Source organism: Bufo gargarizans, chromosome 5 (assembly GCF_014858855.1).
Source record: "Bufo gargarizans isolate SCDJY-AF-19 chromosome 5, ASM1485885v1, whole genome shotgun sequence".
In the NCBI taxonomy this organism is placed as follows: Eukaryota; Metazoa; Chordata; class Amphibia; order Anura; family Bufonidae; genus Bufo; species Bufo gargarizans.
In genome coordinates, this window is record NC_058084.1 from 191793310 (window position 1) to 192370025 (window position 576716).

At 43.3% G+C, this 576716-nt stretch overlaps 2 protein-coding genes across 2 annotated transcripts in view; one reads left to right on the plus strand and one right to left on the minus strand.

Annotated features, from left to right (window-relative positions):
• Positions 1–209099: 209099 nt before the first annotated feature.
• On the plus strand, positions 209100–454137 carry LOC122939379 (transmembrane channel-like protein 2). Its single transcript, XM_044295446.1, has 19 exons — positions 209100–210675; positions 285780–285827; positions 293539–293842; positions 320206–320358; positions 324981–325071; positions 337367–337448; positions 351064–351170; positions 353902–354000; positions 354670–354812; positions 369485–369632; positions 371995–372183; positions 392445–392624; positions 392726–392881; positions 424926–425054; positions 438114–438181; positions 442807–443046; positions 449543–449668; positions 453578–453656; positions 453979–454137. Exons 1-19 carry the CDS (start codon positions 209100–209102, stop codon positions 454135–454137), a joined length of 4077 nt encoding a protein of 1358 aa, XP_044151381.1.
• A 102930-nt stretch (positions 454138–557067) lies between these two features.
• The window catches only part of ACAD11 (acyl-CoA dehydrogenase family member 11), a 125428-nt gene continuing 105779 nt past the window's right edge, over positions 557068–576716 (minus strand). The window contains exons 17-20 of the mRNA XM_044295835.1: positions 574037–574191; positions 573086–573202; positions 564815–564924; positions 557068–558779 (exon numbers count right to left, since the gene is read on the minus strand). Of these exons, the coding sequence (XP_044151770.1) occupies positions 558668–558779; positions 564815–564924; positions 573086–573202; positions 574037–574191 (494 nt within the window). The 3' untranslated portion in view covers positions 557068–558667. The remainder of the gene's footprint in view (positions 558780–564814; positions 564925–573085; positions 573203–574036; positions 574192–576716) is intronic.

Below are 576716 nucleotides of genomic sequence, written 5' to 3' on the forward strand. Positions count from 1 at the left end.
CCTGAAAACCAAGCCCATCAGTCTGTCACATCACCCCCATGCATACCAGGGAAACTGTCTGAGCCTCAAGTTATGCAGCAGTCTCTTATGCTGTTTAAAGACTCCGCTGGCAGGGTTTCCCAAGGGCATCCACCTAGCCCTTCCCCAGTGGTGGAAGACATAGAATGCACTGACGCACAACCACTTATGTTTCCTGATGATGAGGACATGGGAATACCACCTCAGCACGCCTCTGATGATGACGAAACACAGGTGCCAACTGCTGCGTCTTTCTGCAGTGTGCAGACTGAACAGGAGGTCAGGGAGGAAGACTGAGTGGAAGACGATGCAGGGGACGATGAGGTCCTAGACTCCACATGGAATGAAGGTCGTGCCACTGACTTTCACAGTTCGGAGGAAGAGGCAGTGGTGAGACCGAGCCAACAGCGTAGCAAAAGAGGGAGCAGTGGGCAAAAGCAGAACACCCGCCGCCAAGAGACTCCGCCTGCTACTGACCGCCGCCATCTGGGACCGAGCACCCCAAAGGCAACTTCAAGGAGTTCCCTGGCATGGCACTTCTTCAAACAATGTGCTGACGACAAGACCCGAATGGTTTTCACACTGTGCCATCAGAGCCTGAAGCGAGGCATTAACGTTCTGAACCTTAGCACAACCTGCATGACCAGGCACCTGCATGCAAAGCATGAACTGCAGTGGAGTAAACACCTTAAAAACAAGGAAGTCACTCAGGCTCCCCCTGCTACCTCTTCTGCTGCTGCCGCCTCGGCCTCTTCTGCTGCTGCCGCCTCGGCCTCTTCCTCCGCCTCTGGAGGAACGTTGGCACCTGCCGCCCAGCAAACAGGGGATGTACCACCAACACCACCACCTCCGTCGCCAAGCATCTCAACCATGTCACACGGCCGCATTCAGCTCTCCATCTCACAAACATTTGAGAGAAAGCGTAAATTCCCACCTAGCCACCCTCGATCCCTGGCCCTGAATGCCAGCATTTCTAAACTACTGGCCTATGAAATGCTGTCATTTAGGCTGGTGGACACAGACAGCTTCAAACAGCTCATGTTGCTTGCTGTCTCACAGTATGTTGTTCCCAGCCGCCACTACTTCTCCAAGAGAGCCGTGCCTTCCCTGCGCAACCAAGTATCCGATAAAATCAAGTGTGCACTGCGCAACGCCATCTGTAGCAAGGTCCACCTAACCACAGATATGTGGACCAGTAAGCACGGCCAGGGACGCTATATCTCCCTAACTGCACATTGGGTAAATGTAGTGGCAGCTGGGCCCCAGGGGGAGAGCTGTTTGGCGCACGTCCTTCCGCCGCCAAGGATCACAGGGCAACATTCTTTGCCTCCTGCTGCCACCTCCTCCTACTCAGCTTCCTCCTCCTCTTCTTCCACCTGCTCATCCAGTCAGCCACACACCTTCACCACCAACTTTAGCACAGCCCGGGGTAAACGTCAGCAGGCCATTCTGAAACTCATATGTTTGGGGGACAGGCCCCACACCGCACAGGAGTTGTGGCGTGGTATAGAACAACAGACCGACGAGTGGTTGCTGCCGATGAGCCTCAAGCCCGGCCTGGTGGTGTGCGATAATGGGCGAAATCTTGTTGCAGCTCTGGGACTAGCCGGTTTGACGCACATCCCTTGCCTGGCGCATGTGCTGAATTTGGTGGTGCAGAAGTTCATTCACAACTACCCCGACATGTCAGAGCTGCTGCATAAAGTGCGGGCCGTCTGTTCGCGCTTCCGGCGTTCACATCCTGCCGCTGCTCGCCTGTCTGCGCTACAGCGTAACTTCGGCCTTCCCGCTCACCGCCTCATATGCGACATGCCCACCAGGTGGAACTCCACCTTGCACATACTGGACAGACTGTGCGAGCAGCAGCAGGCCATAGTGGAGTTTCAGCTGCAGCACGCACGAGTCAGTCGCACTGCGGAACAGCACCACTTCACCACCAATGACTGGGCCTCCATGCGAGACCTGTGTGCCCTGTTGGGCTGTTTCGAGTACTCCACCAACATGGCCAGTGGCGATGACGCCGTTATCAGCGTTACAATACCACTTCTATGTCTCCTTGAGAAAACACTTAGGGCGATGATGGAAGAGGAGGTGGCCCAGGAGGAGGAGGAGGAGGAGGAGGAGGAAGAGGGGTCATTTTTAGCACTTTCAGGCCAGTCTCTTCGAAGTGACTCAGAGGGAGGTTTTTTGCAACAGCAGAGGCCAGGTACAAATGTGGCCAGCCAGGGCCCACTACTGGAGGACGAGGAGGACGAGGATGAGGAGGAGGTGGAGGAGGATGAGGATGAAGCATGGTCACAGCGGGGTGGCACCCAACGCAGCTCGGGCCCATCACTGGTGCGTGGCTGGGGGGAAAGGCAGGACGATGACGATACGCCTCCCACAGAGGACAGCTTGTCCTTACCCCTGGGCAGCCTGGCACACATGAGCGACTACATGCTGCAGTGCCTGCGCAATGACAGCAGAGTTGCCCACATTTTAACGTGTGCGGACTACTGGGTTGCCACCCTGCTGGATCCACGGTACAAAGACAATGTGCCCACCTTACTTCCTGCACTGGAGCATGATAGGTAGATGCGCGAGTACAAGCGCACGTTGGTAGACGCGCTACTGAGAGCATTCCCAAATGTCACAGGGGAACATGTGGAAGCCCAAGGCCAAGGCAGAGGAGGAGCAAGAGGTCGCCAAGGCAGCTGTGTCACGGCCAGCTCCTCTGAGGGCAGGGTTAGCATGGCAGAGATGTGGAAAAGTTTAGTCAACACGCCACAGCTAACTGCACCACCACCTGATACGCAACGTGTTAGCAGAAGGCAACATTTCACTAACATGGTGGAACAGTACGTGTGCACACCCCTCCACGTACTGACTGATGGTTCGGCCCCATTCAACTTCTGGGTCTCTAAATTGTCTACGTGGCCAGAGCTAGCCTTTTTTGCCTTGGAGGTGCTGGCCTGCCCGGCGGCCAGCGTTTTGTCTGAACGTGTATTCAGCACGGCAGGGGGCGTCATTACAGACAAACGCAGCCGCCTGTCTACAGCCAATGTGGACAAGCTGACGTTCATAAAAATGAACCAGGCATGGATCCCACAGGACCTGTCCATCCCTTGTGCAGATTAGACATTAACTACCTCCCCTTAACCATATATTATTGTACTCCAGGGCACTTCCTCATTCAATCCTATTTTTATTTTCATTTTACCATTATATTGCGAGGCTACCCAAAGTTGAATGAACCTCTCCTCTGTCTGGGTGCCGGGGCCTAAATATATGCCAATGGACTGTTCCAATGTTGGGTGACGTGAAGCCTGATTCTCTGCTATGACATGCAGACTAATTCTCTGCTGACATGAAGCCAGATTCTCTGTTACAAGACCTCTCTCCTCTTCCTGGGTCTAAATATATGCCAATGGACTGTTCCAATGTTGGGTGACGTGAAGCCTGATTCTCTGCTATGACATGCAGACTGATTCTCTGCTGACATGAAGCCAGATTCTCTGTTACGGGACCTCTCTCCTCTGCCTGGGTGCTGGGCCTAAATATATGACAATGGACTGTTGCAGTGGTGGCTGACGTGAAGCCTGATTCTCTGCTATGACATGCAGACTGATTCTCTGCTGACATGAAGACAGATTCTCTGTTTACGGGACCTCTCTCTTCTGCCTGGGTGCTGGGCCTAAATATATGACAATGGAGTATTGCAGTGGTGGCTGACGTGAAGCCTGATTCTCTGCTATGACATGCAGACTAATTCTCTGCTGACATGAAGCCAGATTCTCTGTTATGGGACCTCTCTCCTCTGCCTGGGTGCTGGGCCTAAATATATGACAATGGACTGTTGCAGTGGTGGCTGACGTGAAGCCTGATTCTCTGCTATGACATGCAGACTGATTCTCTGCTGACATGAAGACAGATTCTCTGTTACGGGACCTCTCTCCTCTGCCTGGGTGCTGGGCCTAAATATATGACAATGGACTGTTGCAGTGGTGGCTGACGTGAAGCCTGATTCTCTGCTATGACATGCAGACTGATTCTCTGCTGACATGAAGACAGATTCTCTGTTACGGGACCTCTCTCCTCTGCCTGGGTGCTGGGCCTAAATATATGACAATGGACTGTTGCAGTGGTGTCTGACGTGAAGCCTGATTCTCTGCTATGACATGCAGACTGATTCTCTGCTGACATGAAGCCAGATTCTCTGTTACGGGACCTCTCTCCTCTGCCTGGGTGCCGGGGCCTAAATATCTGAGAATGGACTGTTCCAGTGGTGGGCGACGTGAATCCAGTTTCTCTGCTATGGGACCTCTCTCCAATTGATATTGGTTAATTTTTTTTTTTTTTTAATTTTTTTAATTTTAATTCATTTCCCTATCCACATTTGTTTGCAGGGGATTTACCTACATGTTGCTGCCTTTTGCAGCCCTCTAGCCCTTTCCTGGGCTGTTTTACAGCCTTTTTAGTGCCGAAAAGTTCGGGTCCCCATTGACTTCAATGGGGTTGGGGTTCGGGTTCGGGACGAAGTTCGGATCGGGTTCGGATGCCGAACCCGAACATTTCCGGGAAGTTCGGCCGAACTTCTCGAACCCGAACATCCAGGTGTCCGCTCAACTCTAGTCTCTACTAAACTAACACTCGCTGGAAGATGTCACCGAACCTGATCACAGACTGCCTGTCTTTTTAATTTATTGTCAAGCCCCCGAACATTCCAGGTTAGAATTCTAACCTACATCAATCAGCTGAAAAGAGAAAAAAAAAAACAATATCTACCTCCCCCCCAACCTGGGAGACGCATCGCAACCCACCCGACAAGTTACAAACCTCCCCCCTATCCCCCCCTTCAACTTTTGATCCACCACCGTATTGGACAGATCTCTCCGCTAAGACCACCTTTCCCCATTTCTCGCCCCCGCCAGCCACGATGAGAGGAAAAAGAAAAAGTCCAAATGTTATTCTGATCAAGCCAGTCCACCACGAGGTCAGGAGTATCGAAAAAAGGAATCCTTGCTGTTAGAAATTATCCGCAATTTAGCCGGGTACACAAATGAATATTTAATGTTCTTTTCACGAAGTCGTCTCTTAAAATCGATGTAGATATGTCTTTTATCGTGAGTATCCTTAGAAAAATCTGGAAAAAAGGAAAGTCTGTTTCCATTATAAAAAATGGAGGGGCACTTCCTTGCCCTTCTAAGGATCATATCTCGTGAGACAAGTATCTTCGCCTTCCAGGAATTGGTTTACCCTCTGGGACCCAGTGGACCCTTTCCACAAGGAATAGTGGAGAAGAATGCTCCTTTCAAAAGTTTTCCAAAATTAAATTCTGAATCATATCACTAGGATTATCCCCTTTCATGCCTTCTGGTAGGCCCATTATTTTCACATTGCTTCGCCTAGACCTATCTTCGATAGCCACCATCTTTTTTTTAAGGTTGTTACCCTCAGATCTCAACATAGGGATTTCCATTTTAAACATTTTAACTTCGTTCTCCAGGACCTATACAGATTTTTCTATAGTAGTGACTCTGTCCCGTATTTTAGAAACTTCGTCTCTTATCAGAGCCACATCGGTCTGAATTACCCTAAGTTGAGTAGAGATGACTTTAATTAGCTCCCCGTTTTTTTTGTTTAACTGCACCTAGCATTTCATTCAGTGGTGAGGATTCACCTTTGGACAAAGCAATAACATCATCTCTCTCCGCCCCCACCTCCTGAATGTAATGGTCAGAAGCTTCTTCCATATTAGATCCACTTTTTTTTAACTACATCAAGATCTTGCAACGCTTCATATCCCGCTCTTGTAGTGACAACCTTTGGGGACTTGTTTTGACCAATGTATGTTCAGCTGAACACCTATTTTACTTTGGGAAAAATCACAGCTAAGACAATATCCCGTCAGAGGGAGTAATAATCAGTAAAGTCACAGAGTACCTCCTGTTATAAAACGTAGCCATTAATGTTAGTTATATATAAAATAACAAACTCCCACAAACAAACAAAACACAGAAATGAAAAGAAAAGAAAAGGAATAAAGAGACGACTCATCAGGGGTATATACTATATGTGCTCTGTGGCAATACTCCTGTTCCTCAGTTGTGATTTGAGGACATAGAGACATAGACAGGGTAATCTCTTGTTATTTCGGGCCTGTCCCTAGATATGACCCTATTGCACTATTATAGGCAGAAACTAGTTGGATGCCCATTAATGAGTGGCCTAGTCTAGGTAGAAAAAATAAAATTGTCGTACAAAGAGCAATAGAGCACCACAGCCGTGGATACCCTATATGATGATGAACAATCGCTCTTAATTTGTCGTCTTTACGATACACCATAATACACTATGTATGGTTATCTATGTATATACCAACACATACAGATATCTATGTATATATTTATATATTGAGATGCCAAACACATTTACTAGTATAAATATGATTTTTTATATATATTTGTTATAGAAAGCGCCTGGAATCGCTGCCATAGAGCAGCAGTATACACCTAGGCACCTTGATCCCCACCTGGGGACTTGTTTTGACCAATGTATGTTTAGCTGAATGCCTATTTTAGTTTGGGGCCATTTTATTTACTTTTTGTTCCCTTCTCTTTCTTTTGTCTTTTTTTCCCCCTTTCTCTTACTTCTCCATTTGCTTTCTTTCCCTCTTTCTTTTTCTGGTTTTCTCCTCTCCCTCCTTACTTTAGCCTACTTATATTAATTACCTGAAATGGCAGTGGAAAAAGGACCTGTTAAAAAAAAATAGAAAGTTCATCCAAAATGCAGCAATGTCCAGTCCAGCAGTATAATCATAGAGACAACGAGTAGGGCTGATCTTGGTTTAATTAAACACAGTCAGGAGGGTTGGGGAGCACACAGGGGGAAAGGAAGGGATAAATAAATCGATCAAACAAACAAGGGAGGACACGAGGGAGGAGTTGAGGCACATCTCTTCAAACCTGGATCCTAGGACCATCGGAGAGCTAGGAGCAGGGTAAGAGAAGAAGCGGGAGGACCTGGAGCGGAGAGGTAGAGGGGATCAGGGAGAGGATTCCTTCATAAGGCGGCGAGTAGCGGCAGGCAGTCATGGCACAGCAAGGAAGCGGGAGAGATGCTAGAGAGGTCCGTAGATCGGCATGGTGAGGGGGAGAAGGAGGGCAAAATGTAGCGTGACTACATCTCTTGATCATCTTTAAGATGTTTCTACTCCTTTATTGGTGTTTACTTGTGGTAGACCCAGTTAATTGCAATTGATTTGGAAAGACACATCTCCGTCTATGTAAGGTTTACAGCTGGCAATGCATGAAAGCAAAAACCAACCCATGATGAGGAAAGAACTGAAATAAGATTGCATGAAAACACGATCTATAGAAGGGTACAAGGAATGTGTGCTGCATTTAAAGTTCTTAAGAGCAATATGGCCTCCATAATTCTTAAATAGAAGAAGTTTGGAACAACTAGGATTCTTTCTAGAGTTGGCAGCCTCACCAAACTAGTCAGTGGAGAAAGGCCTGGGTTTGAGAGGTGACCAAGAACCCAATGATCACTCTGGCTTCACTCCAAAGATTCTGTGTGCAGATGGGAGAAACTTCCAGAATGTCAACAATCACTGCAGGCCTACGTCTATTTGGACTTCATGGCAAAGTAGCCAGAAGAAGGCTTTCCTCAGTAAAAAAACAAACAAACACACAAAAAAAAAAAACATGAAAGCCTGCCTAGAGTTAGCAAAAAAAGCACCTAAAGGACTCTTAGACTGTGAGAAACAAGATTCTCTGGTCTGATGAAACCAAGAATGAACTTTTTTGCCTCAGTTCTAAGCATCATGTTTGGAGGAAACCAGGCATTGCTCATCACTTGCCTAATACCATGTCTACAGTGAAGAATGGTGGTGGCATCATCATCATGCTGTGGGTTGTTTTTCAGCTTCTGGGACAGGACACGACAGGGTTGAGGAAAAGCCGAGTGGAGCAAAGTAAAAATTGATCCAGTGTCATCTGGACCTCAGAATGGGCTGATGTTTACCCTCCAGCAATATAATGACTAAGCACACAGCCGAGACAACACAGGAGTGGCTTAATGACACTTCTGTGAATGAACATCTCTGGGAGACCTAAAAATGGCCATCCACCGACTATCCCCATTAAATCTGACAGAGATTGAGAGAATCTGCAGAGAAGAATGCCAGAAAATCCCCAAATCCAGGTGTGCAAACCTCGTGGCATCATACCCAAGAAGACTGGAGGCTGTAATCGCTGCCATGGTGGCTCAGCTAAGCACTGAGTAAAGGGTCTGAATACTTATATCAATGCAAGATTTTAGTTTTTCTTTAAAATAAATTATCATAGATTTTAGACATTCTGTTTTTATTTTGTCATTACAGGGTATTGATTGTAGAATGATAGCAAAAAACTTTAATTTAATTTTATTTTAGCACAAGGCTGCAACATAATGAAATGTAAAATAAAAAGTGAAAGAGTCTGAAGACTTTCCAAATGCACAGTATTTGCTATGGCTGCTGCACACAGCTGATTGGTGGGGGTGCTTGGTGTCAGATCCTCATCGATCTGATATTGATGACCTATCCTAAGGATAGGTCATCATCATCTTGGCCCAGAAAACCCCTTTCACATACATAGTAACATAGTACATAAGGCCGAAAAAAGACATTTGTCCATCCAGTTCGGCCTGTCATCCTGCAAGTTGATCCAGAGGAAGGCAAAAAAAAACTGTGAGGTAGAAGCCAATGTTCCCCACTTTAGGGGAATACAAAATTCCTTCCCGACTCCAATCAGGCAATCAGAATAACTCCCTGGATCGACCCCTCTCTAGTAGCTATAGCCTGTAATATTATTACACTCCAGAAATACATCCAGGCCCCTCTTGAATTCCTTTATTGTACTCACCATCACCACCTGCTCAGGCAGAGAGTTCCATAGTCTCACTGCTCTTACCGTAAAGAATCCTCTTCTATGTTTGTGTACAAACCTTCTTTCTTCCAGACGCAGAGGATGTCCCCTCATCACAGTCACAGTCCTGGGGATAAATAGATGATGGGATAGATCTCTGTACTGACCCCAGATATATTTATACATAGTAATTAGATCTCCCCTCAGTCGTCTTTTTTCTAAAGTGAATAACCCTAATTTTGATAATCTTTCAGGGTACTGTTGTTGCCTCATTCCAGTTATTACTTTAGTTGCCCTCCTCTGGACCCTCTCCAGCTCTGCTATGTCTGCCTTGTTCACAGGAGCCCAGAACTGTACACAGTACTCCATGTGTGGTCTGACTAGTGATTTGTAAAGTGGTAGCTCTATGTTCTTATCACGGGCATCTATGCCCCTTTTGACACAACCCATTATCTTATTGGCCTTGGCAGCAGCTACCTGACACTGTTTTTTGCAGCTTAGTTTACTGTTTATTAAAATTCCTAGGTCCTTTTCCATGTCAGTGTTACCGAGTGTTCTACAATTTAGTATGTACAGGTGACTTGCATTATTCCTTCCCATGTGCATAACCTTACATTTGTCAGTGTTAAACCTCATCTGCCACTTATCTGCCCAAGCCTCATATCTATCCAGATCCCTCTGTAGTAGTATACTGTCCTCTTCAGTGTTAATTACTTTACACAGTTTAGTGTCATCTGCTAAAATTGATATTTTACTATGCAAGCCTTCTACAAGATCATTAATAAATAAACATAGCGCACTGTTATAATTTATTGTAACAGAATGCGACGTCTGCAACATCTGTTACATATCCAGTCCTAACCACTTCCAGCTACCCTTCATTCTACTGTATGTCATCCACTTACCTCTCCAGGCTTTCCCTCCAAACCGGCAGTTGTATTTGGTAGTGTGATACTCAGGACAATCAGGTGAATGTATGATGGAATAAAAAAGCAGGAGACATCTGGGAAAACTTGACAGCCTTGATTGGACTTTCTATCTTTCAATTATTGGTTTCAATGTAAAAAAATGCTCCTTTCAGTCATGTATATGTTATTTGTGGTGAAAATAGTGCAACAGTACAACAGACAAGGCTTTTACTCCCTTCAAAAATAAGTGAAACCTGGAAGCACTGACACAACTGATGCAGAGTTGCCAGCAGTCCTGAATCTGCATTGACTGTCTCTAATTTTCAGAGCAGTCACTACAAATTCGGACTGTCCTGGGACAAAATTGTGTAAGCCTAGGCATAAGTTGGCAGTCCCAGTAGGTTTGAAGCCTTTCTTGGAGTGCCCCACATATGTGCCCTGAATTTACCAACTGCAATGTTGGTAGGCATGCTGATGCTCAGATTAACCCATTCACTTTGCTCATAACCCATTTTCACCTTGAGCCAGTCGTCAGCCAACCCCGTCCAAAAGCGTGTAACTAGACTGGATGTGTGGCTCTCCACAGCACACTAGCCGCTCTCCCTCCCATTCACATGCCCTTTTCCTTTCTAGCACCCTCAACTCACAGACATCTGTGTTCAATATTTTTTTACATTTATTTTAGTAACTTTACATAGACTTCACCCTCTCATTGATTCTCAGCTGACTCCGTTTTCAGGATAAGAGCAGTTGCACAGCCAATTGTTTTTGCATTTTCCTAGAAGCTTTATACAGACCTCCCCTTAGATAAAGCCTGTGAAAAGTTTTAAAGCTATCAAGCATCAAGGAGGCAATGTTTGCTACGTTTTAAGGGGTTTCGGCCAGGAGAGGGCAGAACAGGACCAGGCGTAGCCGGCCTGATACATTTATTATAATCTACTCTATGAAACTGGTATAGACTATTAAAGGGGTTGTCCAGGCTTTTACTATTGATGACCTATCCTCAGGATAGGTCATCAATATCAGATTGGCAGGGGTCCTACACCCAGCACCCCCGCCGATCAGCTCGCAGTGCGCACGTGCCGTCTCCCTTGTCTCTTCCTGCTCATTGCTGCTATCTATAGTAAAGACCATAGACAGCAGCAGCGGACAGGAAGAGAGAGGGGAGACGGCACATACGGACTGCGCGCGCCATCTCCTCATACATCCTGAGGATAGGTCATCAATAGCAAAAGCCCGGACAACCCCTTTAACTCCAGCAAGGGAGCTATTGCAGATTTCAGTGCTGGCACACAGACCTGCGCAGTCATGCACCTCTTTATAATTATGTTGCATCTGATACCAGTAGAGCACAGATTAAGGCATGTGAAACAACATGTGAAAATCATAGCAAATGTCCCCATTATGTGAGTAGAATGAAAACTCTTATTATATTGTAAAAAAACAATACACTCTTATTCCAAAATTATAACACTCCCAACAATAATGCTCACTAACTAGAAATGTTCAAACACAATTCGACCACACAAGTTTTGAACCAATGTGTGTGGTATGCCAAGTCCTCTAGGGGGCATTTATAAAAGTAAAAAAAAGAACCCCCTTTCCCAGTGTGCAAATAAAAATAAACAAGAAAAAAACATTGTTGGTATAGCAATGTCCAAAAATGCAGAACTATTAAAGGGTATCTAAACTTTCAACAAACTCTGCATTAATCATTGTGTGTACATGAGGAAGAACACTATTTCTGGACAGTATATCACTCGTATCTCACATTTTTTTAGCAGTTTTCCTCTGTACATGCTGAACATATAGTTTGTAAATCTCTCAGACATGGTAGCTGGAGACTAGTTGCCATCCACTGCACACAGAAAGAAAAGGAGAAGGTGCTTCCTAAGCTTCTCTTACTCACTCAGAAATATGCCCCAGGATCATGAAGGACATTACAGAAATGACCTGTATGTTTGTGAATTTAGCAGTTGTGCTGTGATATAAATCCCTCATGTAATTGTGCAGTCTCTTTAGTGTTTCCCTTTAGTCTCACCTCACTCATGCTGCTGCCCACTCCTCCCCCCTTCACTCGCCATAGACTTGTATTGACATGCGTAAAATGATCCTCCTGTGGAGCTTCGCCCATCTTGAGATGGAATTCATTGCATTTTTCAAATGGAAAGGCAATTAGCAAAGGGGATGAGAGAGAGGTAAGCAGCTGATAACATGAGAACTAGACATTACTCACTGATGAGACATATCACAAAGTTTCTTGTGGTCACTTGTGCTATTGCTTTATGTAAAGTTGTGTGCAAATACTGTACAGTGACTCTTTAAAAACTATCCCGTTTAGTGAACTCCATAATGAAAAAAATCTAAATGCCCAAATCAATAAAAACTGTAGCTCGACATGCAAACAAAAGAGTGCTTACACAACTGTTTACATAAAAATATTGTTTGTAAAGCGTTCTGGATGTCAGAATATGGTGATGCAGAGACTTTTTTTTTCAAAGGTTATTTTTTTAAAGCAGATAAGCATAAGATAAACGATATACATTTGGTATTGTAATCATACTGAGCTGCAAAATAAAGGTAACATAATTTTTACCACAAAGTGAACACTAAAAATAAAACCTATAGTACAATGGTACAGTTGTCTTGAGAAACCTTGGCACAGTGCTCGGGCTCAGATTGTCCTCCAAGCAGGATATGTTGGCTAATCTCTGAATTTTACACCAGTACGAGGGTTAGTAAGACCGCATTGTGCACCTGTTTTTGTTTTTGTTATATTATTTTGTCCTGACCTTCCCATTCCACCCCTTTTATAACTTTTTTCTAGCTTTGAAATACACTGTAGGGGATATTAAATGGTGCCATTAGAAAGTTCAACATGTCCTGCAAACAAAAGTTCTCACCTAGATATGTGAATGGAAAAATAAAAAAGTTATGGTTTATGGAAGGCAGGGAATAAAATAAAAAAAATTGACTGCGTTGGGAAGGTGTTAAAGGGCTTCTGTCACCCCACTAAAGTTATTTTTTTTTTGGGCTACTTAAATTCCTTATACTGCGACATATCAATATATAATGCTCTTACTCATTTTCGTTCAGCAGTTTCTTAAAAAAACTGACTTTTATAATATGTAAAAGTCAAGCGGCCAAGCGAGCATCCTCCTCTCAATGCGCCTGCGCCGACTGAAGACCGGTGCGGCGCAGGCGCCAGATTTTGAACGCAGACATGGCTAGCCAGAGGACGAGCACGTTCACTGGGCCTGTCAATCAACATGAGGAGGGGGCGTCTTTATGAAAGGAGGATGCGGCTGCTACCAGCAAGTAGCCGCCCTACTTGCTGGTAGAGAGGTAATTTGCATATTATAGAAGTCAGTTTTTTTAAGAAACCGCTGAACGAAAATGAGTAACAGCATTATATATTGATATATCGCAGTATAAGGAATTTAAGTAGCCCAAAAAAAATAATAATATGACTTTAGTGGGGTGACAGAAGCCCTTTAAATGAAAGTGAGTGATCAGTGCAAAATTGTGTTATACATGAAACTAAACTGAAAAAAGATGATGCCACCTCATTAGTTGTTCTTCATTTTAAAAAAAAACGGCAAATTGTTAGGGAGTTGCAGTAACTGCACTGATGATAGTATATAGATAGTAATTAGAGATGAGCAAATGTCATGTTATGAAATTCGTTCATGCTTCGTTTGGTGGTAAAAGCAGAATTGCGTTATGGATTCCGTTACCACGGACCATAAAGTAATTCTATGACGGAATGCATAACGGAATGCCTTTAAAGGCATTCCGTTATTCATTCCGTCATAATAGAAGTCTATGGCCTGCATAACGGATCCGTCTCGTTTCCGTTATACAGGAGATGTTATCAGAGTAATTTTGGCTTGACTATATCTGTAGATTAGAATAGGTTTCTATATTTTGTTTTGTCATTTTGATATGTAATATGTACTATAGAGTCTTGAATTATGATGAGGCTATAGCGAATAGTTGCATGTAAGCGGTGTCTTTCTTTTTTTACATTATTTGTATTTCAGTATTTTTGTTTACTTATTTTTGTTTTTTGTCTGTCTTAATAATGTCCCTCTCATGATAAGAGGCCACTTCCACATGGTCCGTATTTGGTCAGCATTTGTATGTGCAGAGTGCTGTTGCATTGTGTTTGTTTTTGCTTTTGTGCTTTCAGCCATGGTGACGTGCACCTACCCTTTGGGATTTGCTGACTAACCCCCATTTTTTTTCCCCTTTTAACCCTTTTTTTTCTTTGCAGTCTGCATTGGAGGTGTGGCTGACTCTATTGGTCGTGCACTCCTAGCTAACCTGGCTGATTTTAATTAGTGCAAATATAAAGCAGGCTACAGCTTTAAGCCTCATGCAGACGTCCGTGGAACATGGTCCATGAGATACCGGACTGGCATTGCAGGAGAGCACGGCGTCATTGGTTGTTATGACGCCGTGCGCTCCTGCAATGCCAGTCCGGTATCTCACGGACCCTGATCCACGGACGTCTGCATGAGGCTTAAAGCTGTAGCCTGCTCTCCCTGAATTTAATCGACGTCATTGTGGCACCAAAAGAGGTATAATATAGTGTGGGCTCAGCATGCACGTGGAACCTGCATTCCCTGAATTTAATGGAGGTCAGTATGGCACCAGCAGAGGTAGTATTTAGTGTAGGTTCCTGTCCTAAAGAGACAGGTACAAATGAATTTGCCAAAAATCTCACATTTATAGTGTAGCATTAGCATAAGTACATTTTCTATAGCGAATATGGCACTATTGTATTTACTTGATTATTTGTGTTTGTAGACTGCTGTTGTATTGTGTTTGTTTTTGCGTTTGTTCTTTCAGACATGGCGACATGCACTTGCACATTGGGATCTGCTGACTACCCTTATATTTTTCTTTGCTATATCCAAATAAAAACAGGGTAGATTATATTAACATATTACCAAGTTTGTTTTTTTATAGAAAAATCGGGTGACTAAGATGACTTCTAGGTACAGAGGCAGGCCAAACAGTATTGTCTTTCCACTGGGCCCAAATGTCTCAGAGGTGTTGCAAGGACCCGCATAATCAATTATTTTGAGCATTTTATTTCTGCCTGCTGCTATGTGAGTAGGTAGTATTTGCATGTAGCTGTACAGTGGGCCCTCAGAAATGAATTTTACTGGGGGGCTCTAGGCACCCCAGTCTGACAGTGTATTTAATTGGTTTCATGAGAAATGAGTCCTTAATCAAATTAATAATAATAATAATAATCTTTATTTATATAGTGCCAACATATTCTGCAGCGCTTTACAATCAGGGGGTTCAAGTAGAAACAGAGTCTGACAGCTGCCTCTCCCGACTCCTTCCCAGCTCCCCATACATATACATGTTTGGCTTGGCCGAATGTGTATGTGTATTCAATGGGGAGAGTGGAGAGACACTTATGGTAGCAGCTAATCTCCTGGGAAAACAAAAGGATCGGGCAAAAATATTACATTCTTTCCCTTGACATCATCTGTCAGGGGAAAGTTAGGAGCTCCCTACACACATTAGATAGTCATTTGAACCGCTGACAGTACACCGATGTGTATGGGGGCCTTACCTTCTTACAACATGGAAAATGGCTCCTAATGTCACGGAAGGTGTACAGGAAACAAGACAATGCAAAATGAATATATGACTCACTGGATCCAAAACTAAGGAACAAAAGGGAGACCCCTGCATCAGACCTGGCTCTCTCCCTGTCTGCTCAGCCTATGTGAAAATCCCAATGGTGGATGATCGCATATCCACGCACCTCGACTATATACCACCTGAACACCCTACAATAGTGAGGGGCCACGACCAGCGGCTCCCTACACTAGACACGGAGGGAGTCAGGGTCACCTGGGATCCAGCAAACAGAAAATCACAAATAAATGTACAGCACTTATCTTGTAGAAGGCTGGACGATAGGATCAGCATGCACACACACTCCAGGAAGTTGTATAAGCCGCACACTAATGCATTATGGGGAGGAATTTAAAGGGATGCAATCAGTCCAACTACATGACAGCTGAGAGAGGCTAACGAGATGAGGAACTGAAATTCAAAACAAAGAAAACTCAAGGAGGAGGTTCTGAAAGGCTTCTGTCAGAGCTTCTCCGCTGTCTGGTTGTGACACCTAGTCCTGGGCAGCATAGGAGGATGGAAGCCTCTGATAAATGCTGATAAATAGGAAAACAGTAGACATGTGCACATAGCTAGGCATTTTGGAGAATACTTTTAACCATCACTCTTTCTCCGAATTTTGATAATGGTATTTTTATGGAAAAATGTAATGGTCATATGTATGCATTGTGACATAAGTTTTGAACATACCATTGAAAGGAACAATACAATGAATTTACCTCTTAATAAAAGAATAGGTTTTAGATTCATTGTCATTTATTATATAGAACGTTTATCTAAATCTCTATGAAAAGAAATGCACTGGTATCCTCTATTTTCCTGTCATTCCTGCACAAGAGGGAAATTATAGTTTTTGTTTTTGAATGATGTTACAGAAATATTGCACAATGATTCTTTTACTTTGTGCACTGATTAAAGGGATGAATGATCAAAGCTCACTGATGCTTTTCTTTAGATCATGCTGTTTCTGGATTCTGCACATCATCATGGTTGAACAAGTAACAGGGGGTTAAACCTATTTACTTTAATATGTTTGGTCACATTTCTGCATCTCAGTCGGTTGTGACTGTGGTTGGATTTGCAGTCACATGCTTAAAGGAAAATAAAATATCTGCCAGTTAAAACCAGATAGAAGCACATTTATTCTATTTTCTGAACAGGATTATGGCGGCAGCCATCTTGTCTGAGCTGTTCTTAACAGCATTTAAAAAGCATTAAGAAAATTGCTTTGCGGCAGCCCCATGGTCCATAGACACAATGGTCTGGAGGGGACCTCATTGACTTCTATGAGAGAGTTTTTTAGGCATGCTCTGTGACCCGTGCAGAGGTCATTGTACAAGGAAATAATGGATAAGCTCTGCCTAGTCACCTATTGTGAATGGTGGATCTTGTCTTATCTATACACAAAGGTCATATAATTACAGGCAGGAATAGAATGACAGATAAGCAGGTAACTGCAGTAAAGTGATCTGTGCGGACCAAGAAATGGCGCCTATTATTAGGATTAGTGGCCAGAGCGAAAACTGCAGGATTTTATGTTTTTTGTTTAAATATAAATATTGACATGGAAAATTAAAAATATCATCAAAAATTCTTTAACCCCTTAAGGACTCGGCTCTATTTCACCTTAAGGACTTTTTTGCAAATCTGACCAGTGTCACTTTAAGTGCTGATAACTTTAAAATGCTTTGACTTATCCAGGCCATTCAGGGATTGTTTTTTCATCACATATTGTACTTCATGACACTGGTAAAATGAAGTAAAAAAAAACTCATTTTTAAAAAACGAATTTACCAAAAATTTGAAAACAATTGCAAATTTCCACGTTTCAATTTCTCTACTTCTATAATACATAGTAATACCTCCAAAAATAGTTATTACTTTACATTCCCCATATGTCTAATTCATGTTTGAATCATTTTGGGAATGATATTATATTTTTTGGGGATGTTTCAAGGCTTAGAAGTTTAGAAGCAAATCTTGAAATTTTTCAGAAATTTTCAAAAAACCAATTTTTAGTGACCAGTTCAGGTCTAAAGTCACTTTGCGAGGCTTACATAATAGAAACCACCCAAAAATGACCCCATTCTATAAACTACACCCCTTAAGGTATTCAAAACTGAATTTACTAACGTTGTTAACCCTTTAGGTGTTCCACAAGAATTAATGGAAAATAGAGATACAATTTCAAAATTTCACTTTTTTGGCAGATTTTCCATTTTAATAAAAAAAAATTCCAGTTACAAAGCAAGGGTTAACAACCAAACCAAACTCAATATTTATGGCCCTGATTCTATAGTTTACAGAAACACCCCATATGTGGTCGTAAACTACTGTACGGGCACACGGCAGGGCGCAGAAGGAATGTAATGCCATACGGTTTTTGGAAGGCAGCTTTTGCTGGACTGTTTTTTTTACACTATGTCCTATTTGAAGCCCCCCGATGCACCCCTAGAGTAAAAACTCCATAAAAGTGCCCCCATCTAAGAAACGATATCCCTCAAGGTATTCAAAACTGATTTTACAAACGTCATTAAATCCTTTAGGTGTTCCACAAGAATTAATGGAAAATAAAGATACAATTTAAAAATTTCACTTTTTTGGCATATTTTCCATTTTTTTTACTTTTACAAAGCAAGGGTTAACAGTCAAAGAAAAGTCAATATTTATGGCCCTGAAAAAGCAGATTTGGCACCGTTTTTATTTTTTGTTATTTACAACAATCATGCTGATATTTTTATAGACCAGGTTGTCAGTATGTAAGTTTTACACAATGATTTCATTTTTGAAGCAATAAAAATCATGTTTTAGTCTTTCCATAGTCTGAGAGCCATAATTTTTTCAGTTTTTGGGCAATTACCTTCGGTAGGGTATAATTTTTGCGGGATGAGATGACGGTTTTATTGGCACTATTTTGGGGTGCGTGCGACTTTTTTATCGCTTGCTATTACACTTTTTGTGCTGTAAGGTGACAAAAAATGGTTTATTTAGCACAGTTTTATTTCATATTTTTACGGTGTTCATCTGAGGGGTTAGTTCATGTGATATTTTTATAGAGCCGGTCGATACGGACGCGGCGATACCTAATATGTATACTTTTTTTATTTATGTAAGTTTTACACAATAATATCATTTTTGAAACAAAAAAAAAATCATGTTTTAGTGTCTCCATATTCTGAGAGACATAGTTTTTTCAGTTTTTGGGTGATTATCATAGGTAGGGTCTAATTTTTTGCGGGATGAGAGGATGGTTTTATTGGCATTATTTTGGGGTGCATATGACTTTTTGATTGCTTGCTATTACACTTTTTGTGATGTAAGGTGACAAAAAATTGTTTATTTAGCACAGTTTTTATTTTTTATTTTTTACGGTGTTCACCTGAGGGGTTTGTTCATGTGATATTTTTATAGAGCCGGTCGATACAAACGTGGCGATACCAAATATGTATACTTTTTTTTATTTATGTAAGTTTTACACAATAACAGCTTTTTTAAAACAAAAAAAATGATGTTTTAGTGTCTCCATATTCTGAGCCATAGTTTTTTTATTTTTTGGGCGATTGTCTCAGGTAGGGGCTCATTTTTTGCGGGATGAGGTGATGATTAGATTGGTACTATTTTTGTTGGCAAACGCCTTTTTGATCGCTTGCTGTTGTACTTTTTGTGATGTAAGGTGACAAAAAATGGTTTATTTAGCAGAGTTTTTATTTTTAATTTTTTACGGTGTTCATCTGAGGGGTTAGGTTTATAGAGCCGGTCGATACGTACGCGACCTAATATGTATACTTTTTTTCCCCTATTTTTTACCAATTTTTTTTTACTTTATTTGGGAAAAATGACGTTTTTGTTTCTTTTTACTTGAAACTTTAAATTTTGGGGGGGGGGGGGAACTTTATTTTTGTAAACTTTTTTTTCACTTTATTTTATGTCTCACTTTGGGACTTGAACTTTTGGGGGTCTAATCCTATACAATGCATTACAATACTTCTGTATTGGAATGCATTGGCTGTATGAGTAATACAGCGTGTATTACTCATACAGCTTCCGGCCTGTGAGATCCAGGGGGCTGGATCTCATAGGCTCTTCACCGGAAGGCAGAGCGATGCCTTCCATGCCATCTGGTCCCGCCTACAGCGCCATGGGGACCCGATGACACCGCCGTTGCCGCCGGCGATCACCGACATGGGGGGGTCACAGCACCGGGTTCTGATCACCGCCCGTCTGGCGGCGGTGATCGGAACTATACATGACGTACCGGTACGTCATGGGTCCTTAAGGACTCTGGAACCATGCCGTACCGGTATGTCATAGGTTTCTAAGGGATTAAAAATATGTTAAGCTAAAGACGCGGTTTAAACAATAGGTCATTTTCCAATGACACATTCCCTTTAAAGATTTATTTCTATTAAACCCTTACAGAACAGGTATATGTTTGGAGAAATTGTGTTTACAAAATATATGATTAAATTAGTCATGGCCTTTAAAGTTTATGTCTGCAGTATGTTGTCTTATTGTGTGGTGACCTTTCTCATGACCTAGACGTATTTAGGACCCAATAAATGATTGTCACAGATACGCAAACAGATTACTTGGTGATATTGCTACAGAATAATCATATCAATCCCTAGGCAGCATAAATAAGAGAAATGTCAACTGTACCTTTGTTTTATGAATCTAGTTGAGGGGCATGTTCTAAAGTATATATCTAATAAAACTATAAAAAATAACAAATTACAAGTATTTTATTTTTAGTTTATAGTATATCGATATGCTTAGTAATGTTTTCTGACTTGTTAAACATGTTATTGTTTAAAGTTTACTGAAATTACAGAATATACGTTTTGTTTTTTTAACTGGTAATTCAGTGGGATATTAATATCATTACATGTAGTCAAAATGATATAAGGTTAAATGGAAACACAAGGCGAATTTTATTAAATTAGTAAAATGAAGCTACTGCCACGCTTTCTAGTAGCTATGTCTATCTTAGCTGACAGGATTCTGTGTTCCAACTCAGCTTTACTATTTGTGCACACTGAGTCTACTACATTACCTGACCACACCCAGTTCAGCAACTAAACAATCCTTAAATCTTTCAGTACTAAACTCTATGGTGTTATCACCAGCAAGGGGAACCCACTGCCCCACGTGACCAACTCCCTCTGAGGGCAATGTCTGTGCACACCCCTTGTTCTTCACACAATACCTCTGATGGTGAGGAGAGACTTTCCCGAGAAGAGTACCAGTTGCTACCTCAGAGGGGAATTGTAACATGTGGGAATCGGAACCAGAGTGTGAACCCACTGGACTGACCTCCAGGTGACACAATACACCCAGTGGATGCTGGGGGGCTAGAGGCTGATCAGAAGAAGGTGTAGTCAGGATACAAAGGCATAAGTCAGGGCAGTTGGCAGTCAGGCAAAGTCTGTAAAATGTAGATCAGGGTCAGGGCAGGCGACAATCAGGCAAAGTCTGTAATACGTAATCCAAAGTCTTGTACACAGAAGAACCAACTTAGCCACCTTAGCTCAAACAGGAAACTAGACTAGCTAGGAACCTAAGTTGCTCAGGTGCCTTCCTATATAAGAATGTTTAAGAAAAATATGAGAACCACACTCTGTTTGCTCAGCGTTTAGGTGCCACAATTTACTTCTATATTCCTGTAGAAGAAGGCGCCTTTAAATACCTCCTGCAGACCAGCCATAGGCTGGGGAACATAGAAGGCGTGCGCGGGCTGCCTCACAAAGGGAGAAGAGACATGCCCGCACACCCCCTAAATACACACAATTAACTCTGAGTCAGAGTGCAAGCTCTACTCAGAGCCAGGAGGGAGATGCAGGTGGCAGAAGTTCAGACCACAGCTAAGACCCCTACTGCCTGTGCCTGTCAGGGAGGAGTGAAGAAGCCTGGCATCCATACCTGTGTGTGAGGACAGAATTGCAGGTACAGGGAGCTGGGCTAACATATGGTTATTTAAGAACCCCTCACCTCTGCTCTTTGCCTGGATTGCCCTGACTTCCGCTGCTTGCTTTTGACCTTGTCTTTTTGGACTTATTGCATGAACTCTGCCACCCCTGACCATTTCTTTGATCGACTATGAATTCAGTTTCAGGATTTTTCTACTCCAAACTGGTTTCTATTCAGGTCAGCCATTTAACATACCATGATCAGTAATTCTTTTACTTTAGTCCCCCAAATGTATGATCCAAAAAGATGTTCTATATACTATAGCTCCTATATTGATTCTTAACATAGAATTGTTCCATTGTTTTTCTACCCTGTGTGCAGGGAACTGCAGCACAGCTGCATTCCTCTCTGTCTCTTCTATTTTCAGAATCAGCAGGGTCCCAAAAGTCCAGTCGATATGCCATAACATTCAAAATGGAAATACCATTTAAACATCATAGACTATAATAAATACTGTTGCATGTGCCTGAGCTGTACAGTAGAAGTTGCCAAAATGATGCCTTCTTATCTGACATCTCTCTGAGACTTCAGCAAATTGGGTTTATGGCCGCCAAACCCTTCTTACATGCATTTTGCAGGTTAATACTAAACGCTATTTGATTTATTTTTCCTGCTTCATCTTGCATTTAGATCTAAAAGATCTAAAAGTACACACATTTGAGAGACAGACATGGATATTGTACAGTATAGAGCCCTAATAGAAATGAAGTCACCAGCAAGTTATAAGTATTCAGCAGTCTTAACCACCTCCCGACCGCCTAACGCGCCGATGCGTCCGGGAGGTGGTTGATTTGTTCATCTTGGACGCATCGGCGCGTCATCTCGCGATACCCGAGATTTCCTGTGAACGCGCGCACGCAGGCGCGCGCGCTCACAGGAACAGAAGGTAAGCGAGTGGATCTCCAGCCTGCCAGCGGCGATCGCTCGCTGGCAGGCTGGAGATGTGATTATTTTTAACCCCTAAAGGTATATTAGACGCTGTTTTGATAACAGCTTCTAATATACCTACTACCTGGTCCTCTGGTGGTCCCTTTTGTTAGGATCGACCACCAGAGGACACAGGTAGGTCAGTAAAGTCGCATCAAACACTACACTACACCCCCCCCGGTCACTTATTAACCCCTTATAAACCCCTGATCACCCCATATAAACTCCCTGATCACCCCCCTGTCATTGATCACCCCCCTGTCATTGATCACCCCCCTGTCAGGCTCCGTTCAGACGTCCGTATGATTTTTACGGATCCACAGATACATGGATCGGATCCGCAAAACACATCCGGATGTCTGAATGGAGCCTTACAGGGGGGTGATCAATGACAGGCGGGTGATCACCCATATAGATTCTCTGATCACCCCCTGTCATTGATCACCCCCCTGTCATTGATCACCCCCCTGCAAGGCTCCATTCAGACGTCCGTATGATTTTTACGGATACATGGATACATGGATCGGATCCGCAAAACACATGCGGACGTCTGAATGGAGCCTTACAGGGGGGTGATCAATGACAGGCGGGTGATCACCCATATAGATTCTCTGATCACCCCCTGTCATTGATCACCCCCCTGTCATTGATCACCCCCCTGCAAGGCTCCATTCAGACGTCCGTATGATTTTTACGGATCCATGGATACATGGATCGGATCCGCAAAACACATGCGGACGTCTGAATGGAGCCTTACAGGGGGGTGATCAATGACAGGCGGGTGATCACCCATATAGATTCCCTGATCACCCCCTGTAATTGATCACCCCCCTGTCATTGATCACCCCCCTGCAAGGCTCCATTCAGACGTCCGTATGATTTTTACGGATCCATGGATACATGGATCGGATCCGCAAAACACATGCGGACGTCTGAATGGAGCCTTACAGGGGGGTGATCATCCCATATACACTCCCTGATCACCCCCTGTCATTGATCACCCCCCTGTAAGGCTCCATTCAGACGTCCGCATGTGTTTTGCGGATCCGATCCATGTATCCATGGATCCGTAAAAATCATACGGACGTCTGAATGGAGCCTTACAGGGCGGTGATCAATGACAGGAGGGTGATCACCCATATACACTCCCTGATCACCCCCTGTCATTGATCACCCCCCTGTAAGGCTCCATTCAGACGTCCGCATGTGTTTTGCGGATCCGATCCATGTATCCATGGATCCATAAAAATCATACGGACGTCTGAATGGAGCCTTACCAGGGGGGTGATCAATGACAGGGGGTGATCACCCATGTACACTCCCTGATCACCCCCTGTCATTGATCACCCCCCTGTAAGGCTCCATTCAGACGTCCGCATGTGTTTTGCGGATCCGATCCATGTATCCATGGATCCGTAAAAATCATACGGACGTCTGAATGGAGCCTTACAGGGGGTGATCAATGACAGGGGGTGATCACCCATATACACTCCCTGATCACCCCCTGTCATTGATCACCCCCCTGTAAGGCTCCATTCAGACGTCCGCATGTGTTTTGCGGATCCGATCCATGTATCCATGTATCCGTAAAAATCATGCGGACGTCTGAATGGAGCCTTACAGGGGGTGATCAATGACAGGGGGTGATCACCCATATACACTCCCTGATCACCCCCTGTCATTGATCACCCCCCTGTAAGGCTCCATTCAGACGTCCGCATGTGTTTTGCGGATCCGATCCATGTATCCATAGATCCGTAAATATCATACGGACGTCTGAATGGAGCCTTACAGGGGAGTGATCAATGATGGAGGTGATCAGGGAGTCTATATGGGTGATCACCCCCCTGTCATTGATCACCCCCCTGTCATTGATCAACCCCTGTCATTGATCACCCCCCCGTAAGGCTCCATTCAGACATTTTTTTGGCTCAAGTTAGCGGAAATATATATTTTTTTTGTTTGTTTTTTCTTACAAAGTCTCATATTCCACTAACTTGTGTCAAAAAATAAAATCTCACATGAACTCACCATACCCCTCACGGAATCCAAATGCGTAAACATTTTTAGACATTTATATTCCAGACTTCTTCTCACGCTTTAGGGCCCCTAAAAAGCCAGGGCAGTATAAATACCCCACATGTGACCCCATTTCGGAAAGAAGACACCCCAAGGTATTCGCTGAGGGGCATATTGAGTCCATGAAAGATTGAAATTTTTGTCCTAAGTTAGCGGAAAGTGAGACTTTGTGAGAAAAAAACAAAAAAAAATCAATTTCCGCTAACTTATGCAAAAAAATAAAAATTCTATGAACTCGCCAGGCCCCTCATTGAATACCTTGGGGTGTCTTCTTTCCAAAGTGGGGTCACATGTGGGGTATTTATACTGCCCTGGCTTTTTAGGGGCCCTAAAGCGTGAGAAGAAGTCTGGGATCCAAATGTCTAAAAATGCCCTCCTAAAAGGAATTTGGGCCGCTTTGCGCATCTAGGCTGCAAAAAAGTGTCACACATCTGGTATCGACGTACTCAGGAGATGTTGGGGAATGTGTTTTGGGGTGTCATTTTACATATACCCATGCTGGGTGAGAAAAATATCTTGGTCAAATGCCAACTTTGTATAAAAAAATGGGAAAAGTTGTCTTTTGCCAAGATATTTCTCTCACCCAGCATGGGTATATGTAAAATGACACCCCAAAACACATTCCCCAACTTCTCCTGAGTACGGCGATACCAGATGTGTGACACTTTTTTGATGCCAAGGTGGGCAAAGGGGCACATATTCCAAAGTGCACCTTTCGGATTTCGCAGGCCATTTTTTACACATTTTGATTGCAAAGTACTTCTCACACATATGGGCCCCTAAATTGCCAGGGCAGTATAACTACGCCACAAGTGACCCCATTTTGGAAAGAAGACACCCCAAGGTATTCCGTGAGGGGCATGGCGAGTTCCTAGAATTTTTTATTTTTTGTCGCAAGTTAGTGGAATATGAGACTTTGTAAGGAAAAAAGAGAAAAAAAAAATCATCATTTTCCGCTAACTTGTGACAAAAATAAATAAATTCTAGGAACTCGCAGTGCCCCTCACGGAATACCTTGGGGTGTCTTCTTTCCAAAATGGGGTCACTTGTGCCGTAGTTATACTGCCCTGGCAATTTAGGGGCCCAAATGTGTGAGAAGTACCTTGCAATCAAAATGTGTAAAAAATGGCCTGCGAAACCCGAAAGGTGCACTTTGGAATATGTGCCCCTTTGCCCACCTTGGCAGCAAAAAAGTGTGACACATCTGGTATCGCCGTACTCAGGAGAAGTTGGGGAATGTGTTTTGGGGTGTCATTTTACATATACCCATGCTGGGTGAGAAAAATATCTTGGTCAAATGCCAACTTTGTATAAAAAAATGGGAAAAGTTGTCTTTTGCCAAGATATTTCTCTCACCCAGCATGGGTATATGTAAAATGACACCCCAAAACACATTCCCCAACTTCTCCTGAGTACGGCGATACCAGATGTGTGACACTTTTTTGCAGCCAAGGTGGGCAAAGGGGCACATATTCCAAAGTGCACCTTTCGGATTTCACCGGTCATTTTTTACAGATTTTGATTGCAAAGTACTTCTCACACATATGGGCCCCTAAATTGCCAGGGCAGTATAACTACGCCACAAGTGACCCCATTTTGGAAAGAAGACACCCCAAGGTATTCTGTGAGGGGCATGGTGAGTTCCTAGAATTTTTTATTTTTTGTCGCAAGTTAGTGGAATATGAGACTTTGTAAGAAAAAAAAAAAATATTAAAATCATCATCATTTTCCGCTAAATTGTGACAAAAAATAAAAAGTTCTATGAACTCACTATGCCCATCAGCGAATACCTTAGGGTGTCTACTTTCTGAAATGGGGTCATTTGTGGGGTTTTTCTACTGTCTGGGCATTGTAGAACCTCAGGAAACATGACAGGTGCTCAGAAAATCCGAGCTGTTTCAAAAAGCGGAAATTCACATTTTTGTACCATAGTTTGTAAACGCTATAACTTTTACCCAAACCATTTTTTTTTTTTTGCCCAAACATTTTTTTTTATCAAAGACATGTAGAACAATAAATTTGGCGAAAAATTTATATATGGATGTCGTTTTTTTTGCAAAATTTTACAGCTGAAAGTGAAAAATGTCATTTTTTTTGCAAAAAAATCGTTACATTTTGATTAATAACAAAAAAAGTAAAAATGTCAGCAGCAATAAAATACCACCAAATGAAAGCTCCATTAGTGAGAAGAAAAGGAGGTAAAATTCATTTGGGTGGTAAGTTGCATGACCGAGCGATAAACGGTGAAAGGAGTGTAGTGCCGAAGTGTAAAAAGTGCTCTGGTCATGAAGGGGGTTTCAGCTAGCGGGGCTGAAGTGGTTAAAGAGGACCTTTCAACACTCCTGACATGTATGTTTCAATAGCTTCATGCATTCTCCATGTACTAACAATTCTAGAGCATCTATTCCTCTGTCTGTATGTTGTGCCATTCCTTTATTATTTCTATTAAAAGTTATGAATAATTGCTAGCTGTCTGCAGTAAGGGTACAGAGGGGAGGTAACAAGTTGGGGGGGGGGGTGTACCTGAACAGTCAGAAAATTGCAGCACTGATTGGATAGAGTTAGGCCTTATTCACATGTCCGTATTTTTCCTTTCCAGATTCACCGTCCGTTTTTATGAGGATCTGTGTTTCCGCAAAAAAATTCCGCATTCGTTCCGTGTTTCTGCAATAAAAAAAAAAAAAGATGGAGGAATAGATGTTGCTAGGGTACCAAAAAAAAAATGTAAAAGCCTCTAGCACATGGTCCACAATGCACACAATGCACGGGCACCGACCATGGGGCAGCCGCATGTGGATCGCGCCACAATTCACTTGAATGGGATCCACGATCCGTATCCAACGGTCCATTCCACCCAAAAATAGTTTGTTTAGATTAGGGACTCGCAAGAGAATCAGGACCCTTGACGTTGGTTGCAGGCTGAGGTATTTTTTAAAATCAAAATTTTTTATATAAATTTGGTGTAAATACCTTCTAATACCTAATTTCTAATTACATCAATTCAATTTTTTAAAAATATTTTTTAATTTGTGCATGTCCTCACAGCTAAACACAAACATGCCCCAATGGTATGTGTCTGCATTCAGCTTTGACCAAGGACTACACCAGACATAATGAGGCCCGCAATCCAGGCAGATCCTGCAATATGAGCATCAGAGCATTTCATGTTCTGTTTCTCTACCTTGCCCTGTGTCTGATCGTGCATGAAAAGAGTTCTCTTTATTAAAAATAGCCACTGCCAGGCAGATGATTCTGGCAAACAGTGTGTTTGTTGATGTCACCAGCGCTAATGTGCGGGCTTCTGCGTGGACCTGGCCTGTACAAAGGTTAGGGCAGTGCTAAAGCCGTCCCTTTATAGCTTGTGACGTAATCAAAAACACTGCTTGCCTGAAGTATCTGCCCGGCAGAGTGTTGTTGAAAGAGCCCTTTCCATGCACGATCAAGTTTAGGGCAAGGTAGAGATTAAGAACATAAAATGCTCTAATGCTCATATTGCAGGGTCTGCCTGGATTAAAAGATGGTTATGTCCGGGTTCATCTCTGAACCCGGGCAACCCCTAGTGGGCGAGGACATGATAACTTCTACTGTTAAGGCTGGTTTCACACGAGCGGATGCCATGCGTGACACCCGCTCCGTGAATGATAGCCAAGACCTGCAGCAGACAGCAGAAGCACGGAGTGTTAACATGACTGATAATGCTCCGTGCCTCTCTGTGATCTTTTTACTACAAAATCACAGTGAGATAAAGTTGTCACTGTGATTTTGTAGTAAAAAGGTCACAGAGAGGCACGGAGCATTATCAATCATGTTAACACTCCGTGCTTCTGCTGTGGGTCTTGGCTATCATTTACGGTGCGGGTGTCACGCATGGCATCCGCTCATGTGAAATAAGCCTTACTGAACTTCCATGCAGCTCAAGCATTGGTGTGATAAAAAATAATAGAAGTAAATATGTACCACATCATAAAAAATAAATTTTATTGTGCGGCCGTTCCGTGTATTGAGGACCGCAAATTGTGGTCCCCAATGCGTGGAATAGATTCAAAACTTTCTTGTGCATGAGGCCTTATTTAATAATAATGACCTAAATAGATAGTATGTAATAAATATTAAAAACAAACATCATTTTTAAAATTGTAACCTTTTTTATTAATAATTAAAAAAAAAAGATTAACAGTATAAAACTTTTTTATTATTAACAAAAATAACATTTTTATAGGTCATACAATTCCCTCATAAAAGGGCCCGATGCATGCACGATTGGGGGATCAGGGCGATGACTGGAAGGAATATTCAACTGATCTCTTCTAGATTGATTTAGATAGTCTTCCAGGTGATGTGGCTCCTGGGGGGCAGAGAACCGATCTAGAACTTGCACCATAGCAGAAATGCACTGTGCATGTTGTTCTTCTGGCACACGGTGCAAAAAGGTAACCTAGGCCTTTTAACGAAGTTTCCTCCTTGCCTTCAGAGCGATTCCGGGTTAAATATTTTATGACCATTTTATGAATAGACTGTTAGAATTTGTATTATGGCAAGAAAAAGCAGCTAAGTAAAGAAAAACGAGTGGCCATCATTACTTTAAGAAATGAAGGTCAGTCAGTCCGAAAAATTGGGAAAACTTTGAAAGTGTCCCCAAGTGCAGTCAAAAAAAACCATCAAGCGCTACAAAGAAACTGGCTCACATGCGGACCGCCCCAGGAAAGGGAGACCAAGAGTCACCTCTGCTGCGGAGGATAAGTTCATCCGAGTCACCAGCCTCAGAAATCGCAGGTTAACAGCAGCTCAGATTAGAGACCAGGTCAATGCCACACAGAGTTCTAGCAGCAGACACATCTCTAAAACAACTGTTAAGAGGAGACTGTGTGAATCAGGCCTTCATGGTAGAATATCTGCTAGGAAACCACTGCTAAGGACACAAAGAATGGACATTAGACCAGTGGAAATCTGTGCTTTGGTCTGATGAGTCCAAATTTGAGATCTTTGGTTCCAACCACCATGTCTTTGTGCCTGGTTCCCACCGTGAAGCATGGAGGAGGAGGAGGTGTGATGGTGTGGGGGTGCTTTGCTGGTGACACTGTTGGGGATTTATTCAAAATTAAAGGCATACTGAACCAGTATGGCTACCACAGCATCTTGCAGCGGCATGCTATTCCATCCGGTTTGCGTTTAGTTGGACCATCATTTATCTTTCAACAGGACAATGACCCCCAAAACACCTCCAGGCTGTGTAAGGGCTATTTTACCATGAAGGAGAGTGATGGGGTGCTACGCCAGATGACCTGGCCTCCACAGTCACCGGACCTGAATCTAATCGAGATGGTTTGGGTTGAGCTGGACCGCAGAGTGAAGGCAAAAGGACCAATAAGTGCTATGCATCTCTGGGAACTCCTTCAAGACTGTTGGAAGACCATTTCAGGTGACTACCTCTTGAAGCTCATCAAAAGAATGCCAAGAGTGTGCAAAGCAGTAATCAAAGCAAAAGGTGGCTACTTTGAAGAACCTAGAATATGACATATTTCTGTTGTTTCACACTTTTTTGTTATGTATATAATTCCACATGTGTTAATTCATAGTTTTGTTGCCTTCAGTGTGAATCTACAATTTTCATAGTCATGAAAATAAAGAAAACTCTTTGAATGAGGTGTGTCCAAACTTTTGGTCTGTACTGTATATATATATATATATATGGAAAAATGTGGCAGCACCAATTCACAGCATAGATGGCAGATGCTATGTCCAGGGGTGTCACTGCTTACCCACAAAATGTAGATGAAAACGGACAGCACATCCAGTAGAAAAAAGTGGTAATTTATTGAACCACAGTGGCAAAGTGAGGCTGCCTCACTTTGCCACTGTGGTTCAATAAATTACCACTTTTTTCTACTGGATGTGCTATCAGTTTTCATCCTTATCTCTCTCTATATATATATATATATATATATATATATATATATTATACATTTATTTCAAATAAAACAAATTTATAAGACAATGTTCGTATCAAAAGTCAAATGGCAATGATATGTATTAAATTTCTTTTTAAACCTTGCCTCAAATAAAGTGTAATATAGAACAACCAAAAATAGTACCTACAAAATTGAAACCTCATCCCATAGATTCCAAAATGGAGTCACTTTTCTGTAGTTTTTACTGTAGGGGTACATCAGGGGGGCTTAAAATTTGACATTTTGACGGGGGCTTAAAGATGTTAGATGTTCCAGAATTGTTATTACATGGGGAATGCATGAAGCTATTAAAACAGACATGTCAGGAGCGGTGAAAGGTCCTCTTTAAAGGGGTTCTCACTTTAACAAATGACATTTATAATGTAGAGAGAGTTAATACAAGGTACTTACTAATGTATCGTGAGTGCCCATATTGCTTCCTTTGCTGGCTAGATTAATTTTTTCATCACATTATACGCTGCTCGTTTCCAAGGTAATGACCACCCTGCAATGCAGCGGTGGTGTTGCTTACAAAATATAGGAAAAAGCGCCGGCCTCTCTGGTGGCCAGGATCATGGGAGTGCACATAGTCCAGCACTTTTTTCTATAGTGTACAAGCATGGCCAGCGCTGATGGATTGCAGGGTGGTTGTAACTATAGAAACGAGCAGTGTATAATGTGAAGAAAAAATTCACCTAGCCAGCAAAGGAGGCGATATGGACAATCCCAGTACATTAGTTAGTACCTTGTATAACTTTCTCTACATAATAAATGTCACTTGCTGAAGTGAGACAACCCCTTTAAATTCCTTGACTTTCACTTGGATTGGACACAGAGTCAGAAGCCTAATTGGCTTAGTTTCCAATCACACTGACAAGTCTACTAGCTAGGACTTGGCTGGTCAGCATGGCAAACCCTCACCACGCAGCAATGCATAGTGGTTTGGCTGGATGAATTCCTGACAATCTTGTTGTGAGAAAGACTGCATTAAATTAAATTTTTTAAAGAAAACTTAAACATGTATCAGTATTTTAAGTCACATTTTCCATTAGTTTCTCGTGTCACAGATGTATGAAACATAAAAAGAGTCGTGTTAATAAAAAAAAAGAATCAATAGATGAACATGTACTGTTACATTAAAAATAGTATATGAATGAAACAACCAAAGCATCTACAATATTTGGTATTTTAAAATGGATTCAAAGTGGAATGGATTTATAATAATGTACTAAAAAATAGAGCATCCTTGTTTAACCCCTTACCGATCAGCGTCATACATGTACTGCACTGCGGGACGTGGCTTAAGCCCCGGCACCATCCAGGTACAGCGTGCAGTCACTGACAGCCTCTGCTGTATACGCCGACATAGGTGAAAACACTGATGCAGACCACAGCATACAAGGTAATTGTCGAGGGTACGGGTCCCTATCAGATGTCCGCACTGCAGGTGTGGGCCCTATGGCCTATGACCTCCAAAAGTTGAAGTTCCACAGTAGGACAAAAAAAATGTAACATTTTTTCCAGTGTAAATCTTATCAAAAATAAAAAGTAGACATATCAGGTATTGCTGCCTCTGTAACAACTGGCAGTATAAAAATATCACAGAATCTACAGGGGTATGTCTGTAGAGCTTGATGAGAGGAGAGAAAGAACAAGAGGCTACAGAGGGCAAACAGAGAGGGGGAAACGGATAAGAGATGAGAATGAAAAGCGATGGAAAGGGAAAATAGAGGTAGGGTAATAAAGGAGAAGAATTTGGAAGGAGCTGAGCGAGAGAAAAGGATGGAGAGATAAATGGGGAAGTTGGAAGACATGGGGAAGGATGTAGAGTGTAAAAAAATGTTTCCCTAAATATGAGTGATCACATAAAATGTCTTAACCCCTTTAGGACACAGCCTTATTTCACCTTAAGGACCAGGCCATTTTTTGCAAATCTGACCGGTGTCACTTTAAAGGGATTCTGTCACCTCCCCTCAGCCAAAAAAACGATTTAAAAGCAGCCATGCAGCACAGCTTACCTGGATTAAGCTGTGCTCTTTTATCTTGAAATCCGTCCAGCAGTTACTGCAAAAAACGACTTTGATCGATATGTAAATGTGTCCTGAAGGTGCCCAGAGGGGCGTTTTTTTCTTCTTAGAGAGCCCAGTACCGCCCCTCTTTCAGTGCCCAGCCCGCCTTCCTTGTACTTTCTAACCGCCGCCCCCAGCCTGCCACAGCCTCCCCTCCCTCTCCTCCCCCTCCCTCACGCCGAACGAAGTCTCGCACAGGCGCAGTACCCACTGAGGGCTGCGCCTGTGCGATCATCAGGAGACTGAGGGCGGCAGCTTCATCTTCGTCACTGGGCATGCGCCGTGCCCAGTGACGTCCGATGTTAGCTCTTTCCCTCAGTCAGCCTGGTAGGAAGCGCAGAGGATTGCCGATCGGCTGCTGCACCCTGCGCTTTCTCCAGTCTGCCTGCCACAGTGAAGACGGCCAGCGATTTCTTTCCCCACCCTCCCTTCAGGAAAGAAATAAGTATTTGTTGGGGCGAATTAGGTATTATTATATGAAGTAAAGCTTTACTGAATTTATACATTTTCACTGAGCAAAAACAATACTTATTTCTTTCCTGAAGGGAGGGTGGGGAAAGAAATCGCTGGCCGTCTTCACTGTGGCAGGCAGACTGGAGAAAGCGCAGGGTGCAGCAGCCGATCGGCAATCCTCTGCGCTTCCTACCAGGCTGACTGAGGGAAAGAGCTAACATCGGACGTCACTGGGCTCGGCGCATGCCCAGTGACGAAGATGAAGCTGCCGCCCTCAGTCTCCTGATGATCGCACAGGCGCAGCCCTCAGTGGGTACTGCGCCTGTGCGAGACTTTGTTCGGCGTGAGGGAGGGGGAGGAGAGGCAGGAGAGGCTGTGGCAGGCTGGGGGCGGCGGTTAGAAAGTACAAGGAAGGCGGGCTGGGCACTGAAAGAGGGGCGGTACTGGGCTCTCTAAGAAGAAAAAAACGCCCCTCTGGGCACCTTCAGGACACATTTACATATCAATCAAAGTCGTTTTTTGCAGTAACTGCTGGACGGATTTCAAGATAAAAGAGCACAGCCTAATCCAGGTAAGCTGTGCTTCATGGCTGCTTTAAAATTGTTTTTTCGGCTGAGGGGAGGTGACAGAATCCCTTTAAGTGGTGATAACTTTAAAACGCTTTGACTTATCCAGGCCATTCTGAGATGGTTTTTTCGTCACATATTGTACTTCATGACACTGGTAAAATGAAGTTAAAAAAAATCTTTTTTATTTATAAAAATACCAAATTTACCCAAATTATTTTAAAGAAATTGCAAATTTCCAAGTTTTAATTTCTCTACTTCTATAATACATAGTAATACCTCCAAAAATAGTTATTAATTTACATTCCCCATATGTCTACTTCATGTTTGGATAATTTTGGGAATGATATTTTATATTTTGGGGATGTTACAAGGCTTAGAAGTTTAGAAGCAAATCTTGAAACTTTTCAGAAATGTTCAAAAATCCAATTTTTTAGGGACCAGTTCAGGTCTGAAGTCACTTTGTGAGGCTTACATAATAGAAACCACCCAAAAATGACCCCATTCTAGAAACTATACCCCTCAAGCTATTCAAAACTGATTTTACAAATGTCGTTAACCCTTTAGGTGTTCTACAAGAGTTAATTGCAAATGGACATAACATTTTAGAATTTAGATTTTTGGGCAAATTTTCCATTTTAATCCATTTTTTCCAGTAACAAAGCAAGGGTTAACAGCCAAACAAAACTCCATATTTATTGCCCTGATTCTGTAGTTTGCTAGAAACACCCCATATGTGGCCGAAAAATACTGTACGGGCACACAGTAGGGCGTAGAGTGAAAGGTGCGCCATATGGTTTTTGGAAGGCAGATTTTGCTGGACTGGTTTATTTACACCATGTCCCATTTGAAGCCGCCCTGATGCACTCCTAGAGTAGAAACTCCATAAAAGTGACCCCATCTAATATACCACCCCTCAAGGTATTCAAAACTGATTTTACAAACTTTGTTAACCCTTTAGGTGTTGCACAAGAGTTATTGGCAAATGGGGAAGAAATTAGAGAATTTAATTTTTTTGCCAAATTTTCAATTTTAACCTAATTTTTCCACTAACATAGCAAGGGTTAACAGCCAAACAAGACTTTATCTTTATTGCCCTGACTCTGGAGTTTACAGAAACACCCTATATGTGGTCGTACACTATTGTACAGCCACTAGGCGGGGCGTAGAGTGAAAGAAGCGCTGTGTTGTTTTTGGAGGCTGATTTTTATGGACCGGTTTATTTACACCGTGTCCTGTTTCAACCCCCCTGATGCACCCCTGGAGTAGAAACTCCCTAAAAGTGACCCCGTTTTGGAAACTACGGCATAAGGTGGCGGTTTTCTTGGGACTATTTTTAGGGTACATATGATTTTTGGTTACTCTATATTACATTTTTATGAGGTAAGTGTAAGATCCTCACCTGCTTTGCACTCCAGGGGAACCAAGAGGGGTCCTCGTGGAGTTGCGGGACAGGTTATGCGTGTCTCTGATGCACCAGCGCTGACCCCTTTGCGAGCCAGTGCGGAGATGCGTTCGCGTGGACATCGGAGGGGAGGACCGTCGGAGTCCCGGGGACAGAGTGGCCAGGCGAGTGACAAGACGCCGCGGCCAGGGTTGTCTCCGGTGTCTCCTGCGACTTCCGTTTCCGCATCTGGGTCCACGCGCTCGCATACTCGCGCTGAGTCAATCATGCGTCCGTGCGTACGCACGAGGGCAGGTTCGCAAAGGGATACACGGTCGCGAGTACGCGCTTCTTATGCACTTCGTCGACCAGTGGCGCATATTATACTGACTCACAAGAGCAAAGTGGATTAGGGAGCCAGCCATGGGTTAATCAACTTGTGATTGCCTTAGGCCTTGTATTCAGGTGCAGGGCAATTTGTTCACCTATGGTAGTGGACACTTGGCACCCTGGGATTGGTCAGCGGGCATCTAAAAGGAGGTCTCTCAGGGTGATCAGTGCCCACTGTTATTTTCCCTCAACCAGGTATAGGTCACAACTTCTAGTGACTGAAGACTGCCAGGAACTTTGTCCTTACAGCGGACCCAAGATCTGGAGTGACTCGACTGCCAAGTGCACAGCATCATTCAGCACTGGTTGGGACTATTCCTGGAATCTCCTTGCCTGGTTTTTTGTTATTATTCCTTGTTACCAGCAAGTATCCTGGACGTTTATGTTTCTGGTGAATAAACACCTTTTTGCTTTCATCACTGGTCTGTTTGTTGGTGCCTTGCATTACAGTAAGGTTACCAAAAATTGAAATTTGGAAATTTCATCTCCATTTGCCATTAACTGTTGAGGAACACCTAAAGGTTTAATAAAGTTTGTAAAATCTGTTTTGAATACCTTGAGGGGTGTGGTTTCTTAGATGGGGTCACTTTTAGGGAGTTTTTACTCTAGGGGTGCATCAAGGGGGCTTCAAAAGGGACATAGTGTCAATAAAAAAGGCCATCAAAATCGGCCTTCCAGAAACCATGTCGGTCCTTTCCTTTTGCGCCTTGCCTTTTAGTGATACAGCAGTTTACGACCACAAATGTGGCGTTTCTGTAAACTTCAGTATCAGGGTAATAAATATTATAATATAATATAAGTTTTGTTTGGTTGTTAACCCTTGCTTTGTTACCGGAAAAAAACGGATTGAAATGGAAAAGTGCCAAAAATAGCTGTTTTGGCACCGTTTTTAATTTTTTTTTTGACCGTGTTAATCTGGGGGGTTAGGTCATGGGACATTTTTATAGAGGAGATTCTTACGGACGCGGCGATACCTAATAAGTCTACTTTTTTATAATTATTTCGGTTTTAGGCTATATTATCCTTTTTGATACAAAACTTTTTTTTGTATCTCTAAAGTCTAAGAGTAATTATTATTTTATTTTTTTTGACGATTATCTCATGTAGGGGCTCATTTTTTGCGGGATGAGAGGACGGTTTTATTGGCACTATTTTGGGGGCTATATGACTTTTTGATAGCTTGCTATTAAACTTTTTGTTATGTAAGCTGACAAAAAAAGTTATTTTTTGGGCCGTGTTAATCTGGTGGGTTAAGTCATGGGGTATTTTTATAGAGGAGATTCTTACAGATGCGTCGATACCTAATAAGTCTACTTTTTAACAATTATTGAGGTTTTAGACTATATTATCATTTTTGATACAAAAAAAAATTTGTAATAAGTAGGGGCTCATTTTTTGCCGGATAAGGGGACGGTTTTAATGGCACTATTTTGGGGGCTATATGACTTTTTGATCGCTTGCTATTAAACTTTTTGTTGTGTAAGGTGACAAAAAATATTTTTTTGCACCGTGTTAATCTGGGGGGTTAGGTCATGGGGTATTTTTGTAGAGGAGATTATTACCGACACGGAGATACCTAATTTGTATACTATTTTAAAATTATTTTAGTTTTACAATTTTTTTGGGTGTCTCAAGTCGGAGAACCAGTTTTTTTTATACGTTTGTCAGTGGCTAAATTGGGATATAAATTTAGTACTCCATGGAAGTGTGGTACTCCCTAAAGCAACCAATAATGCAGAGGCCCGGATGATCGGGGCGCGTGTCACATTAAGTGGTGGTGTCCTTCCGTATCCCGCTCCTGTGACACACTCTGCACCTTTTTGGGGTCCGTCCCTTCTTTCCAGTATGGGGGACCACACCTGGAAAGTGTTGGCCAGGGACGATCTGGGTGCCTCCAGTTCCCGAGTTACTCCGGCCTGCTCTTTCCCGGTCTGAAAGGATCAGAGCCTTGAGGACTGCCTCATAGAACTGAAGGAATGTCTCTGTGTTGCCAGCGCTCCGGGACAGCACAAAAGAGTTGTACAAGGCAACCTGTACCAAGTAGACCGCAACTTTTTTGTACCATGCTCGGGTTTTGCGCATGGCATTATATGGCTTGAGGACTTGATCATACAATCGGGCTTGAGGACCGTTGCCGCGGTACCTCGCACAGGGACAGGGGTGATGCTGTTACCATGAATTGTGGACAGTACAAGGACATCCCTCTTGTCCTTATATCTGACCAGCAACAGGTTTCTAGTGGCAAGGGCACGGGTCTCACCCCTGGGGATAGTTACCTGGAGGGGGTGGGCAGGGAGGCCGCGTTGATTGTTCTGCACGGTCCCACAAGCGGACGTGGATCTGGCGGCGAGGGACTGGAACAAGGGGATACTAGTATAAAAGTTATCCACGTACAGGTGGTAACCCTTATCTAGCAGTGGGTGCATAAGGTCCCACACAAGTTTCCCGCTAACAACCAGAGTGAGGGGACATTCTGGGGGTTGAATACGGGAATCTCGCCCCTCGTACACACGAAACTTGTGTGCTTCATGCCATACCTCGCCTGCTTTGAGGGAACATACTGGTGGAAAACTAGTCTCCCCTTGTACGCAATGAGAGACTCATCAACCGCGACCTCCCTTCCAGGTACATAGGCCTGTACAAATTTGGCCCCAAAGTGATCGATGACCGGCCTGATTTTGTACAGGCGGTCATAGGCAGGATCACCTTGGGAGGGACATGCTGCATTATCTGAATAATGCAGGCATTTCCAGATGGCCTCAAACCGGGAGTGTGTCATGGCCATATAGTAAAGTGGGGTCTGGTAGAGGATGTCCCCACTCCAGTAATGCCTGACACTAGGTTTCTTGACTAGGCCCATATGCAGCACGAGGCCCCAAAATGTCCTCATTTCGGCCACACTGACCAGCGTCCAGCTACCGGGCCTAGCCAGAAAGGAGCCCGGGTGTTGAGCAACGAACTGTTGGGCGTACAGATTCGTCTGCTCCACCATTAGATTTACCAGTTGGTCACTGAAAAAATGACAAAAAAAGTGATATTCCGTGAAACCCACTGTGGAAATCTGGATTCCTGGTTGGCCTACAAAATCTGGAATCACAGGCTCAAATCGCTCTAGGGTATACCAGACAAGTTCACCGCAGGGGGCTCCGGTGGATTTAACTGGTGGGCCGGAAAACTAGTATGAGCCCCAGAGCTGCTCGTACTAGGGTGGGCCACATGGTCCCTAACATGGCGGTCCCCTTGCTCTGCCTGGTGGCGTCTCCGCCGCCTTGGGGGCTCATCATTATCGCTAGATGATGAGGAGGACGTGGATGACAACAGGAAAGTGGGGTCATACTCGTCCTTACTGGGACTGTCGGACTCGGAGGCAAGCTGGGCGTATGCCTCCTTGGCCAAGAACATCTGGCGGGCCATAGGGGAGTGTATGTCTGCGTGTGTATGTGCGTGCGTGTAAATCTTTATTTGGTGTGTGTGTGTGTGGGGGGGGGGGGGGCATGCAGACTTATCCCTAAGACTAACAAAAAAAATAAAGACTAACTAAAAAAGGGCTAAAAATTTGAAAAAAATTAATAAAAAATTCAAAAGCGCTGATCAACCGTCCGAAGTTGATCAGCGGTGGGGTGTGCGATGTGCCAACAGTGGCCGGAAGCTAAGACTGCATGCCACAGTCAGCGTATGCACAAAAAATAATAAAAAATGCCTGAACCCCAAAAAAGTTGTGGGGGGGTGGCAGGGAGGCAAGCGACAGCACCCCTGGGGGGGTCTAGGGTCACACAGCTGTGCTGTGGACCCCAGACACCCTACTTAGGGTGATGCAATCAAACTTTGTTTTCCACTTACTTTCCCTTTTATATCCCTGCCTAGCCCAACCTTTCCCTAGCCTTTCCCTAATTACCTGGCTGATCAGATGGGGGGTGCTGGGGCACAGATCAGGTCCTGGGGCAAGGATGGGTACTGGGGCACAGATGGGGTAATGCTGGCTGAGATTCGACGATTTGAATCTCCCGTCCACCCGCCCACCTACCAATCAGAGGCAATCCTGAGAGGTGATGTCACATCACCTCTCACGATCGCAGGATGGAGATTGGTGGTGTAAAATCACATCACCGATCACCATCCTGTTCCGATCACCATCCTGTTTTCTGCGATTGCCGACAATGGGGGGCGCATCTAGCCAAGGTGCCTGCTCAATGATTTGAGCAGGCACCGGGTTCCGATCACTGCCTGCCAGGTGGCGGTGATCGGAACTATACATGACGTACCGGTACGTCATGTGTCCTTAAGTACCAGGACAAAATGCCGTACCGGTATGTCATGTGTCCTTAAGAGGTTAAATCTCCAAGAGGTTGATCTCCAAGAACTCATTCAAACTTAGAGGAAAAAGTGAATTAAAAATACAAAATAAAAATATTTCTATTTTTCAAAGCTGACTTAAAATTCTGAGAAATCATTAGTGTGGCAAGTGGCTGCATACCTGGACACACCATGTTTCTGGTAGCTACTACCGACATTTTATCTGTGTTTGTTTATACAATCATGGAGGCTCCTAGTGGTTCGTTCCATGTACTGAAGCCACAATGGAGCTCCACAAGACATATGAGGATGGACAATCCAGACATAAAGTGATAGGAAATAGTGATATTTCTCTGTAGTATGGCTTTTGAATGACCTCTTTCGGTTGACAATATTCTGGCAGCATTTGCCCCGACTAATAAAGCATTTGTAGCTTCCAACAATTTTTTTGGGGATGGCACATACATTGTCTCCAACCTTATTCCTAAGTCTACTAGCAGAGACTTCAGGGTACATGCTCAGATGTATTGATTTTTGGGGTTTCCTGGGGAGGGATTTTCCTAGGATTGGATCATTAGGTAGAACCAGTCAATGTTATATGTACAGGAGGTCAGAATATTCAATGTGTTCACTAGAGATATTCCCTGTAAATACCAAACCCCAGTCATTCTGGTTGAAATTGTTAATGAACTCCTCAAATACAATAGCTGATCCACTCCTAATGAAAATGAGATAATTGATATATCTTTTGTAGAAGATTCTCAAAGGCCCCTAAGTATAAATTGGCAAAACTGGGCCAATAGCCGTCCCACGCGTTTGGAGGTATCTTAGACTGGAACCTAAAATAATTATGTTTGAGCATACAGTATAATGAATCCTGTCTATATTGAAAGATTTTTTGTTGGGAGGGTATCAAGGGTTCATTCATTCAAATATTTTGATACGACCGTTATACCTTTTTTCATGGAGTATATTTGAATATAAGGCAGTTACATCTAAAGTGGCCCAAGAGTATGTGGGAGACCAGTGATGAGTGGAGAGAGCACATAGGAGGTTGGGTAGAGAGGTTTCAGTTCATGAGTCAGGGGAGAAGGGAATCAGCTGACTGCTGGTGGGCACTGACTGCAGGTGTTGGATTGGGAAGGAAGTGTCTGGATAGTGTGAACTTCCTGAAAAAAGTGTTCAGGTCTCTAAAAATATCAAATTCATTAATTATTTTAATAAGCTAATTTCTAATTCCTGATGCCTAAGTCTTGTTTCTCTTGGAGCTTGGTGGTGTTTGTTTCTCCATTTTCTTCTCCCTCCTCTGAACCCCCTGGTTCTCTTCCTCTTTTGGCATTACATTTTATTTTTTAATTTTTCTTTGGTTTTGCCTCCAAAAACGGCATCACAAACGTTCATGTGTAGCTCATCAAAACCTGAATGTGTGCTGGCACCCTAATGCATGTTTTTCTTTAAATGTAACTGAAACTCTGGAATGATGGTAGCTAATAGGAACATGCATTTTTGTTTTAGTGATTTCGTTTTCAGTGTTAAGACAGTTTACTTACTGCATACTGAATCTGTAGCATGAAATGCAAGCATATAAAATTGGTAGACAGAAAAGCTTTAAAATTTTGTGGTACATAAAATGTTGATCCATTAAAATACTGTACGTTTGGTTTGAAAGTCTATAGACATTGCTGCAAAATAAATGACAATTTGTTTTCAGCCTGATTCTTTACTTTGCTGCCTTACATCAATCAATCCTTTTTTTAACCAGTAATTTTCACTCAGCAAAGAAATGATCTGTACCCACCAGCAAAATCTATTACAATAGCTTTTGAAAGGAAACAGGATTCTTTACAGTATCAGAGAACAATAAACACAATTTTAAATGATGTATTTGGTACATTGAGCCCATAAACACGTCATGATGCAAAGCAATTGCTTATGTCTGACAGCCCCACAGAATAATAAGGTGTAAAATGAATTTATGATGCATAGTAAAAACCTTCCAGATACAAGTTACATTTACTGTAGTTTATTATCTGTCAGAAAACAATTGGATAAAATGTTTCAGGCTTAGAGATAATTATGTTCAAATAGGAGGAGTCAATGACAAAAGTGTCTCAACAAGCAGCACAGTGATCATCCAAATGAATCACTTTGTACAAATCTGGCACATTTTTCGACTACATAATCTTAATCTTAGACAAGATGATTCACTGTTTTAAAGGTTCACCACCATGCAGTGGGGAATTTATTATTAGTGATGAGCGGCATAGGCAATATTCGTTTTCGCGATATTTTGTGAATTTTTTGCATAATATTCGCATTAAATTTGCGAATTCTAGAATTCGTGATCTCCAGTCATTATTTTTGCGATTGCGCAAAACGGCACTAATGCGCATTTTTTTTTGCGCAATACATGCAACTTCACATTTGATCAGGTGTGAGTAGATATTACTGATTGGTGCACTAAGTATTGTTGTGACATCACAGCACTATGTCTGTAGCATGTATGTATGGACAGCAGAGAAACAGTAATTCCTATCACACTACCTAATACCCTGCACTATCTAACCTACACTGACTATCTCCCACTAACTATCTGTTATATATATATATATCTATATATATATATATATATATGAGCTAACTATATAATGTAATTGGATAAGGAATAGGATCCAGATAAAAGCACAGAGCACAGCAATGTCACTGCTCTATCTCTCTTTTAGAACTGCAAAAAGGCTGCTGAAATGGCTGCTGGGGAGTTTCCTATATAGTAAGGGGTAGGCAACTTTCCAATTGGTTGATAGGGGTGTTGCTAAGCTATGACAAAGATATTGCAGCCTTCTCATAGGCCAAACAAGTAAGAAGGGAGGTTACTGATCAATTTTTTTTGAATATTCGCGATTACGAATATATAGCACTATATTCTACATCTTAGCAAATTCTCAAAGTGCCAATATTCACGATACAATTCTAGCTTTAATATTGAACTTTTGCTACTTTTAGGCATATTTGCACAAAAATGGGTGACTTTTTTTGTGAAAAGTGGGTGTAGTTAGCTACATTCTTTCACTTCAGATTTATCACTGCGACTTTATCTAAAAGTTTGTCAGTTGATTTGCATCTTCCATCAGAATAAAATATGCATAGTTATCAGCAGAACATCTTATGTATAAACAGGGATGTGCTACCAAGGATTTCTAGAACTGAATCATTCCTCCCATTCACAGTGCATCAGTCTGTGTAATAGGCCGAAGCAAATGAGTGCCCATCAACACTAAATTGCTATACGTCTATTGGCAGGTTTGATGCAAATAGAATAGCTTGCTACCACTATCTTTCCTTGCCCTTTTAGTTCTAATGATGATTGACCAGACATTGGACAGTCTAATAGGGCCTTATCTTTCTGTAGGTCCCAGGGCATCAAACCTTATCAATCTATGGCACAGTACAAATCTAGCTAACTTCTGCAGAACATCTGAATCGTAATTGTGTTTTGTAAAGCTTACAAATCACAGTTAAGGCTTCAGAAAATGCAAACTGGCGGTCATTTATCAAACTGGTGTAAAGTAGGCTTACCTGCCCATAGCACCCAGATTCCTCCTTTCATTTTCTAAATGTTTAATATTCTCTGAACTACAAAGACATCATTATATTGCATCCTCTGTTTGTTGTTTGTATTTAAGTCCTTTTTAAAGCCAGTAACACATACAGTACTTATGAAAGGGTGCCAAAGTGAATAATCTTTACCAAAAGCACTACAGCATCAGCAGTAATAAAAAGTGTGTATTTCAATATTATGGCAGCGTAATTAATTCAGCATGGTGATAGGGTGAGGATGTGATTGGTGTTATGGCTGTGTATACTTTTGTAGACCCCCACAGTCCCTTCTTATTAAGTCCCCTTTACATGTGCTGACTCACCAAACTGTTTGTTCCCGATAATTTCCTGATTGTCAGAGGAGGTGAGAGCTACCCAAAAAGGATGATTTTAGTATCCACATCAATGATGCTTTCATCCGATGAATGAACTTTTGCTCATTCACCAGGAGATCAGTGGCACCTTTAAACAGGGCAGTTATTGGGAATGAGCATTCTTAGGAACACTCTGTTCTGATAATTCCCCCGATCAGTCGCCTCTTTATACGAGCCTTTAAAAAGTTCCCTGATGATAATTCGATAACTGTCTTGCTGCCGAGATGCCAATAAAATAGCTGTAATCATCAAGTTTTCAGTGGCACCACAGAAGAAATGCAACTTGGCATGGGATGTCTGTTTAAACAAGGACATACTGGGTCCTCCATTTAAGGAGGCAGTTTTTGTACTTTATTCTGTATGTTCTAATAGTTCTAATAGTATATTAGAATTAATTCAAGTTTGAAGCTGGGTTTGCTAAACCAGTGGCTTTAAAGGGTTTGGCCACTTTCTGGTTACTGCTGAGGATCACCATTTTTTATATTTCATAAGGTGTGTTCCCTTCTTTGCCAAGTCTTTTGTGTTGTCCACACAGAGGCCTTCTGCATAAAATGGCTGCTGCTGAAGAGTCATGTGACCAGGCAAATCACTTCCATGTGATGTCCCCCCTTATTCAATTACACTACCATCTGCACTTGTACTGTTGGAAGTTTAACCACTTAACCCATAATGACATACTTGTATGGCATTATGCATCAGGTATTGTATGGAGCTGGCTGCTGCGCTGAGCCTGCTCCATACACGGCTGGTGCTGGCTGTATAATACAGCAGACACTTGGCCACAATGACAGGGAACGCCTATCACACTGAAACCTGTCATTTAATCCCTCAGATGCCACGTTCAATAGCTATCACAGCATCTGTACAGTTAGCACAGGGATGTGGCTCCTGCTGCCTTCCGATCAGAGCCGATTGGTTACCATCACAGCCTGGGCCCTGTTGGAGGTTCCCAGGCCTGCCATGGTAAGCTGCATGCTAAGCTGTGCACAAGGCGCAGCTCAGCAGGGAGTGAATTAGAGTTCATTCACCCTAAAAGATATCTATTAGGTTGAATGGGAAAAGGATTTAAAAGATCCTAGCCCTGGTCATACCCCTCTTGGCTATGTACTACCTACCTAAACATTTTAGACCAAGCACACCCCTTCATGGCAGCGATATTCTCTACTGGTAGCGGTCTCTCTTGAGAAGGATAATGCACTCTGCCACACTGCAAAAATTGATCAGGAATGGCTTGAGGAACATGACAAAGTTTATTGGCTTTGCCTTCAAATTCTCCTAACATAAATCTGATCAAGCATCTGTGGGATCCACAAGTAAAATAAGTCCAAGCCATGGAGAACCAACCTCACAGCATACAAGACTTAAATGATCTGCTGCCAGATCTAGATGGCAAATTTGTTCTGGTGACATAAGTCTACACAATGCTAGGCACGTAGTTTGAATGCCCTGATGGCATCAGGTGGCAGATGGCATCAGGTGCACCGCAATTATTAGGGAATACAGGAATACATGCTGGCAGGTCTGTGTGCCAGAGATTAAATCTATGCCAGCTTTGAATTGGCATAATTTTCAGGTGTGATTTATACCAGATTTCTGGTTGTATATGATTATTTGGTGGACCAGCTAGGCCCTGCACTGCCATTTCCTCACCCTGCACCACCCACAAAAAAGCACAAATATTTTCACAAGCATGGGATAGGCCCATATTTATGGCATTTTGTCACCATAAACTGGTTTAGGGATATGATAAATGTGGTCCTAAGTGTGCTAAATAAATAGTCATAGCAGACTTTAAATTGACACTTAAAGCAAATGAGTCACCATAAAAATGCAGTGGAATCTTGAGACAACATGCGATAGAGCAGAAGGAACTGAGCAGATTGATACTTAAGTGGGAAGAAATTCAGGAGTTACTAGAATAAGTGGTCAGCCCTATCAGTGATTGACCATCATATATGTATATACATTTATACAGGGAGAACTGTCATTTACTGATGAGACCCGCCAACATAACTACTGAGCTCAGGAAGAGCAGACGTATAGATGAACAAATTAGAGGTTATGCTGGATGGTTTCCTATAATATTATATATCAATCTTCTCCGCTCTTCCCGCTATATTGTATAAAATGCTGCCTTCAGATTGCACAGCATTTTTAAAGTGACAGGCCCCATTTAACCCTTTAGTGTCTTAGTATCATAGTATTACATTTTTGGGAGTAAGATGCACCAAATTTATTTAGAGTTGAGAAGGACAGACCTTGTGAGGTCTAGCAGCTTAAATCTGCACTAGATAACATCCAGTTTTCTAGTGTAAGTTATCTTAAGCCTGTCAGCCGCATAGGAAACACGCCTTCTCCCACCCATGACCTACCAGCTTTTTAGAAAATGTGGCATAAAAGAGGAAAATTTTTACTTTTTGGCGCAAGATATATATTGTGTTAATTATTAATAATTAACTGACTCACAAATGAGTCATTATTATTTGTTCTGAATTTTTGATTTGGTAGAACAGCATACATGAATTTGAATTAACAACCTAAGCTACTATAATAATCTTTTTATAATAATTTTGTACTGGGTTCAATATTTTTGAAGAACTGTGTATTCATTCTAATGCTATATTTTCTTTTAATCATTTTATTGTGATCATTGATGTTAAAGTTTTAAGGAAGTTTGGTTACAAGTATAGATGAAAGAACTGATTTCAAACTAAGCTAATTCGACTCGAATTTAGTAAAAATTTGTGTCTGAATTTTTGGTGATTCAAAATTGGCCAAATTTAGGAGAAAGAGAGAAATCCAAAACAAAACAAAAAAAGAGACTTAGAGAGAAAAAAATAGTCCCAGGAGACCTCAGAGTCTCATATACTAATTGGGTAGTTTCAGACTTGAATCGAATCGGTTGCCCCTTTTGGCCAAATCGAGTCCAAATTGAGTTTTAAGCGATTCACTTATCTCTAGTTATAAGTAATGTTTCTAATCAAGGTTTGAAAATAAACACTATGCATTTTTATTTATTGGTGATATGATATCTTGATTAAAAAATGAATTATTGTTTTGAAAATGTAGTTTCTATTCCATTAAGCAGAGAACTTAATACAATTTGTCTAATTAACACTGTAATCTGGTGGAGTACTAAGAAATTGAGGACTTTTAAGTAAATTGCTGCAGATGAATTAATCACTTAGACATTAATGCAGCTTCAATGCATATGTCCTTAAATCAGTATTGACTAGATACTTAGGCAAAATGCAAATCTGGTTGTATAATTTTTTTTTTTGTAAATAGGCAGGTACTACAGCAAATCAAATGACATTTGTAAACTACGGTACTGACTGTAAAATATATTTTTTCTAGATATATGGAATATTACAGAAATGTGACATGCTGTATAACGATTTCTAAATCCTCTAGGGCTATACTGGGACTTTTAATTGCTCGCTTCCAGACATTTCTATCTATAGGAATGTATTAAATACTTTTAAATATTCTGTAATCAGTGCTTGATAGCATTTGTATGCAATTTTAAAGAACTGTGCTTCTATTAAGGAGTATTATTTTAAAAAAATTGCACTTTCAAGAGACTTTTTTTTGTTATGAAGTCTCACCATAGCTCTAAACTGACTGGAGTTACTTGACAATATTCAAAGGCCCCTTGCTATATACATTTTTAAAGGGGTTGTGCAAGAATGAAGGAGTTGTTGGCAATCCCTCTGCTGTAAAGGGAAGATTACTTACCTGCTTCCCGATGCTTGCTCCCTGCTCCTTCTCCTCCAGGCCTGCAGTGCTCTGCTAGGCTCCCCTAATGTAAACATCTGGTTTTACATTGCCTGCAGCCAATCACTGCCCATGGCAGTGACCGGCTCCCCTAACGTCATGAAAAAGGGTCACATGATGCAAGGGGATCCAGTCTCTGCTGCAGCCAGTGATTGGCTGCGACAATGTAAAACCATGAGGTAAGTAATCTTCCCTTTACAGGTCCAGTAAATTGGGGTGGGGGGTACCCAACCCTTTTAACCCCTTGCCTTTAAATGAATGTAGGTTCGGTTGGTTCGGTTGTGCAGACGAATCAATCTGAACATAGGCAGTGTTAAAATGCCGGTTTCAGGCTCTGATGTCCAGACTGGAGCTCAGAGCCTGAAATCAGGCATGACTCCCTCTGTGGCCCTGATGCCCCCTGTGCCACCTGATGCCCCCATGCCGCCTGATGCCGCTGTGACCCTGATGCCCCCGTGCAGTCCCCGGGTATGTGATGGCAACGGTGCAGGAATGGAGCTGCCACCATCAGCAGTGAGTATATTACAGCTGACACTCTGCTGCAACGAACGAGATCAGTGCTGGCACTGTTCCTGGGCGAGTAACCCCTTAGACGCTGCGGTCTGCACCACCCGTGGCATCCATGGGGTTACCAGGGGAGGGAGCTCCCTCTCTCCCCCATAGGGCTACCACGCTGTGATGGCAGCGGCCCAATAGTTCCCACAGCAACTAGACGCCTTACAAAGTCATCCTGGTAGAGGGTCTTAGTGTCAGTGTAAAACTGACAGTACTATATTCTGCCATAGAAGAGTATAACAGAGTATAGTACAGCCATCAGCCCTAACGGATCTTCAAGACCCAAGTGGGACTTGAAAAAAAAGTATAAAAAAAGTTCTAAAAAATAAATAAACTGTTCTTTTTCATATCCGACTTCTCCCCGCTCACGCCAGATCTAAAAAAGTGGGCGTGGAGTGGATAGAGATGGGCCGGCAGCCCTGTCTCATTCACCATTTTATATGCCTGTTTCAAGAGTAGAAAGGGGTTTAAATGTAAGACAGCTATGAATTAACTGGCTGGGGGGAGAGGATGCAGTGATAAGGATAATTGCAGACCTACTCACTACAATCTAGCTGTCCCACATGAAATCGTTTATCACCATTGTGCATTAGGCCCACACAGCATGTATATTATAATAGCAAGTGGTGGTATTCCTTGAGGGGTGTAAATTACAAAATGGGGTCTCTTCAAATGCATTTTGGTGCCCAAAACCCATTCCAGCTAAACCTGCCCTCCAAAAACAAAATAGTGCGCCTTCCCTTCTGTGTCCTCCGGTGTGCCCATACAGAAGTTTTTACGACCACATATGGAGTGTTTCTGTAAACTGCAGAATTAGGGTAATCAATAGTGATGAGTGGGAGGTGCCATACTTGATTTCGACGAAATTCGCGAATATTCGCTAGAATATTCGTTTCATATTCGTTGAAATCGAATATTCGTCATTTTTTGAGTTTTCGCGATTAATATGCGATTTAAATAGTCGCGTATTGCGATTGTAACTTAAGGCTACTTTCCTATTGGTTTGATATCTAGAATTAGCGAATATGACGAATATATTCGTCATATTCCTCAAAACAAAGATAACGAAGTATTCTCCATCTTCGTTTTAGCTCCATATTCGTCAACTTCGCTAATTCTAGCAATCAAATAGGAAAGTTGACTATAGAGACAGCTGTGTTTAATTTGCTATGCAATTATATTACTTAGCTTTTTTTTTTTATAAATAGAATAAGTATAATAATTATCAGGTATTATAATTATTAAAATTTTTTTATAAATAGAATAATTATAATAATTATCAGGTATTATAATTATTCTATTTATTTTTAAAAAAGCTAAGTAATATAATCGCATAGCGAATTAAACTTAGCTGTCTCTATAGTAAACTTTCCTATATGATTGCTAGAATTAGCGAAGTTGACGAATAGGTAGCTAAAACGAAGAAGGAGAATACTTTGTTATCTTCGTTTTGTGGAATATAACGAATACATTCGTCATATTCGCTAATTCTACCAAGTCAACCATAGTAAACCAGGTCCAAGTTGAAATCGCAATTCGATTATTATAACTTGAATGAATCGAATTGCGATTTCAACTTAGCACTGCTATATTCCATATTAGGCTAGAATTAACGAATAATTAATTGAATAATCGTGTTTGTGCGTCCGTACATGCGTGCGTCTGTACGTGCGTGCCTGTGTTTGGATTGCAAGGGGAGTGGAGAGAGATCGATTAGAGATAGAGATTTTTAAAAGTTTATTCGAAAATGGCAAAGAGCAATTTCATTCAAGAAGAGCTGGAAGCTTTGATCACTGTAAGTAATTCTACTGAAAAAAGTATGTCACTGTTAAAGGGGAGGTCACAGTTCAAATAACTTTTAAAGGGGCAGTTACTATTCAAGTCACTCTTAAAGGGGCGGCCACAGTTCTAGTCACTGTTAAAGGGGAGGCCACTCTATTCAAGTCACTCTTAAAGGGGCGGCCACAGTTCTAGTCACTGTTAAAGGGGAGGCCACTATTCAAGTCACTCTTAAAGGGGCGGCCACAGTTCTAGTTACCGTTAAAGGGGAGGCCACAGTTCAAGTCACTGTCAAAGGGGCGGCCACAGTTCTAGTCACTGTTAAAGGGGAGGCCACTATTCAAGTCACTCTTAAAGGGGCGGCCACAGTTCTAGTTACCGTTAAAGGGGAGGCCACAGTTCAAGTCACTGTCAAAGGGGAGGCCACAGTTCAAGTCACTGTTAAAGGGGCGGTCACTATTCAAGTCACTCTTAAAGGGGCGGCCACAGTTCTAGTCACTGTTAAAGGGGAGGCCACTGTTCAAGTCACTGTTTTAGGGGAGGCCACAGTTCTAGTTACTGTTAAAGGGGAGGCCACTATTCAAGTCACTCTTAAAGGGGCGGCCACAGTTCTAGTCACTGTTAAAGGGGAGGCCACTATTCAAGTCACTCTTAAAGGGGCAGCCACAGTTCTAGTCACTGTTAAAGGGGAGGCCACAGTTCAAGTCACTTTAGTGCTTTTATTTCCCTTGAATATAAATGTTTTTATTTTTTATTTTACTTTGATATAGTTCCATAGGGAATAATATAAATATCTACTCTTTTACCGTTTTGATATTAAATTTTATTTTTGATGGTTGACATGACTATAATTACTAATAATTGTATTTTACAACTTTGGGATTGCATCCTTTCATTGCTATCTTGCAGACGGAGAAGGGATATGATGATCTAAAATGCCGTTTATAGAAACAGGCTATAGTACGGAGAGAAGCACGTTGGCTGTGGCATTTGCATGGAAAGGTTCATTCCAAAAATGCAATGTTAAAGAAATGGTCTGACCTTAAACGGCATCGGATGGATCTCATCAAAGAGGTCAGAGACAAAAATTGTCCAGGTACGATGCTTACATTAATTTTCTATCACCCACCTATTGTTATTTATGTGTTCAGTTATGCAAGTAAGTATTTATATCCCTTTACAACTGATAACTTAGTTCAGTGGTGTTGAACCGATGGAACGGGTGCTAGAGACGGCCACTCAGAGCCCTCTCTGTGGGCCGCATACCTTTGAAAAGGTCTAAGGCATACTAATCGGCTTTAGACATTTCCTACCATACAGCTTGGCAGGCACACTGTTAACAGCACAGTCAGCATATTGAATGTAGGCAGGCTGTTACAGCAAAATGATAATTGTGTGGAAGACAGACTATACTGGTATTCAGGTACAATGGTAAAGTTAGAAATTTGCAATAAATAATTTAGTTGGGTTTCTCTTCTGCCTAAAAGTACTCCAGCACGAATTTGATAAATGTTGGGACATGTAGCTGATTATCCCTTTACAATATATACATACACTCACAGCGAGATACAGATATATGATGTAAACCCTTATCCAATGTCAAAACAGTTGACTTGGTCCACTTCATTTCAATAACCCTGCAACAGTACCTTGCAAACCAATACCCCCCGCTACCCCATCCTAGCTATTAACATACTCAACTGTAAACCATCTGAAAGACTTCATTCATAGTTTCATCTAACACCAAATCATGTGAAATCAAACATAGGGGTAATCAGTATCCCATCCAGATCCCACCATAGATTAATTTGTGTACCGTTAGCTTTTTTTTTTTTTTTTGCTTTGCTTATTTATCTTGGAATTTTTGTAAAAATTGTTCATTACAGGGGTGCCTTTTCCTAAAGTAAGAGCTAAGCGCTCTAATAATAAGAGGAAGGTGGTGGAAGAGGAGATGATGGAGGGTGAGGAGGATGAGGAGCAGGCAGGACCAACAGGGCATCAGGCCCATAGTCCACCGGAGGCAGATGATGTCCAGGAGGATGAAGAGGAGGAAGAAGACGAGGTGGTAACCACCCCCCGCCCGGAGGGTAAATATATTCTGTTGATGTTTTAATTTAAAAAATGTCCCCACACACATACAGGTGTCAGTTTAGTCTTCACCACAGGCAGATTTTATTCAAGCAAACAATTATAAACAAGTTCAAGTTCAACCTCTAATTGTTATTCAGACTTCAAATATTACATAACCTAAAGTCCCACACTTTGCGTTCGCTCCAAGCAGTGTAACAAAAATATTAGTATATCACCAATCTTTAGGGTCTGTCAGAGAACGTGCTCATTTCTCTGCAGGTTCAGTTCTCACATCTCCTGTCCACACTTGAAAAGAACAGCATTTTTAATCTAAACTTTATTAAAAAGGCTTGATGGAGTACAGGAGTGACCTGTGCCACTATATCTGTCTGGGCACTCAGTCCAAAAAGCCGGACCCTAATTAAATACACGTAAAAATTATTTTTTTACAGCTAGCTGATGTTACTGGTGTACTGATTTCCATAAAGTATTTAAACGAGGCATACAATTTAATTAAGATGTAACGAGCATCCAAAATATAAAAATTTCTTAGACTAAAAAAAAAGTGCACAAAACTATATTAATATTTATCTAAAAAATGGTGTAAAAACTATAAAAATGTCAACAAAGAACGTACAACACACAACAGTAATATAAAACATGAACACTTTAAAGTAATTAATCTACATAAAAAGCATTAACTTAACTACTAAGTCTATAACCCTAAAGTCTAAAGAACTATTATTAATCCTAACTAAACCAATATATAATGGATTAACATAGTAACATAGTACATAAGGCTGAAAAAAGATATCTGTCCATCCAGTTCGGCCTGTTATCCTGCAGGTTGATCCAGAGAAAGGCAAAAAAAAAACTGTGAGGTAGAAGCCAATTTTCACCACTTTAGGGGAATAAAAAATTATTTCCCAACTCCAATCAGGCAATAACAATAATTCCCTGGATCAACAACCCCTCTCTAGTAACTATAGCCTGTAATATTATTACACTTCAGAAATACATCCAGGCCCCTCTTGAACTCTTTTAATAAACTCACCATCACCATCTCCTCAGGCAGAGAGTTCCATAGTCTCACTGCTCTTACCGAAAAGAATCCTCTTCTATGTTTGTGTACAAACCTTCTTTCCTCCAGATGCAGAGGATGTCCCCTCGTCACAGTCCTGGGGATAAATAGATGATGGGAGAGATCTCTGTACTGACCCGTGATATATTTATACATATTAATTAGACCTCCCCTCAGTCGTCTTTTTTCTAAAGTGAATAACCCTAATGTTGATAATCTTTCAGGGTACTGTAGTTGCCCCATTCCAGTTATTACTTTAGTTGCCCTCCTCTGGACCCTCTCCAGCTCTGCTATGTCTGCCTTGTTCACAGGAGCACAGAACTGTACACAGTACTCCATGTGTGGTCTGACTAGCGATTTGTAAAGTGGTAGGACTATGTTCTCATCACGGGCATCTATGCCCCTTTTGATGCAACCCATTATCTTATTGGCCTTGGCAGCAGCTGCCTGACACTGGTTTTTGCAGCTTAGTTTGCTGTTTATTAAAATTCCTAGATCCTTTTCCATGTCAGTGTTACCCAGTGTTTTACCATTTAGTATGTACGGGTGACTTGCATTATTCCTTCCCATGTGCATAACTTTACATTTGTGAGTGTTAAACCTCATCTGCCACTTATCTGTCCAAGCCTCCAATCTATCCAGATCCATCTGTAGCAGTATACTGTCCTCTTCAGTGTTAATTACTTTACACAGTTTATTTTCATCTGCAAAAATTGATACTTTACTATGCAAGCCTTCTAATAAATATACTGAAGAGAATAGGGCCCAATACTGACCCCTGAGGTACCCCACTAGTGACAGTGACCCAACCTGAGTGTGTACCGTACCACCCTCTGTTTTCTATCACTGAGCCAGTTACTTACCCACATACAGACGTTTTCTCCCAGTCCGAGCATTCTCATTTTATATACTAACCTTTTATGTGGTACAGTGTCAAATGCTTTGGAGAAGTCCAGATAAACGACATCCATTGATTCGCCGCTGTCAAGTCTAGAACTTACCTCCTCAAAGAAAATGATTACATTAGTTTGGCATGACCGATCCCTCATGAAGCCATGCTGATATGGCGTTATTTGCTTATTTCAGCTGAGATGCTCTAAGATAGCATCTCTTAGAAGACCTTCAAACAGTTTACCCACAACAGATGTTACACTTACCAGCCTATATTTTCCAGACTCTGTTTTTTGACCCTTTTTGAATATTGCAACCACATTTGCCATGCGCCAATCCTGTGGAACATTCCCTGTCAGTATAGAGTTCGCAAATATCAGAAATAAGTGTCTGGCTATGACATCACTTAATTCCCTTAGGATACAGGGGTGTATGCCATCTGGTCCTGGCGATTTGTCTATTTTAATCTTTTTCAGTCGCTGATGTACTTCTTCCTGGGTCAGACAGGACTTTATCTGCTTTATACACCAAACAATGATTGTCTTTTAGAGTACATTTAAAATTTATATTTCCTTTACTTTTACAGGATAAACAACTTAATAAAAGAAATGAAAATTGTGCAGCGGGAGCACTGCGAACGCATGAAGAAGTTGAGGGCACAGCAGATGAGAAGGATGAGGGAGCAGAAGCTCCAATTCTCCCATGAGCTGACCCTAGAAGAGGAGGCCAACTAAAAGGCCATGGATGGACTGTTCGAAAAGTTAAAACAAATTAAAAAATTACCTTAATTTTTTTTTCATTTGTTTTTTGGGGCTTCAGTTATTTATGTTCTTAATATTTTTCTTTATTTAAAGATTGTTTCATAAAACTTTATTGTTCTATAAAATTTGTTGTGTTTTGTTTTATTGTAACCAATGGGGTTACAGTACAGACAATTTAGTCTGGGCCAAAGTAATAATTCATTATCATTACATACAGCAGCCGCCGTTACATGGAAACAGGGTAATAGACATGGCGCCGCTTATGGTCGCACCACTTATTCACTATGACTATTTTCTTGTGCTGGTGGTCATGTGTGTGCCACAATTCAAACCGAATACTGCGGACTGTGGTGCTAGCAGCACGCGTGACGGGACCAGGTCCAATCATAGACCTTGTACAACATGCATACATGTAATCAAAAACTTTGAAAATACAAGTATTAGTACTTAAAGGGAACCTGTCACCAGGATTTTGGGTATAGAGCTGAGGACATGGGTTGCTAGATGGCCGCTAGCACATCCGCAATACCCAGTCCCCATAGCTCTGTGTGCTTTTATTGTGTAAAAAAAACCGATTTGATACATATGCAAATTAACCTGAGATGAGTCAGAGCTTGAGAATATGACTCTTCTCTGGTCACACAAGTAAGATATGACTCTTTTATGTTAATTTGCCTATGTATCAAATCGTTTTTTTTACACAATAAAAACACACAGAGATATGAGGACTGGATATTGCGGATGTGCTAGTGGCCATCTAGCAACCCATGTCCTCAGCTCTATACCCCAAATCCAGGTGACAGGTTCCCTTTAATGTGATCATGTCATCAAAAAAATAAAAATAAAATGATGGCTATAAATGGAATTTTTTTTATTTTAGGTTACCTTTATAACATTACATTGTATTTAAATTGCATGTGTGTGGGGTATGAGCAATGGGGTATTGGCCAATGGCCATGTGAGGAGAGGTGTACCTGTGTAGTGAAGTGACGGTACGGTATGGGGTGTACAGCTGGTTCGCCTCTACGTGGTGCACCCTGGGTTATGGTAAATGAACCAGCGAATACTGAAATACTGGATGTGGTTTATAATAATAGCAAATATTATCACATTGTGATAAAAAATTAGCACTGTTAGATTCAATATCAGTTAAGTTCGTTAATTCTAGACCTATTCCATTAGAGACCCAGCAGCAGCCTCAAGATGAAATCGCAATGCGATTAATCTAACTTGAAGTAATCGCATGGCGATTTTAACTTAGCACTGCTATATTCCATATTCGTTAATTCTAGCCTAATATGGAATATAGCAGTGCTAAGTTGAAATCGCAATTCGATTAATTCAAGTTATAATAATCGAATTGTGATTTCAACTTGGACCTGGTTTACTATGGTTGGCTTGGTAGAATATGGCGAATGTATTCGTCATATTCCACAAAACGAAGATAACGAAGTATTCTCCATTTTCGTTTTAGCTACCTATTCGTCAACTTCGCTAATTCTAGCAATCATATAGGAAAGTTTACTATAGAGACAGCTAAGTTTAATTCGCTATGCGATTATATTACTTAGCTTTTTTTTTTTTTTTAATTGAATAATTATAATACCTGATAATTATTATAATTATTCTATTTATAAAAAAAAGCTAAGTAATATTATCGCATAGCGAATTTAACGTAGCTGTTTCCATAGTAAACTTTCCTATATGATTGCTAGAATTAGCGAAGTTGACGAATAGGTAGCTAAAACGAAGATGGAAAATACTTTGTTATCTTCGTTTTGTGGAATATGACGAATACATTTGTCATATTCGCTAATTCTACCAAGCCAACCATAGTAAACCAGGTCCAAGTTGAAATCGCAATTCGATTATTATAACTTGAATTAATCTAATTGCGATTTCAACGAAATTCTCAAATCCGACAGTACATTCTAGTATATGGAGACGTTCCCATGGTGATGGGGACGCTCCATGAGCACGGAAGTCGGCAGAAGCGGCAACGGGCACTGACTGGAGCAGCCAGGAAGCCAGGAATCCTAAAGACAAATAAGAACAACTTTAGGGAAGTGGGAAAGAAAAAAATATAACAATAAAAAAAATAAAAAAATATTCGAAATATCGAATTTATAGCACTATATTTGAAATATTCGCTAAAAAAATTTGATATTCGAATATTCGCTCTCAACACTAGTAATCAATATTAAGGTTTGTTTTGCTGTTAATCCTTTCTGTGTTATAGAAAAAAAATGGATTATAATGGGAAATCTGCACAAAAAAATGAATTTTCAATTTCACCTCCATTTTCTTTTAATTCCTGTGGAACACCTAAAGGGTTAACAAAGTTTTAAAAATCTGTTTTGAATAATTTGTGACGTGTAATGTCTAAAATGAGGTCATTTATGGGTGGTTTTTATTATGTAAGCCCCACAAAGTGACTTCATAGCTGAATTGGTGCTTAAAAAAATGCGCCTCTAAAATTTTAAGCTTTCTAACGTCCTACAAAAAAAATTAAATGATATTTATAAGATTACGGCAACATAAAGAAGACATCCGGGGAATGTAAAGTTAATAACTAGTTTATGAGGTATCACTCTCCGTCCTGAAAGCAGAGAAATTCAAATTTTTATCAAGTTTTCTGTAACTTTTAGATTTTTTTAAATAAATAAAGGTAAAACATATCAACTCAAATTTACCACTATCATGAAGTACAATGTGTCACAAGTAAACAATTTCAGAATTGCTTACATAAGTAAAAGTGTTCCAGAATTATTACCACGTGTTAAATTTGAAAACACCCGGGACCCCTGCCGATCAGCTGTTTTGAGACGGCAGAGAGCAGCTGCCTTCTTACAGCTCACCAAGCACAAAGCAGTACATTGAATAGCGGCTGTGCTTGGTATCGCAGCTCAGCCCCATTCTCTTGAATGGGGCTGAGCTGCTCCTAGGGCACGTGAGAGATGAATGTGACATCACTAGCCTAGGAAAAGCTTCTTGAGCAGCTGATTTGCGGGGGGTCCCAGATGTTGGACCTCCGCTGATCAGATACTGATGACCTATTCAGAGTATAGATCATCAGTAAAAAAAAAAAAAATTCTCGGAGAAGCTCTTTAGGGCCAAAACTGTCTCCAGAGGCAAAGGCTTAAGCCTCATTCAGTTATAGATTCAGGCATATTGTAGTTAAGGTTAATAACTGGGCTGTTTCTGGGGCAGGTAGACAAGTGCTGCCAGCTGGGGCACCGGCCCTTTAATTACATAGGGGCATTCAAGCAGAAGGTTTAATTTCTTATGGAACAGAGCACTTATCAAGAGCTCTGCCTCATCATAGAGATACCTATTTTGCGGTTTAATCACAGTTTACTGCACTTTACCCTGCACTGATCTGTGTAATGAGTGTTAAGAGTGAAGGCCTGGTGTACACAGGGTTATTAACCCCTACCCTGCATCACCAGGTCCATATGCATAAACTTGTTCAGTACACTAGAGCACTAGGCAAATGGGCATTAAAGGGTTGTCCCATCTCACCCATCCCAGGTGGCTGGGCTTATAGAATCAGTGGGTGGGCTGGCACTCTGCTGTTTCTGTAACTCCTATTTTAGTGAGTGGGAGCTACACAAACAGCGTAGCAGAACAAGCTACTCTGCTTTCATGACTCTTAATGTTGTGGAAGCAGAGTAATTAATTCTGCTACGCTGTTTACCTACTCAGCTGTTTCTGCAAGCCCAGCCACCTGGGAAGGATGCTTAGTCCCATCTTACCGCAGAAATGGCGAGATGGAATAACCCCTTTAACCTGGTGGTTACAATGTTAGACCATCAGGGAAGCAGCAATTAACTCCTCCGCTCTCCTTAAGCAGCAGATGAGCAGCTTTTAAACTCTTCATCACAATGGACCACCTAGAAAGCAGCCATTTACTTATTCATTGCCCTAGACCACATGGAATCAAGCCTTAACCTCTCAACAACCATAGACCCAGGAAAGCAGGCATTTACCTTTCCACTAACCTGGACGCCCAGAGTTTTTTTTAACAGTTTAACTATATGTCGGTCCTCCTCCATCCCCTCTCCATAGACCTCAGCATCTTCCTTCTCCTTTCCTCCTTTCTCCATAGACTCCCATGGCAGTCTGCCTTGTCTCCCAAAACAGATAATTCAGAGTGATTCATACATAGTAAGATAGTTTATAAAGCCGAAAAAAGACCAGTTTGGCCTGTTATCCTGCAAGTTGATCCAGAGGAAGGCAAAAAAAAACTGTGAGGTAGAAGCTAATTTTCCCCACTTAAAGGGAATTAAATTCCGTCCTGACTCCAATCAGGCAATCAGAATAACTCCCTGGATCAATAACCCATCTCTAGTAGCTATAACCTGTAATATTATTACACTCCAGAAATACACCCAGGCCCCTCTTGAACTCTTATAGTAAACTCACCATAGTCTCACTACTCTTACCGTAAAGAACCCTCTTCTATGTTTGTGTACAGACCTTCTTTCCTCCAGACGCAGAAGATGTCCCCTTGTCACAGTCACAGTCCTGGGGATAAATAGATGATGGGAGAGATCTCTGTACTGACCCCAGATATATTTATACATAGTAATTAGATCTCCCCTCAGTTGTCTTTTTTCTAAAGGGAATAACCCTAATTTTGATAATCTTTCAGGGTACTGTAGTCCCCATATTCCAGTTATTACTTTAGTTGCCCTCTTCTGAACCCTCTCCAGCTCTGCTATGTCTGCCTTGTTTACAGGAGCCCAGAACTGTACACAGTACTCCATGTGTGGTCTGACTAGTGATTTGCAAAGTGGCAGGACTATGTTCTCATCACAGGCATCTATTTTTTTATGTAAACCTTTATCTTATTGGCCTTGGCAGCAGCTGCCTGGCACTGGTTTCTACAGCTTAGTTTGCTGTTCACTAAAATTCCTAGGTCCTTTTCCATGTCAGTGTTACCCAGTGTTTTAACATTTAGTATGTACGGGTGACTTGCATTATTCCTTCCCATGTGCATAACCTTACATTTGTCAGTGTTAAACCTCATCTGTCACTTCCCTGCCCAAGCCTCTAATCTATCCAGATCCCTCTTTAGCAGTATACTGTCCTCTTCCGTGTTAATTACTTTACACAGTTTAGTGTCATCTGCAAAAATTTATATTTTACTGTGCAAGCCTTCTACAAGATCTTTAATAAATATATTGACGAGAATAGGGCCCAATACTGACCCCTGAGGTACTCCACTAGTGACAGTGACCCAATCTGAGTGTGTACCATTAATAACCACCCTCTGTTTTCTATTACTGAGCCAGTTACTTACCCAAATACAGACATTTTCTCGCAGTCCAAGCATTTGATATACTAATCTTTCATGCAGATATGCGACATACATTGATTCGCCGCTGTCAACTCTAGAATTTACCTCCTCATAGAAACGGATTAAATTAGTTTGACATGACTGATCCCTCATGAATAGTGTTGGGTGAGCACCAAAGTGCTCCTGTAGAACACTTTGCAATGCTTGGGTGCTCTACTGAGCACAATGGAAGTCAATGGGAGAACCCCAGGCACCCCCTGCTCTGAAGAGGGGAGGGTGACGGGACTCTAGTTTGTCTTAATAGTCCCTGCTTTGACTCCATATATAGCTATATCCATATATAGAGTCAGTGCTTGGGGACACCCCAGTGTATTTAAATCTAATTTCTTAAAAGTTTCTGCCGGGATTCAGCAGAAGACTTATTTTATATTTCTGTGCAGGTTAACATGTAGCTGTATAGTGTAGTGGTTAACATCTTGGCCTTTAATGTACAAGGTTGGGAGTTCAAATCTTGGTAGAAATTACATTAATTACATCATAGTCATTCAATATATTCCAAAATAGTGCAAAATACAATATATATAAAACAATATTTCAGTTAAACCTACATGATTAAGTGTGTCATCTTGCATGAAGTGTAGTAGTTCATATACAAGTGTATTCCATATGATAAATATACTAAAACAAACATAATTACAGTGAATCAAACATCAGGTGTACATGATACCGTGATTAAAAACATAAAAGCAATTAGCTTGATCTCACATGTAGCTGGAGACTGCAGGACCTAGTCGGCATTCTGGAAATCCCATTGCGTAAGCGCCCCTCACTCCTACGATCGCGAGAGATACTGGCATGGGAAACCTTTTCAAACATGGCTGATTAAGCAGTAACATCAACTGCGCAGACTCACACCCAACTATGATGCGGACGCCACTATACATCACCTGACCGCAACACATGATCGACACGGGCCTTGTCCAAAACACTGCATAAAACAGCATTGGGGTAAAAACAGAGAAAGGGCAAACAGCGGATCACACCGTCGCCCACCCTCAAACATACCCAATCAGTAGTGCCCTCCTCAGGCAATCACGGCATCGCTGTCTTGGATATACAGTTAAGATATGGGGGTCAGTAAAAAAGAGCCAGGGAGCCCAGTGTCCTCCCAGGGATGAACCTGCAGAGGGCACATTAGGATAAGGGAATACAGATGTCACCGCTGTGTGATCTTGATTCCCCATCCAGTTCCTGGACAATACTTCCCCCATAATAGTCAGAGGCATCCAACATCTGGGGCATACATTATACTCTGGAATGGTCAGATTCAGTATCAATCACCCCATGTAAATGGCATGAGGCGGATCAAAGGTGAATCCCAATTCAATCCACATATTAAAATAATAAGGCCACAATTGAATATAGTGTCCCATGTCTTTGCTTTATATATATATATATATATATATATATATATATGTATATATATATATATATATATATGTATATATATATATATATATATATATATATAAAATATAATCTGACTATGATAAGACAATAGCCTGTCCGGTCCTGCGGTCTTGCAGCTTCCAGGGAGGTCATTCATCAAGGTCAATTCTTCAATAACAATCTGTGTAAAAATACAGAAAAATAACCCATTAAAAGTGAGCACATGTACATATCCTCACTCAAGAGGATACAGAGAGAGCACACACAGTCAGGAGACATTCATGCCACCTCGAAATCCACATTGAGTCCCCTTGGTTTCAAAGTCTGTAGCATAAAAATCCAATATAGTTCCCTCTTTTTCAGTAACGTTACCCTGTCTCCACCCCTTCTTGATAGGGATACCCGTTCCAATATCCTAAATCTTAAATCTTACTCAGTATGACCTGCCTCTTTGAAATGCTTTGATACCGGTAGATCTAATTCCTGTTTCCTGATTATCTATGCTGGTTTAAACGTGTCTTCACATCCCATGTAGTTGTGAGATTGTGAAACAGCTATTTCTGCATAATGTCTTTACTTAAACTGTAATTTGGCATTCCGGGCACTAGAGGCCACTGTTTTGCAGCTACAGCAGCACACTCTGAGATTTAAATATGCAAAACACATGATGACTCATGCTGCTGCCTGTGAGTGAACCAGGAAGTGTGTTGATCTGGCATGGTGGAAGGATTGTGCTGTGAGGGACTGAATCAAAGGATGGATTCACACAATTGTGACATGGATAGCAACCCTTACGGGTTGAGCCAAAATACGTACTGCAACTCATTTTGGATGTACCCAGATCAGACTTGACAAGTTTGTCCCCCAAATTACGGTTCCTGCGATATGAACACAGTGGGGGAGTTTAAATTCCTGTACATTCTCAAATCCATTACTTAACATCTTCGAATGTTTCTTCATGATAGAGGCAATTTGTAGGCTATTTACACTGTAATCTGAGACGAATGGAATTCTGGACGAAGATGTCTTGGATTTATCAGGGTCCTGAGTACTCTCTAACCTTTTGATTCTGGATGTGCTTTCAGAAATCAATTTCTTAGGGTAACCTCTGGAGCGGAATTTAGCAACCATTTCTGATAATCTTTTATCTCTAGTATGGCCATCCTGCACTATTCTTGTTACCCGTAACATTTGACTAAACGGGAGAGATTTGATCATGGGCTGGGGGTGATGACTCTCATATCTTAAAAGTGTATTTGTAGGTTTACAAAAAGGTCAGTTATGAGGGACTGGCCATGAATGGAAAACTCTGTATCCAAAAATTGCACCTTCTCTGCAGAATATGTCAAAGTAAATCTCATTAAAAAAGGAATGGAATGCCATGAGGTCCTCTGCAGCGCCCACCCACACAAGGAAAATGTTGTCTATGTAGCGCCACCATCCCAGCACTTGGCTGAAGTGGTGGCACCCATAGACAAAAGACTCCTCTAGGTGTGTCATAAATATATTTGCGTAGGTGGGCGCCACATTGGACCCCATAGCAGTCCCCCGCCGCTGCACATAGTAGTCATCCTGAAATAGAAAATAATTCATAGTCAGGATAAATCTCAGCAATGTGACAATAAAGTCTCTGCATTCCACTGTATAGCTAGTATGTGATAGACATTGTCGTATATCCTGAAGGCCCAATTCGTGCTCAATGGATGTATACAGGCTACATACATCAAATGATGCAAGAATGGAACCCCCTGGCATCCTCAAATTCTTGATTTTCGATGGGAAATCACTGGTGTCCCTAATATGTATGGCTTAGCTGAGGTATCAACACACGTAAGATCTTATCCAGGAAAATCGCCACATTACAGTACAGAGAGCCCCTTCCCGACACTATGGGGCGTCCGGGAGGGGCCCTAATGTCGGTTTCTCACAATACAAATAGGAAAAAAGCTTCTCATCTATGATACCACCATCTTTGGCTTGATTTAATAAACCTCTAAGCTCCTTCAATAAACCGAATTTCGGATCACCTTGAACTCTTTGATAAACTTCCACATCCTTAAGTTCTGTCTTGATTTCTTGCACATAGTATCCTATGTCCATGACCACAACCCTTGTCAGAAGACTTGATGGTGAGGCTGCGGTCAGTGGCCAGGGCATCCAGCGCACACAACTCATCTGTGGTCATATTAGTAAATTCCATAGGGTTTTGTGTCACCTCATGTCTCAATTTATCCATATCTCTCTTTCCTGGTAGCATGAATGCTTCAATGGCAGGATGGTTAATCACAGGGCAAAAATCACTCTTTAGAAACAGTCCAGTGTTATGTAGGCTCAATTCACTTATATTCCCCATTTCAATCGAAGGTCTGTGTTGTTGCTCAGCGAAACAAATTTTTTATTTAATTGAGCGGAAAAACCTATACATGTCTAATTCATTGTTGAACCAGTTGGTTTTAACCTTTATTAAACACTGCAAGTTTAGAAGTATCAAGGCTAGCAGAAGAAATATTTACCACTATATTTTCCGTCTCATTGTCCTTGTTCTCTGGGATCTGGGATTTTTTCTCTCTTCCTCCATGTTTCCTCCTCTTCCTTATGTTGGCGTCTCCCGTCCCGTCAGGTTGTCATACCTCTGACTTCTTCCTAAAAATGGTGCTTGAGGCAGATCCCATATCCATCTGTTCACTCAGGGCTTGGTTGTTTTTTCTTACCCGTCGTAGTTGTATAATCGTCCATGTCCCTTGTCCATTTATGTCTCTTCTTTACTTATAGCTCACTCTTAAACTTGTCAAAATGAGAGGCACTATTAGACATATATGTTTCAAAGTCCTCTGCGGTTAACATAGGTTGTAATGTCTCTGTAAGGGCCTTGATATTGGCCTGAACAGCAGAGAGTTCCCTCTGTAAAAATTCCACATTTAACAGAATGATGTCAAAAGCATATTTGTTGGAGATTTGCACAAATCTGGCACAAAACTCTGTTTTGTTAAGAAACAGATTAGCAGATTAGGTCTCAAATGTGAGCGTATACCTCTAGGTATCCTGTGAAGATGGTGGTATTCACTCAAGGCATACAGATGTAGTTCAAGATTTATCAACCGCTTAGATTCATTTTCATACTTATTATTATTATCAATGGTAGAGGGGGTAGATAAAAAGGTCACATCCCTAACCGTATTCTGTAGCATTCTCTCCTCATCCTTTCTTGTGTAGGAGAAGACATCAGGGTTAACCAATTCAGATATAGTATCCATGTTAAAGGTGCAGTTCTCCTCTAGTCACGATATCAAAAGCAGAAAGAGTGAAGAGCAGCACAAACAGCAAATATGGGTGAAAAAAAAATCCTCCAAAAGACTGACGACCAAAGTCCTATTAATTATCCTAGGTAGGGTCGAGCGAACCCTAAAGTTCGGGTTCCTAAAGTAAAGTTCGGGTTCGTACTGAACTTTAGGATTTTTGGACCCCGGACCTGAATCCGAACATTTCAGTAAAAGTTTGGCTTCGCCGATTTATTGGCAGAGCAGCCAATCAACAAGCGTTTAACTCTGTGCCCTTAGAAGCCATCACAGCCATGCCTACTAATGGCATGGCTGTGATTGGCCAGTGCGACATGTGACCCAGCCTCTATATAAGCTGGAGTCACATAGCTCTGCACGTCACTCTGCTGTGCTTAGTGTAGGGATCGGATGCTGCTGCTGTGAGGGAGAGAATAGGAAATAAACTTTAATCAGAACTGCAATTGAACTCAGCGATCTACATAGATTTTGTTGTGTGGGTGCAGTGCACAATATTTTTGCCCTGCCCTGAGCCCAGCGACAGAGAAAAATAACTTTTATCCGTCTGTTAGTTAGGTGGGCATCGGCGGCCATTTTATGTAAGCTCAGTGCACCAGCACTGCATATGTGCTTTTGTGATCTTGAAATCCAAGCTTGAAATACTGCAATAATAATCTGGGTTTAAAAAAAACACCCATTTTTGGGCAATATCCTACATCTGGTGCCTTTGCAGCATTAGTGTGCAATTTAAGCTAGAAATACAGCTTTAATTTTCTGGGTTTTAAAAAACACCCTTTTTGGGCAAAATACTAAATTTTACACTCCTTGCTGCATCTGTACGTGTGAAATTAAAGCGTTATATACTGCTGTCATATTTTGTTAGTAAAAAAACACCCATTTTGGGCAAAATACTTAATATTGCAGCCTTTGCTGCATCTGTGATTGTTAAAAACAAGCTTGAAATGCTTCAATAATTTTCTGGCTTTTAAAAAAACACCCATTTTTGGTAATATCCTCCATCTCGGGCCTCTGCTGCATTAGTCAGTGTGCAATTTTAACTAGAAATACATCTATAATTTTCTGGGTTTTAAAAAACACTCATTTAGGGCAAAATACTTAATTTGTGGCCTTGTCTGCATCTGTATGTGTGAAATTCAAGCGTTATATACTGCTGTCATATTCTGGTATTAAAAAAAAAAACACATATTTAGGGCACAAATCTTAATTTTGCAGCCTTGTCTGCATCTGTAAGAGTGAGATACACCCCTTAGATACTGTTGTTCTATTCTGCTATTAAAAAACCCCCACCCATTTAGGGCAAAAAACTTAATTTTGCAGCCTTTGCTGCATATGTCATTGTGAGATACACCCTTTACATACTGCTGTGCTATTCTGGTATTAAATAAACACCCATTTTGGGCAAAAATCTTAATTTGTGGCCTTGTCTGCATCTGTACGTGTGAGATACACGCTTTAGATACTGCTGTGGTATTCTGGTATTAAAAAAACACCCATTTAAGGCAAAAAACTTAATTTTGCAGCCTTTGCTGCATATGTCATTGTGAGATACACCCTTTAGATACTGTTGTTCTATTCTTCTATTAAAAAAGACACCTATTTAGGGCAAAAAACTTTATTTTGCAGCCTTTGCTGCATCTGTCATTGTGATATACACGCATTAGATACTGTTGTTCTATTCTGTTATTAAAAAACATTTGAGAAATATGAGGAGTGTGTCAAATAAGGGACGTGGCCCTAGTCGTGGTGCTGCTGGTGGAGCTCCTGTTGTAGGGAGAGGACGTGGTCGATCTGTGCCAGCTACACGCACAAAAGAAACACCTTCCTCAGGTCCGAGTAGGCGACAGAACCTATAGCAGTATTTGGTCGGCCCTAATGCAGCTCTACGAATGGTGAGGCCAGAACAAGTACAGGCAATAGTAGATTGGGTTGCTGACAGTGCCTCTAGTTCCCTCACATTGTCTCCCACCCAGTCTCCTGCTGAAAGATCAGAGTTGGCACCTGCAGCCGATGTCCATCAGTCTTTCACCTCACCCCCTTGCAAATCAGCCAAGCAGTCTGAGCCCCAAGTCATGCATGACTCTGTTAGCAGGGTTTCCCAGGGCCATCCACCTAACCCTGCCCCAGAAGTGGAAGAGATTGAGTGCACCGATGCCCAACCACTTATATTTCAGGATGAGTACATGGGAGGACCATCGCAGCACGTCTCGGATGATGACGAAACACAGGTGCCAACTGCTGGGGCTTTTGAAAGTGTGCAGACCAACAAGGAGGGCAGGGGTGAAGACTGGGTGGAAGCTGATGTGGAGGATGATGAGGTCCTCGATGCCACATGGAATCAAGGTCATGCAAGTGACCTGTGTAGTTCGGAGGAAGAGGTGGTGTTCGCAGAGCCACCAGCACAGCAGAAGAGGGATCAGGGTGCAAAAGCAGAGCGTCTGTCCCCTAAACAGTACGCCTGCTATTGCCCACCACAGCAAGGGACCGGGCACACCAAAGCCAGCTCCCAGGAGCTGACGACAAGACACGAGTGGATTGCACACTGTGCAATCAGAGCCTGAAGTGAGGCAAAAATGTTCTCAACCTGAGCACAACCTGCATGACCAGGCATCTAAATGCAAAGCACGAGCTGCAGTGGAGTAGACACCTCAAAAACCAAGAAAGATCTCTGTCTCCTCCTGCTTCCTCTTCTGCTGCAATCTCTGCCTCCTCATCCACCTCTGGAGTGACAATGCCACCTGCCACCCCGCAAACAGAGGATCTGCCAGCAACACCACCATCTGGGTCACCAAGCATCTCCACAAAGTCCCACAGAAGCGTTCAGCTCTCCATCTCCCAAACATTAGAGCGGAAGAGGAAGTACCCCCCTACCCACCCGCGATCCCTGGCCCTGAATGCCAGCATTTCAAAATGACTGGCCTTTGAAATGCTGTCATTCTGTCTGGTGGAGACTGAGAGTTTTAAAAGCTTTATGGTGGTGGCTGTCCCACAGAACGTCGTGCCCAGCCGCCACTACTTTTCCAGGCGTGCCATCCCTTCCCTGCCCAACCAAGAAGGGGACAAAATCAGGTGTGCACTGCACAATGCCATCTGTGGCAAGGTGCACCTCACTACAGATACGTGGACCAGTAAGCATGGTCAGGGACGTTATATCTCCATAACAGCACACCGGGTAAATGCAGTGGCGGCTTTGCCTGAGGCGGATAGCAGTTTGGCGCATGTCCTTCCATCACCGAGGATTGCAGGGTGCTTCAGTTTGAATACTATTGCTTCCTCCTCCTACTTCGCTTCCTCATCCTCTACCGGCTCCTCATCCTGTCAGCATAACACCTTCACCACCAACTTCAGCACAGCCAGGGGTAAACGATGGCAGGCAGTTTTAAAATGTATCTGTTTGGGGGACAAACCCCACACCGCGCAGGAGCTGTGGATGGGCCTTGAACAACAGACCGATGAGTGGTTGGTGCCAGTGAGCTTCAAGCCCGGCCTGGTAGTGTGCGATAATGGGTGAAATCTCGTAGAAGCTTTGGGACTTGCCGGTTTGACACACATCCCTTGCCTGGTGCATGTGCTGAATTTGGTGGTGCAGAGATTCCTTAAAAATGACCCCGATATGTGAGAGCTGCTGCATAAAGTGCGGGCAGTCTGTGCTCGCTTTCAGCGTTCTCACCCTGCTGCTGCTCGCCTGTCAGCACTGCAGCGTAACTTCGGCCTTCCCGCTCACCGCCTCATATGCGACGTGCCCACAAGGTGGAACTCCACCTTGCACATGCTGGCCAGACTGTGCGAGCAGCAGCAGGCGATAGTGGAGTTTCAGCTGCAACACGCACTGACTGGGCCTCCATGCGAGACCTGTGTTCGTTGTTGCACTGTTTCGAGTACTCCACCAACATGGCCAGTGCCGATAACGCCGTTCTCAGCGTTACTATCCCACTTCTATGCCTCCTTGAAAAAACGCTGCTGGCGATGATGGAGGAGGAGGATATGGCACAGGAGGAGGAGGAGGAGGAGGAGGAAGAGGGATCATTTTATAGGGTTTCCGGCCAGTCATTCACAATTGGATCCGAGGGTGGGTTCCTGCACCCACAAACGTCAGGTACACAATTGTCCAGCCAGGGCATAGTTCTGGAGGATGACAAGGTGGAGGATGAGGAGGAGGAGATGGAGGAGGAACCGTGTTCACAGCAGGGTAGCACCCAGACCAGCTTATGGCCATCACTGGTGCGTGGCTGAGGGGATACAGAGGACACAGATAATACACCTCCCACAGAGGACAGCTTTTCGTTTGCCTCTGGGCAGCCTGGCACACATGAGCGATTACATGCTGCAGTGTCTCCGCAACAACCGCTGGACTAATTGCCTGAGTTGCCCACATTCTAACTTGTGCTGATAACTGGGTGGCCACGCTGCTGGATCCCCATTACAAGGACAATGTACCGTCCTTAATTCCCTCACTGGAGCGTGATCGTAAGATGTGCGAGTACTACCTAGTTGACAGATTAATACATTTCACTAATTGCCCAAGTTGCCCACATTCTAACTTGTGCTGATTACTGGGTGGCCAGGCTGCTGTATCCCTGTTACAAGGACCACGTACTTTCCTTAATTCCCTCACTGGAGCGTGATCGCAAGATGCGCTAGTACTACCTAGTTGACAGCTTAATAAATTTCACTTATTGCCCGAGTTGCCCACATTCTAACTTGTGCTGATTACTGGGTGGCTACGCTGCTGGATCCCTGTTACAAGGACAACGTACCGTCCTTAATTCCCTCACTGGAGCACGATCATAAGATGCGCGCGAACAAGCACACGCTGGTAGACGTGCTGTTGGTGGCATTCCCACCTGACAGCGGGGGCACAGTGGAAGCACAAGGCGAAGGCAGAGGAGGAGGAGGAAGAGGTTGCCAACGCAGCGGGGGGACCGCCAGCACCTCAGAAGGCAGGGTTAGCATGGCCGAAATGTGGAAAAGCTTTGTCAGCACGCCACAACAACCAGCACCACCAGCTGATATGGAACGTCTTAGCAGGAGGCAGCATTTCAGCAACATGGTGAAGCAGTATGTGTGCACACGCCTACACGTACTGAATGACGGTTCTGCCCCCCTTCAAGCTCTGGGTCTCCAAATTGGGCACATGGCCTGAGCTTGCCCTTTACACCTTGGATGTGCTGGCCTGCCCTGCAGCCAGTGTATTATCTGAACATGTGTTTAGCATGGCAGGGGGCGTTATCACAGACAAGCGCAGCCGCCTGTCCACAGCCAATGTGGACAAGCTCAGGTTCATTAAAATGAACCAGGCATGGATCTCACAGGACTTGTCCATACCTTGTGCAGAATAGACATGTATACCGGCCTTACCCAGCCATTGTTATACTGCAGCGCAATTGCTCATTCTTTGTATTTTGAATATTTCACACTCTTTTGGAGTGTACCCTAATAAAAAAAAAAATAATTTTTTTTAAACCAGTGTTGGCTACCTTGTCCTCCTCCACCGCTGCTTCCACCTACACCACTATGTCCACCGCCTCCTTAAACTCCTACTCCATATGGACCTCCACCTCATAAATCAAGTTTTTTTATTTTTATTTGTACGTATTTTATGTAATTTCACTAATTTATCAGTTAAATTTTGGGGTGAAATTCACCAATTTTTGGGTGTGATATACCACTGCTATACCTAGTAGATAGGTAAAAAAATAAACTATTTTGTCTGTTACATTTTTGGGTGAAATTCACCAATTTTTGGGTGTGATATAGCACTGCTCTACCTAGTAGACAGGTAAAAAAAATTCACTAATTTGTCTGTTACATTTTTTAATGAAATTCACAAATTTTTGGGTGTGATATACCACTGCTATACCTAGTTGACAGCTTAATAAATTTCACTAATTTTTTTGTTACATTTTCGGGTGAAATTCACCAATTTTTGGCTGTGATATACCCCTGCTCTAACTAGTTAATTAATTTCAATAATTTTTCAGTAAAATTCTTGGGTTGACATTTTACATTTTTTTCTGTGAATAAACCTCTGCTCTGCATATGTGACAGGGACTGAAACTTTTAAAAATAATCTATTCTATTGGTGGGTGACATTAACCCATTTCTGGCAATGAAAAACCCATGCTCTGCATAGGTGACAGGGACTCAAATTTCTAAAATTCGTCTTTAATTGGCCCTTTCATTCGATCCTTCTGCTTTAATAACTTGTCCCATATTTCCGCTTCATCCCATTGCAGCCATTGACCTCCCTTGGATGAGGTCTCTCTTTCTCACGCTCCCTCTCAGACGTGGAACCCTGATTCGCTGATAACCGTGATCAACATGGTAGTTCGGAAAAGAACATCGAAAATTGATAGAGAAGATATCCAAATGGATCGTGGACGTCACAGAGACGAGCGATCAGGCAGAAGTTATCTAGAGTCAACAAAGCGGCAGCAGGGCCTCTCCTGGCTAACGTTTCAAATCCAAAATACCCCAGTGACATTCCCTATAATGTTTTATTAATCATTCCAATAACAGGACATCTTAAGAGTCCTGTATTGTTATTTATCGTCAATACCTCCCCGTGTCGGGAGTGGGTAATCGACGCGCGCCCCCTCCTTAACTTGGAAGCTTATGCTTTAATACTTTTTACCACATTTCTGCTCGATTACATTTAATTTCATCCATTGACCTCCCCTGGATGTGGTATCCCTTTCGCATGCTCCCTCTCCAGCCTGGAACCCTGAATCCCAGCCACCCGTGATCCCCATGGTAGGCGCAAAAAAGAACATCGAAAGTTGATAGAGAAGATATCCAATTGGATCATGGACATCACGGTGACGTGCGACATGGTGGAGCAGTATGTGTGCACACGCCTACACGTACTGAATGAGGGGTCTGCCCCTTCAACTTCTGGGTCTCCAAATTGGGCACATGGCCTGAGATTGCCCTTTACGCCTTGGAGGTGCTGGCCTGCCCTGCAGCCAGTGTATTGTCTGAACATGTGTTTAGCACGACTGGAGGGGGTTATCACAGGTTATATTTCCCAATGTTTTGGGGTGTACCCTAATTCCCTAATTAAAAAATTAAAAATGTAAAACCAAAAAGCAGTGTAGACTACCTCCTCCACCGCCACCTCAACCTCCTACTCCATATGGACCTCGTCCTCCTAGATCAAGATTTTTTTTATTTTATTTTATGTTATTTAAAGTCATTTCTCTATTCACATTTGTTTGCAGAGCACTTGCCATGCTCTTAAACACATTTTGCTGGCATTTGCAGCCCTCTAGCCCTATCCATGACATTTTTACAGCCATTTTAGTGCTCAAAAGTTCGGGTCCCTTTTGACTTCAATGGAGTTCGGGTTCGGGGTCAAGTTCGGACCCTGAACTCGAACTTTTTTGTGAAGTTTGGCCAAACCAGTTGAACCCAAACATCCAGGTGTCAGCTCAACTCTAATCCTAGGTAAAAAGGAAGGCAGCACTCCAGAAGATCATGAAAAACCGGGTGATTTATTAACCCATGTGATAGCAATGTTTCAACTCTCTCTATGGAGCCTTTATCAAGCCATAGTGACATGTGCAAACAGATGTGTTTTTATAGCATACATGATTAAAATAAATAATTACATCATAGTCATTCAATATATTCCAAAATAGTACAAAATACAATATATATAAAACAATATTTCAGTTAAACCTACATGATTCAGTGTGTCATCTTGCATGAAGTGCAACACGTGCAGTAGTTCATAAATAAGTGTATTACATATGATAAATATACTAAAACAAACATAATTACAGTGAATCAAACATCAGGTGTACATGATACCATGATTAAAAACATAAAAGCAATTAGCTTGATCTCACTTGGAGCCGGAGACTGCAGGACCTAGTCGGCGTTCTGGAAATCCCATTGCGCAAGCACCCCTCACTCGAGAGATACTGGCTACTTTACTGGCACTGGAAACCTTTTCAAACATGGCCGATTAAGCAGTAACATCAACTGCGCAGACTCACGCCCAACTATGATGCGGACGCCTCTATACATGACCTGACCGCAACACATGATTGCTGCTGCCCTTATCCAAAGCACCGCATAATACAGCAATGGGATATATAGAGTGGATATAAAAAGTCTACACACCCCTTTTAAAATGTCAGGTTTCTGTGATGTAAACATTTTTGATAAAGATAAATCATTTCAGAACTTTTACCACCTTTAATGTGACCTATAAACTGTACAACTTAATTGAAAAACAAACTGAAATCTTTTAGGTAGAGGGAAGAAAAAATATAAAAATAAAATAATATGGTTGCATAAGTGTGCACACCCTTAAACTATTACTTTGTTGAAGCACCTTTTGATTTTAATACAGCACTCAGTCTTTTTTGGGTATGAGTCTATCAGCATGGCACATTTTGACTTGGCAAGATTTGCCCACTCTTCTTTGCAAAAACACTCCAAATCTATCAGATTGCAAGGGCATCTCCTGTGCACAGCCCTCTTCAGATCACCCCACAGATTTTAAATCGGATTCAGGTCTAGGCTCTGGCTGGGCCATTCCAAAACTTTAATCTTCTTCTGGTGAAGCCATTCCTTTATTCATTTGGATGTATGCTTTGGGTCGTTGTCATACTGAAAGATGAAGTTCCTCTTCATGTTCAGCTTTCTCGCAGAAGCCTGAAGGTTTTGTGCCAATATTGACTGGTATTTGGAACTGTTCATAATTCCCTCTAGCTTAATTAAGACCCCAGATCCAGCTGAAGAAAAACAGACCCACAGCATGATGCTGCCACCACCATGCTTCACTGTGGGTATGGTGTTCTTTTGGTGATGTGCAGTGTTGTTTTTGCGCCAAACATATCATTTGGAATTATGGTCAAAAAGTTCAACCTTGGTTTCATCAGACCATAACAACTCTTCCACATGCTTTTGGGAAACTTCAGATGTGTTTTTGGAAAATGTAGCCTGGCTTGGATGTTTTTCTTCGTAAGAAAAGGCTTTCATCTTGCCACTCTACCCCATAGCCCAGACATATGAAGAATACAGGATATTGTTGTCACATGTACCACACAGCCAGTACTTGCCAGATATTCCTGCAGCTCCTTTAATGTTGCTGTAGGCCCCTTGGTAGCCTCCCAGACCAGTTTTCTTCTCGTCTTTTCATCAATTTTGGAGGGACGTCCAGTTCTTGGTAATGTCACTGTTGTGCCATATTTTGTCCACTTGATGATGACTGTCTTCACTGTGTTCCATGGTATATTTAATGCCTTGCAAATTCTTTTGTACCCTTCTCCTGACTGATACCTTTTAACAATAAGACCCCTCTGATGTTTTGGAGGCTCTCTGTGGACCATGACTTTTGCTGTGGGATGTGACTAAGAAAATTTCACGAAAGACCAACTAGAGCAGCTGAACTTTATTTGAGGTTAATCAGAGGCACTTTAAATGATGGCAGGTGTATGCTGACTCCTATTTAACATGATTTTGAATGTGATTGCTTCATTTTGAACACAGCTACATCCCCAGTTATAAGAGGGTGTGCACACTTATGCAACCACATTATTTTAGTTTTTTTGTTTTCTTCCCTCCATCTAAAATATTTCAGTTTGTTTTTCAAATGAGTGGTACAGTTTATAGGTCACATTAAAGGTGGAAAAAGTTACATCACAGAAACATGACATTTTAACAGGCGTGTGTAGACTTTTTACATCCACTGTATTATATATATATGTTATACTAGCAGAGGGACCCGGCTTTGAACGGGTATATTTCATCTATTTAATTTTATGTTTCTGTGTGTCGTAAAAAAGATAAACAGTTTCCCCCATAACAGTGACGTCTACAGTTCCCACCCCTTTAAAAATTACCTCCACAGTGCCCTTCCCTATAACAGTGATATCCACAGTGCCCGCCCCTTTAACAGTGACCTCCATAGTGGGCGCTCCTTAAACATTTACCTCCACAGTGGCCACCCCTTTAACATTGACCTCCACAGTGCCTGCCCCTTTAACAGTGACTTCCACAGTGCCCACCCCTTTAAAAGTGACCACCCCTTTAACAGTGACCACCATAGTGCCTGCCCCTTTAACAGTGACCTCCACAGTGCCGGCCCCTTTAACATTGACCATTCCTTTAACAATGACCTTCATAGTGGCCGCCCCTTTAACAGTGACCTTCACAGTGCTCACCCCTTTAACATTGACTTCCACAGTGCCTTCTCCTTTAACAGAGACTTCCATAGTGCCCGCCCCTTTAACAGTAACCACCCTTTTAACAGTGACCTCCACAGTGTCCCCCCCTTTAATAGTTACCTCCACAGTGTCGGCTCCTTTAACAGTGACCTCCACAGTGCCAACCCCTTTAACATTGACCACCCCTTTAACAGTGACCTTCATAGTGGCAGCCCTTTTAACAGTGACTTTCTTAGTGCCCATCCCTTTAACAGTGACTTCCACAGTGCCCAACTTTTTAACAGTGACCTACACAGTGCCTTCTCCTTTAGCATTTTCCACCCCTTTAACAGTGATCTTCATAGTTCCCACCTCTTTAACAGTGACTTCCACAGTGCCCGCCCCTTTAACAGTGACCTCCACAGTGCCCGCCCCTTTAACAGTGAACTCCACAGCGCTCGTCCGTTTAATAGTGGCCCCTGCCCCCAACGCATGTAGCAGTGTAGTTGTGCCATCATACATCATATGACTGAATATTTAAGGACCTGTGAACTGCTAAAACTTGTGATAAGTTGTTATGGCAACCTGGAGTAGGACTGCAAGCTTCTATTGGCTGATAAAGGACATGTGACCGTGTAAATGGCAGTTCGGATTTAAGCTAAAGGCTTGCTGACTTGAATTGGCTAATGCAGGAAATTTTGGGGGAATATCTCAGGAACAGTACGTCCTAGAGAGCTGAGTCTAAAACCTTCCCGGACATCTGATGTACCTCTGTGCCAAATTTGGTGAAGATCGGTCCAGTCGTTTGGTCACGCATAAACAACGTCCAGACAGACAGACGTCTAGACAGACAGAAACTAATTTTTATAATATAAGAGATATATAAAATCATACTTCTGATTATATATGAATGCGTAATATGTGGGAAACTACTACTGCTGTTTTTAGCCATAATATATTTACATATATTATTATATATTCTAAATATATAATAGTATATGTAAATATATTATAGCTAAAAACGTATATATATATAACTGTTTCTGCTCAGATTTGAATGCTCAACCTTGTATATTAGAGGCAAGGATGTTAACCAATACACTATACAGCTACATTATAACCTGCACAGAAATATGCAATAAGTCTTCTGCTGAATAGGAATACTTACTACATCAGAAACTACTATGAGGTATTTCTGACACAGTTTAGCATTCAGCTTTATAGCTGAGTGGCTAAGCTCCTTGCCTCCTAATGTACAAGGGGTTGGGAGTTCAAATCCTGGCAGAAACTTTTCAGAAATAGATGCTAAATTACATTTAAATACACTGACTCGAGCACAAGCGGTGTTGGCCGAGCATGCTCGCCCAACATTACTCATGAAGCCATGCTGATATGGTGTTATTTGCTTCTTTTCATTGAGTTACTCCAAGATAGCATCTTTTAGAAAACCTTTAAACAGTTTACCCATGACAGATGTTAAACCTACTGGGCTCTGTTTTTGAATATTGGCACCACATTTGCTATGCGCCAATCCTGTGGAACACTCCATGTCAGTATAGAGTCCTTAAATATTAGAAATTAGGGTCTGGCTATAACATTACTTAATCCTCTTAGGATACGGGGGTGTATGCCATCTGGTCCTGGCGATTTGTCTATTTTAATATTTTTAAGATGCCGTTGTACTTCTTCCTGGGTCAGACAGGACACTTTTAATGGGGAATTTAGTTTTACATTCTGCATTTTATCTGACAGTTTATTTTCTTCAGTGAATACAGTGTAGAAAAAAATATTGAATAGCTTTGCTTTCTCCTCATTGCTCTCTGTCTCTAGTTTGGCTGCTATTATTTGTTTTTTATATATTACATTTTTATCCTTTTTTAGTTTTTCAGAGCTTCATCGCTACTCTTCTGTTTTAGTGATTTAAATGCTTTCTGTCACTACCAGAGCTTTGAGACGTTCTCACAGCTCTGTCTCTCTACCCCTGTGATGATGTCACTTAGAGTTTGGAGGTGTTCTCACTGTTCTGTCTCTCCGCCCCTGTGATGAGGTCTTTACTCTCACCTGTTCCTCCTGCGTTTGATTACCCTGTCTTTAAATCACCCCTCCTCCTATTGCAGGGCGTGGATTATACTTCTCTTTTCAGTTGTAGCTCTGCCTTGAGTATCGTCACTTCTTAAGCTACTAGTTCTCTGGACCTGTGTTCTGCTGCTGCAAGCACTCCGGATATTGCCAGCGGCCCTTGGATCCGTCTTCTCTGCGGCTACAGCTCCATCAGCTAAGTGTGCAGACTTTGTTGTGTACCTGGTGATTTCCTGACTGGATCTGAGGTGGCCACGGTTCCCTCCATATTCTGAGCAGAGCATCAGTGGCCGTGCCCCTTCCACTATTGTAGGGGTTACAGGGCTCATCAGTCTAAGGTACGCGGGCATGCCTCGTTCCACCATTTGGATCCGGGCATGTGCTTTAGCAGCATAGGGAGAGTGTTGAGGGTCTGACAGGGGTCACCCTTCCTCTTCCCTAGTTTGGGTCCGGTCAGTAGCTCTTCTTACTGTGTATGCTCTGGTTACCCTTAAACAGCCGTGACATTATAATCCACCAAAACCGTCCTTGTTGACATGGATCCGCTTTCTGGCTTGGTTGACCGCATGCAGGGTCTTTCTTTGGAAGTAGCGGATCTCCGTCAATCTGTGACTCAGCTACAAACATTGGGCTCTGCTCCGGCTCATGGAGTCTGTTGCGAGCCAAAGGTCTCACTTCCGGAAACGTTCTCCGGGGGCAGTGAGAATTTTGTTCGCTTCAGAGAGGCATGTAAACTCCATTTTTGTTTGTGTCCCCACTCCTCTGGTAATGAGGAACAGAGGGTGAGGATTGTCATCTCCCTGCTCAGGGGTAATGCTCAGACTTGGGCTTTTTCGCTGTCATCAGGGGATCCTTCCCTTCGATCCGTGGAAAGATTTTTTGTGGCCCTGGGGCAGATATATGATGACCCGGATCGTGTTGCTCTGGCAGAATCGAACTTACGTGTTTTATGCCAGAACAAACTGTCTGCGGAGCTTTATTGTTCTGAATTTCGGAGATGGGCAGCTGATTCAGGCTGGAATGATGCTGCACTCCGAAGTCAGTTCTGTCATGGTCTCTCAGAGGGTTTGAAAGATGCCTTTGCTTTCCATGAGAGACCAACGTCCTTAGAGTCGGCCATGTCATTGGCGGTACGCCTTGACAGGCGTCTAAGGGAAAGAAACAAGACCTCTCCGTCCAGCCATTGTCAGTCTAGGGGCAATGGTGCGGACTCATTCAGTATGCAGGGGTCTCATCCTGTCTCGCTCCCCTCTGAGGAGGAACCCATGCAGCTAGCCCGACTTGCCCCTGATAAAAGAGGATTTAGTCCTCAGCATATGGTGTGTTTTTGTTGTGGGGGCATAGGTCATTTGGCAAATGTTTGTCCGTCTAGGAGATTCCTGAACTGTACTAAGAGCGATAATAAGAGAAAAACCTCAAGAGGTAGATCATCAAGTTCTGCTTCATCTGCTACTTTGGGCAAAGTTGATGTGGGAATTGATGCTATTCCTCTGACCTGCAGTTCCCGTTTTCTCCTGTCTGCCAGGGTGGCGCTAGAGAGCAAAGTCATTCCTTGTGAGATTTTTGTCGATAGTGGAGCGGCCGTCAATCTTATTGACACTCAATTTGTAGCCTTGCATGGTTTTCAGGTTTGTACATTAGAAAAGGATATACCTGTTTTTGCTATCGACTCTGCTCCACTCTCGCAGAGATCTCTGAAAGGCATTGTTCACAATATCCGGCTAGCTGTAGGTGACACTCATGTGGAGGAGATATCTTGTTTTGTCCTTAACGGATTGCCTTCTCCTCTAGTTTTGGGGCTACCCTGGCTCACTAGACATAACCCCACTATTGATTGGCAAGGAAGGCAAATAAATGAGTGGAGTGACTTTTGTAGAGAGAATTGTCTCACAGCCACTCTTGCAGAGGTGTCTACTAAAACTCTGCCATCATTTCTCTCTGATTTCTCGGATGTGTTTTCCGAGAGCGGTGTTCGGGAGCTACCTCCTCACCGGGAGTTTGACTGTCCCATTAACCTCATTCCCGGCGCCAAGCTGCCAAAGGCACGCCTCTACAATCTCTCACAACCGGAAAGACTCGCAATGCGAACCTATATCTCCGAGAGTCTCGAGAAGGGGCATATTCGTCCCTCAAAGTCGCCTGTTGCCGCGGGTTTTTTTTTTGTTAAAAAAAAAGATGGCTCTCTGAGACCTTGCTTAGATTTTAGGGAGCTGAACCGTATCACGATTTGCGATCCCTATCCCCTTCCTCTGATCCCGGACCTCTTCAACCAAATTGTTGGGGCCAAGGTGTTTTCCAAATTGGATCTGAGAGGCGCGTACAACCTGGTCAGGGTCAGAGAGGGGGATGAATGGAAAACGGCCTTTAATACCCCTAACGGGCATTTCGAGAATCTCGTTATGCCTTTCGGCCTGATGAATGCTCCGGCCGTCTTTCAGCATTTTGTTAATAGTATTTTCTATCATTTAATGGGGAAATTTGTATTGGTGTATCTTGATGATATTTTGATTTTTTTCCCCTGATGTTCAGACCCATCAGGATCATCTTTTTCAGGTCCTGCAGATACTGCGGGAAAATAAACTATATGCCAAGCTGGAGAAATGTCTTTTTATGGTATCAGAGATTCAATTTCTGGGTTTTCTCCTCTCTGCTTCTGGTTTTCGCATGGATCCGGAGAAGGTCCGTGCTGTGCTGGAGTGGGAGCTTCCTGAAAATCAGAAGGCATTGATGCGCTTTCTGGGTTTTGCTAACTACTACAGAAAGTTCATTTTGAATTATTCCTCTATTGTGAAATACACCACTGGTCAAAAGACCAAAGAAAGTCCCTGTAGGGGTCTACTAATTTGGAAAATAAAAGCCAAATACTTTATTTTGTTCATTTAAAAAAGGGGAGTTGCTACCCCACAAAAACCACACATTTTAAAACTAACAGGTGGCAATGCAAATTTATGTGAGGATTTGCTTCTCTCTCATTAAATTTGAGAACATATATATGTGCAGGTGGGTGGTTGGTGACAGTATACCACAATTTGATATACCCTATTGCTTTGTGTCCTGGGACCTGGGCCCAAGTTCCGGACACCGCTACGCTGGTTGTCTCTACACTGGCACCAGATAAACACCACACTGGTTCATCACACACAGAACTGTAGCCCTGCTGAGGTTTACACATTTGCTGCCAACTGAACTAAAACAAGCGCCTAACACTAGTCCCCACCCGACATGTTTCGCCGCGATGCGGCTTCGTCAGGGGTTAGGGGTATTAGCGTCGGCGCGCTGAACAAACAAGGGTTTTATGCCTTAGGTAACGCCCCAGTTTGTCTGTTGCAAAGAACCCATTGGTCATATCCGCAGAGGGGGGCGTGTCTCCGAAGTCACATGTCACGTGTGCCGTCGCCTAGCGATGAGGTCACCACAGGCTGCATGCGTCCGGCCATAGCACTGTTTCCACAGCTAATGTGCTATTGGTTGCGGCCGTCGCTCGTGTCTGACGTGCACTGGCGCCCAGCGATGACCTCATCACCAGGCGTCCACTCATCCCGAGCCAAACATTGACGCCGTCTGATGACAGCGTAACCATCATCATCACCTCCTCACCTCCCCATGAGGGAAGTGGGAGTGGTTATCTCAAAGGATACAATGTAAAATCATGCACTAGATACATGTTAGGTGAATGACTGGATACAGGCCAATAGACTAGATGGGGGGGAGAGAGAAAGGAGCAAGGCGAAAAGATACACGTTATATTAACCATTTCATTAGGTTAACACCAGCGATTAATACACTATATATAACTCGCTGGTCAGAATTATGTAACTGCATCTGTCATATAGTATCTATCACCCTGCTCTATTTTACCACAGCATATATAGCCTTGTCGGCTCTAAGGAGAGGTTTTATAGGAATAGTCTTATCCCTTTGTAGAATTTTATAGATATTATTTTTATAATTTTATCCTCTCATAGATGGCAAAAATTTATTTTTTTGCAAAATGTTACAATATTTATTATTTACAAAAAGGCAGAAAAGGAGAAACCTTCATTTAGGCCGGATGGAGTTTGACTTGACAGTCTATATATCCATTTGGCCTCTTCTCTTAGCAGTCTGATGTCCAAATTTCCAGATCTGGGGCCCAGTTTGACTTGGGAGAGCCCCCAGAATTTCAGTACATCTATACGGCCATTGTGAATATATGACACATGTCTATATAGGGAAGTATCTTTTTTTGTGTTAATTGCACTAATGTGTCCCGAAATCCGTCTCCTCAGTTCCTGAACCGTCTTGCCAACATACAACTTTGGACATGTGCAGGAAGCTATATATACTAAACCACTGCTCTTACAATTAAACCAGTCACGAATTTCATACTCCCTACCATCAGCTGGATTCACGAATCTTTTAATCTTTGGTAGGAAGCTACAGAAGGAGCAGCCACCACATGGATATGAACCGGTCACCTTCGATCTTAGCCAATTTCTGTTTTCCTGTCCTATTTTGGGAAGGAAACTGTGTACCAGTTGGTCCCTTAAACTTGGACCACGTCTAAAGGTGACACTAGGATGAGGTGGGAGCACCTGACGTAGATCTGGATCATTAAGGAGAATTTTCCAATATTTCCTTAGAATGTTTGTCATCAGTCGATGATGCCCATCAAAAGTACCTATACACCGGATGGTCTTGCTGTCCTGGGAGGTCACAGAGGGGGCAGTCCTGCATGAAATGAGGGAATCTCTTGTGAGGGCTTTTGCTCGATTAAAAGCCCTTTTAAGAACCTTTCGAGGGTATCCCCTGTCGCGGAATCTATTATATAGATCATCCGCTTGGATCTTAAACAACTCATCTGTTGAACAGTTTCTTCTGGCACGTAGATATTGTCCAAATGGTATTCCATTTTTTAGTGCAGTTGGATGCCAGCTTGAGAAATGCAAAAAACTATTTGTTGAGGTAGGTTTACGATAGATATCGGTCTGAATCTGTCCAGACTCATCTTTTTGTATCGTCAGATCTAAAAAATTTATTTGAGTCGGATTAATTTCAAACGTAAAATGCATACCGATATCATTTACATTAAGTAACTCAACAAAGTCAAGGAACTGTCCCCTCTCTCCCTCCCAGAACAGCAAGACATCATCAATGAAACGGCCCCAATAGCTGATATACTTAGTGTAAGGTTCCATACTTTCAGAAAAAACAATATTGTGCTCCCACCACCCCAAGAAAAGGTTCGCGAACGTCGGGGCACAGGGCGTGCCCATCGCGGTCCCGTGAATTTGGTGAAAAAAGGTTCCATTACATAAAAAATAATTGTGTGTGAGGACAAACATTAATAGTCGTATTACAAAATCATTATGTCTGTGAAATGACGTACTTTTCGTGTACAGAAAAGATTTGACCGCCTCAATACCTAATTTGTGCTCAATATTAGTGTATAAGGCCTCGACGTCGAGGCTTGCTAAAAACGTGGATTTTGATAATGTGATATTAGCTATTTTGGATAATACATCATTTGTGTCCTTAATATAGGACGGTAATTCAGTCACAAAGGGCCTCAAAATGGTGTCAACATACTCACTAGCAGGTTGGGTTAATGCATCATTCCCCGAGACAATGGGTCTCCCTGGAATTGGGACCCTATTTTTGTGCACTTTGGGAAGTGCATAAAAAGTGGCGATGGTTGGATGTTTATTATATAGGAAAATAAATTCCTCCTTAGAAATTAATTGGTTGTCTCGTGCCTCCTTAAGGATAACATGCAGTTCAGTGAGGTAGGTACTTGTTGGATTGGCGTCTAAAGTTTCATAGATTTTTTTATCACTTAGTAATTTTTCAACCATCAGGTCATATTCATTCCTATCTTGCACCACTATATTTCCCCCCTTGTCACTTGACTTGATTACAATTTTGTCATCTTTTTTTAAGGATTCCAAAGCAAAAACCTCCTCACTGTTCAAATTACTTTCCCCACCAAATTTGTGCAGTTTAATAGTCCTGATTTCATCAGTGACTAAATCCACAAATGTTTCGATATTTTTATATTGGGAAAAAGGTGGAAACTTATATAACTCAGGGACTAGTATATAGGGGTCTCAGGAACCCCCTCAGACCAAATAATCATACTGATGACCCAGAATTTGTCAGGGGTTGGGACCGGGTTATGACTGAAAACTCTTAGGTTGATGCAATATATGGTTGAATACGAAAAACGATATCTGGAGCGTGTGTCTGATCAACTTGCTCAGGAAGTTAAAGAAATACTCAGTTTTAGTCAACAAACTGATTTCAAAAATCAAGAAATTAAATTACAAAATAATTTAGAAAACTTCAAATCTGAGATTAAAGAGAGAAAACACCGTAAATATATACGAGATAAAATAGACTTTGAGTCAGATCGTGTGTATTCCTGGAAAAAACAAAGGAATCTCCCAGCTAGAAAAACCAGATATACTGATTATTCAGAGTCAGAAACATCAGGAACAGAGACAGCAAGCCAGACGGGTCCCAATACGGGAACAAAAAGAAAAATCAGATACAATAGAAACCGGAATTCAAAAAAAGCAACATCTCAGAGTGAATGTCAAACACCAATGCCAAGTGGTCGCCCCCCTGGCGATTCTGGGCCATCCTTATTTTCATCAGTTTTAATGGATGGTCATATGTCTTTAACTGGGGTGAAGAAGACCCCTATTGTAAATCCAGCGACAAGTGGGACAACAACCATGATAACGGGTATGGAGCAATCACTGAGTGTGGAATCCAGAATGAGTGGACCTCCCACATTAGTAGCTGGAAACCAATTCCCCATGAGTTCATCTATCACTACTCCCATTGCCCCCCTTTTTTAGGTCAGGCAGGGACACAAGCAAAAGACAGGGAGAAATGGGGTTTCTCGATGAAATGACAGAAAGGAGGGTCACACTCAGTGATTTAACTATGACTGATATGCAACATAGTGTCAACCCTTCATGTCCCCCAGATACATCCATAAATATGATATCTGGTGCCAGACCTAAAACCACACAGGTCATTAATTTATCCTGTAAGAGCTTATCTCAATTACAAATTGAGGTCCTGAGTAGGGGTTTGACCTTCACACCAGTACCTCAATGTGATAAATTCACCTGGGTAAAGGACATTAACCTTTTCGCACGCAAACTTGCACTTCATAAACAACATCTAAGCCTGACACAGGATTCACATAAATTAATTCAACAGGAACAGAAGGCTTTACTGACGTTAGAGAGCCTGCATGCAGAAAGTGAGGGTATGTGCACCACTGTAGAACCCCCCTTGACAAATTTGAAGCCTCGCTCCAGGTGGACACCACCTTTTTCCCAATATAAAAATATCGAAACATTTGTGGATTTAGTCACTGATGAAATCAGGACTATTAAACTGCACAAATTTGGTGGGGAAAGTAATTTGAACAGTGAGGAGGTTTTTGCTTTGGAATCCTTAAAAAAAGATGACAAAATTGTAATCAAGTCAAGTGACAAGGGGGGAAATATAGTGGTGCAAGATAGGAATGAATATGACCTGATGGTTGAAAAATTACTAAGTGATAAAAAAATCTATGAAACTTTAGACGCCAATCCAACAAGTACCTACCTCACTGAACTGCATGTTATCCTTAAGGAGGCACGAGACAACCAATTAATTTCTAAGGAGGAATTTATTTTCCTATATAATAAACATCCAACCATCGCCACTTTTTATGCACTTCCCAAAGTGCACAAAAATAGGGTCCCAATTCCAGGGAGACCCATTGTCTCGGGGAATGATGCATTAACCCAACCTGCTAGTGAGTATGTTGACACCATTTTGAGGCCCTTTGTGACTGAATTACCGTCCTATATTAAGGACACAAATGATGTATTATCCAAAATAGCTAATATCACATTATCAAAATCCACGTTTTTAGCAAGCCTCGACGTCGAGGCCTTATACACTAATATTGAGCACAAATTAGGTATTGAGGCGGTCAAATCTTTTCTGTACACGAAAAGTACGTCATTTCACAGACATAATGATTTTGTAATACGACTATTAATGTTTGTCCTCACACACAATTATTTTTTATGTAATGGAACCTTTTTTCACCAAATTCACGGGACCGCGATGGGCACGCCCTGTGCCCCGACGTTCGCGAACCTTTTCTTGGGGTGGTGGGAGCACAATATTGTTTTTTCTGAAAGTATGGAACCTTACACTAAGTATATCAGCTATTGGGGCCGTTTCATTGATGATGTCTTGCTGTTCTGGGAGGGGGAGAGGGGACAGTTCCTTGACTTTGTTGAGTTACTTAATGTAAATGATATCGGTATGCATTTTACGTTTGAAATTAATCCGACTCAAATAAATTTTTTAGATCTGACGATACAAAAAGATGAGTCTGGACAGATTCAGACCGATATCTATCGTAAACCTACCTCAACAAATAGTTTTTTGCATTTCTCAAGCTGGCATCCAACTGCACTAAAAAATGGAATACCATTTGGACAATATCTACGTGCCAGAAGAAACTGTTCAACAGATGAGTTGTTTAAGATCCAAACGGATGATCTATATAATAGATTCCGCGACAGGGGATACCCTCGAAAGGTTCTTAAAAGGGCTTTTAATCGAGCAAAAGCCCTCACAAGAGATTCCCTCATTTCATGCAGGACTGCCCCCTCTGTGACCTCCCAGGACAGCAAGACCATCCGGTGTATAGGTACTTTTGATGGGCATCATCGACTGATGACAAACATTCTAAGGAAATATTGGAAAATTCTCCTTAATGATCCAGATCTACGTCAGGTGCTCCCACCTCATCCTAGTGTCACCTTTAGACGTGGTCCAAGTTTAAGGGACCAACTGGTACACAGTTTCCTTCCCAAAATAGGACAGGAAAACAGAAATTGGCTAAGATCGAAGGTGACCGGTTCATATCCATGTGGTGGCTGCTCCTTCTGTAGCTTCCTACCAAAGATTAAAAGATTCGTGAATCCAGCTGATGGTAGGGAGTATGAAATTCGTGACTGGTTTAATTGTAAGAGCAGTGGTTTAGTATATATAGCTTCCTGCACATGTCCAAAGTTGTATGTTGGCAAGACGGTTCAGGAACTGAGGAGACGGATTTCGGGACACATTAGTGCAATTAACACAAAAAAAGATACTTCCCTATATAGACATGTGTCATATATTCACAATGGCCGTATAGATGTACTGAAATTCTGGGGGCTCTCCCAAGTCAAACTGGGCCCCAGATCTGGAAATTTGGACATCAGACTGCTAAGAGAAGAGGCCAAATGGATATATAGACTGTCAAGTCAAACTCCATCCGGCCTAAATGAAGGTTTCTCCTTTTCTGCCTTTTTGTAAATAATAAATATTGTAACATTTTGCAAAAAAATAAATTTTTGCCATCTATGAGAGGATAAAATTATAAAAATAATATCTATAAAATTCTACAAAGGGATAAGACTATTCCTATAAAACCTCTCCTTAGAGCCGACAAGGCTATATATGCTGTGGTAAAATAGAGCAGGGTGATAGATACTATATGACAGATGCAGTTACATAATTCTGACCAGCGAGTTATATATAGTGTATTAATCGCTGGTGTTAACCTAATGAAATGGTTAATATAACGTGTATCTTTTCGCCTTGCTCCTTTCTCTCTCCCCCCCATCTAGTCTATTGGCCTGTATCCAGTCATTCACCTAACATGTATCTAGTGCATGATTTTACATTGTATCCTTTGAGATAACCACTCCCACTTCCCTCATGGGGAGATGATTAGGTGATGATGATGGTTACGCTGTCATCAGACGGCGTCAATGTTTGGCTCGGGATGAGTGGACGCCTGGTGATGAGGTCATCGCTGGGCGCCAGTGCACGTCAGACACGAGCGACGGCCGCAACCAATAGCACATTAGCTGTGGAAACAGTGCTATGGCCGGACGCATGCAGCCTGTGGTGACCTCATCGCTAGGCGCCGGCACACGTGACATGTGACTTCGGAGACACGCCCCCCTCTGCGGATATGACCAATGGGTTCTTTGCAACAGACAAACTGGGGCGTTACCTAAGGCATAAAACCCTTGTTTGTTCAGCGCGCCGACGCTAATACCCCTAACCCCTGACGAAGCCGCATCGCGGCGAAACATGTCGGGTGGGGACTAGTGTTAGGCGCTTGTTTTAGTTCAGTTGGCAGCAAATGTGTAAACCTCAGCAGGGCTACAGTTCTGTGTGTGATGAACCAGTGTGGTGTTTATCTGGTGCCAGTGTAGAGACAACCAGCGTAGCGGTGTCCGGAACTTGGGCCCAGGTCCCAGGACACAAAGCAATAGGGTATATCAAATTGTGGTATACTGTCACCAACCACCCACCTGCACATATATATGTTCTCAAATTTAATGAGAGAGAAGCAAATCCTCACATAAATTTGCATTGCCACCTGTTAGTTTTAAAATGTGTGGTTTTTGTGGGGTAGCAACTCCCCTTTTTTAAATGAACAAAATAAAGTATTTGGCTTTTATTTTCCAAATTAGTAGACCCCTACAGGGACTTTCTTTGGTCTTTTGACCAGTGGTGTATTTCAGGGTTAAATCCCGAGGGTCTCACTAGGGCCCACTTTCGTGTATTCCTCTATTGTCAAACCCCTTACTGACATGACAAAAAAGGGGACGGATTTTTCCTCTTGGTCGGAGGAGGCGCTTGCAGCCTTTTCTAAGATTAAAGAGAGTTTTGCATCTGCTCCCATCTTGGTGCATCCCGATGTTTCCTTACCTTTTATTGTTGAGGTGGATGCTTCCGAGGTGGGTGTGGGTGCAGTTTTGTCCCAGGGCCCCTCTCCTGCCAAATGGCGACCTTGTGCCTTTTTCTCTAGAAAACTCTACCCGGCAGAGAGAAACTATGATGTGGGAGATAGGGAGTTGTTGGCCATCAAGTTGGCTTTCGAGGAATGGCGCCATTGGTTGGAGGGGGCCAGGCACCCTATCACCGTTTTTACCGACCATAAGAATCTGGCGTACTTGGAGTCGGCCAGGCGTATGAATCCGAGACAGGCCAGATGGTCTCTGTTCTTCTCCAGATTCAATTTTGTTGTTACTTTCCGCCCTGGGATCAAGAATGTGAAGGCTGATGCTCTCTCTCGCTGTTTTCCGGGAGGAGGAAACTCCGAGGACCCGGGTCCCATTTTGGCGGAGGGGGTAGTTGTTTCTGCTCTATATTCCGATTTGGAGGCCGAGGTCCAGGCTGCCTAGTCTGAGGCACCTGCCCGTTGTCCCTCCGGGAAGTTGTTTGTGCCTCCTGAGCTATGTCACAAACTCTTTAAGGAACATCATGATACGGTTCTTGCTGGTCACCCCGGGAGTAGAGCCACGGTAGATCTCATTGCTCGGAGATTTTGGTGGCCGGCTCTTCGTAAGTCTGTGGAGGGTTTTGTGGCGGCTTGTGAGACGTGCGCTCGCGCTAAGGTCCCTCGTTCACGACCTTCAGGTTCCCTTCTCCCGTTACCCATACCTTCCCGTCCTTGGACACACCTGTCCATGGACTTTATCACGGATCTTCCTCGTTCCTCGGGGAAGTCGGTGATCCTGGTGGTCGTGGACCGTTTTAGCAAGATGGCTCATTTCGTCCCTTTCCCTGGTTTACCCAATGCTAAAACGTTGGCGCAAGCTTTTGTCGATCATATTGTTAAATTGCACGGCATTCCCTCTGAGATTGTTTCCGATAGAGGCACGCAGTTTGTGTCCAGGTTCTGGAAGGCTTTCTGTTCTCGCCTGGGGGTTCGGCTGTCCTTCTCTTCTGCTTTTCACCCGCAGTCGAATGGTCAGACTGAACGCCTCAATCAGAATCTGGAGACATATTTGCGCTGTTTTGTGGCAGAGAACCAGGAGGATTGGTGTTCATTTCTCCCTCTTGCTGAGTTTGCTTTGAACAACCGTCGCCAGGAATCTTCTGATAAGTCACCATTTTTTGGTGCATATGGGTTCCATCCGCAGTTTGGGACATTCTCGGGAGGGGCTCTTTCTGGTTTACCTGAGGAGGAGAGATTTTCCTCGTCTTTGTCTACCATTTGGCAAAAGATTCAGAGTAATCTCAGAAAGATGAGTGAGAAGTATAAGCGTGTGGCTGATAAGAGACGTGTGCCTGGTCCGGACCTGAATGTGGGTGATCTGGTGTGGTTGTCTACAAGAAATATTAAACTGAAGGTTCCCTCCTGGAAATTGGGTCCCAAGTTTATTGGGCCTTATAAAATTTTGTCAGTCATCAATCCTGTTGCCTTCCGCCTTGATCTTCCACGGGTTTGGAAGATACATAATGTATTTCACAGATCTCTCTTAAAACCATATGTCCAGCCCACGGTACCCTCCTCTTTGCCTCCTCCTCCGATTTTGGTTGATGGCAATCTGGAGTTTGAGGTTTCCAGAATTGTGGACTCTCGCATTGTCCGCGGTTCTCTTCAGTACCTCGTTCATTGGAAGGGTTATGGTCCTTAGGAGAGGATGTGGGTTCCGATGTCGGACATTAAAGCCACTCGCCTTATCAGGGCATTTCATAGGGCTCATCCTGGGAAGGTGGGTCCTGGGTGTCCGGAGTCCACCCGTAGAGGGGGGGGTACTGTCACTACCAGAGCTTTGAGACGTTCTCACAGCTCTGTCTCTCCACCCCTGTGATGATGTCACTTAGAGTTTGGAGGTGTTCTCACTGTTCTGTCTCTCCGCCCCTGTGATGAGGTCTTTACTCTCACCTGTTCCTCCTGCGTTTGATTACCCTGTCTTTAAATCACCCCTCCTCCTATTGCAGGGCGTGGATTATACTTCTCTTTTCAGTTGTAGCTCTGCCTTGAGTATCGTCACTTCTTAAGCTACTAGTTCTCTGGACCTGTGTTCTGCTGCTGCAAGCACTCCGGATATTGCCAGCGGCCCTTGGATCCGTCTTCTCTGCGGCTACAGCTCCATCAGCTAAGTGTGCAGACTTTGTTGTGTACCTGGTGATTTCCTGACTGGATCTGAGGTGGCCACGGTTCCCTCCATATTCTGAGCAGGGCATCAGTGGCCGTGCCCCTTCCACTATTGTAGGGGTTACAGGGCTCATCAGTCTAAGGTACGCGGGCATGCCTCGTTCCACCATTTGGATCCGGGCATGTGCTTTAGCAGCATAGGGAGAGTGTTGAGGGTCTGACAGGGGTCACCCTTCCTCTTCCCTAGTTTGGGTCCGGTCAGTAGCTTTTCTTACTGTGTATGCTCTGGTTACCCTTAAACAGCCGTGACATTTTCTTTTTGTCATTTATTGCTTTCTTTACAGTTCTATTTATCCACTTTTTTTTCTTGTTCCTTAACCTTTTATTCCTATAAGGTATATACCTCTTACAATTAGATTTTAGGATGCTTTAAAAAATATCCCATTTTGTGGCTGTATTTTTATTTTTGAGGACTTTGTTCCAGTTAGTTAGGCCTATGGCGTCTCTCAGTGTGCTATTTTTTTTTATTTTTTTTGAAGTTTGGCATTTTTGTTCCTTCCTGAAGAAACACTCTTTTGAATGACAATTGGAAGGTTATTACTTTATGGTCACTATTTCCCAGGTGTCCCCCAACCTGCACATCTGTTGTTCTGTCAGGTCTATTGGTTAACACTAAGTCCAGTATGTCTGTTCCTCTAGTCGGGTCCTGAACCAGTTGGGAAAGGTAATAGTCTTTGGTTATTGCCAAGAACCTGTTTGCTTTATGAGATATACAGGTTTCAGTTTCCCAGTCTATATCTGGGTAGTTGAAGTCCCCCATAATAACAACTTTAATATGATCTGCTGCCTCGTCTATCTCGTTTAGTAGCAGATTTTCTGTGGACTGTGGTATATTAGGTGGTTTGACCGCCTCCGGACCACCTAACGCAGATCCGCGGTCCGGAGGCGGCAGCTCTGTGCAGAGTGACGCACCGGCGCGTCATCACGCGAGAGCCGAGACTTCCTGTGAACCCGCGCACACAGGCGCGTTCACAGGAACGGAAGGTAAGAGACAGGATCTCCAGCCTGCCAGCGGCGATGGTTCGCTGGCAGGCTGGAGATGCGATTTTTTTAACCCCTAACAGGTATATTAGACGCTGTTTTGATAACAGCGTCTAATATACCTGCTACCTGGTCCTCTGGTGGTCCCTTTTGTTTGGATCGACCACCAGAGGACACAGGTAGCTGTGTAAAGTACCACAAAACACCACTACACTACACTACACCCCCCCCTGTCACTTATTAACCCCTTATGAACCCCTGATCACCCCATATAGACTCCCTGATCACCCCCCTGTCATTGATCACTCCCCTGTCAGGCTCCGTTCAGACGTCCGTATGATTTTTACGGATCCACAGATACATAGATCAGATCCACAAAACACATACGGACGTCTGAATGGAGCCTTACAGGGGGGTGATCAATGACAGGCGGGTGATGACCCATATAGATTCCCTGATCACCCCCCTGTCATTGATCACCCCCCTTTCATTGATCACCCCCCTGTAAGGCTCCATTCAGACGTCCGTATGATTTTTACGGATCCACGGATAAATGGATCGGCTCTGCAAAACACATACGGAATGTCTGAATGGAGCCTTACAGGGGGGTGATCAATGACAGGGGGGTGATAACCTCATATACACTCCCTGATGATCACCCCCCTGTCATTGATCACCCCCCTGTCATTGATCACCCCCCTGTAAGGCTCCATTCAGACGTCCGTATGATTTTTACGGATCCACGGATCGGATCCGCAAAACACATATGGATGTCTGAATGGAGCCTTACAGGGGGGTGATTAATGACAGGGGGGTGATCACCTCATATACACTCCCTGATCACCCCCCTGTCATTGATCACCCCCCTGTAAGGCTCCATTCAGACGTCCGTATGATTTTTACTGATCCACGGATACATGGATCGGATCCGCAAAACAAATACGGACGTCTGAATGGAGCCTTACAGGGGGGTGATCAATGACAGGGGGGTGATCACCCGATTCAGACTCCCTGATCACCCCCTGTAAGGCTCCATTTAGACATTTTTTTGGGCACAAGTTAGCGGAAATAGATATTATATTATATAAATATATTTTTATTTTATTTTTCTTACAAAGTCTCATATTCCACTAACTTGTGTCAAAAAATAAAATCTCACATGAACTCACTATACCCCTCATGGAATCCAAATGCATAACATTTTTTAGACATTTATATTCCAGACTTCTTCTCACGCTTTAGGGCCCCTAAAATGCCAGGGCAGTATAAATACCCCACATGCGACCCCATTTCGGAAAGAAGACACCCCAAGGTATTCCGTGAGGGGCATATTGAGTCCATGAAAGATTGAAATTTTTGTCCCAAGTTAGCGGAAAGGGAGACTTTGTGAGAAAATACAAAAAAAAAATCAATTTCCGCTAACTTTTCCGCCAAAAAATAAAAATAAAAATTCTATGAACTCGCCAGGCCCCTCATTGAATACCTTGGGGTGTCTTCTTTCCAAAATGGGGTCACATGTGGGGTATTTATACTGCCCTGGCATTTTAGGGGCCCGAAAGCGTGAGAAGAAGTCTGGGATCCAAATGTCTAAAAATGCCCTCCTAAAAGGAATTTGGGCCGCTTTGCGCATCTAGGCTGCAAAAAAGTGTCACACATCTGGCATCGCCATACTCAGGAGAAGTTGGGCAATGTGTTTTGGGGTGTGATTTTACATATACCCATGCTGGGTGAGATAAATATCTTGGTCAAAGCCCAACTTTGTATAAAAAAATGGGAAAAGTTGTCTTTTGCCAATATATTTCTCTCACCCAGCATGGGTATATGTAAAATGACACCCCAAAACACATTCCCCAACTTCTCCTGAGTACGGCGATACCACATGTGTGACACTTTTTTGCCGCCTAGGTGGGCAAAGGGGCACACATTCCAAAGAGCACCTTTAGGATTTCACAGGTCATTTTTTTACACATTTTGATTTCAAACTACTTACCACACATTAGGGCCCCTAGAATGCCAGGGCAGTATAACTACCTCACAAGTGACCCTATTTTGGAAAGAAGACACCCCAAGGTATTCCGTGAGGGGCATGGCGAGTTCCTAGAATGTTTTATTTTTTGTCACAAGTTAGCGGAAAATGATTGTAATAAAAAAAAATAATCATCATTTTCCGCTAACTTGTGACAAAAAAAATAAAATTCTAGGAACTCGCCATGCCCCTCACGGAATACCTTGGGGTGTCTTCTTTCCAAAATGGTGTCACTTGTGGGGTAGTTATACTGCCCTGGCAATTTAGGGGCCCTAATGTGTGCGAAGTAGTTTGAAATCAAAATTTGTAAAAAATGGCCGGTGAAATCCTAAAGGTGCTCTTTGGAATGTGGGCCCCTTTGCCCACCTAGGCTGCAAAAAAGTGTCACACATGTGGTATCGCCGTACTCAGGAGAAGTTGGGCAATGTGTTTTGGGGTGTCATTTTACATATACCCATGCTGGGTGAGATAAATATCTTGGTCAAATGCCAACTTTGTATAAAAAAATGGGAAAAGTTGTCTTTTGCCAAGATATTTCTCTCACCCAGCATGGGTATATGTAAAATGGCACCCCAAAACACATTCCCCAACTTCTCCTGAGTACGGTGATACCAGATGTGTGACACTTTTTTGATGCCAAGGTGGGCAAAGGGGCGCATATTCCAAAGTGCACCTTTCGGATTTTGCAGGCCATTTTTTACACATTTTGATTGCAAAGTACTTCTCACACATATGGGCCCCTAAATTGCCAGGGCAGTATAACTACCCCACAAATGACCCCATTTTGGAAAGAAGACACCCCAAGGTATTCTGTGAGGGGCATGGCGAGTTCCTAGAATTTTTTATTTTTTGTCGCAAGTTAGTGGAATATGAGACTTTGGAAGGAAAAAAGAGAAAAAAAAAATAATCATCATTTTCCGCTAACTTGTGACAAAAAAAAAATAAATTCTAGGAACTCGCAGTGCCCCTCACGGAATACCTTGGGGTGTCTTCTTTCCAAAATGGGGTCACTTGTGGCGTAGTTATACTGCCCTGGCAATTTAGGGGCCCAAATGTGTGAGAAGTACCTTGCAATCAAAATGTGTAAAAAATGGCCTGCGAAACGTTGTCTTTTGACAAGATATTTCTCTCACCCAGCATGGGTATATGTAAAATGACACCCCAAAACACATTCCCCAACTTCTCCTGAGTATGGCGATACCAGATATGTGACACTTTTTTGCCGCCTAGGTGGGCAAAGGGGCACACATTCCAAAGTGCACCTTTCGTATTTCACCGGTCATTTTTTACAGATTTTGATTTCAAACTACTTCTCACGCATCTGGGCCCCTAAAATGCCAGGGCAGTATAACTACCCCACAAGTGACCCCATTTTGGAAAGAAGACACCGCAAGGTATTTTGTGATGGGCATAGTGAGTTCATGGAAGTTTTTATTTTTTGTCACAAGTTAGTGGAATATGAGACTTTGTAAGAAAAAAAAAAAATCATAATTTTCCGCTAACTTATGACAAAAAATAAAAATTTCTATGAACTCACTATGCCCATCAGTGAATACCTTAGGGTGTCTACTTTCAGAAATGGGGTCATTTGTGGGGTGTTTGTACTGTCTGGGCATTGTAGAACCTCAGGAAACATGACAGGTGCTCAGAAAGTCAGAGCTGCTTCAAAAAGCGGAAATTCACATTTTTGTACCATAGTTTGTAAACGCTATAACTTTTACCCAAACCATTTTTTTTTACCCAAACATTTTTTTTATCAAAGACATGTAGAACAATAAATTTAGCGATAAAATTAATATATGGATGTCGTTTTTTTTGCAAAATTTTACAACTGAAAGTGAAAAATGTCATTTTTTTGCAAAAAAATGGTTAAATTTTGATTAATAACAAAAAAAAGTAAAAATGTCAGCAGCAATAAAATACCACCAAATGAAAGCTCTATTAGTGAGAAGAAAAGGAGGTAAAATTCATTTGGGTGGTAAGTTGCATGACCGAGCAATAAACGGTGAGAGTAGTGTAGTGCAGAAGTGTAAAAAGTGGCCTGGTCATTAAGGGGGTTTCAGCTAGGGGGGTTGAAGTGGTTAAAATAAACTCCTATTTGTATTTTATTATTGTTTTTGCCTCCATGTATTTCTACCCACAGTGACTCCATATGTTCATGTCCTTTACTTATATCTGTCATGCTGGGTAGTGGGGGAAACCCCCCACCGTTCAATGTCTTCAAAGGGAAATAGCAACTAGTCCTGAAATCAGGGAAAAGGGAGCAGGTCACCTCAAAATGCTTCCCTAAATCCTATCCCTGACCTCCTAACTGTATGAGCCGCCCTCGATGGTAGGGGGGCTCATACTCACGAACCTCTGCCCTACTGACCCTATCGATCCCTGCATATTGGCGTCAGAAGGCAGAGACAACTGATTCCTCCAAGAAACAGAGGAACCCGAGTCTCACACAGACCTAGCAACAAAGGGGAAGATGGCAGCTAGCAGCGGACGACATGACAGGTAAGTGTCCACAAGCAGCAAACACAACTCCCAACAGCACAAACATGGACACTTACCTGACGCAGCTGCAACCAGGAACTTGAGCCACACCACAACCACTGGATACAAGTAATGCGCCTAGGCCCAAACACAAACCAGGAAGGACCCAGCACCAACACCCAAACACTGAATGATACATGGCAGCCCCAATGTTGCATGGCAGCCCCAGGCAGCGCTTCTCCGGGGGAACTTCCAGGGACCCCCTTTCGGAGGAGAAGACGAACAGGGGAAATGTCGAGCAGACATGCTGGACACAGCATCAACAGACCAGACATGTAACAACGCACTAGACATGACAACCAAACTCCGAATTAAACCCACACCAAACATAGACACATAAGGAAGGGTTGAGACATGGAGAAGACATAGGGATGACATTGCTAAAAGACCTTGGTGTCCAACACGGTGGCCCTTAATGACTAAGCAGATGGAATTGCCCAAGAAGGGAGCATAGCTTCCAGCCCACAGCAAGGCTAGAACACAACTAACCTCTATGCTACAAGCCTAGGCTAAATGGCTCCAAGAGACCGCACCCTGATCCACACCTAGTCAGGAAATTAACCCCACGCTCACCAAACAGCAGGAAAACTCACCTTAAAGGGGAAGTGCACGTGCAAACCAAAAACTACAGGTTGCCACCGGCAACCAGTCTGCATGGCAACGGTGTCACGATCAACATAACATAGGCCGTGACAATATCTTCTCGGACTGTGGGCTTTAGACAGGACTTTACATAAAGGCAGACCCCTCTCCGGTTTTTGCAATCCTTTCTAAACAGACTGTAACCCTGTACATTAACCGCCCAGTCATAGCTATCATCCAGCTATGTCTCAGTTATTCCCACTAAGTCATTGTCCTCCTCACACATCACTAATTCCAGTTCACCAGTTTTATTAGTCAGGCTTCTGGCATTAGTATACATACATTAGTATATGTATATTTTTTACCCTACACCTTTTCTTCTGAACTGTTCTAGTCCCTCCTTCCATTCCTTCCCCAGTCCCATTACCTTGCCCCCGATCTCTATCTGCACTATCTTCCCATCCTATAATGTAATTACCCTCCCCCTCAGTCCCTAGTTTAAACACTCCTCCAACCTTCTAGCCATCTTCTCCCCAACACAGCTGCCTCTTCCCCATTGAGGTGCAGACCATCCCTATGATAGAGCCTGTAGCCGACAGAAAAGTCGGCCCAGTTCTCCAGGAACCCAAACCCCTCCTTCCTACACCAGTTCTTGAGCCACTTGTTAACCTCCCTAATCTCCTGCTGCCTTTCTTGTGTGGCTCGTGGAACAGGTAGTATTTCGATAAACACTACCTTTGAGGTCCTTGCCCTAAGCTTGTGACCTAAATCCCTAAAATCATTTTTTAAGATGCTCCACCTACCTATAACTTTGTTATTGGTTCCGATATGGACCATGACTGCTGGATCTTCTCCATCCCCTCCCTGTAATCTGTCAACCCGATCCGCGATGTGTCGAACTCGAGCGCCAGGAAGACAACACACTGTTCGACGATCCCCATCTTTGTGACAGATCACCCTATCTGTATGGCCCGCCCTGCTCTCCTGGTCCCCTGCTTACTGGAGCTGACATTCACCTGACTGGCAAAGGAAGGGTCCTGTTGCAGCAGTGCTGTCCCTGAACTGACATCCCCCTCATCTGCAAACTTTTCAAACTTGTTGGGGTGTGTCAGATCAGGGCTAGCCTCCCTGGCCTCCCTCTACCCGCTTTCTAACTGTTATCCAGCTAGCTACCTCACTTTCCTGAGCCTCCTCCCTACAACCCTTCCCCACATCTGCCCCAGATAGTGCTTGCTCAGTGAGCAGCAAACTCTTTTTCAAATTGTCAACGCTTCTCAGAGTTGAAACTCGCCCAAGTGGATACTCAATGTGCGATTCCAAACGGGCAATTTGCTCACATTTTGAACATAGATATGCACCCTCAAATGGCTGTTCCAGGACTGCATACACTAGATAAGATGTTCACTGGACTGCATTGTCAATAATGGAACACATACTAAATGGGGATTACGCAAGAAAAGAGAAAAAATACAATATAGTGCAGTGATAAGAATCTAACTTACTGTAGTCCTCTCCTATAGTGTCTGAATCTGAAGTCACGTAATCTAAAGTCACACACCTAATACAAACACACACCTGAACTAAAACACGCAAACTCTCACAAACTCACGTTGTTTGACTGCTTGTATAAGTGCAGCTCTCAAACCAGACTTTTTTCCTCTGGATTCAATCCTCAATCCTCTGGATCGTTTATAAAGGAGGGGCAGGAGAAGAGGAGACTTGAAAGTGGAGATAGAGGAATTTTTCTCTGATAAGTGTTTGTTGAAAATGCAGTGACCAGTGATGGTCAGTTCACAGTGTTCTCCAGCGAAAACATGCGGGCTGCCATCTTTAGTAAGGTAGACTCACCCGTCCGGCGAGTCACAGGTAAGCCCTTACCTGTGCCTGTGCCGGGAGCCGGTCTGACATCAAATATAGTCACCGGGAGCAGGCAGTTCCGAGAACAGCTCGATGAAGGCCCCCGGCGGCTGTTCTTGGAACTGCCTGCTCCCGGTGACAGGCACAGGTAAGGGCTTACCTGTGCATCGCCGGACGGGTGAGTCTACCTTAATAAAGATGACAGCCCGGATGTATTCGCTGGCGAACACTGCGAACTGACCATCACTGGCCATTTTGACCATTTAATTTGGCTGAGTTCACACTTCAGTTATTCAGTTATTTCCAACAGTTAGAACTCATGCACACAAACGTATTTTCTTTCCGTGTCCGTTTTTGAGGACCCTATAAGGAACCATTCAGTTCAATGGGTCCGCAAAAGAAACTAAAAGATGCTCCGTGTGCATTCTGTTTCCTTTTAAATATTATAGGAATGTGAAAAATAGATATGTTTGCTTTATTGGTAAATTACACATGCAAAAAAGTTTCAAAAAGTCCTGTGTATCAAAAATGATTATTTTAATAAAGTGGCAACCCATTCATGTGAGCGAGAGAAGGTTGTAATTAGCCTGCACCAATGCTACTATGTAGATGGCATGCAGGTAAATGTTTAAGAGGCTGGAATGTTCTCATGAGTGCTGGGGCACCTTCAAACAGCTGATCAGTGGGAATGTCCCCTCCTGACATCTGTGACCTGCTTTTCCCACATATAATTACCGTTCCTCACAAGAATTCCTTCTTAGTTCTCCTCTTGTCAACTTCTCACATAATCATCCATGCGATTTTTCACGTGCATCTCCTATATTCTGAGACTCACTACCCCAGCACATACCGTAAGACTCCCACCACAAAATCCCAACCTTCAAAAGCAACCTGAAAACCCACCTCTTCAGGAAAGCCTATAACCTGCAATAAGTAAGCTTCCATCACATAGCCAGGCACCCAGGACTAATGTCCATGACCGTGGTAACGCCGATTGCGGACTTTTAACCCTTCAGATGCCATGGTCAAATGTGAGCAAGGCATCTGAGGGAGCAAAAACCCATAAGCGCGCATCAGGGAGAGTCAGATCCAGTGTGCGGAAGCTTTTGTCCTCCTGAATGAACAGAAGCTGCCACATATTAGATCCTATGGAGCCCCCTGCCTGTGGCAGGGCTCCATAGGAAAATAGGGGAGATTTATCAAACTGGTGTAAAGTAGAACTGGCTTAGTTGCCCATAGCAACCAATTAGATTACACCTTTCATTTTCCAAAAGAGCTGTGAAAAAATGAAAGGTGCAATCTGATTGGTTGCTATGGGCAATTAAGCCAGTTCTACTTTACACCTTTTGGTAAATCTCCCCCATAGTGTATTTCTTATACACTCCAATGCTAATGCATTGGAGTGTATGAGAGAAGCAGTCTAACAATTGCTTGTTATAGTTCCATATAAGAGCTATAAAAACGTGTAAAAAAATGAACACATGTTTTAAAAAGTAAACAAAAATATAAAAATTCAAATCGCCCCCCTTTTCCCAAAATGTAAGTAAAAATATGTACAATAAAATAAATACACATCATGGGCATTGCCTCATGCAAAAACACCTGTACTATTAAAATATGAAAATATTTATCCCACGATGAAACGAAAAAAGCCAACATGGCTGATTCACCATTTTTGGTCGCTTCCCGTCCCACAAAAAAAGTAATAAAAAGCAATAAAAAGGTCATACACACCCTCAAAATGGTATCAATGAAAAGAACAGATCGCCCTGCAAAAAAATGAGCCCCCATACAGCTCCATACACATAACTACAAGAAAGTTATAGGGGTCAGGATATGGCGATGAAAAGAAAAAAATATATACTTTTTTTCAAGGTTTTTATTTTTTGTTAGTATTAAAACACAAGAAAACTATACATATGAGATATTGCCATAATCATACTGTATAAGTAACGCAGTAAAAAAAAAACACATAAAAATGTTGTGGAATTGCGTTCTTTTTTCAATTTCACCCCATTTGGAATTTTTTCCTTGCTCCCCACAACATCGTATGGAATATTTAATGGTATAATTAAAAAGTGCAACTTTGATCGCAAAAAAGCCCTGATGCGGCTATGTATATGAAAAAATAAAAAAAGTAATGGCCCCGTTGTGAAAAACAAAAGTGCAAAAAGCAAAAAACCCTCTGGGGCTTAAAGGTTTAATGTTTGACATTGATTGCCAACCTGAAGATAACATACAAAAAAGGTAAGCACCAGTGAACAGTGATGGCCAGTTCGCATTGTTCGTCCACGAACATATGCGGGCTGCCATCTTTTTTCACAAGTCCAGCGAGGCACAGGTAAGCCCTTACCTGTGCCTGTGCGTGAGCCGGTCTGAAAACAAGTGCGGTCAGTGGGAGCAGGCAGTTACGAGAACAGCCACCGGGGGCCTTCATCGGGCTGTTCTCGGAACTGCCTGCTCCCGGTCACCACATTTGTTTTCAGACCGACTCTCGCCGGACTTGTGAAAAAAGATGGCAGCTCGCATATGTTCGCGGACGAACACTGCGAATTGGCCATCACTGCCAGTGAAATAATTATAGGGTTCTGGAATGTTTCAAACAGTAGTATCCACACAAAAAGACAATGGGGGTCATTTATCAAACCAGATACGTCAGTCTACGTCAGTATACGTCTAAAACGTCACACGACATGCAACTTGTGACTTTACATGAAAACTGAACCATTTCATAAATTTGGTGCAACCACACATTGCAAAACCAGACTTCAAAGTGACATAAAAACAACCTGAAATGATAAATGACAACCAAAGTACACAGGTACTAAAAGCACACCAAAAATACATACAAAATAACCATAGTTGATTAATGATAAAAATAAATAAAAAAACTGGCAGACAAAATTATTTTTTTTTCATTAAAAAGCATCCACAACAGGACACAGCAGCAATCCCACACACTAAACAGCACAGGCCCTGAGTAGAGCAATATAAGTAGACCAAAAGTCAATTATATACTGTAAATAACATCATTATAATGTGAAAATCACATGAAAGTGGATAGACATTCCAAAAAACAATAACGTCTTACATAATGTAGAGTTGGGATGGGGGGCAGCCCATGCATATTGCCGTCCTGCAGCTTCTTCAGAGGTTCTGTAATACTTTATTTATAGTTTTTTTATTTTATTAGAACATCCTCTTTCAGAGCACTTTTGCTCTCCTTATATTATCCTATTCAGACGTATCAAACATACTTAAAATTGCTAAACAGTTTCTGGTGGCCATCTGAAATATATTGTGATACTGATGTTATGGTTAATAAAATCTGACATATTTCTAATGTGGAAAATGACATTAATTTACATTCTATTTCTAATGTAAAATAGCAGTACTTATTTTAGCAAATCAACATCTGTACAATAAAGTAATAACTGCTCAATGCTTGATTATGTACAGTTGCTGCATATAAATTATACTATATACAGTAAGAATGAAAGCATATTTCTCTTAGTTCAGGGAGATACATTTAAATAAATGTATCTCTTCTGTTGCTGAGATTTTTGTGAAAATTGGTTCCACTCATCTGAACATGGCTATTTTGGCAACAATAGCATGAATTTCTGCAAACCCTATTCAGATGAATAAGGCCTCATGCACACGACCGTTGTTTGGGTCTGCATCCGAGCCGCCAAAGGCTCGGATGCGGACCCATTCACTTCAATGGGGCCGCAAAAGATGCGGACAGCACTCTGTGTGCTGTCCGCATCCGTTGCACCGTTTCGTGGCCCCGCAAAAAAAATATAGCGTGTCCTATTCTTGACCATTTTGCGGACAAGAATAGGCATGTCCACAATGTATCGTGTATGAAGGCACCCTTATGCTGGGTTCACACGGGCGTTGCGGGCAAAGATGCGGGTGCGTTGCGGGAAAATGCACGATTTTTCTGCGCAAGTGCAAAGCTTTTCAATGCGTTTTGCACACGCGTGAGAAAAATCGGCATGTTTGGTACTCAGACCTGAACCCGGACTTCTTCACAGAAGTTCAGGTTTGGGATCGGTGTTGTGTAGATTTTATTATTTTCCCTTATAACATGGTTATAAGGGAAAATAATAGCATTCTTAATATAGAAGGCTAAATAATTAAACTTACCTCATCCACTTGTTCGCGCAGCCCCGCTCGTCTTCTTTCTTCTTCTTTGAGGACCTGGGAGGAAAAGGACCTTTGGTGATGACGCTCATCACATGGTCCATCACATGATCCATCACCATGGTCCATCATGGACCAATTGAAGAGTGCAGTGACGTCACCAAAGGTCCTTTTCCTCCATGGTCCTCAAAGAAGAAGAAAGAAGATGAGCGGGGCCGCACGAACAAGTGGATGAGGTGAGTTTAATTTTTATTTTATTAAAAAATTTTAACCCCTTCATCCCTAATTTACTTATCATTCTGTATTAAGAATGCTATTATTTTCCCTTATAACCATGTTATAAGGGAAAATGATAAAGATCAGATCCCTATCCCGATCGTCACCTAGCAACCATGCGTGAAAATCGCACCGCATCCGCACTTGCTTGCGATTTTCACGCAGCCCTATTCACTTCTATGGGGCCTGCATTGCGTGAAAAACGCACAATATAGAGCATGCTGCGATTTTCACGCAACGCATAAGTGCCCATGTGCACAGCCCCATTGGAGTGAATGGGTCCGGATTCAGTGCGAGTGCAATGCGTTCACCTCACGCATTGCACCCGCACGGAATTGTCACCCGTGTGAAAGGGGCCTTATAGGAGTTGTCCTCGACTTTTCTATTAAAGGGGTTGTCTGTTTTTTGTTATATTGATGACTAGAGATGAGTGAAGTTTAGAAAAATTTTATTTGACCGATTCGCCGAACCTCGACAAGAAATTTGATTTGCTACGAATTAATTTGTCACAAAGCATGATAAATCAGGTATACCCAGGCTACTCTGTCTAATCATATTCATCCCACTTGGTAGCCCAATCTCAGTCTGAAGGCTTGGAATTTAAACTGCAGGGAGATTTCAGGAAGAGTGTATTGCCGCGTGCAATACATTCTAGTGCACCCATAGTCATTCCGTTCTCTAGGTACTCATCAGTATTACAGGCAGGTTTAATTTATCACCTTCTACATCACTCTGCAGTGCACCAAGATTTATAGCTTATTCCTTCTGTTAATAAGTAAAACATACAGCACCCTTCAGTAAAGTTAAAAACCTGTTGACAGGAGCTGTGTCCAAATGATTCCTTAGTGGAACAAAATGAAGAAATGGAGACAGCGCCAATAAAGCAGTGGACAAAATAAGGTTTGTTTAATGCATATTGTGGTAGTCCAAACACATGCTTTTTAATCCCTTCTGTTAGCTTTTGATTTGCTTTGCATCAGTATTACAGTTCACTGTTACCGTCATGTCTAAGTTATTTCCGTGGACTTAACCATGCAGTAAGGCTGTGTTCACGTCACTGTTTATTTTTACATTCTTCTGATACGTCAGAAAAACAAACAAACAAACAGAAAGGATCTTGCAATTTGAGTATCCATAAAGCCTTTTTCAGATGGTCAGTATTTGATCGTAATTGTAAGCCAAAACCAGGAGTGGGTCCAAAACAGAGATAAAATATAATGTGTAAAAGAGGCTTTATGCTCAATTTGCTTCCGTTTACCCATTTATGTTTGAAAATGGCATGCCTGCAGAACTTTAATTCTTTCATACCTTCAGTATTTGGTCAGTATTTGTGAGCCATAAACATGAGTGGGTCCAAAGCAGAGATAAAATATAATGGAAATACTTGCATATCTTCTGTGCTTTAGACCCACTTATGCTGTTGGCTTACAAATAGTGTGAAAGAGGCCTTAGGCTACTTTCACACTAGCGTTTTAGCTTTCCGGTATTGAGATCCGTCATAGGGGCTCAATATCGTAAAAAAACACTTCAGTTTTGTCCCCATTCATTGTCAATGGGGACAAAACTGAACTGAACAGAACGGAATGCTAAAAAATGCATTCCGTTCTGTTTAGTTGCGTTCCCATACCAGAGAGCAAACCGCAACATGTTGTACTTTGATTTCGGTTCTGGGATAAGGAGCAATACGTATCCGGCATGACCCCCAAAGCAAGTCAATGGGGATGGATCTGTTTTCTCTGGCACAATCTGCCACAATAGAAAACGGATCCGTCCTACATTGACTTTCAATGGAACTCATGACGGATTCGTCTTGGCAATGTTAAAGATAATACAACCGGATCCATTCATAACGGATGCAGATGGTTGTATTATCAGTAATGGTAGTGTTTTTGCTGAACCCTGCCGGATCCAGCTGAAATGCTAGTGTGAAAGAGGCTCAAAATACAGGATCCTTTCTTTTTTTTATCTTTCTGTTCCTCTGAAGCATAAAAAGAACGGAAAAATAAATGGTGATGTCAGCACAGACAACCAGGGACAATAGTGGCCCCATAACAGAGTTGGGATGCAGACCAACAGCAGTGGCAGTACCAGGGACAATAGTGGTCCCATAACAGAGTGGGGAAGCAGGCCAACAGCATTGGCAGTAATAGGGACAATAGTGGCCCTATCAGTATCGGACTGGGGTGTCTGGGGCCCACCAGTAAAATTAATTCTAGGGGCTCACTCTATATCTACATGAAAATTTTACCTGCTCACACAGCGGCAGGCAGCAAGATGTTACAGGATGATTATGGCTGCCACTTTAAGAAGATGGGTCCCTGAGGAAAGAGAATACTGGCTGAGCTGCATCTGTACCTAGAAGTCATCTCAGCCACCCGATGCATCTATTATAATGATCTGGGTAGTTTGTTAAAGCAGTTGGCCCTACCTGGACATTGATGGCATGTCAATCACTAGAATATGCCATCAATATCAGATAACTGAAGGTCCCACCTCTGGCACCCACTCCTATCTCCAAAACAGTGTCCCTGTGTGAATACATGCGCAGCCACCCTCTCACCACTATGCGAGTTCCGAAAATGGCCAAGCACTGGCTCCACTATTCCCAGCAATCACACAGCAGTGAATGCAGTGTGCGCCAAGTATGTGCAATGTGGTCTCTTTAACTTCCGGGGCCCTGCTCTGAAAATAGGTGTGGGTTCTAGAGGTGTGACTCACACTTTTGTTATAGGCTAGTTGAAATGTTGTGCTTGGGGGACTGGGGGCCCACCTTTGTCAGGGGCCCACTGAGGGATTCACCGATTCCCCTGTGGGCCAGTTCGAGCCCAGGCCCTATGACAGAGTGGGAGTGAGGGCCAACAGCAGTGGCAGTAACAGGGACAATAGTGGGACCATAACAGTGTGACAATGGGGTCTAACAGCAGTGGTAGTGACAATAGTCACCCCATGACAGAGTGGTTGGGGGGGGGGGGGTAGTAGCAGTGGCATACAGCCCAAGATGGTGGCAGATCACAGTAGGAGCAGAACCCCAAAACAGCAATGTTATAGCAAGGTCCAGTGGCATGCATATCCTTTTACAAATTTAACATGTACATCACAGTAGGCCAAGAAGACCCATTGTGGGAATGGCAGTAGATGCATCAGACGGGCAGCAGCAGGACGTTGTCAGAAGTGGTAGCACACTACAGTATGATCATTAGTGGCACAATGAACTGTTCTGTTGCATCAGGCACTGGCCTCTGGAAATCCTGGTTGATCCACGCCTGATTCATCTTTATGAAGGTAAGTCTCTCAACATTTTGAGATAAAAGGTGAGTTCTCTTAGGGGTAACTATGTCCCCCCGCCACACTGAACACCCACTCTGATGCCACTACTACTACTAGCCAGGCAGGAAAGCATGCCCATGGCATATTCAGACAGTTGCGGCCACACTTCAAGTTTGCATGCCTGTAGTCCAGGGAACTAGTTGAGGGTTTGTTGCATGTCCTGCTGCTGCGTGGTTTCTTCAGTAAGCGGCTGAAGAAACTTGCTCATCATAGACTCCAAACTGAAGTTGCTGCATATGGAGCTGGTGCTGCTACTGCCACCTCTTTCCCCCGTTCATGGCAGTGGAGCATGAGCGCAGAGGGTCCCTCTACGCAGACCTTCCTGGGGACGCGTGATGGCGCTCATGGGCAGCGACCAACTGACTTCACAGCATGTCTCTATTGAAGTCCATTTTTGCATCCCTCTCAGTAGGTCCAAACAATGCCCTCATTTTTGACTGGTAGCAAGGATCTAACGATGTGGATAGCCAGTAGTCATCCAGAAAATGCGGCTGTCAGTACACAAAGATGACAGCATGCATTTAGCCATTTGCGCAAAGAACTCAGAGGGCCTCCCTGCCTCCATCTCCACTGCATACTGCCACGGTCTGTCTAGGTCATTTGCATTGTCTTCGTCATCGTCCTCCAGCTCTACTCCTGTCATTTGGGCAGATAAACTACAGTACCTAGTTGTGTATAAAATTCCTGGGCGTTTATGTCCTCCTCCTCCTCTGCCAGTTCATCCTCCTCAAGGCTCAGGTGGCATTGAAATGTACTGTAGGTGCCACGTCTTCTGTCCCCTCACCAATCAGATTTGTCAGCATCCCTTCCAGGACGTGAAATAGAATTGCATTATTCATCCCGAAGTTCTGTCGACTTCTCGAAGGGCCCGAGCAAATGGCATGTGTGACGCATGTGCTGCCACTGGCTAATGTAGAAGTAGAGTAGGGAGTGAACCTGTCCATTTGCAGCATTAAGAAATTGTTGACCGCATTTCTCTGCTTGTACAGGTGGTATAACATATGGAGTGGGGAGTTCCAACGGGTTTGCAGCTCAAAGAGGACGTGTTTTGCATGGTAAGAGTGGCTAAAGTACATGCACAGTTTCCTGGACATTTTTAACAGCTACTGCAGTTTAGTGGAAGACTTAAGGAACCGGGTGACAACGAGATTGAAGATGTGGGCCATGCAGGGTGCATGGGCCAGCCCTCCCTGATGCAGCACAGGAAAAATGTTCTCTGCGTTATCAGTAATGATGGTTCCTATCTCCAGTTGGTGAGGAGACAGCCAGTGTTTGATTTCTTTATTGATGCCGCTTAGCAGTTCCTTCCCAGTGTGGCTCCATTCACCAAGGCTTACCAGGTGCAGAACCACGTCACAGCGCTTAGCTTTGCATGCAATATGCTGGAGAACCACTGTGAACTGTGCCTACAGTGGACGGTGAGGATAAGGTGGAAAATGTTGAGGCAGACATTGACGCAGAAATACCAGGATTACAACGCAGATGTGGCATTGCCATCACCTGGCCAAGTTGCTGGTATGTCTCACCTGGAACATTTACCAAGTTGACTGTGAACGACATATACTGTATTGTCCTTGACCATAGTTACAACTCCAATTGTCAGCGCTGGCGTGCAGTCTACCAGACACCAAGAGGCCCAAGGACTGGCCCATCTTCTGCCTAATGTAATGATGCAGGGCTGATACAGCTTTTTTGGAAAAGTAATGTTGGCTTGGGACTCTCCACCTTGGGCACAAGCCATCAGTTCTCTGAAATGTGCAGAGTCAACTACATGGAAAGGGAGGAACTGTAGTACCAGCAACTTGGTTAGGTGCACGTTCAGCTTCTGCACCTTTGGATGAGTGCACGCATACTGTTGTCTTTTTGCAGTCGCCTCGGTGATCAATTGCTGTTGAAATAAGTGAGTAGGAGGAGCCTCAGGAGCAATAGACAACATTGAAGTTGACGGGAAGAAACAACAGCTTCCTTCTGCTGATCTTATCGAGCGCTGACTACTGGAGAGGGGGTGCAGGCTGTTGAGAGATGCAGCATTTGCTGTATCAGGCTGTAACACTAAATGAGTAGCACAGTTTTCTCTCGCCACTTTATGGTAACGTTTCATGTGTTGACGCAGGGCCGTTGTGCTAACATTAGCACCCTGGCTGTGCCTCACCTTCTGTCCACACATCCTGCATACCGACACGCTAATGTCCCCCAGTGACTTTCCACAAAATTCCCACTGGCAAATATGGGATTTTCCCTCCACCACTGCGTTATGCCTGCCTGAGGCAGCTTTTATGAACTAATACACTGCTAGTGTGTTCCTTTACAGGTACAGGTAGTCTCCCAAGTAGCTGTCGGCTGCAGAACTCCCACTGCTTCCACCCCGCTGTCTCACAGGCATGTTTCCACCCTGCTGTATCACAGGCACGCTGCCACCCTTGCCTCCTGAAGATGATGATGCCCCCTCTTCACCTGGCTCCCACAAGCCATCATCTACATCATCATCTACATCTGTTTGGTCATCACTTTTGTCACCCTCACCTGTCTTTTCCGCATATCCCTGACCTCTCTTGACATGTGCTCCCACCTGACTGTCATAATCAGTAGTTGCACACCTAGAGGAGCCCACAGCGGACCTCTCCACCAAGTCTATGTTGGTCTATAAATGCTGACTGTCCTCACAAAGCTCATCCTCGCTGAAAAGACGAGCAGGACCAACAACATACATTTCTTGGCTAGCAGAAGGAGCAGCAAAAGCAAGAGGCAGGTTCAGAACAGATGAGGGCACAGAGGCAGTTCCGTGGCCATGCCAACTAAACGTGGTTTCAGAGGAACCCACGGATGTCACAGCTGCTGTGAGGGTGGGAAACTCCACACCGAGCACAGGAGGAAAGGGGATAGGAACTAGGCCTGGAAACTAGGGTAAAGGAGCAGGCCACCTCCTTGAACAACCCTAATCCAAGCCCTTACTAACTATCAGTTTGAACTGACATAGGAAAGTTCATACACAGGAACCTAGAACCCTAACACACCCTGTAAGGCCCTGGTATAGTGACAGGACTTTAGACAACCTATTCCTCCACCAGAAGGATGAACATGAGTCTCCCTCAGGCCTAGATAAAACAAAGCTAGGCGAATACAACAAACAAAATACAAATAGGGAAGATGACACTTAACTTCACGTGGAGCAAAGGCATCGCCAAGAGCTCCACCGAGATCCAACAACCAGCTAGCCTAAAGTCCAGAAACTGAAGCTATAAACTGCACCTCCAGAAGCGGTAAGCAGTAATAAATAGGGGAAGTTAAATGACCAAACCAACAACACCTGCAAAAGGTGTTGTCATTACCAAAACAACACAGACACAAAAGATCCACAAGAAACCAGTTAGATTAGCCCACTGTATGTCCAGGTGAGCAGTAACTTTGCGCACCTGGGCGAACAGTTACGTCCAAACTTTTAACCAGAGGCTGTTACACTATAAAGTGTCACAGCCCGAAGCCTCTGTTCTCCCTGACAGATGAGACACGGGAGCTGATAGCAAGGGACCAATCAGAGTGGTCCCTTGTCAGTGGTCGCTCTGATTGGTTAGTCTGTATAGACAACCTCTGTGTAACCATTTAGAGAGTTTACATGTTTGAAGGCTCTGATCTCCACAGATCCTGTCCATGGAGATCAGAGCTTGCACAGAGGTAATCATTCACCTTCTGTCCCCCTATCCATGCCCCCATGCGTCTCCCCCTTCCGTCCACCCTCCCTTTGTGCAGCATTTTTTTTCATGGCAGTGGCTCATTTCCCAAGCTGACGCCATAAGCAGAGAGTGTCAACTTGTTACTGTAACTTTGTAACATGTGCAGCTGCCATTTTAGAAAAAAAAATATTCATTACCATGAAGCGTGAGGAAGTTCGGATTCATGACAAATCTAATTTTTCCTAAACTTTGAATCGAGCTCCACTTTCAATTCGTTCAACACTTTTGACAATTTATCCTGAGGATAGGTCATCAATATGAGATCAGCGGGGGCTGACTCCTGGCAATCCCACCGATCAGCTGTTTGAAGAGACTGCAGTACTTGTATGAGCTCTGTCTTCTCTTCTCGCATTTGCAGTGACAAGCAGGTGTAATTAGAACTCTGCCGTCCTATTCACTTCAATGGGACAACTCCTTCCTATGAAGCGAATGGGGACAGAGGAGTTGTAATTACACCTTCTCACCACTGTAAATGCGACGACAATTAGGTAAACAGTGAAGAGAAGGCAGCACTTGTATGAGCACTGTGGTCACTTCAAACAGCTGATCAGTAGGGGTACCAGGAGTTTCCCCCAACAAACTGATCCTCAGGATAGGTAATCAATATAACAAAAAATGTACAACACCTTTAAATCCCTTCTAGCCAGAGGGACCTGTAAAAAAAAACGTACTTACCTGATCCCCGCCTCCCTGTTTTGGCTCCCGAATAGGGATGAGCGAACTCGAACTGTATAGTTCGGGTTCGTACCGAATTTTGGGGTGTCCGTGACACGGACCCGAACCCGGACATTTTCGTAAAAGTCCGGGTTCGGGTTCGGTGTTCGTCGCTTTCTTCGCGCTTTTGTGACGCTTTCTTGGCGCTTTTTGAAAGGCTGCAAAGCAGCCAATCAACAAGCGTCATACTACTTGCCCCAAGAGGCCATCACAGCCCTGCCTACTATTGGCATGGCTGTGATTGGCCAGAGCACCATGTGACCCAGCCTCTATTTAAGCTGGAGTCACATAGCGCCGCCCGTCACTCTGCTCTGATTAGCGTAGGGAGAGGTTGCGGCTGCGACAGTAGGGCGAGATTAGGCAGATTAACTCCTCCAAAGGACTTGATTAACTGATCGATCTGCAGCTGTGGATCATTGAGCTGCTGATCCTCAATTGCTCACTGTTTTTAGGCTGCCCAGACCGTTTGTCAGTCACATTTTTCTGGGGTGATCGGCGGCCAAGTGCATTTAACCCTCAATGGTGTGGTTGTTTTTTGGCTAAAGCCTACATCAGGGTGAAGCTGTCACACCAAGTGCATTTAACCAGCAATAGTCTGTTTATTTTTTGGCCATATACTACATCAGGGGCAAGCTGCGCCTGTCACCAAGTGCATTTAACCCTCAATGGTGCGTTTGTTTTTTGGCTAAAGCCTACATCAGGGTGAAGCTGTCACACCAAGTGCATTTAACCAGCAATAGTCTGTTTATTTTTTGGCCATATACTACATCAGGGGCAAGCTGCGCCTGTCACCAAGTGCATTTAACCCTCAATGGTGCGTTTGTTTTTTGGCTAAAGCCTACATCAGGGTGAAGCTGTCACACCAAGTGCATTTAACCAGCAATAGTCTGTTTATTTTTTGGCCATATACTACATCAGGGGCAAGCTGCGCCCGTCACCAAGTGCATTTAACCCTCAGTAGTGTGGTTGGTCAAGCTATCACACCAAGTGCATTTAACCAGCAATAGTCTGTTCATTTTTTGGCCATATACTAAATCAGGGGCAAGCTGCGCCCGTCACCAAGTGCATTTAACCAGCAATAGTCTGTTCATTTTTTGGCCATATACTACATCAGGGGCAAGCTGCGCCCGTCACCAAGTGCATTTAACCCTCAGTAGTGTGGTTGGTCAAGCTGTGACACCAAGTGCATTTAACCAGCAATAGTCTGTTCATTTTTTGGCCATATACTACATCAGGGGCAAGCTGCGCCCGTCATCAAGTGCATTTAACCCTCAGTAGTGTGGTTGGTCAAGCTATCACACCAAGTGCATTTAACCAGCAATAGTCTGTTCATTTTTTGGCCATATACTACATCAGGGGCAAGCTGCGCCCGTCACCAAGTGCATTTAACCCTCAGTAGTGTGGTTGGTCAAGCTGTGACACCAAGTGCATTTAACCAGCAATAGTCTGTTCATTTTTTGGCCATATACTATATCAGGGGCAAGCTGCGCCCGTCACCAAGTGCATTTAACCAGCAATAGTGTGGTTATTTTTTGGCCATATCCCAGTCTAATTCTGTCACTAAATCCATACCGGTCACCCAGCGCCTAAATACTAGGCCTCAAATTTATATCCCGCTAAATCTCTCGTTACCGCTGTCCTGTTGTGGCTGGGAAAGTTATTTAGTGTCCGTCAAAGCACATTTTTTGTTCTGGGTTGAAATACAATTCCCAATTTAGCAATTTTAAAGATTTAGTGGTTTCTGCTATATCAGAGCTATTTGAAATCTATCCCTAAAAGGGTATATAATATTCAAGGTGCACATAGGGTCATTCAGAATAACTTCACACACACACGCTACTGTGCATATCCCAGTCTAATTCTGTCACTAAATTCATACCGGTCACCCAGCGCCTAAATACTAGGCCTCAAATTTATATCCTGCTAAATCTCTCGTTACCGCTGTCCTGTTGTGGCTGGGAAAGTTATTTAGTGTCCGTCAAAGCACATTTTTTGTTCTGGGTTGAAATACAATTCCCAATTTAGCAATTTAAAAATTTAGTGGTTTCTGCTGTATCAGAGCTATTTGAAATCTATCCCTAAAAGGGTATATCATATTGAAGGTGCACATAGGGTCATTCAGAATAACTTCACACACCCGCTACTGTGCATTTCCAAGTCTAATTCTGTCACTAAACCCATACCTGTCACCCAGCGCCTAAATACTAGGCCTCAAATTTATATCCCGCTAAATCTCTCGTTACCGCTGTCCTGTTGTGGCTGGGAAAGTTATTTAGTGTCCGTCAAAGCACATTTTTTGTTCTGGGTTGAAATACAATTCCCAATTTAGCAATTTTAAAGATTTAGTAGTTTCTGCTATATCAGAGCTATTTGAAATCTATCCCTAAAAGGGTATATAATATTCAAGGTGCACATAGGGTCATTCAGAATAACTTCACACACACACGCTACTGTGCATATCCCAGTCTAATTCTGTCACTAAATTCATACCGGTCACCCAGCGCCTAAATACTAGGCCTCAAATTTATATCCCGCTAAATCTCTCGTTACCGCTGTCCTGTTGTGGCTGCGAAAGTTATTTAGTGTCCGTCAAAGCACATTTTTTGTTCTGGGTTGAAATACAATTCCCAATTTAGCAATTAAAAAATTTAGTGGTTTCTGCTGTATCAGAGCTATTTGAAATCTATCCCTAAAAGGGTAGATCATATTGAAGGTGCACATAGGGTCATTCAGAATAACTTCACACACCCGCTACTGTGCATTTCCAAGTCTAATTCTGTCACTAAACCCATACCTGTCACCCAGCGCCTAAATACTAGGCCTCAAATTTATATCCCGCTAAATCTCTCGTTACCGCTGTCCTGTTGTGGCTGGGAAAGTTATTTAGTGTCCGTCAAAGCACATTTTTTGTTCTGGGTTGAAATACAATTCCCAATTTAGCAATTTTAAAGATTTAGTGGTTTCTGCTATATCAGAGCTATTTGAAATCTATCCCTAAAAGGGTATATAATATTCAAGGTGCACATAGGGTCATTCAGAATAACTTCACACACACACGCTACTGTGCATAACCCAGTCTAATTCTGTCACTAAATCCATACCGGTCACCCAGCGCCTAAATACTAGGCCTCAAATTTATATCCCGCTGAATTTGAATACAATACATTGGGCCAAATAATATTTTTGTTGTTGTGGTGAACCATAACAATGAGGAAAACATCTAGTAAGGGACGCGGACGTGGACATGGTCGTGGTGGTGTTAGTGGACCCTCTGGTGCTGGGAGAGGACGTGGCCGTTCTGCCACATCCACACGTCCTAGTGTACCAACTACCTCAGGTCCCAGTAGCCGCCAGAATTTACAGCGATATATGGTGGGGCCCAATGCCGTTCTAAGGATGGTAAGGCCTGAGCAGGTACAGGCATTAGTCAATTGGGTGGCCGACAGTGGATCCAGCACGTTTACATTATCTCCCACCCAGTCTTCTGCAGAAAGCGCACAGATGGCGCCTGAAAACCAACCCCATCAGTCTGTCACATCACCCCCCATGCATACCAGGGAAACTGTCTCAGCCTCAAGTTATGCAGCAGTCTCTTATGCTGTTTGAAGACTCCGCTGGCAGGGTTTCCCAAGGGCATCCACCTAGCCCTTCCCCAGCGGTGAAAGACATAGAATGCACTGACGCACAACCACTTATGTTTCCTGATGATGAGGACATGGGAATACCACCTCAGCATGTCTCTGATGATGACGAAACACAGGTGCCAATTGCTGCGTCTTTCTGCAGTGTGCAGACTGAACAGGAGGTCAGGGATCAAGACTGGGTGGAAGACGATGCAGGGGACGATGAGGCCCTAGACCCCACATGGAATGAAGGTCGTGCCACTGACTTTCACAGTTTGGAGGAAGAGGCAGTGGTGAGACCGAGCCAACAGCGTAGCAAAAGAGGGAGCAGTGGGCAAAAGCAGAACACCCGCCGCCAAGAGACTCCGCCTGCTACTGACCGCCGCCATCTGGGACCGAGCACCCCAAAGGCAGCTTCAAGGAGTTCCCTGGCATGGCACTTCTTCAAACAATGTGCTGACGACAAGACCCGAGTGGTTTGCACGCTGTGCCATCAGAGCCTGAAGCGAGGCATTAACGTTCTGAACCTGAGCACAACCTGCATGACCAGGCACCTGCATGCAAACCATGAACTGCAGTGGAGTAAACACCTTAAAACCAAGGAAGTCACTCAGGCTCCCCCTGCTACCTCTTCTGCTGCTGCCGCCTCGGCCTCTTCTGCTGCTGCCGCCTCGGCCTCTTCCTCCGCCTCTGGAGGAACGTTGGCACCTGCCGCCCAGCAAACAGGGGATGTACCACCAACACCACCACCACCACCTCCGTCACCAAGCGTCTCAACCATGTCACACGGCAGCGTTCAGCTCTCCATCTCACAAACATTTGAGAGAAAGCGTAAATTCCCACCTAGCCACCCTCGATCCCTGGCCCTGAATGCCAGCATTTCTAAACTACTGGCCTATGAAATGCTGTAATTTAGGCTGGTGGACACAGACAGCTTCAAACAGCTCATGTCGCTTGCTGTCCCACAGTATGTTGTTCCCAGCCGCCACTACTTCTCCAAGAGAGCCGTGCCTTCCCTGCACAACCAAGTATCCGATAAAATCAAGTGTGCACTGCGCAACGCCATCTGTAGCAAGGTCCACCTAACCACAGATACGTGGACCAGTAAGCACGGCCAGGGACGCTATATCTCCCTAACTGCACACTGGGTAAATGTAGTGGCAGCTGGGCCCCAGGCAGAGAGCTGTTTGGCGCACGTCCTTCCGCCGCCAAGGATCGCAGGGCAACATTCTTTGCCTCCTGTTGCCACCTCCTCCTTCTCGGCTTCCTCCTCCTCTTCTTCCACCTGCTCATCCAGTCAGCCACACACCTTCACCACCAACTTCAGCACAGCCCGGGGTAAACGTCAGCAGGCCATTCTGAAACTCATATGTTTGGGGGACAGGCCCCACACCGCACAGGAGTTGTGGCGGGGTATAGAACAACAGACCGACGAGTGGTTGCTGCCGGTGAGCCTCAAGCCCGGCCTGGTGGTGTGTGATAATGGGCGAAATCTCGTTGCAGCTCTGGGACTAGCCAATTTGACGCACATCCCTTGCTTGGCGCATGTGCTGAATTTGGTGGTGCAGAAGTTCATACACAACTACCCCGACATGTCAGAGCTGCTGCATAAAGTGCGGGCCGTCTGTTCGCGCTTCCGGCGTTCACATCCTGCTGCTGCTTGCCTGTCTGCGCTACAGCGTAACTTCGGCCTTCCCGCTCACCGCCTCATATGCAACGTGCCCACCAGGTGGAACTCCACCTTGCACATGCTGGACAGACTGTGCGAGCAGCAGCAGGCCATAGTGGAGTTTCAGCTGCAGCACGCACGGGTCAGTCGCACTACAGAACAGCACCACTTCACCACCAATGACTGGGCCTCCATGCGAGACCTGTGTGCCCTGTTGCGCTGTTTCGAGTACTCCACCAACATGGCCAGTGGCGATGACGCCGTTATCAGCGTTACAATACCACTTCTATGTCTCCTTGAGAAAACACTTAGGGCGATGATGCAAGAGGAGGTGGCCCAGGAGGAGGAGGAGGAGGAGGAGGAAGAGGGGTCATTTTTAGCACTTTCAGGCCAGTCTCTTCGAAGTGACTCAGAGGGAGGTTTTTGGCAACAGCAGAGGCCAGGTACAAATGTGGCCAGACAGGGCCCACTACTGGAGGACGAGGAGGATGAGGATGAGGAGGAGGTGGTGGAGGATGAGGATGAAGCATGGTCACAGCGGGGTGGCACCCAACGCAGCTCGGGTCCATCACTGGTGCGTGGCTGGGGAGAAAGGCAGGACGATGACGATACGCCTCCCACAGAGGACAGCTTGTCCTTACCCCTGGGCAGCCTGGCACACATGAGCGACTACATGCTGCAGTGCCTGTGCAACGACAGCAGAGTTGCCCACATTTTAACCTGTGCGGACTACTGGGTTGCCACCCTGCTGGATCCACGCTACAAAGACAATGTGCCCACCTTACTTCCTGCACTGGAGCGTGATAGGAAGATGCGCGAGTACAAGCGCACGTTGGTAGACGCGCTACTGAGAGCATTCCCAAATGTCACAGGGGAACAAGTGGAAGCCCAAGGCCAAGGCAGAGGAGGAGCAAGAGGTCGCCAAGGCAGCTGTGTCAATGCCAGCTCCTTTGAGGGCAGGGTTAGCATGGCAGAGATGTGGAAAACTTTTGTCAACACGCCACAGCTAACTGCACCACCACCTGATACGCAACGTGTTAGCAGGAGGCAACATTTCACTAACATGGTGGAACAGTACGTGTGCACACCCCTCCACGTACTGACTGATGGTTCGGCCCCATTCAACTTCTGGGTCTCTAAATTGTCCACGTGGCCAGAGCTAGCCTTTTATGCCTTGGAGGTGCTGGCCTGCCCGGCGGCCAGCGTTTTGTCTGAACGTGTATTCAGCACGGCAGGGGGCGTCATTACAGACAAACGCAGCCGCCTGTCTACAGCCAATGTGGACAAGCTGACGTTCATAAAAATGAACCAGGCATGGATCCCACAGGATCTGTCCGTCCCTTGTCCAGATTAGACATTAACTACCTCCCCTTAACCATATATTATTGGACTCCAGGGCACTTCCTCATTCAATCCTATTTTTATTTTCATTTTACCATTATATTGCGAGGCTACCCAAAGTTGAATGAACCTCTCCTCTGTCTGGGTGCCGGGGCCTAAATATATGCCAATGGACTGTTCCAATGTTGGGTGACGTGAAGCCTGATTCTCTGCTATGACATGCAGACTGATTCTCTGCTGACATGAAGCCAGATTGTCTGTTACGGGACCTCTCTCCTCTGACTGGGTGCTGGGCCTAAATTTATGACAATGGACTGTTGCAGTGGTGGGTGACGTGAAGCCTGATTCTCTGCTATGACATGCAGACTGATTCTCTGCTGACATGAAGCCAGATTGTCTGTTACGGGACCTCTCTCCTCTGCCTGGGTGCTGGGCCTAAATATATGCCAATGGACTGTTGCAGTGGTGGCTGACGTGAAGCCTCATTCTCTGCTATGACATGCAGACTAATTCTCTGCTGACATGAAGCCAGATTGTCTGTTACGGGACCTCTCTCCTCTGCCTGGGTGCTGGGCCTAAATATATGACAATGGACTGTTGCAGTGATGGGTGACGTGAAGCCTGATTCTCTGCTATGACATGCAGACTAATTCTCTGCTGACATGAAGACAGATTGTCTGTTACGGGACCTCTCTCCTCTGCCTGTGTGCTGGGCCTAAATATATGCCAATGGACTGTTGCAGTGGTGGCTGACGTGAAGCCTGAGTCTCTGCTATGACATGCAGACTGATTCTCTGCTGACATGAAGCCAGATTGTCTGTTACGGGACCTCTCTCCTCTGCCTGTGTGCTGGGCCTAAATGTATGCCAATGGACTGTTGCAGTGGTGGCTGACGTGAAGCCTCATTCTCTGCTATGACATGCAGACTAATTCTCTGCTGACATGAAGCCAGATTCTCTGTTATGGGACCTCTCTCCTCTGCCTGGGTTCCGGGGCCTAAATATCTGAGAATGGACTGTTCCAGTGGTGGGTGACGGGAAGCCAGATTCTCTGCTATGGGACCTCTCTCCAATTGATTTTGGTTAATTTTTATTTATTTAATTTTTATTTTAATTCATTTCCCTATCCACATTTGTTTGCAGGGGATTTACCTACATGTTGCTGCCTTTTGCAGCCCTCTAGCCCTTTCCTGGGCTGTTTTACAGCCTTTTTAGTGCCGAAAAGTTCGGGTCCCCATTGACTTCAATGGGGTTCGGGTTCGGGACGAAGTTCTGATCGGGTTCGGATCCCGAACCCGAACATTTCCGGGAAGTTCGGCCGAACTTCTCGAACCCGAACATCCAGGTGTTCGCTCAACTCTACTCCCGAACAGTCTGCACTTCTGAACTTCCAGTTCCCATGGGATGGGGGTCACATGTGCTGCTGCAGCCAATGACTGACCTCAGGAGTAATGTGTCCTCAAGCAGCATGTGATACAGCACTGAAGTGTCACTTGGGGACCTGTAACTTCTGAGGCTAGTCGTTGGCTGCAGCAGCACAGGTGACCCCATCTGTGCAGATGTTGACAGATGGGGATAGGAAGTGCAATGCAGACATCTCAGGGGCCAGCAAGCTGAAACCAAGTAGCAGGAAGCAGGTAAGTATATTTCACCGTACATGTCCTGCTGACTGGGAGATGATTAAAAAATTCCCAATTTAAAGTGCACCTGCCCTATAATAATTCAAGGTGCTGCCAATTAGACAGTATGGCGAACCGATACATGTTGTTGTGAAGGTGCAGGTTTCTGCCTCTTGTGAAATATTGGTTAATTAATTGATGTATTCATAGTTAATTACTTATATAACATTTTAATGTTGTCCTGCTTTAAACAGAATTACAGCAATATAGCAATGTTACACTCAGTGATCCATCACAGGCAATAAAACGCATTGCCTGACACCTGCTAAGAAGCGTTACTACAATACTGGCAGAATTTGTATAAAAAAAATAAAGAAAGCAGTCACTTGGTCTATATTTATTCAATAGAAAAAACACAGAGAGATAGATCAGTCTCTACTTAGGGTTGTGCTACCTTGAAAAATAATGTTCTGTACTGACCAAAATGCAGCAAACCCATTCATTGCTTTTTTACTTGCAATATCGATATGCAGTATCTAGGATTCCATTCAATTTTTCTCGGCAGAGAGTCTTCTGTAGAGATGAGTGAATTTCATATTTTGAAATTTGTTCATGCTTCGTTTGGTGGTAAAAGCAGAATTGCGTTACGGATTCCGTTAACACGGACCATAACGCAATTCTATGACGGAATGCATAACAGAAATACCTTTAGAAGCATTCCGGTATTAATTCTGTCATAATAGAAGTCTATGGCCTGCATAACGGATCTGTCCCGTTTCCGTTATGCAGGGGAGTCCTCTTCTGCATAAAGGAAACGGGACGGATCCGTTATGCAGGCCATAGACTTCTATTATGACGGAATGAATAATGTAATGCCTCTAAGGGCATTCCGTTATGCATTCCGTCAAAGAAATGCGTTATGGTCCATGGTAACGGAATCCATAACGCAATTCGGCTTTTACCACCAAATGAAGCTTGAATGAATTTTATAACATGAAATTCGCTCATCTCTAGTCTTCTGAACAACAAAACTGTCTTCTCCTCCAAACTGCTTCAGGTTGATATACTGTATATTACGTAAGGAGATAATATTACATAAAACAATACATTTTCATGATAACAAATCTAAAGAAAACAGGAGATTCAGCAAAATTACTTTAATAATTCACATTTAAATGCATTTTGCATTTAAAAAAATCTAAGAATATACCACTGCACTAAAATACACAGTCTGTAATACATATTGGTAAAAAGACCTCCAATGGAAACACTACTTTGCAGCTGCACAGAGACGTAGCAGGTACCTTAAAAACAACAAGTAGCATACTAATAAATGTTATAGCTCATGAGGCCAGGCGAATTAGGGAGATAAGGAGAATTCTGTATGACTGGAGAGCAAGGGGCTCATATGCTGTTTGAGTACAGGTGCAGGGGTGCACCAGCAATGAGGCGACATGATGAGGCGATTGCCTCAGGCAGCACCAGGTAGGGGCAAGAAGGGGGCATTATCTGTTTCTGGAGTATAGTATTGAGAAGCACAGTGGCACAGTATGTTTTGCTGTATTACCCTATATGTTTTGTAGCACTGTATGTAATGTTTTCCAAGTATGTCTTCAACAGTGGGGCTGAAGGGAAGGGGTTAGGTTAAGAAATTGGCATTGGAGGGTTAGGGCGCCGATTCAGTTTTCACCTCAAGCAGCAGAAAGGCTCGGTACACCCCTGAACAGGTGCCCTCTGCTGTCTATGTCTGAGCCTGCCCCACATGATTGTCTATAACGTTCTAGACATTTTTTTACGTATTGTAAAAGTTCAGCATCCTTTCTGCTTCTGGTCACACACCATCTTGACTTTAGGTATGCTCATAGCACACAATTTTAAAATTGCAGTTTTACTCTTATAAAGCATGTTCATGTGAAGTCTATGAAACCAGTATAATTGTGAATGCAACTTTAAATATCTGAGTTTTCGGAAAAAAAAGTTGCATAATGGCTGTGAATCTTTATACAATGATAACTGTGAAGAAACAGTTATGTTTGGGCTTCCCTAAAGTCTCTTTCAGCCATATTAATACCCATTTCAGCTGCACAGCTGGATGCCTTTCACTCAGAAGCAGGTGGTGTCTCCCTTCTGCCAGTACTGTATGTAGTGACTTCTCTTCCCTTACTTCCCTCTATGTTTGTTTTCTTCTAGGGAGCTAAAAAAAAAGCTGATAAGGAGGGATAAATCACACTGACACGCCCCAACTTCCTCTCAGCTTTCTTCTGAGTCTCTGTAATCAGGGACAGATCTTGCCTGACAATAGGTAGTGGATTGCAACTAAGGTGGAAGTAGGACCTTCAGTAGCACTTGAGTTTATTGGATAGACATCTATTTAAGGCCCCTTGCAGACGAGCCTGTGTCACTCTGTGAGTCCGCAGCGCAGCTCCCAGCCTGACCTCCCAGCACAGACGGGGTCACATAGCGTTATATATATATATATGATGCTACGTAACCCTTACAGTTCTGGAATGTATTGGATAACACTGGCAGCATTAGGTCAGTGTCATCTAATACATTCCAGAACTGTAAGGGTTACATAGCATCATAAATCAATACAATGCTATGTGACCCCGTCAGTGCTGGGAGGTAAGGCCAGGAGCTGCACTGCGGACTCGCAGCATGACACACGCTCGTCTGCAAGGTGCCTAAAATGGAACATAATAAGCAATACATTGTGGAGATATATATGTATTGTGGGGGATCGCTCTGGTAGACAAGATAAAGTCCAATTTAAGTGTTTTTATTTCACACATAGATATTCAAACAACAGCATATCATTAACAGATAGGCACAAGCAAATAAAACCCTGCTCAGCCGAGATAGTAGCTAATACAACAAGACAGTCCCTGACTATACATGGGACCGACTACCCGACCCACAGGTACAAAGAGTAGGTATTGGGTGGCACATGCAATACCTTCTGAAATTCAGCAGTCAGTTTCTCCAGGTTTGGTCACACTGCTCAGCTCTACACTGAGCTTTAAATTAGGCCCTAAATGACCCATGTGACTCTCAGCTATGGGCTATGGAATCCCAGCACCGAAGCCCGGGTGGAGTGAGAGTCCCACTGCCAACCTCACTCACTCCAGTATAAGCAGGCCCCAGTACATATTTTACAATCTGTCTATGTTAGCCATAAAGACAGACTATCAACCCTGCTTATCCTGTGTCTGAGTGTCACGGATGTAGTAGGGGAGAACACCAAAAGACAACAAGAAGGAAGGGAAAAATACACCATGCCTCACTGCTAGGGAAGGAAAAGAGTCACCACCTATAAAACCCTGCTCCTGGCCCTAACTCCTATCCATATGGAGTTAATTCAATGGAGTGGCTCACTGCTGGTAGTGGGTGGTATGGTGCTACAAACTAATGATTGAGGACGCCCCACCTCAATTTGATAGGTAAAATACACAGTATGGAAGCGAGCACTCAAATCTATGGCAACACTCAGATTTTAATCACTAACAATTGTTTAAAATGACAATAATGTAAAATAGCATACATATAAATGAATAAAATGATTAATATGGTCGACCTTATATGGTAATAATACAGCTTCAATTAAATAACCCAATCGTGTCCAAATAGAGTGAAAACAATTAAATCGTGCCTGATAGTGTTAAATAACTAAAATCATATACTAAAGATCATAAATATAATCGTGACTATGCGTATAAACAGTGAATAAAGTGTCGAGTGTGGGACACTGGTTGGAGTCCAGCGCAGATGCGCAATGTGCTGTACTTGAATCCTGTGGAAAATAAATGTGGTCCGAGTCTCTGGTGTAATACACCGCAACGCACAATAACTGGCTGTTTGAAAAATATTCTTAAGCCCGATTCTGGTCACGGCTGATTTCTTACCTCTATCTAGAGGAAGCCGTGAACGATGTAGTAGGAATCCTTTGGGACGCTCTGAAGTCTGCTAAAAACGCCGCTCCGTCTTCACGGCTTGTAAGCTGTGACAGTGCAGCCCAATCTCGCGATACTCCAAGTGGGACTTCCGTCCAGTCTCTTCGCTCGCTCAGATGTTCAGGGCAGTCCGGTGCACTTCAATTTATCACAGAATAGCAGTTATCAATACGTCTCTCTTTACAGCATGGCCATGCAATAGATCTTTCTTGTGGAGGTATGTGCGGAGTGTCTGTTACCCAGACGCGTTTCGGGATGTCCTATCCATATGGACAACTCTCAATGGTAGAGATGCCCATACACAGGAATCTAGAAAACCCTGGTGACTCTCTGATGCCCTAAAGGTGATGACAGGGCAGAAACAACCCGTTACTTCCCTAGTGAAGGCAACAAGCGGAACACTTTACTTCTGAGGATGATTGATGAACAGGACTTCAACTAGAACCACACTCCATCTATTCCAAAACCAAATAAAGCTATCCAGAGCAAGGAGTGATGGGTAAAGTCAGACTAAATAAGGAGAGGTAAAGGTCACATGAGGTGTGAACATACCAACAACACACAGACAAAGTGAAACCAAAAGAGGCTGTAAGATCACTCATGTGCAGTCAATCTTCAGACCTTCTAACAGCTGTCACAGGCGTGACAGTACCCCCCTTCTACGGGTGACCTCCTGGCACCCAGGACCGAACTTATCAGCATAAGCTCTGTGGAATGCTCTCACCAGACGACTAGCATTAACATCGGTCGCTGGAACCCACATCCTCTTCTCTGGTCCGTACCCTCTCCAATGAACGAGATACTGGAGGGATCTCTGGAGAACTCGGGAGTGCGCAATCCTGCTGATCTGAAATTCTAAATTGCCGTCCACCATAACAGGAGCAGGAGGTAAGGAGGATGGCTCAACACATTTCTTTAACAACGATTTATAAAATACATTATAGATTTTCAAAGCCTGAGGACGTTCAAGACGGAAGGCTACAGAGTTAACAATGCCAGTGATCTTATATGAACCAAAAATCTTGGGCCCAACTTCCAAGAAGGTACCTTAAGTTTAATGTTTCTTGTTGACAACCACACAGAATCACCCAATCTTAGGTCAGGACCACTCATACGTCTCCTGTCAGCCGCACGCTTATACCTGTTGCCCATCTTTTTCAGGTTATTTTTTTTCGACAAATTGAAGACAAAGAAGAGGAAAATTGTTCCTCCTCAGGAATGCCGGAATTATGATCACCGGAAAATGTATCAAACTGTGGATGGAACCCATATGCCCCAAAAAACGTATCAGTGGATTCTTGTCTACGCTTATTTATAGAAAACTCAGCTAACAACAAAAATGAAGACCACTCTTCCTGATTCTCTTAAACAAAACATCTCAAGTAAGTCTCCAGATTCTGATTAGTGCGTTCTGTTTGTCCGTTCGACTCATGATAAAAAGCCGAAGAGAGGGACAATTGTACACCCAGACGAGTACAGAACGCTTTCCAGAATCTGGAAACAAACTGAGTCCCTCTATCGGACACCACATCAGAGGAAATGCCATGTAGTTTCACAATGTTGTTGGCAAACACCTGTGCAAGATTTTTAGCATTGGGTAGACTAGGTAATGCAATAAAGTGTGCCATTTTACTAAAACGATCGACAACCACCAAAATCACGTTTTTTCCAGAAGAATTCGGTAAATCTGTATTAAAATCCATGGACAAATGGGTCCAAGGTCTGGATGGGAGGGGCAGTGGAAGCAGAGATCCGGAAGGCAGAGTATGTGTCACCTTAACACGTGCACAGGGACCACAGACTGACACATCCTCAACACACTTACGCAACCCTGGCCACCAGAATCTGTGAGAGATGAGATTGACAGTCGATCTGCCCGCAGGGCGCCCAGCAAGCACCATACAGTGATGTTCCCCGAACACCTTGTGACATAAATCAGAGGGAACAAACAATTTCCCTGGAGGACAAGAGTCCGGAGCATCCTCCTGTGCCTCCAACACCCTGGCCTCGAGATCAGGATAAAAAGTGGATATGATTACTCCTTCAGATAAAATGGGACTAGGGTCATTAGACTCACCCTCCTCAGGAAAGCTATGTGAGAAAGCATCCACTTTGACTTTCTTAACCCCAGGGCGGTAAGTGACGATGAAGTTAAATCTGGTGAAAAACAATGTCCATCTGGCCTGCCTTGGGTTCAGTTGCTTAGCCGACTCCAGGTAGGCCAGATTCTTGTGATCTGTAATTACTGTAACAGGATGAATTGCTCCTTAAAGGATGAAATTCCCTATTCCCCACATCATAATTCCTTTCAGTCGAGAGTTGTTTTTTTTTTAGAAAAATGCACATGGGCGCCATTTACTGGGTGAAGGACCCTGCAACAAGATTGCTCCTACCCCTACCTCGGACGCGTCCACCTCAGCAATAAATGGCTGACATACGTCCGGTTGCACCAGAATAGGGGCCAAAGCAAAACATTCTTTCACAGCAGAAAAGGCCTGTAATGCCACATCAGACCAGATAGAACTATCAGCACCCTTCCTAGTCATGTCTGTTAAAGGTTTAACCACCGATTAATAGTTCAAGATAAATTTACGGTAAACCCCAAAAACCGCATAAGCGATTTCAGATTTTCGGATCGATCACAGTCCAACACGGCATTAACCTTCTTGGGATCCATACAAAAACCTAAGGATGAGTGCAGGTAACCCAGAAATTGCTCTTCCTGTACAGCAAATACACATTTTTCCATCTTAGCATACAACTTATTCTCTCTTAGGATCTACAACACCTGTCTGACATGACCCTGATGAGTCTTCATATTAGGCAAATAAATTAGTATGTCATCAATGTATACAACGACAAACCTCCCCACCAGATGATGAAATATGTCAATGACAAAGTTTGAAAAACCGGAGAAGCATTGGTTAACCCAAAGGGCATGACCAGGTTTTCAGGGGTATTAAATGCGGTCTTCCACTCATCCCCCTCATTGATCCTTACCAGACTATATGCCCCCCTCAGATCCAATTTAAAGAACACCTTGGCATGACAATCTATCTAAACAAATCCTGAATCAAAGGAAGGGGGAAAGGGTCACGGACGGTAATACGATTGAGCTCACGGAAGTCCAGACATGGCCTCAGGGTACCATCCTTTTTCTTTACAAAGAAAAACCCAGCATCCACTGGGGACTTGGATGGTCTAATATGTCCCTTTGCTAAAGTCTCAGTGATATACGCTCGCATGACCTTTCTTTCGGGTTCCGAAAGACTATACAATCGAGATTTGGACAATTTTGCTCTGGGAATAAGATTGACAGGGCAGTCATACTCCCGGTGCGGAGGCAACTCCTGATTACCACTCTCAGAGAACACATCAGAAAATTCAGAAATTAACAAGGTTACAGTTTTAGTGGTAACCATAGACAGTTGTCCATGCAAAAATCACTCCAATCGAATATCTGTCTCGCTTGCCAGTCGATGTTAGGGTTATGTTTGCTTAACCATGGTAGACCCAACAGCAACGGAGCAGGGAGACCCTCGAACACATAACAGGAGATAGATTCCTGATGAAAATGACCCACTCTTAAATGAATGTCATTCACTACATGTGACAGGCATTTTTGGGTGAGAGGTGCTGAGTCAATTGCAAAGACAGAAATACTTTTCTCTAATGAATTAGTAGTCAACCCGTGAATGCGAACAAACTGTCCATTAATCAAGCTAACTCCTGCCCCACTGTCGATAAATGCTTCGATTTTCACAGTTTTGGACTCTAGCGCCACCTCAGTAAACAGGAAAAAACAGGTACTACCATTAAAAGACAAAAATAGGTTTACTTGCTCCCCACCCACCCCAACAATAGTAATTTGGAGATTAAACGTCTTTTTCTTTTTGTTTACACCTTGATGCTGCAATTACGGACAAATACTCACAAAATGTCCCTTCTTGCCACAACAAAAGCAGACTCCTTTCACATGGCCCAAGCTTTTGCAAGTAGTTCCAGGAGTAGCTCCTCCTAATTGCATAGGCTCATCACAAGGCGCAACCACCAGTGTCTGTCCACCATAAGTGTCAAAGGAAGCAGTACCCTTGTTGGACAGTATGTCCTGAAGGTGAGGACCCCTAGATCTCTCCCTCAGGAATCTATCAAGACGTACAGCAAGGGACATAGCTGCTTCTAATGACTCAGGATTTTCATGAAAAGCCAACACGTCCTGCAGTCTCTCAGAGAGACCCTGACATAATTCGCTACTGGAGAGCAGGATCGTTCCACTCTGTATCAGTAGCCCATCTCCTAAATTCAGAGCAATAGGTCTCCGCGGAGTCTTCTCCCTGCCACAAACCCCGTAACTTTGTCTCGACCTGAAAGATCCGATCAGGATCATCATAGATAAGACCCAAGGCTCTAATGAATTCATCTACTGAACGGATAGATGGTGATCCAGTCGGCAGAGAAAAAGCCCAAGATTGGGCGTCCTCTTTAAGCAATGAAATAATCATACCCACATGTTGACACTCATCCCCAGAAGAGTATGGACGCAGTCTAAAGTATTATTTACATGACTTCCTGAACCGGATGAAATTGTCACTACTCCCGGAAAACCTGTCCGGGAGAGCCACCTTTGGTTCAGAGCAGGCCTGGGACCCACCACCGGAACCAGCAGCCTGTGGACTCTGAATCTAAAAGACCATCACGCGAAGGTCTGCTACCTCCAAAGTCATATTCTGCAGCTTTTCGACCAGTGCAGACATAGTATCCATAGCTGCACAGATCAGAACAAAAATGGCCTTATAGGCTCTGGATAATGTCACGGATGTAGTAGGGGAGAACACCAACAGACAACAAGAATGAAGGGGAAAGACACTAGGCCTCACCGCTAGGGAAGGAAAAGGGTCACCACCTATAAAACCCTGCTCCTGGCCCTAACTCCTATCCATATGGGCACCTCTCGATGGTAGAGATGCCCATACACAGGAACCTAGAAAACCCTGGTGACCCTCGGATGCCCTAAAAGTAATGACAGGGCAGAGACAACCCGTTCCTTCCCTAGTAAACCACCGGGGGGGGGGGGGGAATACAAAACACAACAAGCGGAACACTTAACTTCTGAGGATGATGGATGAACAGGTCTTCAACAAGAACCACACTCCAGCTCTTCCAAAACCAAATTAAGCTATCCAGAACAAGGAGTGATGGGTAAAGTCAGACTAAATAGGGAGAGGTAAAGCTCACATGATCCACATCTGAACAAGAAGCGTGGACATACCAGCAACACACAGACAAATTTAAACCAAAAGAGGCTGTCAGATCACTCATGTCCAGTCATGTCCTTCTAACACCTGTCACAGATGTGACAGTGAGTTAACCTTTCAGTTCCCAGAGACACACCCAGCCACAGTTTAACCATTTCAAAGGCCGATATCATTTCTCCCAAACCATGCCCTTCTCACAATATACACAAAGATTATTTGCTGTCTTGATTGCTGTCATCTTGAATACTAGGATTTGTTGGCAAGATTGAAGAGCTTTACAAGCCTACAACACATAAAAGCCTACAGCTAATTAATTAAATCCCATTCATTCTGATTCTTAAAAATAAATCAGCTTTTCATAGAGTTACGTACAAAAGCTCTAAGCGTCACCTACAGAGAAAATTTGTGTTTGCATGGAATAGTTCTGCAGTCATATAATAAGGAGCAAAAGTTTTTTGTTTCAATCTTTACTTCAATTGTTATTTCCGCACGTAATAACTGATGTGAAGAATGCTATTGTTAAGTGGGAAAAATAAAGTGGAAGCAAATAGGATTACACAAAAATGTGCATTTGAGGCTGTTCACATTGCATTTTTTATGTACATTTAGTGTATATTTAATGCATACATGAAAAGAAGTCTGCAATTTTTTAGTTACAAATCCATTTTTTTGTGCATACATTTAACAGAGGGCCTTAAAGGGAACCTGTCACCTGGATTTTGTGTATAGAGCTAAGGACATGGGTTGCTAGATGGCCACTAGCACATCCGCAATACCCAGTCCCCATAGCTCTGTGTGCTTTTATTGTGTAAAAAAAACGATTTGATACATATGCAAATTAACCTGCGATGAGTCCTATCCCTGACTCATCTCACGTACAGGACTCATCTCAGGTTAATCTGCATATGTATCAAATCGTTTTTGTTTCCACAATAAAAGCACACAGAGCTATGGGGACTGGGTATTGCGGATATTCTAGCGGCCATCCAACAATCTATGTCCTCGGCTCTATGCACAAAATCCCGGTGACAGGTTCCCTTTAAATTTGAATATGTTTGTGTCCTTTTTTATAGAGTAATATCTGTTTTCTGAGAAGTTAAACTACATTTAACCCCTCAGATGCCATGGTCAAATGTAACCATGGCAACTGAGAGGTCAAAACCTATCCATGAGGCAGGTACAGTCAGCATACCTTACAATGGCAACCGCTTGCACTATGAGTCATTCAAGACCAGCTTTCTATCCACACAGATTTGAGAGCCAGTAAGCCTCAAAGTTGCTTGTCTTTTGTCGGATAGCTTGGGCGACCTGTGCATCTAGATCATTATCATTAGGGTGACAAAAATAGTAAAAAATGTTTTGGGATGCCAGCTAACTCTTCTCTCACTTCTTAGGAGGGCTGCATACACATTTTCAGTTTTCTAATTGTCCTAACATTTATATCCAATAACCTTTCTATACTGTTTTGTCATGTAAACTCATTTACATAAACATGGGCATATGGGAAAGACATGCAAATGAGCAGAACCTACCTTGTTTTTTTAGCTGAAACACTATTTGCCTGTCTTTTCCATTTCCATGTATATGTAAATGAGTTTACAAGACAAAACAGTATAGAAAGGTTATTGAATACAAATGTTAGGACAATTAGAAAACTGAAACATTTTTTTACAGCCCTCCTAAGCAGTATCCAACATATCCAACAAAAATCAAGAAACTTTGAGACTTACTGGCTCTCAGTCAAATGAGAGCTGGTCTTGAATGTCTTATTGCACACAAGGCTGCCATTGTAAGGTATGCTGACTGTACCTGTCTCATGGATAGGTTGTTGGCTTGCACATACCTAGCTTTTGGTATAAAGCCTTTGTGTGATTGTCTGTTATATGTTGTCTATTGTATGTTATAGGTAATGATTTATTTGAAAAATAAAATAATATAGCATATATAAAAGAAATCATTAATGATAGGTAGGAAAATACGTATAATTAAAGTTTTTTAATTATAGGTAGAATAATAACAAAAAAAAAAAGGTATGGGTGATAGATAGCAAAATGAGGATAAAGAGAAGCTATATACAATAAGTGAAAAAAGATTCTAGGTTTATCTAGTGAAAAAATCAAGACTATTCACGATTACTAAGCTATAGCACTATATTCTAGATCTTCGCGAATTCTCTAAGTGCTGATATTCGCGATAACAATTTGCGATTAGAATATTTGCGCTAAACACTAGTCAAATGCACATGCTCCCAGCCGTGCACCAACTCCTACTAGTCAGGATCGGGGGATTACAGTCCTCCTGAATGATTCAAGGCTGCACACATAAGATCCTACTACTGTGCCTACTGTGGAAGGGCTCCATAAGAACATAGTGTAATCCTCAGACTCCAATTCTAATGCATAATAAAATGTTAAAAATTTAAATTAAAAATTAAAAATTTAAAAAAGATATACAAAAATTCTAATCACCCTCCTTTCCCCAAAATAAAAATACATATTTAAAAAAAATAAACATCCTAGGCATAACTGCGTGCAAAAAACGACCCATACTATTAAACTAGAAAAATATTTATTCCATAGGCAAACAGCGAAACTGAAAAAAAAAGTTTTTGGGTCTCTTCACCTTCCACAAAAAAATGTAATAAAAAAGTGTTTCAAATAGTCATACACACTCCAAAATTGTATCAATAAAAAGTACAGATCGACTTGCATATACTACCCCTTAGGGTACTTTCACACTAGCGGCAGGGTGGGTGAACAGCCTGTCAGACCCCTCCTGCCGCTAGTTTAAGTGTGCCCCCGGACTGCCACTCCGTCCCCATTGACTATAATGGGGGCGGGGCGGAGTGGAGTTCTGGCGGCAGCACGGAAGCACACGCCGAGAGGCAGCCGCACTAAAAGTACTGCATGCAGTACTTTTAGTCCGGCCGTCTCTCGGCGTGCGCTGCCGTGCTGCTGCCGGAACTCCGCCCCGCCCCACATGAACTAGTGGCAGGACTGATCCAAGAGGCTGTTCACCCGCCAGAACAGCCTTCCGGAGTCCCCTGCTGCTATACATAAGCTCCGTATACATAAAATAAAAAAGGTATCGGTGTCAGAATATCGTGATGCAAAGTAAAAATTAGTTTTTTCCAAAGTTATTTTGTTTTAGTATTAAAACGCAAAAAAAACAAGCAAACTATACATATGTGGTATCTTTGTGATTGTACTGACCTGGAGAATGAAAATAAAGGGTCAGTTTTATTACATAAGAAATACTGTGAAAACAAAACCCATAAAATGTGGTGGAAATGTTTTTTTTTTATAATTTCACCCCATTTGGATTTTTATTCTTACTCCCGACTACATTGTTTGCAATTGTAAATGGTGCCATTAGAAGGTATAATTTGTCCCGCAAAAAAACAAGCTCTCATACATCTATGTGAATTGAAAAATAAAAAGTCTTGACTTTGAGAAGTTTGGGAGTAAAACATGAAAAAATTGAAAATTGCCTAGTCATTAAAAGGGATAGACTGCAATGTTAAAAAAATATATATATGTTAAGTATACTTTTTTGCAGGACATAATGGCAAGGTATGCTACTTTAATTTGTCCTTCAAAGAAAGCAGATAGAAACATAAACTTACAGATAAATGTAGTCAAAAGTATGCTCTTTTGAACCATGTTTGACCAATCATAATGTATGGGTTTGTTAAGTGATATGTTTCAATATGAATTTACTGCGTTCAAATGTATATTCTTCAGGTATGTGGACAGCCCTTTGTTGTATAATATGGGTGAGATGGCTGAACACATTAGCTAACAATTGGTTATATAATCTGGCCATATTTACCGATTGTTGGGTAATTTTGGCTAACTTAATCAAATTAAATATGGCTTAAATATGGCTCTCTAAATATGAATTAGACCTTCTAGTGGCATAAATGTATTTGAAACATATATTATGCGGGGGTACAGGAGACTGGAATTTGGGTCCTGGATTTAGGAGTGACTGGAGAGCATGAGTGGGAAGGTGACAATCATAATCCTGTTTCACACACCTTACAGGTGAAGCTCTGAGGCTATCTAGTGGTGTGAATGTATTGTGAACATGTATTATGTGTGTGGGGGGGGGGGAGGGGGTACAGAACACTGGATTTTGGTCCAGGATTTAGGAGTGGCTGGAGAGCTTGGGTGGGAAGGTTGTACTCATACGCCATCCATGGTTTCACCTACATTAAAAAGTGAAGCTAGATAAGATAAGATGCCTTTATTGTCACTGTACAATACAATGTAATACAATGTACAATACAATGAAATGTTGTTTGGAGCAATCCTAGATGCCATGGACAGAGGAACAAGAACTGACATTTAAACTAAAGCATTACACTAGAAAAAAAACAAAAAACATTGCACTAGAAAGCATTACTATTCACAGTTCACAGCATATATATAGCAAGAGCAACGTAGGAAGTGCTTATGAGTATATATACACACTCAGACACCACTGCAGACAAGAGATCATCATAGGTTCATGAATGCAGCAGTCGCTTTCAGTCTGTGGTAACTGTGAGGACTGCTAGTATTTTGTTTTGTTTGTAATCTCTTTTTATTATAAGAAATATCGTATACATTGGTTGTACAATGTTGCAAAAATCTGTCATATAAGAAAAGTGTACAGCAATGAGTACAATAACAGAGGTAGTTTGATATAACAATCGAAACAACTGTATATATATAAAAACATCTGGTCTCATTAATATAGGGAGCAGTATTACCATAATGAAGAGAAAAATCTGCCAGTACAATCCCTACTTCACAAGTGAGTGGTAGACTGCGATCTTCTAGAACTGACCGGAAAAGTGTCAATAAAGGACAGGGGAGGAAAAGGTGTGAGCCCATAAATAGAGAGTGAGGTATTTCCCAATCATAAAGCAAAATGTATGCAAGCATGGCATGAGGTATAGTGATGAGCGGGAGGTGCCATATTCGATTTCACAATATTTCGCGAATATTCGTATGAATATTCGTGTTATATTCGTCGAAATCGAATATTCGTAATTATTTCCTTTTAATAGTATAATGCAACATCCTTATGACAATTTGACTATGGCTAGGCTAATATGTGTATTTTACGAAATTTCGTTATATTGCTCTAACTTCGTCTTTTAGAATATTACGAATATTCTAAAAGACGAAGTTAGAGCAATATTCCGAAATTTCGTAAAATACACATATAGTTTGTAATTTAGCTAATATAGTGCTATAATCCTTTCTTTTCTCAATTTTTTTTTTGCCTCTTCTGAACTTAAGTTTGGTTAAATATGTACACTATTAAAAAAATTACTATAGCAGTATATTAGCTAAATTGCAGTCTATGTGTATTTTACGAAATTTCGTAATATTGCTCTAACTTCGTCTTTTAGAATATTCGTTATATTGCTATAACTTCGTCTTTTAGAATATTACGAATATTCTAAAAGACGAAGTTAGAACAATATTAAGAATATATGTAAAAAGTTGAAATCGCAATTCGATTATTATAACTTGAATTAATCGAATTGCAATTTCAACTTAGCACTGCTATATTCCATATTAGGCTACAATTGACGAATATGGAATATAGTAGCAACTTGCTGCTATATTCCATATTCGTTAATTCTAGCCTAATATGGAATATAGCAGTGCTAAGTTGAAATCGCAATTCGATTAATTCAAGTTATAATAATCAAATTGCGATTTCAACTTAGCACTGCTATATTCCATATTAGGCTAGAATTAACGAATATGGAATATAGCAGTACTAAGTTGAAATCGCCATGCGATTACTTCGAGTTATATTAATCGCATTGCGATTTTAACTTGGACCTGGTTTACTATGGTTGGCTTCAATGTCTTGGTAGAATTTGCGAATATGACGAATGTATTCGTCATATTCCACAAAATGAAGATAACAAATGTATTCGTCTATTCCACAAAACTAAGATATTCTCCATCTTCGTTTTAGCTACCTATTCATCAACTTCGCGAATTCTAGCAATCATATAGTAAAAGTTGACGATAGAGACAGCTAAGTTTAATTCGGTATGCGATTATATTACTTAGCTTTTTTTTTATAAATAGAATAATTATAATAATTATCAGGTATTATAATTATTCTATTTATTTAAAAAAAAAACTAAGTAATATAATCGCATAGTGAATTAAACTTAGCTGTCTCTATAGTCAACTTTCCTATATGATTGCTAGAATTCGCAAAGTTGATGAATAGGTAGCTAAAACGAAGATGGAGAATATCTTCGTTTTGTGGAATAGACGAATACATTCGTTATCGTAGTTTTGTGGAATATGACAAATACATTTGTCATAGTCGCAAATTCTACCAAGCCATTGAAGCCAACCATAGTAAACCAGGTCCAAGTTGAAATCGTAATGCGATTAATATAACTCGAAATAATCGCATGGCGATTTCAACTTAGTACTGCTATATTCCATATTAGGCTAGAGCTAGAATTAACGAATATGGAATATAGCAGTTAAGTTGAAATAGCAATTCGATTATTATAACTTGAATTAATCGAATTGCGATTTCAACGTAATTCTCAAATCCGACAGTACATTCTAGTATATGGAGACGTTCCCATGGTGATGGGGACGCTCCATGAGCACGGAAGTCGGCAGAAGCGGCAACGGGCACTGACTCGAGCATAAAAAAAAAAAAAAAAGAATATTCGATTTCACAAATATATAGCACTATATTCTAAATATGTGCGAAATCTCGAAAATCGCGATATTCGAGAAAAAAATTCGCAATTCGAATATTCGCGCTCAACACTAATGAGGTAGTGTCATCCTTAGTTAATCATATGAATATGGACACAATATTACTCGCTAGACAGGGCAATGGGGATGGAATCTCAAATAACCGTCAATGGTGGAGCTATACTAAGGTTGGGGGTCCAAAAGTGTCTCCTTCCTAACTAACTGAGGCTCGGGTTGCTGCCTCTCGGATCAGGTAGTAGGAATCCCATATTGCGAGCGTATGTGTTTCTCTTTAACATGGCTCAGTCAGGGATTCCAGATTTTAAGGAAGGACTCTCTAGTCTTATTTTTCCAAGCTTTCCAATTCTTCCATATGGCATAGGTTATACATTTTGTCATACCACATTGAAATGGTTAGAGGATCCGTGTCACGCCACTTCATTGGTATGAGGAGCTTGGCAGCTGCAATCATGTAAGTAGGTAGGTTAGTTTTAGCTGGTCTGAAATTGCTCTCCGGTTTCCAGAGGAGAACCAAGGGAGCCAACAGTTTTAATTTGATTAGGCAAATTTTGTTAATGGCTTCCAAAAGTGGTTGAGCGCTGGACACGACCAACATATATGTGAAATAGAACCAACATTTCCATTACACCTCCAACACTGATCTGTGGGCGAAAGGTGAACCCTATGTAAATATTCTGGTGTACGATACCACCTGAATAGTATCTTATAGGAGTTCTCTTGGACTCTGACGCATCTGGAAAATCCATGGGAGTGAGACAATATAAATTTGGTCTTTACCTCGCTTACTGTAATGTTCAGTTCTTTTTCCTATTCCCCAACATATACAGGACACTGAGTGCCCTTGTTTAAGGATAAGGAGTTATATAGTACAGGCAGGCATTTTTGTGGAAGTGAAGGTAGAAGCGTGTAAACTTCCAGCCAAGTGGCATCAGGTAACTGAGATGATGTGGGTTTTCTTTTATTCTATTTATTACATGTGGCTTCAAAGTCCAATTTCTGCAAAATATTGTATCCGTCCCGTGACTCCCCCACGATTTTCTTATAATCAGAAGTGGCTTGGAATTTTGCTCGCCCAAACGGAGCGCCGAGGTAGACTTCCATATGGGAGAAACTGCAATCGATTTCCCTGTTAAGAGTTGCGGTAATATTCGTAAGGAGGTTAAAGGGGACCATTGATCTCTAAAAAAGGGAAGTCGTCCCTTCAAGGGAGAATGGTGCAGCCACACCTCTCACCGGAGTACTGCTCAGAAACGTAAGTATATGAAAATCAAAGGGGCAGTAACGTATTAAAATATAACTTTTAATGATATGGGTAAGAATATTATCCCCTTACAAACAAAGACGGACACAAGCGGGACCCTAAATACGCGTAACCCACGGGGAGGCGGGTCACGTTAGATGGGCCCCACGGGCATACCCTTGCTAAATATTTGTGGACCCCAGGGGTCAAGGGGAACCACGCTGGTGGTGAAAATAAACGTCAATGTCCTGTGTATCAAGGTAAGGACCAGGACAGTGCCTTGTGTGGGTAAGAAAGCAAGGAAAGATCTTACCGGTAGAAAATCATAGGTGGCGTTTATTCACCGAGCTCAGGAAGTCACTGGAAATGGTGGTCTTTTTCCAGTGCATAAATAAGGTGTCCTTTGAAGGAGGGTCTTCAGGAAGTAGGTCATGTGTCGTGGAGAGCTGCAGGGAAGTAAACTGTCCCTGTTGCACCCTACTTGACCTAGTGAGACCCTAGTGCCCTAACACGGGATCCGTGCCCCGCAAGGGGTGGTCCCGTCCGGAACCTCACCCTGGTCTCAGGTCCCTATAAGACCCTGCCGGGGTGGTTGGAAGGACACCTGGTGTAGTGGTAATAAAACCGTAGATATGATGGATGAGTATGTTCACCTGTCCCTACACATTTCATCAATTGAACATACTTATGGGTTAGTCATAATGGACCCCATGAATCGTCAGGGGTTAACACTAATGGTAGCTGTCCTCAACTGCACAGTATAAATAATGTATTGCTGAGTAGAAAGGGGGGGGGGCAGACCATTGATCTCTACTCATAGTTAAAGAAGCATTTTTAGAGCATAAGTTTAAGTGCTTCTGGTTAAGGCACTGGGAAGAATGCGTCTAGAAGGCATGGGTGCTTTGGACCAAAGTAGATATTCCCTATCTGCTCCTAACATCATTTTTTCTATATCAACAGAAATGCACTTAGAAGTAGGGTGCACGAGTGTGAGCCATCTCTCTAAATGGATAGCCTGTATATACTGTATGTGGGGAGATCAGGAAGGGAGATACCCCCCACCTTCCTCTTCCTCGTTAGTAGCGAAAATTGTAACCTGGCTTTTTTGTTAGCTCAGAGGAATCTACTAAAGAGTATCTTCAAGGTGGCTAGGTATGAATTAGGCAAAGTGAGAGGGAGGGAACGAAGCATATATAAGAATTGCAGTAAGACATATGTAGTAAGGATATTTTTCCTTCCCAGCCATGACAACATGGGAAATGAGGGTTTGGAAAGAAAGGTTTGTATCTTATTCAGTAATGGTGTATAGTTCAACTGGAACAATAATTTAGGGTCTGCAGGTACTATTACACGTATGCCTAAGTATTTAATTGATGTGTGAGGCCATTTAAAAGCTGTGGATGTTTTAATCCTGGTCATTTGTGTCTGTGGTATGGAGACTGCCAATGCCTCCGATTTCTCAAAATTTAATTTAAAATTTGACATGCTACCAAATTCCCTAAATTCCCTAAAGATATCCATCACTTTAGGCAACACTTCTAGCAGGTTAGAGATCAGTAAAAGTAAATCGCCGGCAAAGGCTGCCATTTTATGTGTGCGATTACCCATGTGCAGGCCTCTAATATCCGATGATTGTCTAAATTTCAACAGCAGTGTCTCTAAGGTCAGTACAAAGAGTGTAGGAGAGAGAGGGCAATGTTGCTTGGTCCCATTTGTAATAGGAAAGGCATCAGACATAGAACCGTTAACTAATATTTTAACTGAGGGCGAGGAATATAGGGAAAATATAGCTGCTATATATTGAATTGGGAAGCCAATGGATTCCAGCGCTTTTCCCATATAGAGCCAGATCACTCTATTAAACGCCTTTTCAACGTCAGTTCCGAGGAGGACTAAAGACTTGTTTCATTATTTAGCAAGGTGTACAATGTTTAGAACCCTACTAATATTGTGTCTACTCTCCCTACCCCAGAAATCCAACTTGTTCCTCACCCACAAGACCAGGCAGCAGAGCTGCTATACGTTGGCTTAACAGTTTAGCCCACCATTTTAAGTCAGTGTTAAGTAGGAAAATAGGCCTATTGCTGCCAAATTGTTCTGGATCCTTCACTTCCTTATGAATAATTGTTATGTGTGGTGCCTGGGCCTTTGGTGGGAGGGTTCCCCCTCTCAACAAAGAATTACAAAGATTAAGAAAATCAATATCTCTAAATTTCTTGTAGTACGCTATAGGAAATCCGTCGGGTCCAGTGCTTTTACCGGTATTAATTGTTCTCAAAACCCTATTCACTTCCTCAATGTAAAAGGGTTGCAAAAGTTGTATTTTATGCTCCTCAGAGAGATAGGGGATCTGAATGAACTTAAGGAAGGAATCTATTCGATCATTTAGGTAGGTGAGATTAGTATCTTGTGCGAGATCTGACTTCTCTAAGTTGTACAAGGAGGTATAGAAGTTACATAACTCCTTCGCGATGGACAGAGTTGTGATTAGTCTATGACCTTCTTTGTTTTTATGGTATGTATAAATGTTTTGTTCCTCTGAGTCTGGAGGAGGCCAGACATTAGTTTGGATCCCTTATCCCCATAAGAGTAGAACTTGAAACGCAAAGGCTGCATTACCTTGGCCGTTAAAATGTTTAACAAATCATCCAAGTGCTCTGCTGTCTTGGTCGTTTTTTGTAATTTCTCTATAGTAGAAATTTGGAGCAAGAGCAAATCTATTTGTTTAGACCTTTGTTTTTTCACTCTAGTTTCTAGGGCTATGAGTTCCCTCTGATGACAGTCTTATGCGCTTCCCAAAGAATGGTGAAGTGGTGTGAGGGGTATCATTAATGGATAGAGTTGAGCGAACACCTGGATGTTTGGGTTCGAGAAGTTCGGCCGAACTTCCCGGAAATGTTCGGGTTCTGGATCCGTACCCGACCCGAACTTCGTCCCGAACCCGAACCCCATTGAAGTCAATGGGGACCCGAACTTTTCGGCATTAAAAAGGCTGTAAAACAGCCCAGGAAAGGGCTAGAGGGCTGTAAAAGGCAGCAAAATGTAGGTAAATCCGCCGCAAACAAATGTGGATAGGGAAATGAATAAAAATAAAATAAATAAAAATTAACCAATATCAATTGGAGAGAGGTCCCATAGCAGAGAATCTGGCTTCATGTCAGCAGAGAATCAGTCTTCATGTCATAGCAGAGAATCACGCTTCACGTCACCCAACACTGGAACAGTCCATTGTCATATATTTAGGCCCCGGCACCCAGGCAGAGGAGAGAGGTCCCATAACAGAGATTCAGGCTTCATGTCAGCAGAGAATCAGTCTTCATGTCATAGCAGAGAATCAGGCTTCACGTCACCCACCACTGGAACAGTCCATTGTCATATATTTAGGCCCCGGCACACAGGCAGAGGAAAGAGGTCCCATAACAGAGATTCAGGCTTCATGTCAGCAGAGAATCAGTCTTCATGTCATAGCAGAGAATCAGGCTTCACGTCACCCACCACTGGAACAGTCCATTGTCATATATTTAGGCCCCGGCACCCAGGCAGAGGAGAGAGGTCCCATAACAGAGATTCCGGCTTCATATCAGCAGAGAATCAGTCTTCATGTCATAGCAGAGAATCAGGCTTCACGTCATCCAACACTGGAACAGTCTATTGTCATATATTTAGGCCCCGGCACCCAGGCAGAGGAGAGAGGTCCCATAACAGAGATTCAGGCTTCATGTCAGCAGAGAATCAGTCTTCATGTCATAGCAGAGAATCAGGCTTCACGTCACCCACCACTGGAACAGTCCATTGTCATATATTTAGGCCCCGGCACCCAGACAGAGAGGTCCCATAACAGAGATCCAGGCTTCATGTCAGCAGAGAATCAGTCTTCATGTCATAGCAGAGAATCCGGCTTCACGCCACCCAACACTGGAACAGTCCATTGTCATATATTTAGGCCCCAGCACCAAGGCAGAGGAGAGAGGTCCCATAACAGAGATTCAGGCTTCATGTCAGCAGATAATCAGTCTTCATGTCATAGCAGAGAATCAGGCTTCACGTCACCTAACACTGGAACAGTCCATTGTCATATATTTAGGCCCCGGCACCCAGGCAGAGGAGAGAGGTCCCATAACAGAGATTCAGGCTTCATGTCAGCAGAGAATCAGTCTTTATGTCATAGCAGAGAATCAGGCTTCACGTCACCCAACACTGGAACAGTCCATTGTCATATATTTAGGCCCCGGCACCCAGGCAGAGGAGAGAGATCCCATAACAGAGATTCAGGCTTCATATAAGCAGAGAATCAGTCTTCATGTCATAGCAGAGAATCAGGCTTCACGTCACCCAACACTGGAACAGTCCATTGTCATATATTTAGGCCCCGGCACCCAGGCAGAGGAGAGAGGTCCCGTAACAGAGAATCTGGCTTCATGTCAGCAGAGAATCAGTCTGCATGTCATAGCAGAGAATCAGGCTTCACGTCAGCCACCACTGTATCAGTCCATTGTCATATATTTAGGCCCAGGCACCCAGGCAGAGGAGAGAGGTCCCGTAACAGAGAATCTGGCTTCATGTCAGCAGAGAATCAGTCTGCATGTCATCGCAGAGAATCAGGCTTCACCTCAGCCACCACTATAACAGTCCATTGTCATATATTTAGGCCCAGGCACCCAGGCAGAGGAGAGAGGTCCCGTAACAGAGAATCTGGATTCATGTCAGCAGAGAATCAGTCTGCATGTCATAGAAGAGAATCAGGCTTCACGTCAGCCACCACTGGAACAGTCCATTGTCATATATTTAGGCCCAGGCACCCAGGCAGAGGAGAGAGGTCCCATAACAGAGAATCTGGCTTCATGTCAGCAGAGAATCAGTCTGCATGTCATAGCAGAGAATCAGGCTTCACGTCAGCCACCACTGTAACAGTCCATTGTCATATATTTAGGCCCAGGCACCCAGGCAGAGGAGAGAGGTCCCGTAACAGAGAATCTGGCTTCATGTCAGCAGAGAATCAGTCTGCATGTCATAGCAGAGAATCAGGCTTCACGTCACCCAACATTGGAACAGTCCATTGGCATATATTTAGGCCCCGGCACCCAGACAGAGCAGAGGTTCATTCAACTTTGGGTTGCCTCGCAATATAATGGTAAAATGAAAATAAAAATAGGATTGAATGAGGAAGTGCCCTGGAGTACAATAATATATGGTTAAGGGGAGGTAGTTAATGTCTAATCTGCACAAGGGATGGACAGGTCCTGTGGGATCCATGCCTGGTTCATTTTTATGAACGTCAGCTTGTCCACATTGGCTGTAGACAGGCGGCTGCGTTTGTCTGTAATGACGCCCCCTGCCGTGCTGAATACACAGTCAGACAAAACGCTGGCCGCTGGGCAGGCCAGCACCTCCAAGGCATAAAAGGCTAGCTCTGGCCACGTGGACAATTTAGAGACCCAGAAGTTGAATGGTGCCGAACCATCAGTCAGTACGTGGAGGGGTGTGCACACGGACTGTTCCACCATGTTAGTGAAATGTTGCCTCCTGCTAACACGTTGCGTATCAGGTGGTGGTGCAGTTAGCTGTGGCGTGTTGACAAAAGTTTTCCACATCTCTGCCATGCTAACCCTGCCCTCAGAGGAGCTGGCCGTGACACAGCTGCCTTGGCGACCTCTTGCTCCTCCTCTGCCTTGGCCTTGGGCTTCCACTTGTTCTCCTGTGACATTTGGGAATGCTCTCAGTAGCGCGTCTACCAACGTGCGCTTGTACTCGCGCATCTTCCTATCACGCTCCAGTGCAGGAAGTAAGGTGGGCACATTGTCTTTGTACCGTGGATCCAGCAGGGTGGCAACCCAGTAGTCCGCACACGTTAAAATGTGGGCAACTCTGCTGTCATTGCGCAGGCACTGCAGCATGTAGTCGCTCATGTGTGCCAGGCTGCCCAGGGGTAAGGGCAAGCTGTCCTCTGTGGGAGGCGTATCGTCATCGTCCTGCCTTTCCCCCTAGCCACGCACCAGTGATGGGCCCGAGCTGCGTTGCGTGCCACCCCGCTGTGACCATGCTTCATCCTCCTCCACCTCCTCCTCATCCTCGTCCTCCAGTAGTGAGCCCTGGCTGGCCACATTTGTACCTGGGCTCTGCTGTTGCAAAAAACCTCCCTCTGAGTCACTTCGAAGAGACTGGCCTGAAAGTGCTAAAAATGACCCCTCTTCCTCCTCCTCCTCCTCCTCCTGGGCCACCTCCTCTTCCATCATCGCCCTAAGTGTTTTCTCAAGGAGACATAGAAGTGGTATTGTAACGCTGATAACGGCGTCATCGCCACTGGCCATGTTGGTGGAGTACTCGAAACAGCGCAACAGGGCACACAGGTCTCACATGGAGGCCCAGTCATTGGTGGTGAAGTGGTGCTGTTCCGCAGTGCGACTGACCCGTGCGTGCTGCAGCTGAAACTCCACTATGGCCTGCTGCTGCTCGCACAGTCTGTCCAGCATGTGCAAGGTGGAGTTCCACCTGGTGGGCACGTTGCATAAGAGGCGGTGAGCGGGAAGGCCGAAGTTACGCTGTAGCGCAGACAGGCGAGCAGCGGCAGGATGTAAACGCCGGAAGCGCGAACAGACGGCCCGCACTTTATGCAGCAGCTCTGACATGTCGGGGTAGTTGTGAATGAACTTCTGCACCACCAAATTCAGCACATGCGCCAAGCAAGGGATGTGCGTCAAACCGGCTAGTCCCAGAGCTGCAACGAGATTTCGCCCATTATCGCACACCACCAGGCCGGGCTTGAGGCTCACCGGCAGCAACCACTTGTCGGTCTGTTGTTCTATACCATGCCACAACTCCTGTGCGGTGTGGGGCCTGTCCCCCAAACATATGAGTTTCAGAATGGCCTGCTGACGTTTACCCCGGGCTGTGCTGAAGTTGGCGGTGAAGGTGTGTGGCTGACTGGATGAGCAGGTGGAAGAAGAGGAGGAGGAAGCTGAGTAGGAGGAGGTGGCAACAGGAGGCAAATAATGTTGCCCTGCGATCCTTGGTGGCGGAAGGACGTGCGCCAAACAGCTCTCCGCCTGATGCCCAGCTGCCACTACATTTACCCAGTGTGCAGTTAGGGAGATATAGCGTCCCTGGCCGTGCTTACTGGTCCACGTATCTGTGGTTAGGTGGACCTTGCCACAGATGGCGTTGCGCAGTGCACACTTGATTTTATCGGATACTTGGTTGTGCAGGGAAGGCACGGCTCTTTTGGAGAAGTAGTGCCGGCTGGGAACAACATACTGTGGGACAGCAAGCGACATGAGCTGTTTGAAGCTGTCTGTGTCCACCAGCCTAAATTACAGCATTTCATAGGCCAGTAGTTTAGAAATGCTGGCATTCAGGGCCAGGGATCGAGGGTGGCTAGGTGGGAATTTACGCTTTCTCTCAAATGTTTATGAGATGGAGAGCTGAACGCTGCCGTGTGACATGGTTGAGATGCTTGGTGACGGAGGTGGTGGTGTTGGTGGTACATCCCCTGTTTGCTGGGCGGCAGGTGCCAATGTTCCTCCAGAGGCGGAGGAAGAGGCCGAGGCGGCAGCAGCAGAAGAGGCCGAGGCGGCAGCAGCAGAAGAGGTAGCAGGGGGAGCCTGAGTGACTTCCTTGTTTTTAAGGTTTTTACTCCACTGCAGTTCATGGTTTGCATGCAGGTGCCTGGTCATGCAGGTTGTGCTAAGGTTCAGAACGTTAATGCCTCGCTTCAGGCTCTGATGGCACAGCATGCAAACCACTCGGGTCTTGTTGTCAGCACATTGTTTGAAGAAGTGCCATGCCAGGGAACTCCTTGAAGCTGCCTTTGGGGTGCTCGGTCCCAGATGGCTGCGGTCAGTAGCAGGCGGAGTCTCTTGGCGGCAGGGTGTTCTGCTTTTGCCCACTGCTCCCTCTTTTGCTATGCTGTTGGCTCGGTCTCACCACTGCCTCTTCCTCCGAACTGTGAAAGTCAGTGGCACAACCTTCATTCCATGTGGGGTCTAGGACCTCATCGTCCCCTGCATCGTCTTCCACCCAGTCTTGATCCCTGACCTCCTGTTCAGTCTGCACACTGCAGAAAGACGCAGCAGTTGGCACCTGTGTTTCGTCATCATCAGAGACATGCTGAGGTGGTATTCCCATGTCCTCATCATCAGGAAACATAAGTGGTTGTGCGTCAGTGTATTCTATGTCTTCCACCGCTGGGGAAGGGCTAGGTTGATGCCCTTGGGAAACCCTGCCACCGGAGTCTTCAAACAGCATAAGAGACTGCTGCATAACTTGAGGCTCAGACAGTTTCCCTGGTATGCATGGGGGTGATGTGACAGACTGATGAGCTTGGAAGACTGGGTGAGAGATAATGTGAACGTGCTGGATCCACTGTCGGCCACCCAATTGACTAATGCCTGTACCTGCTCAGGCCTTACCATCCTTAGAACGGCATTGGGCCCCACCAAATATCGCTGTAAATTATGGCGGCTACTGGGACCATGTCCGCGTCCGCGTCCTTTACTAGATGTGTTCCTCATTGTTATCGTTCACCACAACAACAAAAAGATTATTTGGCCCAATGTATTGAATTCAAATTCAGGCCTTTTTTTACAGACACCTAACACTATCTGGCTATCTATTTAGGTACCGTATTACACTAATACAGGCACAGCAGTAACCACAGATTTAGCTGACTATAAATTTGAGGCCTATTATTTAGGCGCTGGGTGACAGGTATACGTTTACATACAGAATTAGACTGGGATATGCACAGTAGCGTGTGTGTGAAGTTATTGAGAATGACCCTATGTGCACCTTGAATCTTATATACCCTTTTAGGGATAGATTTAAAGTAGGTCTGATACAGCAGAAACCACTAATTTAGAGAATTGCTAAATTGGGAATTGTATTTCAACCCAGAACAAAAACTGTGCTTTGACGGACACTAAATAACTTGCCCAGCCACAGCAATAACCACAGATTTAGCTGACTATAAATTTGAGGCCTATTATTTAGGCGCTGGGTGACAGGTATACGTTTACAGTCAGAATTAGACTGGGATATGGCCAAACAATAACCACACTATTGATGGTTAAATGCACTTGGTGTGACAGCTTCACCCTGATGTATGATATAGCCAAAAAACAACCTCACTATTGAGGGTTAAATGCACTTGGTGACAACTTGCCCCTGATGTAGTATATGGCCAAAAAATAACCACACTATTGATGGTTAAATGCACTTGGTGTGACAGCTTCACCCTGATGTAGGATATAGCCAAAAAACAACCACACTATTGAGGGTTAAATGCACTTGGTGACAGCTTGCCCCTGATGTAGTATATGGCCAAAAAATAACCACACTATTGATGGTTAAATGCACTTGGTGTGACAGCTTCACCCTGATGTAGGATATAGCCAAAAAACTACCACACTATTGAGGGTTAAATGCACTTGGTGACAGGCTCAGCTTGTCCCTGATGTAGTATATGGCCCAAAAATAACCACACTATTGATGGTTAAATGCACTTGGTGTGACAGCTTCACCCTGATGTAGGATATAGCCAAAAAATAACCAAACTATTGAGGGTTAAATGCACTTGGTGACAGCTTGCCCCTGATGTAGTATATGGCCAAAAAATAACCACACTATTGATGGTTAAATGCACTTGGTGTGACAGCTTCACCCTGATGTAGGATATAGCCAAAAAACAACCACACTATTGAGGGTTAAATGCACTTGGTGACAGCTTGCCCCTGATGTAGTATATGGCCAAAAAATAACCACACTATTGATGGTTAAAAGCACTTGGTGTGACAGCTTCACCCTGATGTAGGATATAGCCAAAAAACAACCACACTATTGAGGGTTAAATGCACTTGGTGACAGCTTGCCCCTGATGTAGTATATGGCCAAAAAATAACCACAATATTGATGGTTAAATGCACTTGGTGTGACAGCTTCACCCTGATGTAGGATATAGCCAAAAAAGAACCACACTATTGATGGTTAAATATACTTGGTGGCAGCTTGTGCTGGCGCACCACAAGACACCAAATGGCCGCCGATCACCCCAGAAAAAAGTGAATGAAAAACGCTCTGGGCAGCCTAAATACAGTGAGCAATTGAATAGCAGCAGTTCAATCATCCACAGCTGCAGATCGATCACTGAATGAAGTCTTTTGGAGGAGTTAATCACTGCCTAATCTCGCCCTAACGTCGCAGCTGCAACCTCTCCCTATACTGATCAGAGCAGAGTGACGGGCGGCGCTACTTGACTCCTGCTTAAATAGAGGCTGGGTCACATGCTGCACTGGCCAATCACAGCCATGCCAATAGTAGGCATGGCAGGAATAGCCTCTTGGGGCAATTAGTATGACAATTGTTGATTGGCTGCTTTGCAGCCTTTCAAAAAGCGCCAAGAAAGCGACGAACACCGAACCCGAACCCGGACTTTTACGAAAATGTCCGGGTTCAGGTCCGTGTCACGGACACCCCAAAATTCGGTACGAACCCGAACTATACAGTTCGGGTTGGCTCATCCCTACTAGGAGTGGAGAGGTAGCAAACAGCTAATAGAAGTAGAGGAAAATGACCACAACAAAGGGAAGCAGGTTCCTAGCCTGCAAGATATATTCCAAGAAATAAAGAATTGTCGCTTGGCAATAAAAGACCTCTCTATCCAGACTGGAAATATCAAGGAGGCGGTTGGCCTTCTTAAAGCAGATTTATAAAAATACAAAGATCGGCTGACAGAAGCAGAGAAAAGAATATCAGAGTCGGAGGACCTTCTACAGTTAATGGTCAAGGAAAAAAAATACACTAAAAGATGAGAATATAGAATTAAATAATAAATTATTAGAATTATAAAACAAGTCCAGAAGGGCCAATTTGAGATGCTTAGGGATTCTGAAGGGAGTGGAAGGACGAGACCTTTGTAGTTTTATACAAAACTGACTGATGGAACAACTGTGCCAGGATATTTCAGAACACAAAAACAAGCCTATAGGGTGCCGGCAAAGCCCCCCCCCTCTCCCCCCCGGAACAAGACCAAGACAAAGAATAATAAATTTACTATCAGTCAGGGATAAGGAGGAGATCTGCATAGGTCTAGGGGGAAGGGAGGGTTGGAGTATTCCGGTGCAGCAGTAATGCTTTTTCCTGATTATGCAAGGGAAATGGTGAAGGAGAGAAGCCAGTTTATTGATGTAAAAAAAATGCTGCGTCTGAAGAATGTGAAATATTCCCTGCTAAATTACGAATTGAATGGGAGAATAGAACCTGTTTTTTTGATTCAGCAGAAGGGGTGGAGGAGTGGATTAAAAGAAAGATAAAGAGTTGAACTGTAATGGGCAGGGGTCGGGTCGGGAGGGAGTAATGCTAGGTAAGAGAGCCAGGTCTAGATGCTATTCTGGGTCACAGGAAAGGAGGGAGGGGTTTGTAACTTGTATAGTTATTTTTTTGTTCTGCTTGCTCTCGTTGAGTTTTTTTAGTTTTTTTTTCTCTCTTCCTCTCTCCCCCTCTGCCTTCTCTCTCTCCTTTCCCTCGGGGCTCCTCTTATTATACTCCGGAAAGGGCTAGATATATAAATAAGTTTATATGAGAATTATCTCTTGGAATATCAGGGTTTTGAGTAGGGGTGTGAAGAGAGTGGCGGTTTTTGATGCAATACTCAGATCCCTACCTGCTATAGTTTGTTTACAAGAGACACATTTGACAGGTGAGACGATAAATGGGTTGGCTAGGCCGTGGATACAACACTCCTTTCACTCAGTTTATTCATCAAATACTAGAGGAGTGAGTGTATTAATACACTGTGATATAGATATTAAAATAGGGAAAACAGCCATAGATGAGGAAGGTCGATATGTTCTGATTGATTGCTTACTGGAAGGAAGATCATGGATAATAGCAAATGTCTATATACCGCCACCCTTTAAAATAGATGTCTTACTAAAAATCCATGATTTTGTGCTTAAGGTAGGGGATAAACCACTTTTAGTAATGGGTGATTTTATTAATGTTATGGATAGTAAAAAAGATAGATGTAGAGCAGGTAATGCTCAAAATTTTTGCACAGGATTTAAACAAAAAAAATATCACAGAGGAAATGGGTTGGATTGATATTTGGAGGGTAATGCACCCTAAATTAAAAAAATATTCATGCTTCTCAAAGACCCATAGGAGCCTATCACGGATTGATTTAGTGTTCACTAATAATATAGGCTCGTTTGATATTGAACAGGTTAAATACGGGCAGCGTGGGATTTCGGATCATAATCCAATTATTATAAGCCTAAACATGATTAAAAAAAAAACAAGAGGGGAGCGAGGGATATTTATAAAATATACAGCAATATATAAAACAGGGACAAGCAAAAAAATAATGGATTTGGAACAAGAGGCGGAAAAATATGGAAAAAAGTATAAAATCCTATAGATAAAAATTATGGAGAGTGGATAGAGAAAGTGTCCAAACTGGAAGATGAACGATTTTTAATGGCAGAAGAGCAAAAAGAAAATTATGTGAGTGATAATTATATTTACACTCATATTCCAGTCAAAAAGTTAGCGGCCTTGGTAGCGAACCAGAAAAATAAAAACAATTATATCCATTGCTTAGTAGACAAATCAGGACATAAAATTATTGAGAAACCGGCCAAAATAGAACTCCTCAAAGAATATTTTGAAGACACATACAGCAGTAAGATAAATAAGAATGTAGCCCAAATACAACAGTTTCTGGAGGAAATTACTATCTCTAGGTTAACAACAGATCAATGCGAAACCCTGGAAGCCCCCTTAAATGTTTCGGAAGTGGATAAAGTATTATCCAGGATCACAAAGAATAAGGCCCCAGGATTAGATGGAATTCCATTCGAAGTCTATGTCCAATATAAAGGAATATTAATCACGAAATTATTGATAATGTGGGATGATTCGAGAAAGGCAGGAAAACTGCTAGACTCATTAAGAGAAGCCCTACTTTCACTGATTTTAAAACCGGAAAAGGATTCAACTCTTCCGGACTCATATCGTCCCATCTCGTTAATCAATACTGACAACAAAATACTGGCTAGGATTCTGGCAGCTAGACTTAGAAGTGTGGTCACGGGGCTTGGTCATCAAACGGGATTTATGGCAGGCAAAACTACAAAAGACAATATTATGCGCTATTTTTTGAACACCCAGCTGGAACCCACAAATTGTGGCGAACGATTGATTGTTACCATAGCCCATGCCTCAAAAGAGTTTGACACTAGAGAATGGCCCTTCCTGATTACAACATTGAAGAAGATTCATGGGTAAGATTGCTATACACTGAAATCTCAGCAAAAGTGATATTAAATGGAGAATATTCTGACAACATAAATATCCACAGGGGGGTTAGACAGGGATGTCCCCTCTTCCCTCTGCTTTTTGCTTTAGCTATAGAACCATTAGCTGATATGATTAGGCAAGATTCATCCTCTGAACAATTTTACACCAGGAGCACTGGAAATTAAGAAGATCAATGAACCTGTCAAATATCTGGGTATTCAAATAACCACAAACCCCAAGGACTATATTCAGCTGAATGTGGCCCCCAAAATACAGGAAATTAGGAAGAAAATAGAGGCATGGAAGAGACTATACGTCTCGATGGCAGGTCGTATCTCCTTGGTTAAAATGTGTCTACTACCCCCCCTGAACTATATACCATGGAATCCTTTGGTAATAATCCCCCCAAAAAAAAACATTTAAAATAATAGCTAGCCTTTTAATGGATTTGATATGGAGAAGGAAAAAAACAAGGATAAAAGCACAAATATTGTGTATCCAAGAGAGGGAGGGCGGATTATCTGTCCCTAACTTGAAGAACACTGATAACTGTACTATCTTCCAATTAATAGGAGCGGGAATTTTGGTACAACAGGGAAGTAGTAAAATACTGCTATTTGAATTGATGAACAAGGTTTGGAAGGAGGCAAGAGCACTGTGGACCCAGCTTGGACCCCATGTTGACACCATACTGTGGGGAAACACCCACCTTACAGTGTTAAAAGCAATTGAACAGAAAATTTGGTAGAAGCATGGTGTCTACAAACTGGGCCAAGTATGGAGACAGGGGGATATAATACTGTATGAAGATCGTAAAAAGGAGTATGGACTGGGCAATGTAGAACTGAGGTTATTTTATCAACAATTAAAACAAGCACTGCGAACTTTGCTAGGAAAAGGTACACAAATTGATACCCTCCCACAGCCATTAGTGAATATCTCCAAGATAACAACAGGGGGGAACTTAATCTCTAAAATATATGAATATATACCATCTTATGCATACCGCCATTTTGTGATATCTTTTCAACACCTGTTTTGTACATGGACTATCTGCTGCAGAGGCGGCAGTGTTATATGAAGAAAAGTTGAAGTTAATAAAGAAGTTATTTCAAGCATTTGGTGTGCATAGAACGGCACTAGAGGAATTACAGAGTAATTGACAGTCTGGGTAGACTAAAAGTCAGAGATACCAAGATTCTTCTAATGCCTCAGCGCAAGAGGCACTTTATAGTGCTGCGCCTACCACACAAGCAGTTCCTGAAATCTTCCACGCATCTGCAAGACATCCTGAAAATGGCTAGGAAACTTTGCATGCACTTCAGCCACTCGTACACCGCAAAGCACACCCTCCTTGAGCTGCAGCGGCATAACGACATCCCCCAACATAGGCTGATATGTGACGTTTCCACCCGTTGAAATTCCACCCTCCAGACGGTATGTTGGACTGACTACATGAACAGATAAAGGCCATCAACAATTTATTGATGATGCAGGCGGTTAGGAGTACTCCGCTGTGTAACTTTGATGTCAGCTAGTGGCAGCTCATGCGTGACACCTGTCATTTGCTCAAGCCCTTTTAGGATGCCACGTTATTTGTCAGTCGCCAGGACTACGGGCTGAATGACATCATTCCACTACTTCATGTCCTGGAAAAGATGCTGGTAACAATTGCTGGTCAGGGGACTGGAGATGTGGCACCTAGATCTCACCGCCACATGAGCCCTGTGGGGGCTGAACTGGAAGAGGAGGAGGGGAGGAGGACATTGTAGCGCAGGCAATGTGTAGCCAAATGGGTGTTTTTTCTACTTAGGTGACAGGAGAGGAGGAGCAGGAGCAGCCAGAGGAGCTCCAGAGCGATGAGGAAGACTAGACAAAGGACCCAGACACACCGTGGCAGTATGCAGTGGAAATGGTGGCACGGAGTCCCTCTGAATCACTTGCGCAAATGGCCCGATGCATGCTCACTTGCCTGCGTAGAGTCAGTCGAAATGTCACCATTCGGTAGAGCAATGACTTGTGGCTCTCCACGTTGCTGGACCCTGCATCCCGATTGATCCTCTGAACAATTTTACACCAGGAGCACTGGAAATTAAGAAGATCAATGAACCTGTCAAATATCTGGGTATTCAAATAACCACAAACCCCAAGGACTATATTCAGCTGAATGTGGCCCCCAAAATACAGGAAATTAGGAAGAAAATAGAGGCATGGAAGAGACTATACGTCTCGATGGCAGGTCGTATCTCCTTGGTTAAAATGTGTCTACTACCCCCCCTGAACTATATACTGTGGAATCCTCTGGTAATAATCCCCCAAAAAAAACATTTAAAATAATAGCTAGCCTTTTAATGGATTTGATATGGAGAGGGAAAAAAACAAAGATAAAAGCACAAATATTGTGTATCCAAGAGAGGGAGGGCGGATTAGCCGTCCCTGACTTGGGACTTTATTTCATTGCTGGCCATATAAAAAACATGATCATGTGGAGTAATACGCAAAGATATAAATCCATGATTGCAGGGATAAATTACAGGTTAGATAACTGTACGGTCTTCTTATTAATAGAAGCGGGAATTTTGGTACAACAGGGAAGTAGTAAAATACCGCTATTTGAATTGATGAACAAGGTTTGAAAGGAGGCAAGAGCACTGTGGACCCAGCTTAGACCCCATGTTGACACCATACTGTGGGAAAACACCCACTTTACAGAGTTAAAGGAAATCGAACAGAAAATTTGGTAGAAGCATGGTGTCTACAAACTGGGCCAGGTATGGAGACAGGGGGATATAATACAGTCGTGGCCAAAAGTTTTAAGAATTATATAAATATTTTAAATTGGAAAAGTTGCTGCTTAAGTTTTTATAATAGCAATTTGCATATACTCCAGAATGTTATGAAGAGTGATCAAATGAATTGCATAGTCCTTCTTTGCCATGAAAATTAACTTAATGCCCAAAAAACTTTCCACTGCATTTCATTGCTGTCATTAACCCCTTAAGGACCGGGCTCATTTTCACCTTAAGGACCAAGCCATTTTTTGCAAATCTGACCAGTGTCACTTTATGTGGTGATAACTTTAAAACGCTTGGACTTATCCAGGCCATTCTGAGATTGTTTTTTTGTCACATATTGTACTTCATGACACTGGTAAAATGGAGTAAAAAATAATAATTTTTATTTTATTTATAAAACAAAATACCAAATTTACCCAAGATTTTGATAAATTAGCAAATTTTTATGTTTCAATTTCTCTACTTCTATAATACATAGTAATACCTCCAAAAATAGTTATTACTTTACATTTCCATATGTCTACTTCATGTTTGGATCATTTTGGGAATGATATTTTATTTTTTTGCGGATGTTACAAGGCTTAGAAGTTTAGAAATAAATCTTGAAATTTCTCAGAAATCTTCCAAAACCAACTTTTTAAGGACCAGTTCAGGTCTGAAGCCACTTTGTGAAGCTTACATTATAGAAACCACCCAAAAATGACCCCATTCTAGATACTAGATACACCCCTCAAGGTATTCAAAACGGATTTTACAAACGTGGTTAACCCTTTAGGTGTTCCACAAGAATTAATGGAAAATATACTTTTTTGGCAGATTTTCCACTTTAATATTTTTTTCCAGTTAAAAAGCAAGTCAGATGTGTTGTACGAGTTTCACAGATGTATGTTGAACAGACAGGAATGTATAATGATTGCAATAGGTGACTATAACGCTGTAATGGATCCACTCAGAGACAGAATGTCTAGCGGAGGGGGAAGAATACAAAATTTAGATTTGTTTAAATTGGCCTTGGAGTTTAACTGGGTTGATGTATTCCTGTTACTCCAAAACACACCAAACGTGGTCAAGAATAGATATGGTTTTGGGAAACAAATTTTAGTGATCCAAAGTAGGATCAAGATAAAGTATTTGCCTATGGCTCTATCTGATCATAGCGCCGTTGTAATGGATCTGGACTTGAACAGGAAGCAAAACTTGCCAATGTTCAAGTTTAACCCTTATTGGTTATCATTTATTCCGGATAAAGAAAGTATATTGCTGGAGTTAAAAAAATTATTTTTGGAAAATAATGGTTCTGCTAATAGATTTATAGTTTGGGATACGGCCAAGGCATATTTAAGAGGATGTCTGTTTAAAAAGGTGAATAATTACAAAAAAAATACTAAAGAAAAGGGGAAATTATTGGAAAAGAACTTAGAAGATGCAAGATTACTATGTATAATGAACCCCATCGGAAATAATAAGAAGAAATGGGAGGAGGAACATGAAAAGTTAAAAATATATTATATGGATAAAACAAGGAAGGAATTGTTCTTCCAAGGGTTCCAGTTAGCCTTGGAGGGAGAAAAGGTTGGGAAAATTTTAGCAGGTATAGTGAAAAATCAGAGAGGGAAATCATGGATAGGGGCAATCAGGGATAACAGAGACAAAATAGTTAGTTCATCTGAAGGAATCAAAAGGGTCTTTGTGGATTATTTTGAGGATCTCTATAAGTCCAGGATACAATACACAAAAAAAGACCTGGACCATTATTTAGACCAGATTGCTCTTCCCAAGATATCTAAAGCCCAAAAGGAATATTTGGATAAAGAAATATCTCCCCTTTGAAATATATAAGACCTTTTCGCAGGTGTTAATACCGGAATTAAGAGCGACACTGTGTGAGGCCCAAAAAATAGGCGATCTACTAGATTCAATGAAAGAAGCAATTATTACATTGATTCCAAAAAAGGGTAAAGAACAGTTAGACCAATCATACAGACCAATATCCCTGTTGAATACGGATATTAAGATCTTGGCAAAGGTTCTGGCAGGTAGGCTTTCTAAGGTGATTAAAGGTATAATTGAAGAAGATCAGACAGGCTTTATACCCGGAAGAACAATATATTTAAATATAAGAAGGCTGTACCTTAATATTGAAGCTAATAAAACAGCAGTTGGCGAAAAAGCTATACTCTGATTGGATGCCCAAAAGGCATTTGATTGTATCGAGTGGGAGTATTTATGGGCAGTTCTAAAAAGGGTCGGTATAGGGGAGGGATTTATAAGTTGGATTCAACTCATATATTCCAACCCAAGGTCTAGGGTGATGGTGGATGGGAGCTTGTCCCTGCCTTTTGCCCTTTATAGGGGCACCAGGCAGGGATGCCCTCTCTCCCCACTATTATTCCCGATTGCAATAGAACCTCTGGCATGTATATTAAGGAATAATAGGGAGTGCAATGGCTTTCAATATAGGGATGGAAATGAAAAACTACTAATGTATGTTGACAATATTTTATTATTTTTGCACAATACCGGGGATGAGTTTAATAGAGTAATCAAAAAAAGAGACTGCGCTGCCAAAAGAATATATATATATTTTTTTCTCTTTTCTCCTTCCTCTTTTCTTCTGCAAACTTCTCTCCTCGGATTTAAAGGGCCTGCAGGGTGCAAATAGAAACTCCATATGGTGAAGCACTGCCACTGTGTTTTAAAACCACAAGGAAGAGATATACTCACAAGATTCCATTCACAGTGTGCATATTTATCACCACTAGTGTCCCCACATCTCCATAGGCTTCAGCAAACATCTTCTTTGGTATTCCTTGATCTTCTCATGGATCCCTGTTTCCTCATAGATCAGAGAAACGCGGAGGATAGTGAAGCACTTAAGGTGTGCGATTATAAAAATTCATTTATTATACTCACAAAGCTAAACATAACAAGCATTCAGATCAACCTGCACAGACGCCCGACCCGGTTTTCGCTACAATGCTTCTTCAAGAGCTCTGATTACAAAGCCGAAAACTGCTGTTCTTTATCAGCAAACCCGCCCCACCCCAATACAAAACTTAACTCCCCATTTAAAACTAATAAAATATGAGCATGTTATATATAAAACCTACTAAAACCATAATTTCCTAAATCAGTCCTGCGCATAAGTCTATAGTGCCTTTCATTTTCTTCCGTTCATTCAATTCACAAGGTTATAAAATCATATCCCAAAAAACTTGGATTTGAATAACCAGATATAGGTCGCACTACTGTGTGGGGTGGCCTGGAATGGGTGCTCTCAGCCAACAGATTCACCCAATCTATAAGCTACAACAATATTCCAAAGAAAGGGCTGGGCACTCTCTATATCTAGAGTCAATGGTACTTTATTTTATATATAATAATATTATAATCACAATATTAAAACTGAATAAAATACAATACAATATTAAAACTGAATTAAATACACAGGTCTGGCCAGACTAAACAGTACCTATAAACAATTTAAAAAACACAATTTAAGTAGATACAACACGATGGTTATCTTATTGGCCAATCTTCAAATTTTTCATATAAATTTTCGGATGTAAATTCAAAAATCGAATAATAAATTTGAATAAATAATCGCAAAGACCCAAAATTTGATCCAGTATCCAGCAACTCTTTGCACAGAATCGCAAATAATCTGATTTTTGTTATGAGCTAAGTCGATTCCTTTGGTCAGCTCAAAGCAGCCTGTCGATTATTTTTAATCTTGAATCGCAAGTGCTAGTTTGCAATCACAATGTCTTTTGTATACAATCGCAAGTTATCCAACTTACTCTATGCGCTTGGTTAATTCCTTGGTCAGCTCAATAAAGTCTTAGTACATGTCTGTTGATTATATTTTACTCTTTAATCGCACTATGCTTGTTATGTCTACTCACGTATTAGCTCTGCGTAGACGGCTCCGATCCAAAGGCCGCGGCGTCCCGCGTGGCAATCAGACTACGATCTTCCGCTACTGTATACAGCTGTGAGTATCGATTTCAGCATATAACAATTATGTGCGATATATCCAAGCCTTTCAGAAGGATTTCGACAGATTGTCCTTTAATTAAGCAATACGAATTTTTTCACTTACTGGCGCCAGCAGTTTCCTTATGGTCCATGGCTCTGCAGATACATGCGGTATACCCTAAATGGATTTCTTCCAAAGGGGTTTAAAGCTCCAGAGTTGATGGTCCTTCTGTTGAATCGGGGGGTCCAGTACCAGACGCGTTTCGGGGCTCTTAGTGGCCCCTTCCTCAGTGGTTGACCTCCCCTCCAAAATGTCTCTCCTTTTATAGAGGATTTCTGAAATTTTTGCAAATTGAGGAGTGGATCGAATTTTCCTCAAACTCAGTACTGGATTTTAGTTTCAATAGTTTTTTATTTTATCAGCACCATGAGACAAAAGACAAAGGAACAATTAAGCGTGGACGCAGCCACACGAGACATACGAATACATGAACAAAGTCAGTACAACTGTGGACGCAGCCACCATTGCGTAATAGCATATGACAAAGGTTTATCAAACAGGTTGGACACAGTAACAGCGTGTGTCGACTATAATGCAATTGTAGCACCAAGGCATCTGCGCAGGTGCAATCCATCCGTCGCATCGCGAGGCAGATTCCAACATATAAGTCGGAGAGAACACAAGAACAAATAAGAGTGATCAATGTAGTCACTAATTTGGCGACCAGCAAACAATTCAAGAAGTAACCATGAACTGTGGTAGACCACAGAGCAAGATAGGGTATAGTAACAAAGAGGGATAGTGGAGAGGAGGAAAGGAGGAAACAGAGGAAGGGGGCTAAGGAGTACTCCAGTTGCATCTCTGTTGCTTCAGCAGTCATCTAGAATTCATCCCTCAAGGTGAGTAAAAAGTGCTATGGGTCCACCCACTCCAAGCCGCCTGCCTCAATTTAATGGGAACAATTGATGAGGGCAAAGAGTGTTCATACCTGCAAGTCTGATTGATCTCTTGTATGACTTCGGAAATCGAAGGAGGGGCCGGGTTTTTCCAGTGTCTGGTAATGACCAGTTTGGCGCTAAGCAAAATATGGCCAGTAATGTGTCTATGCGGGAGAGAGATTTCATTAATACCAATGAACAACAAGGCTAGCTCTGGGGAAGGGTCCATTCTGTGATCTGTTAGAATGGAAACAAGTTGGAAGACTTTCTTCCAGTATTCAGTAAGGATAGGACAGGACCAGAGGATATGAAGCAAGGATCCGCCTCCTCCACAATTCCTCCAACAATATGACGATGTAGAAGGCTAAATTATATGAAGTCTCTGGGGGGGGGGGGGCTAAAGTACCAGTGGAGAATAGTTTTTAGACCTGCTTCATAGTGAGTGACACATTTGAAATTTGATACAATAAATCCAATGGCAGCAATCCAAGATTCATCAGGAAAGGTCTTGTTTAGTTCCCTTTCCCATCTATGGATGGGAGGGGTCTTAACAAAAGTAGCTTTATCCCCCAGTAAATCATATAGGTTTCTCGTGGAGTGTCTCCTGAAAAGAGAGGGGAATTGAAACAGTCGCAAGACAGACGAGTTGACCTGAGGAGGAGATTGTAGGGTCTTTGAAAGGAAGTGACGTAGTCTTAAATATGTATAGAATTCAGAGTGAGGCAAAGCAAAGGTACTTTGAATGGTGGCAAAAGGGAGAATGGAGTGGTCTGCCATCATTTGGGAAATAGTGACAATCCCACTATCTCGCCATGGCGCTAGGTTAATGTTGGGTATGGACAATTCAATAGCCCGTGTGGAAGCGATTTCAAATAGCCGGGAAGATGTGTCTTTCGATGTGCTATGGATGGTGGTCCAAAGGGCACTGGCATGTGATATTGTGAGGAAAGGATGTGCGGGGGAGGCAGGGCTCCATAACAGATGAATCAAGTAATCTCTAACCGGAACCTGCTGCAACGCATGGGATTCAATCTGCTTTCTCGTTATTGGACGCCCACCATTCCCTAGCAAAGGAAAGGCCAATTGCTATAAAATAATCTTTAATGTCAGGGAGACCTGCTCCGCCAGCATGTTTCCTTTTGGTCAGGAGTTCACGAGCCACTCTAGGCTCAGAGTTTCCCCAAATATACTTGCCAAGCAGTGTTTGAGCTTTTTGAAAAAATGCAGCTGGGATCGGGATTGGAAGGGCCTGAAAGATGTAAATCATTTTCGGCAAGGTCATCATCTGGAACGATGCTATCCTACCCGTCCAAGAGACCGTCTGCATAGAGAAGCTCGCGAAGTCTGTAGACAGGGTGGTAAGAAGGGGGACATAGTTCCGTGTATAAAGCAGAGAACAGGGCGAGATGATCTTGACTCCTAAATAGGAAATCTCTGAACACTGCCAGTCAAGGTCGTGAGAGGCTTTCAAAGTGGCTAAATCAGAGGGCGGAATGTTGATAGGAAGGGCCTGCGATTTAAAACTGTTAATCTTATAATATGAGAGGGATCCATAATCGGGAGATTACATCAAGTGTGGCATGTAAGGGATTGCAAGGGATTTGTCAAAGTGAGTATGATGTCGTCAGCATAAAGGGTAATAGTGTGAGATCTATCGCCAACCACAATCCCAGATATGGTGGGCAAGGCTCTGATATGTTGTGCCAACGGCTATAATGCAAGAATAAATAGAAGCGGGGACAAAGGGCATCCCTGTCTCTATCCGTTAGTTATTATGAAGGGGTCCGATAGGATTCCATTGATCCACACTCTCGCCGAGGGATGTGAGTATAAGCTACTAATGGCATGGATTATCTGTCCCGAGAAACCCCTCCATCTGAGAGTGGAAAAAGCGTAATCCCAATGTAAGCGATCAAACGCTTTTTCAGCATCCAGGGTCACTGCAAGCATAGGGAGGGTATGAACCTCTGCAAAATTGACCAGGTCTACAATGCGTCTGGTGTTGTCGGAAGCCTGCCTTCCTGCCACAAAGCCGGTCTGGTCTGAGTGGATCAGGGAAGGGATCAAGGGAGAGAGCCTGCTTGCAATGAGCTTGGCAAAAAGTTTTATATCAGAATTTAACAAGGAGATCGGCCTGAAATTTTGGGGTATATCAGGTGGCTTGTCAGGCTTGGGTATTGTGACCGACTAGTGCCTCAAGCATATCAGAGGGGAAGGGGTCACCCTCCATCACTCGATTAAAAAGATCTAGTAGGTGGGAGATGAGGTCAGACAGGAAATGACGGTAATATTCATTCGATAGGCCATCAGGGCCTGGGGATTTTCCCAACGGTAACAACGAAACTACTTTAGTCAATTCCTGAGAGGAAATAAGGGCATTAAGGGACTGAAGTTGCGACTCAGTTAGAATGGGTAAAGAAGCTTTGGAGAGAAAGTCTTCCACTAGGGTCGGGTAGTCCTGTGGAAGTGGGGTATGGTCTTTTAAATTGTATAGGGTCTGATAATATAGTTTGAATTGGTCAGCGATGTCTCTCGGGTCTATCAACCTCGCTTTTGTAACCGGGTGAAGCAAATATGGGATTCTGGATTTGGATTGTTGCTTTTTAAGGTGCTGGGCCAAGAGACGCCCCGCTTTATTTCCTTGGGCGTAAAACTTAGATTTCATTCTAAGGAGAGATTTATGGTAATTTTGTAACAATAGAGCACTCAGCTTATTTCGCGCAACCCGGAGGGAGTTGGAGCCCTGCAATGTAGGGGAGGACTTATTAATATTCTCCAGATCAGTTATCTCTTTCAAGGTCAACGCTATCTCTCTCTCTCTCTCTTTGCTTCTTTAAGTTGATGTTCAATTTAATCAGGGAACCTCTCATAAAAGCTTTATGAGCCTGCCATAATACAAAATTGCTCGAGACGGAGCCAACGTTGAACTGAAAGAATTCGCGGAGGTGGGCAGACAATTCCTCCGTGTGTTTAGGGTTGTTAAAGAGAAAAGTGTTGTTTCTCCACACTGGGGCCCTATGAGATTGATATTGCTCATCAAGAGTGATTGTGATGGGAGCATGGTCAGACCACTTTATCAGGCCTATATCCGTGGAGAGGGTATGAAGTAGGGAGGAATGGTCAACCAGGAATAGGTCTATTCAAGAATAGGAGAGATGTGGGACGGAGGAAAAGGTATAATCCCTTTCCAGGCTATGTTGGGCTCTCCATACATCAGTTAATCCCTCCGACTGCAAAAAAGAGGCTATACCTGCATCTGTTCTACGGGAGGGGGAGGAAGAGTTGAGGGCAGTTTGTAGGACCGAGTTAAAGTCTCCACAAAGAATCAATTTACCTTGCTTAAGTGAATTAACCTGTCGCATTACTTTATGTAAAAATGCTAGTTGGTGTGAATTAGGGGCGTACAAATTGACAAGAGTGTACACTACATTATTTATGGAGCATACTAATGCATACATAACGGCCAGAAGGGGCTATCTTGGAGGCAATTTGGGTGAACGCTACCGTGTTTTTAACTGCAATAAAAGTACCTCGTTTTTTCCTGGAGAAGTGTGAGTGAAAGATGTTCGAAAAGAGGCGATGATGAATTCGAAAGGCGTCAGCCTGGAGAAGGTGGGATTCCTGTACACACAGCACGTCAGCATGGGAAGTCAAAGCTTCAGACCAGAAATAAGTTCGTTTCTGAGGGCAGTTGAGGCCTTTAACATTGAGGCTCATAATCTTGAGACCCATCTCTATGCACTGAAGGACACCTATATGCTAGGAGAGCAACGGAGATACAACTTTAGCTCAGTGCAATACAAAAATATAAATACAAAGTCAGGCAGTTATTCCCCGGAATTACAGGAAGGATATCAGCCGCCCAGGAGGAAGGAAAGGGTTAAAACAAACAAAGGAAAGGAAAGAGAGAAAGCTAGGACAGAGTAGGGTGGAAGGTGACGAATCCTGTCACCCAGATAGATTAGGGGCGAAAGTCCAATGCCAGGGCTGACGAGGTAAAGGACAAGAAGAAGGAGGTAGGAGGTCGCACCGGTCCTGTATGAGCAGTAGAAAGCAGCCCAATAATAGAATCCATGTCTTGTAGCAGTTCCATCATCAGGTGGGGTTCTATGCACTCAGGATGTCCGTCCCTAGTAGGAGTACTGTAGACAAAAGTAGAGTACATGTTCAGGTCCCTGTAGAGGATGGATGAGACTACTGTGAAACAGGGAGATCACTGCCCGTGGGCTTAGTGGATAGAGGGATACCCCAAAGCCGGAGGAGTTGCTTCCCCTCATCCAGATTTTTGATCGCATGAACCTGCCCATTTCTTCGGGTGAGAATTTTTCAGGGGGTAGCCCCATTTATAAGGGACATCACAGTCCTGGAGAGCTGTGGTAATAGGCATTAACTCTCTGCGACGTCGAAGCGTGAATCTGGACAAATCCGTGAAAAGCTAACCGTCTGATACGGAGCAGGAAGCGGTTGCTTTCTTCGCGCAGCTGACATCATAGCCTCCTTGTGTGGAAAAAGTGAATGCGTGCAAGGGTATCACGCGGAATATGTGACCCTAAATGAGAGGGCTTTGGTATTCTGTGGGCCTGATCAATGATCATGTCGGGAGACGGAATCTGAGGCAGGAGTATTTTCATGAGGCCTTTCAAATATGGTTGCAATTCCTCAGGGGTCACCTCCTCGGGGATGCCTCTAAACTTTATGTTTCGTCTAGAACGATCCTCCATGTCTGCCAACTTTAAATTGATGGCCTCAATCTGGTCAGCCATGTCGTTATGAGCGTCAATGAGCTCGTTTTGGGATGACGCAAATTCACCCATTTTCGTTTCAATGTGGTCAATTTTGCCTTCAGCTGTCTGCATTCTTGTGAATACTGGGTTAAGTAGTTTCTCCATGTCAGTGCTGAGGGAGAATTTCAGGGCCAGCAGCATATTTTTGAGGGAGTCTTCAGTGACTAATTTATCAGATGTAGAGAGTCTGTGGAAAGGGTCATCAGGCTGACCAGCGGCATAAGTGATCGGAGACATCCATATTCAGTTGCTGGGAGTCGCTGAGTTGCGGCCATGCGTGGAGGCCAGCACTGCCTGAGGGAGATCGGGCGCCATCTTGGCCTGCGTGTGCGGGGTCTGCAATGTCTGCAGGTGTCGGAGGAAGAGACGGCTGGGATCCATGGAGGAGGTGAGTTAACTCTGAATGGTCCGGTGGGGACGGGGAGCGGACCACAGGTGAAGGCGACGGAGCGCTGAGAGGGGACGCTGGCGGGGACTCGGTCATGGGGCCGGCGCCATCTTTTCCTCTACCTCTGGTGAAGAAGGAGTCCACCGATCCGTATTGTAGCTTAGGTAGGGACCTCTTAGATTTCCCCATAGCTGCAGGGGACAGCAAGGGAGGCGGGAGGCAGAGAATCAATCACCCAGAAGCTTATACCGCAAGACTGGCTGTGTGTATGTCGCTGCAGGAGCTCCTCTTTCATGCGGCCATCTCGGTCAGCAGCCAGGCCACGCCCCCCTCAGTACTGGATTTTAAGTGTAGGATCACTTCAGATAGGACAGTGTTAGTTTTTTTCATGGAGAACAATATAAACAATATATTTCACAATAATCTCCATTCAATTCAATTTGATTTTCAGCTGCAGAACATTATTATATGATGATATACAGTTTTAAAATTTTTAAGTAATTTTGAAATGTTTTTAGAAAATTTTTTTTCTTTGTGAATATAAGTCCCTCCGTATCGTTATATATGATGGATATCAATATGAGGGTATTAAATCTGTTAAAATAACATTTTTAGAAAAAAATTTGAAATAAATTTTTTAGAGGAATGTTTGGAATGTTTTTGAATTATATTCTTTCATGTTTTTTATGGATGTGTGCATAGGCATATGTATAGATGGATATGTGCACTTTATGTATTATATATTATTATGAGATATTCATGCATTATACAACACAAATAATGTTTTTAATGGAAACGCAGCAAAAACACATCAATACCGCATATGCGTTTTTCTGGGATATTGAGCGTTTTTTGTGCAAAATTATCTATAGATCTAAATCAGTCTATACAGTGAAGATTGACATGAAGGCAGAGATTATAGTTTATTTATATATATTTATGAAGATCAAAGTTGTATATGCATTAATATAACTTAAACCATGATTTTGAAGAAAAACGCAACAAAAATGCATTAATACCGCATATGCGTTTTTTTTTTTTGTTGCAATAGTATCTAAAGTACACACTGAGCTTGCAGAATGGAGATTATTGTGAAATATATTGTTTATATTGTTCTCCATGAAAAAAACTAACACTGTCCTATTTGAAGTGATCCTACACTTAAAATCCAGTACTGAGTTTGAGGAAAATTCGATCCACTCCTCAATTTGCAAAAATTTCTGAGATCCTCTATAAAAGGAGAGACATTTTGGAGGGGAGGTCAACCACTGAGGAAGGGGCCACTAAGAGCCCCGAAACGCGTCTGGTACTGGACCCCCCCGATTCAACAGAAGGACCATCAACTCTGGAGCTTTAAACCCCTTTGGAAGAAATCCATTTAGGGTATACCGCATGTATCTGCAGAGCCGTGGACCATAAGGAAACTGCTGGCGCCAGTAAGTGAAAAAATTCGTATTACTTAATTAAAGGACAATCTGTCGAAATCCTCTGAAAGGCTTGGATATATCGCACATAATTGTTATATGCTGAAATCGATACTCACAGCTGTATACAGTAGCGGAAGATCGTAGTCTGATTGCCACGCGGGACGCCGCGGCCTTTGGATCGGAGCCGTCTACGCAGAGCTAATACGTGAGTAGACATAACAAGCATAGTGCGATTAAAGAGTAAAATATAATCGACAGACATGTACTAAGATTTTATTGAGCTGACCAAGAAATTAACCAAGCGCATAGAGTAAGTTGGATAACTTGCGATTGTATACAAAAGACATTGTGATTGCAAACTAGCACTTGCGATTCAAGATTAAAAATAATCGACAGGCTGCTTTGAGCTGACCAAAGGAATCGACTTAGCTCATAACAAAAATCAGATTATTTGCGATTCTGTGCAAAGAGTTGCTGGATACTGGATCGAATTTTGGGACTTTGCGATTATTTATTCAAATTTATTATCTGATTTTTGAATTTACATCCGAAAATTTATATGAAAAATTTGAAGATTGGCCAATAAGATAACCATCGTGTTGTATCTACTTAAATTGTGTTTTTTAAATTGTTTATAGGTACTGTTTAGTCTGGCCAGACCTGTGTATTTAATTCAGTTTTAATATTGTATTGTATTTTATTCAGTTTTAATATTGTGATTATAATATTATTATATATAAAATAAAGTACCATTGACTCTAGATATAGAGAGTGCCCAGCCCTTTCTTTGGAAAATCCCCAAAAACGCACCAGCATCTGTCCTTGTTCAGACCTTAGGTAAACATCATCATTTCTCATCCTAGACTATACAAAAATTAACATTACATTTTACGTTCAGGCCTCTTGGTTGGATAGTATTTAGACAGTACATCCAATTTACTTCTCTTTTGTTGATTTTAGTTATATAATCTCCACCTCGAGCCGACTTATCTACCAATTCAATTCCCATAAATTTTAACCCTTTGGGTTCTTTTTGGTGTCATAGTTTGTAGTGCAATGAAACAATATGTGTTACTAGACCTTTTTTAATATTATAGATATGTTCCTGCACACGGGTCTTCAAACTGCGGGTGGTTCTTCCTATATATTGGAGGCCACAAGGGCACTCCAGCATATAGATCACCCCCACACTATTACATGTAAGTTGCCCCTTTATTTTTACGGTTTCTTTTTTACCTTTAATTTGTATAGTCTCCATCATTCTTTGCCGGTCTTTTTGGTTGCGGTTTCTGCAAGGTGCGCAAAATACGCACCATGTGAATTTGCCATTTTTCAGCAAATTTTTCTGTTGTTTATTTGTTGCAAAGTTCCCACTATGCACAAGGCTGTTAGACAAATTTGGTGCTTTTTTAAAAACAATGGAAGGTTTATTTGGTATTTCTTTTCCTATAACAGGATCATGTTTTAGGATTTTCCAATTTTTCTGGATCATATTTTTTATTATGCCCAATTTTGTATTATATTGTGTAAAAAAGGTATATCTAAAATCTTTCTTTGGTTCATTTTTTTCTTTTTTCTTCTTATCCTTATCTCCATTTTGCACTCTTCCAAAAACCTACCATCATAACCTTTTTCTAAAAACCTCTCCTTAATGACTTCACCCTGTTCCCTATATTTCTCCAGATCTATACAGTTTTTATATATTCGCTGGAACTGACTTTTCGGGGCGTTTTTTAACCTACCTCATGGTGGCAACTATCCAACCCTATATGCGTGTTGACATAGGTGGGTTTAAAGAAGGTTTTAGTTTTCATCTGACCCGCTTCTACATAAATGGTGAGATCTAGAAAATCCACCGAGGTGGCATTCACACAACTCGTGAATTTTAAATTGTAATTGTTCTTGTTGATATCTTTGAGGAAATCTTCCAAACCCTCTTTACTGCCCTCCCATATGAGCAGGCAGTCATCGATGTAATGACGCCATACAGTCAGAGTTCCTCTTTCAGTTTTTTTCTCCAAGATGGGATTAATTGTCTCTCTTTCCCACATAGTCATGAACAGATTTGCGAGGCTGGGGGCGAATTTCGCCCCCATTGCCACGCCAGAGTGCTGTAAATAGAAACTATCTTTGTAAAGGAAATAGTTATGGGATAGGCAGAAAGCAACACAGTTCAAAATTAACTGTATTTGACATTCAGTTAACTCCGAATCCCCATTAAGGGCTTCTTCCACCCCTCTTATGCCTAAATCATTTGGAATGCAGGTATACAAAGAGGCAACATCCACAGTCGCCAGCCATGTTTGTTGGTTAAGACATCCCATGTTCTTTATTAATTCCACCACACTTGTCGAATCTTTAAGATAGGAGGAGGCTACTTTAACATGTTTTTGAAGAAAAAAATCAATATACTCGGAAATTCTATTCGTTAAGGAGTTAATTCCTGACACAATGGGTCTCCCTGGGGGGTTGGTTAGGCTCTTGTGAATTTTTGGCAGGAAGTACATAACTGGAGTTACCGGGTTTTTAATTGATAAATATTCATATTCATTTTTGTTAAGAACACTTCTTTCCATTCCTCCCTTCAGTACAATTTCCAGATCCTATGTGTTCCCATCTGACAATAATCTCTCCATTTCCTCCATGTACTGTTCTGCATTCATAATAACAACCCCTCCCCCCTTGTCCGCAGGTTTGATGACTATACTTTTATTCCTTTCCAAACTTTTCAGAGCCTCTCTTTCCTCCTTCCTTAAATTATTTTTATTTACCCCACCATCCATCTTTTCTAATTCATCTAACAGACTCCGCCTAAAAGCATCTATGCACTAATTATTTTAGTTTTTTGGGCAGAATTTAGATTTATTGCGCAAATTAGTGTGTTTGGTCTCATCTATCACTTCCTGATTTTTCACTGGGGCTTTTTGGCTATTTAAATGGTACTTCGCCAAATTAAGTTTCCGAATATATTTGTGAATATCCAAAAAGAGCTCAAATTTATTAACTCGATTGCTCGGTGCAAATTTTAAGCCTTTGCCCAAAACTGCCTCCTCTTGTTTGGACAATGTATATGAACTCAAGTTGAATATGCCACCTATTTTCCCTTCATTTTCTTCACAGCTGGTTTTCCTGCCTTTTCCTCTCCTTCCTCTGTGTAATTTCTTTTTTGTGGTGTCTTTTTTTCCCTTCCCTCCATTTCCTGGCTCTGAATGTTCTCTCTTTGTACCCCCCGCATTGCTTGGTGTGGAATTTTTTTTTCCCGTTCACTATTCCCTATTTTATTGTTCTGGATTATTTCCTTCTCCTCTACCTCTTTTTGAAGCAAATGACCCCTGTTTTGGATCTTTACTTGTTACTATGGCTTTAGATATATCACAAGATCGCGATTCTTGATGATCGCTTTTCTGGTTATGATAATTATTTAATTTTAGCTGATCCCTTCTTGGAAAATAACTTGTGCGCGTTTGATAGTCTCTATATAGAGTTAATGGAGTAATAGATATAATAGATAATTTTTTTTTTCTGGTTTAAATATTAATTGGGGGAAATCCCATATGATGTTATTAGGGAGGGGGTATCACAGAATTTCTCAAGGGTGTATGTGCTAGAGCAACACGAGAGCTTTAAATATTCAGGTATACAGATTTCTAGAAATGTAGAAGAGTATGAAAAGTTAAATGTACTCCATTTAATAAAAGAACTTAGAACCAAAATACACATCTGGAAAAAATTACCAATGTCAATTCAGGGTCGGGTGAATTTAATAAAAATGATCTTTCTTCCAAAAATATTATATGTTCTACAAAATGCCCCAATACGGTTGCCGTAGAAAATTTTTAGGTTATTAGTTTAGTTTAATGGGGGATTTTATTTGGAAAGGTGATATTCCCAGGCTAAGGAAAGAAGTCCTTCAGCTCCCAGTAAGAGAAGGGGGATAAGCAGTTCCCAATAGGTTTTTTTAGTATTTAATAACACAATATAGTCAGAAAAAAGGAAGTTTAAAAGGATTAGTGGGGAGGGAGGAATTAATAAAAATTGGGTGGAGCGGGGATACGAATCACTTAGAGGTGTTGGAGTCAGGAGCACTGGGGAAAAATAGTACAGGAAATAGGATAATAAACTTGATGGAATATATATGGGTGGAAGTTAAAAAAATATTGGATATCAAAGGGTACCTGCAGTATACACCTATTTGGAAAAATATGAATTTAAAGGAAGTGCAAAGGATTAGGCCTTATATAGATTGGGATAAAAAGGGGGTAAAATATCTAGCTCAAGTATTTGAGGGAGATAAACTGAAGGACTTTGCGATCTTGGTAACGGAGTTTGGGATCCCCCAAAGGGATAGCTATAAATATCTTCAGTTTAAAGATGCCGTTAAGATACCAGTTAACTTAAATAAATATAGAAAAGAACAATCAAATAGAATATATAAATTTACTAACAGAGGAGAAAAAAGAGGAATTACGGCAAAAAGATATGGGATTTTAATGGAGGCAAAAAAAGAACGGATTATAATATTAGCCAGAGGAAGGTGGGAAACAGAGCTCTCATCTTTCACGGAAGAAAAATGGAAGGATGCCTTAGAAGTTATATTAAGGTGTCGGAAAGGGCCTCACATAAAATCTCCCAGTTTTTTATAGTTCATAGGTTGCATCGATCTCCTTGGGTGTTAAAGAAAATGGGGGTTAGAACCTCGGATAAGTGCCCAAAATGCAGGGGGGAGAAGGCGGATCTTATACACTGTTTTTGGAGATTTCCCAAACTATTAAGGTATTGGAAAGAGATTGTAGAGACTACATCGGTATTTTTGGGTATTCAAGTTTTGAAAGACCTCGTAGTCTGTATTCTGGGGGCCATTGCACATCTTAAATTAAACAAAGAGATACAATCAGTGTTGAGTAATGTATTATTTCAGGCGAGACTGCTTATACTTCGAAAATTGGTAAACAAAGACCCCCCTACAGTGGGACAGTGGCAGGAAGCAGTGCTCAATCTGATTAAATTGGAACGGGCGTCCAAGGGATATAGTGGTAGATCTGAAAAAACGGATAAAATATGGAAGAAATGGTTGATCCAGGGCCGAGGTGTTTATTATTATTATTTTTTCTTTCTCTCTCTGTCTCTCTCTCCAAACGGGTGGGGGGTGTGGGTATTTGGGGTAAAATGTTATTATACGGTAGATTATTGTAATACGGAACTTTTGATGGTCTGATGTTGTACATGTTTTTTTTTGTATGATAAATAATAAAAGATAAAAAAGCAAAAAAAATAAAAAAAAATAAAGGGTTAATAGCCAAACAAAACTCATTATTTATGGCCCTGATTCGGTAGTTTACAGAAACACCTCATATGTGGTCTTAAACTGCTGTACTGGCACACGGCAGGGCGCAGAAGGAAAGGAATGCCATACGTTTTTTGAAAGGCAGATTTTGCTAGACTGTTTTTTGGGGCACCATGTCACATTTGAAGCCCCCCTGATGCACCCCTAGAGTAGAAACTCCATAAAAGTGACCTTATCTAAAAATTAGCAAATTTTTACGTTTCAATTTCTCTACTTCTATAATACAGAGTAATACCTCCAAAAATAGTTATTACTTTACATTCCCATATGTCTACTTCATGTTTGGATCATTTTGGGAATGATATTTTATTTTTTGTGGATGTTACAAGGCTTAGAAGTTTAGAAATAAATCTTGAAATTTCTCAGAAATCTTCCAAAACCAACTTTTTAAGGACCAGTTCAGGTCTGAAGCCACTTTGTGAAGCTTACATTATAGAAACCACCCAAAAATGACCCCATTCTAGATACTAGATACACCCCTCAAGGTATTCAAAACTGATTTTTACAAACGCTGTTAACCCTTTAGGTGTTCCACAAGAGTTATTGGCAAATAGAGATTACATTTCAGAATTTAAATTTTTGGGCAAATTTTAAATTTTAATCCATTTTTACCAGTAACAAAGCAAGAGTTAACAGTCAAACAAAACTCAATATTTATGGCCCTGATTCTGTAGTTTACAGAAACACCCCATATGTGGTCGTAAACTGCTGTACGGGCACACGGCAGGGTGCAGAAGGAAAGGAATGCCATATGGTTTTTGGAAGGCAGATTTTGCTAGACTGTTTTTTTTTTTACACCATGTCCCATTTGAAGCCCCCCTGATGCACCCCTAGAGTAGAAACTGTAAAAAAGTGAACCCATTTTAGAAACCTACGGGATAGGGTGGAAGTTTTGTTGGTACTAGTTTAGGGTACATATGATTTTTGGTTGCTCTATATTACACTTTTTGTGCGGCAAAGTAACAACAACACTGTTTTTTTTTGTTATTTGCAACATTCATCTGACAGGTTAGATCATATAGTATTTTTATAGAGCAGGTTGTCTCGGACACGGCGATACCTAATATGTATAGAATTTTTTTCTTTATGTAAGTTTTACACTATGGTTTCATTTTTGAAACAAAAAAATCATGTTTTAGTGTCTCCATAGTCTGAGAGCCATAGTTTTTTCAGTTTTTGGGCGATTATCTATGGTAGGATCTCATTTTATGCGGGATGAGATGATGGTTTGATTGGCACTATTTAGGGGTGCATATGACTTTTTGATCGCTTGCTATTACGCTTTTTTTACACTGTTTTTTATTTTTATTTTTTACGGTGTTCATCTGAGGGGTTAGGTCATGTGATATTTTTATAGAGATGGTCGATACGGACGTGGCAATACCTAATATGTATACTTTTTATTATTTATGTAAGTTTTACACAATAATATAATTTTTAAAACAAAAAAAATCATGTTTTAGTGTTTCCATAGTCTAAGAGCCATAGTTTTTTTCAGTTTTTGGGCGATTATCTTGGGTAGGGTATGATTTTTGCGGGATGAGATGACTGTTTGATTGGCACTATTTTGGGGTGCATATGACTTTTTGATCGCTTGTTATTACACTTTTTGTGATGTAAGGTGACAAAAAATGGTTTATTTAGCACAGTTTTTATTTTTTACGGTGTTCACCTGAGGGGTTAGGTCATGTGATATTTTTATAGAGCCGGTTGATACGGACACGGCGATACCTAATATGTATACTTTGTTTTATTTTTGTAAAGTTTTACACAATAACAGCTTTTTTAAAACAAAAAAATGATGTTTTAGTGTCTCCATATTCTGAGACATAGTTTTTTTATTTTTTGGGCGATTGTCTTAAGTAGGGACTCATTTTTTGTGGGATGAGGTGACGGTTAGATTGGCACTATTTTGATGGGCGTACGCCCTTTTGATCGCTTGCTGTTGTACTTTTTGTGATGTAAGGTGACCAAAAAATTGTTTATTTAGCACAGTTTTTTTTTTTACGGTGTTCATCTGAGGGGTTAGGTCATGTGATATGCGATACGGACGTAACGATAACTAATATGTCTATCTGTCTTTTCCCTATTTTTTTTACTATTTTTTTTACTATTTTTTTTACTATTTTTGAAAAATAACGCTTTTTTTTTCTTTTTTACTTGAAACTTTAAATTTTTTGGGTAAAACTTTAATTTTATTAACTTATTTTTTCACTTTATTTTTTGTCCCACTATGGGACTTCAACATTACAGGGTCTGATCCTTGTTTCAATACAGCACAATACAGCACAATACATCTGTATTGTGCTGTATTGAAATGTTGGTGTCTTACACTGTAAGACACTAACAGTTGCCTAGGAGACCCAGCCTGGGGGCTGGGCCTCTTAGGCTTCCGTAGTTAACAGGCCCCAAGCCTCAGAATGGCTTGGGGCTGCCATGGCAATGATTGAGTCCCCGCCACAGCACAGCGGGGAGCCGATCCATCAGGTGAGGGAGCGCAAACCTCCCATATGCCGCGGTCATCGCTGACCGCGGCATATGACGGGTTAATTCATCAGCATCGGCGTTATCGCCGATGCTGGTGGATGCAGCAGGGATCCAGCGGTCCGTAACCGCCGGATCTCTGCTGCTGACCGGGGGGACCGCATGCGGGGGAGGAACGACTCCAGGACGAGAGCACTCGTCCTCGAGCGCTAAGTACCGGCGTTTGAGGACGAGCTATCTCGTCCTGGGTCATTAAGGTGTTAAAGGACCTGCTGAGATCATGTCAATAATTGTCTTGTTAACTCAGGTGAGAATGTTGACGAGCACAAGGCTGGAGATCATTATGTCAGGCTGATTGGGTTAAAATGGCAGACTTGACCTGTTAAAAGGAGGGTGATGCTTGAAATCATTGTTCTTCCATTGTTAACCATGGTGACCTGCAAAGAAACGCGTGCAGCCATCATTGAATTGCATAAAAATGGCTTCACAGGCAAGGATATTGTGGCTACTAAGATTGCACCTCAATCAACAATTTATAGGATCACCAAGAACTTCAAGGAAAGAGGTTCAATTCTTGTTAAGAAGGCTTCAGGGTGTCCAAGAAGGTCCAGCAAGGGCCAGGATCGTCTCCTAAAGAGGATTCAGCTGCGGGATCGGCGTTCCACCAGTGCAGAGCTTGCTCAGGAATGGCAGCAGGCAGGTGTGAGCGCATCTGCACGCACAGTGAGGCGAAGACTTTTGGAAGATGGCCTGGCGTCAAGAAGGGCAGCAAAGAAGACACTTCTCTCAAAAAAAAAAACATCAGGGACAGATTGATCTTCTGCAGAAAATATGGTGAATGGACTGCTGAGGACTGGGGCAAAGTCTCCGATGAAGCCTCTTTCCGATTGTTTGGGGCATCAGGAAAAAGGCTTGTCCGGAGAAGAAAAGGTGAACGCTACCATCAGTCCTGTGTCATGCCAACAGTAATGCATCCTGAGACCATTCATGTGTGGGGTTGCTTCTCATCCATAGGAGTGGGCTCACTCACAATTTTGCCCAAAAACACAGCCATGAATAAAGAATGGTACCAAAACACCCTCCAACAGCAACTTCTTCCAACAATCCAACAACAGTTTGGTGAAGAACAATGCATTTTCCAGCACGATGGAGCTCCGTGCCATAAGGCAAAAGTGATAACTAAGTGGCTCGGGGACCAAAACGTTGACATTTTGGGTCCATGGCCTGGAAACTCCCCAGATCTTAATCCCATTGAGAACTTGTGGTCAATCCTCAAGAGGCGGGTGGACAAACAAAAACCCACTAATTCTGACAAATTCCAAGAAGTGATTATGAAAGAATGGGTTGCTATCAGTCAGGAATTGGCCCAGAAAATGATTGAGAGCATGCCCAGTCGAATTGCAGAGGTCCTGAAAAAGAAGGGCCAACACTGCAAATACTGACTCTGCATAAATGTCATGTAATTGTTGATAAAAGCCTTTGAAACGTATGAAGTGCGTGTAATTATATTTCACTACATCACAGAAACAACTGAAACAAAGATCTAAAAGCAGTTTAGCAGCATACTTTGTGAAAACTAATATTTGTGTCATTCTCAAAACTTTTGGCCACGACTGTACAATCAGATGGGACATCACTGAATGTAATAGTATGCTGTTCTGTATTCTCCTGAATGTTTGGTAGTGCTAAAATACCAGACAGCACGCTGAAGGTGAAATTGGTCATTGAATTACTTAGTAGTTATACTAAATGTTTAATTACATGCAATTATAAAAATATTCAGATACAGGTCCTGGTTTGAAAACTGTAGAATATTTTTAATGGGACAACCCCTTTAATTAGCAGCCAGATGAAGAGCTCAGGTAAATATGGGTTGAGCTCTTTCAAAAGGGCTCCCAATAGGGGGAAGAAGCAGGCTGTGCCAAGGTCTGGGGAGCCAAGACCTCTGACCAGATGTATGCTATGAACTGTGACTTGTGTTTTGGGCTCACTAGGCAGTAGACTTAGGTCCTATTAGAGAGGAACAAACTACTGTGCAGTTAGTGGCTAGACAGCCTACGATTTGTTTTGTATCCAATGTGGGAAAAGTACACTGATTACTCTGGAGATTACAATGTCTTGCTGTGATAAGAGATAATAAAGCTGGTTGTGGTCAGTTTGCACCCAAAATCTTCAGTCTTGGAGTGCTAAGTGACCTGCACAGCCATGAAGTATTCATTCATCAGTCAAAAGTGCAGCCATGCTCATCAGCAGGTGAGGGTGTGTATGTACTAGTGTCAGCTGAGGGTGCACATCTATAGGAGGAGCATGGTCTGAAAAGGCTAAGCGAAGATTGCCACCTGCCCTTTCTGCTCCAGGTTTCCAAAAGCAGGATCCAGACCAGTGCTCCTGGGCAGCTGCAAGCAACTATGACATGTCCATTCAACTACAAATCAGTGTCAGCCTCTTGAAAATCAGTAGTGCAGTGAGCAGAGAAGCTGGTGCAGAGAATGGGAGTGGTAGTGGCCCTGATAAAGTGTTATGTCACAGTGTCCTCCCTCAGGCCGTTGATCCCTTAGGATCGGTGTGGCTGGAAATGCAGTATTGAAGAATGAGGCCAGAACTAAATGTATAAAAGTCTCATTTACTATGTGCAACATAGAACTTCAGTTACATTGAATAGCATCTGCTTTGAAGAGCAATTTTGGGGCACCAGTAAGGATAATGGAGGGAAGTTGGATGGCTAAGTTTAGCACTTAGGTTGTACTGTCCTGGTAATGTTGAGGGCGATGAGTGTCATAGTGTCACGGTCTTATTGTTGTTTGCAGACTTGTTGCTGGTGGCAACGTGTAGTTTTTGGTTTGCACATGCAATTCCCCTTTAAGGTGTGCCTCCCTGCTGTTTGGTGAGCTAGGGGTTAATCTTCTAGCTAGTGGGTATTATGGTGTGTCTTGGGTGTGGCCGCAAGCTTGATATATACCTGTGGCTTGCAGGCTGGGGGCAGTTGTACTACAGCCTTGTTTGGTGATGAGCTCTGCTCCTTACCTGGGTGATTCTGCCCAGTCCTTGAGGGCCACCTTATTGCACATAAATTGTCTTTCCTTATATTTTCTCCTGGTTCCCTACCTCAGTTGTTATTTGTTAGGTTTGGGTTTATGTTCAGGGTGTGTTCTATGTCTTCATGGTTGTTACATGTCTGGGCTTTTGTTGGTGTTTGTCCCTACATGTATGTTTGACGTTTGCCCTGTATGTTGTAGTCTGTATGCAGCGCTGCTTGGGGCTGCCATGCATTGTGTGAGCATGGGGGGCTCTGGCAGAGTTGGTATGCTGGATTCCTGTGTGGTTGTTTGTACTGTGACCTGCTGTGTGTTCGGGCTCCTGTACTGATGCACGGGTTCCAGTTGTGGAGGCTTCGGCAGGTAAGTGAGTTGTCTTGTTGTTCTTACCTACCGACTCTGTGGCTGCATATGGACTTTCCCTTTCCCTGCTGCTAGGCCATTTGAGACTCCTGTTCATCCGTGTCTGGGAAGAACAGGTCGTCTCTCTCCGGCTCCTATGTGAGGGATTATCAGGGCGACTAAGGGCCATAGGTATCCTGGTATGAGCTGTCCTACCATCCAGGTTATACGGTGAGGAGTTACGGTGAGGATTAGGGGCGCTTTAGGAGGCGACCTGCTCCCTGATTCCGGCGTCCTGGCCTAGCTGCTTCTCCTTTATATATGACATTGTACAGTGGGGGGGTTTCCCCCACTCCCCACCGTGACACATGTCAATAGTCCCAGCAGTCTTCATATGCTGGATATAACTATTCACTCTGCTATTTGTCTTTTCAAGTATTCACTTGAGGCTTAGGATAAGGTTGGTTTGTCTACAGAATCCGGAGCAGGAGCCCTAAAGTGTGCTTCCTCTCCAGTCTGTAGCTCAGCAGGAACTCCCCTTCTTGCAGAAAGCAGAACCAGCCCATTCCTACCAAGAGGGGAGGAATAGGGTGGTTAGCTATTTTACTTGTTAAACCTTATCATCCATGTACATACAGACATACAGTCCTGATCAAAAGTTTAAGACCACTTGAAAAATGGCAAAAAAAAATCATATTTAGCATTGCTGGATTTTAAGTAGAGCTTCAACATGCAACAAGAAGAAATGGGAGTGAGACAAAAAAAATAATTTTTGCATTCAATTTTATGAAAACAACGAATAAACTGAAACAGGCTGTTTTTCAGCTGGTCAAAAGTTTAGGACCAGATGCCTTTAAAAGGCCAAATCTGTGCAAAGATGTGGATTCATTGTCATTTTCTGTCAGGTAGTCACACGTTGTGATGGCAAAGGCAAAAAAACTCTCCCTTTTTGAACTTGGTCGGGTTTTTGAACTGCATGAACAGGGTCTCTCACAGCGCGCCATCGCTGCTGAGGTGGTACGCAATAAGACAGTCGTTTGGAATTTCTTAAATGATCCTGAGGGTTATGGAACAAAAAAGTCAAGTAGAAGACCCAAAAAAATTTCATCAGCACTGAGCCGGTGGATCCAATTGGCTGTCCGTCAAGACACTGGACGATCTTGGACCCAAATTAAGGCCCTTACTGGTGCTGACTGCAGCCCCATAACCAACAGACGGCATCTGAGACTGAAGGGCTTCAAATGCAAAAAACGTCTTCAAAGACCTCGTCTCCTTGAACGCCACAGAATTGCTCGTTTGGACTTTGCAAGAGAGCACCAAACATGGGACATTCAAAGATGGAAATAAGTTTTATTCTCTGATTAGAATTTTTTTTTACCTTGATGGTCCTGATGGTTTCCAACGCCACTTCAACCCCGCTAGCTAAAACCCCCTTCATGACCAGGCCACTTTTTACACTTCTGCACTACACTACTTTCACCGTTTATCGCTCGGTCATGCAACTTACCACCCAAAAGAATTTTACCTCCTTTTCTTCTCACTAATAGAGCTTTCATTTGGTGGTATTTCATTGCTGCTGACATTTTTACTTTTTTTGTTATTAATCGAAATGTAACGATTTTTTTGCCAAAAAATGTCATTTTTCACTTTCAGCTGTAAAATTTTGCAAAAAAAACGACATCCATATATAAATTTTTTGCTAAATTTATTGTTCTACATGTCTTTGATCAAAAAAAATGTTTGGGCAAAAAAAAAATGGTTTGGGTAAAAGTTATAGCGTTTACAAACTATGGTACAAAAATGTGAATTTCCGCTTTTTGAAGCAGCTCTGACTTTCTGAGCACCTGTCATGTTTCCTGAGGTTCTACAATGCCCAGACAGTAGAAAAACCCCACAAATGACCCCATTTCGTAAAGTAGACACCCTAAGGTATTCGCTGATGGGCATAGTGAGTTCATAGAACTTTTTATTTTTTGTCACAAGTTAGCGGAAAATGATGATTTTAATTTTAATTTTTTTTTTCTTACAAAGTCTCATATTCCACTAACTTGCGACAAAAAATAAAAAATTCTAGGAACTCGCCATGCCCCTCACGGAATACCTTGGGGTGTCTTCTTTCCAAAATGGGGTCACTTGTGGCGTAGTTATATTGCCCTGGCAATTTAGGGGCCCAAATGTGTGAGAAGAACTTCGCAATCAAAATGTGTAAAAAATGGCCTGCGAAATCCGAAAGGTGCACTTTGGAATATGTGCCCCTTTGCCCACCTTGGCTGCAAAAAAGTGTCACACATCTGGTATCGCCGTACTCAGGAGAAGTTGGGGAATGTGTTTTGGGGTGTCATTTTACATATACCCATGCTGGGTGAGAGAAATATCTTGGCAAAAGACAACTTTTCCAATTTTTTTATACAAAGTTGGCATTTGACCAAGATATTTTTCTCACCCAGCATGGGTATATGTAAAATGACACCCCAAAACACATTCCCCAACTTCTCCTGAGTACGGCGATACCACATGTGTGACACTTTTTTGCAGCCAAGGTGGGCAAAGGGGCACATATTCCAAAGTGCACCTTTCGGATTTCGCAGGCCATTTTATACACATTTTGATTGCGAAGTTCTTCTCACACATTTGGGCCCCTAAATTGCCAGGGCAATATAACTACGCCACAAGTGACCCCATTTTGGAAAGAAGACACCCCAAGGTATTCCGTGAGGGGCATGGCGAGTTCCTAGAATTTTTTATTTTTTGTCGCAAGTTAGTGGAATATGAGACTTTGTAAGGAAAAAAGAAAAAAAAAGAAAAATCATCATTTTCCGCTAACTTGTGACAAAAAATAAAAAATTCTAGGAACTCGCCATGCCCCTCACGGAATACCTTGGGGTGTCTTCTTTCCAAAATGGGGTCACTTGTGGCGTAGTTATACTGCCCTGGCAAATTAGGGGCCCAAATGTGTGAGAAGTACCTTGCAATCAAAATCTGTAAAAAATGGCCTGTGAAATCCGAAATGTGCTCTTTGGAATATGTGCCCCTTTGCCCACCTTGGCTGCAAAAAAGTGTCACACATCTGGTATCGCCGTACTCAGGAGAAGTTGGGGAGTGTGTTTTGGGGTGTCATTTTACATATAACCATGCTGGGTGAAAGAAATATCTTGGCAAAAGATAACTTTTTCCATTTTTTTATACAGAGTTGGCATTTGACCAAGATATTTTTCTCACCCAGCATGGGTATATGTAAAATGACACCCCAAAACACATTGCCCAACTTCTCCTGAGTACGGCGATACCAGATGTGTGACACTTTTTTTCAGCCTAGATGCGCAAAGGTGCCCAAATTCCTTTTAGGAGGGCATTTTTAGACATTTGGATCCCAGACTTCTTCTCACACTTTCGGGCCCCTAAAAAGCCAGGGCAGTATAAATACCCCACATGTGACCCCACTTTGGAAAGAAGACACCCCAAGGTATTCAATGAGGGGCATGGCGAGTTCATAGAAATTTTTTATTTTTTTGCATAAGTTAGCGGAAATTGATTTTTTTTTGTTTTTTTCTCACAAAGTCTCACTTTCCGCTAACTTAGGACAAAAATTTCAATCTTTCATGGACTCAATATGCCCCTCACGGAATACCTTGGGGTGTCTTCTTTCCGAAATGGGGTCACATGTGGGGTATTTATACTGCCCTGTCTTTTTAGGGGCCCTAAAGCGTGAGAAGAAGTCTGGAATATAAATGTCTAAAAATGTTTACACATTTGGATTCCGTGAGGGGTATGGTGAGTTCATGTGAGATTTTCTTTTTTGACACAAGTTAGTGGAATATGAGACTTTGTAAGAAAAAACAAACAAAAAAATATATATATTTCCGCTAACTTGGGCCAAAAAAATGTCTGAATGGAGCCTTACAGGGGGGGGGGGATCAATGACAGGGGGGTGATCAATGACAAGGGGGTGACCAATGACAGGGGGGTGATCATCCATATAGACTCCCTGATCACCCCCCTGTCATTGATCACCCCCCTGGTAAGGCTCCATTCAGACGTCCGTATGATTTTTACGGATCCATGGATACATGGATCGGATCCGCAAAACTCATGCGGACGTCTGAATGGAGCCTTACAGGGGGGTGATCAATGACAGGGGTTGATCAGGGAGTGTATATGGGTGATCACCCCCCTGTCATTGATCACTCCCCTGTAAGGCTCAATTCAGACGTCCGTATGATTGTAACGGATCCATGGATACATGGATCAGATCCGCAAAACACATGCGGACGTCTGAATGGAGCCTTACAGGGGGGTGATCAATGACAGGGGGGTGATCAGGGTGATCACCCCCCTGTCATTGATCACCCCCCCTGTAAGGCTCCATTCAGACGTCCGTACTATTTTTACGGATCCATGGATACATGGATCGGATCCGCAAAACACATGCGGACGTCTGAATGGAGCCTTACAGGGGGGTTATCAATGACAGGGGGTGATCAGGGAGTGTATATGGGTGATCACCCCCTGTAAGGCTCCATTCAGACGTCCGTATGATTTTTACGGATCCATGGATACATGGATCGGATCCGCAAAACACATGCGGACGTTTGAATGGAGCCTTACAGGGGGGTGATCAATGACAGGGGGGTGATCAATGACAGGGGGTGATCAAGGAGTGTATATGGGTGATCACCCGCCTGTCATTGATCACCCCCCTGTAAGGCTCCATTCAGACGTCCGCATGTGTTTTGCGGATCCGATCCATGTATCCATGGATCCGTAAAAATCATACGGACGTCTGAATGGAGCCTTACAGGGGGGTGATCAATGACAGGGGGTGATCAGGGAGTGTATATGGGTGATCACCCCCCTGTCATTGATCACCCCCCTGTAAGGCTCCATTTAGACGTCCGTATGATTTTTACGGATCCATGGATACATGGATCGGATCCGCAAAACACATGCGGACGTCTGAATGGAGCCTTACAGGGGGGTGATCAATGACAGGGGGTGATCAGGGAGTGTATATGGATGATCACCTGCCTGTCATTGATCACCCCCCTGTAAGGCTCCATTCAGACGTCCACATGTGTTTTGCGGATCCGATCCATGTATCCGTGGATCCGTAAAAATCATACGGACGTCTGAACGGAGCCTGACAGGGGGGTGATCAATGACAGGGGGGTGATCAGGGAGTTTATATGGGGTGATCATGGGTGATCAGGGGTTCATAAGGGGTTAATAAGTGACGGGGGGGTGTAGTGTAGTGTGGTGTTTGGTGCGACTTTACTGACCTACCTGTGTCCTCTGGTGGTCGATCCTAACAAAAGGGACCACCAGAGGACCAGGTAGCAGGTATATTAGACGCTGTTATCAAAACATCGTCTAATATACCTGTTAGGGGTTAAAAAAATCAGATCTCCAGCCTGCCAGCGAGCGATCGCCGCTGGCAGGCTGGAGATCCACTCGCTTACCTTCCGTCCCTGTGAGCGCGCGCGCCTGTGTGCGCGCGTTCACAGGAAATCCCGGCCCTCGCGAGATGACGCATATATATGCGTCACTGTGCGCAGGGCTGCCGCCTCCGGACCGCACATCTGCGTTAGGCGGTCCGGAGGCGGTTAATGGCATTACAAGCAAATCCTACCTGAGATGTTTTCAAAGCGCCACAGTGGAGGGGGCGCCATAATGGTCTGGGGTGCTTTTTCCTTCAGTGGAACAATGGCGCTTCAGGAAGTGCAGGGGTGTCAAACGGATGTTGCAGAGAGCATTCATCATGACTGAGGGCCCTCGCCTGTGTGGTAGCAACTGGGTTTTTCAACAGGACAACGCTACAGTACACAATGCCCGCAGGACAACGCTTGCATCAAGCATGCCGAAACGAATTTTGGGAGTGATAAACCATAACGGCGGAGCTACTCATTACTGAGTTCATGTTTGGAAGTTAGATTTCTGTTTTGGGGGGTTTAGTTTTTTTGGGGGGAGGTGTGGTCCTAAACTTTTGATCAGCTGAAAAACAGCCTGTTTCAGTTTATTCATTGTTTTCATTAAATTGAATGCTCAAAAAATGTTTTTTTCTCACTCCCATTTCTTCTTGTCGCATGTTGAAGTTCTACTTGGAACCTTGTTAAGATCCAGCCATGCTAAATATGATTTTTTGCCATTTTTCAAGTGGTCTTAAACTTTTGATCAGGTCTGTATAAAATATAAAATACATAAGAGTATATAACACAATATCATACATAATACAAAACAATATACAATGGTAGTACCCCATATCTGAGGTACTACAGCAGCCCCCATGGAAATCTGTACAGATGGAGAATTGTGCATATCACAATGTGGTTTATTAGCATAGATTAACTGTTTTTGTAACTGCTGTTTACTATAATGGCTTAAGGCAATGAACTACAGCTATAAGAGGAAGGGGTCCCTCATTCTATTGAACACTAGGGTTCTAACATTTGTCACCTATCTTGTGTTGATAAATGCTTAGGTTGAGAAGACGCCTTAAAGGGGTTATCCGACTTAAAAAAATATGTGTTAGGGCTGCTTTATACATCATTAAAGATACATTTCTAATGTACTCACTTTATTGATTTTGCGCTGTTTCCACACTGCTGATTTGCGTCATGTGACCCCCGACGTCATCAACCCTTCTCTGGCACTGACGTCTCGTTTACAAGATTCTCCCTGCTTGAGGGAATAGCCCAGCAATGTAAACGAGATGTCAGAGCCTTTGGTGCCCGCCCCCTCTCTCCCTGTATCTGGATGCTGCAATCCCATTAGCATAACAATAGCGCAGCAGGGCTGTCATTACCATACACAAAAGAGAAGGCCAGTCAGGACAGCCAATCAAATGAAAGACCCGCCCTCGCTGCAGTTTACATTGGAGAGTAAAGACATGTGCTTCTGCCTGGGCTCTTAGGTTTCCCAGGAAGAGGAAGGTGGGGGACACTGCATTGTATATATTGTGTGTATGGAGGGGTGGGGGACACTGCATTGTGTGTATGGGTTGGGGTGTGGGTCACTGCATTGTGTGTATGGGGTGGGGGAGGGGTACACTGCATTGTGTGTATGGGGGGGAGGAGACACTGCATTGCGTGTATGGGGTGGGGGTGGGGTACACTGCATTGTGTGTATGGGGTGGGGGACACTGCATTGTGTGTATGGGGTGGGGGTGGGGGACCCTGCATTGTGTATATGGGGTGGGGGTGGGGGACACTGCATTGTGTATGGGGGGAGGGGGGGACAGTAACTACATAGTGTATCGTCAACATAGATAAGGCTGTAATATAGCTTGTGTAGATATAGGTGTCATATATGACACCTTTTATGTATCTAAGCTATATTAGATACACAGAGGTACCACAGGGCTTAGATACACAGAGCTTAGATACACATAGCTGCCACAGGGCTTAGATACACAAACCTGCTTTGGGGCTTAGATACACAGAGCTGCCACTGGGCTTAGATACACAGAGCTTAGATACATAGAGCTGCCATAGAGCTTAGGTACACAGAGCTGCCATGGAGCTTAGATACACAGAGCTGCCATAGAGCTTAGATACACAGATCTGCCATAGAGCTTAGAAACACAGAGCTGCCATAGAACTTAGATACATAGAGCCTGTGTTTCTGCAATGTGACAGGCTGATCTGTCTGTGTGAGCTAGGAGATGATCATGTGACTGGTTTATGCGAAGTTATGATGTGCAGAGCAGGGTGAGGGGAAGGTCAGATTGTTCACGCCCACAAATATTAATGAGGGAGAGCTAAGGCATTGTTGTTATACGCCCCCTCAGCATGTACTTCAGCATGTAAACACAGCAATAACAGAACCATGAAAAGGTGTAAATATGGGTTTCTTTCTTAAGAAATAAAGCTTAACTAATGCATATGTAAGTCCTGATGAGTTTTATAATTATTTTTTTTCTTATTTTTTTTTCATAACTCGGATAACCCCTATGCTATGTACAACTTTGGGGGGGCAATTTTTTTATTAGTGCATTGTACTCATTATGAGCTGAAAATCATTTTTTCAATTGATCTTTATTAAAAGTATGGAGTCCTTTTTTCTATACAGAGCTGCGATGCTCTACAAGCAGGATCTCAATTTTCTCTCTGCTCTGTCAGACAGGGAGCTGACAGGCTCCTTATCTCTGTTCTCTGACATTACCTACATACTGGCTTAAATAAGTGCTTATGAACACTTAGTAATTTAGAGATAAAGGTTATTAGATGACACAGTTAAAGTAGCTAGAAAAACAGTTAACCGTGTGTGACAGAATGGCTCAATATTTTTAATAAAGACCAATTGAAAAAATATATATTTTTAGCTCCAAATAAGAAAAAAAAAATCCTTAAATATGTACATAGCCTTTAAGAATGGCTTTTCATTATACAATAAAAAATAATTATGTAATGGTTGATTAAAAACTGCATCTTTCTGTCCAACCATTGTTATCATTCAGTCATTGTTCCAGCAATCAATTCCCAAGGTTAGGAAGTGATAAAAAAAAAATTGGGCAAACGCCACTTTTTTAGCTTTAACAATAACTGTGATAAAAAATTTGATCTAAAACTCTCTTGCCATTATGGTTGCAAATTGTGTCCTTTTATATAGTTATTGCTTGTAGATTTGTTATGTACAGGTAAATGAAATCTTCACAATATAAAAACATAAAACTGGAATCTATTTTTTGTGGCAAGCAAAAACTTATATAGATATATATGACTTGTATTGGGAATTCAATTGTCATGGAACTTTAGTTATAGGCTAAAGATACCTCAAAACAGGATGATGATTCTAAAGTATATGTGCACGGATGTGTGCAGTCCTCTCCCTGTAATTTTTGACTACAGGAAAAGTCCCCTGCCTTGAGAGTATTGATTGTATTTTATTCTGGCAACTTCACATGAAAGCCTAAAAGATCAGCGCTTAGAAGATTCTCTATATTGGCAGTGATAAATACAGAAATATTTCCCTTCCTTTGTACAAAAATAAGTCATGAACAGAGAGGCTGCTTTTGATACACTGGAAAAAGTACAAAATTGTGGAAGAAAACCAAATAAATATAAATGGCATAACCTTGGCAGGCATAAACTGCACAGCGGTAAATCTTCATTGTTGTCAGGATTTGCAGGATAATAGTAATATACTACAATTTCTAAAAACAAGTAAAGAAATGCTCACAATGTGGTTTGCACTTTAGCAGAGTAATTACTGCATCAGGCTGAAAAAATACAACTGTCCATCCAGTTCAGCCTGTTATCCTGCAAGTTGAAAAGTGAAAAGCAAAAAATAAATAAATAAAAATCAAGTGGAAGCCAATTTTCCTCATTTTAGGGGGGGGAAAAATCCTTCCCGACTCCAATCAGGCAGTTAAAATACTCTCTGGATCAATGACCCTTCTCCAGAATTCTAGTAACTATAACTAGAGTTGAGCGAACACCTGGATGTTAGGGTTCGAGAAGTTTGGCCGAACTTCCCGAAAATGTTCAGGTTCGGGATCCGAACCCGACCCGAACTTCGTCCCGAACCCGAACCCCATTGAAGTCAAGGGGGACCCAAACTTTTCGGCACTAAAAAGGCTGTAAAACAGCCCAGGAAAGGGCTAGAGGGTTGCAAAAGGCAGCAACATGTAGGTAAATCCCCTGCAAACAAATGTGGATAGAGAAATGAATAAAAATAAAAATAAAATAAATAAAAATTAACCAATATCAATTGGAGAGAGGTCCCATAGCAGAGAATCTGGCTTCACGTCACCCACCACTGGAACAGTCCATTGTCATATATTTAGGCCCCGGCACCCAGGCAGAGGAGAGAGGTCCCATAACAGAGAATCTGGCTTCATGTCAGCAGAGAATCAGTCTTCATGTCATAGCAGAGAATCATGCTTTACGTCACCCAACACTGGAACAGTCCATTGTCAGATATTTATGCACCGGCACCCAGGCAGAGGAGAGAGGTCCCATAACAGAGAATCTGGCTTCATGTCAGCAGAGAATCAGTCTTCATGTCATAGCAGAGAATCAGGCTTCACGTCACCCACCACTGTAACAGTCCATTGTCATATATTTAGGCCCCGGCACCCAGGCAGAGGAGAGAGGTCCCATAACAGAGAATCTGGCTTCATGTCAGCAGAGAATCAGTCTTCATGTCATAGCAGAGTATCATGCTTCACGTCACCCACCACTGTAACAGTCCATTGTCATATATTTAGGCCCCGGCACCCAGGCAGAGGAGAGAGGTCCCATAACAGAGAATCTGGCTTCATGTCAGCAGGAAATCAGTCTTCATGTCATAGCAGAGAATCATGCTTCACGTCACCCAACACTGGAACAGTCCATTGTCAGATATTTAGGCCCAGGCACCCAGGCAGAGGAGAGAGGTCCCGTAACAGAGAATCTGGCTTCATGTCAGCAGAGAATCAGTCTTCATGTCATAGCAGAGAATCATGCTTCACGTCACCCACCACTGGAACAGTCCATTGTCAGATATTTAGGCCCCGGCAGCCAGGCAGAGGAGAAAGGTCCCGTAACAGAGAATATGGCTTCATGTCAGCAGAGAATCAGTCTTCATGTCATAGCAGAGAATCATGCTTCACGTCACCCAACACTGGAACAGTCCATTGTCAGATATTTAGGCCCAGGCACCCAGGCAGAGAAGAAAGGTCCCGTAACAGAGAATCTGGCTTCATGTCAGCAGAGAATCAGTCTTCATGTCATAGCAGAGAATCATGCTTCACGTCACCCAACATTGGAACAGTCCATTGTCATATATTTAGGCCCCGGCACCCAGGCAGAGGAGAGGTTCATTCAACTTTGGGTTGCCCCGCAATATAATGGTAAAATAAAAATAGGATTGAATGAGGAAGTGCCCTGGAGTACAATAATATATGGTTAAGGGGAGGTAGTTAATGTCTAATCTGCACAAGGGATGGACAGGTCCTGTGGGATCCATGCCTGGTTCATTTTTATGAACGTCAGCTTGTCCACATTGTTATATATTTAGGCCCCGGCACCCAGGCAGAGGAGAGAGGTCCCATAACAGAGAATCTGGCTTCATGTCAGCAGAGAATCAGTCTTCATGTCATAGCAGAGAATCATGCTTCACGTCACCCACCACTGGAACAGTCCATTGTCATATATTTAGGCCCCGGCACCCAGGCAGAGGAGAGAGGTCCCATAACAGAGAATCTGGCTTCATGTCAGCAGAGAATCAGACTTCATGTCATAGCAGATAATCATGCTTCACGTCACCCACCACTGTAACAGTCCATCGTCATATATTTAGGCCCCGGTACCCAGGCAGAGGAGAGAGGTCCCATAACAGAGAATCTGGCTTAATGTCAGCAGAGAATCAGTCTTCATGTCATAGCAGAGAATCAGGCTTCACGTCACCCACCACTGTAACAGTCCATTGTCATATATTTAGGCCCCGGCACCCAGGCAGAGGAGAGAGGTCCCATAACAGAGAATCTGGCTTCATGTCAGCAGAGAATCAGTCTTCATGTCATAGCAGAGTATCATGCTTCACGTCACCCACCACTGTAACAGTCCATTGTCATATATTTAGGCCCCGGCACCCAGGCAGAGGAGAGAGGTCCCATAACAGAGAATCTGGCTTCATGTCAGCAGAGAATCAGTCTTCATGTCATAGCAGAGAATCATGCTTCACGTCACCCAACACTGGAACAGTCCATTGTCAGATATTTAGGCCCAGGCACCCAGGCAGAGGAGAGAGGTCCCGTAACAGAGAATCTGGCTTCATGTCAGCAGAGAATCAGTCTTCATGTCATAGCAGAGAATCATGCTTCACGTCACCCACTACTGGAACAGTCCATTGTCAGATATTTAGGCCCCGGCAGCCAGGCAGAGGAGAGAGGTCCCGTAACAGAGAATATGGCTTCATGTCAGCAGAGAATCAGTCTTCCTGTCATAGCAGAAAATCATGCTTCACGTCACCCAACACTGGAACAGTCCATTGTCAGATATTTAGGCCCAGGCACCCAGGCAGAGAAGAAAGGTCCCGTAACAGAGAATCTGGCTTCATGTCAGCAGAGAATCAGTCTTCATGTCATAGCAGAGAATCATGCTTCACGTCACCCAACATTGGAACAGTCCATTGTCATATATTTAGGCCCCGGCACCCAGGCAGAGGAGAGGTTCATTCAACTTTGGGTTGCCCCGCAATATAATGGTAAAATAAAAATAGGATTGAATGAGGAAGTGCCCTGGAGTACAATAATATATGGTTAAGGGGAGGTAGTTAATGTCTAATCTGCACAAGGGATGGACAGGTCCTGTGGGATCCATGCCTGGTTCATTTTTATGAACGTCAGCTTGTCCACATTGGCTGTAGACAGATGGCTGCGTTTGTCTGTAATGACACCCCCTCTTCCGTGCTGAATACACGTTCAGACAAAATGCTGGCCGCCGGGCAGGCCAGCACCTTCAAGGCATAAAAGGCTAGCTCTGGCCACGTGGACAATTTAGAGACCCAGAAGTTGAATGGGGCTGAACCATCAGTCAGTACGTGGAGGGGTGTGCACACGTACTGTTCCACCATGTTAGTGAAATGTTGCCTCCTGCTAACATGTTGCTTATCAGGTGGTGGTGCAGTTAGCTGTGGCATGTTGACAAAACTTTTCCACATCTCTGCCATGCTAACCCTGCCCTCAGAGGAGCTGGCCGTGACACAGCTGCCTTGGTGACCTCTTGCTCCTCCACTGCCTTCACCTTAAGCTTCCACTTGTTCCCCTGTGACATTTCGGAATGCTCTCAGTAGCGCGTCTACCAACGTGCGCTTGTACTCGCGCAACTTCCTATCACGCTCCAGTGCAGGAAGTAAGGTTGGCACGTTGTCTTTGTACCGTGGATCCAGCAGGGTGGCAACCCAGTAGTCCGCACACGTTAAAATGTGGGCAACTCTGCTGTCGTTGTGCAGGCACTGCAGCATGTAGTCGCTCATGTGTGCCAGGCTGCCCAGAGGTAAGGACAAGCTGTCCTCTGTGGGAGGCGTATCGTCATCGTCCTGCGTTTCCCCCCAGCCACGCACCAGTGATGGGCCCAAGCTGCGTTGGGTGCCACCCCGCTGTGACCATGCTTCATCCTCACCCTTCTCCACCTCCTCCTCGTCCTCCTCATCCTCCAGTAGTGGGCCCTGGCTGGCCACATTTGTACCCGTGCGTGCTGCAGCTGAAATTCCACTATGGCCTGCTGCTGCTCGCACAGTCTGTCCAGCATGTGCAAGGTGGAGTTCCACCTGATGGGCACGTCGCATATGAGGTGGTGAGCGGGAAGGCCGAAGTTACGCTGTAGAGCAGACAGGCGAGCAGCGGCAGGATGTAAACGCCGGAAGCGCAAACAGACGGCCCGCACTTTATGCAGCAGCTCTGACATGTCGGGGTAGTTGTGAATGAACTTCTGCACCACCAAATTCAGCACATGCGCCAAGCAAGGGATGTGCGTCAAACTGGCTAGTCCCAGAGCTGCAACGAGATTTCACCCATTATCACACACCACCAGGCCGAGCTTGAGGCTCACCGGCAGCAACCACTCGTCGGTCTGTTGTTCTATACCCCGCCACAACTCCTGTGCGGTGTGGGGCCTGTCCCCCAAACATATGAGTTTCAGAATGGCCTGCTGACGTTTACCCCGGGCTGTGCTGAAGTTGGTGGTGAAGGTGTGTGGCTGACTGGATGAGCAGGTGGAAGAAGAGGAGGAGGAAGCCGAGAAGGAGGAGGTGGCAACAGGAGGCAAAGAATGTTGCCCTGCGATCCTTGGCGGTGGAAGGACGTGCGCCAAACAGCTCTCCGCCTGGGGCCCAGCTGCCATTACATTTACCCAGTGTGCAGTTAGGGAGATATAGCGTCCCTGGCCGTGCTTACTGGTCCACGTATCTGTGGTTAGGTGGACCTTGCCACAGATGGCGTTGCGCAGTGCACACTTGATTTTATCGGATACTTGGTTGTGCAGGGAAGGCACAGCTCTCTTGGAGAAGTAGTGACGGCTGGGAACAACATACTGTGGGACAGCAAGCGACATGAGCTGTTTGAAGCTGTCTGTGTCCACCAGCCTAAATGACAGCATTTCATAGGCCAGTAGTTTAGAAATGCTGGCATTCAGGGCCAGGGATCGAGGGTGGCTAGGTGGGAATTTACGCTTTCTCTCAAATGTTTGAGAGATGGAGAGCTGAACGCTGGCGTGTGACATGGTTGAGATGCTTGGTGACGGAGGTGTTGGTGTTGGTGGTACATCCTCTGTTTGCTGGGCGGCAGGTGCCAACGTTCCTCCAGAGGCGGAGGAAGAGGCCGAGGCGGCAGCAGCAGAAGAGGTAGCAGGGGAAGCCTGAGTGACTTCCTTGTTTTTAAGGTGTTTACTCCACTGCAGTTCATGCTTTGCATGCAGGTGCCTGGTCATGCAGGTTGTGCTAAAGTTCAGAACGGTAATGCCTCGCTTCAGGCTCTGATGGCACAGCGTGCAAACCACTCGGGTCTTGTTGTCAGCACATTGTTTGAAGAAGTGCCATGCCAGGGAACTCCTTGAAGCTGCCTTTGGGGTGCTCGGTCCCAGATGGCTGCGGTCAGTAGCAGGCGGAGTCTCTTGGCGGCGGGTGTTCTGCTTTTGCCCACTGCTCCCTCTTTTGCTACGCTGTTGGCTCGGTCTCACCACTGCCTCTTCCTCCGAACTGTGAAAGTCAGTGGCACGACCTTCATTCCATTTGGGGTCTAGGACCTCATCGTCCCCTGCATCGTCTTCCACCCAGTCTTGATCGCTGACCTCCTGTTCAGTCTGCACACTGCAGAAAGACGCAGCAGTTGGCACCTGTGTTTCGTCATCATCAGAGACATGCTGAGGTGGTATTCCCATGTCCTCATCATCAGGAAACATAAGTAGTTGTGTGTCAGTGCATTCTATGTCTTCCACCGCTGGGGAAGGGCTAGGTGGATGCCCTTGGGAAACCCTGCCACCGGAGTCTTCAAACAGCATAAGTGACTGCTGCATAACTTGAGGCTCAGACAGTTTCCCTGGTATGCATGGGGGTAATGTGACAGACTGATGGGCTTGGTTGTCAGGCGCCATCTGTGCGCTTTCTGCAGAAGACTGGGTGGGAGATAATGTGAACGTGCTGGATCCACTGTTGGCCACCCAATTGACTAATGCCTGTACCTGCTCAGGCCTTACCATCCTTAGAACGACATTGGGCCCCACCAAATATCGCTGTAAATTCTGGCGGCTACTGGGACCTGAGGTAGTTGGTACACTAGGACGTGTGGCTGTGGCAGAATGGCCACGTCCTCTCCCAGCACCAGAGGGTCCACTAACACCACCACGACCATGTCTGCATCCGCGTCCCTTACTAGATGTTTTCCTCATTGTTACCGTTCACCACAATAAGAAAAATATTATTTGGCCCAATGTATTGAATTCAAATTCAGGCCTTTTTTTACAGAAACCTAACACTATCTGGCTATCTATTTAGGTACCGTATTACACTAATAAAGGCACAGCAGTATCGACAGATTTAGCTGAATATAAATTTGAGGCCTATTATTTAGGTGCTGGGTGACAGGTATACGTTTACAGACAGAATTAGACTTGGAATTGCACAGTAGTGTGTGTGTGAAGTTATTGAGAATGACCCTATCAGCACCTTGAATCTAATATGCCCTTTTAGGGATAGATTTAAATAAGGCCTGATACAGCAGAAACCACTAATTTAGAGAATTGCTAAGTTGGGAATTGTATTTCAACCCAGAACAAAAACTGTGCTTTGACGGACCCAAAATAACTTGACCAGCCTCAGCAATAACCACAGATTTAGATGAATATAAATTTGAGGCCTATTATTTAGGCGCTGGGTGACAGGTATACGTTTACAGACAGAATTAGACTTGGAAATGCACAGTAGCGTGTGTGTGAAGTTATTGAGAATGACCCTATCAGCACCTTGAATCTAATATACCCTTTTAGGGATAGATTTAAAGTAGGCCTGATACAGCAGAAACCACTAATTTAGAGAATTGCTAAGTTGGGAATTGTATTTCAACCCAGAACAAAACTGTGCTTTGACGGACCCAAAATAACTTGACCAGCCTCAGCAATAATTACAGATTTAGATGAATATAAATTTGAGGCCTATTATTTAGGCGCTGGGTGACAGGTATACGTTTACAGACAGAATTAGACTTGGAATTGCACAGTAGCGTGTGTGTGAAGTTATTGAGAATGACCCTATCAGCACCTTAAATCTAATATACCCTTTTAGGGATAGATTTAAAGTAGGCCTGATACAGCAGAAACCACTAATTTAGAGAATTGCTAAGTTGGGAATTGTATTTCAACCCAGAACAAAAACTGTGCTTTGACGGACCCAAAATAACTTGACCAGCCTCAGCAATAACCACAGATTTAGATGAATATAAATTTGAGGCCTATTATTTAGGCGCTGGGTGACAGGTATACGTTTACAGACAGAATTAGCCTTGGAATTGCACAGTAACGTGTGTGTGAAGTTATTGAGAATGACCCTATCAGCACCTTGAATCTAATATACCCTTTTAATGAATAGATTTAAAGTAGCCCTGATTCAGCAGAAACCACTAATTTAGGAAATTGCTAAATTAGGAATTGTATTTCAACCCTGAACAAAAATATATCCTTTGCCAGACAGCAGACAGTATTACAATTGGCTGGCCACAGCTGAAACACCAGATTTAGGGTACTACTATTTTGGCAATTGTATTTCACCCCTCAATAAAATAGCAAGCACAGCCAAGCCCCTGATGTAGGATATAGCCAAAAAATAACCACACTATTGATGGTTAAATGCACTTGGTGACAGTTTGCCCCTGATGTAGGATATAGCCAAAAAATAACCACACTATTGATGGTTAAATGCACTTGGTGACAGCTTGCCCCTGATGTAGGATATAGCCAAAAAATAACCACACTATTGATGGTTAAATGCACTTGGTGACAGCTTGCCCCTGATGTAGGATATAGCCCAAAAATAACCACACTATTGATGGTTAAATGCACTTGGTGACAGCTTGCCCCTGATGTAGGATATAGCCAAAAAATAACCACACTATTGATGGTTAAATGCACTTGGTGACAGCTTGCCCCTGATGTAGGATATAGCCAAAAAATAACCACGCTATTGATGGTTAAATACACTTGGTGACAGCTTGCCCCTGATGTAGGATATAGCCAAAAAAAAACACACTATTGATGGTTAAATGTACTTGGTGGCAGCTTGTGCTGGCGCACCACAAGACACAAAATGGCCGCCTATCACCCCAGAAAAAAGTGAGCAATTGAATAGCAGCAGTTCAATGATCCACAGCTGTAGATCGATCACTGACTTAAGTGTTTTGGAGGAGTTAATCACTGCCTAATCTCGCCCTAACAGTTGCAGCTGCAACCTCTCCCTACACTGTTCAGAGCAGAGTGACGTGCGGTGCTACGTGACTCCAGCTTAAATAGAGGCTGGGTCACATGCTGCACTGGCCAATCACAGCCATGCCAATAGTAGGCATGGCTGTGATGGCATCTTGGGGCAAGTAGTATGACGCTTGTTGATTGGCTGCTTTGCAGCCTTTCAAAAAGCGCCAAGAAAGCGACGAACACCGAACCCGGACTTTTACGAAAATGTTCGGGTTCGGGTCTGTGTCACGGACACCCCAAAATTCGGTACGAACCCGAACTATACAGTTCGGGTTCGCTCATCCCTAACTATAACCTGTAATATTATTACACTCCAGAAATGCATCCAGGCCTTTCTTGAACTCTTTTAGTGAATTCACCATCATCACTAGTGTTGAACGAATGGACGTGGAATTCGATCCAAATTTCTGGAAAAATTTGATTTGTCACAAATTACAATTTCCTGACGATTCGTCGTAACGAATCTGATTTTTTCTAAAATGGCTGCTGCACATGTTACAAAGTCAAAGTAAGAAGGGATCAGGAATCAACCATAATGCCATGCCGCTAGCAAATCAGCAGATAGCCAGCGCCTGTGATGTCAGAGCCCTATAAAAAACCTCATCCTGCCATTTTCCAGTGAACTGAGCATAGGGACAGATGTGACAAGTGCTAGGGAAAGTGATTAGGAAAGACTTCATTTGAAAAATATTAGTTTTCAACAGTTCAGGGGCAGCACTGAGATAGTGTAGGGAGATAATAGGGTGACTTTATCCATACTATAGTGAAAATGTAGGGGTCAATAGAACAAGGTAAAGCTTGGCTATTAGGAGCTCTTCTATTACACCTTGATGCACTAATTAAAGTAAAAAAGTGTTCTAATCCTACAGATTTTAGGCTCTCTGCATTATTTCATATATATATAAGTAATTCCATTAAACCTTGATTCTGCAATTGAGGTGAAATTGCGGCTGATACTACTGATTTTGGGGTGTTCACGTTCTTTTATACATAAGAAAATCCATTCATCCTTGATACTGTAATTAAGGTGAAAGAGCGATCTGATACTACTGATTTTGGGGTGAACAGGTTCTGTAGCAGTTTATGTGGATTGAGCAGACAGTGTAAAAGGAGAGTGCTCTTTCACTCTATAGTAGAATCTTGCGCCACTGCAGGGTTAAGTCCTTTAAACCTGACACTAACAGTGACCTGTAAGGCTGAGCTCACACTTGAGTTATTTGGTCAGTTTTGGACCCGTAATCACAATGATATACACTGATATATAGGCTGCTCCCTGCAGCCAGGAAATAGCTGATTTTTAACTCTCTTTATCACAAATTAATTCAGATCGAAGAAAACAAATTTTAGAAATGAAAATTCGGCGAAGCTTTCAAATCGAATTTTTGAAAACTTCATCACTAATCACCACCTCCACTAATCACCACCTCCTCAGGCAGAGAGTTCCATAGTCTCACTGCTCTTACCGTAAAGAATCCTCTTCTATGTTTATGTACAAACCTTCTTTCCTCCAGACGCAGAGGATGTCCCCTCGTCACAGTCCTGGGGATAAATAGATGATGGGAGAGATCTCTGTACTGACCCCTGATATATTTATACATAGTTATTAGATCTCACCTCAGTTGTCTTTTTTCTAAAGTGAATAACCCTAATTTTGATAATATTTCAGGGTACTGTAGTTGCCCCATTCCAGTTATTACTTTAGTTGCTCTTCTCTGGGCCCTCTCCAGCTCTTCTATGTCTGCCTTGTTCACAGGAGCCCAGAACTGTACACAGTACTCCATGTGTGGTCTGACTAGTGATTTGTAAAGTGGCAGGACTATATTCTCATCACTGGCATCTATGCTCTCTTAATGCAACCCATTATCTTATTGGCCTTGGCAGCAGCTGTGTGATCTACTAAGAATGGAAAACAACATATAAAATAGGAAGAATAAAGGGGTTATCCAGCCCCTATAATGAACCACCCAATGCCCGGGCCCCTCATATAGGTTATTCTTACCCCACTCCCCGGCACCCGCGTTGCTTCTGATCCCCGAAAGGTCACCGCTGCCTATAGCAGGCAGCGACAGGGAAAAAGCCTCCCTAGAGTCACCTGCGATGCTAGGGAGGCTGCAGTTATCAGGAAAGAGTGTCCATATGAGCACTCATTCCGGATAACTGCCTTGTCGAATTTTGCCGCCGTTTAACTGATAACCGATAAGCCGATCAACAATTTGCCTGCATTACACAGCGGACGCCTATAGCCACAAGTGCCAACTTTAAGCTGTTAGCCAGAAGTTCAGGGGGCAAGACATCAGCAAGACAGCATACCAGAGGTGGCATCATTATTTTTCTTATTAATAATAATAATAATATAACTTTGCCAGCCACCATACTTCACCATCTGAGGAGAGAAATTGCACTGTGTACTAACTACTGCTGGATGTACCACAACTTCTATTTTGCACTTAGTAAACAGAGACTTGTATTCTTCTACTTCCAGCATGATTCTTTATACCACCTTTTCCCTGCACCAATCCCCAGGAGCAATGGCCAAAGGGAGTACATTGCGACACATCATCTCATCAGGACCACTAAAAATCCCTATCCTTTACACTGGATCCTCAGAGTCTTGCTGCAGGATTTCTCACATAAACTGCTTACTTCAGCTCCTTTCACAACATTTTCTCGGCCATTTCAAAACATTAACTTTATTCTTTTTTAACCATAGTTTGGTAGAATGTCATGTGCTTTGAGTCGTTTTCATGCTCCATGTTCCATGTTCTCTTGAGATTTAGATCATGGCATTTGTCATCATGGCATCATGTCCTGACATTTTCCTTTACATAGAATTTGCTGTTATAATTCAGAATTCATTGGTCCATCAATTATGGCAAGCTGTTCTGGACCAGAAGCAGCAAAACAGGCCAAACCATGATACTAACACCACCGCAATCCTGCCATGCACATCATTGTTGTTCAGTGTCCTCCTGATGGTGGGAGAAAGGTCTTGAATTGCCTTGAATTGCTTAGAGGTTACCTTGGGTTCCTTTTTGACCTTACTCACTACAGCACACCTTGCTCTTGGCATGATCTTTGTTGGGAGCAGTGGCGTACCTACCATATAGGCAGACCACGCAGCTGCTATGGGGCCTGTGAGGAAGAGGCCCGCCCCCTAATTACTTCTGTCTATCTTTCTAAAGCTAATGGATCTTTGATGATGTCATCACAGGTCTTGTAAGGGAACTGCACAGTGTAAAGTGTAGTTCCCAGATTAGAACAGTGCATCTGCCAGGACCTGTGCTGACATAATCTTCAACATCACAGGTCCTGCAGGATATAGCAAAGAAACTGGTGTAGTTCCTAGTTTTGAAAAGTACATCTGAAAGGACCTATGATGACATCATCACAGGTCCTTCAACCCCTAACAGCAAGTTCACAATGAGCTCTGCATTGATCCATACAGACTGTAATGGTAAGAGAGGTCCTCCACTTCTCATGATTTACCCCCGCCCCCACCTCCATGCCCTGTTTTTACTCATTGCTCACTGATGTATAATACTTCAGACAGAAACAGTGACCACTACATGTATCTCACACACACAGTGACCATAATGTATAACTGATTATATATTTCTGTAAACAATGCATCTATAGTATTATACCTTGTATGTATCACATCAATACACTGCTCTGTGTGTGTGTGTGTGTGTGTATATATATATATATATATATATATATACACTGCATATATTACACAGTATTATAGATGCAATATGTACAGATATATTGTATATCCAGCAGTGTACTGATATGTGAGGTACGAGGTTTAATAGATGCAGTGTGTACTCATATGTGAGGCATGAGGTATAATAGATGCAGTGTGTGCACTTATAGAGTAAATACAGCAATGTATTGACGTGAGGTATGAGGTATAAATTACAGGTCGTGCCTCATATATCAGTCCACTGCTGTATATACTATATATCTGTACACACTGCATCTATTATACCTCGTACCTCACATATTACACTACTGTATATACTATATACCTGTACACACTGCATATATTATACCCCGTACCTCACATATCAGTACTCTGCTGTATATACTATAAATCTATACACACTGCATCTATTATACCTCGTACCTCACATAACAGTACACTGCTATATACACTCACCTAAAGAATTATTAGGAACACCATACTAATACGGTGTTGGACCCCCTTTTGCCTTCAGAACTGCCTTAATCCTACGTGGCATTGATTCAACAAGGTGCTGATAGCATTCTTTAGAAATGTTGGCCCATATTGATAGGATAGCATCTTGCAGTTGATGGAGATTTGAGGGATGCACATCCAGGGCACAAAGCTCCCGTTCCACCACATCCCAAAGATGCTCTATTGGGTTAAGATCTGGTGACTGTGGGGGCCATTTTAGTACAGTGAACTCATTGTCATGTTCAAGAAACCAATTTGAAATTATTTGAGCTTTGTGACATGGTGCATTATCCTGCTGGAAGTAGCCATCAGAGGATGGGTACATGGTGGTCATGAAGGGATGGACATGGTCAGAAACAATGTTCAGGTAGCCCGTGGCATTTAAACGATGGCCAGTTAGCACTAAGGGGTCTAAATTGTGCCCAGAAAACATCCCTCACACCATTATACCACCACCAGCCTGCACAGTGGTAACAAGGCATTAAGGATACATGTTCTCATTCTGTTTACGCCAAATTCGGACTCTACCATTTGAATGTCTCAACAGAAATCGAGACTCATCAGACCAGGCAACATTTTTCCAGTCTTCAACAGTCCAATTTTGGTGAGCTTGTGCAAATTGTAGCCTCTTTTTCCTATTTGTAGTGGAGATGAGTGGTACCCGGTGGGGTCTTCTGCTGTTGTAGCCCATGCGCCTCAAGGTTGTGCATGTTGTGGCTTCACAAATGCTTTGCTGCATACCTCAGTTGTAACGAGTGGTTATTTCAGTCAACGTTGCTCTTCTATCAGCTTGAATCAGTCGGCCCATTCTCCTCTGACCTCTAGCATCAACAAGGCATTTTCGCCCACAGTACTGCCGCATACTGGATGTTTTTCCCTTTTCACACCATTCTTTTAAACCCTAGAAATGGTTGTGTGTGAAAATCCCAGTAACTGAGCAGATTGTGAAATACTCAGACCGGCCCGTCTGGCACCAACAACCATGCCACGCTCAAAATTGCTTAAATCACCTTTCTTTCCCATTCTGACATTCGGTTTGGAGTTCAGGAGATTGTCTTGACCAGTACCACAACCCTAAATGCATTGTAGCAACTGCCATGTGATTGGGTGACTAGATAGACGCACTAATGAGAAATAGAACAGGTGTTCCTAATAATTCTTTAGGTGAGTGTATACTATATATCTGTACACACTGCATCTATTATACCTATTTTGTGTGCCAGGGCTGTTTTGTAATCCCTGAAGGCATAAATTATAAAATGCAGCAGCAAGAATAGTTCATGGAACAAAGAGAGAGGCCTGGAATGGATAGTGGGAAGGGCTATTAACAGGGGAATGGGGCCCCAATTTCGAGTCTTGCTATGGGGCCCAGTGATTTCTATGTACGCCCCTGGTTGGGAGGATAATAATGGTCTTGAATTTACTCCATTTGTGCACAATCTAAACTCTATAGATACAGTGGGGCAAAAATGTATTTAGTTAGCCACCAATTGTGCAAGATCTCCCACTTAAAAAGATGAGAGAGGCCTGTTATTTCCATTATAGGTATACCTCAACTATGAGAGACATAATGAAAAAAAAAATCCAGAAACTCAAATTGTCTGATTTTAAAAGAATTTATTTGCAAATTATGGTGGAAAATAAGTATTTGGTCAATAACGAAAGTTCATCTCAATATTTTGTTATATACCCTTTGTTGGCAATGACAGAGGTCAAACGTTTTCTGTAAGTCTTCACATGGTTTTCACACACTGTTGCTGGTATTTTGGCCCATTCCTCCATGCAGATCTCCTTTAGAGCAGTGATGTTTTGGGGCTGTCACTGGGCAACACAAATTTTCAACTCCCTCCAAAGTTTTTCTATGGGGTTGAGATCTGGAGACTGGCTAGGCCACTCCAGGACCTTGAAATGCTTCTTCGTTGCCTGGGTGGTGTGTTTGGGATCACTGTCATGCTGAAAGACCCAGCCAGGTTTCATCTTCAATGCCCTTGCTGATAGAAGGAGGTTTTCACTCAAAATCTCACGATACATGGCCCCATTCATTCTTTCCTTTACACGGATCAGTCGTCCTGGTCACTTTGCAGAAAAACAGCCCCAAAGCATGATGTTTCCACCCCCATGCTTCACTGTAGGTATGGTGTTCTTAGGATGCAACTCAGCATTCTTTCTCCTCCAAACATGAAGTTTTTACCAAAAAGTTCTACTTTGGTTTCATCTGACCATATCACATTCTCCCAATCCTCTTCTGGATCATCCAAATGCTCTCTAGCAAACCTCAGACGGGCCAGGACATGTACTGGCTTAAGGAGGGGGACACATCTGGCACTGCAGGATTTGAGTCTCTGGTGGCGTAATGTGTTACTGATGGTAGCCTTTGTTACTTTGGTCCCAGCTCTTTGCAGGTCATTCACTAGGTCCCCCCGTGTGGTTCTGGGATTTTTGCTCACCATTCTTGTGATCATTTCGACCCCACAGGGTGAGATCTAGCGTGGAGCCCCAGATCGAGGGAGATTATCAGTGGTCTTGTATGTCTTCCATTTTCTAATAATTGCTCCCACAATTGCTCCCACAGTCAATTCAGACCTGCCGTTTGCAGCGCTTTTGGAAGTTTCTGATCCCCACAGTCCATGACCGAGGGGATCAGAAACTTCAAAATGCCTTTTTTTAATGTTTAACCCCCCCCTGCAGCCCTCTTTGTGATATGCCGGCGGGCACAGTGGGGGAGGGGGTTGTTGCGGCAGTGCAAGCGGGATGGCACGCGCGTGTGTTCATCCGCCTGCCCTCACTCTCATTTTCAGGATGACTGAGCTTGTAAAGCAGAATGTCAGAATGACACTCTGCTTGAAACGGCTGACATCATCACACAGATGTCAGCCGTTTAACCCCTTCCATGCCGCGGTCCGTAGGGACTGCTGTATGGAGGGGGTTAACAGGGAGGGATCTCCCTCTCCCATCGGGGGCTGCTGTGCCTTTTCAGCCCCCGATTCTTGATGGGACCCCCTCCCTCCCCATCACCCGCTGCTCTGTTGTGGCAGCAGGTGGGGGTTACCATGGCAACCGGATGCCTTCACAGGCTTCTGGCTTTCCATGGTGCTGATCAGACTTCTGCTAAAGGCAGAAGTCTGATCAGACTAAGTTTAAAGTGAAAATACAGTACAGTACTCTATATAGTGTACTGTATTGTATTTTACAGACATCAGACGCACTGGATCTTCAAGAAGCAAGAGGGTCTGGGTAAAAAAAAAAGTTAAAAACAAAAAAAAGTTAAAAAATAAAAACACATTTATCACTGATTTAAAATTACAAAAATAAAATTCCCTACACATGTTTGATATCAACACATTCGTAACGATCTGATTTATAAAACGGTCATGGTACTTTCCCCACACAGTGAACGCCATAATTTGTTTTTAAAAACTATCATGAAATTGAAATTTTGCCCACCTTACTTCCCAAAAAAGGTAATAAAAGTGATCAAAAAAGTCATATGTACTCCAAAATAGTACCAATAAAACCGTCACCTCATCCCGCAAAAATTGATCCCCTACATGAGACAATGGCCCAAAAAATGTAAACTCAACTAAACTCAGACTAAAGCATGATTTATTTGTTTCAAAAATTATTTTTAATGTTAAACGTAAAAAAATTAATAAAAATTAAGTAGACATATTAGGTATCGCCGTAAGAACCTGAATACCACGTGACCTAAACCCTGAGGTGAACACCGTAAAGAATAAAAAATAAAAACGGTGTCAAAAAAGCCATTTTTTTGTCACCTTACATCACAAAAAGTGTAATAGCAAGCGATCAAAAAGTCATATGGCCCCCAAAATAGTGCCAATCTAACAGTCATCTCATCCCGCAAAAATTATACCCTACCTAAGACAATCGCCAAAAAACTGAAAAAACTATGGCTCTCAGACTATGGAGACACTAAAACATGATATTTTTTGTTTCAAAAATGATATTATTGTGTAAAACCTAAATAAAATAAAAAAAGTATACATATTAGGTATCGCCACATCCGTAAGAACCTGCTATATTTTTTGTCACCTTGCATAACAACTATGGCTCTCAGACTATGGAGACCCAAAAATTATTTTTCATTTTTTTTTGTTTCAAAAATGATATTATTGTGTAAAACTTAAATAAATTTAAAAAAGTTAACATATTAGGTATCCCTGCGTCCGTAACAACCTGCTCTATAAAAATAGCACATGACCTTACCTGTCAGATGAACGTTGTAAATAATAAAAAATATAAATGGTGCCAAAACAGCTATTTTTTGGCACATTTTCCATTTTAATCCATTTTTTCTCGTAACAAAGCAAGGGTTAACAGCCAAACAAAACTCAATATTTATTGCCCTGATTCTGTAGTTTACAGAAATTTCCCATATGTGGTCGTAAACTGCTGTATGGCCACACGGCAGGGCACAGAAGGAAAGAAACGCCATATGGTTTTTTGAAGGCAGTTTTTGCTGGACTTGTTTTTTGACACCATGTCCCATTTGAAGCCCCCCTGATGCTCTCCTAGAGTAGAAACTCAAAAAAACTGGACCTAGTTTTGAATTGACCTGCGGTTTGCGGCGATCGCCGACACGCCCCCCCCCCCCCCCGCGCATTTAGCCAATGAGTTGAGCAGGCACCTTGTTCCGATCACCGCCCGCCTGGCAGCGGTGATCGGAAATACACATGACGTACCGGTACTTCATGTGTCCTTAAGTACCAGGACAACATGCCGTACCGGTACGTCATGTGTCCTGAAGAGGTTAAGCACCACTGTAAACATCAGATGCTAAAATAAAAGCTTTAGACAGTGCAATATTTCTATGCCTTTTATTTCAAATTTTTCATATCTGTCACAGCAAATATATCCCATCACACTATATGCAATGCTACAAGAAAATTTCGACTAGCACATTCATATTCATAATCACAGGTGCATATCCATCAAGTAAATATGGTTGATAAAAAAATGGCTGCACAACATTTCACATACAAACAATAGAGCTGAGAAATGGGGATCTTTCTAAATTAAAGTGGTATTATGCCTACTATAAATGGAAAAATGGAAGCTCTTTGCTCACATTTTTGATCAAACGTGTGTTGGGCCCATCTACCAGTCGTCCAGGTGGCTTCCACAGATGGGTTCCTAACACTAATATACCGCCTCTCTTGGACTTACCTAAGCCTACAATTTTCAGGGCAGTGTAGGAACCAGCTACATTTAGGCCTCTTTCACATGAGTGTGTCCGGATAAGGTCCGGATGCATTACGGCAAACCCAATTGCGTTCCGTAGTTCAGTTTTTATCGCGCGGGTGCAATGTGTTTTGCACGCGTGTGATAAAAAACTGAATGCGGTACCCAGACCCGAACTTCTTCACAGAAGTTCAGGTTTGGGTTCAAGGTTGTGTAGATTGTATTATTTCCCCTTATAACATGGTTATAAGGGAAAATAATAGCATTCTAAATACAGAATGCATAGTACAATAGGGCTTGGAGGGGTTAAAAAAATAAATTAATTATTTAACTCACCTTGTTCCACTTGTTCGCGCAGCCGGCATCCCTTCTGTCTTCTTCTTTGAGGAATAGGACCTTTGATGACGTCACTGCGCTCATCACATGATCTTTTACCATGGTGATGGATCATGTGACGGACCATGTGATGAGCGCAGTGACGTCATCAAAGGTCCTATTCCTCAAAGAAGAAGACAGAAGAGATGCCGGCTGCACGAACAAGTGGATTAAGTGAGTTAAATTTTATTTTTATTTTTTTAACGCCTCCAGCCCTATTGTACTATGCATTCTGTATTCAGAATGCTATTATTTTCCCTTATAACCATGTTATAAGGGAAAATAATAAAGATCGGGTCCCCATCCCGATCGTCTCATAGCAACCGTGTGTGAAAATCGCACCGCATCCGCACTTGCTTGCGGATGCTTGCGATTTTCACACAACCCCATTCACTTCTATAGGCCTGTGTTGCGTGAAAAACGCACAATATAAAACATGCTGCGATTTTCACGTAACGCAAAAGTGATGCATGAGAATCACTGCTCATGTGCACAGCCCCATAGAAATGAATGGGTCCGGATTCAGTGCGGGTGCAATGCGTTCACCTCACGCATTGCACCCGCACGGAAAACTCGCCCATGTGAAAGAGGCCTTATACTCTGCTCAGAAGCCCCAGGCAGATGGCGGTTGCTCAGTCTAAAAGAGGCGCTACCCTCAATATATACTACAAGAAAATTTAGAATAGCACATTCATATTCATAGTGACAGGTGCATGTCCATCAAGCAAACATGGTTGATGAAAAAAATGGCTGCGCAACATTTCATATACAAACAGTGCAAACAATAGAGCTGAGAAATGGGGATCATTCTAAATTAATGCGGTATTATACCTACTATAAACGGAAAAATAGAAGCTCTATTTTTCCATTTATAGTAGGTATAATACCACTTTAATTTAGAATGAACCCCAATTTCTCAGCTCTATCGTTTGTATGTGAAATGTTGTGCAGCCATTTCTTTATCAATGGTGCAATGCTGTTACATGGAAATTGTCATGTACGTGTAGATAGCCAGGAAGAACATTTTCCTTGCTGACATCAGAAATAAGTTGTTTTGCTGAAAATAAATTGTCTATTTAGCATTCATGTCTACACTCAAATTCTGACTCACTGAACTGTGTGGAAGAGCTTTCAGCTACAGATATGCCTGCTTTTGTTTCCCATTCTTGCGCCACAATGCAACGGAGCGCACTAGTATTGTTAAAGGCTAAGGACAGGTTTCACATTTTTTTATTGCAGAATTCTACTCATTTGGGGTTGAAAATTATTATTTCAATTGTTCTTTATTAAAGATTTGACAGCATTTTTTTTTCTCTGCAGCTCTCAGCTTCTGTCTATTTGCAGACTATTGCTTTCTGTTTAAACTGCTACCCATCAGACAGCAGCTCTGACAGCTATATCTATAACCCTTATTACTAGAGTTGATCGGACACCTGGATGTTCGGGTTTGACGGGTTTGGCTTCACTTCACAAAAAAGTTCGAGTTTGGGACCCAAACTTGACCCTGAACCCCATTGAAGTCAATGGGGACACAAACTTTGGAGCACTAAAATGGCTCTAAAAAAGTCATGGAAAGGGCTAGAGGGCTGCAAACGGCAGCAACATGTGGTTAAGAGCATGGCAAGTGCTCTGTAAATAAATGTGGATAGGAAAATGACTTCAAATAACAAAAAATACATAAAAAGAAAAAATAATAATCTTGATCTCGGAGGAGGAGGTCCATATGGAGTAGGAGGTTGAGGAGGTGGTGGATGTGGTGGAGTAGGTAGAAGCAGCGGTGGAGGAGGAGGAGGTAGCCAACACTGATTTTTATTTTATTTTTAATTTTTTGGTTTAAATTTGGGTAGACCCAAAATATTGGGAAATATAAAAAAATAAAACAAAGAGAATGTGCGCTGGAGGACAACAATGGATGGGTGAGGCCGGTATACATGTCTATTCTGCACAAGGTACGGACAAGGCCTGTGGGATCCATGCCTGGTTCATTTTAATGAATGTGAGCTTGTCCACATTGGCTGTGGACAGGCGGCTGCGCTTGTCTGTGATGACACCCCCTGCCGTGCTAAACACACGTTCAGACAAAACACTGGCTGCACGGCAGGCCAGCACCTCCAAGGTGTAAAGGGAAAGCTCAGGCCATGTGCCCAGTTTGGAGACCCAGAAGTTGAAAGAGGCAGACCCATCAGTCCAGTGGCGTACCGCCAATATAGGCAGCGCACGCAGCTGCTATGGGGCCCGTGGCAAGGGGGGGCCCGGAGGGCATGGAAGGCTCCGCCCCATGTCTGTAGTTTTGTATTCATCATTGCCACAGTCTTCCGTCCCGATCCCTATCTGAAGCTTGGGCGGGCCCTGCTTTCCCTCTGCTCAGCCCCCCCCCCCCTCGACCCAGCCAGTGACATACCGCAATGCCGCTCAATCTCCTCTGTTTGCTGGGCACTCGCACTGCACTGGCCAATCAGCATTTAGTGGTGCAAAGCTCCTGCTGCTGATTGGCCAGTGTGCGAGTCACAGGCTCAGAAGACAGCAGCAGATCAGAGCAGAACTGTGCAGGCAGCTGGATGGGCAGGACGGCAGTCTTGTGCTTACCGCGCTCACGTCACGCGCTGCAGCTGCCACTGCCACCACCTGCCTCATACTGCCACCAGTTCCACTGAGACCCAAGTCCCATCCCAACTTCAACCAGCCCCCAGCATCGCTGGCATGCCCCTTGCCTGTTGTGTGCCACTGCCAATCTGCCACCAAGGACAAAGTAAGTTGTACACTCACTTTGCCCCAGCCCTCCCCAATGAACTCTGCAGTTTAATTGCTTATTTGGAGTACTGTGTCATGGGGATGGTTAGTGGGGGGAAGAGGGCAGCAGTAAGCAGAGTTTCTGCAGGGTTGGGGAACACTATTCTATAAGGCTCATTATTATTCAGAGGACTCAGGACAGTGAACCACCCCCTAGTAATTTAACTCCTCAGGTCACACGATCAATTAATAGTAAAAAAAAATGTATAGATTAATAGTAAAAAAAAAAGTGAAAAAACAAAACAAAACAAACACTGATATATTAAACATTTAAATCACCCCAATTTTACATATAAAAATATTAAACAATAAAAAAAATCATATTATGTATTGCCGCGGCCGAAAATGTCTGCACTATTATATATAAAGAAGCTGTACGGTGAGTGCCTTAACGAAAAAAAAAAAAAGCACAAAAGGGCAGATGGTGGGATGGGCCAGGGATGGGTAGTGGGTGGAATTAGGGGGCCTAATTCAGATTCTTGCTATGGGGCCCAATGATTTCTATGTACGCCCCTGCATCAGTCAGTACGTGTAGGCGTGTGTACACATACTGCTCCACCATGTTGGTGAAATGCTGCCTCCTGCTAAGACGTTCTGTATCAGCTGGTGGTGCTGGTTGTTGTGGTGTGCTGACAAAGCTTTTCCAAATTTCGGCCATGCTAACCCTGCCTTCTGAGATGCTGTTGGTGCCCCAGCTGCGTTGGCGACCTCTTTCTCCTCCTCTGCCTTCGCCTTGTGATTCCACTGTGCCCCCGCTGTCAGGAGGGAATGCCATCAGCAGCGCGTCCACCAAGGTGCGCTTCTACTCGCACATCTTACGATCACGCTCTAGTGAGGGAATTAAGGACGGTACGTTTTCCTTGTAATGGGGATCCAGCATCGTGGCCACCCAGTAATCGGCACAAGTTAGAATGTGGGAAACTCAGCGGTCGTTGCGGAGACACTGCAGCAGGTAATCGCTCATTTGTGACAGGCTGCCCAGAGGCAACTACAAGCTGTCTTCTGTGGGAGGTGTTTCTTCTGTGTCCTCTGTATCCCCCCCAGCCACGCACCAGTGATGGCCATGAGCTGGTTTGAGTGCCACCCTGCTATGAACACGGTTCCTCCTCCATCTCCTCCTCCTCATCCTCCACCTCAGCATCCTTTAGAACTGTGCCCTGGCTGGCCAGCATATGCTAACAGGTGAAGGTGTTTACTTAGATTAGATAACACAACTCAGAAAGCTTAGAAAACAGGAGTGTTAACTCTACTCCATGCGTAGTATCTAGCACAAAAAGGGTGTTTTTTTCAAACCACAATATAACAGCAGTATTAAACGGCTGTATTGGACTGTCAGAAATGCAGCAAAGGCCGCAAATGTACTACAGTATCTAGCACAAAATGGGTGTTTTTTTCTAACAAATATATAACAGCAGTATTTAACAGCTGTATTGGACTGTCAGAAATGCAGGAAAGGCCGCAAATGTAGTATCTAGCACAAAAAGGGTGTTTTTTTCAAACCACAATATAACAGCAGTATTTAACGGTTGTATTGGACTGTCAGAAATGCAGTGCAGGCCGCAAAGGTACTTTCTGGTAAAAAAAAATAAAAATTTTCACCCACAGTGAAACAGATGGATTTACTGATTCTATTTCACTATCAGATTTGCAGTGCAGGCCGCAAAGGTACTTTATAGAAAAAAAAAATATGATTTTTTCACCCACAATTAAACAGATGGATTTAACAGATTTTCTTTCACTATCACAAATGCAGTGCAGGGCGCAAATGTACTTTTTATAAAAAAAATACATTTATTTGTCCCCCCCAGATTTACTGAATTGATTACACTCACATATGCAGCACAGGGGTACTTTACAGAAAAAAATGCGAATATGTCACCCTCTGGGTCCCTGAACTCACAGACGGATTACCTATATTATTTTCCCTTCCCCTGGCACATATACAGTGCAGGTGCACTTAAAAAATGGGTATATGTTGCCTACTGAACTAAAAGAACAGGATTAAATTATTGTCTCTGGCACATATGCAGTGCTGGTGCACTGAACTTGCACAAAATGGCCGCCAACACCCACCTAACTAACAGACGGATAATAAACTTATTTTTCTGTGTCACTGGGCTCAGGGCAGGGTACAAAAATGTTGCATTGCACCCACACAAAAAAAAATTCGCTATAGATCGCAAAGTTAACAACAAGTTCTGATATCAGATTCTTTCCTATTCTCTCCCTCACAGCAGCAGCATCCTATCCCTACACTAGTAAGAGCTGAGTGACGTGCAGCGCTACGTGACTCCAGCTTATATAGAGACTGGGTCACATGCTTCACAGGTCAATCACAGCCACGCCATTAGTAGGCATGGCTGTGATGGCTTCTAAGGGCACACGAGTTAAACGCTTGTTGATTGGCTGCCCTGTAGCCTTTCAAAAAGCGCCATTAAATCGCCGAACACCGAACTTGAACATGAACTTTTACTGATATGTTTGGGTCCGGGGTCAAAAAAATCCTAAAGTTCGGTACGGGTTCGCTCAACCCTACTTATTAGCCCTGACTCATAAACACTCATAGGTAAATTGTCAAACTGATATGAATATGATTTATGAGGGGGCGTGGCCTGAGCATGCAGCCGTGAAGACGCACCTTTCAGAGCTCCCGGATCCCAGGCCCTTCTAAAAGACATTAAGGGCAGCAATTGACTGACCCGCACAGGATGGTCAGACGATCGGGTCGTCGCGGGTCCACTTACATTGCCTCAGAACCCCATATCGCGAGGTTCTTCTCCGTCACGCCAGCTCCCGTTCCGGAACCCTCAAAGATGGCGCCGGTGGAGGGCGCCGAGACGCTGCAGGCCCCTCCCGCTGCTCGAACGGGTGATTGTTTCGTCCAGACGGGAGTGATCCCCTCAACGCCGCTCTCCTCTTCATCGGACTGGCCAGTGATATCGGCAGCCACATCGGATCCCTCATACTTGCTGGGCAAGAGGTCCTATGTCCAGGCGGCCTCATGGTCCAAGATGGCGGCGGAAGGTACGCCAGGGATGGGGGCTACCCCCGCTACGGCCATTCGAGATGGTTCTCGGGACTCTCCTACGCAGGCCTCACTGCAGCAGGCCCCGGTGCCTCTTACTGGCGGTGACCCGCTCCTGCAACCCTCGGCGCCTGACACCGGGCCCATGAACTCCGGCACATCCCCCAAGATTACTCCGGTGAGTGAGAAGTGTGGTGACGCTACACCTACACCAGCCGCCGACGAACTGCAGGCACAGTCTCCGCTGCCTAGTCGCCCTATACTCCCCGAACCCTCTTCCATGCAGCCAGGGGGACGCAATTCCATACGGGACTCTCGTGTACCTAATCAGGAGGCCCAAAATGGCGCGCAGGCCGCAACGAGGGATGTACAGCCTTCACAGGCTCTTTCTGGGGACCTCTCCTCTACTCCTGCCATTTTCCACCCTCCAGACGCCTCAGATTTGTCTGACGCTTTATCATCCTCCTCCTCATCTCAAGGTAGAAGGGCAAAGCGGCCTAGGCTGAAGGACATTTGGTCTCTCCTCAGTATGCTCCCAACTAAGTCGGATCTGGAGGTGATCTTACAGAGGGTAGAAGCCAAACATGACCAGGCTATAGCTGAAGTCAAAACTGACCTATTGGCTGTTTCCACTAAAGTGACTTCGCAGAATCAATTCTCGGCCGAGCTGGATGCCCGCCTCACTGCCGTGGAATCGTCTGTCGCCTCCCAACAGGCATTAAACAGGCACCTGCTGTTACAGTTAGATGACCAGGAGAACAGGGGTCGACGAAATAATGTCAAGATCCGCGGGATCCCTGAGGATATCAAAGCTATGGATTTACGGAACGCGGTGACCGCTATCTTCAACTCTCTCTTAGACAGACCTGAGGAGTCTGAAATTGAGCTGGACAGAGTGCACAGGGTCCAGGGACCCAGACGTTCAGAAAATTCTGCTCCACGTGATGTCTTATGCAGAGTTCACTTCTTCAGGGAAAAGGAGGAACTCATACAGAGAGCTTGGAGACGGGGTCCAGTCTCCTTCTACGGCGCACAGATTCAAATCTTACCGGACGTGTCCAGAAGGACCCTGTTCATGAGGCGCACTTTGAAACCTCTTCTGCAAGTCGTCACCACCTCTGGAGCCACCTACCGATGGGGTCACCCGTTTCACCTGATAATTCGCAGAAATGGTGCCACTTTTGCTCTACATTCTCCAGATCAGGCGGGTGAGCTTAGCCAGTTCCTGGACAGTCCGCCTATCGCTCTACCGGACTGGCTTGATGTTCCGATTTTCCTGACCCCAACAACTGGCTCCCTGCCACGCCTGAATAATGGCTCCCAAAGAATCCGACCTCAGGTCCCGCACTCTCCAGGATAGGGGATTGTTCTTCTTGACGAGTTGTTCCTGTTGATGAGGGATGGAGCCTTACCCCTCTTATAAGTTCTGCTGTACCTGGAACTGTTCTAGTTGGGGAGCAGACACAGAGGACAGCGTGTTTTATCTTTGCTCTCACTGTCTTCCTGTGTCTCCTCCCGATTCCTTTATAATTGCTGTTCTTTGCATCAGAATGTTTAAAAACAGATTCTGGGCCTGGGGGAAAGGGTAGCCTCATAGTCTGCTCTGCTTAACCCCCACTAGGTCCGTGAGTCTTGGCTCGCTCATTTGTTTTTGGGCTTTCCAAGAGTCGCATAGTGGATACCACTTTCCACTGTATTGGTTCTTATTAGTTTTGTCTGAACTGGGCTAGCCAGTTCTGATTGCTCGCCTTCCTTTTTTTGGGCGTATTGGTATCTGTTGAACTGATCTGTTAGTGTGGTTTGTCTGGCCTTTTGTTTCCTGTCTCGTCTTTTTCTCCCCCCCCCTCCCGATTGTTTTCTCCCTTATTTTTTTGTTTTCCACAGTCCTTGGTCATGTCTGAACTCACCTTCGCATCCATCAATGCCAATGGGCTGAATACGCCTGAGAAACGTTCCTCCATTCTCCGGCTCTTATGGTGTAAAAAGGTGCAGATTGCCTTCATTCAGGAGACCCACTTTCGCAAGGACTCTATGCCGAAATTTGGTTCCCCCAGATACCCGGATGCCTACCACAGCTGCTACGACTTATCCAAATCTAGGGGTGTGAGTATCCTTATTGCCAGATCTACTCCCTGGGAATTCCTAGATTCGAGCTCGGATGATACCGGTAGGTTTCTGTTTGTCAAAGGTAAACTAGGTGGCCAGGTGTATACTTTGGCTAACATATACCTTCCTAACACGAAACAACTGAGAGCCCTAACTAGAATTCTATCTAAATTAGATGATTTTGCTGAAGGCACTCTATTGGTCGGAGGAGATCTAAATGTCGCACTGGATCCACTTGTGGATGTATCGAAGGGTTCCTCTCACTTGGCCTATTCCTATATCCGCCGTATCAGGAGCCTTCTCCATACTCATCAGTTGATAGACGTTTGGCGTACAGTCCATCCGGAAACCAGGGATTATACGTTCTACTCGGCCCCTAGAGATGTGTATTCTAGATTGGATTACTTTCTAATTAGACACTCGGCTGTTCCACTAGTAGCTTCCTCCTCAATTGACCCTATTACTTTCTCTGACCACGCCATGCTGCATGTCTCCTTGAAATCTCCTCTTCCTACGGCTAGATCTTGGCAGTGGCGTCTTAATGAGTCGTTAATGCAGGATCTGGTAATCTCGCAAGACATTGACCTAGCTCTTTCACGTTATTTTGAGGAAAACCAGGTTAATGATACCTCTCCTTTGACAGTGTGGGCTGCCCATAAGTGTGTGATTAGAGGGGAGTTCATCAGACATGGAGCTCGGCGTAAGAAGGAAAGGGCACTGGAAATCTCTCAAATCCTGAGGGAGATTTCAGATTTGGAGCAGTTGCATAAACGCTCTCATGCGCAATCGGCTCGTTCAGCTCTTGTACTAGCCAGATGTAAACTCAAGGATAAGTTAGACACCCGTACAAATTTTCTTTTATCCAAGGGTAGGAGGCATTTCTTCGAGTATGGTAATAAATGTGGCAGGCTACTGGCCAGATCATTGAGGGAACAGAGAGCTAGGAATTACATTCCCAGTATCACTCCTCCTAGAGGTCACGCTCTGAGTAACCCCGATTCCATAACGGAGGCTTTTGCCCACTTCTATCGAGACCTTTATAATTTACCGCAGTCTACCCAAGCTGGTTTGTCATTGGACTCAGTCATGAGTACATACCTGTCAGCTTCAGGTTTACCTAAACTACCGAGTGAGGCCCTTGAGGGTCTGAATGGCCAAATTACTACTGAGGAGATAGGTGTAGCCCTAAAGTCGATGCAACCTAGTAAGGCGCCGGGTCCTGACGGGCTTCCGGCCTCATACTATAAGAGATATCTCTCCCTTCTTCAAACACCTCTTGCTAACGCCCTGAACTGTGTGAGCTCTGGTACTCCCCTCCCTAGGGATATGTTACACGCTCACATTACTGTGATCCACAAGGAAGGTAAGGACCCGACCTCCTGTGCTAGTTACCGTCCCATATCTCTGCTTAACGTGCACATTAAGTTGTTTGCAAAAATTTTGGCCACACGTTTATCCCCCTTCCTATCTGATCTCATACATACTGATCAAGTTGTATTTGTCCCTTCAAGGGAGGCGAGAGACAATACCACGAAAGTGCTGAACTTGATTCATTGTGCCAAACTACAACGCTCCCCCCTGTGTCTTTTATCTACTGACGCCGAAAAGGCGTTTGACAGGGTGGGTTGGCCTTGGTTATTTGCAGTACTTAGCCATGTGGGTATCGAAGGTCCTCTGTTATCATGGATAAGTTCTCTCTACTCCTTCCCCTCAGCGTCCACGAAAGTGAATGGAGTGCTCTCGCCTCCCTTTGAAATTAGGAATGGCACCCGTCAAGGTTGCCCTTTATCACCCTTAATTTTCATCCTGACTTTAGAGCCCCTTCTAAGATCGATAAGGAAAAACCCTGACATTTCGGGTCTGGTGGTGGGGAATCAGGAGTTTAAGATAGCAGCCTACGCTGATGATTTGTTGTTTATGATTACAAACCCCAGGATCACCCTCCCCAACCTTATAACGGAATTTCAGAAGTTCCATAACTTGTCAAATTTGAAAATTAACTTACAAAAATCTGAGGCCCTTAATGTTTCCATTCCAAATTCCCTTGAGGCGGATCTGGCGGGCTCCTTGCCTTTCAGGTGGACGAAAGATGCCATCAAGTACCTGGGCACGATGATCCCCAAGGATCTGAAGGAAGTGTTCTCTAGGAATTATATTCCCCTACTGAGTCGGATTAGGGTGGACCTAAAGAGATGGTCCAAAGGCCTGTATACCTGGTTTGGTAGGTGCGCTATATTCAAAATGAATATCCTCCCACGCCTGTTATACTTTCCAAACCCTTCCTATCCAGTTACCAGCTAGTTTTTTCCATTCTGCTCACCGTGACCTCTTCAAATTTATTTGGGCGGGAAGACGTCCAAGGATGTCTAGATCCTTGCTGCATGTCCCGAAGGACAGGGGGGGTTTGGGGATACCAGACTTAAGGAAATATTATGCTGCCTCCATGTTTCAGCGTGTATTAGACTGGTGCCGACACGTCCCTTTTAAACAATGGATCTCTATTGAGCAACTCTCTTCCCGTACCCCGTTGGCTTTACTACCGTGGGTGGACAAGAAGACCCCGACTGAAATTTCCTCACACCCTATCATAGGCCCTACTCTACTCCAATTTAGTAAATACCGAAGCATTCCTGCTATATCGCCTACGCCATCCCCATTGTTCCCAATTTTGGGACACCCGGACTTTCCGGCAAGTATTTCGGGAGGCCCTTTTGTGCAGTGGAGACGGAGTGCTGCTGGAGCAATCCGAGCCATGTTCTTTCGGCCCATGGAGAGCTATGCAAATGCATCATTTCCTTTGCTCTATTCCATCTTCTCCGGATTTTGATAGAGCCCTCACTCCCTTTGAAAAAATATGCATAGGTTCAGGTGTCTATCGCCACTCTCTCGCTGAGGTATACAAGACACTGGTACTGCCTGACAAGGATTTCTGCCCTTCTTACGTACACAAGTGGACTCAGGATTTGCAGCTGGATATCTCCTCTGACCAATGGCTTAGAATCTTCCAATTAGCTCATAAGTCTTCCATTGCCAGTAAGTATCAAGAGGCTAGTTACAAAATTCTGTCACGGTGGTACTATGTTCCGACACGTCTCCAAAGGATGTTTCCGACAGCGTCCCCTCTGTGCTGGCGTTGTGAATCGTCTCAGGGTTCGCTTCTACATATTTTCTGGCAATGTGACAAAATTAGGCCCTTCTGGGACTCAATTCATAGGGCTTTATCTTCCATTTTCCCTTTCAATATTCCGAATTCGCCTGTTTTTTTCTTACTGCTCCATTCGGACTTGCCCATGAGCTTACTCAGACGCTCCTGTTTGCGACATATGGTCATTGCGGCTAGGTCTTGCATCCCGGTGAAGTGGAAATCCCCTGTTCCACCTTCCATTGGAATGTGGATTCAAAAAGTGGAGGAGATCCGGAGAATGGAGGAACTCACGGCATCCTTGAGGTGCAACAATAAGACCTTTGTTACGTCCTGGGCCCCTTGGTTCACCTTCCAAGATTCAGCGGAGTACAAGTCGTTACTTACCTGAGCTGTCCTTTAAGCTTGTTTGGTCTATGCAGTCTCCCTTCGTTGGATGTGTTCCCCCCCCCCCTTTTTCCGTATGTGGTGTGTCTTTTCCTTTTTGTCAGTCTGATTTCTGTTCTCAGGTCTTGATAGGAGTTCTTCAAGACTAGCTACTTTTGGAGTATAGTCTTTATTTGTCCGCCATGTCCTTTACTATTTTGTTTGGTTGCTATCATGGTTGCCGTAGGCAATGTATATTCAGACTATATTGTCAGGATACCTGTGTGTTACCTGTATTAGTATGCTGGACGGGTTTCGGCTATGCATTTTTGTGATATGTGATGTAACATGTTGCAAGCTTTGTAATACTCTTGAAACATATAAATAAAGAATTAAAAAAAAAAAAAAAAAGAATATGATTTATGAGTATGAATAGGAGTGTTTATGAGTAGAAATTAGCGAATTTCATATTTTGAAATTCGTTCACGCTTTGTTTGGTGGTAAAAGCAGAATTGCGTTATGGATTCCGTTACCACGGACCATAACGCAATTCTGTGATGGAATGCATAACGGAATGCCTTTAGAGGCATTTTGTTATTCATTCCGTTATAATAAAAAAAGTCTATAGGCTGCAAAACCGATCTCTCCCGTTTTCAATATGCAGGGGAATCCTCTCCTGCATAACGGAAACAGGACAGATCCGTTATGCAGGCCATAGACTTCTATTATGATGGAATGAATAACAGAATGCCTCTAGTCATAGAATTGCATTATGGTCCGTGGTAACGGAATCCATAACTCAATTCAGATTTTACCACCAAACGAAGCGTGAACGAGTTTCATAACATGAAATTCGCTCATCCCTATTTATGAGCTTTCAGGAGTTTAGAGATAAGGATCATCCACACATCATAGCTGCTGTAAACAAAAAGCAATAGTCTGCAAATAGACAGAAACTGACAGAAACTGAAAAAACTATTTTTAGCCCAAAATGAACAGAATGTAATAACAGAAAAATACATTTTCCCCAAAGGCATCCTTATTCATAGCCTTTAACCGCCTCCGGACCGTCTAACGCAGGATTGCGTTCCGGAGGCGGTCGATTCATTCCTCCTTCACGCTTCGGCGCATCATCTCACGAGACGCAAGATTACGCCCATAGCTGGCCTGCGCATGCGCATTGCGGGCCGGCAAAAGTTAAAGGAAGAGTTCGTCACCAGCCTGCCAGCCAATGATCATCGCTGGCAGGCTGGTGATTTTCAAAAAATCAAATCACAAGCCAGTTAACACATTATATTTATAAATATAATGTGTTAAATGGCTGCTGTGCTCCTCTGCTGGTCCTTTTCGTTAGTTGGTCCCAGCAGAGGAGCACAGATCACTGTAAGTACACAAGACACAACACATTTAGCCCCAGATCACCCCCCATCACTCCAATTAACCCCTTGATCACCCCTGTCAATCACTAGTGAAAGGGAAAAAAGTGATCAGTGTAAACTGTCACTTTTTTTCCCCACCAGTATTGACTGTTAGGTTTTAGGTTAGTTTAGGCCCCTTTGGTAGGTAGTTAGCGTCAGTTAGCGCCCAGCCCACCACACCGCAGTCACTGATTCGCTGATTAGCGTATTGCTAATCAGCATTGGTACTTTTATAGTTTCTGTAAGTGATCAGAACTGATCACAGTCAGATCTATAATAGTATTAGTGTCACCTTAGCTCACCCTCCACCCAAAACGCAGTGTTTGCCCAATCAGTCCTGATCGGTCACCCACACCTGCGTTCACCCACGCCCGCCCCGCCGCAGTGGCAAAAAATTATATATTTTTTTATCACTGCAAAATCACTTCACAAGCGCTGTGGCGATAAAAAAAATCAGTTTTGATATTTTTTATCAATCGCAGCGGCTTCATGTACTTCGCTAGCCTCCTATTTTTCTTGGGTAGTCTCAAGGAATACCCCCTAAATTTAGTTGACCAAATGGCAAGTAAGGGGTATTCTTCTGAAGAGGCCTACAGGCTTCTGACCCAGTCGGATGAGGAATGGGAACACTCATCTGACGAATCCAGCGGGTCAGAATACGAACCTGTAGAAAGCAGTGGCAGTCTAACCCAAAGTTTGGACAATGAGGTTGAGGTCCCTGATACCACCAGGCGTACCTGGCCCCGTGTTGCTAGACCACAGGTTGCGGAGGATCCGCTTCAAGGGCAGCAGAGTGGGGCTGGCACTGTCGGATTACATGGTGAGGTATACACCAGCAGCGCAGCTCATCCTGGACCTAGTACCAGCACTGCCGTAGAACATGGTGGCGAGCACCAGAAGGGCAGTTAAAGCTGGTACGGTGGCACGTGCATTAGTTCCCCCGTCGCAGCCACCGCACAGACAGGCCCGTAGAGCCCCTAGAGTCCCTGAGGTGCTGGCAAACCCTGATTGGTAGCCCCCAACTTCAGCCGCACCAGTAGTTCCCCCTTTCACCGCCCAGTCCGGAGTTCGGATTGAGACAGCTGAGATCGGATCGGCACAGTTTTTTTTTTTCAGCTGTTCTTGACTGCGGAGCTCTTGGACTTAGTCGTGGCAGAAACAAATCAGTATGCCACTCAATTTATAGTTGCCAACCCGGGAAGCTTTTATGCCCAGTCTTTCCGGTGGAAACCCATCCAAGTTTCCGAATTTAAAACTTTTCTGGGCCTTCTCCTCAACATGGGCCTGAGAAAAAAGCATGAATTGCGGTCATATTGGTCCACAAACCCAATTAATCACATGCCCATGTTCTCTGCTGCCATGTCCAGGACACGATTTGAGACCATCCTGCGTTTCCTGCACTTTAGTGACAACAGCACCTCTCATCCCAGAGGCCACCCAGTTTTTGACAGGCTGCACAAAATTTGGCCCCTCATAGACCACCTTAACACCAGATTTGCATACCCCTGAGCAAAACATCTGCATAGGCGAGTCCCTTGTACATTTTACTGGGCGCCTTGGCTTCAAACACTACATCCCAAGCAAGCGCGCGCGGTATGGGGTCAAATTGTATAAGCTCTGTGAAAGGGCCACAGGCTATACGCACAAATTTCGAGTCTATGAGGGTAAAGATCAGACCCTGGAGCCGGTCGGTTGCCCTGACTACCTGGGGAGCAGTGGGAAGACAGTCTGGGACTTGGTGTCACCCTTATTTGGCAAGGGGTACCATGTTTATGTGGACAATTTCTACACAAGTGTGCCCCTCTTCAGGCATTTGTTTATAGAACAGATTGGCTGCTGTGGCACCACGCGACCTAGTCGCCGGGGCTTCCCCCAACAGCTAGTTACCACCCGTCTTGCAAGGGGGGGAGAGGGCTGCCTTGTGTAACGAAGAACTGCTTGCGGTGAAATGGAGAGACAAGCGTGACGTTTACATGCTCTCCTCCATTCACGCAGACACAACAATCCAAATAGAACGAGCAACCAGTGTCATTGAAAAGCCCCTCTCGGTCCACGACTATAATTTGCTCATGGGAGGGGTGGACTTCAATGACAAGATGTTGGCTCCTTATTTATTTTCCCCATCGCACCAGACGCTGGTATAAGGTGTTTGTATGTTTAATTCAATTGGCTATGTACAATAGTTTTGTTCTCTGACAGTAAGGCTGGGAGAACAGGATCCTTCCTCAAATTTCAGAAAGAGATCATCGAGAACCTCCTGTATCCAGGAAGTTCCATGGCCCCATCCACCAGTGTAGTGAGCCGTCTACACGAGCGACATTTCCCCAATGTCGTTGCTGGTACCTCAACCCAAGCGCCACCCCGAAAAAGATGTCATGTCTGTAGCAGGAGTGGAATAAGGCGTGACACCCGCTATTTCTGTCCTGACTGCCCTGACCAACCTGCCCTATGCTTTGGGGAGTGTTTCCGGAAGTACCACACACAGGTACACTTAGCATAGGGATTGCATCTCACAGGACAGGCACACAGGGCTATTAGGGCCCATTCACACAGAGCTGCTGCAAACCTCTCCTTTCACCTGGGACAAAGTGCATAATATACTTCGCCACATCTCTGGGCGATTTGCGCTTTGCATATTGTCCCATGGGGAAGGAGAGGTTTGTCCTATAAAGGTAAAAAAACAAAAATAAATCACCGGTAAGCAAAAAAGTTAATGTTCTGTTCCAAAAGTTCAATAAAGTTTATAAAAGTTAATGTTCTGTTCAAATGTTATATAAAGTTAATGTTAATAAATTTATTGCGTTGCAGCCTGTTTCTTTGTTTTTTTTTACCTTCTAGGTGGACCAACCGACGAACCAGCTGCAACACTGATGTGCATTCTGACAGAAGCATTGCGCTGCTGTCATATTACACAAAAGTTGGTGTATGCGATGCTGCAAGATGAGATTTCTCCTCTGCAGTAAAAAAGATACGTTTGCCGAGGCTTATGAGCTGAGGGGCGGTGTTCATATGCTTTGGCAAGCACTTTGTAAATAAAAATAAATAAATCCCGGCAATGATTTATTCATCCACATCGATTGATGTGAATGGAGAAATCGGGTTTGCAAGGGCAAACGAGCTGAGTGGGTTTGGATGTTGGGCGGAGCTCCTATGTCCTGGCAGACGCCTTTCCCCTCCTTTTTTTTTTATCCACATTGATCGATGCGAATGAAGAAATCTCTGCCATTAATTTTTACTTTCAGCCCAGAGGCTGAATGGAAAAATGCTGGGTGAGAGAAATATCTCTGTCAAATGACAACTTTGTATAAAAAAATGGGAAAAGTTGTCTTTTAGAGAGATATTTCTCTCACCCAGCATGGGTATATGTAAAAAGACCCCCCAAAACACATTGCCCTACTTCTCCTGAGTACGGCGATACCACATGTGTGACACTTTTTTGCAGCCTAGGTGGGCAAAGGGGCCCAAATTCTAAAGAGCACCTTTAGGATTTCACAGGGCATTTTTTACACATTTGGATTTCAAACTACTTCTCACGCATTAGTGCCCCTAAAATGCCAGGGCAGTATAAATACCCCACAAGTAACCCCATTTTGGAAAGAAGACACCCCAAGGTATTTCGTGATGGGAATAGTGAGTTCATGGAAGTTTTTATTTTTTGTCGCAAGTTAGTGGAATATGAGACTTTGCAAGAAAAGAAAAAAAATATATAAAATCATCATTTTCTGCTAACTTGTGACAAAAAATAAAAACATCTATGTACTCACTATGCTCATCAGCGAATACCTTAGGGTGTCTACTTTCCGAAATGGGGTCATTTGTGGGATGTTTCTACTGTCTGGGCATTGTAGAACCTCAGGAAACATGACAGGTGCTCAGAAAGTCAGAGCTGCTTCAAAATGCGGAAATTCACATTTTTGTACCATAGTTTGTAAACGCTATAACTTTTGCGCAAACCAATAAATATACACTTATTGCATTTTTTTATCAAAGACATATAGAACAATACATTTTGTGAAAAATTGATATAGAAATGTAGTTTTATTTAAAAAAAATTACAACTGAAAGTGAAAAATTTCATTTTTTTTTTCAAATAATTAGGTAAATTTTGATTAATAACAAAAAAGTTAAAATGTCAGCAGCAATGAAATACCACTAAATGAAAGCTCTATTAGTGAGAAGAAAAGGAGATAAAATTAATTTGGGTGGTAAGTTGTATGACCGAGCAATAAACCGTGAAAATAGTGTAGTGCAGAATTGTAAAAAGTGGTCTGGTCATTAAGGGGGTTTAAGCTAGGGGAGCTGAGGTGGTTAATCCTTTTCCTATTAAGGACATATGGTGGCAATTTAGTAGCCAAGGACATATTTTCTACATCAGGGGTCAGCAACCTTCGGCACTCCAGTTGTTCTGAAACTACAATTCCCAGCATGCTCCATTCATTTCTATGTGAGTTCTTAGAAGAGCAGAGCAAGTATGCATGCTGGGAGTTGTAGTTTCACAGCTGGAGTGCCGGAGGGTGCCTACCCCTGTTCTACATCCTTGTTACTGATGGCATGTTCTATTTTTTTTTGTGGGGCCTGGGAACTGAGCAATGGATGTGGACAGCACACAGAGTGCATGAAGTGCATGTGCATGAGGCCTTAAAAGAAGATCAAGATCACAAGCGCTAGAGCCCTTAGAAAGGAGTCTCACTGAAAGCTGCATATACCTGCAGCTTTTATTCCTGAACTGATATTTAAGTGCTCTAACTCATGATTTATTAATTTATATAACTTGAGATTGCCAACTTTAACCCCTTCAGTACTGGGCCACTTTTCACCTTAAATCCCATGCAGATTTTTGCAAATCTGACATGCATCACTTTATGTGGTAATATCTTTGGAACTCTTTTACTTATCCAAGCCATTCTGCGACTGTTTTCTCATGACACATTGTACTTCATAACAGTCATAAATTTGAATCAATATATTTCATCTTTATTTATGAAAAAATCCCAAATTTACCAAATATTTTGACAAATTCTCAGTTTTCAAAATGTCTATTTCTCTTCTTTTAAAACAGAAAGTGATACCTGGGTGATATGGGTTTTGAAAAGGGAAGAATTTTTCTTTTCAAAAATGTTAACAAAGATTTTGAACATTCTGTTTTTACTTTCTCATTGTTGGGTGTTGAGTGCTGAATGATGAGGGGAAAACTGGAATATTTTTTTTAATTTTAGCACAAGGCTGCAACATAACAAACTGAAAAAGTGAAGGGGTCTGAATACTCTATATATACACTGTGTGTGTGTGTGTGTGTGTGTGTGTGTGTGTAGTGCAGGAAAAAATAAAAGAGTAATAATTATTACTCCATCAAAATGATATCAGACAGAATTGGCTTAGGGTTAGGGTTAGTAGGTTAGGGTTAAGGTTAAGAGAAGAAGCTACGCTTTCCTGTGGCTAAGCATTTCTGTAGCCCAGAACACAATAATGAACACATGAAAGTTCTCATATTAGAAGGTAACTTCAAATCCCAAAGAACTAGAAGATTTGGGAATACAAATTTATAACACTGCTTAACACTTTGAATACTTGACTGAATTTGTCCCCAGGATTTATGAGACACTACAAGATCTAATGAGTCTTCTATAGACATACAGCAATTAGATGGCCACAAGAAAAGAGAAGGAGCTCATAGGTAATGGTGAACAAGATACTATTACTTACTCCTTGTGACGCTTTGCGATACTAGGAAATCGCAAATGTGCCATATCAACATAGAAATATAGAAACATAGAATGTGTCGGCAGATAAGAACCATTTGGCCCATCTAGTCTGCACAATATACTGAATACTATGGATAGCCCCCGGCCCTATCTTATTTCACAATCACAAAGACAAAACAGCCTTCACTAAGAATCTTCTCTTTTGACTAAAAGGAGTAATTCACAGAGCAGAGGTGCCATTATCACCACCTTGTGACAAATCTTTCCTGCCCATGCCAAGTTGAGTACCCATCCATCTAGTTCTCTTATGACAAAACCTCATAAACCTGGTCTTTCTGCAGCCATAGTGTCCCCAATACCAGCAGGGGTCTCACACCCACAGCCTGGGCAGCGAGCTTCAGAAGAAAAGGACAGATCCTTATCACACAGCTGGTTGGTACAGGAAGGAAGATGACCTGAAAGTCCCCTTCAATCCATAAGCTTCATATTTTTCCCATATTTTCCTAATATTTCATGGGTTATGGAAATGTGAAAGGAACCATCTTTTCAGAGATGGTTTTGGTTCTTCTAACCCACCTTCTAGGAAACCCGTGGGCAAATCAGAGGTTCCCGCTCTGAGATATAAAGGTTCTCAGGCACCCTGTATTATCTTTTAGTCGTATTTGTTATCAGATGATGTGTAAAATTGTACTGATTATCAATATCAACTCTATTTCTTGATTGGACTTACGGGATATGGAGAAATGGGCAAAGCAAAGATTCTGCCAGATTTTCTCCCTATGGGGCAAAGGACTGCCCCTGTTCTAATTACACAAGGCTGGACCTGAACGTGTCATAACCACTCCCCGCTTCAGAGTAGGTAAAAACAGTGACACACTCAGGTCCTGCGTCCTTCTTCTACCATCTGACGTCGACTAACATCACGACCGCCCGCGGGACACGGGCACACCCCACCATCTTGGATTATTCCTTTCAAAGACTTTGCCTATTACTGGACACTACCACGGTATTTCTGAACTTACAGACATTCTATTCCCTTCCCCCTCTTACCTATTTCTATCCAAACCAATCTGTTCAACTGGCCGGTATATTTATCTGTCAGCTTTAATATATATATTTTTATGTATAGTTTTAGAATAAAAACTAACGATTTCATCGTTCCAGTTTTGCCCTTGTTACTTGATGACCTGATCTATGCTAAGAACTCTGTCCTCAGAAGACATACTACCAAATTGTATTATTTTTATAAATTGTTAATGTACTAGCTAGGTTGCAAATAACCGTTTCGTCCCTTTAGGATTAGCTAGCCGGAGTCTCTTCGTCCCGATTCAATATGAAGAGTGGTGGCAGCAAATTAATTTGATTTCCAGCGTGAAATCAGTAATTTTATTTTTACCGATTGTACATACAATCGTGATTGCATCCTGTCTGGGTCCACCAACCAATCTTAAACATCTTCTGTGCTCACAGTGGATTCGCCTCCAGAAGTCTCTAGTGGAGACCTGTATGGCAACTGTGGCTTAGTACGACGGGATTGGCGGGTGGTTGTCACACTCCTAACCAGGGTGAGTGATTGCTACTCACCTTGGTTTGGTTGCACTGCGTGTAGTGCAGCTCTGGTGGAGATAAAAGAGTTGGGGCCGTCTGGGTTGGTACAGCCGAATATTGTCCAAGTTGACCATGGGCGGGAGCCAAGCCGCCACTTTGGTGCGTATTGTGATATATGAAAGGGAGCTCGTCTGCACTGGGTTCGTGCGGCAAGCGGATGGACACAAGGCGCAATTCACAACCCAATTGTGGATACAGAGTAGTTTTTGAATGAGAAGGTGTGTCCAAACCTTTGGTCTGTACTGTACAGACCAAAAGTTTGGACACACCTTCTCATTCAAAGAGTTTTCTTTATTTTCATGACCATGAAAATTGTAGATTCACACTGAAAGCATCAAAACTATAAATTAATACATATGGAATTATATACTTAACAAAAAAGTGTGAAACAACTGAAAATATGTTATATTCTAGGTTTTTCAAAGTAGCCACCTTTTGCTTTGATTACTGCTTTGCACACTCTTGGCATTCTCTTGATGAGCTTCAAGAGGTAGTCACCTGAAATGGTTTTCACTTTACAGGTGTGCCCTGTCAGGTTTAATAAGTGGGATTTCTTGCCTTATAAATGGGGTTGGGACCATCAGTTGCGTTGTGGAGAAATCAGGTGGATACACAGCTGATAGTCCTACTGAATAGACTGTTAGAATTTGTATTATGGCAAGAAAAAAAGCAGCTAAGTAAAGAAAAACGAGTGGCCATCATTACTTTAAGAAATGAAGGTCAGTCAGTGTGAAAAATTGGGAAAACTTAGAAAGTGTCCCCAAGTGCAGTCACAAAAACCATCAAGCGCTACAAAGAAACTGGCTCACATGCGGACCGCCCCAGGAAAGGAAGACCAAGAGTCACCTCTGCTGCGGAGGATAAGTTCATCCGAGTCACCAGCCTCAGAATTCGCAGGTTAACAGCAGCTCAGATTAGAGACCAGGTCAATGCCACACAGAGTTCTAGCAGCAGACACATCTCTAGAACAACTGTTAAGAGGAGACTGTGTGAATCAGGCCTTCATGGTAGAATATCTGCTAGGAAACCACTGCTAAGGACAAACAACAAGCAGAAGAGACTTGTTTGGGCTAAAGAACATTGTACTTCCATTCCAGAACATTGTACTTGTTCCTCTGCATAAATGCCTTAATGGATTTTGAACAGTGTTTAGGGTCAGTGTCTTGTTGAAAGATCCAGCCCCGGTGCAGCTTCAGCTTTGTCACAGATTCCTGGACATTGGTCTCCAGAATCTGCTGATACTGAGTGGAATCCATGCGTCCCTCAACTTTGACAAGATTCCCAGTCCCTGCACTGGCCACACAGCCCCACAGCATGATGGAACCTCCACCATATTTTACTGTAGGTAGCAGGTGTTTTTCTTGGAATGCTGTGTTCTTTTTCCTCCATGCATAACGCCCCTTGTTATGGCCAAATAACTCAATTTTAGTTTTGTCAGTCCACAGCACCTTATTCCAAAATGAAGCTGGCTTGTCAAAATGTGCTTTAGCCCACCTCAAGTGGCACTTTTTGTTCTGAGGGCAGAGAAAAGGCTTCCTCTGCATCACTCTCGCATACAGCATCTCCTTGTGTAAAGTGCGCCGAATAATTGAACGATGCACAGTGACTCCATCTGCAGCAAGATGATGTTGTAGGTCTTTTGGTGCTGGTCTGTGGGTTGACTCTGACTGTTCTCACTGTGTGACTCAGGCCTTCATGGTAGAATATCTGCTAGGAAACCACTGCTAAGGACAGGCAACAAGCAGAAGAGACTTGTTTGGGCTAAAGAACACATGGATGGACATTAGACCAGTGGAAATCTGTGCTTTGGTCTGATGAGTCCAAATTTGAGATCTTTGGTTCCAACCACTGTGTCTTTGTGCGACGCAGAAAAGGTGAACGGATGGACTCTACATGCCTGGTTCCCACGTGAAGCATGGAGGAGGAGGTGTGATGGTGTGGGGGTGCTTTGCTGGTGACACTGTTGGGGATTTATTCAAAATTGAAGGCATACTGAACCAGCATGGCTACCACAGCATCTTGCAGCGGCATGCTATTCCATCCGGTTTGCGTTTAGTTGGACCATCATTTATTTTTCAACAGGACAATGACCCCAGGGTCATTGAACCCAATCGAGATGGTTTGGGGTGAGCTGGACCGCAGAGTGAAGGCAAAAGGGCCAACAAGTGCTAAGAATCTCTGGGAACTCCTTCAAGACTGTTGGAAGACCATTTCAGGTCACTACCTCTTGAAGCTCATCAAGAGAATGCAAGAGTGTGCAAAGCAGTAATCAAAGCAAAAGGTGGCTACTTTGAAGAACCTAGAATATGACATATTTTCAGTTGTTTCACACTTTTTTGTTGTGTATATAATTCCACAGGTTTTGATGCCTTCAGTGTGAAGCTACAATTTTCATAGTCATGAAAATAAAGAAAACTCTTTGAATGAGAAGGTGTGTCCAAACTTTTGGTCTGTACTGTATATAAAAAAAAAATATTTCCTCCAACTATTAGGCACCTCTCATTAATTATTCTTATTATTGTATCAACCTTTGTGTTTTTTAGACTTGATAAAGGGGTTTTGTGCACCCGAAACGCGTCGTCTTTGCTAAATAAAAAATATTTTGTATCCACAATTGGGTTGTGAATTGCTCCTTGTGTCCATCCACTCGCCACACAAACCCAGTGCAGACGAGCTCCCTTTCTATAGACATAGTCGGGGATCCAGGTCTCTGAGATAACATAAATTTAGAGACCATAAAACTTTCACACCCCTTATCTGTAAGATAATTAAGGACTCATTCTCAAGATCTTTGATATGTTGTTCTGTTATTTTTCAAATGTTCATTCATTCCCCCATGTCTCTGTTCTTATTGTATATATATATATATATATATATATATATATATACAGTGGGATGCGAAAGTTTGGGCAACCTAGTTAATCGTCATGATTTCCCTGTATAAATCGTTGGTTGTTACGATAAAAAAAAATTCAGTTATATATATCATATAGGAGACACACACAGTGATATTTGAGAAGTGAAATTAAGTTTATTGGATTTACAGAAAGTGTGCTATAATTGTTTAAACAAAATTAAGCAGGTGTGTAAATTTGGGCACCACAAAAAAATGAAATCAATATTTAGTAGATTCTCCTTTTGCAGAAATTACAGCCTCTAAACGTTTCCTGTAGGTTCCATTGAGAGTCTGGATTCTGGTTGAAGGTATTTTGGACCATTCTTCTTTACAAAACATCTTTAGTTCATTCAGGTTTGATAGCTTCCGAGCATGGACAACTCTCTTTAAGTCACACCACAGATTTTCAATTATATTCAGGTCTGGGGACTGAGATGGCCATTCCAGAACATTGTACTTGTTCCTCTGCATGAATGCCTTAGTGTATTTTGAGCAGTGTTTAGGGTCGTTGTTTTGTTGAAAGATCCAGCCCCGGTGCAGCTTCAGCTTTGTCACAGATTCCTGGACATTGGTCTCCAGAATCTGCTGATACTGAGTGGAATCCATGCGTCCCTCAACTTTGAAAAGATTCCCAGTCCCTGCACTGGCCACACAGCCCCACAGCATGATGGAACCTCCACCATAATTTACTGTAGGTAGCAGGTGTTTTTCTTGGAATGCTGTGTTCTTTTTCCTCCATGCATAACGCCCCTTGTTATGGCCAAATAACTCAATTTTAGTTTTGTCAGTCCACAGCACCTTATTCCAAAATGAAGCTGGCTTGTCAAAATGTGCTTTAGCCCACCTCAAGCGGCACTTTTTGTTCTGTGGGCGGAGAAAAGGCTTCCTCTGCATCACTCTCGCATACAGCATCTCCTTGTGTAAAGTGCGCCGAATGGTTGAACGATGCACAGTGACTCCATCTGCAGCAAGATGATGCTGTAGGTCTTTTGGTGCTGGTCTGTGGGTTGACTCTGACTGTTCTCACCATTCGTTGCTTATGTCTATTCGAGATTTTTCTTGGTCTGCAACTTCGAGCCTTAACTTGAACTGAGCCTGTGGTCTTCCATTTCCTCAATATGTTACTAACTGTGGAAACAGACAGCTGAAATCTCTGAGACAGCTTTCTGTATTCTTCCCCTAAACCATGATGGTGAACAATCTTTGTCTTCAGATCATTTGAGAGTTGTTTTGAGACCCCCATGTTGCTACTCTTCAGAGAAAATTAGAAGAGGAGGGAAACTTACAATTGACCCCCTTAAATACTCTTTCTCATAATTGGATTCACCTGTGTATGTAGGTCAGGGGTCACTGAGCTTACCAAGGCAATTTGAGTTCCAATAATTAGTTCTAATGGTTTTGGAATCAATAAAATGACAACAGTGCCCAAACTTATGCACCTGCCTAATTTTGTTTAAACAATTATAGCACACTTTCTGTAAATCCAATAAACTTCATTTCACTTCTCAAATATCACTGTGTGTGTCTCCTATATGATATATTTAACTGCCATTTTTTATCGTAACAACCAACAATTTATACAGGAAAATCATGGCGATTAACAAGGTTGCCCAAACTTTCGCATCCCACTGTATATACATATATATATGTTGCTGTTTCTTCATATATTTCTGTAGCACGCCTGATGAATGGACTGGTGTTGTCTCGAAATCTTGCTATGTAACATCATTACTTCTATTTTTGTTAGCCATTAAAAAGTATCAAACCTGCAATACTCTTATTTTGTTTCTCTTAATGAGAGCACTAAACTAGTTTTCTATTGGCTAACACGGTACCAGACTTTTTCCTTTTTCTTTTAGTACAAGGTCTGTTACTTGAATAATAGGTATAGGCTTAATTTATAAACATTGTGTAACAGAAAAACTGGCCATTTATGCATACTATAGTTATGATGATTTATGGTTTATTCAATTCTGAGCAATCATAATTTTTACTGTAGTCTGAATGCAGAAATCAAACTAAGATAGTAATATACATAGAAACATGTATAGAAATAAATATCCCCGTGTCATCTACTAACTACAATATGCTTAGTGTAATTGGAGCAACCGCCTAGTGCTTTAACCAAAATGATCCTTCTAGACAGGACTGCATGAAAGCAGTAATGGGCCTTGTTTTTAAGATACTATTCTACCAGAAGAAGTTGATTTATTATTGGATTAATATTTATAAGCCAATCAGCATAAGTGGTAGGGCCAAGTTAATATTTTAGATGAATATGAATATTTCAAAATTCAATAATAGTATAAATGTATTAAGCTGGGCTGGGATTGATTTTATTATGTGGAAGGTTCTGTACAAAGTACAAAAAGTGTTACCAGTAACACTAGGAAGAACAATACATTACCTGAAAGCATTTCTATATTTAAGGCTGTGTCTAATGTCTTGGCATTTGTAATCATCAGTACGAGCATTAGTGTGAAGTACGAACTGCTGTACACAGAAGTATCCCTGCCATAAAAGCCTAGTAAAAAAAACAAAAAAATAGTCAATATTGGACAACCCCTTCAGATATATCTTATAATATGTCTGACCTAGATGCATCAAGGTTGTATAAATGTATACTTATATATTAGATTCTATGCATGCAGCAACTGCTGAGCTATAACGGAATATAATGGTATTCTAGGACGGAATGCAAAATGCAAGTCTTTATGATGAATTCCGTTTTGTTCTGTCCTAATACATGTCTATGGGCCAAATGCATGAGAGAAAAAATTGTCCTGCCAGCATTGACTGGATATTGTAGAAATACACCCCAAACTGGTAATCCCTAGTTCTTAACTGAATTTATCAATTTCTGGAAGCATAACAGACTGTTATTTTATGAAGAATAACTTTTTTTCTAAATAAAAAAAACATGTAAGGGAATGGAAATAATAAATAAACCAATGTGGATAAATAGAAATGTAAAGGGGACAATAGATAACAAAAATAAAAAAAATACAATTTGTAAAAAAAAACAGATAAAGGCACCCAAGCTGGAGACAGAGAGGCTCCACTGCCAAAGAGAGCAAAACTAACCATAAAATATTCTTCAGTTATGTAAATGGTAATGGTTTAAGGAGTGATGAGGGGGGAGTTTTAGAGGGCAATGAAGAGAAAGCAAATTTATTAAACATTTTTCTCCCATGTATTTACGGAGGAAAAGGAAATATTAGATAAAATGTAGTGTAGATGTAGTGTGTAAATGTAAATGTGGTGTCTCAGGAAGAAGTGCAGCAGTGTCTTAAAAAGATTAAAATAGACAAATCACAAGGTCCAGATGCATATTTCCCCGTATCCTAAGATAAGTAATGTAATAGATAGACCCTTATTTCTGGTATTTAAGGACTCTATAATGACAGTGTCTCTTCCACAGGATTGGCACTTAGCAAATGTTGTGCCAATATAAAAAAGGGGGTGAAAAACAGAACCCAAAAACTATAGGCCGGTAAGTTTAACATCTGTTGTGGGTAAACTGTTTAAAGGTTTTCTAAGAGAAGCTATCTTGGAGTACCTCAACGAAAATAAGCAAATAATGCCATATCAGCATGGCTTCATGAGGGATCAGTCATGTCAAACTAATTTAACCCTTTCATGACCAAAGGTCATTGATGCCCCAGTGTCCAGGTCAAAATTTACAAATCTGACATGCGTCACTTTAAGTGGTAATAGCTTTGGAACACTTTTACTTATCCACGCCATTCTGAGAATGTTTTCTCGTGACACATTGTACTTCATGACAGTCATAAATTTGAGTCAATATATATCACCTTTATTTATGAAAAAATCCCAAATTTACCCAAAATTTTTAAAAATTAGCAATTTTCTAAATTTCAATTTCTCTGCTTCTAAAACAGAAAGTGATACCTCATAAAATATGTATTACATAACATTCCCCACATGTCTACTTTATGTTGGCATCATTTTGGAAATGTTATTTTTTTTTTTTTAGGACATTACAAGGCTTAGAAGTTTAGAAGCAATTCTTAACATTTTTAAGAATTTCCAAAACCCACTTTTTAAGGACTAGTTCAGGTCTGAAGTCACTTTGTGGGGCTTACATAGTGTATGCCCCCATAAATGACCCCATTGTAGAAACTACACCCCTCAAGTTACCTAAAACCAATTTTACAAACGTTATTAACCCTTTAGGTGTTCCACAAGAATTAAAGGAAAATGGAGATGAAATTTCAAAATTTCACTTTTTTAGCAGATTTTCTATTTTATAAATTTTTTTCTTTAACACATTAAGGGTTAACAGCCAAACAAAACTCAATATTTATCACTCTGATTCTGCGGTTTACAGAAACACCCCACATGTGGTCGTAAACTGATGTAAGGGCGCACGGCAGGGCGCAGAAGAAAGGAACACCGTATGGTTTTTGGAAGGCAGATTTTGCTGGATTGGTTTTCTGAACGCCATATGTTTTTTATTTTTCTACCGATCGTCTTGTGCAGGGGCTCATTTTTTGCAGAAAGAGTTGAGGTTTTTATTGGTACCATTTTTGGGTACATAGGATTTTTTGATCATTCATTATTACACTTTATGGGACAAGGTGGCCAAAAATTGGCTGTTTTGGAACAGTTTTTTTTTTTTTTTTTACAGCGTTCATCTGAGGGGTTAGGTCATGTGACAGTTTTATAGAGCAGATCATTACGGACGTGGCAATACCCAATATGTATACTTTTTCTTATTTATTTAAGTTTTACACAATAATAGCATTTCTGAAACCAAAAAAATGATGTTTTAGTGTCTCCATAGTCTGAGAGCCATAGCTTTTTTATTTTTTGCGTGATTGTCTTAAATATGGGCTCATTTTTTGCGGGATGAGGTAACGGTTTGATTGGTACTATTTTGGGGTATATATGCCTTTTTTGATCACTTGGTGTTGCACTTTTTGTGATGTAAGGTGACCAAAATGGCTTATTTTTTTACACCGTTTTTATTTTTTATGGTGTTTATTGGACGGGGTTGATGATGTGATATATTTATAGAGATGGTCGTTACGGACGCGGTGACACCTAATATGTTTGTTTTTTTTGTTTGCTTTTTTATTATAGGAAAAGGAAATTTATTTTTTACATTTTTATTTATTTATTTTTACTTTTATTATTTTCACTTTTTTTTTATCAGTTCCCTCTTGGATCTTGAAGATCCAGTGGGGCTGATGGTTGTACTATACTTTGCAATGCTCTTGCATTGCAAAGTATAATACAATCAGATGCCTGTAGGTGGCAGCACTGGACGCCTATACCATGGCAACCGGACGCCTTTGCAAAGCGTCCGGTTGCCATGGCAACCATCGGGCGCTGCGATCGCAGCAGCCCTGATGGTAGAGAGAGAGGGAGCCCTCTCCCTCTATTAACCCTATGGATGCCGGTACTGCGGCATCTATAGGGTTACAGCAGTGTCAGCATAGAGCTGACACATGCTGCTGATGGCGGCGGCTCAGGAATGGAGCCGCCGCCATCACACACAGAAGGGGGACCGCATCGGGGGCAGGGGACAGGGGGCATCGCTGGAAACTGGGGAGGGGGGGCAGCATTTCACTACTTACAGGAAGGGGCTGCAGGAAGGGGCGGACCGCATCGGGAGGAATTGGCAGGAGAAGATGATGGACAAGAAGGGGGCACAGGTCAGGGCAGGAGGGGGCGGACTGCATCGGGGGCAGGACAAGAACGGGGCACAGATCGGGGGCTTCAAGGGGGCACAGATCGGGGGGGGGGGCTTCAGGACACATTACCGATTTCAGGCTCTGATCTGCAGAGCGCAGATCAGAGCCTGAAACTGGCATTTTTTTCACTGCCGCGATCCGATTGGTTAGTCTGATCAGACTAACCAATCGGATCGATTGCCGGCAAGGGGCCACTCTGATTGGTCCCTTGCCGGCATTACTGCACTGCATGCTGTCCGTGACAGCAGCAGGGCTGGGGCAGAAGCTTTAATCCAAGCGCTTTGCAGCGCTTGGATTAAAGAGCTGCCAGAACGTATATATACGTGGTAGCTGCACGGGGTATGTGCAGCTATCACGTATATATACAGATTGCAGTCGTGAAGGGGTTAATCAGTTTCTATGAGGAGGTAAGTTCTAGACTTGACCCCGGCAAATCAATAGATGTTGTATATCTAGACTTCTCCAAAGCATCTGACACTGTACCACATGAAAGGTTATATGGAAAGAAAATTTTGTCCAGTTTCTCTTGATGGTAATCCAAAGGCTCTTTATTCAATGATCAATATAAAAACATCCAGGTACAATAATGCAAAGTCAATGCGTTTCGGGTAGAAAGCAATTTTAGCCCTTACACTGCAGGATTTACCTTTATAGGAGGGAGGTGGGGTCACACCTGAGACAATCAGGCTAGAGACCAACTCCTCCCTTCCACGAAGGTGTACATGGGTAAAAGCATACTAAATCTGACTTGTATGATCCATTTCAATAAATCAAATCAAAGAAGTAGGGAAAAATAAAAATTAGTACTGTAAGATTAGGTCCAGTCTTTTGTTTAAACCTTGGGGCTGGTGACTTTCTAACTGAAAAATCCAATATGATTCTCTATTTAAGAGTTTCCTTTTTCTGTCACCACCTCTCACTGGTCTCTTAACCTTTTCAATACCTTGTACTGACATATGAGAGATATCACCACCATGAACCATAGCAAAATGGAAACTTGCCACAGATATATTGCGGTTTTCATGGTGCGGTATGTCCGATATGTGTTTTCTAATTCGTGTTTTTATTGCATTGGTTGTGCAACCCACATATTGCAACATACATTTTGTACAGGTTATTAAATAAATCACATAGGTAGTATTACAATTCAGAAAGGATTTTATTTTAAAAACCTGGCCATTAATGCTGGATTCAAAACTTTGAGAAATTTTCATGTGTTTACAGCAAGTACAAATAGAGTGGCCACATTTATAATTTCCTTTTGTTGACAGCCATGTACCTTGTGATGATCGGGACTTCTCATTTTGAAAGAGACTCGGGCTCACAGAATTGGCTATAGTAGGCACCTTCCATGCTGCGCATTTGATTCCATTCTGTGCTATTGTTGCCCATTTTTTGTCACATGCTAGCACTGGGAAGTGCTTTTTTGACAATATTGCAAATTTGTGTATATTCGTTGCTATATTGTGTGACAAAAATATTTTTCTTTTCACATTTACTGGTCTCCCTAATTTTTTGTCCCTTTGTTTTCACATGTGTAGCAAACAATATGTCCCTGTTCATACTTAGAATATCTTTGTTGCATTTTATCATCGTTTTTTCGGAATACGCTCTGTGTGTCAATCTCCTAATGATATCTTGCGCCTCTGATTCATAGGCTGACTCATCACTGCAATTTCTTCTTGCCCTGATCAGTTCTCCTTTGGGTATATTTCTGATAGTGTGGGTGGGATGGCATGACCTCGCATGTAGTAATGTATTACCCGATGTGGGTTTTCTGTAGGTGCTGGTGTAAATGGAGGCTGTGGCAGAGTCCCCCCTAAGGCGCAAATCCAGGAACTCAAAGTTCGTGGCGCTGTGTTGAACAGTAAACTGGATACCGTTCACACATGCGTTAAGATATTCCGCAAAAGATGGTATGGCCGCCACATCACCAGACCAGATAAAGATCAGGTCATCGATGTAACGGCCATTTAGTATGCTTTTACCCATGTACCCCTTCGTGGAAGGGAGGAGTTGGTCTCTAGCCTGATTGTCTCAGATGTGACCCCTCCTCCCTCCTATAAAGGTAAATCCTGCAGTGTATTTGAAATAGTCATGAGTAAGGGCTAAAATTGGTTTCTGCCTGAAACGCGTAGACTTTGCATTACTGTACCTGGATGTTTTTATATTGATAATTGAATAAAGAGCCTTTGGATTACCATCAAGACAAGCTGGACAAAATTTTCTTTCCACATACTTATTTTCTTTCCACATATTTGCTCCCATTTCGGGGGAAGGAGCTGTTCCATGCTTCAACATTGGAATCCTTGGCAGGTGAGAGCTGCTCAAACCATTTACTGCTTTGCACATGAAAGGTTAGTATATAAAATGAGAATGCTTGTACAGGAAAAAAATGTCTGTATGTGGGTAAGTAACTGTCTCAATGATAGAAAACAGAGGGTGGTTATTAATGGTACACACTCAAATTGGGTCAATGTCACTAGTGGAGTACCTCAGGGTCAGTATTGGGCCCTATTCTCTTCAATATATTTATTAATGATCTTGTAGAGGGTTTGCACAATAAAATAGTTTATACTGATGATACTAACCTGTGTATAGTAATTAACACAGAAGAGGTCAGTGTACTACTACAGATATATATGGATAGATTGGAGGCTTGGGCATAAAAGTGGCAAATGCAGGTTTAACACTGACAAATGTAAGATTATAGACATGGGAAGGGAATATATAAACCACCAGTACATACTGTACTTAATGGTAAAACATTGGGTAACACTGAAATGGAAATGAACTTGGGAATTTTAGTTGACAGCAAACTTAACTTTAGCAACCAGTGTCTAGGAGGTGCTGCTAAGGCCAATAAGATCATGGATTGCATCAACAGGGGCAAAGAGTCGCATGGGAGAGTGGAGAAACTTACTGACTTTGAGGATCCTGTCTGGTGTTAGGTAGGGTGCTCTTGGTGTAGATGAGTTTTGAGTTGTAAGAAAGGATCGCAGTGAGTCTTGCAGGTCATGGTGCAGTCTAATTTTATTCAACAAGTCCACTGTACTTTACTGAGGCAGTTCAATAAATGGTTCACAGAGACACTGATCACATTAAATATAGTCTTTGCAGTTGGCATATGCAGTTTTCAAGGCTGTGTATAGGAGGCTGTCTATTTCTCTTTTCAATCAGGTCGTGCAAACGCTTTGGGCTAAGGGGTGCAAATGACCTCTTTTACTATATGGTGTCTGTGCAGTATTCTCCCTGGAATACAGTCTCTGAACAGAAGACCATTCCTTTCCTTTTGATATGATGGGGACCCTGAAGCTTATTGCTTCAACCAATATGCAAAGAAATCTGTAGTCACAATGTACTTTTCTCTGACAAATGCTCTGCAATTCCCTTATGTGGCTGCTATACGTTCTGCTGAATCGAGTAGCTCTTTCTAGTAAGGGCTGGCACATATGCTGTTACTTTGCTGCTCTTTTAATCCACAGGTCTAATAGATTCCCTAATAAGCTCTGCTCCTTGCTGCACTATTGCTGCTTACTCACTCATAGCTTATTCTAGACTGATCCACTTCCTCCTATAGAGGAAGTGGTGGTGTCAGCCCATCCCAGCAACAGTAACTAGGAAACTCCCACGCTCTCCATATACAGACTTTGGGATATACATTGTATGAAATAGAGTGACATTAACATTTGCAGTGGGTTACTGCAGATGCACATGATGAGTGTGTTGTTCTGCTGCTTTGCAAATCATTGGTCAGACCTCACATGGAATATTGTGTACAGTACCGGGCACCTGTGCACAAAAAAAGACATAGCAAAGCTTGAGAGGATTCAGAGATGGGCAACTAAAGTAATACCATACATTGAATGGGTGGACTGCAGTGCCTAGAAAAATTTAAATTATTTAGAAAAAGAAGGCTGAGGGGAGATCTAATAATTCGGCTGTAGATTGTACAGCCTGGCTTCCTGACAGAGCAAGGCCTGGACAGACACCCATGAGTCCTCTTTTTTGTGGCTGAGTGAGTCTGAGTGCTTGGTCAATTGCTAGGCTGGCTGTGACAAACTGTGACAGCAACACACAAAAGAATGGCACATGGTGCTCAGTCAACTCAGTAAAAGCAGCTTACTCTGTCCATAAGCCTCCTGTACTGCAGCCCAGAGAGATACAGTCCAGAAGACTAGTAGAGGACCTCAGCGCTGCCTGTCAGCCTTAACAGTGCTGGCTCTGCCCTGTCTTTTCTTTTCGGTTGATGACTCTGAAGAACATGTGATCCTATTTCTGATAGAGGAGGATGGCCAGCAGCTAGATCCACAGTGAACTGGTAAGCCCATCAACATACAGTAACTCACCAGTCACAAGACTGACATTAGGGAAGCAATAGCCTGTAGCGTATGCACACTAGGGACAGATTGGTGCCTACCTGAAAAGAGGCAGGTGTTGTCATGTGTGTGCACTGAGCTCAGAGGAAGGATCCCAACTACAGTGCAGTACCATGCCAGGCAGTGCTAGGGAGAAAGAGATTAAGGGGTTAACATAGTAAGTTTCTTCCAGTTACTGTGAGAGGGCGTGACTTAGCAGGTGGTGGGTGGGACTTAAATAAGAAAGGCGTGGCCTAGCATGTCCTCCATTTTGGAATTATAAAAGTAGAGCAGTGATACTATGTAACTCTCTGCCTGAGGAGGTGGTGATGGTGAGTTCACTAAAAGAGTTCAAGAGGGGCCTGGATGTATTTCTGGAGTATATAGAACAAATTTGTTCACACCGGGTTTTCTCCGCTGTGTATAGGGTTCCCACCCCAAGTCGTAATACAATATTATGTATTTCTGGAGTGTAATAATTTTACATGTTACAGTTACTAGATTTCTGGAGAAGGGTCACTGATCCAGGGAGCTATTCAGACTGCCTCATTGCTGTCAGGAAGGAATTTTTTCCATTAAAATTACAAAATTAGCTTCTACCTCATGGATTTTTTTTTTGGGCATCTCTGGATCAATTTTGCATGATAATAGACTGAACTGGATGGACATCTGTCTTTTTTCAGCCTTACACATTTTTTTTACTAGTTAAAGATACATTTACTATCTTTCTTACTCCATAAAATTGTATCTATCTATATATATAAAAACCAAAAACAAAAATAATCAGCAGCACTCTATAGGATGCCGGGTGCAAATCCACAAATGCTCTTGGAACAGTGCTAATAGAAACAACGAAAGATGGGCAGCACTCCGGTCTTGTGGAAATTCAGTGATGTTTTATTCAACGCAATGCAGCATTTCAGCCCTCTCAATGGAGCCTTTGTCAAGCTAGCGAACATAGTGCTCTCAACATATTTAAATAGTTGGTTCTCAAAATTACATAATTGCTCATTAAAATATATTTGATAAATATCAGTGTAAAACATGATTAAAAAAATAATTACAGTGTATCAGTGTACATGGATCATCATAGTATCAACATAGTGTATAAACAATGTGGAAACAACTTTAGATCACATATCCAAATCAGTGTTATATACATAAATATTACTGATTGTCATATAAAGTGTGAAAACCGTGTAATGAACGGGATACGTTCTACATCCCTCACCTCATTTGTCCCTTTTTCCAAGAGGGTTTTTCTATTGGAAAAGGGGACAAATGAGGTGAGGGATGCAAAACGCATCCCGTTCATTACACGGTTTTCACCCCTGAGTGACAAAATCGGTAATATTTTGTAGGGACTTTGGCCCATTTTGGGCAGTAACTTCAAAAGTATTCCAGAATTTGCCAATCCCCCAATGATGTCATACAGACGCACACGTAATATTAAAGATCAACTTGTGCGGGCTGATATTGGCACTAATAAGATCTCATTTAGCACGTACTTTGGTGCATCCAGGAAAGGCTGTTTTCCCTGCCATGGATGTGTGAATTGCCCACTTATGTTAAGGGGGGCTCGTTTTGAGCATCCACAGACAGGAGAGGAATACATGATTAAACATCATTTAACTTGTGATTCCTCCTATGTAGTGTACTTGCTTGAGTGTCCCTGTCGTCTCCTCTATATAGGGGAGACTACATGGGACGTTAAAACAAGACTAAATCATGATAGGTACACCATTAGGAAAAAGATGCTAGATTTACCGGTGTCTAAACACTTCACAGAAGCACGACACACTGAGAAAGACCTGCGCTTCAGGGTCATTGACCAGGTCGCCATGCCACGACGGGGGGGGTGACAGGTCGGTGACGCTGAAGCAGCGGGAATTATATTGGATTTTCCAACTACAAACCTTGAAACCCCGTGGACTCAATGTTGATTTTAGGGTGACATAGCCAGGTACCAGCGGGATGCGTGTTATTTGTCTGAGAGTATATAAGTCAAGATTGTGCTCTCCATTTATTTCCTTTTTCTCTTCTGTCTTTTATAGATTATCTTGATGGAGAATTTTGTCTTAACTGAGAGGACATCGCCCGACATGAAATCTCCCTGCGATCATAATATATGTCTTTTGAATGTATTTCTAATTTTTGTATACATCTCTCCATATATTTATATTCATGACTAAGGATTTGAGACCAATGAATTGAATGACATCCACTTCAGGAATTTTGCAGTGATTTTCAGTGGGGCAGAGGAGGTCAGGGGTGTAGGAGCAAGTGACATGTGACACGAGAGTGCCGGGTCCCCTGTTCCACACAGGTTGCATGCACCCAGAGATGGTTGCGTGTGCTTGTGTCAGACACCCGCCTCCACACTGTCCCCATTTATGACCACAGGAGACGGGGATGTAGTGACTGGAACCTGGCTATGACTAGCCTTAGGTTTCTTGTGACGTTGGAGATTGTGCACTGGACTAGCATCCTATTTGCTTATCTACATGGACATCATCCGTTTCCAGGTGGCCACTGTTCCCTTTAGACCGCATATAAATATGGTTACCATGGTCACACAGTGACAACAACATTAGTACCCGATCCTTTGGACATGCGCAGTGGTGTAATACCGCCAAGATGGCTATATCTACCATAGCTGCGCAGTGCGCATGCACGAGAAATGGGGAGAACTCGCGAACCTGTGTGCGTCCTGGCAATTACGTGTGAACGCTGGTTTGAGCGCTCTATGCGCATGCATGGGGCACTGCAGGATCTCGCGATCTATTGACACATAATAGCGCCTGCGCAATGCTTGCCAGGGCACGCCAACATCGGATCGCAACGTGGAATTTCGTGACGTGGGTTTGTCCCTCTTTTAATTTTTTCCAATTGATATACACTTTAACACAGCTGCACTTTATATGACAATCAGTAATATTTATGTATATAACACTGATTTGGATATGTGATCTAAAGTTGTTTCCACATTGTTTATACACTATGTTGATACTATGATGATCCATGTATACTGATACACTGTAATGATTTTTTTAATCATGTTTTACACTGATATTTGTAAAATATATTTTAATGAGCAATTATGTAATTTTGATGAGAACCACCTATTTAAATATGTTGAGAGCACTATGTTCACTAGCTTGACAAAGGCTCCATTGAGAGGGCTGAAATGCTGCATTGCGTTGAATAGCACATCACTGAATTTCCACAAGACCGGAGTGCTGCCTATCTTTCGTCGTTTTTTATATATATATATATATATATATATATATATACAGTACAGACCAAAAGTTTGGACACTCCTCATTCAAAGAGTTTTCTTTATTTTCATGACTATGAAAATTGTAGATTCACACTGCATCAAAACTATGAATTAACACATCTGGAATTATATACATAACAAAAAAGTGTGAAACAACAGAAAATATGTCATATTCTAGGTTCTTCAAAGTAGCCACCTTTTGCTTTGATTACTGCTTTGCACACTCTTGGCATTCTCTTGATGAGCTTCAAGAGGTAGTCACCTGAAATGGGTTTCACTTCACAGGTGTGCCCTGTCAGGTTTAATAAGTGGGATTTCTTGCCTTATAAATGGGGTTGGGACCATCAGTTGTGTTGTGGAGAAGTCAGGTGGATACACAGCTGATAGCCCTACTGAATAGACTGTTAGAATTTGTATTATGGCAAGAAAAAAGCATCTAAGTAAAGAAAAACGAGTGGCCTTCATTACTTTAAGAAATGAAGGTCAGTCGGTCTGAAAAATTGGGAAAACTTTGAAAGTGTCCCCAAATGCAGTTACAAAAACCATCAAGTGCTACAAAGAAACTGGCTCACATGCGGACCGCCCCAGGAAAGGAAGACCAAGAGTCACCTCTGCTGCGGAGGATAAGTTCATCCGAGTCACCAGCCTCAGAAATCGCAGGTTAACAGCAGCTCAGATTAGAGACCAGGTCAATGCCACACAGAGTTCTAGCAGCAGACACATCTCTAGAACAACTGTTAAGAGGAGACTGTGTTAATCAGGCCTTCATGGTAGAATATCTGCTAGGAAACCACTGCTAAGGACAGGCAACAAGCAGAAGAGACTTGTTTGGACTAAGGAACACAAGGAATGGACATTAGACCAGTGGAAATCTGTACTTTGGTCTGATGAGTCCAAATTTGAGATCTTTGGTTCCAACCACCGTGTCTTTGTGCGACGCAGAAAAGGTGAACGGATGGACTCTACATGCCTGGTTCCCACCGTGAAGCATGGAGGAGGAGGTGTGATGGTGTGGGGGTGCTTTGATGGTGACACTGTTGGGGATTTATTCAAAATTGAAAGCATACTGAACCAGCATGGCTACCACAGCATCTTGCAGCGGCATGCTATTCCATCCGGTTTGCGTTTAGTTGGACCATCATTTATTTTTCAACAGGACAATAACCCCAAACACACCTCCAGGCTGTGTAAGGGCTATTTGACCATAAAGGAGAGTGATGGGGTGCTGCGCCAGATGACCTGGCCTCCACAGTCACAGGACCTGAACCCAATCGAGATAGTTTGGGGTGAGCTGGACCGCAGAGTGAAGGCAAAAGGGCCAACAAGTGCTAAGCATCTCTGGGAACTCCTTCAAGACTGTTGGAAGACCATTTCAGGTCACTACCTCTTGAAGCTCATCAAGAGAATGCCAAGAGTGTGCAAAGCAGTAATCAAAGCAAAAGGTGGCTACTTTGAAGAACCTAGAATATGACATATTTTCAGTTGTTTCACACTTCTTTGTTATGTATATAATTCCACATGTGTTAATTCATAGTTTTGATGCCTTTAGTGTGAATCTACAATTTTCATAGTCATGAAAATAAAGAAAACTCTTTGAATGAGAAGATGTGTCCAAACTTTTGGTCTGTACTGTATATATATATATATATATATATATATAAAGGACGTATATATGTATGTATGTATGTACAGTCAGGTCCATAAATATTGGGACATTGACACAATTCTAACATTTTTGGCTCTATACACCACCACAATGCATTTAAAATGAAACAAACAAGATGTGCTTTAACTGCAGCTTTAATTTGAGGGTATTTACATCTAAATCAGGTAAACGGTGTAGGAATTACAACAGTTTGCATATGTACCTCCCACTTGTTAAGGAACCAAAAGTAATTGGACAATTGGCTTCTCAGCTGTTCCATGGCCAGGTGTATATTATTCTCTCATTATCCCAATTACAATAAATTACAGATAAAAGATGCAGAGTTAATTTCAAGTGTGCTATTTGCATTTGGAATCTGTTGTTGTCAACTCTCAAGATGAGATCCAAAGAGCTGTGAAGCAAGCCATCATTAAGCTGAAAAAACAAAACAAACCCATCAGAGAGATAGCAAAAACATTAGGCATGGCCAAAACAACTGTTTGGAACATTCTTAAAAAGAAGGAACACACCGGTGAGCTCAGCAACACCAAAAGACTCTGAAGACCACGGAAAAAAAAACTATCTTGGATGACCGAAAAATCTTTCCCTGGTGAAGAAAACACCTTTCATAACAGTTGGCCAGATCAAAACACTCTCCAGGAGGTAGGTGTATGTGTGTCAAGGTCAACAATTAAGAGAAGACTTCACCAGAATGAATACAGAGGGTTCACTACAAGATGTAAACCATTGGTGAGCCTCAAAAACAGGAAGGCCAGATTAGAGTTTGCCAAACAACATCTAAAAAAGCCTTCACTGTTCTGGAACAACATCCTATGGACAGATGAGACCAAGATCAACTTGTACCAGAGTGATGGGACGAGAAGAGTATGGAGAAGGAAAGGAACGGCTCATGATCCTAAGCATAACACCTCATCAGTAAAGCATGGTGGTGGTAGTGTCATGGCGTGGGCATGTATGGCTGCCAATGGAACTGGTTCTCTTGTATTTATTGATGATGTGACTGCTGAAAAAAGCAGCAGGATGAATTCTGAAGTGTTTCGGGCAATATTATCTGCTCATATTCAGCCAAATGGTTCAGAACTCATTGGACGGCGCTTCACAGTGCAGATGGACAATGACACAAAGCATACTGCAAAAGCAACCAAAGAGTTTTTTTAAGGGAAAGAAGTAGAATGTTATGCAATGGCCAAGTCAATCACCTGACCTGAATCCGATTGAGCATGCATTTCACTTGCTGAAGACAAAACTGAATGGAAAATACCCCAAGAACAAGCAGGAACTGAAGACAGTTGCAGTAGAGGCCTGGCAGAGCATCCCAGGGATGAAACCCAGCGTCTGGTAATGTCTATGCGTTCCAGACTTCAGGCTTTAATTGACTGCAAAGGATTTGCAACCAAGTATTAAAAAGTGAAAGTTTGATTTATGATTATTATTCTGTCCCATTACTTTTGGTTCCTTAACAAGTTGGAGGCACGTATGCAAACTGTTGTAATTCCTATGTCACGGCCTATGGTGTGCTTAGTGACACTTTCCTTCACTTGTGGTTGCCCGTGGCAACGTGTGGTGTTGTGTGCATGTGGTGGCAGTGTCTCGGCTTTCTGGCTGATCCCCAGGACATGGTTGCCATGCATGCCGTTGACTGCGGTAACAGGTGGAGTGTGTGCTTGTTTGTGTGTATTCCCCTTTAGGTGGCTGTCTTCCCTTGCCTGGTGTAAGAAGGGTTCCTCCGTCATGTGGAGAAACAGGTCGTCTTACTCTGCTCCTAGTCCAGGGCCACCCTGAGGGCTAGTAGGGATCTTAGGTTCCTGAGTATGAGCCCTCCTATCATCAGGGTTGGCTCATACGGCTAGGAGACAGGGTTAGAATTAGGGATGTGATAGGAGGTAACCTGTTCCCTGATTCCTGTCCTGGCCTAGCAGCTATCTTTCATATTGACATCCCACGGATTAGAGTTACCCCCACTCTGATCCGTGACATCCTACACCGTTCACCTGATTTGGATGTAAATATTCCCAAATTAAAGCTGACAGTCTGCAGTTAAAGCACATCTTGTTTGTTTGATTTAAAGTCCATTGTGGTGGTGTATAGAGCCAGAAATGTGAGAATTGTTTTGATGTCCCAAAATTTATGGACCTGACTGTATGTTCCACGAAAACTCAAAAATGCAACCATCCATTTAAACGAAACTTGGTATACACTTCCCTTGCTACCTGAAAAGAAATATTGCGGGGGTTTCAGCTCTCTAGGACATACCATTCCTGAGATATTCCCAAAAAATGACCTGCAATAGCCAATACAAGCCTGCCAGCCGTTCACTTAAATCCTAACTGCCATACACACGGTCACATGTTCCTTATCAGCCAATAGAAGCTTGCAGGTCCTACTCCAGGTTGCCATAAAAACTGATCACAGGTTTTAACAGTTCCCAGATCCTGAAATATTCAGTCATATGACGTATGACTGCATAACTAAATGATTTTCCTATTTCATGACGTAAAGTCATAGTTTTATTAAAGACACGGAGGCGAGTATTGCTTTCTCCTTCTTTACTGAACCACCAATAGCAGCAAAGAGAAAAAATTTACATACAAGGAACCATAGCAACCAAGGTCCCTCCCCACTGGCCCCTATAATAGGCCGCTCTTCCTCTGTAACTTCCTCTTTCTTTGAAACTCCGGTGCTGTCAACCCGAACATCCCAACGATAACTCCGAACTTTAACTGGAACGGAAAGTCCAACGCCCATGAAGCGCAATCAACTAGCCAACCTGGCTAAACTGTAGAACACATCCACCGGTAATACGGCATCTTGTCACGAAAAGACTTCATCCTGGAAAATAAAACAGACCATAGGCCTAGGTGAAACAAACATATCAGGACAGAACGTCCGGATGCCATTTACGCCACTGACTCAACAGGCGACAAGGGACAGAAAACAATAAGAATTGTAATAAATAACATGCAATACAATGGCAATGAAAGAAACATAAGGACAATAAAACCTAAATACAACAACATAAAAAGGTCAATAATACCTAGAGGCAATGATACATGACCCCTGTAATAAAAAACCCCAAGGGAGGGAATAGGGTGGGCAATACTCGCCTCCGTGTCTTTAATAAAACTATGACTTTACGTCATGAAATAGGAAAATCATTTAGTTTTACAGCAAGACACGGAGGATTCGTATTGCTAGTTCAAAGCCCGTCTATGATTGAAGAAAACAAATTAGGTGGAGGACGGAAATAGAACTCCCTGAACGTGGTAACATTGGACCAATCAGCCAGACGCATAACATCCTCAATCTGGCCCCCGAAACCGCCAAGGCGGTGGCAGAGGCCCCACGCGCAGAATGGGCCGTGAAGACAGAAACGTCAACACCCGCTAACGACATGACTCATTTAAGCCAGCGAGCTAGCGTAGGGCTAGAAACCGGTCCAAAAGGATGACGTATAGAAAGGAACAACTGAGAACTGGCCGAGGACCGATGCGCCAGAGTCCTGGACTCGTATTCCTTAAGGCACGCCACGGGACATAAGACCGGAGAGGAAGGAAAACTGTGGTAAGACACGAAACGGATGCTAGTCTTGGTGCGACGCGAGATGTTAAAGGTAACCCCCTCCGGGGTAAAGGAACGCGCATCATGATCAAGCGCCCTCACATCCGAGACCCTCTTGCATGAAATAAGGCAAAATAACGCCAACAATTTCGCTGACAATTGCCTAAGCGTGAGTTCAGAATTCCCGGGCCAGGAGGCCAAAAAGGTAAGGACCAGAGAAACGTCCCATGTAGTAGAAAAACGAGGCCGCGGAGGGCGAGACAAACGAGCCCCCCTTAAGAGAGAGGTGAGAAATTCTAGCAAGTGGCCTACAGGAGCCGAAACGGGATCCAAGTCCCGTTCCACGCACCAGTTAGCCCAAATTCTCCAGGCTGCCCGGTACGACTTCCTGGTGCCGGGAGCCCATGCACTGTCCAATAGTTGTCGAGTTGCTGCCGAAACTCCCTCGAACGATCCAGGTGTCCGGAGATCCGGCACGCCAGCAGCCATAGGGATCCGTCTAGCAGTAGGGGGTGTTGCAGACCCAGAGGGTTGCGGAGGAGATCCGACCGGTTCGGGAGAAGAACGGGAATCTCCACTAGAATCCTCAGCAACGAGGGGAACCAGACCTGAGACCCCCAGAATGGGACCACCAGAACCAGGTCCGCCCGATGACGAATCACCTGCAAGAGAGTCCTCGGAATCATCGAGAATGGAGGAAACGCGTACAGGCTGGACACCGACCAATCTTGAAGAAACGCATCCACCGCTAAAGCCTCCGGATCCGGACGCCAGCTGAAAAACCGGGTGAGCTGTCTGTTCAGACGTGATGCGAAACAGATCGATCGACATCGGACCCCATAATTCCGAGACTGCGGAGAAGACCCGAGGATCCAACTGCCAATCGCTGCCATCCGATAGGTAGCGCGAATTCCAATCCGCCTGAACGTTGTTCAACCCCGGCAAGTACTCCGCCTGCACCATGATGTCCCTGGACAGGCAAAAGGACCAAAAGTCTTTGGCCAAGTGAGCCAACGTTGCCGAGCGGGAACCCCCCAATCGGTTGACATACTGGACTGCCGATATATTGTCCATCCGCAGCTTGATGCACGCGTTGGCGATCCCGTTGGAAAAACTCCTCACCGCAAAAGATCCCGCAAGGAGCTCCAACGCATTGATGTGCAGGAGGGACTCCTCCGCTGACCAGGGGCCCCCCGTGGAAACGCCATTGCAATGGGCACCCCAACCCTGGAGGCTCGCATCCGATTTTATTGTCAATTCCGGCAAGAATCCGAAGATCGCTCTGCCGTTCCACGCCTCCAGATTGGCAATCCACCAATGCAACTCCTCTCGTGCCTCCGAGTCCAGAAGCACCGCGTCCGCAAATGAAGCACCTGTCCGAAGATGGGCGATCTTCAGACGCTGGAGTGCCCGGTAATGTAACGGGGCTGGAAACACCGCCTGAATGGACGAGGCCAGAAGCCCGAGGATGCGGGCCAGGTGACGCAATGAGAGATGGGGTAAGAGGAGCGCATGTCTCAATTCTTTGCGGATCGACCGCAACTTTGCCGTCGGCAGACTGAGGGACTCCGAGAGAGAGTCCACCGTGAATCCTAAAAACTCCATCCTCTGAGCCGGGATGAGGCAGGACTTCTCTATGTTGAGGAGGAATCCGAGATCCGAAAGCAAATCCGACGTCCACTGGAGATGTTCCAGTAATCCCACCCTGGACTCGTGCATCAGAAGAATGTCGTCCAGGTAAATGATGAGGCGGACGCCCCGAGTCCTCAGCCACGACACGACTGGACGCAGCAACTTGGTGGAGCACCAAGGAGCTGAAGACAGACCGAATGGCAGACAGGTGAACCTCCAGACGTCGCCATTCCACCTGAACTGGAGCAAATCCCTGGAACGAGTGGCCACTGGGACCAGTCAGGTAAGCATCCTTCAGGTCCAGCTTCACCATCCAGTCCCCAGGAACCAGCAAGACCCGCAGAAGGTGGATCCCCTCCATCTTGAAATGACGGTAGCGAACTACCGCATTCAGCGCGCTAAGATTGATGACTGGCCACATCTGCCCGCCCTTCTTCTGAACGAGGAATATATTGCTGATCACAGACCCCCACGCAGGGGACGCACGTTCTATTGCCCTCTTTTGTCTGAGGGAGCGGAGCTCCGCGTCCATCAGAGCGCAATCTGGGTGTGACAGGGGGACAGGCGGGGGGAAGGGAATAAGGTAGGGAGACCCCGTGAGCTCTATGTGAAATCCCCTGACCGTGGTCAGCACCCACGGGTCTCAGGTGATGAGACTCCAAGCATGAAAACGAGTTGGAGTCTGCCCCCTACACAAGGTACCATAGAATCCCCGATTTGGGGAAGACTTACCCAAGGGTCTGCGATGGTTGGGGTTGCCCCGGAAGGAGCGAGAACGCCACCGATTTCCTCTGGGGGCGAAGAAGGGAAACGGAGTACGTTGGTCCTGGAAAGATGCACGTTGTCCACCGGCACCTCTATTTGCTCCGCGGGCCTGGAAATTAGCACGGCCGGACAGGCGGCCCCTACCACTGCCGGCCCTATGAGAGACCCGTCCCTGAAACACTCTGCGCATCGAACTTTGGGCCTTGTCAAGCGCAGTAAAAGTGCCCACAAAACGGCCCATGTCCTTGATGAAGGACTCGCCGAAAAGGAGACCCTGGGCTTCCTTTCCTGCCTCAGTGAGCGCCAAATTAGCTAGCTTAGGGTCTATTTTAAATAAAATAGACTTGCGCCTTTCAATTGCCACTGCAGTATTGGCATTACCAGTAAGGCAGATGGCCCTCTGGGCCCAGCCTCGTAACTCCTCGTGGTCTATAGGGGATCCCTCATTCCTGGCTGATTCGGCCAACTCTAAGATTTTGGTCAGCGGACCAAGGACATCTAGAATCTTGTCCTGGCAGCTGCGGAGCGCTGAATCCAGTCCCTTTTTTGAGTTCCAGCCAGTTTTGGCCAGAAATTGTGCCATTTTGGGATCCACTATTGGGGTCTCGCACACCTTATTGGGAACTAATGGCCTGGGACACTCAGCTCTGAGTTTATTGCGTGACTCGCGGGAAAGCGAGTGACGCACCCAGTGTTCCAAGTAAGCCCCCACATGAGGGGAGGGGAGCCATTCCGCCGAACGCGGATGATGTAAGGATTCAGGGTCGAACATAGGCTCGCCTGAGTCATCCAGTACCGCTACAGAGTGGGCAGCGTTAAAAGGGGACACCACATCCCTGGCAGAGGAGGTCGCTGCAGCGGCAGCTGAGGGGCCCTGAACTGGGGGGGTGACCTCCTCCTCCGCCTCATAATCCATGTCCGCAAATGCCTCCTCGTCTGAAGCCCCGTCAGAGCCAGACAATTCTGGAGATTGCGCTCTAGCGCTTTTCCAAGTCCGCGCCCGTTCTGCCTGGCGGGAAGAGGCCCTTTTCCGTGACCTAAGCACGGTTTCTGGGGTGGCAATATGCGCACCAGTCAAAGTCCCCTGTGACACAGGGGGATCAATAGAGGTAGGCTGCGGTACGGTAATGGGGTCTAGCAAGGGCGCACTAGCAGGGTGTGCTGACAGAGCTTGGGCAATAGTCTGAGACAAAACTGACGACATGGAGCCCATGGCTACCATAATTGCGTCAGACATCGAGCGCTGCAGAGCCAGGGCCTGAGCATCTGCATCAGTGGGGTTAATTCCCTCAGGGGAGGAGGGGGGGCGACTGGCAATCGGAGGTGGAGTAGGGGCCGACATGTTTGATGCCTAAATGGGGGCAGCACTGGGACCAAAAAGGGGCAAGTTTGTAATATGAGGCCGAGGTCACCTGAGACCGTTGAGAGCAGGGGAGCAGGAGCCGCCGACCGTGCAGGGATCCGGCACGAGTGACCGGAAGCAGGAAGAACTGAAGGACCGCCCCCAGAAGCCCGCGTCCTCACTAAGATGGCCGCCGAGATCTCGCAAGATCATGCGGCCGGCCGATCACAGAGGGCTTCCAAGATGGCCGCCGAGATCTCGCGGCCACCCGGAATAGAGAAGCGCTGGGAAATGGCGCAACCGAAGATCGAGAGGGAGGATCCGCCCCTCAACCCTCGGGCCGCGCGGAAGCAAGTGAGGTAAAAATATGTCCAGGGGGGGAGCGGGAGGCAGGCCAGCGACGTGTAAGGCCAGAACCAAGACAATCACAAAAAGAAAAACCGCACAGGAAAAAATGGGGGGGGGGGGGAAACGCCCTAATGGCGCCCAAAAGGCGCCCTAAAGGTGCGGACTGAATAACCCTAAAGCGCAGGGATAAGCGCAGCGATCAAAAACCCCTAACCTGCAAAGCAAGGGGTAAGGAAAATGCAAGGGGAGCGCTGTACAGCCAACAGGGTTAGTCACCCAGTGTACGCAGCGCAACCCAAAAGAGACACCTAACACAAAGCTAAACACAGCAGAGAATAAAAGGTGTACTTAGCTTGGCAGCAGCAAAGAAAGAGGAAGTTACAGAGGAAGAGCGGCCTATTATAGGGGCCAGTGGGGAGGGACCTTGGTTGCTATGGTTCCTTGTATGTAAATTTTTTCTCTTTGCTGCTATTGGTGGTTCAGTAAAGAAGGAGAAAGCAATACGAAGCCTCCGTGTCTTGCTGTAAAACTACAATGCTACATGCATGGGGGGCAGGGGCCACTATTAAACAGACGGGCGCTGTGGAGTTCACTGTTAAAGGGGCGGGCACGGTGGAGTTCACTGTTAAAGGGGTGGGCGCTGTGGAGTTCACTATTGAAGGGGCAGGCACCGTAGAGTTCACTGTTAAAGGGGCGGTCACTGTTGAAGGGGCAGCCACTGTGAACATCACTGTAAAAAGGGCGGTCACTGTTAAAGGGACGGCCACTGTAAAAGTCACAGTTAAAGGGGCGGTCACTGTTAAAGGGGTGGCCACTGTGAAAGTCACTGTTAAAGGGATGGTCACCGTTAAAGCGGCGGCCACTGTGAAAGTCACTGCTAAAGGGGCGGTCACCGTTAAAGTGGTGGCCATTGTGAAAGTCACTGTTAAAGGGGTGGTTACCGAAGTCACTGCTAAATGGGCGGTCACCGTCAAAGGGGCGGCCACTGTGAAAGTCACTGTTACAAGGGGCGATCACCGTTAAAGGGGGAACAGCTATAAAAATCACTGTTTAACAGTTGGTCACCGTTAAAGGGGTGGCCACTATCAAAGTCACTGTTAAAGGGGCGGTCACCGTTAAAGGGGTGGCCACTGTGAAAGTCACTGTTAAAGGGGCGGTCACCGTTAAAGGGGTGGCCAGTATGAAAGTTACTGTTAAACGGGTGGTCACCGTTAAAGGGGTGGCCACTATGAAAGTCACTGTTAAAGGGGCAGTCACCGTTAAAGGGGTAGTTACCGAAGTCACTGTTAAATGGGCAGTCACCGTCAAAGGGGCGGCCACTGTGAAAGTCACTGTTAGAAGGGGCGATCACTGTTAAAGGGGGAACAACTATGAAAATCACTGTTTAACGGTTGGTCACCGTTAAAGGGGTGGCCACTATGAAAGTCACTGTTAAAAGGGCGGTCACCATTAAAGGGGCGGCCACTGTGAAAGTCACCGTTAAAGGGGTGGTCACCGTTAAAGGGGTGGCATTGTGAAAGTCACTATTAAAGGGGTGGTTACCGAAGTCACTGTTAAATGGGCGGTAACCATCAAAGGGGTGGCCACTGTGAAAGTCACTGTTAGAATGGGTGATCACCGTTAAAAGGGGAAACAACTATGAAAATCACTGTTTAACGTGTGGTCACCATTAAAGGGGTGGCCACTATGGAAGTCACTGTTAAAGTGGCGGTCACCATTAAAGGGGCAGCCACTGTGAAAGTCACTGTTAAAGGGGCGGTCGCCGTTAAAGGGGTGGCCATTTTGAAAGTCACTGTTAAAGGGGTGGTCACTGTTAAAGGGGTGGCCATTGTGAAAGTCACTGTTAAAGGGGCGCTCACCGTTAAAGGGGGGGCCACTGTGAAAGTCACTGTTAAAGGGGCGGTCACCATTAAAGGGGTGGCCATTGTGAAAGTCACTGTTAAAGGGGCGGTCACCATTAAAGGGGGACCACTGTGAAAGTCACTGTTAAAGGGGAAGTCACTGTGAAAGTCACTGTTAAAGGGGCGGCCATTGTGAAAGTCACTGTTATTTAATATAAAATTGGAATAAATAAATACCCGAGCAATGCCGGGTCATCAGCTAGTTTTATATACAACATAATCTATTGTTTAATATCATCTGACCTACATGTAATTACCGTATTTTTCGCTTTATAAGACGCACCTGATGATAAGAGGTTTTTGAGGAGGAAAATAAGAAAAAAATATTTTGAACCAAAAGTTGTGATTTTGGTAGGTTTTGAACTAATGGTGGTCTCTGGATGCCGCACTGTTATGGGGGATCTGTGGATGACGCACTGTTATGGGGGATCTGTGGATGACACTGATGGGGGATCTGTGGATGATACTGATGGGGGATCTGTGGATGACACTGATGGGGGATCTGTGGATGACACTGATGGGGGATCTGTGGATGACACTGATGGGGGATCTGTGGATGACACTGATGGGGGAATCTGTGGATGACACTGATGGTTTTGAACTAATGGTGGTCTGTGGATCACGCACTGTTATGGGGGATCTGTGGATGCTGCACTGTTATGGGGGGATCTGTAGATGAAACTGATGGGGGATCTGTGGACGACACTGATGGGGGATCTGTGGATGACACTGATGGGGCAGGGAGAGCAAGAATTCATGAGTAACCATGACTCTTCTCAGGTGGCCGTTACTCTTTTCTAGGCCCAGTCTGCAATGGCTGTGATGTTGGTTCTCGGCAACCACTTACTTTTAACTTAAAAATGACAGACCGCTAAAATCAACTCACCTGTCTCTAATTTATGCTGCCGTTAGTATGGGCAGCACAAAGTTGATGACAGGTTCCTTATAATGTTATTATCTGGGAATCCTCAGCTCTTTTTAATAAAATTAGAGATCCTTAATCAATTACCCTATTAGGCAGGGGCGTACACAGATCTCATAGGGCTGCATAGAAAAACGTAGCATGGGCATCGCTGCCCCAATCAGTTTCCTAGTATAAATGCCAAACCAAAACAAGCCTTAATGTGTGAAACAGTAAGTCTGGGCAAAAATGTAAAGACCAACATATACCTACATTGTTGTTTACAAACAAACAACGACAAAGCTGAGGCGAAACGCGCGTCGAGGTTCCTACCGTGACCTGATCTGCCTTTCTCACCCCCCATCATGTCCTGCGGTATACATTGATTCTATTACTGTCATTTTCTTGGCTCATTTCACCCTCTTACTATAGGGGTTTTCACTTCCATTCTTTTAGGGGATTTACTTTTTCTCCTGTCCTTATATTTAGCCTTTGCTGTATCTCTCCTTTCGGCTATTGGTTCTATTGAGTGATAGGTTTCACTTTAGAGTTTTGTTCTTTTCAGGGACCTGTACAAATTTAGTGTGATATCTTTATATGCTATATCTTTAGCAGTTTCCCAGTATGTTTGCGTTACACACTCCCAAAGTGGAATGACTCCCAAGCTTTCTGATGAATTTGCAATTTTTTTCTAAAGAGGAAAAACTTTACATTTCTATGTCAAAAAAGGTGGGACAGGTTAAATACACTGATAAATCTCCTAGTTCCCTTCACATGGTATATTTTAAACTGGCTGCCTGTAGCCACCACTAGGGAGAGCTCAGTGAATAAAAATATATAAATGACGTTTGAAATCAATGAAATCTGTAGAATCTTTATGCATTGAGCTCCGTCTAATTGTGGCTGATAGTCTTTTGGCAATGGGAGAAGCAATTAAGCGCTGGGTTACATCCCTTGGGCCCCCTTAACCATTACCTGGTCTGCCTCTACGATAGGTACACCACTGCCATTAAGGGATCCTGATTATATATTATAGCCAGAGTGGAAATAGCGACAAAGAGCATCTCGCATTCTGCGGTACTCTGAACATCCATGAATAACACAGAAAACCTTTTGATCTCATTGGACAATGGGTTTCTCCGTGGATTACAGCTGGGTGCTGTTTTTTTTTTTATTTGTCCATAACAGAAAAAAATGGACTAAAGTAAATAACTCCTAAACAATGGATGAACAAACAATTGATATTGGCTAATATGTGGGAAAGCATATTGAGGAGAGATAAAATTGAATCTTCTATTCTCTTGTCATTGAATTTCATGTTTCGTTCATGCTATGATAAACATTACTGTACAACTTGTACTTGGCCTCCTCTATAATGGATTCCAGCAGTGATTTTTTTCGACGATATGAAAAGACAAGTATCTACTTGAAACTGTTCAAGCAGATAAAGAGAAGAAAACCATTTTCTTTCCATAATTACAGAACAAAACCCAAGGATGAGCTCACAATATGGGAAGTTGTACGATAATAGCGCAGGGTTAAATGACTGCAAATAAGGCTTGTGGAATATTGTAGATAATTGCCTGCCACCTTTTTCTAGCAGATGCATATTATTTCTGTTTAAAAAGTGCATTGGTAAGCTGAAGCCTAATTTCTTATATAATGGACTCTACTTTTAGATTCCCAAACATTCATTATACAGAGAGAGATATATTGTGGAGAAAAATATAATAAAAATAGTTTTCCATATAAATCTATACAACACTGCAAAAAAGTTGCATGTTCTGACAAAGTGAAGGGGCTCAGACGTGTTATTGTATCATTTTCCTCAATAAATAAATGATCACGTCTAACATTTTTGGTTGATTGGTCTTTATCTTCGTTTAGGACATTAGTGAAAATCTTATGTAGTTTTAGAGCAAATTTATGCAGAAATTTGGAAAATTCCTAAGTAACAAACTTTCAAGTAGCTCTCTAATACGTTTGAAAAAGTGATATTTTTTATATACAATAAATAGAATGATATTACAAACCTATAGGGACATGTAGAGGAATATATACTGTAAACCATGGGTGCACAACCTGCGGCCCAGGGGCCACATGCGGCCCTTGATACCATTCTGTGCGGCCCCCAACTATCTGGTAACAGAAATGTATTCCTATGTCTTGTGGCTGCTCACATGTATTTTTCATGAATTCCCCCATTAGATGGGAGTCCTGGAAGTGTAACCAGACATTTATAGTATATACAGTATGTACAATACACCATAAATACAATATTTCAGTTCTTAATACCCCTTAAAATTCTATTTTCGGCCCTCATGATCGGTTCAGTCTGGCAATGTGGCCCCCAACCAGAAAAAGTTGTGCACCCCTGCTGTAAACTATGAGCACTGAAGAACTGGTTGAGTACACATTTATTGTATAAGTGCATACAGACTCATACTGGAATTGTATTCATTACCCCCCCCCCCCCTTCCCAATTTCACAGATCCACATAAATAAACAGCACAAATTAGAGACGTGTATGTATGGGGGATCTGTGATATTTGGGGGGCAATAAGGAATACAAATGGCTTTGTGCTACATGGATCACCATTTGTCAGTGCACATGATAACACTGTAAAAATCCCCAAATCCCTGTTGGATTAGAACATGGTGGGGGACATTTATCAAGACTAGGGATGAGCGCGAATATTCGAATAGCGAAATAGTCGTACGAATATTACAACTTCGTAAATTCGCAAATATTTTGAATATATTAAATCAGATTCGTTATAACGAATATTAGTTTTTTTCCATCTGAACCCATTAGTCATATTAGTAATTTACTTTAATATGACTAAATTAGTGCTAGTAATTTAGTATTACAAATTTTGTGATAGTAAAAATTACTACTATCACTAATGGGTTGGCTTGGTAGAATTGTTGAATATAGCGCTATATTCTCTATCTTCGTCTATTCGACCAAGCCAACCCAATAGCATACAGCCCTTATGCGACCCAATTCACTCACATATTTAATTGCCGATTTATCGCATAACATAAACTATCTTACATAAAGAGGAAAATTATAAATCTGTAACGATTCTCATTACTAATTTATAATTTTCCTCTTTTTGTAAGATACAAATTTTGTGATAGTAAAAATTACTACTATCACTAATGGGTTGGCTTGGTAGAATTGTTGAATATAGCACTATATTCTCTATCTTCGTCTATTCGACCAAGCCAACCCAATAGCATACAGCCCTTATGCGACCCAATTCACTTGCATATGTAATTGCCTATTTGTCGCATAACATAAACTATCCTACATAAAGAGGGAAATTAAAAATCAGCAACGATTCTCATTACTGATTTATAATTGTCTTTTTTATGTACAGCACCATATTAGCTAAATTGAAGTCTATATGTGTATATTACGAATATTCGCTATATTGCTATAACTTAGTTTTTTCGAATATTTGTAATATACACATATAGACTGCAATTTAGCTAATATAGCGCTGCATAATTTTTTTTAATAGTGTCAATTTTTTCAAAAAATGAAGTTCAGAAGAGACAAAAAAAAAGATTATAGCACTATATTAGCTAAATTATGTGTATTTTACGAATATTCCATATATTGCTATAACTTTGTATTTTAAAATATTCGTAATATTCTAAAAAACAAAGTTATAGCAATACAGTGAATATTCGTAAAATACACATATTAGCCAACCAATATGAAAGTTGCCTTATGCAGTTTATAGAAAATCGCAATACATGAAAAATGTAATCGCATATTATTTGAGATAAATAGAATAATGACGAATATTCGATGAATATCGCAAAATTGAATATGGCACCTCCCGCTCATCACTTATTAAGACTAGCATTCCTTTATGCCAATCTTTGATCCCTTGTGTGCTGTAGTAAGATGCACCTAATTTTAGGCCTGTTTCCCACTTGCGTTTTACTTTTTGGTTTTGAGATCCAGCAGAGGATCTTAAAACCGGACCAAAACGTTTGATGTTAACACATCCGGATGCTTCCATCCCGTTAGGATGTGGTTGAGTTATGTCAAAACAGAACAAACTGGATCTGGCACCAAAATTATTGTAAGTCAATTGGTGTTGGATACATTTTTATTTTCAGATCTGGAAAAAAATGGATCTGGCATCATTGACTTAAATTGATTTTGCTGCCGGATCTGGTTTGTTCCATTTCACAGACTGGACACAGTCAAAAAACGCAACAAAATGAAACCGAATGCATCCTGATGCATCCTGATCAGTTTTATTTCCCATTGACAATGAATGGGGACAAAACAGAACTCCTCTGCCGGATCTCAAAACCGGAATGCCACAACCTAAGTGTGAAACAGAACTTAGAAAGAGCAAGGCAACTTTAGACATAATATTCAGAACGATCTACCAATTTATCACCTACTCCATTCTCCCTATAGAGTGGCTTACTCTGACTCACTGCTTGTTTATACATTGGCAAGGCCATCCATAGATGATGTCCTGTGCAGAATTTTCTATGACGTCCCTATTATTCCTTCCAAATATATTTTAAAAAAGGGTATATTAGGCTGAGTACAGGGGGCTGAATACAAATGTATGCCACACCTTTCAGATTTGTATTTATTAAAACATTCAAGAACCATGTATAATTTATTTTCTATTCACACATACTTATTACTTTGTTTTGGTCAATCACATAAAATCCCAATAAAATAGATTTAAAGGGGTTCTGCAGCTCTTTTAAACTGATGATCTAGCCTCTGGATAGATCATCAGCATCTGATCGGTGGGGGTCTGACACCAGGGACCACTGCCGATCAGCTGTTTGGGAAGGCTGCGGCAATCCAGGAGCGCCGCTGCCTTCTCTCGGTTTCCCTCAGGCCCAGTGACGTCACGACTAGTATCACTGGCCTGGGCAGGGCTAAGCTCTGTTCACTTGAATGGAGCTTAGCTGCGCACAGGCCAGTAATACTAGTCATGATGTCACTGGGCCGGCCTTCTCGAAGGGCTGATCGTCAGGAGTCCTGGGTGACGGACCGCCGCCGATCAGATGCTGATGATCTATCCAGAGGATAGGTCATCAGTTTAAAATAACTGCAGAACCCTTTAAGTTTGTGGGTGAAAAGTGAAAAAATTTGGAAAGTTCAAGGGGTTCAAATACTTTTCAAGGCACTGTATATGACTCTCCCAGTATGCTCTGCCCCTTATGTCATCTCTGTACATTCCTGCTATGGCCTCAAAACATTGAGGGCTTCTCACCTACAGTAGTGCATATACATTTTATTAATGGTACACACTCAGATTGGTTCACTGTCACTTGTGGGGTACCACAGGGGTCAGTATTGGGCCCTATTCTCTTCAATATATTTATTAATGATCTTGTAGAAGGCTTGCACAGAAAAATATCACTATTTGCAGATGACACTAAACTGTGTAAAGTAATTAACACTGAAGAGGACAGTATACGGCTGCAGATGGATCTGGACAGATTGGAGACTTGGACACAGAAGTAGCAGATGAGGTTTAACACTGACAAATGTATGGTTATGCACATGAGACGGAATAACGTAAGTCACCCGTACATACTAAATGGTAAAACAATGGGTAACACTGACATGGAAAAGGACCTAGGAATTTTGATGTACCGCAAACTAAGCTGTAGAAACCAGTGTCAGGCAGCTACTGCCAAAGCCAATAAGATAATGGGTTGCATCAAAAGGGGCATAGATGCCCGTGATGAGAACATAGTCCTACCACTTTACAAATCACTAGCCAGACCACAAATGGAGTACTGTGTACAGTTCTGGACTCCTGTGAACAAGGCAGACATAGCACAGCTGGAGAGGGTTCAGAGGAGGGTGACTAAAGTAATAACTGGAATGGGTGGACTACAGTACCCTGAAAGATTATCAAAATTGGGGTTATTCACTTTAGAAAAAAGATGACTGAGGGGAGATCTAATTACTATGTATAAATATATCAGGGGTCAGTACAGAGATCTCTCCAATCATCTATTTATCCCCAGGACTTTGACTGTGACGAGGAGACATCCTCTGCGTCTGGAGGAAAGAAGGTTTGTACACAAACATAGAAGAGGATTCTTTACGGCAAGAGCACTGAGACTATGGAACTCTCTGCCTGAGGAGGTGGTGATGGTGAGTTTACTAAAAGAGTACAAGAGGGGCCTGGATGTATTTCTGGAGTGTAATAATACAGGCTATAGCTAATAGAGATGGGTTGTTGATCCAGAGAGTTATTCTGATTGCCTGATTGGAGTCAGGAAGGAATTTTTCCCCTAAAGTAAGGAAAATTGGCTTCTACCTCACTTTTTTTTTTGCCTTCCTCTGGATCAACTTACAGGATAACAGACTGAACTGGATGGACAGATGTCTTTTTTTTTGCCTTATAAACTATGTTATTATGTTACTAATATGTAAAATAATATTTTAATCCATGAAAAATTTAATATAGTATCTGAAAGTTTCCAAATTACAGTATGGTTTGTTTGACCACTGGTGTTTAATTACATTGATTACTGTAAAATGGCAAATTTGCTTTCACAAGCTTCTTTTGGAATGTGTCATGTTACCTTTAGTGATGTCAAATGTCTAATTATCTAGCTATGTTCTTCATTTTAGCAAATTAAAACTTAAAATAGAAGTCACTTTAAAACCAGATTAGTAGCATTAAGGATATCAACACAACACTTCATAGAATAGTGAAAGGGAGATAACCTCTAGATTACGTATGTCTCATGGACTTGTGTTCAACAAATACAAGAGGAGGCAACACAATATGGCATCAATAATTAAAACCCATGTTGCTTGTTTATGTCTCGTTAGGTTACACTTTTCTTTGATGCATGTCTTTTATTTAAGAGTTGCCCTTGTAAGAATATTGAAAATGGGAAATAATCATGACAGAATTCTAGAATATGCTTCATCTATGGGCAGAGAAGTTACAATATAAGAGTTAGTTGCCTCCTGGTCTTTACAAATACTTGACACACATGATTCATTTGTTTTACCTCTCCTCATTAATAATGAATCCCCTTCAGGAGCAACTTTTCAGGTGAAGAATGATGCACAAAAGAAATTGTCAAGTAGGAATGGAAAAGTAAAATATCAATGACCAGACAATGGATGTGATGTTCTAAAACAAAGCTGTAATTTGTATGGTACATTAAGGAAGACCACTTAAAACCAGCTGACAAAAATGATCCCACAATGTCCTCTAGAATTCATCTCTTGACTTAATTATTGTATCAACCAAATTAGTCACTCAAGTACTAACAAAAAGTATCATTGTACTGTTATTGCATGCTTCAGGGAAATGCTATGGGAAACATAAATGGATGCATTTTTAAATATTAAAATTTAATATTGCAATAATATGACCACACAGTATGGTTAAAACACCAAAACATACAATATCAAACTGCCTTTTACTAAATAGGATTTTTCAAACCCTTACTGACTATCCATATGTGTGTTTTTATGGTGGCCTAGTCAACGTTTTGCATAGGGGTTCCACTGTCACCATGATAGCAGGGTGCCAATGGTTGATATGGCAGCTGTGGACCTAAGAATGGCCTTGGGGTCTGCCTCAAACAGTTGCCTATTAGGTCCTACCACAGGCAGGGTGTAAGACGGTAGGCACAATATGCTGTACTACATAAGCATGTTAAAATTCCCCACAGGAACTAAACTGTGTTGTAAGAAATACAGTGAAGAAGAAATAAAAACTACACAAAAAATCCATATTTTTCTAATTATTCGTTTCTATTGGAAAAAAAAATAAACATAATAGTATTTAATCAAAATTTGAATATTTAGAAAGAGATGTTTCAGATACAATCTGCATTTTACACTGCCTGTGTAGTGATTTAAAAAAAAATAACAATCAACTCTAAATTGCATGTTTGGCTCTGCAGAAAGTGCATGGTATTTTTTAGGTTGTGCGGGATAGTAAAGCCGCCACACACATCACGTGCCACGTTTCTTGGGGATAAACACAAGATTGGACAGTTTAAAAAAAATTCCCCCATTAAGAGACATCGGAAGACCATCTGCCCAGTCCCTATGAGTCCAGAATTTTTTACAATACCGAGAGATTAATTGCCAAAGAGAGCAAAACTAACCCTAAAATGTTCTACAATTATATAAATGATAAAAATTATAAGTCTGAAGGTGTCGGCCCTTTACAGAGTAATGAGGGGGGGGGGGGGGTTGCAGAGAGCGACGACGAGAAAGCAAAGCTATTAAATATTTTTTTCTCCACTGTATTCACTGAAGAAAATAAACTGTCAGATGAAATGCAGAATGTAAAATTTAAAAGTGCCCTGTCTGACCCAAGAAGAAGTACAGTGGCGTCTTAAAAAGATTAAAATAGGCAAATCGCCAGGACCAGATGGCATACACCCCCGTATCCCAAGATAATTAACTAATGTCATAGCCAGACCCTTATTTCCGATATTTAAGGACTCTATACTGACAGGGAGTGTTCCACAGGATTGGCGCATAGCAAATGTGGTGGCAATATTCAAAAAGGGTCCAAAAACAGAGCCTGGAAACTGTAGACCTGTAAGTTTAACATCTGCCGTGGGTAAACTGTTTGAAGGTTTTCTAAGAGATGTTATCTTGGAGTACATCAATGTAAATAAGCAAATAACGCCATATCAACATGGCTTCATGAGGGATCGGTCATGTCAAACTATTTTAATCAGTTTCTATGAGGAGGTAAATTCTAGACTTGACAGCGGCGAATCAATGTATGTGTCACGGCTGAGGATGGGGAAAACCCTCAGCCGTGCGATGCCAGAAGATGTTAACCGCTGCTCGGCCAGGACAGAAAGAATTAGGGAGCAGGTCACTTTCTAATACATCCCTAATCCGTCCCTAACTCCTAGCTGCATGGGCCGACCTTGAAGATAGGAGGGCCCATGCTCAGGAACCTCGGATCCCTACTCACCCCCCGACCGGTCCCTGAACTAGGAGTAGGGTAAGACGACCTGTTCCTTCTGGACGCGGAGGAACAGGAGTCTCACTGGCCAAGCTGCAAGGAATGGGGAACAAATACAGGCCTATGGATATGGCAGGTGCTGCACTAGTACCAGCCACCTACCACAGCCTTGCTGACTGGATCCGTGTGCAGGCAAGCTGAAGTCCACAACAACACAAACAGAACTCAGCACACACACATCCACACACAGGAACCCAGATCCATAGCTGCACAGAATAATAAAGGAAAACATCAACTGAACATCATGACATAAAACTTAAACTTATACTTATGATCACAAGGGTGGCCCCCACTGGCAGGTGAAATAACACAGGAGGCTACTCCAGCTAGTCATGGCTGAAGTACCCCTCAGACTGGAGATAACACAGAGGCTTTATAGGCCCAAGTATTCACACCCACACAGACACACCCAGAGTTCACACACACAGAAGGGAGTTAACCCTTCCAACACCAGGAAGTGTAGTGAGACCACATAAAGGGAAATACACACAAATACTCACTGCAGCTGTTACCGATGATGACATGTCTGGCAAACGTGTCCTGGGAGCCGGCCAAAAGGCCGAGACACTGCCACCACATGTACCTCAAACCAAACGTTGCCACGGGCAGCTACAGTCAAGGGAAAATGTCACAGTGCACACCAAACATAAAACAGAGTGCACACCAGACATACAGAGTGCATACATACACACACACCAACAGGTGTAACCACATGCACTTGACAGTAAGCAACTTAGCACCAGCTCCGGCTGCTATACTGCCAAGTACAATCACTTGTTGCCAGTGGCAACCACAAGTGAGGCAACAAACTAGCGGCCCTCATCTGTGGCTGAACAACAACAACCAAACCGCAGGCAACAGCATGCGGACACAGGAGTCACGACCATGACCATGGCCGTGACAGTATGTTGTATATCTGGACTTCTCCAAAGCATTTGACACTGTACCACATAAAAGGTTAGTATATAAAATGAGAATGCTGGGACTGGGAGAAAATGTCTGTATGTGGGTAAGGAACTGGCTCAATTATAGAAAACCGAGGGTGGTTCTTAATGGTACACACTTAGATTGGGTCACTGTCACTAGTGGAGTACCTCAGGGGTCAGTATTGGGCCCTTTTCTTCTTCAATATATTTATTAATGATCTTTTAGAAGTCTTGCACAGTAAAATATAAATTTCTGCAGATGACACTAAACTGTGTAAAGTAATTAACATGGAAGAGGACAAGATAATGCTACAGAGGGATCTGGATAGATTGGAGGCTTTTATCTGCAAGGTATTTGAGTGAATGACACCCTGTAACAGTATGAGTGCAGGCCTAGCTAGCCACTATCCAGTGGACACAATACAGTATGTGTGGGGGCCTGACACACACAGGCTTTGCAAATGTGATTATATCACTGAAACATTTTTTATAGAATTTTTTTATCTGCAAGGTATTTGAGTGAATGACACCCTGTAACGGTATGAGTGGAGGCCTAGCCAGTGGCCACAGTACAGTCTGTGTGGGCCTGACACACACGGGCTTGCAAATGTGATTATATCACAGAAAAATTTTAAATAGATTTTTTTTAATCTGCAAAGGTATTTGAGTGAATGACACCCTGTAACGGTATGAGTGGAGGCCTAGCCACTAGCCAGTGGCCACAATACAGTCTGTGTGGGCCTGACACACACAAGCTTGCAAATGTGATTATATCACAGAAAAATATTAAATAGAATTTTGTTTAATCTGCAAGGTATTTTCTGTCACACCCTGTATGAATGGTGTGCACGTGCTGTCTGTGAATGAGCCTGTAGCCTCTTACACATGGGCAGCCAGGCAACTGCAATATATATATATATATATATATATAAAAAAAAAAAAGCACACTGATGTACCAGCCCAAATTTTTCAGTAGGCCGCGCATCAGGGTGAGGGTGCTGGTGGGGTGTCATGAAACTGTCCCATGCCTTGGAGAGTGTTGCCCTGCCTCTGTTGGAACTGCTGTGCGTTCCCCTCGTCTCCCCTCCTTGGTTGCCCAAGGAACTACGTACTCTGTTGCCAGCATTGTCAGCTGAACATTTTTGGAGCAATTTTTCCACAAGGACCTTCTGGTATTGCACCATTTTGCTAGTCCTCTCCACCACAGGAATGAGAGATAACAATTTCTCTTTGTAGCGGGGGTCGAAAAGGGCAAAAAAACAGTAATCAGTGTTGGCCAAAATGCGTACAACACGAGTGTCACAGGAAAGGCAGCATAACATAAAGTCAGCCTTGTGTGCCAGAATCCCAACAGACAAGATTTTGCTGTCCTCATCAGGAGAATGACTCTCAATATCCTCACTGTCTAACTCCTCTTCTGCCCATCCACGCTGAACAGATGGAATAAACCTGATATGGGTACTACCCTCTGTAGGGGAGGCAACAGTCTCCTGCTCCTCCTCCTCATCATCGACACACTCAGCGTACCTTCACCAGTAGCTCAGGCAAATTGGGGTAGGTTTTGATAAACCACTGAACCATTAAGTTTAACATGTGGGCTAGGCATGGTATGTGTTTGAGCTTTCCGAGCTCGAAAGCTGCCACCAAGTTACGGCCATTATCAGACACAACCATGCCTGGTTGTAGGTTAAGTGGCGAGAGCCACAGCTCAGTCTGGTCCCTTACACCCTGCCACAGCTATGCGGCGGTGTGCTGTTTTGTCACCTAAGCAAATAAGTTTTAGCTCGGCCTGTTGCCGCTTCCCTTCTGCAGTGCTACACTGCTTCCAGCTACTGACTGATGGATGACTGGTGCTGCAAGATGACAATTCAGAGGTAGAAGTGGAGGAGGAGGTAGAGGAGGAGAAGGGGGGGTTGCAGCCACTAATGTAGGTGGTGGCGGAAATCCTGATGGAAGTAGGATCCGCAATCCTTGGCGTCGTTAGCACCTGTGCCATGCCAGGGTACAACTCGCTCCTGGTCTCCACAACATTCACCCAGTGCGCCATCAGGGAAATGTAGCGTCCCTGGCCACAAGCACTTGTCCATGTGTCAGTCTTTAAGTGGACCTTCCCAATAACTGCGTTGGTCAGGGTACGAATGATATTACGGGACACATGCTGGTGTAAGGTGGGAACGGCACACCGGGTAAAATAGTGGCAGCTGGATACTGTGTAACAAGGGATGGCCGCTGCCATCAGGCAACATTTCCGGGGCCAGAAATTTGGAAAGGTGCACACTTAGTGCTATGGCCTGTGGGTGGGTGGCTGGGTATTTGAACTTTCATTCATAGGCCTGGGGTATGGACATCTGTACGCTACGCTAGGATACAGAAGTGGATGTGCTAGCTGATGGTGCTTGCGAAAGTCCAGGTGCAGGGCAGGAGGCATCTGGGCCTGGATCTTGGGCAGGGGATTGGCCAGCATGTAACACAAGAAAAAAGGAGACAGTGGTGTGATCCAGGCGTTTGGCCCACCTATTAGGGTGCTTTGATGCCATGTGGCGGATCATACTGGTGGTGGTGAGGTTGCTAGTGTTCACGCCCCTGCTCATTTTGGTTCGGCACAGGTTGCAAATGACAATTCTTTTATCGTCCGCACTTTTATCAAAAAGTGCCAGACTGCAGAACACCTACCCCTTGGCAACGGATATTTCCGCAAGGGGGTGCTCCGGGGAACAGTTGCAGGCCTGTTTGGTGTGGCCTGTCGTCTCCCTTTTGCCACCCCACTTCCTCTTCCAGCCTGTTGTGGTGCTGCGGATCCCACACCTCTGTACTGCTGACCTGGCTCGGCTTGCCATCTTCCCAGGTTGGGTTAGTAATTTAATTGTCCACCACCACTTCCACTTCCTCACTCTGGTCATCCTCTTGACTTGTTGACCTAACAACAACCTCACTTATTGACAACTGTGTCTCATACTCATCATCAACAACGTGAAACACTAATTGCCATTCCACACCGCCATCTTCTTCTGACTGTGGATGCTCAAGAGTTTTTGCATCAGGGCACAAGATCTCCTCATGTCTCTCTTCAAGCGGGCTTGGCAAGAGGCCCAAATTAAGGAATGGCGATGAAAAGAGCTCCTCGGAATATCCGATAGGGGTATCACTTGTTTGCAAATACTCTCCATGGTGGTAGGAAGGAGGATCAGGGTGAGGATTCTGTTGACCAAACTCTTAACTACTGAGACTGGGCTTTGTGGAAGACAGAGTGGGGCTTAACCGACTGGAAGCATTATCTGCTGCAATCCAACCAACCACCCGGTCGCACTGGTCTGACTTCGAGAGTGGTGTCCTGCGCTGCCCTGCAAACTGGGACATGAAGCTAGGTATTGTGGATGAGTATGTTTCTTGTGCTCTGCCAACAGGCACAGTTTTACCGTGCCCAGGGCCACGGGCTCTGCGTGCTCCATCAGCAGCACGGCCTCTTCCCTGTCCCTTACGCTTGCTTCCATCATATTAATGGTATATATGCTTTATATGCTTGCAAGTATGTCACACGTACAGTAGCACAGTTTTTTAAGTGTATGCGCAAATAAATTACAGTCAATGTCACAGATATTTGGGATGTGGAAGCGTTATACAGGAGAGGTACCACAGGTAATGGCGCTGCTGTCACCAGCGGCTAAGAAATAATTACAGTCAATGTCACAGATATTTGGGATGTGGAAACGTTATACAGGAGAGGTACCACAGGTAATGGTGCTGCTGTCACCAGCGGCTAAGAAAAAATTACAGTCAATGTCACAGATATTTGGGATGCGGAAACGTTATACATGTAGCGCAGGTAATGTCACTGTCCACAGCGTTTATGGAAAAAGTACACTGGATTTCACAGATATTTTTAAGATGCGCAAACGTTTTGCATGAGATGTAGCGCAGGTAATGTAACTGTCTGCAGCGGACACCATCCACGGAAAAGTACACTGGATGTCACAGATATTTTTAGTATGCACACAAGTTAAACAGAAGATGTAGCGCAGATAATGTCGCTGTCCACAGAATCTACGGAAAAGGTACACTAGATGTCACAGATATTTTTAGGATGCACAAATGTTATACAGGAGATGTAGCACAGGTAATGTCACTGTCCGCAGTGTCTACGGAAAAAGTACACTGGATGTCACAGATATTTTTAGGCTGCGCACATGTTACATTGCAGATGTAGCGCAGATAATGTCACTGTCTGCAGTGGCCAAACAATTACAGGCTATTTAGCACAGGTTGCGCTAAAAATATATATATTGCTGCAAGCTACAGTACACCAATAATCCTTAAAAAGGCTTTTGGGTCTCTAACAATTGCATGCAATTTAGCACAGTTTGCACTAATAATATATATTGCTGCCAGATACAGCAATAGTTCTTAAAAGGACTTTTGGGTCTCTACAATTGCACGCAATTTAGCACAGGTTGCGCAAAAAATATATATTACTGCCAGACACAAAAATAGTCTGAGACTTTTGGGTCTCTAACACCAACCCTGACTAACAAAAAATATATATATAATTCCCTACACTATCTGTCCCTTCTACAGCACAGCTCTCCCTGACTAAGACTTAGCTGAACCACGTGTCGTCGGGTACTTTATAGCACCCGATGATGCGATCCGACCAGCCAATCACTGTAATGCCAGTAGCCAACATGTCGTCCAATCATGCTCAATCAACACTAATCATGTCCCGTTTCAGGTGAAACTACTCCCATTGTTCAACTACTGTAGGTGTAAACCAAGATGCTAAAAACTGTGCTCCATTTACACCAGAATCTACAGTATATCCACTTAACCATATTTCTTTTTATTGAAAGAAAATCAAGGCCGAGGCCCGCACATGACCATACAATGGCAAGGAATACAGAATAGTCATCCAGCATACATGTCAAGTGAGGGCATCACATGCTATCATTGTCAATGAACAAATCATGAAAACATGACACAAGAGAAAAGGTGAGGGGAGGAAAAGGAGGAAAAGTCAGGAAGGGGAGGAGGGAGGGGAAACAGGAAGTGATACATTACTGCTCTATCAAGCAAAGTGTCTATATACTTTCCATGGGGACCACAGTGTTAAGAAGCGAGAGCGTGAGTTACTTTCCCAGTGCGCCAACTCCTCAAAACGGTAGATCTGGTCAACCTTTTCTGACCACATGTGGAGAGACGGTGGGGAATCACTTTTCCACAAAAAGGGGATAAGCAGCTTCGCTGCGGTAAGTAGCATTGTCGGGAGGTTATTCTTAGCAGGAGTGAGGGTATCATTAGGGCACCATACCAGAACAAGTTTAGCATCTAGTACAATCTTGGTCTTACAAATAGTGTTAATCAGAGACTCCACCTGCTTCCAGAACGGCCGAATCTTGTGACACAGCCACCAAATGTGAGACAGGGACCAGTTTCTATGCCACATCTCCAACAGGTTTCAGGAATTTCTGGGTTCAATCTATGCAGGAATTCGGGTGTCTTATACCACCTGCTGAGTAACTTAAAAGAATTCTCCTGGACTCTAACACAGCGGTTAAACCCATGCGAATGAGCTAAAACAAAGGCTTTCTCTGGTTCTGTAAAGGTCAGAGATAGCTCCTTTTCCCAGGAGGCCATATAACTGAGCTCCGGAGGCAAGCTGGAGAGCATTTCTCTATACATCAGAGAAAGTTGCCTAAGGGGGGGCTTAATCGCTAAGACTTTCTTCTCCAGCCAGGAGGAAGAACCACTCCCCGCAAAGGATCCAGTACACTTAGCTGAATCTCTCTTAAAATCTGCCAGGTGAAAGAAGGGAGCAGCTTTGACTTCGGGGCGGTTCAGCATCAAATTCCAGTTCAAACTACCATCTGGAAGAAGGACATCCCGCAAAGTGAGGTCAGCGAGCTTGGACCAAATCCCAGAGGGGTTTGACACGGAAGGGTGGATATGGGATTGCAAAAATTTGAGTGGCATACAGGAGTGTGGAAAGTTGAACAGGTGGGATTGGACCATCTTGGACCATTCTACCAGCATCCCCTTCAAAAACGGAGAAGAGGCGCAGTGATTGGCTGAGAAGGGCCGAACACCCCACAAGGTAAGCCATTCCTGATTGGAGATCAGTGCAGACTCAAGGCGTGAACATAGTGAGCTAGATGGCCGAGACAGGGCTGTTACACATCTACATAATTGAACAGCAGTATAATATAATTTTACATCTGGCATCCCAAAACCCCCAAACCTTCTATCCCTTGTCAGAATATGGTAGGCAATGCGCGGAGATTTGCTATTCCATAGAAAGCGCGTGAACACTCGGCGGACCTCTGTGAAATACGAATTCGGCAACCAAATAGGGAGGGATTGCAGCATATATAGAAATTTGGGGAGGATGAATGTCTTAAGGTAATTCTTCCTTCCAACCCAAGATATAAATGGAAGCTTCAGGTTTTGTAAATGATTACGCACATCTTGCAAAAGTGGAGCAAAATTGAGAGAGGCTAAGTCCTGAACATTAGCCGAGACTCGCGTCCCCAAGAACGTAATGTCTCTGGAGGCCCAGGCAAACGGGGTGCGTTGTTTAAGGTTATTAATCACAGTTTTGGGGCTGGAAATATTGAGAGCCCTGGATTTCCCATAGTTTATTTTAAAATTGGACACGAATCCAAAATCCTCAAATATATTCAACAATTTGGGCAAGGACTCCGCAGGGTTGGAGGTCATAACTAAAAGGTCATCCGCAAATGCTGCAGTAACATGGTAGCCAGAGCCAACCCGTAGGCCTATAACATCTGGATCATCTCTAATTTTACACAGTAGGGTCTCCATCACTAAAACGAATAGTGCGGGTGAGAGGGGACATCCCTGCCTCGTCCCATTAGTGATGCGAAATGGTGGGGACAGTGCTCCATTGACCTTGACCATGGCAGAGGGGGCCGAATATAGGGTATGGATGGCAGTAACAAACTGGTCTGGGAAGCCAAACCTCGCCAGGGTCCGCGACATAAAGTGCCAGCTGACCCTGTCGAAGGCCTTCTCCGCATCCGTACTTACCAGAACCAGAGGCTTTGAAGCACTCTTGCCCAATTCACCAGCTGAAGAAGCCGCACCGTGTTTTCCGACCCCTGTCTGCCATGGACAAAGCCCACCTGCTCCTCATGGACCACGTCAGGAAGAACATCCTGAAGCCTAGAGGCAAGAATCTTCGCCCACCACTTCACATCATTGTTAAGCAGGGATATCGGCCTATAATTACTGCAGCAAGTCGGATCCTTATTCTCCTTGTGGAGGACAGTAATGTGTGCCAACAAGGAGTGGGGAGCAAGCGAACCACCAGTCAGGAGGTAGTTACACAGGTTCTGAAAACGAGGGATTAAAACATCTTGGAATGATTTATAATACACAATGGAAAAACCATCGGGCCCTGGACTCTTGCCTGACGGGATTGACATAAGCACTTTGCGGATTTCTGACTCTGAAATAGGTCTAGTTAGTTGGGAGGCCTTAGACGAGGAGATAGAAGGGAGATCAAGGGTCTGCAGGAATTTATCTGTGGCTTCTGCTAGGTCACCAGGCGTAGCTCCCGCCGGCGGGGGTAGATTATACAGGGCTTCATAGAAGGAACAAAATGCCTTGGCTATGTCTGGGGTGGACTTATGTAACAACCCCTTGGGATCCTTGATAGAGGAAACAAAGGAGTCAGAGAACTGTTTTTTGGCAATAGCCGACATCAGTTTGTTTCCCCTATTCCCATGGGCATAGGCCCTGAGCCTGGATCTCAACACTAATTTTGCAGAAGTGACGTTTAATAAGTTTTTAAGACGCGTTCTGGCTTCGGTCAATTCCGTTAGGGTATGAATAGCCTGTGACTCCTTGTGGGAGGATTCCAAACGAGCAATAGTAGCTAACAAAGCGTCTAAGGCCTTTGTCCTTTGCTTTTTTACATAAGCCCCCAAGGCAATAAGTTCTCCCCTAATGACCACTTTATGGGCTTCCCAAAGTATAGCTGGCGAGGGGGGGGAATCAGGGGTGTCATTGATACTAAAGAATTCCGAGATCGAGGCCCTAAGTTTGGTTGCGTGTGAGGGGTCTGAGACCAAAGTGTCGTTAAGGCGCCACACACGTTCCCTCCTTTGCGGACCTGTCAAAGAAAAGCTGATAAAAACAGGGACATGATCAGATAACGTTATATTGCCAATCCGGGCTCCAGAGACATTACGTATATGTGAATCAGACATGAATAAATAATCCAATCTATGGAAGGACGTCTTAGCATGGGAGTAAAACGTATAGTCCCGGCCATTGGGATTCATGATCCGCCAGACGTCTAAAACTTTTAGTTTCCTCAGCGAAATTTTTAGCCTTTTTAATAACCTGTAAGTAGGGATGAGCGAACTCGAACTGTATAGTTCGGGTTCGTACCGAATTTTGGGGTGTCCGTGACACGGACCCGAACCCGGACATTTTCGTAAAAGTCCGGGTTCGGGTTCGGTGTTCGTCGCTTTCTTCGCGCTTTTGTGACGCTTTCTTGGCGCTTTTTGAAAGGCTGCAAAGCAGCCAATCAACAAGCGTCATACTACTTGCCCCAAGAGGCCATCACAGCCATGCCTACTATTGGCATGGCTGTGATTGGCCAGAGCACCATGTGACCCAGCCTCTATTTAAGCTGGAGTCACATAGCGCCGCCCGTCACTCTGCTCTGATTAGCGTAGGGAGAGGTTGCGGCTGCGACAGTAGGGCGAGATTAGGCAGATTAACTCCTCCAAAGGACTTGATTAACTGATCGATCTGCAGCTGTGGATCATTGAGCTGCTGATCCTCAATTGCTCACTGTTTTTAGGCTGCACAGACCGTTTGTCAGTCTCATTTTTCTGGGGTGATCGGCGGCCATTTTGTGTCTTGTGGTGCGCCAGCACAAGCTGCGACCAAGTGCATTTAACCCTCAATGGTGTGGTTGTTTTTTGGCTAAAGCCTACATCAGGGTGAAGCTGTCACACCAAGTGCATTTAACCAGCAATAGTCTGTTCATTTTTTGGCCATATACAAAATCAGGGGCAAGCTGCGCCTGTCACCAAGTGCATTTAACCCTCAATGGTGTGGTTGTTTTTTGGCTAAAGCCTACATCAGGGTGAAGCTGTCACACCAAGTGCATTTAACCAGCAATAGTCTGTTCATTTTTTGGCCATATACAAAATCAGGGGCAAGCTGCGCCTGTCACCAAGTGCATTTAACCCTCAATGGTGTGGTTGTTTTTTGGCTAAAGCCTACATCAGGGTGAAGCTGTCACACCAAGTGCATTTAACCAGCAATAGTCTGTTCATTTTTTGGCCATATACAAAATCAGGGGCAAGCTGCGCCTGTCACCAAGTGCATTTAACCCTCAATGGTGTGGTTGTTTTTTGGCTAAAGCCTACATCAGGGTGAAGCTGTCACACCAAGTGCATTTAACCAGCAATAGTCTGTTCATTTTTTGGCCATATCCCAGTCTAATTCTGTCACTAAATCCATACCGGTCACCCAGCGCCTAAATACTAGGCCTCAAATTTATATCCAGCTAAATCTGTCCCTAGTGCTGTAGCTGGGCGAGTTATTTAGTGTCCGTTCAAGCACATTTCTTGTTCTGGGTTGAAATACAATTCCCAATTTAGCAATTTCATAATTTAGTGGTTCCTGCTATATCAGAGCTATTTGAAATCTATCCCAAAAAGGGTATATAATATTGAAGGTGCACATTGGGTCATTCAGAATAACTTCACACACACCCGCTACTGTGTATTTCCAAGTCTAATTCTGTCACTAAACCCATACCTGTCACCCAGCGCCTAAATACTAGGCCTCAAATTTAAATCCCTCTAAATCTCTCGTTACCCACCGCTGTACTGTTGTTGCTGGGCAAGATATTTAGTGTCCGTCAAAGCACATTTTTTGTTCTGGGTTGAAGTACAATTCCCAATTTAGCAATTTCATAATTTAGTGGTTTCTGCTATATCAGAGCTATTTGAAATCTATCCCTAAAAGGGTATATAATATTGAAGGTGCACATAGGGTCATTCAGAATAACTTCACACACACGCTTCTGTGCATTTCCAAGTCTAATTCTGTCACTAAATCCATACCGGTGACCCAGCGCCTAAATACTAGGCCTCAAATTTAAATCCCTCTAAATCTCTCGTTACCCACCACTGTACTGTTGTTGCTGGGCAAGATATTTAGTGTCCGTCAAAGCACATTTTTTGTTCTGGGTTGAAGTACAATTCCCAATTTAGCAATTTCATAATTTAGTGGTTTCTGCTATATCAGAGCTATTTGAAATCTATCCCTAAAAGGGTATATAATATTGAAGGTGCACATAGGGTCATTCAGAATAACTTCACACACACGCTTCTGTGCATTTCCAAGTCTAATTCTGTCACTAAATCCATACCGGTGACCCAGCGCCTAAATACTAGGCCTCAAATTTAAATCCCTCTAAATCTCTCGTTACCCACCGCTGTACTGTTGTTGCTGGGCAAGATATTTAGTGTCCGTCAAAGCACATTTTTTGTTCTGGGTTGAAGTACAATTCCCAATTTAGCAATTTCATAATTTAGTGGTTTCTGCTATATCAGAGCTATTTGAAATCTATCCCTAAAAGGGTATATAATATTGAAGGTGCACATAGGGTCATTCAGAATAACTTCACACACACGCTTCTGTGCATTTCCAAGTCTAATTCTGTCACTAAATCCATACCGGTGACCCAGCGCCTAAATACTAGGCCTCAAATTTAAATCCCTCTAAATCTCTCGTTACCCACCGCTGTACTGTTGTTGCTGGGCAAGATATTTAGTGTCCGTCAAAGCACATTTTTTGTTCTGGGTTGAAGTACAATTCCCAATTTAGCAATTTCATAATTTAGTGGTTCCTGCTATATCAGAGCTATTTGAAATCTATCCCAAAAAGGGTATATAATATTGAAGGTGCACATTGGGTCATTCAGAATAACTTCACACACACCCGCTACTGTGTATTTCCAAGTCTAATTCTGTCACTAAATCCATACCGGTGACCCAGCGCCTAAATACTAGGCCTCAAATTTAAATCCCTCTAAATCTCTCGTTACCCACCGCTGTACTGTTGTTGCTGGGCAAGATATTTAGTGTCCGTCAAAGCACATTTTTGTTCTGGGTTGAAGTACAATTCCCAATTTAGCAATTTCATAATTTAGTGGTTCCTGCTATATCAGAGCTATTTGAAATCTATCCCAAAAAGGGTATATAATATTGAAGGTGCACATTGGGTCATTCAGAATAACTTCACACACACCCGCTACTGTGTATTTCCAAGTCTAATTCTGTCACTAAACCCATACCTGTCACCCAGCGCCTAAATACTAGGCCTCAAATTTAAATCCCTCTAAATCTCTCGTTACCCACCGCTGTACTGTTGTTGCTGGGCAAGATATTTAGTGTCCGTCAAAGCACATTTTTTGTTCTGGGTTGAAGTACAATTCCCAATTTAGCAATTTCATAATTTAGTGGTTTCTGCTATATCAGAGCTATTTGAAATCTATCCCTAAAAGGGTATATAATATTGAAGGTGCACATAGGGTCATTCAGAATAACTTCACACACACGCTTCTGTGCATTTCCAAGTCTAATTCTGTCACTAAATCCATACCGGTGACCCAGCGCCTAAATACTAGGCCTCAAATTTAAATCCCTCTAAATCTCTCGTTACCCACCGCTGTACTGTTGTTGCTGGGCAAGATATTTAGTGTCCGTCAAAGCACATTTTTTGTTCTGGGTTGAAGTACAATTCCCAATTTAGCAATATCATAATTTAGTGGTTCCTGCTATATCAGAGCTATTTGAAATCTATCCCAAAAAGGGTATATAATATTGAAGGTGCACATTGGGTCATTCAGAATAACTTCACACACACCCGCTACTGTGTATTTCCAAGTCTAATTCTGTCACTAAACCCATACCTGTCACCCAGCGCCTAAATACTAGGCCTCAAATTTAAATCCCTCTAAATCTCTCGTTACCCACCGCTGTACTGTTGTTGCTGGGCAAGATATTTAGTGTCCGTCAAAGCACATTTTTTGTTCTGGGTTGAAGTACAATTCCCAATTTAGCAATTTCATAATTTAGTGGTTTCTGCTATATCAGAGCTATTTGAAATCTATCCCAAAAAGGGTATATAATATTGAAGGTGCACATTGGGTCATTCAGAATAACTTCACACACACCCGCTACTGTGTATTTCCAAGTCTAATTCTGTCACTAAACCCATACCTGTCACCCAGCGCCTAAATACTAGGCCTCAAATTTAAATCCCTCTAAATCTCTCGTTACCGCTGTACTGTTGTAGCTGGGAAAGTTATTTAGTGCCCGTCAAAGCACATTTTTGTTCTGGGTTGAAGTACAATTCCCAATTTAGCAATTTCATAATTTAGTGGTTCCTGCTATATCAGAGCTATTTGAAATCTATCCCAAAAAGGGTATATAATATTCAAGGTGCACATTGGGTCATTCAGAATAACTTCACACACACGCTTCTGTGCATTTCCAAGTCTAATTCTGTCACTAAATCCATACCGGTCACCCAGCGCCTAAATACTAGGCCTCAAATTTATATCCCGCTGAATTTGAATACAATACATTGGGCCAAATAATATATTTGTTGTTGTGGTGAACCATAACAATGAGAAAAACATCTAGTAAGGGACGCGGACGTGGACATGGTCGTGGTGGTGTTAGTGGACCCTCTGGTGCTGGGAGAGGACGTGGCCGTTCTGCCACATCCACACGTCCTAGTGTACCAACTACCTCAGGTCCCAGTAGCCGCCAGAATTTACAGCGATATATGGTGGGGCCCAATGCCGTTCTAAGGATGGTAAGGCCTGAGCAGGTACAGGCATTAGTCAATTGGGTGGCCGACAGTGGATCCAGCACGTTCACATTATCTCCCACCCAGTCTTCTGCAGAAAGCGCACAGATGGCGCCTGAAAACCAACCCCATCAGTCTGTCACATCACCCCCATGCATACCAGGGAAACTGTCTCAGCCTCAAGTTATGCAGCAGTCTCTTATGCTGTTTGAAGACTCCGCTGGCAGGGTTTCCCAAGGGCATCCACCTAGCCCTTCCCCAGCGGTGAAAGACATAGAATGCACTGACGCACAACCACTTATGTTTCCTGATGATGAGGACATGGGAATACCACCTCAGCATGTCTCTGATGATGACGAAACACAGGTGCCAACTGCTGCGTCTTTCTGCAGTGTGCAGACTGAACAGGAGGTCAGGGATCAAGACTGGGTGGAAGACGATGCAGGGGACGATGAGGTCCTAGACCCCACATGGAATGAAGGTCGTGCCACTGACTTTCACAGTTCGGAGGAAGAGGCAGTGGTGAGACCGAGCCAACAGCGTAGCAAAAGAGGGAGCAGTGGGCAAAAGCAGAACACCCGCCGCCAAGAGACTCCGCCTGCTACTGACCGCCGCCATCTGGGACCGAGCACCCCAAAGGCAGCTTCAAGGAGTTCCCTGGCATGGCACTTCTTCAAACAATGTGCTGACGACAAGACCCGAGTGGTTTGCACGCTGTGCCATCAGAGCCTGAAGCGAGGCATTAACGTTCTGAACCTGAGCACAACCTGCATGACCAGGCACCTGCATGCAAAGCATGAACTGCAGTGGAGTAAACACCTTAAAACCAAGGAAGTCACTCAGGCTCCCCCTGCTACCTCTTCTGCTGCTGCCGCCTCGGCCTATTCTGCTGCTGCCGCCTCGGCCTCTTCCTCCGCCTCTGGAGGAACGTTGGCACCTGCCGCCCAGCAAACAGGGGATGTACCACCAACACCACCACCACCACCTCCGTCACCAAGCGTCTCAACCATGTCACACGCCAGCGTTCAGCTCTCCATCTCACAAACATTTGATAGAAAGCGTAAATTCCCACCTAGCCACCCTCGATCCCTGGCCCTGAATGCCAGCATTTCTAAACTACTGGCCTATGAAATGCTGTCATTTAGGCTGGTGGACACAGACAGCTTCAAACAGCTCATGTCGCTTGCTGTCCCACAGTATGTTGTTCCCAGCCGGCACTACTTCTCCAAGAGAGCCGTGCCTTCCCTGCACAACCAAGTATCCGATAAAATCAAGTGTGCACTGCGCAACGCCATCTGTAGCAAGGTCCACCTAACCACAGATACGTGGACCAGTAAGCACGGCCAGGGACGCTATATCTCCCTAACTGCACACTGGGTAAATGTAGTGGCAGCTGGGCCCCAGGCGGAGAGCTGTTTGGCGCACGTCCTGCCGCCGCCAAGGATCGCAGGGCAACATTCTTTGCCTCCTGTTGCCACCTCCTCCTTCTCGGCTTCCTCCTCCTCTTCTTCCACCTGCTCATCCAGTCAGCCACACACCTTCACCACCAACTTCAGCACAGCCCGGGGTAAACGTCATCAGGCCATTCTGAAACTCATATGTTTGGGGGACAGGCCCCACACCGCACAGGAGTTGTGGCGGGGTATTGAACAACAGACCGACGAGTGGTTGCTGCCGGTGAGCCTCAAGCCCGGCCTGGTGGTGTGTGATAATGGGCGAAATCTCGTTGCAGCTCTGGGACTAGCCAATTTGACGCACATCCCTTGCTTGGCGCATGTGCTGAATTTGGTGGTGCAGAAGTTCATTCACAACTACCCCGACATGTCAGAGCTGCTGCATAAAGTGCGGGCCGTCTGTTCGCGCTTCCGGCGTTCACATCCTGCCGCTGCTCGCCTGTCTGCGCTACAGCGTAACTTCGGCCTTCCCGCTCACCGCCTCATATGCGACGTGCCCACCAGGTGGAACTCCACCTTGCACATGCTGGACAGACTGTGCGAGCAGCAGCAGGCCATAGTGGAGTTTCAGCTGCAGCACGCACGGGTCAGTCGCACTACAGAACAGCACCACTTCACCACCAATGACTGGGCCTCCATGCGAGACCTGTGTGCCCTGTTGCGCTGTTTCGAGTACTCCACCAACATGGCCAGTGGCGATGACACCGTTATCAGCGTTACAATACCACTTCTATGTCTCCTTGAGAAAACACTTAGGGCGATGATGGAACAGGAGGTGGCCCAGGAGGAGGAGGAGGAGGATGAGGAAGAGGGGTCATTTTTAGCACTTTCAGGCCAGTCTCTTCGAAGTGACTCAGAGGGAGGTTTTTTGCAACAGCAGAGGCCAGGTACAAATGTGGCCAGCCAGGGCCCACTACTGGAGGACGAGGAGGACGAGGATGAGGAGGAGCTGGAGGAGGATGAGGATGAAGCATGGTCACAGCGGGGTGGCACCCAACGCAGCTCGGGTCCATCACTGGTGCGTGGCTGGGGGGAAAGGCAGGACGATGACGATACGCCTCCCACAGAGGACAGCTTGTCCTTACCCCTGGGCAGCCTGGCACACATGAGCGACTACATGCTGCAGTGCCTGCGCAACGACAGCAGAGTTGCCCACATTTTAACCTGTGCGGACTACTGGGTTGCCACCCTGCTGGATCCACGCTACAAAGACAATGTGCCCACCTTACTTCCTGCACTGGAGCGTGATAGGAAGATGCGCGAGTACAAGCGCACGTTGGTAGACGCGCTACTGAGAGCATTCCCAAATGTCACAGGGGAACAAGTGGAAGCCCAAGGCCAAGGCAGAGGAGGAGCAAGAGGTCGCCAAGGCAGCTGTGTCACGGCCAGCTCCTCTGAGGGCAGGGTTAGAGATGTGGAAAACTTTTGTCAACACGCCACAGCTAACTGCACCACCACCTGATACGCAACGTGTTAGCAGGAGGCAACATTTCACTAACATGGTGGAACAGTACGTGTGCACACCCCTCCACGTACTGACTGATGGTTCGGCCCCATTCAACTTCTGGGTCTCTAAATTGTCCACGTGGCCAGAGCTAGCCTTTTATGCCTTGGAGGTGCTGGCCTGCCCGGCAGCCAGCGTTTTGTCTGAACGTGTATTCAGCACGGCAGGGGGCGTCATTACAGACAAACGCAGCCGCCTGTCTACAGCCAATGTGGACAAGCTGACGTTCATAAAAATGAACCAGGCATGGATCCCACAGGACCTGTCCGTCCCTTGTCCAGATTAGACATTAACTACCTCCCCATAACCATATATTATTGGACTCCAGGGCACTTCCTCATTCAATCCTATTTTTATTTTCATTTTACCATTATATTGCGATGCTACCCAAAGTTGAATGAACCTCTCCTCTGCCTGTGTGCTAGGCCTAAATATATGCCAATGGACTGTTGCAGTGGTGGCTGACATGAAGCCTGATTCTCTGCTATGACATGCAGACTAATTCTCTGCTGACATGAAGCCAGATTGTCTGTTACGGGACCTCTCTCCTCTGCCTGGGTGCTGGGCCTAAATTTATGACAATGGACTGTTGCAGTGGTGGCTGACGTGAAGCCTGATTCTCTGCTATGACATGCAGACTGATTCTCTGCTGACATGAAGCCAGATCGTCTGTTACGGGACCTCTCTGCTCTGCCTGTGTGCTAGGCCTAAATATATGCCAATGGACTGTTGCAGTGGTGGGTGACGTGAAGCCTCATTCTCTGCTATGACATGCAGACTGATTCTCTGCTGACATGAAGCCAGATTGTCTGTTACGGGACCTCTCTGCTCTGCCTGTGTGCTAGGCCTAAATATATGCCAATGGACTGTTGCAGTGGTGGGTGACGTGAAGCCTCATTCTCTGCTATGACATGCAGACTGATTCTCTGCTGTCATGAAGCCAGATTGTCTGTTACGGGACCTCTCTGCTCTGCCTGTGTGCTAGGCCTAAATATATGCCAATGGACTGTTGCAGTGGTGGGTGACGTGAAGCCTCATTCTCTGCTATGACATGCAGACTGATTCTCTGCTGACATGAAGCCAGATTGTCTGTTACGGGACCTCTCTGCTCTGCCTGTGTGCTAGGCCTAAATATATGCCAATGGACTGTTGCAGTGGTGGGTGACGTGAAGCCTCATTCTCTGCTATGACATGCAGACTGATTCTCTGCTGTCATGAAGCCAGATTGTCTGTTACGGGACCTCTCTGCTCTGCCTGTGTGCTAGGCCTAAATATATGCCAATGGACTGTTGCAGTGGTGGGTGACGTGAAGCCTCATTCTCTGCTATGACATGCAGACTAATTCTCTGCTGACATGAAGACAGATTCTCTGTTACGGGACCTCTCTCCTCTGCCTGTGTGTGTGCTGGGCCTAAATATATGCCAATGGACTGTTGCAGTGGTGGCTGACGTGAAGCCTCATTCTCTGCTATGACATGCAGACTGATTCTCTGCTGACATGAAGCCAGATTCTCTGTTACGGGACCTCTCTCCTCTGCCTGTGTGTGTGCTGGGCCTAAATATATGCCAATGGACTGTTGCAGTGGTGGCTGACGTGAAGCCTCATTCTCTGCTATGACATGCAGACTGATTCTCTGCTGACATGAAGCCAGATTCTCTGTTACGGGACCTCTCTCCTCTGCCTGTGTGTGTGCTGGGCCTAAATATATGCCAATGGACTGTTGCAGTGGTGGCTGACGTGAAGCCTCATTCTCTGCTATGACATGCAGACTGATTCTCTGCTGACATGAAGCCAGATTCTCTGTTACGGGACCTCTCTCCTCTGCCTGTGTGTGTGCTGGGCCTAAATATATGCCAATGGACTGTTGCAGTGGTGGCTGACGTGAAGCCTCATTCTCTGCTATGACATGCAGACTGATTCTCTGCTGACATGAAGCCAGATTCTCTGTTACGGGACCTCTCTCCTCTGCCTGTGTGCTAGGCCTAAATATATGCCAATGGACTGTTGCAGTGGTGGCTGACGTGAAGCCTCATTCTCTGCTATGACATGCAGACTAATTCTCTGCTGACATGAAGACAGATTCTCTGTTACGGGACCTCTCTCCTCTGCCTGGGTGCCGGGGCCTAAATATCTGAGAATGGACTGTTCCAGTGGTGGGTGACGGGAAGCCAGATTCTCTGCTATGGAACCTCTCTCCAATTGATTTTGGTTAATTTTTATTTATTTAATTTTTATTTTAATTAATTTCCCTATCCACATTTGTTTGCAGGGGATTTACCTACATGTTGCTGCCTTTTGCAGCCCTCTAGCCCTTTCCTGGGCTGTTTTACAGCCGTTTTAGTGCCGAAAAGTTCGGGTCCCCATTGACTTCAATGGGGTTCGGGTTCGGGACGAAGTTCGGATCGGGTTCGGATCCCGAACCCGAACATTTCCGGGATGTTCGGCCGAACTTCTCGAACCCGAACATCCAGGTGTTCGCTCAACTCTACCTGTAAGACACAGAGGGTCTGCCCGCCGAAGTGTCCACCGCTGGTTCCATGGCAACATTAAAGTCGCCCCCTAGAATCAGTAACCCCTCAGAGAAGGATGAGAGTGCAGTTAGGGTCTGAACGAGCCATGGGATTTGGCCTTTATTAGGGGCATACAAATTGGCGAGCGTTACCGGGGAGTCCCCCAAGACGCCCTTTACAAACAGGAATCTGCCTTCGGGGTCAGCGGATATAGTTTGGGGCTTAAAAGGAAGGCACTTATGTATGGCAATACTGACCCCCCTACTGGCCGAATCATGTGTGCTATGAAACCATTGCACAAATTTCTTAGGAGGAAACTTGGGAATTTTGCCTGTCCTAAAATGAGTCTCCTGCAGGAAGACCACTGACACCTTGTCCTTCAGGAGGAGGGAAAGTGTCTGAGCCCGCTTGCATGGCTCGTTCAGACCATGTGCATTAAGTGAGGCTACAGTTATGGAGGACATTTTTGTATACATACAGCTGTATATGAGCATATGGTACACCAGGTCACAGAAAGAAGCACCAAGATAAAAAGAGCAGCGGAAAGGAGGGGAGGGAAGGAGGTCAAGGAACGAAAAATAAGGGGAACAACATGGAACATAGTGGACAGACACATGACCTGCTCGGACAAGCAACCTATCCGAGAGGTGACGAGCGCCTCACTTATCACCAGCCCAAATAGAAATGGACTGGTGAGGGGGCAAGTGAAGCGCTTATGGTCTCTAACATATAGACCAAAAAAGAACGAAAAAAGTGAAACATAGAAACATAGAAACATAGAATGTGTCGGCAGATAAGAACCATTTGGCCCATCTAGTCTGCCCAATATATCTGAATCCTATGAATAGCCCCGGCCCTATCTTATATGAAGGATGGCCTTATGCCTATCCCATGCATGCTTAAACTCCTTCACTGTATTTGCAGCTACCACTTCTGCAGGAAGGCTATTCCATGCATCCACTACCCTCTCAGTAAAGTAATACTTCCTTATATTACTTTTAAACCTTTGCCCCTCTAATTTAAAACTGTGTCCTCTTGTGGTAGTTTTTCTTCTTTTAAATATGCTCTCCTCCTTTACCGAGTTGATTCCCTTTATGTATTTAAAAGTTTCTATCATATCCCCTCGGTCTCTTCTTTCTTCCAAGCTATACATATTAAGGTCTTTTAACCTTTCCTGGTAAGTTTTATCCTGCAATCCATGGACCAGTTTAGTAGCTCTTCTCTGAACTCTCTCTAGAGTATCTATATCCTTCTGGAGATATGGCCTCCAGTACTGCGCACAATACTCCAAGTGAGGTCTCACCAGTGTTCTGTACAGCGGCATAAGCACTTCACTCTTTCTACTGCTTATACCTCTCCCTATACATCCAAGCATTCTGCTTGCATTTCGTGCTGCTTTATTACATTGTCTTCCCACCTTTAAGTCTTCTGAAATAATTACTCCTAAATCCCTTTCCTCAGATACTGAGGTCAGGACTGTGTCGAATATTCTATATTCTGCCCTTGGGTTTTTACGCCCCAGGTGCATTATCTTGCACTTATCCACATTAAATTTCAGTTGCCAGAGTTCTGACCATTCTTCTAGTTTTCCTAAGTCCTTTTCCATTTGGCGTTTCCCTCCAGGAACATCAACCCTGTTACATATCTTTGTGTCATCAGCAAAAAGACAAACCTTACCATCGAGGCCTTTTGCAATATCACTTATGAAGATATTAAACAAAATTGGTCCCAGTACAGATCCCTGTGGAACCCCACTGGTAACATGACCTTGTTTTGAATGTTCTCCATTGACTACAACCCTCTGTTGCCTGTCACTCAGCCACTGCCTAATCCACTCAACAATATGGGAGTCCATGCTCAATGACTGCAGTTTATTGATAAGTCTTCTATGTGGGACAGTGTCAAAAGCCTTACTAAAATCTAGATATGCGATGTCTACTGCACCTCCACCGTCTATTATTTTAGTCACCCAGTCAAAAGTCAGATTTGTTTGACATGATCTCCCTGAAGTAAACCCATGCTGTTTTTCATCTTGCAATCCATGGGATTTTAGATGTTCCACAATCCTATCCTTTAATAGGGTTTCCATTAATTTGCCTACTATTGATGTCAGACTCACTGGTCTATAGTTGCTCGATTCCTCCCTACTACCTTTCTTGTGAATGGGCACGACATTTGCCAATTTCCAATCTTCCGGGATGACTCCTGTTACTAATGATTGGTTAAATAAATCTGTTAACGGTTTTGCCAGCTCACCACTAAGCTCTTTTAATAATTTTGGGTGTATCTCATCAGGCCCCTGTGATTTATTTGTCTTCACTTTAGACAGAAAACTTAGAACATCTTCCTCTGTAAAGACACATGCATCAAACGATTTATTAGTCATCCTTTCTAGTGGAGGTCCTTCTCCTTCTTTTTCTTTTGTAAAAACTTAACAGAAGTATTCATTAAGGCAGTCGGCTAGCCCTTTATTCTCTTCTACATACCTTCCGTCCTTTGTTTTTAATTTAGTTATTCCTTGTTTTAATTTCCTTTTTTCATTTATATATCTGAAGAATGTCTTATCCCCTTTTTTCATAGACTGAGCTAGTTTTTCTTCTGCCTGCGCTTTAGAAGTTCTTATAACTTGCTTGGCCTCTTTCTGCCTAATCTTGTAGATTTCCTTATCTTCATTGCTCTGGGTTTTTTTATAATTACAAAATGCTAGCTTTTTATTTTTAATGATTTGGGCCACTTCTGCCGAGTACCACAGTGGTCTCTTCCTTTTTTTGCTTTTACTGACAAGTCTAATTGAATTTTCTGTTGCCTTCAATAATGCACCTTTTAAGTAGTCCCATTTCTCCTGGACTCCATGTAATCCGTTCCAGTCTGATAAGGACTCATTTATGACTAATTTCATTTTTGAAAAGTCTGTTTTTCTAAAATCTAAAACTTTTGTTTTTGTGTGGTGGGACTCTTTCACAGTTCTTATATTAAACCACACTGACTGGTGATCACTAGATCCCAAGGTTTCGCCTACAATGACATCATATACCGAATCCCCATTTGTGAATATCAAATCCAAAATGGCCTCCCTCCGGGTTGGCTCCTCAACCATTTGTTGTAGGGATAACCCCAGTAGGGAATTTAGAATATCTGTACTCCTGGTAGAACTTGCTATTTTGGTTTTCCAGTTTATATCTGGAAGATTGAAATCTCCCATAATGATAACTTCTCCTTTCATTGTCATTTTAGCTATTTCTTCAACTAGTAGATCATCAAAAAGCATCGTGGAGAACAGTTCTCGCGCCACTTTCGGCAAGGCCTCCGCCGCCATTGATTCAGGTAGGCCGCGAATGCGTATGTTGCGCCGGCGACTCCGGTTCTCCTGATCCTCCAATTTCAAGAAGGCGTCGTTCAATAGGGCTTTGTGAGACGCAAGCACCTCTGCCGCTTTATCCTCATAGGTCAGTATGGCTTCTTGCGTGCTTTCCAGCGTGACCACCCTCTGGCCTAGATGTTTTATATCGTCCTTAATGTCCGCCAAATCCTGCTTGAGAGGCGTAAGGGCAGATTCAAGAACCCGGCGAAGGGTCCGTTCCGACAGCGGCGGATCTCTAGGCCTCCTGTCTGAAATATCAGAACCACTGCCCGCATCCGACATTTCTCCTGCATCAGAGTCCGGAGCGGTAGACGCCGCCATATTGGCGCCTTTCAGTGTGGCAGCTCTTGGCGTTTTTCGCAGGAATTTCTCCATCTCTGGTTGTTTAGGGAGCCTTGGGGTCAACTCTGAACTTCCTCTGGTCTTATCCTTGCCAGATCTCCCCATAATGAGGCAAAACACACGCTTATATAGGGCAAATGAGCTGGAATGCTGGAGGAGCTCAAGCTCGTGCGGCCATTCAGCAGCGTGGCTCGGCTCCGCCCCCCTACAGTATATCCACTTAGTAAATGAAGGCCATTATATGCAAAGCTTTGATTTTCTTTTAGTTTATACAGTTGCAATAAAAAGTATGTGAACCCTTTGGAATGATATGGATTTCTGCACAAATTGGTCATAAAATGTGATCTGATTTTCATCTAAGTCATAACAATAGACAATCACAGTCTGCTTCAACTGATAACACACAAATAATTTAATGTTACCATGCTTTTATTGAACACACCATGTAAACATTCACAGTGCAGGTGGAAAAAGTATGTGAACCCCCTAGACTAATGATATCTCCAAGAGCTAATTGGAGTGAGGTGTCAGCCAACTGGAGTTAAATCAATGAGATGAGATTGGAGGTGTTGGTTACAGCTGCCCTGCCCTATAAAAAAACACACACCAGTTCTGGGTTTGCTTTTCACAAGAAGCATTGCCTGATGTGAATGATGGCCCACACAAAAGAGCTCTCAGAGCTCTCACGATTAAGAATTGTTGACTTGCATAAAGCTGGAAAGGGTTATAAAAGTATCTCCAAAAGCCTTGCTGTTCATCGGTCCACGGTAAGACAAATTGTCTGTAAATGGAGAAAGTTCAGCACTGCTGCTACTCTCCCTAGGAGTGGCCATCCTGTAAAGATGACTGCAAGAGCACAGCGCAGACGGCTCAATGAGGTGAAGAAGAATCCTTGAGTGTCAGCTAAAGACTTACAATAGTCTCTGGCATATGCTAACATCCCTGTTAGAGAATCTACAATACGTAAAACACTAAACAAGAATGGATTTCATGGGAGGATACCAGAGAGGAATCCACTGCTGTCCAAAATAAACATTGCTGCACGTTTACAGTTTGCACAAGAGCACCTGGATGTCCCACAGCAGTACTGGCAAAATATTCTGTGGACAGATGAAACCAAAGTTGGGTTGTTTGGAATAAACACACACTATGTGTGGAGAAAAAGAGGTACAGCATACCAACATCAAAACCTCATCCCAACTGTGAGGTATGGTGGTCTGGGCATCATGGTTTGGAGCTGCTTTGCTGCGTCAAGGCCTGAACAGATTGCTATCATCGAAGGAAAAATGAATTCCCAAATTTATCAAGACTTTTTGCAGGAGAAGTTAAGGCCATCTGTCCACTAGCTGAAGCTCAACAGAAGATGGGTGTTGCAACAGGACAACGACCCAAAGCATAGAAGTAAATCAACAACAGAATGGCTTAAACAGAAGAAATGCGACTTCTAGAGTGGCCCAGTCAGAGTCCTGACCTCAACCCGATTGAGATGCTGTGGCATGACCTCAAGAAAGTGATTCACATCAGACGTTCCAAGAATATTGCTGACTAAAACAGTTCTGTAAAGAGGACTGGTCAAGAATTACTCCTGACCGCTGTGCACGTCTGGTTCAACTAGTTATTAAATCCAAGGGGTCACATACTTTTTCCACCTGCACCGTGAATGTTTACATGGTGTGTTCAATAAAAACATGGTAACATTTAATTCTTTGTGTGTTATTAGTTTAAGCAGACTGTGATTGTCTATTGTTGTGACTTAGATAAAGCTCGGATCACATTTCATGACCAATTTGTGCAGAAATCCATATCATTCCAAAGGGTTCACATACTTTTTATTGCAACTGTACACCAATTTATCACTTAAAATACTATAGGTCATTATTTAACTAATTGTTTTATACTATTGAAGCAGAGCTGAGTTTGTTAAACTGCACAATTCAATTTTAATGCAATATCTTATTTGCCTGAAATTGCAGGTGAAACAATTGCATTACTTTTTAAGCAGCTCTATCTCCAAACTAAAACTATTTTCCTGTATGTTTGCTGTATCTTCATCTTTGTAGCATAGCTGAATCCTGGATGTACTGTACTTTTTTCCAGCAATGCCACTTCAGAAATATAAGCTTTAGTCAATGAAGCTTCAGAGAAGTGCATCTTCTCTTTCTTCCCTTCTCTTCTCTCTGTGCCTCATTTTCTTAGATATTCCAATGAATATAATGAATAGTCTGACAACCTGGGATTAAAAATGTAGTACTATCAGATAAGTTTTTTTAACTTTTTTACAACAAAACAATATGGACAGCTCCACTTTTGTTTTTATAGCAGTGACTGGATTATATGAAAAATGGAGAAATGCAATTAATAGACATGAGGGTATATCATAGGACTACTAAAATCTGTAGATGTGACCCCATCCATGCTTTATTAGCACAATGAGACCATGGCACTTTAGTAGAAATGTAGTCAAGGATAAAAGTCATGAATTCTGCATTCTTCCATCTGATCTCCAGGCTTTTCCTTCATGTTTAAGTGATATGCCATGTAATCTAATAGCCCAGGTGCAGCACAGGTCAAAATGAAAAGGAGATCAGTAGATATATCACGCTGTAGCTGAATGCAGGACCCAGACTGAGAAGGAGAAAATTGTCCTGTAATATGCTAAGGAAGTCCAATTGTATTAACCATAGGTGGTGGAGAAACTGACTGCTGCCCAGGGTTATTCAATAGTAGGCATCCCGAAACATCATCAAACATGGGGAAAAAAAAGAAGAGTCACTTACAGATTATAATGGAGGATGGTATGTACAATGAAACCTGTTCTCTACATATGTACATGTACTGTAATCCACATACACTGTGTGATGGTGTATCTATCTACGTAAGTGCCTTCTAATATACTGTAAAAGTCTTGACCACTCTAGGTATTATACATTGTTGACCAGTGTACTGTAGATAGCACAGCATATTTGTAAATTTATTACATATACATTTTTTTTTCATTATATTTGTCTTCAGTGTATTGCCATTATTGATTTACTGCACTGATATCATTATGCTTTTCTATTAGTATTCCAATATAAAACAACAAAAGTACGCAAAAGCTCAAACACAAATGTTTAAACTTTCTTAAAGGGAATGTGTTACCTCCTGTAAGCCATAAAAAAGGAATGTGTTACCTCCTGTAAGTCATATGAAGTATAGGAATACATGTATAGACCACCTGCTTTTCACTACAGTGCGCTCACAAACTGGTCCTGGAAAGCATTTAGCGGAATCCTGAGCATGCACATATAGTGAAGAGGAGGATTCTAATCATTAGATCCCAGGGCCAGTTTGTGGAGCCACAGCAGGAGAAGACCAAGGTCAGCAGCAGGTTTTCTATATATGCATCACAGTATTTCTTGCAGGAGGTGACATATTCCCTTTAACGTTCTCTTATGTCTCTAAAGTATTCTTAAAGGGGTTTTGTCACTTCAGCAAGTGGTATTTATCATGTAGAGAAAGTTAATACAAGGCACTTATTAATGCATTGTTATTGTCCATATTGCTTCCTTCCTCGGGAGCACACATAGGCTGGTCCTTATTTTTATAGTGTGCAAGCACGGCTGCGCTGCTGGATTATAGGGTGGTCGTAACCATGAAAACGAGCAGTGTATAATGTGATAGAAAAAAAAATGAATATGGATAATAACATTACATTAGTAAGTAACTTTCTCTACAAAATAAATGCTATTTGCTGAAGAGAGACAACCCCTTTAAATCTTATCAACATTACAAAACAGGTTCATAAAATCATAAATGAAAGCAACAGACAATGCAAACTGTTCTAAGCACAGAGCAGGCAAAATGTTTACATGCCTTATTCATCTTTTTTGGCAGCTGGCATTGAAATTGATGGACATTTGGAAACTGATTCAGATACTGATGGTGAGTATTGAAAAATAAATAGTTTGTACATGTTTTGGTGCCCCATGATATAATTCCATATAAACAATGAGGAAACTGTGCTTATAGGAATATGCTCACTGCTGTAAGCAATACTTGGATAGCCACAACTTCGAAAGTCATTAAAAACAGACCAGTTTCTGCTCCAGTTAAAAGTGGTCAGACAAAAAACTGGAGTAGCTTTTCTAGAGAAAAGTGTTTAAAGTTGAGACAAATTTATCAGACAATGTGCAGTATTTGATAAATTTGGTGCAAATTATGCCAATGTAGACTCAAGAAAAATTGACTTAAAATATTAACCTTGTGATAAATTCCCCCCTACGTCTTTGAGAATATAACTGCTTTATCCAGACCAGATTTCCTGTGACAGATTTTTAATTCCATCAACTTATATGTGTACTTCCTAGAACACATTTTATAATGCAATATTGAGTGGTTGTTAAAGAGGCTGTACTGTAAAGGCAGCTACCCCAAAATTCCAATGAAAATATGTCACAGAATAATCTGGTCTAGATGGAGATGGTCTTCTGCTTTAGATACTCCTTTAGAGTGGTTTCACTGCAAATGAATGGAAAAGTCAAGAGATCTTTGATGCTGCCCATGCATAATGATCATAATGAAGTACTGTAGATATCGCAAGAGAGGTGGTGAAAGCAAAAATGGTCTTATTCTGAATCTTACCAGGAGGCACAAGGCTTAAAAGTTACTTGGTTAATAAGAGCCGTTCCGTTCTTCACCACAATAGAACAGGTAGCTTACATGAATACAGTCTTTCACTCTAGCAATAGGTGCTCAGGGCGCCACAAGTTCTCTGGCAGTTAACACACACCATATAATTTCTACAAACTGAAGGATTGTCTTAGGCTACACTGGGCCAGATCAGTCCACGAAATTCCTAGAAGTAAAATCTTGCTCAACGAGGACCAGCTTGGTTGATACACTAGAGGTGGCGCTGGTACCCATGAACCTCGGCTTTAGTCTTGCAGAGGGTTTACTTTCCCTTAGGGTACTTTCACACTTGCGGCAGAGGATTTCGTCAGGCAGTTCCGTTGCCGTAACTGCCTGCCGGATCCAGTCAAAACGTAGCTTGCTGCTTTTCCAAGACTGCTTTACCAAGAGCTGATCTACAAGAGCATTGGAGATATTCAGGAGATACTCAGGAGGTAATCTGGAGGTGGATACAATATAAACAAGTTAGATTTGTTTGTTTAAAATCTTTCCCCTCTTTACAATGGCAGACCTGGTTCTGTGCAGGAATTGTTGTGCTTTTATTTCAGGTTCCACTCTTCAGAAGTTTGGATACTGTCTGATCTGTAGACAGCTCTCCATAATGCAGCAGGAAATTACCTTTTTGAAATATGAGATTTTTAAATTAACCACTAAACAAACTCAGGCTGAGAACATTGCAATGCCACTGCCACAGAGCCCCCCTAGAAATGGAAGATGGGTTACTGTAGGTTCTGGGAGACTGAGAGTTGTGGATAGAAGGCATGTCCCACAGTCTGTGGCTCTCCATAATTCATTTGCAGCACTTTCAGAGTGCAAGAGCAACATGGAGGATGGCTCAAGCACAGTGGGTGAGAAACAATCACCTCCCATGCCTAAAGTATGTAAGACTGCAGCCAAAGACAAAAGGGAGAAGGTGAGGATTGATAGTAAGCAGCTGTTGGTGGGCGATTCCATCATAAGAGGTGTGAAGTTTGAGGAGAATGGTGTTGTGAGATGTCTCCCTGGTGCTACCGCTAGCAGGGATAGACGACGGATCCTTAATATTGTTAGGCAAGCAAAGCAGGAAAGGGAAGTGGATGTTATTCTCCATCTTGGGACAAATGATCTGGCTTGCAATGAGGTTTCAAAGGTGAAAGAAGCTTTGCACACACTTGGAAAGCATATACGGGAGGTTGCATCAACTGTTTATTCTCTGCAGTTTTGCCTGTGCAGAATCTTCAGTATGACAGGAAGATGCGCATTAAGGAATTCAATGTATGGCTTGGTGAATGGTGTCTGAACCAAGGGTTTGGCTTTGTGTCTCATGTTAGCTCTTGTTGGAATGGAAAAGAACTGTACAAGAAAGATGGTTTGCATCTTTATCTCAAGGGAACGAATGTCCTCGGTGAACAGTTCCAAGTATTTGCTAAGAAGCATTTAAACTAGGAAAGGGGGGCAAAAGAGTGATAATCCAGCAGTCCGACTGCCCCCCGGAACAATGCCAGAAGAGGCCAGTAGCACAAAGGTTAAGAAATGACAAGCTCAGAGTCTTGTCTACAAATTCTCGCAGTCTAGGGAATAAGATCAATGAACTTGAGGCTATAATGGCATCTGAGAATATAGATGTAGTGGCTGTTACTGAGCCGTGGTTCAAGGGGAGTAATGACTGGGATATATCAATACCAGGGTTCTCTCTATACAGGAAAGACAGAGAAGGCAAGAAGGGGGAGGGGTGGCCCTGTATGTGAAAAATAGCATAAAATCTAATTTGATACAAGTTAGCGAGAAAAATTTAGAGTCAGTTTGGGTTACCTTGCAGCTTGATAATCATAAGGTAACTCGTGTAGGTGTGATATATAGACCACCTAGCCAAGTCAAAGAATTAGATGATCTACTAGTTGAGGAAATAGCTAAAATGACATTGAAGGGGGAAGTTATCATTATGGGAGACTTCAATCTTCCAGATGTAAACTGGAAAACCAAAATAGCTAGCACTGCCAGGAGTACAGATATTCTAAATTCCCTACTGGGATTATCTCTAAAGCAAGTAGTGGAGGAGCCAACCCGGAAGGAGGCCATTTTAGATTTAGTATTCACAAATGGGAATTTGGTACCTGATATTACTGTAGGGGAAAGCTTGGGATCTAGTGATCACCAGTCACTGTGGTTTACTATAGGTACAGTGACTGAGTCACACCACACAAAAACAAAAGTTTTAGATTTTAGAAAAACTGACTTTTCTAAAATTAGATTAGTGGTATACGAGTCCCTATCAGACTGGAAATGTTTCATTGGAGTCCAGGAGAAATGGGACTACTTAAAAGTGGCACTATTGAAGGGAACAGAAAATTGCATTAGGCTTGAAGAGACCACTGTGGTACTCAGCAGAAGTGGCCAAAATCATTAAAAACAAAAAGATAGCATTTAGGAATTATAAAAAAAACAAACAAAAAAAAACAAGGATGACAGACAAATTTATAAGATTAGGCAGAGAGAGGCCAAACAAGTTATAAGAGCTTCTAAAGCAAAGGCAGAAGAGAAATTAGCTCAGTCAGGGAAAAAAGCTGATAAGGCATTCTTCAGATACATAAATGAAAAAGGGAAACTAAAACAAGGAATTACCAAATTAAAAACAAAAGAAGGAAGGTATATGGAAGAAGATAAAGAAATAGCTGACTGCCTCAATGAATACTTCTGTTCAGTTTTTACAAAGGAAAATGAAGGAGAAGGACCTCAGTTAGGAAAGAAGACAAATGAATCTTTTGATGCATGTGTCTTTACAGAGGAAGAGGTTATAAGTCAACTGTCTAAAATTAATACAAATAAGTCACAGGGGCCTGATGGGATACACCCAAAGCTATTAAAAGAGCTCAGCGGTGAACTAGCAAAACCATTAACAGATTTATTTAACCAATCACTGGCAACAGGAGTTGTCCCAGAAGATTGGAAATTAGCAAATGTTGTGCCCATTCATAAGAAAGGTAGTAGGGAGGAATCGGGCAACTATAGGCCAGTAAGCCTGACATGAATAGTGGGGAAATTAATGGAAACCATACTTAAGGAGAGGATTGTGGAACATCTAAAATGCCATGGATTGAAAGATGAAAAACAGCATGGGTTTACTTCAGGGAGATCATGTCAAACTAATCTTATTGATTTTTTTGATTGGGTGACTAAAATAATAGATGGAGGAGGTGCAGTAGACATCGCTTATCTAGACTTTAGTAAGGCTTTTGATACTGTCCCACATAGAAGGCTTATCAATAAAGTGCAGTCTTTGGGCTTGGACTCCCATATTGTTGAATGGATTAGGCAGTGGCCGAGGGACAGGGAACAGAGGGTTGTAGTCAATGGAGTATATTCAGACCAAGGTCTTGTTACCAGTGGGGTACATCAGGGATCTGTTCTGGGACCCATATTGTTTAATATCTTTATCAGTGAAATTGCAGAAGGCCTCAATGGTAAGGTGTGTCTTTTTGCTGATGACACAAAGATTTGTAACAGGGTTGATGTTCCTGGAGGGATACACCAAATGTAAAAGGACTTAGGAAAACTAGAGGAATGGTCAAAAATCTGGCAACTAAAATTTAATGTTGATAAGTGCAAGATAATGCACCTGGGACGTAAAAACCCAAGAGCAGAATATAAAATCAGTGATGCAGTCCTAACCTCAGTATCTGAGGAAAGGGATTTAGGGATCATTATTTCAGAAGACTTAAAGGTAGGCAGACAATGTCACAGAGCAGCAGGAAATGCCAGCAGTGTATAGGGAGAGGAATTACCAGTAGAAAGAGGGAGGTGCTCATGCCGCTCTACAGAGCACTAGTGAGACCTCATTTGGAGTATTGTGCTCAGTACTGGAGACCATATATCCAGAAGGATATTGATACTTTCGAGAGAGTTCAGAGAAGAGCTACTAAACTGGTACATGGATTGCAGGATAAAACTTACCAGGAAAGATTAAAGTACCTTAACATGTATAGCTTGGAAGAAAGACGAGACAGAGGGGATATGATAGAAACTTTTAAATACATAAAGGGAATCAACAAGGTAAAAGAGGAGAGAATATTTAAAAGAAGAAAAACTGCTACAAGAGGACATAGTTTTAAATTAGAGGGGCAAAGGTTTAAAAGTAATATCAGGAAGTATTACTTTACTGAGAGAGTAGTGGATGCATGGAATAACCTTCCTGCAGAAGTGGTAGCTGCAAATACAGTGGAGGAGTTTAAGCATGCATGGGATAGGCATAAGGCCATCCTTCATATAAGATAGGGCCAGGGGCTATTCATGGTATTCAGTATATTGGGCAGACTAGATGGGCCAAATGGTTCTTATCTGCCGACACATTCTATGTTTCTATGTTTCTATGCAAACTGATGGCCTTTGTCAGACGGCTCAGGATCCGGCATTAATTTTTTTTCACATTTTTTGCGGTCTGAGCATGCGCAGACTGCAAAAATTGATCCGTTTAGCCGTAACACTCAGGACTGGATCCGGCTTTAATGCATGTCAATGGGAAAAATGCTGGATCTGGCATTCCGGCAAGTGTTCCAGAATTTTGGACGGAGATAATGCCGCAGCATGCTGCAGTATTATCTCCGTCCTCAAAAGGCAAAAAGACTGAACTGAAGACATCGGATTACTCTCCATTCAGAATGCATTAGGATAAAACTGATCAGTTCTTTTCCGGTATAGAGCCCCTAGGACGGAACTCAATGCCAGAAAATAATTACGCTAGTGTGAAAGTACCCTTACTGGAATAAAATATAAAAATATATATTTTCAAAATTCAAAATCTCAAGAATAATTCCAAAATAATAAAAACAGATAACATTTTCATGGTGGTATCTAAGATGTAGTAATAGTAGATGTTTAGAAGAGACGGGTCAAACTGAGCTTTGACAAAAGCATACCATTTACTGGTCCTTTCTGCTTCTGACTTCTAACAATTTCTAATACAACTATATTTCCATATAAGAAGAAATTATTCTGTATCAAACTACAAAGCTGAGTTACAGCTTAGGGAATTGTTGTCAGATGGATTTCTTTCAGAAGTTTTCTCAAGATTAATCTGAGCTTTCTTACTTTTGCAATTTGAAGACTTTATTACAGAAGACTCTGGAATTGAATAGGAGAGTGAATGAAGATTAAACATTAAAATATCTTGAGAAAGGAATCATCTCTGCGTGACATAAAAAAAAAGCTTTCTGAAACAACCTTCCCATAGTTGCAATATTTTAAAATAATTTCTAGGGACATTTTCTACTGTCTCATAGTATTCCCAATGACCACTCAACTCTTCACAAAATCACAACTCTTCATTGAAAATGTTATATTTTAATTATATATTAATTTAATAGCACATTTCAAATTAAGTATTATTGCAATATATATGCAATAAAAATATTGTTTGGTTTTGTATGTACATTACATTTTGGACTATGGTGGACTAACATGTTCAGTAGCTTCCCTGCATTCTTCCTCTTCTCAGTCCTGGCGTAGTGATCTCACAGTGAAGCAAGCGAAGTGGTTCAAACCCCTTTCCTTCCTTTATCCCTACTTTTAAATTAATATAAATATTTTGCTATTACATACCATATGAATCTCTGGGACAATAAGTAAGGGACTATTTTATATTCAGGGAAAAAAGCTATCAAGAATTAACAAGATGCATGTGCTTGATTGTTTTATGTTAGCTGCTGCCCTCCCACAAAATGGGAAGAAAGTCCTCCAGATAAGTGGGTAAAACAGTTTTACATTTGTGGGATAACTGCTTTATTATGATAACTCAGGTTAAGAAAGAAATGTCACATACTTCCATAAGGACAAACTACAGTAAACAGTTGGCAATGATGTATTTAGATATGGCTGCCTGTCATTCATTATATGCCTGAATGCTGATGGCCACCCTTTTTAGTGAGAGATAGACCTTTGTTCTTCAACTCACTTTTATAGTTTTGCAAGTGTTTTCCATTATACGGGCATGCACTGCATTCAGTTGCAGTCTTCATGCAGCAACTACTGACCTCCTGGACAGGGTATAAGTGATTGGAAAACCCCTCTAATAAAATCCTACCGTTTGGAAAGATCCTATCCAGATTTATGTCTCCATGGGTGGATTACATATGGGTTGCATTTGGATGACAGTTTTTATCCTGGTATGATGACAACAATATATGTGAATACATCCTTACAGACTACATACAAACCCTGTGTCATCTGATCGTGCAGTCAAGCATTACCCTCCATCTACCTCCCCTCTTGTTGTCTGTTGATCAGAATGAGGAAAGGTTTAGGGGAGTTTAAAGGGGTTCTCTGAGACTGCAACCTAATGATTAGAGGGCTGCAGTGTTTTTTTTTGCGCAGGAACGACATACAGTATGACCAGTGTCCTCAGCAGCCTTGTGCCATTCCTGCATAAGTTACCACTAAGGCCATTTATTGCCCAGCAGATGTGATGTGCATATAGATCATGTAAATGGCAGCTCACGCTTCTGGTCTAGTGAGAACCAGAAGTGTAGCAGAGATGTAAGCTTGGCATTGGAACCTCTTTTAATTTTCTATTGTGCATTTTGATTTCACAGTCTATATTCTACTGTGTACTGTATTATTACTATGGGGAACATATGTTCCATATTGAATTAACTATTTTGCAGTTTTTATGTGTGGATTCTTTATATTTTCATATTTTCATACAGTGGTATAAATATTTCCATATTTTCATACAGTGGTATAAATGTTTCCATATCAATGCAATATCACTGTATTCAGTATAAGTATCAGATTAGATTATAGATTGTGCTCCCACTCATGTGCATCAGCCCTCATTCTGTCAGGTCTAAAACAAAGAGGTATTGTTCTTCAATATACACTGAGCCTTACAGAAAGAGTCGGATACAACAGAATTCTCAATTTTTATTGAAATAACTAGTGCTTCTTACATTTTCACTGATGTAACTACTATTTGCTTAACATTACATTACAGATGAGGAAGAGGAAGAGAACACAAAAAGAAAGATAACTGGCAGAAAGTCAGCCCAAAAAGACTCTCAAAGGAAAAATGAGAGTGAAGAAGATAGTAGTGAAGATGAGTCACCAAGAGGAAACAGAAAGACAAGGAGACGAGCCAAATCAGGACAAAATAATGAGGAGGAGGAGGAGGAGGAAGCTGAAGAAAAAGGAGCCAGGACAACAGGTTACAGGGGCAGAGCTAATGCTAAGAAGAGAGTAAAGGAGGAAGAAAATAGTGAGAAGAAGGGAAAGAAGGATGAACAAAAGAAGAGTGGCAGGTATTGTTTGGTGCTGTAATGAACTACCAAAAGTGCTGTCATGTTCTTTAAGGGACATTAAATCTCAAACCTACCTCACCTCCATTTTTTCTGTTTGATAAAGTGCGATTACCCTTTGCCCTTTTTCAAGTTTGGGAGAGGTTGACTGCTTCATTTAATGACCTTACTGAAGGTAGTTCAGAAACTAGATTGCCAGCATGATGTTGTATGAAGTGTAGATGATGCCCTAAGAAATGGCTAAACCTATATCAGTGAGACAACTGGGTGGTTTTAATTTCTGAGGATACAGAGCATAGTTAGACATTGGTCAATAGCAGTTCATTATAACAAGTACTTCCACGCCAACCATAATCATATCATGCAAGAAAATGGTTGCCTATTTTCTCACATATTGTATGGAAGAACCTGCTGAAGAGAACTACTAATGGCAACTATTTCATAATTTGTCAAAAATATTCTAAACATTTAAAATCTGACTAGGATTTCTAGACAGTTAAATATGGGACAAACAATATGCACCATTTGATAAATTGTATAAAAAAATATGTGCCAGTGCTGACTCGAGGAAAACTACCCAAAAAAAAAAAATACCTGCAACATGCTTAAAATATTTGTCTCTGAATACAACCCCTGACAATATGCCATGTAAGGGCATATAAATCTCATAGATGAGGATTTCCCCATATTTCAGTGCCTGCCATGTAATGCTATAATGCCACACTGGCTTCCATTTACTGTGTAAAGAATTATCTTTATGAGATAGTGAGAATGAAGCACATTTACTAATGCTTTTGCATCAGTGAACAGCATGCCAGTGTGGAACAGTAGAGTTGAATGGTTCTTATACCTTTAACCCTGAAAAAAAAAAAAAAAAAATCAACCACAAAGTTCATCTGCACTGTTAAAAAAAATCCACATTGACTCATTAACAGTGATGGCCAGTTCGCAGTGTTCACCAGAGAACACATGCGGGCTGCCATCTTAACTCACAAGTCTGGCGATGCACAGGTAAGCCCTTACCTGTGCCTTTGCCGCGAGCCGGTCTCAAACAAATGCTGTCACCGGGAGCAGGCAGTTCCGAGAACAGCCCGATCAAGGCCCCCGGCGGCTGTTCTCAGAACTGCCTGCTCCCTGGGACCGCATTTGAGTTCAGACAGGCTCGCGGCACAGGTACAGGTAAGGGCTTACCTGTGCATCGCCGGACTTGTGACTTAAGATGGCAGCCTGCATGTGTTCGCTAGCGAACACTGCGAACTGGCCATCACTGCTCATTAACCCAGTGGGCATGGGGGAGGGACATTGCTATGCTGGGAAGTACAGTACTGGACACCTCCAGAGCCATATCTCAGATTCCTGAACACCTGTGAGTATAGAGGGAAGAAGGTATGCATTGGAGTTAGGCAATACATTTGGGAAAGTCTATATTTTCTACAGAACATTCTAATATTTTATTTTCATTTAACCTCTTCAGGACGCATGACGTTCCGGTACGTCATGTGTATTTCGGAACAGGTGCCTGCTCAGATCATTGAGCAGGCACCTTGGCTCAATGCCCAGGGGGGTCCTGTGACCCCCCCCCCCCCCCCCCCCGTGTCGGCGATCGCCGCAAACCACAGGTCAATTCAGACCTGCAGTTTGCGGCTTTTTATGTTGGGGCGGCGGCGGTGCCATCGGGTCCCCGTGGGGCTGTAGGGGGGACCCGATGGCATGGAAGGCAGCGCAATGCCTTCCTGAGGCATCGGTGCTGCCTTCCGGTGATGAGCCTGTGAGATGCAGCCCCCTGGATCTCACAGGCAGGAAGCTGTATGAGTACTACACACTATTACTCATACAGCCAATGCATTCCAATACAGAAGTATTGGAATGCATTGTAAAAGATTAGACCCCAAAATTTGAAGTCCCAAAGTGGGACAAAAAATAAAGTGAAAAAAAGTTGAAAAAATAAAGTTTCCCCCCCAAAAAAATTAAAAGTTTCAAGTAAAAATAAACGAAAACGTAATTTTCCCCAACTAAAGTTAAAAAAAATTGTTGACATATTAGGTATTGCCGCGTCCGCTTCAACCGGCTCTATAAAAATATCACATGACCTAACAACTCAGATGAACACCGTAAAAAAATTAAAATTAAAACGGTGTAAAAAAAGCCATTTTTTGTCACCTTATAATCACAAAAAGTGTAATAGCAAGCGATCAAAAAGTCACATGCACCCCAAAATAGTGCCTGCAAAAATCATACCCTACCCAATATAATCGCCCAAAAACTGAAAAAACTATGGCTCTCAGACTATGGAAACACAAAAACGTGATTTCTTTTGTTTAAAAAATAACATTGTTGTGTAAAACTTACATAAATAAATAAAAAGTATACATATTAGGTATCTCCGTGTCCGTGACAACCTGCTCTATAAAAATACCACATGATCTAACCTGTCAGATGAATGTTGTAAATAACAAAACATAAAAACTGTGCCTAAACAGCTATTTCTTGTTACCTTGCCTCACAAAAAGTGTAATATAGAGCAACCAAAAATCATATGTACCCTAAACTAGTACCAACAAAACTTCCACCCCAACCTGTAGTTTCTAAAATGGGTTCACTTTTTTGGAGTTTCTACTCTAGGGGTGTATCAGGGGGGCCTCAAATGGGACATGGTGTCAAAAAAAACCAGTCCAGCAAAATCTGCCTTCCAAAAACAGTATGGCATTCCTTTCCTTCTGCGCCCTGCTGTGTGCCCGTACAGCAGTTTACTACCACATATGGGGTGTTTCTGTAAACTACAGAATCAGGGCCATAAATATTGAGTTTTGTTTGGCTGTTAACCCTTGCTTTGTAACTGGAAAAAGTTATAAACATGGAAAATATGCCAAAAAAGTTAAATTTTGAAATTGTATCTCTATTTTCCATTATTTCTTGTGGAACACCTAAAGGATTAATGACGTTTGTAAAATCAGTTTTGAATACCTTGAGGGGTGTAGTTTCTAGAATGGGGTCATTTTTGGGAGGTTTCTATTATGTAAGCCTCACAAATTGACTTCAGACCTGAACTGGTCCTTAAAAAGTTGGTTTTTGAAAATGTCTGAGAAATTTCAAGATTTACTTCTAAGCCTTGTAACGTCCTCCAAAAATAAAATGTCATTCCCAAAATGATCCTAACATAAAGTAGACATATAGGGAATGTAAAGTAATAACTATTTTTGTAGGTATTACTATGTATTATAGAAGTAGAGAAATTGAAACTTGGAAATTTGCTAAATTTTCCACATTTTTGGCAAATTTGGTATTGTTTTTATGAAAAAATGAATTTTTTTGACTCCATTTTACCAGTGTCATGAAGTACAATATGTGACGAAAAAACAATCTCCCTGGTCCTTAAGGTGAAATAAGGCTACCACACATAAATGAACCTTGTATGAATACTAACAATTATGTACAAGCTTAATTGAGCATTGATGTTCTACAGCCTTTATGTCTAGTGCAGGCATGTCCAAACTGCGGCACACCAGCTGTTGCAAAACTACAACTCCCACCATGCCTGGATAGCTTACAGCTATTAGGGCATGCTGAGAGTTGTAGTTTTGCAACAGCTGGAGGGCCACAGTTTGGACATGCCTGGTCTAGTGTGTCATATGACACATACCCATAGAAGGGCTCAAGCTTGCCAACATCCATAAATTCATGGACTATATAAAAATAGGACACATGTTTTGAGTGTCTGCAAAAAAAATGATGTGACTTTTTTGGAAGCTGGAGGAGTCAGTGCAAATGATTGTGATTGTAGATGCAGTTGGTGTGCTGATATGGATATCTGATCTAGACATATCTTACTAATTATCTTTATAATCTATTATGGTTTCCCAATTTGTCCATAAATATGTTGGCTGTCCATGATGTTGAAATAAGTTGTCTAGAAAAAAAAACTGGTTGGCAACCCTGGTAATAGTTGGAATGTTTCCTCTAAATTATTGTTGTCTTATACTGTGGTCTTCATTCTTAATTCGTGTATATCTAGAATTGGACTGGGCTACAATTTCGGTGATTTTGTATACTGGAAACTGAATTCGCAATTTGATTTGAATATATACCATAGAGGCATGTCAGAAGATTTTATCAGTGGGGTTGCAATATCTCTTATCGATCACTAGATTGAAGGGGTATAAATGTGCTGTACTGAGGGCTATGGCCCTTGGCTCTAACTGAAATTTTGTCAGTTCTTCTCAGAAAGCTATGGACAGGTTGTGTACTAGTGTATGTATACAGTTTAGTATGTACAGTATAGCACACTGATCTTTGACAAATGCCCACAGGAGTCAAAAGGTGGTATCAGTACATTTCACAAATGTCCCTAAATACAATAAATATTACAAAATATACATTTCCAATGTTCAATAACATATAGACACAAGGGAGAAATAGGTCAGTAAAATCTGCTACAACCAGCATGCAATATTTTACCTGAAGTTTTTCGGGTTATAGGTTGGAGATCCAGGTTGTCTAATGTTCTATACTTCACTGAAAAGACTGGAACTTAGTGACAGTCTTATAATGAAAGCTCCTTAGTTCTTCCTCTAATCTGGATTGGCTGGTCTATTAAGAGACATTGTATTAACATCTCTATGCATCACCAGACTTCATTATTTTTTTATTTACTACCTCTTATGTATATCAAAACTGCTGTTTGTTTGAAGCATGTCCCTAAAGTGTTTAATTGGAAGCCAAATAATAAAAGAGACGCTGCCAGTATCTATAGATTAGTAACATTTTTACCTTGCATTCAATTATAACAAAGAATGAATATGATGGAAAAAGTTATACAACTTTTGACATATAAATAAATTTTTGCCTTAAGAGAATAACTCGAAATTACTCATGTTTAATAGGAAAGTAATTCATTCTGAAAACTTGTAGGTCATTAAGCCATATGGTTGTGTAGTGAGTGAAAAAAAATAGACTTATAAGGCATAGAAAGTCAAAACTGCTGCAGGGAATTAAAGGCATGATCAGGAAGATAAATACAGAATACTTATCCATATCTTGACTGCAATTTTGGGAAATCTAGTGTTTAAGGGAATCCACAATGATTTTAAAAGCAGGTTTTTTCTGTACAATTTTTTATGTGAATTTTCAGACTTTTTTGTGGTATAAATAAGCAGTTTTTTGGGGGTGTACTTTAATACAAATCTTCATTTCTTGCGGTTTTTGGCTTGGATCTGTGTCAAAAACCATACAGATCTGTATGATACGATTATTTTTTCATATTTTGAGTGTGGATTTTGTTTCAGATTCTGTGCTGAAAATCCATCCAAAAATGCATGCAGAACTTCCCCATTGATTTAATTAAAAGAGTTATCCCATGACTTATGTAAAAAATGAAAATCAGACATTATATACAGTAGTGCTTGATAAACTCTTTCTAACAAAGCAAGAACCAGCCTTGTACCTCACATGGATCCAGAGATCTCCCCATTCATTGCTCCGCTAGATTTATATCAAGCTGACAGCTGAAGGACAGTGTCTTTTCTGCTGCAGCTAAGGGGGCGTGTCTCAGCTCTACCTATGACAGCTCAGGAGGCAGTTGAAGGATGAAACTGAGCATGTGCGGCCTTCTCAGAGAGCAGGTCAAAGAAATAAGAGAAAGAACTAACAGCAGGTGGCACCATACAGTTAAATTTTATTGATTAGTGGCTATGCAAAATTTTTAATTACATGCAAATACAAAAGTGTTCAGATCCAGATGCTGGTTTGAAAACCGTAGAATATTATTTGTGGGACAACCCCTTTGAATAATACAGTGCTTGTTTTCCAATTGTGGTTTTAAAAACTGCATCATGGAAAAACGTGTCCTGATCATTTTTGACATGGATTTTGGATACAACATTTCCATTCCATTCAGTAATAAATATGCTTGCCGAAAAAGGCACCAAAGCTGTGTTAAAAAACATGTAAAGAATAAAACATATTAAATAAAATGTTTTTTCAACTCTGAAAATACTCTGTGTGAACATATCCACAGGGCATACCGACTAAAGATCTTAATCATAACATGTACATTACCAAATTACTGTAACAAACACAGAATAACTGCACACAGGTACATCCCCAGACCAGGTGAAATTACCATATAAAACTGAAAGCAAATTTACACTAGTCATGCCAGCATACATATAATAAGAATGCTGCAAATAATATTTCTGGATGTAACTGTGTAATTAAAACCCTGGACTGCAGAGTGGCCGTACTTGTAACCCCTGGAAATGAGAAGTTTATAATTTGATGGAAAAATGAATCAAGCCAGCAAAGGAAGCAATATGGACAATTACAATACATTAGTAAGTGCCTTGTATTAATTTGTCTACAAGATAAATGCCTTTTGCTGAAGTGAGACAACCCCTTAAAGGGTCACATTGGTGAGGGTCTGTCCAACAGATAGAACACCCACAGATGTGGAATGAACAGGGTCTGTCTCTGGTTTATAGAACCATGTTGATGAACCCATCTAGTTCAAGTTCTCTTTAACCCCGTAAGGACCTCCGCCATATATGTAAGGCGGATGTCTGGTCCCTGAACATGGTGCCCGCTTGCAGGTGCAGTGGGCGCCATAGATGCTGGGTTTCTGCTATTTTAATAAGGCTGATTGCATACATTTTACCCTTCAGATGCTGTGGTCAAATGTGACCACGGCATTTTTGCAGTCCAGAAGTGTAAGTCGCACGTTTCTGCTCCGGTAACAGTTTTCCCCAACTGAGATCAGGGAACCTGTTACATTACTGAAATAGCCCGAAGCCTCAAGCAGGCTTCGGTGCATATTTTAGGAATATAACAATACAGGCCACTAGGTGGCAGCATTGTATTGGTATAGTGCAAATTAAGTGTTCAATGACATCTGTATAGCCATCAATGAACACAATGGGCAATCTAATGATTGCCAGTTATTGCCACCCAAAGTGACTTAAAAAAATATAAGTAAAAAAAAGTTTTTACAGATAAAAAAAATGAAAATACCCCCCTTTTCTTAAAATAAAAATACTTAACCAATAAAAAAATAAACATCATGCGAAAATGCCCATATAATTAAAATTTAACAATATTAATGACAAATGGCGTAACGGAAAAAAAAAAACAGCCAATTTACAATTTTTTGTCACTTCAACTACCCAATAATTTTTTTATAAAATGTGATCAAAAAGTCACACACACTTCAAATCGGAAAAGAACAGATCGTCCTGCAAAAAATGAGCCCTCACACAGCCCCGTTCACATAACTACAAAAAAGTTATATGGGTCAGAATATGGTTATAATATTTTTTTTTTTTCAAAGGTTTTAATATTTTTTTTCAGTATTAAAACGCAAGAAAAATTATACAAGTGTGATATCGTTGTAACCGTACTGACCTGGAGAATAAACATAACAGGTCAATTTTACGTGTACAGTCGATAATGTACAGTGTAAAAAAAAATAAAAAATTATCAGAATTGCGTTTTTCCCAATTCTACCCCATTTGGATTTTTTTTCCGCTTCCTTCTACGTGGTATGCAACCAAGCCATATAGATAAGTCTTCAGGTTTTGTAATGATTTTTTATGGAAGTCAACGCGTTTCAAGGGCGGAGTGCCCCCTTCGTCAGGACAATTTACAGAATGCAAGCTTGCTTGTGATTGAGACATTTAAAACACTGTTTTGGCGGGTTAATCAGAGAGAGGTACAAAGATAAGGAGGGGCGTGTTTAGTATAATGAGGCTCCTAGATAGCCTTCAGTTACGTCAATTAGAAGAAGATACTAGGAGATATGTACACTTGTATCTAACGTGTTACCTAAAGGAATATATTGTAGTCAAAGACTGGGCTACAGTTGCGCTAGACTGAGCGCTACATGTGGATGCTTAGTCCCTCTTCTAAGTTGATACATTTGATACATTTTATATCACTAAAACCTGCATTCTCTTGCGCTGGTATCTCAGACACCCGCACACAGAGTTCTCCTACACAGAGCCAGAGCCATCTCCAGCTCTCTGCTCTCTCTGTCTGCAGCGATCCTCCGTGTTAGCTGCTTCATAGAGTACTGCCTGTCATATGAAAAGCACCAGCGCTGCCCGATCTCTGGACTGGAAATGATAGCAATCGCTGGTGCTGGTGTAATCCCGTTTCCTGTATCAGCTAGTATAATGGCCCTGCGGGATGCGGGGCTCTCATTTCACAGGTAATGGAGTGATTCCTGTGTGTTCCCTTATTTGGACGCCTGGTCCCGATATCAATCAAGTATATAGACTGCCGGTGTAAAGCGGGGGTGAGTGTGAACTTGCAATTGGGGCTGGAATCAAAGTTCTTGGCCAGTCTATGCCAAAGGGATTAGCATATTGTTATTATTATTATTATTATTACCATCATCGGTCCCCGATTGTCTTTCAAGAGATATTATAGATTGTGACATGATATAGTAAAACTGTATATATATAATGGGATTATACCAATAGTTCTCATTGCATTCTTGTGTGCTGTGATAAAAATAAAAATAATAATAATAACAATAACAATAAGTCTCTGCGTACTTTAAAAACGGATGGGCTCATAGGGGGCACAGTTGATGAGGATAGTTAGATAGATAGATAAATAGATGTATAAGACATATATAAAGTATATATAAAATTATACATTTAAAGGTATCTATAAAATTATACATTTAAATGTGAAGATAAGAATAAAATAGTAATAATAATAATAATAATAATAAAATAATAATAGTAATAATAATAATAAAAATCTCATTCATGTCCTTCATAGAATAGTCTCAATGATTTCATTCAAACCTCGTGGGCTCAGTGTATCTAATTGGTACATCCAGAATACTTCCCTCTTCTGTAGTTTTTCAAAGCGGTTCAACGGGTTTTCTGGTACGAAATCAATGGGAGTAATTTTTATCTTGTGTTTGTCTTTTTCTGGGGTAGATGCACAATGTCTGGAGACCCCATGTTTTAGATATTGTTTGCGGATGTTATACCTATGTTGATTCACCCGGCAATGAAGGGCTTGGGTGGTTCGGCCCACATATTGTAGGCCTCATCCGCATTCAATAAGATAAATGACATAGGTAGAGTAGCATGTGAGATGGTATTTTATTGGGAATGTCGTACCATTATAGTTGGAAGTGAAGGAGGTTTGTCTATGTGTAATGATTTTACAACATAGGCACCTCTTAGATCCACACTTATAGCTACCTTTCTCTTTTACTTTTTCTTGGCTCGGTCCGCTTGCTTCTATCGCTAGGGTGTGTTGTTTCAGTTGGCTCGGGGCTAGTATGTTTTTTATAGTAGGTGCCCATCTATAGGTAATATTTGGTATGGTGGGTAGGTATTTTGCTACATATGGGTCTTGTAGGAGAATATGCCAGTGGTTTTCGAGGATTTTTTGAATCTGTCTATTAGACGTGTTGTACTGGGTAATAAAGCGGACTATTTCATTAGGGCCCTTTGGTTTGTTGTTAACTGATAGGCATGCCTCTTGTGATTGTAGGCTACTCTTTTTTATAGCGTCTTTCACAAATTGTTTTGGGTATCCTTTATCTCGGAACCTATTCTCCAAGATCTTTGTCTGTATTTTAAAGTCCTCGTTCTTTGTACAATTCCGTCTAATCCTTTTACATTGGCTATATGGGATGTTTTGCAGCCATTTTTTATGATGAAAGCTAGAATAGTGAATATAGCTGTTAGTGTCCACTGTTTTGAAATATGTTTTTGTGCTTAGCAGATTATTGTGACATGAAATAATAATGTCTAGGAATTCTATCTCTACTTTATTAAAATTCGGGGTGAAGGAGATCCCCCAGTCTGTTTCGTTTAGGGAGTTGCAGAATATTTTTGCTGTGTCTTCCTTCCCATCCCAAATAATAAACAGATCATCAATGTATCTTTTATAATATATAATCTGTTTGTGGAAATCAGAGTGGTTAGTGATGAATTTTTCTTCAAATTCCCCCATGAATAAGTTTGCAAACGCCGGCGCTACTCGCGTCCCCATAGCGGTCCCCTTGCACTGATGGTAGACTGTATTATTGTACATGAAATAGTTGTTCTGAAGTATAAATGTAAGCCGTCGAGGAGAAATTCTATTTGGGGTGATGTTAGCGTATCATCCTTTTGTAGAACCGTTTTTATACACTCTATTCCTATATCGTGCTCAATGTTCGAGTAGAGGGCTGTGACGTCCATTGTGAGAAGGCCATATGTGTCCTTCCACTCTATTTGTTTAAGTTCTCGGATCAATTGGCTCGAGTCGTGGAGGTAGCTTGGCAAATTCTTCACGTAGGGTTGTAAGAACATGTCCATGAACTGTGATAGATTACTGGTAGCACATTTTGTGTTTGAAACAATAGGTCTGCCGGGGGGATTTTGTATGCTTTTATGGATTTTGGGCAAGTGGTAGAAATATGGGATACATGGTGTTTTTGGAGACAAGAAGTTACGTTCCTTTTTATTAATATACCCTTTTTCATATGCCTTCTTAACCAGGGTATTTCGTTTTTTTGTATGCAATGTCCCTGGCTATGTAATGGGAAGAAATTGGATTTAGGTCGAACTTCTATATGTCTGAAGTTGTCCGTATCTGTTGTTTGGATTTCTCCATTGTTTTCTATGATCTCTTTTCTACTAGTTGATCTTTTGTTTTGTCTTTGGGTAGGTATTTTGTTTTTTTCCAGGTCAAAATGTCTCTTTATTGTTAAATTACGTCTAAACTTCTGGACATCTATGAATAGACCTAGAGGGTCGATCTTGTTTTGGGGGCAAAATGACAGTCCTTTCTGTAGAAGGATGGTTTCATGGGTTGTTAACGTGTGTGATGATAAATTAAATATTTTCACTGTGGATGTTTCTTTAGTAGAGGTAGGGGGTTCAAGTTTCTTTGAATTTGCATTTACATCACTCTTCCTTTTTTGGTGTTGTCCCCCTCTCTTTCCTCGTGTTCTAGTTTTATTTTTATTTTTGGGAAATATTGGGTAATCTGTGGGTTCGATTTTAGACGGGGGGGGGGGGGGGAGGGACGTAACCCTACTTCTAAAAAAGGAGCACTCGGTGCATTGGGTAATCTGGCATGATTTAAAAATGGTACAAATGCATTAGAGCCTGATGCTGTGTTATCAATAACCGAAATATGTTCATCAATTTCGATCAAAGGGAAAATGTGGGGACTGGGGGTGGGGGAAAGGTGGAGGGTATAGTCGTGGGGGTGGGATATGTTGTCAGGGTCCTCTATGGTCCCTATGGGGGTGAGACCTACAACAATATAAAACACATCCAGATTTCCCTACAATTAATCTTAGTGTGACTAATAGAATTTATGAAAATGAACAGGATATTATAGCAAAAAAATCTCACAAATTAATAAGAGACAGGCTGGATAGAGAACAGGACATATATCGCAACCCCACAAACAGGAACAGACCTAACACACAGACACAGGAACCAGCACCCCTAGATCCACATAGGAATCAAGGAAAAATGAGAGACACAACAAACAAAATGAGAAAATATGATGGGAATTCAAAAACCAGGTTTTTCACAAACCAGACATACAAAAAAACAAATACAGTCAAAACACACGAAAATCACAAGAGGAGTTCTGAACAATACCACTGGCCCAGTGATAATGCATATCTCATCAAGGCAGCAGCAAAGGACCCCCCAGCCATCCCCAGACCATGTGAGGAGAATAGTAACATGACCAAGGATCCCCTTAACACCAAATCTGATAATCCCAGTACCATAAAAAACACCAGCCACACAGACACAGATGAGTTTCTGGAAAAATTCAGAGCATTAAAATCAAAATATTTTGATTATAAATCAAGAAAAAATACATCTATTTATGGGACACATCACAGCCCCGAGAAAAACATACCTAAACCGACAAACATCGAGTCAGGACCCGCTCACAGTAACACCATACACCCCCATAATATTCCCAATTCAGGTCTCCCCCCCATAGGGACCATAGAGGACCCTGACAACATATCCCACCCCCACGACTATACCCTCCACCTTTCCCCCACCCCCAGTCCCCACATTTTCCCTTTGATCGAAATTGATGAACATATTTCGGTTATTGATAACACAGCATCAGGCTCTAATGCATTTGTACCATTTTTAAATCATGCCAGATTACCCAATGCACCGAGTGCTCCTTTTTTAGAAGTAGGGTTACGTCCCTCCCCCCCCCCCCCCCCGTCTAAAATCGAACCCACAGATTACCCAATATTTCCCAAAAATAAAAATAAAACTAGAACACGAGGAAAGAGAGGGGGACAACACCAAAAAAGGAAGAGTGATGTAAATGCAAATTCAAAGAAACTTGAACCCCCTACCTCTACTAAAGAAACATCCACAGTGAAAATATTTAATTTATCATCACACACGTTAACAACCCATGAAACCATCCTTCTACAGAAAGGACTGTCATTTTGCCCCCAAAACAAGATCGACCCTCTAGGTCTATTCATAGATGTCCAGAAGTTTAGACGTAATTTAACAATAAAGAGACATTTTGACCTGGAAAAAAACAAAATACCTACCCAAAGACAAAACAAAAGATCAACTAGTAGAAAAGAGATCATAGAAAACAATGGAGAAATCCAAACAACAGATACGGACAACTTCAGACATATAGAAGTTCGACCTAAATCCAATTTCTTCCCATTACATAGCCAGGGACATTGCATACAAAAAAAACGAAATACCCTGGTTAAGAAGGCATATGAAAAAGGGTATATTAATAAAAAGGAACGTAACTTCTTGTCTCCAAAAACACCATGTATCCCATATTTCTACCACTTGCCCAAAATCCATAAAAGCATACAAAATCCCCCCGGCAGACCTATTGTTTCAAACACAAAATGTGCTACCAGTAATCTATCACAGTTCATGGACATGTTCTTACAACCCTACGTGAAGAATTTGCCAAGCTACCTCCACGACTCGAGCCAATTGATCCGAGAACTTAAACAAATAGAGTGGAAGGACACATATGGCCTTCTCACAATGGACGTCACAGCCCTCTACTCGAACATTGAGCACGATATAGGAATAGAGTGTATAAAAACGGTTCTACAAAAGGATGATACGCTAACATCACCCCAAATAGAATTTCTCCTTGACGGCTTACGTTTTATACTTCAGAACAACTATTTCATGTACAATAATACAGTCTACCATCAGTGCAAGGGGACCGCTATGGGGACGCGAGTAGCGCCGGCGTTTGCAAACTTATTCATGGGGGAATTTGAAGAAAAATTCATCACTAACCACTCTGATTTCCACAAAAAGATTATATATTATAAAAGATACATTGATGATCTGTTTATTATTTGGGATGGGAAGGAAGACACAGCAAAAATATTCTGCAACTCCCTAAACGAAACAGACTGGGGGATCTCCTTCACCCCGAATTTTAATAAAGTAGAGATAGAATTCCTAGACATTATTATTTCATGTCACAATAATCTGCTAAGCACAAAAACATATTTCAAAACAGTGGACACTAACAGCTATATTCACTATTCTAGCTTTCATCATAAAAAATGGCTGCAAAACATCCCATATAGCCAATGTAAAAGGATTAGACGGAATTGTACAAAGAACGAGGACTTTAAAATACAGACAAAGATCTTGGAGAATAGGTACCGAGATAAAGGATACCCAAAACAATTTGTGAAAGACGCTATAAAAAAGAGTAGCCTACAATCACAAGAGGCATGCCTATCAGTTAACAACAAACCAAAGGGCCCTAATGAAATAGTCCGCTTTATTACCCAGTACAACACGTCTAATAGACAGATTCAAAAAATCCTCGAAAACCACTGGCATATTCTCCTACAAGACCCATATGTAGCAAAATACCTACCCACCATACCAAATATTACCTATAGATGGGCACCTACTATAAAAAACATACTAGCCCCGAGCCAACTGAAACAACACACCCTAGCGATAGAAGCAAGCGGACCGAGCCAAGAAAAAGTAAAAGAGAAAGGTAGCTATAAGTGTGGATCTAAGAGGTGCCTATGTTGTAAAATCATTACACATAGACAAACCTCCTTCACTTCCAACTATAATGGTACGACATTCCCAATAAAATACCATCTCACATGCTACTCTACCTATGTCATTTATCTTATTGAATGCGGATGAGGCCTACAATATGTGGGCCGAACCACCCAAGCCCTTCATTGCCGGGTGAATCAACATAGGTATAACATCCGCAAACAATATCTAAAACATGGGGTCTCCAGACATTGTGCATCTACCCCAGAAAAAGACAAACACAAGATAAAAATTACTCCCATTGATTTCGTACCAGAAAACCCGTTGAACCGCTTTGAAAAACTACAGAAGAGGGAAGTATTCTGGATGTACCAATTAGATACACTGAGCCCACGAGGTTTGAATAAAATCATTGAGACTATTCTATGAAGGACATGAATGAGATTTTTTGATATAATAAAAATAATACACATATATAATACTAAATAAGGATTATGTAATGATCAACAATATATATCCGAGAGACAATGACGCACAACCCTGTGTGTGTATATGTGTGTGTATGTATGTTTGTATGCATGTATATATATGTATGTGCGTTTACATGTGCTTGTGTGGGTATATATATGTGTATATATATATATATATATACATGCATATATGCCTGTACAAACCCTCTATGATAATGGTCCATATAAAATTAGGACCAGCAGAATGATGATAGAGAATATTGAATATATACCTTCATTACATATATCCATCCGTATGCACATTTATCGTACTTTATGTGATTTTATTTTGTTTAATCCTGTGCAACTTGATGAGTCAATTTTTATCTTAATTTTGTTTACATTGATATCTATTTATGTTTATTTTACCTTTTTTATTATTATTATTATTATTATTATTATTACTATTTTATTCTTATCTTCACATTTAAATGTATAATTTTATAGATACCTTTAAATGTATAATTTTATATATACTTTATATATGTCTTATACATCTATTTATCTATCTATCTAACTATCCTCATCAACTGTGCCCCCTATGAGACCATCCGTTTTTAAAGTACGCAGAGACTTATTGTTATTGTTATTATTATTATTATTATTATTTTATTTTTATCACAGCACACAAGAATGCAATGAGAACTATTGGTATAATCCCATTATATATATACAGTTTTACTATATCAAGTCACAATCTATAATATCTCTTGAAAGACAATCGGGGACCGATGATGGTAATAATAATAATAATAATAACAATATGCTAATCCCTTTGGCATAGACTGGCCAAGAACTTTGATTCCAGCCCCAATTGCAAGTTCACACTCACCCCCGCTTTACACCGGCAGTCTATATACTTGATTGATATCGGGACCAGGCGTCCAAATAAGGGAACACACAGGAATCACTCCATTACCTGTGAAATGAGAGCCCCGCATCCCGCAGGGCCATTATACTAGCTGATACAGGAAACGGGATTACACCAGCACCAGCGATTGCTATCATTTCCAGTCCAGAGATCGGGCAGCGCTGGTGCTTTTCATATGACAGGCAGTACTCTATGAAGCAGCTAACACGGAGGATCGCTGCAGACAGAGAGAGCAGAGAGCTGGAGATGGACTCTGGCTCTGTGTAGGAGAACTCTGTGTGCGGGTGTTCTGAGATACCAGCGCAAGAGAATGCAGGTTTTAGTGATATAAAATGTATCAAATGTATCAACTTAGAAGAGGGACTAAGCATCCACATGTAGCGCTCAGTCTAGCGCAACTGTAGCCCAGTCTTTCACTACAATATATTCCTTTAGGTAACACGTTAGATACAAGTGTACATATCTCCTAGTATCTTCTTCTAATTGACGTAATTGAAGGCTATCTAGGAGCCTCATTATACTAAACACGCCCCTCCTTATCTCTGTACCTCTCTCTGATTAACCCGCCAAAACAGTGTTTTAAATGTCTCAATCACAAGCAAGCTTGCATTCTGTAAATTGTCCTGACGAAGGGGGCACTCCGCCCTTGAAATGCGTTGACTTCAATAAAAAATCATTACAAAACCTGAAGACTTATCTATATGCCTGCAGCGCCGGATAGTGGTCTCCCACTTTTATGATTATCTGTATACCATTTGTTCCTGGAACTATCGAGACAGGAAGAGGCCCAGGCAGCAGCACGGCATCCCCTTAAGCTGGTGGGGATAGATACCAGCTAAGGCACCTACAGCTGTTGTGACTCCTCACAACAGCATCTGGTAAGCGAACTACGCACCTAATATTATATTATTTATAAGACGGTACCACACATGAGGCACTGTGTTTTTTCTTCTTTTCTTGCCTTTATGTAGAGTTCAGCAGATTTCTGTTATTTTACCACATCATTCTTCATGTGCTTGGAAACATTAGTGTTCCATTTGTATATGGGTTTGCTGTGTTAACTTGCTTTTAACTACTACTGAATTACTGAACAGCATGCGCTTTCTCAGGGTGGTGAGTTATTTATTTTAAAAAGCTTATTGATTCCCCATTGATTTACCAGTAGCTTTGTATTGATATTGCAGTTTTTTTTTTGCAATGTTTATTGCTATAGTGTTTATGATGAAATACAATCCTTTTTATGTGAGCACATCGCCGATCCACAGTTATGAGCTGTGCAATTTCACAAAATCCAAGAATATTAGTCCTGGTGTCAGAAATATAAAGGTTCTGGACAACGATGAGAGCTGTAGTTTGCAAAAGCTTGAAAGCCACAGGTTGAAAAACATTTTTTACACACAGCTTTTTGTTTGTTTTTTTATGCAGATTTGTGACCAAAAGCCAGAAGTGGATCCAGTATAAGCCCTTCCTTTATATTTATCACCCCCCCCCCCCCCCCTCACTTCTGCACTTCTGGTCTCATGCACACGCCATAGCCGTTTTTGTGGTCTACAAATTACCGATCCTTAAAATACGAATACTGGCCGTGTAAGTTCTGCCTATTCATGTCTACAAAATTATTTTCATGGAATGTATGTGCAGATGCGGACAGCACACCATGTGTTGTCCACATCTATTGTGGCCCCATTGAAATAAATAAATGGGTCCACATTCAATCCACAAAAAATGTGGATCAGATGCGAACCAAAACCACGCTCATGTGCATGAGGCCTTACTCTGTATGTTACTCTTAGGGTCCATTAACACGTCCGTGGTGTATTGCGGATCCGCAATACACCCAGCCGGCACCCCCCATAGAACTGCCTATTCTTGTCCGCAATTGCGGATAAGAATAGGACTTGTTCTATTTTTTTGCGGAGACGTGGCCCGAAAGTTCAGGGCCGAAGCCCGGAAGATCGGGACTGCGCTCCGGAAATGCGGATGCGGAGAGCCCATAGTGTGCTCTCTGCATCCATTCCTGCCCTATTGAGAATGAATGGTTCCGCACCCGTTCCTGATATTGCAGAATGGATGCGGACCCATTTGCGGACGTGTGAATGGACCCTTATTCGGGTCAATAGCATTTGTATTCAATGTCTTATGGATCAGACTTCCTAAAAGGACTGGCAGTTGCCAAGGATTTTCACAGACACAATAGCTCTGTGTGGAAATATAAGATCTGTGCTCTAAAGTAAAGAAATGGAGCTTAGACTATTTAAATATATTGAGAAAATGCTTATGATCAAATTGCCTTTAGATGCCTGCTACAAACTTCTTGTAATAAAAGATTTTTCAAGATCCAATTTAAGGATTGGCCTATTAAGATAACCCTTTTTCATTGGCTCTATTTGGGCTAAGGATAAAAATTTGGGTGTTCTCCCACTCCGAAAAACCCAATTTGCCGAAGTGCAGAGCCATGTAATACCATATTCCTCCTGCAGTGACCACTGCAGCTTTACATGGTGATAACAGCTGATTGCCATTGGGTCCTCGTTTAGACAAAAGATAGTCCAGATGAGACAATTATTTAGGGTGCCTTCAAACACTAAAGATTTTATTGTCAAATTTTCTGCAACTGAAAGTCAGTTACATTCATTTCAATGGGACATTCAGGTGGATCAAACATATTTTCATAGTTACATAGTTAATACGGTTAAAAAAAGACATAAGTCCGTCAAGTTCAACCACGGGAAAGGTGGAGATGCGAATCCCAGAAGGAAGTGAGACTCAGACTTTCTACACATTTCCCTAAGCATTAATGTCATTTACTTTTAAGAATTCATCTAAACCCTTTTTAAAACTGTCCACTCTTCCTGCTGTGACCACGTCCTGAGGAAGTCTATTCCACAGATTCACAGTTCTTACAGTAAAGAAGTTTTGACGCTTCTGGAGACTGAACTTTTTCTTCTTCAGTCGGAGGCAGTGCCCCCTTGTCTTTTAAGGACATTTGACATGGAACAGTTTTTCACTGTATTTTTGGTATGGCCCATTTATATATTTGTATAAGTTAATCATGTCCCCCCTTATATGTCACTTCTCAAGACTAAATAAATTTAATTATTTTAATCTTTCTTCATAACTAAGACCCTCCATGCCCCTTATCAACTGAACTGCATATTCCAGATAAGGCCGCACCAACGCTTTGTAAAGTGGTAATATTACATCCCTGCCCCCCGAGTCCATGCCTCGTTTAATGCATGATAGTATCCTGGTGGCCTTAGAAGCAGCTGATTGGCATTGTATGCTGTTATTTAATCTACCATCTACAAGGACACCCAAATCCTTCACTATATGTGAATCTCACAGTGTTACATCACCTAGGACATATGATGCACAGAGATTATTACTACCAAAAGGCATAACTTTAAATTTATCCACATTGAACCTCATTTGCCAAGTTGATGCCCAATCACCCAGTGTTCAAGTCAGCTTGTAGTATATGGACATCTTCCATAGACTGTACAGTACTACATAGCTTAGTGTCATCTGCAAAAATAGAAATGGTGCTATTAACCCCCTCCTCAATATCATTAATAAATAAATTAAATAATAGAGGGCCCAGCGCTGAACCTTGGGGTACACCACTTATAACGCCGGTGCATCCTGAATATAAATCATTGATCACAACTCTCTGCACACGGTCCTTTAGCCAGTTTTCAATCCAATTACAAACTATACTTTCCAAGCCAATAGACATTACTTTACTTATTAAGCGTCTATGAGGGATAGTATCAAAAGCCTTTGCAAAATCCAGAAACACTACATCCACAGCCTCCCCTCTGTCCGGGCTACTACCCACCTCCTCATAAAAACAAATCAGGTTAGTCTGACAACTTCTGTTCTTGCTAAACCCATGCTGGTTATCACTTATAATATTATATACAGTCACATACTCCTGTATATAGTCCCTTAAGAGTCCTTCAAACAATTTTCAGTTGTGGGAAATTCTTCAACAAATCTTCAGCGTGAGAAGGCATCTGTAATGTCAGTAGGTAGGGACGGACACGGAAAGTGAGTGCTAATTAGAACCCTCAAATACACCACTGGTCAATAAGACCAAAGAAAGTCCCTGTAGGGGTCTACTAATTTGGAAAATTTAAGACATATACTTTATTAAGTTCACTTAAAAGGGGGGTTTATAGATGCCCCAAAATACCACACATTTTAAAACTGTCAGACGGCAATGCAAATTTGTGTAAAGGCTTACTTTTCTCTCATTTAATAAAAGAGATATAATTGTGCAGGTGGGTGGTTGGTAACAGTTAACCACACTTTGAATATATCCCTATTTCTTGGTGTCCTGGGACCTGGGCCCAAGTCCCGACTGCCAATCCGTGTTATAACAATTGGGTTCCTTTGCACTGGTACCACAACACACACCACACTGATTCAATGCACACTACTGAAGCCCTACTACTAAGTAGGGTTGACACATTTGCTGCCGACTGATCTAAAAAGAGAGCGCCTAACACTAGTCCCCACCCGACATGTTTCGCCGCGATGCGGCTTCGTCAGGGGTTTGGGGTATTAGCCTAATACCCCAAACCCCTGACGAAGCCGCATCGCGGCAAAACATGTCGGGAGGGGACTAGTGTTAGGCGCTCTCTTTTTAGATCAGTCGGCAGCAAATGTGTCAAGCCTACTTAGTAGTAGGGCTTCAGTAGTGTGCATTGAATCAGTGTGGTGTGTGTTGTGGTACCAGTGCAAAGGAACCCAATTGTTATAACACGGATTGGCAGTCGGGACTTGGGCCCAGGTCCCAGGACACCAAGAAATAGGGATATATTCAAAGTGTGGTTAACTGTTACCAACCACCCACCTGCACAATTATATCTCTCTTATTAAATGAGAGAAAAGTAAGCCTTTACACAAATTTGCATTGCCGTCTGACAGTTTTAAAATGTGTGGTATTTTGGGGCATCTATAAACCCCCCTTTTAAGTGAACTTAATAAAGTATATGTCTTAAATTTTACAAATTAGTAGACCCCTACAGGGACTTTCTTTGGTCTTATTGACCAGTGGTGTATTTGAGGGTTAATTCCCGAGGGTCTTACTAGGGCCCAATTTCTGTATCTAATTAGAACCCCACCCGCTTTCCCTGCCTACTTGCAGTGCAAACTCTAAGTAGCAAGTACACAACTGTTCGATGTTCCCTACTCAGCTAAGGTGCAAGACAAACAACACCAAGGTACAAAAACAAGACACAGAGACAGAGTCATATGTGATGACAACAACGTACCAAATCGAGAGACAGAGTAACCAAATAATCAAACTGAGATTAGAACCAGATGGGAAACTCAGTATTTTAGACAGAGAGTGGTCAAAAGGACAAGCCGTGGTCAAAACGCTAGTAATCCAAAATACACAACCAGGAACCAGCAACACAGCTAGTGAGTCAGAGACTATGACAGGCGTTGGTATAAGGCCAGGAAGGTGTTTAAATAGAGCACCAAGTCCCAGGATTAGAACCTGAAAGGTGATGACTGGTCACTCCATTAGTCAGAACACTAGCACACAGGAATAGATCAGCTGAGCTATCATCCCACTACTAATCTCCTCCAGCACATGTCGCCATGGGGGTGGCTTAGCAGCGTGTCTCTCCCGATGCGGTCTCACCAAAGGTGAAGTTGCTGGAGCCCGTACAGGTAAGTTTGTGGCAGCACCCTAGAGTGCCCATACAGATTTGGGTTTTCGGCCAGTTATTATTGTAGTTTTGCAGTCAAAGTCAGGTGTGGATCATAAAAGAAAAGAAAATATAGGGCAGATTCTGCTTCTCCTCTTTTTTTTTTTTTTTTTGTTTCCTCCTGGTTTTAGATTCAAAACTGCATCAAAAATCCTGAACAAAACCTGAATAAAGCCTGAATGTCTAGGGTCAGCCATAACGGTTTTTCCAACCTGTAGACATTGATGACCTATCTTGCGCATAAGCCATCAATACCAGATTTATGGGAATCCCACAGCTAGCCAATCACTTGGATCCCCACCAATATGATATTGATGATCTATCCTGAGGATAGGTCATCAATATCTACAGGCTGGAACACCCCTTTAAGGATTTATTAATTAACTGAATATGGTTAAATGATAGTTATGCAGATACTCTTTGTTACTTATGGTATACTAATATAGATTGTGCAGTTCCTTTTAGTGAAATTTTAGCTGATTCTCCCTGGCTTGTCATGTAGCACGTCCTAATTTTTTCTAAATTAGACTATATAGAATTACTCGCCTTCACAATCAGAGGTTCCTTGTTCTCATATTATTATCCCTGCTGTGCAAACGTTTCTGCAAATATTTAATCAGTTCATGGCAAAGGTCAATTAACTGAAAGCTGCAGGATTTTTTCTTGCGTCTGAAAATTACAACATATTTTTCCATAACTTGCAAAATTTCCTTGAAGAGTGTGGACTGTTCTATATAGCAGAGCAGAAGATAAAATATCTAGCGACTGTCATGTTTTATTGTAGCAATAAGGCTTTCTAATGTAGCATAAATGGTAGCAAAATCCTCAATAGACACTGATGTATAATAAAGATAAATAGGAAAAGTATGAGGACAAAGATGAGAAATGTGTATTAAAAATGTCATCAAACTGAACTATGAATATAATGTGCAGCATATCTGTCAAACTCATTGAAAAAATTGATTTTGCTATGTAAATGTACAGCACGTTTAACCATCAAATAACCCATTTGTATATTGCATGTTTAGGCATAAAAGCTATTATGAAAAATAATTATTTCATCATAAACTTTACCCTGAGTTAATACCCTTTAGAGCAGTGTTTCCCAACCAGTGTGCCTCCAGCTGTTGCAAAACTACAACTCCCAGCATGCCCAGACAGCATTTGGTTGTACAGGCATGCTGGGAGTTGTAGTTTTGCAACAGCTGGAGGCACACTGACTGGGAAACACTGCTTTAGAGTCCACTCACACGTCCGCATAATGAGTCCACGCAAAATTGCAGAACGGGTGCTCACCCATTTATTTTCAACGGTGCAGCAAAAGATGCCCACAGCACATCATGTGTTGTCCGCATCCGCATTTCTGTTCCGCAGCCACGGAAAAGAAAAGGCATTTCTATTATAGTGTTGGCCATGTGCAGTCCACAAAATGCGTAATGCACATGGCTGGAGTCCGTGTTTTGCTGATCCGCAAGTTGCGGACCACAGAACAGTTGTGAACGTGTGAATGGACCCTTATAGTAACTTTAAAACTGGAGTCAAGAGTGGATTCGAAAGAAGTGGGGAATATAAATGAAAGGCTTATATTTCTCCTTATTGCAGGATCCACCTCCAGCTTTGACTCAACAACAATTGTATGAAAACATCACCTCAGGTTGCATCAAAAACTGCACATATGTTGTTAGGCTAAAATTGGAAAAAAAAAACTGCCCCAGAAAATCACTTATAGAAACTTACTGTAATTTGTGTCTCATCTAAATAATATCATAATATAGGTACCTTTAGTGCATATTATCCCCTTAAAGATGTTGACGATTTTGACATTAAAAGGGTATTTTTGGTCTTAAAAAAGGGGGATTATCGCTATAAATATAATAAAGGAAACATTTATCACCTCTCTGGTCCACCACCACTGCTCTTCCAACCCTTTATTAGCCCTGCTGCTCTCCAATTCTTGCATCAGGCTTGAGACACAGGAAACTAGAAATGTTTGCTCAGCCAATCACTTGCCTTTTGGGTGACCAAGCCCCAGCCAGTAATTGGCTGAGTGGGCATCTCCAACCATTTCCTGTGTATTGAGTTGAGAGAATGAAGTAGAAGGAAGAGGGGCTAATGCAGCAAAGAAATGGCAGCAACGGGGAATAGTGAGATCAGAAATGCCTCTTTTTATTTTTACCCAAAGTCTCTCTCCCCAGAAAACCCCTCTAAAGAGCGGTGAATAAAGACCTCCTTGTCGTGTCATCCAGAGAAGAAGAGATTATGTTGGCTGTAAAGATCTACATTATATTTTCTAGGTGTTATGAAAACAGTAGAGTTTTTCCACAAATCCTCTGCACAGCCACCACTCCACCTTATCTTCTACCTTCTAGTGCTAAAGCTGTCATTTATGTTATATCCTTTAAATGTGAAAACATGTATTAACCATTAAACCATGTGTGCATTGTTGTAATGCAAATAATTGTGGTTGTTTCTGTCTTACTTTTTCACACTTTTAACACTTCTAAATAGAATCCTTGGTTGACTGTTTGTCCAGTTGAGACAAATTCATAGTGTACAATCCATCTAATGTCAAAGAAAGTTACCAACATTATTTTGGCTTTTGATTTGAACTGGTAGAACTTTTGTGGTCGGGGAGAATCTTCAGTCTTCCATTGTGCACTTTGTTGCTTCTTCTCAGGGTCGTATTTTTAGACCCATGTTTCGTCACCTGTAATGACACGGCCAAAAACGACTTCAAAAGGTCTTGGCAACTCTCCTTTGCTTGGGCTCATTGGTGAGCATCAGGGCCGGCCTTAAGTGTTCAGGCGCCCTGTGCGAGCTAACCTTGTGGCGCCCCCCCCCCCTCAAAAAAAAAAATATATATATTGTGTGGCACAGTGTAGGCTATATGTGTATAACAAACATATTTCACATGAAAACTTACAGTTACTTGGCTTGGCCCTTGGGGATCTCGGACGTCACTTCCACACTTTGGCCGGGGGCTCGGTGGAGCTGATGAGGTGTTTTATCCTAATGAGAAAGATTTCATAATAAGGATTTGGAGAAGGGGCAGAGGGATAGCAGAGCAGGGAGAGGCTGGTGCTGCTACTAGGGGGTCATACCATGGGGGAGTAATAAAGCCCACCATAATGCCCCCCCAGTAGTAATAATTCTCCTTATAATGTGACAGTGCAAAAAATACCCCCTTGTAATGCCCCTATTTGAGCTAATGTCCTCATAGTGCCCCCATAATGTGCCAGTATAAAATACCCCTATATAGTGCCCCTAGTAAATGACCCCATAGTGCTCCACACCCTCCTTCCTCCTAGTGCCCCCCATAATGTACCAGTATAAAATGCTCCAGTAGATGCCCTCAGTGTCCCCCATTATTTGCAAGTATAAAATACCCCTTAGTGCCCCCCATAGATGACCCCATAGTACTCCTCTCCCCCCTTCCCCATAGTACCCGCCATGTGTCCCAGTATAAAATTGTACTGTACAGAGAGCCCATATAAAATACCTCTTCTTTGTGGCCTCAGTAGATGCCCCTATAGTGCCCTGAATCATGTGCCAGTATTAACAGCCCCCCCCCCTGTGCCAGTAATAATAGCCCCCTATGCCAGTAATAGCAGCCCCCAGTAATAACAGCCCCCCTGTGCCAGTAATAACAGCCCCCAGTAATAACAGCCCCTCTGTGTCAGTAATAACAGCCCCTCTGTGCCAGTAATAACAGCCCCCTTTGCCAGTAATAACAGCCCCCTTTGCCAGTAATAACAGCCCCCCCCCTTTGCCAGTAATAACAGCACCCCCCTTTGCCAGTAATAACAGCCCCTCCCTTTGCCAGTAATAACAGCCCCCCCCCCCTTTGCCAGTAATAACAGCCCCCCCCCCTTTGCCAGTAATAACAGCCCCCCCCCTTTGCCAGTAATAACAGCCCCCCCTTTGTCAGTAATAACAGCCCCCCCCCTTTGCCAGTAATAACAGCCCCCCCCTTTGCCAGTAATAACAGCCCCCCCCCTTTGCCAGTAATAACAGCCCCCCCCCCCTTTGCCAGTAATAGTATTGTACATAATAAAAAAAATAAAAAAAACACATACTTACCTCCATGTCAGTGATGCGATGCAGGCCTCTTCTGGCCTGTATCCCACGCTGTATGGCTCAGGCGGCGCGATGACGTCATCGCGCCGCCTGCGCCGGCCTCTGATAGGCTGCAGGCACTAGGCCGGCAGCCTATCAGAGGAAAGGAAAGGGACACGCCTCTCCCTCCCCTACCGCAGCACAGGCAGGCATCTGTATCGTTGTCCTGAGGACGGCGATACAGATGACTGGAGATGAGCGCTTCCACAATGGAAGCGCTCATCTCCCTGTGCCCAGCTGCCGCCGCCATTACACTGCGGGCTGTCGGCCGCCGGCACCCCTGTTGCTATGGCGCCCTGTGCGGCCGCACAGCCCGCCCACCCCAAAGGCCGGCCCTGGTGAGCATCTCAGGGACTATTTTTGCACACACCTTCTTCATTCAAAGATTTTCAGTAATTTTTCTCACTGTTTCTCTTTCGATGTTCACTTGCTCTACTGTGCTCCTGACAGTCAGCTGATAATTTTGACTTGTTGTTGGCAGTCCTGACCTCTCTTTGTCAGTGACTTTTTTTTGCCCTTAGAAAAATGTTAAATTGACTTGCAAACAGTGATCTTTATAGTGTTATCAAAATAAAACTTGCAGTAACATCTCGCTGAAAATCTCCCTGATTTCTCTTCCACTCTTATCAGGTTTAACAAGAAATGTTATCACTGTACTTTGCTCTAATTCAAGCACCAGCTTTCTTCCAATGGGATTAAGAAACACACACAGACATTTCCCCCCTCCCCCCCCCCCCCCCCCCAATACTATAAATAGACAGATATTTTTATTTTATTTGTGAAAATTATAGTGGAAATAGAAGTAGAGCTGAAAGGGAGACAACAGGATTTTTGCCATGTTTTAATTTTTTTAAATAACAGGAAAATACTGTGCAGGGAGTATCTGATGCTCGCAGTGCATGCACGCTGCTGCCTGAGTACAGTTCCTTAGACAGTAATGTAATGTTCCTCCTGCTCAAGCACATCTTTGGATAATCAGTAGTAGGGTTAAAAGTCTGTTAGGCACAGATTGTTAGTAATTATGAAACTACCTCATAAACAAAAATTCCATACAAATGCAGCTTTTGTACACATAGTTGCACTCTGTCAATCACAAAAAAATGTCTGCTTTGTTTCACAGTGATTCGCAATCTTCAGCTTCCTCCTCAGATGAAGAATCAATGACTGAAGAAGAAATGGTGAAATTGATGGAACAAGTTGAGGAAAAGAAGAAGTTGATTTCTACCATTAGGAATAAGCCATGGCGCATGAAGAAAAAACTTGCCATTTTAAGGTACAATACAAATCACTTCTGTCATGGCAATGGAAGATAAAGATGGATTTTCTCTTTGGTGTTCTTTCAATTCTGTGTCATCCACCACCCTCGTTAGGACCTCTACTAGGCACAAAACAGGCTTACCACTCTTTTGCCCCTGCCCAAAAAAAAGAAGAAAGCAAAAGCGATTGGTGTTACCAGTTTGAGGGACATTTCCCAGAGGGGTCGCTTTTTCAAGAGTGGGTGCACTGCTTATCTGGAAAAAGAATAGGTCAAGTAGGGGCAAATGGGGGAATAAATCCAACCCGGACCTCTCTGGTGAAGCAATTGTCCCCAACTGATTTGGGGGTACAAGACAATTTTTTTTATTTATGCACACTGGTATTTATGTTTTGCTTTTGGACCTATTGAGTTAAGGGGGCAGGTACCCCATACCGTACGTCTGGGACATTGATCCATTACCTGTTAGATAGGTACCATTGATGTTTAGACAACATTTTATGGCAATTAGCCATTGTGTAGCCAAGATCCAGTTGTAAGCCACTTTTTGCCAAGGATCTTAAATGGCTAGGAGGTGGCTAGGAGGTGCTAAAATCAAATAGTGCTCAATGTCTGGTTTCTTAAGGCAGTCTGAGACCAGTTTTATTGTCTGAACAATACTGTAGGTTCATATAGTATTGTTCATATAGTATTGCAGATCATGCTCCACGGTACTGCAGTGCGTCAGTCCTGTCACTCAACAATGATGTAGTGGTTACTGTGGAACGTCCCATGAAGCATTACATGGGCGGCCGCGTCTCCACAGTAACCACTACTTCATTGTTGAGCGACAGGACTGACACACTGCAGTGCCGTGGAGCATGATCTGCTTCCGTGCCGCTGGTAACAAGTGACGTCACTAGGGAAATTTTCCCCATTGGCTGTAGATGGAGGAGGACGCATGCGCACTGTAGCTTCCGGGACGCCAAGTTCGGTATGTTCCTGGAAGCTATGCGGACATAGTAGAACACCCCGGAGACGCCATCCACATGTAGGAGGTAATATTAACCTATAAGATTACATATTGCACTGGAAGGATGTATATTAATGATTATGTATGGCGACATATGAATGTATTTTGATGAGGGTGTATTAATTCACCTGGGGGAGATTTAATCCCACCTACTGGGCATTATATAAGACACATGCTTTTTAAATTTATTGCATTGCTTGAAAAAGACCGAGGCAGGTCGAAACGTTGCATCACCTTGCTGTTCTATGGAATAAAGCTATCACTGGATTTTCTACAAATGGCGAGTGCTGCGGATTTCTTTACATTTATCTGATCTTCATCTAAGTCTCAACAATAGACAATCACAGTCTGCTTAAACTAATAACACACAAATAATTAAATGTTACCATGTTTTCATTGAACACACCATGTAAACATTCACAGTGCAGGTAGAAAAGGTATATGAACCCCTAGACTAATGACATCTCCAAGAGCTAATTGGAGTGAGGTGTCAGCCAACTGGAGACCAATCAATGAGATGAGATTGGAGGTGTTGGTTACAGCTGCCCTATAACAAACACACACAAGTTCTGGGTTTGCTTTTCACAAGAAGCATTGCCTGATGTGAATGATGCCTCACACAAAAGAGCTCTCGGAAGACCTACAATTAAGAATTGTTGACTTGCATAAAGCTGGAAAAGTTTATAAAAGTATCTCCAAAAGCCTTGCTGCTCATCAGTCCACGGTAAGACAAATTGTCTATAAATGGAGAAAGTTCAGCATTGCTGCTACTCTACCTAGGAGTGGCCGCCCTGTAAAGATGACTGCAAGAGCACAGCGCAGACTGCTCAATGAGGTGAAGAAGAATCCTAGAGTGTCAGCTAAACACTTACAAAAGTCTCTGGCATATGCTAACATCCCTGTTAGCGAATCGACGATATGTAAAACACTAAACAAGAATGGATTTAATGGGAGGACACCACAGAGGAAGCCACTGCTGTCCAAAAAAAACATTGCTGCACGTTTACAGTTTGCACAAGAGCACCTGGATGTTCCACAGCAGTACTGGCAAAATATTCTGTGGACAGATGAAACCAAAGTTGAGTTGTTTGGAAGAAACACACAACACTATGTGTGGAGAAAAAGAGGCACAGCATACCAACATCAAAACCTCATCCCAACTGTGAAGTATGGTGGTGGGGGCATCATGGTTTGGGGCTGCTTTGCTGCGTCAGGGCCTGGACGGATTGCTATCATCGAAGGAAAAATGAATTCCCAAGTTTATCAAGACATTTTGCAGGAGAACTTAAGGCCATCTGTCCACCAGCTGAAGCTCAACAGAAGATGGATGTTGCAACAGGACAACAACCCAAAGCATAGAAGTAAATCATTAACAAAATGGCTTAAACAGAAGAAAATACGCCTTCTGGAGTGGCCCAGTCAGAGTCCTGACCTCAACCCTGATTGAGATGTTGTGGCATGACCTCAATAAAGCAATTCACACTAGACATCCCAAGAATATTGCTGAACTGAAACAGTTCTGTAAAGAGGAATAGTCAAGAATTACCCCTGAACATTGTGCATGTCTGATCTGCAACTACAGGAAACGTTTGGTTGAAGTTATTGCTGCCAAAGGAGGTCCAACCAGTTATTAAATCCAAGGGTTCACATACTTTTTGCACCTGCACTGTGAATGTTTACATGGTGTGTTCAATAAAAACATGGTAACATTTAATTCTTTGTGTGTTATTAGTTTTAGCAGACTGTGATTGTCTATTGTTGTGACTTAGTTAAAGATCAGATCACATTTTATGACCAATTTGTGCAGAAATCCATATCATTCCAAAGGGTTCACATACTTTTTCTTGCAACTGTATGCACCCTACTAGTGCTATGAGGCAAATTATAAATTTATAAAACATAGGAAGTGTGTCATGTACTAAAGGAAACAGTATATTAGGGAAACACTCCGTATCATCTATGATGCTGTTTTTCTAGACACACGCTAAATTGATAATAATGCTTCTTTTAAGTCACAGAGACTGAACTGCAACAATAGAAGCCAAAACAGAGATTCAAAATGTATAGAGTGATCTGTGAAACCAGAGACTTGACATGCAATGACTATCTCTTACTAGAGGCAGATCACATTTACTGTTTTAATTAAAGATACATAGGAAAGTAATACTGCAATCACAATTACCTGGAGTTGTAGAATCTTAGAAAGCCTACTATGGAAATGACACAAGGATCAAAAACTGTTACGTTAACATCTTCGAAACTAAAATAACAAATTTAATTGAGCTGATAAGCCATTTTTAGGAAAATGTTGTCAAGTTATTGTTATAAGGAAACTATTTTTAAATTTAAAGGGTTTCTACACCCTTTTATTAGTGATGATCTATCTTTTGGATGGATCAAAAGTATCTGGTTGTTGGGGATCAAACCCCTGGGACCCCCGCCAATCAGCTGTCTGAGAAGGCAGCTGTGGTGTAAATAAGCAGGGACACACTAAAGTCTCTCTACGAGAGGGCATGGTATATTTTAAAATGCTGCATCAAAATATATTCACAGGTACATACTTAGATCACAGTTACATCACTCAATATTAGGATACATAACTTGTCAAGGTTTCGATCTCTTAATGGCACTGTCCTTATAACTATCTATAATCTATATTAACAGCCCATGAGTCCCAACAGGGACCTCCCTAATCCTAAGAATGTGTTCAGATTAGGGATCAAAGGCCATCTATCCTCCCGCTGCTATAAAGTTCCAATGGGCTGTCACACCAAGGCCAAGGAATTGACGCCTCTTTGACCCAGCAGCACTAAACCCTTCTGCCTCTTCTTCCTACAAAGTGACTCTCCTTCTGGCTTTCACATGAGCTTGTCAGAAGCTCTTGTTTCTATAGCCATCACATCTGCAGCTATTTTCTTTGGTGGCACCCCAAACTTGTTCTCCCCACAGCCTCTCCACACAATGTTGTGCTCTGCCACTGCAGTCCATCTTTGTCATACTCTGTTGACCACTCCCTGGTGACCATCACTTCTTATCCCCAGTTTCCCCCCTAGACTTCTTAGTTGCATCTTTTGTTCTCTTGCACCAGAAGAGGTATTCACGTTGCTCCCAGTGCTACTTCACCACACTCCATCTCCTCCCATTACTATAACTCCCTGTAGGCAATTCCATCATAGGACACATAGAGATATCCTTACCTCGTGCACACTCTCGTCTTTGCTTATCTGCTACAGCAGGCCTCTCCTAGCATTCACCCTCAGTGAGTGAGATCAGTATACACCATAGAGCATGTACCATTAAACTAACAGTTCAATGTAATCTGGGGAAAACATACAGTACATACAAAAATGTAATTGATAAATGTAAAACCAAAAAGATAAGAAAAGATAAAGAGACAATAAGAACTGAAGAGATGTCTACGTCCTAGTGTTCAGAATCTGAGGGAGTTGAGAGAATAATCATACAGTATGGTAGTGGAACTTGATTTTTATAGTGAACTCACCAGCTTAAAAAAGAGTTGTTGAAATCTTGAAACATTGAGCTAAAATTTATGAAAGGCTACTATGGGCTCTACTAATAGTAAATTGATGGCTTTTACTACTACTACTCATGATCTTTCTTCTACTAGGGATGCTCAGAAATTTGTGGAAAAATTTGAAGGTGCACTGGGAAAGGGAAAAGGGAAGAAATTCTATGCATACAAAGTCATGATGCTAAAGGTATGTCTGACTTATTGAAATTGCTCTGAAGGCCACATGGTCCCACAAGGTGTATGTTAAAGAGAGTCCATCACATGGAAATTCACTCTTATACTAGGCAAAATGCCTTGTGAGGTTCAGTTGAATGTAATGACACCTTTCACTGCAATCTGTTGATATACAAATGAGGCTACTTTCACACTTGCGCTTGATCGGATCCGTTCTGAACGGATCCGATCATATTAATGCAGACGGAGGCTCCGTTCAATATGGATCCGTCTGCATTAATAACTTAGAAAAATTTCTAAGTGCGCAAGATGCCTGAGCGGATCCGTTCAGACTTTCAATGTAAAGTCAATGGGGGACGGATCCGCTTGAAGATTGAGCCATATGGTGTCATCTTCAAGCAGATCCGTTCCCATTGACTTACATTGTAAGTCTGAACGGATCCGCTCGCCTCCGCACGGCCAAGCGGACAGCTGAACGCTGCAAACAGCGTTCAGCTGTCCGCCTGGCCGTGCGGAGGCGAGCGGAGCGGAGGCTGAACGCCGCCAGACTGATGCAGTCTGAGCGGATCCGCTCCATTCAGACTGCATCAGGGCTGGACGGAGGTGTTCGGGTCCGCTCGTGAGCTCCTTCAAACGGAGCTCACGAGCGGACCGACGAACGCAAGTGTGAAAGTAGCCTGAGCAGTTAAGTGAAATGATGGCGGACCCAAACTACTCTGTGACCATTGTCCCTCCTGCTTCCTCTGCCAGCCTCTCCTGCTTCTTCTTCTTGTTATGCAGGACCAGATTCCTACATAGTCTTCTTGCCTCTGCCTGCCAAAAAGGAGAGGGAGAAGTTGGCAAAGGAAGCAGGAGGGTGCTCAGAGTTACTTAGGCCAACCCTCGGTGCACTTGATTGCTAATTTGCATATGGATTAACCCCTTCCCGACCTCCTCCATATATGTATGGCAGAAATCTGGTCTTTAAAGATGGCGCCCAATCCATAGCACAGAGGACAAATTAGCCACGGATTTCTACAACTTTAAACAGCAGACACCCAGGGCTAATGTCTGTGATTTGTGATATGGCCAATCAGACAATTGTGACCATGGCATCTGAGAGTGCTTTCCTGGGGAACTCTGCGCTACTGGGGCTCTAATGACATCCCTGCACTGAGATCGAAGAAGCCATTGGTTTTCTGTGGTAGCCTCTTTCTATCTGAATGATCTAAGGCTACAACAGCAATAGTTCCTATTGATCTCCCATAGGCTACAATAGTAATTTATTGAACGACAGATCATCTCATAAAAAAATGAGCCCTCACTAAGCTCCGTAGTTGTAACTATAAAAAAGTTATGGGATTCAGAATATGGTGATGCAAAGACAAGATTTTTTCCAAAGTTTTTATTCTTTTTTCAACATTTACCCCAACAACTATGGCATAATAACTGCATTTTTTCACATTCCGTCAAATTCCGATTTTTTTTCCAGTTTCCCACTACTTCATATGCAATATTAAATGGTGTCATTAGAAGGCACAACTTTTCTCACAAAAAACAAACCTTCATGGCTTTGTGAACTGGCTATGTGACCGGAAAAATAAAAAAAAGTCATGGCTCCAAGAAGGCAGAGAGTAATACACAAATATGCATAAATTGAAACTCCCAGGGTTTTAAAGGGTACTTTTTCTCCAGATTCAAGCAACGGATTCCTAAGTGAAAGGTATCATTACATTTATAAGTCCTACAAAGCTAAACTCTCTTTAATATGCACGTTTTTAAATTATATTAACTTGTATGTGTATTTGTATGTAGCCAAGATTTTGATTCTTGAGCTACGCCGGCAAATTATGAGGAAAGTGACAGGGGCTATTATAAACACTTGTGATAAATCCTGGGCAACATATGCTTACGCAAAGTTATGCAGTGTTTTGAAATTCAGCACAAGAAATGACTTTTCTACTGGCTATTATATACACTGAGCAAATATATAAACACAAAACTTTCGGTTTTGCTCCCATTTTGAATGAGCTGCACTCAAAGATCTGAAAAATTTTCTACATACACAAAAGTCCCATTGCTCTCAAATATTGTTAAAAAAATCTGTCTAAATCTGTGTAACAGAGCACTTCTCCTTTGCCGAGATAATCCATACAACCTCACAGGTGTGGCATATCAAGGTGCTGATTAGACAGCATGAATATTGCACAGGTGTGTCTTAGACTTCCCACAATAAAAGGCCACTCTGAAATGTGCAGCACAATGCCACAGATGTCGCAACGTTTGAGGGAGCGTGCAATTGGCATGCTGATTGCATGAATGTCTACCAGAGCTGTTACCGGTGCAATGAATGCTAATTTCTCTACCATTAGCCGTCTCCAAAGACGTTTCAGAGAATTTGCCAGTACATCCAACTGTCCTCACAACCGCAGACCACGTTTAACCACACCAGTCCAGGACCTCCACATCCAGCATGTTCACCTCCATGATCGTCTGAGACCAGCCACCTGGACAGCTGCAGCAACAATCGGTTTGCATAACCGAAGAATTTCTGCACAAATTCTCAGAAACCGTTTCAGGGAAGCTCATCTGCATGATCGTCTTCCTCATCGGGGTCTGGACCTGACTGCAGTTCGTTGTCATAACCGACTTGAGTGGGCAAATGCTCACATTTGATGGCGTCTGGCACATTGGAGAGGCGTTCTGTTTACAGATGAGTCACGATTTTCACTGTTCGGGGGAGATGGCAGACAGCATGTGTGGTGTCGTTATGTTGAGCGGTTTGCTGATGTCAACATTGTGGATCAAGTGGCCCATGGTGGCGGTGGGGTTATGGTATGGGCAGGCGTATGTTATGGACAATAAACACAGGTGCATTTTATTGATGGCATTTTAAATGCACAGAGAAACTGTGACGAGATCCTGAGGCCCATTGTTGTGCCATTAATCCACCACCATCACCTCTTGTTGCAGCATGATAATGCATGGTCCCATAGTCCAAGGATCTGTACACAATTCCTGGAAGCTGAAAGCATCAAAATTCTTGCATGGCCTCACCAGGCATGTCACCTAATGAACATGTTTGGAATGCTCTGGATCAGCGTATACGACAGCGTGTTCCAGTTCCTGCCAATATTCTGCAACTTCGCATAGCTAACCACCTGATCAATTCTATGCGACGGAGATGTGTTGCACTGCGTGAGGCAAATGGTGGCCACACCAGACACTGACTGGTTTTCTGACCCCTCCCCCCCCCACTCTCAGTAAGGCAGGCATGTCCAAACTGCGGCCCTCCAGCTGTTGCAAAACTACAGCTCCCAGCATGCCCTAATAGCTGTAAGCTATCCAGGCATGCTGGGAGTTGTAGTTTTGCAACAGCTGGAGGGCCGCACTTTGGACATGCCTGCAGTAAGGCAAAACTGTGCACATTTCAGAGTGGTCTTTTATTGTGGGAAGTCTAAGGCACACCTGTGCAATATTCATGCTGTCTAATCAGCACCTTGATATGCCACATCTGTGAGGTGGGATGGATTATCTCGGCAAAGGAGAAGTGCTCACTAACACAGATTTAGACAGATTTGTGAACAATATTTGAGAGTAATGGGTCTTTTGTGTAATTAGAAAATGTTTCAAATCTTCAGCTCATGAAAGATGGGAGCAAAAAGTGTGTTTATATTTTTGGTCAGTGTATGTGATAGGGCATTGATGGCGAACCTTTTACAGACAAGTGCCCAAACTGCAACCCAAAACCCACTTATTTATCTTAAAGTGCCAAAACAGTAATTTAACCTGAAGACTGAAAAATACTGGCCAAGTTAAGCTATATAAGTGTGGCCTAACACAGGCCCCTGTAAAATGTCCTAGTATTACCGTAAAAATGTCCCATTAGTGACCCCTAGTATTAATAATGCCCTAGTAGTGTCCCTCAGTATAAATAAGGCCCTAATTAGTGCCCCCAGTATTAATAAGGCCCTGTTAGTGGCCCCCAGAATTAATACGTCCCACATTGGTGTCCCCCAGTATATAAAAATGCCCCATTAGTAGCCGCCAGTATTAATAAGGCCGCCATTAATGGCCCCGGGTAAAATTAATACCTCCATTAGTGCCCCCCTAGTATTATTTTTCCTCATTAGGGTGCATTCACATCACTGTTTAGCTTTCCGTTCTTCTTCAGAAAAGATAGAGAGAGAGAGAAAAAAAACTGATCCAGTAAAAAAACTGATGCAACTCTCTGTTGCATCAGTTGTCATCCGTTTGAGCCATTTCCGTCTGAAATCAGTTTTTTAAACGAGGAAAAAAGTCCTGCATGCAGTAGTTTTGTTTCTGTCTAATAAATCGGATCTCAGGCGGAAATGGCTCAAATGGATGACAACTGATGCAACAGGATCTGTTTGTTTACTAGATCCTGTAAAAAAAACTGATCCGTTGCAATCCTATGCATAACTGATGCAACAGGATCAGTTTTTTTTACAGGATCCAGAAAACAAATGGATCTTTTTTTTTCTCTGGGTGGGTTCACATCTGCGTTCTGAATTTCGTTATGGCTTTCCGTTATAACATGGTTATAAAGGAAAATAACGGAATTCATAAGACGGTAGTCAAAATGGAAGCCTTTAGAGGCAATCCGTTTTGATCCGTCTTAATAGAAGTCTATGGGAATCATAACAGATCCTTCTGGGTCCCGTTATGCAAGACGGAAAACAAAGTCCTGTCACCAGGACTTTTTTCTCCGTTCTGCGTAACGGAAACCAGACGGATCCGTTATGATTCCCCATAGACTTCTATTAAGATGGAAGACAAAATGGAATGCCTTTTAAAGGCTTCCGTTTTGCATTCCGTCATAATACAAGTCTTTGGGCAGTATAACGGATCCGTCCTTCCATCTTATGGGTTCCAATATTTTCCGTTATAACCATTTTACGGATGATGGACTACGGAAAGCCATAACGGAATCCAGAACGCAGATGTGAACCCACCCTCTCTCTCTCTTCTTCTGACAGATCAGAAGAACGGAAAGCTTAACGGTCATGTGACTGCACCCAGTGGCTTCCAGTATTAATAATCGCCCTATTAGAGGTCACAGTATTAGGCTACTTTCACACTAGTGTTTCTATTTTCTAGTATTGAGATCCATCATATGGTTTCAATACCGGAAAAAAATGCTTCTGTTTTGTCCCCATTGATTGTCAATGGGGACAAAACGTAACTGAACAGAACGGAATGCTCCAAAATGCATTCCCATACCGGAGAGCAAACCGCATCTGTCATGACCCACAACGCAAGTCAATGGAGATGAATCCGTTTTCTCTGCCACAATAGAAAACGGATCCGTCCCCCATTGACTTTCAATGGAGTTCATGACGGATCCATCTTGGGTATGTTAAAGATAATACAACCGGATCCGTTCATAACAGATGCAGATGGTTGTATTATCAGTAACGGGTTTTTGCTGAACCCTGCCGTAGCCTTATTAATGCCGCCTTCCCCACTTTTCCTGTGCAAACACAAATAAATAAATGATAAAATAAAACTCATCTGATCCATTCGATTGCACAGCGGTGAATACTTGCAGAACACTGTGATAGGGTAACCCCCACCAGAAATGATAAGAATATTAGCGCTTGTTCACACTAAGGTTTTGAAGGCGGAATTTTGGCGTTGACACCCATGCTGAAATTTCTCCCATTCATTTCAATGGGAGGCAGAACTGAAGATTGTAGAGCTGCATGAAAACACAATAAAAACCACACATAAATGCACACTATTGCATTTTTTGTGCATTTTTGGTACAAATTTTCTGTGTATTTAAAAAAAAAACTTTGAAATCTATGGGGAAAAGATCAGCCACAGAGCCGCACAAACAATTAACATGCTGCAGATTTTAAAAGCTGTTCTGAAGGTCAATTTCTACACGTACAAATAAGGCTACTTTCATACCAGTGTTTTCGCTGGATCCGTCATGAATTTGCAAAAAAATTCCGTTCTAATAATACAACCGTCTGCATCCGTTAGGAACGAATCCGGTGGTATTATCTTTAAAGGGGTTGTCTCACTTCAGCAAATGGCATTGATTATGTAGAGGAAGTTAATACAAAGCACTTACTAATGTATTGTTATTATCCATATTGTCTTCTTTGCTGGCTGGATTCATTTTTCCATCACATTGATTACGACCACCCTGGGATCCATCACTGGTGGCCATGCGTGCACACTATAGGAAAGAGCACTAGCCTATGTGCGCTCCCACAGATCTGGCCACCAGAGAGGCCGCCATTTTTTCTGATAGTGTGCAAGCACGACCACCACTGATAGATTTCAGGGTGGTCGTAACCATAGAAATGGGAAGTGTATAATGTGATGGAAAAATGAATCCAGCCAGCAAAGGAAGCAATATGGACAATCACAATACATTAGTAAGTGTCTTGTACTACCGTTCTCTACATGATAAATGCCATTTGCTGAAGTCAGACAAACCCTTTAAGATAGCTAAGACTGATCCATCATGAACGCCATTGAAAGTCCCCATTGACTAGCATTGTGTGTCAGGACGGATCCGTCTTGCTCTGCACCACATCGCGGACAAGAAAACGCTGCTTGTTATTCTGTGCACAGTTCAATTTTGTCCTATGACGGATCTCAATAGCGGAAAGGGAAAGCGCAAGTGTGATTGTAGCCTTAAGCACTATAGTGGTCATTTATTAAACAGATAATCTGCGACTTTCCCTCGTTCGTGCCAGGTCTAAAAAAAAGGGGGGGGGGGAGGGGGCATGGGCAGGGAAGGGCCCGTCTCATTCATAATTTTCTACGCCTGGTTTAGGCGTAGAAAATGGTGTAAATGTAAGACCATAACTCCAGTGGATACACCGTCCGCGCAGGGCCTTATTAAGCCCAACGTCTAAAAAGATGGTCTTAATAAATGTGCCCCTTTGTACATGAGGTTTGGCAAACCTTATTCACTCTGCTGGTACTGCGGATTTTTGACATGAAATATGGGTGAGATTCAGCTGGTATATAATTGTGTAAATTGTGTGGGATTTATAAGAGAATTAATTTTCTGATGATGTAAAGCTCTCCAGTGGTCCTGATAATCCTCACTAGCACTACAGAGGACAGGCTAAATAAACTGTATAACTGACGCACAACCAGTCAGCCTAAACATGTCTAATGCGGTCCAAAATTTTGACAATTTCATGGAGTTTTATTAAATAGCAATAAAATAAAATAATATAATGATAAAAATGTCAGAGTTATTTGAGCTGCCATGGAATGTGCATCTTATAAGTTAAATGCATCCTCTCATACATGCTGTATGTTGTTTGATTATGATTGGTTTTCTGACAGAGGTAAATTACTTTTTGCTAAAAGCATTGGCTTTTAACGACTGCATGCATAACTCATTGTTATTCCTTGAGTAATGGGGAAATGCAAGACAGAAATAAGGCATGGATTTTTAAGGAAAGAGAAGATCCTAAAAGAAAACAAGGTATAAACAAAGAACTTAAAGGGAACCTGTCACCTCTACTAATGCTACCCTCACTGAGCGTTTCTAAATGTTCATTGTGTTACCCTAAACATATAAATTACACTTTTATGCATTTTTGTACTTCCCGCCGTTTATGCTAATTAACATAAAAGAGTCATATCTTACTTGTGTGACCAGAGAAGAGTCATATTTTCAAGCTCTGACTCATCTCAGGTTAATTTGCATATATATTAAATCGTTTATTTTTTTACACAATAAAAGCACACAGAGCTATGGGGACTGGTATTGTGGATGTGCTAGCGGCCATCTAGCAACCCATGTCCTTAGCTCTATACCCAAAATCAGGTGACAGGTTCCCTTTAAAGGGGTTGTTCAACCATTTTTAAAATCTGCAGGGGAGCAGCCAGCCAGGCTTATGAAACAGAAAAAAGCTCAACCCCCCCCCCCCCCTTTGAAGGCCCTCCATTTCAGCACTGAGGGTCGAGCCCCAGGACTTCCAGGGGTTCCATGTGAGGCCAATCAATGGCCTTAGCAGTCACGTGCCATATATGCACATGTGACTTTTAAGGTCAATGATTGGCTGAGCGGTCAAGTATAAGAGGGACATAATATAATAATTTCCAGTCTGATGGGGTCCAAATCTGAAGCCCTTGAATCGAGGGGCTTTTCGCAGGTGAGTTAATGGTGTTATTTGGGCTACAATCCTCAGGATAGGTCAGCGATATCATTTCATGGGGGTCTGACTCCCAAAATCCCTGCCGATCAGCTGTGTGAAGGGGCTTTGGCCCTTGTGTAAGCACTGTGTCCTCTTCATTGTTTACCTGGTGCGCCATCTCCCTTGTAGTGGCAGTGCAGTGTGATTACCGCTTCCTCTCCCATTCACTTGTATGGGACGAAAAGCCGTATTTACAGCACATTGGACCACCACTACATAGGAGTCATTGTACAGGTAAACATTAAAAAGGATGCAGTACTTGCAAAAGTACTGTGTTTCCTTCAACCAGCTGATTGGCGGGGTGCTGAGATTTGGACCCTCTCTGATTTAATATTCATGACTGAGGAATGGTCATCAATTTCTGTGTCTTGGACCCCTTTAAGCCTCTTTCTTTGTTTCATAATCATTACTGCTCTCCAGCAGATTTTAAAAACAGATGGACCACCCAATTAAACTTAGCTCTTTCATCTGCCACTCTTAGTTTTGCAAAGATAAATAAATAAATAATTTAAAAAAACTGTACCAAAATTGCACTGTGTGAACAAGGGGTGGCCTGATTTTTATTTAGGGTTGATTTGATTGAGTCAATTGCGCCAAAAGGGCTGTTTCTCCGTGATTTTTGCAAATTATCCCAAAGTATGTAGCTCTGAGGGAGAGAGTCTATTGCAGATATATGTCACAATAGGTTTAGGCGTCAAAGTCATATAAAGATATGTATACAAAAGGTACTCATATAGCGGGTACTTTACCACTCCTGCGTCTTTTGCTCTCGTTGGTCCGCTTATGCACCGGAGCTTTTTGATGTATTGCTCTATTGTGAGCTGCAAGGACCTGTGAGTAGGATTTCCCAAGCTCTTGGATGTTCGTTGCAGCGGTATAGCTTTGTTTCACCGCTGTGACCTTCCAGGACCTGTGTGGCGTCCCACGTGCTTTACTGGGCTGTCTTATAACTTGTGATTCCAAGCGGGAATTTCAAATTCCTTTAGATGCAGGTGGTTTACTTCCAAACGAGGAAATATATGATAGTAAGCATTTCTTTCTTTGTGGTCCCTCACTGTCAATACCATACGCGTTTCGGGGTAAAGAGACCCCTTCTTCAATATTCAACACAGGTTGGGATCCCGGTCCAGATGCTGACGTATGTAGGAGATCCCTACCGCGGTCCTATACTCCGTTCAGTAAACATTCTGTTCAGCCAACACAAGCTGCCCCTAAGTAAAATGGCGGTTTTAGGTTGGTTTGACAGAACGCATGCGTCCAACCTCTGCACCGTGACTCATATGATGATGCTAGTCTGGACATGTACAACGAAGAGATTGAGACGCTCAATGAACGCGATGGTGTATGCGGGCCCCATGGCTACCTAAGGTCGAATTTCTATGATCCTCATTCATCACATTATCTATGTTTTTATTGTGATTCTAATTGTAATAGAGTTTTGTATATATTTTATTCTACACAAAGGGATATTATCCTGAAGTTGTAGATCGTACGGCACCTGTCGCTTTATGCACATGCACTTTATTTATTTATATCAGATGTATGTAATTTAATTTGATTGTAATCACATTCTGATTGGTTGGACACTTTCCATATGTCTTTATATGTTTCCACTTTCACTGTTTCTATGCTTGAAGGAGGAAGGCTCTTGTGAGCTGAAACGTCGCAAGATTTGCCACATTATGGGTGATTAAAATCCTTTGTTTTCATCACTACTCTGGAGTGCAGTCCTACTTCTTTTGTCTATATTATTGGGGATTGCCGTTACCCCACGTTGGACTTTGCACCCACACCCTGGTTGGTGCTCCCGCAGGACTTTCTTTTATCTCTCTCTCTCTCTCTCTCTCTCTCTCTCTCTCTCTCTCTATATATATATATATATATATATATACAGGTCCTTCTAAAAAAAATTAGCATATTGTGATAAAGTTCATTATTTTCTGTAATGTACTGATAAACATTAGACTTTCATATATTTTAGATTCATTACACACAACTGAATTAGTTCAAGCCTTTTATTGTTCTAATATTGATGATTTTGGCATACAGCTCATGAAAACCCAAATTTCCTATCTAAAAAAATTAGCATATTTCATCCGACCAATAAAAGAAAAGTGTTTTTAATACAAAAAAAAGTCAACCTTCAAATAATTATGTTCAGTTATGCACTCAATACTTGGTCGGGAATCCTTTTGCAGAAATGACTGCTTCAATGCGGCGTGGCATGGAGGCAATCAGCCTGTGGCACTGCTGAGGTGTTATGGAGGCCCAGGATGCTTCGATAGCGGCCTTAAGCTCATCCAGAGTGTTGGGTCTTGCGTCTCTCAACTTTCTCTTCCCAATATCCCACAGATTCTCTATGGGGTTCAGGTCAGGAGAGTTGGCAGGCTAATTGAGCACAGTAATACCATGGTCAGTGAACCATTTACCAGTGGTTTTGGCACTGTGAGCAGGTGCCAGGTCGTGCTGAAAAATGAAATCTTCATCTCCATAAAGCTTTTCAGCAGATGGAAGCATGAAGTGCTCCAAAATCTCCTGATAGCTAGCTGCATTGACCCTGCCCTTGATAAAACACAGTGGACCAACACCAGCAGCTGACATGGCACCCCAGACCATCACTGACTGTGGGTACTTGACACTGGACTTCAGACATTTTAGCATTTCCCTCTCCCCAGTCTTCCTCCAGACTCTGGCACCTTGATTTCCGAATGACATGCAAAATTTGCTTTCATCCGAAAAAAGTACTTTGGACCACTGAGCAACAGTCCAGTGCTGCTTCTCTGTAGCCCAGGTCAGGCGCTTCTGCCGCTGTTTCTGGTTCAAAAGTGGCTTGACCTGGGGAATGCGGCACCTGTAGCCCATTTCCTGCACACGCCTGTACACGGTGGCTCTGGATGTTTCTACTCCAGACTCAGTCCACTGCTTCCGCAGGTCCCCCAAGGTCTGGAATCGGTCCTTCTTCACAATCTTCCTCAGGGTGCGGTCACCTCTTCTCGTTGTGCAGCATTTTCTGCCACACTTTTTCCTTCCCACAGACTTCCCACTGAGGTGCCTTGATACAGCACTCTGGGAACAGCCTATTAGTTCAGAAATTTCTTTCTGTGTCTTACCCTCTTGCTTAAGGGTGTCAATGATGGCCTTCTGGACAGCAGTCAGGTCGGCAGTCTTACCCATGATTGCGGTTTTGAGTAGTGAACCAGGCTGGGAGTTTTTAAAAGCCTCAGGAATCTTTTGCAGGTGTTTAGAGTTAATTAGTTGATTCAGATGATTAGGTTAATAGCTCGTTTAGAGAACCTTTTCATGATATGCTAATTTTTTTCGATAGGAATTTGGGGTTTTCATGAGCTGTATGCTAAAATCATTAATATTAAAACAATAAAAGGCTTGAACTACTTCAGTTGGTGTGTAATGAATCTAAAATATATGAAAGTCTAATGTTTATCAGTACATTACAGAAAATAATGAACTTTATCACAATATGCTAATTTTTTTAGAAGGACCTGTATCATTGTTATTTTTAATGTAATTGTTTTTTTATGTATATAGATTTTTATGCAACATGTTGTATGTATTTAGTGTGTGATATACACTATAAATTTATTGTGATATAATCCAACTTGGCTATATGTGTGCCTGATATTGAGTGACGCCCAAACCCAAATCAACCCTCTTTTCACTTCATCAGCAATAGGGAGTGCTGTGGGGCAGTGCACCTTTCCAAAAGTGAATCAGTGAGTGAGCCACCATTCTTTTTGTATTTGCTGATTTTTATTAAGGCTAGGCCTCCACTGCGACGTGATTTTGCCTGTGAGCAACAGTATAATCTTGGTAAAACTGTCATTCAATGTATCCCTATGGGAAAAAAGTTGCAGTCTTGATAACTTCTGGATACAAACTCCCTTTTGTAATGAATGACATGCTAATTAAATATAGTGATGAGGTGGCACAGAACCTAACAGTGCTGAAGGGTGAGAAGAATGGGGTCAAATGAAAGACTCAGAACCAGTCGTCCACCTGTATTTTTTTTATGCCTATTGTACAGTACCCGATTAATGTGTCCCACTGAAGCCACTCATGATGTTCATTTCCTTTTACTACATTCCTTATTAAATCAAATTCTTTGGTTTGCAGAAATGGATCAAATTTAAACGGGACTTTGAAAATTTTAGAACAGCCTGCATACCATGGGAAATGAAGATTAAAGAGGTGGAAAGTATGTGACATTCTGCATATGGTACATACACAAATCATGTTATGGGTCTTATCTGCGCTTCACATCTATGTATCAGGTTTTCTAATTTCCAACATTCAGAACAAAACACTGAAGCTGCAGGAAATGACTATGCAGTAGCGTACAGATGGGCCTCATGTAGCCATCAGAGCGTGTGTACAGAGCCTGTTTGCAGCACAGTTTTTGCCGCCTGGTGCCCATACTGTAGCCATGTATCACAGAGGTATTTTCACTTAGAAGTAATTCCTCTAATTTCTCTGTAATGCAGCATCCATTTTTTTTTGTTTCATATGAATTTGATACAATACAGTATGCCCTCATAGACTGCTATTGGTGTGGTATTATGGCTCCATACAGCTCATAATACGATGGGTGTTACCGTTCCCTTTGTCAAAGGGATATGCCATTGCAAGCTTTGCCACTGTCAATTTAACACATTTCTAACAGGAATAACTGTTATAAGAAAATATACTCCAGAATAGTCATTTTTTATTTTACGCACTTATATAGCGCTGACTAGGGATGAGCGAACTCGAACTGTATAGTTCGGGTTCGTACCGAATTTTGGGGTGTCCGTGACACGGACCCGAACCCGGACATTTTCGTAAAAGTCCGGGTTCGGGTTCGGTGTTCGTCGCTTTCTTCGCGCTTTTGTGACGCTTTCTTGGCGCTTTTTGAAAGGCTGCAAAGCAGCCAATCAACAAGCGTCATACTACTTGCCCCAAGAGGCCATCACAGCCATGCCTACTATTGGCATGGCTGTGATTGGCCAGAGCACCATGTGACCCAGCCTCTATTTAAGCTGGAGTCACATAGCGCCGCCCGTCACTCTGCTCTGATTAGCGTAGGGAGAGGTTGCGGCTGCGACAGTAGGGCGAGATTAGGCAGATTAACTCCTCCAAAGGACTTGATTAACTGATCGATCTGCAGCTGTGGATCATTGAGCTGCTGATCCTCAATTGCTCACTGTTTTTAGGCTGCACAGACCGTTTGTCAGTCTCATTTTTCTGGGGTGATCGGCGGCCATTTTGTGTCTTGTGGTGCGCCAGCACAAGCTGCGACCAAGTGCATTTAACCCTCAATGGTGTGGTTGTTTTTTGGCTAAAGCCTACATCAGGGTGAAGCTGTGACACCAAGTGCATTTAACCAGCAATAGTCTGTTCATTTTTTGGCCATATACAAAATCAGGGGCAAGCTGCGCCTGTCACCAAGTGCATTTAACCCTCAATGGTGTGGTTGTTTTTTGGCTAAAGCCTACATCAGGGTGAAGCTGTCACACCAAGTGCATTTAACCAGCAATAGTCTGTTCATTTTTTGGCCATATACAAAATCAGGGGCAAGCTGCGCCTGTCACCAAGTGCATTTAACCCTCAATGGTGTGGTTGTTTTTTGGCTAAAGCCTACATCAGGGTGAAGCTGTCACACCAAGTGCATTTAACCAGCAATAGTCTGTTCATTTTTTGGCCATATACAAAATCAGGGGCAAGCTGCGCCTGTCACCAAGTGCATTTAACCCTCAATGGTGTGGTTGTTTTTTGGCTAAAGCCTACATCAGGGTGAAGCTGTCACACCAAGTGCATTTAACCAGCAATAGTCTGTTCATTTTTTGGCCATATCCCAGTCTAATTCTGTCACTAAATCCATACCGGTCACCCAGCGCCTAAATACTAGGCCTCAAATTTATATCCAGCTAAATCTGTCCCTAGTGCTGTAGCTGGGCGAGTTATTTAGTGTCCGTTCAAGCACATTTCTTGTTCTGGGTTGAAATACAATTCCCAATTTAGCAATTTCATAATTTAGTGGTTCCTGCTATATCAGAGCTATTTGAAATCTATCCCAAAAAGGGTATATAATATTGAAGGTGCACATAGGGTCATTCAGAGTAACTTCACACACACCCGCTACTGTGTATTTCCAAGTCTAATTCTGTCACTAAATCCATACCGGTGACCCAGCGCCTAAATACTAGGCCTCAAATTTAATTCCCTCTAAATCTCTCGTTACCCACCGCTGTACTGTTGTTGCTGGGCAAGATATTTAGTGTCCGTCAAAGCACATTTTTTGTTCTGGGTTGAAGTACAATTCCCAATTTAGCAATTTCATAATTTAGTGGTTTCTGCTATATCAGAGCTATTTGAAATCTATCCCAAAAAGGGTATATAATATTGAAGGTGCACATAGGGTCATTCAGAATAACTTCACACACACCCGCTACTGTGTATTTCCAAGTCTAATTCTGTCACTAAACCCATACCTGTCACCCAGCGCCTAAATACTAGGCCTCAAATTTAAATCCCTCTAAATCTCTCGTTACCGTTGTCCTGTTGTAGCTGGGAAAGTTATTTAGTGCCCGTCAAAGCACATTTTTTGTTCTGGGTTGAAGTACAATTCCCAATTTAGCAATTTCATAATTTAGTGGTTCCTGCTATATCAGAGCTATTTGAAATCTATCCCAAAAAGGGTATATAATATTGAAGGTGCACATAGGGTCATTCAGAATAACTTCACACACACCCGCTACTGTGTATTTCCAAGTCTAATTCTGTCACTAAACCCATACCTGTCACCCAGCGCCTAAATACTAGGCCTCAAATTTAAATCCCTCTAAATCTCTCGTTACCGTTGTCCTGTTGTAGCTGGGAAAGTTATTTAGTGCCCGTCAAAGCACATTTTTTGTTCTGGGTTGAAGTACAATTCCCAATTTAGCAATTTCATAATTTAGTGGTTCCTGCTATATCAGAGCTATTTGAAATCTATCCCAAAAAGGGTATATAATATTGAAGGTGCACATAGGGTCATTCAGAATAACTTCACACACACCCGCTACTGTGTATTTCCAAGTCTAATTCTGTCACTAAATCCATACCGGTGACCCAGCGCCTAAATACTAGGCCTCAAATTTAATTCCCTCTAAATCTCTCGTTACCCACCGCTGTACTGTTGTTGCTGGGCAAGATATTTAGTGTCCGTCAAAGCACATTTTTTGTTCTGGGTTGAAGTACAATTCCCAATTTAGCAATTTCATAATTTAGTGGTTTCTGCTATATCAGAGCTATTTGAAATCTATCCCAAAAAGGGTATATAATATTGAAGGTGCACATAGGGTCATTCAGAATAACTTCACACACACCCGCTACTGTGTATTTCCAAGTCTAATTCTGTCACTAAACCCATACCTGTCACCCAGCGCCTAAATACTAGGCCTCAAATTTAAATCCCTCTAAATCTCTCGTTACCGTTGTCCTGTTGTAGCTGGGAAAGTTATTTAGTGCCCGTCAAAGCACATTTTTTGTTCTGGGTTGAAGTACAATTCCCAATTTAGCAATTTCATAATTTAGTGGTTCCTGCTATATCAGAGCTATTTGAAATCTATCCCAAAAAGGGTATATAATATTGAAGGTGCACATAGGGTCATTCAGAATAACTTCACACACACCCGCTACTGTGTATTTCCAAGTCTAATTCTGTCACTAAATCCATACCGGTGACCCAGCGCCTAAATACTAGGCCTCAAATTTAATTCCCTCTAAATCTCTCGTTACCCACCGCTGTACTGTTGTTGCTGGGCAAGATATTTAGTGTCCGTCAAAGCACATTTTTTGTTCTGGGTTGAAGTACAATTCCCAATTTAGCAATTTCATAATTTAGTGGTTTCTGCTATATCAGAGCTATTTGAAATCTATCCCTAAAAGGGTATATAATATTGAAGGTGCACATAGGGTCATTCAGAATAACTTCACACACACCCGCTACTGTGTATTTCCAAGTCTAATTCTGTCACTAAACCCATACCTGTCACCCAGCGCCTAAATACTAGGCCTCAAATTTAATCCCTCTAAATCTCTCGTTACCCGTTGTCCTGTTGTAGCTGGGCGAAGTTATTTAGTGTCCGTTCAAAGCACATTTTTTGTTCTGGGTTGAAGTACAATTCCCAATTTAGCAATTTCATAATTTAGTGGTTCCTGCTATATCAGAGCTATTTGAAATCTATCCCAAAAAGGGTATATAATATTGAAGGTGCACATAGGGTCATTCAGAATAACTTCACACACACCCGCTACTGTGTATTTCCAAGTCTAATTCTGTCACTAAATCCATACCGGTGACCCAGCGCCTAAATACTAGGCCTCAAATTTAATTCCCTCTAAATCTCTCGTTACCCACCGCTGTACTGTTGTTGCTGGGCAAGATATTTAGTGTCCGTCAAAGCACATTTTTTGTTCTGGGTTGAAGTACAATTCCCAATTTAGCAATTTCATAATTTAGTGGTTTCTGCTATATCAGAGCTATTTGAAATCTATCCCAAAAGGGTATATAATATTGAAGGTGCACATAGGGTCATTCAGAATAACTTCACACACACCCGCTACTGTGTATTTCCAAGTCTAATTCTGTCACTAAACCCATACCTGTCACCCAGCGCCTAAATACTAGGCCTCAAATTTAAATCCCTCTAAATCTCTCGTTACCGTTGTCCTGTTGTAGCTGGGAAAGTTATTTAGTGCCCGTCAAAGCACATTTTTTGTTCTGGGTTGAAGTACAATTCCCAATTTAGCAATTTCATAATTTAGTGGTTCCTGCTATATCAGAGCTATTTGAAATCTATCCCAAAAAGGGTATATAATATTGAAGGTGCACATAGGGTCATTCAGAATAACTTCACACACACCCGCTACTGTGTATTTCCAAGTCTAATTCTGTCACTAAATCCATACCGGTGACCCAGCGCCTAAATACTAGGCCTCAAATTTAATTCCCTCTAAATCTCTCGTTACCCACCGCTGTACTGTTGTTGCTGGGCAAGATATTTAGTGTCCGTCAAAGCACATTTTTTGTTCTGGGTTGAAGTACAATTCCCAATTTAGCAATTTCATAATTTAGTGGTTTCTGCTATATCAGAGCTATTTGAAATCTATCCCAAAAAGGGTATATAATATTGAAGGTGCACATAGGGTCATTCAGAATAACTTCACACACACCCGCTACTGTGTATTTCCAAGTCTAATTCTGTCACTAAACCCATACCTGTCACCCAGCGCCTAAATACTAGGCCTCAAATTTAAATCCCTCTAAATCTCTCGTTACCGTTGTCCTGTTGTAGCTGGGAAAGTTATTTAGTGCCCGTCAAAGCACATTTTTTGTTCTGGGTTGAAGTACAATTCCCAATTTAGCAATTTCATAATTTAGTGGTTCCTGCTATATCAGAGCTATTTGAAATCTATCCCAAAAAGGGTATATAATATTGAAGGTGCACATAGGGTCATTCAGAATAACTTCACACACACCCGCTACTGTGTATTTCCAAGTCTAATTCTGTCACTAAATCCATACCGGTGACCCAGCGCCTAAATACTAGGCCTCAAATTTAATTCCCTCTAAATCTCTCGTTACCCACCGGTGTACTGTTGTTGCTGGGCAAGATATTTAGTGTCCGTCAAAGCACATTTTTTGTTCTGGGTTGAAGTACAATTCCCAATTTAGCAATTTCATAATTTAGTGGTTTCTGCTATATCAGAGCTATTTGAAATCTATCCCTAAAAGGGTATATAATATTGAAGGTGCACATAGGGTCATTCAGAATAACTTCACACACACCCGCTACTGTGTATTTCCAAGTCTAATTCTGTCACTAAACCCATACCTGTCACCCAGCGCCTAAATACTAGGCCTCAAATTTAAATCCCTCTAAATCTCTCGTTACCGTTGTCCTGTTGTAGCTGGGAAAGTTATTTAGTGCCCGTCAAAGCACATTTTTTGTTCTGGGTTGAAGTACAATTCCCAATTTAGCAATTTCATAATTTAGTGGTTCCTGCTATATCAGAGCTATTTGAAATCTATCCCAAAAAGGGTATATAATATTGAAGGTGCACATTGGGTCATTCAGAATAACTTCACACACACGCTTCTGTGCATTTCCAAGTCTAATTCTGTCACTAAATCCATACCGGTGACCCAGCGCCTAAATACTAGGCCTCAAATTTAATTCCCTCTAAATCTCTCGTTACCCACCGCTGTACTGTTGTTGCTGGGCAAGATATTTAGTGTCCGTCAAAGCACATTTTTTGTTCTGGGTTGAAGTACAATTCCCAATTTAGCAATTTCATAATTTAGTGGTTTCTGCTATATCAGAGCTATTTGAAATCTATCCCTAAAAGGGTATATAATATTGAAGGTGCACATAGGGTCATTCAGAATAACTTCACACACACCCGCTACTGTGTATTTCCAAGTCTAATTCTGTCACTAAATCCATACCGGTGACCCAGCGCCTAAATACTAGGCCTCAAATTTAATTCCCTCTAAATCTCTCGTTACCCACCGTTGTACTGTTGTTGCTGGGCAAGATATTTAGTGTCCGTCAAAGCACATTTTTTGTTCTGGGTTGAAGTACAATTCCCAATTTAGCAATTTCATAATTTAGTGGTTTCTGCTATATCAGAGCTATTTGAAATCTATCCCTAAAAGGGTATATAATATTCAAGGTGCACATTGGGTCATTCAGAATAACTTCACACACACACGCTTCTGTGCATTTCCAAGTCTAATTCTGTCACTAAATCCATACCGGTCACCCAGCGCCTAAATACTAGGCCTCAAATTTATATCCCGCTGAATTTGAATACAATACATTGGGCCAAATAATATATTTGTTGTTGTGGTGAACCATAACAATGAGAAAAACATCTAGTAAGGGACGCGGACGTGGACATGGTCGTGGTGGTGTTAGTGGACCCTCTGGTGCTGGGAGAGGACGTGGCCGTTCTGCCACATCCACACGTCCTAGTGTACCAACTACTTCAGGTCCCAGTAGCCGCCAGAATTTACAGCGATATATGGTGGGGCCCAATGCCGTTCTAAGGATGGTAAGGCCTGAGCAGGTACAGGCATTAGTCAATTGGGTGGCCGACAGTGGATCCAGCACGTTCACATTATCTCCCACCCAGTCTTCTGCAGAAAGCGCACAGATGGCGCCTGAAAACCAACCCCATCAGTCTGTCACATCACCCCCATGCATACCAGGGAAACTGTCTCAGCCTCAAGTTATGCAGCAGTCTCTTATGCTGTTTGAAGACTCCGCTGGCAGGGTTTCCCAAGGGCATCCACCTAGCCCTTCCCCAGCGGTGAAAGACATAGAATGCACTGACGCACAACCACTTATGTTTCCTGATGATGAGGACATGGGAATACCACCTCAGCATGTCTCTGATGATGACGAAACACAGGTGCCAACTGCTGCGTCTTTCTGCAGTGTGCAGACTGAACAGGAGGTCAGGGATCAAGACTGGGTGGAAGACGATGCAGGGGACGATGAGGTCCTAGACCCCACATGGAATGAAGGTCGTGCCACTGACTTTCACAGTTCGGAGGAAGAGGCAGTGGTGAGACCGAGCCAACAGCGTAGCAAAAGAGGGAGCAGTGGGCAAAAGCAGAACACCCGCCGCCAAGAGACTCCGCCTGCTACTGACCGCCGCCATCTGGGACCGAGCACCCCAAAGGCAGCTTCAAGGAGTTCCCTGGCATGGCACTTCTTCAAACAATGTGCTGACGACAAGACCCGAGTGGTTTGCACGCTGTGCCATCAGAGCCTGAAGCGAGGCATTAACGTTCTGAACCTGAGCACAACCTGCATGACCAGGCACCTGCATGCAAAGCATGAACTGCAGTGGAGTAAACACCTTAAAACCAAGGAAGTCACTCAGGCTCCCCCTGCTACCTCTTCTGCTGCTGCCGCCTCGGCCTATTCTGCTGCTGCCGCCTCGGCCTCTTCCTCCGCCTCTGGAGGAACGTTGGCACCTGCCGCCCAGCAAACAGGGGATGTACCACCAACACCACCACCACCACCTCCGTCACCAAGCGTCTCAACCATGTCACACGCCAGCGTTCAGCTCTCCATCTCACAAACATTTGATAGAAAGCGTAAATTCCCACCTAGCCACCCTCGATCCCTGGCCCTGAATGCCAGCATTTCTAAACTACTGGCCTATGAAATGCTGTCATTTAGGCTGGTGGACACAGACAGCTTCAAACAGCTCATGTCGCTTGCTGTCCCACAGTATGTTGTTCCCAGCCGGCACTACTTCTCCAAGAGAGCCGTGCCTTCCCTGCACAACCAAGTATCCGATAAAATCAAGTGTGCACTGCGCAACGCCATCTGTAGCAAGGTCCACCTAACCACAGATACGTGGACCAGTAAGCACGGCCAGGGACGCTATATCTCCCTAACTGCACACTGGGTAAATGTAGTGGCAGCTGGGCCCCAGGCGGAGAGCTGTTTGGCGCACGTCCTTCCGCCGCCAAGGATCGCAGGGCAACATTCTTTGCCTCCTGTTGCCACCTCCTCCTTCTCGGCTTCCTCCTCCTCTTCTTCCACCTGCTCATCCAGTCAGCCACACACCTTCACCACCAACTTCAAGCACAGCCCGGGGTAAACGTCAGCAGGCCATTCTGAAACTCATATGTTTGGGGGACAGGCCCCACACCGCACAGGAGTTGTGGCGGGGTATAGAACAACAGACCGACGAGTGGTTGCTGCCGGTGAGCCTCAAGCCCGGCCTGGTGGTGTGTGATAATGGGCGAAATCTCGTTGCAGCTCTGGGACTAGCCAATTTGACGCACATCCCTTGCTTGGCGCATGTGCTGAATTTGGTGGTGCAGAAGTTCATTCACAACTACCCCGACATGTCAGAGCTGCTGCATAAAGTGCGGGCCGTCTGTTCGCGCTTCCGGCGTTCACATCCTGCTGCTGCTCGCCTGTCTGCGCTACAGCGTAACTTCGGCCTTCCCGCTCACCGCCTCATATGCGACGTGCCCACCAGGTGGAACTCCACCTTGCACATGCTGGACAGACTGTGCGAGCAGCAGCAGGCCATAGTGGAGTTTCAGCTGCAGCACGCACGGGTCAGTCGCACTACAGAACAGCACCACTTCACCACCAATGACTGGGCCTCCATGCGAGACCTGTGTGCCCTGTTGCGCTGTTTCGAGTACTCCACCAACATGGCCAGTGGCGATGACACCGTTATCAGCGTTACAATACCACTTCTATGTCTCCTTGAGAAAACACTTAGGGCGATGATGGAACAGGAGGTGGCCCAGGAGGAGGAGGAGGAGGATGAGGAAGAGGGGTCATTTTTAGCACTTTCAGGCCAGTCTCTTCGAAGTGACTCAGAGGGAGGTTTTTTGCAACAGCAGAGGCCAGGTACAAATGTGGCCAGCCAGGGCCCACTACTGGAGGACGAGGAGGACGAGGATGAGGAGGAGGTGGAGGAGGATGAGGATGAAGCATGGTCACAGCGGGGTGGCACCCAACGCAGCTCGGGTCCATCACTGGTGCGTGGCTGGGGGGAAAGGCAGGACGATGACGATACGCCTCCCACAGAGGACAGCTTGTCCTTACCCCTGGGCAGCCTGGCACACATGAGCGACTACATGCTGCAGTGCCTGCGCAACGACAGCAGAGTTGCCCAAATTTTAACCTGTGCGGACTACTGGGTTGCCACCCTGCTGGATCCACGCTACAAAGACAATGTGCCCACCTTACTTCCTGCACTGGAGCGTGATAGGAAGATGCGCGAGTACAAGCGCACGTTGGTAGACGCGCTACTGAGAGCATTCCCAAATGTCACAGGGGAACAAGTGGAAGCCCAAGGCCAAGGCAGAGGAGGAGCAAGAGGTCGCCAAGGCAGCTGTGTCACGGCCAGCTCCTCTGAGGGCAGGGTTAGCATGGCAGAGATGTGGAAAACTTTTGTCAACACGCCACAGCTAACTGCACCACCACCTGATACGCAACGTGTTAGCAGGAGGCAACATTTTACTAACATGGTGGAACAGTACGTGTGCACACCCCTCCACGTACTGACTGATGGTTCGGCCCCATTCAACTTCTGGGTCTCTAAATTGTCCACGTGGCCAGAGCTAGCCTTTTATGCCTTGGAGGTGCTGGCCTGCCCGGCAGCCAGCGTTTTGTCTGAACGTGTATTCAGCACGGCAGGGGGCGTCATTACAGACAAACGCAGCCGCCTGTCTACAGCCAATGTGGACAAGCTGACGTTCATAAAAATGAACCAGGCATGGATCCCACAGGACCTGTCCGTCCCTTGTCCAGATTAGACATTAACTACCTCCCCATAACCATATATTATTGGACTCCAGGGCACTTCCTCATTCAATCCTATTTTTATTTTCATTTTACCATTATATTGCGATGCTACCCAAAGTTGAATGAACCTCTCCTCTGCCTGTGTGCTAGGCCTAAATATATGCCAATGGACTGTTGCAGTGGTGGCTGACATGAAGCCTGATTCTCTGCTATGACATGCAGACTAATTCTCTGCTGACATGAAGCCAGATTGTCTGTTACGGGACCTCTCTCCTCTGCCTGGGTGCTGGGCCTAAATTTATGACAATGGACTGTTGCAGTGGTGGCTGACGTGAAGCCTGATTCTCTGCTATGACATGCAGACTGATTCTCTGCTGTCATGAAGCCAGATTGTCTGTTACGGGACCTTTCTCCTCTACCTGGGTTCTGGGCCTAAATTTATGAAAATTGACTCTTACAGTGGTGGGTGACGTGAAGCCTGATTCTCTGCTATGATATGAAGACTGATTCTCTGCTGACATGAAGCCAGATTGTCTGTTACGGGACCTTTCTCCTCTGCCTGGGTTCTGGGCCTAAATTTATGAAAATTGACTCTTACAGTGGTGGGTGACGTGAAGCCTGATTCTCTGCTATGATATGAAGACTGATTCTCTGCTGACATGAAGCCAGATTGTCTGTTACGGGACCTCTCTCCTCTGCCTGGGTGCTGGGCCTAAATATATGCCAATGGACTGTTGCAGTGGTGGCTGACGTGAAGCCTCATTCTCTGCTATGACATGCAGACTAATTCTCTGCTGACATGAAGACAGATTCTCTGTTACGGGACCTCTCTCCTCTGCCTGGGTGCCGGGGCCTAAATATCTGAGAATGGACTGTTCCAGTGGTGGCTGACGTGAAGCCTCATTCTCTGCTATGACATGCAGACTAATTCTCTGCTGACATGAAGACAGATTCTCTGTTACGGGACCTCCCTCCTCTGCCTGGGTGCTGGGCCTAAATATATGCCAATGGACTGTTGCAGTGGTGGCTGACGTGAAGCCTCATTCTCTGCTATGACATGCAGACTAATTCTCTGCTGACATGAAGACAGATTCTCTGTTACGGGACCTCCCTCCTCTGCCTGGGTGCTGGGCCTAAATATATGCCAATGGACTGTTGCAGTGGTGGCTGACGTGAAGCCTCATTCTCTGCTATGACATGCAGACTGATTCTCTGCTGACATGAAGCCAGATTCTCTGTTACGGGACCTCTCTCCTCTGCCTGTGTGTGTGCTGGGCCTAAATATATGCCAATGGACTGTTGCAGTGGTGGCTGACGTGAAGCCTCATTCTCTGCTATGACATGCAGACTGATTCTCTGCTGACATGAAGCCAGATTCTCTGTTACGGGACCTCTCTCCTCTGCCTGTGTGTGTGCTGGGCCTAAATATATGCCAATGGACTGTTGCAGTGGTGGCTGACGTGAAGCCTCATTCTCTGCTATGACATGCAGACTAATTCTCTGCTGACATGAAGACAGATTCTCTGTTACGGGACCTCCCTCCTCTGCCTGGGTGCTGGGCCTAAATATATGCCAATGGACTGTTGCAGTGGTGGCTGACGTGAAGCCTCATTCTCTGCTATGACATGCAGACTGATTCTCTGCTGACATGAAGCCAGATTCTCTGTTACGGGACCTCTCTCCTCTGCCTGTGTGTGTGCTGGGCCTAAATATATGCCAATGGACTGTTGCAGTGGTGGCTGACGTGAAGCCTCATTCTCTGCTATGACATGCAGACTGATTCTCTGCTGACATGAAGCCAGATTCTCTGTTACGGGACCTCTCTCCTCTGCCTGTGTGTGTGCTGGGCCTAAATATATGCCAATGGACTGTTGCAGTGGTGGCTGACGTGAAGCCTCATTCTCTGCTATGACATGCAGACTAATTCTCTGCTGACATGAAGACAGATTCTCTGTTACGGGACCTCCCTCCTCTGCCTGGGTGCTGGGCCTAAATATATGCCAATGGACTGTTGCAGTGGTGGCTGACGTGAAGCCTCATTCTCTGCTATGACATGCAGACTAATTCTCTGCTGACATGAAGACAGATTCTCTGTTACGGGACCTCTCTCCTCTGCCTGGGTGCCGGGGCCTAAATATCTGAGAATGGACTGTTCCAGTGGTGGGTGACGGGAAGCCAGATTCTCTGCTATGGAACCTCTCTCCAATTGATTTTGGTTAATTTTTATTTATTTAATTTTTATTTTAATTCATTTCCCTATCCACATTTGTTTGCAGGGGATTTACCTACATGTTGCTGCCTTTTGCAGCCCTCTAGCTCTTTCCTGGGCTGTTTTACAGCCTTTTTAGTGCCGAAAAGTTCGGGTCCCCATTGACTTCAATGGGGTTCGGGTTCGGGACGAAGTTCGGATCGGGTTCGGATCCCGAACCCGAACATTTCCGGGATGTTCGGCCGAACTTCTCGAACCCGAACATCCAGGTGTTCGCTCAACTCTAGCGCTGACATATTTCACTGCGCTTTATAGACATTAGCATCCAACTGTCCCCACAATCACAATCTAAGGTCCCTATCAGTATGTCTTTGGAGTGTGGGAGGAAACCGGAGCGCCCGGAGGAAAGCCACGCAAATACGGGGAGAACATACAAACTCCATGCAGATGTTGTCCTTGGTCAGATTCAAACCTTAGACCCCAGCGCTGCAAGGCACCAGTGCTAACCACTGAGCCAACATGTTGATTTTTTTTTTTTTTTTTTTTATAAAACAGACATGTCCTGAGGTCGTATAGCATAGGTCCTCTTTAAAGAGAACTTGTGACCATGAAATGTAGGGTAAACTGTAGGCAGCCTATTATAGAGCAGGAGGAACTAAGTAGATTGATATGTATATAGTTTTTTGGGGGGGGGGAATTCAGTGACTTGCAATTTATACATTTAAATCTCTTTTCTTTCTGAGCTCAAGACAGTACATTCAACTGTTACCAGTGATTGATAGAATATATGGATATCTGTCAGTCACTAAAAAGACAGCCCCATGGACAGAGCAGAAATTTCAATGCATCAATTATAAGTTTTACTCATTCTTTTCCTACGAAACGATGTATTAATCTGCTCAGCTTCTTCTGCTCTATAACATTCTGCTGGTAGATTGAATGGCATTTTCATAGTGACAGGTCCTCTTTAAAATTAAAGCTACCTGGGGGGAAGTGCATATGCCCCTGATACTACTTGCTGGGGGGGGGCGAAAGTCAATTTACCTTGGCCACAGTATTTCGATACAGGGCAAGGAGAGAAAACCAGATATTTTGTCTGGGTGATAGAAAGTGTAGCTGTGACTCTTTTATAGGAACTTAAAGTATTTCTATATGTCTACAGTTTCATACAGAGGGCCATGCACCTGAGGATTAAAATTACAAATACTCAGCAGTACTCATATACACTCAGCTTTTGACTTTTTATAGTGATTTTGTAATAATTTTTTTTATTTTTTTATTTTTATAAGGTCACTTTGGTTCATCTGTTGCATCTTACTTTATATTCTTGAGGTGGATGTATGGAGTAAACTTGGTGCTCTTTGGTCTAATATTTGGACTTGTGGTAATTCCAGAGGTATGGGCCTTTTTATAAGTTCAGAAATTAATAAATGCTTGTACTAAGATATATATGTATACATTGTGTGTGTGTGTATATATATATATATATATATATATATATAAATATTTATATCAAGAATAAAAGCCAAATGTACAGTAATTGAGCAAGTAGCAACAGCTGCAGAGATATGTGTGTTTTATTCATATGTAGATGATTAAGTTCAAGCTTTAGGGAGGGGCAAACTGTGTCCTTGGAGCACTGCTTTTATAACATCTCTGTGCTCTGCACACTCTTCCCTCCCCTTGATTAAGGCCTCATGCACACGGACGTTTTTTTTTGCGGTCCGCCAAAACGGTTTCCGTTGTTCCGTGATCCGTGTCCATTTTTTCTTTAGTGGGTCTTCCTTGATTTTTGGAGGATCCACGGACATGAAAAATGAAATAAAAATCTAAGTCAAGTTTGCCTTTGAAATGATAGGAAAAAACGCACACGGATCACGGACGCGCATGACAATCTTGTGTGCGTCCGTGATTTTTCACAGACCCATTGACTTGAATGGGTCCGTGAACCGTTGTCCGTGAAAAAAATAGGACAGGACAGGTTTCACGGACTGGAAACACGGATCACGGACGTGGATGCCAAACGGTGCATTTCCCTATTTTTCCACGGACCCATTGAAAGTCAATGGGTCCGCGGAAAAAAATGGAAAACGGAACAACGGCTACGGATGCACACAACGGTCGTGTGCATGAGGCCTTACAGTGCTAGAAATCAAGCATGATAAGGGCAGAAATAGCAGATGCAATAATTATTTTTATATCTGTCACACTCAACTCTGGATCAAACTATGCCTTTACACTGAGAAGTAGATATTGAACTAGATAGGGAGATGAGTATGAGGTGTCATAGCATGATGTCCTATACACTACTTACAGCCTAGCAAGTACAGCATTACTTGCATCTGGCCCTTTTGCCATACACATAAGATTGGTTAAATGAGGGAGAAAATATACAAGTTTTTGGGGGGATTTGAAACTGAGACCCTCTGTATGTAAGTCAAAACACCTAACTCTAGGCTATAAACGTACTATGTTGAGAATAGTGGTTTTCTATGTCTAGAAAACGAATACATATTACTGGCTTCTTCGCAGCCACGATATATACCTGTGAATAAACCAGCAATAGGTATTAGCTTTCTAAGTATAGAAAAACACTATTCTTAGCATATTAGGTCTATAGCTTGGAGTTTAGTGCTCTGACCCATACAGGGGGTATCAGGTTCAAATCCCAAAAGAGACGTATACATTTCAAATTCAGTTAAGTTTTCCTCTTTAATTAATTATAAACATTGATATAAATTTAAATTTTGTATGGCAAATGACCTGATGCATGTAATGCTGTGCTTGCTAGGCTTTAAGTAGTGTATATGATGCTGTGCTATGACACAGCTCTAGGATGAATTTTACATCTTGCTCATTTGCATATGAATAAAACACACACATATCTCTGCAGCTGTTTAACATACAGACAAAAGAAAGGTATCATTTTAACTAGCATGGTCAACCCTACCAGGCAGAACGCCAGGTTATTTGGGATGATCATGCTGACAGAGGCTCTTTAAGGGATTTCAAACCTGGTGCTTGATTGCACCCATCTGATGATGAAAGACCTGGCCTTTATTGGTGAACTGGGGCCCCCACCCTTCTCTCTCTCCTGTCCTGCTATCAGATCCATGCTCCTGGTTTTCCAAAAGACTTGCGCTGTGGAAATAATCTGTTACATGGTCAAACATCAGTTATAGTTCCTGAAAACAGAAGAATAATAAATGTTCTGCTCTAAACAGTAGTGGCCATGTCACAGGGGTTACATGAGCTGTTATGCCTCATAGTGAATCATGGTTTGCACAGGTAGATGACATCTCTTTACATTAAAATGCACTTAAATGGGAGCTGAGTTGTAGTAACCTGCCAAAGCCTATACACAGTTTATGGAGCTGTCTGCTTCTAGCTGCGTCCACTGTCTTATTTCTAGCACTATTGGCTGCTGAGAACAGCTGATCAGTGGGGCTGACAGGTGTCTGACCACAACAGATCTGATGCCAGAGGATAGGTCATAAGTATCTATAGCCTGGACAACACCTTTATAATTCCAAGAGCCAAAAACTTTTTTTATTTTTTTGTCAGCATGTAATTTGACAAAGGATTGTTGTATTAGATTTATTTTTAAATGGTACCATTTTAAGGCACATATCATATTGATTAACTTTTATTAAATCATTATGGCAAATTCGTAAACAATAAGACTATTTCTGATATAGATTTTTGCATTTTAAATTTTGAAAATCTTAACAATATAGAGTCAGTAAGATTGTGGAGATATGTGTCTTACTACTTGTGCACAAAAAGGCACATTTCAACAAACTTTTTAAATATTTTATTATTTTACATTTTTTGTCCCACTAGGGGACTTGAACTTTTAATAGACTGATATCTGGTATAATACACTGCAATATTTTGTTATTGTAGCATATTATAGGCCTATTAGTTCCTATCTCCAGCTGGGAAAGGAGCCTCGAATCAACAAAAGAAAAACAGTATTGTACTCAGGTGAACCACAGCTGCTGTATGTATCTATGCAAACAGATGGACAGGGAGGTCAATAGTGACAGATTCCCTTTAAAATAATTTTATAGTCCAAATTTTCTACAAAGCTTTACTTAATTCCATGTTTGTTCTTCCCTTACCAGATATTAATGGGTTTGCCATATGGCAGTTTACCACGAAAGACAGTGCCTAGAAATGAAGAAAAAACTGCCATGGATTTCTCAGTCCTTTGGGACTTTGAGGTATAAATTACTATAAAATATATTGTTTTATGTAATATATCAAATGTTACTAAATGTACAAGGTTTCATTGTGTTTAAATTAGGATTTATTATCAAAAGAAAATAAAAATGAATAGAATATCATGAACTCTAAGCAATAACATATGTTATAACTGAAAATTTATATGTAAAGTTAATAAGAACATTTCATTTTAATTTGTCGTTATCTCTGTTAGACTTAGTACCGTACAAAACCATAAAGGGGCTGGCCCATTAACACAATTTATCTCCTTTCAACTAGATACAGTCATAAATGTATGATCGCTGGTGATCTGACCACTTGGATCACCACTTATCACTAGAACAGCGGTCCTCAAGTCCTCTGTGTGTATAAAGAGGTAATGCTAATCTGTGATTGCCACTCTTTCCAGTGTCTGTGGAATTACCAAGTACAGCACCAGGCCCATAGAAGTTGGTCACCATTGGTCAAATTTCTATTCCATTCACATAGTGGATGCGAGGATGTCTGCTCTTGTCCTAGCAACCAGATCATTAGAAATCACACATTTATCATCTATCCTGTGTATAGGTGACAAATGTTGTTCACGGGCAATCTCTTTAAGAATAGCTTTGATTTGTACAAGTTTTCTGACATGAACAGAATGGTTGTGTTCACCTTTTATCTTATAGGGTTATGCCAAATATTCTGTTTTGTTCTATGGTTTTTACAACAACCAACGCACAATTGGATGGCTGAAGTACAGACTGCCACTTTCTTATTTCTTGGTTGGAGTTGGTGTCTTTGGATACAGCTTGATGGTGGTTATCAGAACGTAAGTAATACAACTTTTCCCATGAGGAAAATGTGGTGGCTGATATTTCTATATGTCATAGAGACATAGAAGTTTTGATCATTGGGGTTAATACAAGGCACTTACTAATATATTGTTATTATCCATATTGCCTCCTTTGTTGACTTGATTCATTTTTCCATCACATTATATACTGCTCATTTCCATGGTTACAACCACCCTGCAATCCATCAGCTGTGGCCATGCTTGCACACTATAGGAAAAAGCAGTAGCCTACAGGTGAAACTTGAAAAATTAGAATATCGTGCAAAAGTCCATTTATTTCAGTAATACAAATTAAAAGGAATTGCATTAATGCAGCTTAAAATAAAAATTTTGTGAAAAGGTTCAATATTCTAGGCTCAAATTGTCACACTCTAGTCAGCTAATTAATCCATACCCCTGAGCAAAGGGTACCTCAAAATTGAAACTTTGGGGCTTCATAAGCAGTAAGCCATAATCTTGAAATATCTCGCTTTGCATGTAATGAGTCTCTCTCATATATTAGTTTCACCTTTTAAGTTGCATTACTGAAATAAATGAACTTTGCATGATATTCTAATTTTTCGAGTTTCACCTGTATGTGAGCTCCCGTGGTCCCAGTTACCAGACAGGCCAACACTTTTTCCTATAGGATGCAAGCATGACCACCACTAATGGATTGCAGGGTGGTCAGTAACCATGGAAACGAGCAGTGTATAACCTGTTGGAAAAATTAAACAAGCCAGCAAAGGAAGCAATATGGATTATAACAATACATTAGTAAGTGGATTGTATTAACTTTCTCTACATGATGAATTCCACTTGTTGAAGTGAGACAATCCATTTAATTAGTGCAATTGAATAAAAAAAGTTGTCTTGCCACAAAAACAAGACCTTATATGATGCTAGAAAAAGAAAAACATGGCTCTTGAAGGGAAGGTGAAAAAATAACAATGAAAAACCAAAAAATAGCTGCAATGGCTGACTTTTTTTTGTGAAATATTTATTCAAATTTGAATAATTTTTTTACATTAAAATATGTACAGCTACATGTAGGGATAATTTGAATTGGCCACCACAGGAACAATACAATATATCTAGTGATGAGCGAATTAAAGTCCACAAAGTGGACTTCGATCCGAATTTCAGGATAAATTTTATTTGACGCAAAGCCGAATTTCCTAATGCTTTGTGGTAGTGAATCGATTGAACCTAAAATAGTGTAAATAAACAAAACAAAATCTTACTTATACTGATCCATTTGCCATCTTGCTTAAAGACCTCTGTCGAAATCACATGTGCAGTGACGTATGACGTCACCACGACGGCCGATGTGATGATGTCATCTCGGGTCGCACAAGATTTCGCATCAAATCTTCAAGCAAGATGGCGTTGGCCGGCCAGTTAAGAGCAAATTGATCAGGTAAGTATGATTTTTTTTGTTTGTTTTTTACACTATTTCAGGTTAAATTGATTTAAAATTAGAGGATCAAATGGAGCAAATGGACCGGGGAGGTAAAATTTTATTTTTTATTTATTAAATTTTCCTTTGTGTTATTTGTATCAGATGTCGCATAATGTATGAACGTGGCATCTGAGAGGTACAATGATGTGGAGCGATGCAATCGACATTCCCTGTCATTGCACCCACTTCTTAAAAAGAAATGTGCTTTGCGACAAAGTTATTTGTCACAAAGCAAATTTATTTGTATGACTGACTGAAAACATACAGTAACACAAATTACTAGGAAAGAATGAAAGCAAAAAGAGAAAAATGAGAGTGAAAGGAGACGAAAGAAAGAAAGAAAGAAAGAAAGAAAGAAAGCAAAAGGACAAAGTGAAAGTAGAAAAGAAAGAAAATGAAAGGAGGAAACAAAGTGAAAGGAGACCAAAAAAAAGAAATAAAGCGAAAGGAGAAGCATAGAAAGTGAAAGAAAAAAATAACGTTAAAGGAGACAAGAAAGCAAAAGGACAAAAAGGTGAACAAAAAACGAATAAAGTGAAAGTAGACAAGAAAGAACGTAAAATGAGAAACAACGAAAGTGAAAAGGAGACAAGAGAAAAAAGTAAGCGAAAGGAGAAACAATAAAAGTGAAAGAAAAAAAATAAGTAAAATGAAAGAAAGAAAGAAAACGAAAGCACAAACAAAAAAAGGGAAAGAAAAACAAAGAAAGTGAAATAGACAAGAAAGTAAAAAGAAAGTGAAAGGAGAAAAGAAAGAAAGTGAAAGAAAACATGAAAGAAAGTGAAAGTAGGAAACAAAGTCAAAGGAGACAAGAAAGAAAGAAAGTGAAAGAAAATAAATAAAGAAAGTAAAAGGAGATAAGAAAGAAAGTAAAAGAACAAAGAAAGTGAAAGGAGAAAACAAAGAAAGTGAAAGGAGACAAGAAAGAAAGTGAAAGGAGAAACATAGAAAGTGAAAGACAAAAAATAAGGAAAGTAAAAGGAGACAACAAAGAAAGAAAGAAGCAACAAAGAAAGGGAAAGTAGAAAAGAAAGTAAATGAATGGAGAAACAAAGAAAGTGAAAGTAGACAAGAAAGAAAGCAAAAGGAGGAAAGGAAAAAAACAAAGTGAAAGGTGACAAGAAAGAAAAAAAAGTGTAATGAACCAGAGGATGTGAACCTACTGTGCCATGTGACAAACCTCCTCTAAGGACGTTGTCCAATTTAACCCCTCGTTCTTCGCAGTATCCCCGATGGTGGGAACAGACTTTTCCGAGGGGAAAACCAGGTCGCTATCTCTTAAGGAGGATTGGCACATGAGGCAGCTGGTCCAGGCGGACCATGGGGTGCTAGTTTGAGGTACCAGAGGTAGAGTCATAGCAGGCCGACTCATATCCAGTGCCGTCCTGGGCTCTGTCCTTGCACCAGCGCATAGCGCTTCCTGAACTGTATACACAGCGCTTGTTGAGCGCTGTGTATACAGCAATCTAGAAGGGACACCTGGGAACTGTCCTTCTCTCTGGGGTGGCCTGCTGTCACTGACAGTGGGCTCCCCGCTCAGCAGCTGCACAATTAGCGTGCAGCTGCCATCTCTGAATGGACCTTTTAGAACGTCCATTCAGAGATAAACATCCACCTATAGGACGTTTATTGTCCAGAAGTGGTTATGGGGGGGGAATCTGTAGATGACACTCTTATGGGGGGGGGATCTGTGGATGACACAGCTACGGGGGATCTGTGGATGGCACTGTTATGGGGGATCTGTTGATGACACTGTTATGGGGGGATCTGTGGATGACACTGTTATGGGGGGAATCTGTAGATGACACTCTTATGGGGGATCTGTGGATGACACTGCTATGGGGGGGATCTGTGGATGACACATATATAGCATCTTATGCCATATATGTGTCATCCACATGTCATCCACAGATCCCCCCATAACACTGTCCTTGTGTAAATAGTGACCCCCCAATACAGGGGGTGGAGGCCGGCAACTTGTGTTGGAATTGCAGGGGGGTCCGGTGCATTCACTGTTCTCTATTACACCGGGCCCCACTCACAGCAGTATTTATTAAGTGAAGTCATGGGTAAAGCTTTGTTAAGCTATAGCAATCCTCTGCAGCAGTAGCGCACATAGCACTCACTATGAAACTCCTGTAGCAGGCAGGGCAGCCGGCAGCATAACATCACTCACTCCGTCACGCGCCTGCTCCGCCTGCTTGATTCATAAAGTGGGAGGAGTATGCGCGTGATGAAGTGAGTGACTGGCCAGCCTGCCTGCTACGGGAGTTTCATAGTGAGTACTACGTGCGCTACTGTTGCAGAGGATTTCTATACCTTAACAAAGCTTTACCCATGACTTCACTTAATAAATACTGCTGTGAGCGGGGCCGGTGTAATAGAGAACAGTGACTGCACCGGCTACTATTCCAACACAAGTTGCTGGCCTCCAGCCCCTCCTCCCTCCCACTGATACATCACAGGCCGCCCTGGGCAGCATCGCGGCCGACAATGTATCAGTGCAAACTATAAATGGCAGCATTCGCCCCATAAGATGCACTGCCATTCCCCCCACTTTTGGAGGGGGGAAATGCATCTTATAGGGCAAAAAATACTGTAATTTGTCTCCTCACTTCCCAGACATTTACAGACTGTTGTTAAAAGGAGAGGAAATTCTACACAATAATAGACATGGCTCTGACCCAACTTTTTTTTAGATGTGTTGCTGCGATCAGATTCTAAATTAATTTTTTTCATGAACTGGTAAAATGTTTCACTTTCAGCATTTGATATGTGTTTTATTGTGAATAAAATATGGGTCTATGAAATCTGCAAATCATGGACGGTGTACAGGAAACAAGACAATGCAACATGCATATATGACTCACTGGATCCAAAGCTAAGGAACCAAAAGGGAGACCCCTGCACAAGAGCTGGCACTTTCCCTGGCTGCTCAGCCTATGCAAAAATCCCAAAGGTGGATGGTTGCATATCCACGTACCTCGACTATATAACACCTGAACACCCTACAATAGTGAGGGGACACGACCACCGGCTCCCTACACCAGACACGGAGGGAGTCAGGGTCACCTGGGATCCAGCAAACAGAAAATAACAGATAAATGTACAGCACTTAACTTAGTAGCAGACTGGGAAATAGGATCAGCATGCACACACACTCCAGGAAGAAGTATAAGCCGCCCAGTAAAGTATTATGGGGAGGAATTTAAAGGGAAGCAATCAGTCCAACTACATGACAGCTGAGAGAGGCTAACCAGATGAGGAACTGAATACCACAACAAAGAAAACTCAAGGAGGAGGTTCTGAAAGGCCTCTGTCAGAGCTTCTCAGCTGTCTGGTTGTGACAGTACCCCTCCCTCTACGAGTGGACTCCGGACACTCAGAACCCACCTTCTCAGGATGGGACCTATGGAAAGCCCTGATGAGACGAGAGGCCTTAATGTCCGTCACTGGGACCCACATCCTCTCCTCAGGACCATAACCCTCCCAATGAACAAGGTACTGAAGAGAACCGCGGACAAGACGAGAATCCACAATCCTAGAGACCTGAAATTCAAGATTCCCATCAACCATAATCGGAGGAGGAGGCAAAGGCGAGGGTACAATGGGTTGAACATAAGGTTTCAATAAGGACTTATGAAAAACATTATGGATCTTCCAAGTCTGAGGAATATCAAGACGGTAGGCAACAGGATTGATGACAGACAGGATTTTGTAAGCCCCAATAAACCTAGGACCCAACTTCCAGGAGGGAACCTTCAATTTGATATTCTTGGTAGACAACCACACCAGATCCCCAACATTCAGGTCCGGACCAAGAACACGTCTCTTATCTGCCACACGCTTATATCTCTCACTCATGCTCTTTAGATTATCCTGAATCTTTTGCCAAATAGATGACAAAGACGAGGAGAATCTGTCCTCATCAGGTAAACTAGAAGACCCCTCTCCCGAGAAAGTCCCAAACTGCGGATGAAACCCATATGCACCAAAAAATGGTGACTTATCAGAGGACTCCTGACGACGGTTATTTAAAGCAAACTCAGCAAGGGACAAAAAAGAACACCAATCCTCTTGATTCTCTGCCACAAAACAGCGCAGATATGTGTCCAGATTTGATTGACGCGCTCTGTCTGGCCATTGGACTGCGGGGGGAAAGCAGAAGAGAATGACAACCGAACCCCCAAGCGAGAACAGAAAGCCTTCCAGAATCTGGAAACAAACTGCGTGCCCCTATCAGAGACTATGTCTGAAGGAATACCGTGCAATTTGACAATGTGATCAATAAATGCCTGCGCCAGCGTCTTAGCATTGGGCAAACAAGGAAAAGGGATGAAATGCACCATTTTGCTAAAACGGTCCACCACCACCAGAATCACAGTCTTCCCTGAGGAATGAGGCAGGTCCGTTATGAAGTCCATGGACAGATGTGTCCAAGGACGGGAAGGAATGGGTAAGTGAAGGAGAGGACCTGATGGCCGTGAATGAGGGACTTTGGCACGACCGCACGTCTCGCAGGCTGCCACAAAACCCTCAACCGATTTACGAAGCGCAGGCAACCAAAATCTCCGAGCGATGAGATCCACTGTGGCTCTTGCCCCTGGGTGCCCAGCAAGGTCCGTATCGTGGTGTTCCTTAAAAATCTTGTGTCTTAAAGCGAGAGGCACAAACAACCTCCCAGGAGGACAAAGATCAGGAGCCTCTGACTGGGCTGCCTGCACCTCTGCCTCCAATTCAGAAAAAAGAGCAGAGACCACCACACCTTCAGCCAAAATGGGACCCGGGTCTTCAAAATTCCCGCCTCCCGGAAAACAACGTGACAGGGCATCTGCCTTCACATTCTTAACTCCAGGGCGGAACGTGACAACAAAAATAAATCTTGAAAAGAACAAAGACCATCTGGCCTGTCTCGGGTTCAGACGCTTGGCTGACTCCAAGTAGGCCAGATTTTTATGGTCAGTAAACACGGTAATAGGGTGTCTGGCTCCCTCCAGCCAATGGCGCCATTCCTTAAAAGCCAACTTGATGGCCAACAATTCCCTATCTCCCACATCGTAATTTCTCTCTGCGGAGGAGAGTTTTTTCGAGAAAAAGGCACACGGTCGCCATTTGGCAGGAGAGGAACCCTGAGACAAGACCGCCCCCACACCCACCTCAGAAGCATCAACCTCAACTATGAAGGGTAAAGAAATATCAGGTTGCACCAAGATGGGAGCGGAAGCAAAACTCTCCTTGATATTAGAAAAAGCCTTACGCACCTCTACCGACCAAGAAGAAAAATCTACCCCCTTTCTGGTCATATCAGTGAGTGGTTTAACAATAGAGGAATAATTCAAAATAAACTTCCTGTAATAATTGGCAAAGCCCAAAAAACGCATCAGCGCCTTCTGATTCTCAGGAAGCTCCCACTCAAGCACAGCGCGGACCTTCTCGGGGTCCATGCGAAAACCAGAAGCGGAGAGAAGAAACCCCAGAAATTGAATTTCTGGAACTGCAAACACACATTTTTCCAGTTTCGCATATAATTTATTCTCCCGCAGAATGAGCAAGACCTGACGTAAATGTTCCTTATGAGTTTTGAAATAAGGAGAAAAAATCTAAATGTCATCCAAATACACTAATACAAATTTTCCCATCAAATGATAAAAAATTCTGTTCACGAAATGCTGAAAAACGTCTGGGGCATTCATCAAACCAAAAGGCATAACCAAATTTTCAAAATGGCCCTCAGGGGTATTGAAGGCCGTTTTCCATTCGTCTCCTTCTCTGACCCTGACCAGGTTGTATGCTCCTCTTAGATTTAATTTGGAAAATACTTTAGCCCCAACAATCTGGTTAAACAGGTCCGGGATTAGAGGAAGCGGATAAGGGTCACGAATAGTGATACTGTTCAGCTCCCTGAAATCCAGACAAGGTCTTAAAGAACCATCTTTTTTCTTAACAAAGAAAAAACCAGCGGCAACAGGTGACTTCGAGGGTCGTATGTGTCCTTTTCTCAGACTCTCAGAGATATAAGCACGCATAGCGATCCTTTCAGGTTGGGAAAGATTGTATAAACGAGATTTAGGCAGCTTGGCGCCTGGGATGACATTAATAGGGCAATCGTACTCCCTGTGCGGGGGCAAATCCTGAACTCCACTCTCAGAGTAGACAACCGAAAATTCAGAGAGAAAAGATGGTACAGTCTTAGTAGCAACCTCAGAAACAGATGTCATGAGGCAATTCTCTCTGCAAAAGTCACTCCAACCATTTATTTGCCTCGCTTACCAATCAATGGTGGGATTATGTTTAGTGAGCCAGGGTAGCCCCAACACTAGAGGAGTAGGCAAACCGCTAAGGACAAAAAACAAGAGCATCACTCACAATTAAACGGATATTGTGAACTATGCCCTTTAATGATTTCTGAGAAAGTGGAGCGGAATCAATAGCAAAAACAGGAATATCCTTTCCCAAAGTGCACACCTAGAAACCATGAGTTATTGCAAATTGACTATCAATGAGATTGACCGCTGCTCCACTATCCACAAAAATCTCACATAAAATGCTCTTGCTCTCTAGCGCCACCCTAGCAGGCAGGACAAAACGGGAACTACAAGCAAACGGAAAACCTTCCATTTCCGCCTCAACCCTGCCAATAGTAACAGACGGAACATTTTTAAAAGATTTTTTTCCTCTTTGTTTCTTTATTACTCCCAGAGAACTGCCTGAATCTCCTAGAGGGACAAACATTTGCCAAATGATTTATACCTCCACAACAAAAACAAACCCTCCCATGCGCACAGAATGGGACCGCTGCACTGTCCTGGGACTGAGTATGACAGGAAGGAGAGCTCTCTCCTCTCTCTCTAAGACGCCTGTCAATACAAATGGCCTGAGACATAGCAGAGTCCAAGGAAATAGACCTTTCATGAAAGGCAAATGCATCTTTCAATCCCTCTGAAAGACCATGGCAAAATTGACTTCGGAGTGCAGCATCATTCCAACCAGTATCAGCTGCCCATCTCCGAAATTCTGAGCAGTATATCTCTGCAGATTGTTTACCCTGGCATAATAGACGTAGTCTAGACTCAGCCAGAGCAATACAATCCGGATCATCATATATCTGACCCAGGGCTAAAAATAATTCATCCACTGAACGGAGGGGCCGTGCCCCCTCCGGCAGCGAAAAGGCCCAGGACTGAGCGTTACCCCTGAGCAGCGATATAATGATCCCCACCCTCCGTTCCTCATCACCAGAGGAATGGGGAAGAAGGCAAAAATGGAGTTTGCAAGCCTCTCTAAAACGCACAAAATTCTCACTACCCCCGGAAAACGTATCTGGGAGCGAGATCTTAGGCTCAGAACAAACTCCATTAACGCCAGCTGAACCGCTCACTTGAAGCTGAGAAAAAGTCCTGCGGAGATCAGCTACCTCCAATGAAAGACCCTGAAGGCGTTCAGCCAAAAGTGAAACCGGATCCATGCTTGAGACAGTTTTGGCGGCTTATAATGTCACGGACGGTGTACAGGAAACAAGACAATGCAACATGCATATATGACTCACTGGATCCAAAGCTAAGGAACCAAAAGGGAGACCCCTGCACAAGAGCTGGCACTTTCCCTGGCTGCTCAGCCTATGAAAAAATCCCAAAGGTGGATGGTTGCATATCCACGTACCTCGACTATATAACACCTGAACACCCTACAATAGTGAGGGGACACGACCACCGGCTCCCTACACCAGACACGGAGGGAGTCAGGGTCACCTGGGATCCAGCAAACAGAAAATAACAGATAAATGTACAGCACTTAACTTAGTAGCAGACTGGGAAATAGGATCAGCATGCACACACACTCCAGGAAGAAGTATAAGCCGCCCAGTAAAGTATTATGGGGAGGAATTTAAAGGGAAGCAATCAGTCCAACTACATGACAGCTGAGAGAGGCTAACCAGATGAGGAACTGAATACCACAACAAATAAAACTCAAGGAGGAGGTTCTGAAAGTTCCTCTGTCAGAGCTTCTCAGCTGTCTGGTTGTGACAATTGCATTCTGTTTTTATTAACATTTTACTCAGCGTCCCAACTTTTTATGCAATTGGAGTTGTACTTTTGTTTGTAGAAAACACTGTACTGTAACTTTAAATGTTTATAGGGCTAACTGAACCATGTGTTTTTACCAAGCCTCTGGGATGTGTTTCTAGAAGGAGGACAGAGTTATAGCTGAGATAAGCTCTCCTTTTTCCATCTGGTTAGTCTAGTCTGGAATGTAATTGGAGTGAGCCGACTCCAGTCAGTCCTGCCAGTTAGTCCTGCCACTGAAGTCCAGTGTGGCTGTGTGCACCTGAAAGGGAGTACAGTAGACAGTTTGTGAGGAGAAAACATATTGGCCACAGACCTCATAGTGTTGACTGGATTCTGGGTTTCAGTTACCCTATCATATTTGTCTGCATCTTGCATTACCACTTGGGAAATTGCATCTCGCTCCCAGGAATTGCAGAAAATATTGGGCATTTGTGCACTCGTCAGCTGTAACTGCAGGGAATTGTGAGTTGAGCAACTATATCTCAGAGGACATTTCAAAACAGCTTTGCAAAGATTGTGTGCCTACATTGATGTGTGGGCATGTTTCTACTCCGTAAAGACTGCATGGTATTTTTTTCCTGTTTGTCTCAGTCTCCTGCCTATCATTTGCATCTGAACACCAAAGGTACCTTCCACCAGACTCTACACAGAGTGTGCCCCATCTGGGATGTGACCCCCCTCTTCACTGTGCCAGCCCTGGCAGTGAGTAAAGTTTGGTGGAGATAGCTCAGCCACTATGAACACTGTGGCCGGAGCCAGAAATACTACTTCCATCTTTCACATCTCTTAACATGCTTAACATGGTTGTCTTCATACAAATCATTGTTTCTGGGCAGCAGATTGCTGTTCACGTGGAATCATCTGCTGCCCAGAAACGAGGATTGTGCAATTCATAGCCAAGATTCTTTCACATGATGAACGTGCATTTGCTCGACCATCAAGTGATTAACAGATTTCAAGAACAAGCATTCCTTGGAATGCTCCTTCCTGATACTTGCCCCGAATCATATGGGCGGTCTTACTAGTTCTTGACATTTATCGCTGTATGAAGTTTCCCAATCATTTCCCATAAAACTATATATCAATCTTCTCTGCTCCACCTGCTTTATAAATGGTGCCTGCAGATTGCACCGCATTTTCATAGGACTGGTTCACTTTAATGTTGCTAACTTGGCCATTTTTTTAATTTTCATATTAGAATTAGGCTATTTGTTAATTTGCAATGTGCAGTAGTAGGTCATCAGCAAACGATACAAGGTTGTGGTGTTGACGTAGACGTTGTGGTGTTTAAATTGAAGCGCGATTGACAGATGCTCTATCACCAGAACTATTGCTGAGCAGCAAAGATAGGAGTTTATTGTTTTCACAGAAAGATAAGACTGCTCGAAGAACTATTTTTCCAGTTGAATAAGACGGAATCTGAGCCCTGACGCAAATGTGAACATAGGCTTTTTGAGGATTTGTGTGGGAGTCTTTGTCTACAGCTTTCAGCAATTAACTGTAGAATGGAATAAGAGTAAATGCTATTTTCTCTTACATTTATATGAAGTGCCCTCTACCAATTATCTGGCCATGAACAAATAAACCATAATTCGAAAAACTGCATTTTCTTCTCTTACGCTCTATTTTATTCGCCAACGGCCTTATTTGTAACGGCACCACAATCCACACTCATGCCATTCAGATATAAATTACTTATAACTATTCATAATGCTGTTTTCTGGTCGCTATGTAATTGTTTTCTGTTATCCCAGCTTATGAGCTTTTAGCTTAAGTAAAAAGACAAATGTGTTCTCTTAGGAAACATCAGTAATGGGTGGCTATTACTTATTGCTTTATTCAAATATGCATCAGGAAGTCTGTTAAATGATATATCGAATATGTACCTGAATAAAAATGAGTTTATTGGGGAAGACATTCATACAAGGTTGCAATTTAAAGGGTTTCTCCAGGAATACAGATTTTTTTAGCACATACCGGCATCCTGCCTTTAAAACGGAAGATTCATACTTACCTGCTCCAGTCTGTCGATGTTCTGGTTCCCAGTTTTTTTCTTCTGCTGCTGTATGGGCATGGTCATATGCTCCGATGCAGCCAATGACTGGATTCAGCGAGCATGTGATCATGCCCATACATCACCAGAAGAAAACCACCTGGGAACTGGAACATGGATACAGCGGAAGCATCGCAGAGGACCGGAGCGGTGGGAATCAGGTAAGTATGAATCTTCTGTTTACGGAGACAGGCTGCAGGCACTTGCTTAAAAATCAGTATTCTCAGAAAACCTCTTTAAATCTAATCTCCATTTAATGGGAACATATCAAGTTGTTTTGTTAAACGTAGAAGACACCAGTTTCCAATGTATTTGTGGCTGATGTAAAGCAAATCTCTTAAACAAAAAATACTTGCGTGTTTTATTCTTTTTTTTTTTTAAATAGACGTGCAAAAAAAGTTATAAAATAGTAAATGAATATCCCCAAGAATTTAACACCTACCCTCTACCTTGCTGAAGAGAAGAAAATGAAAGGGGGAGAATAAAATGTAAAATTTTACAAATTACCTGGAATTTCTGCAACCACAATACCAAGGAACGGCAGAAATGAGCAGTAGCCTCATCTGTCTTCAGATTCTTCCAAATAATAAATGACGGTGAATCACTCTTTTTTCCAGTATCATTTTGGCAAGAAACACACAACTGAATGTATCAAACTTCCTCAAAAGTCTGTTTTACATTTTCCCAGAACCTGAACAATTTGGGGCATCTCCAGATCATATGGATCATTTCCGTACCACTGGCTCTACATCTAGGGCAGTTATAATTTTTTCTCAATCTCTGTGTGTTTAATTTCATAAGAGATGGGGGGTATTTTCTCTTCTTGGGGAGAGAGCGCCTTAATCGGCGGGAGGAGACTTATAGGCCACACATGCTCCTCTGGAATTCTGGGAAGAAAGGGATGCAAATGAGCTCTTAACAAGCTATGCCTGGGAGAGTAGTTTGTTATGTATAAAGTACGCAGTTGCAAGGTGTAATACAAGTGATTCTTTAAAGGAGTTGTTCGAAATAATGAAAAATCTCAGAAAAACAGCCCAATCACCTAAGATAAAAAGTCATGTCATGCTTACCCCTTTCTACAGCACCATTTTCTGTGTCACTGGTCGGGTCCTCCTGCTTTTGTTTCCAGCAGCAACGTGCTGGGAGTCCCATCAAGAGTCAGCTCTTCCAATGCTGTTTCTCTAGGAAGCTTCATCTGGTGGGTGGTTACCTTTGAAGACTAGTATTCAATGGCACCCCCGACAATCAGCTGTTTGAATGGGCGGTGACGCTTGTGCGAGCGTTGTGCCCTCTTCAGGGGCGTTTCCTCTGTGGAGGTGGTACAGTGTAATTACAGCTTCCTCTCCCATACATTTGACAAAGTAGGCGGAGAGCCGAAAAGGACACAGCACTTGCACAAGCACTGCAGCCTCTTTAAACAGCCGATTGGCAGGGGTCCTGGGAGTCAGAGCCCCGGCAATCTGGGTATATCTCATCAATATCTGTAGCCTGGAAAATTCTTTTAACACAGACACACATACTCCAATTAACATATTATTAACTCATTAGTTTTGCTAAAAACTCAGCTTCTTTTGGAGTTCTCATTAACTTGTTGGCTACTGACTTATGTAGCACAGAGCATCTTTTCTACTTTCATTAACTGGTTTTCTCATTCCTAAGTAGAACAAAGCAAAACTTGGATCGCAATGTCTGCAAATATATTTTGCTTGTCCTCTCCTTCAATTGTTCAGTTTGCCTATGAATATTTAATTAGAACTGGAGAGTAGAGCGTCTGCTGCAGGATGTGAATTATTTGTTTACTACTAAAAGTACGTATGAGGTGAATGTAATCATGGTCGGTCTAATTGCAGAAGAAATGCCAGCAATATGTATAAGACTTCAGAAATATTCATACTCTAAACCTACTAGTAATAAAACAGTTCTATGTAAGGCACAGTCCTTACTGTGTTATGTAGTAAATGAATATAATTAATTTATTAACAGAATAATCTGAGGCACAGAACATTAACATTCATGTAATAAAAATATATGAATAATTTAAAATGTAATTGCATGATTTAAATTCTTTGTCGCATTTTCCACCTATTTTCCATTGTTGCCAATGCGAATCTGTATTGCCATTTGTATGGCCACGGATCTTCTTGGCATGGATTTCAAATCTGCTTCAAGAAGTGATATAAAACCATGGTGGCTGTACATGTGCGAATTGGCTAACTGAATGGGGCTAATCAGCAGTCACATCTGCTGCATTCCAAATCCATGGCAGAAACCTTAAAGGGGTTGTCTGGGTTCAAAGCTGAACAAGGACATAACCACCCCTCCGGCCCATCTGATATGAGTATCAGAGAATTAATCGTGCACTGAATCACACAGGGCAAAGGCTTTTTTTGGAGATCTGTGATGTATCGGGCTCTCCATAGGGACTTCCAGGCGGAGGCTTCCGCCCAGCAGAGCGCCCGGTGAGCATGATTTTTCTAAAGAGTATTTGAAATTGTGTGACTGGACCCTTAAAGGGGTTGACCGGTTTCAGTAGGAAACCAAACAACAAATATGTTCCATGTACAATTAATTAATTAATTAAAATAGATGATTACTTACCTGACAGCTCCCACACTGCTGCTCTGGTTCTTCTGGTAGAGCTCTGTTTGCCCGAATTCAGCTAGGACATCTCATCGACAATATGTGACTCCTGCAGGCAATTATTGCCGAGGCCAGTGATTGGCTGCAGTGGTCACATTTTGTTGACGTGACATCACTGCTGCAGCTGGCTAAACAGAGCCCATCCAGGAGAATTGAAGTAACGAATCAGTCTATTTTTATTGCAGGCAGATGACATGTGCTGTCCAATTTTCTCCTGATTTCCTCCTGAAAGAGAACAACCCATTTAAGGGTGCTGAATACTGGTCCCAGTGAACTCAATTATAAGTAAAAAATAGTATACTCTTCAGCTTCACCTAGTGGTGGGTGCAGATGTACAGTATGAACCATTTTAAAAAACAGATCTTTGACTTCCTCAATATACTTAAATACACAATAAACTTTTTATAAGTTTGTGATTCTTATTATAGTTTGATATTTTGTCTTTTAGGATGGCAAGTAATGCCAATGAAAGCACAGGTGATGGAGATGATGGGGATTATAACTTCAGCTTTAAAATGTTCACTAGCTGGGATTACTTAATAGGAAACCCAGAGACAGCAGATAACAAATTTGCATCCATAACTACCAGTTTTAAGGTAAATACAAAAGTCTATTAATCTTGATGCTTTAGGGCAGTATTATGTAACATCAATACAGAACACACAGTAATTCACTTTTCTTCAATAATGTAAATGAAGCCAACAATTCACTGTTCCAATCAATTTTATATTTCCAGTTTCCCCATTTTGCAGCCGGAAAGTTCTTAAGTTATTAAGGATGAGCGTTTCAGGACAGTATAAAGTAGCAATTTACATTTAGGAACATTTTAAATGAAACACGTTTATGTTTGTAAAAGTTTAATAAAGCAAAAATATCTCATTAAATTGCTTGCCTGCTTCACAAAAATTCTTCTTAGGCCGAGAGCTGTCCGTGGTATCCCGGCCTGGCATCCTGCTGACAGCAGGAGTGCACGGCGTCATTGGTTGCTATGATGCCGTGAGCTTCATGCCGCCCCTGCACTACAGTAATACACTGGTACGATCTATACGAATGTATTACTGTAGTGCAGCGGCGGCATGAAGCGCACGGCGTCATAGCAACCAATGATGCCGTGTGCTCCTGTTGTCAGCAGGATGCCAGGCCGGGATACCACGGACCGCTCTCGGCCGTAGAACACGGCCGTGTGCATGAGGCCTTATACAGGGGATAGCAGGTACTGTTCAAAATGATGGAATCCTGTTGATTTCTTGTGCAGCAATCTGACCAAAAATATGCCAACTATAGGCATATTTCTGGTTAGTAAAGGACCCCCTACATTTTTTACCCTGGCTAAGAATCATTTAAAATTTGATTTGGGTTCAAATTGGTTGCCAGACCTATTTGGGTCTGATTTAATTCTACCCAAATGGAAAATGCTCCAATTGGCCTTGAAAATGTGTGTACACAATAGTGACACTATAAGGTCTCCTGGAACTCATATTTGTTTCTCTTTAGTCTCTTACTTTTTAAAATGTTGTATTCATTTCTCTCTCTCTCCCCAAAATGCACCCAAATCCAATGACCAAATATTTAGACTGGGATCCACCTTTCACAAAATTTGGGTCAAATCCGATTTGTTTAGAATTCAGATTCATTCAAATCTAGTCAACATGATTAAAGGGGTTATGTAGCTTTGTAAAATTTATGACCTATCCTTAGGATAGGCCTTAAGTGTTATATTGGTGATGGTTCGGACCCCTACTAATCAGTTATTGGAAGGGGCCTCAAGGCTCATACAAGAGCTGTAGGCTGGTTCGCATTCTGAATGCCATATTTTTTTGTAATGGCTATTCTCAGTATTATGGGCTCTTCAAACAGCTGTTTGCCGGGATACTGAGAGTCAAAACCCCACCTATCTAATATTGACAGCCTGTCCTAAGGATGGACCATAAGTTTTAGAAAGCTAGATAGCCCCTTTTAAGGGGTTGCCAAGGAATACATAATTTCCAACAGGTGCTGGCAGCCATCCTCCCCTACTGAAAGGATCATACTTACCTGCTCCATTCCAATCTGGTCCTCTGCTCTAGCTTCCGGGTCTCCATCTTCTGGTCGGAAGTTTGTTTTCTTCCAACCTGGCATAGATATTGTCACCTGATCCTCTCCAGCCAACCTCTGGCTTCACAGTTTGTGTCCACAAGAGACATATCAGGAAGAAAAAAAAATAAACCCAATGCCAGAAGATGGAGAGCGAGCATAGGGACCAGAGTGGTGGGGAGCAAGTAGATTAGATCCTTTCAAAAGAGGAGGCTGGCTGGTGGTACCTGTTAGAAATTTTGTATTTCTTGACAACCCCTTTAAAGAATTGAAAACAGGAGTTATTGCTCAGAATTAACAATGCTATATCTACTATTCAGATAAGAGAGTGTTTACAAGGTAGACAAATTATATGCTGTAAAAGCTGGAAAAAAAAATAGGAGACTTATAGCACCGTACTGTACAGCACTGGAGCTTGGCTCACAGTGTGCTATTAATGTTAGCTTTTTTCTGTGCCTGAGTGACACAGCAACCTAGACTCACCTTTATTTTTCTCTGAATACATAGTTTAGATGTCTTGCTACTTTGTGGTATAATAATTGGCAAATGCAGTCATATGGTATGTTATACTATACCAGCCATGCTCAACCTGTGGCCCTCCAGCTATTGCAAAAGTACAACTCCCATTATTCCCTGACAGCCTACAGCTATCATCCTACAGAAGGGCATCATGGGAGTTGTAGTTTTACAACAGCTGGAGGGCCGCAGGTTGAGCATCCCTGTACTATACTATTACGAGTAATATACTATGATTGCAGCCAAGCAACATGCTACATCCGTTTATGGGCATAGTTTTTCATTTGAGCTTTGTTGACACTCTATATGTTTGTTCATATTCACTTCCCGAGCTAATGACATTTTGTACTTTTTGGTTCTTCCCTTCAGGAATCTATTGTAGATGAAGAGGAAAGCAATAAAAATGAAAACATTCATCTTACTAGATTCCTCCGGGTTTTGGCCAATGTAATGATAATATGCTGCTTGTGTGGAAGTGGTTATCTTATCTACTTTGTTGTTAAACGCTCACAGACATTCTCCAAGATGCAGAATATTGGCTGGTATGAAAGAAATGAGGTAATAAAATGTTTTGTACAACACACTTGTGATAATCATATAAAACTGCTATTATTTCTCTTTAATGCTAATACTGACTAGTGATAAGCGGCAGGAGCAATATTCGAATTCACAATAATTTGTGAATATTTGGGTAAATATTCAAGAATTCACCATTATTTTCATGTTTGCAAAAATCAGCAATGTAATATGCGCGTATGCATTACAGGCAGGGGTCACTTTTTTTATTTATAATTCTTTATTTATTATAAGCAATAGGTTACTTCAGCTTTATGCGTGAAAGCACGTTAGAATATATATTGGTACATGAAGCGCAAATAATACACATAAGTTGTATGTATACAAAGATGCATGTGTACACATACTCAAATGCTGGTCACCTTCACACATAGTATCTCCATGCATATGTTTTAGGATAATAAACAAAAAACAGAATCAGCATGAAAAGTAGTAAATGATATAGTTATCAAACATAAACCTCAAACCCTCAAAACACCCTGGCGAGGGACTGGATGGACCTAGTGAAGGGTCGGCTAGTTAAATTGTGCTATACATATATTTATGTGAGATAAAAGAGATATATGAGCTATATGGGTTACTTGGTTACTTATAGGACAACAGTGGGGGTGAAACACCCCTATCAAATCCAGTATGGGCCTCTATACAACAATCCCATATTTATGTTGAAAAACATCTTACCATACACCCTGAACTCATGTTGAGGAAGGTAAGGTAAACATTTATTGTTCAAGGGCAGAGGTTTGTATCCTCATTGCATGATAGTCTAACCAGGGTTGCCAAGTCTTGAGAAATAATTTTATGTAAAAAGTCTGGCGTCCTGTACCACCTTGTGAGAATTTTAAAGGAATTCTCCTGTAAGCGAATACTTCTTGAGAAGCCATGTGAGTGAGTGGGTCAAAATAGCTTTGACGTCCGACTCTGGGATATTTATCTCTAGTTCTCTTTCCCACGCCCTCAAGTACAGAGTTTTCTCACAAGGTGGCACAAGGAGTAACTGCGTGTATAAAAAGGATAGAATTTTCAGCGGGGGTTTATTGGACGACAACGAGAGGTTTTCTAACCATGTAGGGTCTAAAGGTTCAATTGCGTGTTTCTGCCTATATTCCCTGCAGGTGATGGTAAGATCTCTTATTGTTAATGAATTCCTATAGGGCCTCGGGATCTTCTCTGTTATGTCCTCCATGAAGGAGTCTAAGTCATGAGTTTTGCGCAAGTTTGAGATTTATATCTCCGAGAGGTTGTACCAGTATTGTTGATTTGTACTCTTACCTCTCATGAAATAAGGGAGAACAGATAGTGGGGCTAGTGGTGAAAGTTTATTCTGATGCATCAAGAGGCCTGTTGTCTTCTGACAGTAAGAGCATAGAGTTAGACATTTCAGACAGGAACAAAGGCTTCTTTCTACCCCCATAGGAAACCCACATGTATCTTGTGGCATTTGTACCCATAAGGCTACGCTCCATGTCCACATGCAGTTTGCTATTGGATAGGTCCGCTAGTTCAGTCCACCTTACTAGATGTATAGCATGGTGGTAAGTTTTCAAGTCTGGGAAAGATAGACCTTCTGCCACTTTCTTCCTAATAAAAAGAGAGTAAGAGAGACGTGGTTTCCCACTGGCCCATAAGAAATTAATGAATAGCTTTCTGAAATCCGCAAATAACTTTTCAGGGATTGTTATAGGTAAACATCTCAAAATATGTAGGATCTGTGGGAGGGCATATGTTGTCAGTATGTTTTTCCTTCCTAGCCAGGACAGAAAGGGGATTTTAATGGAGCTAAGATAGGATTTGATTTTAGCTAACAAGGGAGGATAATTCAAGCTATAGAATTGCTGGGGATCTGAAGGAATTTTATAGCCCATTTCGGCCATTGGAATGGCGATAGCGGAACTAGAGTATCTGCTCTATTTTCCTCAACGGAGACATTAAGTATCTCTGATTTCCCATAATTGATTTTAAAGTTAGAAACTTCCCCATAATCCTCCAGCAATTGCATAATTTCTGGCAGAGCTTCTTCCGTATTCGTGATAAGCAGTAAGAGATCATAGGCGAAAGCCGCCACTGAATGCATGCAACTCCCAATCTGTAGAACTCTTATTTTATCTGAAGCCCTTAATTTATTTAGAAAAATTTCCAAAGCGAGGACAAAAAGTGTAGGTGACAGGGGACACCCCTGACGTGTACCATTTGCGATCCCGAAGGGAGCAGAGAGGTATCCATTGGCAAAAACCCTTGCCAAAGGTCTTCCATAAAGGGAAAATATTGCAGTGACGAACGTGGCGGGAAAGCCAAAATGTAGGAGCGCCTCTCTCATGAACGTCCAACTTACCCTATCGAAGGCTTTCTCCGCGTCTGTCCCCACAAGTATCAAAGGCACCATCTTTGTTCTAGCATAATGAATGGCATGATATATCCTGCTCACATTATGTCTACCCTCTCTGCCCCCCACGAATCCCACCTGTTCCTCCTTTAGAAGTCGAGGCAGATACTGAGCTATCCTCTGGCTGAGAATTTTGGCCCATAATTTCACGTCAGCGTTTAAAAGTGAGATGGGTCTATAGCTGCTATAACTTTTTGGATCCTTTCCTTCTTTAGGCAAGACTACGATATGAGCCATCAGGGACTGTTGGGGAAGGGAAGATCCCCTTAGCAGCGAGTTGCACGGTTCAGTGAGGTGAGGGAGTAGCGACTTCAGAATTTTTTTATAATATATAATGGGAAGGCCGTCTGGTCCCGGACTTTTCCCAGAGGGGATGCTCAGGAGACAATCCTTCACTTCTTCGTCTGTGATGGGGGCTAACAAGTGGTCTGCTTCCTCTGGCTTTAGTTTGGGTACCTCCACTGAATTAATGAATGAAGCAGTCTTCTCTTGTTTATCTTTGGGATCTATAGTTTGTAAGTTGTACAGAGAAGAATAAAAGGATGCAAATTCATTTGCAATTGCTGGGGTTGACGTCAGGAACTCACCCTCGCCATTTTGAATGCGTGCAATATCTGCTTTCTCCCTCTGACCCTTAATTAAACTTGTGAGTAGGGATGAGCGAACTCGAACTGTATAGTTCGGGTTCGTACCGAATTTTGGGGTGTCCGTGACACGGACCCGAACCCGGACATTTTCGTAAAAGTCTGGGTTCGGGTTCGGTGTTCGTCGCTTTCTTGGCGCTTTTGTGACGCTTTCTTGGCGCTTTTTGAAAGGCTGCAAAGCAGCCAATCAACAAGCGTCATACTACTTGCCCCAAGAGGCCGTCACAGCCATGCCTACTATTGGCATGGCTGTGATTGGCCAGAGCACCATGTGACCCAGCCTCTATTTAAGCTGGAGTCACATAGCGCCGCCCGTCACTCTGCTCTGATTAGCGTAGGGAGAGGTTGCGGCTGCGACAGTAGGGCGAGATTAGGCAGATTAACTCCTCCAAAGGACTTGATTAATCGATCCATCTGCAGCTGTGCATCATTGAGCTGCTGAAATTCAATTGCTCACTGTTTTTAGGCTGCCCAGACCGTTTGTCAGTCACTTTTTTCTGGGGTGATCGGCGGCCATTTTGTGTCTTGTGCGGTGCTGCGACCAAGTGCATCCAAGCTGCGACCAAGTGCATTTAACCCTCAATGGTGTGGTTGTTTTTTGGCTAAAGCCTACATCAGGGTGAAGCTGTCACACCAAGTGCATTTAACCAGCAATAGTCTGTTTATTTTTTGGCCATATACTAAATCAGGGGCAAGCTGCGCCCGTCACCAAGTGCATTTAACCCTCAGTAGTGTGGTTGGTCAAGCTGTCACACCAAGTGCATTTAACCAGCAATAGTCTGTTCATTTTTTGGCCATATACTACATCAGGGGCAAGCTGCGCCCGTCACCAAGTGCATTTAACCCTCAGTAGTGTGGTTGGTCAAGCTGTCACACCAAGTGCATTTAACCAGCAATAGTCTGTTCATTTTTTGGCCATATGCTACATCAGGGGCAAGCTGCGCCCGTCACCAAGTGCATTTAACCCTCAGTAGTGTGGTTGGTCAAGCTGTCACACCAAGTGCATTTAACCAGCAATAGTGTGGTTATTTTTTGGCCATATCCCAGTCTAATTCTGTCACTAAATCCATACCGGTCACCCAGCGCCTAAATACTAGGCCTCAAATTTATATCCCGCTAAATCTGTCGTTACCGCTGTACTGTTGTGGCTGGGCAAGTTATTTAGTGTCCGTCAAAGCACATTTTTTGTTCAGGGTTGAAATACAATTCCCAATTTAGCAATTTCATAATTTAGTGGTTTCTGCTATATCAGAGCTATTTGAAATCTATCCCTAAAAGGGTATATAATATTCAAGGTGCACATAGGGTCATTCAGAATAACTTCACACACACGCTACTGTGCATTTCCAAGTCTAATTCTGTTAGTAAATCCATACCGGTCACCCAGCGCCTAAATACTAGGCCTCAAATTTATATCCCGCTAAATCTGCCGTTACCGCTGTACTGTTGTGGCTGGGCAAGTTATTTAGTGTCCGTTAAAGCACATTTTTTGTTCTGGGTTGAAATACAATTCCCAATTTAGCAATTTCATAATTTAGTGGTATCTGCTATATCAGAGCTATTTGAAATCTATCCCTAAAAGGGTATATAATATTCAAGGTGCACATAGGGTCATTCAGAATAACTTCACACACACGCTACTGTGCATTTCCAAGTCTAATTCTGTCATTAAATCCATACCGGTCACCCAGCGCCTAAATACTAGGCCTCAAATTTATATCCCGCTAAATCTGTCGTTACCGCTGTCCTGTTGTGGATGGGCAAGTTATTTAGTGTCCGTCAAAGCACATTTTTTGTTCTGGGTTGAAATACAATTCCCAATTTAGCAATTTCATAATTTAGTGGTTTCTGCTATATCAGAGCTATTTGAAATCTATCCCTAAAAGGGTATATAATATTCAAGGTGCACATAGGGTCATTCAGAATAACTTCACACACACGCTACTGTGCATTTCCAAGTCTAATTCTGTCAGTAAATCCATACCGGTCACCCAGCGCCTAAATACTAGGCCTCAAATTTATATCCCGCTAAATCTGTCGTTACCGCTGTCCTGTTGTGGATGGGCAAGTTATTTAGTGTCCGTCAAAGCACATTTTTTGTTCTGGGTTGAAATACAATTCCCAATTTAGCAATTTCACAATTTAGTGGTTTCTGCTATATCAGAGCTATTTGAAATCTATCCCTAAAAGGGTATATAATATTCAAGGTGCACATAGGGTCATTCAGAATAACTTCACACACACGCTACTGTGCATTTCCAAGTCTAATTCTGTTAGTAAATCCATACCGGTCACCCAGCGCCTAAATAATAGGCCTCAAATTTATATTCAGCTGAATTTGAATACAATACATTGGGCCAAATAATATTTTTGTTGTTGTGGTGAACCATAACAATGAGGAAAACATCTAGTAAGGGACGCGGACGTGGACATGGTCGTGGTGGTGTTAGTGGACCCTCTGGTGCTGGGAGAGGACGTGGCCGTTCTGCCACATCCACACGTCCTAGTGTACCAACTACCTCAGGTCCCAGTAGCCGCCAGAATTTACAGCGATATATGGTGGGGCCCAATGCCGTTCTAAGGATGGTAAGGCCTGAGCAGGTACAGGCATTAGTCAATTGGGTGGCCGACAGTGGATCCAGCACGTTCACATTATCTCCCACCCAGTCTTCTGCAGAAAGCGCACAGATGGCGCCTGAAAACCAACCCCATCAGTCTGTCACATCACCCCCATGCATATCAGGGAAACTGTCTGAGCCTCAAGTTATGCAGCAGTCTCTTATGCTGTTTGAAGACTCTGCTGGCAGGGTTTCCCAAGGGCATCCACCTAGCCCTTCCCCAGCGGTGGAAGACATAGACTGCACTGACGCACAACCACTTATGTTTCCTGATGATGAGGACATGGGAATACCTCCTCAGCATGTCTCTGATGATGACGAAACACAGGTGCCAACTGCTGCGTCTTTCTGCAGTGTGCAGACTGAACAGGAGGTCAGGGATCAAGATTGGGTGGAAGACGATGCAGGGGACGATGGGGTCCTAGACCCCACATGGAATGAAGGTCGTGCCACTGACTTTCACAGTTCGGAGGAAGAGGCAGTGGTGAGACCGAGCCAACAGCGTAGCAAAAGAGGGAGCAGTGGGCAAAAGCAGAACACCCGCCGCCAAGAGACTCCGCCTGCTACTGACCGCCGCCATCTGGGACCGAGCACCCCAAAGGCAGCTTCAAGGAGTTCCCTGGCATGGCACTTCTTCAAACAATGTGCTGACGACAAGACCCGAGTGGTTTGCACGCTGTGCCATCAGAGCCTGAAGCGAGGCATTAACGTTCTGAACCTGAGCACAACCTGCATGACCAGGCACCTGCATGCAAAACATGAACTGCAGTGGAGTAAACACCTTAAAACCAAGGAAGTCACTCAGGCTCCCCCTGCTACCTCTTCTGCTGCTGCCACCTCGGCCTCTTCCTCCGCCTCTGGAGGAACGTTGGCACCTGCCGCCCAGCAAACAGGGGATGTACCACCAACACCACCACCACCTCCGTCACCAAGCGTCTCAACCATGTCACACGCCAGCGTTCAGCTCTCCATCTCACAAACATTTGAGAGAAAGCGTAAATTCCCACCTAGCCACCCTCGATCCCTGGCCCTGAATGCCAGCATTTCTAAACTACTGGCCTATGAAATGCTGTCATTTAGGCTGGTGGACACAGACAGCTTCAAACAGCTCATGTCGCTTGCTGTCCCACAGTATGTTGTTCCCAGCCGCCACTACTTCTCCAAGAGAGCCGTGCCTTCCCTGCACAACCAAGTATCCGATAAAATCAAGTGTGCACTGCGCAACGCCATCTGTAGCAAGGTCCACCTAACCACAGATACGTGGACCAGTAAGCACGGCCAGGGACGCTATATCTCCCTAACTGCACACTGGGTAAATGTAGTGGCAGCTGGGCCCCAGGCGGAGAGCTGTTTGGCGCACGTCCTTCCGCCGCCAAGGATCGCAGGGCAACATTCTTTGCCTCCTGTTGCCACCTCCTCCTTCTCGGCTTCCTCCTCCTCTTCTTCCACCTGCTCATCCAGTCAGCCACACACCTTCACCACCAACTTCAGCACAGCCCGGGGTAAACGTCAGCAGGCCATTCTGAAACTCGTATGTTTGGGGGACAGGCCCCACACCACACAGGAGTTGTGGCGGGGTATAGAACAACAGACTGTGAGCCTCAAGCCCGGCCTGGTGGTGTGTGATAATGGGTGAAATCTCGTTGCAGCTCTGGGACTAGCCAATTTGACGCACATCCCTTGCTTGGCGCATGTGCTGAATTTGGTGGTGCAGAAGTTCATTCACAACTACCCCGACATGTCAGAGCTGCTGCATAAACTGCGGGCCTTCTGTTCGCGCTTCCGGCGTTCACATCCTGCTGCTGCTCGCCTGTCTGCGCTACAGCGTAACTTCGGCCTTCCCGCTCACCGCCTCATATGCGACGTGCCCACCAGGTGAAACTCCACCTTGCACATGCTGGACAGACTGTGCGAGCAGCAGCAGGCCATAGTGGAGTTTCAGCTGCAGCACGCACGGGTCAGTCGCACTACAGAACAGCACCACTTCACCACCAATGACTGGGTCTCCATGCGAGACCTGTGTGCCCTGTTGCGCTGTTTCGAGTACTCCACCAACATGGCCAGTGGCGATGACGCCGTTATCAGCGTTACAATACCACTTCTATGTCTCCTTGAGAAAACACTTAGGGCGACGATGGAAGAGGAGGTGGCCCAGGAGGAGGAGGAGGAGGAGGAAGAGGGGTCATTTTTAGCACTTTCAGGCCAGTCTCTTCGAAGTGACTCAGAGGGAGGTTTTTGGCAACAGCAGAGGCCAGGTACAAATGTGGCCAGCCAGGGCCCACTACTGGAGGACGAGGAGGACGAGGATGAGGAGGAGGTGGAGGAGGATGAGGATGAAGCATGGTCACAGCGGGGTGGCACCCAACGCAGCTCGGGTCCATCACTGGTGCGTGGCTGGGGGGAAAGGCAGGACGATGACGATACGCCTCCCACAGAGGACAGCTTGTCCTTACCCCTGGGCAGCCTGGCACACATGAGCGACTACATGCTGCAGTGCCTGCGCAACAACAGCAGAGTTGCCCACATTTTAACCTGTGCGGACTACTGGGTTGCCACCCTGCTGGATCCACGCTACAAAGACAATGTGCCCACCTTACTTCCTGCACTGGAGCGTGATAGGAAGATGCGCGAGTACAAGCGCACGTTGGTAGACGCGCTACTGAGAGCATTCCCAAATGTCACAGGGGAACAAGTGGAAGCCCAAGGCCAAGGCAGAGGAGGAGCAAGAGGTCGCCAAGGCAGCTGTGTCACGGCCAGCTCCTCTGAGGGCAGGGTTAGCATGGCAGAGATGTGGAAAACTTTTGTCAACACGCCACAGCTAACTGCACCACCACCTGATACGCAACGTGTTAGCAGGAGGCAACATTTCACTAACATGGTGGAACAGTACGTGTGCACACCCCTCCACGTACTGACTGATGGTTCGGCCCCATTCAACTTCTGGGTCTCTAAATTGTCCACGTGGCCAGAGCTAGCCTTTTATGCCTTGGAGGTGCTGGCCTGCCCGGCGGCCAGCGTTTTGTCTGAACGTGTATTCAGCACGGCAGGGGGCGTCATTACAGACAAACGCAGCCGCCTGTCTACAGCCAATGTGGACAAGCTGACGTTCATAAAAATGAACCAGGCATGGATCCCACAGGACCTGTCCGTCCCTTGTCCAGATTAGACATTAACTACCTCCCCTTAACCATATATTATTGGACTCCAGGGCACTTCCTCATTCAATCCTATTTTTATTTTCATTTTACCATTATATTGCGAGGCTACCCAAAGTTGAATGAACCTCTCCTCTGTCTGGGTGCCAGGGCCTAAATATATGCCAATGGACTGTTCCAATGTTGGGTGACGTGAAGCCTGATTCTCTGCTATGACATGCAGACTAATTCTCTGCTGACATGAAGCCAGATCCTCTGTTACGGGACCTCTCTCCTCTGCCTGGGTGCTGGGCCTAAATATCTGACAATGGACTGTTGCAGTGGTGACTGACGTGAAGCCTGATTTTCTGCTATGACATGCAGACTGATTCTCTGCTGACATGAAGCCAGATCCTCTGTTACGGGACCTCTCTCCTCTGCCTGGGTGCTGGGCCTAAATATATGCCAATGGACTGTTGCAGTGGTGGCTGACGTGAAGCCTCATTCTCTGCTATGACATGCAGACTAATTCTCTGCTGACATGAAGCCATATTGTCTGTTACGGGACCTCTCTCCTCTGCCTGGGTGCTGGGCCTAAATATCTGACAATGGACTGTTGCAGTGGTGGCTGACGTGAAGCCTGATTTTCTGCTATGACATGCAGACTGATTCTCTGCTGACATGAAGCCAGATTGTCTGTTACGGGACCTCTCTCCTCTGCCTGGGTGCTGGGCCTAAATTTATGAAAATGGACTCTTACAGTGGTGGGTGACGTGAAGCCTGATTCTCTGCTATGACATGAAGACTGATTCTCTGCTGACATGAAGCCAGATTGTCTGTTACGGGACCTCTCTCCTCTGCCTGGGTGCTGGGCCTAAATTTATGAAAATGGACTGTTGCATTGATGGGTGACGTGAAGCCTGATTCTCTGCTATGATATGAAGACTGATTCTCTGCTGGCATGAAGCCAGATCCTCTGTTACAGGGACCTCTCTCCTCTGCCTGGGTGCTGGGCCTAAATATCTGACAATGGACTGTTGCATTGGTGGCTGACGTGAAGCCTGATTCTCTGCTATGACATGCAGACTAATTCTCTGCTGACATGAAGCCAGATTGTCTGTTACGGGACCTCTCTCCTCTGCCTGGGTGCTGGGCCTAAATTTATGAAAATGGACTCTTACAGTGGTGGGTGACGTGAAGCCTGATTCTCTGCTATGACATGAAGACTGATTCTCTGCTGACATGAAGCCAGATTGTCTGCTACGGGACCTCTCTCCTCTGCCTGGGTGCTGGGCCTAAATTTATGAAAATGGACTGTTGCAGTGGTGGGTGACGTGAAGCCTGATTCTCTGCTATGACATGAAGACTGATTCTCTGCTGACATGAAGCCAGATTGTCTGCTACGGGACCTCTCTCCTCTGCCTGGGTGCTGGGCCTAAATTTATGAAAATGGACTGTTGCAGTGGTGGGTGACGTGAAGCCTGATTCTCTGCTATGATATGAAGACTGATTCTCTGCTGACATGAAGCCAGATCCTCTGTTACGGGACCTCTCTCCTCTGCCTGGGTGCTGGGCCTAAATATCTGACAACGGACTGTTGCATTGGTGGCTGACGTGAAGCCTGATTCTCTGCTATGACATGCAGACTAATTCTCTGCTGACATGAAGCCAGATTGTCTGTTACGGGACCTCTCTCCTCTGCCTGGGTGCTTGGCCTAAATTTATGACAATGGACTGTTGCAGTGGTGGCTGACGTGAAGCCTGATTCTCTGCTATGACATGCAGACTGATTCTCTGCTGACATGAAGCCAGATCCTCTGTTACGGGACCTCTCTCCTCTGCCTGGGTGCTGGGCCTAAATTTATGAAAATGGACTGTTGCAGTGGTGTGTGACGTGAAGCCTGATTCTCTGCTATGATATGAAGACTGATTCTCTGCTGACATGAAGCCAGATTCTCTGTTACGGGACCTCTCTCCTCTGCCTGTGTGCCGGGGCCTAAATATCTGAGAATTGACTGTTCCAGTGGTGGGTGACGGGAAGCCAGATTCTCTGCTATGGGACCTCTCTCCAATTGATTTTGGTTAATTTTTATTTATTTAATTTTTATTTTAATTCATTTCCCTATCCACATTTGTTTGCAGGGGATTTACCTACATGTTGCTGCCTTTTGCAGCCCTCTAGCCCTTTCCTGGGCTGTTTTACAGCCGTTTTAGTGCCGAAAAGTTCGGGTCCCCATTGACTTTAATGGGGGTCGGGTTCGGGACAAAGTTCGGATCGGGTTCGGATCCCAAACCCGAACATTTTCTGGAAGTTCGGCCGAACTTCTCGAACCCGAACATTCAGGTGTTCGCTCAACTCTACTTGTGAGCAGTTTTGATCCCCTATTGCCATGGATATAAGTCGCAATCGTAATTTAATTATATCTCCATGAGTCACTTTGGAGGGTTGTCGCTTATTAAGGTTCTCTAACACAGATATTTGGGTTATCACTGAATCTACCTCCTTCATCCTTTGTTTGCGGACCCACAACCCCAAGGCTATTAGTTCCCCCCGTATAAAGGCCTTGTGCGCTTCCCACGTAATGGGTGTGGCCATTTGTGGGTCATTATTTAGTTCCAAGAACATGTGTACCTTCTCCTCTATTTGGGATCTGTGTTTATCATTTTCCAGGAGGGTCTCATTGAGCCTCCACGTCCAGGATCTGGGAGGGGTACCCTGGAAGGGTATTCCCAATAAGACTGGCGCATGATCTGTAACCGTAATTGGGCCAATGCTCACCGACTCCACTCTCTCTAAGAGATGATTTGACACATAAATATAATCCAACCTCCTATAGATGCCGTGGATTGCTGAGAAGAAAGAATAATCTTTCCCCTGAGGATGATGCACTCTCCAAGCATCTGACACCTGGTGGGCATCCAGAGCATTCCTCAATTTCCTGACCTGTTGCCAGAGTGTCTTGGGTAAATAGAGGTGGAGTCGAGTGGGTGGTCCAAAGCCATATTAAAGTCACCTCCCAGGATCAAGGCCCCTTCTCTGAAGTTTATTGCCATAGAGTGACCCTTTTATAAACACAAAGCTTCCTGTCGGATCAATTAATTGCGACTGAATTTGTGCAGGTATAGTGCAGGTACCCTGTTGTGTCTGAAATGTGTTTCCTGTAAAAGCAGTATATCTTCCCTCTCTTTTTTTAGCATCTGGAAGACCCTGCTCCTTTTTTGCGGCCCATTTAATCCATTAACATTAAGCGATACTACTTTCAAAGGCTCCATAATCCCATCTTGTTCACATTCTCTAATAGAAACAACCCATCCCATAAAACTACATAAGAGTTTACATGTTTCCATCGCCAGGTGTAACCGTTAACAACTTGAAAAGCAAAAGGGGCATAACATGAATGTACAACAACAAGGAGTGCAGCTTCGCCTCCCTCCATCCCACACCTAATAAAGTGTGATTTCAGATGTCTAAGACATAGTGAGGGCCGGAAGGGTGCGGGCTGGACTCCCGTCAATAGAGGTGAAAAACATATCTTCCGAATAGAAGACAGTTTTGGTGGGCAGGGGGGAACACCAACTGAAGGACCAGCAGCAGGGATCGGGCAACTAAAATAACATGGGAAATGAATGCCTCTTACAATCAGGTACAGCGCGTCACAGATAATTTACAAAGATATGACATAGAGTGTGAGTGCTGTAGGTTGTACTAAATATCCACATTCCAAGTTCTCAGCACGTCATACAGGTAACCTAGGCCCAGCCATCATAAACACCCATCCAGGGACAGGGCTGGCATGACCCACATCACATTCTGAGTGCGTTAAAATAGGGATAACCTCTCAGGTGAACAGATAATCAAATATCCAAAAACATTCGAGAATAGGGCACCGGGGCATATACAAGCACAGGGTGAGTGAACCATCATTAAGCATGAAACAGATAAAGTCGCAGGTGAGCGAGAGTGTCTCTTTGTGAACTCCGTCTACCTTCATTACCTTGAGAGGTGAGGGAGGGAAGGTAGGGAGGGAAGGTAGGGAGGGAAGGTGGGGGGGAGAGAGCATGTATAGGAATATGAGAAACTCACATATACTTTGGAATTATTTCTATAAACTCTCACCCCAATGCAAGAAAAACACTCAAGTCTATGACCCTCTCAGCATGAGAGGAAGAACATCTCAGGACTCTTCACCATATTCCCTCCGTAAGGCACTGTTCCCGATTCTCTTTCTCTGCCTCTGTTTCTGATTCTTAGCCGGTCGTCCCGGGTTCCACGATGTGGGCAGCGGCAAAGGTGGGATGTCAGTAATCTCCTGGGCTATGTTCCAGTCCTGGATCTCCTGATCGACAATCCCCAGATGATCGTAAATTCGTCTGAGGTCACTATGGGACCTGAGCACCAGCTTCTTATCAGGCGCATTTATAAGAAGCCCAAATGGGAATAGCCATCGATATAAAATATCTTTCTCCCTTAACACTTCCAGCAACGGCTTCAGCGCTTTCCTCTTGCGCAGTGTGACAGGGGAAATATCCTGAAAAATGGCTACCGATGCACCTTTGTACTTCAAGGAGGTTTTGCCACGGGAAGCTTTCAGGATGCACTCTTTGGCTTCGAAGCTTGCAAGTTTGCAAATTATGTCCCTAGGCGGGTCTGAGGGACCAGGCGACGGCCTCAGTGCCCGGTGGGCTCTTTCCAGGGTTAAATCTGGAGTTGCAGATGACCCCACTAATTGAGTAAAAAATGCAGTCAATGCAGCTTCAATGGCGTCCGGCATGATACTTTCGGGGAAGCCTTTGAGTCGGAGGTTGTTCCGACGGCCCCGGTTATCTTGGTCTTCCAGCTGTGTGTACAAAGTATTTATGTGGGCCTGTGTGTAGTCCAACGAGTGTGCCACTGCTGAGCCAAATTCAATAATGGCGGTCTGCGCAGTTTCGGCGGCATCTATCCTCTCACACATGTGCTGTAGATCTTTCTTGTACTCCTTCAGCTCCTGCACTATTGGATCAAGTGCTTCTGCAAGAAGTTTCCTCATAAAAGGTCTAGAGACCGGGAGGTGTTCTTTCAGTGATGGGGCAGCTGCTTCAATACCATCTCTGTCTTCAGAATATGAAGCGTCAGGTTGGAGTTCAGTGTCTTCTGGCGGCTCCATTTTCTCCACCTTTTTAGGCTGGAACGCCGGTGTCTTTTTGACAAATTTGTCGAGATCTCCCTGCCCCGCAGCTTGCTTAATGTGTGCCGAGCTGTCCCTGGACTTGTCTCTCAAAAGCTTGCCCATGTTTGCTAATGATAACTTCTGAAAATGCCTTCTCCTGTGTTAGTCCTCAGCAGAGCGATCTAACCTGCGGCCATTCAGGCTCCACCCCCCCCAGGCAGGGGTCACTTTTGCTACATTTTTCAAGCTGCTAGAAGTTTCCTGAGACTGGAGAAAATGGTTGGCATGGCAGAACATCACCATAGCTTTATATGCAGATAGAGTGCTCCAATATTCTAGCGATTGAGCAAATCGGCAATTAATGATGCGCATATTTTGGCGCAATACGTGCAGCTTCCCATTTTAGCAGGTCTGACTGCATATAACTGATTTGTGCACTATGTATTGCTGTGGCACTATATCTGTAGTATGTATGTATGGACAGCAGTACCTATCAAACTACCTAAGACCCTGCACTGGAACCATCAGCTACACTATATCACTATGTAACCTACACTGACTATCTCCCACTAACTATCTGTATTATATATATAAGCTAACTAACTAACTAACTATCTAATGTAATTAAACAGTAAAGCAATGACTCTGCTGTCTCTCTCAGAACTCCATAAAACTACAGAAAATGGCTGCTGAGGAGGTTCTTATATAGTAAGGTGTAAGCCAATTTCCTATTGGTTGCTAGGGATGTTGCTAAGCTCAGACAAAGACATTGCAGCCTTCTCATTGGCCCACAAGCAAGAAGCAGGGAGGGATCATGGGTTCAGATGGAAAAAAATCTAGAATATTCGCAAATACAAATATATAGCACTATATTCTAAATCTTCACGAATTCTCAAAGTGGCGATATTCACAATTAAAATTTGCAATTTGAATATTCACGCCCAACACTAATACTGACAGAGAAGATTGCTACCACAAGCTTATATCATAGTTATACATTAATATATTTACCATAGAGGCGGACATGCAACTGCTATTCTCTGCTTAACCTGGCTTTGTAATATTGACTTCCTGCTGCTGCTGCTACTAGGCGAAACTTACTAAATACAACATTATGCAGCGATACTTAGGGGGGGGGGGGGACTAAAGTCCATTCGGAAAGTCTTCAGACCCTTTCACATTTTTTTCACATTTTGTTATGTCGTGTCAAGTTTTCCCCATCAATCTGCATTCAGTACCCCTTAATGAACATAAGTATTCAGACCCTTTGCTATGACGTTTGAAATTTAGCTCTGGGGGCCTCACTTTTTTTGATGTTTCTACGACTTTATTGGAGTCCACTTGTGGTAAATTCAGTTCATTGGACATGGTTTGGAAAGACATTCCCCTACCAATATAAGGTCTCATGGCTGAAAATACATATCAAAGCAAAAACCAACCATGAGGAGGAAACGCTGCCTATAAGGCCAGAGACATGATTGTGCAGAAGCACAGATTTTGAAAATGGTACAAAAAAATGTCTGCTGCACTGCAAGTTCTGAAGACCACAGTGGACTCCATAGTTCTTAAATGTAAGACATTTAGAAGAACCAGGACCCACCAAACTAAGTAATTGGGGTAAAAAATTTCCTTGATAAGAGAGGTGACCAAGAACCCAATGGTCACTCTGGCTGAGCTCCAAATATCCTGTGTGCAGATGAAAGAGGCCTCCAGAATGTAAATTACTGCAGCATTCCATTAGTCTGGGCTTTATGGCAGAGTGGGCAAAAAGAAGCCTTTTCCTCATTAAAAGACATATGAAAGCCAACTTGGAGTTTGGATTAAAAAAAGCACCTAAAAGACTGTGAGAAACAAGATTCTCTTGTTGAAACCAAGTTCAAACTTTTTCGCATCAAAACAAAGATGCTCATAATTTATTGAGACATCTGATTCTTAATAAATTAGGAGGATCTCACTCCGGTACAGAGGGATCAAGACTAAAATATTGGAACGCTAATCTTAATAAATGTCGCTCTCTGTTTTTATTGTTTCATTATGGGGCATATAATCGCAGAATGATGGAGGAACTCTTTAACTTTTTTTATTTTAGCACAAGGCCACAACATAATAAAATGTGAAAAAATTAAAGGGTCTGAGGACTTTCCAATTTCACTGTAGAATTCTATGGAGGAACACTAGTACTATGAGGAGAACTAAAGGGCCACCATTAATGTGTATGGGGGCACACAAGGCATTTCAAGGAGGATACACAGGGGACTATTAATGTGTGGGATACAAAAGGAGATACCGTACTAATAATATGGGGAACTAAGGCAAACAGCATACTCAGTAGTTGTGACCAGGGAAAATCATTATGGCATTCTGGGCCAGACCAGAACAACAAGAGAAGTAAATGCCTCCAGAGAAGACATCACCTTTGAGTCACTGGGTATTCACATATATGTCTTGTGCACATATTGAGAAGGCAGGGAATAACACATGGATTCTCTTTTTGGTGTCTTTCAGTCTTTGTGTAATGCATCACTTCCTCAGACTGTGCTCTAAAAATCAAAATAATCAGAGGATGCATGTACAGACTAAATCAGACATTACATAGTTACAAACAATTCAAAGAAAAGGAGTGAGGGCCTTGTTCACAGGAGTTTACAATCTGCAAGAGTAGTACAGATCCTACAAAAATAGATAAAAGGTAAAGTGGGCATCTTTCCAGGACTAGACCTCACAGAAAAATGGCAAAGGAAGCATGCATAATTATAGCAAATACACAATGACATTTTTAAATATACTGTATATTATAGTCCTTTGGACATACACAATTCATAGGTTTAAACAATGGTGAGAATAATGGGGCCATAGGATGATATAGTAAAAACAGAACACTCAGAGGTGTCGGTGCCAATAATTAATAGTAAATAATGAGGGTATCTAATTTTATGGACTTTAAAGCACAGATCTTAGCAGGTCTAAATAAAAAGATATAATTGCACAAAAAGAAAACCATGCTCTGAATATATGCCAGTGCTGTATATGGTGTATATTGTAGGAAGGAACAATGGGTTGTCATTGATGGTCAGTACATGTCACCGAGGTTCCTGGCCTCGGTGAGGTAAGAGCTGTTTGCAGATTGCAGTCTGACACTTCGGCTGTGTTAGGGCTCTTTCACACCTGCGTTCTTTTCTTCCGACACATAGATGACGTGATCGCATGGCACATCATCCATGCGCATGGGGTGCTCTGACGTCACTCTGGAGCGCCCCGGGAGCCGTGCGGACTGTAAGTATACCACTCCCCCGCTCCCCGCTCCTACTATGGCAACCAGGACTTTAATAGTGTCCTGGGTGCCATAGTAACACTGAAAGCATTTTGAAGACGGATCCGTCTTCAAATGCTTTCAGTACACTTGCATTTTTCCGGATCCGGCGTGTAATTCCGGCAAGTGGAGTACACGCCGGATCCGGACAACGCAAGTGTGAAAGAGGCCTTAGTATTAGCTGCAAAGCTAACCTGGGATGGCTCTTATTGGGAGTAGTCAAATTGATGGGTGGGTGGCTACTCCCCATGTTCCAGGCTGGGTCTTGGTTTGGGATATAAAACACAGGCAGCACTGTCAGGTGGTGTGGGTGACACCTCTCTGACAGTAGAGTGCTGCCATTCTCTGTGTTGGAGCTGTGGAGATCTCTGCGCTGAGGTCTGAAAACCGTGTGTCAGGTGAGCAGGCTGCCTTACAGCCTGCAAGTGGACTTTCTGAGCCCGATCATTCAGCCAGGTGTGAACTGTTATGAGTGTGAATAAACACTGAAGATTGATTTAAAACCTGGTCTGTTGCCTCTATACTGCATCCACTAACCTGCCTACCACAGCAAATCTCACTTGTTAAGGAACCAAAAGTAATGGGACAATTGGCTTCTCAGCTGTTCCATGGCCAGGTGTGTGTTATTCCCTCATTATCCCAATTACAATGAGCAGATAAAAGGTCCAGAGTTCATTTCAAGTGTGCTATTTGCATTTGGAATCTGTTGCTGTCAACTCTCAAGATGAGATCTAAAGAGCTGTCACTATCAGTGAAGCAAGCCATCATTAGGCTGAAAAAAAAAAAAACATCAGACAGATAGCAAAAACATTAGGCGTGGCCAAAACAACAGTTTGAAACATTCTTAAAAAGAAGGAATCCACCGATGAGCTCAGCAACACCAAAAGACCCAGAAGACCACGGAAAACAATTGTGGTGGATGACCAAAGAATTATTTCCCTGGTGAGGAAAGCACCTTTCGCAACAGTTGGCCAGATCAAGAACACTCTCCAGGAGGTAGGTGTATGTGTGTCAAAGTCAACAATTAAGAGAAGACTTTACGAGAGTGAATATAGAGGGTTCACCACAAGATGTAAACCATTGGTGAGCCTCAAACAGGAAGGCTAGATTAGAGTTTGCCAAATGACATCTAAAAAAGCTTTCACAGTTCTGGAACAACATCCTATGGACAGATGAGACCAAGATCAACTTGTACCAGAGTGATGGGAAGAGAAGAGTATGGAGAAGGAAAATAACTGCTCATAATCCTAAGCATACTGTCTCATCAGTGAAGCATGGTGGTGGTAGTGTCATGGCGTGAAATGGAACCGGTTCTTATGTATTTATTGATGATGTGACTGCTGACAAAAGCAGCAGGATGAATTCTGAAGAGTTTAGGGCAATATGATCTGCTCATATTCAGCCAAATGCTTCAGAACTCATTGGACAACGCTTCACAGTGCAGATGGACAGTGACCCAAAGCATACTGCAAAAGCAACCAAAGAGTTTTTTAAGGGAAAGAAGTGGAATGTTATGCAATGGCCAAGTCAATCACCTGACCTGAATCCGATTGAGCATGCATTTCACTTGCTGAAGACAAAACTGAAGGGAAAAAGCCACAAGAGCAAGCAAGAACTGAAGACAATTGCAGTAGCGGCCTGACAGAGCATCACCAGGGATGAAACCCAGCAGCTGGTGATGTCTATGCATTCCAGACTTCAGGCTATAATTGACTGCAAAGGATTTGCAACCAAGTATTAAAAAGTGAAAGTTTGATTAATGATTATTATTATGTCCCATTACTTTTGGTCCCCTAACAAGTGGGAGGCACATATGCAAACTGTTGTAATTCCTACACCGTTCACCTGATTTGGATGTAAATACCCTCAAATTAAAGCTGACAGTCTGCAGTTAAGGCCTCATGCACACGACCGTTGTGTGCATCCGGGGCCGTTGTGCCGTTTTCAGTTTTTTTTTCACGGACCCATTGACTTTCAAAAATCGGAAAATGCACCGTTTGGCAGCCGCATCCGTGATCCGTTTTTCCTGGCCGTGAAAAAAATATGACCTGTCCTATTTTTTTCACGGCCAACGGTTCACGGACCCATTCAAGTCAATGGGTCCGTGAAAAAACACGGATGCACACAAGATTGTCATCCGTGTCCGTGATCCGTGTCCGTTTTTTCCTATAATTTCAATGGCAAACTTGACTTAGATTTTTTTTTCATTTTTCATGTCCGTGGATCCTCCAAAAATCAAGGAAGACCCACAAACGAAAAAACGGTCACGGATCACGGACCTACGGACCCCGTTTTTGCGGACCTTAAAAAAAAACGGTCGTGTGCATGAGGCCTAAAGCACATCTTGTTTGTTTCATTTCAATTCCATTGTGGTGGTGTATAGAGCCAAACATGTTAGAATTGTGTCGGTGTCCCAATATTTATGGACCTGACTGTATATATATGTATATATATATATATGCAAATCCATGGAAGATCACACTAATAATGGTGGATATAGATACAGCAACTAATGAATAAATGAAAGTAAAGTAAAAATAAAAATGGTAAAATAGAGCCCAGCGAATAAATATATGAAAGAAAAGGCCCTAGGAGTTAATCAGTAGATAAAAAATAATCTCTCTTTGTCTAAAAGGTGCATCTAGGGTTTCCATACTTTTTTCCAACATGGTTGAAAAGGAAGGAGGCCTAGTGAAAAGGGGTGGGGCTTCATGGGAAAGGCGGCAAGGCCATTTTGCGCCAAATTGTGCCACAATTCTATCTCAATGTAAGCCAACTAATAGTTGGTATAGAGTCAAAGAAAAGTGTCTATCCCTGTACCAGATATATTATCGATTGGGACCACTGTGATAAATGTGGTGCAGGTTTCGACAGTCGGTCTAAGCTTACTCCATCTTTAGTAATCTGCGCCAGAGTTAATTTTATACATTTTGTTCTGATAAATCTCTTTTAGAGTTGTCATTTTGATTCTTTGATTTGGTTTTCTCCTATTATTATTTTGCAGGTTGAGATAGTGATGTCGTTGCTTGGTATGTTTTGTCCCCCACTGTTTGAAACTATTGCAAATTTAGAAGATTACCATCCTCGGGTGGCATTAAAGTGGCAGTTGGGAAGAATCTTTGCTTTGTTCCTTGGCAATCTATACACATTCTTGCTTGCTCTGATGGATGATGTTAATGAGAAAGTAAGAACCGAATATGCACCTGCTCAAACTGTTCCTTATATGCATTCATGCATCTGTGTATGTCAGTGCCTAAAAAAAAGTTGTGTTTCATTTTGTTGCAGCTAGCTCAAGAGGATGCTGTAAAGAATGTCACTTACTGGACTTTATACAACTACTACAATTCTACCACCAACATAAATGGAACAGACACCACCCCACCACCCCTACCTCCTGCTGATGTCCCTAGAGGTCCCTGCTGGGAAACTAATGTTGGAGTTGTAAGAGCTACTTTATCCTAATATCATTTGCTGTTTTATGTATCTTTAATCACTATGATAAGATTTTAACCCCTTCCCAAATGCCTCATATATATTTACATTGCCGGTCCAGTATTTAAATATAGCGAGCGAGCGCAGCAGGCACCATAGCCGCCGGGAGGCTGCTGTTGTAAACAGAAGGTACTTGGGACTAATGTATGCAATTGACGATGCGCCAATCACATACTTTTAACCCTTCAGATGCCATGGTTAATCAGATAAGAATTAGGGGAGCAGAAGTGTGTGTGTGTGGCAGCGTCTGCGTTCGTCAGTGATATGAGGCTGTTGTACATTAGTACCTATTGAGCCCCTGCCTGTAGTAGAGCTCCTTGGAAACACAGTGTATTTCTCATAGACTCCAATGCTAATTGAAAAAAAAAAGGTTGAAAATTTGAATTTCTCTGCTTTTAAAACAGATACTTCATACCTCACACAATAGATAGTAATTAGCAAACCATATGTCTACTTTATGTTGACAACATTTTCTAATGGTACTTTTGTTTTTTAGGGACAGTAGAGGACTTTTCAGTTTAGCAGCAATTTTTCAAATTTTCTGCAATTTTCTAAAACCTATTTTTTAGGAACAAATTCAGTTCTGAAGTGGCTTTGAGGGACCTATATATTAGAACTCCCTCATAAATCATTCCATTTTAAAAACTGCACCCATCAAAATATTCAAAATATAATTTAGGAAGTTTATTAACCATTTAGGTGTTTCACTGGAATCAAACCAAATGGAGGTGTCATTTCAAAAGTTCATTTTTTTTTTTCAGATTTGGAATTTGAATATTTTTTTTTCTTACAAAGCAGGTGATTTTGTTGGAATTATATTCCAAGAACCATAACTTATATGTATTTATTCTTTGTCAACTGAGCTTTGTGATGGTTTATTTTTTTGCCAGGTGAATAGTAGTTTTTATTGGTACCATATTGAGGTACATGTGGCTTTTTGACAGCTTTCTATTCCATTTTTTGGGGTGAAATGTGGCCCAATCATAGCAATTCTGTCAGTATATTTATTTGTTATAGGACTCTCCATGATATATAGGAGGAGGAGGTAGCGTAATCTAAGACTTAACGTTTAATAGATATACAGTTTAAAAAAGACGGACATAATACATAGTATCAAAAAAGTGTGCACACCACAAACATGTCACAAACACAAATGTACATAATCACAATAGGAGGCCACATTAATATGGTAAAACCCATGTGAAAAAGGTAACACTATACTCCAAATCAGGTATACGTTCCACAGAAAAATATATATATAAACGGGAACAGTCTTACCAGTGGGTGACGGTCATCCGCCACACACGTACAGGGAAGTGCCATACGCTACCCCTTACCTGCAGTTACTAGGACAGAGGGACCCCCATCATTAGGGAATAGGGCCTGTACCTCACCAGCGACACGCTGTTCAGTAGCCCTGACCAAGTCCCCCCTGTATCCTAGTTCCTTGCTGATAGACTGCATCCAGTAGCATGGGGACTGTTTGTTCGTGACACCAGTCAATAGGGACATACTCCCTCCCATGCTAGCCCCTGATTCCCTGATGAGTCTGGGGCTTTAACCTTTAGACAAAACGCGTAGGGATCTTACGCACCGCAGTGAATTTGTCACTGTGTACCCCTAGTTAGGGTTGTCCAGGGAATTCTACACTCCTGTTTAGTTCCCTGACGTGCGGCCCCTGGCCATGTCATAGGGCTCTATAGGCCTGGTAGGGTTTTCTAGGGACAGTCCGCCTTATCTGGGACCCTGTTCTATAGATAACACTGTCTTCTGGGACTGCGCCACCATACCCAGATGACCGTCACCCACTGGTAAGACTGTTCCCGTTTATATATATATTTTTCTGTGGAACGTATACCTGATTTGGAGTATAGTGTTACCTTTTTCACATGGGTTTTACCATATTAATGTGGCCTCCTATTGTGATTATGTACATTTGTGTTTGTGACACGTTTGTGGTGTGCACACTTTTTTGATATTATGTGTTATGTCCGTCTTTTTTAAACTGTATATCTATTAAACGTTAAGTCTTAGATTATGCTACCTCCTCCTCCTATATATTTCAGTACCATGGTAGCTGGCGAGCGTTATTCATTTACTCTCGCCGGTTGGGCAACTTTACTTATTTACTAGGACTCTCCATGAGTTATAAATGGCATTTTAAATTTATTCAGAGAGGAAGTTTGGATATGGTAATAACAAATGCGTACATTTTTTTATATTTTTTTTATTAGAATATTAGATTAAAACAAATACAGTTCAAGTTTTAATACAGAATCAAAATATAATATTATTATATATTTCCCCCACCCCCCAGCACCACCACCTCCTAACTACCCCCACCCCAGTGATGCGTCTCAAATCTCACTATCACTCAAAGAAAACAAAAGAAAGCAGAAATGGAAGATATTGAAGTAAAAAAATATATGTCATGAATGTTTAAAACCTTCAGGACTCCCATATCTTGATCCACTTCTCTTGGGTACAGTTAGGTTTATGTATATTTGTACAGAGACACCATTTTTCTAATTTTTGTTCTGTACATTACCACAATGGATTTTGAACAAAACAATTCAGATGCAGTTGAAGTTCAAACTTTCAGCTTTAATTCAGTGGGTTGAACAAAATAATTGCATAAAAATGTGAGGAACTAAAGCATTTTTAAACTCAATTCCTTTATTTCAGGGGCTTAAAAGTAATTGGACAAATTGAATAATTGTAAATAAAATGTAAATTTTAAATACTTGGTTGAAAACCCTTTGTTGGCAATGACTGCCTGAAGTCTTAAACTCATTGTCGAAGAAGGTGTACAGGAAACAAGACAATGCAAAATGAATATATGACTCACTGGATCCAAAACTAAGGAACAAAAGGGAGACCCCTGCATAAGACCTGGCACTCTCCCTGACTGCTCAGCCTATGCGAAAATCCCAATGGTGGATGATCGCATATCCACGTACCTCGCCTATATACCACCTGAACACCCTACAATAGTGAGGGGACACGACCACCGACTCCCTACACTAGACACGGAGGGAGTCAGGGTCACCTGGGATCCAGCAAACAGAAAATCACAAATAAATGTACAGCACTTAACTTGTAGAAGGCTGGAAAATAGGATCAGCATGCACACACACTCCAGGAAGTTGTATAAGCCGCACACTAATGCATTATGGGGAGGAATTTAAAGGGATGCAATCAGTCGAACTACATGACAGCTGAGAGAGGCTAACGAGATGAGGAACTGAAATTCAAAACAAAGAAAACTCAAGGAGGAGGTTCTGAAAGGCTTCTGTCAGAGCTTCTCAGCTGTCTGGTTTTGACACTCATGGACATGCACAGACGCTGTGTTTCCTCCTTTTTAATGCTCTGCCAGGAGCAGCAGTTTTCGGCTGCTGTTTGTATCTGGGCCTTTCTGTCTGAAGTTTAGTATTTAACAAGTGAAATGCATGCTCTATTGGCCATTCAGGAATATTCCACTTCTTTGCTTTAATAAACTCCTGGGTTGCTTTGGCTTTATGTTTTGCGTCAATGTCCATCTGTATTATGAAACGCCGACCAATCAGTTTGGCTGCATTTTGCTGGATTTGAGCACACAGTATGTCTCTGAAAACCCTAAAATTCATCCGGCTCCTTCTGTCCTGTGTCACATCATCAATATCCACTAGGAACCCAGTGCCACTGGCAGCCATGCATGCCCAAGCCATAAAACTGCCTCTGTCGTCTTTTACAGATTATGTGATATGTTTTGGATCATGAGCTGTACATGCCTTCTCCATACTTTTCTTTTTCCATTATTTTGGTAGAGTTTGATCTTGGTTTCATCTGTCCAAAGAATGCTCTTCCAGACGTGTGCTAGTTTTTTTAAGATTTTTTTTTTAGCAAAGTCCAATCTAGCCTTCTTATTCTTGAGGCTTATGAGTGGCTTTCACCGTGCAGTGAAACCTCTGCATTTACCTTCATGCAGTATTTTTATGGTAGATTTGGATATTGATACTCCTATATCCTGGGGAGTGTTGTTCACTTGGTTGGCTGTTGTGAAGGGGTTTCTCTTCACCATGGTAATTATTCTGCGATCATCCACCACTGTTGTCTTCCGTGAGCATCCAGGTCTTTTTGCATTGTTGAGGTCACCAGTGCTTTTTTTCTCAGGATTACCAAACTGTAGATTTTGCCACTCCTAATAGTGTAGCATTTTCTCAGAAGTTTTTTTTCTGTTTTTGCAGATAAAGAATGGCTTGTTTCACCTGCATAGAGAGCTCTTTTGACCGTATGTTTATTTCTCAGCAAAATCTTCAAAATGCAAGCACCACATCTCAAATCAACTCCAGGCCTTTTATGTGCTTAATTGAGAATGAAATAATGAAGGAATTGCCCACACCTGCCCATGAAACAGCCTTTGAGTCAATTGTCCAATTAAACTCCTAAATAGAGTTGAGCGGACAGCTGGATGTTCGGGATCGACGGGTTCGGCCGAACTTCATAAAAAAGTTTGAGTTCGGGACCCGAACTTGACCCGAACTTGACCCCGAACCCCATTGAAGTCAATGGGGACCCAAACTTTTGAGCACTAAAATGGCTGTAAAAATGTCATGTAAATGACAACAAAATGTGGTTAAGAGCATGGCAAGTGCTCTGCAAACAAAAGTGGATAGGGAAATGACTTTAAATAACATAAAATACATACAAATAAAAAATAATAATCTTGATCTAGGAGGACGAGGTCCATATGGAGTAGGAGGTTGGGGAGGCGGTGGATGTGGTGGTGTAGGTGGAAGCGGCGGTGGAGGAGGAGGAGATAGCCTACACAGTTTTTTGGTTTTAAATTTATTTTAATTTTTTTAAATTAGGGTACACCCCATAACATTGGGAAATATAACCTCTGATAACCCCCTACAGTTGTGCTAAACACACGCTCAGACAATACACTGGCTGCAGGGCAGGCCAGCACCTCCAAGGCGTAAAGGGCAAGCTCAGGCCATGTGCCCAATTTGGAGACCCAGAAGTTGAAGGGGGCAGACCCATCATTCAGTACATGTGCGTACATACTGCGCCACCATGTCGCACGTCCCCGTGATGTCCACGATCCAATTGGATATCTTTTCTATCAACCTTCGATGTTCTTTTATGCGCCTACCATGGTGATCATGGGTGCCGTGGATTCAGGGTTCCAGGCCGGAGAGGGAGCCTGAGAAAGGGATAAAACATCCAAGGAAGGTCAATGGATGAAATTAAGTGTAATCGAGCAGAAATGTGGGACAAAGTATTAAAGAATATAAAGAATAAGCTTCGACGTTAAGGAGGGGGCGCGGCAATTACCCACTCCCGACTCGGGGAGGTAGTGACGATAAATAACAATACAGGACTCTTAAGATGACATGTTATTGGAATGATTTATAATACAAATTATAGGGAGTGTCACTGTGGTATTTTGGATTTGGAAACGTTAGCCAGGAGAAGCCCTGCTGCCGCTTTGCTGACTCTAGATAACTTCTGCCTGATCGCATGTCCCTGTGACATCCACCATCCATTTGGATATCTTCTCTATCAACTTTCGATGTTCTTTTCTGAGCCTACCCTGTTGATCACGGTTATCGGCGAATCAGGGTTCCACGCCAGAGAGGGAGCGTGAGAAAGAGAGACCACATCCAAGGGAGTTTAATTGTTTCAAATTAAATATGATAGAGTGGAAATAAGGGACAAAGTATTGAAGAGCAAATGTGGGACAACTTGTTAAAGTTTAAGCATTGAATGAAAGGAGGTGGTGCGCATCAATTAAAGAAGAATTTCTGAAATGTTATTCCCTGTCACCTATGCAGAGCAGTGGTTTCTATCCGGCAAAATTGGTAAAATATCACCTGACAATGTAACAGACTATTTTTTTAAATTCATGTTCCTGTTACCTATTTAGAGGTGCCCCTGTGATGTCCATTATTCATTTGGATATCTTCTCTATCAACTTTCGATGTTCTTTTCTGAGCCTACCATGTTGATCACGGTTATCGGCGAGTCAGGGTTCCACGCCGGAGAGGGAGCGTGAGAAAGAGAGACCACATCCAAGGGAGATAAATGGATGAAATTTTATTTTGATCAAGCGGAAATATGGGAAAAGTCATTGAGGCGCAATTGTGCGACAAATTATTGAAGAGCAAATGTGGGACAAATTATTCAAGCGCAAATGTGGGACAACTTGTTAAAGTTTAAGTATTGAATGAAAGGAGGTTTCACGCATAAAGTAAAGAATTTCTGAAAATGTATTCCCTGTCACCTTCCCTGTCATTTATTCACGTCCAAAAATTGTAAAATGTTAACCCAAGAATGTAACAGGAAAATTTGTGAAATGTATTAACCTGTCTACTTGGTAGAGCAGGTGTCTATGACAGAATTTTTTTTTTTTTATGTCACCCGAAATTGTAAAATAAAAATTAGTGAAATGTATTAAGCTGTCAACTAGGTAGAGGAGGGGTATATTACACCCAAAAATTAGTGAATTTCACCGGAAAATGTAACAGACAAATTTGTGAATTTTTTTAACCTGTCTACTAGGTATAGCAGTGGTACATCACACCCAAAAATTGGTGAATTTCACCCAAAAATATAACAGACACATTTGTGAAATTTTTTAACCTGTATATTACGTATAGCAGTGGTACCTCACCCAAAAATTGGTGAATCTCACCCGAAAATGTAACAGACAAAGTAGTGAAATGACATAAAATAAAATACGTACAAATAAAAAATAAAAAATAAAAAATTTGATTTATGAGGTGGAGGTCCATATGGAGTAGGAGTTTGAGGAGGCAGTGGACGTAGTGTTGTAGGTGGAAGCAGTGTTGAAGGAGGACGAGGTAGCCAACAGTGGTTTTTGGTTTACATTTTTTTATTTATTAGGGTACACTACAAAAGAGTGTGAAATATCCAAAATACAACAATGAGCAATTGTGCTGTTGTATAACAATGGCTGGTTAAGGCCGGTATGCATGTCTATTCTGCACAAGGTACGGACAAGCCCTGTGGGATCCATGCCTGGTTCATTTTAATGAACGTGAGCTTGTCCACATTAGCTTGTCTCTTGTCTGTGATGACGCCCCCTGTTGTGTTAAACACACGTTCAGATAATACACTGGCTGCAGGGCAGGCTAGCACCTCCAAGGCATAAAGGGCAAGCTCAGGCCATGTGCCCAATTTGGAGACCCAGAAGTTGAAGGGGGCAGACCCTGTCATTCAGTACGTGTAGGCGTGTACACACATACTGCTCCACCTTGTTGGTGAAAGACGTTCCATATCAGCTGGTTAGCATTTCAGCCATGCTAACCCTGGATGGCCAAAGTTACGCTGCAGCGCTGACAGGTGAGCAGCAGCAGGGTGAGAACGCCGAAAGCGCGCACAGACGGCCCGCATTTTATGCAGCAGCTCTGACATATCGGGGTAATTTTTAAGGAACCTCTGCACAACCAAATTCAGCACATGGCCAGGCAAGGGATGTGCATCAAATCAGCAAGTCCCAGAGCTTCTACGAGATTTCGCCCATTATCAAACATTACCAGGCCAGGCTTGAGGCTCACTGGCACGAACCACTCATCGGTCTGTTGTTCAAGGCCCGTCCACAGCTCCTGCGCGGTGTGGGGTTTTAAAACTGCCTGCTGTCGTTTACCCCTGGCTGTGCTGAGGATGAGGAGCCGGTAGAGGATGAGGAAGCGGAGTAGGAGGAGGAAGCAACAGGAGGCAAAATGAAGCGCTCTGCAATCCTCGGTGGTGGAAGGACATGCGACAAATTGCTATCTGCCTCAGGCCCAGCTGCCACTGCATTTACCCAGTGTGCTGTTATGGAGATATAACGTCCCCGACTGTGCTTACTGGTCCACGTATCCTGTAGTGAGGTGCACCTTGCCACAGATGGAGTTGCGCAGAGCACACCTGATTTTGTCCCCCACTTGGTTGTTCAGGGAAGGGATGGCTCGCCTGTAGAAGTAGTGGTGGCTGGGCACGACGTACTCTGGGTTAGCCACCGCCATAAGGCCTTTAAAACTCTCAGTCTCCACCAGATGGAATGAAAGCATTTCAAAGGCCAGTAATTAAGAAATGCTGGCATTCAGGGCTAGGGATCGTGGGTGGGTAGGGGGGTACTTACGCTCCATTGTTTGCGAGATGGAGAGCTGAACGCTTCCGTGGGACATTGTGGAGATGCTTGGTGACCCTAGGTGGTGGTGTTGCTGGCAGATCCTCTGTTTGCGGGGTGGAATAGAACCACAGTATCTAAAGTGTGTATCTCACAATGACATATGCAGCAAAGGCTGCAAAATTAAGTTTATGGCCCAAAATGGGTGTTTGTTTAATAACAGAATATGACAGCAGTATATAACTCTTGAATTTCACAAGTGCTGATGCAGCAAGGGCTGTAAAATGGTGCATTTTGCCCAAAAAGGTGTTTTATTAATAGAAGAATATAACCACGGTATCTAAAGTGTGTATCTCACACGTACAGATCCAGACTAGGCCGCTATTGAAGTATTTTTGCAGAAAATGTCTGTTTTTCAAATAACTGAATAGAACCACAGTATGTAAAGGGTGTTTACTAGGCCGCAATTAAAGTTTTTTGCCCAAAATGGGTGTTTGTTTAATAACAGAATATGACAGCAGTATATAACCCTTGAATTTCACATGCTGATGCAGCAAGGGCTGTAAAATTGTGTATTTTGCCAAAAAGGGTGTTTTTAAAAACCAAGAAAATTATGGCAGTATTTCTAGCTTGAATTGCACGCTGACTAATCCTGCAAAGGCACCAGATGTTGGATATTGCCAAAAATTGGTGTTTTTTCAAAGCCAGAAAATTATTTAATTTTTTAAAACTTGTTTTTAACAATCACAGATGCAGCAAGGGCTGCAATATTAAGTATTTTGCAAAAAAATGATTTTTTTTTACTAACAGAATATGAAAGCTGTATATAACAATTGAATTTCACCCGTGCAGATGCAGTTAGAGCTGTAAAATAGTGTATTTTGCACAAAAAGGGTGTTTTTAAAAACCCAGAAAATTATGGCTGTATTTATATCTTAAATTGCACACTGACTAATCCTGCAATGGCACCAGAAGTTGTATATTGCCAAAAAAGTGTGTTTTTTTACTAACAAAATATGAAAGCTGTATATAACGTTTGAATTTCACACATGCTGATGTAGCAAGGGCTGTAAAATTGTGTATTTTCCAAAAAAGGGTGTTTTTAAAAACCCAGAAAATTATAGCTGTATTTCTAGCTTAAATTGCACACTGACTAATCCTGCAAAGGCACCAGATGTTGTATTTTGCCAAAAAAAAGGTGTGTTTTTTTTAAACCAGAATATTAGTATAGTATTTCAAGCTTGGATTTGAATGTCCTAAAAGCTCAGATGCAGTGCTGGTGCACTGAGCTTATATAAAATGGCAGCCGCCCACCTAACTAACAGACGGATAAAAGTTGTTGTTTTTCTGTCACTGGGCTCAGGGCAGGGTAAAAAGATTATGCACTGCACCCACACAACTAAATCTATGTAGATCGCTGAGTTCAATTGGAGTTCTGATCACAGATTCTGTCCTATTCTCTCCCTCACTGCAGCATCTTCTCCCTTTACAGTTCGGGTTCGCTCAACCCTACTCCTAAACCCTTCATCCAATTTTAATGTAATATGTTTTAGTAAACAGGCAATTAAAACAAAATGTATATGTACCTAACTGTATTGCTTTGCTTATATAGGATATTCTCATAATTTTTAACCTTATTGACCAACTTTATCCAGGTATACACATCTGGAGTACATCGTGAAAACCAGACCCGAGTAACCAAGAGTCTGGCCAAAAATGGTATTCTGCCTAAAAAAATATTTTGGTGTTTATAACTACGGTACTTGATTTAGAAAAATCACTCAATATAAAACATTCTACCTTAAAAAGAATCTGTAACTTTAATTTATTAATAAAAAAGTTATTACTACCATTCCAATATTCTTTTAGTTCTGGACAAGACCAAAACATATGTAGGTGATCCGCACCTGAAAGATCACATAGAACTATCTCTTAATCCACATTTACTAAGCCATAGGGGCGTGACATAGTCTATGTAAAATATTAAATTGTACCAAAATGTGATTTAAATTATGAGATAAACTTAAATTGGAAAATATATATTAGGGTCTAAACTGGTGGTCTAATCTGAGGTTTGATGAAAAATATTTTCTTCTTACTGTATTTTCCACCTCTAAATCCTGCGTCTTGTAGTCCGAAAATGTGCTATTTAGTTTTTCCATCAGGAGAGCCACCAGTTCGGCTCAAGCATCTCGATGCTTGGAAAATGGCAGTATTTGGCCGAATACCGCATGTGCTCGAGCGCAATGCTTGAGTCTCTGCCCCGCACGCTTCTTGGTTGCTATGCAGCCAATACACGTGCAGGTAAGTACTGCCCTCACTGTAATGCCGTAGTCATGTTGGCTGATGGCATTACAGTGATTGGCTGGCCGGAACGCATCATCAGGTGCTATATAGCACCCGATGACGCATGTTCGGCTCATTCTTAGACAGGGAGAGCTGTGCTGAGGAAGGGACAGACAGAGTAGGGAGTGATTTAAGAATATTTTTACCACCAAAACTTTTCAGAGACCCAAAAGTCCTTTTAAGAACTATTGTGTGTGGCAGCATCAATCTATATATATTTTTTTTTCATCCCAAATACCTGAGACATTCTCTGTAATTTTTAATTAGCCGCTGGTGACAGCATTAACATTACCTGCAGGATATTTCCTGTGTGACGTTTCCACATCCCAAATACTTTTTTTTGTTTTTTTTGTTTGCACATACACTTCCAAATCTTACGCTACTGTACATGTGACAGACTTTCAATCAAATATAACATTTAATCTGAAGAAGGCGAGCAGTAAGGGACGTTGCAGTGACCGTGATGCTGATGTTGGACGCAGAGGCCGTGGCCCTGGGCGCGGTGAAACTGTGCCTGCTGCCAGAGCACAAGAAAAACAATCATCCACGATACCTAGCTTCATGTCCCAGTTTGCAGGGCGGCGCAGGACATCACTCTTGAAGTCAGACCAGTGCAACCAGGTGGTTGGTTGGATTGCAGCAGATAATGCTTCCAGTCGGTTAAGCACCACCCTGTCTTCCACCAAGTCCAGTCTCAGTCGCCAAGAGTCTGCTCAACCCAATCCTAACCTTGATCCTCCTTCCTCCCACCATGGAGAGTCTGGGCAAACAAGTGATCCCACACTCAGATATTCCGAGGAGCTCTTTTCAGCGCCTTTCCTTGATTTGGCCCTCTCACCAAGCACACTTTAAGAAGGACAGATCTTGTGCCCTGATTCCCAAACTCTTAACGGCAATTACTGTTTAATGAGGTGGATGATGATGAGACACAGTTGGCAAGCACTCAATGGCAATTACTGTCTCAAGAGGTTGATGAAGACGATGAGACACAGTTGTCAATCACTGAGGTAGTGGTTAGGTCAACAAGTCAGGAGGATGAGCAGAGTGAGGAAGTGTAAGAGGAGGTGGTGGACGATGAAGTCACTGACCCAACCTGGGAAGGTGGAAAGCCGAGAGAGGACAGCAGTACAGAGGGGGAGGGATTTGCTGTACCGCAACAGGCTGGAAGATGCAGCGGGGTGGCAAAAGGGAAAAGCAGGCCACACCAAACAGGCCCGCAACTGTTCCCTGGAGCACCCCCTTGTGGAAATCTCCCTTGCCAAGGGGTAGGTGTTCCGCAGTATGGTGCTTTTTTTGAGGAAAGTGCGGACAACAAAAGAATAGTAGTTTGCAACCTGTGTCGTACCAAAATGAGTCGGGGCGTGAACACTAGCAACCTCACCACCACCAACATGATCCGCCAAATGGATTCCTAACACCGTAATAAGTGGGACGAAAACCTGGGTCCACAATCTGTGTCTGCGGGTCACACCACTAACTCCTCCTCCCCTGTGGTATGTGCTGGCCAATCCCCTGTCGAAGGCGCAGGCCCGGATGCCTCCCGCCCTGCACCTGGACCTTTGCAAGCACCATCAGTGACCACATCGTCTTCCGTGTCCCAGCACAGCGTCCAAATGTCCTTACCTCAGGCATTTGAACACAAGCGTAAATACCCAACCACCCACCCACAGGCCATAGCACTAAATGCGCAGCTTTCCAAAATAATGGTCTTGGAAATGTTGCCACTTAGTCTTGTGGACACTGAGGCCTTCTGCAGCCTGGTTTCGGCGGCCGTCCCACGTTACGCAGTCCCCAGCCGCCACTATTTTTCAAGGTGTGCCGTGCCCGCCTTACACCAACATGTGTCCCGTAACATCACATGTGCCCTGCCTAGCGCAGTTACTAGGAAGGTCCACTTAACCATGGACAAGTGCACACTGGGTGAACATTGTGGAGGCCGGAAGTGAGTTGTACCCTGGGATGGCACAGGTGCTACAGACGCCAAGAATTGAGGGCCCTAATTCCATCAGTGTTTCCGCCACCACCTACCTTAGTGGCTCCAACCCCCACTTCTCCACTATCACTTCCAAATTATCCTCATGCAGCACCAGTCAGCCATCAGTAGCTGGAAACAGTGTAGCACTGCAGTGGGGAAGCAGCAACAGGCTGTGCTGAAGCTGATATTCTTAGGGGAAAAACGGCACACAGCCGCAGAGCTGTGGCAGGGGATAAGAGACCAGACTGAGGTGTGGCTCTCGCCACTCAACCTAGAACCAGGCATGGTTGAGTCTGATAATGGCTGTAACTTAGTGGTGGCTTTGGAGCTTACCAAGCTCAGACACATCCCATGCCTAGCCCACATCTTAAACTTAGTGGTTCAGTGGTTTCTTAAAACCTACCCCAATTTGCCTGAGCTACTGATGAAGGTGCACCGCGTGTGTGCACATTTCCGAAAATCATAGACAGCTTCAGCAGGTCTGTCAACGCTGCAGCAGCGCTTGAAATCGCCAGCTTACTGGCTGTTGTGCAACGTAAGCACGAGCTGGAACTCTTTGTTTCACATGTTTGCGGATGGCCTTGGAAATGGCAACATTTCCAAGGCCATCTTTGAGGAATCAACACAGATGGTCAGCAACACGCGATTATCAGCGTAACCATCCCACCATCCCACTTCTGTATCTACTCAAACGCTCTCTGCTCACAATTAAGGACGATGCTTGGCAATTGGAAGACGTTGAAATAGGGGAAGACATTACACAGGGCGATAGCCAGACTACCCCAGTTCGCCTTATCAGCGCAAATTGGACGATGAAGAGGAGGAGGAGACGATTGCCTCCGCTACATTGTGTAGTACCCATGGAATTTTAATTCCACCTGTTCAGTGTGGGTGTGTGCAGATGAGGAGATTGAGAGTGACGACAGCAAAGTCTTGCTCGTTGGTACTCTGGCACACATGGCTGACTTCATGTTAGGCTGCCTTTCCCGCGACTCGCGCGTTGTATGTATTTTAGACAACATGGATTACTGGTCGTTCACTCTTCTCTACCCCCACTACAAAGAGAACTTCTCATCCCTCATTCCTCTGGTGGAGAGGACGAGCAAGACGGTGCAATACGAGAAGATCCTTGTTGAGAAATTGCTCCAAAAATTTCCATCTGACAACGCTGGCGGCAGAGTCCGTAGTTCCTTGGCCAACCGAGGAGGGGAGACAAGGGGAACACACAGCAGTTGCAACACTCTCCAAAGCCTGGGGCAGTTTCATGACACCCCGCCACCCTGATGTGCGGCCTAGTGTCACAAGGAGGGAAAAAAATTGGAATATGGTAAAGGAATACATAGCAGACCGTGTCAGCGTCCTCAATGATCCCTCAGTGCCTTACAACTACTGGGTGTCCAAGTTCCACACGTGGCACGAACTGGCACTCTATGCCTTGGAGGTGCTGGCCTGCCCTGCCGCCAACGTTTTGTCTAAGCGGGTATTTAGTGCTGCTGGTGGCATTATAACACATAAGCGTATCCGCCTGTCAACTGCAAATGCTGACAGGTTGACTAATAAAAATGAACAAGGCCTGCATTGACCATGACTTTTAGACTCCTCCAGAGTAAAGCTAAAGAGCAGAAAAGGCACTTTAAATGTGTTGTTTATAATGTATTTAATACACTGTATTCCCATGCACCCCTTCCACCACAAACACAGGTATAATTTTTTATAGGGTCAGCTCACCAGCGGGCCTTCACCTACAATTTTTTACAGGGTCAGCTCACCAGCAGTCCCTCGCATATAAATTTTTACAGGGTCAGCTCACCAGCAGGCCCTCGCATATAATTTTTACAGGGTCAGCTCACCAGCAGGCCTTCACCTACAATCTTTTACAGGGTCAGCTCACCAGCAGGCTCGCACCTAAAATCTTTTACAGGGTCACCTCACCAGCAGGCCCTCACCAAAAATCTTTTAAAGGGTCAGCTTACCAGCAGACTCTTGCATATAATGTTTTACAGGGTCACCTCATCTGCAGGGCCTCGTATATAATTTTTTAGAGGGTCAGCTCACCTGCAGGTCCTCACCTACAACCTTTTAAAGGGTCATCTCTCCTACCGACTCTCACCTACAATCTTTTACAGGGTCAGCTCACCAGCAGGCCCTCGCATATAATGTTTTACAGGGTCAGCTCACCAGCAGGCCCTCGCATATAATTTTTACAGGGTCAGCTCACCAGCAGGCCTTTACCTACAATCTTTTACAGGGTCAACTCATCTGCAGGCCCTCGCATATAATGTTTTAGAGGGTCAGCTCACCTACAAGTCCTCACCTACAACCTTTTAGAGGGTCTGCTTACCAACAGGCCCTCACCTACAATCTTTTACAGGGTCAGCTCACCTGCAGGCCTACACCTAAAATCTTTTAAAGGGTCAGCTCACAGGCAGGCCAACACCTAAAATCTTTTACAGGGTCAGCTCACCAGCAGGCCCTCACTTAAAATCTTTTAGAGGGTCATCTCACCTGCAGGCCTGCACCTAAAATCTTTTACAGGGTCAGCTGACCTGAAGGCCCTCGCACATAATTTTTTACAGGGTCAGCTCATCAACAGGCCCTCACCTACAATCTTTTACAGGGTCAGCTCACCAGCAGGCCTGCACCTAAAATCCTTTACAGGGTCAGCTCACCAGTAGACTCGCACCTCAAATCTTTTACAGGGTTAGCTCACCAGCAGGCCCTCACATATAATTTTTTACAAGGTCAGCTCACGGCAGGCCTTCATCTACAATGTTTTACAGGGTCAGCTCATCTGCAGGCTCTCGTATATTATTTTTTAGAGGGTCAGCTCACCAGCAGGCCCTCACCTACAATGTTTTACAGGGTCAGCTCACCAGCAGGCCCTCGCATATAACTTTTTAGACGGTCAGTTCACCAGCAGGCCCTTGCATATAATGTTTTAGAGGGTCAGCTCACCAGCAGGCCCTCACATATAATGTTTTAGCGGGTCAGCTCACCAGCAGGCCCTTGCGTATAATGTTTTACAGGGTCAGCTCACCAGCAGGCGCTTACCTACAATGTTTTATAGGGTCAGATCACCAGCAGGTAGAGATGGCCTTGCGGTTCATCCGGCGGTCGGTTCGCGGGGAACTTTACTCATTCGCGGTTCGCCGAACATGTGAACATATGGCGATATTCGCCGGCGCCATATTATTTTACATTGTGAAGAACTTTGACCCATGACACATCCATCAGGTGGTACAGGACAGCCAATTGAGACATTTCAGCACATGGACATACCCCCTACCTCATACAAAGACATTACTAGGAAAGATTAAAGGACCTTAACATGTATAGCTTGGAAGAAATATGAGACAGAGGGGATATGATAGAAACTTTTAAATACATAAAGGGAATCAACAAGGTAAAAGAGGAGAGAATATTTAAAAGAAGAAAAACTGCTACAAGAGGACATAGTTTTAAATTAGAGGGGAAAAGGTTTAAAGGTAATATCAGGAAGTATTACTTTACTGAGAGAGTAGTGGATGCATGGAATAGCAGTTGAAGCATGCATGGTATAGGCATAAGGCCATCCTTCATATAAGATAGGGCCAGCGGCTATTCATAGTATTCAGTATATTGGGCAGACTAGATGGGCCAAATGGTTCTTATCTGCCGACACATTCTATGTTTCTATCTGGCTGTCATTTTTCATTCTGTCTTTTGTCAGTGTAGGGAGAGGTTGCTGTGTGGAGCAGGGACAGACTGTTAGAGTGTTAATAGTGACACAAATCGCTAGCTAATAGGTCCACAAAAGTCCTTTTAAGGATTGGTATAGGTGTGCTATTGATTGGTGTGCAGTATATAGGGGTGTAATACACTTATAATATACTTTCTAATATAGAAAGCATATTATAGTGGACTTGTATAGTGCAGCATTGTGACTGGTGATCGGTTCTGCAGCGATACTACAATTACAAAGAGTGACAAACGCAATTAGAAAAAAGTATTATAACTGGTGTGATAGACCAGTGGCCCCCAAAACCACATATTGAAGCGGGGTGTTATATAAGAATATACTTTTCAAATAGTGTATTTGGGTGCGGCAGAAATGTATCCACTTTCACTGCGTTACCTCTACTACACACAGTGAGAAAATTTTAAGGAAAACATTTTTATAATTGGTGTGATAGACCAGTGGCCCCCAAAACAACATATTTAAGCAGGGTGTTATCTAAGAATATACTACTCAAATTGTGTATTTGGGTGCTGCAGAAATGTATCCGATTTCACTGCGTTACCTCTGCTACACACAGTGAGAAAATGTAAAGGAAAACATTTTTATAACTGGTGTGATTATAGACCAGTGGCCCCCAAAATGACATATTGAAGCGGGGTGTTATCTAAAAATATACTTTTCCAATGATGTATTTGGCTACTGCAGAAATGTATCCACTTTCACTGTGTTACCTCTGCTACACACAGTGAGAAAATTTAAAGGATTTTTTTTTATAACTGTTGTGATTATAGACCAGTGACCCCCAAAACGACATATTGAAGCGGGGTGTTATCTAAAAATATACTTTTCAATTAGTGTATTTGGGTGCTGCAGAAATTTAGCCGCTTTCACTGCATTACCTCTGCTATACACAGTGAAAAAATTTCCTGGATTTTTTATTTTTTTTTATAATTGGTGTGATAGACCAGTGTCCCCCCAGTAACGACATATTGAAGCATGGTGTTATATACCTTTTTCCATATACACTGCGCTTTTCTAGAGACTTTTGTCACCGGGTCATTTAAAAAATGAAAGGCACAAGAAGAGGCAGGCCCTTCAGCAGGGGTAGTAGGGCAGGAGCACCAGGCCGGAGTCAAAGTGGGAAGTTGCAGAAGGTGCGTTCAATTACGTCAAAGGACGCACCAGACTTGGTTGAGTGGCTCACTCAGCCTTCTGCTTCTGTGCCCTCCTCATCCTCTCTATCTGCACCCTCTTCACTCTCTGCTGTGTGCACCCCCAAAGACACAACCACCAACACCACCACTACCATATACCCTCCACTTGAGTCACAGGAATTATTTTCCGATTCATCACAAGATATTTCCGATGTACAGCCATTCTTGGCATCAGATCAGGAAGAGGAGGTAGCAACAGCCACCACTCAGCAGTCTGACGACAGTACCCAGATCAGCTCAAGATGCTTGGTCCCCGCTGTTGCTGCCTACTCCGAGATCTCTAATGTTAGTGGTGGGGAAGGTGACGTCGATGATTACGTGTCTATGGATGTAACGTGGGTGCACACAAGAGAGGAAGAGGAGGGGAGTTCAGAGGGAGAGATGGACCAGCAGATAGGGAGAAGAAGCAGGCCGAACTTACATTGCACAGAAGGGACAAACCATGCTAATATATAAGGAGCGAGCCATCAACCATGTACGGTCACATCTTGCGCTCCCAGGATGCCGGCACATGGCTTAAATGTGTCAGCTGCTGACAATAGTGTTGCCATCTGCAGCCTTTGCAGTCAACGCATAAGTCGCGGTAAGCTTAAACACCCACCTAGGGACGACCGCCTTAAGAAGGCACCTGGCCTCACATCACCGAGCCCAGTGGGAGCAACGCCGTCAGAACCCACAAAGCCACAGTCCAGGCTCTCACTGTCCAGCCTCTTCTCCTTCTCCTCACAATTGTCCTCCACTCCACCTTCCATCATGCAGTCCTCACGTTTGTCAGGAAAAAGGCAGGCTTCCGTGGCCCAAATGTTCGAGCGTAAAAAAATTATGATGCCGGATAACCCTCTTGCCCAACGGTTGACCGCTGGCTTTTCGGAACTGATAGCCCGCCAACTACTGCCATATAAACTTGTGGACTCTAAGGCCTTTTCAAAAATTTGTGGCCATTGGAACACCACAATGGGAGGTCCCAGGAAGGAAATATTTCTCGCAGAAGGGCATGCCAGAGCTATATACAGCGGCAAGTGAATGTATCTCCGGCAACCAGTGCCAAGATACATCTGACCACAGACACGTGGTCTAGCAAACACGGACAGGGAAGGTATATAACTTACAATAACTATTTACTGCCCACTGGGTGAACCTTCTGACGGCCTGTCAAGCATGTAACCTGTGGCAACCGTGTAAATTTGGTTTTACCGCCACAGATTGCATGCAGGCCTGCCTCTTCTCCTCCTCCTACTACATCCTCCCTCTCCTCCTCGGCTGACTCCTCCTTTTCTGCTGCTGCCATCTATTCCGCTGCGCCGGCCAAGATCCCCAGAACCTATTCGACATGCCAGGTGAGACGTTGCTGTGCTGCGTCTGTTGTGCCTGGAAGCCAAGAGCCACACCGGTCCTGCAGTCCTTTCAGCTTTGCGTCCGCAGGCAGATCAGTAGCTAACACCGCTCAACTTGACAGTTGGTCTGCTGAGCGTGCTGAAACAGGGCAAAATGACACACGTGCCATGCATGGCACACGTCCTTGGTCGTGCAGCGATTCATTGTCAAATACCCCGGGGTAAAGGATGTCTTGCGGCAGGCTAGGAAAATCTCGGGCCATTTCAGAAGATCTTACACGGCCATGGCTCGCCTTGCTGACATTTGGCGGTGACACAACCTGCCTGTCAGACGTCTTATTTGTGACTGCCCGACGCGATGGAACTCAACCTTGTATATGCTCGATAGGTTGCTCCAGCAGAAACGTCCAGTTAATGACTACCTGACTACCTGTACGAACTCTGCGGCAGGACAGGTTCTGGGAGCATGTTTTTTTTTTCACCATGCCAGACTTCTGCGGCCATTTGGTGAGATCAGCAAACTGGTCAGTCGCAGCCAGGGCGCCATCAGTGACATCGTACCATTTGCCTTCTTTCTGCAGAATGCATTGCGTGGTGTCAAGCCGACATCAAGCCGTCGAGGAGCAGGAGCTGGAAGATGAGGAAGTCGCAATGCTGGATGAATTCCCAGGGAGGGCTACTTCATCTGAGACAAGTGAACAACAGGAGTCAGAGGAGGATGGTGCCGGGGAGAAGAAGGAGCAAGAAGAGCATGCTTTAAACCTTTCTGTGATCCCTGGTATTGTCCGTAGATGGGGGGAGGAGATTGAGGACACCATTATCCTGGATCATTAGCAGGAGCCAGGCCACTACACTGCTTCCAGTTTAGTGCAGATGGGGGCCTTCATGCTCCAGTGTTTTAAGAGGGACCCCCGTATAAAAAGCATAAAGGGCAAGGACCAGTACTAGGTGGCAACGTACTTAGACCCCCGATACAAACAAAAAATGGTGGAAATGTTACCACCATCACAGAGGGCTGTCAGAATACAGCACTTACAGGCCTTTCTTAGAGAAATGCTGCATTCTGCTTTTTTGGGCGCTGGCAGAGGAATTTCTACTCACAGAGAAACAGTTGTGGGTTCCAATCCAACAGCGCCTGCATTAAGAACGCGGTTTGAAGATGTGTTGGTCACTTCTGATATGAGAACATTCTTTCAGCTGACCCATCAACAGCTGTCCTCTGGATCCAGTCTCAGGGAATGCCTAGACTGGCAGGTGTCCGACTGCATCGGGTTAACGGCCGATTTGGACGCTCTGAGAAGTGATGAACCTCTGGACTACTGGGTGGGCAGGCTTGACCTCTGGCCAGAGCTTGCACAATTTACAATGGAACTGTTGGCTTGCCCCTCGTCAAGTGTCCTGTCCGAAAGGACATTCAGCACAGCAGGGGGGATCGTGACCGATAAGCGCAATGGCCTAGCTCATGACAGTGTTGACTGCCTCACATTTCTAAAAATGAATGAGGCATGGATCTTGGAGGAATTCCACATATGTGACCATTAGACCATGTTTGATTCAAATTCCTCATGACAGCCCATATCCGCCACCACCCATAACAATTTATGGTCCCTGTCTTTGGTAAATACAGCGGCATAAAAGGCCTTTTAGGTTCGTTGAATGCCTAATTTTTGGGGCCTGTAATGGCCGACACGTACTTCTGTATTCTGGCTGTGAATGCCTAATGTACCACCAGCCAAAGAATACAAATTTATTTGCTGTCAGGTGAATGCCTGTCCGCTACTTTTTGGGGCCTGTAATGGCCGACACATACTTCTGTTTCCTGTGAATGCCTAATGTACCAACAGCCACAGAATACAAATTTATTTGCTGTCAGGTGAACGCCTGTAGGCTCATTTTTGGGGCCTGTAATGGTCGACACTTACTTCTGTATCCTGTGAATGCCTAATTTTTCAGACTGGAATTTAAAATCAATGGGTCTGTAAACGTTCCTCTCAATAGTGGAACGGATGCGGACACATTTTATAGACGTGTGAATGGACCCCATATGTATTTTACATGTATTTACCGTCTGCTCTCAGTTCTGGCTGATTTAGGCTGAGCAATTACACTAAAACCGAGCAATATAAAAAAAAACTAAATACACATTATAACTGTACAAACGATTTATATAACGTATTCGATTTTTTTTTTTATTATGGCAACTTTTCCAAAAGCATGATCATCTCATGCACCCCCTTCATGGCCTGCCGTAGCCCCTCCTCCATGGCCTTTATGCGCTCCTGAATGGCCCGCATATCATTGTGCTATCCTTTTGCATTTTGAGCAATTTAGCCTTCAATGTCTTCATTCCCGTTTGAAAAAAAAAAGTGAACATTATTTGCAACTCTTATTAAACCTTTAACCCCTTAAGGACTCAGCCCTATTTCACCTTAAGGACTTGGCCATTTTTTGCAAATCTGACCAGTGTCACTTTAAGTGCTGATAACTTTAAAACGCTTAGACTTATCCAGGCCATTCTGAGATTTTTTTTTGTCACATATTGTACTTCATGACACTGGTAAAATTAAGTTAAAAAAATTCATTTTTATTTATAAAAAAAATACAAAATTTACAAAAAATTTGTAAAAAGTTGCACATTTCCAAGTTTTCCAATTTCTCTACTTCTATAATAAATAGTAATACCTACAAAAATAGTTATTACTTTACATTCCACTTATGTTTACTTCATGTTTGGATCAATTTGGGAATGATATTTTATTTTTGGGGGATGTTACAAGGCTTAGAAGTTTAGAAGAAAATCTTGAAATTTTTCAGAAATTTTCAAAAACCCACTTTTTAGGGACCAGTTCAGACCTGAAGTCACTTTGTGAGGCTAACATAATAGAAACCATCCAAAAATGACCCCATTCTAGAAACTACACCCCTCAAGGTATTCAAAACTGATTTTTTGGCAAATTTTCCATTTTAATACATTTTTTACAATAACAAAGCAAGGGTTAACAGCCAAACAAAATGCTATATTTATTGCCTCGATTCTGTAGTTTGCAGAAACACCCCATATGTGGCCGTGAACTACTGTACGGGCACACAGTAGGGCGTAGAGGGAAAGGTGCGCCGTGTGGTTTTTGGAAGGCAGATTTTGCTGGACTGGTTTATTTACACCATGTCCCATTTGAAGCCCCCCTGATGCACCCCTAGAGTACAAACTCAATAAAAGTGACCCCATCTAAGAAACTACACCACTCAAGGTATTCAAAACTGATTTTGCAAACTTTGTTAACATTTTAGGTGTTGCACAAGAGTTATTGGCAAATGGAGATGAAATTTGAGAATTAAAATTTTTGGGCAAATTTTCAATTTTTATCCATTTTTTACAGTAACAAAGCAAGAGTTAACAGCCAAACAAAATACTATTTTTATTGCCCCGATTCTGTAGTTTGCAGAAACACCCCACATGTGGCAACAAACTACTGTACGGGCACACAGTAGGGCGTAGAGGGAAAGGTGCGCTGTGTGGTTTTTGGAAGGCAGATTTTGCTGGACTGGTTTATTTACACCATGTCCCATTTGAAGCCTCCCTGATGCACCCCTAGAGTACAAACTCAATACCTTTAGGTGTTGCACAAGATTTAATGGAAAATATAGATACAATTTCAAAATTTCACTTATTTTGCAGATTTTCCATTTCACTATTTTTTTTTCCAGTTACAAAGCAAGGGTTAACAGCCAAACAAAACTCATTATTTATGGCCCTGATTCTGTAGTTTACAGAAACACACCCTATGTGGTCGTAAACTGCTGTACGGGGTGTAGAAGTAAAGGAATGCCATACGGTTTTTGGAAGGCAGATTTTGCTAGACTGTTTTTTTGGACACCATGTCCCATTTGAAGCCCCCCTGATGCACCCCTAGAGTAGAAACTCCAAAAAAGTGACCCCATTTTAGAAACTACGGGATAGGGTGGAAGTTTTGTTGGTACTAGTTTAGGGTACATATGATTTTTGGTTGCTCTATATTACACTTTTTGTGAGGCAAGGTAACAAGAAATAGCTTTTTTGGAACTTTTTTTTTGTTATTTACAACATTCATCTGACAGGTTAGATCATGTGGTATTTTTATAGAGCAGGTTTTCACAGATGCGGCGATACCTAATATGTATACAATTTTTTTATTTATGTAAGTTTTACACAATGATTTCATTTTTGAAACAGAAAAAAATCATGCTTTAGTGTCTCCATAGTCTGAGAGCCATAGTTTTTTCAGTTTTTGGGAGATTATCTTAGGTGAGGTCTCATTTTTTGTGGGATGAGATGACGGTTTGATTGGCACTATTTTGGGGTGCATATGACTTTTTGATCGCTTGCTATTACACTTTTTGTGACGTAAGATGACAAAAGATGGCTTTTTTTACACCATTTTTATTTAAATTTTTTTACAGTGTTCACCTGAGGGGTTAGGTCATGTGATATTTTTATAGAGCCGGTCGATACGGACGCGGCGATACCTAATATGTATACTTTTATTTATGTAAGTTTTACACAATGATTTCATTTTTGAAACAAAAAAAATCATGTTTTAGTGTTTCCACAGTCTAAGAGCCATAGTTTTTTTAGTTTTTGGGCGATTATCTGGGGTAGGGTATGATTTTTTCAGGATGAGATGACGGTTTGATTGGTATTATTTTGGCATACATGCGACTTTTTTATCACTTTTATTACCTATTTTGGGAAGTAAGGTGGGCAAAATTTCAATTTTCTCATAGTTTTTATTTTTTTATTTTTATGGCATTCACCGTTCGGGGAAAGTAACATGACCGTTTCATAGTTCAGGTCGTTACGGACGCGGCGATACCTACTATGTGTAGCGTATTATTTTATTTTTTTATTCAGTAATAAATGTTTTTTTATCTTTACTTTTTCACTTTTTTTTACTTTTTTTGACCTGACCCAGACCCACTTGGTTCTTGAAGATCCACTGGGTCTGATGTCTGTATAATACAGTATAGCACACTATATAGTGTATTGTACTGTATTTTACTTACACTTTGTCTGAACAGATCTATGCCTTTAGAACAGATCTGTTCAGCACCATGGACAGCAGGATGCCTGAGAAGGCGTCCTGTTGCCATGGGAACCTTCCCCGTCTGCCACAAATCAGCAGACGGGGAAGGGTAAGGAGGGGGGCTACCTCCCTCTGTCACCCCATCCTGTCTGGGGGCTGCAAAGGCACAGCAGCCCCCCCATGGGAGAGGGAGGGAGCTCCCTGACTGTTAACCCTTTCCATACAGCTGTCCGTACAGACCGCGATATGGAAAGTGTTAAACGGCTGACATCACAGCACAGATGTCAGCCGTTTATACCAAAGTGTCAGCAATGTGCTGACACTCTGGTATAACCACTTGACACCAATGAATATTCAGGAGGAGGCGGCCGCCTGCCGCACTGCCCACCTCCTGCACCGCCTGCAACCCCCCCCCTGCACCACCCGCCGGCATAAATTCATTCAGGGGTGCAGGGGGGTGAAAATCTTTATTTTGGGCATTTAAAATTTTCTGATCTCCGCAGTCAGGGACCGCGGTGATCAGAAACTGCAGAAAGCGTTGCAAACCGGCAGGTCTGAATTGACCTGCGGTTTGCTGCGATCGCCGATACGGGGGGTCATATGATCCTCCCCGGCGTTGTGACAGGATGCCCGCTGAATGATTTCAGCGAGCATCCTGTTCCGATTAACCCCCGCATTTAGACAGCTGGTTGGTACAGATGCAGCAAACTTAATATTTTTCCTTAGGTTTTAGTTATTTCTATTTTACAAAATAAAAGCATTGTTAAACCAAAAACAATTCATGTTTTACTGTCTCCATATTTTGGGAGCCATATTATTGTTTTTATTTGGCGATTGTCTAATGGTAGGGTCTCATTTTTAGCAGAATGAACTGACTGATTGTTACTATTTTGGGGGGCATATGCCTTTTTTGATAGTTTGGTGTTGCACTTTCAGTGATGTTAGGTTGAATAAATTAATATTTTCGTTTAATTGTTTATTTTTTTATTTTTAGTGTTCATCGGAGGGGTTAGATCATAGGATATTTTTATAGAGACGGTCGATATGTACACGGCGGTACAAAATATGTCTGTCTATTGTTTACCTTCTTTTTTTATAGGCTTTATACACATTGACGATTTAAATCTCAATACGTTAGTTAGTGATATTTATGATCATTATATAGTTTATTAGTGATATTTCAGTACAGTATCATTTAATTTTGTTTGTTAGTTAGTGATAGTTCTATTGAGTTTAATATTATTTATTTGTTAAATTAATGGTTTTAATGTAGATTAAAGTGTTATTGTCCAGTGTTCTTTTTTTTTGTATTACTATAGTGTATGTTGTCGCCTCATTGTTGGCCCTTTTTAATGTTTTAATGTTTATGTACATGTTATGGATACATAATAATATTGTTATGTGCACATATTTACCCTCTGGCGGGGGCTGGTGATCACCTCCTCTTCCTCCGAGTCCTAAGATGGGGTGGTGCTGGAGGGTACAGCACTTTCCACCTCCTTCACTTTTCCCACATCTGGTGGGGGTGGCTCAATAGGCTGGGAGGGTCCGGCCTCCTCTTCCTCCTCTACCTCCACAACCTCCACGGCCTCCGCCGATCGCCTTCTCCGAATGAAGGGAATAGGAACTTCTGTGATCACAGAATGTTCAGATTTTAGATAAACAACTCCAAAATCTTAAGAAAAATTGATATAAAGAAATTCCAATATGGAGGGATCTATATATAATTGCAGTGGCTGCCAGCTTTATGATGCATAACTCAATGAAAAATTAACAGTATGAAAAAAGACATCCCCTCCATAGTGTCTTGATGGAGCAATAGGGCGAGAGGAGACCCATGGGATGGGATTATCTCCTCAGTGTATCATAGGATGATCTACTTCACTACACCAGAGTCGGCTACTTCTTAATCCCATCACTAACACAATAGAACAAAGGGACAAATAAACCCCATTCATTGGGAGTCTCAGAGCAGAGTTAACCCTTATTGCGTTTATGAATTCACACCATGCAACTTTAATGTGGAATACGAAAGATGTGGCCTATAAACTCAACCAAAAATTAATGGTTTAGAGTTCCCTCTAAACCAAATAGGTCAGAGTGGGGGTCTCCATAGTCCTGGGTCCATAGCCTGTAGGAAGGAGGCTAGCCCTCAGGCTTCTACTGCAGACACATTGATGGTTCAGTCCATCACTTGTCTGGCACAAAGCCAACACATCACCCAAAGAACACCATCCCCACAATGAAACATGGTGGTGGCAGCATCATGCTGTGGGGATGATTTTCAGCAGCCGGGATTGGGAAACTGGTAAGAGGTGAGGGAAACATGGACAGGGATATTCTTGAGCTAAACCTGTACCATTCTGTGCGTGATTTGAGGGTAAGACGGAGGTTCACCTTCTAGCAGGACAATGACCACAAACACACTGCTACAGCAACACTTGAGTGGTTTAAGGGTAAACATATAAATGTGTTGGAATGGCCTAGTCAAAGCCCAGATCTCAAGCCAATAGAAAATCTGTGGTCAGACTTAAAGATTGCTGTTCACAAGCGCAAACCATGAAATTGGAACGAGCAGAATCAGTATTGCAAGGAGGAATGGGCAAAAACACCTGTGGTAAGATGTGGCAACTTCTCATAGAGGCTTATCCAAAGCGACTTGGAGCTGTGATTGTTGCAAAAGGTGGCTCTATAAAGTATTGACTTTAGGGGGGTGAATAGTTATGCACATTGACCTTTTCTGTTATTTTGTCCTATTAGTTGTATGCTTTACAATTAACTAATTTAAAAGAAGGTCTAAAATGTGGGCATGTTTTACAAATTTAATGAGGCAAATCCTCAATCAAATCTTAGTTAATTCCAGTGAGAGAGGCAACAAAAAAAAAGAACGAAGTAAAGGGGGGTGAATACTTTTGCTTAGCACTGTATACATTACAAAGTGTTGGCAAACCATACAAAAGTTATTTATATGTACCTAGGAATTTTTCATCCCGGATTCTTTTTATAAACCGGGGGTGTCTTCGCTTCATGTCTGACAATTTTTTTATAATGGCCAGACGGCAGTGTTTTCAACCCATTTGGCGCCACATTTCATAGGCCAACTACCGCACAATCCTCTGTTTCTCGGCATGGGACAGGGTGCGGTCGTATCCCAGACCCAACATCCGCTGCGAGTGAAAAATGAAAGCATATAATCCCAATTTTAAAAAATAATAAATAGTATTGAAATAATTTACTCAAGTAAACTGCAAAAAGTATTTAATGCTTTGAGGTGAAAATATTAGATTTAGGCCGCCTGCACATAGGCGTGTTTTTTCAAAACTAAGGACCATACAAACTTGTCCTGCCGTCCTGCAGAGTGGATAAGTGGACGGCATCATTGATTGCTATGACGACGTGCGCTTCAGGCCACCACCGCTGTACTGTGATACACTTGTATGATCTATACAAGTGTATTACAGTATAGTGATGGCGGCAAGAAGTGCACGGCGTCATAGCGAGTTAGTAACCAATGACGCCGTGCGCTCGTCCACTCTGCAGGACGGGTTTGTACAGTCCGTAGTTCTGAAAAAACACGACCATGTGCATGCGGCCTTACTGTTACGGTTAGAAGATGGGATTGTATTGTGACTGTATGTGGGTGGGGTCTGAGCTATCAGATACTGTCCAGCTAAGCAGAGATGTACCTGTCTAGTGAAGTGACTGTACAGTATGGGGTGTACATCTGGTTCGCCTGCCTGGAATGCATCCTGGGTAACACTAAATTAACCAGCAAATACTGGTGGTCTGACAAAGAAAGCTTCTCCTGACCAACAGGATACAAACTATAATCTATAGACTCTGTGTGTGTGTGCGGTATATAGTGTGTGTGTTCCTGTTATATCGTGTATGCGGAATATAGTGTGAGGCATGACAATGGATGTGCAATGTGCATGTAAAATCAATTTCTCTGCTGTCCATACAAATATGCTACTAACATAGTGGGTTTGATGTCACAGGAATACTTAGTGCGAAAATCAATAATATCTAGTGAGACCTTATAAAATGTGAAGTTTTGTGCACTGGCAATTTTTTATAACACTCTTTATGCAGCAGGCCCTCACCTACAATCTTTTACAGGGTCAGCTCACCAGCAGGCCTTCGCATATAATGTTTTACAGGGTCAGCTCACCAGCAGGCCCTCACCTGAAATCTTTTACTGGGTCAGCTCACCAGCAGGCCCTCGCATATATTTTTTTACAGGGTCAGCTCACGAGCAGGCCCTCGCATATTATTTTTTACAGGGTCAGCTTACCAGCATGCTCGCACCTCAAATCTTTTACAGGGTCAGCTCACCAGCAGGCCCTTGCATACTATTTTTTACAAGGTCAGCTCACCTACAATCTTTTACAGGGTCAGCTCATCTGCAGGCCCTCGTATATACACCGTCCTGTCCACTAGATAGTTTAACAATACTATTCCATCGGTTTATCATATCACAAAATATACTTAGAACTTTGATTTAACAAGAAAAATAAGAAAGATAACCATGTCCCCTTGTATAATCATATTCCTCTACAGTTTTTGTGTGCTCCATCAGTCCCAACCAGGTCTCTGATCTTGAGAGTCATCTGAAGCATCCTGGTTGAATGAAGGTCTTGGGGAGCTATGTCACACCTGTCCCATCCCTCGTCTCCCTCGTGCAGAAAGTTTGCCTCAGTGTGATGGGCTTGTTTGAGAGGGGGACAGGCCACTTTATATTTCCAGTGCCTCCATGGCTTCTTTTGGCGTGAGAAAGGTCTCCGTGCAGCCATCCAATCTGAACACCCTCAGTGTCGCTGGGTAGAGCAAGGCGAATTTGGTTTTCTTTTTAACTAGTGGGGAGTAAATATGGGAGAACACCCTCCTGCATCTTGCCACCTCCACCGAATAGTCGCTGAACAATAACAACCTATGTCCCCTCACTATCATAGGCTGTGAGCTGTACTTGTTTAGGATCGCTTCCTTTGCAGCATAAGTTAAGTATTTTACAATAGTGGATATCAGTATTGCCGTTCCCAACTCCTGGTCCGAGGCACTCGGAGGCCCAAGCCGGTGTGCTCTCTCCATTGTAAAAGTACCTTGAAGCCCCAGGGGTTGCATTATCTCCACTGCCCAGATCTGGGTCAGTTGGTTTGATGAAACCAATTCCGGCAAGCCCACTATTTTCAGATTGCTCCATCTGGAGCAATTCCCCATATCCTCCACTTTGTCTTTCAGGACCTTTCGTACTTGTGTTTAGGCCTTCTCCAGTTCCTCCTCCACCAAGTCTACTCTTTGCTCCAGTTCAGTTATCTGGATGGTGTATTGTGACACTTCCCTCTGCAATTGTTGAAGTGCTGAAGAGATGGTTGCCTTGAGGGTGGCTTTTATATCCGACAGGAGATTGTTAAGTCCTGATCTGGGAGTTGGCTGATCTCTTCTTCCTCTGCACCACTACTTGCTACATCCTCCTGGTGCTGTGGAGACTGTGAGGAGGATCTCGTAAGTCTGTATGTCCTTTCCGCATTGGCCGCCATCTTGCCCCGCGACTGTCTTTCCTTTCTTTGAGGGAGCGATAAATGTGGGGTCGGGGGAGCCACTCTTCCCAAAAAATGTATCCATATGGTGCCTCTCCATCACAGGGGGTGTTTGTAGATGGGGTATTCAGCCCCTATTCGCGGTAATTTTCCTGGAATGCAAGCCTTGGGGCACGGAGCTCCATCTCCCTCCTTCCTTACATGTGCACACTGGAACCGGAAGCCCCAGGTTTTTTCTTTACTACTTTTAAAAACATAATGGGGAGAAAACCCTGAGTGGGAGCTTGTGAGTCCTCCCTATTACAGCTTTTTGGCAGCAAGACAGTGGAATGGGCAGGATGCATATATAAAGTAGCGATCAGGAGTCAGTGTTGACAGTATCATTCATGGGGCACTGCAGTTACTAGTGCTTTGAAATGATCATGTGCAGCTTGAAAAATGCCCCAAAGGCAAATCTAAAGTTTTGATATCCACACTGCAGGTATCAAAACTTTAGATTTTGCCTTTGGAATTGAGTTTAGCTAAAGTAAGAAGTAAAATAATATAATAGGCTGAATGGGTGGACGTTTGTCTTTTTTGACCTTACAAACTAGAGTATGTTTCTATGTGTAAAATAGATAAATATACCAATTACTATATGAGTAGTATATCTACAGATATCACTACTGTACAGCAGTTCTACTTCCGGTTAGTGTTCAACACAGGAGAGGGTTTCATCTTTTGGCACATTACCAGTGCCAACACAGGGACTACTCTCTGACATTGAACACAAGTCATAAATGCAGCTGCTGGGACCCAGGACAAGGGTTATCATCTTGAGATTGGGGCACCTTTGTTAATCCAAGCTGAATAGTAAGTGGTGTATCCATCTATTTTAAACACATAAAAGCACATTGGGGGTCATTTATTAAGACTGGCATTGTAGACGCCGGTCTTAATAATCCTGTGCACCAGCCTCTACAGAAATTAAGCCCATCCACCGCTGGTCTAAATCTATGCTAGCTCCCTTGCTGGCTTATACAATTTTCTATGCTTAAAGCAGGTTGGCCCATCCTCTTTCCTGCCCATACCACGCCCCTTTTTTAAACCTGGCATGAGTCGGGAAAATATGCAGATTCTGGCAGAAATCACCTTTGCGACATTATCTACATCAGAAATATGCCAATATAGGTTAATTTCTGTTAGTAAATGACCACCATATTTTTTTAGCTGGACCACCCCTTTAACTCTAAATAGCAGGAATCTATATTTCTTTATTGCAGATAGACTATGGATTGATTAAACTCTTAATCAGGAATATGCCTAAGATTAAGAGTTTTCTAAATCCAAGCATTGTCTGCAATAAAGAGATAAAAATCGACAAGTGTGCTTACGCATTTCAAGTAGTAAGCTCTCTATCATAGCCTATGTCTATGTTTATAGTATAAGTATTATGACACAATCTGATTAATTCAGTATATCTACATCTTACTGATTTGCTATAAGATGTTTTCAGGCTTACAAATTGAGTGACAAAAATGTTTCGGGAGCTAGAAGCTCATAATTCCCTCATAATCAGGCAGGCTTTTGTTATTGGTTTGTTTAAATTGCTACATGGTATATGCAAATGTACAATTATTACAAATTACACACAAATAAAGAATGAATACTAATTTCACACAACTAGAGATATCTCCAGACTAAGGCTACTTTCACACCTGCGTTCGATCGGATCCGTTCTGAACGGATCCGCTCATATTAATGCAGATGGTGGCTCCGTTTAGAACGGATCCGTCTGCATTATAACTTAGAAAAATTTTCTAAGTGTGAAAGTAGCCTGAGCGGATCCGTTCAGACTTTACATCGAAAGTCAATGGGGGACGGATCCGCTTGAAGATTGAGCCATATGGTGTCATCTTTAAGCGGATCCGTCCCCATTGACTTACATTGTAAGTCGGAACGGAAAGGCTGAGCGCTGGCAGGCGGATGCATTCTCAGTGGATCCGCCTCCACTGAGAATGCATTAGGGCCAGATGGCTGCGTTCAGGGCCGCTCGCGAGCCCCTTCAAACGGAGCTCACGAGCAGACACCTGAACGCAGGTGTGAAAGGAGCCTTAGATGTAAAATTCTGCCCAGCACTAACCAGCAATATAGATAATTCACTATACTGGTAACTCGTACTATCATTGATAAACAATAAGTAGCCAAAAATTAATAAAACGTATAATATCTCGCATAAGGAATAATAGATAAAATAGCCAACCATTCAATCAAAATGTTTATACATTTTTATTATTATTATTTATTGTAATCATATAATTATGATAATTAAAAGGGCTGACCAAAGAGTCTACAGGGATCCTTGTTTTTACTTGATCAGGACTAAGGTGCAATATCAGGTGCAACCACTACCAAAAGTATGGTGATGTAACTAGTAATCAATGAAGAGGCCATGGCGCTGCTTTGGGACACGTTGCCACTTGCCAGTGTTTGGGTGCAGCAGTGCTAAGGGACCAGAAGAAGCCAGAACGGGTTCTCGGTACCGGAATGGAGCATTGAGGCGCTGGTGTTCTCTTGTAAGGTTATCAGAAGCTAGTAGTTTGTCTTTGCATCTCTGGATAATTCAATTCAATTTATAGTGATATTATATTATTGTAGCTGTTCAATCAATCAGATTCTACCTTGTTTTTGTGTGCTTGCATCCCAATTAGGAATTTGTAAGGCTGACCGTATCTGATATTATGGTGACATATGTGACTATTCTAGTTGGGGATTTCCTCCGTGCCTGCTTTGTAAGATTCATGAACTACTGTTGGTGCTGGGACTTGGAAGCTGGGTTTGTAAGTTATTTTATATCTTTCAATAATTATGTCTTTTTTGTTTATTAGTTTTTCATGCACCTGAAATTTGCTTCTAATGTGTTTATTGTACATTGCTTGAAGGGCATATGTCATCAGAAAATCTCCTATTGTTTAAATCACATTTTTATGTTTAACATATTTTTTTTTTATTTTTTGATATTGTTATTTTTCATTTTCCAAATAATAGAACATGTTCTATTTTTTTGCGGTGCGGACGAATTACACGCCCGTGCATTGGGCACCACAAATTGCAGCCGTGTGCATAAGGCCTTATAGAAGTCACTAAGGCCCCCTCCTGAGCATTGTGTCTATGGCCCATAAATATGTTCAGGAAATAGAATAAAAAAACTGTAATCAGAAATAAAAAATTGAAAAAAAGGATGTATGTTACTATCTGGTTTTAACTGGCAGGTAACATTTTCAGTTACACATTTCCTTTGAAGGAATTGTCCAAGTTATAAAAAAAAAGTCAGCCAATAAAATAACATATACTCACCAAAATAACTTCAAGTGTTGTCTAGGATTAAACAAAGATGGCTGGTTTCTACCAAAAACCACATCTGTCAATACGATGTGTCGGGTATAGCATCTTCATTAAAGTGAATACAGTTGAACTATAATACCATACAAAACCTGTAGAGAGAGAGGTGTGGTGCTGTTTTGGGAAGAAAGCAGACATCTAATTCTGGACAACTCCTTTAAAGGGAATGTTTTGCCAGGGACCTCCCTATCTAACGGTTTGCTTAGACACATAGCTGTGGTTTACCTGATTAAAATTATGTTTTCTTTTGTTGATCTGAGGCTCCTTTCCTGAGTTAGGATACTTTTTCTTAATATGCAGATTAGGCTTTTGGCACAATGAGGGCATGGTTAATGCTCTTACTGCACCCAAACTCCATTCATTTCTGGTGCCAGCCCTTCCTTGCTGTTTTGATTGACAAGGTAAGTTAGTGGTAAAGCATTAAGGGAGGGGCTGGCCACAGAAAGAGTGGAGCTTGGGTGCAACAAGAGAAATGGTCTCTGTAGTTGGGCAACTTTTGCTAGAAAAGCAAAGGTAAAGTGCGCACCATAGGGTAGTATATTGACAACTTAATTAGTGTGATTAGAGCAAACAAAATGAAGGCTCACCTTCTCAAGTTGTGCTAGAAATAGGCACAACTCACAACTCTACCGTGTGTTTGTGAGTAAGGCGTGTCCGGTTCGGTGGATGCTGCCGCTGTATCCAGAAGCTTCAGGAGATAGAGCCCAAGACTTCTCCAAATGGATATATGGTATATAGTCGGCTGGATCACAAATGGTGCAAGTAACCACCTGACCAGGCACTCATGTAGAGAATGAAAATTCTTCTTCCTTATTGCATATTCTTTTTGCCGTGTAAAAACGACGCGTTTCGGAGGTCTAGAACCCCCTTAGTCAGGTTAAAAGGCTTAATAAGGAAAGGAACATGATTTACTACCCTCTAAAGGAACAACTTTTAGCAAATAAAGCAGTGGAAAAAATGGCCCAAAGGTCATTGAAAGGGGTTTAGTCGGAAACCCTTCTGTCCTGTGTGGGGGGGCCTGGTTTGATCCTTGCTATAGGGCCCTTACTTCTCTATGTACGCCACTGATTACAACTCTTTTTATACATTTTAATTTGTACAACGCATTGTTTTTACACGGCAAAAAGAATATGAAATAAAGAAGAAGAATTTTAATTCTCTACATGAGTGCCTGGTGAGGTGTTTTTTTGCGCCATTTGTGATCCAGCCGACTATATACAAGAGAAATGGTGACTCCCTTATTGCACCAAAGGTCTAATCTGCATATTAAGAAAAAGTATCATAACTCAGGACTCGAGCCTCGGATCATCAAAAGCAAAACAGTGTTTTAATGAAGTGAACCACAGCTATGCGCCTATACAGATAATGAGACAAATAAATAGAACATGGAGTGCTGCTTAACCCTTTTTTTTTTTGTCTATACAGATAAAGAGGTCACTGGTGAAAGAGTCTCTTTTACCTTAGTTCAAGTTCACACTTTAGTTATTTGGTCAGTTATTTTCATCAGTTATTGTGAGCCAAAACCAGTAATGAAGCCTACTCAGGTGTAATGTAAAGATTTGCAATTATTCAGTGTTTTTGACCTGCTCGCATTTTTTGCTCACAATAACTGATCAAAATAACTGACCAAATAACTGAAGAGTGAACTCAGCCTAAGGCCTCTTTCACACGCGTCTGGATCCGTCCCGGCCATCGCACGTATGTTTCCCATGCATTGGGGACCGCGGCCCCCAATGCACAGAATTGAACTAATGCGTTCATGTGAGGCTTAAGATAGTAGAAATGATATTATCTATTACTGCTAAGCACTATTGAGGGTTTAATAAAATAAATAAAAAATCTGTTTATACAGTGTATAAGAGCTCCATACAATAGAAAAAGGATATAAAAATAACTTGTCCAGTGAATTAATGTCTAAATATATATGAAGAACGTGTGAGCATAAAGCTAATTTTTATCTTCTGGTAGTTCATACACAGTTGACAATCTGTGATTTATATTAAGTATCAGGGGTGCTTACAGATATCATAGGGCCCTATAACAAAACTAAAAGTCTTCCAGTGAGATTTCTGCCAAATGTACTTGTTTTGTGAAGTACAGAATTATTAGTTGGGCTCTAACTAACCCAGTTTACGAACTTCTATGTCAGAAACACCTTATTTCTCAATATATTTACACAAGACAACTACTCCATACAGCTTTAAATCCTCTGCTTTCCCTCCCATAGTATATTGTAAAACTGGTGCCTGCAACCACCACTAAAGGGAGCTCAGTGCAATTATCAGTTAAGTCAATGGCAGCTGTAAAAATCTCTTTGAACTGAGTTCCCCCATAATGGTGATTACAAAAAGATGCTGTTGCTTTAGCTGGGAAGCAGAAAGAATTTAATGCAGATCCCCCCTTGCCCCTGGACATCTAGCAGTCAGGAGGGTTGCCTCCATAGTGAATGTGCCACTGGTAAGTATCTAAAATAACATGTAAATTAACCAAAAAGAATCAAAATATTGCACAAAACAATAAACATAAACAGTTTATGGTTCTATACTTAAACAACAAATAAATGCAGGGCCATATGTATTTTAATGTTAGAATGAATGTTCAAATGTTTACAACTAGAATATTAAGTTGAATGTTCTATCCATCATTTATTGAGGATAGGTGTGCCAGGTATTGCCAGGTTGAGAAAGTTAATAGATCACCAAGAATCCAGACGAATAAGGGCTTATGAACACAAATGTATTTTCTTTCCGTGTCTGTTCTGGGTTTTTTGGTGGACCGTTTGAGGAACCACTCAGTTCAATGTGTCCGCAAAAAAAAATGAAGTTACTCCGTGTGCATTCCGTTTCCGTATGTCCGTATTAATGTTCTACAAAAAAATAGAACATGTCCTATTATTGTCCTCATTACGGACAATGATATTACTGTTCTTTTAAGGGCCAGCTGATGTAATCCTCATTGTTTGCAGATCTATTTTTTGCAGACCGCAAAATACATACGGTCGTGTGCATGAGCCCTAAGAATGTTTAAATTGTTCAAAAGAGATAATGAGCAAGTTTCAGAAATATTTCATGTTGCAATGCTCTAGAGGTGAATATTGTTCTTGACACAGATCAAAATCACTCTGCACTACGTCACCAATCTCCGCTGTTGGTTGCTAGGAGCAATTCCACATTCACAAGGCCTGCTAAACCTCAAATCCCTAAAAAAAAAAACAGGGAACCAAGCATCGGATTGTTTAGCACCTCAGCTCAGTAATTTGTATGCACATAATTTATTATACTCACTTAGAACCATAATAGGACATATCAATTAAAACTCGGCGACGGTTCCCTGTTTCGTTTAAAGGGATTTCAGAATAGACATTGTTAGCAACAAATACCCGTGATTGACAGCATAGTGTAGAGGGATTTTGATCTGCATCGAGAGCAACATCTGGGATCTGCAAGTGAGATATTGATTATCCAGACCCCACATCTAATGTTTATCATTGGTTTGTGAGCAGTGCAAGTACATTTTTTAAACCATTGTGAAGGTGACCTACATCTGTTGGGGGTCTACTGCGCTCTGTGAATAGACTGCCATCAGGAGAATTGCGCATTTATTTGTAGACTCTTTACTATTTCAGAAGTGAATACATTTGTACATACAATAAGTGCAGCAATTTTAACTGCTTACCACTTCCGATAGTTTCGCCTTGATAGTTTTTATCATCAATGCCTTCCAGGAGCCATATCTTTTTTTTTTTTGCAGGATGAGTTGTGTTTTTACATGGCACTATTTTGGTCAGCATTAACTCTTTGGGAGGGAATGGATAATTCTGAAATTGTATTTTTTTTCACAGTGTGGTAAACTGTAAATGATATGCTATCTTTATCCTTTGGTTCAACATAATTATGGTAATACTACATTTTTATCTTTTTTTTATACTCGTTTTATAGCTTTTTTTGTTTACTGTTTTACCACTTTACCACAATAATTGGTTTAATTTTATTATTTTGCTTTTATGTTGCTATATCCTTAGAGTCCAAACATTTTTATCTCTCTGCTACCAGAACTGTGCTGTTTTTTACAGGAGGTGTTGTAGTTTTTGTTGTTACCAACTTCGTAGGACTATTTGATTGCTTTTTTCATTATCTTTTTAGAGCATTCACTGTGCAAGTTGAAGAACATGATCAATTTATATTTGTAGTCTGTCACGGTAGGGAACAGTGAGCCCTGCACTCCTGCCTAGCACTGTTCTTACCTACCATACTTGCACAATCTGCTCTAATCGGCAGCCTTCAACTGGACGGCAATCCCTTCCTATATATGTGCTGGGCCCGAATCAGGAAGGTGAACACAGGGAAACAAAATAACAGATGACTAGTGACAGAATGGCACAGCATATAAAGACAGAACCAGAAAATGTACCAAGCCGAGGTCAGTACTGGGAGAATCCAATACAAATCAGAATCAGAACCAGTAAAAAGAACCAGGGATAGCAAGTGGTCAAAATCAGAAGATAACATCAAATTTAACGTGTCAAACACAAGTCAGGGTACAAGCCAGGGTCAGGAATCCAATAGCAACTTCACAGGAACAAATGCTAGTGTGACAATCCAGAGGGTGAAACCAATCACAGACAACCTGTGGCCAGCAGGCTGCCTGTTTAAATAGGCAGCATTTTCTGGTAATGTGACTTGTCCAGCGTCACATTAATGATGTTACCAGCTCACCTCTGATTGGCTAAAGCTTCCTGAACCAGTAAGCCTAGGCCTCATTGTCCTGACAAACTGAATTCCGGCAGCGCTGCCTGCTGAGGAGCGTGCTGTTGGAAGAACATGAGATGGTTATTACAGATGGGGTGATTAAATGTTGTGACTAGAGATGAGCAAATTTCTCAAAAATTCAATTTGGCCGGTTCGCTGAATTTTCCGAAAAGATTCGATTTGATCCGAATTTATTTGCGGCGAATTGCGTTAAAAAAATTGCTATTTTCTGGCTTGGCTGCAAAGTGCCTGTATAATGGTATAGAACTCTGTGCCTTGAAGTAGCACACATAGGGAGTTTGTTGTGGTAGTGAAGCAATACTGTGAGTCAGTATTACACGCAGATGACAGGAGTCGCTTTTAGAATCAATGCACACTTCACTTATTTGCGCAGTTATGGGGCCAAAACTGACCAAACAATTAAAGTATGAACTGAGCCTTACAGGTCGATGTTAGTGTCAAGAAAAAGCGCCCTCCTTTTAAACCGTCGTCAGCTGATTCCACATAGATGTCTACAGAACCTGTTCTACTAAACACTTATACGAGCCCCCCGACAGAGTGGAGAGGGTGTCGGCAGAAAGTTTGTGTTGATGTCACTGATTATTTTGCCCTTCCTTTGATCCGTCAGAACAATAACCCCCAAAAAATGAATCATGTTTGTTTAGCATCCGTTTTCACTCGTTTAGCATTTGGTCAGTAATCCATCAGTATTGCTAAAGCCAAAAAAGGAGTGGATCCAAAACAGAGATGACACGTGAATGGAATATTTGCATGTCTTCTATGCTTTCTACCCACTCCTGCTTTTGGCTACCAAATCATACAGCTGCTACATAGACAGGATCCGTTGTGCATCTAATTTTTCCTTCCTTCTGACAGATCAGAAGAAGGGTCAAATAAATGATGTCAACCAGGCCAAAAAGGCAATATAGTGGCTCAGTCATGGAGTGGGGAGGGTGGGAACAGCATGAGAAGTCCACAAAGTGGCCCAGTGACATAGTGGTGAGGTGGAAGCAGAATTAGGAGACCATAAAGTGGCCTAGTGACATAGTTGTGAGGTGGCAGCAGCATGAGCAGACCACAGAGTGGCCCAGTGACATAGTATTAAGGTGGCAGCAGCATGAGGAGACCACAGAGTGGCCCAGTGATATAGTGTTGAGGTAGAAGCAGCATTAAGAGACCACTGAGTGGTGAAGTGGCAGCAGCATGAAGAGACCACAAAGTAGTGATGTGGCAGCAGCATGAGGAGACCACAGAGTGGCCCATTGAATAGTGTTGAGGTAGCAGCATGAGGAGACCACAGAGTGGCCCATTTACATAGTGTTGAGGTGGAAGCAGCATGAGAAGACCACAGAGTAGTGATGTGGCAGCATCATTAGAAGACCACAGAGTGGTGAAGTGGCAGCAGCATGACGAGACCACAGAGTACTGATGTGGTAGCAGCATGAGTAGACTACAGAGTTCCCTATTGACATAGTGTTGAGGTAGCAGCAGCAGCATGACGAGACCACAGAGTGGCCCAGTGACATAATGGTCAGGTTAAAGCAGAATGAGGAGAACACAGAGTGGCCCAGTGACATAGTGGTGAGGTAAAGCAGAATGGGGAGACCACATAGTGGCCCAGTGACATAGTTGTGAGGTGGCAGCAGCATGAGGAGACCACAGAGTAGTGATGTGGCAGCAGCATGAGGAGACAAAAGGGTGGACCATTGACAGTGTTAAGGTAGAAGCAGTATGAGGAGTCCACAGAGTGGTTAAGTGGCAGCAGCATGAGGAGACTACAGAGTAGTGATGTGGCAGCAGCATGAAGAGACTACAGAGTGGCCCATTGACATAGTGTTGATGTAGCAGCAGCAGCATGAGGAGACCACAGAGTGGTTAAGTGGCAGCAGCATGATGAGACTACAGATTAGTTATGTGGCAGCAGCATGAGGAGACCACAGAGTGACCCATTGACATAGTGTTGAGGTAGCAGCAGCAGCATGAGGAGACCACAGAGTGGGCCCAGTGACAGAGTGGGGAGGTGGGGGGCAATACCAGTACCAGCTGAAGATGATGTTTGGCAGTAGGAGCACCTGGCAGCAGTTCGGTGGCAGCATCAGAATAGTAACTGAAGCAGGTAGCCAGAAGAAACAGTTCTCTTTTGTCAAAGTGTTGGTGGGGCACCATGGATGATCTAGTCTGATGCATCAGGCATTGGTGTTTGAAAATCTTGGCTGATCTGCGCCTGATTTATCTTCACAAAGGTCAGTTTCTCCCCATTTTGGACAGGTGAGTTCTCCTTGGGGTAACTATGGCCCCCGCCGCACTAAACACCCGCTCTGATGCCATACTGCTGGCCGGGCAGGAAAGCTTGTCCAGCGCAAACTTGGCCAGTTGCAGCCACAAATCGAGTTTGACTGCTCAGTAGTCCAAGGGATCTTCAATGTGGGGGGGCAGGGTGCACTCCAAGTATGCCACAACCAGCTGGTTCAGGTTCTGCTCAATGTCTAGCTGCTGCGGCTGGTGAGTAGTTACTTCAGTAGGCGGCTCAAGACTTAAGTTGCTGTTGATGGAGCTGGTACTGCTCCCGCCCCCCCCAGCAGCCATGGTAGTGGAATGTGAGCGCAGAGGGCCCCCCAGGCAGACCTGCGTGAGGATGGGCGATGGCGCTCATAGGCAGCGGCGAACTGACTACATAGGATTTATCGATGGTAGTTCAGTTTGTCCTCCCTCTCAGCGGGTGTGAAAAAGGCCCCCATTTGGGACCAGTAGTGAGAGTCTAATATAGTGGAGAGACAGTTGTCATCCCTCTGCCGAATAGTGACAATTTGGCTGTCACTACGCAAGCGAGCATGCATCGGGCCATTTGTGCAAGTGACTCAGAGGGACTCCCTGCCTCCATCTCCACTGCATACTGCCACGGTGTGTCTGGGTCCTCTTCCTCATCTTCCTCGTCACCCTGTAGCTCCTCTGGCTTCTCCTGCACCTCCTGCTCCTCCTCTCCTGTCACCTATATACAGTCATGGCCAAAAGTTTTGAGAATTACATAAATATTGGAAATTGGAAAAGTTGCTGCTTAAGTTTTAAGAACAGCAATTTGCATATACTCCAGAAGGTTATGAAGAGTGATCAGATGCAATCACAAGAAAGGTTTGCTGGAATTAGTGATGTATCATATAGTGCAAACACCATAAAAGCAAATATATAGTATTGGAAGACTGGCACTCTCAACACATGGAATCATATGGTTGAATGCAGATCACAAAGTTTATTAATAGATATATAAAAGAATAAAAGACTAAAAGTATGTTAATGTAAAGAATAGCAATAGATAGGTTGGATTTTCACAGTATGGTACTAATGATGGCGTGATATCATAAATCGTATATTTAGATGCCCTATATTGAAGATCAATCCTTGTATTGGTCTGATATTGCTGCAAAAAAAGACCACAAATATATGCAATTGGATACCTATAAAAGAAAAATAGAAAGGGGACCACATTTTACATCATAACTATTTCATGTTTGAGGAGGATTTTTATTTACAGTTAAGGGGCACCGCCATGGGAACCAGGTTCGCCCCCAGCTATGCCAACTTGTTTTTGGCCCAATGGGAACAAGAAAACATCAGTCCCAGGCTGGGGGAGGACCTGGTCCTATGGCGACGCTATATAGATGACATCATTTTTATTTGGCGTAAGGACGAGATCGGTCTGTTAAAATTTATGGAGGACCTTAACAATAATAAATACAATCTACGTTTCACAGCTGGACTAAATACAGAGAAAGTAGATTTTTTAGACATTCAGATAACCAAAAAAGGGAATAGATATGTCTGTAACACCTATCGCAAACCTACAGCCAAAAATGGATTCATCCTTTTTTCAAGCTGCCATTTGCCGAATTGGCTTATTAACATTCCTTTCGGACAGTTTCGTCGTATCAGAAGAAACTGCACGGAAGATAACCAATTCGAAGAAGAAGCCTCTATAATGAAAACACAATTTAAAGAAAAACTTTACCCAGAAAAACTACTGGAGAGGCATTAGATAAAGTGAGAAAACTGGATAGAACAACTTTTTTTGATGAAAAAAAGACCCAAAAACTAAATCAAAATTCAGAATTCAGAATGATCTTACCATATAGCGTCCGCTCCATACAAATAACTGGAATTATTAAACATCATTGGCATCACTTCCTCCATGATAAGACTATTGGTCCACTACTACCAGCAAATCCCCTTATAACATATACCAAGGCACCAAACTTAGGTACTCAGATAGCACCAACTGTCAAAAGAAAGCACAAAAAAGTAAATCAAGATTGGCTAAAACCCGATGGCTTTTTTAGATACGGATCCTGTATGGGCTGCAAAAAAACTAAATTTCCTAAAAAAAAACTACAAAAATCTCCTCAACACAGAATGCATTTTCAATGACTATTAAGAGCTTTTTGACGTGGAACTCCTCTAGCGTCATCTATCTGATCCAGTGCCCATGCACTAAACAATATATTGGTAGGACAAAACGACAACTTAAGGTGCGAATATCTGAACATCTTAATAATATAGCCAAAGGTTGAGAAAATAATGCCCTATCTAGACATTTCAAGGAAGTCCACAATAAAGATGGTGGAGGTCTGTCCTTCCTAGCACTGGAGCAGATAGAACATGATTGGAGGGGGGGGGGCAATCACATTGAAAAAATGTCAAGGGATGAATCGAAATGAATTTATGATTTTGGAAGTCTCATACCAAGGGGACTAAATGCGGACTTGGAGATTTTTGGCTTTCTTTAAAATTATGGGACATTTGCTTTTCTCCGATGGGGGATCGCATGTTTAGCTGTTTATCAGCACTGCGATCCTCCCTTAGAGACAAGCACATGTACCCCTTTCTTCACTTTATATAATATGCTTTGGGAAAAGGTCTATCATTCTAAAAGAATTACTACAGTAACTGTGAAGAGAAGCAAATCGACTTAATCTCCTCATCTTGTTGGTTGGTGTTTAATCTAAATAACACAAGTTATTAAATGAAATAAATATATTTTGATAGAGCCCATATACTCTGAAAGGTCCGAATAAGATATTATATAGAGAGATATATGATATAGAGATATAATTATGAAGATTGTAGATTCACACTGAAGGCATCAAAACTATGAATTAACACATGTGGAATTATATACATAACAAAAAAGTGTGAAACAACTGAAAATATGTCATATTCTAGGTTCTTCAAAGTAGCCACCTTTTGCTTTGATTACTGCTTTGCACACTCTTGGCATTCTCTTGATGAGCTTCAAGAGGTAGTCACCTGAAATGGTCTTCCAACAGTCTTGAAGGAGTTCCCAGAGATGCTTAGCACTTGTTGGCCCTTTTGCCTTCACTCTGCGGTCCAGCTCACCCCAAACCATCTCGATTGGGTTCAGGTCCGGTGACTGGAGGCCAGGTCATCTGGCGCAGCACCCCATCACTCTCCTTCATGGTCAAATAGCCCTTACACAGCCTGGAGGTGTGTTTGGGGTCATTGTCCTGTTGAAAAATAAATGATGGTCCAACTAAACGCAAACCGGGTGGAATAGCATGCCGCTGCAAGATGCTGTGGTAGCCATGCTGGTTCAGTATGCCTTCAATTTTGAATAAATCCCCAACAGTGTCACCAGCAAAGCACCCCCACACCATCACACCTCCTCCTCCATGCTCCACGGTGGGAACCAGGCATGTAGAGTCCATCCGTTCACCTTTTCTGCGTCGCACAAAGACACGGTGGTTGGAACCAAAGATCTCAAATTTGGACTCATCAGACCAAAGCACAGATTTCCACTGGTGTAATGTCCATTCCTTGTGTTCTTTAGCCCAAACAAGTCTCTTCTGCTTGTTGCCTGTCCTTAGCAGTGGTTTCCTAGCAGATATTCTACCATGAAGGCCTGATTCACACAGTCTCCTCTTAACAGTTGTTCTAGAGATGTGTCTGCTGCTAGAACTCTGGGTGGCATTGATCTGGTCTCTGATCTGAGCTGCTGTTAACCTGCGATTTCTGAGGCTGGTGACTCGGATGAACTTCTCCTCCGCAGCAGAGGTGACTCTTGGTCTTCCTTTCCTGGGGCGGTCCGCATGTGAGCCAGTTTCTTTGTAGCGCTTGATGGTTTTTGTGACTGCACTTGGGGACACTTTCAAAGTTTTCCCAATTTTTCGGACTGACTGACCTTCATTTCTTAAAGTAATGATGGCCACTCGTTTTTCTTTACTTAGCTGCTTTTTTCTTGCCATAATACAAATTCTAACAGTCTATTCAGTAGGACTATCAGCTGTGCATCCACCTGACTTCTCCACAACGCAACTGATGGTCCCAACCCCATTTATAAGGCAAGAAATCCCACTTATTAAACCTGACAGGGCACACCTGTGAAGTGAAGACCATTTCAGGTGACTACCTCTTGAAGCTCATCAAGAGAATGCCAAGAGTGTGCAAAGCAGTAATCAAAGCAAAAGGTGGCTACTTTGAAGAACCTAGAATATGACATATTTTCAGTTGTTTCACACTTTTTTGTTATGTATATAATTCCACATGTGTTAATTCATAGTTTTGATGCCTTCAGTGTGAATCTACAATGTTCATAGTCATGAAAATAAAGAAAACTCTTTCAATGAGAAGGTGTGTCCAAACTTTTGGTCTGTACTGTACAAAAATCAACATAAATATAAAGAATCACAACGTATGTGCAGTCGACAATTTTACAAGTTGATTTTCATATTTTTATATTTCTTAAACAACAGTGTGTTGATAAGAATGATGGCAATATCATAACTGTATAATGATAGATAGAAAATAATTTAATTGCATATATATTGAATAGACCCTAAAAAAAAGATAAAAAAATGACATAAAAGCTTAATTATGGCCCATGCAATAAAACCCTTTATGGACCTTACAACTTGAGGAAAATTATAGCTTTTGGCAAAAAAACGCATGTGTCAAATATAAAACGCATCAAAAACGCAACAAAAATGCAAATGGAAAAAAAACAAAGAACAATCGAATATATGAAAAGCCTAATGAAGAAAAAAGATATAAAGGACATTCGTCAGAAAAAAATCATATTTAATGAGATCTCAATCCAATAGAAAATCTGTGGTCAGACTTAAAGATTGCTGTTCACAAGTGCAAACCATCCAACTGGAAGGAGCTGGAGCAGTTTTGCAAGTAGGAAAAAATCCCAGTGGTAAGATGTGGCAAGCTCATAGAAACTTATCTAAAGCTACTTGGAGCTGTGATTGCCGCAAAAGGTAGCTCTACAAAGTATTGACTTTAGGGGGATGAATAGTTATGCACATTGACTTTTTCCTGTTATTTTGTCCTATTTGTTGTTTGCCTCAAAGTTGTGGGCATGTTCTGTAAATTAAATGTTGCAAATCCTCAAACAATCCATGTTAATTCCAGGTTGTGAGGCACCAAAACACGAAAAAAGTTAAGTGGGGGTGAATAGTTTTGCAAGGCACTGTAGGTACTGCTATGTTGTGAACACAGTTTTCATATACAAGGAATCAGAACAGCGGTTTTAAAGCTCACTAGCTTTGATTCCAGCTGCATCTGAGAGATGTGTCCTCTTTAATAACAGATTAGCCTCTTCCAGCTCAACTCAATTCTAACTGCATATATATGTTTGCAATACGAAAGGTAGCCAATTGGCTTTGGAAAGCATAGACTGTGAAATTACTGCTTTTCCCTTGGTATTATTCTCTAATATACTTATTTCCTCTACAGCCTTCCTATGCAGAATTTGATATAAGTGGAAATGTGTTGGGTCTGGTCTTCAATCAAGGAATGATTTGGTAATGTACTTACTGCGTTATTTATTATTTCTGTGTCTCACATTTGTTCTTCTTGCACGATATATATATATTTTTATTATTATCTTTTTTATTTGATATTCAAAAGAAAAAAAAACATATTTCAATGCTATTAATCTCAAATTCTCCTATCCCCTTCCTATTTCCATACCCCCATACTTCCGCACCCATGATGACCATGTTCTTCGAAATCTATGCATTTTTGTCTATAATTCTTAAGAACTTTTTCAGAGAAAATTTCCACTGCACTGACCCATGCTCAGGTTTGTAGCTATAGTGGAGGCAGGGGAAGCAGCTGCTACGGGGCCCAAACCTAGAATGGGCTCACCCATAAGCTGGACTGAGAGACTTTATTGTCAAGGCCCCTCTCAACAGTGACAGTATATACAGTGACATGAAATACATTATTATATGTGTAGGAAACGGACAGAGCCGCTGCCTTGACCTGGTCTGAGAGAGAGATCTTGACTAGCCTTAGGAGTGAGGGTTGCATAGGAGGATGGGGTTGCTGGGGACAGGGCGTATTTTTAAATGCGATAGACACCTCTGGAGGCAATTCTTTTATCATTGCATTCTACTTATTTTGGGCTATATTTTTTTTAAAATAAGTTATTAAACATTTTTAGCAGCATTTTCTCTGCAGCCTTCCCTTCCAGTGTATCTGCATGTTGTTGCATCCCCCTTCTTAGTGAATCTGTCAAAGAGCCGGATCTATAACCCTTATCTCTGAACTCCTGACAGCTTATAAACACTTATTAAAGCTAATTAGTATCAGTTTAGATATATTGAGTGTTTATGAGCTGTTAGGATAGTAAAGAAAACAGATCCATCCGTCAGAGCACCTTTCTCACAGACTAACGGCCCATACTTACAATCATATGGTTGCCGCGCTTGTGTTGCATACCACTAATAGTGGTCTGTAAAACATGGGCACCAGCCATGTGAACTCTGCATCGCTAGTGCGGGCCCATTGATTTCAATAGGTCCGTGATCTGCAAGATACGGCAAAAGATAGGACATGTCCTTTCTTTTGCGGTTCAGAGGCACAGACTTAAAATCCTATGGAGGGGCTTCCGAGTGTTTCCATGGGTTTCTGATCTGTGCCTCTGCCCTGCAAAAAATAGTACATGTCCTATCTTTTGCCGTATCTTGCAGATCGTTGATCCATTCAAGTCAATCGGTCCACACCCATGATGCGGAGTTCACACGGCCGTTGCCGTGTTTGTGTACCGCTATTTGCGGTCCACTACATGGGCATGACGATCTTACGGTCATGTGAATGGGCCCTAACAGTGAAGCTAAAAGCAACAGTCTGCAGATGCGCAGAAAGTGAAAAAGTTAAAATTTTTAATAAAGACCAATTGAAAAGATCATTTTTTGGGCCTTTAGGTCTAATGCTTCTGTCTTGTGATGTTATTCTACTTTCTACATCACCCCTTTACTGGAGTAAGACTGTGACCATTTTTGCTACTTTTTAAGAAGTTATAATTGACAAATCTGGCATAAATCAGCTCTCCAGTTAACCACATCCACTTTTCAAAACTGGAGTGAATGCTGTAATAGTGGAAAATGTCATATGATGGTATATCACTGGGAGATCTAAGTGATGAAACTCCATCAATTCTTATAATGAGTGCATTGCATCAGCAGCTAAAAGGGTTGTTTGAGTTTAAAAAAAATATATAAATGGTCAGACAGGGAAGGTGTTAATACCATAAACAATAAGTTCATTATAATAATAATAAACAATAAATATGTTATTCTCACAGTTCAAATCCCCTCTGCTCCAATCCTTTGCTGCAGTGATCATGCACCTACTGTATATACTGCACCTGAACACTGAAGCAAATGACTGGCCTCAGAGGTATATGGACGAGTCTGCTGAGGTCAGCAGCAGCACTGGAGCAGAAAGGATTCTGAACCGGCGAGATAATGTCTTTTATTATCTTGCCTTTAACCATTTTTTTAAACTCAGTCAACCCCTTTAAATACTGCTGTTTTTCACAGCTTTTTCCTACACAGACGTGTTCTATGGACAGCAGTTGTGCAGAGGACTCCAATGTAGCCCCATTCAGTGGACTGAAGCTGTGCTGCTGTTCCCTAGGTAGAGAGCGCCACTGTGGAGGAGATCTTCCAAATAGGACTCTGGCCCTTTGATTTGCAAAGGTCAAACCTCCACTAATCATAATATCATGGCATATCCATAAAATATGCCATAATATTATTAGATGGGAATACCAGTATGAGGGGGCTGTGGGGCTCCAGTTATTAAAGGTAAGTTTAAAAATTAAATAGTAGTAAAAGCTAAAAAAAAAAAAGGCTATTGCAAAATACTATAGGAGTGGCCCGTTAGTTGATGAGGGGAGTGATGGTGATTGTGCAATGAGCAGGACCGTGGTACGGTGGCCAACTATGCAGTGGGTCAGGATAGATGTATATAAGTCTATGTTTTGCTTGTGACGCCAATTGCAATGTGCGCAGGGTACTGTTGCAGGGCCCTTTAAGATGTAATAACTCACGTACCAGGTGAGGAATTCCAGAGGGGGATAATGTCTCTGTGTAGTGTCATCGGTGTCTCCTACCTTGGTACGGCTGGACTCCTGGATCCTGGCTCACTTGCAATAAAATGTTAATAGGAGCAACTGAGGAACTTTGGTAATAGTAAATGAGATCCAGACTGGGGATATAATCCAACTTGTCTTTACTGAATAGCAGCAGTAGTCCATACAAGTTACAGCAGTAGTCTTTAGGTCCCAGCAGGTATAGGCAATGTATGGCAGGGATCAATATCTCTTCTGCTTCTATACTATGTGCCTGGAGAATATGGCAGGTATTTATCTTCTGCTCGGTCTGCTTGTAATGGGCCTGATTAACTGAGGAGGAATTTGGCTTCTCCTGGACTCTGGATATGTACTTACAGCTTGGTTCACAGGGAATGCTTCTTCTTGGAGGCTGGAGATGGCTGCTTTTCTTGTCAACCAGCTGAGGCCGGTGGCTCAGGCTGGGATGAGTGATCTTTGGCCTCAGCCGAGGCAAGACCCTGTCTTGGGATCCCTGTTTCTGGGAGCTCCTACTAACACAGCCTACCCCAAGCAGGGGTAGCTGGTACACTAAACTAAACTTCCTTCTCCTCCCCATGAAACAGGATATGTGACCAGCCCACTTCTGCTCAAAGAGGAGGGGGACTAAAGCTGGAATGAACTATTCCAGTCTAGCAATACTAAACTGGCTATGGTCCTGCTAAACACATTGCTGCCACCTGCTGGTGTACAGGGAAATTACAGCATAATATATGAAACAGGCCTAGAAATACATAAAATGACATTAATGAAAGTATAATTTACATAGACGGACAATAAAATTACACTTAACATGTTGTAGCAGGGAAAGAGAGTTTAGTAACATACTTCGGGATGTTACAATTGGGAAACACTTTAATTTTAATTAAAATTGTTAAAAAAGGCACAACCAAAGAATGACCCTGAGGATAAGGTAACAAGTGTAAGGTATACATGTCCCCTCGTGTCCTGTCTTGTTATAAGTCCATTATGCTGAAATATACTGTGCTTGATTTATAAATACTTATTAAAAACATTTTTGTGTTAGATCCTTATTACATACACTATAAACATCACCCTTTTTTTCTGCCGCTGAACTTCTCACCTACTGCTTTCTCTCAAACATCAGAAACACAAAATATTCTCATTAGGCTAACTGCTATTCTTGCTAAGGCTCATACTCAATTTCAAGTGGTAACCTTAACTGACTAAAGCCAAAAGATTTTAAAGGGCAAAACTGGTTCATTAATACATTTCCTGCTTGTTATATTTGCTGGTCATTTCAAAGGCAGGAAAATAGAACTGATATTGATAAGGGTACAGCCACATGGTCAGGTTTTTGCTTGCAGTTTTGGAAGCCAAAATCAGGAGTGGATCATAAAAGGATAGAGACGACTTCCCCTCTTTTTTTTTTTATTCACTCCTGACCGTGTGGCCGTACCCTAATTATTATTTTACCCATATATCAATTTAGAAAATATTAAGGAGTAAAACAGCTCATCATATATAGCAGAGCTAATTACCACACTAGAAGCAGCTGCACACAGAACCAAAGGGAGGTTAACCCTTGCAATACTGCAGGATAAGGTGAGGTTCAATGCAGAATACCTCCAATAGACACACAGAACACAGGCACCCTGGGCCGCTGCCAGAGCACTAGAACTGCGTCAGACACAGGGTGGGTGGAGAGGCACCTGTGCCCACCTGAAGTAGTGGGGCAGTTGCGGGCACTAGCCACTGACGTAACACTTGCAGAGACTTGTCTCCATCTATCTATTAAATAACCATGAGCAGGGATCAAGGTGATAATTGTCCGTTGAACAAGCATTCGATCAACATCTTCTTACTTGTATTGTTGGCTTTAGAACAGGCATGCTCAACCTGCCGCCCTCCAGCTGTTGCAAAACTACAACTCCCAGCATGCCTGAACCTCCCAAAACTTTCAATGATTCTCTAGCATGGATTGAAATATTATAGTATCTCAATAGTGCACAATTTTATGTGTTTGCTGTTGGCAAGTCACCTATGTACTATGTTTTTTCATTGCAGGATGGGTTCTTTTTATGCTCCTGGATTGATAGGAATCAATGTTCTCAGGCTGCTGACCTCTATGTACTTCCAATGTTGGGCAGTTATGAGTAGTAATGTTCCCCATGAACGTGTATTTAAAGCATCTAAATCAAATAACTTTTACATGGGCCTTCTTCTGCTTATCCTTTTTTTGAGTCTACTGCCAGTAGCCTACACAATCATGTCTCTCCCGCCTTCATTTGACTGTGGACCTTTCAGGTATGATAGTATAAAGAAGCTCCAATGCTTTCATGACCCATAATTCATGTTCAAGTTAGAATTTGAACTATAAGACACACTTTTTAGCTTGAAAAAAATCTTGTTAAAAGTAGCTACATCGTATGTTTTGTAGTTAGCATGATCCAGCAGTGCCAGACTTCCCTGACTGCTCCCTTTAGAGCTGGAAGAGCGCCCATATGGCGTGTTGCTGGATCAGTGAAAGAGGTATGTGCCTGCAGACTTCTCTCTGTTCCTGCCCTACAATGATCTGTATGATCATTGGCAGACAAGAGAACAGGCTGTGAGAAACACTGTCCTCTCCACACTAAAGGTCTCCAAACTGCAGTTGAGATGAAGAAAGCTCCATGTGGTTTGAGAACCTTTGATGATGTCCTCAGTCAGAGAAGCCAAAACAGAAGAGCATAAATGTCAGTTTTTTTAAAAGATGTATGTGTGTCTGTATATGCATGGAATAGGCTGGTCCACAGGGGAGATCGCGTAAGGTTCACTGTGGGCTGACAGCCACAACAGTTCATCGGTACTCACTGTTAGCAGATGCCTCCTTGGGCCAGCCGTGCAGTGAAGGGGAGAACAGCACCAAATTCTCCGGGGCATGCTCTATTACAGGGGACACTGACCAGGTGGTGATCGAGGTGTCCTTGATGGTGATTGGATTTTCTGGGTGCTTGTGCGGCTGTGCCCCTGAATAAGGTAAATGTCGTGACACCAGCACCTTGGTGGTGCAAAATGATGAGAGTGGTTGTAGTATGGAGATGGAATAATGAAACAGCGTTCTAATCCAGCTAAGAACTTTACTGTAAACAGGGTCTTGACAGCAATTTACATCCAGATATAAACAGTCTCATGGAGGTTGAATGCTGTAAATCCAGGTAAATGTGGCCATATCTATGATAGAAGGTTGTATACTCACTGGTATTTATGTCTGTGAAGGTTCTCATTTATCCAGGTCATGGTATATCTGTAATTTATTCTTTACATCTTGATTTATTCTTTACAGATATCACTGGTATTTAATTATTTGCCTTGTTCTAATCTTAGTAAAGGTAGTTTAGATCCTTATCTTCTACACACAAGTGCTACAACAGAGTGCCTGTCTGTCCTTGAAGTAATGGTGAGGCTGCCGGAAGCTGATAAACCTTCACCTTGGTACAAAGGTGCCTAAAGCCTAGAGTAATGGCTATTGTCCTTCCTTTGTCTTTTTACATAGGAAATGGCAAAATCCACTTGGCACTCCAGAAAAGTAGACAGTAGAATAAAGGTCTCACCTCTGCCAGTTTCTTAGCTTGACACTGAGACAGACAAATTGGCTCCTCTGGGCTGTGCAGCCCAAGAGAGAGCTGAGAGGAGGGGGTCCTCTCCTTCCCCCTGCTCCTCACTTCAGCTACTCCGACTCCACAACACTCTTTATTTCTCTAACTAGGCCTGAACTGTGGTATATATATACTGTGGTGCTATCCCCATCTAGTGGTGGAATCTGTCTAGTGCACCTAACAGCCTGTTAACAGGGATCATCTTTATACAAGAATGCAATACAACATGATACAAAATATAACAGGATTTGCAGTGCCCACGTGGGACGCTGCATGCATATGCAACTGAGCTCTGTGTGTATATGTAGCAGTGCTGTATGTATGCAGCAAAGCTGTGTGTGTGTGTGTGTGTGTGTGTGTGTGCAGCAGTGCTGTGTGTCAATGCTGCAGACGTGTGTATACAGTGGCACATTGTGTGAGTCAACCGTGGGTGCAGAAGTGGTGAATGTGTGTATATAATTTGTATGTATGTCTGATGGGCAGAGCTGTGTTTATAATGTGCTTACTGCACTGCAGTGTGTGTGCATACTGCAGGGCTGTGTATGTATAATATGCATACTGCAGACCTATATGTACAATATGCATACTGCATACCTGTGTGTGTACAATGTGCATACTGCAGTATTGTGTGTGTGTGTTATATGCGTACTGCAGATCCGTGTGTGTACAATGTGTGGTTTTAGAGTTGTGTGTATAACATGCATACTGCAGGACTATGTGTATAATATGCACACTGCAGACCTGTGTGTGTACAATGTGCTTACTGCACTATTATGTGTGTGCATCATATGCACACTGCAGACCTGTGTGTGTACAATGTGCATACAAATCTGTTGTGTGTGTAATATAATGTGTGAATGTCATGATCATGGTGAGTACAAAAAATACCTAACAAATAAATAATCTAGAACAGGCATGCTCAACTTGCCGCCCTCCAGCTGTTGAAAAACTACAACTCCCATCATAAAACGTGTGCGTTCCATGGCCGTATTGCAGACCGCATTTGCGTTGCTTCTGATTTATGTTTATGTATCGTTATATCTTGGGACCAATTTTCTAAATATACCTATTAAATGTTAAGTTTTAATTTTGACCACTTATTACATAATTTTTCTGTCTGATTTAGGTGGTCGTCCTCTAGTATCCTAATTTGTTATTTACAGTTGTTTTTTTAACAGCGTTCAACTGAGGGGGTAGATAATGTATTATTTTTATAGAGCAGGTTGTTATAGGTGCATACTATTTTTTACGTATTTCAGTTTTACACAATAAAAGCATAAAAAAAAAATCATGTTTAGAATCTCCATTTTCTGAAAGCCAAAATGGCATTTTTTGCTCAGTTTATATTTTATTTTTGCGGCTTTCACATCGTTACGGACGTGCTGATACCCAATATGTCTTTTTTTAACACAATTTTATGATGAGGGGGCTTTTTTTTTACTTGAAACTTTAGTTATTTTTATTATAAAAACACTTTTTTTTCTTTTTCTTTTTGTCCCACTGTGGGACTTTGCTTTTTTATGGTTTGATCCCTGTTTCAATTCAGTACAATATGTTATGTAGGCTATTGGAGCTGCCATGGCAACCATCGGTACCCTGTCAGCGCAGCACGGGGGCCGAAGAAGTCAGAAGGAGCCCTCTCCCTCTCCTGCACCTGCCCGATCACATCATGTACATGCACGAGAGGATGCGGCAAGAAGCTGCATTCCCTCTCGTACATGTACGTGAATATGCGCAAAGGGGTTGAAGAACATTATCAGCATAATACTAAGACAATGCATTCGGAAAGTCTGCAGACCCTTTCACTTTTTTTACATTTTGTAAGCTTGTGGCCTTGTGCTAAAATAGAAAAAAATAATATTTTTCCACATTGTTCTGCTCTCAATATCACATAATGACATAGTGAAAACAGAATGTTCGAAATCTTTGCTAAGTTATTAGAAAATGAAAAACTAAAATATTGCATTGACATAAATAATCAGACTCTTTACTCAGTACTTAGTTGAAGCACCTTTGGCAGCAATCACAGCTTTCAGTCTTCTTGGGTATGATGCCATTCTTCTCTGCAGATCATCTCAAGCTCTGTCAGGTTGGATGGAGACTGTCCATTTACAGCCATTTTCAGGTCTGTCAAGAGATATTTTATTGGGTTCAAGTCAGGGCGCTCAAGGACATTCACAGAGTTGTCCCTAAGCCACTCCTGTGTTGTCTTGGCTGTGTGCTTAGAGTCATTGTATTGTTAAAACTTAAACCTTTGGCCCAGTCTGAGGTCCAGAGCACTCTGCATCAGGTTTTCATTAAGAATACCTCTGTACTTTGCTCCATTTAGTTTTCCATCAACCCTGACCAGTTTCTCTGTCCCAGCCACTGAAAAACATCCCAACAGTGTGATTCTGCCACCACTGTAGAGATGGTATTGAGCAGGTGATAAGCAGTACCTGGTTTCCACCAGACAGAAAGCTTAGAATTGAAGCCAAAAATTTCAACCTTGGTTTCACACCAGAGACTCTTGTTTCTCACAGTCTGAGTCTTTTTGGATGCTTTGTTGCAAACTCCAGGTGGGCTTTTACTGAGGAGAGACTCTGCCATAACGCCCTGATTGGTGGAGCGCATGGGCGTAGGGATCACTATAGCAGCCATAGCAATGGCTATGGGGCCCAACGCCACTGGGGGCCCGGGCCATGGCTAAGGATTATTATTATTTTTTTAATTCATGTGGCGCAGCTACAGGGGTCGCAGGCCCCTCCAGGGCAGACAGAGAAAGCGCTATCTGCAGGGCCTGCAGGCAGTGAGGAGATGGAGTGGTCCCGCTCCCAGTCTGGGCGGCAGTCCAACTGGCCGGAAGTGGAGGAGGCGGAGCGTACAGCGAAGCTGTGTGCTGCTGGGCCTGGCAGCGCTGCTGGAGTGTGGGCGCGCAGACGTTCAAGTGGCTGTGAGGTGAGGGCTGGCTGACTCTGGGACTGGTAAAACTTACTCTGGAGTCCTGGACCATTATATCTGGGGAGGAGGGGGGAGCAGCACCCTGGTGGTCTGGACCAGTACATTTAAGGAGAAGGGGGGAGCAGGACCCTGGAGGTCTGGACCAGTACATTTAAGGAGAAGGGGGGAGCAGGACCCTGGAGGTCTGGTCTGGACCAATATATAGGGGGGGGGGGGACACTGGAGGTCTGGACCATTATATCTGGGGAGGAGGGGGGAGTGGAATCCCCAAGGTCTGGACCATTATATCTGGGGAGGAGGGGGGAGCAGGACCCTGGAGGTCTGGACCATTATATTTAAGGAGAAGAGGGGAGCAGGATCCTGGAGGTCTGGACCATTCTATAGGGGGGAACAGGACACTGGAGGTCTGGACCATTCTATTTAGGGGTCAGCAGGACGCTGGAGGTCTGGACCATTATATAGGGAGGAGGGGGGAGCAAAACCTTGGAGGTTTGGATCATTATATATTGGGAGTAGGGGGAAGCAGTATCCTGGGGGTCTGGACCATTATATTTAAGGAGAAGGGGGGATCAGGACCCTGGCGGTCTGGACCATTATATTTAAGAAGGGGGGAGCAGGACCCTGGAGGTCTGGACCATTATATAGGGGGAAGCAGGATCCTGGGGGTCTAGACCATTATATATGGGGAGTAGGAGGAAGCAGGATCCTGTAGGTCTGGACCATTATATGGGGAGTAGGGGGAAGCATGAACCTGGAGGTCTGGACCATTATATAGGCAGGAGGGGGGAGCAGGACACTTGATGTCTGGACCATTATATCTGGGGACTGGCGGTGGAAGATTTAGGGTGGGAGGTCTAGGAGGGGTGTGGGGATGTTGGGGTGGGAGGTCCTGGAAGAGTGTTTGGGTGGGTGCTCTGGAAGGGGTGGGGGTCTGAGAGGTGGGTGGGGGTCTGAGAGGTATGTGGGGTTGGGAGATCCGGGAGAGGGGGGCCCATAAATTTGGGGGCCAGTTATTTCTAGCTACGCCCCTGGTGGAGCGCTGCAGTGATGGTTGACCTTCTGGAAGTTTATCCCATCTGCAAACAGGATGTTTGGAGCTCATCTAGAGTGATCATTAGGTTCTGGGTCAACTCCCCTATCAAGGCACTTCTCCCCAACTACTAAATTTGGTGGGGCAGCTAGCTCTCGAAATCATGGTTGTTCCAAACTTCTTCTATTTAAGAATTCCAGAGGATACTGGTCTCTTCGGAACTTTCAGTGCAGCAGAAATTCTTTGTACCCTTCTCCAGATTTGTGCCTCCACGCAATCCCGTTTCTGGACTCTACAGGCAGTTCTCCCCTCCTCATGGCTTGGTTTTTGCTATGATTTGTATTGTCAGTTGTGAGACCTTATATAGACTGATGTGTGTCTTTCCAAGTCATGTCCAATCACTTGAATTTATCACAGGTGGACTCCAATCAAGGTGTAAAAATATCTCAAAGATGATCAAGAGAAAGGTCCAAAAACAAGAATGAACCTGGATCACACTTCCTAATGCTATGCTTTGATCTAATAACTGCTTCTCAGCACAATTAACATCACTACTCAGCACCATAAATAGTATACAGGCCCCTATGTTGCATGCTTACATGAGGCATTAGTATACATTTTGATCAAAAAGCATAAGCCCACTCACCATGACAAGGTTGCTTCCTCGAGTGGGAACCTACTCTGAATTTGGTGCCACAGCACCGCACCATCAGACTGTGGGACCCAGCAGCCAAACATCACCTCCTGCTGTTTGGCAATGCCACCCTGGCACTGGGCCCCACCACCCATCAATATGTATACAAACTGCAAAGCAGCTTTTACATCACAACATAGCATGAGGAGGTGTTATCCAGGTTCATTCTTGGTTTTGGATGATCAAGAGAAAGGGAAGCCCCAGAGTTTAATTTAAAAAACAGTATCATAGTACTTATGTCCATGTGCCAAATTGTAGTTTATCCTTTTTAATAATTTAGCAAATATTTCTAAAATTCTGTTTTCACTTTGTCATTATGCAGTATTGACTCATGGGAGAAAACCAGATTACACACATATATATACTGTATAAATTTTATCACAAGGTTGCAACATAAAAAATTTGAAAGATTGAAAGCATCCGAAAACTTTCTGAATCCAATGTAGGTTATTGATTATGACAATTCTCTTCATATGCAAAGTTACACTTTTTTGCTTCTAGTGGGAAGAAGAGAATGTTCGATGTTATCCAGGAAACAATGGAAACTGACTTCCCACCTTTTGTTGCCAAAATTCTGAGTTCTATAGCAAATCCTGGATTAATCATACCAGCCATTCTGCTTATGATGTAAGTACTGTTTTGATTACAACCCTAACAGTGATCAAACCTTTTGTATTAAGGGCATTTTCTGTGTTATCACTATTTTCAGTATTATAAGCCTCTTACTAATATATTGTAATTAATACATCGTACAGTCCTCCCCATAATTGCATGGTGTTTCCATCTTAAACATGACTGCTGATGGAGGGGCGTGTAACCTGACACATCCATCAATGGCCACCATTAAAAAGCATTAAAACGGAACCATGCACAGTGTCATTCCGTGGAGGCTGCTGATGGACGTGTTCACGAGTCACATGCCCCTCCTTCAGTTGCCATGTTTCTTTTTTAGCATGGGAGCACAGTGCATTCATGGAGAAGACCATCCTAAATAAGTGGCTCGCTCTTCTTGGCAGAATACATGAGGGTAGACGTATTAATAACATTATATATAAGTAAATGGCAAATGCACATTTGTAAAAATAATGATAAAGTGGACAACCCCTTTAATAATTATATTATACTGATCAATAATTTTATATCAAACATGGCACTAAGTAAAAAAGACGGGTGCAATCATGTGGATCGTGACTTGCCATCCAAAACTATGCAAAAATGAAGGGTGAAAAACGGCAGCATTTCAAATGATGTAAGTGAAAAATAAAAAAGTGGACTCTTTATTCTCCCTAACACACAGACCCTTTTCAAGGATGCTAGACTTTTCAGCTTGACTCTATGGGCATTTTTGACTGATGCATGCATGCTGCCTCTGAAAGGACACCATGAATATAATATAAACTAGTCTCTATAAGGCTGAGTTGACATCACCGTTTCAGCCTTCCATTCTTCTGCTCAGTCAGAAGAACAAAAAAAATAAAATGGATCTGTTATTCTTTTGAGCATCAGTTATGCTCAGCTAGCATCAGTTTGCACCAAAAATAATGTATGCGTTTTTTTAATTTATGTTTTTTGATTCGGTTATGATCAGTTTGTGTCACTTCAATCAGAGATCAGTTATATTTTTAAGGGGAGAACAAGTGCTGCATGCAGGACTTTAGTCTCTTTCACACACTCAGTATTTGGTCAGTATTTTGCTTCAGTATCTGATCAGTAATTGCAAGCCAAAACCAGGAGTGGGTCCAAAACAGAGATAAAATGTCATTGAAATATTTGAATCTCTGGACCCACTCCTGCTTTTGGCTTGCAAATACTGATCAAATGCTGATGCCAAATACTAACCCATCAAAAATAACTTATCTCTCATGGAAGTGACACAAACTGATACCAACTGATAATAATGGTTGCTCAAAAAAAGGGATCCTATTTAAAAATATATATATTTTGCTGTTCTTCTGACAGATCAGAAGAACGGAAAGCTAAATGGTGATGTAAAAAAAGGGGGTTTTCAGCAGTACAATTTAGTTGTCTTTGCAGCTGTGCACTAATAAGTTTTATGAAGGTGATAACATATTTTCAGGTGAGAATATTTAGTTACATACCTGTAGTTGATGAGACTGAAAACAGAAACAAGTCCAACCTATAATTCTACTGTGTTGATCCAGAAGAGGTTAAAAACTGCTATGAGGTGGTCGAAAATTAGTTTATATTCCTTCCCAACTACAAATATGATCATCAGAATAAAACTATGAATAAACGTCCCATCTCAAGAAATCTAGCATCTAGAACTTGTGATATTATTACTTTCAAGAAAGGCATCCAGGCCCCTCTTGAATTTGTACAATGAATCAACCATCACAAAATCATCTGGCTCAAAGTTGCATAATCTCCCTGCTCTTACAGTTAAGAATCTCTGTCTATGTTGATAATGAAACCTTTTTTCCTCCAGATGCGCTTGCCCTCTGCTCGTTGCTTCACCTGGCATGGCCTTCCACCAACCACAAACAACTAATAATATGCAAACAATCTTTAGAGATTAACACAAATTTTATTAAAATTTTCACAAAAAATTGGAATACGGTAACGTTCTGACCTCAAGTGGCATTTTTCATGCCATGGCAACATTTTTATTTTTGTCTTGGCTTCAAAAAGGCCATTTGAGGTTCAAATGTTGTTGTATTCCCACCTTTATGAAGATTTGAATATACTATAGTTTTCATGAGATTCTCCAGTGCTTTGCATTGTTTGTATATCTCTGTATTGTCCATTTATATATTGGTACATTTTAATTGGATCACCCCCAAGTCATCTTTAAAAACCCAAAGTTTGACAATATAGGATACATTGTGTTTCAGTGATACATACTCAAGGACCTGTTTTAGTAACTACTTACAACTTTCAACATCATTCCTCTATGATTCCTGCTAGAAGTTTAGGAATGAATTGCCAACCGGGTGTTACCAGTTGGGGCATGTGGCACAACTGCCACAAGTAGCACTGACTGGACAGTGACAGACTGTGCTGGGTTTGACCCCACAACTGGTTACCTCCACTTGAAAATTCATTCATAAACTGCTAGTAGGAATAAAACAGGAATGACACAACATAGTCATAAGAATAGATAATCCAAAATTGGCATTTGATGTAAAATACTGTTATTTGCAAAAAAGACATGTAAGTGGAAGTGTCACATTCCACATTAGATGGCTATCGGGAAACACGTTAGATGGCTATCGCAAAAATGTTCTCTCTCTACCACTACAAGCAATTGCATATTTGGCTCGGCTGAGCATGCAAGTGTCCTGAATGAGGAGAGGAGAAAGCTGCTTTTCCAGACTGTTAAAGTAACACAGTGACATAGTTTATAAAGCTGAAAAAAGACATCTGTCTATCCAATTCAGCCTGATATCCATTTTTTTAATTTACCATCTTTATTACTATGAAAAGCAAATACACAAAGTATACTTCAAGCATATTCTCTCAACATTTTTCCCACTTAACCCCGTTATCCCCCCACTCTGCGATGTGTCCACCCCCTGCCTCGCAACCCCCCCCCCCCCTCCCCGGCCCCCCTCGAAAATAAATAAGGAGAAGGGAAGAGAGAAGAGCGGGAAAGAAAGGGAAAAAAAAAAGGGTATAAATATATTCCAGATACGGTCCTATCAGAACTACCAGCCGTCCCATATTTTAGCCCATTTCTCTAATCCACCTCTCTGCTTATAAAGAATCCATTCATAGTTTTTCACCTTGTTAACCAGGTTTATCCAATTATTTACCTCTGGGGCATGACGTGCAAACCAGTTCCGGAGCCTGGCCAATAGTAGTGTTCTGCCTAGTAGGATCTTTTGAGATTTATGGCTACTTAATGTCGAAAGATAGTTCAGTAAAGACAATTGTGGCTCAAGAGGAATCCATATTTTTTTATTTGTGGGTCAGGAGACTGTTAATACTACTCTAGTATGCCCCGAGTTCTGGGCATGCCCAGATCATATGTAGATACCTGCTACACAGCATCAACACAGCAACACAGCCTGCTATCCTTGATCCAGAGAAATGCAAAAAAAAACTGTGAGGTAGAAGCCAATTTTCCTCCATCCCGACTCCAGTCAGGCAGTTAGAATAACTCCCTGGATCAACAACCCATCTCTAGTAACTGTAACACGTAATATTATTACCCTCCAGAAATACATCCAGGCCCTTGTTGAACTCTTTTAGTGAATTCACCGTCACCACCTCTTCTGGCAGAGAGTTCCATAGTCTCACTGCTCTTACTGTAAAGAATCCTCTTCTATGTTTGTGTAAACATATCTCCTAGTGAATAAAATGATCTTGATTCCCCCCCAACATCTGCCATTGGGGAAGAGTTAGGAATCCCATTCACATTAGATAGTTGGCCAATCCTGATAAAATTGGTAAGTGTGTGGCCAGCTTTAATGTACTGCGGCCACTGCATACTTGAACTTAAAAAAAATCAGTAAAGGTCATTCTTTACAATTATAATGTTTACTAATGTCTGTGCTCCATGCATATGTCTTGCAGATTAGCAATTTATTACCTCAATGCTGTATCAAAAGCATATCAGCAAGCAAACATAGATTTGAAGAAGAAAATGCAGATGGTAAGTTATTATCATCATTAAAAACGTGAGACATATTTTATTTCAACAAATAGAATGAAGACAATTTGGAAGGTAAAAAAATCTGTGTGTTTTTCCCCTCCAACGGAGAAATTAGTAAAGCAGTTGTTATTTTACGGCACATTACACAAGGACTGCCAAAGTCAATTAAGTTTACATATTTCGCATGCACCTAATTTAGATGTAATAGATTTTCACATAGAGTTAGTAAGAAAACACCATAACTTCTACATGTCATGGAGTTGAGCTGTAATCCTGTAATCTTCTAATTGCATGGAGATCTAACTGGGATTTTCTTCTCCAGCAAAGGGAAGAGGAAAAAAATAAGAGGAATAATAATACACAAGCCAATTCTGTTATGAGAGATCTAGAAGAACTACTTCCTCCAAGTGCAAGAAATGCCCTCAGGCTTCAAAATAATGCAACAGGTATGAAAGGGTATGATGGGTCTGAAAAAAGCTGATGGGAGTCACCAGGAGTTAAAATGGCGTATATTTCTAGCAGGACCTTAGCGATCAGACCCAAACCAGTCAGACATTAATAGTATTTCCTAGTAGTATGCAGTCAATGTTTTTAGTAATGGAATTAGTAGAACTATAGGTAACAGCACACTGCTAGTCTATTGCACAAAGATATAAGCAAATACTGAATAAAAAATAAGCTGCTTGGTGGCCATACTTACTGCAAGGGCAGTTAGAAGCACTTTGCTCATATAATCGATCAAAAATATGTCGGGCCCATCTACCAGGCGACAAGGTGGCTTCTAATCATATGGGGCCTACTCTAACATGCCTCTCCTGGGCTGTCAGCCTGCAATATGGGCAAAGTAGAATACAGCTGTACAATCTATCTAATTAAAAGCACATGGTAAATGGGAGGTGGTGTATGGTTCAAACTCACCACCATGGGTGCCACCCCCCAGTGCCAGTAACAATAAGGAAAAAAAAAAAACGAACCAGCACCTCCATAATAAGTAAATTTGAGAACGCAGGTGCACACTACCTTGGCTGAAACACAATGGAATTAGTAGAACTATAGGTAACACAAAATAGGGCAAGTGAAGGGTGATGAGATTTCACACCTATGTATCTGCAAAGCCAGAGAAATGTAGGATTCATTAGAGAAACCATATTCAAAGACAAGAAATAGCCAAGATGTCAGACAACACACATGTCACATAAACTAAAGCAGGTATACACAAGGCAAACACAATTACCCCTGAGGAGCTGGAGCAGAGGATGGGAGTGGTATCTGATGATGTGTTGTGGTGTACTTCCTAAGGCTATCGCTCACTGGGGTCATGCTATCAAGGAGGGACACCCTTTTTTTCCATCGGGTCACACCCTATAGCTTTGTGCTCCCTGCCTGATGGTAATTTGTGGATACCCATGATGTTAATGTCCATGTGGCTGCTAGGCAGGGCATGTGATAGTGTTAGGAGAGTCATCTAGTTACTTTTTCTCTAGCTCAAATCTCTGTTACTTGGATCTCTGGCTAGTAACTACAGCCATGGCTGTAAGGTGCACTAGTCTGGGGTGCATAGGGTGTCTTAACTTGATTTCCCTGTTGAGAAGCAGGGTTTGGATCACCTTAAGCTGGGTTACTTTGCTGTCTCTCTGGCCTCTTGTCACGAACCAGCAGGTGGGAACCCACTGTGCCACATGTCCTACCTGCTCTAAGGGTGTTGTCTAAGTGAATCCCTCGATCTTCACAGTACCCCTGATGGTAGGGATAGACTTTCTCGATGGTAACACCAGGTCGCTACCTCTTGAGGAGGATTGGCACATGAGGCAGCTGGTCCAGGCGGACCAGGAGGTACCTGAGCAAGGTACCAGATGCACATGTATTGTCAGCAGGCCGAGTCGTAACCAGGAGCAGCAGTGTAGGACTGAAGGATGAGGCAGAGGCAAAGTCAAACAGGCAATAGGTAAGGGCAGGCAGCACAGGTACAGGTCAGGCAATCCGGTTCGGCAACAGAAGAGTCAAGGCAAGCAGGCATGGATCAAACAGGTAGCACACTCCAGGAATACAATTACGAGTCAGGAACACAGGAACACAAGCAGATATCAGGAACCTAAGCAGGACACAAGGACCTTGACACTGAAGCATCTGGGAAGGGGGCTGAGCCACTTATATATGTGCAGTAGGGCGAGGATTGGTTGGTGAGATCACATGATCCAACCCATAAAACACAGGAAGTGACAAGCGCCGGCCCTTAAGAAAATGTTGCAGGAAACAAGCAGCAAGCATGCTGTGGCCAGGACCGCAGAGGTAAGCAGGGGAACAGCAGCACACAGCAGCCGCTGTTACACTCACTCTTACTCTCGCAGTAGCCATGCAAATCCTTCTGCTTTAGTTCTTGCCTGCTTGCATCTCCTGGAGCTTGTGTATGTGACTGAGGTTCCAGGGCCTGGAGCTGAAGAATATGGGAGAGGAACACATGGAGACTGCTGCTTCTTCCTCCCTCTCTACAGTTATTCTGACTGGAAACTTCTGGAGCTGGGAGGTGGATCCAGCACACTCCCTGAGCTCCAGAGAGGGCTGGGCCAAAACTTGTAACTCTGGTCTTGTCTGGCTCATGCTGGAACAACTGAATGTTCAGTAAAAAACATTAACATTATATAGCAAAACTATACTTTTGCAGATACACCTAAGTCTGGGGTACTACACAATAGCCTATGCAGCTCAATATAGGCAACACATTTGCCAGAGGTTTAGATAGCATCTCAATAGAATGGAAGGAACTAGTAAGTTCTTCTTCCCATGACTGTAGGTTTGGGAGATTTATATCAAGACTATTTGCAGAGATGCTTTGTATTTTATTATAGTTTCATTGGAGCAATACAAAAATGGGTTGCTAAGTAAACATGCGTGGAAATTTTATGACATATATAAGGAGAATGCTCATTTAAAATTCATGCATAGCTTTTTTCCAAACTATTTTTCACCAACAAAGCTATTTTTCCTTCTCCTAATAGAGAGCCAGGCTAATGCAGGACATATAGGCATGCATCCTGGCAACGGAGCGACCTCACCAAGCAACACAGCGCCAAGAAGAGATGGTCCATTGCTGCCAACACCACGCATTGCTGTCACAAGTCCACCTGTGCCAAGGCCCATGGGGCCACATATGGGAGGATCACCATGTTCTCCTCACCCACAAGGGCCACATCCTAGACATTAATGGTTTACACTTTTCTTTTAGGAGGTGGTTCCACCACAACTGCACCAATGGAACTGCAAAGAGTGGAGAATCTATGGGAAATAAAAATAAAAATTAAAATGAAGCATGCATAGGAGATATTCTTGAACTGGTTCTGTTGAAAACTGTGATTGTTATACCATATCTCACAGAAGTTCATGGTTAAATTCACAGTAAAAAAAAGTATTTAGTTTGTCTTCCATGGATATTTTTAATATATTTTTGTAAACAAAAATATAACAGTATTTTGTAGACAATAAAAGTAAGTCCTGGTGCACACTGAATGCATTTTCAAGAACATTATTGTGTCACAGAAGCTCAGGGTTATACATACCTTGTGCATCTTCAGAAATGTTATTCTCTGTCCCTTTTTGAAAGGTACATGATGTAAACTGCAGTGAAGGTACAGGGGGTGGTTGCAATTTGGAGTTAACCAATCCCTTCTGGTCTTCAGCTTTGTCATGTGACCGACACACAGGCTAGTTTCACATTCTGTGCCATGCTGTTTCAGCAGAGAATAACCTGCTGGAGTTCTCTGGATCTGGCATTGTCGGATACTTTTGCCTGCCCGCTGGACCCCATTGACTACAATATGGTCTGGCAGAGATCCGTCTGCTACCCGGTAATTATGCCGGGAGGGGCCAGAGAAAATCCACTGCACTTGTCTGGCCAATTCCCAGCATTCCATGCGGGAACAGCCTGCCGGAGAGGACAGCCATAGATATGAGCCTTACACTCCAGTTGACACAGTGTCTTGTGTGGACAAGTCAGTTTCTCTATTCATTCAAAGAGATGTCTCTCTGTCAGTCTCATGGGAATGAATAGAGACAATGACTTTCTGTCCACACATAAGAAACTGTGTCAGTTGGAGAGTCAGAGCGACGGTCACATGACACAGCAGAAAGCCAGGCGAACTGCAGTCACCTATAAAAAAGATTACCTTTGCTACTATTTTACCTCCTATACCTTTCTAATAAAAAATTGTGGGAGTGCTTCTTTAAAGGGCTTCTGTCACCCCACTAAACTATTATTATTTTTTTGGGGTACTTATAATCCGTATCCTGAGAAATATAGCTATACATTATGTTATTAATCATTTTCGTTCTGTAGATATGTAAAAAAACGCACTTTTATAATATGCTAATTACCTGTCTACCAGCAAGTAGGGTGTCTACTTGCTGGTAGCAGCCGCAAAAAACCACCCCCTCCTCCTGTTGATTGACAGGGCCAGCCGCGATCTCCTCCTCCGGCCGGCCCTGTCAGCATTTCAAAAATCGCGGGCCTGTGTTGATTCGGCGCAGGCGCTCTGAGATAAGGAGGCTCGCCTCCTCAGCACTCCCTCAGTGCACCTGCGCCAATGACGTCTTCTCTTTTGGTGACATCATCGGCGAAGGCGCACTGAGGGAGGGCTGAGGAGGCGAGCCTCCTTATCTCAGAGTGCCTGCGCCGAATCAACACAGGCGCGCAATTTTTGAAATGCTGACAGGGCCAGCCGGAGGAGCAGATCGCGGCTGGCCCTGTCAATCAACAGGAGGAGGGGGGCGTTTTTTTGCGGCTGCTACCAGCAAGTAGATGCCCTACTTGCTGGTAGACAGGTAATTAGTAGAGTTGAGCGAACACCTGGATGTTCGGGTTCGAGAAGTTCGGCCGAACATCCCGGAAATGTTCGGGTTCGGGATCCGAACCCGATCCGAACTTCGTCCCGAACCCGAACCCCATTGAAGTCAATGGGGACCCGAACTTTTCGGCACTAAAAAGGCTGTAAAACAGCCCAGGAAAGAGCTAGAGGGCTGCAAAAGGCAGCAACATGTAGGTAAATCCCCTGCAAACAAATGTGGATAGGGAAATGAATAAAAATAAAAATTAAATAAATAAAAATTAACCAAAATCAATTGGAGAGAGGTTCCATAGCAGAGAATCTGGCTTCCCGTCACCCACCACTGGAACAGTCCATTCTCAGATATTTAGGCCCCGGCACCCAGGCAGAGGAGAGAGGTCCCGTAACAGAGAATCTGTCTTCATGTCAGCAGAGAATTAGTCTGCATGTCATAGCAGAGAATGAGGCTTCACGTCAGCCACCACTGCAACAGTCCATTGGCATATATTTAGGCCCAGCACCCAGGCAGAGGAGGGAGGTCCCGTAACAGAGAATCTGTCTTCATGTCAGCAGAGAATTAGTCTGCATGTCATAGCAGAGAATGAGGCTTCACGTCAGCCACCACTGCAACAGTCCATTGGCATATATTTAGGCCCAGCACACACACAGGCAGAGGAGAGAGGTCCCGTAACAGAGAATCTGGCTTCATGTCAGCAGAGAATCAGTCTGCATGTCATAGCAGAGAATGAGGCTTCACGTCAGCCACCACTGCAACAGTCCATTGGCATATATTTAGGCCCAGCACCCAGGCAGAGGAGGGAGGTCCCGTAACAGAGAATCTGTCTTCATGTCAGCAGAGAATTAGTCTGCATGTCATAGCAGAGAATGAGGCTTCACGTCAGCCACCACTGCAACAGTCCATTGGCATATATTTAGGCCCAGCACACACACAGGCAGAGGAGAGAGGTCCCGTAACAGAGAATCTGTCTTCATGTCAGCAGAGAATTAGTCTGCATGTCATAGCAGAGAATGAGGCTTCACGTCAGCCACCACTGCAACAGTCCATTGGCATATATTTAGGCCCAGCACCCAGGCAGAGGAGGGAGGTCCCGTAACAGAGAATCTGTCTTCATGTCAGCAGAGAATTAGTCTGCATGTCATAGCAGAGAATGAGGCTTCACGTCAGCCACCACTGCAACAGTCCATTGGCATATATTTAGGCCCAGCACACACACAGGCAGAGGAGAGAGGTCCCGTAACAGAGAATCTGGCTTCATGTCAGCAGAGAATCAGTCTGCATGTCATAGCAGAGAATGAGGCTTCACGTCAGCCACCACTGCAACAGTCCATTGGCATATATTTAGGCCCAGCACACACACAGGCAGAGGAGAGAGGTCCCGTAACAGAGGATCTGGCTTCATGTCAGCAGAGAATCAGTCTGCATGTCATAGCAGAGAATCAGGCTTCACGTCAGCCACCACTGCAACAGTCCATTGTCATAAATTTAGGCCCAGCACCCAGGCAGAGGAGAGAGGTCCCGTAACAGACAATCTGGCTTCATGTCAGCAGAGAATTAGTCTGCATGTCATAGCAGAGAATGAGGCTTCACGTCAGCCACCACTGCAACAGTCCATTGGCATATATTTAGGCCTAGCACACAGGCAGAGGAGAGAGGTCCCGTAACAGAGAATCTGGCTTCATGTCAGCAGAGAATCAGTCTGCATGTCATAGCAGAGAATGAGGCTTCACGTCACCCACCACTGCAACAGTCCATTGGCATATATTTAGGCCTAGCACACAGGCAGAGGAGAGGTTCATTCAACTTTGGGTAGCCTCGCAATATAATGGTAAAATGAAAATAAAAATAGGATTGAATGAGGAAGTGCCCTGGAGTCCAATAATATATGGTTATGGGGAGGTAGTTAATGTCTAATCTGGACAAGGGACGGACAGGTCCTGTGGGATCCATGCCTGGTTCATTTTTATGAACGTCAGCTTGTCCACATTGGCTGTAGACAGGCGGCTGCGTTTGTCTGTAATGACGCCCCCTGCCGTGCTGAATACACGTTCAGACAAAACGCTGGCTGCCGGGCAGGCCAGCACCTCCAAGGCATAAAAGGCTAGCTCTGGCCACGTGGACAATTTAGAGACCCAGAAGTTGAATGGGGCCGAACCATCAGTCAGTACGTGGAGGGGTGTGCACACGTACTGTTCCACCATGTTAGTGAAATGTTGCCTCCTGCTAACACGTTGCGTATCAGGTGGTGGTGCAGTTAGCTGTGGCGTGTTGACAAAAGTTTTCCACATCTCTGCCATGCTAACCCTGCCCTCAGAGGAGCTGGCCGTGACACAGCTGCCTTGGCGACCTCTTGCTCCTCCTCTGCCTTGGCCTTGGGCTTCCACTTGTTCCCCTGTGACATTTGGGAATGCTCTCAGTAGCGCGTCTACCAACGTGCGCTTGTACTCGCGCATCTTCCTATCACGCTCCAGTGCAGGAAGTAAGGTGGGCACATTGTCTTTGTAGCGTGGATCCAGCAGGGTGGCAACCCAGTAGTCCGCACAGGTTAAAATGTGGGCAACTCTGCTGTCGTTGCGCAGGCACTGCAGCATGTAGTCGCTCATGTGTGCCAGGCTGCCCAGGGGTAAGGACAAGCTGTCCTCTGTGGGAGGCGTATCGTCATCGTCCTGCCTTTCCCCCCAGCCACGCACCAGTGATGGACCCGAGCTGCGTTGGGTGCCACCCCGCTGTGACCATGCTTCATCCTCATCCTCCTCCACCTCCTCCTCATCCTCGTCCTCCTCGTCCTCCAGTAGTGGGCCCTGGCTGGCCACATTTGTACCTGGCCTCTGCTGTTGCCAAAAACATCCCTCTGAGTCACTTCGAAGAGACTGGCCTGAAAGTGCTAAAAATGACCCCTCTTCCTCCTCCTCCTCCTCCTCCTGGGCCACCTCCTCTTCCATCATCGCCCTAAGTGTTTTCTCAAGGAGACATAGAAGTGGTATTGTAACGCTGATAACGGTGTCATCGCCACTGGCCATTTTGGTGGAGTACTCGAAACAGCGCAACAGGGCACACAGGTCTCGCATGGAGGCCCAGTCATTGGTGGTGAAGTGGTGCTGTTCTGTAGTGCGACTGACCCGTGCGTGCTGCAGCTGAAACTCCACTATGGCCTGCTGCTGCTCGCACAGTCTGTCCAGCATGTGCAAGGTGGAGTTCCACCTGGTGGGCACGTCGCATATGAGGCGGTGAGCGGGAAGGCCGAAGTTACGCTGTAGCGCAGACAGGCGAGCAGCAGCAGGATGTGAACGCCGGAAGCGCGAACAGACGGCCCGCACTTTATGCAGCAGCTCTGACATGTCGGGGTAGTTGTGAATGAACTTCTGCACCACCAAATTCAGCACATGCGCCAAGCAAGGGATGTGCGTCAAATTGGCTAGTCCCAGAGCTGCAACGAGATTTCGCCCATTATCACACACCACCAGGCCGGGCTTGAGGCTCACCGGCAGCAACCACTCGTCGGTCTGTTGTTCAATACCCCGCCACAACTCCTGTGCGGTGTGGGGCCTGTCCCCCAAACATATGAGTTTCAGAATGGCCTGCTGACGTTTACCCCGGGCTGTGCTGAAGTTGGTGGTGAAGGTGTGTGGCTGACTGGATGAGCAGGTGGAAGAAGAGGAGGAGGAAGCCGAGAAGGAGGAGGTGGCAACAGGAGGCAAAGAATGTTGCCCTGCGATCCTTGGCGGCGGAAGGACGTGCGCCAAACAGCTCTCCGCCTGGGGCCCAGCTGCCACTACATTTACCCAGTGTGCAGTTAGGGAGATATAGCGTCCCTGGCCGTGCTTACTGGTCCACGTATCTGTGGTTAGGTGGACCTTGCCACAGATGGCGTTGCGCAGTGCACACTTGATTTTATCGGATACTTGGTTGTGCAGGGAAGGCACGGCTCTCTTGGAGAAGTAGTGCCGGCTGGGAACAACATACTGTGGGACAGCAAGCGACATGAGCTGTTTGAAGCTGTCTGTGTCCACCAGCCTAAATGACAGCATTTCATAGGCCAGTAGTTTAGAAATGCTGGCATTCAGGGCCAGGGATCGAGGGTGGCTAGGTGGGAATTTACGCTTTCTATCAAATGTTTGTGAGATGGAGAGCTGAACGCTGGCGTGTGACATGGTTGAGACGCTTGGTGACGGAGGTGGTGGTGGTGGTGTTGGTGGTACATCCCCTGTTTGCTGGGCGGCAGGTGCCAACGTTCCTCCAGAGGCGGAGGAAGAGGCCGAGGCGGCAGCAGCAGAATAGGCCGAGGCGGCAGCAGCAGAAGAGGTAGCAGGGGGAGCCTGAGTGACTTCCTTGGTTTTAAGGTGTTTACTCCACTGCAGTTCATGCTTTGCATGCAGGTGCCTGGTCATGCAGGTTGTGCTCAGGTTCAGAACGTTAATGCCTCGCTTCAGGCTCTGATGGCACAGCGTGCAAACCACTCGGGTCTTGTCGTCAGCACATTGTTTGAAGAAGTGCCATGCCAGGGAACTCCTTGAAGCTGCCTTTGGGGTGCTCGGTCCCAGATGGCGGCGGTCAGTAGCAGGCGGAGTCTCTTGGCGGCGGGTGTTCTGCTTTTGCCCACTGCTCCCTCTTTTGCTACGCTGTTGGCTCGGTCTCACCACTGCCTCTTCCTCCGAACTGTGAAAGTCAGTGGCACGACCTTCATTCCATGTGGGGTCTAGGACCTCATCGTCCCCTGCATCGTCTTCCACCCAGTCTTGATCCCTGACCTCCTGTTCAGTCTGCACACTGCAGAAAGACGCAGCAGTTGGCACCTGTGTTTCGTCATCATCAGAGACATGCTGAGGTGGTATTCCCATGTCCTCATCATCAGGAAACATAAGTGGTTGTGCGTCAGTGCATTCTATGTCTTTCACCGCTGGGGAAGGGCTAGGTGGATGCCCTTGGGAAACCCTGCCAGCGGAGTCTTCAAACAGCATAAGAGACTGCTGCATAACTTGAGGCTGAGACAGTTTCCCTGGTATGCATGGGGGTGATGTGACAGACTGATGGGGTTGGTTTTCAGGCGCCATCTGTGCGCTTTCTGCAGAAGACTGGGTGGGAGATAATGTGAACGTGCTGGATCCACTGTCGGCCACCCAATTGACTAATGCCTGTACCTGCTCAGGCCTTACCATCCTTAGAACGGCATTGGGCCCCACCATATATCGCTGTAAATTCTGGCGGCTACTGGGACCTGAGGTAGTTGGTACACTAGGACGTGTGGATGTGGCAGAACGGCCACGTCCTCTCCCAGCACCAGAGGGTCCACTAACACCACCACGACCATGTCCACGTCCGCGTCCCTTACTAGATGTTTTTCTCATTGTTATGGTTCACCACAACAACAAATATATTATTTGGCCCAATGTATTGTATTCAAATTCAGCGGGATATAAATTTGAGGCCTAGTATTTAGGCGCTGGGTGACCGGTATGGATTTAGTGACAGAATTAGACTTGGAAATGCACAGAAGCGTGTGTGTGTGAAGTTATTCTGAATGACCCAATGTGCACCTTGAATATTATATACCCTTTTAGGGATAGATTTCAAATAGCTCTGATATAGCAGAAACCACTAAATTATGAAATTGCTAAATTGGGAATTGTATTTCAACCCAGAACAAGAAATGTGCTTGAACGGACACTAAATAACTCGCCCAGCTACAGCACTAACGAGAGATTTAGCAGGATATAAATTTGAGGCCTAGTATTTAGGCGCTGGGTGACAGGTATGGGTTTAGTGACAGAATTAGACTTGGAAATACACAGTAGCGGGTGTGTGTGAAGTTATTCTGAATGACCCAATGTGCACCTTGAATATTATATACCCTTTTAGGGATAGATTTCAAATAGCTCTGATATAGCAGAAACCACTAAATTATGAAATTGCTAAATTGGGAATTGTATTTCAACCCAGAACAAGAAATGTGCTTGAACGGACACTAAATAACTCGCCCAGCTACAGCACTAACGAGAGATTTAGCAGGATATAAATTTGAGGCCTAGTATTTAGGCGCTGGGTGACAGGTATGGGTTTAGTGACAGAATTAGACTTGGAAATACACAGTAGCGGGTGTGTGTGAAGTTATTCTGAATGACCCAATGTGCACCTTGAATATTATATACCCTTTTAGGGATAGATTTCAAATAGCTCTGATATAGCAGAAACCACTAAATTATGAAATTGCTAAATTGGGAATTGTATTTCAACCCAGAACAAGAAATGTGCTTGAACGGACACTAAATAACTCGCCCAGCTACAGCACTAACGAGAGATTTAGCAGGATATAAATTTGAGGCCTAGTATTTAGGCGCTGGGTGACAGGTATGGGTTTAGTGACAGAATTAGACTTGGAAATACACAGTAGCGGGTGTGTGTGAAGTTATTCTGAATGACCCAATGTGCACCTTGAATATTATATACCCTTTTAGGGATAGATTTCAAATAGCTCTGATATAGCAGAAACCACTAAATTATGAAATTGCTAAATTGGGAATTGTATTTCAACCCAGAACAAGAAATGTGCTTGAACGGACACTAAATAACTCGCCCAGCTACAGCACTAACGAGAGATTTAGCAGGATATAAATTTGAGGCCTAGTATTTAGGCGCTGGGTGACAGGTATGGGTTTAGTGACAGAATTAGACTTGGAAATACACAGTAGCGGGTGTGTGTGAAGTTATTCTGAATGACCCAATGTGCACCTTGAATATTATATACCCTTTTAGGGATAGATTTCAAATAGCTCTGATATAGCAGAAACCACTAAATTATGAAATTGCTAAATTGGGAATTGTATTTCAACCCAGAACAAGAAATGTGCTTGAACGGACACTAAATAACTCGCCCAGCTACAGCACTAACGAGAGATTTAGCAGGATATAAATTTGAGGCCTAGTATTTAGGCGCTGGGTGACAGGTATGGGTTTAGTGACAGAATTAGACTTGGAAATACACAGTAGCGGGTGTGTGTGAAGTTATTCTGAATGACCCAATGTGCACCTTGAATATTATATACCCTTTTAGGGATAGATTTCAAATAGCTCTGATATAGCAGAAACCACTAAATTATGAAATTGCTAAATTGGGAATTGTATTTCAACCCAGAACAAGAAATGTGCTTGAACGGACACTAAATAACTCGCCCAGCTACAGCACTAAGGACAGATTTAGCTGGATATAAATTTGAGGCCTAGTATTTAGGCGCTGGGTGACAGGTATGGGTTTAGTGACAGAATTAGACTTGGAAATGCACAGTAGCGGGTGTGTGAAGTTATTCTGAATGTCCCTATGTGCACCTTCAATATGATCTACCCTTTTAGGGATAGATTTCAAATAGCTCTGATATAGCAGAAACCACTAAATTATGAAATTGCTAAATTGGGAATTGTATTTCAACCCAGAACAAGAAATGTGCTTGAACGGACACTAAATAACTCGCCCAGCTACAGCACTAAGGACAGATTTAGCTGGATATAAATTTGAGGCCTAGTATTTAGGCGCTGGGTGACAGGTATGGGTTTAGTGACAGAATTAGACTTGGAAATGCACAGTAGCGGGTGTGTGAAGTTATTCTGAATGACCCTATGTGCACCTTGAATATTATATACCCTTTTAGGGATAGATTTCAAATAGCTCTGATACAGCAGAAACCACTAAATTTTTAAATTGCTAAATTGGGAATTGTATTTCAACCCAGAACAAAAAATGTGCTTTGACGGACACTAAATAACTTTCCCAGCCACAACAGGACAGCGGTAACGAGAGATTTAGCGGGATATAAATTTGAGGCCTAGTATTTAGGTGCTGGGTGACCGGTATGGATTTAGTGACAGAATTAGACTGGGATATGGCCAAAAAATAACCACACTATTGCTGGTTAAATGCACTTGGTGATGGGCGCAGCTTGCCCCTGATGTAGTATATGGCCAAAAAATGAACAGACTATTGCTGGTTAAATGCACTTGGTGTCACAGCTTGACCAACCACACTACTGAGGGTTAAATGCACTTGGTGACGGGCGCAGCTTGCCCCTGATTTAGTATATGGCCAAAAAATGAACAGACTATTGCTGGTTAAATGCACTTGGTGTGATAGCTTGACCAACCACACTACTGAGGGTTAAATGCACTTGGTGTGACAGCTTCACCCTGATGTAGGCTTTAGCCAAAAAACAACCACACCATTGAGGGTTAAATGCACTTGGTCGCAGCTTGTGCTGGCGCACCACAAGACACAAAATGGCCGCCGATCACCCCAGAAAAATGTGACTGACAAACGGTCTGGGCAGCCTAAAAACAGTGAGCAATTGAGGATCAGCAGCTCAATGATCCACAGCTGCAGATCGATCAGTTAATCAAGTCCTTTGGAGGAGTTAATCTGCCTAATCTCGCCCTACTGTCGCAGCCGCAACCTCTCCCTACGCTAATCAGAGCAGAGTGACGGGCGGCGCTATGTGACTCCAGCTTAAATAGAGGCTGGGTCACATGGTGCTCTGGCCAATCACAGCCATGCCAATAGTAGGCATGGCTGTGATGGCCTCTTGGGGCAAGTAGTATGACGCTTGTTGATTGGCTGCTTTGCAGCCTTTCAAAAAGCGCCAAGAAAGCGTCACAAAAGCGCGAAGAAAGCGACGAACACCGAACCCGAACCCGGACTTTTACGAAAATGTCCGGGTTCGGGTCCGTGTCACGGACACCCCAAAATTCGGTACGAACCCGAACTATACAGTTCGAGTTCGCTCATCCCTAGTAATTAGCATATTATAAAAGTACGTTTTTTTACATATCTACAGAACGAACATGATTAATAACATAATGTATAGCTATATTTCGCAGGATACGGATTATAAGTACCCCAAAAAAAAAAAATTAGTTTAGTGGGGTGACAGAAGCCCTTTAAGTAGGCATCATATGTAGTAATTGAAAGACCTTTTCAAATCCAGGTGAGCAAATTATTTGCTAGATACTTGGCTGTAAGCCTTGGAGTTTTGCGTCAAATATATTTATAATTATTTATGCATACGTCACAGATTAATAGTATTATTTTTGGTAGGATATTACATTCCTTATATTGTTCTACTTTTCTTTTACAACATTATTGTAAATGTTTGAATTGTAATTGCTGCAAAGTAAACATGACTGTTTGCATTGAATGTTACATAAGATATAGATATACCTACATCTATACATACAACATACATAAAAAACACTTGCATACACACATACTACAACCTCTCAGATAATACCTTTGGCATAAATAATTCACCAAGGAGAAATCGGAGTGAAAATTGGAGGCTGTAGGTATGTTTACATTTTGTTATTTGAAAAGCATTCTCAAAGGAGTCAACAATATTAGCAGCAGATTCATTTAAAGGTGAAATGAGAGTCAAGTGTTTTAGATGAATGGGATGACCATCAGCTATGAGTGAGTGACCTGATTTATTTAAAGACCAGGAATCTGTCAAATTCTGATCTTCACAACACAGTTGTGGAAGCGTATCTTGGCACAAACTAAAGAGATTTCTGAGAACCTCAGAAGAAGAGTTGTTGATGTTCATTAGACTACTAAAGGTAGCAAAACCATATCTAAGGAATTTGGACTCTACAAATCCATAGTTAGACGAATACAGATGTAGCCAAGCATGTCACAGTGTTTTTTATTGGTTATCTTGTGACAAAATCCATTGGAATCAATTGAAAAGTTAGTCATCTTTTTCTTGCCATTCTTTACTTAAGGTGTTAACCATCAAGTTTAGCTCAACTGCATCTGTAGTATACAAATGACCAAAATTCAAGACCATCATTACTCTCTCCAGATCTGGTTGACAGACAAAGATCATGCCAAGAGCAAGGTGTGTAATAGTCCATGAGCGCACAAAGGAACCCAGGGTAACCTCCAAGCAACTAAACTTATTTTTAAAGAAAATGCTGTTTTGTTTATCCCCTTCCTAACCTCCACTGTACATGTATGTCAGAAGTTGGGTCTCCATGGCTCCAGGTTTCTGACACCCAGAGCTAATGTCTGTTATTGGCGATAACACCAATTACAGATGTTTAACCCATCAGATGCCATGGTCAATTGTGACCACAGCATCTGAATGGCTCCCCCGCGCCAAGATTGAGGGAGCCGTTTATTCCTTGTGGTAGCCTCAGATGGCAGGGCTCCACAGGAACATAGCAAATCTCCCATAGACTGCAATTAATAACCATCTAATAATTGAATGTTCAAGTCCCCTAAGGGGACTTAATATAAGTGTTAGGGATGAGCAAACTTCATACTTTGAAGTTCGGGTTGGGGTATCTGCTGAATTGCATTATGAATTCCGTTACCACGGACCATAACACAATTCCATGACATAATGCATAATGGAATATTAATAAAAAATTTACGGAATGCATAATAGAATATATAAAATGTATGGCTCTGGGAAGGTAGAAAGTAAAAAGCAAAATGCAAAAACGGAAAATCGCAGGGTCTTGAAGGGGTTAAATAATTATCTAATATTCAATTTTAATAAACAGTATTATTCAGATATTCAGAGTCCGTTCCCTTTCAATTGTATAACTTTCTATTGAGAGTGAGGATATTCTAAAACTCTACCTAGCAATAGACTTACTAGTATATTTATTGCTTTGTGTGACAGTACCCTATCAGCGTATCTCTGTATCATAACATTATACATATGTTATATTTGTATTTTCCATAGTTGCCTCCCACACACACAGGATTTTTCATGCTGTTTGACAGAGGTTTACAGAGTATTGTAGAACCTAAAGATCAGTGAAGAGAAACAATGAGCTGGAAAACAGCAGTGGGGAGCAGGCGAGTATGGACTTTTCCACTGGTACTGCAGGCTGGGGTGGAAATTTAATTTAAAAAAAAAGCTCCTTTGTCCATTAACAACCTTTTGTTTATGGACAACAGATGAATGCTTCAGGTAATATGTATGGCTGCTGTACACACGTAATATTTACACATATAATTAGAGTAAAATTTAATCTAAAATCAGCTGACCCACAGCAATCAATTTTCTGCTCACTTTAATTTGCTGAAAGTACTATAACTGAATTGACTATTTGCTTAATTGCTCCCAAGTTCGATGGTGAATTTATTAGTTAATGGTGCAATGCGTCACACAATGTTTGTTTACAATCAATTTGAATTCACAGACTAATTACACATAAACTAATTAGATATTTAACAGAACTTTTTAGACTTTGGGTGAGATTTACCATCTCCCTGTGCAAGTCTTCTGGCGTAAAAAAGTCACAAACTCTGTGTTTGCGACTTTTTAAACGCTACTTGCAACAAATATTGTCACCCTCAACACTTTCTGAAAAGGGTGTGTGGAGAGGGTGGGAGGGAGTGGACATGACACATCTAAAGATGTAGTAGAGTTAACACTCAAACTCAAATTTATTAATTCATCGTGATTAGTGATGGACGAACATCGGCCGGGACGATGCGCGAAACGCGCAAACCTGATCAAATGTTTGCCCACCGCAAGTTCGTGTTAGGCCCCATTCACTTTAATGACAGGCGAACCTGAAAAACCTTCTGGTCATTATTGCAGCCACCAAATACTTACAAGAAGTGCACAAATCGTCCCACAACATGGATAGTGACATACCAGAGGGGGATCAATGGCAAAAATTCCCACAAAAATATGCAATTTAACCAGTGGCCATATTTATGCGTCTTAAAGGGAAACTTTCAAAAATGTGGCCTGCTGGAGCCTAGAAAAATTTTCGGGAGTACAGGCCCCAAACGTTAGGCATTCACCAGACAGAAACCATCAAGTGATTATGTGGCTGGAGGTATATTAGACGGTCATTGGATATCAATTTTACTGCAGGCCAGTACAAATAAATGTCAAATACATATGTTTAAAAGTACTAAAACATGGCTAACGAAATCCCCTCTCTTGAATAAACCCCAAATGGTTATAGGTGAAATTCGATAACACGTGGTCGTCACAGGTGTTGAATTCCTCCGAGGCCCCAATAATTAAGCATTCACTGTACAGAAAAGATCAAGTGACTATGTGGCTGGACGTACAGTATATTAGACGGTCAATGGATATCAATTTTACTGTAGGCCAGTGGACTACAGGCCCCCAAAAATATTCCTTCACCGGACAGAAAACATCAAGTGATTATGTGGCTGGAGGTATATTAGACGGTCATTGGATATCAATTTTACTGCGGGCCAGTAGACTACAGGCACCAAAAATTATGCACTCACCGTACATAAAAGATCAAGTGATTATGTGGCTGGAGGTATATTAGACGGTCAATGGATATCAATTTTACTGCAGGCCAATGGACTACAGGCCCCAAAAATTATTTATTCACCGGACAGAAAACATCAAGTGATTATGTGGCGGGAGGTATATTAGAAGGTCATTGGATATCAATTTTACTGCAGGCCAGTAGACTACAGGCCCCAAAAATTATGCATTCACTGTACATAAAAGTTCAAGTGATTATGTCGCTAGAGGAATATTATACGGTCAATGGATATCAATTGTACTGCAGGCCAGTACAAATACATGTCAAAAACATAAGTTTAAAATAACAAAAAATATAAAATAGGATTAAAATATGGCTAACGAAATCCCCCCTCTTGAAAAAAAAACAAATGATAATAGTTGAAATTTGATAACACGTGGTCGTCATAGGTGTTGAATTCCTCAGAGGTCCCAAACATTAGGCTAGTTTCACACTTGCGGCAGGACGGATCCGACAGGCTGTTCACCATGTCGGATCCGTCCTGCGGCTATTTCGCCGTGCCCGCGGACCGCCGCTCCGTCCCCATTGACTATAATGGGGACGGGGGCGGAGCTCCGGCGCAGCACGGCGGTGCACGGAGAAAGCCGCCGGACTAAAAAGCCTGACATGCAGTAATTTTAGTCCGGCGGCCTTTCTCAGTGCACCGCCGTGCTGCGCCGGAGCTCCGCCCCCGTCCCCATTATAGTCAATGGGGACGGAGCGGCGGTCCGCGGGCACGGCGAAATAGCCGCAGGACGGATCCGACATGGTGAACAGCCTGTCGGATCCGTCCTGCCGCAAGTGTGAAAGTACCCTTAGTCATTTACTGGACATAAAAGGCCTTTTATGCCGCTGTATTTACCTAAGACAGGGACCATTATTTTTTCTGAGTAATGGCGGATATGTGTGGGCTGGCATGAGGAAATTAAATTAAATGTGATCATCACAGGTGTTGAATTCCTTTGAGATCCATGCTTCATTCATTTTTTATCGGTCACGATCCCCCTTGCTGCGCTGAACGTCCTTTTGGACAGGACACTTGACGAGGGGCAAGCCAAGAGTTCCATGGCAAATTGTGCCAGCTCTGCAACATGTCAATTGTGCACACACCCAGTAGTCAAGGGGTTCCTTGCTTCTCAGATCTTCCACATCGGCTGTTAACCCAATGTAGTCGGACAGCTGTTGGTCTAGGTCAGGGATGGGCAAACTGCGGCTCTTCAGCTGTTGTAAAACTACAAATCCCATCATGCCCTGCTGTAGACTGATAGCTGTAGGCAGACCGGGCACACTGGGATTTGTAGTTTTACAACAGCTGGAGAGCCGCAGTTTGCCCATCCCTGGTCTAGGCGTTCCCTGAAGCTGGATCCGGAGGGGGGCTGTCATTGGGTTGGCTGCAAGAATGTTCTCATATCCAAAGTGACCAACACATCTTCAAACTGCCCTCTTCTTGCATGCGCTGTAGGATTGGTACTAGCAACTGTTTCTCTGTGGGTTAAAATTCCTTTGCCAGCACCCGCAACAGCAGAATGCAGCATCTCTCGAAGCAAGGCCTGGAAATGCTGCATTCTGATAGCCCTCTGTGATGCTGGTAACATGTCTGCCATTTTGTGTTTGTACCGGGGGTCTAAGTATGTTGCCACCCAGTAATGGTACTTTCCTTTTATGCTTTTTATACTGGGGTCCATCTTCAAGCACTGGAGCATGAAGGTCCCCATTTGCACTAAATTGGAAGTGGTGGAGCGGCCTGGTTCCTGCTCATCGCCCAGGAGAATGTCGTCCTCGGTCTCCTTCCCCATCCATGGACAACACCAGGGATCCCAGAAAAGTTTAAAGCCTGCTCTTCTTGCTCCTCCTCCCCCCAGGCAACTTCCTCATGTTCCTGCTCCTTGACGGATTGATCAGTGACACGACGCAATGCATGCGTAAGGTACGATGTCACTGATGGTCCCTGGCTGCGACTGACCAGTTTGGTGATCTCACCAAATGGTCGCAGCAGTCTGCATGCGTCGCGCATGAACAGCCATTGGCGCGGTGGAAAAAAAACAAGCTCCCCAGAACCTGTCCTGCAGCAGAGTTCGTACAGGTAGTCTTTAACGGCGCGTTTTTGCTAGAGCAGCCTATCAAGCATATACAAGGTGGAGTTCCAGCACAACGGGCAGCCACAAATCAGACATCTGATGGGCAAATGGTGCTGCTGCTGAACATCAACAAGGCAAGCCGTGGCTGTGTAAGATCTTCTAAAATGGCCAGAGATTTTCCTGGCCTGCCACAAGATGTGGCCCCGGGGTATTTGGCAATGAATCACTGCATGACTAAGTTCAGGACGTGTGCCATACATGGCACGTGTGTCATTTTGCCCTGTTTTAGATCGCTCAGCAGATTGGCACCATTGTCACACACCACTTTACCAACTGTCAAATTGAGCGGGATTAGCCACTGATCGGCTTGTGACCGCAGAGCTGAAAGCAGTGCAGGGCCGGTGTGGCTCTTGGCTTCCAGGCACAACAGCCACAGCACAGCATGGCAATGTCTCACCTGGCACTTCAAATAGGTTCAGGGGACCTGGAGGGGGGTGCAACGGAAGAGGCGGTAGCAGTGGAAAAGGAGGAGTCAGCCGAGGAGGAGACAGAGGGTGGAGTAGGAGGAGGAGAAGAGAAGAGGCAGGCCTGCATGCAATCCGTGGTGGTAACACCAAATCCAAACGCGTGCCACGGGTTGCATGCTTGACAGCCATCAGAAGGTTCACCCAGTGGGCAGAAAAAGTTATGTACCTTCCCTGATCGTGTTTGCTAGACCAAGTGTCTGTGGTCATATGTATCTTTGGACCGACACTGTGTGCCAGAGATACATTAACTTGCCGCTGAACATGGCCATATAGCTCTGGAATGCCCTTCTGGAAGAAATATTTCCTTCTGAGGACATCCTATTGTGGTGTGCCAATGGCCAAAAATTTTCTAAAGGCCTCCGAGTCCACCAGTTTATATGGCAGTTGTTGGCGGGCTAGCAGTTCCAACAAGCCGGCGGGCAGCCGTTGGGCAAGAGGGTTATCCGGCATCATCAACTTTTTACGTTCGAACATTTGGGCCATGGAAGCCTGCCTTTTGCCAGACGAACGCGACGAGGGCACAGTGGAAGGTGGTTGGAGGACACATGGGAGGAGAGAGGAGAAGGAGCAGGACAAGGAGTGCTGGGAGTGTGGCTTTGTGGAGACAGTGTTCTGACAGTGTTGCTCCCGTGGGCTTGGTGATGGGAGGCCAGGTGCCTTCTTAACGTGGTTGTCCCTAGGTGAGTGTTGGGCTTACCGCGACTTCAAGAATGGCTGCGCATCTGTAAGGTCTGGGAATGGATGGGAAAATAATTCCTCTGACTCGAGTGGAGGGGCTATGGTGGTGGTGGTGTCTTTGGGGTTGCACACAGCAGAATGCGAAGAGGGTGCGGATAGAGAGGGTGAGGAGGGTGTAGAAGCAAAAGGCTGAGTGAGCCACTCAGCCAACTCTGGTGCGTCCTTTGACGTAATCACACGTACCTTCTCCAACTTCCCACTTAGGCTCCAGCCTGGTGCACCTGCTCGACCCCTACCACCCCTGCAGAATGGCCTGCCTCTTCCTCTGCCTGTCATTTTCAAAAAGTCCCTATAGAAGAGCAGTATTTGTGGAAGCAGGTATATAGAACCCCTAATGAGTATTTTATGGAAGCAGGTATATCAAACCCCTTAATCTGTTTATTTTGGGGCAACAGGTATATCAAACCAGTTGCAATTAGTTGTTCCAATAGAGTTTATCCCTCTGTATAGCTGCGGTATCTCAGCAGAACCGCACACAAATTCTGCACAATACAAATGCACTATATAGAAATTATATTATAGGTATATCACACTCCTGCCTCAATCAGTTTTTTGGGGGGCAACTAGTGTATCATACCAGTTGCAATTGTTGTTCCAATAGCGTTTGTCCCTCTGTATAGCTGCGGTATCTCAGCAAAACCACACACAAATGCTGCACCATACAAATGCACTATATAGGAAGTATATTATAGGTATATCACACCTCTGCCTCAAGAATTTATTTGGGGGGGCAACTGGTATATCACACCAGTTGCAATTAGTTGTTCCAATAGTGTTTGTACCTCTGTATTGCTGCGGTATCTTAGCCGAATTGCACACAAGTGCTGAACAATACAAATGCAGTATATGCAGTATATATAAAGTATATTATAGGTATATCACACCCCTGCCTCAATCAGTTTTTTTGGGGGGAAACTGGTATATCACACCAGTTGCAATTAGTTGTTCCAATAGCGTTTGTCCCTCTGTATAGCTGCGGTATCGCAGCAGAACCGCACGCAACTGCTGCACAATACAAATGCACTATGTAGAAATTATATTATAGGTATATAACAACCCTGCCTCAATCAGTTTTTTGTTTTTTTTTGGGGGGGGGGGCAACTGGTATATCTCACCAGTTGCAATTAGTTGTTCCAATAGCGTTTGTCCCTCTGTATAGCTGCGGTATCTCAGCAGAACTGCACACAAATGCTGCACAATACAAATGCACTATATATAAAGTATATGATAGGTATATCACACCCCTGATTTAATCAGTTTTTTGGGGGGCAACTGGTATATCACACCAGTTGCAATTAGTTGTTCCAATAGCGTTTGTACCTCTGTATAGCTGCGGTATCTTAGCAGTACGGCACACAAATGCTGCACAATACAAATGCACTATATAGAAAGTTTATTATAGGTATATTACACCCCTGCCTCAATTAGTTTTTTGGGGGTGCAACTGGTATATCACACCAGTTGCAGTTAGTTGTTCCAATTGCGTTTGTCCCTCTGTATAGCTGCGGTATCTTAGCAGTACGGCACACAAATGCTGCACAATACAAATGCACTATATAGAAAGTATATTATAGGTATATTACACCCCTGCCTCAATCAGTTTTTTGGGGGTGCAACTGGTATATCACACCAGTTGCAGTTAGTTGTTCAAATTGCATTTGTCCCTCTGTATAGCTGCGGTATCTCAAATGCTGCACAATACAAATGCACTATATAGGAAGTATATTATAGGTAAATCACACTCTGCCTCAATCAGTTTTTTGGGGGGGGCAACTGGTATATCACACCAGTTGTAATTAGTTGTTCCAATATGTTGTCCCTCTGTATAGCTGCAGTATCGCAGCAGAACCGCACACAACTGCTGCACAATACAAATGCACTATAATATACTTTCTATGTAAGAATGTATATTATAAGTATATCACACCCCTCAGTATGTCACACCTATCGATAGAACACCTATACCAGTCCTTAAAAAGAACTTTTGTGGCCCTATTAGCTAGCGTTTGGTGTCCCTAACAGTCTGTTCCTGCTCCACACAGCAACCTCTCCATACACTGGCAAAAGACTTAATGTAAAATTGCGGGTTTATTTCTAGGGTAGGGGTTGTGTCCAAGTGCTGAAATGTCTCAATTGGCTGTCCTGTCCCACCTGATGGATGTGTCATGAGTCAAAGTTCGCACAATGCACAATGCAAATAAATATGACGCCAGCGGACATCGCCATATGTTCGCTTGTTCGGCGAACCACGAACAAGCAAAGTTCACCGCAAAAACTACCGCAGGGCGAACCACGAGGCCATCTCTAATCATGATATCCTGTAACAAAATGCATTGAAAAGCAATTGAAGGTGTTAGCTTAACACAACTAGTTTAGTTAAGCATGTGTGCTAACTCAACATCTGTATCTTCATTTACGCTAGATTTCTGGCATAAATGAAGACAGAAATCTATGACATCTCCGAGTTGCAGTATATTTCTGTTTAGGCGCACAAACTGTCAAAGGATGTGCCTAATTTATAATGAGGCCTGCACCTCATTATAAATTACAATAAACAAACGCAACCCTATCTGGGAAGGGTTTGTATAAATAACCAAAATAAAGCCTGTTTAGGCTAATAACCTCACTGGTCCCAGATATTAAAACGTAACTTTTACTGCCGTTAGTATAAAACCTTTCTAGTTATAAGTGAATGTGAGCAAAAAAAAATGTTAAAACTATCTCATACCCTGTCAGTTCTGAAGCATATTTGCTGCATCTGCAATGTCAGTCGGGGGTGCACTCCCCATAGATTCACATACTTGGACTCTATTTTAGCAAACCAGTGCAACACCGTCCTTTATATGTTTTGGTTAAAGATAATGCTATGGGGCAAACAATGTTTACTCTAGGATACCTTCACAGTTTTAATTTGCTGCACTAGTTGCCAGAACTAACATGGATATCAGAGTCTAAAGACACTGATTACTGTCCCCCAACATGTTTCGACAGATTCTGTCCGTTACCCCTGATGAAGCCAGGTTAGCTGGCGAAACATGTTGGGGGACAGTAATCAGTGTTTTTAGACTCTGATGTCCGTGTTAGTTCTGGCAACTAGTGCAGCAAATTAGCAGTGAAGGTATCCTAGAGTAAACATTGTTTGCCGCATAGCATCATCTTTAATCAAAACATATATATAGGTACTGGTTTGCTAAAATAGAGTCCTATGTATGTGAATGTATAGGGAGTGCACCCCTGACTGACATTGCAGATGCAGCAAATATGCTTCAGAACTGACAGGGCATGAGATAGTTTTACAAATTTATTTATTTTTGCACAAAATTATGATGGAATGAATAACGGAATGCCTCTAAAGGCATTCCATTATGCATTCTGTCATGGAATTGCATTATGGTCCATGGTAACGGAATCCATAATGCAGTTCAGCATATACCACAACCCGAACATGAACTTCAAAATATGAAGTTCGCTCATCCCTACTTATAATGTATTGAAGACCCATTAAAACCTCTTCTGGAGTGCTACAAATTACCACTGACATAATTCTTCCCAATTAAAGGGGTTGTCCGGGTTCAGAGCTGAACCCGAACATCTCATGCTCCGATGCACTCCCTTGCCCTGCGCTAAATCGCGCAGGGCAAGGGCTCTTTTGTTTTCAATAACACACTGCCGGGCGGAAACTTCCACCCAGCAGTGTGTTCGGTGACGTCACCTGCTCTGATGGGCGGGCTTTAGCGCTGCCCTAGCCGTTTTACTGGCAGCCCCATGGAGAGCCCCGGTACATCCCCGGAACTCACAAAAATGCCTTTTGTCACGGCTGAGGATGGGGAAAATCCTCAGCCATGCGATGCCACAAGATGTTAAGCGCTGCTTGGCCAGGACGACAGTATTAGGGAGCAGGTCACCTCCTATTGCGTCCCTAAACTGACCCTGACTCCTAACCATATGAGTCAACCCTGAAGGTGGGAGGGCTCAAACACCGGATGCCTTGGGGTCCCTACTAGCCCTCAAGATTGCCCTGGAACAAGGAGCAGGGTAAGACGACCTGTTCTTCCTAGGCACGGAGGAACATGAGTCTCACTAGCCAAGCTGCAAAGGGAAGAGAACATAAACAGCCTATGGATATGGAAGGAGGATGAAAAGCACTTCCACACCTACCTGCCACAGACACACAGACTAGATCCCGTGCAATACAAGCTAGTGTCCACACCCAAACACCAAAGGACACAGCACACACACAAACACACAGGAACCCAGATCCATAGGTGCATAATATAACAAGGAAAACATCAAGTGGACATCACATAAACTTAAGAATCACAATTTGTTTATGACCACAAGGGTGGCCCCCACTGGCAGATGGAATACACAGGAGGATGCTCCAGCTAACCATGGCTGAAGTACCCCCCTGAACTGCACTATACACTGAGGCTTTATAGGGCCAAGTAGTCACACCCACATAAAGATACACCCAGTGTTCACACACAGAAGGGAATTAACCCTTCCAACACCAGGGAAGGGAAGACAGCAACTTAAAGGGGAATACACACAAATAAACCCTGTGCACACCAAACAAGGAAAGTGCACACATACAAACCAAGTTGCCAAGTACAACCGCATGCACTTACAGCAAGCTGCCTAACAACAGCTCAGGCTGCTATGCTGCAACAGTACAACATAACTTGTTGCCCGCGGCAACCACAAGTGAGGCAGCACACTAGCTGCCCTCACCTGTGGTTGAACACCTATATACAAACCGCAGGCAACAGCATGCGGTTCAAGAGTCACGACCATGACCATGGCCGTGACACCTTTGCCCTGCGCGATTTAGCATGAACAGCTCCGATGCTCCTGTCAGGGGGGCTGCCGGGGGGAAAATGGAGGTATGTCCGGGTTCAGAGCTGAATTTAATAACTCAATCAAAATTTTTGCAATCCAATTTTTCGTTACTTATTATAGATGTAGTTATGCTATATACTAATATTCACCATGATTTGGGAGTGGAATATTACCTTTATATTGATCCTCAACTTTCTATAATGCAATCAGAAGTTTTCTTTAAGGTATTAATTTTATTCTCAAGCAATTGTTTTTCGTTGGGGACTCCCCAAGTTTTGTGAATCTTTTCTTGTGGTGTTTTGAGTCATCGCGCAGTCCCCCTTCTATGACAAATATTTGTTGTCTTGACCCTGTAATTTACAGTACATGAGCAGGACGGCTTAAACTATGTGGTGTTGCATAAATACACATAGATCCATTGTGAATAATGGCAAACAGACACACAGGACTCTTTCACAGCATATTGAAATACGTCAGTATTCTTGCTCCAGTACACATGGATTCCGGATGATATATCCAGATTGTTATCAGTATTGGTTCAGTAATTTATCCAGATTTACATGCTTAATATTTCCTTCCTGGATTTTTACTGCACTCCCATAGAATATAATGGGCATATTGGGAAGTCAATACGCACAAAACAAGGCCTTGCTGCGTATTTTAAACACTGATGAAAATTACACACTCATTTGAATAGCCTTATTAATTAACATTATCAGCGGATTCCGATACATAAAAAATGTGCCATATACACATTCTCCAGATACTTTCTTTAGGCCTCTTTCACACGAGCGTGATGGATTCGCTCCGGATGCGTTCAGGATGCGTTCAGTGAAAATCTCACCATTTTGCAAGCAAGTTCAGTTAGTTTTGTCTGCGATTGCATTCAGTCGTTCAGTTTTTTCCACGCTAGTGCAATGCATTTTGATGCGTTTTTCACACGTGTGATAAAAAACAGAAGGCTTACAAACAACATCTCCTAGCAACCATCAGTGAAAAACGCATTGCATCCGCACTTGCTTCCGGATGCAATGCGTTTTTCACTGAAGCCCCATTCACTTCTATGGGGCCAGGGTTGCCTGAAAAACGCAGAAAATAGAACATGCTGCGTTTTTCACGCAACGCAGAACTGATGTGTGAACAATAAACGCTGATGTACACAGACCCATTGAAATGAATGGGTCAGGATTCAGTGCGGGCGCTATGCAGTTCTCTGACTCTGCACTGGGTCCCCACAGTGTACAGCTTTAGGACTTGTGTGTGTAGGAGAGCACTATGACCTGACTCTGTATGACATCAGGACCTGATGCAACAAAGGCGCCAAGATAGTGAAGCCGTAAAAACATAGTGGACAGAGAGTAGCAGTGGTGCCAGGAGCACAAGAGGAGAGGGGTCATTTGATACCCCGAAACGCGTCTGGTGAGAGAGGACCCCATACTTGTGATTATCCAAGAAGCCATACGAAAATCCTGTGCCAAATCCCAATTGCAGGACCGTCCGCCGCGTGAGTGGAGAGTGGAAAATTACAACGCATGACCCGACACCATAACGAAGGGCCACACGTGTCAAACAACACTGCCAACGTGGGAGATTAGACGGACATCGCCTGTAGGACATCGATCCACATCAATACCGGACCTCTATCTAGAGCGACATCGGGGTGGAATCGAGGCATACGGTAGGACTACTCCAAGTTTATGCCGGCATATACTTACAACATTTAAACCTACAGCAGAGTAGTTCAGCGGGGCGCCACTGCTTCTCTAATAGAGTGGGATACCTCTTCAAGCTGATTTTATTTCCAGCACAACATTGTTGTGGGACATAAGATCAAGAAAACTGCAATAAGACATTATCACAATACATCAAGTCAGCAATAAGTGAGTGCGATTACCCTACAACTTTTGAATTTTATCATGTTGACGCAGTTATATTATTGCTATAGTCGCATTAGCAGTTATATCGATGTATAGGACTGGATTATGTTTAAAGTTTCTTTAGGGGTCAAGTGATCATTCACTAAACTAATGTTAATATTGGTATTCATATGTTGCCATTTGATTGATTGCTGCTATATTACTCTGGACTTTGTAGCCATCATTATACATTTTAGGTCGATTATCTATTGTACTTGCTGTCTATTTTATTATTCATTTTAATTATTAATTTATCTATTAAATTACAAGATGGTTCCAGCATCCTGAGAGTGCCCAGTTTTTTTCTAGATTTTACAAGCACAATTCAGTAAATACCACAACACGAACAAGAAAATATGAAGTTTGCGCATCCCAAATTATAAGACAAAGACTTATAAATATGGGTAAGCATTGACAGGCTGTCTAGACCTCCACCAGATTTAACTCAGGCTACATGATGAATGTGGTCTAGGGGTAGACACTTTTCTCTGACTCTTTACCAACTATTGGTTGGCTTACTTTGAGACAAATTTTTACATCAGAATTGTGGGACAATTTTGGCACAAAATGGAACATTTTATCCCCTGCCTCTGCTATTATATTGTAAGCTACTGTATAGTGTGGGGTGATGTATAGCGTGGGGTGCTATGCTGCTCTACTGTGTACTGTGGGGTGCTGTATATTTTGGAGTGCTATACTGCTCTACTGTATACTGTGGGGTGCTGTATACTGTATACTGTGGGGTGCTGTATACTGTGGGGTGCTGTATACGGTATACTGTGGGGTGCTGTATACTGTGGGGTGCTGCATACTGTGGGGTGCTGCATACTGTGGGGTGCTGCATACTGTCGGTTGCTATACTGCTCTACTGTATACTGTGGGGTGCTATACTGTATGCTATAGGATGCTATACTGCATACTGTGGGGTGTTATATTATGTATTGCATACTGTGGGGTGCTATATACTGTGGGGTACTATATACTGTGAGGTGCTATACTATATATTGCATACTGTGGGGTGCTGTATACTATAGGGTGCTATACTGCATACCGCGGGGTGCTGTATACTATAGGGTGCTATACTGCATACTGTGGGTGCTGTATACTATAGGGTGCTATACTGCATACTGTGGCGTGCTGTATACTGGGCAATGTTATATACTGTATAATGTGGGGTATTACACTGTATACTTCGGAGTGTTGTACGCTATACACTATGAGGGGCTGGGGGATCTTAGACATCAATTCGACAAATCTGACCTAGATACATGAAGGGTATTAGGTTCCCCAAAATAAAAACTGCACCCCCCTATGGCTGATAGCCCCCAAATTACATTTACCTTATAATCTTTAATAATAATTCCACTCTATTTCATTAAAAGTCCTCCGACCACTAAACACAGGTGAGCTATCGTAGTGTATTATTCTGCGTTCACTCCTGCACCAGGGATGTGGTTCTGTGCACTGTCACCACTCGTCCCTCTATTGCTTCCTTTTCATTGATTCATCGCATTGATTATGTGGTTTAAGGTCAGCACTGACGATAGCCGTCCTCTAAAATCACTTCATACACTCCCCACATAATGTAAGAACCCTAAATCATTGTGGCATACAATGAAGGGGACACATGGCGGCATGGTTTCGTTCATTGTATTATATGTCAATAAAGTTATCTTACCTGGTAAAAGGTGTCATCCACGAAGATCAACAGCAATTCTGGTTGATTATCTTAATCTTCACCAGCCTAATGGTAAAGGCAGATGGACTCCTATAAAAGAAAATAAATAACGGTAAGTGCGCATTCTTGGTGCTGAAAACAAGTAGTAAAGACCTGCCACACCTAGTCTCCATGGAAGACCTTCTAAAAGACCTAATTTTAAATCTGGGGCTAATGGGGGTTAAGAATGGCTTTGGAGATGTTTATCCCTACCTTTCTTGCCTTCTGACGACGCTCTGGCATCTCCTTATCCAGAATTTTGCGCAGTTCCCTGCACGAGCACCGATTGATTTCTCCCCCATCACTGGCGCGTGCATGCGCAGTGATGAATCCACCGCAACAGACTCTAGGAAGAGGAGTATAAAAGACAAAGTTCCTTACTCACCGGAGCCACTTCCAGCTAAAAAAGCCAAGAGCAGGAAACGTTCTCTTATTCCAAGGAAACCGGCCTACAAGAAGAAACATCAATCTTCTCCAACTCACATGCCATCAACAGCTACTGCGCCGTTACATGAAGGTAAGATCATAACTGCTCAAAGTGACAGTTTGAAAAATCTCAAAGCTATAAATTGTAATAGCATAAATTTTTCTAATGAGAAAGTTAATCTTTTTAATGAATTTGTTCAATTCATGTCATTTAAAGAAAAACAGGATAATATTTCTAATATTTGGGTATTATCAAATAAGAATATTACTGACAAACCTGATCATTTTATTACGTTAAATTTTACTTCACCTACATTTCCTACATCTGTATGTCCTGCTCAAACCCCCTTAAATGAGACATGTTTTAAAGAAGCAATGGTGTGTCATATTTCACCATTCGGTTACCACTTATCTACTGCGACAAAAGAAAAAATTTGGAAGAGAGAATTTTTTAATTATATTCTCTTCTTCCTTCTAATAGGGAAATCACCAAATCTGGTAAAAACTATTGAAAAAAATTATGAAGATGCAAAATCAGCAAAATCGAAATTAATTTTTAATTGGATCTTTTTACTCTGCAGTTCTGGGAGAAAAACACCCTGAAAATTGCAGTAAACTATTTTATCATATGGATTCTGTCTTGGACGCTTACAGAAACTTAGGGGGAATTGCATGGAACACTTTTTATATTTTATTTTATTCAGGACGGCAGAGTAGTGGGCCCTTTTTCTGCTCCACCTTTTATCAATTTTCGCTTTTTCCCAATTGGTTTGGAACCCAAAAAGGAAACAAATTCTTATTGTTTAATTCCCCATCTGTCGTATCCCCCAAAAATTTCAGTAAATGACAAGGTTAATAAAAATGTTGCTCCGTTCGATTCTGCACTTAAGATTTTAAATGTTATGGGTCAAAATACACTACTTGCCAAGACTGACAAATCTGCTTTCAGGCTATTGCCTATACACCCATTGTGATTTAATTCACTAGGATTTAAATTTCTAGTGAATATATTTTGATAAGGCTCTGCCCATGGGATTCACGCTATCTTGTTTTTACTTTGAAGCTTTTTCTACGTTTTCAAACTGCATCCTTTATCAGCCACCCTCAAAAGGAGAAGTCATTCATTATTTAGATGACTTCCGCTTTTTTGGTAAAAAAGATCCAGATGATTGCGTGATTCTTCTCATAAAGTCTTTCATATGTCAAAAGTATTCAACATTCCACTGGCTATGGAAATGTCACGGGTGAGGTTGCAGATAGCTGGATCTTATAAATAAACGACTGACTGGCTTGATCCCAAACTAAGGAGCATATAGGTGAGCCCTTTAAAACCCTAAGAGCTCTCCCTGACTGCTATGCATATGCAAGGTTCTCAATGGTAGATGATTGCATCCCCATGTACCTAAGACTGTGTGACACCTGAAAACCCTATAATAGTGAGGGGACTGGACCACCAGCTCCCTGCACTTAATATGGACGGAGTAAGGGTTACCTAGAATCAAGCCAGCAAGGAAACACAATAAAGGAAAATACTTATCTGAGCAAACAGCAGAAGCAGCCTCCAGCAGTTTACACTTCCTCCAGGAAGTAATATAAACCGCAAAGTGAGGCAGTATGGGACGGAATATAAAGGAAGATTAGTCTTAATAAGTGACACCTGGCAGAAGGAAAGGAGATGACAAAGTGAAATCAAAACAAAGAACGCCATACAAGAGGTAGAGAAGATCGTCTGTCAGACCTTCTCACAGAACTGGCGGTGACAGTACCCCTCCCTCTACAGGTGAACTCCCGACACTCAGAGCCCACCTTCTCAGGATGAGACATATGGAAAGCCCTGATGAGACCAGTGGCCTTAATGTCTGCCACTAAGACCCACATCCTCTCCTCAGGACCACAACCCTCCCAATGAACGAAGTACTGAAGAGAACCACGGATAATGCGAGAATCCACAACCCTAGAGCCCTGAAATTCAAGATTACCATCAACAAAAATTGGAGGAGGAGGCAAAGAGGAGGGTACAGTGGGTTGGACATAAGGTTTTAATAGGGACCTGTGAAAAACATTATGGATTTTCCAAGTCCGAGGAAGATCAAGACGGAAGGCAACGGGATTGATGACGGACAAGATCTTGTACGGCCCAATAAACTTAGGACCCAACTTCCAGGAGGGAACCTTCAGTTTGATATTCTTTGTAGACAACCACACCAGATCACCCACATTCAGGTCCGGACCAGGCACACATCTCTTATCCGCCACACGCTTATATCTCTCACTCATCCTTTTCAGATTACCCTGAATCTTTTGCCAAATAAATGACAAAGACGAGGAAAATCTCTCCTCATCAGGTAAACCAGAAGACCCCTATCCAGAGAATGTCCCATACTGCGGATGAAACCTATATGCACCAAAAAATGGTGACTTATCAAAGGACTCCTGGCGACGGTTATTTAAAGCAAACTCAGCAAGGGACAAAAAATAATACCAATCCCCCTGATTCTCCGCTACCAAACAGCACAGATACGTCTCCAGATTCTGATTGACGCGTTCAGTCTGACCATTCGACTGCGGGTGAAAAGCAGAAGAGAACGACAACCGAACCCCGAAGCGAGAACAGAAGGCCTTTCAGAATCTGGAAACAAATTGCGTGCCCCTGAAATGATGTCTGATGGAATGCCATGCAATTTAACAATGTGATCAACAAACGCTTGCGCCAGCATCTTAGCATTGGGTAACCCAGGAAAGGGAATGCATTTTGCAAAAACGGTCCACTACCACCAGAATCACAGTCTTCCTCGAGGAACGAGGCAGGTCCGTAATGAAGTCCATGGACAGATGCGTCCAAGGACGGGCAGGAATGAGTAATGGGAGGAGAGAACCCGATGGCCGTGAATGAGGGACCTTGGCACGAGCGCAGGTCTCGCAGGCTGCCACAAAACCCTCAACCGTCTTACGAAGAGCTAGCCACCAGAATCTCCGAGCAATGAGATCCACTGTGGCTCTACTCCCCGGGTGCCCAGCAAGGACAGTATGGTGGTGCTCCTTAAAAACCTTGTGTCATAAAGCGAGAGGCACAAACAACCTCCCGGGAGGACAAAGATCAGGAGCCTCTGCCTGGGCTGCCTGAACCTCTGCCTCCAAATCAGGATAAAGAGCAGAGACGACCACCCCATCAGCCAAAATGGGACCCGGGTCTTCAAAGTCCCCCCTCCTGGAAAACAACGTGACAGGGCATCCGCCTTCACATTTTTAATCCCAGGGCGGAACGTAACAACAAAATTAAACCTAGAATAGAACAAAGACCATCTGGCCTGTTTCCGGTTCAGACGCTTGGCCGATTCTAAGTAGGCCAGAATCTTATGGTCGGTAAACACGGTAATAGGGTGTCTGGCTCCCTCTAACCAATGGCGCCATTCCTCAAAAGCTAATTTGATGGCCAACAACTCCACATCTCCCACATCGTAATTTCTCTCTGCAGAGGAGAGTTTCCTTGAGAAAAAGGCACACGGTCGCCATTGGCAGGAGAGGGACCCTGAAATAAGACCGCACCCGCATCCACCTCAGAAGCATCCACCTCAACAATAAAAGGTAGAGAGACATCAGGTTGTACCAAAATGGGAGCGGAAGCAAAGCACTCTTTAATACTAGAAGAAAAGGCTTTAAGCGCATCTACCGACCACAAGGAAAAATTCACCCCCTTTTTAGTCATATCAGTGAGTGGCTTAACAACAGAGGAATAATTCAAAATGAACTTCCTGTAACAATTGGCAAAACCCCAAAACCGCATCAGCGCCTTCTGATTCTCAGGAAGCTCCCAATCAAGCACAGCGCGGACCTTCTCAGGGTCCATTCGAAAACCAGAAGCGGAGAGAAGAAAACCAAGAAATTGAATCTCCAGAACCGCAAACACACATTTTTCCAGTTTAGCGTACAATTCATTCTCCCGCAGAATCAGCAAGACCTGACATAGGTGGTCCCGATGAGTCTTGAAATCAGGGGAAAAAATCCAAATGTCATCTAGATACACCAGTACAAATTTTCCCATTAAATTATAAAAAAATGCTGTTCACAAAATGTTGGAAGACGGCTGGAGCATTCATCAAACCAAAGCGCATAACCAAATTCTCTAAATGACCCTCAGGGGTATTGAAGGCCATCTTCTATTCGTCCCCTTCCCTGATCCTGACTAGGTTGTATGCCCCTCCTTAATCCAACTTAGAAAAAACTTTAGCCCCAACAATCTGGTTAAACAGGTCCGGGATCAGAGGAAGTGGATATGGGTCACGAATTGTGATACGGTTATGCTCCCTGAAATCCAGACAAGGTCTTAAAGAAGCATCTTTTTTCTTAACAAAAGCAAACCCAGCAGCAACAGGTGACTTCGAGGGTCGGATGTGTCCCTTTCTCAGGCTCTCAGAGATATAAGTACGCATAGCAACTCTTTCTGGTTGGGAGAGATTGTATAATCGTGATTTTGGCAGCTTGGCACCTGGGATGAGATTAATAGGGCAGTCGTACTCCCGGTGAGGGGGCAACTCCTGGACACCACTCTCGGAAAACACCGAAAATTCAGAGAGAAAAGATGGCACAGTCTTGGTAGAAACCTCTTGAAAGAGATGCCGTGAGGCAATTCTCTCTGCAAAACTCGCTTGCCTATCAATGGTGGGGTTATGTTTAGTGAGCCAGGGTAGCCCCAACACTAGAAGAGTAGGTAATCTGCTTAAGACGAAACATGACATATCCTCAACATGCAAAATTCCAAATCAAACAGCTCACGATCTCAGTATCGATGTCTGCACGGGAAAGGAGCAATCCCCATATTATTCATAAAAGGTAATCCCAGCAGACATACTTGTTGTTAATAAAGCACACCATTAAGAGAAAGTACATCTGCTGGGATTACCTTTTATGAATATCCTCAACATGAACGTCACCCACAGTCAAATGGATATTGTGAACTATGCCCTTTAACGATCTTTGAGAAAGTGGAGTGGAATTGATAGCAAAAACAGGTATGTCCTTTTCCAAAGTGCACACCTGGAAACCATGCGTTATTGCAAATTGATTATCAATGAGATTGACAGCTGCTCCACTATCTACAAAAATCTCACAAACAATGTTCTTGCTGTCTAGCGCCACCCTGGCAGGTAGGAGAAAATATGAACTATAAGCAAACGTAAACCTTCAATTTCCGCATCAACCTTCCCAATAGTAGCAAATGGAAAGTTTTTAGAGTTTTTTATTTATTACCCTCAGAAAACTCCATGAACCTCCTAGAGGGGCAAACATTAGCCAAATGATTTAAACCCCCACAACAGAAACAAACCCTCCTCTGAGAGCTAAATCCTTTACTATCAAAGGCAAGCAAACCCAGCTGCATGGCCTCCTCCACTGTCCTTGGGCTGAATATGACAGGAAAGAGTAGTCTCCTCTCTCTCTCTCTCTCTCTAAGACGCCTGTCAATACGAACAGCTAGAGACATGGCAGACTCTAACAACGCTGGTCTCTCATGAAAAGCAAATGCATCTTTCAATCTCTCCGAAAGACCATGGCAAAATTGACTTTGGAGTGCAGCATCATTCCAACCAGTATCAGCTGCCCATCTCCGAAATTCAGAACAATATATCTCTGTGGACTGTTTACCCTGGCATAAAAGACGCAGTTTAGATTCAGCCAGAGCAATACGATCCGGGTCATCATATATCTGCCCCAGGGCAACAAAAAATGCCCCCACCGGCAGCGAAAAGGCCCAAGACTGAGCGTTATCCCTGAGCAGCGAGATGATGATCCCCACCCTCTGCTCCTCATCACCAGAGGAATGGGGAAGCAGGCGAAAATGGGGTTTGCAAGCCTCTCTAAAGCGAACAAAATTCTCACTACCCCCGGAGAACGTATCCGGAAGTGAGATCTTAGGCTCGGAACAAACTCTATGAACGCCAGCAGAACCAGTCACCTGAAAAAGTGAGACACAGTTTTACGGAGATCTGCTACCTCCAGCAAAAGACCTTGCATGCGGTCAATCAAGGCTCAAACCGGATCCATCCTTAAGACGGTTTTGGTGGTTTATAATATCACAGGTGAATTTTCAGATAGCTGGAACTTATAAATAAATGACTGACTGGCTTGATCCCAAACTAAGGAGCATATAGGTGAGCCCTTTAAAACCCTAAGAGCTCTCCCTGACTGCTATGCACATGCAAGGGTCTCAATGGTAGACGATTGCATGCCCACGTACCTAAGACTGTGTGAAACCCCATAATAGTGAGGGGACACGACCACCGGCTCCCTGCATTTAATACGGACGGAGTCAGGGTCACCTAGAATCAAGTGAGCAAGGAAACACAATAAAAGAAAAGACTTATCTGAGCAAACAGCAGAAGCAGCCTCCAGCAGTTTACACTTCATCCAGGAAGTAATATAAATCACAAAGTGGGGCAGTATGGGAGGGAATATAAAGGAAGACGATTAGTCTAAATAAGTTACACCTGGCAGAAGGGAAGGAGATGACAAAGTGAAACCAAAATAAAAAATGGCATACAAGAGGTAGAGAAGATCGTCTGTCAGACCTTCTCACAGAACTGGCGGTGACAGGAAAATACAGTTCTCCCCACCATTTGCATGACATTTTTGGGTATAGATATTGATACCAAGAACATGAAATTTAGCATTCCATCTGAAAAAATATTAAACTAAATTCGCCATAAAAAAGCTGCTTTCAAGAAAGAAAACTACGCTAAAAAACATGCAATCTTTATTAGCCTCGTTAAACTTTATTTCACGTGTGATTCCAATGGACAGAGTATTCTCAAAATGATTATACATGGCAACAAAAGGTTTAACATCTCCTTTCTCACACATTCGTATTAACAAACATTTAAAAGAGGACCTCAGAATGTGGTTAAATTTCCTAAATAATTTTAATGGTCACACGGTATGGCAACAGGACTTTATTGATTCCGATGCATTACAATTATTTTCTGATGCAGCGGGATCAATTGGTTACCGGGTTATTTTTAAAAATAATTGGCCAGCAGATTCTTGGCCTAAAAATGGTTAGATAAAGGGTTAACTAGAAATTCTGTATTTATCGAACTGTTTCCAGTTCTTGAAGTTTGGAAAACTCAATTGTTGAACAAAAGAATATTAATACATTCTGAGAAACAAAAGTGTAGTATTCGCTTTAAATTCGTCTTCAAAATCAGAGTCAGTCATTAAATCAATTAGACAAATAGTTTTATCCTGTTTAGTTAACAATATATGGATCAAGGCCGAATATGTTCAAGGTAAAAATAATTTATTAGCTGACTCTTTATCTTGACAGAACATGAAGTCCTTCAAAGGAATGTTACCAGAGGCAGCTGCAGAAAACATCCCACGTCCGCATTACTTATGGGCCATAATAGAAAATTAATTACAATGTATTTAGAAAAGATTCCTAGCCAAAAATACTTGGTCCTCCTACACATCATCTTGGAAATCATGGAAGTCTTTCTGTGACAAATGCAAGACAGATAAGTTTCATGTTAGCTCCTTAAACATGTATCGTTTCATAATGGAATTAGTTGATAAAAAATTATCAATTAATTATATTCAAAAAATATTAGCTGGGATCTCCTTTTTCTTAAAATTATATGATTTTCCACCTATTAAGTGAAATATTTTCATACAACAACTTTTAAAAGGTTTAAAAACCAAAATTTAGAACTAGACCTTTTTGTGTGATCAATTTAACACAAATTATTTCTCTTACCTTCAGAGTGTTCCTCTTCTTTTGAAACGCATCTGTTCAAGACAATGTTCCTTCGTTTTTTGCAACTTTACGTATCAGCGAAATAACTGCACAGAACAAAAAAAGAATTTTGCTATCTGACGTAATTATAACAAAGTCTCAATTAAAAAATTTCATACAAAATTCTAAAACAGATCATAATCAAAAAGGTAAATTGTTAGTTTTAAATTATTATGGTAATCAATGAATCTGTCCTGTTTTGGCAACAAAAAAATGGTTGGATTAAATTACATTCTATTCTAAAAAGATGTGTAGATCTTCTGGGCTATTCTAACCAAAAATTCTCTTCTCATTCCTTTAGAATAGGAGCCGCAACGTTGGCGGCGCAACTAAATCTAGATGAAAATTCTATTAAAAAAAATAGGTAGATAGCAATCACATAGATTTAAAATCTATATCAGACCAAACTTACTAGTGTCATGAGTTTTCTTTTTAGGTATTCCACATGAGATATGGATTATTGGAAACAATATTGTAGTTGGAGCAGAAGGGAGAAAACGAGTTTGCAAATATGTAACTAATATAGGATTAAAAGGTGACATTAACATATGTTGGAATGTAAAAGCGGACTTAAAACTTCATATGTAACAAAATGTAACTCACTGAGTTTACTATCGGAATTTAAACAAGTATGGTCCCGCATTAATGCATTATTTCATAGTGCTTACCTGATACTTTCCGAAATGATACCAAGGCTAAAAGGCACAAAAATCTTCTATTCTTGGAAAACAAATCTAAGAATGGAATTTAGAAAAATATCTGTTTTCTTCTGGATTTGCTTCATATAGACATGTTGAAATGGAAAGGAATTCACTACATTTATCTGACATCGGCAACGCTATTGTTATTGTAGGTTTCCAGAACATTATTAAGTTAGGCTTGCAATGTCTGGGGGATGCCATGTAAAGAATTTTACATGGCTTATGGGGTAAGTCACTCATACAGTCCTGATTAAAAGTTTAAGACCACTTGAAAATGGCAAAAAATCATATTTTACATTTTTGGATCTTAACAAGGTTCCAAGTAGAGCTTAAGCATGCAACAAGAAGAAATGAGAGTAAGACAAAACATTTTTTTGAGCATTCAATTAATTGAAAATAATGATTAAACTGAAACAGGCTGTTTTTCAGCTGATCAATATTTTAGAACCACATGCCTTTAAAAGGCCAAATCTGTGCAAATATGTGGATTCATTTACATTTTCTGTCAGGTAGTCACACGTTGTGATGGCAAAGGCAAAAAAAACTCTCCCTTTTTTAACGTGGTCGGGTTGTTGAACTGCATACAGTTGCAAGAAAAAGTATGTGAACCCTTTGGAATGATATGGATTTCTGCACAAATAGGCCTTAAAATGTGATCTGATCTTCATCTAAGTCACAACAATAGACAATCACAGTCTGCTTAAACTAATAACACACAAATAATTAAATGTTACCATGTTTTTATTGAACACACCATGTAAACATTCACAGTGCAGGTGGAAAAAGTATGTGAACCCTTGGATTTAATAACTGGTTAAACCTCCTTTGGCAGCAATAACTTCAACCAAACGTTTCCTTTAGTTGCAGATCAGACGTGCACAACGGTCAGGAGTAATTCTTGACCATTCCTCTTTACAGAACTGTTTCAGTTCAGCAACATTCTTGGGATGTCTGGTGTGAATTTCTTTCTTGAGGTCATGCCACAGCATCTCATAAATATTAAATATTATCTTAAATTATTTAATGCTTGGTGTCAAGTTATTGTAAGTAAAACTGGAACATAGGCCACCATGTTTGATAGATCCCTGGCATCCTCAGGGGTAATGGGCAATGACACTATAAACGTGGCATAGTTTTCTTTAATATTTACCAGGAAAAAAAAAATGGGGCACAACGCGAAAGAGGGGATGGACGGGGCAAATATACAGAGGAGGCCCAAGATGAGTAAACATTCCCTGGTCTATGATAAACTTAATCCACACCTGCGTGTGCGCTCTCACGACTATCTCACCTGTATGCTCGCGACGACTGCCGCTCACCTTCCAGGCGGGAAAACCTCCCATCTTCCTTGCAGCCGCTTGCTCCAGTACTTCTGAGCAAGACAACGGCTGTGCTGTGTGGCCTGTGCCTTCTAGTGAAGTGACCACCTCACCAGTGTTGTGTTTGTCACAGTGTGAGTCTTCAGATACACTGCAGCCGAGCTGAGCCTGCAAAAAGCACTGTGGTGTGTGGGAGATAGGAGTGGTGCAGACAGTCACAGTGGCACTGTGGCAGAACAGTGTGCAGGCAAGAGGCAGCAGACTAGACAGACCAGAGAGGTATTTTTTAAGTTGAGGACCTTCCTGCATTGTATTTTCAATGGAGGGAGGGGGGTGTTATGGAGTCACAAGGCTGCTGCCAGCCAGTGCCAGGGCAAAAATTTACAAGGGGCTCAAATATGGATGGGAAAGGACCAGGCTTATTAACTTGTAGGATACCAGTGCCGTACCTAGAGGGCGCTACAGAACGTTACTTGAGTCCGAGCGAGGTGCAGGTATAGCAGGCTGATTGGGCAGGTGCAGGAGCTGTGCCTGTATGACCAGCGGCACGGGTCCAACTGTCACTGACAGCTGAGCCCCTGCTATCAGGGCAGGGCGCACCGGCATCAGTGAAAATTCCAGCCCGCTCTATAAAAATATAACATGATTCGCCCCGTCAGGTGAACCTGTAAAAATAAAAATAAAAGCTGTGCAAAAACAGCAGTTTTTTCTTCACCTTCCCTCACAAAATGTGTAATACCAAGCTTACATTGTATTTTCATGGTGACAGATCCCCTTTAAATTCTCATTTACTAGCAATTTTCTGTTTCTGAGTGATAAAAATTTTTATTTCAAACAAAATAAATATTTCAGTATATTTCAATGTAAAAATAAGGTTTCTTATAGTTTCGGCAGGGTGAAAGGGGGATTCCAGAGAAAGTACCCGTCCCGGGTGCCAAATACCCTAAGCACGCCACTGCCGAGAACACATCCGTGTTTCGACTAACGAACTCCCTGGCCTCCTGAGCCTATTTAGTGGAGAGGCTGTTAACAACCGCTTCCTTTGCATCAGACAAAGGGGCCGGAACCTCTTCCCCTAGAAAATCTGGCCGCAGGCAGTACAGGTCTGCCTATCTTTCCAAGGTTTTAGACTTTAGTAAATTAACATGGTAAACCTGCTCCGGCTCTCGCCACCCTGGCTGGTGTATCTTGTAATTTACCTCTCTAACTTTCTCGAGTACCTCGTAGGGCCCCTGCCACCTAGCCAGGAACTTACTGTACACAGTCGGTACCAGAACCAAAACCTGATCACCCGGGTTAAAGATCCGGACCCGGGCTTGCCGATTATAGATCCGACTTTGTGCTTGCTGAGCTGCCTTCATATGCACCCTAACAAGAGGTAACACTGTCTCTATCCTTTCTTGCATCTGGGTAACGTACTCAATGACATTTTGGTGCAGAGTAGGTTGCTGTTCCCACACCTCTTTGGCTACATCCAACAAACAACGAGGATGTCTGCCATATAGCAGTCCGAAGGGCGAGAACCCAGTAGAGGCCTGGGGTAACTCTCGCACAGCGAACATGAGATAGGGCAGAAGAAGGTCCCAATCCTTCCCATCTTCAGACACCACCCTTTTTAACCAGTTTTTTTAATGTTTTGTTAAACCTCTCTACCAGACCGTCCGTTTACAGATGGTACACGGACATAAAAGGGGTCCCCTGGTCAGTCAGAACCTCTTTAGGTAGCCCCACAACGGAGAACATCTCCATTAGCTCCTTAGCTATAAGTTTAGCCGATGTACAGTACAGACCAAAAGTTTGGACACACCTTCTCATTCAAAGAGTTTTCTTTATTTTCATGACTATGAAAATTGTAGATTCACACTGAAGGCATCAAAATTATGAATTAACACATGTGGAATTATATACATAACACAAAAGTGTGAAACAACTGAAAATATGTCATATTCTAGGTTCTTCAAAGTAGCCACCCTTTGCTTTGATTACTGCTTTGCACACTCTTGGCATTCTCTTGATGAGCTTCAAGAGGTAGTCACCTGAAATGGTCTTCCAACAGTCTTGAAGGAGTTCCCAGAGATGCTTAGCACATGTTGGCCCTTTTGCCTTCACTCTGCTGTCCAGCTCACCCCAAACCATCTTCATTGGGTTCAGGTCCGGTGACTGTGGAGGCCAGGTCATCTGGCGCAGCACCCCATAACTCTCCTTCGTGGTCAAATAGCCCTTACACAGCCTGGAGGTGTGTTTGGGGTCATTGTCCTGTTGAAAAATAAATGATGGTCCAACTAAACGTAAACCAGATGGAATAGCATGCCGCTGCAAGATGCTGTGGTAGCCATGCTGGTTCAGTATGCCTTCAATTTTGAATGAATCCCCAACAGTGTCACCAGCAAAGCACCCTCACACCATCACACCTCCTCCTCCATGCTTCATGGTGGGAACCATCCGTTCACCTTTTCTGCATCGCTCAAAGACACAGTGGTTGGAACCAAAGATCTCAAATTTGGACTCATCAGACCAAAGCACAGATTTCCACTGGTCTAATGTCCATTCCTTGTGTTCTTTAGCCCAAACAAGTCTCTTCTGCTTGTTGCCTGTCCTTAGAACTTGTTTCCTAGCAGATATTCTACCATGAAGGCCTGATTCACACAGTCTCCTCTTAACAGTTGTTCTAGAGATGTGTCTGCTGCTAGAACTCTGTGTGGCATTGACCTGGTCTCTAATCTGAGCTGCTGTTAACCTGCGATTTCTGAGGCTGGTGACTCGGATGAACTTATCCTCCGCAGCAGAGGTGACTCTTGGTCTTCCTTTCCTGGGGCGGTCCGCATGTGAGCCAGTTTTTTTGTAGCGCTTGATGGTTTTTGTGACTGCACTTGGGGACACTTTCAAAGTTTTCCCAATTTTTCGGACTGACTGACCTTCATTTCTTAAAGTAATGATGGCCACTCGTTTTTCTTTACTTAGCTGCTTTTTTCTTGCCATAATACAAATTCTAACAGTCTTTTCAGTAGGACTATCAGCTGTGTATCCACCTGACTTCTCCACAACGCAACTGATGGTCCCAACCCCATTTATAAGGCAAGAAATCCCACTTATTAAACCTGACAGGGCACACCTGTGAAGTGAAAACCATTTCAGGTGACTACCTCTTGAAGCTCATCAAGTGAATGCCAAGAGTGTGCAAAGCAGTAATCAAAGCAAAAGGTGGCTACTTTGAAGAACCTAGAATATGACATATTTTCAGTTGTTTCACACACGGAGAGAGGCCATTATGGAAATTCAACCCATTTTGGCTGTCGGTTATTCCCACAGTCTCAAATATTAGTGACATGTTAAAAGAGTTTTTTGCCCTTAATCTCCCGGGAGCTTTGTCGCTGTTAGTCTGGGATACCATGAAAGCCTTTTTGAGGGGAATACTTATCGCGGAGGTTAATAAAAAGCGTAACGAATCCAGAGTGACGGTAAAAACACTAGAACGACAGATGATTGAGGCAGAAACACAATATGTCTTACAGCCCATGGAAGGGTACAGAACTTAATGGCAGGAAGCACAACGTAAACTGAATGATAAACTTCTTCTCAAAGCAAAAAATGTTTTTTCCAGACACAATCGTATTTTGAGGAGGGGGAGAGGACAGGTAGATTAATGGCATTGCTCTCTAAAGCGCAGCAGCCCACTGTGTATATCGCAGCCCTCCACGACGGCAAGGGGGTTGTGTGTACAGCTCCAGACAAATTGTTAGATATTATGCATATGTTCTATTCATCCTTATATGAATCCAAAATTACTGCAGAAGATCCTGAGATTACACACTTTTTGGAAGGTCTCCAGCTCCCTACATTGGGCTCTGATCAAGTGTCAATTCTGGATGGTCCCATAACAATCAAGGAATTAGAAACGGCCCTGAGCGATATGTCTAATACTAAGGCCCCTGGGAGTGATGGCTTGCCTGCTGAAGTTTATAAAACATTCGCCCCCATCTTACTTCCTCAGTTGCTGGGAGTGCTTAAGGAGGCACAGCATCAGAATAAGTTACCGCTTAGTATGGCGATCATAGTTGTCATTTCCAAGCAGGGCAAAGATCCCCTAATGGCAGACTCGTATAGACCCATATCTCTTCTCCAGGCAGACGTGACGTTATTAGCAAAAGTCTTTTGGCGAATAGACTTAACACAGTAATAACGTCGCTTATACATTCAGACCAGGCAGGTTTCATGCCAAATATGTCGACTGCAGTTAACATCAGATGTGCAGGAAGCTATCGCAGTTTGAATGTGGCGGTCGCGTCTCTTGACGCGGCCGAAGCATTCGACATCGTGGAATGGAAATACCTATGGGCGGTGCTTAGGAAAATGGGCTTTGGAGCAACCTTTGTTCAGTGGGTCCAACTATTATATTACACTCCTACAGCTAAAATTAGGGTGAATGGAGCTCTCTCCCTATCTTTCCATTTGTATAGAGGGACGAGGCAGGGGTGCCCTTTGTCACCCTTATTCTTTGCAATAGCAATCGAGCCCCTGGCAATGGCACTCAGGGAAGCGCAGGCAGTTCAGGGCTTTAGGCATAATGGGCTGATTGAAAAAGTAGCTCTTTATGCTGATGACATGCTCTTGTTCCTAGATGAATGGAGCTCCTCTCTTCCAGCAGCCATGAATATCATTAATGGATTTAGCGGCCTCTCAGGGTTGAACATTAACTGGTCCAAGTCTGTGCTGATGTTGCAGTCAGAAGATAAAGGGGATAGTCCCTGCCAGACAGAGGGCCTGCAACTTGTTACTTCTTTCAAATATCTGGGCGTCCAGGTTACTGTTGATGTCAGAGATTATGAGAGACTAAATTTGACTCCGCTGCTGCAGAGATTCCGACAGAAGGTACAGGTTTGGACCAAACTGCCACTCTCGGTAATAGGGAGGGTTAATCTTAAAAAAATTATACTGATGCCACAACTCCTTTACTTGTTGCATAATGCACCTATATGGGTTCCTGCCCAATTTTTCATCACAGTTAATGCCATATTCAGAGATTTAATCTGGAAGAGAGGGGTTCCGCATATAAAACTGGCTACGCTTTGTCGACCAAAAACTGGTTGGTAGGATGGATCCCTAGATAAAGCGGGGAATGACATTCCGATACTTCGGGTAATTCACAAAGTCTGGTGGAAAGTGAGGAAGGTAGCAGGGATACAAGGGTACACGAAGTTTACTGTAATATGGCACAATTTCATGTATGCAGAACTCCATAAAATACCTGCTATTCAGACGTGGGGGCGATATGGACTTTCCCACATGCATCAACTTTTTGATGGGGAGACTTTAAAAGAATATGCTCAATTACAACGTGAGTTTCAGCTTCCGCATTCCCAATTCTACATGTATTTACAGCTTAGACATGCCATGCACTCACAAGGTAAAGTGGAGAGGATTAAACCGGCCTCTAAACATACGATCATAGATTTGGCAAGTTCTAAGGGTACCACTAGCGGGGTTATCTCGTTGCACTATAGCAATCTTAGGGAAACGCATTTTAAAAAGCAGCCTCTCCGATTGTATGACAAATGGCGGGATGATATTACTGATTTAACGGAAGATCAGTGGAACAAAGTGCTAGAAGGATTCACAGATATAGTGGTGGGTGAAGCACAAAGAATGTTGCAACTGTTATTACTGCATAGGGTCTATAGGACACCTGCTTTATTAAGGAAAATAGGGTATAGATCGGATGACTTATGTCCCAGATGTGGTACACCCAGTGCTGCGTTGATACACCTTATGTGGAACTGCCCCAGGCTGAGAAGGTACTGGAGGGAGGTGATGGATATAATACAAAAAGTGTATGAAACTCAAATTGGGGTTACCGCCAGGGTGTGTGTAATTGGCTGTGTTGACAGTTATTCAATATCTTCTGAACATAAATTGGCGATTATTCGTATACTATATCAGGCACGAAAGGTGACACTGATCACGTATCATTGGATGGATCATGACCCTCCTAAGGCTCAAAAGCTCGTTAACAAGGTTCATACCTTGCTGCAAATGGAGAGCTTTGCATATCAAAAGAGGAATAACCTTAAAAAGTTTGAAAAGATTTGGGGCAGGTGGAAACAGTACTATACCATTGAGGATTGAGCTGGAGGGTGTGGTTGCATTGGAGTAGGATTTCTGAATTATAACGCCCCGATATCATGCAAGTGTCACGGATGGTGTTGCAGAAAACTAGAAGACAACAAATGAAGATCCGACTGACTTGATCCCAAACTAAGGAACATAAGGGTGAGCCCTGTAAAAGTCCTAGCACTCTACCTGACTTCTCAGCCCATGCAAAGATCTCTATGATAGATAATTGCATGCCCTCGTGCCTCGACTGTATGACACCTGAACACCCTATAATAGTGAGGGGACACGACCACTGGCTCCCTACACTTAATACGGAGGGAGTCAGGGTCACCTAGGATCAAGCCAACAGGAAAACACAAATAAAGGAACAGACTTATCTGTAGAAGCATCAGTTGCAGTAACCAGCATGAGCACACTCCAGGAAGTTATATAAACTGCAAAGTGATGCAGTATGGGAGGGGATTTAAAGGGATGCAATCAGTGCAACTAGATGACAGCTGTGAGAGGGAAACGAGATGACAAAACGAAAGCAAAACAAAAGAACCTCAAGCAGGAGGTTCTGAAGAACGTCTGTCAGAGCTTCTCAGATATCTGGCGGTGACAGCAGGCTTCTGAGTGTTATTTTTCAGAAATCTAGGAGGCTGTATTTCGGGGTAGCAAGTGGGACGCTGGGGTTTCTGGGCGGGGGGGAGTCTCCTTATGGGAGGCCGTTCTGATACATGTGCTTCACTATCTATTCTTTTGATATCTTTGTGATATGCTGTCATGAGAGTCGATTGAATGATTTGATGAATATGCCATACCATTGTAGAATATGTATCTGAATGCAATGACTAAAAATAGATTTTTGTTTCTGCTCTTCCAGACTTTTCACCTGAGAGACTGTCGATACTTCTCCAAAGAGCTGTGGGACTTCTGGGACCGGGGAAGGGAGAGGGGTGGGATGGGGGGAAATGTTCTGTCTTTTTTCTGTAGTTGAAAAAAAAATTCAATAAAAATAACCTGATTCAAAAAAACATTGACCACTACAGCACCTTGGCCCTTAACATTGACTTCCATAGGGGACCGTCCCCTTAACTATGACATCCACAGATTCCTGTCCCCTTAACAGAGACCTCAACAGCAGCCTCCCCTTTAACAGTGACCACCTCCACAGCATACCATCCTCTTAGCAGTGACTTCCGCAGAAACCCACCCCTTTAACAGTGACAACTACAGCAGCCGCCTCTTAATTAGTGACCTCCACAGTACCTCATCTCCTTAAGGACTCTTGCACACGACCGTATGGCTTTTTCAGTATTTTGAGGTCCACAAAAAACGAATCCACAAAAAATACGGATGATGTCCGTGTGCATTCAGTTTTTTTCAGAACGAAACAACTGGCCCCTGATAGAACAGTACTATTCTTGGCCATTATGCGGACAGTACTAGGACATATTCTATCTTTGAACGGAACGGAAAAATGGAAATACGGAAACGGAAGGCATATGGAGAACCTTCTGTTTCTATTGCGGATCCATTGAAATTAATGGTTCCGTATACGGTCCGTATGCGGAACGCAAAAAACGAAACGTAATCGGGGAAAAAAAATGTTCTTGTGCAAGAGGCCTAAGGAAGCTGACAGGAGCCACGGATCCGCATTTATACGGAACCACGGATCCGCAAAACACGGACATCGGCAATATGCGTTCTGCATTTTGCGGACCGCACATCGCCGGCACTATAATACAAAATGCCTAATCTTGTCCGCAATTGCAGACAATAATAGGACATGTTCTATTTTTTTCAGGAACGGAATTTCGGATCAGCAACTCCGTATCCGGGCAGCACATTGAGCGGCCCCATAGAAATGAATGGGTCCGCAATTCCGTTCCGCAAAATGCGGAACGGAATTGAAGGAAATGTGAATGGGGCTTAACAGTGATTTCCACAACACCCCATCCCCTTAACAGTGGCCTCTACAACAATCTGCCCCTTAACACTGACCTCCATAGCGGACCTTCCCCTTAGCTGTGACCTCCACAGCAACCTGCCCTTAGGGTGTCCAGAGGTCCGGTTTTAGGCCGAATAGTCCGGCTTTCAGACTCCCTGTCATCTGTCTGGTGCAGGGCCTGGACAGACCAAGGGATGTTCTTTTGAACAGCTCGCTCTCAGACAGCAGCACTGTGCTGTCTGAGCGTGAGCTGCAGAGAGAAAGTCACCCTCCCTCTCACCCCTGCAGCTGACAGAAGTTGATTTTTTACTTCATTTTTTCAATCCCCGCTTAGAGGGACCTGGGGGCGGGGTTTTTAAGTCTGTATTTTCAGGGTTGCCTAAATGGACACCCTACCTGCCCCTGAACTGTGACCTCCACAGCACTCTGCTCCCTTAATAGTGTCATCCACAGCGCCCTGCCCCATTAAATCTGACCTACAGCAGTGAAGAAAGATGGCTTGGTTGTTATGGAAACCTGGTGTAAAACTGTGTGTATGTAGAGACTAAGGACCTGCAAGCTTCTATTGGCTGATAAGGGTCATGTGACCAGGATTCTATTGGCTAATGCATCTTTTGGGAATATCTCACGCAGGGATGTCCTTTTGAACAGCCCACTCTCAGACAGCAGCAATTTGCTGTCTGAGCGTGAGCTGCAAGGAGAAAGTCACCGTCCCTCCCACCTCTGCAGCTGACAGAAGTTGATTTTTACAAGAATTTTTTCAATCCCTGTCGGCTGCGGGGTGGAAGTGGGCGTGGCCTAAGCAGATCAGGGCGGGGCTTGGTGGGATCTGAGGGCAGGGTTTTTAAGTCCCCTACCACAGCACTCCGCTCTCTTAACAGTGTCATCCACAGCGCCCTGCCCCTTTAAAGATGACCTACAGCAGTGAAGATATATGGCTGGGTTGTTATGGAAAACTGGTGTAAAACTATGTGTATGTGGAGATTAAGGATCTGCTAGCTTCTATTGGAAGATAAGGGACATGTGACCGTGTGTATGGCAGTTGGGATATGAACATGGGATATGAAGAGAAAAATGGCCTAAAACCTTACTAGACACCTGATGTACCTGTATGCCAAATTTCGTGATTGTAAAGGCGACGGTGCAGATTCTTTTAGTGGACATACATACATACGCACACACACACACGTACACTCAGCTTTATATATTATATTTAATATGTCAACTTCTGCCCATGACCTATCCTTACGGACACGGTCGTGGTACAGTTCAGAACAGGTGTCCCACAACTCCACTCTCTCCTGGATGAGTATAATCATACGCTCTACTGAAAAAGCCATGTCTGCCAACTGACAATCTAGATCTTCTCTGTTGGATTTTCTCTAGACTTGATAGTCTGATAAAGTAGGGGCAGGGTCAATAAAATTGCGGACATTGATCCGCAAAAATGCGGATTACATATGGAAAGACTTCTGTAGTAATCCGCATTTATACGGACCCATAGACTTGTATGGGTCCATGGAACGTTTTTTGCTGACAACTATAGGACACTGAAGTTTGGTTTTGCGGAGCCGCGGTACAGAAACACAGATGCTGTCCGCATCTTTTTAGACTCCATAAAAGTGAGGATAACATGCGGAGTACTGCATATGGCCGTCTGAATGGACCCTAACCATCAGCAAACATTAGGTTTTTCAATCCATGTCTTCGGTTCCTCAATGTACATCTCCAGTTAAAAGGTAAAAAAGTATTAGTGAATTTGAGTTAGGTTTCTTATATGAAGATATTTGGCAACTCACCAATTAAATTGTAAGTAGTCAGCAAAACTGTAGCATCTCTGCTCAACGAGCTCTGCATACCGAGAGTCATTTCAACACATAGAGACTAGAGAGTTCACCATATGCGCACTCGAGTTTCTTTTAGCTTGCTGAGCTGTATAGTTCCTCAGACCTGGTATAGGTAGCACTCTAAATGTAACATTCAAGTAGTACACACCTCACTCCACAGTATGGATGGTCACAAAATGCTTAGGTAAATTAGCAAGTGGTAGCTATAATCCTGAAACAGTGTAGAATATTAGCCATACAATAGGGATAAATAAATAAAAAAAACGCTGTATGAGTTTCAGGCTCCTGTCTCCTTCCTTAGCAAAAAAACATGGGTTCAGTCAGACTTGGGCTACATATTATTATTATTATTATTATTATTATTATTATTATTATTTAAGTGTATTATTAAAGCACCATTTATTCCATTGCACATACATGTACATATGAAAATTATTATACATACATAAAACAAAACAACTACAATAAACATAAACAATACAAATTACAAACTGGAACAGAAGGAGAAAGGGCTTACAATCTACAAGGGAAGGGGAAGGATACAGTGGGTGAGGGTCAAAGCTGCTGATATGGCAGTTTAGTAGCAACAAGGTTACTGTAAGTTGTAGGCTTTTCTGAAGAGATGGGTTTTCAGGTTTCTTTTGAAGGTTTCCATGGTGGGCTAGAGTCTGATATGTTGGGGTAGAGAGGCCCATGCTGCAGGCGAAGTACAGGAGAAATTTATGAGACGATTCTGGGAAGAGTAAATAAAAGGAGAGTAGAGAAGGAGGTCTAGGAGTAGAGAAGTGAGGATTGGAGATTGCATGTGGGAAGTTGCCAGGAGATCAAGTCACAGATGTATGGATGGGACAGGGTGTGTGGATGGCCTTGTATGTCATAGTAAATGTTTGGTAATGGATTAGCAGGGCAGTGGATTTGCGGGTAGATTGGAGGGGTGTGAGAGTGCTAGATGACAAGCCATAGAGGAGGATGTTGCAGAAGTCTAGACAGGAGATGATGGGGTACAAGAATTTTTGCAGATTCCTGGTCAAGGAATGTGCAGATCTGAGAGATAATTTTAAAATGGATGGAGATGGAAAGAATTTGGGTGTGTTGTTTAAAGGACAGAGCAGAATAAAAGGTTACCCCAGCAGACCTCTGGAACTGGGGAGAGGTTAACTATGATAGACAGGTCTGTTGGGGGGGGGGGGGGGGACTGAGTGATATGGTTGAAAGATAATAAATTCTGTTTTATAAAAGGACTTGGACTAACAGTTGGACTGGGCTACAGCTAGATTAGAATCACAATAAATCATTCTAGACATACAATTAAATAAATTAACACTGTATAAAATAAATATAATAAATATAATAGTACATGGGTACACCCCAAATATCAGAATAAAAAATGATAGCTTGAATCACCATAACTAATAAGGACTGGAGAGGGGGAGACTTTTATCCATAATGTCTAGAACTGAATCTAGGTCCATATATAACTTTGAATCTGCAGTTCAAAGAGGTCTTACTACAGAAATCGAATTGTTTGTGTTTCTCTGACTTGTGCTGCACTCTTAATGCGTAGAGACGACTCTGGGGACGTGGAGCTCGTTGAGCAGAGACACTACAGTTCTGGTGACTTTCAATATAAGTGTTGAGTGCCAAATAGTTTTATATGAGAAACATAAATTCACAAATACTTTTTACCTTTTTAACTTGAAATCATATATACATTGGAGGAGCGAAGGGGTTGATTAAAAAACCTATTGTTTGCTTATCATTATTGACATTAATTATATCAATATCAGGCATTAAGGGGATTGCGCAGCCTTTTTGAAGTGATGGTCTATCCTGAGGATGCCCCGCACCCCTGCTGATGAGCTGTTCTGTGCAGCTCTGTTAGCGCCAGAAGTCCATGGGAGCAGAGCTGCAGTGATGAGTACTGTCCACTACAATGTGAACAGTGCTCTGTAGCTCCATTGCAACTTCTGGTGACAGATGTACACAGAACCCCTGCTGATCACTAGGGAGGGCCTATCTTGAGGCGTTGCTAGGGCCTCAAAAGATTAAGGGCCCAACTCCCCGACCCCAGTGTTAAAGGCATAATTGGTCAGGAAAATACACCACCACATACCTCTCACATCCAGTGACATCTCCTCTGATGTAGACACTATTTTTCCTCATCTTCTCCATTTGGCCCAGACAACTTATTTCAACCATGTCTTGTTTCTGTAGAGTTTGCCAGACAAATATCAAATATCTTAGGTTCCTCACTTTTTATCCTCCTCCTTCTGGTGCCCCACAGTGTTATCCTGTTGTTCCTCCCAATACTGTTCTCACTGTGCTACCCAATGCCCCCATAGAAATAATAGTGCCAAAAGTACTACCAATAGTAATAATTCTATTAATAATTCCTAGTGGCCTGTGGCCTATGAAACTGAATATCAGGGTAGGCAATGGCTCCCGTAGCACGCCGCAGTAATTCAACTGTATCACCATCATGAGGATCCAGTGATGCCCCTGCTGAGCATAGGACATCACTTCAAAAAGGCTGGATAACCCTTTCCATCTAATATTTATTGCCCTACATAATGAACACTGTGAAATGCCAGTCTTTGATATCACCTGCAAAAGCAGGAGGATGAAAGCCTCATCATAAAATAGGCGCATCCTCTGGAACTCCAAATGCCTAGGTTGAAATTTACTTCAGCTTCTGATCATCATTTATGTCAGGAAATTTGGTGCAGCTATGGGGGGCCTTATTTATTCCTTGGGAACTATTGGGGGTCATTTTATATACAGGGGTTACAATTAAGGGGATTTTATATACAGGTTGGCACTATTGGGGGCATTTTATATACAAGGAGAACTTTGTGTGGGGGGGATACTCGGTGCACTGTAGGGGTGTACTTAGGGCACTGAAGGGGTTGGTAAAAAAAACCTATAAAATTCATGTTTTTCATGGCCGTTATTAATAGCCATGAAAAATGGATGCAAAGCAGACATTAAAAAAGGACAAACACCAGAAAATGGATGCTGTGACGAATACCATACTCCGACTGACGTCGGACGTCAAATACATAGAGCCAGCGAGATACAGTATGGTCACTGGTTACTAAGGCGTGACGTTATGCCCTCCTGGAGGAGCAGGTAAGGTCAGTTTAAGGGGAAGTCCTCCGCCGTAGTTTTGGAATCCGGAACTCTGGAGACTCACATCGGGCTGGGGAGGGCTGCTGGAGTTGGAGCTGGAGGATTTGTAGCTGGTGCTCACACTCGGCCTGCTCACGACATTCTGCAGCCTCTGCTTGCTCGCATCGTTCTGCAGCTTGCCCGTGATGTTCTGCAGCCTCTGCTTGCTCGTGACACTCTGCAGCTTCCATGAGGATCTCGTAGGAAGCCTGGTCTCCGGCCTGGAGACGGTCTAGGGAAGCCTGTAGGAGAGCAGCCGAGCCTGCCTGGCTGGGGGGATGGGCAGGTGGAGTGCGGCCCACCATGGGCCTCACCGTTGGCAACTGGCTCCTTGGGGAGCTTTGACTGTGCTCCCCCTCGCCTTGAATAAAGTTGCCTTCCACCTCCTCTTGGCCCCCTATCTGGACTGCATTCTCCCCGCCTCCGTTCATAGCATTGGCCATCTCCTTTGCTATGCTTCTTGTGATACTGGCCACCATTGCCACAGATGATCACTGACACAGACTGCAACCTGATGCACACGCACACCTCATTGTATTTGCACTCAGACTGTCTAGTGTTCAGCTGATCTTAAGACTCCAGTGGCAAAAGCTACTGCTGGTAGTCTTTAGTGTCTGGGAGTATGGGTCCGACACTCACACACACTAGTATTTCGATCCCACCTTGCTGCGACCAATACGTGACGAATACCATACTTTGACTGACGTCGGACGTCAAATACGTAGAGCCAGCGAGATACAGTATGGTCATTGGTTACCAAGGCGTGACGTACACCCTCCTGGAGAAGCAGGTAAGGTCAGCTTGAAGCAGTTTACACAGACGCCCCCTGTCCATGCGGGCACAGAGAGGCAACAAGCTGAGAGAACCTTTCCACTGCCCCAGTGAAACAGCGCTTTCTTAGCCTGGGTATACTGCCACCAGCTTCTTGTTTAATATAAGCCCGGTCCGCTAACGGGATTATATAGGGTGAGAAACCAACCCGCATAACTAAGCAAAAACACAGACGTGGGGATTTGTGATCGAGATACAAGACAGCACAAGATTAAATTATGTATTTAATCGCCTTAAGGGCTCACTGGAACTAAAACTATACACACAGAAAATATATACAGTGGTCTGAGGTTACAAATACAGATTATAGGGTACAACAGGGTTAAGCAGAACAATAAGTCAGTTTACCAGGTATATGAGTCCTTTGGGTTGTTATGAATTCTTAGCTGTAGTCACGTGGGTGGCAGTGATGTCAGCCAGTTGCAGGTCCCTCTAAACACATGGCATGATGTGACCCCCCTTCAGAGAAAAGACCCGCCCCCTTGCTGGCACAAGCCTTTTAACCTGTAGCCAGCCCCTCCCTTCCTGGCCTCTGGGAGGGGTCCATTCCCCTTCTCCTGGGGCTGGCAGCAAATGAGCCCCAAAACCGATTCAGGCTCATTGCTCCAGACCAGAATGTCGCAGGGAGGTGGTTCTGGGACCCATGGATCCGCCTGGGGTCCGGCTACCAGTAGAGTCCAAGCATGGTACAGTTATCTGGTTTCTGTTGGGAGATATGTATATCTCCCCTCCCTGGCATCCCACCGCCAAACTATGACCACGGGCCTGTTCATTGTGGCCACAGGGACACAAATGTGTATCTGTCTGTGATGGACGGGCGATTCATAATTCCTTATGAACCGCCGGTTCCATGATGTCTAATAATGTTCATTGAACTGGGGAATGGCCTAAACCCCCTGCAGGGAGGTTTTTCATGTTCCATTAGCTGGGTTCCTGGCTGGCTGGGTGGAAGTATGAGATGTAAATACAGGTTGCCTGCTTGAAGCTCTCTCTCATTTGGCTGGGCTTTGAAGCAGGCCCCCCCGGTGGAGTTCACTACCTCTGCTATCTGACAGCAGTACGCTGGTGTGGGAACATAGCTGACATAAAATAATAATCCATATTCCTCACAGATGCATATATGGATGCAGTATGTCCTTGAAGAACTGAGTCCGTTTTTAATGGGTGTTTTTTTCACTGTTGTGTGAATGTAGCTGTACCAAATTAAGTAGTTAGACTTACCGATTGCCCTGTGCAGTTTTGGAGGCTATGCAATTATAACGGAATTTCTTTACTATTAAATTGTATTTGTCAGAACTATTCTGAACTGTTAGGATTATAAACTTTTTGCTTCCAAGAGAAACTGAATAACATAAATCAAGGATGTCTGCCAAGCAGGCCCAGGAGTATCCCTAAGATTGATTTTTTTTTGTGACTAACTGCTTTGGGTTAGCATATTTAATGTAATGAGGGCAGCAGGAAGAATACTAAATCCCTGTTAATATATGCTACGGTATATTATACATCACGGTTGTATCAGTTGGTGACTTGGACTCATTTATTATAACCAAGGGAAAAGGTCAAATACAGATGATAACACTGTATTATTATTATTATTATTATTATTATTATTATTATTATAAGATTTAGTATATTTGATTGCATCTATTGTTATATTGTTATATTTGAAATCTCTTCACTCACAATTTATTATATTGACTGACTACTAAAAAGTAGAAGAACTTCAATCCCCTATAGTTTTGCTATTTACCATTTCTAAGTTATTATGCAATTCTCTGCTCTCATTTCTAGTAAATGCCTCAAACTTTTTCAAAACTATTCTGCTGAAGCTGAAGCCAGCAGACATGGTTTTCTCACTGGATTGCCTATTCTAAGCTGTATGATAAATCAAAGAGGTTGTAGCATGGCTGCAACACTGAGTGAGAGAGGAAGGCACTACTATGTATATCTACATCAATTACAGACAGAGACTGGGAAGCAACACTATCTGTGCCTACATCATTTACAGGGAGAGACACGGAAGCAACACTATCTGTGCCAACATCTTTTACAGGCAGATACGGGAAGCAACACTGTCTGTGACTACATCATTTACAGGGAGAGACAGGGAAACAACACTGTAACAGATCACCTGGCACCCCGACTGAGTACCTCCGTTGCTGGATGCTCCTAGCGTTTCCTGAGGTCTCCAAGCACTCTGGCAGACACCACCATCACCGAACCGAAGAAGCAGATGAATCCTCTTCAAACATATGAATGCTGTAGACAGTGGAATAGGAAACCATACGAATAGGTTTACGCTCCTAGCAGTCAAACTGGAACAGCATACCATAAATCCTCCCCCAATGATGAGACGACACTTCACCTTGAGGCAGGGGCGTACATAGAAATCACTGGGCCCCATAGCAAGAATATGAATTGGGCCCCCTAACCCCACCCACTACCCATGCCTGGCCCATCCCACCTCCTGTCCTGGCTCCTCCCCGCCACACCCCCATTTGCCAATAAAGAAATTTATACATACGTACGTACGTATTCGTACTGACCCAGAGAATCAAGGGCACAGGTCAGTTTTGCGGTAAAGGGAATGCCATAGGAACAAAACCCTGTGGTATCTGAATCTATGGGACTTCTGTGGATATTCCATAAAAGTTTTATCTGCAGTCCTATGTAACACTACAAATAACACAGTGATAACTATCTAAGTACTGATAATGTAGTAGATGTCACCTGTAGTCCTATGTAACAGCACAAATAACACAGTGATAGCTCTCTGAATACAGATAACACAGTGATGGCTCTCTGATTACCTAAAATGTAGTAGTATTACCTGCAGTCCTATGTAACACCACAGATAATACTAGTGTAGATAATGTGGTAGTGTTACCTGCAGTCCTATGTAAAACCACAGATAACACTAGTGTAGATAATGTGGTAGTGTTACTTACGCCCTTAGTGTGCCTCCCTGTGTCTCTCCCACGGGACTCTATGTTGGTGGCGCTGCCTCCTCTTCCATCTTCTTCTTCTTCTGGCCCCGCACAGAACGTCCTGATGCACCTGTGTCAAGACATAGGAACACTATGAGCATAGTGATGGATGGTGACACACAGGGACAGAAACGCACATACAGGGACAGACACACACACACAGGGACAGACACACACACACACACAGGGACAGACACACACACACACACTTACATAAAATAAATATGATCACATCACACATCGCTGCTCCTGCCTGTCTGCTTTGGTAAAGCCGGGCATAGATGGGCTATGTTAGGATTTAGCAGAGTGGGCACAGGACAGTGGATACAGGGCACGATATGTATGTGAGCACAGCTGAGCGAGTGCAGGGCAGGAGCATGCATACATATCGCTCCTCCTGTCTGTGTCATAACCCTCCCCCGGGCATTTTGGGGGGCATTAGGGGTTGATAACCCCTTCAACTCTTTGCTGCTGATGCTAAGTGTGCCCAAAGCCACCAATCATATCCCCCATCAGCGTCAAGAAGTTAAAACCCCTATAATGCCCCCCGAAATGCCCAGGGGTGGGGGGGGTTAGGAGTAGGAGGAAAGCACACTGGAGCACATTGTCCTCCTGAATCCTCTATTAGCCTACAGACCCCCCCTTAAAAAACACACACACCAAAAAACGAGCCTACAGGGCCCCCCTCCCCCTCTTACTGTGGCATAGGCACACTAGACAACAGTGTGTTTATGGGCACTGTTCACTGTCCGGACGGAGCGATCCTTCAGTCTAGCAGAAGGAGAGGGGGGGGGGGGGGGTCGGGCTCGGGACTGCAGTTGAACTTACTGTGATGAATTGAGGCAGACATGAGCGGAGCAGAAGGATACTCCTCTAGCTGCACGCCTCTGTCTGTGCTTCAGCGGCGCCTGCTCCTGCTGCCTGGCCAATCAGCAGCAGGATCTTTGCTCTGCTAAACGGCCAGTGTATAAAATGCAGGGAACGAGCGAGCCCGCAGCCCGGATCATGGAGCGGTCGGGGGAGGGGGGAGCAGGACGTCCGAACCCGAGGGAAAACAACTTTGTGAATAAACTGTGCAGAGTAGACAAAGGGGGCGGAGCCTTCCATGCGCTCCGGGCCCCCCTGTGCGCGGGCCCCATAGCAACGGCGTGGTCTGCCTATATTGGCGGTACGCCACTGCCTTGAAGGTAAAACAGGAACTGACTTTATTTGGACATAGCACACCTACTTTAAACCCCCCCAACAGCCTCATTTGCATACAATAGGGCACATGGAGGGCTATGGTACAAGGAAGGGTGGGGCCTGACAATAGCAAGGGCTGATGGGAGATTTGAGGGGGGACAGGAAAAGGGGGAGGAGAAGAGGCACAGAACAGCAATGCCTTTAACATCACAGCAAGAGCAAGATACACACAGCCCACAATACATCGCAACACAATCCAACCGAACCCATAACAACATACACAATATTCAAGACAGCCCGAATGCAATCTGCTACACAGTCTCAAAGGCCATTGTTCCCAAAAGTCACATGTCCACGGATGGTCCCCAAAGGGCCAGCAGCAGCAACACAAAACACCACATGCCCAAATTGCATTCAAACGTACAAATTTACCAGGGGCCATAGTCAGCAGGTAGGAGGCGGGTAGCCAGTCCTCTCCAATGCCCAGTGGCGAGGCGGGTTCCGCCACAAACACTATCTGTGCCAACATCATTTCCAGCATGAGACAGGAAAGCAGCACTATCTGTGCCTACATCATTTACAGGGAGAGGCAGGGAAGCAACACTATATGTGCCTACATAATTTACATGGAGAGACAGGGAAGCAACACTATCTGTGCCTACATCAATTACAGGGAGAGACAGGGAAATAACACTATATGTGCCTATATTGGTTACATAGAGAGATAGGGAAGCAACACTATTTGTGTCTACATCAATTACAGGGAGAGACAGGGAAGCAACACTATCTGTGCCTACATCAATTACAGTGACAGACAGCGATTTAACACTATCTGTGCCTACATCAATTACAGGGACATACAGGGATTTAACACTATCTGTGCCTACATCATCTACAGGATACACAAAGGAATCTGCACCAAAAGCTGTTTTGTGAACATAACATTATACTATATGGTTTCTACAGTGTATGCCAGAGTCTCTGCAGCAAAAATGGCAATTATAAACCTTCACATAGTGAACAGAACAATGCAACCAGCTCTTATATAATGTAAATGTGCTATGGCGCATATGGAATGGTGCTGTGATGAATACCACCCCTCGTGTCCGCTGACGTCAACCACGTCGAGCTCACGAGACCTGGTATGATCACGGGGTTTACCAAAAACGTGAAGTTACGCCCTCCAGAGGAGCACGTAAGGTCAGGCTGGTATAGTTTACACACACACCTCCTGTCCACGCGGGCACAGAGAGGCAACAAGCTGGAAGGGCCTTTTCACTGCCGCAGTGAAAACAGCCCACACTCAGCCCGGGTAACTGCCACCAGTTTCTCGTTTGATATAAGCCCGGTCCGCTAACGGGATTATATAGGGTCAGAAACCAACCCGCGGTAGCTTATAACTAGGCCAAAACACGGACGTGGGGATTCGTGATCGAGATACAAGATAGCACAAGATTAAATTATAGATTTAATCGCTATAAGAGCGCACTAGATATAACACACTATACACAGACAATATATATACAGTGGTCTGAGGTTACAGATTACAGGGTATATGGTTACAATAGGATTAAGCAGTGTGAAAGTAAGTTACCAAGTATGATGAGAGTTCCTTGGCGATGTCCTGAGCAGGAGGCCACCCGAGGGGCTGTGTTCTCCTGCTATTTCCTGGGTCCCTCTAAACACATGTGTAGCATGCGACCCCTCTTCAGAAAAAGACGCCCCCTACTTGCTGGCACCAGGCTTTTAACCTGCAGCTGGTCCGTCCCCTCCCTGCCTCAGGGAGGGGTCAACTCCCCCTCTTCTGGGCTGACAGTGAATGACCCACAAAACACTTTAGGGGTCATAGCTCCAGACCAGAGGGTCACAGGGAGATGGTTCTGGGACTAATGGACCTGCCTGGGTTCAGGCTACAATTAGAGCCCAAACCTGGTACCGGTAGGTGGCTTCTATGGGGAGATATGGGTATCTCCCTACCCCGACTGGGTACGAGTAAACAAAGACCATGGGACCGTACCTCGTGGCCACCGGGACACAAATATGTATCCGGTTTGCGTCTGCGGTGGCCAGGTGATTCATAATTCCTTATGAGAGGTAGGTGCCAATATGTCTAGGAAATCTCATTGATCCAGGCCAAAGCAGATACCCCCTGCTGGGGGGTTTTCCTGCAGATTCAGGTGGCTCCCAACTGCTGCACAGAGGTGTGAACTTCTCCTTGAAGCTTGGACCCCCTGAGGGGTGTCTTCCTGGCCAACTGAGTCATGCCAAGAGGTGCATAAAATTACAATCAGGGCTGGGGGCTTTGAAGCAGGGAAATCCTGTCAGCAAATGGGGGGTGTGAGGACATGGCTGACAGTAAATATTAATCCATATTCCTCACACCTCCCCCTTTTAGAGGGCGCCAGGGGGCAGCACATTCCTGTGCTCCCCCGTGCGCCCATCCGCCCCCTCTCCTTGTCGGGATAGCCCATCGGCGTTCCCGTGGTCACGGCCCCTTTTGTGGCGAATGGTCAAGTGATACTGCTGGAGAGCTAGGCTCCAGCGTAGCAGCCTCCCATTCGTCCCGGATACGGTGTTTAACCAACTGAGGGGGTTGTGGTCGGTCTCCACCGTGAAGCGGCGCCCGTATAAATACGGCTGCAACCGTTGCAGTGCCCAGACAATTGCCAGGCACTCCTTCTCCATTGTGGAGTACGCCACCTCCCTCGGCAGGAGCTTCCGACTCAGGTACAGAACAGGGTGTTCCTGGCCCGTAGTGTCAACCTGGCTGAGTACGGCACCGAGGCCGAAATCACTGGCGTCAGTCTGCACTATAAACGGCAGCGTAAAGTCGGCCGCCTGGAGTACAGGGAAGCTCGAGAGGGCGGCCTTCAGCGCTCGGAAGGCCGTCTCGCAGTCGTTCGTCCAATCGACTGCGGAGGGCAGCTTCTTCTTGGTGAGATCCGTCAAGGGCTTCGCCAGGCTACTATAGTGGGGAACGAACCTCCTATAGTACCCTGCGGTGCCCAGGAAGGACATCACCTGTTTCTTGGTCCTGGGGGTGGGCCAGGATGCGATAGCATCCACTTTCCCGGGCTCTGGCTTAAGGGTCCCCCCGCCTACCCGGTGCCCCAGGTAGTGGACCTCGCTCATGCCCAGCTGGCACTTTTCCGGCTTGATGGTCAAGCCTGCCTGGTGGATCCGCCCCAGCACCTGCATCAGGTGCTGCAGGTGATCCTCCCAGGTGGGACTGAAGACGGCAATGTCATCCAGGTACGCGGCCGCGTACCTTTCGAGTCCCTTAAGCAGCGTGTTGACCATCCGCTGAAAAGTGGCAGGGGCATTCTTCATGCCGAACGGCATCACTGTGGATTCGTACAATCCAAAGGGGGTGATGAAGGCAGAGCGTTCCCGCGCCTCCGGGGTCAGGGGAATCTGCCAGTACCCCCGGCTCAGATCCATGATGGTCAGGTACTGGGCCCCGGCCAACTGATCGAGCAGGTCATCGATGCGTGGCATAGGGTACGCATCGGTGACCGAGACAGCGTTGAGTCCCCTGTAGTCCACGCAGAACCGGGTGGTCCGGTCCTTCTTTGGGACGAGGACCACAGGCGAGGCCCAAGCGCTGTTGGATGCCTGGATGACCCCCAGCTTCAGCATCTCGTCAATCTCCTGGCGCATGTGCTGCTGCACCTCCAAGGAAACCCGATATGCTGAACGCCGGATTGGGGGGTGATCCCTAGTGTCCACGTGATGGACAGCCAGCTCTGTCCTTCCGGGCTTGTTGCTGAACAATTCCCGGAAGGGGTGAAGGGTGGCCCACAGCTGGGACCGTTGGTCCGTCAAGAGCTGTTGGCCCACCTCCACATCCTCGATGGACCCACCCGCCTTCACCTGGGTGAGCATGTCCAGGAGGGTTTCCTCTTCCCCCTCCTCGGGGAGGTTGCAGACAGGGAGGGCACATTCCCCCCTCTCATGATGGGCCTTCATCATGTTCACGTGGAAGGCCTTACGCCTTCCTCGGGCGTGGTCCAGGGTGACCAGGTACGTCACGGCATTGAGGCGCTGATGCACGAGGTACGGGCCTTCCCAGGCCGCCTGAAGCTTGTCCTGAGGTACGGGGACCAGTACCCATACCTTCTGACCCACCTGGTAGGTCCTCTCACAAGCGTTCTGGTCATACCATCGCTTCTGGTCGGCCTGGGCCCGCTCCATATTATCGTGCACCAGCTGCGACAAGGCCTGCATCTTGTTCCGGAAGCGCATGACATATTCGACGACCGACACTCCAGGGGTGACTACCTCTCCCTCCCAGGCCTCTTTCACCAGAGCCAGGGGCCCCCGCACACGTCGCCCGTACAGGAGCTCGAAGGGGGAGAACCCCGTGGAGGCCTGTGGGACCTCTCGGTAAGCAAACAGCAGATGTGGGAGGTACCGCTCCCAGTCACGCCCGTGGGAGTCGACCAACATCCTAAGCATCTGCTTTAAGGTGCCATTAAATCGTTCACACAGGCCGTTTGTCTGTGGGTGGTACGGGCTGGTCACCAGATGTTGCACCTGTGTTTGCTTACAGAGGGACTCCATCAATTGCGACATGAACTGGGTCCCCCGGTCGGTGAGCATTTCCTGGGGAAAGCCCACTCTGGAGAAAATCTCCAGCAAAGCAGTAGCCACCTTGTCGGCCCGAATGGATGACAAGGCTACCGCCTCCGGGTACCGGGTGGCATAGTCTACTACCGTCAATATGAAGCGTTTCCCGGAGCTGCTGGGAATGGACAGCGGTCCAATTAGATCCACAGCCACCCTCCTGAAAGGCTCTTCAATTATGGGCAGCGTTACCAGTGGGGCTTTGGGGCGTCTCCCCGCCTTCCCCACCCGCTGGCAGGTGTCACATGAACGGCAGTAGGCAACCACATCAGCCCCCATCTTTGGCCAGTAGAAATGCTGGGCTAATCTGGCCCTTGTCTTAGCGATCCCTAGGTGTCCAGCCATCGGAATCTCATGCGCCACCTGCAACAACTCCTTCCTGAACTGATAGGGTACCACTAGCTGTTGGTCCCTAGGCCACGCCTCCTGTGAGCCCGGCTGGACCGTGACCCGGTACAGCCGTCCTTGGTCCCAGACCATCCGCTCGAGGTCTGAGTCCGAGGGGGGCTGTTCCGCTTGCTCCTTGAGAGCGTTCAGGCTGGCGTCAGCCGCTAACGCTGCCTGAAACTCCTGACTGGACATGGCCAGAATAGACGAGACTGCCACGTCCCCTGTCAGGTCCCTGGGACCTGTCTCCTGGCCTCCCTCTGACTCGGCAGCCACTTGGTCGGAAGGGGGAAAGCCATCAGACCCCTGAGGGGCCCCTAGGGCCCCAGCACTCACACTGCGCGTGACAGCAGCTATGGCCGCTGCCACTGCTGGTAGTGCCTGCTTTCCCTCGGCTCCTGACCAAGTCGCCAGTCCAGACGGACTAACCTGGCCCTCTGACATCCCAGTGGGGGAGGAACACTGCACTGAGAGTTCACCTGGCAGTCCTACTTCTCCTGGGACAGCCCTGACCTCATTTGCATCCTCCCCCCCTGCAGCTGTCTGCCCCCTGCTTGTCCCCCCAGTCACCACACTGGAGGACAACAGGGTCCAGCAGGCTTGCTGGCTACACCCTGGGGCTTCCGCCCAGCTGACAGGAATGACCCCCTCCCCACTGAGGGGAGAGGCACACATTACATCCCCCACATCCCCATCAACATGCATAATAGGTACATTCACAGTATTATCAGGGGGGGACATCACATCACCTTCTGGGGAATCGGACCTTGGGGTGTCAGCGGCCACGTACTTAGACACAAGCCGCCCCAGGTCCGTCCCCAGCAAAACACTGGCGGGGATATTTGCGGATACCCCCACCTCCCTTACCCCTCGACCGGCGCCCCAGTCCAGATAGACCTTGGCGACGGGCAGCGCCGGTTCCACTCCTCCAATCCCGGAGACAGTGAGGGATCTCCCGGGCAGTAAATCATAGGGTGTCACCAGTTCAGGCCGTACCAGTGTCATTTCAGCGCCGGTGTCTCTAAGTCCCATGGCCACGGCCTGGCCCACGGTGACCGGTTGAACATTGTCAAGGGACCTCCCACCACCCCCACCCACACACAACACCGTGGACGGTTTCCGGGTTGATGACTGGGACGGATCCCTCGGGCGCTGGGGACACATGGCTTTGAAGTGTCCTGGCTGCTTACACAGGTGACAAAGTCGGGGTTCCCCCACCGACGTGGAAAGTGCAGCAGGGGCCGGTGCCCACTTGGGCCTAGGGGCAGGGGTAGCAGGTGCAGCGTGCGTCTTACCCCCTCTCCAGCCGACAGGTTTCCGGGCCTCTGAAGTCCTGTTGTTGGTGTATTCATCGGCCAGGGCTGCGGTTGCGGAGGCCCCCTTTGGCTTCCGGTCACGGAGGTACTGCTGGAGATCCTCTGGGCAGTTCCACAAGAACTGTTCTGTGGCGATGAGCTCCTTCAGCTGCTGGACGGTGGAGAGCTCCAATCCTGTGGTCCATTGGTCGACCGCTCTCAGCAAGGCCCGCATGTGATCGGCCCAGCTCTGGGTAGAACCCCGGTGCAAATTCCTGAGCCTTTTCCGGTACGACTCAGGGGTTAAGTTATACTGCCTGACCAGAGCCTGTTTGATGTCCTCATAGCTCAGGATGGTCTCGCTGGGCAGGTACCCGAAGATTTCAAGGGCTTTTCCCCTGAGCCGTGGCGTGAGGAATCTGACCCACTGGTCCTCTGGCAGCTGGTATTGATGGCAGGCTGTCTCAAATGCCAACAAAAAGGTGTCCAGGTCCCCATCTTTGTCCAGTAGGGGAAAGTCCTCCGCCCGCAGTTTGGGAATCCGGACCTCTGGAGACTCACATTGGGCTGGGGATGGCTGCTGGAATTGGAGCTTTAGCTGGAGCATCTGTAGCTGGTGCTCACGCTCGGCCCGCTCGCGACGCTCTGCAGCCTCTGCTTGCTCGCGACGCTCTGCAGTCTCTGCTCGCTCGCGACGCTCTGCAGCCTCTGCTTGCTCGCGACGCTCTGCAGCCGCCAGTAGGAGCTCAGAGGCTGCCTGGTCTCCAGCCTGGAGACGGTCCATGGCAGCTTGTAGGAGAGCAGCTGAGCCAGCTTGGCTGGGGGGAGGGGCAGGTGGAGCGAGGCCCGCCGCGGACCTCACCTCTGGCGACTGGCTCCTTGGGGAGCTTTGGTTGTGCTCCCCCTCGCCTTCCACCTCCTCTCCGCCCCCATTTAAAGCATCGGCCATCTCCTTCGATTTGCTCCTTGTGATACTGGCCGTCATTGCAACGGGTGGTCACTGACACCACTGCAACCTGATGCACACACACCTTATTGTATCTGCCCTCAGACAGTCTAGTGTTGAGCTGATCTTAAGACTCCAGCAGCAAGAGCTACTGCTGGTCGTCTTTAGTGTCTGGGAGTATGGGTCTCACACTCACACACACTAGTATCTCGATCCCACTTTGCTGCCACCAATATGTGATGAATACCACCCCTCGTGTCCGCTGACGTCAACCACGTCGAGCTCACGAGACCTGGTATGATCACGGGGTTTACCAAAAACGTGAAGTTACGCCCTCCAGAGGAGCACGTAAGGTCAGGCTGGTATAGTTTACACACACACCTCCTGTCCACGCGGGCACAGAGAGGCAACAAGCTGGAAGGGCCTTTTCACTGCCGCAGTGAAAACAGCCCACACTCAGCCCGGGTAACTGCCACCAGTTTCTCGTTTGATATAAGCCCGGTCCGCTAACGGGATTATATAGGGTCAGAAACCAACCCGCGGTAGCTTATAACTAGGCCAAAACACGGACGTGGGGATTCGTGATCGAGATACAAGATAGCACAAGATTAAATTATAGATTTAATCGCTATAAGAGCGCACTAGATATAACACACTATACACAGACAATATATATACAGTGGTCTGAGGTTACAGATTACAGGGTATATGGTTACAATAGGATTAAGCAGTGTGAAAGTAAGTTACCAAGTATGATGAGAGTTCCTTGGCGATGTCCTGAGCAGGAGGCCACCCGAGGGGCTGTGTTCTCCTGCTATTTCCTGGGTCCCTCTAAACACATGTGTAGCATGCGACCCCTCTTCAGAAAAAGACGCCCCCTACTTGCTGGCACCAGGCTTTTAACCTGCAGCTGGTCCGTCCCCTCCCTGCCTCAGGGAGGGGTCAACTCCCCCTCTTCTGGGCTGACAGTGAATGACCCACAAAACACTTTAGGGGTCATAGCTCCAGACCAGAGGGTCACAGGGAGATGGTTCTGGGACTAATGGACCTGCCTGGGTTCAGGCTACAATTAGAGCCCAAACCTGGTACCGGTAGGTGGCTTCTATGGGGAGATATGGGTATCTCCCTACCCCGACTGGGTACGAGTAAACAAAGACCATGGGACCGTACCTCGTGGCCACCGGGACACAAATATGTATCCGGTTTGCGTCTGCGGTGGCCAGGTGATTCATAATTCCTTATGAGAGGTAGGTGCCAATATGTCTAGGAAATCTCATTGATCCAGGCCAAAGCAGATACCCCCTGCTGGGGGGTTTTCCTACAGATTCAGGTGGCTCCCAACTGCTGCACAGAGGTGTGAACTTCTCCTTGAAGCTTGGACCCCCTGAGGGGTGTCTTCCTGGCCAACTGAGTCATGCCAAGAGGTGCATAAAATTACAATCAGGGCTGGGGGCTTTGAAGCAGGGAAATCCTGTCAGCAAATGGGGGGTGTGAGGACATGGCTGACAGTAAATATTAATCCATATTCCTCACAGGTGCATATGGCATATCATGGCAAATGATCTAGTGAGCAGTCTGACTTTTACCTCTCTGGTCTATGAAGGCCCTCATTGTTAGCTATAAAGTAACAGGTTCTGCAATTTCACTTAAATAGCATTATATGGGCCCACAGGGGGTGGAGGTTCAACTAGTGGCAGTTTAGTGTACAGCAACAAGTGGGCCCTATCTTCTTTTCATGGTGTCTGGACCCCTGATGGCAGTAACACCCAACAGTCCTGATGGTGATTCTCTTGTCTTCTGGAGGTCTTTGTTCATTTTGCTCTAGTGATGACTTGTCATCTGAAGACATGACCACAGTAGCCAATCACTGCTCACAACAATAACGTGTTCGTGTAGCTGAATGAGGGTATTTTGTGCGTTTTTCAATTGCTCAATTTTGAAGAAATTATGACAAAAGCTTTTTCAGGAGGGAATGCAACATAAAAAAAAGAAGAAAAGAAGAAAAATAATTCCAGCACATACTGTATCAAATATGGCAACTTTATTGTACAGGTCCAAACAACTGTTGTGGAGTTTCTTTGTACTTTATTAATTTTGCATCTGTAAGGGACCTTTCATGAAAAAGGGTGTTTTTTGCAATATTATAATTGTTGATTAATAGACACAAGATCCATCTTCTGACACCTCTGCCGATCAGCTGTTTGAAGAGAATACAGCAATCGCATGAGCGCAACCTTCTCTTCTCTGTTTACCTGCTTGCCGTCGCAATTTCACCGACAAGCAGGTGTCACTACAACTCCGCTTTTCCCATTCACTTCAATGAGACGGCTCCTTCCTATTCATGTGAAGAGTGCTGCATTCTCTTCCAACAGCTGATCATAGGAGTGCCAGCAGTTGGATCCCCACCAATCTAATATTGATGACCTATCCTGAAGATACGTTATCAATACAAAAAAGCAGACAACCCCTTTAATGATCAAATATTTGCAGTGGCTTGCAACGGACTGTAGACCTCTATTGAATAAAACCGCTGCCATTCATTTGAATAGTAATACCACATTTCCACTGCAGGGGGCAAAAATCTACTGTTTGCAGAAGATTTCAGGACCTGGACTTGGCATATTCTAAAACAAGAATATATAGTAATAGCGAATATTCTATAAAAACAAACAGAGCAATTTAGCTAATATAGTGCTATAATCATTTTTTTAAGAGTCTTAATTTTTTTAAATCAGAAGTTCAGAAGAGAAAAAAAGTTACAACTATTAGACAAAGAAGATTATAGCAATATATTAGCTAAATTTATCAATTCTACTTTAGTTTTTTTTTTTATATTCGCTATATTGCAAGAAGCAGGGTGGAATCAATCTTTTCATTCGAATTCCCAATTTTTAGCCGAAAAATCGGCGATCGAAAATGGGGCAAATTCTATTTAAAAAAGAAGAAGTTATTCTCACTGTAAGTAATATTGTAGTACAGCACTGTATTGTATTTCATATTGCATGCATGGCAGAACAATATTTAGCAACACTCGATCTACGTATACATTATTTATATGTAGATTGAGTGTTGCTAAATATTCGTGTATGCGAATAAGAACTACATTGATGCAAATTATTAAAAAAAATTTACTGATTGGTGCACTGAGTATTCTTGTTACTTCACAGCACTATGTCAGTAGCATGTATGTATGTACAACAGATAAATATCTATCACATGCACATAGCACGTCCATTTTCCTGCCATGCAATATATACTACACACTATATACCATACACACAATATATATAGATTTAATGTTATGTCCATGAGCTTTTTTTGTCGGACCAAAAGTATTTGCTGGTTCATTTAGCAGTACCCAGGGTGCACCACGGGAGGCGAAAACCAGCAGTACACCCAATACCGTACCGTCACTTCACTAGACAGGTACATCGCAGTCTAGCTGTCCAATATCTGATTGCTCAGACCTCACAAACATATAATCGCAATACAATCCGATCTTATAACGGTAACATTAAATCTAATATTTCCCCTTTAAAGATGTAACTACTTTTTGCTTTCTTGTAGTGGATATTTTTTTGAATATTTGTATAATATTATTTTTTTTTTGATTATATGCTTTCATCTTTATCCTTCAGCACTTTCTGGAGTGAGGCTAACCATGGACCTGGAAATTGGGCTGAGAAAGAGGCCATCGTACAGTCTGTCCGGGCCGAATTAAAATTAAAAAGTGGTATCTGGCACGACCACAAGGCAATTCAAAAAAAGTTTTGCGACCTGAAACGCCTACACCCTGATCGGGTAGAAGAGTATAGTAAAAGATTATGCCCAGATACAATGCTTACATGAATTTTGTATCTCTCTCTACAACACTCAGTAATGTATATATTCAGTTATGCTGCTAATCTGTACAGATGTAGTAGGTTTAACACACAATCTCTTAACTAAAATGTCTTAACTCATCACGTAAGCTTAACGCATTTAATTTGTTTACATAACACGTCTCATAAAGCATGTTTGTTAACTCTACTACATCCGTATTTCATCCCTTTTCAAATGATTACTTAATACCTGGTGTGACATGTACAAAATCTTCCGGTTACATCATACATCTCTACCTTGCTGAGATCGTATATATATATATATTGTTATACACACAGCATGGTACTGATGTATGATGTCACCAGATGATTTCATACGTTTCACACACACATAAATATATATAGGTATTTTTGTTTATATCTACATAAACTGCAAACATCATTTACTATTCCGGTCAAAGTCCCCGACCATTACATACATCTCCCACACAATTTGTATGGGATTCAAGATTTTATATATATATCTATACATATAAAAAAGGATGTATGTGTGTATGTATGTATGTATGTATGTGTGTATGTTCAAAAAAGCAACCATCGATTTCAACGAAACCTGGTATACACATCCTTTGCTACCTGGAAAGAAATCTTGCGGGGGTCTCGGCTCTCTACGACATACCATTCCCAAGATATTCCCCAAAAATGACCTGTATTATCCAATACAAGCCTGCCAGACTTTTACTTAAATCCTAACTGCCAACTGACGGGTGCTGTGGAGTTCACAGTTAAAGGGCCGGTCACCGTAAAAAGTCACTTTTAAAGGGACGGTCACCGTGAAAGTCACTGTTAAAGGGGCGGTCACCATCAAACTCACTGTTAAAGGGGAGACTATAAGCCTCCTTCTAATTATAAAGTGACCGTGACAACTAAATAAACAGAGAGGGAGGGCGGGCTAGCAGCAGATCTTCAAAATGCGGCTTGGCAGACAGTATAACGCTGGCAGCCACAAAAAATTATATACCCAACATAACACAATTCAATAACCCCTTATCTAATTTCCGAACTGTTGTTTGGTTTCCCTAAACGTCAATAACCCAGTCACAATACCCTATAGGGCACCTTCCTAACAAATCCCATGTTACCTCATCCTATCTTGTAACTTAGACTAGTTCTACTCATCTATAACACTGTTTTTTTACCAACAAAATGAGGCAAATCCACTATTGGTATAATTCATAATGCCATGCAGATTCCTCCATATAGGAATTTCTTGTTCTTTACCTTTGTTATGATTTCTGAGTTGTTTGTCTAAATTCTTAACATTGTGTCATTATTACAGGTCAACCCGTTCCCTCCGTCTGCCACCTCAAAAAAATAAAATAAAATTTGAGGAGGTGCCCATGGAGGAGGAGGAGTGTGAGGAGCAGGTGGAAGGAGAGAATGTTGAGGCCACTTCCCCCCAGATGATTGCAAGACAGAGGAAGTTGAGACAGAGGAGGAGGCCAGAACTTCCCAGGAGTAGGCGGATGGAGAAAATGTTGAGGCCACTTCCCCCCAGATGTTAGCGAGACAGAGGAAGTTGAGACAGAGGAGGAGGCCGGAACTTCCCAGCCACCAGATTTTGCCCCCCCCCCCTCCGCCCCCGCCTGCTCCAGAAGTGGAGGAGGAAGAGGTGGTCTACACCCCCACGAGGAGGGTAAATATGTGCACACATTAATATAATTTGGTATTCATAACATATTCACAAGCATCCCACGATCCCCCCACTACCCTGCATCTCTGGAGCTGCAATGCACATGTGTAATGAATCTGAAAAATAGCAGCCCTGATTAATATGGCTGCCTGTTTAGCTGAGCAGCATTTGCACCCCGGTTCACAAACGTTTATGCCTGAGGGCAGGGTGTCTGTTGGTCCGTAATAGACTGTCCCTCTGCTTCAAGTCACGTCCCACTGAGGCCTAGTCTTAATGGCCGGCCGTGAAGTGGTTAAAAGTGGCAACAATAAGGGGACAACAGAAACTAGTGTAATAGGAAAAGAAATAAAAATGCGACATACTCTGTAAACTACCGAAAAACTATTAACTAACCAAATAAATAACATTATACTCTATCCAAACTATCACTAAGCAAACCAAAATATAATTAATATAAATATTTATAGTTATTGTATTTAGATGTAAATAGGCAGTGTTTAAACACATACTACACACAATGCACTAATTTTCTTGTAAGTAACCCTAATTGAAATAAAATATATATATATATATATTTTTTTTTCCAGTAGTGCATAAAGCACTTAGAAGAAAGTAAAAAAGAATTCATAAATGATATGGTGGAACTCAAAAAATTGCAGCATCGCGTCAATAAGAAGGTGAGGAAAATGGAGGAAAAGCACCTTTTCCAATTACAAAAAATGGACAACATATTATTGGAGCTAAAAAAGTTGCCCTAGAGGCATGTTTTCTTATAAATACTTTTTTTCAGTTTGATAACGCGTGCTTTTGTTTTTTATAATGTAATGTTACGGTGTAATTTTATAACTTTGTTCTAAGGCCTTTTATTCCAGGGTCAGGACAGACACCATTAGGTACAAGGTAACACTGTAGTATACGGCCCACACATAACTCAGCAGTGTCAGCAGGGGGAACAGCATTCCTGCACTTTTTTCATGGCAGGAACGCCGTTCCCTTTCAGCCTCAAGCCAGGAGAACGTGGCTGAAATCAGATTCACAGGGGGCGGAGACAGAGCAGGGCAGGATAAGGGAGGAGGAGCTTCAGTTGAGAAGACGGAAGTAGAGGAAGCTGTCTGTGCGGTGCTGCTGCCTGCGACTGCCTCACTGTGACTCCTCTCATGGCACCCCGCCTGCTACTGACATCATCTCCTTCACTTCTTCTGTCAGCCAGATACACTGCAAGTATGTTCAGTCACTTTGGGCAGAGCATTCGCAGCTGACACATAGCTACGAGATCATTTAGAATGTCTTTCAAAAAAGTTTGCCCTGGGATTCGAACTCACGACCTCTACACATCAGAGGAAGGCATTTACCCTCACAGCCATGAAAGCTGTCTAGGTAGTTGCTTAAATTAAATAAAAAAAATAAAAATAAAAAATATATATAAGACTTCTACTTAACCTAGTGTACTGATACCTAGTGTGCAACCATACACATGACAGCTGCCCACTGTGTATGGATGTAGCAGAGCTGGGTGTGTTGGGGCAGCTGTCATGTGTATGGTTGTACACTAGGTATCAGTACACTAGGTATAAGTAGAAGTCTTATATATATTTTTTTTTTAAGGATCTACCTAGACAGCTTTCATGGCTGTGAGGGTAAATGCATTGCCTCTGATGTGTAGAGGTCATGAGTTCAAATCCCAGGGCAAACTTTTCTAAAAGTGTTTTTTTTTTTTTATGACTTTCTACTGATACCTAGTGTACTGATACCTAGTGTACAACCATACACATGACAGCTGCCCCAACACACCCAGCTCTGCTACATCCATACACAGTGGGCAAAGTTACCTACAGTAGAAGTCTTATATATTTTTTTTAAGTAACTAGCTAGACAGCTTTCATAGCTGTGAGGGCATATGCTTTGCCTCTGATGTGTAGAGGTCATGAGATTGAATCCCAGGACAAACTTTTCTAAAAGTGTTTTTTTTTTTTTTTTTTAAATACCGGACTGTTACTTTACTGCCACGGGGGAGGGGGGCTATTAGGCGCCATGATACTGGCACATGAAGGGGGTAGGAGAGAGGCACTCGATACTGGCACATTAGGGGACGGGGGGAGAGGATGGCACTATGATATTAGCACATGGGGGGCAAGAAATGGACATGAATCATGAGGGGCAGAAATGTGAAATGATGGGGGGGGCAAGAAATGGACATGAATCATGAGGGGCAGAAAATGGACATAAATCATGAGGTGTCAGAGGCTGCAGGAGAGTGACTGGCAGCAGGGTGGCACACACTTGTGTACAGGGGTCAGGGCACACCTGCTGCTTGTCTAGGGGCCATAGATTCTGACTGGCACAGGGTGCCCAGCAGTGGCACATGGAGAATAATAGGTGGCACAGACTGTCTAAAGGGCTATGAATGGTACAGGGTGCAGGACAGTGCCAGACTGGCAGAGGGCACAAGGCAGCATACTGTTTTATGTTGCCCTGGTGGCACAGGTTTTCAGACAGTGGCTGAATGGCACCTGGCAGTGAATAGGTGGCACTGCTCGTGTTTGGTGTGCCAACCTGCTGAACAGCGCAGAGTGATTGGCATCACTGCGATGGTACTAGGTGGCAGACAATGGCTGGATATTATATATACATGACCATACTCAGACTGGCACAGGGTACACGACCATAGTTAAATATTACATGCAATAGGTGGCTGAAAAAGGGGCGAGTAAAGGGGTGTGGTCAATGGGTGGAGTCAAGGGGGCGGCAAAATTAGCTTTTGCCTAGGGTGGCAAAAATCCTTGCACCAGCCCTGCCTGAGAGCTCCCCTCCTCCTATCCTGAGCCAGCCTGCGACGAGTGCGACTGTCTGCTGAGGTGAGCGTCCGTGGCTGGACCATCCGACCGGACCAGGGTCCTGGTGGTCCGGTCCAGACCAGTCTAGACTAAGTGTCTGTGGACTGTGACTCCCTGAGTGAGTGTCAACCAAGCGATCGATCAGCCAGGGCAGGATTAATGTGCACAGCCTGGTTGGGAGGCCCCCCTTACCCTGGCCTTAGGCAAGTGACAAACTGCTACCCCTCCTCAATCTTAGGCAAGTGACAAACCCAGCTCTGCTACATCTACAATGAGCATCTACAACAAATGTAATGCCAAACTGCAGTTCCTCTATGTGATTGTGATGCCTTGGATAGCTTCCACTGGACCCACAGCCAGGGTCCAGTGGAAGCTATCCAAGGCATCACATAGAGGAACTGCAGTTTGGCATTACATTTGTTGTAGTTTCTCATTGTAGATGTAGCAGAGCTGAGTTTGTCACTTGCCTAAGAATGAGGGGGGCAGTTTGTCACTTGCCTAAGGGAGGCAATAGCTACGCCCCTGCTCACCGCCACCTTCCTGGTCCTCGGCTGTCGGCTGTGAGGGCTGCGCACAGGAGCCGAGTGAGTCGCTCTGTGACGTCACTCCGTGCGCAGCCTACAGCAGTAGAAGAGGAGCGTCTGCGTCCAGGAGCAGGAGAGGTAAGTGTAAGTTTATTTATTTTATTTTATACTAAAGGCGTATAGGCTGAATGGAGAGGCACTGACTGGAGGCTGGTGGAGGGGGCAGCACTGGGTGCTAGTGAATGGGGCCCTGGGGGCTGGTAAGAGGCACTAGGCGGCTAATGGAGAGGCTCTGGGGGCTGATATAGAGGACTGGGGGCTGATATAAAGGACTGGGGGCTGATATAGAGGACTGGGGGCTGATATAGAGGACTGGGGGCTGATGAGAGGTACTGGGGGGCTGATGAGAGGTACTGGGGGGGCTGATGAGAAGTACTGGGGGGCTGATGAGAGGCACTGGGGGGTGATGAGAGGCACTGGGGGGCTAATGTAGAGGCACTGGGGGGCTAATGTAGAGGCACTGGGGGGCTAATGTAGAGGCACTGGGGGCTGATATAGAGGACTGGGGGCTGATATAGAGGACTGGGGGCTGATATAGAGGACTGGGGGCTGATGAGAGGTACTGGGGGGCTGATGAGAGGTACTGGGGGGCTGATGAGAAGTACTGGGGGGCTGATGAGAGGCACTGGGGGGCTGATGAGAGGCACTGGGGGGCTGATGAGAGGCACTGGGGGGCTGATGAGAGGCACTGGGTGCTGATGAGAGGCACTGGGAGGCTGATGAGAGGCACTGGGGGCTGATGAGAGGCACTGGGGGGCTGATGAGAGGCACTGGGTGCTGATGAGAGGCACTGGGGGGCTAATGTAGAGGCACTGGGGGGCTAATGTAGAGGCACTAGGGGGCTAATGTAGAGGCACTGGGGGGCTGATGGAGAGGCACTGGGAGCTGCTATGAGGCATGGGGCTCTTATCTGAGGTATGATTGGGGGTCATTCATATTGGGTTCTGATCTGAGGTCTTATTGGGGTCTTATTAACATTGGGGGTCTGATTGGTGGTCTGACCTGAGGTGTAATGAAAAATATTTTTTTCTTATTGTGCAGTGCCCACTTCCAGCCCTGAGCCCAGCTGCCTAGAGCACTGATCCAGAGCAGCTTGGAGAAAAAAGGCCTCACAGTCCCACACTCCTTCTGCTCGGCCAAGCCAGCCAGCAGCTCTGAGGCCAAGCCAGCCAGCAGCCCTGAGGCCAAGCCAGCCAGCACCCCTGAGGCCAAGCCTGTCAGTCTTCAGAACTGTAAGTAAATTATATATAAGGGGAGTTTTTGTTTTGATCACAATGTGTACATTTGGCTCAGTCCGCAGCGACACAAATTACAGCATGCTAGATTTTCTGTGCTTTTTTTTTTTTTGGAGGGGGGGGGGGGGGGTTGCAGTGGATCTTGGGTGAGTTCCCACACTTTTTTTCCCAGGACTTGACCCCTGAGTGTCAGGACCTACACCGGCAAGTATCGGTAACGGTGGAGTATAGGTCCCACACATAAGTCATCAGAGTCAGGACAGACTTCAGCATCAGCAGCCAGTAGATGTTAAGGGTCCAGTATAAGGCCTACACATAGCTCAGCCTAACTCAGCACAACAGCCAGCAGCAGGTTCGAAGTGTGCAGCAGGAATTTGTTCCCAGGAATGGGCCCCTACCAGACCAGGACAAAACCAAAAATAAACCAAGACGCCTCTGACAGCATGTTGTAAGTGTGCAGCAGGAATGGGCTAACATGAAAAATAATACACTATTTGACTTGCCAATTTTTTTGTTTTAATAAATAATTCTTTTTTTTAAACAACAAGAAAGAGAAGTACAAATTTAGCTACACATGACAAGATGCGTTCCTCCGACTGCTAGAACTTTCAAGATCGGGCACATCAAGTCTGTGGCAGATAAATATTTTTAATAACATTTTAACAATAACAATTTGCAACATTTTAACAATAACTGTGATTTCTGGCTACTTTGTTAGTTTCTCATGGAAATCCACTATATCTTTCATTATTTGACGGTTCCTCTTATCCATCTTCCAAACCTTCTTCGAAACCTGCCACAGCAGCTTATGGATAGCCAATTGATGCTTTAGATGCCCTTCCTGAACTTGGTCATTCATTGATAGTATTTATAGATTACTGCATGTTTAAAATAAAATAAAATATTAATGCAATTTAGTTTAGCAGACAGTGCATTGTGTGGAGTAGGTGTATAAACACTTCAGATTTACATCGAAATCCAGAAGTTACACATGTTTATGGTCATTATAGTGCAAGCATCCTCAAACTGCGGCCCTCCAGCTGTAGGAAAACTACAACTCCCAGCATGCCCGAACAGCCTACAGGTATCAGCCTACAGCAGGGCATTGTGGGAGTTGTAGTTTTACAATAACTGGAGGGCCACAGTTTGAGGATGCCTGTTATAGTGTTTTTTGGATTAGAGATAGTTCGGATACAATTTAATGTTATTTTTTGGGGTAGTTTATATTTTTTAGCTAATTTAGACATTTACGCCACTTGCACACAACCGTATGCCCTTCGAGACATACTGTCCATGAGCATGCCATATGTTCCGGAGCAGCATACATCGTGCACATGGGAGCGCACAGCAGCAGAGGTTACTATGATGCTCTCCGCATCGTCTGCCCGTGGGATTATAGTCCTGTGTTCATATGAGTGCAGTACAATCGGGTGGCCGATGTGCACAGCATTATTGGTAACCTATGGTTAATATACATTATTGGCATAGTAATCTATTATGCTGTACGCTCCCATGCGCATGTTGTATGCCGCTCAGGGACAGATGGCATGCTCATGAACCGTATGTCTCAAAGGGCATACGGTCGTGTGAAAGTGGCGTAAGTGTCTAAGGCTACTTTCACACTGCCGTTTCTGGGTCCGCCTGTAAGATCCGTTTCAAGGCTATCACAAGAAGCCCAAAACGGATCAGTTCAGCCCCAATGCATTCTGAATGGATAAGGATCCGTTCAGAATGCATCAGTTTGCCTCCATTCAGCCTCCATTCCGTTCTGTAGGTGGACACGAAAACACTGATGTCCGTCTCACGAAACTGAGCCAAACGGATCCGTCCTGACTTACAATGTAAGTCAATGGGGACGGATCCGTTTTTACTGACACAATATGGTGCAATTGAAAACGGATCCGCCTCCCATGGTGACGGGACACTTGTCTGGGAGGAGTATGCAAAAGTGGAATAACAGTACAGATTGAAAAAAAATGACAAATATTCTATATAATGAATATATTGGGTATATTGCTATAATAACTTCTTTTCCTCATATTCTAAAAAAAACTAAGTTATAGCAATATAGCAAATATTTGCAATTTAGCTAATATAGTGCTATAGTTTTTTTTTAATAGTGTAAATTTTTTCCAAATCTAAGGTCCAGAAGAGAAAAAAAAATTGACTATATTAGTATTTTATGAATATTCGCAATATAGCGAATATTCGTAAAATACACCTATAGCCAACCAATAGGAAAGTTGCCTTATACAGTTAAAATCGCAATACGCGAATAATTAAATTGCATATTATTTGCGATAAATAGAATAATGATGAATATTTGATTTCGACAAATATAAGACGAATATTTAATCAAATATTTGCGAAATATAGCGAAATCGAATATGGCACCTCTCGCTCATAACTAATTAGAAAGTGCATGGATTGTAGGTTACATTACCCATCCGTTGACCCAGAATACCGTAGAAGGTATATAGATGTATCGTGGCTGTCTTTGTATATTAATGCTGTGATGGTACATTGTTGTCAAAATATGCGGGTAGATGTATTACCGCGGTCCTCAGATGCGCTATATCAGCGATGCAGGTAGCTGTATAGCGTATACACGTATAGCAATCCCCACACACATGAGACGAGGCTCTATGTTGAATGTAAAACAGCAACTCTTTATTTGAACACACAGCATTGATTTATACACATCTTCCAACAAGGTTACCACCCACAGGGTTTTGTAAAAACAGCCAATCACATGCATTTACAGTATTGACACCTTCCCAGCAATTGTACACAAAACCCCCTTCCCTCTGTCTGTAACGCAATCAACAAAATACAATGAGCATTGTCTTTGACGCAATTAACTAACACACTGGCATTGTCTGAGACGCAATCAACAAAATACAATTACCAAACGTAATGGGCTAACTTAATCACTCACAGACAGAAACCACACATTTTTCCCAAAACACAGAAAACACCTCAAAACCCCACATATCCCCATAATGTATACATCCATGGATAGCTCTGATCTGGGTGAACAACATATCCAAAAATCACCCAGATCCGAGCAGGGGTTCACATATTCCATGGAAGTCACATTTGGCCGGCCGCAAGCATGGCTTTTCTGCCCAAAACAGTTCCACAGATTTAAGTTGTGTGGCAGGTCTGTCTTCTCCTTCAAAGTTAGTATGGGCCATAATCTTGAGGCAAGACGCTGGCAAACAGGCCCCTCCAAAACCCAGTGGCGAGGTTGGTTTCGCCACACTTATAATATGAAAGAGACAAATTATGTCAGAGCGGCTTTTCACCTACACATGTATCAACACTAGATATATACCCCTTACTCTCCCTAATACCCAAACTACACAAGATACATATCCCTACCTTCTGTCTAATACACATACACACCCCATTATATGTTCTTTCACCTTCTTGTGTTACAGACCCCTGTACAATTTAACAATCTTCTTTAACACACAGACATTTAGATTCATATATTTCCTACACTGGCACAAATGCGTTGGCGAGGTCCGAGAGGTATGTGGTGGTGGGATGTCCGGGGGGAGGGGGCTATACATTTTTTTTGCTATGGGGCCTAGTCATTTCTAGCTATGCCCCTGGCGCCTATGTATATGTGATAAGGGGCTTAGATGTTAGTATAGATCACACCATTTTGTCCTTTAGTAGATGATGCCAATGTTTTCCTATAATTTTATTTATCTTCCGGTATTGGGAATGAAAGGTGTTATAACATAACGTGGCTTCCTTTTCAAATTGCTCATTAACTGTACAATTCCTTTTTAATCTCCTGAACTGACTCATAGGTATATTGGAGAGCCATCTAGGAAGGTGGCAGCTAGAATAAAGGATATAACTATTTTTCATGACGGGCTTGTGGTAGGTGTTACATATCGATTTCTGATTTTCAACGGTGATGTTCAAGTCCAAGAATTCAACGTGGGATCTACTTGTATTTGTGTGGAACTTGAGTTTTTTTTCATTCTCTTTATTTTGTTGTAGAAAGGTATTTAGATGTTCTTCCATATTTGTCCAGATTAAAAAGATATCGTCAATGAATCTCTGCCAGAGTACTAGATGCGTCCCCAGGAGTGGCTGACTGACCTCTGCCTCCCACTGGGCCATAAATAAATTTGCATAACTGGGGGGAATCTGGTACCCATGGCAGTGCCCCTTTCCTGAACATAGAAGTCTGACTCATACACAAAATAGTTATCGGTCAAAATGAATTTAACTCCTTCTATTGTGAAATCAATCTGGTTTAACTGTAATTGTCTATTGGTCTGTAATTGTAACTTTAAAGGGAACCTGTCAGCGGCAAAAGCCATCCAAACTGCCAGCAGTACCTTCAAGTAGCCGGCAGTGAGTTTCTAATGATGATTTTCTTACTGCATTCTGATGAGGCAGAAGTCTGAAAAACAATCTTTTATCCTCCGTCCGCGCTATTTTTCAGTCAGGCTTGAAGTCAAGTCAAGGGGGCAGAGGCCTTCTTGCTTCAAGTCAAGGTAACCACGCCCCCTTCCCTGCCCCTTCGCTGTGACTGACCATGCTTATGCCCGACAGCCGGCTGTCAGTCACAGGAGAAGGGGCAGTAAAGGGGCGAGGTTACCTTGACTTCAAGCAAGAAGGCCGCTGTCCCCTTGACTTCAAGCCTGACTGGAAAATAGCGCAGACGGAGGATAAAAGAACGTTTTTCATACTTCTGCCTCATCAGAATGCAGTAAGAAATTCATAATTAGAGACTCACTGCCGGCTACTTGAAGGTACTGCTGGCGGTTTGGGATGGCTTTTGCTGTTGACAGGTTCCCTTTAATGCTCCCATACTTTGGTTGTGGTCTATAATAGTATAGAGAGAATTCACAATTGTAACGGAACACCTGGCACCCCGACTGAGTGCCTCCGTTGCTAGATGCTCCTAGTGCTTTCCGAGGACTCCAAGCACTCCACTTGACACCGTACGCACTGCAGACCCCACGAACCGCCGTAGCTTGGTTGGGGTCTCACCGTCCTCCACCCACGCTGGACCTACGACAAGGCTCCAGGCTCCAGTGGGTGAACCTCTCCTACAGCCAGAGAGCAGGAACAGCTCTTACAAGAGCTAGTAGTTATGCCAGGGGAGTATAGCAAATCTTCAGCGTATAGCAATCCCCCAGTTTTGATCAGTTATCCAAACACCAGTCTCAACATGATGAAGGATAAAACAGGAACACTTTATTGAGGGCTACCCGCCCGTATTTATGCAGGTCCCCATCTGGTGGACACGCCCCCAGGGGACCAGAATGGAGACTGCGACACACCGAACAGATACAACACATCCCCACAATGCATCATGGTTTCCTTCTCTCTGCCCCAGAGACAACCGAGGGATAATCCAATTATCTCTCAGGACAAAGGGGAGATCGCCAATACCCATGTGGGGACAACAGGACAGAAATCACCATTTAAACACACAATGTCACACCCTCCCAGCAAACACAGACATTTAACATATTCCCAGATAGCTCAAGTCTGAGTGCATATCATTAGGCCAATAGCACTCAGACCACACGAATACAATTAAACTAGCCATCTGGGTACCCTCACATAACAAAATACAATTCCAAAGACAGATTTAAGCTGTGCGGCCGGCCTGTCTTCTTTAAAGTTAGTATGGGCCATAATCCTGGCGAGGTTGGTTTCGTCACACAATGTCCAATTTTCACCAAAGTTCACTTGTTCTAGTATTGATATAATATCAGTCGTATTTTTTATGTAAGATGGAATTTGTTTAACCGTCGGTTGTAATATTTGATCTATGTATTGTGACAAATTGGAGGAAATGGAACCTATGCCTGATATTGTGGGGCGTCCTGGGGGTTTATTGTGGTTTTTGGGGAATACAGTAAAAAATGGGTATTTTGGTGTCCCCACTATATATTTGTGTTCTCTATCTAGTAAGATCCCTTCATTGAGTCCCATATCAAAAAATTATATAAGTTCCTTATAACACTCAAATGTAGTATCACTTTTTAGTTTTCTATATGTAACTGTATCTGATAATTGTCTTTTATATTCTTGGTTATATCGGTCTGTATCTTGAATGACAATCGATCCACCCTTATCGGCTAATCTGATCATGACGTTCTGACGTTGCAACTGTTTTATGGCATCAGTTTTCCGTTTTGTTAGATTATTCGATACTGGCCCCTTTTTAAATGTCCTTATCTCACATTCTATATTTTTCTTAAATGTCTCGTTACTGATTTCTTGTTTTGGATCATTTTTCGATTTTATTTTCAGTTCAGTGTGCTTATATGAAGTGGCAGGTTCTGTGTGGTATGTCTCCCGTTGCTCAATACAATAATTTTATAGGAACTTGTCCTTGATGTTATTCAAGGGTACACTGACCTCGATATGCAGTCCTTATGTTTTGCCATCAAACGCGTTTCAGGGCTTACTGCTCCTTCATCAGTGGTGGACTGTATATTGCACCTTTGCTCCCTATATAGGGAGGTATCACTTAAGGGAGGTACTGGTTCAGTGAAAAGTACTGTAATATATGGTCAGGATCAGATGTTTTAAATCTCCATCCTTATCTATTTCAATTCAAGCCAAATGCCAATATGTAACATGTATATTGCTAATATATGCCAAATATGATGCGAATATATAACACATCAATGGGTATATTACTCCCCTAAAAGATTATGATAAATACAAGCTTAAAAACACTAAGTGCATTTTCTATGCCACATTTGTGCGGTAAAAACGCTTTTTCTATATATTTTTGTAATAATGCTGCCCACACATCCAATGTCATTCACCTGCATGTCTGGTGTTGAAAAGGTATTCTTATCAGAAAAATAAAACTGAAAAATAAAAAGAAAGATAACAATAAGATGAAAGGATAAGATGAAGGAATATAAAAATATGGGAATGTGTTGAAAATCTTCTGTATTATTCAGGTTCACACATTTTAAGTATTTTAAGTCTTATTTTGGGTAGAGGTTAATGATTAAGGTTACTCTCTGCATATATAACAGATGGCGAATGACAGATTGAAGAAAATGGTGAATGACGGGTTGAAGAAAATGGTGGATAAACTATGAATCTAATCCGATCCTGTGTGATACTATTTGCTGAGCTGTGTATCTAATCCTATCCTGTGTGATACTGTCTGCTGAGCTGTGTATCTAATCCTATCCTGTGTGATACTGCCTGCTGAGCTATGTATCTAATCCTGTTATGTGTGATACTGTCTGCTGAGCTGTGTATCTAATCCTATCCTGTGTGATACTGTCTGCTGAGCTGTGTATCTAATATCCTATCCTGTGTGATACTGCCTGCTGAGCTGTGTATCTAATTCTGTTATGTGTGATACTGTCTGCTGAGCTGTGTATCTAATCCTATCATGTGCGATATTGTCTGCTGAGCTGTGCATCTAATCCTATCATGTGCGATATTGTCTGCTGAGCTGTGCATCTAATCCTATCCTGTGTCTGCTGAGCTGTGTATCTAATCCTCTCCTGTGTGATACTGTCTGCTGAGCTGTGTATCTAATCCTCTCCTGTGTGATACTGTCTGCTGAGCTGTGTATTTAATCCTTGTTGAGCTATGTATCTAATCATATCCTGTGTGATACTGTCTGCTCAGCTGTGTATCTGATTCTATCCTGTGTGGTTCTGTCTGCTGATCTGTGTATCTAATCTTATCCTGTGTGATACTGTCTTCTGAGCTGTGTATCTAATCCTATCCTGTGTGATACTGCCTGCTGAGCTATGTATCTAATCCTGTTATGTGTAATACTGTCTGCTGAGCTGTGTATCTAATCCTATCCTGTGTGATACTGTCTGCTGAGCTGTGTATCTAATATCCTATCCTGTGTGATACTGCCTGCTGAGCTGTGTATCTAATTCTGTTATGTGTGATACTGTCTGCTGAGCTGTGTATCTAATCCTATCAAGTGCGATATTGTCTGCTGAGCTGTGCATCTAATCCTATCCTGTGTGGTGTCTGCTGAGCTGTGTATCTAATCCTCTCCTGTGTGATACTGTCTGCTGAGCTGTGTATCTAATCCTCTCCTGTGTGATACTGTCTGCTGAGCTGTGTATCTAATCCTTGTTGAGCTATGTATCTAATCATATCCTGTGTGATACTGTCTGCTCAGCTGTGTATCTGATTCTATCCTGTGTGGTTCTGTCTGCTGATCTGTGTATCTAATCTTATCCTGTGTGATACTGTCTTCTGAGCTGTGTATCTAATCCTATCCTGTGTGATACTGTCTGTTGAGCTGTGTATCTAATCCTATCCTGTATGATACTTTCTGCTGAGCTGTGTATCTAATCATATCCTGTGTGATACTGTCTTCTGAGCTGTGTATCTAATCCTATCCTGTGTAATACTGTCTGCTGAGCTGTGTATCTAATCCTGTCATGGGTGATACTGTCTGCTGAGCGGTGTATTTAATCCAATCATCTGTGATACTGTCTGTTGAGCTGTGTATCTAATCCCATCATGTGTGATACTGGCTGCTGTGTATCTAAGTCTATTGTGTGATACTGTCTGCTGAGCTATGCATGTCGTCATGTAGCCATAGCCTAAAGCTAACTTACAGAAGTGAAGAAAAATAGCTGGGTTGTTATGGAAACCTGAAGTAAAACTGTGTGTATGTGGGGACTAAGGGCCTGTGAGCTTCTATTGGCTAATAAGTGTAATGTGATGATGTGTATGGCAGTTTGGATTTGAAGAGAAAGACTTGCAGGCTTGTATTGGCTAATGCAAGTCATTTTTTGGGAATATCTTAAGAACGGTACATCCTAGAGAGCTGAGACCCGGTCTAAAACCTTTCCGGACACCTGAAGTACCTGTGTGCCAAATTTGGTGAAGATCGTTCCAGTCGTTTAGTCTCACATAAAGAACAGACATACAGACTTTGGGACAGACAGAAACTCATTTTTATATATATAAGAGACTAGCAGAAGGACTCTGCTTCAAACGGGTATATTTCATCTTTTTCATTTAATGTTTCTGTGTGTCGTTAAAAGATATCAATAATATCCCCCATAACAGTGACCTCTACAGCACCCTGCCCCACTGTCTGCTGAGCTGTGTATCTAATCTTATCCTGTGTGAAACTGTCTACTGAGCTATGTATCTAATCCTATCCTGTGTGATACTGTTTGCTGAACTATGTATCTAATCCTATCCTGTGTGATACTGTTTGCTGAGCTATGTATCTAATCCTATCCTGTGTGATACGGTCTGCTGAGCTGTGAATCTAATCCTATCCTGTGTGATACTGTCTGCTTAATTGTGTATCTAATCCTATCCTGTGTGACACTGCCTGCTGAGCTGTGTATCTAATATCATATCCTGTGTGATACTGACTGCTGAGCTGTGTATCTAATCCCGTCATGTGTGATACTGTCTGCTGAGCGGTGTATCTAATCCCGTCATGTGTGATACTGTCTGCTGAGCTGTCTATATAATCCTATCCTATGTGATACTGTCTGCTGAGCTGTCTATCTAATCCTATTCTGTGTGATACTGTCTGCTGAGCTGTGTATCTATTCCTTGTTGAGCTATGTATCTAATCCTATCCTGTGTGATACTGTTTGCTGAGCTGTGTATCTAATCCTACCCTGTGTGATACTGTTTGCTGAGCTGTGTATCTAATCCTATCCTGTGTGATACTGTGCTGAGCTGTGTATCTAATCCTATCCTGTGTGATACTGTCTGCTGAGCTGTGTATATAATCCTATCCTGTGTAATATTGTATGCTGAACTGTGTATCTAATATCCTATCCTGTTTGACACTGCCTGCTGAGCTGTGTATCTAATACCCTATCCTGTGTGACACTGCCTGCTGAGCTGTGTATCTAATCCTGTCATGTGTGATACTGTCTGCTGAGTTGTGTATCTAATCCTATCCTGTGTGAAACTGTCTGCTGAGCTCCGTATCTAATTCTATCCTGTGTGATACTGTCTGCTGAGCTATGTATCTAATCATTGGTTAGCTATGTATCTAATCCTATCCGGTGTAATACTGTCTGCTGAGCTGTGTATCTAATCCTATCCTGTGTGATACTGTCTGTTGAGCAGTGTATCTAATCCTATCTTGTGTTATTAAGTCTGCTGAGCGCTGTATCTAATCCTATCCTGTGTGATTCTGTCTGCTGAGCGCTGTATCTAATCCTATCCTGTTTGACACTGTGCTGAGCTGTGTATCTAATCCTAACCTGTGATACTGTCTGCTAAGCTATGTATCTAATCATTGCTTAGCTATGTATCTAATCCTTTCCCTTATCGTCCTCGGCAGCACAGAATGGGTTAACGTTGACCTCTTTAGTTTCCTAGGACCGCTCACCTAGATTTGAACAATCAAACAATTAGTCAATCACATAATCAGTGCACCTATAAGGTCTGGTGAATGCAACTGCCCCTTGTATTTTTTTTATGTCCTCATGTCTGAGGAATCTGCCCACCTGTCTGGTGTGGTGAAGATCGGCCATCCATGCCGTGGGGTGTGTCCCAGGCTCCATGCCAAGTGTCCAGCAGTGCCACGGGTGTGTCCTTGGCGCTGGCACTATGCCGCATCCACGATGTGCGCACCGGCAGGAGGGATCCATTGCGGTCTGATAGCCGCTACCCTGCCGAAGATTTGCGCATGTGCGCCCGACGCCCGGCACTTAAACTCCCCAGCGTGTGCGCCCGGCGCCTGGCGCTTAACTTCCCCAGCATGCCTCTAGGATCGGAGGCCGCCGCACTTCCGGGTTCGGGCAGCGTCTGACGTCATCAGTCAGCACGCCCTCTGGGGGCCAATAGGAAGCCGCAGGAGCGGCTGACGTCACCAGGCGGCGTCCAGGGCGCCAGATTCGAATATTTAAAGTGGATGCAGGCTGGAGCAAGCTGCCATAAGTGCCTGGCAGCCGAGCTCCTGTGAATTTAAGGTATTGTGTCAGCTGGGGTCCCTTCTGACTAGTTTGCCTTGCTGTTCTGCTCATTTGTATGTCTGTTTGTCTGTTCCAGATGTCTGGGCTTCCTGGTTCAGGGAGAAAGAAGTCTAAGAAGCACAGACACAGATATTGCCTGTCATGTGAGCAGCCCCTACCTGATGAGCAGCGCGAGTACTACTGTGACAACTGTACGGCGGCGGATTCCGTCCATTCTCATAGATCGTCTGGATCCAAGAGATCAAGGAGGAAGCAGTCCCGCTGCATTTCTTGCATTCAGCCCTTACCTGAGGATTCGCGGTCCAATATCTGCGCTTCCTGTACTCAGCCGGAGGTCGAGTCTGACGCAGAGTCCAGAAGGCTAATGAGCCTCTTTAAGTCCTTTCTGACAAAGCAGAAACAGAAGGCCAAAAAGAGAAGGCGCGATCCTGTCTCCTCATCCTCTGACGAGTCTCTGACGGCTGAGAGCGAATATTCAGACTCCGATTGGGAAGTCTCTAAAATGGAGGAAAATTTCCTTTTTGATAGGAAGAATGCGAATCGCTTAATTAAAGAAGTAAAGGGAATAATGGAGACTAAGGAAGACCCTGTCGCTGCACAGGACAAGGAGAGTCTCTTTTATTTTCCAAAGAAAAAAGCTTCAGTCCTCCCAAGCCATCCGGTTCTGGACTCCATATTCCAGAAGGAATGTAAATGTCCCCTGAAAAAGATGGATCCTGGCTCAAGGTTCCGCTCTGTCTATAAAATCGACTCCTCTGAGTCCTCAAGCTGGGAGGCTCCCTCCAGAGTTGATCCTGCGGTAACGAGGCTGGCTAAAAGGTCCTTTTTTCCTGCAGATGACTCCGCGTTGCTGAGGGATCCGATGGACAGAAAAGCGGATAACTTGTTAAAGAGACTGCATTCTTACTTGGCCACGTTAAGTAAGGCAGCCATGGCTGCAGTACCAGTGGCTCGGGCCCTCAGAATCTGGCTAAGTCACCTTGGAAGGGACATTGAGGACGGAGTCCCCAGAGAAGACCTGCTCCTTCAACTGCCGTCCCTTAAAATGGCCGCTGAATTTTTGTGCGACTTCCCAGTGGATTCGCTGAGATTCCTGGCTAAAGATATGGCTCTCTCAAATTCAATAAGAAGAACCTTGTGGCTCAAGCTATGGGCAGGAGATGTTGCCTCTAAGACCAACCTCTGCTCTTTACCCTTTGAGCCTGGGAGACTGTTCGGCTCTCAGCTAGACAAGCTGTTAGAATCCAATTCGGATGAGAAATCCCTGAAGTTCCCTCAGTTTAAGACCAAGAATCGTCCGAGGAATTTTCGTCCCTTTAGCAGGCAGCCTTACCGCAGAACAGGCTATCGCGGGCGATCTAGCAGAGGCCGGTCAGACAGAAGAATCCTTCCCAGTTCTTCTGAAAAAGCGAGAGGAAAGGAAGACATCAGTAAGAACTCCAAGACTGATTTCTGACGTCGAAAGCCAGTCTGTAGGAGGGCGCTTATCCTACTTCTACAACAACTGGGAGAGAATCACTACAGACAAATGGGTTCTGGATCTAGTAAGAGACGGATACTCGCTAGAGTTTCTTCATCAGCCAAGAAGCAGATTTCTGTATCAAAGAGAAGACCCTCGTATAGATCACCTGGTGGACCAATTTCTAAAGAAAGAAGCTTTAGAACGGGTTCCAAGAGGTCAAGAAAAAAAGGGAGTCTACTCCAGGTTGTTTCTAGTCCCGAAAGCAAGCGGGGATTGGCGTCTCGTTATAGACCTCAGATACCTGAATCATTTTCTGAGAAAAATCCATTTCAAGATGGAAACATTAAGATCGGTGGTGTCCACTCTTCAGCGAGATCAGTTCATGGCCTCCCTGGACCTGGAGGACGCCTACCTGCATGTACCCATAAGAGCTTCCTCAAGGAAATTCCTAAGAGTAGCCGTCAGGAGAGCAGGGAAAATCCTGCACTTTCAATTCAGAGCATTGCCCTTCGGGCTGACATCCGCGCCCAGAATCTTTACCAAGATATCAGTGGTGGCTGCAGTACATCTACGCTTACAGGCCATTCAAGTCTACCCTTACTTGGACGACTGGCTAGTGGCAGCAGCAACGGAGGAACAGCTACAACTTCATCTCCGTACAGTCATCTCTCTTCTCCAGTCCCTCAGTTTCATAATGAGTTGGAAGAAATCTCAGCTCTCCCCTACGACGTCAAAAAGATTCTTGGGGATGGTGATAGACACCCGCTGCATGAAAGTTTTCCTTCCTTCAGACAAGAGTCAGAAGATCAGAGAGGAAGTGAGAACCTTAAGATCCATTCACAAGCCATCTGTACGCAGAGTGATGAAGACCTTGGGTCATCTGACTTCTACCATAGATGCAGTCTCCTGGGCGAAGATCCATATGCGAGACCTTCAATGGAATATGATACAGGCAAGACGCACCAGTCATTGCGACTTGGAGAGAAGAGTCAGCCTGAGACCATCCGTTATTCAGAGTCTGGACTGGTGGTTGCAGACGGAGAAGCTCACAGTGGGGAAATCATTTCAGTATCTGTCACCGATGGTAATCACCACGGATGCGTCAGCCAGAGGCTGGGGAGCTCATGTACAGAACAGATGGATCCAAGGGAAGTGGTCTCCCCAGGATCTGCAACAGTCCTCAAACTTCAAGGAGATGAAGGCTGTTCTGGAATCGCTGGTCCATTTTCAGACTCTCCTGGAAGGAAAATCGGTGCTGGTTCGCTCAGACAACCTCTCCACTGTGTTCTACCTGAACAAACAGGGAGGAACGAGGAGCCCGTCCTTAATGAAGTTATGCAAACGGATTTTCACCTGGGCAGAATCACATCTTTTGCAATTAAGAGCGATTCATATAAGAGGCTGTTACAATATACAAGCGGATCGTCTGAGTCGGATGACAGTCAGTCCGAGCGAGTGGGGTTTGAATCCGATTTACTTCAAGCAAATCATAGCCAGATGGGGTTGTCCAACCTGGGATCTGATGGCCTCCAGACAAAATCAGAAACTCCAGAAGTTCTGTTCCCTGAGCAAGCACGACGGGCCGACAGTGGTAGACGCCTTCTCGATGTCTTGGAGTCACCTATTCGTCTACCTATTTCCACCAGTACCCCTCATACCGAGGGTTCTACAGAAGATTGCGGTAGAAAGACCCAAAGTAATATTGATAGCACCATTTTGGCCCCGGAGGTCATGGTTTCCTCTTCTTCTCCAGCTGTCCGAAGGGAACTATTGGAAGCTTCCATGTGCCCCCGACCTTCTCCTCCAGCAGGGGCTATTTCATCAGAACCTAGACAGGTTACACCTCACGGCCTGGATGTTGAGAGAAGCAGATTAGAAGAAGAGGGCCTACCAGCTTCGGTCATTGACACACTAATGAATTCCCGCAAGCGTTCTACCAACGTGAAATATGCCAAAGTATTGGGAAAATTCCGGTCTTGGTTGTCGGGGAAAGGATATGCGGAAATAACCATCTCCAGTATTCTTCAGTTCCTTCAAGAAGGATTTGATATGGGCTTGAAGCCGAATACCTTAAAATCCCAGATGACTGCCATTAATATCTTGACAGAGAATAAATATCTATTCCATCCTCTGATAGTCAGATTCTTCAAGGCCTTGAAGAGGCTGAGACCAGTGGTGCACGAACCATTTCCTGTGTGGGACCTATCCCTAGTACTAAGGGGACTCACAAAGCCACCCTTTGAACCGTTGGAACAGGTGGACATCAGATATCTCTCCTGCAAAGTCCTGTTTCTTGTAGCCATTACTTCGGCGAAAAGATTGGGGGAACTACGAGCGTTATCTTCCAGACATCCGTATATACGAATCCTTCCCGATGGGATATTGATTAGGACTATGCCTTCTTTTCAACCAAAGGTTCCTTCCACTATGAATATTAATAGGGAAGCCTTCTTGCCTACATTTTTTCCAAATCCGGCGGATGAAGAACAGGAGCAATTACATATGCTGGATGTAAAAAGAGCAGTGGAAACATATTTGCGAAGAACGGAAGAGTTCCGGTTAGACGAAAGTATTTTTTTGCTTTATTCTGGACCGAGAAGAGGGCGAACACCATCCAAAGATTCTCTCGCCCGGTGGATAAAGAACACCATCACAGAAACCTACTTGTCAGAGGGGGAAACTCCACCACTTTCCATCAAGGCTCATTCCACAAGATCAACAGCAGCCTCTTGGGCGGAATATGGGCAGGTGTCTATGCAAGAAATCTGCAGCGCAGCTTCCTGGTCCACTCCTTCCACCTTCGCAAAGCATTATCGCCTTGACATCGAGTCCAGGAGCTCAGCCTTTGGCACAGGCATTCTAAGTTCGGTTTCGGTATAATCCCCCCCTTTGGAATCTATAAAAATCCCATTCTGTGCTGCCGAGGACGATAAGGGAAAGTAGAAAATTGGTACCTGGAATTTTACTTTCCTTGAGTCCGAAGGCAGCACAGGCGTACCCTCCCTAATAAATTATATTTTGTTCTGCAACTGTGTGGATCTATTTTTTTAATACAAGGGGCAGTTGCATTCACCAGACCTTATAGGTGCACTGATTATGTGATTGACTAATTGTTTGATTGTTTAAATTTAGGTGGGCGGTCCTAGGAAACTAAAGAGGTCAACGTTAACCCATTCTGTGCTGCCTTCGGACTCAAGGAAAGTAAAATTCCAGGTACCAATTTTCTACTATTCTGTGTGAGTCTCTCTGCTGAGCGGTGTATCTAATCCTATCCTGTGTGATACTGTCTGCTAAGCTGTGTATCTAATCCTATCCTGCGTGATATTGTCTGCTGAGCGCTGTATCTAATCCTATCCTGTGTGATTCTGTCTGCTGAGCGCTGTATCTAATCCTATCCTGTGTGATACTGTGCTGAGCTGTGTATCTAATCCTATACTGTGATACTGTCTGCTAAGTTATGTATCTAATCATTGCTTAGCTATGTATCTAATCATATTCTGAGTGATACTGTTTGCTGAGCTGTGTATCTAATCCTATCCTGTGTGATACTGTCTGCTGAGCTATGTATCTAATCATTGCTTAGCTATGTATCTAATCCTATCCTGTGTGAGTCTGTCTGCTGAGCGGTGTATCTAATCCTATCCTGCGTGATATTGTCTGCTGAACTGTGTATCTGATATCCTATCCTGTTTGACACTGCCTGCTGAGCTATGTATCTAATATCCTATCCTGTGTGACACTGTCTGCTGAGCTGTGTATCTAATATCATATCCTGCGATACTGACTGCTGAGCTGTGTATCTAATCCTACCCTGTGTGATTCTGTCTGCTGAGCGGTGTATCTAATCCTATCCTGTGTGATTCTGTCTGCTGACCAATGTATCTAATCCTATCATGTATGATACTGTCTGCTGAGTGGTGTATCTAATCCTATCCTGTGTGATTATGTCTGCTGAGCGGTGTATCTAATCCTATCCTGTGTGATACTGTCTGCTGAGCGGTGTATCTAATCCTATCCTGTGTGATTCTGTCTGCTGAGCAATGTATCTAATCCTATCCTGTGTGATACGGTCTGCTGAGCTGTGTATCTAATCCTATCCTGTGTGATACTGTCTGCTGAGGTGTGTATCTAATCCTACCCTGTGTGATACTGTCTGCTGAGCTGTGTATCTAATCATATCCTGTGTGATACTGTCTGCTGAGCTATGTATCAAATCCTATCCTGTGTGATTCGGTCTGCTGAGTGGTGTATCTAATCCTATCCTGTGTGATACTGTCTGCTGAGCTGTGTATCTAATCCTACTCTGTGTGATACTGTCTGCTGAGCTGTGTATCTAATCCTATCCTGTGTGATTCTGTCTGCTGAGCGGTATATCTAATCATTGCTTAGCTATGTATCTAATCCTATCCTGTGTGATTCTGTCTGCTAAGCGGTGTATGTAATCCTATCCTGTGTGATACTGTCTGCTGAGCTGTGTATCTAATTCTATCCTGTGTTATATTGTCTGCTGAACTGTGTATCTAATATCCTATCCTGTGTGACACTGCCTTCTGAGCTGTGTATCTAATATCCTATCCTGTGTGATGCTGTCTGCTGAGCTGTGTATCTAATCCTATTCTGTGTGAAACTGTCTTCTGTGTATCTGATCCTATCCTGTGTGATACCGTCTGCTATGTATCAAATCATTGGTTAGCTATGTCTCTAATCCTATCCGGTATGATATTGTCTGCTGAGCTGTGTATCTAATCCTATCCTGTGTGATACTGTCTGCTGAGCTGTGTATCTAATCATATCCGGTGTGAAACTGTCTGCTGAGCAGGAGCTGTGTATCTAATCCTATCCTGTGTGATACTGCCTGCTGAGCTGTGTATCTAATCCTATCATGTGTGATATTGTCTGCTGTGTATCCAAGTCTATTGTGTGATAGTCTGTTGAGCTGTGCATCTCGTCGTGTAGCCCTAGCCTAAGGCCTCTCGCACACAAAGGTTTTTTTTTTTTTTTCTGTTTACGGGCACTTTTTTGCATTCCGTATGCGTAACAATTCATTTCAATGGTTCCGCCCCAAAAAAATGTAATGTGTTCCGTATGCATTCAGTTTCCGTATATCCGTTCCGTTGAAAGATAGAACATGTCCTATTATTGCCCGCAAATCACGTTTCGTGGCTCCATTCAAGTCAATGGGTGCGCAAAAAAAAAGGAACACATACGGAACGTATTTCGTATGTCTTCCGTATCTGTTCCGTTTTTTGCGGAACCATCTATTGAAAATTTTATGCCCAGCCCAATTTTTTCTATGGAATTACTGTATACGCCATACGGAAAAACGGAACAGAACCGAAAATAATACTAAAAAAAAAACAACTGAAAAACTGATCCGGAAAAACATCACACAGAACACTGAAAAAGACATACGGTCGTGTGCAGGAGGCCTAAAGCTGACTTACAGCAGTGAAGAAAAATGGCTGGGTTGTTATGGAAACCTGGAGTAAAACTGTGTGTATGTGGAGACTAAGAGCCTGCAAGCTTCTATTGGCTGATAAGGGACATGTAACTATTTGCATGGCAGTTGGGGGCTTGTATTGGCTAATACTGGTCATTTTGGGGGAATATCTCAGGAACGGTATGTCCTAGAGAGCTGAGACTCGCTCTAAAACCTTCCCGGACACCTGATATACTGTACCTGTGTGCCAAATTTGGTGAAGATCAGTCCAGTCATTTGGTCGCGCATAAAGAATATACAGACAGATGTCCAGACAGACGTCCAGACAGGAACTGATTTATATATATATATAAGAGATACGGTATACATAGATTCTGCTGAGGACATTCTTCATTCTGCATTAGGGCCCTCAGTAATTATCCTGCAGTATTGTTCACTTGCCTAGAAGTAGCTGTGACGATATAGTAGACCCTTATAAGCCAGTCCCAAAAACGTTCACAACTCTAATTGCTTCCTTTTACTTTTTTCAATTGCTCCCTTTCAGTACTCAACACCCAGTTATAAACTGTAATTCACGGCCCTGTTATTGCACACGCGTGCCCATTCCGCTGCCGGGCGTTAAACCACCAATTTATTAGCAGAATGGATACCACCAGAAACACACACCTCTTATGTTATGTGTATGGCAGTTATATGAGAGTTCTATCTTCTTTATAATTAATATTAATTAATTAGGATTAAACTTGACTGATGTAAACTCGTTTAACTAGACATATCAGATTAATGCACTGCACCTTCAAGATGCTAACTAAAAGATTGACTCTATGCTGACCGCTACACTACAAAACTGTTTTCTTTGCAACAGCACCACCATGTGGCCACAACAGTTATTTCATACTATGGCTACTTACACTAATTTAGAAGCAGCAACTCAATTCAGGTATTTGTAAATTATAATATATATATATATATATATATATATATACACACATATACACACAGTTGCAAGAAAAAGTATGTGAACCCTTTGGAATTATATGGATTTCTACACAAATTGGTCATAAAATGTAATCTGATCTTCATCTAAGTCACAACAATAGACAATCACAGTCTGCTTAAACTAATAACACACACAGAATTAAATGTTACCATGTTTTTATTGAACACACCATGTAAACATTCACAGTGCAGGTGGAAAAAGTATGTGAACCCTTGGATTTAATAACTGGTTAAACCTCCTTTGGCAGCAATAACTTCAACCAAACATTTCCTGTAGTTGCAGATCAGACGTGCAGAATGGTCAGGAGTAATTCTTGACCATTCCTCTTTACAGATCTGTTTCAGTTCAGCAATATTCTTGGGATGTCTGCTGTGAATCGCTTTCTTGAGGTCATGCCACAGCATCTCAATCGGGTTGAGGTCAGGACTCTGACTGGGCCACTCCAGAAGGCGTATTCTGTTTAAGCCGTTCTGTTGTTGATTTACTTCTATGCTTTGGGTCGTTGTCCTGCTGCAACACCAATCTTCTGTTGAGCATCAGCTAGTAGACAGATGGCCTTAAGTTCTCCTGCAAAATGTCTTTATAAACTTGGGAATTCATTTTTCCTTTGATGATAGCAATTCGTCCAGCCCCTGATGTAGCAAAGCAGCCCCAAACCATGATGCCCCCACCACCATACATCACAGTTGGGATTAGGTTTTGATGTTGGCGTTTCTCCACACAAAAAGTGTTGTGTGTTTCTTCCAAACAACTCAACTTTGGTTTCATCTGTCCACAGAATATTTTGCTAGTACTGCTGTGGAACATCCAGGTGCTCTTGTGCAAACTATTAACGTACAGCAATGCTTTTTTTGGACAGCAGTGGCTTCCTCTGTGATATCCTCCCATGAAATCCATTCTTGTTTAGTATTTTAGGTATTGTAGATTCACCAACAGGGATGTCAGCATATACCAGAGATTTTTGTAAGTCTTTAGCTGACACTCTAGGATTGTTCTTCACCTCATTGAGCAGTCTGCGCTGTGCTCTTGCAGTGATCTTTATAGGACGGCCACTCCTAGGGACAGTAGCAGCAGTGCTGAACTTTCTCCATTTATAGACAATTTGTCTTGCCGTGGACTGATGAACAGCAAGGCTTTTGGAGATACTTTTATAACCCTTTCCAGCTTTATGCAGTGGATATAAAAAGTCTACAGGTTTCTGTGAAGTAAAAAAATGAGACAAAGATAAATCATTTCAGAACTTTTTCCACATTTAATGTGACTTATAAACTGTACCACTCAATTAAAAAACAAACTGAAATTTTTTAGGTGGAGAGAAGAAAACCAAAAAACTAAAATAATGTGGTTTCATAAGTGTGCACTCCCTCTTATAACTGGGGGTGTAGCTGTGTTCAGAATTAAGCAATCACATTCAAAACCATGTTAAATAGGAGTCAGCATACACCTGCTATCATTTAAAGTGCCTCTGATTAACCCCAAATAAAGTTCAGCTGCTCTAGTTGGTCTTTCCTGAAATGTTCTTAGTCGCATCTCACAGCAAAAGCCATGGTCAACAGAGAGCTTCCAAAGCATCAGAGGGATCTCATTGTTAAAAGGTATCAGTCAGGATAAGGGTACAAGAGAATTTCCAAGGCATTAGATATACGGAACACAGTGAAGACAGTCATCATCAAGTGGAGAAAATATGGCACAACAGTGACATTACCAAGAACTGGATGTCCCTCCAAAATTGATGAAAAGACGAGAAGAAAACTGGTCTAGGAGGCTACCAAGAGGCTTACACCAACATTAAAGGAGCTGCAGGAACATCTGGCAAGTACTGGCGGTGTGGTACATGTAACAACAACAATCTCCCGTATCCTTCATATGTCTGGGCTATGGGGTAGAGCGGCAAGACTAAAGACTTTTCTTCCGAAGAAAAACATCCAAGCCAGGCTACATTTTACAAACATGCATCTAAAGTCTCCCAAAAGCATGTCGGAAAAGGTGTTATGGTCCAAGATGATGAAACCAAGGTTGTACTTTTTGTCCATAATTCCAAAAGATATGTTTGGTGCAAAAACAACACTGCACATCACCAAAAGAACACCATACCCACAGTGAAGCATGGTGGTGGCAGCATCATGCTTTGGGGCTGTTTTTCTTCAGCTGGAACTGGGGCCTTAGTTAAGCTAGAGGGAATTATGAACAGTTCCAAATACCAGTCAATATTGGCACAAAACCTTCAGGCTTCTGCTAGAAAGCTGAACATGAAGAGGAACTTCATCTTTCAGCATGACAACGACCCAAAGCATACATCTAAAATCAACAAAAGGAATCGCTTCACCAGAAGAAGATTAAAGTTTTGGAATGGCCCAGCCAGAGCCCAGACCTGAATCCGATTGAAAATCTGTGGGGTGATCGGAAGAGGGCTGTGCAGGAGATGCTCTCGCAATCTGACGGATTTGGAGTGTTTTTACAAAGAGTGGGCAAATCTTGCCAAGTCAAAATGTGCCATGCTGATAGACTCATACCCAAAAAGACTGCTGTAATAAAATCAAAAGATGCTTCAACAAAGTATTAGTTTATGCAACCATATTTTATTTTTATATTTTTTCTTCCCTCTACCTCAAAGATTTCAGTTTGTTTTTCAATTGAGTTGTACAGTTTATAGCTCACATTAAAGGTGGAAAAAGTTCTGAAATGATTTATCTTAGTCTCATTTTTACATCACAGAAACCTGACATTTTAACAGGGGTGTGTAGACGTTTTATATCCACTGTATATACAGGAATTCCTAACGTACTCCGTGATAGCGGAGTTTGCATCTGTTTTCAATGGATAAAGGTGAATAAGCTGCCTTTGGCTGTGTCTTATTTTCCCTGAAAAAGGATCTGGCATTTTGAATTTCATCATCCTTTCTTCCCCAAACATGACTAATGAATGTTGGCTGAACATTTCGGAGGAAATTTATTTGAAACATGTTTTCATGTCACTTTTAAAGGGGTATTCTTATCTTAATGATCACTAAATCTGTTAATGATTTAACAGTGAGAATTTTTCTAAATATATTTAACAAATTCCCACCCCTTAGAAGTTAATAAACATATACTTACCTGACTGTTGTCTTCCGTCTCCCCTGGTTACGGCCACCGCTCTTCTCAGAATTTGCGGTGGCTGTGTGTGCGCAGACGACTTCTCTTCTCCCGGCCGGTCGTGCGCTGTACTGAACGCGCACGCCGAGGCCGCGCATGCGCTATGGTGATTTCTTCCTGGTCAGTATAGTATACTTGCCAGGAAGAAGTCACCAGGGCGCATGCGCGGCCTCGGCGTGCGCGTTCAGTACAGCGCGTGGCCCGGCCAGGAGAAGACTTCAATCAAGATGGAGCCCGCCCCCTGCAGAGTGCCGAAACCAGGAAGTGGACAGAGCGTCGGGAGCAGGTAAGTATGAAATGGAGTCTTGAGAATACCCCTTTAAGTCTGCTTTTGCATTGTGTGGTTGCACCAAATTATGAAATGGTGCAAAGTTTGGTGGAACTGCATTTTGTTGTATGACTTTGTCTTAAAAAATACACCAGGGGGCTGCATGGTGTAAGATGCAACTTTTTTGTGATCTTTCCAAGTGTCGCAGATAGTAAATGTATAATAATCCACATCTAATCTCACTTTTCAGCCTTAAACATAGACCACTTTGAAAAGTGGCATGGCTCCTGAATGTCACAGAAATGTCACGGGAAAACGCTGCAATCGGCATAGTCATTTGTACACCAAAAACAGATTATCTTGTTTGCTAAATGTCCCCCTTCATACACATTGGAAAGTCGGCTGGTGCCATCTAAGTGTTAAAGCTAGTCGGTCTGTTTTTTCTTAGTTAACTGGGCAAAGCATACAGGTCCTTCTCAAAAAATTAGCATATTGTGATAAAGTTCATTATTTTCTGTAATGTACTGATAAACATTAGACTTTCATATATTTTAGATTCGTTACACACCAACTGAAATAGTTCAAGCCTTTTATTGTTTTAATATTGATGATTTTGGCATACAGCTCATGAAAACCCAAAATTCCTATCTCAAAAAATTAGCATATTTCATCTGACCAATAAAAGAAAAGTGTTTTTAATACAAAAAAAGTCAACCTTCAAATAATTGTGTTCAGTTATGCACTCAATACTTGGTCGGGAATCCTTTTGCAGAAATGACTGCTTCAATGCGGCGTGGCATGGAGGCAATCAGCCTGTGGCACTGCTGAGGTGTTATGGAGGCCCAGGATGCTTCGATAGCGGCCTTAAGCTCATCCAGAGTGTTGGGTCTTGCGTCTCTCAACTTTCTCTTCCCAATATCACACAGATTCTCTATGGGGTTCAGGTCAGGAGAGTTGGCAGGCCAATTGAGCACAGTAATACCATGGTCAGTAAACCATTTACCAGTGGTTTTGGCACTGTGAGCAGGTGCCAGGTCGTGCTGAAAAATGAAATCTTCATCTCCATAAAGCTTTTCAGCAGATGGAAGCATGAAGTGCTCCAAAATCTCCTGATAGCTAGCTGCATTGACCCTGCCCTTGATAAAACACAGTGGACCAACACCAGCAGCTGACATGGCACCCCAGACCATCACTGACTGTGGGTACTTGACACTGGACTTCAGGCATTTTGGCATTTCCCTCTCCCCAGTCTTCCTCCAGACTCTGGCACCTTGATTTCCGAATGACATGCAACAGTCCAGTGCTGCTTCTCTGTAGCCCAGGTCAGGCACTTCTGCCGCTGTTTCTGGTTCAAAAGTGGCTTGACCTGGGGAATGCGGCACCTGTAGCCCATTTCCTGCACACGCCTGTACACGGTGGCTCTGGATGTTTCTACTCCAGACTCAGTCCACCGCTTCCGCAGGTCCCCCAAGGTCTGGAATCGGTCCTTCTCCACAATCTTCCTCAGGGTCCGGTCACCTCTTCTGGTTGTGCAGCGTATTCTGCCACACTTTTTCCTTCCCACAGACTTCCCACTGAGGTGCCTTGATACAGCACTCTGGGAACAGACTATTCGTTCAGAAGTTTCTTTCTGTGTCTTACCCTCTTGCTTGAGGGTGTCAATGATGGCCTTCTGGACAGCAGTCAGGTCGGCAGTCTTACCCATGATTGCGGTTTTGAGCAATGAACCAGGCTGTGAGTTTTTAAAAGCCTCAGGAATCTTTTGCAGGTGTTTAGAGTTAATTAGTTGATTCAGATGATTAGGTTAATAGCTCGTTTAGAGAACCTTTTCATGATATGCTAATTTTTTTAGATAGGAATTTTGGGTTTTCATGAGCTGTATGCCAAAATCATCAATATTAAAACAATAAAAGGCTTGAACTACTTCAGTTGGTGTGTAATGAATCTAAAATATATGAAAGTCTAATGTTTATCAGTACATTACAGAAAATAATGAACTTTATCACAATATGCTAATTTTTTGAGAAGGACCTGTATGTTAGGACACAATTAAATTAGTATTATGGCGATCCATTGTCGCATTTTGCAGAAAAAGTCATATGCAAATGAGCTGTTTGGTGTACCGAGGGAGGGCCCAAGTCCCTCAATGCACTGAAGTGCCATTCCTCTGCAATGTAAACCCTTCCTTTCCTTTGTTGATTGACAAGGCCAGGGATTTAGATACTGCTCCAGTCTGGCTCCATAATCTTGCACACATACCAGAATTTTGCCACATGCACAGTTCTTCTAACAAGATGCTCTATTGCGGAAGCAACAAAATTCTGTTGCACAGCATAAGTTTTACATGGGTCACATCATTAATTAATGAAATTACAATAGACAAGTAGAGCAAGTAGAGGGCTTGGTGGACTTGAAATTTAAAGAATGGAGTTTGGAGTCCCTCCAGTGAAAGAGGGACATGTGCCTTGAACCTCCATTATTAGGATAACTTTTTCTTTTTTTCTTTAGAGGGACAGAAAATCTTTACTGGGAACCAGTTTAAGAAGGGCGCAAAACAAATTTCTCAACAGGACTACAATCTTAGGTTTACCCCTTCCTAACTAGGAGAGACTGGGGAGATCTCAGGAGTTCAGATATTTCAATAAATCATGATGGACAGCGGTGTAACAAAGGGTCCAGAGCAGTGGTGTACATAGAGAAGTAAGGGCCCCTTGGGCCATTTTTCCACTGCCTTATTTGCTAAAAGTTGTTCCTTTAGAGATAGAGTCCTAATTAAATTTCCACCTCTAGTAGAAGAAGAGATAATCCCAACTAAGCCTGGGCCCCCTCTTGCCCTGGGCCCCATAGCAGTTGCATGGTCTGCAGCGATGGTAGTATAAAGGTATTTATAACATTGGTGTATATTTATAGGTCAGTTGGACTTTTTGGTCCCCTTTAGGCACATGGACCTAGGAGCAACCACTGCCTCTGTATCTCTTTTAGTTATGCCCTGATGATGGAAAGGATACAAATGAATACAAACTGATGCACCATTCTAGATCTCTGACTGGTTGTTGTGGCGGCTCCACTGTTTCCCTGTGCTTTAGAAAGGATAGACTTTGATGAACTGATTGATGGATGTTGATGTGTAAAACCCAGTAAATACATCTGCAGGACATTACCTGCTGCACAGAACCTGAATGTGATTTGTCTGCTACACAGAGGGTTTATTATCTGTAACAACCTCATAAAAGCATTAGCCCTCTGAAAGAGAGCAGATTTAAGCTCCTGTACAGATGGGAAGACCTAACATTACATTTTAAAGCTATTTAAAAGAAAATATATGGCTCTTCTATTCAAGGAGTGAATGTGGCGGACTGTAAACGTGCTTTGTATTAATGTTTTTAGAAGACAAGAATGAGATGTTAAATTAAGTGTCAAACCGACAGTGGACAAAGGGACATATGCCTGACTAATAAACCCACTGCTTAGGGGTATTCATGTTCATATGGACTGTATGGCTAGATCATCTTATGTATATCGAATACATGCCATTAAAAAGATTCAAGCACTGCACTGTATGCTCTCTTGTACACTTATATTGAAAAGCCCACTCAACTACGCTTTCAGACAGAGGCATATGGTATTTTTCACTGAACGCTGTATTATGGAGGCATTCTCCTTCTAGGTTAGAATATCTCCCACATACGGTTCAGAATGAAGCAATGTAAAGAGGTAAACAGTCTATCTGCTTTCTTAACTCCATAACCCGCCTAGTCCCTTCTGTAATTCTGTCCTCCATATACAGCATCCTCTGCCCCATAAAACTGTCTGCTTGTCAAACATTGCCCATTCACCTGACTGCTTCCGTTTTGTGGTCCGCAAATCACGGATGCAGTCCATATCTCGCACGGTCCTCGTTGAATAAATGCTTATTCTTGTTCCATAATTTGTGGCTTGGCCGCACGGATGCGGACAGCACACGGATGACATCCATGTGCTATCTGCATTTTTTGCGGCCTCGTAGAAATGAATTGGTCTGTGTGCAAAAAATGCAGAGAAGATGCGGACTGAAAGTACGGTTGTGTGAATGCACCCTGATTGTCCTAAATATATAGCCTTCCTGGTTCCCTGTGCTCCACATCTACAGTCCCCCTACACAGATAACCCAAGCAGCCTAAAAAAAGAGGCAGAATATGATAAAACTCCATACAATACATACATGTCACATAATTGCCCCTCTTTATGATATCTGGTGGCTGCTGGGTATGCTACACCAAACTATGATGGTGACTGTATTGTTAGTGTGTTGGTCTTGTACACCTCAAAAGTATGAATTGTATCTACAGAAAAAATAAGAACAGGGTTTTGGGAAGTAGATTCAAACATTTGGGCGTGGTGAGATCACAATGTAATAGGTTGATATCAATAGAGAACAAATCACAAGTCCGCTTTAGGCAGTGTGGGAATAATCCCTACAGGCTATGCTCGCCCTGCCTACAAGCGGAGTAGGCGATTACTCCACTTGTAGGCCGGGCGAGCATAGCCTGTAGGGATTATTCCCACACTGCCTAAAGCGGACTTGTATATAACTTGCCCTGTATTATGGAATGAAGACAAGCTGATCTGACCTGGCTACACGGAGATCCAGTGTGACTCGTCAGGAGAAACAAATCAGATATAGCAGCATCTGTCATGTATCCATTGTCCTGCAAGAAGAGACTATAACATACTCTGGGGCCTGTACTCCTATTGATGCAGACATCCCTTCACTTGGTCAGCAGTACTGTGAGTAACCACATGGTGGTGATATACCTATATCCCGATTTGATTATATCATAGTTATAGTGAGATTTTTGTAATACAAATAAATAAATGTTATGTTTTAAGGGGAATTTTTTTGTTTTAGCGATTTGATATAAATAGAGCAAAGAGGTGGTTAATGGTCAACTTGATTTATAAATTTGGGGGCGAGAGACCTTGGGTATCCTGATAGGTTAGGATCCTAAAAGACCCCAAATTGGCAATAAAGATCCTACATATTTCCACTTACTAATCAGAATGGAATTACAGAAGATAACAACTTAACATTTCACCGCACTGGAACTGGTATCATGTTTGCCTGTCTTATCTGATTCACAGTTTCAGCCAATATATTCTGCTAATGTGCTCACTCCCTTGAAATTCATGTGGAAATCCCCATGTATCACTGAGAGCTTTATTTTGGATAGACTGTGCTGGCACTACACATCTCTATCAGTAAATACAGAGGGGGACATTTAACCAGAACTGCCGGAGAGACAAGCCAAAGTGATGATCAGACAAAACCGCAACGGTGGTATGGTACTTTCCAATGCCGTTTGTTATACAGTCAGGTCCAGAAGGATTTGGACAGACAATTTTCAAAATTAGTTTCTGACCACCACCACAATGGACCTACAACAAAGCCACCAAGATGTGATTGAAGTGTTTAGACTTTCACCTTTAATTCAAGAGGTTTAACAACAAACTTTTACATAGTCCCTTCATTTTCAGAGGCTGAGAAGTAATTGGACACAGCAGTGTCATTCTAAATATAAGGATTATTGTTAAAACCTGGATTCAAATCATCGCAGTTAATGACTGACTGAAGTCTGGAATCCATGGACACCACATACTGATTTTCTTCTCATGAGGTGTTTTGTCAGGACTTTTCTTCAGCAGCCTTCATTTGTGAGTCTTCTTTGTTTAGTTTAGTCTTCAGTAAGTGAAAAGCAAACTCAATCAGATTGAAATCAGGCGAGTGACTCAACCAGTGAAGAATATTCCCTTACTTTACATTAAAGGGATTCTGACACGTTTTATGCTGCCTGGACCCCAAGGAAAATGTTGGGTAACTTTCTTGGAATTGAACCAAATAATTTTGCTGTAACCAGTACTGAGAAGCTCTAGGAGGAGTCTAGTGCTGGAGTTCTCTAATCAGGGGTCATGAGCTTGAGAGTCCATATATTCATGACCTCCCAGGTCTATCTGCCCTCCTTCTCACTAATCCTCTCAGATAGGGTAGCAAAACTGGTGAAAAATTCCCTTTAAGAAGGCTGCTGTTATTGAATGTTTTGGGTGACTAGCTGTATTGTGAAGCACTGGCCTATCAGTTTTACAGCATTTTACTGAACCTGAGCAGAATGTATAGCTCAATGCCCTTCAGAATTTATCCTGCTATTTCTATCAATGGTCACCTTATCAGTAACACCAATGGCTGGTAACTAATACATGGCCATTCCATAACATTGTTTGACAAATGGTGAAATATGCTTTAAATCATGAGTTATTTCTAGCTTTTCACCAAAAAAGTGCTGTTCTCAGAGGCAGATCTCTCTCTTGCCAAACAAGACACATGGATTTGAATGTTTTTGGAGGGCCTACCAGGCGCTACGCTTAGATTTATATGCAAACCAGCTGACTCCCGTTAAAACCAGCAATAAGGAAAAGTCAAAAGAGGTGTAGTTCAGAGCAATAAAAATGTACATTCTGAAATTAATTTAATTTATTTAATGATTTTTTTACAATATAATAAAAATTGTTTTAAGATTGAGCACTGTAATTCAAGTAATATAAATTTCATTACATGGACAGAAATTGTACTCCAACATTTGCCATATTGTAATAATAACCAACGTTAGCAGAAGAGAGATCAATCCGCCCAACGGAAATAAAATTCATCAGGTCTAGTATTATGAAAAAAGTGATCAATACAAGTTAAGTTCCAATAATCCTTCAAATGACATTAAATTCCCTGTAAACAATTAGATATAGTCTAAGAATGGAGATTAACTTGATGACTTTTTCTGGTAAATCACAAAGATTACTACAGAATTTCATTTCTGACTTAAAGGGGTTGTCATTTGGATAAAGTGCTTCTAGCATTTCAGAAATGTTTTTATTCACTGTAAAACCCCTTTAAGTGTTTCTCATTAAAGGGGTATATTGCTTAGTGGTTTCAATTAGTGTCATGTATAATGAAGTTCTCACAAACAGGAGAACATCCCTTGGCGCAAGGAACCAGCCAGAGGATCCAGGTTGATGCAGGTTATTGATGATTTATTGAGCAGAATAAAACAAAGTTATTCTGCTCAATAAATCATCAATAACCTGCAACATTCCTTGCGCCGAGGGATGTTCTCCTGTTTGTGAGCACTTCTGAATCTTCTTGGGGAATCAGGCATCCCCGTTAAGAAGAACAACATCCGTGGCTGCATACCACCTTTCCTGGGATCCACCCTACACCATTGAGACAAACTTCTTCTAGATTTGTGCCTAAGGTTTGCACAACTCCTCAAGGTGAGCTTCCCATTTTGGAACACAATACTTACCTTTATAGAACGTTATCACCCTATGGTGCGCCTCTTTCTTCTGTTTACTAACAGATGACGCCTGCACTACTGATGTATATATTTAAGTAGCAGCTTGCATGCTCAACCACTGCTCAGTTCAAAGTTCTCCTTGCCACTGAAGGTAAGTCTCCTGTTCTAGCGACCAGTGAGGCTCCCAGCAGTTAGATTCCAACCCATGCAAACTTTTTGACTTATCCCATGAGTGGTATATGTTTAAGGCTAGAACATACTTTCATTTCTAAATACCTGCACCTCAAATGTGATATGAATCAGACAGACATTCTTAAAGATTATACATAGAAATATATGGGACACTGTATCCAAAGACTCACTGTATAGACAGGTATATGTTAAATGACTAGAACTCATATCAACCTTGGTCCCTGATTTCTGCGAAAAAAAAAAAATCTGAAATGAACATTTACTTTGAAGTTTAAAGAGAACCTGCCACTGGGACAGACCTCTGAAGGAGGAGCATCTATTAGACTTGTGGCCATAACCATGTGGTGCCCATTTCGTCAATCACACTGTAAGGCACTCAAGGTATTCTACAATTTCAGGACATTCAGGGATTTGGTGCCCCATTCGGTGGTTATATTGCAATCAATAATGTAATTCCTGTGTTAGTCTGTCCTGGTCACAGACTATTTTCAGTATTTTAGGTTCTAAATCAGCTTAGACGATAATTTACAAGAAAACAATTATCTCATTTCATTCGGAAAATTTAAGGTTAGTTCTATAACTTTTTTTCACATTTTCGACAAGAACTTTGCTTGTTCCATTAATTCCATTCTTGCTATAGCTGAGAGATGAACTTCATCAGGACCATCAGCAATGCGGAGAGTCCGGACAGCTGTATACCTGTAAACAATATGTAATTTTATATTTTACACAGAATTCCAACAAGTTTGTTCTAGGTGCAACCAGGAGAAAGAAAATTAATTTAATCCCAACAACAGACTTTTCTCAAACACCTTATCTGCAATAAGACTCATCCTGATGCTGCACTACAGAGAGATCTGCAGCATCAGATTTCCTGTCTGTCCTTAGGTCTGCCCGGTTCAGTGTTATCATGGAGGCAATAAACAATATACAGAGGGACCCAAAAATGTATACAAATTTCAATAGTGGTTATTTATGCCCTTTTTAAAAATTCTAATTGAATTATGGTGTCAATATGTAGTACGGTGGCTAAAGCCACTATGTGGCTGTCAGGCAGCAGTGTAAATAGAGATCCGTCAGATGTTGATTTCTCTGATGAGCCAGATCTAGCACTGCCGTGATAGAGCAGAACAGCGAAAGTCACGAGCGCAGATGTGAAGAAAGCCCAATAAACATCTCAGTACTGCACTGTTATGATGTTCTGTAGCATCTATGAGTGGTTTCAACACATGGTACATGAGGATGAGGAGTTTGTGGAGAAAACTAATTGGTCTGATCCGAGAGCCTATCATGATGATATTCTGACAGGTCATTGAATAGGATGAAGAGGTGCTGTAGAACTCCCACCTTGCTCCCCTGACCTAACACCCCTCGATTTCTACCTGTGGGGAACCCTTAATGATGTGGTATACCATAGAAAACCAGCTACACTGCCTGCACTGTGATAGAAAATTGATATGTAGTGCAGAGCATTCCCTAATTTGATTTCCAGAGGTCAAACATGACTTACAGCTACCCTTTATTGGCTATATAAATCAAGTTGACGGTGTATACAATTTTTGGTTCCCTCTGTATATGGAAGCCCTCACATAATAGACACTTAATAAAATGTATTAAAAACAAATCTACATCGCTGACATGACGACGTGATGTAGGCGCATCATGCCCTCCTCCTCTCTCCCTGCTTTGCTCCGTTGCGTCTCCTGCTCTGTTTGCTGCCATGTTAAAAACAAATATACATCTTCATTCATACATATTTTAGGGCGATAAGTTCACATAAACATGTATTCGCGTCTTGTTAAAGGGGTGATTTCGTCTCGGCCACAGATCGAATACCCATCCTATGCAGTTGGAGTTACAGAACAAGCCGATTGGGCTGTGCTACAACGCATACGACGTCTATTCCGATTCATGGCCGAGATGGGAATAACACTTTAGCATCAAAAAAGCTCCCTATAAATAGGCAGCTGAACTAATATACAGACGTGGACAAAATTGTTGGTACCCTTTGGTCAATGAAAGAAAAAGTCACAATGGTCACAGAAATAACTTTAATCTGACAAAAGTAATAATAAATTAAAATTCTATAAATGTTAACCAATGAAAGTCAGACATTGTTTTTCAACCATGCTTCAACAGAATTATGTAAAAAAATAAACTCATGAAACAGGCATGGACAAAAATGATGGTACCCCTAACTTAATATTTTGTTGCGCAACCTTTTGAGGCAATCACTGCAATCAAACGCTTCCTGTAACTGTCAATGAGACATCTGCACCTCTCAGCAGGTATTTTGGCCCACTCCTCATGAGCAAACTGCTCCAGTTGTGTCCGGTTTGAAGGGTGCCTTTTCCAGACTGCATGTTTCAGCTCCTTCCAAAGATGCTCAATAGGATTGAGGTCAGGGCTCATAGAAGGCCACTTTAGAATAGTCCAATTTTTTCCTCTTAGCCATTCTTGGGTGTTTTTAGCGGTGTGTTTTGGGTCATTGTCCTGTTGCAAGACCCATGACCTGCGACTGAGACCAAGCTTTCTGACACTGGCTAGTACATTTCTCTCTAGAATTCCTTGATAGTCTTGAGATTTCATTGTACCCTGCACAGATTCAAGACACCCTGTGCCAGACGCAGCAAAGCAGCCCCAGAACATAACAGAGCCTCCTCCATGTTTCACAGTAGGGACAGTGTTCTTTTCTTGATATGCTTCATTTTTTCGTCTGTGAACATACAGCTGATGTGCCTTGGCAAAAACTTCGATTTTTGTCTCATCTGTCCACAGGACATTCTCCCAGAAGCTTTGTGGCTTGTCAACATGTAGTTTGGCATATTCCAGTCTTGCTTTTTTATGATTCGTTTTCAACAATGGTGTCCTCCTTGGTCGTCTCCCATGTAGTCCACTTTGGCTCAAACAACGACGGATGGTGCGATCTGACACTGATGTTCCTTGAGCATGAAGTTCACCTTGAATCTCTTTAGAAGTCTTTCTAGGCTCTTTTGTTACCATTCGGATTATCCGTCTCTTAGATTTGTCATCAATTTTCCTCCTGCGGCCACGTCCAGGGAGGTTGGCTACAGTCCCATGGATCTTAAACTTATGAATAATATGTGCAACTGTACTCACAGGAACATCTAGTTGCTTGGAGATGGTCTTATAGCCTTTACCTTTAACATGCTTGTCTATAATTTTCTTTCTGATCTCTTGAGACAGCTCTTTCCTTTGCTTCCTCTGGTCCATGTCGAGTGTGGTACACACCATATCACCAAACAACACAGTGATTACCTGGAGCCATATATATAGGCCCAATGGCTGATTACAAGGTTGTAGACACCTGTGATGCTAATTAGTGGACACACCTTGAATTAACATGTCCCTTTGGTCACATTATGTTCTGTGTTTTCTAGGGGTACCATCATTTTTGTCCATGCCTGTTTCATGAGTTTATTTTTTTACATAATTCTGTTGAAGCATGGTTGAAAAACAATGTCTGACTTTCATTGGTTAACATTTATAGAATTTTAATTTATTATTACTTTTGTCAGATTAAAGTTATTTCTGTGACCATTGTGACTTTTTCTTTCATTGACCAAAGGGTACCAACAATTTTGTCCACGTCTGTAACTATCTATATATATATATATATATATATATATATATATATAATATTTAATAAATTATATATTTCACGTTCATTTTGGAGTGCAGTCCGGATTCTTTCGTCTCCACAATACTTAGGGTATTGCCGCTACCCCGTGCTGGACATTGCACCCACACCTCGGCTGGTGCTCCCGCTGGATTTTTCCTCTCTCTCTCTCTCTCTCTATATATATATATTTACACATACATATACATACACACACACAGTACAGACCAAAAGTTTGGACACACCTTCTCATTCAAAGAGTTTTCTTTATTTTCATGACTATGAAAATTGTAGATTCACACTGAAGGCATCAAAACTATGAATTAACACATGTGGAATTATATACATAACAAAAAAGTGTGGAACAACTGAAAATATGTCATATTCTAGGTTCTTCAAAGTAGCCACCTTTTGCTTTGATTACTGCTTTGCACACTCTTGGCATTCTCTTGATGAGCTTCAAGAGGTAGTCACCTGAAATTTTTCACTTCACAGGTGTGCCCTGTCAGGTTTAATAAGTGGGATTTCTTGCCTTATAAATGGGGTTGGGGCCATCAGTTGCGTTGTGGAGAAGTCAGGTGGATACACAGCTGATAGTCCTACTGAATAGACTGTTAGAATTTGTATTATGGCAAGAAAAAAGCAGTAAAGAAAAACGAGTGGCCATCATTACTTTAAGAAATGAAGGTCAGTCAGTCCGAAAAATTGGGAAAACTTTTAAAGTGTCCCCAAGTGCAGTCACAAAAACCTTCAAGCGCTACAAAGAAACTGGCTCACATGCGGACCGCCCCAGGAAAGGAAGACCAAGAGTCACCTCTGCTGCGGAGGATAAGTTCATCCGAGTCACCAGCCTCAGAAATCGCAGGTTAACAGCAGCTCAGATTAGAGACCAGGTCAATGCCACACAGAGTTCTAGCAGCAGACACATCTCTAGAACAACTGTTAGGCCCCATGCACACTGCCGTGTTTCACAGCCGTGTGCGGGCCGTGGAACCGCGGCCTGGATCCCTCCTGAGAGCAGGAGCGCACGGCGTCACTGGTTGCTATGACGCCGTGCGCTCCCTGCTGCTGCCGCAATGCAGTAATACACTGGTATGATCTATACCAGTGTATTACTGTACTGTGCCGGCAGCAGGAAGCGCACGGCGTCATAGCAACCAGTGACGCCGTGCGCTCCTGCTCTCAGGAGGGATCCAGGCCGGGTTCCACGGCCCGCACACGGCTGTGAAACACGGCAGTGTGCATGGGGCCTTAAGAGGATACTGTGTAAATCAGGCCTTCGTGGTAGAATATCTGCTAGGAAACCACTGCTAAGGACAGGCAACAAGCAGAAGAGACTTGTTTGGGCTAAAGAACACAAGGAATGGACATTAGACCAGTGGAAATCTGTGCTTTGGTCTGATGAGTCCAAATTTGAGATCTTTGGTTCCAACCACAGTGTCTTTGTGCGACGCAGAAAAGGTGAACGGATGGACTCTACATGCCTGGTTCCCACCGTGAAGCATGGAGGAGGAGGTGTGATGGTGCTTTGCTGGTGACACTGTTGGGGATTTATTAAAAATTGAAGGCATACTGAACCAGCATGGCTACCACAGCATCTTGCAGCGGCATGCTATTCCATCCGGTTTGCGTTTAGTTGGACCATCATTTATTTTTTAACAGGACAATGACCCCAAACACACCTCCAGGCTGTGTAAGGGCTATTTGACCATGAAGGAGAGTGATGGGGTGCTGTGCCAGATGACCTGGCCTCCACAGTCACGGACCTGAACCCAATCGAGATGGTTTGGGGTGAGCTGGACCGCAGAGTGAAGGCAAAAGGGCCAACAAGTGCTAAGCATCTCTTGGAACTCCTTCAAGACTCTTGGAAGACCATTTCAGGTGACTACCTCTTGAAGCTCATCAAGAGAATGCCAAGAGTGTGCAAAGCAGTAATCAAAGCAAAAAGGTGGCTACTTTGAAGAACCTAGAATATGAAATTTTCAGTTGTTTTACACTTTTTTTTGTTATGTATATAATTCCACGTGTTAATTCATAGTTTTGATGCCTTCAGTGTGAATCTACAATTTTCATAGTCATGAAAATAAAGAAAACTCTTTGAATGAGAAGGGGTGTCCAAACTTTTGGTCTGTACTGTGTGTGTATATATATATATATATATATATATATATATATATATATATATATATATATATTTATTGCTTTTGAATGAGGATATTTCGTCCCAAGATACTGGGCACTGCTGCTTCTTGTACTCTGCTATCTCCAGCAGTCCCATAGAGATCCTGGCCAGAAAAGTACAGAGCCGCGAACGCGCCCGCCGGCTCTGTACTATACTGGCCAGGAATAAATAACCATGGCGCGTGCGCGTCAAGTCCAGCGCACGGCCCGGAGAAGACTTCAATCAAGATGAAGCCCGCCCCCAGCCAGAATCCAGGAAGTGAACTGCGCGCTGGCAGCAGCTACGTATGAAAAGGCGAAATGGGATAACCACTTTAAGGCAGGTCTGGCTATGGGCATGTAACTTCAAGCAGTCATACTTTCACATTAGCGTTTTAAATTCCGCTATCGAGATCCGTCATAGGATCTCAATAGTGGAAGAAAACGCTTCAGTTTTGTCCTCATTCATTGTCAATGGGGATAAAACTGAACTGAACAAAACTGAATGCACCAAAATGCATTCCGTTCCATTTGTTTGCGTCCTCATCACAGACAGAAAAATGCTGCAAGCAGCGTTTTTTTGTCCGCAATGTGGTGCGGAGCAAGACGGATCCGTCCTAACACACAATAGGGACGGATCCGTTTTCTCTGACACAATAGAAAACGGATCTGCCCCCCATTGACTTTAAATGGTGTTCCAGACGGATCCGTCATGGCTATAGAAGACAAAATACAACAGAATCCGTTCATGACTTACTCATGACTTGTATTATTGTAACTGAAGCATCTTTGCAGATCCATGACGAATCCGCAAAAAAAGCTAATGTGAAAGTAGCCTAAAAAGTTCCACTTTATAAAAGATGCGTATTATATTTTGAATTCATTGGCACATATAAATTGTAATAATTTTGCATTAGCAGAGACAACCACTTACATGAAAGCCAGTGGAAAATCCTGACACACCCCAGCTCCTCCAAACACTTGGATTGCCCGATCAGCCACTTGGCATGCCATTCTAGGTGCCACAACCTTAATCATTGCGATCTACAAAGAACAAAAGTTCATTTCTGTGTTCATCAAAAAAAACTAGAAAACATAGGATAACAACACAATAAGACATTTAGGAAGCATTGGTGTATTAGTACATCAGAGGGATGCCTGTTATGAAGGTCTTTCCACTGCAAGAACAATTTCTAAGTACAGATGATTTTTAGGTGCAATGTACTGGGCAATTTCCCTTAGCCATCATTACCTAGGGGGCTCTCCGAGGATGGGACCCCTACCTGTTAGTGGAGATAGAAAATATCTGTAGTTGGATAGATTCAGGGGCGTAGCTATAGGGGGTGCAGAGGTAGCAGTCGCTACCGGGCCCAGGAGCCTGAGGGGGCCCAAATACCCTTGTGCTGCATAAGAAGACACACAAAGCACTGAGGGAAGGGGCAGTGGCGTTGCGAGGGGGGTGCGGGGGGTGCGGGCCGCACCGGGTGACACCAGTCTGATGGGGTGTCACCCGCCGGCCGCTGGAGTTCTCCTTGACTGATCCGAGCCGTTTTGAAACGGCTCGGATCGGTCACACAGAAAATGCAGAGACGCTGGCAGCAGGGAGCCTGAGGGAGGGACGGGGAGGAGCGCAATATGAGCTTAGAGTGGAAGCTGGCTTCTGCCAGCCCCACCCCTCCCCGCCCACCAACCAATCACCGACCAGAGCTGAGGGGGCAAGGCAAGCACAGCACACCAGCAGCTCTCTGAATCGAGTCGTCTGAGTCACACAAGTAAGTGCAGGGAGTCTAAGAATAGAAAGGAATCGAATGAGTCACAAGTTAAAAGTTTGTGACTCATTCGATTCTTTGAGTTAAAAGAGCTGTGAGTCAGGCTGTAGAACAGGTTACATCACACTGAGGCTGAGGCTGTCTGGCTGCTTTTGTTGAAGCAGTGATAAGATTAACCCTAAGTTCACACCTGAGCGTTTTACAGCGCGTTCCTACGCGCTGTAAAACGCTCAACAAGGAGAAACCAATGATTCCCTATGGGAATGGTTCTCACCTGGGCGTTTTACAGCACGTACGATCGCGCTGTAAAACGCCCGACGATCAAACAAGTTCTTGAGCTTTTTTGGGGCATTTTGTCGCGCGTTCCCGTACATAGAGATATTCGGGAACGCGCGACAATGTGTGTTCGCTTGTCTCTGTATGCGCGATTGTAAACGCCCGTACAATCGTGCATACAGAGCGCTCGTTTCAGAACGCTCAGGTCTGAACCCAGGGTCAGGGATAGGAGCAGAGAGATAAGGCTAGTTTCACACTAGCGTTCGGCTGTCCGCTCGTGAGCTCCGTTTGAAGGGGCTCACAAGCGGACCCGAACGCTTCCATCCAGCCCTGATGTAGTCTGAATGGACGCGGATCCGCTCAGAATGCATCAGTCTGGCGGCGTTCAGCCTCCGCTCCGCTCAGCAGGCGGACACCTGAACGCTGCTTGCAGCGCTCGGGTGTCCGCCTGGCTGTGCAGAGGCGTGCGGCTCCGTCCAGACTTACAATGGAAGTCAATGGGGACGGATCCGTTTGAAGATGCCACAATATGGCTCAATCTTCAAGCGGATCCGTCCCCCATTGACTTTCAATGTAAAAGTCTGGACGGATCCGCTCAGGCTATTTTCACACTTAGCTTTTATATGCCAATATAATGCAGACGGATCCGTTCTGAACGGAGCCTCCGTCTGCATTATTATGATCGGATCCGTTCAGAACGGATCCGATCAAACACTAGTGTGAAAGTAGCCTAAGAGAAGTGACAGATGACACAGAGTTTAGATTCCAGGTTGAATTAACCCTTTAGGATCAAATTGGCTGTCAAAAGAGATGTCACCGTTCATGTGGGAGACGGAGTGTGTTATATCTTGATCTTACTCTATATTGAGCCTGTGAGCCATGTGCATGAGGGATGGCTACTGCTCGTCCCCCTACAGAATCATTGTTTCTGGGCAGCAGATGACTGTGAAGACCACGCGATCTGTTGCTCAGAAGCCATGAGATTGTAAGGCTACTTTCACACTAGCGGCATGACGGATCCGACAGGCTGTTCACCCTGTCAGATCTGTCCTGCCGTTATTTCGCCGGACCACCGTTCCGTCCCCATTGACTATAATGGGGACGAGGGTGGAGCTCCGGCGCAGCAAGGCAGTGCATGGCGAAAGGCCGCCGGACTAAAAGTCCTGCATGTCCAACTTTTTAGTCCGGCGGCCTCTCACCGCAAACTGCCGTGCTGGAGCTCCACCCCGTCCCCATTATAGTCAATGGGATCCGGGGACGGAGCGGTGGCAGGACGGATCCGACAGGGTGACAATCTCTCTTCAGGTTTATTAGAAAATCGTGCACAAATTGCACGCTAGTTATTTTCCTGAGTGATGACTGTGGGGACTATTTTATTATCAGCCAGTGACTGTGTTACTGTAATACTGTTATCTATTCAGCACATAGCTTTCCCTGTACATTCACATTTCACTTCACTTGGTTCCTTGTACTCCTGTCAGTGTCAGACTGTTGTCACTGTGGGTAACCATGCACATTGCACACCACAGTGACAGCTTCTGACTCCTGAGTCCTCCTGTCCGGCGTCAGCCTCAGCTTCCCTTCACTATCACTATGATAAATCACTCTTCCTGATCCTGACTCATTACTAATTAGAGAGCTGAAGAGCCGACTGCACTGAGTCAGCAGCAAGTGAATCGAATGTATCAAGCATCTGCGCATGCGCACCGGCACCTAGAGTCTTCGGTTCACTTGCGAGTCAACTCAGCTCTGCAGTCAGTGACTCAGCAAGTGAACCGAAGATCCAATTCATGAATCGGTTCATTTGAATGAGCTGATTCAAATGAACCGATTCACCTAAAAGATCCGAACTTCCCATCACTACTCCTTACTCAGTAGCAAGGATGTCGGTCCGGCCGTCACGTGAAGAAGGGGGTGTGACTACCTGGTGAGTAGCGCCGCCGCGGCTGCACTGCAGGAGCAGCCTGCAGGCCCAGGACTCGAGTCTGGAGCTAATGGATTGGGTGGTGACTCACTCACACAGCCAGCCAGACCTGCCACTGCCGCGCCTGAGGGAGGAGGAGGTGTGGTAGGTAGCGCAGAGAGCGCATATTGACTTTATATTTAGATTTAATTTAATACCCCATTATAGTATTTATTATATTTAGGGGGGGCAGGGGGTTGGGGCCTCCAGCCAGGGTAAAGCTTGAACAGAAGGTGGAAATGCACTTTAATGCTCCATGACTCATGGAGCATTAAAGTGCATTTCCTGGAAATGCCGCAAACTACATAATGGAGGGCAGTGTGGGGGCAAATTACTTAGTGGGGGGCAAAGTACATAATTGAGGGCAGTGTGGGGGGGCATATTACTTAAAGGGGTTTTGCACTTTGTTTAGCATCTGAACAGCGGGGGTCCAACACCCGGGACCCCCGCCGATCAGCAGTTTGAGAAGGCAGCAGCGCCGCTGGCTCAGTGACGTCACGACTAGTATCAAATGGCCTGGGCGCGTCTAAGCTCCGTTCAAGTAAACAGAGCTTAGCCCCTCCCACGCTAGTTGATACTAGTCGTGACGTCACTGGGCCAGCGGTAAACAGTGAGAAGGCCGCGGCGCTGCTGGAGCGCCGCTGCCTTCTCAAACAGCTGATTGGCGGGGATCCCGCGTGTCGGACCCCTGCTGATCAGATGCTGATGATCTATCCAGAGGATAGATCATCAGTTAAAACAAAGTTCAGAACCCCTTTAATGTGGGGCAGTGTGGGGGGCATATTACTTAATGTGGGGCAGTGTGGGGGGCATATTTTTTATGTGGGGCAGTGTGGGTTACCGCTTGGGTTGGTCGGCAGGCTCAGTGAAGGGATGTCAGCGGCGCGGCGGCGGCAGGGCGGAGCTTGATGGACGTCCCCTACGTGACTCGTCCCAGGGGGGGTGACACCATTTTCTACCGCACCGGGTGACACCAGCCCTAGCAACGCCACTGGGAAGGGGGGCCCAAGTCTAACTCTTGCACCAGGGCCCATGAGCCTTTAGCTACGCCCCTGGATAGATTGTTCATTTACACTGAGCATTATACACAGAAGAGAACTGTGTTGCTGTAAAATGGATTTAACTGGTTTACTGGCATAAACCTCTAGCAATAGGATTATTAAAGGGGTTTTGCCATCTCAGACAATGGGAGCATATCACTAGCGCTTGGTGGTGGACGGACCCAGGGAAATCCGGGGTCTTCCAGCCACAGCTCTCCCCGCTCCGTTCTTGTTGTTGGTGCGAGTCTCAGAGGTGGGACCCACACCTATCAGACAATGAGGGCATATCCTAGCCCTATCCTACCCCTTTAATCCCTTGACCAGCAGGTGTCTGACACCTGGCAACACCACTGATCAGCTTTTTGCTGCAGCCGCTGGAAACAACAGTGGCCGAAGCCATAGACAGAAGGCTCTGTCCACTGCGTAGTGCAGTATTTAAGTGAATGGGAGCTGGGCACCTGTTAGCTGGCACAGCCATTACACAGTGGACAGAACCTCCTGCCTGGCACCACAGCTGATAGTGGGGGTGCCAAGTGCCAGACACTATATGTAAAGTTATCAGATTTAAAACATAACCTTTACTTTAGTAACACTAAAATACAGTAAGTTTATGCAAATGAATCAATTGTTGCCACATTAAGAGATTGAGGTCAAGTTTAAATATCTGATTCCTAATTTATTGATGGGGGTGGTGAGGTCAATATTCATCCCTATTACTGTCTGTTTTCTGCGGTGTTCAGTGAAAGCTGTGCCCCAACACTGGCTGAGCAGAGCACTCTCTCTGACGGGGGCAACCCCAACCAACACTGGAACCTATTTCCCTAGCCTCTCTATATAACCCTGTTTTTAATGAAGGCTTTCATCCTACTGTATGTGTTTCACCAAGGCGATAACTTGGCTCATCAGGGATCGATCAGGCAGCATGTTCACTCGGGTGGGGAAAAATGGCAGTCGCAAGTTGCCTGTGTGTCTGCCAGACATTTTAGCACTACTCCTATCCCCAGAGGGGGCTTGTCCTGTTCGGCGGACTATCAAGCGATAGGTGTAAGTTAATCTCCGCTTTGCTGCCCATGGACCACCCAATATGGGAGTCGATCTCAGTAGCCACGGAGACTGTGTTCGGCGTCTGTCTCCCTATGCTGGTAGGACATGATCCTAAAGAAAGAACTGGGCTTCCCTGCTCACCAGATGGACTTACTGCAGAGCCTTACGGACATCAAGCTGGAGAAGATGGGGGAGCACCAGTATTTTACAGAAAGACAGGCAGAGTTCCTGGAGCTCATCCCGGACCTGGGCCTCAATAGAGAGGTGATATCTGTTAGCTGTGTGATTATTATTATTATTATTTATTATTAAAGCGCCATTCATTCCATAGCGCTGTACATATGATAAGGGGTGCACATACATAATACAGACAATTGCACTAATCATAAACAAAATGAGTTACAAACTGGTACAGAAGGAGAGAGGGCCCTGCCCGTGAGGGCTTACAATCTACATATAAGCACGTGTAACAGCATTGTGGAGCCCACCCTGACAGAGCACATCAGTACAGGGCACAGGGTACTGATGTGCTATGGCAGAATTAGCTTGAAGGGAACACAGGCAGGAGAGATTTGTGCTCCGTCCTGTGCAGCGTTCTCCACGGCAACCAGAAATCCGTACACCAGTACAGCGCTGACAAGCCCCTGCTGTACCAGAATGAAGAACGGGTACAATCCAGGACTTTGGGTCCTTTTTTAAGATGGAAAACAACAAAATTAAATAATAAAGTACATGACAAAAATTATTTGGGGCTATAGGACGGCTTGGGTGTAATTACACCTGCTCACCACTGCAGATGCAACGGCTAAAAGGTAAACAGTGAAGAGGAGGCAGCACTGGCACGGAGCGCGCCTCCTCTTCAAACAGCTGATCGGTAGGGGTGCCAGGTGTCGGACCCCCGACAATCCTGAGGATAAGTCATCAATAAATATAACTTGGACAAGCCCTTTAAGTTTTTGTGGAGTTCCTGTTTCTTAGTTGGTATGTTGTTGGGGTCTCGTTTAGTTGTGGGACTGTGGATAAAAAAATGTGAGTACATTTTTTGATCCTCTCTACTACCCCCTCTGCTTCAATTTGTTCTACTATTGGGGTTTCTGGCATTCCTCCCCCTTGGACTCTTGCCTCTTCTCCTCCAACCTTTGTCAGAAATAACTTATAGATGTCACCCCCATTAGGGTCGATACACCCGGCCGACACCTCCCATAGAACTACCTATTATTGTCCGCAATTGCGGACATGGATAGACATGTTCTATTTTTTTGCGCAGCCACAGCCTCAATCTCTTAATGTAGCAACAATTGATTGATGAATCTGCACACTGTATTTTAGTGTTACTGATATACAGGTCATGTTTTAAATCTGAAATAACATCACACAAAAGGTATATATGCAGGTCGCGGATACACAACACTAAATCAAGGAGTACTGGAATTAACAAGTATTTCAAGCATCAGATTATTTGGACACATTATTGGGTGCTTTATTCAAAGAGCATCAGTTGGATGTACCGTTGCAGCATAATTATTACTTTTATTTTTATGTTACTGAGGTGATTGGAGCACTCCTTTAGCTTCTCCTCTCCCCCATCGCTACATCCCATCATGGCCTGATTGACAGGGCCAGGCATCCGCACTGTCCAGATGCCTGGCCCTGAAATAAACTTGCACGGGCGAGACTTTATAAGTGCATGTGTGGTTGATTTCAGGAGGCTCTCTCCGCTGGGAGCAAGCACCCATGACAGCAGAAGTTTAGGCCCCTTTCACACGGGCGAGTATTCCGCTCGGATGCGATGCGTGAGCTGAACGCATTGCACCCGCACTGAATCCCGACCCATTCATTTCTATGGGTCTGTTCACATGAGCGGTGATCACTTATGCGTTGTGTGAAAATCGCAGCATGCTCTATTTTGTGCGTTTTTCACTTAACGCAGGCCCCATAGAAATGAATGGGGTTGCGTGAAAATCGCAAGCATCTGCAAGCAAGTGCGGATGCGGTGCGGTTTTCACGCACGGTTGCTAGGAGACTATCGAGATGGAGACCCGATCATTATTATTTTCCCTTATAACATAGAAACAAAGAATGTGTTGGCAGATAAGAAGCATTTGGCCCATCTAGTCTTCCCAATATACTGAATACTATGGATAGCCCCTGGCCCTATCTTATATGAAGGATGGCCTTATGCCTATCCCATGCATGCCTAAACTCATTCACTGTATTTGCAGCTACCACTTCTGCAGGAAGGCTATTCCATGCATCCACTACTCTCTCAGTAAAGTAATACTTCCTGATGTCACTTTTAAATCTTTGCCCTTCTAATTTAAAACTATGTCCTCTTGTGGTAGTTTTTCTTCTTTTAAATATTCTTTCCTCTTTTACCTTGTTGATTAGAACATGGTTATAAGGGAAAATAATAGCATTCTGAATACAGAATGCATAGTACAATAGGGCTGGAGGGGTTAAAAAAGAAAATAAAAAAATAATTTAACTCAACTTAGTCCACTTGATCGCAAAGCCCGGCTTCTCTTCTGTCTGTCTTCTGTGCTGTGTGCAGTAACAGGACCTGTGGTGACGTCACTCCGGTCATTACATGGTCCATCACATGATCCATCACCATGGTAAAAGATCATGTGATGGATCATGTGATGACCGGAGTGACGTCACCACAGGTCCTGTTCCTCCACACAGCTAAGATGAAGACAGAAGGAGATGCCGGCTTCGCGATCAAGTGGACTAAGGTGAGTTAAGTTATTTTTTATTATTTTTTAACCCCTCCAGCGCTACTTTACTATGAATTCTGTATTCAGAATGCTATTATTTTCCCTTATAACCATGTTATAAGGGAAAACTATACAATCTACAGAACACCGATCCCAAGCCCAAACTTCTGTGTAGAAGTTCGGGTTCGGGTACCAAACATGCACGATTTTTCTAACGCGAGTGCAAAACGCATTACAATGTTTTGCACTCGTGTGGAAAAATCGTGCGTGTTCCTGCAACGCACCCGCACATTTTCCTGCAACGCCCCGTGTGAAAGAGGCCTTAATGTACCTGATGGAATGGTAACAATAACAATATTTGAAGCGTACAGTTGTAATGCTAATCATATCTTGTACCTCTTTCCGAGCTCTGGCACTTCCAACTGTGTCTATGGCTTTTGCTGCTCTCAGTGTCAGCAATCTGGCTTGTTCAATCGCAATGCGACTCTCTGCTATCCAGTGGGCAACCACTTCCTGTGTGAAGAAAAACAAAAAGACCACATTTGTATACACATATATGTGAATGGCCTTCCTGTAAACCAAGCTACAAAGGTCAACATCAAGTACATGACTGGAAAGCAAACATGCTGCTTATTACAGGAAACAATAACCTAAGACCTCTGAATCACTCCACTTATCGTGCCATGCCATCTGTTTACAAAAACATTTATGGGTTGTTTCACATGGCTAAAGGAACTGCTTGAACAAATTACAATCGACGATACAGACAGGAAGTTGACAGTGGTCATTTTTATTTTCATCTTCAGGGGACAATTATCAGGAAAGGTTTGAATGAATAATCGTCCTTGCGAATATTTGTTCAAACCCCTACTCATAGAATTAGATTACTGCTTACCTGAGGCGTGTGCTGATGAGAAACAGTAAATCTTTTCCTCCCACATACAGTACATATACGAGATAACGGTATATAGCATTTACCCCAGGATATAGCTAGTTATGGTGCAGAATGAGATATAAAATTGGCAAACCTTTTTTTGAGTGCTACAACTCTGGCTACACAGAAGGGTCTTTTTTTTAAATGATCCATGACAGATATGTCTGATCCATTTTTTCATGAACCCTAATAGATCTCACTGACCGAATATCGGTCTTATATTTTTTTTTTACACTATTTTGCCCATCACTAACACTGACTCCAGAGTGAACATTATTAACCTTATGTACAATTCACCACGGATGCTTCCACACAATTATAAAATTGGGCCTCCAAATGATTCCACTAGGCTCCAGATATATAACGCTATCCTGTATATACCCACAAAATAACAACACTGACATTCTACTTACATGATGGTACAGCTTTTTTCCGAAAGTTGTTCTTTGTGCAGCTCTAGCACACATAAGCTGAAGAGCACTCTCAGCTGCTCCAATGGTCCTCATGCAGTGATGTATGCGGCCTGGACCAAGGCGACCCTGTGCAATCTCAAAACCTCTGCCCTCTCCTGAAAAGGAAAAGTCAGGAATAAAGTCAGGGCAGTGACAAACCCATTAAAGGGGTCTTCCTCCACTAAGAGCTGTGTTTTATAGAAGCAAAGAGGCCAAAATAAGTATTTAAAACAGTTATATAATGTTCCTACTGTTAATATAGTGATTAGAACTGTATACTGAACCAGTTATATGTGTGTTTTCTTACAGTTCCACCAAATTCAATTGCAAACTACAAAGTTCACAAATGCAACCATTCAAATTCCATATTGCAATCCAAATTGCATACAACCATACCAGATCATACTCAACCAATCTGCAAATAGTTATTGCTAACTGCATACTGCAAATTGCGACCAAATTCAGCAAGTAGAACTATTAGTTAGACATTGCGTCTCAGAGAGATCATAAAGTGCTTAAATAACTTAAAGTGAGAATACAGATACTCAAGAAAGAAATATATCCACCATTTTATGTTGAATGACAAGATTGAACAATTGAACCACCATCTTATGCATACCGCCATTTTGTGATATCTTTTCAACACGTGTTATGTACATGGACTATCTGCTGCGGAGTTAAAGTTAATAAAGAAGTTATTTCAAGCATTTAGTGTGCTCTTGAAACCTACTGTTTCTATATAACGACGCTAGAGGAATTACAGAGTAATAGACAGTCTGGTTAGACTAAAAAGTCAGATATATCTGAATTCTTCTAATGCCACAGCGCAAATGGCACTTCATAGTGCTGCGCCTGCCATAAACAATGCTTATCTCCATCCACAGTGACCAAGTATCTGATTGGTGCGGGTTAAACCACTGAAACCCTTCCGATCATGAGAATGGGGGTTCCATGTGCCTCCTACTGAATTGAGTGGAATTTGTGCATGTACACTGCTGCTCCATTCACTTCTATGAGATAGTGTTCAGATATACCAGGCAGTCCCACAGAGTTGAATAGAGTGACAGTGGAGACGCACAATTGACAATCCATTAAAAAGGGGGAACCCAGGACTCCACTTTAGTGCAGGTCCCCACGGTCAATCAAATATTTTTAAGGGTTTTTCATACATACTGCAGATTTTCCGCAGCAGAATTGTGAGCTCCATTGGGGACAGTAAGTGATGATAATGTATGTAAAACACTGCAGAATATGTTATCTCTAAAGTCAGTCAAATAAATAATAAAATAAATAATACAGAAGCAGCAGAGTAGATGCGATTTAAAATAATCTTATTCACATGCTGCAAAAAATGTCCACAACAGAATCCACACAACAATTAGATCTGCAACACAGAGGGTGAATTCTGCAACATATTCTTTATTTGGTGCTGATTCTGATGTTGTGAAATTCAGGCAGATATACTTTTATTTTCCGCTATGAACATACCCCTTAAAGAAAATATGACGAATTGCCATAAAACGTCCTGCCCATTCAATATAAACATGTGACTGTTGTTAAATACATTTCAGCCTCAAATTTTATATTATCAGATTCTTTCATTCATAAAATTGCATATACTGTAAATAGCATGCTTATGAATGAAACCTAAAAATATGTACTGTGTATTGTCAAGCAGCCCTATACAAGGGCATATGTAGTATGGGACAAATGGATCTGTTATAAAGATCCCAACCCCTGCAGTGCCCTCAGTACACATAATGGCCCCCAGCAGTAATAACGTTCCTCATAGTGGCCCCCATTTGTAATAATGTCCCCCATTGTGGCCCCAGCAGCAATAATGTCTCCCATAGTGGCCCCCAATATTGGTAATGTCACCCATCGGGGCCCCCAGCAGTAATAATGTCTCCCATAGTGGCCTCAAGAATTAGTAATGTCTCCCATAGTGGCCCCCAGCTGTAATGTTTTGCTTTAGCAAACAAATAAAAATAATCACCTCATCCACTTGCACACACAGAGGCAGTCGTTCCTCTCTTGATTGAAAAGGACATGCCTGAAGGACCTGCGCTCAGGTTGATGACACACCATGCATTCCCGAAATGAATGCGTGGTGACGTCATAATTCTAAGCGCAGGTCCTTTTCAATCAAGAGAGGAGTGACTGCCACTGTGTGTGCATGTGTGCAAGTGGATGAGGTTTTTTTAACCCCTAAAAGTCATATTTTTCTAGTGTACCTGGACAGCTGCATTCCTGCCCAAGTGGCCGTGAAAATGGGCAAAAATAGGACATGTAAAAAAAACTGCCATGTGAATAGCCCCATAGACTTTCATCAGTGCTAAAATTGGCCTTGTTACGGCCCTTACTTAAACGGTCATCACACGGCCATTTTTAACCGCCGTGTACATGTAGTCTTAGGCTGTGTCTTTGGCATGGCCTATCAGGTATACAGCCATAGCAGGCCTAAGGACCTTTGTGAGGGCACTGGCTTCCATGACTATTAAATTATGCCCTGCAATTGTGTAACAAGGTTATGATGGGGTAACACAGAGTCCCCTCCCTCTAACCACCTAGATATGTTAGATCTTGCCTGTTTAACCCACACAACATTTAAGGGGTTAAACAGCCAAGATTACATGCAACT

Bases quoted from the DNA above. Each gene is read 5' to 3' on its own strand.
- LOC122939379 (XM_044295446.1), top strand. From the start codon at position 209,100: ATGTCTGAACTCACCTTCGCATCCATCAATGCCAATGGGCTGAATACG. The intron at 210,676-285,779 runs GTAAGGACCCGA...CTTTTTTGGCAG, and splicing joins TACTGTGATCCACAAGGAAG to CTGGCATTGAAATTGATGGA. The intron at 285,828-293,538 runs GTGAGTATTGAA...ATTACATTACAG, and splicing joins AACTGATTCAGATACTGATG to ATGAGGAAGAGGAAGAGAAC.